Source organism: Taudactylus pleione, unplaced genomic scaffold (assembly GCF_031769625.1).
Source record: "Taudactylus pleione unplaced genomic scaffold, aTauple2 ptg000278l, whole genome shotgun sequence".
Classification (NCBI taxonomy): Eukaryota; Metazoa; Chordata; class Amphibia; order Anura; family Myobatrachidae; genus Taudactylus; species Taudactylus pleione.
The window spans coordinates 8019670-8557900 of NW_028284680.1; the positions used below are offsets into that span (position 1 = coordinate 8019670).

General features: G+C 46.2%; 3 protein-coding genes and 1 pseudogene across 6 annotated transcripts; all 4 read left to right on the forward strand.

The window, feature by feature from the left end:
- Nucleotides 1–311: 311 nt before the first annotated feature.
- TIRAP (TIR domain containing adaptor protein) lies at nt 312–47992 on the forward strand. Its single transcript, XM_088481826.1, is given in 6 exon segments — nt 312–380; nt 28916–29097; nt 34479–34514; nt 41854–42443; nt 46920–47879; nt 47882–47992. Coding segments are annotated over 6 exon segments (1860 nt in total). The 3' UTR covers nt 47905–47992.
- A 23319-nt stretch (nt 47993–71311) lies between these two features.
- Nucleotides 71312–96159, forward strand: DCPS (decapping enzyme, scavenger). The gene is made up of 6 exons (XM_088481871.1): nt 71312–71536; nt 80034–80202; nt 82980–83125; nt 86088–86201; nt 92597–92707; nt 95712–96159. Exons 1-6 carry the CDS (start codon nt 71357–71359, stop codon nt 95976–95978), a joined length of 987 nt encoding a protein of 328 aa, XP_088337997.1. The 5' UTR covers nt 71312–71356; the 3' UTR covers nt 95979–96159.
- An 81808-nt stretch (nt 96160–177967) lies between these two features.
- On the forward strand, nt 177968–439891 carry LOC148513528 (CMP-N-acetylneuraminate-beta-galactosamide-alpha-2,3-sialyltransferase 4-like). 4 transcript variants are annotated; one of them, XM_088481873.1, is made up of 12 exons: nt 177968–178034; nt 296142–296502; nt 416298–416364; nt 424014–424098; nt 427829–427900; nt 429065–429162; nt 430697–430760; nt 433738–433833; nt 434396–434585; nt 434995–435147; nt 436915–437058; nt 438300–439891. In XM_088481873.1, the coding sequence occupies exons 3-12, from the start codon at nt 416349–416351 to the stop codon at nt 438384–438386; spliced, it is 1005 nt and encodes a 334-aa protein (XP_088337999.1). In that variant the 5' UTR covers nt 177968–178034; nt 296142–296502; nt 416298–416348; the 3' UTR covers nt 438387–439891. The 4 variants fall into 4 exon arrangements, with proteins under 4 accessions (XP_088337999.1, XP_088337998.1, XP_088338000.1 ...); XM_088481872.1 differs by lacking the exon at nt 177968–178034 and adding an exon at nt 233490–233592; XM_088481874.1 differs by lacking the exon at nt 177968–178034 and adding an exon at nt 254891–254999.
- Nucleotides 351612–351730, forward strand: LOC148513529 (5S ribosomal RNA; annotated as a pseudogene).
- Nucleotides 439892–538231: the final 98340 nt, after the last annotated feature.

Sequence of the window (538231 nt, forward strand, 5' to 3'; positions counted from 1 at the left end):
CACTGACATCACTAGTGATGTCAGTGGGGCCACCCCCAAATGGTAGGCGTTCCCACTTGGGCTGCCACCCCCCCCCCGGCCCGCCTTCCAAACGGGGCGAGCTGTCATCAACATCGACAGCTCGCCCCCTTTGGATCGAGACCTGCTACGACCGGCGCTGTCGGTCGTAGCGGGTCTCACGCATGCGCACGACGGCACCGTCCTGCGCATGCTCTGTGGGGGGCCATCGACCCGGTCCAAGCGCATCGGCGCTAACGACCGGGTCTGAATGACCCCCTAAGTACCCCCCTTCATGGCAACAGTATTCCGTGATGGCAGTGGCATCTTTAACTGCAACAATACTTCAGGAATGTTTTGTGGAACAGGACAAAGAGATCGAGGTATTGACTTGGCTTCCAAATTCCCCAGATCTCCATCCAACCGAGTATCTGTGGGATGTGCTGGAAAAACAAGTCTGAGCCATGGAGGCCCCAACTTACAGAATCTGCTGCTAATGTCTTAGTGCCAGATACCACAGGACAGCTTCAGAGGTCTCGTGGAGTCCATGCCTCGATGGGTCAGTTGTTTTGTCAGCACGAGTGGGACCTACACAATATTGGGCTGATGGGTGTGTGCGTGTGTTTGTGTGTATATAAATATATATATATATATATATATAGATAGATAGATATATAGATAGATATATATATATATTGGATATACCACTCTTGGGTGTGCGGTCGCGTTCTGATATATGCACGCCTTTGTGTGCGTTGTGATGCAGGAAGCCAAAAGCCGAGTATGTTCATCCACCCAAGGCGTGCGTATACCAAACTGCAACCGCACACCTAAGAGTGGTATATCTGTTACTTTATAAATGGTCACTGCTGTGACAGAATAGTTCTATGTGGAGAATGATGTAGGGGAAACCGATACAGAATAGGAGAAGAGATGCTTAGAATATGCTGTTTAATTTGAATTATTTTTAATGAATAAACATTAAAGTAGATGACTAATTACTACTGTCACTGTAAGAGTGGTTCATTTTGGAAAGAAAGAAAACATGTGGCAGATAGAGCTTAATGCTTCCTCAGAGTCAGGGCTGCCATGTCTGCTCACTGATTGCTCTGCTGGACTCTGAAGCCGCTGCTCAGGTTAGTCCTGTTCAAGTTCTTTGGTGAGGAGCCATGTCAGGTCCATTAAATCATGAAGTAATTTGACATTTCTTCATTTTTTTCTGTCACAAATGTGTATGTCAGTGAGGCGGTGATGTGTATTTGTGTCTGTGAGGCAGTGTTGTGTATGTCTGTCAGTGAGGCTAGTGATGTGTATGTCTGTCAGTGAGGCAGTGATGTGTATGTTTGTCAGTGAGGCAGTGATGTCTATTTGTGTCAGTGAGGCAGTGATGTGTATTTGTGTCAGTGAGGCGGTGTTGTGTATGTTTGTCAGTGAGGCAGTGATGTGTATGTCTGTCAGTGAGGCAGTGATGTGTATTTGTGTCAGTGAGGCAGTGTTGTGTATGTTTGTCAGTGAGGTGGTGATGTGTATGTCTGTCAGTGAGGCAGTGATGTGTATGTCTGTCAGTGAGGCGGTGATGTGTATATCAGTGAGGCAGTGATGTCTATTACTGTCAGTGAGGCAGTGATGTGTATGTCTGTCAGAGAGGCAGTGATGTGTATGTCTGTCAGTGAGGGAGTGTTGTGTATTACTGTCAGTGAGGCAGTGATGTGTATACTGTCAGTGAGGCAGTGATGTGTACGTCTGTCAGAGAGGCAGTGATGTGTATTTGTGTCAGTGAGGCAGTGATGTGTATGTCTGTCAGTGAGGCAGTGATGTGTATGTCTGTCAGTGAGGCAGTGATGTGTATGTCTGTCAGTGAGGCAGTGATGTGTATTACTGTCAGTGAGGCAATGATGTGTATGTCTGTGAGGCAGTGATGTGTATGTCAGTGAGGCAGTGATGTGTATATATGTCAGTGAGGCAGTGATGTCTATTACTGTCAGTAAGGCAGTGATGTGTATGTCTGTCAGAGAGGCAGTGATGTGTATTTGTGTCAGTGAGGCAGTGATGTGTATGTCTGTCAGTGAGGCGGTGATGTGTATTACTGTCAGTGAGGAAGTGATGTGTATGTCTGTCAGTGAGGCAGTGATGTCTATTACTGTCAGTGAGGCAGTGATGTGTATTTCAGTGAGGCAGTGATGTGTATGTCTGTCAGTGAGGCAGTGATGTGTATTATTGTGAGGCAGTGATGTGTATTACTGTCAGTGAGGCAGTGATGTGTATGTCTGTCAGTGAGGCGGTGATGTGTATTACTTTCAGTGAGGCGGTGATGTGTATTATTGTCAGTGAGGCAGTGTTGTGTATTACTGTCAGTGAGGCAGTGTTGTGTATATATGTCAGTGAGGCAGTGATGTGTATTTGTGACAGTGAGGCAGTGTTGTGTATGTTTGTCAGTGAGGCAGTGATGTGTATGTCTGTCAGTGAGGCAGTGATGTGTATTTGTGTCAGTGAGGCAGTGTTGTGTATGTTTGTCAGTGAGGCGGTGATGTGTATTTGTGTCAGTGAGGCGGTGTTGTGTATGTTTGTCAGTGAGGCGGTGATGTGTATGTCTGTCAGTGAGGCGGTGATGTGTATGTCTGTCAGTGAGGCGGTGTTGTGTATGTCTGTCAGTGATGTGTATGTCAGTGAGGCAGTGATGTCTATTACTGTCAGTGAGGCAGTGATGTGTATGTCTGTCAGAGAGGCAGTGATGTGTATGTCTGTCAGTGAGGGAGTGTTGTGTATTACTGTCAGTGAGGCAGTGATGTGTATACTGTCAGTGAGGCAGTGATGTGTATGTCTGTCAGAGAGGCAGTGATGTGTATGTTTGTCAGTGAGGCGGTGATGTGTATATCTGTCAGTGAGGCAGTGATGTGTATGTCTGTCAGTGAGGCGGTGATGTGTATGTCTGTCAGTGAGGCAGTGTTGTGTATGTCTGTCAGTGAGGCAGTGATGTGTATGTCAGTGAGGCAGTGATGTGTATATCAGTGAGGCAGTGATGTCTATTACTGTCAGTGAGGCAGTGATGCATATGTCTGTCAGAGAGGCAGTGATGTGTATGTCTGTCAGTGAGGGAGTGTTGTGTATTACTGGCAGTGAGACAGTGATGTGTATACTGTCAGTGAGGCAGTGATGTGTACATCTGTCAGAGAGGCAGTGATGTGTATTTTTGTCAGTGAGGCAGTGATGTGTATGTCTGTCAGTGAGGCAGTGATGTGTATGTCTGTCAGTGAGGCAGTGATGTGTATGTCTGTCAGTGAGGCAGTGATGTGTATTACTGTCAGTGAGGCAGTGATGTGTATGTCTGTGAGGCAGTGATGTGTATGTCAGTGAGGCAGTGATGTGTATATATGTCAGTGAGGCAGTGATGTCTATTACTGTCAGTAAGGCAGTGATGTGTATGTCTGTCAGAGAGGCAGTGATGTGTATTTGTGTCAGTGAGGCAGTGATGTGTATGTCTGTCAGTGAGGCAGTGATGTGTATGTCTGTCAGTGAGGCGGTGATGTGTATTACTGTCAGTGAGGAAGTGATGTGTATGTCTGTCAGTGAGGCAGTGATGTCTATTACTGTCAGTGAGGCAGTGATGTGTATTTCAGTGAGGCAGTGATGTGTATGTCTGTCAGTGAGGCAGTGATGTGTATTATTGTGAGGCAGTGATGTGTATGTCTGTCAGTGAGGCAGTGATGTGTATGTCTGTCAGTGAGGCGGTGATGTGTATGTCTGTCAGTGAGGCGGTGATGTGTATGTCTGTCAGTGAGGCGGTGATGTGTATTACTTTCAGTGAGGCGGTGATGTGTATTACTGTCAGTGAGGCAGTGTTGTGTATTACTGTCAGTGAGGCAGTGTTGTGTATTACTGTCAGTGAGGCAGTGTTGTGTATATATGTCAGTGAGGCAGTGTTGTGTATATATGTCAGTGAGGCAGTGATGTGTATGTCTGGCAGTGAGGCAGTGATGCGTATCTCTGTCAGTGAGGCAGTGATGCGTATTACTGTAAGTGAGGCAGTGATGTGTATGTCTGTCAGTGAGGCAGTGATGTGTATGTCTGTCAGTGAGGTGGTGATGTGTATTTGTGTCAGTGAGGCGGTGATGTGTATGTCTGTCAGTGAGGCGGTGATGTGTATGTCTGTCAGTGAGGCGGTGATGTGTATTACTGTCAGTGAGGCGGTGATGTGCATGTCTGTCAGTGAGGCGGTGATGTGCATGTCTGTCAGTGAGGCGGTGATGTGCATGTCTGTCAGTGAGGCGGTGATGTCTATTACTGTCAGTGATGCAGTGATGTCTATGTCTGTCAGTGAGGCAGTGATGTGTATTACTGTCAGTGAGGCAGTGATGTGCATGTCTGTCAGTGAGGCAGTGATGTGCATGTCTGTCAGTGAGGCAGTGATGTGTATTACTGTCAGTGAGGCAGTGATGTGTATTACTGTCAGTGAGGCAGTGATGTGTATTACTGTCAGTGAGGCAGTGATATGTATTACTGTCAGTGAGGCAGTGATGTGTAGCTTTTCTGTGAGAGATATTGTTTACACTTGTGGAGTGATACAGCTGTGGCTCTGTGATGAGGTTCAGATTACAGCTGGAAGTAGACCAAGCCTGAGGAGTGTGGTCATTGGGAAATAATGCACGGTCATGTGATCTAGTGTGTCCAATCAATCATGTTGGTTTTATCTCTCTCAATATAGCACACTATTTTATAAATCTATATATACATGACACACACACACATACAGTCATGTGCATAAATATTGGGACATTGACAGAATTTTCATATTTTGGCCTCTATTCACCACCACAATGGCTTTGAAATGAAACAAACAAGATGTGATTTACCTGCAGACTTTCAGAATTAATTTGAGGGTAATTACATCCAAATCAGGTGAACGGTGTAGGAATTACAACGGTTTCTATATGTGCCTCCCACTTTTTAAGGGGCCAAAAGTAATGGGACAAACTAAACAATCCTAAATCTAACTTTCACTTTTTAATACTTTGTTGCAAATCCTTTGCAGGCAATTACAGCCTGAAGTCTGGAACGCATAGACATCACCAGACGCTGGGTTTCATCCCTGGTGATGCTCTGCCAGGCCTCTACTGTAAATGTCTTCAGTTCTTGTTCTTGGGGCATTTCCCCTTCAGTTTTGTCTTCATCAAGTGAAATGCATGCTTAATCGGATTCAGGTCAGGGGATTGACTTGGCCATTGCATAACATTCCACTTTTTAGCCTTAAAAACTCTTTGGTTGCTTTTGCAGTACGTTTCGGGTCATTGTCCATCTGCACTATGAAGCGCCGTCCAATGAGTTCTGAGGCATTTGACTGAATATGAGCATATAATATTGCCCGAAACACTTCAGAATTCATTCTGCTGCTTTTGTCAGCAGTCACATCATCAATAAATACAAGGGAACCAGTTCCATTGGCAGCCATACATGCCCACGCCATGACACTACCACCACCATGCTTCACTGATGAGCAGTTCCTTTCCTTCTCCATACTCTTCTCTTCCAAACACTCTGGTACAAGTTGATCTTTGTCTCATCTGTCCATATGATGTTGTTCCAGAACTGTAATGGCTTTTTTAGATGTTGTTTGGCAAACTAATCTGGTCTTCCTGTTTTTGAGGCTCACCAACGGTTTACATCTTGTGGTGAACCCTCTATATTCGCTCTTGTGAAGTCTTCTCTTGATTGTTGACTTTGACACATATACACCTACCTCCTGGAGAGTGTTCTTGATTTGGCTAACTGTTGTGAAGGGGTTTTTCTTCACCAGGGAAATAATTCTTCTGTCATCCACCACAGTTGTTTCCATGGTCTTCCAGGTCTTTTGGTGTTGCTGAGCTCTACGGTGCGTTCTTTCTTTTTAAGAATGTTCCAAACAGTTGATTTGGCCACACCTAATGTTTTTGCTATCTCTCTGATGGGTTTGTTTTGATTTTTCAGCCTAATGATGGCTTGCTTCACTGATAGTGACAGCTCTTTGGATCTCATATTGAGAGTCGACAGCAACTGATTCCAAATGCAAATGTCACACCTAGAATCAACTCCAGACCTTTTACCTGCTTAATTGATAATGAAATAATGAGGGAATAGCCCACACCTGTCCATGAAATAGCTTTTGAGTTGATAGTCCCATTACTTTTGGCCCCTTAAAAAGTGGGAGGCACATATAGAAACCGTTGTAATTCCTACACCGTTCACCTGATTTGGATGTAATTAGCCCCAAATTAAATCTGAAAGTCTGCAGTTAAAGCACATCTTGTTTGTTTCATTTCAAAGCCATTGTGGTCGTGAATAGAGGCCAAAATATGAAAATGCTGTCAATGTCTCAATATTTATGCACCTGACTGTATATATATATATATATATATATATATATATATCAACGTAAAAGGGCTGTCCCCTAAACAAGTGATGACGCCTCTTGGAAGTAGAGCACTGCGCAAGCAACTCTACAGGCTGCAGGGCGGCTCTGCAGTAACGCTACTGGGAACAGGGTAAGCTGCAAGGCACATGCAGGTGGCCGTGGGACAGTGACAATGCTGCCCCCTCCCCGGGCCCTGCACGATACACAGGACGCACACACCTATTTATAGCCCCTGCAAATATACAGATATAATCGATGCTTCATCTATTTTAATTATCTGAACCTAATTGCCCTGGATGGCCTGTACATGACACAACACAACAGTTCATGACCTTACAGTGTTTTGAAATCTGCTTGCACGCCATCCACATGATTCATACTTATATAACACAGGAATATGGCAATCCTGTAATAAAAGCATTAGTATGAAGAGATAAGAGTACATTGATTAACTAGCCCAGGACAATTAGTGGGTAATAGAAATGTTCTATCTATATATACATTGTGCCTTCTCTAGAGCACTGCTCATGTAATCCATGTAGACTGGGAATACTGGGACATTAGCTGGGTTCCTGAGATTGGGAATACTGGGACACTGGCTGGATACCTGAGACTGGGAATACTGGGACACTGGCTGTATACCTGCGATTGGGAAGATGGGGACTCTGGCTGGATACCTGCGATTGGGAACACTGGGACACTGGCTGGATACTTGAGATTGGGAATACTGGGACACTGGCTGTATACCTGCGATTGGGAATAATGGGACACTGACTGTATACCTGCTATTGGGAATATTGGGACACTGGGTGTATACCTGCGATTGGGAATACTGGGACACTGGCTGGATACCTGCGATTGGGAATATTGGGAAACTCGCTGGATACCTGACACTGGGAATATGGGGACTCTGGGCCTGATTCAGAGCCGCTCGTAAGCGGGCGCTCGTTCGTTCCGAGCGATGTTCGCACATCTGCACATGCGTACGTATTGTAATACGCATGTGCGAACCAGTCAGTGCGGCTGAAAATCGTTTGTTTGCTAAATAGCGAATGCCTGCTATTTTGAGTGACAGGAGGAGGCGTTTGTGGGTGGTAACAGGGGAAGGTGCTTGAAAACGGGGAGTGGAGATCCGAAAGCAGGCGTGCCTAAAGGTCAAAACGGGCGTTTTATGGGTGTGCATAATTAATACAGGAGCTTCATTGACCACGTCACTTGGTTTTTTTAAAGTCAGAACTGCTCGCAAGATTGCGGTAGGAAAAACCAACCACAAGAATAGCGAGCAGTTCATACGCTGTTCGATGTACTCGATTAATCTATTAAATAGCGGACATGACGTATGATGCGTGCGGCCAGGGGGCGTCTTTTACAAAATTACGACCGCATGTTTTGTTCGCTCGTTCAGACATAGAGGCGTCAACAAACCGCAAAGAGCGAATGGTTAATTTAAATAGCCACCCCCTTTTTCTGAACGAGCGAGCGCAAATAGCGTCCGGCTCTGAATCAGGCCCTCTGGCTGTATACCTGCGATTGGGAATACTGGGACACTGGCTGTATACCTGCGATTGGGAATACTGGGACACTGGCTGGATACCTGCGATTGGGAATACTGGGACACTGGCTGGATACCTGAGACTGGGAATATGGGGACTGGCTGGATACCTGAGATTGGGAATACTGGGGACACTAGCTGGATACCTGCGATTGGGAATACAGGGACACTGGCTGGATACCTGAGACTGGGAATACGGGGACTGGCTGGATACCTGAGATTGGGAATACGGGGACTCTGGCTGTATACCTGCAATTGGGAATACGGGGACACTGGCTGGTATACCTGCGATTGGGAATACTGGGACACTGTCTGTATACCTGTGACTGGGACACTGGCTGGATACCTGAGATTGGGAATACGGGGACTCTGGCTGTATACCTGCGATTGGGAATACTGGGACACTGGCTGGATACCTGCAATTGGGAATACTGGGACACTGGCTGTATACCTGCGAATGGAATACTGGGACACTGGCTATATACCTGCGATTGGGAATACTGGGACACTGGCTGTATACCTGCGATTGGGACTACTGGGATACTGGCTGTTAAGGAATCTATATTTGCACCTCTATGTGCCCCTGCCTATACCTTCTAATATCCTACCTATAAACCTCTAAGGATGACGCTATTTTGCGTTCGCAGTCATACAGTAAATAAAGACTCCAGACTTGGAACGTGTGGTTCCAAAGCAAAAAGTATTATTCAAGTAAAAGTACAGTCAGTTACATGCTATTGATCCATACACAATTCTGCGCAAAGGAATTATACAGACCCAAGTACAGTACACATACACAGCGCTTTCTGGTCCAGATGTTAGGCATCAGCAAGAAACCCCTCGTCCCTCAGCGTTCAGCAAGAAGACTAAGAACCCAGTGTTGGAGCACACATATTTATACCCCCCCAGAATAGACAGAACAATAGAGAAGTTTGTTGCTTATGCCATTGGTTCCCATGGGGGAAGCATCTGTTACAGAGCGTTTAACAGGCTGGTTCAAATAGACTCAACCCAGCCTCCAACAAGTGGGGGTCTCTGCCCTCCTGCCCCATGCAACATCCTAACAGTTATACATTTTGTTGCTTGAAGTCTCTGCGGTCCATAAGTTGAGAATGCATGATGCGATCTCCACACCGATAATACCGGAATTCTGTTGAAAGAGTACGCATCAGTACAAAACCAAACACGGCTTACTTAGCATGTATAAAACCCTAGTTACCAAATAATCTTTATTTCACAGCATTTATACTAACTGAACAAACTTAAATCTTATACCTTTAAAGCTTATTAAACCTTTTATGTGAATATGTAATGTGTAAGTATGCGGGGTGTGATGTAAAGACACTAGTTAACTTGGGGCAGATGCGTGCGCATGAAGCTAACAACCAGCGTTTTCATACAGGATCTTATGCATTCGCTAATATGCGATTAGTTACCAGCGCAATTGTGCGTATTAATGTGTGTATGAGAAATGGTGCACTTAAATCTCAGTAAGTGAACACCTAGCAGTGTGGAATGCTGAGCCTTATAGTTCCACACGCCCCCTCTCCCAGCTGCCCCCACCTTTCCCAGGCTCAAAAGAAAAGTCCTTTATTTTCCCAGACTTGTGTGAATGCAAATTAGCCCAGCTACAAGAACCAAACCTAAGATAACACTCTTGGCTTTGAAGTTATTTCATTGCAAGAAGCTTGCTAATGTAAGGTGTGTATTCTAGCCGGGCCACCTTGAGTGAGAGCAGATGTTATCCAGGAAGCTTATCTACACAGGCTAGTTATCACGTGGCCATTTGCAGTGTTCTAGTTAATGCAATATATCCTTTAGGGGAATTATAATAATATACACTTTATCCAGAGCACCCAAACTACGTAAAGTCATGAAATGGGCTTTTGGTGAATCGCCGTAACTTATGGCGATGGTTACAGATGCAATCGCATGATGCTAATAGTATTATCGCCACATGTACTAAAGTGTGAGTTTATCTAAAATGGCGCTTAGGCGGCCATTTGCAAAATGGCGTCTTGCGGCCAGTCGCAAGATGGTGTCGCTGCGATGTGTATGTCTGTCAGTGAGGCGGTGATGTGTATGTCTGTCAGTGAGGCGGTGATGTGTATTACTTTCAGTGAGGCGGTGATGTGTATTACTGTCAGTGAGGCAGTGTTGTGTATTACTGTCAGTGAGGCAGTGTTGTGTATTACTGTCAGTGAGGCAGTGTTGTGTATGTCTGTCAGTGAGGCAGTGATGTGTATGTCTGTCAGTGAGGCGGTGATGTGTATTTGTGTCAGTGAGGCGGTGATGTGTATGTCTGTCAGTGAGGCGGTGATGTGTATGTCTGTCAGTGAGGCGGTGATGTGTATTACTGTCAGTGAGGCGGTGATGTGCATGTCTGTCAGTGAGGCGGTGATGTGCATGTCTGTCAGTGAGGCGGTGATGTGCATGTCTGTCAGTGAGGCGGTGATGTCTATTACTGTCAGTGATGCAGTGATGTCTATGTCTGTCAGTGAGGCAGTGATGTGTATTACTGTCAGTGAGGCAGTGATGTGCATGTCTGTCAGTGAGGCAGTGATGTGCATGTCTGTCAGTGAGGCAGTGATGTGTATTACTGTCAGTGAGGCAGTGATGTGTATTACTGTCAGTGAGGCAGTGATATGTATTACTGTCAGTGAGGCAGTGATGTGTATGTCTGTCAGTGAGGCAGTGATGTGTAGCTTTTCTGTGAGAGATATTGTTTACACTTGTGGAGTGATACAGCTGTGGCTCTGTGATGAGGTTCAGATTACAGCTGGAAGTAGACCAAGCCTGAGGAGTGTGGTCATTGGGAAATAATGCACGGTCATGTGATCTAGTGTGTCCAATCAATCATGTTGGTTTTATCTCTCTCAATATAGCACACTATTTTATAAATCTATATATACATGACACACACACACATACAGTCATGTGCATAAATATTGGGACATTGACAGAATTTTCATATTTTGGCCTCTATTCACCACCACAATGGCTTTGAAATGAAACAAACAAGATGTGATTTACCTGCAGACTTTCAGAATTAATTTGAGGGTAATTACATCCAAATCAGGTGAACGGTGTAGGAATTACAACGGTTTCTATATGTGCCTCCCACTTTTTAAGGGGCCAAAAGTAATGGGACAAACTAAACAATCCTAAATCTAACTTTCACTTTTTAATACTTTGTTGCAAATCCTTTGCAGGCAATTACAGCCTGAAGTCTGGAACGCATAGACATCACCAGACGCTGGGTTTCATCCCTGGTGATGCTCTGCCAGGCCTCTACTGTAAATGTCTTCAGTTCTTGTTCTTGGGGCATTTCCCCTTCAGTTTTGTCTTCATCAAGTGAAATGCATGCTTAATCGGATTCAGGTCAGGGGATTGACTTGGCCATTGCATAACATTCCACTTTTTAGCCTTAAAAACTCTTTGGTTGCTTTTGCAGTACGTTTCGGGTCATTGTCCATCTGCACTATGAAGCGCCGTCCAATGAGTTCTGAGGCATTTGACTGAATATGAGCATATAATATTGCCCGAAACACTTCAGAATTCATTCTGCTGCTTTTGTCAGCAGTCACATCATCAATAAATACAAGGGAACCAGTTCCATTGGCAGCCATACATGCCCACGCCATGACACTACCACCACCATGCTTCACTGATGAGCAGTTCCTTTCCTTCTCCATACTCTTCTCTTCCAAACACTCTGGTACAAGTTGATCTTTGTCTCATCTGTCCATATGATGTTGTTCCAGAACTGTAATGGCTTTTTTAGATGTTGTTTGGCAAACTAATCTGGTCTTCCTGTTTTTGAGGCTCACCAACGGTTTACATCTTGTGGTGAACCCTCTATATTCGCTCTTGTGAAGTCTTCTCTTGATTGTTGACTTTGACACATATACACCTACCTCCTGGAGAGTGTTCTTGATTTGGCTAACTGTTGTGAAGGGGTTTTTCTTCACCAGGGAAATAATTCTTCTGTCATCCACCACAGTTGTTTCCATGGTCTTCCAGGTCTTTTGGTGTTGCTGAGCTCTACGGTGCGTTCTTTCTTTTTAAGAATGTTCCAAACAGTTGATTTGGCCACACCTAATGTTTTTGCTATCTCTCTGATGGGTTTGTTTTGATTTTTCAGCCTAATGATGGCTTGCTTCACTGATAGTGACAGCTCTTTGGATCTCATATTGAGAGTCGACAGCAACTGATTCCAAATGCAAATGTCACACCTAGAATCAACTCCAGACCTTTTACCTGCTTAATTGATAATGAAATAATGAGGGAATAGCCCACACCTGTCCATGAAATAGCTTTTGAGTTGATAGTCCCATTACTTTTGGCCCCTTAAAAAGTGGGAGGCACATATAGAAACCGTTGTAATTCCTACACCGTTCACCTGATTTGGATGTAATTAGCCCCAAATTAAATCTGAAAGTCTGCAGTTAAAGCACATCTTGTTTGTTTCATTTCAAAGCCATTGTGGTCGTGAATAGAGGCCAAAATATGAAAATGCTGTCAATGTCTCAATATTTATGCACCTGACTGTATATATATATATATATATATATATCAACGTAAAAGGGCTGTCCCCTAAACAAGTGATGACGCCTCTTGGAAGTAGAGCACTGCGCAAGCAACTCTACAGGCTGCAGGGCGGCTCTGCAGTAACGCTACTGGGAACAGGGTAAGCTGCAAGGCACATGCAGGTGGCCGTGGGACAGTGACAATGCTGCCCCCTCCCCGGGCCCTGCACGATACACAGGACGCACACACCTATTTATAGCCCCTGCAAATATACAGATATAATCGATGCTTCATCTATTTTAATTATCTGAACCTAATTGCCCTGGATGGCCTGTACATGACACAACACAACAGTTCATGACCTTACAGTGTTTTGAAATCTGCTTGCACGCCATCCACATGATTCATACTTATATAACACAGGAATATGGCAATCCTGTAATAAAAGCATTAGTATGAAGAGATAAGAGTACATTGATTAACTAGCCCAGGACAATTAGTGGGTAATAGAAATGTTCTATCTATATATACATTGTGCCTTCTCTAGAGCACTGCTCATGTAATCCATGTAGACTGGGAATACTGGGACATTAGCTGGGTTCCTGAGATTGGGAATACTGGGACACTGGCTGGATACCTGAGACTGGGAATACTGGGACACTGGCTGTATACCTGCGATTGGGAAGATGGGGACTCTGGCTGGATACCTGCGATTGGGAACACTGGGACACTGGCTGGATACTTGAGATTGGGAATACTGGGACACTGGCTGTATACCTGCGATTGGGAATAATGGGACACTGACTGTATACCTGCTATTGGGAATATTGGGACACTGGGTGTATACCTGCGATTGGGAATACTGGGACACTGGCTGGATACCTGCGATTGGGAATATTGGGAAACTCGCTGGATACCTGACACTGGGAATATGGGGACTCTGGGCCTGATTCAGAGCCGCTCGTAAGCGGGCGCTCGTTCGTTCCGAGCGATGTTCGCACATCTGCACATGCGTACGTATTGTAATACGCATGTGCGAACCAGTCAGTGCGGCTGAAAATCGTTTGTTCGCTAAATAGCGAATGCCTGCTATTTTGAGTGACAGGAGGAGGCGTTTGTGGGTGGTAACAGGGGAAGGTGCTTGAAAACGGGGAGTGGAGATCCGAACGCAGGCGTGCCTAAAGGTCAAAACGGGCGTTTTATGGGTGTGCATAATTAATACAGGAGCTTCATTGACCACGTCACTTGGTTTTTTTAAAGTCAGAACTGCTCGCAAGATTGCGGTAGGAAAAACCAACCACAAGAATAGCGAGCAGTTCATACGCTGTTCGATGTACTCGATTAATCTATTAAATAGCGGACATGACGTATGATGCGTGCGGCCAGGGGGCGTCTTTTACAAAATTACGACCGCATGTTTTGTTCGCTCGTTCAGACATAGAGGCGTCAACAAACCGCAAAGAGCGAATGGTTAATTTAAATAGCCACCCCCTTTTTCTGAACGAGCGAGCGCAAATAGCGTCCGGCTCTGAATCAGGCCCTCTGGCTGTATACCTGCGATTGGGAATACTGGGACACTGGCTGTATACCTGCGATTGGGAATACTGGGACACTGGCTGGATACCTGCGATTGGGAATACTGGGACACTGGCTGGATACCTGAGACTGGGAATATGGGGACTGGCTGGATACCTGAGATTGGGAATACTGGGGACACTAGCTGGATACCTGCGATTGGGAATACAGGGACACTGGCTGGATACCTGAGACTGGGAATACGGGGACTGGCTGGATACCTGAGATTGGGAATACGGGGACTCTGGCTGTATACCTGCAATTGGGAATACGGGGACACTGGCTGGTATACCTGCGATTGGGAATACTGGGACACTGTCTGTATACCTGTGACTGGGACACTGGCTGGATACCTGAGATTGGGAATACGGGGACTCTGGCTGTATACCTGCGATTGGGAATACTGGGACACTGGCTGGATACCTGCAATTGGGAATACTGGGACACTGGCTGTATACCTGCGAATGGAATACTGGGACACTGGCTATATACCTGCGATTGGGAATACTGGGACACTGGCTGTATACCTGCGATTGGGACTACTGGGATACTGGCTGTTAAGGAATCTATATTTGCACCTCTATGTGCCCCTGCCTATACCTTCTAATATCCTACCTATAAACCTCTAAGGATGACGCTATTTTGCGTTCGCAGTCATACAGTAAATAAAGACTCCAGACTTGGAACGTGTGGTTCCAAAGCAAAAAGTATTATTCAAGTAAAAGTACAGTCAGTTACATGCTATTGATCCATACACAATTCTGCGCAAAGGAATTATACAGACCCAAGTACAGTACACATACACAGCGCTTTCTGGTCCAGATGTTAGGCATCAGCAAGAAACCCCTCGTCCCTCAGCGTTCAGCAAGAAGACTAAGAACCCAGTGTTGGAGCACACATATTTATACCCCCCCAGAATAGACAGAACAATAGAGAAGTTTGTTGCTTATGCCATTGGTTCCCATGGGGGAAGCATCTGTTACAGAGCGTTTAACAGGCTGGTTCAAATAGACTCAACCCAGCCTCCAACAAGTGGGGGTCTCTGCCCTCCTGCCCCATGCAACATCCTAACAGTTATACATTTTGTTGCTTGAAGTCTCTGCGGTCCATAAGTTGAGAATGCATGATGCGATCTCCACACCGATAATACCGGAATTCTGTTGAAAGAGTACGCATCAGTACAAAACCAAACACGGCTTACTTAGCATGTATAAAACCCTAGTTACCAAATAATCTTTATTTCACAGCATTTATACTAACTGAACAAACTTAAATCTTATACCTTTAAAGCTTATTAAACCTTTTATGTGAATATGTAATGTGTAAGTATGCGGGGTGTGATGTAAAGACACTAGTTAACTTGGGGCAGATGCGTGCGCATGAAGCTAACAACCAGCGTTTTCATACAGGATCTTATGCATTCGCTAATATGCGATTAGTTACCAGCGCAATTGTGCGTATTAATGTGTGTATGAGAAATGGTGCACTTAAATCTCAGTAAGTGAACACCTAGCAGTGTGGAATGCTGAGCCTTATAGTTCCACACGCCCCCTCTCCCAGCTGCCCCCACCTTTCCCAGGCTCAAAAGAAAAGTCCTTTATTTTCCCAGACTTGTGTGAATGCAAATTAGCCCAGCTACAAGAACCAAACCTAAGATAACACTCTTGGCTTTGAAGTTATTTCATTGCAAGAAGCTTGCTAATGTAAGGTGTGTATTCTAGCCGGGCCACCTTGAGTGAGAGCAGATGTTATCCAGGAAGCTTATCTACACAGGCTAGTTATCACGTGGCCATTTGCAGTGTTCTAGTTAATGCAATATATCCTTTAGGGGAATTATAATAATATACACTTTATCCAGAGCACCCAAACTACGTAAAGTCATGAAATGGGCTTTTGGTGAATCGCCGTAACTTATGGCGATGGTTACAGATGCAATCGCATGATGCTAATAGTATTATCGCCACATGTACTAAAGTGTGAGTTTATCTAAAATGGCGCTTAGGCGGCCATTTGCAAAATGGCGTCTTGCGGCCAGTCGCAAGATGGTGTCGCTGCGATTCAATTTTAAACTGATCTTGTCTCAGCCAATAATCCAGCTTCGACACTGTATACCTACAATTGGGAATACTGGGACACTGGCTGTATACTGTACCTGCGATTGGGAATAGTGGGACACTGGCTGTATACCTATGATTGGGAATACTGGGACACTAGCTGGATACCTGCGATTGAGAATACTGGGACACTGGCTGGATACCTGAGACTGGGAATACGGGGACACTGGCTGGATACCTGAGACTGGGAATACGGGGACACTGCCTGTATACGTACAATTGGGAATATGGGGAAACTGGCTGGATACCTGACACTGGGAATAACGGGACTCTGGTTGTATACCTGCGATTGGGAATACTGGGACACTGACTGGATACCTGTGATTGGGAATACTGGGACACTGACTGGATACGTGACACTAGGAATATGGGGACTGGCTGTATACCTGCGATTGGGAATACTGGGACACTGGCTGTATACCTGCGATTGGGACTACTGGGACACTGGCTGTATACCCGCGATTGGGAATACTGGGACACTGGCTGTATACTGTACCTGCAATTGGGAATACTGGGACACTGGCTGTATACCTACGATTGGGAATACTGGGACACTGGCTGGATACCTGCGATTGAGAATACTGGGACACTGGCTGGATACCTGAGACTGGGAATACGGGGACACTGGCTGGATACCGGAGACTGGGAATACGGGGACACTGGCTGTATACGTGCGATTGGGAATACGGGGACACTGGCTGTATACGTGCGATTGGGAATACGGGGACACTGGCTGGATACCTGCGATTGGGAATACTGGGACACTGGCTGGATACCTGCGATTGGGAATATGGGGACACTGGCTGGATACCTGAAACTGGGAATATGGGGACTCTGGCTGGATACCTATGACTGGAGAATACTGGGACACTGGCTGGATACCTGCGATTGGGAATACTGGGACACTGGCTGCATACCTGAGACTGGGAATATGGGAACTGGCTGTATACCTGAGATTGGGAATACTGGGACACTGGCTGGATACCTGCGATTGGGAATACTGGGACACTGGCTGGATACCTGCGATTGGAAATACTGGGGACACTGTCTGGATACCTGCGATTGGGAATACGGGGACACTGGCTGGATACCTGAGACTGGGAATACGGGGACTGGCTGTATACCTGAGATTGGGAATACGGGGACACTGGCTGGATACCTGAGACTGGGAATACGGGGACTCTGGCTGTATACCTGCGATTGGGAATACTGGGACACTGGCTGTATACCTGCGATTGGGAATACTGGGACACTGGCTGTATACCTGCGTTTGGGAATACTGGGACACTGGCTGTATACCTGCGATTGGGAATACTGGGACACTGGCTGTATACCTGCGTTTGGGAATACTGGGACACTGGCTGTATAGCTGCGTTTGGGAATACTGGGACACTGGCTGTATACCAGCGAATGGAATACTGGGACACTGGCTGTATACCTGCGATTGGAAATACTGGGACACTGGCTGGATACCTGACACTGGGAATATGGGGACTGGCTGTATACCTGCGATTGGGAATACTGGGACACTGGCTGTATACGTGCGATTGGGAATACTGGTACACTGGCTGTATACCTGCGATTGGGAATACTGGGACACTGGCTGGATACCTGCGATTGGGAATACTGGGACACTGGCTGTATACCTGCGATTGGGAATACTGGGACACTGGCTGGATACCTGCGATTGGGAATACTGGGACACTGGCTTTATACCTGCGATTGGGAATATGGGGACACTGGCTTTATACCTGCGATTGGGAATACTGGGACAATGGCTTGATACCTGACACTGGGTATATGGGAACTGGCTGTATACCTGCGATTGGCAATACCGGGACACTGGCTGTATACCTGCAATTGGGAATACTGGAACACTGGCTGTATACATACGATTGGGAATTCTGGGACACTGGCTGTATACCTGCGATTGGGAATACTGGGACACTGGCTGTATACCTGCGATTGGGTATACTGGGACACTGGCTGGCTACCTGAAGCTGGAAATACTACAGACCCCCCAACATGACCCATTATACCAGGTACACAATGCTCTGCTCCTGGACTTCCAGTTCCCACCTAACGTATGATTGCAGCCACCTGTGTTGAAACACCCGTCTCATCAAATAACTAGTTCAACACAGGTGACTACAATTATACATTAGGTGGGGAGTCCAGGAGCAGAGCATTGTGTACCTGGTGGAACGGGTCATGTTGGAGGGTAAAATACTGGCAGGGTACCAGAGACTGGGAATACTGGGACCCTGGCAGACAAGGCCGTAAACAGGGCACTTCAGGCAGGGGGCGCTGTTTGGGCCTGTCACTTTTCTGTTTATCATCATTCTCACTTGTAGCTTCCTCTTCTTTCATTCACAGCACCTCCAGGCCACCCCCAACCCTCCCTTAGGGGTGCCTAACCCTAAACCCCCCCCAAGTGCCTAACCCTAACCTCTCCCCCTGTAAGTGCCTAAACCTAACCCCTCCTTCCCTGCAGCCTAAACCTAAAGGGGGGTATCCACTAGACGATCTACTCCCTGTCCAATCTCCAAACGATTTTCCCTTGAAATTTTATCTTTCAGTCAGTACGATTTGCAAACGATCTTTAATAGATCACGTGAAATTGACCTGCATGTTCGGTCGACTGACGAGACGATCAAACGACCAGCGGGAGCGCGCATCGTTGATCGTTAACGACCAAACACTGCACGATTTATAAACGATTGAACGATAACGACGTCGTTATCGTTCAATCACCTGCTAAAATCGTGTAGTGGATGCCCCCCTTAAGTCTATTCTCTCACTCCATGGATTCATATTTAAGGCTACTACATGCTGCCTCATTAATCTACTCTCCTCTTAGAAACACACATGAGCTTTTAACTTATCTATACACACTGACAATAACATTCACAACCTGTCGCAATACAAATCTATCATACAAATCCCACAAATATATTTACATCTCTCTCCTGCTGCTTCTATTAGCTGGTGACATATCACCTAATCCAGGCCCGACCCACATGCCACACCCACAGCGAGCTATAAATCCAGCTAACCTCATAAACATTGCGTGCCTCCCTTCACCCTCCAAGTCACTAAAATGTGCCTTATGGAATGCACGCTCTGTCTGCAATAAGCAAACATCCATCCACTACCTCTTTATTTCAACCAACCTCAACCTTCTGGCAATAACAGAAACATGGCTCACACAATTAGACACTTCCTCCCCTGCAGCGCTCTCACACGGTGGCCTACACTTCTCACACACCTCCAGGCCTGGTAATTGTAAAGAAGGTGGGGTAGGAATATTACTCTCCCAATCTTACACATACACAGTTCTCCCACAGGTACCTTCACTCACATTTACATCATTTGAAGTACTTTCTATCAGGACTTTCACCCCTTTCTCACTGCGTGTTGCTGCTATCGCCCACCTGGGCCACCCCAACAATTTCTGGAACATTTTTCTGCCTGGCTCCCTCACTTCCTATCCTCAGACATCTCCACCATCATTATGGGTGATTTCAATATCCCCACTGACAGTCCACAATCTCCTCATGCCTCCAAACTACTCTCTTTAACCTCCTCTCTTGGCCTCTCCCAATGGACTGACTCCTCCACCCATCAGGAGGGCCACTGCCTTGATCTTGTATTCACCATACTGAGGGCCTGATTCAGAGCCGCTCGCTGTGAATCAGGGTGTGTGTTTTTTTTTCTCCAGGTCGCTCGCTAAGCTGTGGGTAACCACCCACAGCTTGTGTGAGCGGCCTGGAGTCCGTTGCAATTATCGCGACCATCGGGCTTGCGACTAGACCCTGTGGTAGGGTCTCGGCTCCCGCAAGCCCAAGTGTACTTCCTGCTCTAATAGAGCAGGAAGTCCACTATTGACATCACGAGTGATATCAGTAGGGCCGCCCACAAACACCAGGCGTTCCTAAGAGAACGCCTGTGTTTGTGCAGCCACCCCTCCTACCCGCCTACAAAACGGTGCGAGCTGTTAATCAACATCGACAGCCGCCCCGTCTTGTTGCGAGTCCCGCAGCGGCTGAAGCTCAGTCGCTCGTTGGGGCTCGCGCATGCGCATGCTGGAGGCGGCGCATGAGCAGTGGGGGGACCATCGACCTGCTTGCGAGCGCTGTGTGCTTGCGAGCGGGTCTGAATCAGGCCCAATGCTCGGATTCTGATTTCGCTAATGCTCCTTTCCCTCTCTCAGATCACAACCTTATTACCTGCACACTCTCCTCCATTACATCATCCTCAATGTAATTGAAATCAACCAAACCTCCTAAAACCCACAGAAATATTAATGCTATTAACTTTCAACAACTATCTAACTTTCTACAACAACGACTCTCACCAGCTTCTACATTCACTTCTCCTGAGACTTCTGTATCACACCTAAACCAGATTCCAGTAAAAGCCCTCGATGAAGTCCCTCCAGCTATCCATCATACTCCACGTAGACTTAGACGTCAACCGTGGCATTCTTACTTAACAAGGCATCTACAACAACTCTCATGTAAAGTAGAATGTGAGTGGCGAAAGTCTCGTACTCCAAGTGACTTCCTCACATATAAGACTATCTACAACTCTTATTGTACTGCTCTGGACATTGCCAAACAAACATATTTCCAATTTCTAATCTCTGCTCAAGCCTCTAACCCCAAGCAACTTTTTAATAAATTTAAACTGTTTCTTACACCATCCCTCACCCAACCAACCTGCTACTATCAGTGCGCATGATCTTGCTTCCTATTTCAAGGACAAGATGGATAAGATCCAAAATGAAATGGTATGCTCTTCCTCAGCTAGTGACCTGCTCAATTCCCTACCTGAACCCTCTGGCACATTCTCTTCATTTGACCCCACAAATGAAGATGAAGTATCTACACTTTTCTCATCCTCCTACTCTATTACCTCTCCTCTAGATCCTATACCCTCACAAATCAGTAAAGCTCTGTCTCCAGTGCCCATCCCAACCCTAACTTAAATCTGTAATCTCTCTCTCTCTCTACTGGTATCTTTCCATCACTGTTCAAACATGCAGTGATTACTCCCATTCTGAAAAAAATAAAATTTTGACCCTAACACTCTCTCAAATTACCATCCTATCTCCCATGCCCCTCCAAGCCACTGGAGAGACTTGTCTACACCTGCCTCACACACTTTCTTAACTCACACAACTTTTTGGACCCACTTCAGTCCGGCTTTCGTTCCCAACACTCCACAGAGACAGCACTGACTAAGGTGGTAAATGATCTGGTCACTGCCAAGGCTAAAGGCCAATACTCCCTCCTAATTCTTCTAGATCTCTCTGCTGCTATTGACACTGTTAACCACTCTCTTCTCATACAAACACTACAATCCCTAGGTCTTAAAGACAAAGCTCTTTCTTGGTTCTCTTCCTACCTATCTGATTGCTCTATTACTGTTCATTTTTTTTATTCTGCCTCCTCTTCGCTACCTCTATCAGTTGGAGTACCGCCAGGCTCTGTCTTAGGTCCTCTGCTATTCTCAATCTATACCACCTCTCTTGGCAAACTAATCCGCTCCTTTGGATTTCAGTACCATCTGCCTGGGGATGATACTGAAATCTACCTATCCTCCCCAGATGTATCACCATCTGTATTGGTCTGTGTCACTGAATGTCTTTTTGCCATTTCATCTTGGATGTCATCTCGCCACCTGAAACTTAATATTTCTAAAACAGAATTAATTATATTTCCACCGGCCAATAACGGTTACCAACCTCTCGATCACTGTCGATAGCTCGACAATCCACCCTGCCCCAAAAGCTCGCTGCCTAGGTGTCATACTTGACTCTGAACTGTCCGGTGTTCCCACATGCAATCTGTCTCAAAATCATGTTACATACATCTAAAAAACATATCCAAAATACGACCATATCTCACACAAGACACTGCAAAAACTCTAATCCATGCACTCAATATTTCTCGCATTGACTATTGCAATAGTCTCCTTACTGGTCTTCCCAAAAACAGGCTGTCGCCATTACAATCCATTATGAATGCAGCTGCGAGGCTTATCTTCCTTGCCAAACGTTCATCGTCTGCTGCCCCGCTCTGTCAGTCCCTCCATTGGTTGCCGATTTTCTACTGTTACAGGACTTTCTTCGAGCTGCACCCATTCTATGGAATGCCTTACCACGCACAATAAGACTTTCCTCTAGTCTACAATCCTTCAAGCGTTCCCTGAAAACTCACCACTTCAGGCAAGCTTATCAGATTCCAGAACCGCCCACATAACCTTCATAGCTTCCATGTCTAATTACATCCCCTTTCACAGTCCACACTTAACCTCACACATTGTCTTTCCTTCACATCCTCCTGATATTTGGCCGACATTCCTGTGTGACTGGATCATGCAGCCCACCAAGAAACTCTGCAGTCTGATTGGACCAAATTGCAATATATAGCAACTATCCTTGTGTATCAGTGCCTTCTTCCCTATAGATTGTAAGCTTACAAGCAGGGCCTTCCTACCTATATATCTGTCTGTAATTACCCAGTATTGTTCTATTAATGTTTCCAATTGTAAAGCGCAACGGAATATGCTGCGCTTTATAAGTAACTGTTAATAAATAAATAAATTGGCTGGGTAGCTGAAGCTGGAAATAGTGGGTCAGGGACAGTGGCTGAGTACCTCAGGATGGAAACACTGGGTCACTGGATGGGTATCTGAGATTGGAAACACTGGGAGGACACTGGCTGGGTGAGACTGGGAATACTGGCTGGGTGAGACTGGGAATACTGGGACACTGGCTGGGTGAGACTGGGAATACTGGGACACTGGCTGGGGTGAGACTGGGAACACTGGGTCACTGGCTGGGTGATACTGAGAATACTGGTACACTGGCTGGGTGAGACAGACTGGGAATACTGGGACACTGGCTGGGTGAGACTGGGAACACTGGGTCATTGGCTGGGTGAGACTGAGAATACTGGGACACTGGCTGGGTGAGACTGGGACACTGGCTGGGTGAGACTGGGAATACTGGTACACTGGCTGGGTGAGACAGACTGGGAATACTGGGACACTGGCTGGGTGAGACTGGGAACACTGGGTCATTGGCTGGGTGAGACTGAAAATACTGGGACACTGGCTGGGTGAGACTGAGAATACTGGGACACTGGCTGGGTGAGACTGGGACACTGGCTGGGAACACTGGGTTACTGGCTGGGTATCTGAGATCGGAAACACTGGGAGGACACTGGCTGGGTGATACTGAGAATACTGGGACACTGGCTGGGTGAGACTGGGACACTGGCTGGGTGAGACTGGGAACACTGGGTTACTGGCTGGGTGAGACTGGGAACACTGGGACACTGGCTGGGTGAGACTGGGAACACTGGGTCACTGGCTGGGTGAGACTGGGAACACTGGGTCATTGGCTGGGTGAGACTGAGAATACTGGGACACTGGCTGGGTGAGACTGGGACACTGGCTGGGAACACTGGGTTACTGGCTGGGTATCTGAGATCGGAAACACTGGGAGGACACTGGCTGGGTGATACTGAGAATACTGGGACACTGGCTGGGTAAGACTGGGACACTGGCTGGGTGAGACTGGGAACACTGGGTTACTGGCTGGGTGAGACTGGGAACACTGGGACACTGGCTGGGTGAGACTGGGAACACTGGGTCACTGGCTGGGTGAGACTGGGAACACTGGGACACTGGCTGGGTGATACTGAGAATACTGGGACACTGGCTGGGTGAGACTGGGACACTGGCTGGGTGAGACTGGGAACACTGGGTTACTGGCTGGGTGAGACTGGGAACACTGGGACACTGGCTGGGTGAGACTGGGAACACTGGGACACTGGCTGGGTGAGACTGGGAACACTGGGACACTGGCTGGGTGAGACTGGGAACACTGGGAGGACACTGGCTGGGGAGTGTGTGGACAGGAGTGGGAGGGAAGGAGTACTAGTAGTGAGGCTCAGGCTAGTAAAGTGAAAGTGACTTGTTGTTGATGATGATGCTGATGGGCGGCTCTGTCTGTATCCTTCTGGTAACACCCCCTGGCGGCTGCGGGCCTGCGGCCTTAGTTCCTCCTGTCGGCGGGCGGAGTGATGCCGCAGTCGGTGATGAGGGCACAGGACATAGGTATTATAGGTACTAATCTGCCACCAGCGTGTGAATGGAAGTCACAGTGCCCTCTGTGCCATAGACAGCGGAGGCAGAGACGCAGCAGCCACCGGGGACCGGGTAAGGACACTCCGGGCTGCAGTTACATCATGCAACCGCTCAGCCTGCTGTGTGCCAGCAGCTTGGTGAGGGCAGGACTGGGTACTAGGCATACAGGACTGGGCACACAGACAGATACACAGAGAGAGGACCGGGCACAGGACTGGCCACACAGACAGATGTACAGAGAGAGGACTGGGCACACAGGCAGATGTACAGAGACAGGACTGGGCACACAGGCAGATGTACAGAGACAGGACTGGGCACACAGAGAGAGGACCGGGCACAGGACTTGCCACACAGACAGACACACAGAGATAGGACTGGCCACACAGACAGATGTACAGAGACAGGACTGGGCATAGGACTGGCCACACAGGCAGATGTACAGAGAGAGGACCTAGCACAGGACAGCTACACAGACAGATACACAGAGACAGGACTGGGCACACAGGCAGATGTACAGAGACAGGACTGGGCACACAGGCAGATGTACAGAGACAGGACTGAGCACACAGGCAGATGTACAGAGACAGGACTGGGCACACAGGCAGATGTACAGAGACAGGACTGGGCACACAGAGAGAGGACCGGGCACAGGACTTGCCACACAGACAGACACACAGAGATAGGACTGGCCACACAGACAGATGTACAGAGACAGGACTGGGCATAGGACTGGCCACACAGGCAGATGTACAGAGAGAGGACCTAGCACAGGACAGCTACACAGACAGATACACAGAGACAGGACTGGGCACACAGGCAGATGTACAGAGACAGGACTGGGCACACAGGCAGATGTACAGAGACAGGACTGAGCACACAGGCAGATGTACAGAGACAGGACTGGGCACACAGACAGATGTACAGAGACAGGACTGGGCACACAGGCAGATGTACAGAGACAGGACTGGCTACACAGACAGATGTACAGAGACAGGACTGGGCACACAGGCAGATGTACAGAGACAGGACTGGGCACACAGGCAGATGTACAGAGACAGGACTGAGCACACAGGCAGATGTACAGAGACAGGACTGAGCACACAGGCAGATGTACAGAGACAGGACTGAGCACACAGACAGATGTACAGAGACAGGACTGGGCATAGGACTGGGCACACAGGCAGATGTACAGAGACAGGACTGAGCACACAGGCAGATGTACAGAGACAGGACTGGGCACACAGACAGATGTACAGAGACAGGACTGGGCACACAGGCAGATGTACAGAGACAGGACTGAGCACACAGGCAGATGTACAGAGACAGGACTGGGCACACAGGCAGATGTACAGAGACAGGACTGGGCACACAGGCAGATGTACAGAGACAGGACTGAGCACACAGGCAGATGTACAGAGACAGGACTGAGCACACAGGCAGATGTACAGAGACAGGACTGAGCACACAGACAGATGTACAGAGACAGGACTGGGCACACAGACAGATGTACAGAGACAGGACTGAGCACACAGACAGATGTACAGAGACAGGACTGGGCACACAGGCAGATGTACAGAGACAGGACTGAGCACACAGGCAGATGTACAGAGACAGGACTGAGCACACAGGCAGATGTACAGAGACAGGACTGGGCACACAGACAGATGTACAGAGACAGGACTGGGCACACAGGCAGATGTACAGAGACAGGACTGAGCACACAGGCAGATGTACAGAGACAGGACTGGGCACACAGGCAGATGTACAGAGACAGGACTGGGCACACAGGCAGATGTACAGAGACAGGACTGAGCACACAGGCAGATGTACAGAGACAGGACTGAGCACACAGGCAGATGTACAGAGACAGGACTGAGCACACAGGCAGATGTACAGAGACAGGACTGAGCACACAGACAGATGTACAGAGACAGGACTGGGCACACAGACAGATGTACAGAGACAGGACTGAGCACACAGACAGATGTACAGAGACAGGACTGGGCACACAGGCAGATGTACAGAGACAGGACTGAGCACACAGGCAGATGTACAGAGACAGGACTGAGCACACAGGCAGATGTACAGAGACAGGACTGGGCACACAGACAGATGTACAGAGACAGGACTGGGCACACAGACAGATGTACAGAGACAGGACTGGGCACACAGGCAGATGTACAGAGACAGGACTGAGCACACAGGCAGATGTACAGAGACAGGACTGGGCACACAGACAGATGTACAGAGACAGGACTGGGCACACAGGCAGATGTACAGAGACAGGACTGAGCACACAGGCAGATGTACAGAGACAGGACTGGGCACACAGGCAGATGTACAGAGACAGGACTGGGCACACAGGCAGATGTACAGAGACAGGACTGAGCACACAGGCAGATGTACAGAGACAGGACTGAGCACACAGGCAGATGTACAGAGACAGGACTGAGCACACAGACAGATGTACAGAGACAGGACTGGGCACACAGACAGATGTACAGAGACAGGACTGAGCACACAGACAGATGTACAGAGACAGGACTGGGCACACAGGCAGATGTACAGAGACAGGACTGAGCACACAGGCAGATGTACAGAGACAGGACTGAGCACACAGGCAGATGTACAGAGACAGGACTGGGCACACAGACAGATGTACAGAGACAGGACTGGGCACACAGACAGATGTACAGAGACAGGACTGGGCACACAGACAGATGTACAGAGACAGGACTGGGCACACAGGCAGATGTACAGAGACAGGACTGAGCACACAGGCAGATGTACAGAGACAGGACTGGGCACACAGACAGATGTACAGAGACAGGACTGGGCACACAGACAGATGTACAGAGACAGGACTGGGCATAGGACTGGCCACACAGGCAGATGTACAGAGACAGGACTGAGCACACAGGCAGATGTACAGAGACAGGACTGGGCCCACAGACAGATACACAGAGACAGGACTGAGCACACAGGCAGATACACAGAGACAGGACTGAGCACACAGGCAGATGTACAGAGACAGGACTGGGCACACAGGCAGATGTACAGAGACAGGACTGAGCACACAGGCAGATGTACAGAGACAGGACTGGGCACACAGACAGATGTACAGAGACAGGACTGGGCACACAGACAGATGTACAGAGACAGGACTGGGCACACAGACAGATGTACAGAGACAGGACTGGGCACACAGGCAGATGTACAGAGACAGGACTGGGCACACAGACAGATGTACAGAGACAGGACTGGGCACACAGACAGATGTACAGAGACAGGACTGGGCACACAGACAGATGTACAGAGACAGGACTGGGCACACAGACAGATGTACAGAGACAGGACTGGGCACACAGACAGATGTACAGAGACAGGACTGGGCACACAGGCAGATGTACAGAGACAGGACTGGGCACACAGGCAGATGTACAGAGACAGGACTGGGCCCACAGGCAGATGTACAGAGACAGGACTGGGCCCACAGGCAGATGTACAGAGACAGGACTGGGCCCACAGGCAGATGTACAGAGACAGGACTGGGCCCACAGGCAGATGTACAGAGACAGGACTGGCTACACAGGCAGATGTACAGAGACAGGACTGGGCACACAGGCAGATGTACAGAGACAGGACTGGGCACACAGGCAGATGTACAGAGACAGGACTGGCTACACAGACAGATGTACAGAGACAGGACTGGGCACACAGGCAGATGTACAGAGACAGGACTGGGCACACAGACAGATGTACAGAGACAGGACTGGGCACACAGGCAGATGTACAGAGACAGGACTGGGCACACAGGCAGATGTACAGAGACAGGACTGGGCACACAGGCAGATGTACAGAGACAGGACTGGGCACACAGGCAGATGTACAGAGACAGGACTGGGCCCACAGGCAGATGTACAGAGACAGGACTGGGCCCACAGACAGATGTACAGAGACAGGACTGGCTACACAGGCAGATGTACAGAGACAGGACTGGGCACACAGGCAGATGTACAGAGACAGGACTGGGCACACAGGCAGATGTACAGAGACAGGACTGGGCACACAGGCAGATGTACAGAGACAGGACTGGGCACACAGGCAGATGTACAGAGACAGGACTGGGCACACAGACAGATGTACAGAGACAGGACTGGGCACACAGGCAGATGTACAGAGACAGGACTGGGCACACAGGCAGATGTACAGAGACAGGACTGGGCACACAGGCAGATGTACAGAGACAGGACTGGGCACACAGGCAGATGTACAGAGACAGGACTGGGCACACAGGCAGATGTACAGAGACAGGACTGGGCCCACAGGCAGATGTACAGAGACAGGACTGGGCCCACAGACAGATGTACAGAGACAGGACTGGCTACACAGGCAGATGTACAGAGACAGGACTGGGCACACAGGCAGATGTACAGAGACAGGACTGGGCACACAGACAGATGTACAGAGACAGGACTGGACACACAGGCAGATGTACAGAGACAGGACTGGGCACATAGACGGCTAGGAAGAAACAGGACTGGGTTTCCGTGCGCTGGATCAGGATCTGTAAGTCACTGACCTATCTTTTAACTCTTGCAGGCACTTGCTACATTGGTGTTGAGGCAGAGTTGTACCTACAGTCGTTTGTGTTGCGTCAATTTGCACATGTACAGCGAATCGGTCACACGGCTACGAGAACGCAGAACCCAGCTAATTCTGACCGCATCTCCACTTGTGACCGGAGAGACAGAACTGGGGTGTGGAGGGGCTTTCTCCCGTAGGTAAGGTTTGGTACTGACAGCCCATGCAGACTAGCAAGGCAATATAGGGCACACTGATCATGGTGATGACTAGAGGTATACCAGATATATACGGCTCAGTACTATTTCTTCCTTTAGGGAACTATAAGCCCGTTCAACTTACACTATGCATCTGGCTTATTGTGTATGTATGTGTCGGGTATGGAGATGGGTTCGGAGTACAGCAGTAAGGAGGGGGTATGTTGGTCGGGGCAGGGTACAGTGCGTCAGTGTATAGTGGGGTGGGATATTATTGAAGTTTCCCTTTTAACTAAAAAAAACTTTATTTGCAACTGACTACAAAACATGAATCCGTCGTACTCCCAAGGCGGCTGTGTGCCCCGGAAGATGTGTCTTCCATCGCTAGGGTGCCCATGTTTTATTGAGTTGTTCTACAGCTGTCACTCTAAATTCCAACAATCGCGCAGCATGTCAGCTTACTGCGAACTGACCCCTTCAGGAAAAGAGATCCCCATCGGATTGATAAATCACGGATTTTGGGAGTGTTTGTATATCATCCTTTTTTATTTTAAAATGTGACATTCACATTTATTAATAACACTGGGCCTGATTCAGACCCGCTCGCGAGCGCATAGTGCTCACAAGCGAGCCGATGGCTGGGCAGTGTGCACACGCGGCGTGCGCACTGCGCGAGCCCGTAGTGAGTGAATTTTCACTCGCTGCGGGACTCACTACAAGACGGGGCGGCTGTCGATTGTGATTGACAGCTCGCCCCGTTTTGTAGGCATGCGAGGGGGGGGGCTCTGGAGAAACAGAGGCATTCCTGAAGGAACGCCTGCCGTTTGTGGGCGGCCCTACTGACCTCACCAGTGACGTCAGTAGTGAACTTCCTGCTCTATTAGAGCAGGAAGTTCATTGGAGCTTGCGGTGGACGAGACCCTACCACAAGGGTCTTGTCGCAAGCCCAGTGGTCGCGATAATCGCGACCGTCGCCAGGCCGCCCGCTAAAGCTGTGGGTGGTCACCCACAGCTTAGCGAGAAGCCTGGAGGCCAGTGAAAAGAAAAACGTCCAGCCCTGATTCAGGGCCACTGTCAGGAGTCTCATGTACATGAACCTTCATCACATTATACTGTGTACAAATACGTAGAGTAATGTGACTTTTACATTTGCTACTAAGGCCCATATTCAATTAGAGGCGAAAAGCCGCGACCAGCGAAAAGTTTACGCCGATGCGCGGTTTTCGCCTGTTTCCAAAGTATCGTCGTATTCAATTTCAGGCGAAAACTCCATAGACAAAAACAGGCATAAAAAGTTTTTCCACCCAAAGGCAGGAGAAAAGAAGGGCAAAATCCATATTTTGGTGTTAAAATGGGGGGATTTGATTCAAAACTCTTTGGACACACCCCCTCCCCCCAAATGACTAATTAGGCAAAAATGATCTTTAATAACCCCAAAAAATACATGTCATTTTAGGGGTGAAAAGGTAAAAAGTTTTGGAAAATAGGGCTTAAGTACTGGGACAGGTATTTGGGGGGCTGTATGGATGGGACAGGTGTTTGGAGGGCTGTATGGATGGGTCAGGTATTTGGGGGGCTGTATGGATGGGACAGGTATTTGGGGGGCTGTATGGATGGGACAGGTGTTTGGGGGGCTGTATGGATGGGACAGGTGTTTGGGGGGCAGTATGGATTGGTCAGGTATTTGGGGGGCTGTATGGATGGGACAGGTATTTGGGGGGCTGTATGGATGGGACAGGTATTTGGGGGGCTGTATGGATGGGATAGGTGTTTGGGGGGCTGTATGGATGGGACAGGTGTTTGGAGGGCTGTATGGATGGGACAGGTATTTGGGGGGCTGTATGGATGGGACAGGTGTTTGGGGGGCTGTATGGATGGGACAGGTGTTTGGGGGGCAGTATGGATGGGTCAGGTATTTGGGGGGCTGTATGGATGGGACAGGTATTTGGGGGGCTGTATGGATGGGACAGGTGTTTGGGGGGCTGTATGGATTGGTCAGGTATTTGGGGGGCAGTATGGATTGGTCAGGTATTTGGCGGGCTGTATGGATGGGACAGGTATTTGGGGGGCTGTATGGATGGGACAGGTGTTTGGGGGGCTGTATGGATGGGACAGGTGTTTGGGGGGCTGTATGGATGGGACAGGTGTTTGTAGGATTGCAGGTGGCTGCAGCAGGTGTATTTTTAGCATTTATTTATTCTGCACTTAACAAACCCCAAAATATACTAGTATCCACTTATATGTACCCCCAATTTAACTACAGCATTTATATTTCGTAACACATTGCTTAATATCATTTTTCCACACTTATGCAAATATGCATAAAACAGCCCTTTGACTCAAAATAAGATCCCTAATTACAGTTATTATGGCTAATAATACTCTTCTATACTGATTTCCCCGGGTGAGTTGGGCCTTATTGGGGGTACAGACTGATTTCCCCCCAAAAAACTGACCTTTTTGCCGGTTCCGCTATTTGCTGCATTCGCCCATATGCGTTTTCACCTCTTTTACAATCGCGTAGGGCAAAAAGCATTGATGTAAGCAGGCAAAAACTTTGCCTGTAAACACGCGAATTAGGTGAAAACATCTCGCTTGTCGCTGTTATTTGAATCCGCCCCTAAGGCATGTTCAATTAGGCACGGGGTTGACCCTGGGGTAACGTGCAGTAACCCATAGATTCTGCGTAAAATACTGGAATCTTTGGGTTTCCTCGTGCGTGCAACTGCATCATTGCTGTGAGGAAAAATCAGCGTTACGTGCAGGATGCAGGACCTAGTTGAATTGGTCCGGACTGTCAATTATGCCCCTAAAACTATCAAAATGGACCTCTAAGTATACATCTTTGTACGCCTGACTCATAAATACTGGTATGTCGACACTGGGTTAAATAATTTACCTAGGCATATAGTGGGTTATAGGTGCACCCTTTTATTAAGATACAGAACACAAAAATATATAATATTTCCAATAAATACCAAGAGGTTTCCCGCACTATAAATGACACACTGCTATACCTCACCACGTCACTACACAATCCCGGGTTCCGAGCTCACGTGATATCGACTGACCTCAGCGGTATCAACAGTAGCAAAGTACTTGGCGACATTTCAATCTACTTGCAACTAAACCTTCTCCACCCTGAGACCAGTCCAAACAGATCAATAACCCTGCATCAGTGAGAGACTTTTCTGTGACTTTTTAATACATCTCACATACCATTATGGGGTGGCTTCAGATGGCCAGTCCCCTAAGCCCACCCCTTCAACTGTGATTTTGTTTCCACTTACCAGTGGTTGCACGTGGAGCTCCCCCCTGTCCTCAGCTCACTTGCAGGCATCTTGCCCTGTGTGGCTCCAGCATGTCTGCTAAAGCAGGATGCGACTCAGCGAGATGCTTGCTACCTGCATATAAACACGACAGCCAAAAGGCATATTTCAAGGTGCATACAATTTTAGCAGTGTGCGAGATTCACATAGCGACATTTAAGATTGGTACAATGGATATAAATGAAACACATAAGTACACTAATACAAGCAATTTTAAACACAGTTTGGACGTGAAGAGGTGTCCAGCATGCTAAACCCCTATTTTCTATGACCTGACACCCCCATCTTGCCATAACATCATATTTTACGTATGTTCATGGCTCAAAATGCATCCAACCTTTAATGTTGCCCGTTCACAGTACAAGACCCCCGGGCATTGCATGTATGGGGCACCGAAGTAATCTAACTGGGAACCCCTGGCTCATGCCACAGCTCATGGGTGTGTGTGTGTCTGAGGGGGGGGGTAGAGGTAGACTCTGCTAGGCTTGGAGAATGGTCGATTTGGATAAATTGTCGACTTTATCAATCAGCTTCTGACTGCCATTTATCTAGCACAGTCTTTGAATAGACAGCTAGAAGTTGGTTGGTTGGAGGGGTTTCTTTGGTGAAGTGGTAAATTCAGCCCAATAAGGAAACAAATCAAAAACATGTACAAATATGTTAGTACTAGCTGATGTACCCGGTTTCACCCGGGTAGACCTTAGATCAGAGGTGGGCAGTAAGTGGCCCTCCAGCTGTTGTTGAACTACAAATCCATGAGTCCTTGCAACAGTTTTAGCATGGCCATATAGCAAAACTGGTTCAGGGCATGCTGGGATGTGTAGTTGTACAACAGCTGGGGGGCCACTTATTACCCACCCCTACCTTAGATACTTACTGTTTCCATTTCCATCTCACCACTCCAGTAACACATTAATCCTTCACCTCTATAATAATGCATCACTGCTATAGTAAGACATTACCTTCCCTCACCTGTGTACTAACACATTCCACTCCCTCACCTGTGTACTAACACATTCCTCTCCCTCACCTCTGTAGTAACACCTTTCCCACCCTTACCCATGTTAGAACACATTCAAAGGTCCCCTCCCTCACCTGTATAGAAATACAATCCCTCCCTTGCACCTGTAGTAACACATTCCCCTCCCTCACCTGTGTACTAGCACATTCCCCTCCCTCTATCTCTGTAGTAACACATTCCACTCCCTCACCTCTGTAGTAACACCATTCTCTCCCTCACCTGTATAGAAATACAATCCCTCCCTTGCACCTGTAGTAACACCTTTCCCTCCCTCACCTCTGTAGTAACACCTTTCCCTCCCTCACCTCTGTAGTAACACATTCCTTTCCCTCACCCCATAGTAACACATATGACATTCCCCTCCCTGTGTACTAACACATTCCCTTCCCTCACTATACAAATAGGGGAGTCACACCAACTGCCAGTGATGTTTGGCAGCACTTGGGGTGACAGTTGGTGTTTGAATATTGAACTGTGCTGCAGCCACGATGAGACAGTCAGGCAGGACATTGCACAGGGGGAGGAAACATTTTAGCCCTTTTCATCCCCTTAGGAGTAAAATTGTGAAAAATCCCTTCTTAGTGGGCACCTACGTCATGGAAGAAATATTCTCCCCGATTTCCATGTTTCTAGGTCCAGGGGTTTGGGCTGGGTGTTGATGAGTCAATCAGTCAGGACATCTGATTATATATATATTTTATTTATATTTGGGGAACAGTCCCCAGAAGTAGTGGTAAGTGTAACATGTGTGTAACACACTTGTACAACATTTGTGCTGGTTTTACTTTTAGTAAAGTACAGTACAGTTCACTTCTCACCATTGGGACCTTTGCTCTCTGACTCCTCAGCCCCGAGTGACTACACACAGGAGGTCATTAGTTTAATAGTGGAAAGTTTTACAAGTGATCTGTGCTATGCGGTAGAGAACTGTGCATTGGTCAGCAGACCTCTCTGTTTGTGGAAGCTGATAAGAACCTTAAGAACAATTGTACATTTCTGTCTGTTTCACTTTACAGGACGCTTCCCATATGAAGCACCATCAGAAGGTCACCGAAAAAGAGGGATGTCTGGTAAGTGAGGTTATTATACTATAACAGGTGCAGCACAACCGCTGTTACAATCCGCACCGTGACCAGTAGATGTGTTATACAAAGCATTCCTGAAGCAGCAGAATAACATGGTCACACAGGCAGGCGTTCAGCCCCTGCAGTTACCCATTGCGCCAGATATTTCTGCGTTTCCCAGAAGTTTGGCCGGTAGGGGAACATCCCACAGATGGCCGTCTGCAGTCCTCTTCCAGGCTGTCTGCACAAATACAACTTCTCCTTTTTGCAGGAAGTAAGATTTATTATCATTTATATAGTGCCAGCATGTGTCGCTGTGATTACAAATGATCTGAAAGGCTTCAAGGGACAGACGGATCATCTCTGAGGGAGGCTGTCCCCATACGCCCGCTAGTCGCACAAAGCTGACCTGTTTTGACCTCGACAGTCTCACCACTAAGCTAACAGACTCGCATTACTATGCAGAAATGAACTGCTGTAGATTTGCAAAGGCGCAGCTCCGTGTTCTCCCATGGATGGGTGGGTGGCTCCCGTCTGCCTGACCTGGGTAGTGGTGGTTGCGCCAAATTCAAAATTCTGTCATCTCCTCCTGCCGGAGAACAGACGCTCACAGTGGTGCTGGTGGGTTACAAGTTGGTGGTAGGCTGCTTTATTGCATAACTTGGAGTCAGGGTATATTTTTAGAAAAAAATTATTCACCGATTCTGCGTTTCCCTCCCCCCCCCCTGATTATTCTCCCATCCACCAATCTGCGCCCCATACGTTACTGATAGCTTTCAGCGATGTGCAGATCAGTTTCAGCAAGTCACAGATCTGCCAATCGCGAAAGGCCCACAAATCGGCTGATCATTACCAAACGCTAACAATCTCCAGCCCCGATTGGTTGGTGAAATCCGACATGTTGGACAACCTGATTTACCGATTCCGATCACCTAATGTTCGGAATCGGCGATCGGTGAACCCCATACATTGCCGATATTTGTACACAGTCATCTGCAAAATGGGGAATTGCCCTAATTGATTGCTGATGTTTGGGGTGGGTGCTTTAAGGTTAAAGCCATGTACTGTAGGACAGAGGGCGTGCTAGCAGCTGTAGATTAGGGCATGAGAAAGTCTAATTACAGCAATATGCTGTGGAGCGTAACATATCCAGATCAGATTTCCTGTTCTGTACTGAGACAGAAGGTGAGAGCTGTGCACTTCCTGTGTGAGCGCAGATATCAAGGTTGGTTGGCTAGTTGTATGATTTCCTTTGTGTTATCTGAATAGTCCACGGCTGTATAGTGAGGTGAGAAGTGCCCCGCAGAGTCACTAACTCCAACCCCTTCCCTTTCGTATGCCCGTAGGAGCCTGCATCTCTGCCCGTGAGCCCACATGTTCCCCATAAATATGGGTGTAGTGCCACAAAAATATTCATTTGCGCTGCACATTTTAGTAAAAGTGTTATCGGCTCTGTGCCGCGTTGTTTTGTGACTGTATGGGACCCCTCTACGGTGCGTATCTTAAGCTGGGTATACACTATGCGATCCATTAAACTATCTATCGTTCCAATGCGGATCGGAACTGCAAATCGTGCGGATTGTATAGTGCGTACAGACTGTCTGCGCTCTCGCAGTCGCATGCGATATCGTCGGCCCGATATATCGTCCGGGTACACATCGGCAAATGTGTACCCAGCTTTAGGGCTTTCTACATCAAAGAGTTACAGAGATAATATATTACTTTTCCATGTCCATTTCCATTTCTATGTACTAAGCCTTGGTGAGAGATAAAGTACCAACCAATCAGCTCCTAGCTGTCATTTTTCAAACACACCCTGTAAAGTGACTGGAGCTGATTGGTTGGTACTTGATCACCATCCACTTTGATCTCTCGCCAAGTATTAGTACACAGACCCCTTATAGTCGCCTCAACCAGATATTACACCTCCAAAAACACAGCCAGCTGTCGCTGACACGTGTAATCACCTGCCCTGTACTCACCGCAGACATGGGCTGTCTCATTGTGATCGCCTGCTATTACAGACAACATCTAATATCTCCCACCGTGTAATCACCTGCACCGCGGACATGGGCTGTCTTATTGTGATCGCCTGTCAGCACAGACAACATCTAATATCTCCCACCGTGTAATCACCTGCCCTGCACTCACCGCAGACACGGGCTGTCTCATTGTGATCGCCTGCTATTACAGACAACATCTAATATCTCCCACCGTGTAATCACCTGTCCTGCACTCACCGCAGACATGGGCTGTCTTATTGTGATCGCCTGTTATTACAGACAACATCTAATATCTCCCACCGTGTAACCACCTGCCCTGCACTCACCGCAGACATGGGCTGTCTTATTGTGACCGCCTGTTATTACAGACAACATCTAATATCTCCCACCGTGTAATCACCTGCCCTGCACTCACCGCAGACATGGGCTGTCTTATTGTGATCGCCTGCTATTACAGACAACATCTAATATCTCCCACCGTGTAATCACCTGTCCTGCACTCACCGCAGACATGGGCTGTCTTATTGTGATCGCCTGCTATTACAGACATCTAATATCTCCCACCTTGTAATCACCTGCCCTGCACTCACCGCAGACATGGGCTGTCTTATTGTGACCGCCTGTCAGCACAGACAACATCTAATATCTCCCACAGTAGCGCATTATGCAATATACAGCCATGGCCAAAAGTTGTGAGAATGACACAAGTATTGGTTTTCACAAGATTTGATGCTTCAGTGTTGTTAGACCTGTTTGTCAGATGTTACTATGGTATACTGACGTAACATTACAGCATTACATAAGTGTCACATGTTACTATGGTATATTGAAGTAACATTACAGCATTACACAAGTGTCAAAGGCTTTTATTGGCAATTACATTAAGTTTATACAGAGAGTCAATATTAGTAAAGCATCCTGAGACCATTCATGTGTGGGGTTGCTTCTCAGCCAAGGGAGTGGGAACACTCACAATTTTGCCTAAGAACACAGCCATAAATAAAGAATGGTACCATAACATCCTCCAAGGGCAACTTCTCCCAACCATCCAAAAACAGTTTGGTGACGACTAATGCCTTTTCCAGCATGATGGAGCACCTTGCCATAAGACAAAAGTGATAACTAAAGCCTTCCAACTCTCATCCTAACTTGCTGCTACATCTTCCTTCCTCCCCGCCTACCCCATCTGTGCCTTTCCTGTTCGTCTGCCCCTCCCTTAAAGAATGTAAGCTCTTTCGAGCAGGACCCTCTACCCTCTTGTGCTTCTTCCTACTGTAATTTAATTTATCTCTTACATCCCCACTAGGGCAACCAACACTCGGCTGCTTATGTGGGCGTAAAGGTCGCTAATATAGCAATGTTTATTATACATGTCCATGTCCTGCTTTGTATTGTATTGTAAGTCACTGGTTACTTATTTGTTCATGTACTGTGTAAGGCACTGCGGAACACTTGTGGCGCCATATAAATAAATGATAGTAGGTAATAATAATCATAAGTGGCTCGGGGAACAAAACATTTATATTTTGGGTCCATGGCCAGGAGTCTCCCCAGACCTTAATCCCATTGAGAACTTGTGGTCAATCCTCAAGAGGCGGGTGGACAAACAAAACCCCACAAATTCTGACAAACTCCAAGCATTGATTAGACAAGAATGGGCGGCCATTAGTCAGTATGTGGCCCAGAAGGTGAGTGACAGCATGCCAGGGCGAATTGCAGAGGTCTAGAAAAAGAAGGGTCAACACTGCAAATATTCACTCTCTGCATAAACTTAATGTAATGGTCAATAAAAGCCTTTGACACGTATGAAATGCTGTAATGTTACTTCAGTATACCATAGTAACCTCTGACACTTATGTAATGCTGTAATGTTACTTCAGTATACCATAGTAACATCTGACACTTATGTAATTCTGTAATGTTACCTCAGTATACCATAGTAACATCTGACACTTATGTAATGATGTAATGTTACCTCAGTATACCATAGTAACATCTGACACTTATGTAATGCTGTAATGTTACCTCAGTATACCATAGTAACATCTGACACTTATGTAATGCTGTAATGTTACCTCAGTATACCATAGTAACATCTGACACTTATGAAATGCTGCAATGTTACCTCAGTATACCATAGTAACATCTGACACTTATGTAATGCTGTAATGTTATCTCAGTATACCATAGTAACATCTGACACTTATATAATGCTGTAATGTTACCTCAGTATACCATAGTAACATCTGACACTTATATAATGCTGTAATGTTACCTCAGTATACCATAGTAACATCTGACACTTATGTAATGCTGTAAAGTTACCTCAGTATACCATAGTAACATCTGACACTTATGAAATGCTGCAATGTTACCTCAGTATACCATAGTAACATCTGACACTTATGTAATGTTACCTCAGTATACCATAGTAACATCTGACACTTATGTAATGCTGTAATGTTACCTCAGTATACCATAGTAACATCTGACACTTATGTAATGCTGTAATGTTATCTCAGTATACCATAGTAACATCTGACACTTATGTAATGCTGTAATGTTATCTCAGTATACCATAGTAATCTCTGACACTTATGTAATGCTGTAATGTTACCTCAGTATACCATAGTAACATCTGACACTTATATAATGCTGTAATGTTACCTCAGTATACCATAGTAACATCTGACATAAAGGTGTAAAAACACTGAAGCAGTAAATCTTGTGATAACCAATACTTGTGTCATTCTCACAACTTTTGGCCACGGCTGTAGTATGTAGGGCAGTGGTGTCAAACTCGGGCCCTCCAGCTGCAATGGAACTACACATTCCAGCTTGCAGTGCCACAGGTTTGCTACTAGGGCATGCTAAAACTGTGGCAGGGCATGCTGGGATATGTAGTCCCACAAAATCTGAAGGGCCCGAGTTTGACACCACTGATGTAGAGCATCACTAGCGGTGAGAATAAAGGACTGATACAAGCAGCTGTATAATAGGCATTTGTAGTCTTTGTGGGCCTTATACTGGAATTACACACCCCAGGCGTTCACATAGGAAGGAATGCGGCTGTTAATATATCTCTGTGTACAAATTGCTATGGGACTAACTATTCACAGAGGCCCAATTACAGCTTGTCGCAATGTGTCGGGCACTTTTTTTTGTTTGTTTTGTTAAAGAGCTTTAATGAGTGGGCGTCGCCGTGTTAATGACAGGGCATACATTGTTTTATAAAGGCGGTGATTATTATTAATTGAACGATGGTAACAATATGCAGCTTTAAGGAAACATATGCAGAGGTGTTGGCGGAATTAGGGGTTATGTTATGCACAAGCAGAAATGTGTTTGTTTCCGGGCATATAAATTGCAGCAAGTAAAGCTGACCACACGCCTAAAGATTATCTGTCCAACCGGAATCGGTATAATTTACCGCCGGATCCATGCCCGGCGTTTGGAATCCCGACAGCAGGAGGCCGGCAGAGGAGGAAATCCTGATTGTCGAAGGTAAGTATATACTAACCTAATTCTAACCCCCTAACCCTCCTTAGGGTGCCTAACCCTAACCTTCCCCCCCAGTGCCTAACCCTAATCCCCCCTCTAAGTGCCTAAACCTAACCCCCCCTTTCCCGCCGCCTAACCCTAAGTCCCCCATAGCCTAACCCTAACCTTCCCCCCCAGTGCCTAAACCTAACCCCCCCTTCCCCGCTGCCTAAAGCTAAGTCCCCCAGGGGGGGTGCCTAACCCTCCCTCCCGCTAGCCTAACCCTAACCTCCCGGGGGGGGTGCCTAACCCTAATTCCCCCTCGGGAGCCCAAAACCTAACCCTCCCCCCACCCCCCGCGCGGCTGTCCGCAGCGGCGACCGGCGTCGGTAAAATTACATGCGTCTACGTTCCAGACAACTGTATACCGGTGAACACGCGCATTTACTTCCGTGCACGCTATGCGGAACTGGTTTTTGCGTTCAATTTGCATTCAGCTCGGCATCAGGCAATATATGCCTCTCACCTATCTATGCCTATCATACATGTCTATCCGGCCGGCAAAGGGTTTGACGCATACGGCACACAGAGCTCCTACTTTGACGCCACATCACCGGATTACAAGACCCGTGCCTCCGTATATATGGCAATAACCTATGCTCAGTGTGTGCTGTGCTCCTCCTTCTCCGGCTCGCCATGCGCGATAAAGACTCCGATGATCATTGGCTTTGACCGATGGATTTAAAACGGCAACTGTATCAAATGCTAAGCCAGGCTTATTTAGCATTTATTACCGTTGCTGTTTTAAATCCATTAGGTTAAGTCGCCAATCAGCAGTGGCTTTGATAAGCTGCGTTTTAGTAAATTTAACCCCTGGTCACCATCGGAGAACATTGTGCCTGGTTCCCTGCAGGGTGCCAAGTAGGTGTGGGACCACCAGAAGCAAGTAGGACGCTCTCACTTATAAGTTGTATAACTACGTTGAATAAGAAGTGAGATGTTACGTGTTCCCAATTTATGCAAAGACACACGAAATTCACGTTTTGCATGGTAAATTATTATATATTATTTTATTCATGGCTGCATCAGAACTTCTGCTTCATGTATCTCAAGTAACATCAGCGCAGCATTTGCATTTCATGTGTTACAGTTTTGAACAGCCGGACTCGCAGCTCGCTTTCAGTTATGAACGTAAAAAAAAATTTGACAAAAAATATAAATATCACTGAACCATTATAATCTATTTGGTGAATTGGGCGCTCAGTATCACTGGAAATATTATTTCACCAGCAAATCCGTCAATTTCACCAACATGTAAATTCATACTCAATCATTGATGAAATAATCCAGAAATAATGTAACATTTAAAAGTGTCAGCTTGAGGCATGAAGGAGACCCCCCCATAGTTCCCCGTTCCTACTTGCAAGCATTAATATGACTTTTTCCAGAAACACGGCCAAAATCCCGTCCAGCTGATGTATAGGAACAGAACCCCTAGCAGCTGTCTTTCCCGGTAACTGTGTACCCTACACCAAGGAGCCTACACCACACTCTCTTAAGGGCTTCTGCGGGCGTAATGCAAGATCGTAGGCTTGGGTGCTTTACACAGATCACATAATCTGAGCCAATTTCTAATGCACATAATAAGGGGTGAGTTATTACTTATTATACCCTAGGTGTCTTTAGGAACCAGGCAGCAATCATTTCTGTATGTCCAAAAAAAACTGGGCTGCTGCTGCAAAAAGTCACTGTACCTTTTTCCACAGCAACAAAATTGTGTCCACAAAGTAGAAAGCTGCCCGTCGTGTTCCATTATAGAGAACGACTAATGAACAGGACTGTTTTGTTTTCTTTTGTTGTAGGTTCCTGGGAATGGGCCCTAGGGAGAGCAAACACAACTCCCCCAACATCGGCCGTATAAACTCAGGGTCCCACAATAATGACTCCACCGCTGGGAGCAGCACCCAGATGATCCAGCTGAAATCGGAGAATTCAAGAGCCGCTGAGCCCCTCCCCGTGTGGCCGGAGAACAGCGCCCGCTGGCAGAAGCTGTACGACGTGTACATCTGTCACAGCGAAAGCGCAACAGATCTCCTTTACGCTAAAGAGATGCTTTCATACCTGGAGGAGCAGCCGGAGGGGCTGCGATGTTTCCTTCCCCTGCGGGACATGGAAGCCGGCCTCCCCCTCTCCACGGAGATGTGCCGGGGGGCAGAGAGCAGCCACTGCTGGGTAATGCTGCTGACTCCGCGCTTCCTCTCGGACAGCTGGTGCAAGTACCAGATGCACCAATTCCTGACCCAGGATCCGTGCGGAGAAGGACGGATTATTCCAGTTCTGATGGGCCTGACGTTTTCACAGTACCCATCGGAGATGAAGCATATGTACGCCTTTAGAGGCTCGCTTAGTGACAAGAGCGTGTTCAGTAAGATTAAGAGCGCCATATTGACATGTAAGTAAATAGCAGATTATTTCCATTTTAGATTAATAAGTACACTGTAATATCCCCATAACAGCAGAACACTTAGGAGGACTAAATAATAACCCCTGTCACTCAACAGTCTAGCGTTCCCGTTAGGCTGTTTTAGCGGGGTGCGGCGCCCTGCCCTCCTTCTAGGGGGCAAAAAGCACCCTGCCCTCCAGAAGGAGGGCAAAAAGCGCCCTGCTCTCACAGCCTGCGGGTGCCGTCTTCACCGGCGGGTCACAGTGTCCCGCGGGTGGGGAAATGTGCGGTCACCCGGTCACCACCAGAGAATAGGCGCCCGGCATCTATTCTCCCTGTCGGCAGCACTTCGGGGCTGCCCGGCGTGTCCGTAAGTGCCAGGCACGCCCCCAAGAGTGACGAAAGGGCATATAAAAGTGTACAGAATTAAAATGCGCAACCAAAAAGCAGCTAGTGGGATAGTGTCAAAATACCTCCACCCTCCACCACAATAGTAAAATAAAACCAAAGTGACACCACACCACCAGCGCTAACGCCTCTACAATACTTAGAGTAAATGGTGGATAAATCCAAAGTTCATGGACAGTGGATGGTCAGACGACTCTCAAACACAGCATAGTCCGTAGAAATAAATAGCATATGTCCCCATATGAAAAAGAGGATTGGCATATAGTGAAGTACAGTTTTAATATATAAAAAAACACATAACAAATAACACACAGAGGAATCCTTTTCTAATGTGCAAAAATAGTAAACAGTCAATTCTTTAAGAATGAGATCCCCAACCAGCCAAAATGCAAACAATTACCAGCTGAGTTAGGAAAATTTGCAACAGTCCGGTCTTTATATACGCCGGTGAATAAGCCGCCATCCAGAATCTGTCCGGAACATGTACCAGGAGGAGACATCTACCGCCCCTGTCCAGCAGCTTCAGAAATTCATGAAATTTGGAGGACTTTGGATTTATCCACCATTTACTCTCAGTATTGTAGATGCGTTAGCGCTGGTGGTGTGGTGTCACTTTAGTGACGAAAAGGGGATGCGTCTTATAGACACGCCCCCTTTTCAATGGCCACGCTCCCCTTACGGACGACGCGCGCACAGAAGTGCCCTCTCTAGCTCCGGCGCCCTGCCTGCCGCCAGAGCTAGAGTGAACACTAGCCGTCGGTCCCATAATGCCGCAGGCCTCACCGGCGGTTTATGTGTTTTTACACTGAAGGTGCAACAGAGGTGTCTCAGACATACTTGCTCCAACGTCCTCTCAGCTGGGGGTAGGAGACGTATTGCTAACATTCATCTGCTTAAGGAAGTAGTGAAAAGGAATGCTGATAGAGTTTTCAGCTTCGGAAAGTGACCAGGACACTTATTGCATGTTAGTGAATTTCTGCATTGAAATGATTACATATTGTGACACCGGTTCTCCACTTAAGCTAATAGCTCTTCAAGTCACCTAATGTAAGCACAGGGACAGACCGTACAGTAAGCTGGAGGGAAGGTGCAGCCTTGGATAATTTGCACATCGCTGCAGTCAGTAACTATTGGGGACAGCACTGATTTCTCACCTTTCCCGCGCTAGGCTGCGTTTCTCAGTAGCTGTTTCTGATTCGCACCCAGATGCTGCTGCGTCTTTATGCTAATGCCGCGGTCGATTTTGTGAATACTGAGGCGCTATACGTTACACACTGACACACTTTAAAAGATCCACAGGTGGGGCAAATTATTTCAGTTGTAATTCTGTGAGGAGACCTGGAAAACATGCACTGTTGGTAGCTCTCGAGGACCAGGGTTGTAAATGGGTGGGGTGAGAGTGGATGGCATAAGAATGAGCAAGGTGAGAGTGAGTGGGATGTATTTGGGTGAGTGGATGGATGGCATGAGAATGAGCAAGATGAGTGAGTGGGATATAATTGGGTGGGGTGAGTGGACTGATGGCATGAGAATGAGCAAGATGAGAGTGAGAGGGATGTAATTGGGTGGGGTGAGTAGATGGCATGAGAATGAGCAAGATGAGAGTGAGAGGGATGTAATTGGGTGGGGTGAGAGTGGATCGATGGTATGAGAATGAGCAAGGTGAGAGTGAGTAGTATGTAATTGGGTGGGGTGAGTGGATGGATGGCATGAGAGAGAGTAGGATGTAATTGGGTGGGGTGAGTGGATGGATGGCATGAGAATGAGCAAGGTGAGAGTGAGAGCGATGTAATTGGGTGGGGTGAGTGGATGGATGGCATGAGAGAGAGTAGGATGTAATTGGGTGGGGTGAGTGGATGGATGGCATGAGAGAGAGTAGGATGTAATTGGGTGGGTGAGTAGACTGATGGCATGAGAATGAGCAAGATGAGAGTGAGTGGGATGTAATCGGGTGAGTGGACTGATGGCATGAGAATGAGCAAGATGAGAGAGTGGGATGTAATTGGGTGGGGTGAGTGGATGGATGGCATGAGAATGAGCAAGGTGAGAGTGAGTAGGATCTAAGGGCCTGATTCAGACCCGCTCGCAAGCGGGTCGATGGTGGCCCAGTGCGCATGCGCGAGACCCGGATAGCGACGGGCAATCCGTCGCTCCGTGTCTCGTACCAAAGGGGGCGTGCTGTCGATGTTGAGTGACAGCACACCCCCTTTGGTGGGCAGGCCAGGGGCGTGGCTGCCCAGACGGAGGCATTCCCATGGGAACGCCTACCGTCTGGGGCCGGCCCCACTGACATCTATCAGAGCCGAAAGCACTCTGGGGCTTGCGGCAACGAGACCCTACCACAAGGGTCTTGTCGCAAGCCCGAAGGTCGTGATGGTCTTGACCATCGCAACCATCTTCCTGGCCGCTCGCTATAGCTGTGGGTAGTCACCGCCGCTCTAAAAAACCAGAGGGCCAGTCCTGATTCAGAGCGAGCGCTCTGTCAGAGCGTCTGGCTCTGAATCAGGGCCTAAGTGTGCGGGTTGAGAATGGATGGATGGCAAGAAAACGAGGAATGAGAGTGGATGGATGGCATGAGAATGAGCAAGATGAGAATAAGAAGGATGTAATTGGGTGGGGTGAGTGGATGGATGGCATGAGAATGAGCAAGATGAGAGTGAGAGGGATGTAATTGGGTGGGGTGAGTGGACGGATGGCATGAGAATGAGCAAGATGAGGGTGAGAGGGATGTAATTGGGTGGAATGAGAGTGGACAGCATGAGAATGAGCAAGATGAGAATGAGAAGGATGTAAGTGGGTGGGGTGAGTGGATGGATGGCATGAGAATGAGCAAGATGAAAGTGAGAAGGATGTAAGTGGGTGGGTTAGTGGATGGATGGCATGAGAATGAGCAAGATGAGAGTGAGAGGGATATAAGTGGGTGGGGTGAGTGGATGGATGGCAAAGGAATGAGCAAGATGAGAGTGAGAGGGATGTAATTGGGTGGAATGAGAGTGGACAGCATGAGAATGAGCAAGGTGAGAGTGAGAGGGATGTAATTGGGTGGAATGAGAGTGGACAGCATGAGAATGAGCAAGGTGAGAGTGAGAGGGATGTAATTGGGTGGAATGAGAGTGGACAGCATGAGAATGAGCAAGATGAAAGTGAGAAGGGTGTAAGTGGGTGGGGTGTGTGGATGGATGGCATGAGAATGAGTAAGATGAAAGTGAGAAGGATGTAAGTGGGTGGGGTGAGTGGATGGATGGCATGAGAATGAGCAAGATGAGAGTGAGAAGGATGTAATTGGGTGGAATGAGAGTGGACAGCATGAGAATGAGAAGGATGTAAGTGGTTGGGGTGTGTGGATGGATGGCATGAGAATGAGCAAGATGAGAGTGAGAAGGATGTAAGTGGGTGGGGTGTGTGGATGGATGGCATGAGAATGAGCAAGATGAAAGTGAGAAGGATGTAAGTGGGTGGGGTGTGTGGATGGATGGCATGAGAATGAGCAAGATGAGAGTGAGAGGGATGTAATTGGGTGGAATGAGAGTGGACAGCATGAGAATGAGCAAGATGAGAGTGAGAAGGGTGTAAGTGGGTGGGGTGAGTGGATGGATGGCATGAGAATGAGCAAGATGAGAGTGAGAGGGATATAAGTGGGTGGGGTGGATGGATGGCATGAGAATGAGCAAGATGAGAGTGAGAGGGATGTAATTGGGTGGAATGAGAGTGGACAGCATGAGAATGAGCAAGATGAAAGTGAGAAGGGTGTAAGTGGGTGGGGTGAGTGGATGGATGGCATGAGAATGAGCAAGATGAGAGTGAGAGGGATGTAAGTGGGTGGGGTGAGTGGATGGATGGCATGAGAATGAGCAAGATGAGAGTGAGTGGAATAAGAGTGGACAGAATTAATGTGAAGGGGATGAGAGTGGAGTGGGCATGGGTAGAGTGAGTGCGGGATGACTGAGTGGCCCAGGAAATGCAGAAGTAAATAGGGTATCAAAATTTTGTGGTGGATATGCTATCTGTTAGTAAGAACAAACAGAACTGTAACCTATATAATTTAATTTTTTATTTATTTTATTTTTTTGTTTTTAGATCTGAAGAAGCTGCTGACTGTTACAATTGACCAAGTTCCCTCAATTTCAGCCACCAGTGACATGGCCATGAGGAGCTCTGCAACACAGGAATCCACTAGTGACATGCCCATGAGGAGCTCGACAACACAGGAATCCACCAGTGACCTGTCCGTGAGGAGCTCTACAACACAGGAATCCACCAGTGACATGTCCGTGAGGAGCTCTACAACACAGGAATCCACCAGTGACATGGCCATAAGGAGCTCTACAACACAGGAAACCACCTGTGATATGTCTGTAAGGAGCTGTGGGACACAGGAGTCCACCAATGATATGTCTGTGAGGAGCTATGGGACACAGGAGTCCACCAGTGACATTTCCATGAGGATCTCTACAACACGGGAATCCGCTTGTGACATGTCTGTAAACAGCACTACAACACAGGAAATCACGAGTGACATGTCCGTGAGGAGCTCTACAACACAGGAGTCCATGAGTGACATCTCCCGTGGCGCAGAGCTCCGCACCAACTCCTCCAGTAAGGTGTCCTTGAACTCTGTAACACCCGACTCCAGCATCAACCAGTCACTGAGAGACCATGAGACAGATGAGTTCAGCACTAACAGAAACTGTATGGAAAAGACAAAGATATGTAAAAAGGTACAAGAGAGACCCTGCAACACGGAGGAGTCCAAAGCTTCGTTCCATGACAAAAATACGGACTTTCCTGGGTCACTGACCTCCAGGACTAATAAAGATTCTTGTTCAAGGTGTAGTGGTGCCCAAGTAGTGAGCAAAGACTCTCATAGCTGTTGGATTGGTAGAGACACAAGTTGCAGTAGGGTGCAGTCAGTGACCATGGACCTTCATGCACACTCGCGTGATCTGTACACTAGTTGCACGGGTGCTCAAGCAGCAAACCAGGACATTTGTCCTTCTTACGGCAATTTATACACAAGTTGTAGCGTGCGAGCAGTGACTAAGGACACACAGCACAGCAGTGACTTAGATACGCACAGCAATAGGGTGGTCAGCGACGCAGTAGATGACTCAGTGTTTCCAGATCAGTGTCTACCTAACCGTTGAATGCGGCACCTGCCACAAACCTCACCCGCAGCCTGGCGCGCACCACAAAATAACAGGGCGGCTTTCGGTATTCTGGCGCAGTCCGTAATTGTTTTTAAGTCATTATGGACTGTGGAGGCCATGTTTGCGATCCATTTGCTAAAACTAGTGCGCAGGAAACAAGTTGGCTTTTAATTGACTTCACTGTACTAGAAAAATACCAGAAGCACATTGGTTGCTCTGGGTTACAGTAACATTTTTCCCGTGCAACAGTTTCCAGTAAAGCCCCAATGCTTCTGGTTATTATCACAGCTGTGCCAAGGGTTAAACAGGATACCGAAGAGTAGTGTGGACACTATAAAGCTTTGTTGGTGCGCTCAATCCGGATTACATCCACACTAGGTTGTCACACTACTTGGATGCGATGTGTCTCAGTACAGTAACGTATGCAGGAGACGCAGCTCATTGATTCACAAGGAAGCAGTGACATCACTGGGAAATGAGGCGACGAGTGAGCCCGCAGGCCGATTATCGCCCCCGCTTTGTGTAGGTGAGGGGTCTACTACCAATAAGCCTTTGAGTGTTAAACTTTATAATAGCAGGTGCTTACCGTGCCTAATGGGGACAGTCTGAGGCTTTATAACTTTGGCCCTGTAAAAATGTCCCCATTTTCCAGTATTGACAACACATCCGGGAAGATTCCGTTTATTTCTGGCTCTTCCATGCAATTCCAGCCACCTGTCCCTACTTTCTCACCTGTACAAGGTGATATTTATTGCGGAGGATTATTTAAATAATCAAATTGGGGAAACTTGTCATGATATTTATTTACTGAGACAGAACCATGCGGCTCACGGCTAGGAGCCCCAACTCGGCTGGAAACCAGTTTTACATCTCGCCAACTTTGGAGGAAGTAGAATCTATTGAGAAATAAAAGATTATTAGTGTGTTTTTCTTTAGTAACACTTTCATGCTTTTATTTTGCGTTTTCCTGAATAATCTGTTCTGGACGGGAGGGATGGTAGCGCACAGCCCCCGGGAGGTATGCTGTCTATAAGCCTGGGGACCTGATTCAGACCTGCTCGCTAGATGCGTATGCAAATTTGGGAGGGCAGACGAGCGCACGGCAAGGCATTAGCACGCCCACCATGTCTTGGCGTGCGATCGCTCTGTGTATGCAGACGCCCACCAGCCTGTATTAAGACGCCCACTTGCTCACGTCATCTCCAGGAAGCGTATGCGACCATCGGATGCGATCGCAGCACTTGTGGCTGACTATACCCTACCGCAAGCACCGCGAGCATTTCAGTGTAAAAATCAGCAAGGTGACGTGTAGTATGACGCTGTCTCTAAATTATGCACGACTCTGAAATGGTGTTAAGACGCTCAGGCACGCCTGCATTCACACCTCCACTCCCCGTTTTTAATGGCCAGCCCCTGTCACCACCCACAAATGGCTTCCCCTGTCACTCACTGCTGGGAAGTCTGCGCAGCGAGCGAACGCTTCCCGATCTCTCGTAGTGGTTCGCGCCCTGCGATAAATGTGAACCATCGGCAGCTACGAGCGAACGCATATTAGCGAGCGGGTCTGATTCAGGTCCTGAGTCTCTTGTGTTTATTTACTTAGCGTTGAGTTCTGAAACCCGGCGCTTCCGATCGTGTTTATGCCCGCAATGTAAAAGGACAGGGCTTTTACTAGCAAAACGCCACTAATAATATTGCCGTTTACATTTCGTGCATAAACACAATGGGAAGCGCCGGCTTTTAGTAAATTAACCCCTTTGACTTCTTGCTAGGGATGTCATTGGTGTTGGTAAATAAATATCTGCTTAATGTAACTTTTCTAGGCGACAGCTGTGACTCAATATTCTTATTATCCTTTATATGGCGCCACAAGGGTTCTGCAACGCCTAACAAAGTACATAAACAATTGAGCAGAACAAGAGAACAGTAACTTACAGTACGAGCCAATGCGGGACAAGGACATGGTATATAAATAAGTATCACATTGGCAGAAGTCAAGGGTTAGGCGCCCTAAGTAATAGTAAGAGAAGAAAATGCACATGGGGGATGAGGGCCCTGCTCGTGAGAGCTTACAGTCTAAAGAGGAGGGCAAGACAGACGGGTGACACAGATGGGGTAGATAGTGAGCAGGGCACAGAGTCACGGTAAACCTGACTCTTGCAGACTCATTGGATTACATCATTGAGATCTGATCTGTGAGTAATTTGGACATGCATGTCTAGCACTAAGTCGTACAATTAGATTGCAGTGATCCTGTCCATTTAGAGGCCAATGGCTTTTGTCCTAATGTACAGTCAGGTGCATAAATATTGGGACATTGACAGACTGTTCATATTTTGGCCTCTATCACCACCACAATGGCTTTGAAATGAAACAAACAAGATGTGCTTTAACTGCAGACTTTCAGATTTAATTTGAGGGTAATTACATCCAAATCAGGTGAACGGTGTAGGAATTACAATGGTTTCTATATGTGCCTCCCACTTTTTAAGGGGCCAAAAGTAATGGGACAAACTAAACAATCCTAAATCAAACTTTCACTTTTTAATACTTTGTTGCAAATCCTTTGCAGGCAATTACAGCCTGAAGTCTGGAACGCATAGACATCACCAGACGCTGGGTTTCATCCCTGGTGATGCTCTGCCAGGCCTCTACTGCAAATGTCTTCAGTTCCTGCTTGTTCTTGGGGCATTTTCCTTTCAGTTTTGACTTCATCAAGTGAAATGCATGCTTAATCGGATTCAGGTCAGGGGATTGACTTGGCCATTGCATAATATTCCACTTTTTAGCCTTAAAAACTCTTTGGTTGCTTTTGCAGTATGCTTCGGGTCATTGTCCATCTGCACTGTGAAGCGCCGCCCAATGAGTTCTGAAGCATTTGACTGAATATGAGCATATAATATTGCCCGAAACACTTCAGAATTCATTCTGCTGCTTTTGTCAGCAGTCACATCATCAATAAATACAAGGGAACCAGTTCCATTGGCAGCCATACATGCCCACGCCATGACACTACCACCACCATGCTTCACTGATGAGGTGGTATGTTTTGGATCATGAGCAGTTCCTTTCCTTCTCCATACTCTTCTCTTCCCATCACTCTGGTACAAGTTGATCTTTGTTCCAGAACTGTAATGGCTTTTTTATATGTTGTTTGGCAAACTCTAATCTGGTCTTCCTGTTTTTGAGGTTCACCAACGGTTTACATCTTGTGGTGAACCCTCTATATTCACTCTTGTGAAGTCTCTTGATTGTTGACTTTGACACATATACACCTACCTCCTGGAGAGTGTTCTTGATTTGGCTAACTGTTGTGAAGGGGTTTTTCTTCACCAGGGAAATAATTCTTCTGTCATCCACCACAGTTGTTTTCCGTTGTCTTCCGGGTCTTTTGGTGTTGCTGAGCTCTCCGGTGCGTTCTTTCTTTTTAAGAATGTTCCAAACAGTTGATTTGGCCACATCTAATGTTTTTGCTATCTCTCTGATGGGTTTGTTTTGATTTTTCAGCCTAATGATGGCTTGCTTCACTGATAGTGACAGCTCTTTGGATCTCATATTGAGAGTCGACAGCAACTGATTCCAAATGCAAATGTCACACCTAGAATCAACTCCAGACCTTTTACCTGCTTAATTGATAATGAAATAACAAGGGAATAGCCCACACCTGTCCATGAAATAGCTTTTGAGTTGATAGTCCCATTACTTTTGGCCCCTTAAAAAGTGGGAGGCACATATAGAAACCATTGTAATTCCTACACCATTCACCTAATTTGGATGTAATTACCCTCAAATTAAATCTGAAAGTCTGCAGGTAAATCACATCTTGTTTGTTTTATTTCAAAGCCATTGTGGTGGTGAATAGAGGCCAAAATATGAAAATTCTGTCAATGTCCCAATATTTATGCACCTGACTGTACCTACATACTGCTTAAAGGGTAACTCCAGTGTCCAGTGAAAAAATGATATTTGCTTGTGCCGCGTAGGTTCTACACCTTACTGTAGTAACTCCTGACCTCACCTAATGATACCTCAGGAACACACTGTGCCCGATTTAGGAACATAGAATTTGACGACAGATAAGAACCACTTGGCCCATCTAGTCTGCCCCTTTTCATTTATCCTTTTGGCAACCTTACGATTTAGAGGCGAACGTAGGGCGAGCCGCACGCACCTGACCAATGCTTTCATTCTGCGCTTGCGACCCAGTGGTGACCGCTCTGAGACACAGATCAAAATTGCAGGCAGAGAGGCTTTTAGTGGGTGTTTCAGGGAGTCGACGGGGGGTGGCCAGCCAGACGCGGGCATGTTGCAGTTGGCGACTGCGTCTAACAGGAGGCCATGCTCAGATGGAGAAATTGTTCTGATATTGCGACCGATGTTGCGCCTTAGAACGTGCCGCGATGGAATAGCCCTGCAGCCAGTGGGCGTCTCAGTAGGCTGAGAAGTGGTCACACAATTTGCATAAAGTCGCTGTCGTGTAAAAAGACTCTGTCATGGCGGCGACTCCTTGCACCTCTGAATCAGGCGCACTATTGTGCATGACAGAACTTCCTTAGAGACGTGTAACCATGAAAGTAAATTGCACAGTGTGTTTCTGAGTTTTCGCAGACTGATTGGAGGCAGACGTCCCATTCCCAGTACTAACAGTTATTCCAGCATATTGTGGTACTCGGCATAATGATGTTAATTAGACAAAATAATTTTTCAGTGAAGAGAAGAGTCAGCTAATCTGCTTTTCCATTCGGCAGCATCTGTGGCTGGGGATTTCTATTATTTGGGCATTGCAAAACAGTTTATCATTCGGCAATACAAACCAAACCACATCGAGACATCAGCGGTAGATCTGTGGTACATTACATTGTGAACATACGTTGATGGCCCTGCAAGGACCAATAAAAAAAAAACAATATTACACTTCACTACGAAGAAACCAAAGGAATAGCCAAGATGTGTATTTCCATAGAGAAAAAAAAGAATGGAAATAATTATAGTATTTTGCAGTACAAATATGTGGCTGAAATAACATGGGAGCGAGGCGTCTGTCCGTGCTATATCTGCCAACTCAAGGAGACACGTGGGTCCTGCGCAGCCATCCTAGTAAGATACTAAGGGGTCCTTTTTTTCAACTCGATTTGCATCGCCGAATCTCGGGTGAGTTGATGCTTCTGAAACCAGGGCCGGATTATAGGGAGGGCGACAGGGGCGGTCGTCGCGGGGCCCCCACACACTGTCCCCGGCCTGCCCGCTCCCCAAGATGAAGTTTTTTTATTTTAATGGGGCCGCCTGCCATGGCCTGCTTTTAGGCTCCGCCCCCTCCCTGCATTTGGCTCCGCCCCTTCTGCTGCTGCTGCCCCTGATCTTGGTAAGAAATAATGTTTATATGTGTGTCTGCATGTGTGTGTGTGTGTGTGTGTCTATATGTATATATGTGTGTGTCATATATATATATATATATATATACAGTATATATCGGGCAGGCAGCCCAATGTATGTGTGTGTCATATATATATATACAGTATATATCGGGCAGGCAGTCCGATGTATGTGTGTGTGTATATATATATATATATAAAAATAAAACTTTTATTGAAAGGGGCCCCCACAGATCTTAATCCGGCCCTGTCTGAAACTCACAAATTTACTAAGAAGTGAGTTTAGCTGAGAGTGAGTTGGCTGATGGTGAAGCAGATCGAGATAACTCCCCAAGTAGCAAGTTTAGATAGAGATTACGCACCCGAGACTGCAGTGTCTTCTCTCTGCCTAACTCTCCCGATCAAGCAGCCTGCACCATCAGTGAGATATGTGAAGGCTTCTTGTGTGTTGTACTTGTAAAAAAAAGGTTAATATTCTTTAAAACAATTATGTAGGGCCCCCCCTCCAAAAAAAAAAAAAAAGCATAACCAGCCCCAGGTTGCTCAGCCAGTCCTGGTTCATAAAAATAAGGGGCACTCGGGATGCTGGCATCGGCATTCTGAGCACCGGAATACCCTCGGTCAGGATAATGACCGCATCCCCCCCAGAGAAGTGGGTTTGTTTTTCTAGGATCTGGGATCTCCTGGTCATGCTGATGGAGAAAGCACAATAAGTCCATGTCGCCTATAAAGCCCTGTTCCAGGGAGGTATTCGTATATGTGGAGTCTCTATGAAGCCAGTCACGCAAGTGTCTTACAAGGGCTGCATGGTTTTAGGTCACAACATTTGGGAAGTTTATGCCCCCATTTGATTTGGGTTGACAAAGTTTTTCGCAGAGCCATTCGGGTATGCCCCCCCCCCCTTCCAAATAAATCTGTGACACGAGCATGAACTTACTTCCACTTTATCACCGGGAGCGATTGTGGCTGGGGAACTTTTATTTTTTTTCATTCGTTTTAGTCATTCTGAGACATAAATAACAGAACCATCATTAGTGTCAATAATACAACAAAGACACCAAATTCACAATAGAGAAAAATGACAACAATGTAACAGAACATGCCTAACGGCAGCTTAAAGGTCAGTGTTACACCGGAGAAGAGGGAACACACTGAGACCCAAATAGAATCTTTCCGATCACAAAGTTTTCAGCGTTCTTCTTCCAATCAAAGTAACAGCGCGCCAGTAATTACGCTCCTGCACCGCGGCAACTTAGCAAACAAATGGTAAACAAGCAGAAGAACAGAGGGGAGAGGCGGCTGTAGCCACAAGCTGAATACGATCCCCAGTTGTGGGAGTATAGCAGCAAATTTACCAGAAAAGAGAAAATAACAAGGGAGTCACCACAATTATACACTGCAGGGAGCAGACACAAACCTGCAGCTATATCAGTAACCATCCCCAGATGGCCTCGGAAAGGTGCATTTGTGTCCGCAATGAGCAAGCGCATCCCATCAGTACCCGTAAAAGTGATGACCCCACGCTGCTACTTCCTCAGTGTCTGTGACAGGCTGGTACCATGGCGCTTATGGACCATACTTATCTATGTGTACTGCTACATCTGAGAGGCGTGACATACATGTGATGGGCGTGTGCTGCTACATCTGAGAGGCGTGTCCTACATGTGATGGGCGTGTGCTGCTACATCTGAGAGGCGTGTCCTACATGTGATGGGCGTGTGCTGCTACATCTGAGAGGCATGTCCTACATGTGATGGGCGTGTGCTGCTACATCTGAGAGCTGTGTCATACATGTGATGGGCGTGTGCTGCTACATCTGAGAGGCGTGTCCTACATGTGATGGGCGTGTGCTGCTACATCTGAGAGGCGTGACATACATGTGATGGGCGTGTGCTGCTACATCTGAGAGCTGTGTCATACATGTGATGGGCGTGTGCTGCTACATCTGAGAGGCGTGTCCTACATGTGATGGGCGTGTGCTGCTACATCTGAGAGGCATGTCATACATGTGATGGGCGTGTACTGCTACATCTGAGAGGCATGTCATAAAATGTATTTACATCCAAATGTAAATGAGCCCCAAAGCAGTTAGTAAGATCTACTTGTTGATGAAAACACACTGATACTTCTCAGAAAATACATGTAGCCATAGGGATCATTGTGCCTTATACCCAATGCAGGGAAATGATACTAATGATCCCATTTGAATGTATATATCTCTGTTATATAATAACAGCTACATTATGGGGGTAAGGTGCAATTGGGGAGATTGCTGGACTCTTCAGGGAGTTAGGGAGATTGTTACTATTTCAGGGAGTCTCCCCGACAATCAGGGAGAGTTGGAAAGTATGTTATGGTGATGTCATAGCGCAGCTCATAGCCTAGCAAAGAGAATAAGTTGAGAGTATTGACTCCAGCTCACCCCTCCCCATAGAAAAAACTAGGGTGGCGTGCTTCCAGGGGCAGGGCACGGGATGCAGCTGACACCCCAGTGGTCAGAATGCCGACGCTGGAATCCCAACACCAGTCAGAATCCCGGTGCCAGCATCTCGACGGTAAGTATTGGGGTTGGCGTTAGGCACTAGGGTTAAGGTTAGGCTGCGGGGGAGGGCGAGGGTTAGGGTTTGGCTGCTGGGGGGGTAGGTTAGGTTTAGGCTCCGGGGAGGGGTAGGGTACTTACCGGCGGGTGTAGGTATTCTAAACCCAGTTGGGATATCGGCATCCTGAGCACCGGCATCCCGTACCCAAGCCCAGGGCACATTGTGCACAAAGGGCCCTGACTTCGGCACGTAAACCAGGTACACACTGTGATTTTTCATTCAAACCAACAATCAGAGCAATTTCTCTGCAAGTGGAAGTGACCCGTTATCTGCACTACGCAATTTATATTAGAAATCTGGCGAATTTTTAGCTCATGGACCGGTAATTTGCATATACCCGCCCACACGGATGATGAGGTAAACATAAAATATCGTAGGAAATATGGTCTGATAATCGTGAGTGCCCACACACTGCACGATATCGAGACCTTGTGATCGATATCTTCTAGCAAGTCTGACCCATCCGATAATAGAAGAAGAGCGTTTGTGGTCTTTTTGTGATGTTTTTTGTTTTTGTTTAATTGAACCGTTCATGCCTAAACACTACATGAAATAACAGGCCGATCAGCCGATTATTGGCAAATCGGCCCAATGATTGTATAGTGATTACCTGGCCTTAGAGTACCCACTGATTCACAGAGATGAAATAACTCAAAACACCAATTAGCTGAATACAAATAATCAGTCTCTGTATTAGGCAACAGAACTCGTCTGATTTCCTTTCTCTGGAGAATTGCGTTTATTAGACCACACGACCATGGTAGATGGACCAGCTGTGACTTTTCTGCCATCAGATTCTATTTTAGACTGTACATTTATCAGACAGGAAGCATTGTGCGTCCAGAAATAAACAAGACTTCCCTGAAGTATAAAAGCGTGCATACTATTACTGCCTGAACCCACAGAACAAAAGAGGGACTGATGTTATAGAGTCATTTCTGCTACAACTGAAATTCCAGTTTTTGGCAGAGTTCTATCGTTTAAATATAACTGGTGGATAGTACACTGGGTCTGGAGTTCCATCCAATTCGACATCTGATACAATCCTACTAGAGTGCAAGCATTTCTAAACCATTTGGCTAAGATCCGATATAGTATATGGGGTGAGGCCTAGCCAGAGTTGCCGACTTTTAGCTCCCTTCTTCCAGGAGGGAGCTGTCGAGCTTCATCAGCGGGGGGCGTGCTGCGTCAAAAGGGGGCGTGGCCTAGCAAATGACGCGCCAATGGAAGCGGAGCATGGGCATGGCAGCGCGATCGCATCAACGTGGCCCCGCCCCCTCTTCATAAAGCTGAGCTTAATGGCATTGTGAAACAGGGGGCGGGGCCACGATGACTCGATTCAGCACAAATTGCGTCACCTGTCCCCCCCCCTGCTGCCGGGGTTTATACTTTAAGCATGCCTGCGTTCGGATCTCCACTCCCCATTTTCAAGCACCTTCCCCTGTTACCACCCACATAACGCCTCCTCCTGTCACTCAAAATAGCAGGCATTCGCTATTTAGCGAACAAACGATTTACGGCCGCACTGACTGGTTCGCGCATGCGTATTACGATCCGTACGCATGCGCAGTTGGGCAAACATCGCTTGGTGCGAACGAGCGGCCGCTTACGAGCGGCTCTGATTCAGGCCCAGAGATCAGAGCGTACAGCTGCTGGTACGCGTTTGCAAATAGCAGCAACTGTTTTTTTTTAAGTGGACGATCAAGGGCAACAACAATTTTTAATGATCACAAGGAATGAGAATGGAGCAGAAACCCCTGTACAAGTAGCAGGACCACAGGGACAGCAGTCCACTGCATACATATTGAACCCTAACTTTAGGGGACAGACTAGAAGAACATGAACGGTACAGGCAAGAGGGTCCACCGAAGCTGTCAGGGAAGAGGGGGAGTTAGAGCAAGCTCAAATAGAGAAAATAAATTGGGGTCCGCACGAACTGGTGCAAATAGCTGCCCGATTTAGACAACGGAATGGGGAGGGCCTTCTGGAGTGGGTTCTCTGAGTGTGGGAGGAGGGTGGTGACAGTATTAGTTTGGAGGGTTCCGAGGCAGCCCAGCTGGGATCCATATGTAATGACCTTCGGGGTGCGTCTGCATATTCAGCAAGCCCATAACTCTCCAGGCGGAATGGACTGTATTGTATGCCATTAGAAAAGCTATTGCAGCAGTACATCCAAATCCCATGGATCTTGTCCCGAGCAGCCCTTGGAGTGATATAGGAACAGGCATACACAGGGTGAGAGTGTTGGGATGTATGTCTGGTGTGGAGAAACAAGGGCAAATGCCAGATGTGATTCAAAGTTGGACTGGACCTAATATGACTGAAATGACACCTCGCCTTACACAACTGTTTTTGAAATATGCTCCATCCATATACAGTATAAAACACCACTGTTTATTGTGTTAGGAGTTAATGGTGATGCAGACACAGCACATCAGACAGTGTGTGAAAGTTTGGGTCAGTAAGACGCATTGGGAGATAGAGAGATACGGGGTGTGGGAGGTGTCCGTCATACTATGAGTGCCGTTCAGTTGCTAAATTGCGGTGCAAGTCGCTTTAGAAAGAATTGCTTTCCAGTCTAATCGTGTGGTTGCAAAGCACAAAAGTTATTTATGTAAAAAGGGGTAACACGATGTAAGTTTAACAATTAGAGCTAAAAGCAATGAAATAAACAATGAGTACAGCCGATACATACGCGTGCGCACTGGTCCCAGTATACAGTCATTCAGTCCAGAAGTCTGTGGTTGCAAAGAAGATGTGTGTACACTGGGGTCAGGACACAGCCTATATATCTTACAGGTTTCAGAGTTAACAAAGGGACAAATTGACAGGTTTTTATTGGTTCTTGCTTCTGGTCAATCTGGTCATTGCTCAGTTCAGGGGTATGGCTCAATTCTCCAACGGTCACATTGTGTAGCTTCCCGCCGAAGAACTGGTTAAAACTGGCTACAACACTGCATACAAATAATAACATTCTACTCAATAACTCCCTATCATCCATAACTAGCGGACGCATGATGCGACTTCTTTGCTGATAGAAACGGATGTCTGCAAATAAACAGGGATTTAGTATGATACCAAACATGACATGTCCACTGTATTCTGAACCTTAGATCTCCTTTAAGTACATCTTACATCATAATTATCAGCTAACAAATACCTTTAATAACTCTGGTCATTAACTATAATGTGTGGGAACCATTTTATATGTGTGCGTTCGCATATGTGCGCCTGTGTGTGGTATTCGCATATGTGCCTCTGTGTATGTGTGTGTGTATGTGAATACATGTGTGCGTTCACATTTGTGCACGTTGGATTGTACCGACGCAAAGTAGCGTCCAAGTAACTCGTCATCAGACTGTAGACGACTATATCGTCAGATAATAATTGTAAGCGATCATACCCAATTATTTGACTTTGACAGTACACAACAGAGACAAATGGTACAGAAAACTGGGGCACCTCCTACCCAGTTTAAGGTATCCCGAAGACAGATGTTTGTTGACTTGATAAATGCAGGGGTGCCCAGACCTGAAATTGATGGTATTTTGTTTGAAATGTGGAAAGCTTTGCAAAAGAAGTTAAAAGATGATATTGACTCTGCACCCACTAAGCGCAAAGCTACGAGTGATGTGGATGAGGAAGTGAATGAGAGTCCACTCCATCCGCCCCTCCTAAGACACGCCCATCACCCTATCAAGAATGTAAGGAAGGGTTAGAGCAGTTGAGACGCGGATATGAGAAAGGCTCTGATGTACCTCCTAGTACTACTACTTCATGGTGGGTGTCTCAGCGTTTATGAGATGATGGCGGGTCTTTGGCACAGTCTCCTGTGACATCAAGGGAGGTAGTGAAATATCAAAAGTGTGCTATGCAAGCCAAAGACCGACGCCCTTATGTACCTTGCACAATTAGTTGGGATAGTGGGCAAACAATAACACAAGGTATGGCCCTTTTGGACACTGGCGCTGAGGTGTCCCTGTTCCACAAATCACATATGCCAGCAGGCCAGTTCACCTGGGTAGCAGTAGAAGGTTTAGGAGGAACACAGACGTGGGCGGCCCGCGTTCACTGCAAGATGCGGATAGGGAAAAGTCTCTGGTTCTATGCTGAAGTGTTGGTCTCGGATCTACAAGACAATATAATTGGAATGTATTTGTTACAAGGGAAGTCCATAGACACACCCTCTGGCCATTATATGTTTGGTTGCTCCATAAAAGCCTTCACCATCTGTGCAGTTAAGCCGGTAGTTAGGGGGAATGCCAAATGGGAGCCAGTTTACATACCCCCTCCCGCAGAACCAGTGAACATGAAGCAATATCGCATATATGGGGGACATGAAGAAATAACACAGACAATTGAGGAACTTGTGAGGGTGGGAGTTTTTAGACCCACCTGCAGTGAGGAAACCCAACGGCTCCTACCAGCTGACCATTGACTATAGGAGTTTGAATAAAGTAGCCCCTCCTTTGGCATCAGCAGTACCAGATATGATCACCATAGTGGAGAAGAAACAAGACCCATCAAGAGAGTGGCATGCGGTGATTGATTTGGCTAATGCTTTCTTTTCTATACCGATATCAAGAGAGTGTCAAGACCAGTTCGCATTTACCTGAGATGGAAGGCAGTTTGCCCCCACCGTGGTTCTGATGGGATACAAACACATTCCGTCAATCTGTCATGGCCTAGTATTCAGGGACCTGGAAGGCCTGACAGGAATACTGTCCTGTCAAATCTACCACTATATTGATGACATCATGTTATCTGGAGAAACCGGAGAAGAAGTGGCCAAAGATTTGCACCTGCTGATTACACACATGGAGAACCGGGGATGGGTCATCAACAAGGAAAAAATACAAGGTCCAGGGCAGAGTGTGAAGTTTCTGGGAATGATCTGGACGGGTCCCAAGAGAACCACACCTGAACTTGTCCTGGAGGCCATCAACCAAATAAAGACTCCAATGTCTGCCAAAGAAGCTCAGAGGAACTTAGGAACTTTGGGGTACTGGAGATCATTTGTACCCCACTCGGGCCTAATCATAAGACACATCTACAATGTGACCCACAAGAAGTCTGAGTTTGTGTGGACCAGTGAGCAAGAATATGCATTTCAAGCAGCCAAGCAAGCTATCCAGGCGCATAATGCCCTGAGCCCCATCCAGAGAGATCAGCCATTCTTCCTGGATGTGACGGTAACAAAACATGATGTGTCCTGGGGCCTATGGCAGAAGAGCGCAAACAGTGGAGAGAAGAAGATTCCCATTGGGTTCTGGGCCAAGCAGTTTGCAGCAGCACAAACCAGATATACTATACTGGAGAAGACATTGCTGGCAGCATATACAGCATTGCAACATGTGGAAAGCACCACTAAAAAAACAGCCAGTTACCATAAGAACTGAATTGCCGGTAGCTGATTGGGTCAGGCAAGAAGGCTTGGAGGTCCACACCAGTATAGCCCAGAAACAGACACTGATGAAATGGAAATCGTATCTTCAAGAGAGAGGAGGAATATCAAGCCAGGAACCTTCCCAAGTGGTATCACACCTTGCGGCCATGGTGAACTTTGAGAGTGAAGAAAAGAACTACCACCCCTGCAAATAGGGGGAGGACCAGTCCAGGTGGCTAAACCATTTGGCACCTTGAGGGAAGAAGACCTTCCTTATGTATGGTTGACAGACGGATCAGCAGTTCTTACCAGCAATGGCAGAAGTTGGGCCGCTGCAGCATATCAACCGGAAAGCCAGGAAATGATCCATGAAAGTGAAGAAGGGGGATCCCGCCAGTATGCTGAACTGAAAGCAGTACTAATGGTATTGGAAGAAACCAAGAGCCCGGCAATCGTATACACTGATAGCTGGGCAGTGTTTCAAGGACTGTCCGTGTGGATGCCCACCTGGAAGCAAAATGACTGGAAAATCCATGACAAGGTCATCTGGGAGGAACAGCAATATGGAACAAGCTTTGGAACTTTTGTAATGAGCGGCCTGTGTCTGTGGGTCATGTCAACGCCCACACTGGACTAGAAGGCAATGTACAGATTAAAGCAGTGAAGCTGACGTCCCAGGAGAAAACAGAATTGTATTATCTGGGTGAGTGGGCCCATGCCCAATGTGGACACAGGGGGGGGGAAGGAACATATGCTTGGGCCCAAAGAAAAGGCATCCCAATGACTCAGATGATGGCAAGACAAATTATGGAAAAATGTGAAACATGTCAACTGTTGAATTATAGGAAGCAGTTGACTGGAGACCTGGGCTCTATATACAGAGGGTAGCGTGCCGGTCAGGTATGGCAGATAGATTTTATTGGACCTTTGCCCACTGGACGTGGGGGGGTTCAAATTCTGCTGTACAGCGGTTCACACTTACTCTGGAGTACTAGTGGTCAGCCCATCAAAACATGCAGATCAGCAAGCAACAATCAAGTTATCGGAAAACATTCAAAGACATCATGAGTCTCCAACAGACATCCAATTGGATAATGGGACCCACTTTACTGGTAAACAAGTGAAATAGTGGGCTGCGGAGAGGGGAGTGTACTGGGTGTACCACAGTCCCTATTATCCGCAGGCAGCAGGCCTCATAGAACGCATGAATGGCCTCCTGAAGGACCAGATTAGGAAAAAGACTCCCGCAAAGAGTTTGAGGGGTTGGAATTCAGTCCTTCAGGAGGCAGTGTGCTGTTTGAATGATAGGTCTGTAGGGGATGTCTCCCCATTGGAAAGGTTGCTTACTCCACCAAATCCCAAACCCCCACACAAGGTGATCCTTAGAACAAAGAGACATTTGGATCATACATGTACATGTGACATAGTGATTTATGCTCCTTTCACAGAGGTATATGGAAAAGATATACCTGTGGGGGAAACGAGTGAAGAACCAGTAATGATGTTAATATTTACCACTGGTATTACACATATGAAAGGATGGGAAGTAATGTACTTTGTCCCTATACAAGATGTTAAAAACACTTGTGGGTGGTCAGACAAGGCCAAACAGGACGAGACTGGTGAATACATGGTACATATTACAGACGGTACATGCCAGGCTGTCCTTGACGCAAAGACAACCCATAGGGTCTCTATTGATAATGCCAGACATTGTATATATTCAACAGGAAATGGAATATTCCATACCAGGTGGAAAGGTATGGCTGCTCCCGGCAGGTCGACAGACCGACAAGCTAAAGGGAGAAATTGTTGCTGCTGGATTGGAACAAACATATTATGCGTTGCTAGAAGGTGATACTAATCCTGTTTATTTCCCATCTCACGGGTTGTACCCCAGAACTACATGATGGTCTATGGGGATGTATCATGGTATCCAGTGTGTTGATAGTGGGGACAATCCTTACCATCTGGGGGAACATGAAGACAACCGAGACATTTCACAGCAACAGTACTGTCCCTAATAGAACCAAGAGAGAACTATGGGCCTGATTCAGAGCCGGACGCTATTTGCGCTCGCTTGTTCAGAAAAAAGGGGTGGCTATTCAAATGAACCGTTCGCTCTTTGCGGTCTGTTCACGCCTCTAGGTCTGAACGAGCGTACAAAACATGCGGTCGTTTTTTGGAAAACTACGCCCCCTGGCCGCTCGCATCCTACGTCATGTCCGCTATTTATTAGATTAATCGAGTACATCGACCAGCGTATGAACTGCTCGCTATTCTTGTGGTTGGTTTTTCATACCGCAACCTTGCGAGCAGTTCTGACTATAAAATAACCCAGTGACGTGGTCAATGACGCTGCTGTATTAATTATGCACACCCTTAAAACGCCCGTTTTGACCTTTAAGCACGCCTGCGTTTTGATCTCCACTCCCCATTTTCAAGCACCTTCCCCTGTTACCACCCACATACGCCTCCTCCTGTCACTCAAAATAGCAGGCATTCGCTATTTAGCGAACAAACGATTTTCGGCTGCACTGACTGGTTCGCGCATGCGTATTACGATCCGTATGCATGCGCAGTTGTGCAAACATCGCTCGGAACGAATGAGCGGCCGCTTACGAGCGGCTCTGAATCAGGCCCTATATGAATATTTGAATGAAGTTTATTCAAATGCATAATTTGTTGATATCTCAGTTACCTAACAAGAACTGCTGGCTGTGCACGCACTCTCCTATATCGTCCCAGACTCTACCATATGTGGCAATAAAAGTGTCCTGGGAAGAATTGAGCTACTGGAGTAGGAGAGCACATACAAAGTCCACACAGACATGGAAGGTCACTGATACCTTTACATCATCACAATTTAATTTAATAATACAAGGGTGGCACTGTATGTGGTAGGGTTGGGCGTAACCACCTTGGTGGGCAGCCCACCGCACCAGCCAGAGGCAATCCCATATACATGTGTGTGGAGAAAGTTCAACAGGTGGGAAATGTATCACAGTTAATGGTGATACTCCCGAATTGGGGGTGCTTGCAGAGCCTGTAAATGTGACCTGTTGGGCAAACCCAACATTAGAGTACATATCCACTTCGGACAAATGGAACAGACGATTGAACCAGTCAATATTGGGCAATAATACGTGGTGTGAAAAAAATGTTTTGGTGGCACAAGTAATAGGGCCAAAGGGGTGGTGCCTGGAACAGACCACCACAGTTTTGTTGTGGTTTACTAATGATATTGCGAAAGATGGTCAATACAGGTTGCCTACAAGGTATTATTATGTATCCGGACATCAAGCATCTAAGGGCCTGATTCAGAGCTGGACGCTATTTGCGGACGGTGGTTCCAAAAAAGGGGCCGGCTATTTAAATTGAGCGCTTGCTCATTGCGGTTTGTTGACGCCTCTATGTCTGAGCGAGCGAACGAAAGATGTTTGGTTTGTAAAGACGCCCCTTTGCCATTCGCATCACACGTCATCTCCGGTATTTATTAGATTAATCGTGTACATCGAAAGGCATCTGAACTGCTCGCAGTGCATTTGGTAGGATTTTCTTACCGCTGTCACTGCGAGCAGTTCAGGCTAAAAGACAACCAAGTGACGTGGTCGATGACGCTCCTTTACTAATTATGCTCTCCCATTAAACGCCCTTTTTACCGTTAGGCACGCCTGCGTTCGGATCTCCACTCCCCCGTTTTCAAGCACCTTCCCCTGTTACCACCCACAAACGGTACATTCTGTCAATCAAATTAGCAGCCCCTCGCTGTTTTGCGAGCGCACGATTTCTGACCGCAATGACTGGTTTGCACATGCACATTACGACCCATATGCATGCGCAGTTGTGTGAACATCGCTCATAGTAAACGAGCGGCCGCTTACGAGCGGCTCTGAATCAGGCCCTTAGTTTTTACCCATTGGGGGAACAGGAGTATGTAGTCTGGCTAGGTTAAGCTCAGCCACTTGGATACAAGACACAATTAACCTCCATGACAGCCCAGCTCATATGAGATTAAACAGGGAGCTGGTAGTAAATAAACAAAAGGCAAATGATTTGATATACATGCCTTGGTGTAATACATTTTGCAACTCAGGAAGTTCAGTGCAAAATGCCCATAACATTGAGGCTTTAGCCAAACTGTTTGATAATGTGACAGATCAGATATTGGATGTATCACAAATAACAGCAGATACACTGAAGTATCATGTAAAGGTAATCAGACAACTTTAGCCCAAGGTGGAGTGTGTCAGATAGTGAGACCTGCATGTTGTACCTACATAACAGATAAAGGCCCCCATACATCAGCAACTGATTGCAGCAATCGTGCAATTTGCAATCGATTGTGTATAAAAATCTTTCCCTTATTCAATCGATTGCAGATTGCAGAATTGCCACAATCGATTGAAAAAGGGAAAGATTTTTATACACAATCGATTGCAAATTGCACGATTGCTGCAATCAATCTCTGATGTATGGGGGCCTTAACTCATCTGATTTGATAACGGCCCACCTGCAAAAAATAAAGGAAATGAAAGACCAGTTAAAGGCCCCCATACATCAGCAATTGATTGCAGCAATCGTGCAATTTTCAATCGATTGTGTATAAAAATCTTTCCCTTTTTCAATCAATTGTGGCAATTCTGCAATCGATTGAAAAAGGGATAGATTTTTGTACACAATCGATTGCAAATTGCACGATTGCTGCAATCAATTTAGACAGTAATACAATGACCCTGAGTATGATTTGAAAGTGGGAGATTGGTTGTCCTGGCTAAACCCGGCCAATTGGTTTCAAGGGTGGGGTGGTTAATTTTCAGGATTGTTACACATGTCGGTATATGGAGCAGTGACTATGGTGGCTATTGACGTGTATCAAAGTGGTAGTGTGGATTTTAGGGAAACTGGGTGATACAACAACCTCTAAAGTAATTCCTATAAGGAAGGTCTAGGGAACACCCTGACCTTCACAAGACACATATCACAACATAAAGCCTCAAAAGTAAGGGTGTGATAGGTGATACAAACAAAGTCGCTGTTGCGCTATTTTGCCGTTAAACTGTTTAGAGTACTTTTAATGTATATATTGTATTAATGTATATTGAATGTTTTTTTTTACTAATATATCTATGCAGCTGGATACTAATATTGAATATTGTTTTATTAGAGGGTGCCCTATGATCTGATTCTCAAAGGAATTTTTTGTAGTTTTAGTATGTCTAGTGGAACTGCTTATGGCAATGAGCCTTGAACATATAAATGTCAATGTCATTTGTTATATTAATATTACGCTATTAATTATATTTGAGGCAATGCTGCCCCCTATTGGTAATATTTGTATTAATATTATGACCATATAAGGTATATAGTGTCCAGTTTTTAGGAGCTCTATAATTAGGTGTGAAATGTGGAAGTCTGCAGAATGTGCTGGGTTCGGTGTACCCATCCGGCCGATTGTGATAGGGCGAAGCTCCCGGGTGTGATTTGCGCTGCATTGGACCATTATCGGAATTAATTAGAAAATTAAGCTAAGTATTAATAAATCATCTTAATTCATTAACTTAAACTGTGTGTGTATTGAGTCATTCATATCACTCTGTTGCTGTCCTCCTGAACCTTCAGTTTCCACCGGAAACAATACGCGTGCGCAGAACGCAACAATCAGCCGATTGTGTGGGTATTAGCAACTGCGATCCTTGATAAATCAGGCGCAATGATTTTTGCCCAGTTCCAGACACAGGGCCTGATTCAGTAGCGAACGCAAATGTAATCGCAACTGCAATCGCCTACGGATCGCAGTGGCTAGAATATGCTAATAGCTGCCAATGCTCAGCCGCCATAAAGACGCCCCCTGTTGCCTTCTCATATCCGTCTAATGTCGCTCTTCTACATAAACATCGGTACCATCGCCGCACATCGGCGCAGTCACGCCACATTTACGCCAGGTCTGATCTAACCGTATACACTGCACTCCCCCATCACCCTACCCCCAAATACTGACAGCCCGTCGCTCACTTGGCCATGGTTTCCTCTGTGCGTCCGTAATCGCAATGCAATTGCTGCGCTTGCGCAGTGCGGCTTATATGCATTCACGATGACAAACAATTGATCGATCTGCATCTGTAATCGCCATTGCTTCCGCTGCTGAATCAGTCCCACAGCGCAAGATTCATTCAAACCAGTCATTTAGTTATTGTGCAGTGTACGGCCAGCTTAAAACCAGTGAGAGTTGCATCCTCTCTTTCATAATAAGGGGAATAGAATTGTGCAGCAATCAATGTAAAAAAAATAGGGACTTTTCCTCGGACACGCTATAAGAACTTTTAGAGCCGTATTCAATTACGTGCGAAAAGTCGCGGTTGGCGAAAAGCGTTTGCATGTGGAAGTTAACGCCGCATTGGCCAGTTTTGATGCGATCTTTTTTGTGTACTTTCTCAATGCGCGCTCCCGCTTTTCGCCCTATCCCATTGCAAAACGCGAGAAAACGCATATGTGCGATAATTGCGCATACCGAAAAATAGCGAAAAGTACAGCACATTTTGGGTAAATCAGTCTGTACCCCATAAAAATCCTAACTGACACTGGAAATCATTATACAAGTGTATTAGTAGCCCTGATAAAAGTATTTTGGGTTCTTAAAGTGAGTGAAAGGGCTGCTATATGCATGTTTGTATAAGTGTGGAAAAATTATATAATGTAATGTCTTTTGGAAAAAATAATTGCTGTAGTTAAATTGGGGGTAAATTAAAATGGGTGCTAGTATATTTATCTGTCTATAAGTGCAGTTTTACATTTTTTTTTAAAATACACCTGCTGCAGCCCCCTGCAATCCTAAATACACCTGTCCCATCCATACAGCCCCCCAAATACCTGTCCCATCTATACAGCCCCCCCAAACACCTGTCCATCCATACAGCGCCCCAAATACCTGCCCCATCCATACAGCCCCCCAAATACCTGTCCATCCATACAGCCCCCCAAACACCTGTGCCATCCATACAGCCCCCCAAACACCTGTCCCATCCATACAGCCCCCCAAACACCTGTGCCATCCATACAGCCCCCAAACACCTGTCCCATCCATACAGCCCCCCAAACACCTGTCCCATCCATACTGCACCCCAAACACTTGTCCCATCCATACAGCGGCCAAACACCTGACTCATCCATACAGCCCCCCAAACACCTGTCCCATCCATACAGCCCCCCAAATACCTGTCCCATCCATACAGCCCCCCAAACACCTGTCCCATCCATACAGCCCCCAAACACCTGTCCCATCTATACAGCCCCCCAAATACCTGTCCCATCCACACAGCCCCCCCAAATACCTGACCCATCCATACAGCCCCCCAAACACCTGTCCCATCCATACAGCCCCCCAATATACCTGACCCATCCATACTGCAGCCCAAACACCTGTCCCATCCATACCGCCCCCCAAACACCTGTCCCATCCATACAGTCCCCCCAATATACCTGACCCATCCATACTGCAGCCCAAACACCTGTCCCATCCATACCGCCCCCCAAACACCTGTCCCATCCATACAGCCCCCCAATATACCTGTCCCATCCATACAGCCCCCCAATATACCTGTCCCATCCATACAGCCCCCCAATATACCTGACCCAGTACTTTATGCCCATTTTCCAACACTTTTTACATCTCATTATTAGGGGGAATTAAGCTCATTTTTTTTGCCTTATTAGTCATTAGGGGGGGAGGGGGTGCAAAGGGTTCTGAACCAAGTCCCCACATTTTTGCCAAAAATAGGGATTTTGCACATTCATCACCTGCTCTGAGATGGGGAAAACTTTTCTATGGAGCTTTCGCACATGAGAACACTCTGGCAATTGGATAGCGCGATATGAACGTATGCGCGAAAACTTTGTATCGGCGAACGCTTTTCGCCTAATGCAACTTTTTGCACCAGATTGAATACGGCCCTTACAGTGCTAAAGAACTATACTCAGGGTTTATAATTAATAAGTGTTCTATAGCACTGTAATACTTCAGTACACACAGCCGGCAGTGCTGCATAATACTTAATGATTCAGGTTCTGCTCTGCTGACGCCTGGGGCTCCAGCTGGTGTCAGGGGTTGTGTGTGTCTGCTTATGTAAAGCTGGTGGCAGGGGTTGTGTGTGTCTGCTTATATAAAGCTGGTGGCAGGGGTTGTGTGTGTCTGCTTATGTAAAGCTGGTGGCAGGGGTTGTGTGTGTCTGCTTATGTAAAGCTGGTGGCAGGGGTTGTGTGTGTCTGCTTATGTAAAGCTGGTGTCAGGGGTTGTGTGTGTCTGCTTATATAAAGCTGGTGGCAGGGGTTGTGTGTGTCTGCTTATGTAAAGCTGGTGGCAGGGGTTGTGTGTGTCTGCTTATGTAAAGCTGGTGGCAGGGGTTGTGTGTGTCTGCTTATATAAAGCTGGTGGCAGGGGTTGTGTGTGTCTGCTTATGTAAAGCTGGTGTCAGGGGTTGTGTGTGTCTGCTTATGTAAAGCTGGTGTCAGGGGTTGTGTGTGTCTGCTTATGTAAAGCTGGTGTCAGGGGTTGTGTGTGTCTGCTTATGTAAAGCTGGTGTCAGGGGTTGTGTGTGTCTGCTTATGTAAAGCTGGTGTCAGGGGTTGTGTGTGTCTGCTTATGTAAAGCTGGTGTCAGGGGTTGTGTGTGTCTGCTTATGTAAAGCTGGTGTCAGGGGTTGTGTGTGTCTGCTTATGTAAAGCTGGTGTCAGGGGTTGTGTGTGTCTGCTTATGTAAAGCTGGTGTCAGGGGTTGTGTGTGTCTGCTTATGTAAAGCTGGTGTCAGGGGTTGTGTGTCTCTGCTTATGTAAAGCTGGTGGCAGGGGTTGTGTGTGTCTGCTTATGTAAAGCTGGTGGCAGGGGTTGTGTGTGTCTGCTTATGTAAAGCTGGTGGCAGGGGTTGTGTGTGTCTGCTTATGTAAAGCTGGTGGCAGGGGTTGTGTGTGTCTGCTTATGTAAAGCTGGTGGCAGGGGTTGTGTGTGTCTGCTTATGTAAAGCTGGTGGCAGGGGTTGTGTGTGTCTGCTTATGTAAAGCTGGTGTCAGGGGTTGTGTGTGTCTGCTTATGTAAAGCTGGTGGCAGGGGTTGTGTGTGTCTGCTTATGTAAAGCTGGTGGCAGGGGTTGTGTGTGTCTGCTTATGTAAAGCTGGTGGCAGGGGTTGTGTGTGTCTGCTTATATAAAGCTGGTGTCAGGGGTTGTGTGTGTCTGCTTATGTAAAGCTGGTGGCAGGGGTTGTGTGTGTCTGCTTATATAAAGCTGGTGGCAGGGGTTGTGTGTGTCTGCTTATATAAAGCTGGTGTCAGGGGTTGTGTGTGTCTGCTTATGTAAAGCTGGTGGCAGGGGTTGTGTGTGTCTGCTTATATAAAGCTGGTGGCAGGGGTTGTGTGTGTCTGCTTATTTAAAGCTGGTGGCAGGGGTTGTGTGTATCTGCTTATGTAAAGCTGGTGGCAGGGGTTGTGTGTGTCTGCTTATATAAAGCTGGTGTCAGGGGTTGTGTGTGTCTGCTTATGTAAAGCTGGTGGCAGGGGTTGTGTGTATCTGCTTATATGAAGCTGGTGTCAGGGGTTGTGTGTGTCTGCTTATGTAAAGCTGGTGGCAGGGGTTGTGTGTATCTGCTTATGTAAAGCTGGTGTCAGGGGTTGTGTGTGTCTGCTTATGTAAAGCTGGTGGCAGGGGTTGTGTGTATCTGCTTATGTAAAGCTGGTGGCAGGGGTTGTGTGTATCTGCTTATGTAAAGCTGGTGGCAGGGGTTGTGTGTATCTGCTTATGTAAAGCTGGCAGGACAATAGCTGGATGCCTTGAGCCTGGTTATCTGCACAGACCATAGGGCAATGCACCAGCTGGACTCCGGCTGCAGAGGAGACATCTCAGTGCAGTTCACTAGGGGCCCACCAGATGGCGCTGGTAAATGTCAGTGCAGGCAGTTTGTTGTAGCTGTACGTCATTAAGCTGTGCAGCAGAGGGCGCTCTGCTCTCGGGTTGTACTGCGCATGCTTCAAATCGCAATGGCCCATGCTGGGGAGAAGAGGAAGCGGGAGGAACAGGAGGAGAATGGCGGCACCGGGGATGCGGAGAGCCTGGCGGGTACGCAGCATCCACTCTCCGGGTTCCGGCTCCAGACCGTCCTCCGAGAGTCAGCCCGGGACAAAACCATCTTCCTGCACGGACAGGTACACAGGGGAAGGGTTAGGCAGTTACACCTGACTGAATACAATGGGCAGCATGTTCCACTGGCATGGAGAGCGGGGGGGGTAAGGGTCATACCATTCAGTCAGGCATGGGGGGGACTCGGGAGACTGGCTGTATATTAGCGCTCTGCATTGCAATTTACTGCTCGGTGGAAATGTAGGGACGGGGAGCAGGGCTGGCGGGGGGAGGTAGGGACGGGGAGCAGGGCTGGCGGGGGGAGGTAGGGACGGGGAGCAGGGCTGGCGGGGGGAGGTAGGGACGGGGAGCAGGGCTGGCGGGGGGAGGTAGGGACGGGGAGCAGGGCTGGCGGGGGGAGGTAGGGACGGGGAGCAGGGCTGGCGGGGGGAGGTAGGGACGGGGAGCAGGGCTGGCGGGGGGAGGTAGGGACGGGGAGCAGGGCTGGCGGGGGGAGGTAGGGACGGGGAGCAGGGCTGGCGGGGGGAGGTAGGGACGGGGAGCAGGGCTGGCGGGGGGAGGTAGGGACGGGGAGCAGGGCTGGCGGGGGGAGGTAGGGACGGGGAGCAGGGCTGGCGGGGGGAGGTAGGGACGGGGAGCAGGGCTGGCGGGGGGAGGTAGGGACGGGGAGCAGGGCTGGCGGGGGGAGGTAGGGACGGGAGAGCAGGGCTGGCGGGGGGAGGTAGGGACGGGAGAGCAGGGCTGGCGGGGGGAGGTAGGGACGGGGAGCAGGGCTGGCGGGGGGAGGTAGGGACGGGGAGCAGGGCTGGCGGGGGGAGGTAGGGACGGGGAGCAGGGCTGGCGGGGAGAGGTAGGGACGGGGAGAGGTAGGGACGGGGAGCAGGGCTGGCGGGGAGAGGTAGGGACGGGGAGCAGGGCTGGCGGGGGGAGGTAGGGACGGGGAGCAGGGCTGGCGGGGGGAGGTAGGGACGGGGAGCAGGGCTGGCGGGGAACGGTAGGGACGGGGAGCAGGGCTGGCGGGGAACGGTAGGGACGGGGAGCAGGGCTGGCGGGGAACGGTAGGTGCGGGGAGAGGTAGGGACGGGGAGAGGTAGGGACGGGGAGCAGGGCTGGCGGGGAGAGGTAGGGACGGGGAGCAGGGCTGGCGGGGAGAGGTAGGGACGGGGAGCAGGGCTGGCGGGGGGAGGTAGGGACGGGGAGGAGCAGGGCTGGCGGGGAGAGGTAGGGACGGGGAGGAGCAGGGCTGGCGGGGAGAGGTAGGGACGGGGAGGAGCATGGCTGGCGGGGAACGGTAGGGACGGGGAGGAGCAGGGCTGGCGGGGAACGGTAGGGATGGGGAGGAGCAGGGCTGGCGGGGAACGGTAGAGATTGGTGTACATCTGTACGTGCGAATGTGCAAGCTCGGCTACGCCCACTTTGAGCATCTATAGACGCCACCATTGGTCCTTGCATGTAGGACGGTGCAGATTCGCATCCACTTCAGTGACTCCTATAAGACGGAGCGTCCTCCCAGTCACTTCCCGGGAACACCCAGCACATTTTCGAGACATTTCTGAGACCATGCGCAGTAGAGAAAAAAAACCAAAAATGCCGAACTGCGTCTGACATGGGCGTTGCCAGAAACTCTGTACCAGGCCCAGTAGGTGCATGTGTGGCTGTGCCAGGAGAGATGGTCTGCAGAGCATGCTAGCGGCATATTAGATGGAACAGGATAATGCAAACATGCGGCCCTCCAGCTGTTGTGGAACTACAGATCCCAGCACCTCTCACCTGTTTTATACCCAGACTTGTTTTATTACAGCTTTGTTCCCAATTGTAAAGCGCAACAGAATATGCATGGGCTATATAAGTAACTGCTAATAAATGTTGCAATAGCGGCATCACCCCCACTGTCTTATGGCTATCCCTAAACCACAGGTTCTCAAGCTCTGCCCTTAGGACCCCAAACAGTGCATGTTTTCCAGGTCTCCTCACAGAATCACAAGGGAAATAATTAGCTCCACCTGTGGTTCTTTTAATGACTACACCTGTGCACCAATCGGGCAACCTGGAAAACGTATACGTGTGATGGATTCCCGCAATGCTGCAACCCGGGATTGCAGAAATCCAACATGTTGGATTTTGACGATCGCGATCAAAAAATGATCGCGATCGTCAAATCGCCGACTTTTAACATGGCAAATGTCTGCGATCCGGCGACGGATCACAGAACATTGATGGTGGGAGGTCAGCATTTCCACCCGGAAACGCCGGCATATCGCATCGCTGGATCACGACTACCAGTCGCTGATGTATGGCCACCTTAACTGTGGACTGAGGGTCTCATTCAGACCCGCTCGCGAGCGCAGGACGCTCGCAAGCGGGTCGATGGTACCCAAATACGCATGCGCACGATGGAGGCTGCACCGTTGTGCGCATGCGCGAGACCCGGCGAGCGACGGGGAAGCCGTCGCTCGGGGTCTCGCACCAAAGGGGGCTTGCTGTTGATGGTGAGTGACCACGCCCCCTTTGGTGGGTGTGCAGGGGCGTGGCTGCCCAGACGGAGGCGTTCCCATGGGAACCCCTACCGTCTGGGTCCGGCCCCACTGACATCACTAGTGATGTCAGTGGGAGTGATTTGGGCTCTGATAGAGCCAAAAGCACTCTAGGGCTTGCGGTCACTTAGACCCTACCGCAGGGTCTCGTCGCAAGCCTGATGGTCGCGATGGTCTTGACCATCACGACCCTCATCATGGACGCTCGCATAAGCTGTGGATGGTAACCCACAGCTATGCGAGCGTCCAGGAGGACGCACCAAAAAAACCCAAAAGTGCCCTGATTCAGAGCGGGCGCTCGTTCAGAGCGTCCGGCTCTGAATCAGGCCCTGAGTTTGAGAACCGCTGCTCTAAACCAATGGTCATTTATCTATTTTCATGATACATGCTGTTAGCGTAGTGCGGGGTATTACTGCCATCTAGTGGCTGAGGATAATGTTCTGTCTGAATATAATTTTCTGTCCCTATGCTGCAGAAGGAGGTCACAGAGAGGGGCTCGCGCACTTTCAGATAATCATGATCAAAAATTTCAGTTTGAATTTGGAAAAAGATTTTCCTCACAAAGCCTATTGTGTTGTATATCACAGGAAAGGGCGTAAATAACACAGTAAAATGACACTACTCCCACCTCTCTGGCGTAATTAGGAGAGCTGCTATTGCGGTTTGAAAATATGCTGGTTGTGCGTTTTTGACAGATTTTTGAAAACGTTACATGGAAAAGGCCTGAGATATTTATATAATATTTTGTATTTTTTCTTAAATTACATATATACTCTCCCATATACCACATTTGAACAAAAATCTGAGCTGGTGAGGTAAAATTTTAACAAAAAGTGTGTTGATTTGACACGGAATGGCCCGTACACACCTTAGCGACCGGCCGTCGCACAGACTGGTTTGGTAAGATATATACACACTTCGGCTACTCAATATGTCTAGCCAGACATCACAACCTGGTGGGCATTTAAATGTGCCCACCCAGTTGTGATGTCAGTGTTGGCGGTTCCTGCGGCCAGTATACGGGTGGTCGGTGTGCCGCCCATACACATAGGAAGATGTTTTGGCATCTGCTAGGCCAACATGATATGTCTGTGAACGACATCGTCAGACACATCGGCTGTACACACGGGCATATCCACTTTGCGATATATCATTCGTCGGCTTATACTGACAGGCGTTTGATACTAGCGTTGTGACTTGCATTCAGAAGACATTGGAGGTAATAGTGGAGCAATAAGCGGTAAAAATAATAGGAACGTATGTAATTGCAAGAGGTGAGAGTTCTGACCTTCCATCGCCAGACCCGTCTATGAGGGGTATTCAACATGGGAGCGAAAAGTCCGTGCTGAACTTTTCGCTCCACATCGGAGAATTTTCTGGGATAAAGTATCGGGCGCGCGCCTGCTTTATCCCCGTATTCAATATAAAACCTCCGAAAACGGGATCTGGCGAAGTGGAATTTGCGTAAAAAAACTAAATTTTCCTGGAAAAAATTGTAGGACCCCCTAAAGTTGTAAAAACATGGGGGATCACTATGGGTACCCCCGTTTTAGCCTGCAAATGAAAGTCGGGGATTTAAATAGCTGCGGCAGGTGTTTTTTTCCCGACATTGAAGAAGTGATGCAGAAGAGCACTTAGGTTATTTTTTTCGTTTTTTTAAGTGGTCCCATCAAATTTGGAGTACATGAAAATGGGTAATAGCATATTTTGATGTCCCTAAAGTAAAGGCCCCCATACATCAGAGATTGATTGCAGCAATCGTGCAATTTGCAATCGATTGTATATAAAAATCTCTCCCTTTTTCAATCGATTGCAGATTGCAGAATTGCCACAATCGATTGAAAAAGGGAAAGATTTTTATACACAATCGATTGCAAGATTGCTGCAATCAATCTCTGATGTATGGGGGCCTTTAGTTTTTAAAAATTCTGCAATTGTGCACCTGCCGCTAATAATCTATTCTAGAATACACCTGCCGCTAATAGCCTATTCTAGAATACACCTGCCGCTAATAACCTATTCTAGAATACACCTGCCGCTAATAATCTATTATAGAATACACCTGCCGCTAATAATCTATTCTAGGAAACACCTGCCGCTAATAACCTATTCTAGAATACACCTGCCGCTAATAGCCTATTCTAGAATACACCTGCCGCTAATAACCTATTCTAGAATACACCTGCCGCTAATAACCTATTCTAGAATACACCTGCCGCTAATAATCTATTATAGAATACACCTGCCGCTAATAATCTATTCTAGGAAACACCTGCCGCTAATAACCTATTCTAGAATACACCTGCCGCTAATAATCTATTCTAGGAAACACCTGCCGCTAATAACCTATTCTAGGAAACACCTGCCGCTAATAACCTATTCTAGGAAACACCTGCCGCTAATAACCTATTCTAGGAAACACCTGCCGCTAATAGCCTATTCTAGAATACACCTGCCGCTAATAATCTATTCTAGGAAACACCTGCCGCTAATAACCTATTCTAGGAAACACCTGCCGCTAATAACCTATTCTAGGAAACACCTGCCGCTAATAACCTATTCTAGGAAACACCTGCCGCTAATAGCCTATTCTAGGAAACACCTGCCGCTAATAACCTATTCTAGGAAACACCTGCCGCTAATAACCTATTCTAGGAAACACCTGCCGCTAATAACCTATTCTAGGAAACACCTGCCGCTAATAACCTATTCTAGGAAACACCTGCCGCTAATAACCTATTCTAGGAAACACCTGCCGCTAATAACCTATTCTAGGAAACACCTGCCGCTAATAACCTATTCTAGGAAACACCTGCCGCTAATAACCTATTCTAGGAAACACCTGCCGCTAATAACCTATTCTAGGAAACACCTGCCGCATACTTGCAGAATAGCCCTGAACCTATTTCCCTTGTTTTAAATAATTTTTTCCCATTTTTTTTTTTTTTCACCCCAATTTTTAAATTAATTTTTTTTTTTTTGACAGTTATATTTAAAATGTCATTCCCAGGGGTCCATATTGAATTCCCCTATAAATGTGTTGTACGAGTGGTAATCGCCAATGGGCAACAGGGCTTAGACCCCGAGTTAATGCCACCATAGAGGAGATTTATCAAGGCTTGGAGAGAGATAAGGTACCGGCCAATCTGCTCCTAACTTTCACTTTATCTCCATCCAAGGTTTAGTAAATAGACCCCACAGCCTGTAACGTGAGTTAGGAGCTGATTGGTTGGTACTTTATCTCTCCACTTTCACTCTTGAGGATAAAGCTTGGTACACATTAGGCTAGGGGTATCAAACTCGGGCCATCCAGCTGCAGTGGAACTACACATCCCAGCATGCCTCGCCACAGTTTTAGCATGCCCCAATAGCAAAACTGCGGCAGTGCATGCTGGGGTGTGTAGTTCCACTGCAGCTGGATGGCCTGAGTTTGACACAACTGCATTAGACGATCGATCAGCAAACGATGCGATGGTCGTCCAGATCTCCTGCGATCTCCCCGGCTAGCGATGTATAGTGCATACACACTGCGCAATCTTCCCAACCATATATCGTGCATGGTTTGGTGGTTAGATCATTAACTATACAATGATAACTTATTGCCTGGTCATCTGGTAGTGCGTACGCACTGCACGATTTGTGGGAGATCGCTAAAGAGATTGTCATATTGAGCTGCATGTAGGAGCGACCTGAAGATGCGACGGACGACGCCGTGGGAGAGCGCATAGTGTGTACACACTTGGCGATTTGTCGTTCCGTCGGAATTGGCCAAATTTGTTAAAAAAAAAATAAATAAATGGCCTGTGTACCCAGCTGTAGTACATCTATCCCAGTATTTGATATATATATTTTTTTTTTTACGTTTCTGGGTGTTTATTTAGTTTGTATTAGGCTGAATATTTCAAAGTAATATCAGGGGGGAAAAAAAAATCCAGGTCCGCATATCTCCTTGTGGCTACTGTGTGGCTTCCTGAGGGGGGAATAAGTTCTCTATTTCAACATGTTACCAAAAAACCTCTGTCTGTCATAGAAAACAGTGTAACGTGTTTGGGTGGAACATGACATTAGTAAGTAACCTCAGGTGACTGACACAGGGCAAGAGCATAACAATGGTCCTTGGTGTACCTGCCCCCCACCACCAGTGTTGGAGGTGATTTCATGGTTTCTTCTCCAGGATTTGCATCATTCGGCCAATCTCTGTGTCAAAATACTTTTTTTCTTTGTTTTAAACATATAGTTGGGCCAAAGTTTCTCCAGTCACCAAGAACAGGTGACCTCCAATGAGACATTTAATGGATCGTAAGCCGGGTACACACCTAACAGCCAGAGCAGCTTCATTTGTAAGCTATACACACTTACCAGTCAGCAGATATTACAGCTGGACGGGCATTTACATTTGCCCGGCCCGTTGTGATGTCAGTGTCGGCGGTCCCTGTGTACCGGCAGTCAGCAGGTCACCCGTACACACAGCCAGATGCACCGATGTATCCGCATGTTATATCGGCATCAGCTGTGCTGCAGGGCCGACCTGAGATGTCTACGATCTACGTTGTTCACAGATATATCGCATGCACACGCACCCACCAATCTGCAGCCGATATATTGTTTGTTATTCGATCAAACAATATATCTAGTAATGTGTACCCAGCATTAGCCAGGATGGGCCCAAAAAGTCTGCCCATTGTCTTTGGATCAGGTGCCGGCCAGGACAGGTGGTAAATACGGCCGGACGGTGTCAATGTATGGTGTCATTCTGTCCTAGCTCTTGGTTCCCTCTCAGATTGAAGCATTCGGCCTGAGCACTGTCATTAATGAGAGAAGCCACATTTATAAGCCTTACAGCTCTCTTCCTAACCCACCGCTCCATGCCCCTCCCTCACTCTCTCCCCTCTGTCACCCCTGTTTCTGCCCCTCCCCTATAGAGTGTAGGCTCTCTTCCTAACCCACCGCTCCATACCCCTCCCTCACTCTCTCCCCTCTGTCACCCCTGTCTCTACCCCTCCCCTATAGACTGTAAGCTCTCTTCCTAACCCACCGCTCCATGCCCCTCCCTCACTCTCTCTCCCCTCTGTGTCACCCCTGTCTCTCTCCCCTTTAGACTGTAAGCTCTCTCATGTGCTTCTCCTTCCCTCACTTATACCATCGTCTCCTCCCCACTGCCTCTGGCGACACCAAACCTTAGGGTTCGGCCTGTGCTGCTTATCTGGGTATTAAGACTGCTGATGCGGCCATGTTTATACACCTTATTGTCGTGTTCTGCAATGCTCTGTACTGTAATGCGATATACTATGCCATATCATTTGTACAGACGACCTACAATATAGCGTTCAGTGCGCTGGATCGCGTTTACACGCAATATACCTTGGTACGACGTCGTTCACATATATCATGTCGGCCATGCAGCGCAGCAGATGCAATGTTTATTGCAGATGTATCGTGCGCATTTAGCGGTGTGTATGCTTACCAAATCGGTCACGGTGTAGCGGTCAGCCGGTTGGTCACTTAGGTGTGTACCCAGCATTAGTCCTTTTATTTTTTCTCTTCTTGTTTTTGTTCATTCTGTTTATGTACTGTGTAAGGCGCCGCGGACCCCTTGTGGCGGTTGATAGTGACGCTTACCTGCATGATCTTTTCTTGGCTGACCCGACATAGCTTTTCCTACCAGGAATCCTCCTCCTGCTCACTCCCCGTACTACTTACACACTGCAGTGCCTTTCATTAGTAACCATAAATACATTTTATATATTTATTGAGGCTTCTCCTTTTTACTTGCCGTGCATAGAAAGTGACCCAGCGGGTAAGGATCGGGTACACTATAGGATAGAGGCGGTTCAGGAATAAAGTAACCTGTGCGCTGGATAATTCAGCCTTTCCCGCTGTGCCCGGGTGATATGGGGGGCGGCAGTCAAACAATTGCCCCTGATCAGGCTCCATGCCTTAGCTCTGTCTCATTGTATTGTTCTATATGTATTGTGGCGATAACTGGAAGTCTCTGCTGAGCTGTACCGGTGTGTTTTGGGTTCACCAGGTGACGAGGGAGGGGCAGGATGCAGAAGATGCCGTCGTCATCCTGGAGAGGGCGCCCTTCCATGCCGATACAATCTCTCCTCTACTGGGCAATGACCCTGAGCTGAAGCTCCAGTTAAAGAACGATATATACAGCGTTTACCAGATGACCCCCCCGCCAGAGCTAAACGGTGAGTATGGGTCGCACAGCTGACACTTCGTTACTGTGGTGACGCTACCTGTAGGAGCCCTGTTTTCAGGCGAACAGGAAGTCCGTAAATTTTATTTTCAAGGCATGTGTTGTATTAGTTAATGGGATATTCAATATTCGCCCCGTTTAGTCTCTGGTCAGCCATGTTACCAAATTGGGAATTTTGGAGGCCAAGTCAACGCCTTGAACTCTGTCATGTTCCTCAAACCACTCCTGAGCACTGTTAGCAGTGTGGTTGCCATATTGTCCTGCCGAATGAGGTCACTGCCATGAAGGAATACCGCCGCCATAAAGGGATGCACGTGGTCTGTAAACGAGCCATCAATGAGCCCTTGGGCGCCCATGACCTGTCGCCAGTTCACCGGTTGCGCTTCCATGGACCACTTTTGTTAGGTACTAACCACTGCATACCGGGAACGACCCACCTGCTGTTGCACTGACCCGTCTAGCCCTTGCTTTTCTGCCTTTGTCAAAGTTGCTCAGTTCCTACGCTGCCCCCATGTGTTCTGTCACTAATGGTGCGTACACACGGTCAGACTTGCTAGATCAACGATGAACGATATTAACGATTTCTGACGGTATTTAAATGAATATCGTCCAGATCTTGAATGCACACACGGTCGATTTCAGATATCGTTATCTGACATACGGGCACGGACATCGTTCGTCGATGCGTGCTCTACATGTCAACGATGTAACGATTTTTACAATCGTTGTCGTTCATATCTTCCAGAAAATCTGACCCTGTGTCAGGCCATTACACATCAACTTCAAGAACTGAGTGATCACTTGCTGCCTGATATATCCCACCCCCAGTCAGGTGCCTTTGTAACCAGATAATCGGCGTGAATCACTTCACCTATCGGGGGTTTTACTGGTATGACTGATCGATGTGTATATATAAAGGGGGGAAAGGGGCGCTGGCTTATACCATTTTCCTAGGTGCAGGGGATTTCCAGACCCCTCATGTAATGTACTTTGGAGAAATACAGGACAGCACCAACACTAATAGAATGGAAATCCTTCCTGTTACCGAGCATCTATTTAATAATGTTTCCATCCTTAGCCTGTTAATGCTGCTGCTCTGTTGTGTGATTATTATTACACTAGATGGCGCCGCTACTCCACCATCTTGCATGCAAGGTACTATATCACACTAGATGGCGCCGTTACTCCACTATCTTGCACGCAAGGTACTATATCACACTAGATGGCGCCGTTACTCCACTATCTTGCATCCAAGGTACTATATCACACTAGATGGCGCCGTTACTCCACTATCTTGCATCCAAGGTACTATATCACACTAGATGGCGCCGTTACTCCACTATCTTGCATCCAAGGTACTATATCACACTAGATGGCGCCGTTACTACACTATCTTGCGTCCAAGGTACTATATCACACTAGATGGCGCCGTTACTCCACTATCTTGCATCCAAGGTACTATATCACACTAGATGGCGCCGTTACTCCACTATCTTGCATCCAAGGTACTATATCACACTAGATGGCGCCGTTACTCCACTATCTTGCGTCCAAGGTACTATATCACACTAGATGGCGCCGTTACTCCACTATCTTGCGTCCAAGGTACTATATCACACTAGATGGCGCCGTTACTCCACTATCTTGCATCCAAGGTACTATATCACACTAGATGGCGCCATTACTCCACTATCTTGCATCCATGGTACTATATCACACTAGATGGCGCCGTAACTCCACTATCTTGCATCCAAGGTACTATATCCCAGTCTTATGCAGCTTTGCCTCTTCCAGCTGGAGAGTCCAATGAGTTCCAGCTGTGTGCTTATAAGGTCATGCTAGGACTTCTAGTTCCACAGGAAATGGGGAGCCCTAGGTTGTAATGTAATTATTATATCTGCTATTAGAATGATCTGCGAGAGCTGATAAGAACATTAGTTGTACTGACACTACAGCAAAGTCATTCAAGCTTATTGGAACATCAGCTCTGAGTTCCATTTCCAACAAGTCATTGATGTGATTTAATCTGATTTGTGACACTTGTATATCCGTGCGCCTCCGAGTCTGTATACGAAGCACAACGGAACTCTGCGTGGAAAAAAAGCCGCGGGAGCTGCCTCCATAGCACTTCATGTACAAATACAGACTGTCGCACACCGATATACCAGTGTCGCATATAAAATGAATGAACACAGGCTCGTGAAGCGGTTTTTCGCATCGGATTGCGACTGATGTATTTTCGGGCGAAAATGACGCTTAGCGCAAGCAGAGCCGCACAGGACCTGGGGCACTGAGAAGGGCAGCAATAGTATAAGGTCGCTGTGCCCACTATGTGGTAGGGGAAAGGATGTGTGGGCAGATAGAACCATCCCCGGTCAGGACAGCTCTGTTCCTCAGAAATTACCTACGTGATAATATGTTATTTTTCTTTGAATATCCGGTAAATCCCCCCCTCCTTCAGTCCTCGGAGTTCTCTCCTAATCTCAGCACAAGAGGACATTGCGCAGCAGGAACGCCCAGCCTGGTTTTGGAGGGGGGGTGTAAACCACAAGGAGCAGCTTCCTGGTCTGGTCTTGGGCCAAAGCCAAACATGAGCTGCTTCTATGAACAGACAGTAATTGGGTCCGTATGTGCCACATGTATGAAGTACGGGATGAAATGAATTGTAAGAGAGTGCTGGTCTGAGCGCTGTTACCGCGCACGGGCTGAATAATGAGGTCTTTCACGATTCATCTCTCTATAATCCTGCTGCTTCTCCCCCTTATCCAGAAGTGAAAACCACGATCATCCGTCCAGCGACCGATAAACATATAAAGAAGTATCTGCGGCAGGAGGTACGCCTGATCCATGAATCCGGCGAGGATTATAGGAACATCACGTTACCCTTCATAGAGTCTCAGAGATTTAGCATCCAGGTAATCAGCTGTGCGGCGTATAGCTATTACGTTATGGGGGTGTCAGCAGGCAGGAAGTGGCAATGGATGGGGAGAGTTCCCCCTTTAAAGCTCCGAAGCATCAATAGGAAATTATTGTGCAGCCATAAGGAGAAATGACCCTCTCTGCCAGCGGTAGGACATAGGGTAACAGGGCGGAGCTATACGTAAATTGCAGACCTCATGCTGCAGCGGTCAGGCCAGGCGCTTGTCTCTCACTTTGGGATGGGAAATGAAGACCGATATCATTGATGGGACTGACGTGGTAGCGTTAGGCGTAGTGTAATCTAACTTTTTGTATAGAAGTATTTTCCGGCGCTCCGAAGGATCAGTGTTATTTTGGGGGAAAAAAAAGAGAATGGAAAAAAATATAGTGTAAATCTGTGATAAAAACCAAAAAAGAAAGTATATAGACATATACTCATCCTTTACAGGTGAGATCAGTACAATGGACACAAATAAACACCGTGGTCCTACGGTGGTTGCGATAGCAACGATGAATCGATCTGGATGGGTCTCAAATCCTGGCAATAGTTATGTGAAGAAAATAAAACAGGCCTCCATAGTGCAAATCGGTTGTCATTAAGTCAGAGTAATAGTAAATAATATCCTGCTCACCTTATTCCAATTGCATAAGCGCCTTAGACATTCATTTTAAATCCCGATGTCCGTCGGTAATGAAAAAATATATATCTCTTAAAAATAATTTTATTTAACTTCCATTAAAATAATTTCATATATGGCCATACAAAAAGAAAATCAATAAAAATATAATATAATTATAAATGAACAACCATAAATAGTGCCAAACCGTAATGTCAAAAATGTGAAAAAGGCCCCAATAGCAGCAACGCGTTTCACAGACCCTGTGTCTGCTTCCTCAGGCTGACCTGAGTGTAATCTCGGCCTTGTGAGAAGCACAAGAGCGTATATAATGGCAGATATAATAATCCGCGTCAGGACTGATACATGTGTTGGACCCAGCAATAAATGTCTCCGAAGATCATTCTTTCTGTCTCCATCTTGCCATTGTCCTGATACATAGCAGAAACCAGCCCCCCCCTCTGCATTCAGCGGGTAGTAATCCTTCATTACAATCAGCCGTCATCCATCAAAACCTGTAGATTGTACGGTCGCATTACAAAGTTGATGTAGCTGATATACGTTTGTATCTACTAAATAATTCCCCTTAATAGGATCATTTCATGCAGTTGGCTGCACCACTCGGTAACAGCATAGGTATTTCATAGCCTGGGGCTGTTTAATGGTGCAGGACGCAGATTAGAGATAAGCGGTTATAGTGACGAGCGCGTCCTGTTTTACCAGTTACAGGATAATCTGTGACCTCCCCATTTATTCTACAGACATTAGAGGCTGAAATCCAATGTAACATTTCTGTTATCCTGATTTACACAACAAACTGTCTCCAATAAATAGAGGGGGCAATTAGCTAAATCTATGTGACCCATTAGCAGAGAATGGCGTATATACATGCCGGCTCTGCGGCTAAGGCATTTCTGGAGGTATGTATATGTGTGTATTTACTAAAGTGGTAATTTTTAGAGGTGGAGATGTTGCCCACAACAACCAATCAGATTCTGCTTATCATTTATCTAGCACCTTAATCTGGTTGGTTGCTATGGGCAACATCAGTACTAAAAACTCACTGTAGTAAATTTACCCCATAGATTCAAGTAACAATTTTATCTGTTAAGTACTCACATTACTAATACTTTAGTATTTTCATACCTTTTTGTTGTTTTTATTAAATTCGTAAAGCTAAAAGGGGCACTTTTATAATACACTAACATACATTATGGGGTATTTACAGCAAAGCTGAATACTGTAGAGCAGGGTTTCCTAAACTCTATCCGCAAGGCACCCTAACAGTCCATGTTTTAAGGATATCCTGCGTTTGCACAGGTGAGATAACTAGTACCTCAGTCAGTTTGATTTAACCATCTTTGCTCAAGCCTGGCTATCCTTAAAACCTGTAACGTTGGGGTGCCTTGCCTGAGTCTGGGAAATTGTGCTATAGAGTAGTCTTTATAAGCTGCCGCACACTGGGGTTACTTGGGGAGGTGTGACCCTGTCCCTGATTAATCACATTTCTAGCTTTGGAGAGTGTGTTGATGACTTTATCTGCACTTAGCTGGGGCGAGGAAAGGTTTCCCCAGTCCGTTCCCCATTTACCACTGGAAGATGGCTGAAGCATCTGGCAGTATGTTGTCCTGAATTCCCACGGGCTCTGTATACTTAGTTACTATATGACCAGAAGGCGTATAGCTTGGCGCACAAACTGGCTCAAGGCTTGTTCAGCAGGCTCACTGTGCAGCCGGCCCGTCCACAGCGGGGGCCAAACTGGATGAGACTTTGTTGTTGGGGGCCGAGACCAGGCGGCGGGTCTGCCTTTCATCTTTCAGTGCAGGTGGTGTGTATATAAATGCCCACATGGGCACACAATGGTCATAGTTACATTTTCCATGCCCAATAATGAGCTGAGCGGCTTCAGTTGGATTATCTTCAGTCTTGTGCTTATTTTATAGCCCCAGATGGCACCACGGGGTATTGATATTCTCTGTGTCGTGCAGGCTATGCCATATCCCTCTCCTGTATGGCCAGAAGTTCCCGGGGCTATACCAAGTCAGTCCACGTGCAGCCTGTAATCTGCAAGTCCCCGTCAGTTTATGTAACAAGGCTGCTGAACTCTGATCAGGTTCCAAATAAGGTGTCTGGGAAAGTCAGACTGGCAAAGTGTACATAGGAGACTGGTTGGCGTGGGTAACCGGGTGGCTGTGCCAGAGTAAATAATCCAGTTATGTAGAATGAAAGACTTTTGGATTGTGTCCTGAATATACATAGAAAGCCTCAGTAACGCTCCGTGATTACTGTACTGGTGTAATGGTGTCGCTTACCAACATCTCTGCTCCTCACCCTCCTGCAGTGGGTCTATAATATCCTGGAGAAGAAGGCAGAGGCTGACCGAATTGTCCATGAGAACCCAGATCCAGAACACGGCTTCATCCTCATTCCGGACTTCAAGTGGAACCAGAAACAAGTCAGTGATTTCAGCTGCTCGTTAATTGTCTGACTATAATCTGTGAGCCGGGGAGGGACAGATGAGCTGATCTTGTGGGTAGGCAGTGACCTGTCCACTCATTCCGTGTAGTGAGGAGGGGAATGGAGGCAGCAGGAAGCCACAGACTGAGAGTTATATAGTGGGAGGAGCAGGATCCCCAGCAGCACAGAGTATATCAGGAGATGAGTGATGTGTCAGTGAGGACAGGGCTGCATGTGACAGGGGCAGTGACATGATGTGAGGAGGGGAATGGAGACAGCAGGAAGCCACAGATTGAGAGTTATATAGTGGGAGGAGCAGGGTCCCCAGCAGCACAGAGTATATCAGGAGAGGAGTGATGTGATAGTGAGTACATTGCTGTATGTGACATGATGTGAGGAGGGGAATGGGGGCAGCAGCACAGAGTATATCAGGAGATGAGTGATGGGTCAGTGAGGACAGGGCTGCATGTGACGGGGACAATATCCTAATCTGAGCCACCGAATGAGTTATAGAAATGTGGATCTCTTTCTGACATTTCTTACAGGTCCACCGAATTTGTGCTTTTTGTGTGTGTGTTTTCTCCTGTTTTATATATACAATAGCTGTATGTTTATAGTTAATTTGTCCCCACATTATCACTGCTCACTCTGACAAAACTCATTATAGCAGGGATGTGGAACCTCAGGCCCGGGGGCTGTATAAGGCCTCCGGAATAATTTGGTCTGGCCCTCAGAGCTTTTTTCTCCTAGTCTCATCTGGCTAGCAGGGTGCCTAGAATGTCACCCTGCATCCAGAATCTATGCAGCAGTGCCGCCTGGAGATCCTTAGGACACTTCAGACAGTCACACTGATGCCCTTACAGCTCCACGGAGCATCCCCAGGATGCTCCGGGCATTGCTGTGATCACCAGTGATTGTGGCCCCGTCTCCATGTGACATCGCATGGAGGGGGCGTGACTTGCACCAGGCCCGCAAATAATGTTATATATATCAAAATGGCCCTCGGCAGAAAAAATAGATTTCCCACCCCTGCATTATAGTTTCAAGAATTCTATATCGCATTTTACCAGCAGATGGCGCTCTTATTCTTCTAACACCAGTGACTCGTGCATAGGACACCTAGAGATGGTGCACTCTCTCCTGCTGTTACTGGGTGCAGGGACAGGCACTGGGGATAGACATGATATTGTAGGTAACCTGCGTTTCACACTAGCAAGAAATGAAAAGTCCAACTGCTCATTCCCTGCTTACACATCCTGTAACTGAGCTGGGGATAAAACAGTCCTAGTGTTCAGGCAGTGACTTACTTAGTCCAGCTGTGAATAACGCTCCTCACCCTCACATCTCGCAGTCTATCCCGTCCCCTTGTAAATAACCCTCCCATTCCGCTGCCTAACCCTCCCTCTTGTACCTAACCCTCCCTCTTGTACCTAACCCTCCCTCTTGTACCTAACCCTCCCTCTTGTACCTAACCCTCCCTCTTGTACCTAACCCTCCCTCTTGTACCTAACCCTCCCTCTTGTACCTAACCCTGTCCTGCAGTCTAACCCTCCCCATCTTCCTAACACTATTCCTCCACTCCCGCAGCCTAACCCTCCCCTAGTCCCTATCCCTCCGCTCCCGTAGCCTAACCCTCCCCATCTCCCTATCCCTCCGCTCCCACAGCCTAACCCTCTTGTGCCTAACCATGTCCTCCAGTCTATTCCTCCCCCTAGTGCCTAACCCTGTCCTGCAGTCTAACCCTCCCCCTGGTGCCTAACCCTTCTCATCTCCCTAACACTATTTCTCTGCTCCCACAGCCTATCCCTCCCCCTTGTCCCTATCCCTCCACTCCCGCAGCCTATCCCTCCCCCTTGTCCTTATCCCTCCACTCCCGCAGCCTAACCCTCCCCATAGTCTCTATCCCTCCGCTCCTGTAGCCTAACCCTCCCCATAGTCCCTATCCCTCCACTCCCGCTGCCTAACCCTCCCCCTAGTCCCTGTCCCTCTGTCCTGCAGCCTAACCCTCCCCCTAGTCCCTGTCCCTCTGTCCTGCAGCCTAACCCTCCCCCTAGTCCCTGTCCCTCTGTCCTGCAGCCTAACCCTCCCCCTAGTCCCTGTCCCTCTGTTCCAGCAGCCTAACCCTCCCCCTAGTCCCTGTCCCTCTGTCCTGCAGCCTAACCCTCCCCCTAGTCCCTGTCCCTCTGTCCTGCAGCCTAACACTCCCCCTAGTCCCTGTCCCTCTGTCCTGCAGCCTAACCCTCCCCCTAGTCCCTGTCCCTCTGTTCCAGCAGCCTAACCCTCCCGTCCCACAGCCTAAACCTCCCCTTAGTACAGAGCAGTGTAAGATAGGCTGGAAGCACTTACTGGACCTTCATAAGGACTTGTAATGTTTCTGTAAAGAAGTAAAATGCAAGTTACCAGGAAAAGCCCCTGGGTAAGCTGCAGACAGGTGGTGTGTGTGATATATATAAGAAAGTGAGATGATGGTGCTGATTACTCATTGAAGGCCCCCACACCCTTCTGTAACCATGCACTAAGGTGTCTGTACAACGCTTCCATATTCTCCACCTCCCACAGACTGTGCAATCGGCATCAGAAGCTCCATACACAGACACCTGCCTGGGATTTATTGCTAAAATAATTAGCATTTCATTTCAGGAGTGTAACATATTAAACAAGTGTTTGTCTGCCCTGTCCGTCCCATTATCTCCTGTGCTTTACATCCGTTCCTCCTTCTGTGTCCCTGGTTCCCCTGATCTGTGTCACAGCTTGGTGGTAACAAAGGAATCCATTGTCTAAGCGGCTTATTCCTGACCAACAGAGCCGCATTGTGTAGCCATAGAGCGGGATGAAGGAGCCGGCTCTTACCAACCACATAAAAGACTGTTTTACAATGAGTAAAGTCATTAAGATATGGAGACACTAGAATTTCTTGCTTAAAGGTTCTTTGTATGGGTTGTGACTGTTACAGGCTATATAAACTAAATATTCACTATAATATAACACAAAAATCAGACGCTCTGCATTCACCTAGATCTCTCCAATCTATGTAACAATAGAGAGGATTAGTTATATTATATCTTAATCTGAACAACGGCGGTAATGTAACAGGCTCCGAGATTACAGAACAAACGTTATTTTGGGAGTCTGCTGTTAAATTTCAAGACGCAGTTACAGCCTTATAACTGATTGTCGCGTTAAATTTACCCCCACGCTCACAGAAATCGGGCCGGTGTCGTAATCTCCGAGCCTATTACATAACCCCCAACGGTTTCATTTCTGGCCGGTCCTACGCCGTCCTGAGGTCATGATTCGTAAGAACAGACATTACTGGGTAAATATGCAAAAGAATTTGAGAAGCGCTGGTCAAATAAAATAATTTATTGCATAAAGAAATGAAATAAAAAACATATATCAATGGACAAACCTAATGTAATAAAATAAAACCGTAATGAATCACAGTGACAAGTAGCAATATGATGTAAAATGACACAAATCTAAAAATGGATACTCCAATAGTATCAGATACTGTCTAATCACATATGTCTGACCAAATCCGAAATGCGTGAACCGAAAAAAACCTTTTCTCTCTGAATGTTTCCAATAGTCGATGTAACAGTTATTTCTCAATATGTTTTATGTTTCAACTTGTTATTCCGACACTGTGATGTACTCTCAAGAGGGCAACGATGTAGCCGATAATTGTAAAATCCTGTTAGCACTAAGAGATATTGTGGATTACTCAGCGCAGGTGAATAAACAAAAGATCCATTCCATATAGCATGCAGGCACAACAGCATGCTATATAAGCAAAAGATCCATTCCATATAGCGTGGAGGCACAACAGCATGCTATATAACAAAAGATCCATTCCATATAGCGTGCAGGCACAACAGCATGCTATATAACAAAAGATCCATTCCATATAGCGTGCAGGCACAACAGCATGCTATATAACAAAAGATCCATTCCATATAGCGTGCAGGCACAACAGCATGCTATATAAGCAAAAGATCCATTCCATATAGCGTGCAGGCACAACAGCATGCTATATAAGCAAAAGATCCATTCCATATAGCGTGGAGGCACAACAGCATGCTATATAAGCAAAAGATCCATTCCATATAGCGTGGAGGCACAACAGCATGCTATATAACAAAAGATCCATTCCATATAGCGTGCAGGCACAACAGCATGCTATATAACAAAAGATCCATTCCATATAGCGTGGAGGCACAACAGAGGTTTTGTAGATGCGTCTCTGTACAAAGAATCTTTATGAAGGACCAGGGGACCCGGGAACCTAATAATTTCCTCTTACCACTGGCGTTTTAAAAGTATTTATACATATTACCGGTCCGTCCGGTTCCTAATATTCGTGCACGTGTGTTAGCCTGCTGTGGACTTAATGCCGGGAATAGCGCTATTCCAACAGGGGAATCTTGTAATGACGCATGAATCCCTGTATCACCTGAGCCTCTCCACACATGGGTATGGTATTCAACGCGTTTCTCCACCACTTATACCCGTCGGCGGCTTTTTCAAGAAATGTACCTTCCGGTTAGAACGGGCTCTATAAATACCCCAGCAGCCGGCAGATATCATCAGCTGTTTTTTCTTTGATGTCATTTGTTTCTTCGCATTCTCTCCTCTCTGAGACTTCTCATTGCACTACGTGTTTTACAGAGACATCCTCAGTCTGTCTTTTTTCTCTTAATTATATCCATACCACACACAAACCCTGTGTGAATTACCATTTACAGAAGTCTCTGCATCGTTATTATAATTACTGTAGTGCTATTAATCGCCTTTCAGATTAAAACATTTCTCTCTTTATTGCACAAACTTGTCTAGCAAAATATGTCCTATTTACATCAGAAGTGTCAAAAAATAATGTTCGTCTCAGACTTATACCATTTGTTATACTATTTGATTCAAAGAATAATAACTTGCCACTAAAATGTCTAACAATATATATAAAGCAACAAATTTACAGAATGTATCCATCCATAAAAGCTATCTCTAAAAATTGATAACCAATACTATAATATAAATATATATATATATATATGTATGTATGTATGTATGTGTATATATATATATATATATATATATATATATATATATATATATATATATATATATATATAATCTCCAAAATGCTTAGGACCAGGGCTATTTTGGATAACGGAATATTCCGTATTTTGGAATATTTGCATATCATAATGAGATATCTTGGGAATGGGACCCCAATATACACACAGAATGCATTTATGTATTATATACACCGTATACACACAACCTACAGGTCATTGTATACAATATTTTCAATAATTTTCTGGCTCAAGCAAAGTTTGTGTACATACATGAAATTCATTTATGTTTCATATACACATTATACACAAAGCCTGAAGGTCATTTTATACAATAGTTCTAATAATTTGTGCCTTAGACAAAGTTTGTGTACATTTAACCATCAAAAATCAAAGGTTTCATTATCTCAGTCATGCCAAAATTATTCCGTATTTTGGAATATTTGGCTATTGGAGACTCAAAAATAAATAAATAAATAAATAAAAATATATATATATTATTTTACTGGGTAAATGTTATACTTGATTGTGTGGGTGGTTGTCTGCGAGGGGGATGCCTGGTACATGTTACGCTGGGCCTGTAAGTGAGGTGAGCAGGGGATGCCTGGTACATGTTACGCTGGGCCTGTAAGTGAGGTGAGCAGGGGCGCCTGGTACATGTTACACTGGGCCTGTAAGTGAAGTGAGCAGGGGGCGCCTGGTACATGTTACGTTGGGCCTGTAAGTGAGGTGAGCAGGGGACGCCTGGTACATGTTACGCTGGGCCTGTTTGTGTTGTAGTTAGAAGATATATGTACAGTGGGAGAGAAGATAACAAATGGTGCCTCTATCTTTCATTGATCCTTGGAGCCTGTTGGCTTCTGCTGTTGGGTCAGTGTCTGGCATGTGCCGTGTTGCCGTAGGCTGGGTTACTCGGGGAGATGTAGAAGCTCTTCTGTCTTATCCCTGTAAAGTGATTGTTTGTGTTCCTGGAAATGCAGAGTTTGTCCTTATCAGCTGCTTATGATGATGTGTTCAGTAATGGGGGGATCACATTCCCTGTCTGAACAAAGAGCCAAAGACGGTTCTCATGGTGCGGAGTGACGGGCAGCTGTAATAACCTCTGAGATTACACACGGCGAGGCTGCCATATACCTGCGAGCTCCTCTTTCTCCCTTGGAGAATGGCTTTTTGCTTTTTAAAGTTAGTTTGTGATTTGTTCATGATCAAATGTTTTCTCCCTGACCCTCTGCTGATCGGAAGCCATTGTGCCCGGGACCCCTCTCCTGCCCCTCTCCTTAAGTGCTGTGGGATTAAATGTGATCTCCTTGTTTTACAGGTAGAAGATTTGTATCTGATCGCCATCTGTAACCCGCGAGGCATCAAGTCTCTACGGGACCTTACCGAGGACCATTTGCCTTTGTTAAAGAACATCCTGCGGGAAGGGCAGGTGAGAATGGGATATCCGCTCTGTAACGGGGGCCTCTTGGACATATAAAGTCTATATTTTATTTTTGATTTGAAGGGTCAGTACATTTTTGAAGTTGATTTATTTAGGGGGAAGAAGTACACGTTGTGATGCCTTCCGGAACGAGATCCAATTATTTCTGAGTCTTCTCATGTCACCATACAGGGGTGTCCGTGCGCCATACAGCAGGAGACACTCGGCACCAATGAGAAGCTCCGATACGAGTATTGTATTATGTTTTACATAAGACACAGCGTAAAGCCGCTTACGGTGTACCAGAGACACCCGGCTGTGACTGTAATCGCACGGGAATTGGTCTTACGCAGAAATAAAAGTCGCATATGAAGCCCAACGGAACTTGGCATGCGTGAGGAAAAGCTGCGGCTGCTACGTCGGAGCCATTTTTACGCAGCTTCAGACTCCGTCGCGCACAGATGATGTACAGGTGTCGCGCACCTGATTCCTTTTGTGTGTGTTTTAATTCTACAAATAAGACGCACATTTTGAGCATATAGGGGGCTCGGCCGAGTCACAAAGGACCTGGCGCTCCGAGAGGGGCTATTTGGTGCAACAGTGAGAAAGGACGCGTTAGTATGCTGGAGTGGCAGGAAAATATTCCAGTTTGGCCACAAGGGGGCAGCACTATATGTTCAGTGAAGGCGTTTGTATTGCTTTACATTGGGTGGCTCCCAGGCATGTACATTGCTGTTACTGATTTTCATACAGAGTAACTTTTAGTTTATCTTCCAGGGTTAACTCCCCCGGCTACAGCTCTCCATGAGACTGGATTATATAATTTCTTTGTTTATTATTTTGTATACAGCAGGTTATAATTAACAGATCATACAATACACACACTACATCTAACACTGCGATACCATCATGATATTGTCATTACACATAATGGTCCTGTTCCATGCTAAAAGCTACTGTGTACATTATTAGCCTTTACATCTATAACAATGGAAGTGTGTAGGGTACTGAGCCCGGGAGGGGTCGGGTGATATAAGGACAGGGGGAAGGTTGGGCTTCAGGTTTGTGGCATTGGTCCAAAGAGCGCTGCTTGTGAGTTCAGACAAGTGTGCGCAACTCCTCAACGCCACCGCCATGCTTGTGTCACCTGACATACTGCAATGTACGAGCCTTTTCTTCATGCCTCATATACTCTAGGTGTATACCCGTCATGGCTCCTCTGTGCCAGGTGTACCCCACCCCACCGCTGCTGCCCTGCTGGTTCTCAGCCACAAACACTCTAGGTGTATACCTGTCATGGCTCCTCTGTGCCAGGTGTACCACACACACCACCTCCGCTGCCCTGCTGGTTCTCAGCCTCATACACTCTAGGTGTATACCTGTCATGGCTCCTCTGTGCCAGGTGTACCACCCACACCACCTCCCCTGCCCTGCTGGTTCTCAGTCTCATACACTCTAGGTGTATACCCGTCATGGCTCCTCTGTGCCAGGTGTACCACACACACCACCTCTGCTGCCCTGCTGGTTCTCAGCCACAAACACTCTGTGTATACCTGTCATGGCTCCTCTGTGCCAGGTGAATCGTCGCCCCAGTCTGAGGAGAAGAGCGCTCTGGAGCAGGTTTTCATCCAGGATGTCTCTGTACATTGCTGCATTCATCTTTCCCTCTATCCTGACTAGTCTCCCAGTTCCTGCCGCTGAAAAACATCCCCACAGCATGATGCTGTCACCACCATGCTTCACTGTAGGGATGGTATTGGCCTGGTGATGAGCGGTGCCTGGTTTCCTTCAAACATAACGCCTGACATTCATGCCAAAGAGTTCCATCTTTCTCATCAGACCAGAGAATTTTGTTTCTCATGGTCTGAGAGTCCTTCAGGTGTATTTTGGCAAATGCCAGGCGGGCTGCCATGTGCTTTTTACTAAGGAGTGGCTTCCATCTGTCCACTCTACCATACAGGCCTGATTGGTGGATTGCTGCAGAGATGGTTGTCCTTCTGGAAGGTTCTCTCTCCACAGAGGAACGCTGTAGCTTTGACAGAGTTACCATCGGGTTCTTGGTCACCTCCCTGACTAGGGCCCTTCTCCGACGATCGCTCAGTTTAGACGGCCGGCCAACTCTAGGAAGAGTCCTGCTGGTTCCGAACTTCTTCCATTTACGGATGATGGAGGCCACTGTGCTCATTGGGACCATCAAAGCAGCAGATATTTTTGTGTACCCTTCCCCAGATTTGTGCCTCGAGACAATCCTGTCTCGGAGGTCTACAGATAATTCCTTGGACTTCATGCTTGGTTTGTGCTCTGACATGCACTGTCAAGTGTGAGACCTTATATAGACAGGTGTATGCCTTTCAAATTCATGTCCAATCAACTGAATTTACCACAGGTGGACTCCAATTATGTGCATCCTGTTTCCACTGATCATCTCAAGGATGATCAGTGGAAACAGGATGCACCTGAGCTTAATTTTGAGCTTCATGGCAAAAGCCGTGAATACTTAAGTAACATGTGATGTCGCCAATTTGGTTGGATATTTTTTTTTTTTTTTTTTTTTAAATGTCGCTTTTAAACTGTGAATGTCACTGAAAGGTCTGCGCTTTTAGGAACTCCCAGCCTATTTTATCTCCACCCTCCTTATCTTCTAACTCCATGCATGAGATACCCAGATAGCAATAACTGACCTCACAGGAGCCCTCACTCAGAGTGCAAACATTAGGGGGGAAGGGGAACAGTCCTGTCTGGTGAGGCCAGATCGTTTTACACTAGGTGGTGTCATGGAGAATGTCTGCTGTGTGCTGGTCTGATCATAGCTACGCTGTAAGGACGGGATAGATTGTGGGGTTTGTTTTTTTTGGATGGGCGTTACACATTGAAATTACTATTACTTTGTGTTCTCTCTATGGAAGAACTGTATTAACATTGTGAATGTATGAGATTGTGTCGTATGAAGTAATTTCTGCTCTGCGTTTGGCTAAAGAGCTGACATTCTTGCTCTCTATGTTGTGTCTCCTAGGAAGCCATTCTGAAGCGTTACGATATCCCAGGAAACCAGCTACGGATTTATCTCCACTACCAGCCGTCGTACTATCACCTGCACGTACATTTCACTGTGCTGGGGCACGAGGCTCCGGGGACGACGGTGGAGCGCGCCCACCTCCTCTGTGATGTCATACAGAATCTAGAGATGGACCCGCAGTACTACAAGGCGCGGACCCTGACGTACGCGCTGCGGGCAGACGAGGCTCTGCTGAAAACTTTTAAAGAAGCCGGAAAGTGCTGAGAGAGTTTTTATATAGTTTTGTATTTCTACATTGTGACTGTTTTTGTATTCTGATTTTTGTATGTTCTGTTTTTATCACCATTGGCGGTAATATGAACCCCGGGGGGACATCAGTTTTTTATGTGTTCTTTATTTTGAATATTTTTTTAAACACAATAAACCTGAAATAATCAAAATGTGATTTGCAAAGGGAGCGTTAGTGATTAAATTAATACATTTAATACCTGGTTTGCCACCCTACCCCCCCCCCACTGCTAAGGACGGCGTGCGGGTGTAATGGCCGGTTACACCTGTGCTGTGACGTGCACCCTGACTACTGCTGTTTATGTAGGAAGCTGCATTTCGCGGTTCGCTGGAGCAGAACTGCCCATTGTTTTCTTTAATAGTGCAAGCGAACTAATTCACTCACTCAGTAGGCCGGTCAGCAGCACGAAGTGTTTGCATTGATGAAGATGGGATGAGGAATGTAAGACAGGAACCCGCGGTTTGCTGAAGTACCGTGTAGGACGCTGCTGTAGCTCAGCAAGGTCAGCCGCCTTCTATAACGTGGGGTCATTGTCTTATTAGAAACAAAAAATGTCGACATAAATTGCGCTAAAACATGTGATGTTCAAACAAATGTCATATAACCAATACTTATCGCCATTAGAAATAGTGTGTGGTCTGTTCGTCCATGTTTCTCATATACATGTACGGCAAACATAAAAAGCACACGAGTGTAATAGAGTCTTAAGAATTCATCAATAGTCCTGGATAAATGTATAGTGAATACTGTGCTGCTTAGTAATGGGGATCCCAATCCAACAGAAAAGACGTGCGTCCCTTCAGGACTGGAACCCAAACCTCGTGTGAACACGCACTGGATAGGATGCTTACGTGTAAGCCTGTGCCGTATAGGCACATAAAGGTTTCTTTTTCCATAATTAATCGTCCCTCTCTCCACATTCATGACTGGAACATAGATGGAAGTGAGACTTATTAGAGCAATATCCAATTGGCCCCGAACATTGTTCGGGTGCTAATTGACTCCCGCGATCGGCGAAAAACGGGGATTTTTGCCGATTTTTTTTTTTTTTTTTTTTTTTTCACCCTATCCTATTATTTTGGTCAAAATAATAGGATAGTTCTCCCGAAAACACATAAGCTCGCGGACCGATCGCGGCACCTATGTCTCTTTGACTTTGCAGTTTTTTCACCTAAACAAAAAAATAAATAAATTATCGTGGATTCTTTTCGGGACACATCATGTCCCGAAAAAAAACCCAAAACAATAAGTGCCCGCATCAGGCCGACTTCGGGGCTAATTTGATAGTAATTTACCACGTCTAATTGGATACCCCCCTTAAGGGTATATTTACTAAAGTGAGAGTCTTAGAAGTAGAGATGTTGCCCATAGCAACCAATCAGATTCTACTTAACTTTTAACTAGCACCTTCTAGAAGATAATAGCTAGAATCTGATTGGTTGCTATGGGCAATATCACTTCTAAAAACCCACACTTTAGTAAATTTACGCTTTAGTGTGCAATATAGAACAGCACATAATTTATTGTGAACATAAAAACCAAAGGGGGGGAGGTCACAAAAACGCCAGTTCACATGGTATGATGGAAAATCACAGTCACCATTAAGAGACGAAACCCCGGGATTTTCCTTTCTCTGGACTCAGTGACACCACGTATCTGGTTATGAATAGACACCCCCAATCACTCATACCGACAGACGTCATTTTCGGGGACATGGGTTGCAAAGTTTTGGTAACTTATCACATCCTCCCCCATTAGCAGTAGGTTAATTGGCTTTGCTAAATTAACTTTAGTGTGCGATAGTGAATATTGGGCCTGATTCAGCATTGTACACCATGCATCAAGGTACATTGCCGTAGTCGCACGCTGCAAGTCTATTCGCAGTGTAATTGACAGTCGGGAGTGTTTGCAGAGGTTACTGTATCTGATAAAAACACAGGCGTAACGGATGTGTCACATCCAGCGTCTGCGATCCCGTACACAATAAATATGGCTCCGGCATCTCGGTTCCTGGACCATAGGGCTACTTGAGTCCGATAATCAAAGGATCTGCGACCATACACTGTCTATGTACGCAGCTGCTTGGATTTGCGATGCCGCCAGTGGGCGACTCCATGGAATCCCTGCCGGCTGCAACAATTGCCTGTTCTTTGCAGAGCATCGGCGTATGGGGTTGAAGCTTCGGTGGCAACGGCGTTCATCTCTCAATCAGGCCCATAGAGTGTAAACTCCTGTGGGGCAGGGACTGATGTGAATGACTATCTATTCTCTGTATAGCTATGTAATAGGTAGGCCATAAGTGCACCTAGTACTAACCCCAACCACACCTCACCGCAGGATAGGTTTCACACTAATGCCATATATTTGCCCATCTGGCAAATCACCAATGCAGGGCAAAAACTGATCCACTTAAATGTGTACATGGCCTATCAGAAATGTATTTTATTATTGTTATAAGGTGGACTAGATCTAACAATATTTTACAGGACTAGTACAGGCAGTGTTACAATTTAATACAGATACATAATTAAAATGTTCAGTTGGCATCATTCTGTAGAGAAGATAAAGGGGCGAGGGCCCTGCTCACACAAGCTTACAATCCATAGCTGAAATGTGTGCGCACAATGAGGTGAGGAGGGCAGGGACGGCACCATTAGGAGGAGAGGTGCTAAGCTAGAATTAAAAGTTGGGTTTTAAGGACACGTTGAGAAATCTGTGTACAGTGGGATTTACCACCAAATACCTGGCACTTAGCCACTGACAGTACAGTCGTCACCACGTTTCTGCTATGAAAGAAGTCTCTACATCATATCTCTATTTTAAGGTTGTGAACTCATTCTCCTGGTTCCCTGGTGTTCAGACTTCCTACTGTGACAGGTGCAATTACCATTTATTTCAGGATGTGTCACTTCCAAGGAGGAAGAAGAAATGTGTCCACACACAGAGGGATACACAAGTGTGCATTTCCCAACCCACCCAGGTAAATAAGGACAGCGGCCAAACCCTGTATTCTCAGGCCTTGAGCAAGCATGACGCACACAGGAAAGCTAGTGTGGTGTTTTTGTGAGGAATTTTTTTATTTTGTAACCTTTGTGTAATATGTAGGTGTTCCTGAATTTCTTCTGCTTTTATACTGTATTCCAGAATCCTGTAAATTTGAGTTGGTTAATAGAAGACACGCAATGCATGTAGGCACGGCACGCAATGAAGAAAAAAACAATTGCTACATTGTCTGATCTCTATAATAAATGGGGGAAATAAATGTACGATAAAGGAACAAGGCGCTAGCCGGAGGCTATAGTAAAATCCCCTGTGCCTTTGTCTGCCTGGTGTTTTAAAATGGCAATCATTTAAAAAGCAACACCAAGCTGGTATGGCCTATTGCATGATTGCCACTTTCAAACATCAGTCAGACTCGCCAGAATCTCGCCGATGCCCGTAAGTCGCAGGACATTACAATTACCCCTGTGCCTTCATCAGGTGCATTAGAGGGAGTGCGTACAGACATGCCCGCACTGAGCACGTGCCAATTTGTGGCAGTACGCACCTATTGTTAGGAAGCACGTGGATCTCCAAACAGATGGTGGCATCTGCAGTGGGTGCAAAAGCTGCATCTTCCAGCAGGAGGAGCTGCGGTCTCTGTTCCATGAGGGCAGGCACATTCATGCACCCAGCGGGAGGAGCTGGTCGTTCTCTGTTCCATGAGGGCAGGCACATTCATGCACCCAGCGGGAGGAGCTGATCGTTCTCTGTTCCATGAGGGCAGGCACATTCATGCACCCAGCAGGAGGAGCTGGTCGTTCTCGGTTGGATGAGGGCAGGCACATTCATGCACCCAGCGGGAGGAGCTGGTCGTTCTCGGTTCCATGAGGGCAGGCACATTCATGCACCCAGCGAGAGGAGCTGGTCGTTCTCGGTTCCATGAGGGCAGGCACATTCATTCACCCAGTGGGAGGAGCTGATCGTTCTCGGTTCGATGGGGGCAGGCACATTCATGCAAACAGCGGGAGGAGCTGGTCGTTCTCGGTTCCATGAGGGCAGGCACATTCATGCATCCAGTGGGAGGAGCTGGTCGTTTTCTGTTCCATGAGGGCAGGCACATTCATGCACCCAGTGGGAGGAGCTGGTCGTTCTCGGTTCCATGAGGGCAGGCACATTCATGCACCCAGCGAGAAGAGCTGGTCGTTCGCAGTTCCATGAGGGCAGGCACATTCATGCACCCAGCGGGAGGAGCTGGTCGTTCTCTGTTCCATGAGGGCAGGCACATTCATGCACCCAGCAGGAGGAGCTGGTTGTTCTCGGTTGGATGAGGGCAGGCACATTCATGCACCCAGCGGGAGGAGCTGGTCGTTCTCGGTTCCATGAGGGCAGGCACATTCATGCACCCAGCGAGAGGAGCTGGTCGTTCTCGGTTCCATGAGGGCAGGCACATTCATTCACCCAGTGGGAGGAGCTGATCGTTCTCGGTTCGATGGGGGCAGGCACATTCATGCACCCAGCGGGAGGAGCTGGTCGTTCTCGGTTCCATGAGGGCAGGCACATTCATGCACCCAGTGGGAGGAGCTGGTCGTTTTCTGTTCCATGAGGGCAGGCACATTCATGCACCCAGTGGGAGGAGCTGGTCGTTCTCGGTTCCATGAGGGCAGGCACATTCATGCACCCAGCGAGAAGAGTTGGTCGTTCTCAGTTCCATGAGGGCAGGCACATTCATGCACCCAGCGGGAGGAGCTGGTCGTTCTCTGTTCCATGAGGGCAGTCACATTCATGCACCCAGTGGGAGGAGCTGATCGTTCTCGGTTCGATGGGGCAGGCACATTCATGCACCCAGTGGGAGGAGCTGGTCGTTCTCGGTTCCATGAGGGCAGGCACATTCATGCACCCAGCGGGAGGAGCTGGTCGTTCTCTGTTCCATGAGGGCAGGCACATTCATGCACCCAGCGGGAGGAGCTGATCGTTCTCTGTTCCATGAGGGCAGGCACATTCATGCACCCAGCGGGAGGAGCTGGTCGTTCTCGGTTCCATGAGGGCAGGCACATTCATGCACCCAGCGAGAAGAGCTGGTCGTTCGCAGTTCCATGAGGGCAGGCACATTCATGCACCCAGCGGGAGGAGCTGGTCGTTCTCTGTTCCATGAGGGCAGGCACATTCATGCACCCAGCAGGAGGAGCTGGTTGTTCTCGGTTGGATGAGGGCAGGCACATTCATGCACCCAGCGGGAGGAGCTGGTCGTTCTCGGTTCCATGAGGGCAGGCACATTCATGCACCCAGCGAGAGGAGCTGGTCGTTCTCGGTTCCATGAGGGCAGGCACATTCATTCACCCAGTGGGAGGAGCTGATCGTTCTCGGTTCGATGGGGGCAGGCACATTCATGCACCCTGCGGGAGGAGCTGGTCGTTCTCGGTTCCATGAGGGCAGGCACATTCATGCACCCAGTGGGAGGAGCTGGTCGTTTTCTGTTCCATGAGGGCAGTCACATTCATGCACCCAGTGGGAGGAGCTGATCGTTCCCGGTTCCATGAGGGCAGGCACATTCATGCACCCAGTGGGAGGAGCTGGTCGTTTTCTGTTCCATGAGGGCAGTCACATTCATGCACCCAGTGGGAGGAGCTGGTCGTTCTCGGTTCCATGAGGGCAGGCACATTCATGCACCCAGTGGGAGGAGCTGGTCGTTCTCTGTTCCATGAGGGCAGGCACATTCATGCACCCAGCGGACCAACTTGAAAGCACAATTTACTTTTTTGAGATGGAGATGTCAAAACGGCAGTAAGCAGAATTGCACCTTGGTTAGCAGGAGAAAAAAAAACACTCAAACACAGAAAAGCGCAGTAAAGTCCATAATGATGCCCCCTCTCTCATGACTAATAAAAGGCATATATTCAGCTAAACCAGGCTGGTTATAGTGGAAGCACATAGTGGAACTAAAAGTTATGCTATCATTCCTTCCACCAGCCAGGGATGTACACTGAATTACGATGGTTTCAAACCACAAATGTTTTTGATTTAATGGTGGTGTTTTTACCATTCGATTGGCGGTTTTCCGATGTTTGCCACCATCCAATGGTAATGATTTGATGGTGTTCTAATGGCAATAATTTTCTTCATGGCAGTGACTGGGTACAGAGGAGCTGGCTGCCAGGAATCCCCTTGCTGCGGCAGTCTGAGCCGGACCTATGGCTGACAGCCATGCCCGAATGGAAACACCCAGGAGCCGACTGTGAGGACAGCATCCGGACTCTGGAGCAGCGGGTACATAGTGACCGGTCTGGGCCCTGCCCCCAGTCAGCCGCGTTGCAGGGGTATTACGCATGCGCAAACAGGTTTTTTTGTGCATGCGCAAATCACGAATATTTTATTTCCATTTAATTATTTTGATGCACTAGTTACCATCGCATTGATAGTTTAGATCAGGGGTGGGGAACCTTTTTTTTGCCGAGGGCCATTTTGATATAACATTATTTGCGGGCCCATTGCAGGCCACGCCCCCTCTGTGTGATGTCACACTGGGATGGAGCCACAATCGCCAGTGATTATAGCAATGCCTGGAGCATGCTGAGGATGCTTCGGGGAGCTGTAAGGGCAGCAGTGTGACCGTCTATAGTGTCCTAAGGATGCTCCAGGCGGCACTGCTGCATAGATTCTGGCTGCTGTGTGACATTATAGGCACCCTGCTATCCAGATGAGGCTAGCAGAAAAAAGCTCTGAGGGCCAGACCAAATGATCCCAGGGTCCTTATACGGCCTGAGGTTCCCCGTCCCTGGTTTAGATGGCAAAAGCCCAGCCATCATTTCATGGTGGGCTTCCGATGTCTGTCCATAACAGAAAGCAGAATGTGGATGAGACAGACGGATATTAGCCCCAAACAAGAAGGTCATCACATGTGTGACCTCTGATTACATAACCTGTACATACTGACCTGTGTTATCCTTCAGAAGATTATTAGCACTGTTGCAAACATGCAAAGGCCGGCAAGGTGACACTAAGAGGGGAGTAGTGTAAGGGAACATCAGCTTGTTCATGAGTAACTCGAGCTCATCCTGCTAGTAGGATAGTCCAGTGGTTCTCAAACTCGGTCCTCAGGAACCCACACAGGTCATGTTTTCCAGGTCACCCAGCAGGTGCACAGGTGTAACCAATACTTACAGACACATTTTAAAAGTTACACAGGTGGAGCTAATTAGTTTACTTGTAATTCTGTGAAGAGACCTGGAAAACATGCACTGTTTGGGGTCCTGAGGACCGGGTTTGAGAACCTGTGGGATAGTCTAATGCTGGTCAGTAATTTAAAACTTCTCAGCACTGTGTGCCCGACGGGGTTAACACTTCAACAGGGGTATTCAATATGGGTGCGATAACATCGTCTTTGCGTTAATATCGGAGGTATGACGTTATTATCGCAGGTTTTAGTTTTACACCGTATTCAATATCAAAGACTTATCGCAGTTTTGACAAGTCTTTGATAAAAAACGGTGATAACTTTTCACCATTGAATAGGTTTCGAAAAAAAGTGCAGAATTGAGGTTTAGGGGTGCAGGCTTAAAAAAAAATAGCCTGCACCCCTGAGATTGACATTTAAAAAAGAACTGTGTAAAAAAAAAGTAAAAAAAAAAATATAGGGACACCCCAAAAAATTTATTTAAAAATTGGGGTGCAAAAAAAAAAAAAAGGGAAAAAATTGTTAAACAATAGGGAAATAGGTTCAGGGCTATTCTGCATGTATGCGGCACGTGTTTTCTAGAATAGATTTATAGCGGCAGGTGCAGAAATGCAGAATTTTAAAAAAATTACTTTAGGGACACCAAAATATGCTAGTACCCATTTTCATGTACCCCAAATTTGATGGGACCACTTAAAAAAATGAAAAAAATAACCTAAGTGCTCTTCTGCATCACTTCTTCAATGTCGGGAAAAAAACACCTGCTGTGGCTATTTAAATCCCCGACTTTCAATTAAAGGCTAAAACGGGGGTACCCATAGTGTTCCCCCATGTTTTTACTACTTTTGGGGGGGTCTTACAATTATTTTAAGGAAAAATTCGTAACTTTACGCAAATCCAACTTCGGAGTTTCCCTTTTTCGTTAATTTTATATTGAATATGGGGATAAGCGGGAGCGCGCACCAGACTTTAACGCAGGAAAAAACCCCGATATGAAACGTTAACTTCGACAGTGAAGTTAACGTTTCATATTGAGTACCCCTCCAAGTATCCTAAAAGCCATTAACTGTTGTGCTATACAAGCTCCAGATTATCTATCATTGTGGATATCCAAACTGATACATTGTTTGCAGGCAAGCGGTTACATTACTTCAAGACCATGAATTAACTAGCAAAGTGTGTCATAACGTCTTCATGTGTTTATTTGGAACCCTTCCATGCAGGAATTGTTAATTTTGATTTCAACCCAGCACAATTAGTATCATCATTTGCACATCAGCTAGTTATTATTTTATTATTCATTTATGGTTTTTATTATCAATTATTTGCTAATTTATTAAATGTTATTATTTATTTTTATCTGTTTACCAGCGCGGTGTGTGTGTTCCTATACATTTGTTTCAGTGCTTGTGGGGCGGCAATTGTTCCCCTTTATCGCACTGCTGCAGGTCCATTTTCAGATACAGTTTTCAGTGTGGTATCCAAGCGCTAGGATATTTTCTTTGGATAGTCTAATGCTGCCCACACATTGCGATATCAGCCTAATAATTAGCTTATCTAAACTGACTGTGGGGGAGATGTATCAAACGTGGAAAGAAAGTGGAGAGAGATAACATACAAACCAATCGGCTTCTGTAATATTACAGGCTGTGTTTGATTTATCTCCCTCCACTTTATCTCTCTCCAAGGGTTAATACATCTCCCCCTGTGCTGCTACCAGGGCTATTGATGACGATGGTCGCAGTGAGCGGCCAGCTACGTCTTGTTTGTTTCAGGATTTTCCCTTGTGGAGAGAAACAATTTTTTTTAAACGCTGTTTGTGGTGCAATTCTATAAGCAAATGTGTATATGGGGCTCCCGACTCTAAGGCAGCTGATGTAGTTACAATGCTGGGGCAATATCATCTGACAAATCACCTGCCCGCCTCTCACATGTCCTGTTTGCTCAGCTCCTGATAGGGGACAGTGGTGGGACTGAGAGGCCGCGGCCTAGATGATGTCAGTCTGACACGTTTGTGCTCTCCCAGAACATAGCAAATGACTTTCCCTGTTTTTTTTTTTTTACAGAGGCACAGATGGTTCTGACTGGTGAAACGGGGGGGTTGGCACAGACTACATGGCAAACAGAGGAAAGGGTAAAACAAATGGACACAGTTATATCTCTGCTGCCCCTGGCATGAGCTTCCCTAGTGCTAAACAACTATATAAATCAATGTCCCCCTTACATACATATATTAATGCATGAACTTGTACTGGCAGTAATGATTAATCCTGATAGGTCGATATCGCTTCTCCCTCATGGAACAATGGATATTGTGAAATGAAAGATTCTTTTACAGTCATTCACGGCCCGGTGTCACCTGCATTCCACACATAACCTTGTAATCACGTTGTACATGCGGCAGGTATTCACTAGCAGCCTAAGCCAGTGGTTCCCAAACTGTGCGCTGTGGCACCCTTGGGTGCCTAGGGACACTTGGAGGGGTGCCTCAGGTTGGTAGTCCCTCACCAAATCAATTTATTTATGGACAATATAATGTAAATATGTGCAAAAAGAAGCACAAACCTGTCCCCCACCACATGACTGACCCTAAGGATGACAGATCAGCACAATTTACTTCACTTTACTATTTTACTACATTTTTTCTGAATTTCTCAATAACAAACTTAAACTTAGCGGTGCCGTGAAAACAATGCTGACACTCTAGGGCGCCGTGATTCAAAAAAGTTTGGGAACCACTGGCCTAAGCCATCTACTCTGTGCTATCACTGCCTACCTGCCAGTCATTTCCACAACTTCTGGTCTCCATGTGTTATTGGTCGTTACACTAAATCAGTTCTCATTTCACCTTGTACTATATTAGGTGCTGCGGGCCCCTTGCACGCCATATAAATAAAGGATAATAATAGTGACGGAATGTGTGGAAGAATTGCACGCAAGTACGTGAGCAAGAAAAGGTGGTGTGGCCACCCCTCACGGCACGCTCCCTATATGGTGTGGCCACACCTCACAGCACGCCCCCTCTATGGTGTGGCCACACCTCACGGCACGCTCCCTCTCTATGGTGTGGCCACACCTCACGACATGCCCCCTCTGTGGTGTGGCCACACCTCATGGCACGCCCCCTATATGGTGTGGCCACACCTCACAGCACGCCCCCTATATGGCGTGGCCACACCTCACAGCACGCCCCCTAAGGTGTGGCCACCCCTCACGGCACGCCCCCTCTATGGTGTGGCCACCCCTCACGGCACGCCCCCTCTATGGTGTGGCCACACCTCACGGCACGCCCCCTATATGGTGTGGCCACCCCTCACGGCACGCCCCCTCTATGGTGTGGCCACACCTCACAGCACGCCCCCTCTCTATGGTGTAGCCACACCTCACGGCATGCCCCCTCTATGGTTTGGCCACACCTCACAGCACGCCCCCTCTCTATGGTGTAGCCACACCTCACGGCACGCTCCCTCTCTATGGTGTGGCCACACCTCACGACACGCCCCCTCTGTGGTGTGGCCACACCTCACAGCACGCCCCCTTTCTATGGTGTGGCCACACCTCACAGCATGCCCCCTCTATGTGTGGCCACACCTCACAGCATGCCCCCTCTATGTTGTGGCCACACCTCACGGCGCGCCCACTCTATGGTGTGGCCACACCTCACGGCACGCCCCCTCTCTATGATGTGGCCACACCTCACGGCACGCTCCCTCTCTATGGTGTGGCCACACCTCACGACACGCCCCCTCTGTGGTGTGGCCACACCTCACGGCACGCCCCCTTTCTATGGTGTGGCCACACCTCACAGCATGCCCCCTCTATGTGTGGCCACACCTCACAGCATGCCCCCTCTATGTTGTGGCCACACCTCACGGCGCGCCCACTCTATGGTGTGGCCACACCTCACGGCACGCCCCCTCTCTATGATGTGGCCACACCTCACGGCACGCTCCCTCTCTATGGTGTGGCCACACCTCACGACACGCCCCCTCTGTGGTGTGGCCACACCTCACGGCACGCCCCCTTTCTATGGTGTGGCCACACCTCACAGCATGCCCCCTCTATGTGTGGCCACACCTCACAGCATGCCCCCTCTATGTTGTGGCCACACCTCACGGCACGCCCCCTCTATGGTGTGGCCACACCTCACGGCACGCCCCCTCTCTATGATGTGGCCACACCTCACGGCACGCTCCCTCTCTATGGTGTGGCCACACCTCACGACACGCCCCCTCTGTGGTGTGGCCACACCTCACGGCACGCCCCCTTTCTATGGTGTGGCCACACCTCACAGCATGCCCCCTCTATGTGTGGCCACACCTCACAGCATGCCCCCTCTATGTTGTGGCCACACCTCACGGCGCGCCCACTCTATGGTGTGGCCACACCTCACGGCACGCCCCCTCTCTATGATGTGGCCACACCTCACGGCACGCCCCCTCTCTATGATGTTTGCCAGTAGTGCCAGTCCACCCCTGATAATAAAATTGTCCAGTCTCTGATCCCCTTCTCTCAATATCCTAAGCACTTACCTGGGTTGCCATGTGGATAGTCTGCCTCCGCCCCCCTCCTCCAGAAACACACCCTTACCTGTTTCTCCTTAATGAAATTATGGGAGTCCCTCCCTCAAAGACCCCTTCTTTGCCCTATTGGGTTCTGTATTTCCCTCCACGGGTGATCGGTGTAGGAGCAGGTTACAAGTTGTCTGCTCCGCCTCCTGGTTGCATCATTTGGTCAATGATGTTACAGACTGCCCCAGCAAAATGCTATTGGAACTGGGGCCTCAAACATAGGGTTCAGCTTGCAACTTACCTGCACATCGGGTCCTTTGTCTCGGCCGGTCCCAATAAAATAATGGATTCCAACAGTGCAGAGAGATAACATTTCCAAATTTCCACCGTAAAGGCAGAATTAGCTTTAAGGAGTAATTTAGATTCCGCAAAAGCTACAGACCCGCACTGCTATTGCCCACTCCTCCTTATCTTATCAGCGGGGACAGGAGACGGGCTGCAGCAGGGGATCTGGGAATACAGGCAGGGGCAGACACATACTGTCATTTCTCTCAAAAATACAGTGAGAATTGTGCAGAGGGGATTGGCAGGGACCTGTCCCCGCAAGTGATCTTTGATTAATTCAAAAGATATTTCCTAAATTCGCAATGCAAATTTAGCCGCAAATATCACTACAACCGCATTTTATATTGTAGTAAATATGCACCTCAGCCTGTAGCTTCCTGCTGCCTCCATTCCCCTCCTCGCATCATGTCACTGCCCCTGTCACATGCAGCCCTATCCTCACTAACACATCACTCATCCCCTGATATACTCTGTGCTGCTGGGGACCCTGCTCCTCCCACTATATAACTCTCAGTCTGTGGCTTCCTGATGCCTCCATTCCCCTACTCACATCATGTCACTGCCCCTGTCACATACAGCCCTGTCCTCACTAACACATCACTCATCCCCTGATATACTCTGTGCTGCTGGGGACCATGCTCCTCCCACTATATAATCCTCAGTCTGTGGCTTCCTGGTACCTCTTTTCCTCTCCTCACATCATGTCACTGCCCCTGTCACATGCAGCCCTGTCCTCACTAACACATTACTCAATTCCTGATATACTCTGTGCTGCTGGAGGACTTCTCACATCATGTCACTGCCCCTGTCACATGCAGCCCTGTCCTCACTGACACATCACTCATCTCCTGATATACTCTGTGCTGCTGGGGACCATGCTCCTCCCACTATATAATCCTCAGTCTGTGGCTTCCTGGTACCTCTTTTCCTCTCCTCACATCATGTCACTGCCCCTGTCACATGCAGCCCTGTCCTCACTAACACATCACTCAATTCCTGATATACTCTGTGCTGCTGGAGGACTTCTCACATCATGTCACTGCAGCCCTGTCACATGCTGCCCTGTCCTCACTAACACATCACTCACCTCCTGATATACTCTGTGCTGCTGGGGACCATGCTCCTCCCACTATATAATCCTCAGTCTGTGGCTTCCTGGTACCTCTTTTGCTCTCCTCACATCATGTCACTGCCCCTGTCACATGCAGCCCTGTCCTCACTAACACATCACTCAATTCCTGATATACTCTGTGCTGCTGGAGGACTTCTCACATCATGTCACTGCCCCTGTCACATGCAGCCCTGTCCTCACTGACACATCACTCATCTCCTGATATACTCTGTGCTGCTGGGGACCCTGCTCCTCCCACTATATAATCCTCGGTCTGTGGCTTCCTGGTACCTCTTTTCCTCTCCTCACATCATGTCACTGCCCCTGTCACATGCAGCCCTGTCCTCACTGACACATCACTCAATTCCTGATATACTCTGTGCTGATGGAGGACTTCTCACATCATGTCACTGCCCCTGTCACATGCAGCCATCATTACTAACACATCACTCATCTCCTGATATACTCTGTGCTGCTGGGGACCCTGCTCCTTCCACTATATAACTCTCAGTCTGTGGCTTCCTGGTGCCTCGATTCCTCTTCTCACATCATGTCACTGCCCCTGTCACATGCAGCCCTATCCTCACTAACCCATCACTCATCTCCTGATATACTCTGTGCTGCTGGAGGACTTCTCACATCATGTCACTGCCCCTGTCACATGCAGCCCTGTCCTCACTAACCCATCACTCATCTCCTGATATACTCTGTGCTGCTGGAGGACTTCTCACATCATGTCACATGCAGCCCTGTCCTCACTGACACATCACTCATCTCCTGATATACTCTGTGCTGCTGGAGGACTTCTCACATCATGTCACTGCCCCTGTCACATGCAGCCCATTATTACTAACACATCACTCATCTCCTGATATACTCTGTGCTGCTGGCTCCTCACATCATGTTACCGCCCCTGGGTTCAGGACCGGCTCGAGGCACGTTCGACCAGTGCAGTCAAACAGGGGCACCACCCCATAGAGGGCGCACCCCACCCTACCATTCCCGATTTCAGTGGGACAGTTCAGTTTTTCGGGCACTGCCCCGCTGTTCTACCCGTGGGGCGAAGTGTCCCGCGCGGCGGTCTGGAGGTTGGGCCCCTCCACCGCCACAGCTGTGCCGGCCTCGGAGAAGAGGAATGCATGCAGCATCCATTCAGTGCAGGAAGAGGTCTGGAGGCAGCACAGCTACTGACTCCCCAAATAACGTCACTTAGGGGGCGTGACCTATGGTAATTACCGCACACCCATTTTCGCTCACACACTGCTTTGCCGTGCGCAGGTAATGGGCGCATAAGTCCCGTTCTGCACAGGGCGCATAACCTACCCCTGGAGTCGTCCCTGCCTGGGTTGATTACCAAAAGGCGCTCCAACCCCCAGTCAAACAAATCCTGGCACATTACTGCGCCCATCCAGCGTCACACATTGCATTATGGGAGAACCAATCCTGTGCCGGACCTGCAGTAACAGAGCTCAGGCTACCAAATATAGACGACTGCCGGTCATGGCAATCAGCACCTTCATTATAGCCGTTTCTACATTAAATTAGGGGAAAACCACAATTTTTCAATGTTGATTTCCTGTAAGTTACATTAAATATAGCTCTGTTCCTGTTATGCATTAATGCTCTGTCCTAAATGACTATAAGGCCGTAACATGAAGTGCACAGTAAATCATTCATTCTCCTCAGTGACTGTAATACTGGGTCTGCAGTCATTTCCCTGGTAATTGTATCCTTTAACCCACAAGGTCTCAGAGAGAGAGACAGCGACGGTAACGCAGACAGTGTAACTGGATGAGGCACAGCTCAGATATACGTCTAGATTGTAGGCCCGGAACGATATGGCCCTTTAATTATACAATACACTGGCCACCTTGGGGCATGTCCATTCTTCTTCTTCTTGGAAATTAAACCTTGAGAAGTGGATACATTACTCAAGAAATTATTAATTATTAACCAAGTGGTATAATTATGTCCTTTCTCCGCTGTCTTACCTTCTCCTTCACTTTCTCTGCCCATGTTCTGTGCTGGATGTAAGATCAGGGCATCAGCAGGTGTCTTTCAGTGTAAAGAACTCGCTACAGGTTCTACCATGCTGGATGGTCCCTTGCTGGTCTGATTGGTCCATGACTGGTCTGATTGGCCCACACAGTATGTATCAATAGCAAAGTTCACATCCTTTTATTTTATTTTTTTAGAAAACATATCATGAACCATAATGTTAGAAATACTTTTTATTTACATAGAATCAGAGCGACATAAAGAAACATAATGACCCTTTTGTATTGTTTCCAGCCCAGGTAGAACCATGTAGATTGCCCCTGCTTCCGGTCTAGAGAGTTGGTGGTACAGTGCCACCTAGGGCCGGAAAGAGGGGACTGCGACTGGCGCTGTCATCCAAGCCGCAAGGTAGAGGGAGTGGCACGGAAACTGCCCTGATGGCACCTTGGAAAGGCACCCAGCCACCCCTTGGCATACTTGGCATCCATCTTGCTGCTACCAGTGGGTGGGTGGAGGGAGGGGATAGGCGGGCAGGGCACTGAGTCACCCTATGATGCTGGGGCCACCACACCAGTCTGTCTTAAATTAGCTGGAGCACGACGGCTACGCAATCTGGGCTACCGTATTGATAATCTGACCTGGGTTTCACAGGTATGGCATATAAGGGCACAGAAAACACTTTCAAAACCATTCAGGCCACTTGCTGTGCTGTTATAAATGGCTCCAAACATTTCTGCATCCGCAGTCATAATACCCAAATCAGCAGCGGGATGGCCAAACCCAAAGGCTTGGTGCCGTTGTTGGCAGTGAGTAGATGATGGGATAAGTGAGGGACGGAAAATCACCAGGGGGTAGAGGGCCCTGCTCGTGAGAGGTTATAGTGCCCAAACAACTAGCAAGTATCAGGGCAATTCCCCGTTCTGCCGATGCCGGGGTATCGGAGAAATCCCAAATATTCCGACCCAAAAAATTGTTGGAAGTGACAAGTCTGGGATGTTTAACATGTTGAATTTCCCCGATTCCTGATGGATTACAGGTCAGTGATGGGCACCGATCGGCATCGTTCATCACCAATCGGAGTCGTCAGAATCAGGCCGTAGATGTATGGCATCTATTCACCATGAGGGGAGAGCTTGAGGGAAGCCCAGCACCTCCATCAGTGCTGGGGATGCCCCCAAGTGTGACGAATTGGGGGAGTTTCGCAAGGACACGGCCCCTCCCCCTTTTTCGGGAGTGGGATGCCCTGGCCGTGAGTTTGCGCCCTGCCCTCCCTGCGTCCTAGCATTACTGCCTCATAGCACTGAGGTCCTGGGTTTGACTAATATTGGTAATAAATAATAAAATAAATACATTTAGTCTGCAGAAAAGATTTAGAAGTGTTATCTGCAGTAAGAGCTGTAAGCGTAACGTAATATCCACCTTCTGTATGTGAGAGACTTTACACTGTTATTCCTGTGACCGCGGTGCCACCGAGAGTAATCACTTTATAACTTCTCTTCCTGGGGTCCCAGTATCTCTCGCTTCTCCTCAACTCCTATACCCCCTCCCCGCTTACCCTTTATAGAGCTGCCCCCTCCCTTTCCCATTACTGTCCCCCCCATTTCCCAGGAATACACTTTTACTACCTGCTCTAGTAACTGCTGGTATGTAACACTGAGGAACAGAATCCCCCTCCCCAGAATCTCCAGTGATGCTGCCCCCAGAATGTTGTCGGGACCCCCGTGAGGCCCCCTTAATTTAGACCACACCCCTTTTCAACCGGCCGGCCTCCCGGGCGCAGGGGGTATCCAGCGTGCGCACCGGCTGTCACCAGATCCAGTGACGCCTCTGCTTTAACCCCTTCTTTTCTGAGGCTCCGGTGGCCTGGAAACCCCCCTCCCCAGCCCACACCATGACCACAATAGAAATAGTAATATATAATGTTACTAGTGCTGCATGTTCTTCTCAGTATCACAAATGAAATAATTAGCACCATAGCACCACCTGTGGATCTTTTAACACGTGAGCCAGTAATAAATAACCTGTGCACCAACTAGGAGATCTGGAAAACATACACTGTTAGGGATGCACTGCTATAGACCATCAATAGGGTTAATTATTAATACTGTTATAATAATACACTACCCAGGGCATAAAGAGACCAATATGTACATATATGTCCAGGGCAGTGCTAGGTTCTCCTGCTGCTCCCCCAGACTCCCGGACTTGTTCCCATGCTCTGGAATGGAGCCCACATCTGACATAAAAACATTAACCTCAGACAGGATGGCCCTACAGCCACATCTAATGGGTTACGGTGATTGCTGGTCCTGTATATGCTGGAATTATGACAAAACACTCTGTATGATGCATATTAAAGCTGGATAAATGCTGATTATGCCCTCTTCATGGACTGGCCACACTCATAAAATCAGGCATTTGGAAACCCCTCTCTAGGAATCCTGCGTTTGCCATTGGACACCTTTGCAAAATAGCAAAATGGAATATTCTACACAGGTTTTTTCAAAATCCAATCTGCAGCCACCAAAAATTCTAATGCATTTTATTTCTTTTTGGCGGCTTTGCAGGTCTGGAATGAAATGTAATTTGTGCAGGAATATTATGGTAGTTTTTGAAAAATACACAACCTCCTGCATGACATGAGGGCACCGCTGTTTCCATGTGACAGAGGGTGAGGGAGTTCTGGGCATTGCAGTCTCCCCGTCTGCCGGGCATTAATCTCTAGTGATCATGACACAATAACTTCTAAGGGGGCACATTATTTGCTAGATGCCAGTATGAGGGAGATCAAGTACATTTAGGGCCCACCCCATCTCCTTTCTGTAGAGTAAGGGGTTATTGTCTAGGGGCAGGGCTGTAACTAGTGCAAGTGGTATTGACGCTCAGGGCCCTGAGGGGTGGCACCATCGCAGCCCCACGACACTTGCATGCGGCATGCTTGGAATGGCACCCTGCAACCTGTACTGCAGAGCTGCCCGAAGCATTCAAGGGACATTCCAGGCAAGCACCCAGCGGCCTGTGGAGCTGCCCCCAGGATCCTTATGGTGCTCTGGGCAGAGGTCTACTTCCTACAGCTGCCACCCCCGCCCCCTAGGCATGACATCACTGATTTAGGGAGCGGAGATGGCACAGGATGGAATAGAGACCTGTTTTCCGGCACGGTCTAGTGGTCACACTGATCACCAGCCAATAACTGCCAAGGGATCATCTCATTTGAAAGCGGGGACTTTCTTTCAAAAAAGGGTGCCTCAAAGTGTGTACCGTAGGTACCAGAAAGGGGGATCGCACCAGTTTTAGTACCCTCACCCCATTCCATCTTTCTGCATATTTTGTTTCTGTAGTACAGGGCTGTGTGCCAGTGCCTTCGGTGATGTCATCATGCACCAGCGCAATGACCTCATCATTTACCAACCCCTCTGATGGTAGTATCTGCCAGTTAGGGGACATGTCAGTGTTTTTGTTTTATTACTTTTAACTCCTTCAGTGCTCAGGACAGATGGGGCTCTTCTACTTTTGAGGCATATGTTGGGGACAAGCTGGGTCTGATTAAGGAGTCCGGATGCTCCTAGGCTAATACACTTGTAGCGCCCGCTGTAATTCTGCTAAACGCAGAGCGGTATCCAAACTACAGATAGGTCAGCAATGTCTAGATACACACCAGATGTTAGACAGGCAAATGGGTCAACAGGGACCTACTAAACATACTAAATGTCGACATTAAATAAGGTCGACGTGTAGAAAATGGTCGGCAGTGTCAGATGATCTACATGGGGCAAAATGTCGACACACTGAAGATCGACATGGAAGAAGGTCGACCTGTACAAATGATCGACGGGGTCAAAAGGTCGACAAAAAAAATGGTCGACTCTTTAATTAATTTTTTTTTAGGGTTAGGCAACATGAGGAAGGCTTAGGCACTTACGGGAGGGGTAGGCACTAGAAGGGAAAGCTAGGGTCAGGCAAACACCCTGATGGTTAGGCACCAAGGGGAGGGTTAGTAAACAAAGAAAAACCCCATGTGTTGCCCATTTGTGTGTTGGCCATTTTTGTGTCGACCTTTTGATCCTGCTGACCTTCCATGTTGACCTATTGTCTGTCTATCATCTGGTGTCTATCTAGACATTGTCAACCTTTTAAATAAAGAGTAAATGTGAGACTGACATTTTTTGGGGAGAGACACATTGTACCCAGCCAAAGTAACTTTGTTGTACTAAGGAACTGAGCCCTGCGTGGTATGGACCAGAGGTTCCCAATCTTTTTTGAATCACGGCGCCCTAGTGTATCAGCATTGTTTTCACGCCACCCCTGAGCCAAAAGTTTGTTATTGATAAATTCAGAAAAAAATGCAGTGAAGTAAATTGTGTTTACCTGTCAGCTATAGGTTTGGTTATATAGGGGCATATCCAATTAGCCATGGGGTTTACCCCGTGGCTAATTGTCGCGTTGGTCGGGATTCAATTTAGCAGGGATTACATGCACGGGTGTCCCCGAGTGAGTTTTGAAAGAGATGTTGCCCATAGCAACCAATCAAATTCTACTTAACATTTAACTAGCACCTTCTAGAAGATAATGGCTAGAATCTGATTGGTTGCTATGGGCAACATCTCTCTCAAAACTCACTTCTAAAAACTCTCACTTTAGTCAATTTACCCCTAAATGTATATTTTTATAATTTATTTATATTAGTTTATATAGTTGTTTTTAATATATGTGAATATATATATTTTTAATAAATATAATTCTGATAGCGCTTCTTTGATTGTTGTGGGTATTTTGTATTTCCCACATGGTTCCAGAGCAGTAGTCTTAATTCCATTTTATGGTAATGTAATTGTGCTTAATATCATTTCCTGAACCACCGTTCACTTTTAAATTAGCGCCACATTTGTTAGTGTTATGTCACACCCACACAGAGCGCAGTGCGCATACATGCTCAGGAACTCGCCATGAGACTGCACATGTGCAGGTAACGAAGGTTATACAGCCGACATGTTTGATCTCGGCATCTAATGGTGTTTGTAGAGTATAAAGGAGACTTTGGCTTCTAGGGAGTGTGAGGAAACCAAGATAATAGCATGAAGCTCTCCAGGCTGCCCAGATGGAGCTGTAGTAGCTCAATGATTTTAGCAGTAAGTTACATGGGGGTCTAGCTACTAAGCAGTGTTAGGAGACAGAGTGAAAAGTGATAAGGTGCCAGCCAATCAGCTCCCACCTGCCATCTCACAGACTGTGTTTGAAAAATGACAGCTGGGAGCTGATTGGCTGGCACCTTATCACTTTCTTATCACTTTTCACTCTGTCTCCTAACACTGCTTAGTAAATAGATCCCATGGTCACATAGGCACAGCCATCCGGAAGTCACTGTAAGAACTTTAACCTCAACACCACTTGGGACGGCTGGATAACTAACAATCTTTTTTAATTAAGCTGAGAGACTACCACCAACTTGGAATGAATAAGGTCTTAGTTTTATTCCCGGGCTGCCAACTGCCTGGCGCCACCCAAGTCCTGGAGGCCTAGGCTGCTGCCTAACCAGCCTAACGCTTGATCCGGCACTGGCCTTCATACAGAGGGACAGCTCCCATTAATCCGTAGCACTGAAGGGGTTAAATTGCAGCTAAGTTGATATCGCAGAGAGGAAGGTAGAGCTTTTTACTGAGGTAATATAACTTCCCCAAAAAAGAACATTGTGTCACTGGCTGGGATGGATGAGCCGTTAAAAGCCACTTATAATAAGAAAGTGCTTTGTGTACGGTAGGAGCAGTCAGGACTATTTATCTTTGTTTTTTTTGGCAGCGCAGTTTCTGTGGAGAACCCTGTGTTAATAAGACTGACACCTTGTTCCGCTTACTGCATTTGTTGAATGAATGCAAACTTTAGTCTCTTTCACTCTGTGGCTGTAAATGTCCTGCTTCCCCGAAGGAAGGTCCGAAATACAAATACTCCAAGCCCACTAGATGTAATGGTGCCAACTCGTAACGGTGCATAAAGTGCCCATATACAGTAACATGAGTTCAGCAAATGACCAGGCCGGCACCAATATTAGGCAGCTGTCTAGGCTGCAGGGACCTGCTGGGCACCACTGAGGCAGCCTAATACTAAAATGATAAATGTCTGTGAACGTTAGTGGAACTGCAGGGTATGTGATCATGGCGAGCAGGTCGTCTGCAAATAGAGATTATATAAATTCCCTTTCCTTGATGTAAAATCCAGTTATCGTACCTCCCAACATGACCCGCTCCAGGAGGGACACAATGCTCTGGTCCTGGACTTCCCTGGTAAGAGGCGGGGCTGCAGCACAGTTCAAAAGTCAAATAGGGGAGTCACACCAACTGTCATCTCACACACTGCCCAACATCACTGGCTGGGACTCACTGGCAGTTGGTGTGACTCCCCTATTTGGATGTTGGACTGTGCTGCAGCCCCGCCTCTGGAGCCTCCACCAATCATATATTACCAGGGAAGTCCAGGACCAGAGCATTGTATCCCTCCTGGAGAGGGTCATGTTGGGAGGTATAAGTTATATAAGGGTTCAACCTGCTGGACCGTACCAGGGCCAAAGAGAGGGACAGCTGTGCCTGAAGCCATTTCTGGGGGGGGTCTATTTACTAAAGTGAGAGTTTTTAGAATTGGAGATGCTGCCCATAGCCACCAATCAGATTCTAGCTATTATCTTCTAGAAGCTGCTAGATAAATGGTAAGTAGAATCTGATTGGTTCCTATGGGCAACATCTCCACTTCTAAATACCTGCACTTTAGTAAATATACCCCCTGATGTCAAAAGGGGCAGAGAGCTATTTATTTTGCTCTTAGCATGGGGGAGGGTGTTATACAAGGATAGAATATGGGGGTGTATCTACTAATATGTTATTTATATAGTGCATATGTATTCGTAAGGGACCTGCAGGGGTCCGGCGCTGTGACCGTGCCCACTGCTCTGCCTACTGCCACTGGGCGCACCTGTATGGCAGAGCTGCTGCACATTTGGCAGCAGCAGTTCCCACCACTGCCCAATGTGCCGCTGTAGTATATATATATATATCTATTTATATTTTATTGCCTCCTGGCTTTTGTCCACGCCCCCTGTACTAGGGCTAGTCACAGCTCTCTACTATTCTGTATATTTCACAGCCGTATTACAAAGAATATTTGTCCATTGACACCAGTCCCTGCCCCAGTTAATTAACGTGTACTAATATATTTTTGGACTTAATGACCAAAAATCCCAGGGTGGACGGCTTGTCTAGATTGTCTCTGTCCTATGCTGGAGACTCAGTCCTATATAAAAGGCAATAGGCTCTTGTTTGGCTGTGTCATCCGGGTGTGGCGTGTGTCCAGCTGAATTATACAGTTTCCTGTAGTAAGAGCAAAGCAGGAGGCAATTTCTCCAGTGCCACGGTGCCATCTTCAATGGAGGGTATGAAATGAACAGCTCTTTATTAATTTAATGAGGATTGCCAGGCCTTACTTTTCTGCAACAGGGTTTCCATTTATTTTAAAATGTATTTCTTGAGAACGGTGCCTACTTGACTTCCCGTGGGCGGGGCATTGTGTATGCCAGCTCTTCACGCCACTTTTCCAAACTCACCTCCTTATCTGCAGCACCGGACACTCCACCGGCCCCGTTTGTCATCAGGGGAGGCAGCGGATACTCCACCGGACCCATTTGTCATCAGGGGAGGCAGCGGATACTCCACCGACCCCATTTGTCATCAGGGGAGGCAGCGGATACTCCACCGGCCCCGTTTGTCATCAGGGGAGGCAGCGGATACTCCACCGGCCCCATTTGTTATCAGGGGAGGCAGCGGATACTCCACCGGCCCCATTTGTCATCAGGGGAGGCAGCAGATACTCCAGTGCATGATGTCGTGCAGAGGGGGCCCGACACATTGGGAAGGGCAGTACTGCCAGGATCATCCTATAGACACTACGGGTGGCACTGCCGCAGTGATAATGGCTGCAGGTTGCCGTCCAAGGCACCCTGCTAGCCAGAAGCAAGGGCTGTGGGGCAGCAACGGTGCCACCCACAGTGCGTCACTGCTCACACACCCCTAGTTATGACCTTGGCTAATACTTATTTAGAATGGGAATGTTTAAACCTTCAAAGACAGAAGATCCCTGTGGCCATATCTGACAACTCTTTGCTGATGTCCTCGTGGAACAAGTCATAAAATTACTCGGAAGTGGTATTTAAATAGTCACCACTTCCTCTGTATCCCTCTGCTGGGCAGAGAGGAGGTTAAAAATAGCCTGTATCTCTCTCTGCGGCATGTTCCAAATATAGTTTCCGGCAGTAACACACTTTGTTTATTTACAAGTCTAGCATTATACCAGTCCGGTTTTGACTCTCCTCTCACTTCTAGATGTATTCAATCAATTATATCTGGCTCTGTCTAATCCGCGGACCTCCCGTAAATCTATTATCTACTTTTATGGGTTAAGAAGAACACCATATTTTGGGGTCTTAGAGCAACTGTTATTTCTCTATGGTGTCAACAATTCCCACATTTGACTACTGAAGCTATTCGCCAGGCTCTCCTGAATTATAGAGGTGGCCTCCGCTCTTCTAGGCGTTCCTTAATCTGCCTACAGCCTACTCTTTATTGCCTCCCTCAATGTAGCTGTAGTGAAGCTTCTCTTTACCGTCGTTTATGGGATTGGCCACCGACTTTGGATTCAGGGTAAAATGCGTGCAGTTAACACATCTTGTTAATTTTGCCCCGCAGTCTCCTGTATGGGTGATTTTTAGGGTTTCCTATTTAGGGATTCAAGTTACAGGGGTCTGTAAGAAATTATTACTCATAATTTGGGCTGCGGCCAATAAATGTATATTACAATATTGGATCCTCCCTCACCCACTTCCTTCGACCCTTTTTAGAGAGAAACTCTTTTTACTTTTCTGCATGGACTGGTTGGAAACTTTGCTGCAAGGAGAACCTAGAGTTAGATTCTCTTTGGAAAATTGGGAATGCTGTGTCAACATGCGGCCCGAATCCACTAAGATCTTGCTTAGGATTGCTTTCATAATACTGGCTGGTATGTAACTCCTCTCCTCTGGCAGGATCCCCCAAATCCAATATTCACAGGAGCATTCTCATAGAGCTTTGATATTTTATGTTTACTTCTCCTCTATTTCCCTTATATTGTCTCTCTAACCCTTGGTGCTCCCTCGCACCACCCCTAAATGTTTTTTCTTGCTTCCTGTTTGGGTAACTGGAAGACATTGTATATTAAGTTGTGTATGGACATTTAAGACTGTGCATAGTGTTTTCAAATCAAACCAAAAGTAGAAACGAACTTTATCCGTAAAAAAAACTCAATAACAACACAACAGAGGTATATCGTTATACTATGATCTGAAAGCTGTCTGTAACAACTTGATGTTTTTGAATGCTAGTTTGATCTGCCTCAGGTTGGTGGTCCAGCACCAAATCAAATTATTTATGGTCAATGTAATGTAAATATGTGGGCAAACAGAAGTGCAAACCTGTCGTCACCCACTATATAACTGTACCTAAGGATAACAGGTCAGCACAATTTACTTCACTTTACTACTTCACTACATTTTTTTCTGAATTTCTCAATAACAAACTTTTGGCTTAGGGGTGCCCCTTTTCGGGCGCGCGCATGGCCTTTGCTAACGATGTCACCTGCCGGACCTGCATGCTGATCCGACGGGCGATGTTGCTGACTATGGGCCTGATTCAGACCTGGTCGCAAGGGCTGAGCGCTCGCAACCAGGTCGATGGTGGTCTAGAACGCATGCACACGACGGAGCCGGCTCCGTCGTGCGCATGCGCGAGACCCGGATAGCGACGGGCAATCCGTCGCTCCGGGTCTTGTACCAAAGGGGGTGTGCTGTCAATGTTGAGTGACAGCGCGGCCCCTTTGGTGGGCGGGCCGGGGGGGGGTGGCTGCCCAAAATGAGGCGTTGTGAACGCCTACCGTTTGGGGCTGGCCCCACTGACATCACGAGTGATGTCAGTGGGAGAGATTTTGGCTCTGATAGAGCCGAAAGTTCTCTGGGGCTTGCGGCAACGAGACCCTACCACAAGGGTCTCATCGCAAGCCCGATGGTCGACATGGTCTTGACCATGTTCCTGGCCGCTCGCTATAGCTGTGGGTGGTCACCCACAGCTATGCGAGCGGCCAGGAGGCCGTTCTAAAAAAAATTAGCCCGGCCCTGATTCAGAGCGAGCGCTCTGTCAGAGCGTCCGGCTCTGAAATAGGGGCCTATGTGCGGGAGCTCGTTGTGCCCTATATGTCATTGCTGGAGCGTACACAAGAAAAACCCAGGAAGATATGCAATTTATTGTCATCACATTCCACTCCGTCCAGGGTGTGCAACTTGTGCGCTCAGTCAAGTAGTGTTATCATTGGGGTCCAGCTCCAGCTCTAAGCTTTCCCTACAGATTTTAAGAGTGTCAATCAGGCCATGCGTGGGCACATCTTTGGGTAGGCTCCGTTTCCTGATGAGATTTCTGCAAACTCTGTTGTCTAAGTCAATGATTTTAAGTTGCGTAGTTCTCTGCAGCTAGTCCTGCCCCACTGTATCATGCAGCTGTGAGAACAGTCCATCAGAGGTGTCGTTATTCTTCTAAGGCGGAGAGTTTTGTCCCAATTGTGAGTATTGTCTGTTTGGACCATGGGAGATCTCTGGCCTTGCGTGGACTCTTGCAGCTGTAGTTCATGTGCCTTCATTTATGGTTTAGAAGAAATGATCCTGACGTAGGTAAGAGTCTCGCCGATGTCACTGTGTAATGGGATGAAGGTTGTCTAGTTGAGGAGTCGGAGTCATGATAAAAAGTTTTAAATCAATTAATTTACATCATTGTCCCTAAACCTATGTACAAATTTACTGGTTCACACATAAAGAGCCAGCCATTACTGCTAACAGGATTACACACTCCAGTTATTCATGTATATCATTTAGTATTAACACAGGCTAAGGGCAAAAGTTACTAAGCGTGCGGGTTCTAAACCCCAGCGGTTTGACAGCGGTTTCTAAATGACACCAAAACCGCTGCCTAGTGATTTTAGCCCTAGCCCTGTTCTATTCTATTCTAAAATGTCTTTTGACAGTGTTTTTTGCGGTGGTTTTGGCCTTAGTAAATCCGGGTATTGCAAACCTCTGCCAGGGTTTAGGACCCGCCGCTTAGTACGTTTTGCCCCTAATGTCCCTGCTGAGCCTTTTCAAATGTTGGGATCTGGTACATTTTATGCCCATATTCTCTCCTGCTTCCCTGCTACAATTCCAAGACGTTAATATTTCCTGTTTTATCACCAGAGCAGGAAACAAAGAAGGAAACTGGGAGATAGCGGAACTAAATTGCTGCCTTATATAAACGTACTGTTCTACTCTTGTGAAGGGTGAATGTGACATAATCGTCTTACAGGGAGACAGCTCAGATTACACTTTCCTGTTATCTTATTTTGGGACAAGTACAGTAATCTAGTTATAGGGAGATTATGTCGCATCGTATCTGATATTATCATTATCAGGGATGTGCAAAAAAAAAGTGACTGAGGTTTATTCACTAACATTGCAATTTAAGCTGGGTACTCACTGGCCGATATATCGTGCCCCCGTTGGCCAGTGTGTACAGACGATATGTCTGAACAACATAGTTCACAGACATATCGCATTGGCTGTGCGGCTCATCCAATGAAGAGATATGTCTGCAGACATCTCTGTCCATCGGCAAGTGTGTACGGGCAATCAGCCGATCGCCCGTACGCAGGGGTGAGGGGCACGAGCGTATGCTACTTACCCGACCCTGGCACAGCTCCCCATCCACAGCAGCCCAGCACACAGTGCTGGGCTGCACTGGGAGACTGTCCAAGGCTGCTAAAGCAGCAGCCCGAGCAGTCTCCTATGCCAAAGTGGCGAGCGATCACACAGCGCCCCCCCTTCCCACCCCCCCCCAGCGACACAAATGGTTTTTTAAGGAGGCGTGGCCACGCAGTCCGCGATTAGGCCACGCCCCTCGGCCACCGGGACCCGCTGCAGCACAGATGATGGTCGTTCAGTGTGTATGAACGACCATCATCTGCAGATATATCTTTCAGGTGTGTACCCACCTTAAGCCTTAGGGGTATATTTACCAAAGTGAGAGTTTTAACAAGTGGAGATGTTACCCATAGCAACCAATAAAGATTCAATTTAACATTTACCTAGCACCTTCCAGAAGATAATAGTTAGCATCTGATTGGTTGCTATGGGCAACATCTGCACTTGTAAAAACTCTCACTTTAGTAAATTTACCCCTTAAGGTGCAAATTTGCATGAAAACATACAATCCATTTCGGGGCGTTTCATTTAATTCCCTAACTTGCTATAGATCAATAATTTTTGGGTGTGTTTCTAAGGCTTAGGGGAAATCTGAGAGAGTGAATTATATGAGAGAGATGAGACAAAGAGCCACAGTCAGGTGGCTATTTATCAAGCCCTATTTACCATTGCTGCTCATCGTGGAAACGAAACATATTTCTTGAGCCTATTTTTAAGAAACAATAAATGAAAAACAAACAAACAATCCTCACCGATATCACTGTTGCTCAATTCTCAGTCGACTGGGTGACAGCAGTGACTCCCACGTAGACAGTCTGTCTGTTACAAATGACATCACCGGTTTTGCCTGTGTACCGTAGAGAGAGTGTGGCTGCTGATGACTAGCTGCAGGGGTGGTTCCCAGTTGCCTGGAAACCCCCCTCCCCAGCCCACAATAAAACTAATATATAATTTTGCTAGTGCTGCATGTTCTCCCAGTAATGAATACACCTATGCACCCACTAGGAGATCTGGAAAACATGCACTGTTAGGGTTACACTGCTATAGACCATTTATAGGGTTAATTATTAATACTGGTATCCAGTGCATAAGAAGACCAATGTATAATATATGTGCAGGGCAGTGCTGGGTTCTTCTGCTGCTCCCCAGAGTGCTGGACTTGCTCCCATACTCTGGAATGGCCCTACTGCCGCATATACCGGGTTACTGTGATTGCTGGCCCTGTATATGCTGGAATTATAACACTACACGTTGTATGTTGCATATTAAAGCTGGTTAGGTGATAATTATGTCCTCTTCATGGACTGGCCACAAGGATTTGGAAACCCCCCTCTAGGAATCCTGCGTTTGCCCCTGAGCAGAGGGAGGGGAGGTGGCTGTCCATACCGCCACAGGCTGGGGCATTCCAAGCTGCACAGAAGGGAACAGATGCGGCCATAGACAAACTGTGACAGGCAGTGGGGCCAAACAGAGATTATGACAGACAATAGTAAGGCAGGACGGTGTGAAGTGAAGCCGCAGTGACCGTAGAGGCAGCAAGATCGATGCAGCCGCAGAGTAAGGAGGCGGTCCTAAGTGCCGGGGCAGGCTGAAAGAAGGCGGAGAACCCTGAGGCAGCCTATAAAACGCCAGAGGTGGGGAAGAGGGCAGACCGGTCTGAAGCTGATGTGACAGGTACCCAGGGAGCTGGCTATAGTGCTGCAGCCCCTGTGGTCAGCCGATAGAACATATGAAGGGACTAGTTGCACTTGCACATAGCGAACATCCTTCCCCAGTATGTTCCAGCAGTATCTATTAAAAGCCTGTAAATCCTCAGCCTACCTGTTTTCAGCAACAGACTATGTTCACTTCATACATAGACACTGATACATACTGTATATGGCAGCCTCAGTTACCACACCTGCCCTTTAGTGTGACTGATATCATGGGGGGTATTCAATTAGTTGCGAGAACTGCAAAAATCCTGCACCTGTGGTGTTCTTCCTGCACCTGTGGGGTTCATCCTGCTCCTGTGGGGTTTTTCCTGCACTTGTGGGGTTCTTCCTGCACCTGTGGGGTTCTTCCAGCACCTGTGGGGTTCATCCTGCTCCTGTGGGGTTTTTCCTGCACTTGTGGGGTTCTTCCTGCACCTGTGGGGTTCTTCCTGCACCTGTAGGGTTTTTCCTGCACCTGTGGGGTTATTCCTGCACCTGGTTTTTTTTTCCTGCACCTGTGGGGTGTTTCCTGCACCTAGGGGGTTCTTCCAGCACCTAGGGGGTTCTTCCAGCATCTGTGGGATTTTTCCTGCCCCTGTGGGATTTTTCCTGCACCTGTGGTGTGTTTCCTGCACCTGTGGGGTGTTTCCTGCACCTTTGGGGTTCATCCTGCTCCTGTGGGGTTCTTCCTGCACTTGTGGGGTTCTTCCTGCACCTGTGGGGTTCTTCCTGCACCTGTAGGGTTTTTCCTGCACCTGTGGGGTTCTTCCTGCACCTCGGTTTTTTTTCCTGCACCTGTGGGGTGTTTCCTGCACCTAGGGGGTTCTTCCAGCACCTAGGGGGTTCTTCCAGCATCTGTGGGATTTTTCCTGCCCCTGTGGGATTTTTCCTGCACCTGTGGTGTGTTTCCTGCACTTGTGGGGTTCTTCCTGCACCTGGGGGGTTCTTCCTGCATCTGTGGGATTTTTCCTGCACCTGTGGGGTGTTTCCTGCACCTGGGGGGTTCTTCCTGCACCTGTGGGATTTTTCCTGCCCCTGTGGGATTTTTCCTGCACCTGTGGGGTTTTCCTGCACCTGTGGGGTTCTTCTTGCACCTGTGGGGTGTTTCCTGCACCTGGGTGGTTCTTCCTGCACCTGTGGGATTTTTCCTGCACCTGTGGGGTTCTTCCTGCACCTGGGGGGTTCTTCCTGCACCTGTGGGATTTTTCCTGCCCCTGTGGGGTTTTTCCTGCACCTAGGGGGTTCTTCCAGCACCTAGGGGGTTCTTCCAGCATCTGTGGGGTTTTTCCTGCACCTGTGGGATTTTTCCTGCACCTGTAGGGTTCTTCCTGCACCTGTGGGGTTATTCCTGCACCTGGGGGGTTCTTCCTGCATCTGTGGGATTTTTCCTGCACCTGTGGGGTTATTCTTGCACCTGTGGGGTGTTTCCTGCACCTGGGGGGTTCTTCCTGCACCTGTGGGATTTTTCCTGCCCCTGTGGGATTTTTCCTGCACCTGTGGGGTTTTCCTGCACCTGTGGGGTTCTTCTTGCACCTGTGGGGTGTTTCCTGCACCTGGGTGGTTCTTCCTGCACCTGTGGGATTTTTCCTGCACCTGTGGGGTTCTTCCTGCACCTGGGGGGTTCTTCCTGCACCTGTGGGATTTTTCCTGCCCCTGTGGGGTTCTTCCTGCACCTGTGGGATTTTTCCTGCACCTGTGGGGTTCTTCCTGCACCTGTGGGGTTTTTCCTGCACCTAGGGGGTTCTTCCAGCATCTGTGGGGTTTTTCCTGCACCTGTGGGATTTTTCCTGCACCTGTAGGGTTCTTCCTGCACCTGTGGGGTTCTTCCTGCACCTGTGGGGTTTTTCCTGCACCTGTGGGATTTTTCCTGCACCTGTAGGGTTCTTCCTGCACCTGTGGGGTTTTTCCTGCAGGTGCAGGATTTTTGCTATTCAAATTAGATGCAGGTTTTTAAATTTCTGAGCAGCGGAAGTTTTTTTTTCTTCCACCCGAGAGTACGACCAATTTTTCCTAAAATCCATATTTTTAGTAAAAATGGTCCGCAATTGCTCTGGGACCCTTGCGGACCCATAACTGTGTCTAAGTATGTTGTGTGTAGTGTGAATGTGTGTAAATGTGTGAGTGTGTGTAGTATGTGTGAGTAAGTATGTGTGAGTGCGTATGTGTGTTAGTATGTGTGTGTGTAGTATGTGTGAGTGCGTTTAAGTATGTATGTGTGAGTGTGTGTAGTATGTGTGTGTGTAAGTCTGGGAGTGTGTGTAGCATGTGTGAGTGTAAGTATGCGAGTGTGTGTAGTATGTGAGTGCGTTTAAGTATGTGTATGTGTGTGTTTATGTGTGTAGTATGTTTGAGTGTAAGTGTGTGTAGTATGTTTGAGTGTAAGTGTGTGTAGTATGTGTAAGTGTGTGTAGTATGTGTGAGAGTGTTTAAGTATGTGTGAGCGTAAGTATGTGAGTGTGTGTAGTATGTGTGAGTGTGTGTTATTATGTGTGTGTGTAATATGTGTAAATATATGGAGTGTGTTTAAGTATGTGTGTGTAGTATGTGTGAGTGCGTTTAAGTATGTGTGTAGTATGTGTGAGTATGTTAGTATGTGTGTCTAAGTATGTGTGAATGTGTGTAGTATGTTTAACTGTGTGTGTGTGTGTGTAGTATGTGTAAGTATAAGTATGAATGTGTGACCCACGGTGTGTGTAACCCCACAGAGGCAGCAGCAGGGAGAACTACATCTCCCAGCAGCCCCTTTGCCTCCCAGCAGCCCCCTCTCCAGTGCAAAGATGGAAGGGAAATGACCGGGAGCCGTGGAGACCACCGGACCGGAAAGTATCTTTTTTTCTCGCCCCGCAGGGTTTTCTACTAGTGCAATTTTTTTAAATTGCATACCACGGGTATCGGGAGCAGGCATACCTGCGGTAATCCAAAATTGGGAACGAGGGCCACAAGGTTTTCCCGGGCGTAGTGGAAGGACCTAATTCCACATCAAGCTAAGGACAGTTTTACAGAAACGGAAATGATTCCCTTGATGTTAGGGTGTGTCTGTTACACTATACCGCCTAGCTGCCATTACTAGTGACAGTTCCCTCAATACCATCAGCATCTCCCCCCACCACCGTCAGACAATAATCGGGCAGTGGTGACCAAATTACTATAGACATACCTGTCTACTCTCCTGGAAAAACTGGGTGGCCCCCATAAATTGGCTGGCGCTCCAGGCCGCCCAGAAAAGTGGGCAAGTCTCCCGGCGCTTTCCCTGCCCCCCTCCCTGGGGGACTGATGACAAAATTCGCACTGGGTCATAATTATGCGATCAACTCGCTCCACCCCCAATGCCACATCATGTCCCCCTTATGCCGCCTGCGCCACGCCATGCTGACCTGTCTGCCAGAATTTTGGCAAGTATGATTATAGACCCAGGTCTGAGAAACAATAAGACAATTGTAAGTGCACCGATGAAAGAATTATTGGCCAAAGGGTATAAACCGTCTTATTGATCATTACACAATTATCACTTGTGATAATTATGTTTTAAACTCGCTGTAAGTTTAAAAAACGGTTTGGAGGCATTCCATGCCTCACTGCCTAAAGTATCACTTCCGAAAAGATACTCTTTTTGCGGAGTCAGCTTTTCGGAAAAGTTATACTTTTCCCCCTACACATGCCATGCCCTATGGATTTCCCCGCCACCGTTGGTGTCTGTGCCCCCCCCCCCACGCCGCCGAAGTCTGTGGCCCCTACCGCTGTGTGTAAACCCCTCATCCTCTGTGTCATCTCTCCCCCTGCTGCTGAGTGCTGCTCACCGGGGTCCAGTCTGTCAGCCGCCCGCCCCGTGTCCTCTCTCCTCCTCCGCTGCTGTATCCCATAAGCGTTCCCTGATGTCGGCTCTGTCCTCGCCTCCCCCCCCTTTCCCGCTGCTGTGCCCCATAAGCTTTCCATGGTGTCGGCTGTCCTTGCCCCCCGCTCCCCCCCCCCCGTGTCCCTTAGCTTTCCCAGGTGTCTAGCCTGTCCTTGACCCTCCTGCTCCCAACCCCCCCCTTCACTTACACTCGATCTCTTCCCGGAACGATGCAGCGGATGGGAGGACCGCAAGTAGCCAGGTGGGTCGCACACAGCCATGCGGTTGCTCGGAGCTCTCAGAGTGGAGCACAGCAGTGAGGGATCTGAGTAGATCCCTTTGCTGGCTACAGCGGCTGCCATGTAAAGATTATCTCAGGATTGCGTTCAGTAACTCCATCAAGTTCCGAAAAGAATGCTGTTTTCGGAACTTGATGAATGGCCCTGACACTTAATTTATACAGAAGTATGCTAAAGTGTTAAGTTTCACGAGCTTTTGTATAAATTAGGTGATGATGAATAGACCCCTTAAGGAGAACAATATAGTGATTTAAGTGTTAATGTAGCGTGATAATATATATATATACTGTTAATAATAGGAGTAGGAAAGAGAGCTATTAAACCCCCAGAGAGGAGTTATTTTGTGTATATGTGAGCGTGTCAGTATGTGCTTTTAGGTGCTTGTAAAAATAACTGTACACCAAAGAGAAATATAGTGTTGCTATATGAGGTAAGTACTGTGAAATATTAATCTGCCCTAATAGCTCAGACCCAAGATAAACAGTTATTTCCCTTGTGGTTGTGCATTATAACTATAAATGTTTATTGGTGGAATTTATGTATTGAGGAAAAGCTATTTATGAGCATTTTCTTGCCTAAATAAAACTGAAATGTAGAAGAAAAGATTGGCTGTATATATTAGGCGCAGAAGAGCCACATTAAAGTAAAACTTCACTTTTAATTGAATGTTTAACATTGTCGTCCCATTTCCACTGGGTAGGGTAAAGTTATCAGAAATAGAAAAAAACAGATATATACATATACATGGTGCTAGAATAAAGAGAGTGTATAATACAAGTGCCTGTCCACTGTGTCTTATTCATAGATTGGTTTATCAATATGTAGCTGTTTGTTGGATATTATTGTCCTTCTTTATTACAATCTGTTCACCTGATCTAGAGCCCAGCTGTGGATATATACGTGGAGAATCTTTATTAATGGTAAGTACAGGAGATAAGACCTATCGGTAGGATATTTCTCCCCTATTGTTGGAGTATATTTTCATACATCCTTTTTAATTATACCGCATCTGCTGACATATTAAGTTTTACATTGACCTTAGCTGTAGAAAACAACTGATGGATAATTCATACAATGTGATCCCTCAGATGTTATTATGCGTATTCAGCTTTAGTTGCAAAAATCTATTGGTACAATGCAATCCCCCAAATTTACAAATCCAGAGTGTAGTGACACAAGTAATGTAGGAGCAGTTTTATTGCCTTATTTTTTACACATCATTACATTGTGGTATAGGATTAGGGAGTTCCTTCATTGCATACAGAGGGTGGTTTAAACAGTTCATCAGGAGATGGTATATATCAGGGACGGGGAACCTCAAATAATGTTCTATATATAAAAATGGCCCTCGGCAGGAAGAAGGTTCCCCACCCCTGGTATATATAAATATCCCTTAACAGTATGTCAGTAGTTGTAACAGTTGGTTATAATTGAAACAATTGTATCTTTGTTAAAATTAACTGTCTCCCGTTTATTTCACTGGATAAGGATTAATTCATCTGTGCTCAGATAGTTCATTCTATGTCTGGGCCTAAACAAAATTGAGAGATAGCTTATTTGAAAGATAAATGTAAGCTATCAGATATAATTCCTTGTGCGTAATAAGAACACAAAGAGGACCGAGGCAGTGCGGGAGGAGCCATTCATTGGGCCTGATGCAGGGATGTGCGGTAACCCCAAGGATAGCCCGTATCTCTGATAGATGGAGGATTGTGCATGTGCAGGCTGTATACTGTGCATGTGCGGCCCTCCATCTGCCAGTCCACTCACAGTGTCCCTCAGCCGCAGCCTGATTGACAGGCTGCGGCATATGGGGGCGTCGCCCCCGATTTCCGGGAAGGGTAAGGCCAGGGTCTGCGTTGGTAGATGCAGAATTCATAGCCTTGTAAGCATGGGCGTAGAGACTCCTGCCGGGCCCAGGTGAAGAGGGGGCGTGGCCTAATCATGGGAGGCGTGGCCACATCCCCTTGAGCAAAAACAACAACACACTTCTGCAGTGCTGCAAAGCGGCCCTGTGCCCTGGGGAGGGGGGACCTGTGAGCCCCTCAGCCTGGCGCAAAGGGGGGGGGGGGTTGGGGCGCAAAGTCCCGCTGTGTGCTGGGCTGCTGTGAGGGAGGAAGAAAGGGAGGTAGGGGCGGCGCCGCCAGACCCGTCCCCTGCTGGGCCCCTCAGGAAGCCAGGGCAAATAGAACCCGCTCCCCCCCCCTCTCTGCGCCCCTGCTCATAAGTGCCAGGCTGAGGTAAGGTTCAGCTTACACAGCCTGGCCGAAAGGGCAACCATCGCGACCGGTGATCCGAAGCAGCGTCTACAGGCGCTGCACTCTGATCTCTCACATGAAGCAAGGAGGCGTCTATTTCCTCCAGACACCTCGGGTTACATTTACATTTAGTTGAACGGTATTGCAGAGGTGTTTCTGTGCGACTCTGCAATACCGTCCATTTCTGAATCAGTCTCTAGTAAGCTACAAGAACACCGAAACACATCCTTACACCACCTTACGGGGTATCACACTATGGACCTCATTCAGACCCGCTCGCAAGCGGGTCGATGTTTAGGCCCTGCGCCCACGCAGCAGCCTCACTGAGCGTGCGCAAGCCCCGGAGAGAGAGAGAAATTCTCTCGCTCCGGAGCTCTCTACAAAAGGGGCGGCTGTCGATGTTGATCGACAGCTTGCCCCGTTTTGTAGGCGCGGCGGGGGGGTGGTTTCACAAACTGAGGTGTTCCTTAAGGAACGCCTGCCTGTTTGAGGGCGGCCGCACTGACATCAGCAGTGATGTCAGTGGGGAGCTTCCTGCTCGATCAGAGCAGGAAGCTCCCTGGGGCTTGCGGTAGCCGAGACCCAATCTTAGGGTTTCATCGCAAGCCCCGATGGTCGCGATGGTCTTGACCATCGCGACCATCAACCTGGTCGGTGGTAACCCACAGCTTAGCTAGCGACCAGGAGGCCGCACTTCAAAATACAAGCGGTCGCCGACATTCAGAACGAGCGCTCGTATTTTGCGAGCGCCTCTGAATGAGGGCCAATGTCCATATGGTGAATCCAGCTTTTTAATTACATACCACCAGTTTTCAAGAATACAGAGCTACCAGCGTTACGGTGCTCATGTGGGACCTTTGTCAAGATACTCAGCGTCACAAATTACATCCCACCGTGAACAAAAAAGAAACAGAAACAAAATGCACTGTCTACCATATCAGATATCAACCCAGAAGTGCAACCAATTAGCTGGGTGCCCGCATGGCCTCACCATGCTGGAACACAGGACCCTGGAAGAACAGCTGCAAGCTGGACGTCACAACAGCCAGCCATGGTTGTGCAGCAAAAGATCAACCGCTTGTGGTGTAAAAGTGCAGCAAAAGTGCCGCTTGTGGCGTAATGGAACGCAAACCCGGGAATCTGTCTGACGGGGAATTATTATTTACATTTAAATAAACTATACCAAATAGCACTAAACAACATTACCTGCAGAATGCCTGGAAACCCCCCTCCCCACAGACTGGCCAACAGACACAACATGCAGTATAATGGGCTGCACAGTCTGCTGTGTGTGTGTGTGCGTCTGAGGGCTCAATCAGCGCCCCCAGATCAGCGAGTCCGGAGAGCACTTAGTGATTGGCTGGTAACGATCGTTGGCCCCCTGTATATGTCTGAATCACTGTATTACATACACTGCACTTTGTATGAGGCAGACTATAGCTTGTTATGTGCTAGTTATGCACAAACATTTTGCAAAGTCCTCTGAAGAAATTCTGTGTTTGCCCCTGACATAGGCCCTGATTCAGACCCACTCGCAAGTGGCTGTCCGCTCGCAAGTGGGTCGATGGTCTGCACTGAGCATGCGCACGACGGAGGGAGCTCCGTCGTGCGCATGCGCCAGACGCGACGAGCGAAGGAAAGTCCTTCGCTCATTGTGTCTGATCAAAGGGGGCGTGCTGTCGATGTTGATTGACAGCACGCCCCCTTTGGTGGGCGTGCCGGGGGCGTGCCTCCCTGACGGGGGCGTTCCCACGGGAACGCCTCCCGTCAGAAGCCGGCCCCACTGACATCACTAGTGATGTCAGTGGGAGTGATTTTGGCTCTGATAGAGCCAAAATCACACCGGGGCTTGCGGTTGAAAACCTCAACCGCAGGCTCCGGCTCGCAGTTTCGATGGTCGCGATGGTCACGACCATCGCGGCCATCAAACTGCACGCTCGTATAGGCTGTGGGTGGTGACCCACAGCTATAGGAGCGTCCAGGAGGACGCTCCATTTTTATGGAGGGCGGCCCTCATTCAGAGTGTGCGCTCTGCTCAGAGCGTACGGCTCTGAATGAGGGCCATATTACACAAAATACCAGATATTCCATGCTAAAGTCACATATAATAGTCAGTACAGGTTGAGTCTTCCATACCCAAAATGCTTGGGACCAGGGGTATTTTGGATATTGGAATATTCCGTATTTTGGAATATTTGCATACCATATTGAAATGTCTTAGGAATAGGGCCCAAATCTAAACACGGAATGCATTTATGTTCTATATACACCTTATACACACAGCCAAAAGGGAATTTTATACAATATTTTCAATAATTTTGTGGCTCAAACAAAGGGACATATTCAATTAGCCGCGGGGTTTACCCCGCAGCTAATTGGCGCGCTGGACGGGATTCATTTAGCGGGGATTCCACGCGCGGGTGTCCCTGAGACCCCGCATGCGAGTCCCCTGCTGTTTGATTTTACCTCGCACCTCATGTAGGTGCGAGGTAAAATCAGCATGCGGCCGCCCTATTCGGCCTCGCGCGAGCATGAATAACACACTGATTCCGCAGTTCTCGCGGAATCAGTGTGTTCTTGCGTGGAAGTCCTGTTTTTTGACGCGGGGAGAAAGCTATTCTATTGAAAATAGCTTAACCCCGCGCCGCGGGACTTTCACCCCTCAATTACTCGTGGGACAAGTCCCGCGGGTAATTGAATATGTCTCAAAGTTTGTGTAGATATATGAAATTCATTTATGTGTCATATACACCTTATACACACAGCCTATAGGTCATTTTATACTTTATTTTAATAATTTGTGCCTTAAACAAAGTTTGTGTACATTGAACCATCAAAAATCAAAGGTTTCACTATCTCAGTCATGCTAAAAATATTCCGTATTTCGGAATATTCCGTAATTCGGAATATTTGGATATGGGATACTCAACCTGTATAAGACTGGGCAGTATTTTTTTTTATTTCTCAAATGTTCTTTTTATTGAAACACTGTATACAATGGCCCTGATTCAGAGCCGGACGCTCTGACCAGAGCGCTCGCTCTGAATCAGGGCCCACCTCCATAAATATGGAGCGTCCTCCTGGACGCTCGTATAGCTGTGGGTCACGACCCACAGCATATACGAGCGTGCAGGATGATGGTCGCGATGGTCTTGACCATCGCGACCATCGCCACTGCGAGCAGAAGCCTGCGGTTGAGTTTCTCAACCGCAAGGCCAGGAGTGATTTTGGCTCTATCAGAGCCAAAATCACTCCCACTGACATCACTAGTGATGTCAGTGGGGCCGGCTTCTGACGGAGGCGTTCCTTTGGGAACGCCTCCGTCTGGCAGGCACGCCCCCGGCACGCCCACCAAAGGGGGCGTGCTGTCAATCAACATCGACAGCACGCCCCCTTTGATCAGACACTACGAGCGAAGGAAAGTCCTTTGCTCGTCGCGTCTCGCGCATGCGCACGATGGAGCTCCCTCCGTCGGTGGCATGCGCAGTGCAGACCATCGACCCACTTGCGAGCGGACAGCCGCTCGCGAGTGGGTCTGAATCAGGGCCAATATACAGATGAACGATATATATAAAAATTTAAATACAAACAATATTTGTTACATATCAAATCGGTAACTTTAAACAGAATCAAAAACAAAATAATCTTAAATCATTACAATAGTAACATATATTCATAACAATACAGTGAGTATAAATCAAATCAATCTATCACCTGGAAACAATGCTCCCAATAACTTCTTTACTACAATCTTGAAAAAAAATGAGAAGCAAGAGTTATGAGATGAGACCGAGAACCCAGCGTATCCCCCCAAAAATAAAATAACTAATGGACATGAATACTGTATTTCCCTTTATTCTGATGTTGATATAGTCACAAACGCATATTGTGTGTAAGACTATATTAATATTCTCCACTGTAATTTGGCTTTAGGATTCCAAAGTGATTGGGGGGGTCATTGGATATTTCACGGAGTATATACCAGTCCGTATTTTTAAATGATGCATGGATATGTTTCCTAATACCAATAGGCAAGGTTGAGATATAGCTTTACTGGGCAGTATTTTAAGTGCATTAAAGCACATTATTTGAATCACAGGTGCTGAGAGGGTGGGGGGGAGCTGGTACAGTTTACCTGAGCCCGGGCTTGTTGGAGGGGCCCGATGGGGAACCGGGTCAGCTGCTGAGGGGGACCCCCCAGAAGCGCTGCAATGGGCAGTGCTACAGTAAGATGGGGATATTCACAATCCCCCCCCCAGGGATCTGGTTGCCCAGTGCTGGGAGCCAGTCACCCCGGGAGCCAGACATCATGTCAATCACAGATCCAACTGGGACCCTGCAGAGAGAGTTACCCAGCTCTGTGCCACACACTGCCCCCTGCAGCCCTCACAGTGCTCCCCTGTAGTGCTTGTGACGGCCCCTGGGTTGCGGGCGTGCCTCCCTGATTTTGTCCATGCCCACATCCAGTACCTGGCCCGTCTTCGCTGTCTATGGCTCTGATTTGATTCTGTAGAATATCTGTGACAATGAACTATCCTTTATGAACTGGCAGAGTGTTGCACCAAAGGGTTAATAATGAATTAACTGCTAATAGACTATTGCTATATATACTGCTATTGGATACAAGTCTGCTCTGCCTACGGATACACCAGTACCAGCGTTCCAGTGAAGTTAGTCAGCACAGTGCCAGGCACCTCCTGACTACAGATATGTTACCACTGATTAGGCAGTGTACGGCGAGCATCATTAACAAGCCGAGTCTGCAAGGAATGCGAAGTGCACCGACATTGGAGAGTCATTCTAAATACAGGAATACTGAAACTCAATAACTCAATATGAGAGAATTTAAATGGAGAACCCTTGTTTTTAATGGCATTTTATTTTTAAATCAAGTATTATGTTATTGGTTTTTAAATAAGTGAACATTCAGAACACAATAGGAAAAAAACTGGATAGACAGAAATACGAATTCACAAATGTGGTCAAACCAGGCACAGGCACAGCGTCAAGAGTCATCCAGATCTACAAAAAAAATTAAAAGAAAGTGGCGAGGTAACAGTATGGGCGTAAAATAGGGGGGAGGGTTAGGTTTAGGCACGAAGGAGGGAGACCTAGGTTTAGGCACTAACAGGGAGGGTTAGGGTCAGGGTACAAGAAGGGAGGGTTAGTATACTTGCTTGGCCCCTGTCGGGATACTGTCCATCAGGATGCCGCTGTAAGCATCCCGACTGCCGGTATTGCATACCCATTCCCATCAATACAAATTAAAGCAGACAACAGTAGGATTAGAACTACAGGTCCCAGTCATAGGTGTAGTGTAACAGCTACAGCACATAGAAACAGCAGGTGATGGCAGTGGAGGTCACAGCAGTGATAAGCCAGCTAGGAGGATTACATAATCACAACCAGAAGCAACATAGGTGTCAGAAGTCAGGGTCCTCCAGCAGCTGCAGCCTGTAGAACCTGGAATCCAAGATGGCCCCGTGCAGAACACCAACAGTGCAGAGCGGAGTCCAGGGAGAAGGAAGACAGCCTACCAAGCCGTCCAGCCAAGGCGGATGAATGCGCTGACGTCCAGGAGCCCACCAGCTGCGGAGATCTGCCTCACTGACGCCGCCGAGAGACGCCCAGAGACCACTGGGAAAAGAGGAAAAGGAGACCACCAAAGCCGCAGCCACCGCTATAAAAGCCCCAAGTCCGATCCAGAGGGCAGCAGGGAATACTCACAGATGCCCCAAAAGCAGGGGCATAGGCAGAACTTTGTGGGCCCCATAGGAACATTTTGAAGGGGCCCCTGTCCCAATGCTACTAGAGAGACACCTCTCTGCCACACTATAGTGCCTCCAGTCTATTTTGTACTATATTACAGTGCCCTCTAATTCAAATTATGCCACATTACCAGGGACGTGCAGTCATGGAGAGCCTCCCGTCATACTCCCGAGATTTGATATAAACCTGATTAGAATAATACAAAGAAGATATTTATAACTTATAAACATCTTCTTTGTTTATTGTAATCATTTTTATAGTTAACACTCAGCAGCTTTGTGGAGCTCCCTAGGACTGCACAGCTCAGCCTTACTTCTGCATAGTCAGGCACTGCTTGCAGAGCTGGGGGCTAGGACACACCAAGGACAGTAAGCTGCACAGAGAGAGAGCTAATAGAGGCATGCCTCTGAGTATGGGGGGCATGCCTTGAGCACTGATGGACACATTGGATGTGTCATGTTACCAGGAAGTGCACTGCAGTGTTTAGAGGTCGGAGCTCAGTCAGCAGAAGCAAGAGAAGACACAGTGATGCAGGTAGGAGATTCGATGGACTCTGAAGATTATTGTAGTGAGGGGAGAGTTACAGTGAGTAGGGTGTGAGACAGGCTCCCAGCACTCAAGCCCATCTCCATGTGTGCCTCCCCAGCCATTTACCTCATCGCACTTCGCTGCACATTACAGTGCACTTAGTTTATGTTAGTTACACTATAGTGCGTCCAGTTCATATTGTGCCACATTACAGTACACCAGTTCATTTTATGCAACAGCATAGTGCCTCCAGTTCATATTATACCACTTTACAATGAGTAGGTCAGATTATGCCTCATAATCTGAACTGGTGGGCACTTTAATGTGGCATAATCGCAACTAGAAGGCCAAATTCAGATTATGCCACATTAGAGTGCCCCCTTAACATTATAACATCAACTAAACACACCTCTCACCTAAAATGGAATGTCAATGCTTTCAGGCTGGGCAATACCAATTGCTTAGCAGTCTAATTCAGGAATTGGCATGCAACTACATAACCTGGGTTCAGGGGCGTATCTACCCATTGGCCAGGATGGCACTCGCCAGGGGCGCCGACCAAAGGGGGGGCGCCACCCGGCAGTGCCACCAGTAGCCAAGGGGTGGACAAGTCCCTCGGCCCCACAAGTGTAGGGCAGACCACAGTGAGAGCGGTCAGGTACGTTTTTTTTTTACTTTGTGTGTGTTTGTGTAGCAGGGGGCACTGAAATAGGGGGTGGCCGTTACTGGGGGCAATTTATGGGGGGGTGCCCACTACAGGGGGCTCTGTATAGGGGTGACCACTACTGGGGGCACTCTATAGGGGAGGCCACTACTGGGGGCAATTTAGGGGTGTGGCCACTACTGGGGGCACTCTATAGGGGTGGCCAGTACTGGGGCACTGAAATAAGGGGTGGCTGCTACTGGGGGCACTTTATGGGGGGGTGCCTGCTACTGGGGGCTCCGTATATGGGTGGCCCCTACTGGGGACAATTTAGGGGGGTGGCCACTACTGGGGGCACTCTATAGGGTTGGACACTACTGGAGGCACTGAAATAGGGGGTGGCCGCTACTGGGGCGGGCACTTCATGGGGGGGGTGCCTGCTACTGGGGGTTCTGTATATGGGTGGCCACTACTGGGGACAATTTAGGGGGGTGGCCACTACTGGGGACACTGCATAGGGGTGGCCACTACTGGGGGCACTGTATAGGGGTGGCCACTACTGGGGATAATTTAGGGGGGTGGCCACTACTGGGGGTAATCACTACTGGTGGCACTGTATAGGGGGGACTACTATTGGGGGCACTTTATAGGGGGGGCTACTAATGGCAATGCAGCATAGGGGGATTGCTACTGGAGGGTTACTACTGTATGGGGGGGCACCAGTCCATTACATTGCCAGGGGCGCTTGGATCCCTAGATACACCCCTGCCTGGGTTCGGGACACCTTAAACCCATAGCAATGGCACCTCCTGCACCCACTGGAGCTACACCCGCCCCCAGAAGGTAATGTAGCCAGGGGTCACTGCTCCCTCAGGATAGGTAAGGGAATATTCAGCAGGAGAGCAGGCAGGAAGAGTACTACTCCACTGTGTTTAATGGCATTTTATGGATTGTGCATGTTATCTACTAAGTGAAATAGGAAACTGAAGCAATTTCAGTGGTTACGTGTAGTGGAGGAGTGATATGTTAAGTTATTGGTAAGATGGGATCACGGGAGAATCCAGAGTTCCAATTAGTAATATGTTAACTGCTGAAGGGTTGGGGAAGTGGTAGTATATACAGTATATGTATATTAATTAGGTATGCATGTTAATTGGATATTCCAAGTGTCAAGAAAGAGCCTAACAGACTTTAGGGGGAACTTAGATTTTAAGTTACATTTTATGATAAAGTGAATTTAAGCTGAAGTGAATAGCTTCTATCTGGGATGCAGTTTATGTGATCCTTATATGTGTTAACTTTTGGACTCATCTACAGAATTGAAGTGTAACAAAGAATCCTTACTGATTGTGTGTGTGTGTATGAGGGAGGTAACAGCATAATAATTTGGAGGTATGACAGTATTTCTTAAATTATCCCAAAGAGGCCACCCCAAACCTGTCCCCTAGGGTAACTGTATAAACAAATCCTAGTTTGGGTGGAGGCAACACTTTGATAAGATACTAGGACATCCTTCAGGTGACAAGTAGCCTGGACTATATACAGCTCGAGGTAAGCACCAGTTACATGCAGAAACCCAATACGCATTACATTACACAAGTCTCTTTACCTCTGTAGACATTTTTAAATTAAATGTAAATACTATAAATTCTTTGTATATGCAAAACAAAGTATAAACTGGCAGCAACTAAAGTAGAAAGTATTTGACTAACAAACAGACAGGTTAGCTTTCGACGTAATAACAGGGAGGTGTTGAGTTGTGCAAGGATTATAACAGCAGGAAGGTTTCGGCAAAGTGCTGGACAACAACATAACAGTAAACGGTCACTAACATCTGAAATGAAACCATTATTGTTAATTGAATGCTTTTATGTAAGTACAGCTAAGCTAAGCGATGGAAGGATAAATATGTAACTTACAGAAACAGTGTGATACAATCGATGGCATTAAATACACTAAAAAACAAATAAATATAAATAATATTTAAAATTAATTATTTAGACACTGCTGAAATGTTTACAATACCTTACCCCTTGTACATCATGTGGCTAAAACTATCCAGTACTTTGTATCGTGGCACCTGCCACTGGGTCCCAATCAATCGACAGGTACAAAAGGTCCACACACAAAAGGTCAACATGGATGAAAATAGACAGGTGTTAAAGGTCGACTGGGTAAAAAGGTCAACATTGAACACATTTCTGTTAGGGTTAGGCACTTACCCCAACAGTTATGGTTAGACACTAGTAGGGAGGGTTAGGCACTTATTGGAGGGTTAGACGTTAGGCACTTACCCCGACGGTTAGGGTTAGGCACCAGGGGGGAGGGTTAGGGTGAAGATTAGGGTTACAAAACAAAAACATGTGTTGACCATTCTTGTGTCGACCTTTTGTATCTATCTTCATCCATATCAACCTTTTGTCCCTATCTACCTATTGACTGTCTACCATTTGGTGTCTATCTAAACCAGGGATGGGGAACCTCAAGCCTGGGGGCCGTATAAGGCCCCCGCAGGGCCGCAACTAGGGGGGGCTAGAGGTGCACGTGCACCGGGTGGGTATTGCGGGGGGGTGAAAAATCTGACTCGGCCATCTGAAAATGGCCGCCACCAAAGAGGAGACAAATCCTTACTGGACCTCTAGTGTCTGTCTCCTCCTTGGCGGCGGCCATTTTTGGATGGCCGTTTTCAGCAGATTCCATGCGGACTAGCCGTCCGCATGGACTCTGCTGAAAACGGCCATCCAAAAATGGCCGCCACCAAGGAAGAGACAGATGCTAGAGGTCCTACTGGACCTCTAGTGTCTGTTAGCAGAGCGCAATGTACACAGCGTTCCCGGAAGTGCCGGAAACGCTGGCGCTGCAGGGAGAGGATGCTGAGAGCTGCATCTTCTCCCTTCAAACCCCCCTGGAAACGAGCATAAACCCCATGGCAACGAGCATGTAACTCCTGGCAACGAGCATGAAACCCCTGGCAACGAGCATGGAACCCCTGGTAACAAGCATGAAATCCCCTGACAACAAGCATGAAACCCTCTGGCAACGAGCATAAACCCCATGGCAACGAGCATGTAACTCCTGGCAACGAGCATGAAACCCCATGGCAACGAGCATGTAACCCCTGGTAACAAGCATAAATACCCTGACAACAAGCATGAAACCCCCTGGCAACAAGCATGAAACCTCCTGGCAACAAGCATGTAACCCCTGGCAACGAGCATGAAACCCCATGGCAACGGGCATGTAACCCCTGGCAACGAGCATAAACCCCCTGGCAACGAGCAGGTAATTTTAAAGTAATTGGAAGCATTACTGTGGGGCATAAAATGGTGTCGGGCAAATATGTCAGTGGCACTTTGGTAATAGGCATTGCAGTGTGTGGCATAATGTGTAATGGGCATTATGATGTGTGGAATAATGTAAGTCACTATACCAGGGATGTCTGAGTAGTGCACTGCCTTATCGAGGAGCAAGGACAAAATCCAGGTACGGGAAGGGAGGGGGCGCAAAATTGCTGCCTTGCATTGGGTGACAGATATCCTAGTTTCGGACCTGGCCCCCCGAATCATTTGGGCTGGCCCTCTGAGCTTTTTTCTGCTCGCCTCATCTGGCTAGCAGGGTGCAGTCAGAATCTATGCCGCACTGCCACCTGGAGCGTCCTTAGGACACTTCAGACGGTCACACCGCTGCCCTTACAGCTCCCCAGAGCATCCTCAGGCATTGCTGTAATCACTGGCGATTGTGGCCCCATCCCCATGTGACATCACACAGAGAAGGCGTGGCCTGAACCGTGGCCCGCGAATAATGATATATATATATCAAATGGCCATCGGCAGAGAAAAGGTTCCCCACCCCTGGTCTAAACATTGTCTATCTTTTTACTGTACATTTTTTATACCGAAGCCCCTGCCACACTAGATTCAAGATACGACTCTCCGCTGCCACAAGAAGATCTAGACTTTGATTCACCACCATATTTCTGCGAGACTCTAACACTGATTCCACACTCTCTTTATCTCCACACCGGCACAACACAGAGCTCAGGGCATTAGAGGAGGTCTGCTCAACCATCCACCTTGACTGTAAAGGTACTCTGGAGGGATGAAATGGATGTACTGAGGCCCTAGAATCCTGTTACGAGGAACCAAAAGTGGGTAAAAAGACCTTGTGGCATATTTACCTACTCTCCCAGAATGTGTGGGAGACTCCCTATATGTGGGGTAGTACCCCCACACCCCCGGAACAGTGGGTGGATCTCCCACATCCCACCAACTTCCTGGGGTGAAGTGGGTAGGATGGAGAGATAATACCGTGAATCATCAGTCCGTAGGCAGGGGCGGGCCTAAAAATGAAACTAATCATGTTGTTTAGGCGGGGCTTAATGATGTAAAGAGCCTGACCCTGCCCCCAAAGTGGTCAGTTGAATTTCCTTTCTGGACTTCTCCCGAACAGAAAAATGTAAAAGTAGGCAAGTATGCCTTGTGGGCTGAATGTGAACATTCATGAGTCTATTTATGAGAAGGAGAAAAGCGCTAAATCCAGGAAAAGTAAGTATTTTCACCAGATATAGGGCTTCTCCGTACTTATGAAGCCACCAGTCTGTAATACCAAGGAAAAGGGTTGCTGACCAGAGTGCAAAAAAGTCTCTTAGAGGTGCGTACTATGTTGTGGGACAGGGCTGTCAATGTTGTGCAGACAAATTTTGGGGGTAGAGTGGTATTGAAAGTATGAGTCTATAATCAAGGAACGGGCTAAAAAATACAATTTATTAGGGTTACTAGCATATGGTTACAGACATGGGGGTATATTTACTAAAGGTCGATTTTACTTGATTTAAAATCAATCAACATCAATGTTGTGTTTCTGGGGCTAAATCACACATTTACTAACATTTAAAAACAATAAAATGAAAAAATGTATGTTAGTAACTGTGTGATTTAGCCCAAGAAACACAACATCGATGTTGATTGATTTAGATATCGATTGAAATCGGCCTTTGGGAAACATACTCCTTAGAGGTAAAAGCTTAGTGACAATGATAATAACACAGAACGTTGCACTTAGTGGGTTAAAATGTCAGCTTTTTTTTTTTTTTTTAAAGCTACCTCTCATAGCATTCTAACCAATGGCGCTCACACCTGTTAGATAAATATGCATAGCATTACAATGTAAAAACTGAAATACGTCTAAAAGATGTGGTTTGGTTCTCAAGTTGCATAGAATATAAATCATATTGTATGAATATAAATCTGTTAAAGATGAAAATGCATGGCGGAAAAACGTCATCTTGTTTTTTACACGATTTTTAAGATGTTGTTTACTGTCATGCATGTTCAATTGCAACAAATGTATTCAGGCATGCTAAATCTATGGCAGAGTGCTATCTATCCCAGAGTGCCACACTTTGCCTACCCACGGCCATGGGAGCCGTGTGGGGGGGGGGGAAGCTGGTACTAATTACCCGGGATTGTTTGAAGGGCTGGGCGGTGTGGCGGGTCCGCTGCCACCCCCCCAGCCAAGCACATGCTGCTGTGTGCTGGGCTGCAGTCGGGCCAGGGAGACTGCGGCATGCATCAGCCTCCTCTGCATGGGCAGGGGTGGGAGTGATCACACTGATCGTGCCTTCCCCACTAGATTTGCCCATGGCTGAGGGGCTCCCAGTCCCCCACCCCCTGTTCAGTGCGCAGCAACACTGAAAATACATTTTTATAACATTTTCTATGGGGACGTGACCATGATTAGGCCATGACCCCAAAATTTACGGGGGACCAGACACTAATTAGAACAAACAGATAAATCCAGTTGAGACTCTCCAGCATCTAAAGGCATTGTACGAGACCATTGAACTGCCTCAATCTAATGACAACAGAAGACACATTGGGTATGATTCAGAAGTCGATGCTAGTAACACATTGGGGCGAGCAACCAATGTTTTACTTCTGCACATAGGTCACAATGGTTACCACTGGGGGACACACATCGGAACTGCATGAAGATCCATGAGAGGTGACTGGTGGGGGCTAATGGCGGCAGGCGCGTTGGTGTCACTTCGATGACAGGTACAGCATCTGAAGGCGCAGTTCCACCGACACTGGCGGCCGCCTACGGGCATTCTGCACCTTCCATAGGCAGATGCAATGTCCGATGATACGGCCGATAGTTCATCTTTGTAAACACATCAGTGGAATCATGACACAGCTGGTCATGAACACAACAGGTCCCCCATTGGCCGCACAATTACCATACAGGCGGAGAAATGCACTTCTGCGTCCACCTCCTGAAGAGCACCCTCAGGCCCATTGCTCCGATGAAAGCGGTACTAGACTAGTTAATAAAGACTGCTAAGGCATTGCCAATGGTTTTAAATTAAAGAGTTATGAATTATAAACTTAATAATCTCACCTTCTCTCCTCGCTCCAATGAGGTAATCAAGGCATATTTATCGACGTGGCCTATCAAAAGGTGCGTTTTATGACAGGCATGGAATCCAAGGATAATATATGGACGGGGTGATATGTTTCATTGGCCATGCACACGTGTATAAAACCTTCTCATTTTCAACTTTTTTTTTTTATGGTGGTATAGAACACCCGCTCATACCTTTTTCCATCAGTAAACCACCAATGTTGCAGATGTGGGTCTCCAGTGAACCTCACAGAACCGTTCTTGGATAAAGACTCTGATAACAGCTACTGTAGCAGAGAATGTGGGGTTGGACCCCAGAAAGAACCCTTTCTTGCTTTTATGATTTTACTTTTTGCTCAAAAAGTGAGAGAATTATAAATGCAAATATACATATGTGGACACGGGAATTGCTTTATATTATAATGGTTATAAAACCATTATGTGAACAGCTGGCAGGACCCATCCACTGAATGTAGGGCGTACCAAACACACAAAAAAAAATAGATAGAGCAAGAAGCTCAAGGGAGATGGGCCTGGCCAGCTTAAGGTGTTTGTACGAAATGCACAGAATTTGATTGTAATAAATATTGATAAGATCCACTTAATTTAGTCCCTAGAAGAGTAGGAGGAGGTGAACGACATTTGGTAAAGTGATCCTTAGCCCTCGGAGGATTTGCGCACACAAGTATGCTGCGGCTGTCCACCACCTTCACGTTAGCCGGGTACATTACAGCGAACCTCATGTTTTGATTTATCAGCAATATACAGACCTCAGAACCACAGTAGAGAAATGTCCTCCCTCCATATTCAGCAGTTGCTGCTAAAACCTTTTCAATTGCCCTAAAATCCATATACCAAGCTATAACAGGCCATGGACTATTAATTCCTCTCTGGGGCTTAAATATACTTCTTAAAAAAACACAAAACAGCCTATCAAGCTGTCTTTTCATGATTAGGATGGTTCACAGCTACCGTATAACACTGTTAACAGGGCTGGATTAAAGGGGAGGCGACAGGGGCGATCGTCCCTGGGCCCCCACACCTGAAGAGCCCCCACACCCAGCTATCGGGGTTAAAGTGAACCGGAGGAGACGGAACCAGTTCCGTCTCCTCCGGACACCTAACCCCGGTGCCGCACGGAGACACCAGACGCCCGCTGAGATAGTAACCAGCGGCGCCCGGCTCCCTCCCAGCAGTGGCAGCCAGAGCCGGAGACTAGAGCTCACTCGTGAGCTCCGGCTTCCGGCTCAGGCGGTGAACTATGGGAGAGACGTCATGCGTCTCTCCCATAGTGCAGAGGAGCAGCGCCAGCCGAGCAGATCAGAAGGCAGCGGGAGCGGGGCTTAAGGTAAGTAGGATTTTTTTTTTCTCTTTAGCGCAAGCGGCTTTTCCACTGCTGGGGGGGACATTACTACTGGGGACATTACTCAAGGGTGACATTACTACAGGGGACATTACTCGGGGGGGACATTACTACAGAGGCCATTACTCGGGGGGGGCATTACTACTGGTGCCACTACCACAGGGGGCATTACTACTGGTGCCACTACCACAGGGGGCACAACTAGAGGGGTATTACTACTGAGGGCATTACTATTGGGCACACACAGGGGGCATGACTACAGGGGTATTACTACTGGGGGTATTTATACAGGGGGCATTACTATTGGGAACACTACTACTGGGGGTATAACTTCAGGGGGCACTGCATAAGGGGCAACACTCCTGGGGGCACTACTACTGGGTGCACTGCATAAAGGGCACGTAATAGGGGCCCCCACATGTTTGTTGCCCAGGGGCCCCCACAGACCTTAATCCGGCCCTGACTGTTAATATATATATATATATATATATATATATATACACAGGGGGATCATTTCAACTCATGGGGCTAAACTTAGAAAAGAGGATGGGGCAGACTACAATGGACTAAAATCAAAACTCCCGAGGGCGGCACCACGCAGAAGTAACCCTTCCCCTGAATTTATACTCACAAGGACGAGCGGTCATACAATACCAACCAAATCTGATTCATAAACACAGTTATTTTAGTTTCTAAACTGGTTGCAATAACGATATTTTTCCGAATCACCAGAGATAAGTGAAAGGGAACAAACCATGCACATCCCAGACCAGTTACCGTCTGCCCAAGACAGCCTTCAACACCTACTGTCTCCATGCCATGACAGTCTATAAGGAATATCATTCTGCTGTTATCTTCATAGCCGAATACATATGCTAGTAATATTATACATTAGCTTGCCAAATGTAACTTTTGCAGGTAAGGTAATGGTTACATATCTGTATCCCAATGTAAGATCAGCTAAGAGAAGATTTTGAAGATAATAAATCTGGAATTGCTGGTTCTCCAGCATAGTGATTTCATACAAATTGCTCTGCTCTGTATGGGAAGGGAGGGTAGAGCCTGTGCTGGAACTAATCCGGGGCTCTGCAGTGCCACTTACCCTGTGTGCTATACTGCTCTTTTTCTAATGAAGAGCGGGTAGCTGAAAGAATACAATAGCATCACAGTCTCTGGTGATCAATCTGGGTCATTTGATCCCATCTCAGAGCTTTAGCAGGAAATATGCTCACCCCCACCGACCCAGCTGCAGTCCCAACTGAAACGGCACCCTTACTACTATGGGGTTCCACCTGCCCTGCATGCCCTTAGAAATCCCAATTTCCTAATTAGTAGTGAATTGTAGCTGTGGCCATGTCAATAGTGGGCATGCTTGTGATAATAGGCAGTGTAGACAGACAGGTTAGGGCAGTGGCGGGCAGCAGGCAGCTTGGCAAGTCTTTGCTTGTGGCCCCTAGCTCTGTGCTTGTTCTGACTTATTCGGTGCATTGTACTAAAGCAGACAATAAGGCTGAATGGGAGCATCCGGCTTCTGCTCCACATGACCCCCCCTCTGCACAATGCAGGCTCTGGCTGGCTGGGAGGTGTGAGCGGCATGTAGGCGAGTTATGTGGGAGGTCTGAGTGGCATGGGGTTGTGGTGGAGTTTTGGACTCCGATGCAGATTGGCCTTTGACCTCGCTGGGACTTCTCTTTATAAGATGTCCAGTCATGGGGCCGCTAACGAGTTTCTGGTTTAAATATTCTTAAGCTGGGTACACTCTAAATGATGTGTGTGCCCAGTAATGTCGCCGACGATCCTAGCGCCAACGGGCCAACAAATCGGGCGGTCTGTACACACTGGGCGATCTGGTGCCTGACATGCCGCCACCATTTATTTTTTTATTGGGGGCCTATTTTCATTGTCCAACTCAATCCCGAGAATGAAAAATTGAGGCGGTATTGGCTTACCTAGCTCTGGGGTTGTGTTGTGGTGAGGGAGGGCTAGAGGGAAGTGCTTTAATGTGTAGGGACTTTCGGGTAGGGCTGTAATGTGCAGAAATTAGTTTGTAGGGCTGTAATGTGGAGTGGATGTAGGGCTGTAATGTGCAGAGATTAGGTTGTAGGGCTGTAATGTGCAGAGATTAGGTTGTAGGGCTGTATTGTGGAGGGGTTGGGTTGTAGGTCTGTAATGTGGAGGGGTTAGGTTGCAGGGCTGTAATGTGCAGGGATTAGGTTGTAAGGCTGTAATGTGCAGGGATTAAGTTACAGGGCTGTAATGTGCAGGGATTAGGTTGCAGGGCTGTAATGTGGAGGGGTTAGGTTGTAGGGCTGTAATGTGGAGGGGTTGGGTTTTTGGGCTGTAATGTGGAGGGGTTAGGTTGTAGGGCTGTAATGTGGAGGGGTTGGGTTGTTGGGCTGTAATGTGGAGGGGTTATGTTGTAGGGCTGTAATGTGGAGGGGTTGGGTTGTAGGGCTGTAATGTGGAGGAGTTGGGTTGTAGGACTGTAATGTGGAGGGGTTGGGTTGTAATGTGCAGGGGTTGGGTTGTAGGGCTGTAATGTGGATGGGGTTGGGTTGTAGGGCTGTAATGTGCAGGGGTTGGGTTGTAGGGCTGTAATGTGGATGGGGTTGGGTTGTAGGGCTGTAATGTGGAGGGGTTGGGTTGGCCGCTAACAAGTTTCTGGTTTAAATATTCTTAAACTGGGTACACTCTAAATGATGTGTGTGCCCAGCAATGTCGCCGACAATCCTAGCGCCAACGGGCCAACAAATCGGGCGGTCTGTACACACTGGGCGATCTGGTGCCCGACATGCCGCCACCATTTATTTTTTTATTGGGGGCCTACTTTCATTGTCCAACTCAATCCCGAGATTGAAAAATTGAGGCGGTATTGGCTTACCTAGCTCTGGGGTTGTGGGAAGGGCTGTAATGTGGATGGGGTTGGGTTGTAGGGCTGTAATGTGGATGGGTTGGGTTGTAGGGCTGTAATGTGGATGGGGTTGGGTTGTAGGGCTGTAATGTGGAGGGGTTGGGTTGTAGGACTGTAATGTGGAGGGGTTGGGTTGTTGGGCTGTAATGTGGATGGAGTTGGGTTGTAGGGCTGTAATGTGGAGGGGTTGGGTTGTAATGTGGAGGGGTTGGGTTGTAGGGCTGTAATGTGGAAGGGTTGGGCTGTAATGCGGAGGGGTTGTAGGGCTGTAATGTGGAGGAGTTGGGTTGTAGGGCTGTAATGTGGAGGGGTTGGGTTGTAGGGCTGTAATGTGGAGGGGTTGGGTTGTAGGGCTGTAATGTGGAGGAGTTGGGTTGTAGGGCTGTAATGTGGAGGGGTTGGGTTGTGTAGGGCTGTAATGTGGAGGGGTTGGGTTGTAATGTGGAGGGGTTGGGTTGTAGGGCTGTAATGTGGAAGGGTTGGGCTGTAATGCGGAGGGGTTGTAGGGCTGTAATGTGGAGGAGTTGGGTTGTAGGGCTGTAATGTAGAGGGGTTGGGTTGTTGGGCTGTAATGTGGAGGGGTTGGGTTGTAGGGCTGTAATGTGGAGGGGTTGGGTGGTAGAGCTGTAATGTGGAGGGGTTGGGTGGTAGGGCTGTAATGTGGAGGGGTTGGGTGGTAGAGCTGTAATGTGGAGGGGTTGGGTTGTTGGGCTGTAATGTGGAGGGGTTGGGTTGTTGGGCTGTAATGTGGAGGGGCTGGGTTGTAGGGCTGTAATGTGGAGGGGTTGGATTGTTGGGCTGTAATGTGGAGGGGTTGGATTGTTGGGCTGTAATGTGGAGGGGTTGGGTTGTAGGGCTGTAATGTGGAGGGGTTGGGTGGTAGGGCTGTAATGTGGAGGGGTTGGGTGGTAGAGCTGTAATGTGGAGGGGTTGGGTTGTTGGGTTGTAATGTGGAGGGGTTGGGTTGTAGGGCTCTTAATTGCAGAGATTGGGGAGGTGAACTGCTATAATCTGGAAGTACCGCTGTAATGAGGGGGCATATGTGTGTGGTATTTATTGATGTAATGCGGGGGCATAATGTAGTCAGTAATCCTAAGCAAAATAATAGGTCTTTATATTAAATGTGAATGCTAGTGGTTTCATTTCAGAGCTGGTTAAGGTACTAGAGTGTTTATTAGTTTTTTGTCTTACCAGGAGGTGGATATTATCTATCCGTTTCCAACAGTGCCCTAAAATTCCAGGATACGGCAAGGATGCAACTTAGCCAAAGACACCAACAAGTAGTGAGTGCTGGAAGAACAGGTAGGAGAGAGAATGTCTGCCTACTGTCCCAAATGTGGTTGGACTGCCTTGTGCACTCAGAACTGTATCCCGAATATTGGGAAAATTGCGTGGTGATATACCCCTCTTCACACTGCTCTGTTTGGATGGAAGTCATGTGCACCTCGTAGTGATGCAAGTATCGCTGCCAGTATGTTTGAAATAAATGGTGTTGGGGAATGGCCGAACCCTGTTTAACTACACGATAGCTAGAGCCCTTGCATTCTGGGTATTGCAATATATTATTTATCCAGGGGACAGTGCGCAGAGATATAAACCTGGCCAAAGAACAGTGGTGTATCTATAATGATGGGTGCAGGGTGTGCGGTGCTCACGGGCCCCTGGGATCAGGCAGGGCCCAACTCTACAGAGTACCGCCATGGCAATGCACATAACATAAATCACTGGCTCATGCGCAGTAGACTCTGGGGGTCCTGCATGGAGGCTGCACACAGTGTTGCTGCCAATGGGAGTTATTGCTGGGGATGTGGTATGTTAGGGTGACAGTTATCATCTGCTTCCTCTTCTCATTATTGTGTTGTCCTTATTTTAATACTTACATTTTCATTCCAATTATTTTATGCTTTAAGGTTGAACTATCTTCACCTTTGAATAAATAGTAAATTTTGTATGTTCTAATTGTGTCTTCTGAGGACCATCCCTAAGTGGACATTATTTTTTCTAGGAACACTCTTGTACTGTAGATTATTTAAGTCCTTATACCTCTCTGTAATGAGCTAACAGGACTTTGGGCCTGATTTATTACCGATTGCAACTGCAATTACACACGTAATCCCCCCTCTCCCTGCCGCGTTTGGAGTTCAGCTTTGATTGGGCAGCGCAGCGTTCAGGTGACTGACCATGAGCCAGATCAGAATGAGCTGCTGCACATAAGCCCATTCTGGCTACAGGAGGAGACAAGATGGCCTCGGGAGGGCATGCCCAGCCACGGCCCCTCCTCCCATGGGCCTTTGTGGAGCAGAGACGTGAGTGACAACTCACATCTCTGCCTCCATAATACATATTAGCCGCCCAGCCATCGGAGACCGGACCAGGAGGCATTTTCAGCAGCAGCATTAGCTGCACCAAGTAAGAAGGTGGCAGCCAGGGCAAGAGAGTCTCTTCTCACTCAAGGTATTAGGTATTAGCTGGGAGAGGGGCGGGCATCCACTGGGCATATATGTATAAATATATGTATATAAGCCACAAATGGTCTGGCACTCATATAATCAATATAACTTAGCCAGGTGCAACCACAATATAAAACAATAGCAACTCCACAGGTGCGGCACTCACGGCATATAGAACAAATGACTCAGACACGTGAAGATAATTTCAACATTTCAATCCATTGCAGATCCATTTCCTGATGACAATCTGCAATGGATTGTAACGTTGAAATTATCTTCATGTCTGAGGAACTTGTTTTATATGCCCTGAGTGCCGCACCTGTGGAGTTGCTATAAATATATAGATATATATATATATTCACTACCGTTCAAAAGTTTGGGGTCACTTAGAAATGTCCTTATTTTTTACAGAAAAGCACTGTTTTTTTCAATGAAGATAACATTAAATTAGTCAGAAATACACTCTATACATTGTTAATGTGGTAAATGTCTATACTAGCTCCAAACGTCTGGTTTTTAAAGGAATATCTACATAGGTGTATAGAGGCCCATTTCCAGCAACCATCACTGGTACACTGTGTTTGCTAAGCACATTAGAAGACTAATGGATGATTAGAAAACCCTTGTGCAATTATGTTAGCACAGCTGAAAATGGGGTTACTCGTTAGAGAAGCTATAAAACTGGCCTTCCTTTGAGCTAGTTGAGTATCTGGAGCATCACATTTGTGGGCTCGATTATACTCTCCGGCCAGAAAAAGAGAACTTTCATGTGAAACTTGACAGTCTATTCTTGTTCTTAGAAATGAAAGCTATTCCATGCGAGAACTTGCCAAGAAACTGAACATTTCCTACAATGGTGTGTACAACTCCCTTCAGAGAACAGCACAAACAGGCTCTAACCAGAGTAGAAAGAGAAGTGGGAGGCCCCGATGCACAACTGTGCAAGACAAGTACATTAGAGTCCCTAGTTTGAGAAATAGACGCCTCACAAGTCCTCAACTGGCAGATTCATTAAATGGTAACCGCAAAACGCCAGTGTCAACGTCTACAGTGAAGAGGCGACTCTGGGATGCTGGCCTTCTAGGCAGAGTGGCAAAGAAAAAGCCATATCTGAGACTGGCCAATAAAAGGAAAAGATTAATATGGGCAAAAGAACACAGATACTGGACAGACGAATCGAAGTTTGAGGTGTTTGGATCACACAGAAGAACATTTGTGAGACGCAGAACAAGTGAAAAGATGCTGGAAGAGTGCCTGACGCCATCTGTCAAGCATGGTGGAGGTAATGTGATGGTCTGGGGCTGCTTTGGTGCTGGTAAAGTGGGAGATTTGTACAAGGTAAAAGGGATTTTGAATAATGAAGGCTATCACTCTGTCACGGACCTCTGGCCGCCAATCTGAGAATCGCTGCCCGTGACTTATACCAGTTAACTCAGCGCTTGTGCTTATTAACTCCGTTATCTGCCACCAGCAGGAGACCAATTTAACGCTAAAGCGTAAGGCAAGCTTCTGCTCTCACCTGTACACACAACTTAGCAATATTTAAACATAGGTAACATGAGGCATTTGGGTCATAAAAACTCAGTTCCAGAACTAGAACTAATGTTTTAATTCAAGAATACCTTCAAAACTTAGTTACAAAAAGTTCCAAGATTATACTAATATTAAATAAAAGGTTGCACACAAGTTACTTACAATTTCAGAAATAAAATAAAAGGGAAAAAGCAAACCACACTTTCTTTCTTGGGGTGATTTGGGGACAGGGGCCTTCCCTAGTGACGAACTTCGATTCAGTCTGTACCTTTGATGATAGCCCCTCAGTAAAGAACACTGACCCAGAAGTCAGCTACAGTTTTATGCCTGTTTCTCCAGGCACCCCCCGACCCCCCTCCCTGAGGTGATTTTAACCCTTGTCAACCCAGATGGGTTGTCCAGCTGGTTGGATGTTTGGGGTCTCTCTCTCATTCAGACAGGGCTTATTTTAAGTACCTTTCAGCCCTTTCTGAAGTTTAGCATCAAGGCTTATGTCAATAAACATACCCCTGGACTTAGGTGAAAAAATACACACTCTTAGCAGACAATGTGTCTCTGGTATAAGCAGTAGTGGTTTGATCTCTGTTCAGGGATAATACACAAAGCCCTTAATGACTTCTTCTGCCAGAGCCTGGTCAAATGGCTGGTACTTTCCAGGGTCATTTATCTTATGTGAGATATACATGTTGACCAAGTTTTATGATGCTATGGGATGGAAATCCCTTCTACCATTCATCTCAGCTTCAAAGAACTACACTAAGGGATTTGATACCTCACAAATGACTTTAGCATGACATTATACAGATACATATACATTTACAAGGGAAAGTTACAGATTCTGCTGACGCAATCATGTGCAGTTATACCCATGCGGACGCAAAATCCACTTTTTCACTACACCTCCCCTTTTTAAAATCAGCAGGGAACAGTTGGCACCTCATGCCATAGTCTCCCATGCTGTACAATGGTAGCTGTCATTACCCTGCCTGGATGGGCTGAGCTAACAGTTCCTCCATCCTGGGCAAAGGGTAGGCATTAACCACTGGGCTTACTCAGACTCCTGTAGCCCACACAGAACCTGGTGCCTTTATCCCTCTGTCCTGTCTTCACCGGACTGGGGCTTACCATTTCCACATATAGCACCTGAGAGCAAACATCATCCATGTCTCGTTTCTTGGGAACTATATCAGGAAAAACAGCACACCCAGACACCATATTTTTACAAATATGGTTATCGTCCTCTTGGTTTGCTGGCTCTGGGGTTTCCAGGAGTATAGGCTGAGACTCTGACAGGCCCTTCTTCGCAGTGTCAGCCAAGGCATTACCATCATTACCTGCATGTCCTTGTCTAGCAGCTCCAGGGGGCTGGACAAGTCTTCGCCTTCAGGAACCCTCTCAGCACAAGGCAGCATTTGCCAGCCTGCAGTTTCTGATACTCCAGAAATTCTACATGTCCCATCAGAAACATAAGGGAAACATAACTTGTTCACTATAGATTTAGACTTCATGTCTTGGGGACCAGACCCCTCTGTTGTGACTGGCAATCTCCATACTATCAGGGGTAGAGTCAAGCACATGAGTTACTATATCAAGCTCCTGATTGCCCATGGTAACCAGTCCAATGAGCTCCGCTCTGGTGGTTAGGGACGCTACCTGCAGGGTGTCAGTAGTCACAAATTTTGGTATACCCGTGGTTGCTAACAAATCCCTATTCATGCTTCTAGGGATGCCTGCCTGAATGGTGAAAGATGGTTCTATATCATCCCATAGTTTCACACCAAATCCTATCCTATCCCTGTGCTGTGCTTCAGACCCCTGTTCCACCTAAATAGCTAAGCTTTTCACAGAGGGCTCAAGAGGTGGGCGGAGATCTGCCTTTGTGTAAGTAAGTGGATGGCAAAAAGAGGGGTCATGGGAGAATCTGCAAAGTCAGCCAGGTCTCCCTCAAAAGACCTGGGAGGCTGAATGACCTCTGACACCTCCCCCAGCATCACATCACCTGAGTCCTGGCTCATACTCTGACTGCTACCTACACCACAGACATTCACAGAATTATCTGCCAGCTCAGGGGAAAGCTCAGTACAGCATAACAGTTTCAACAGGCCATTTCTCAACATGGACCCATTATCATTCCCCTTAGTATCATTACCCATGCCTGGACGAGCATCCACGGGTACCTGAAGAGAAGTGGCATTAGCACACATCATGGTAAAAGGACATTCATCTTGAGCATTGAATGATTTCCCCAGATCTGTCCCTGGCAAAACATTAGTAGGCACATGCCTCTCCTGCCTAATGCCTCACCCTGCTTCCAAGTCCAGATACTCTCGCACCAGGGGAAAAACAGTTTTACTTTCTAACCCAGCCGCATGTGTGACAGTACTCTCCCTAAACATATCACCATTAGTGGTTTCTTCATCATTCCACCAACTATCAGGTTCCTTACATAAGTACACATAATTGTGGGGGTCACCTATCCGCTTCTCATCTCCACCTATCCCTATTCCATTACAATATGCGCCACCCTCAGCAGAACTATCATTCCCAACAGTATCAGCCCTAACCTGATCTAGTGCATTTTCCTTGGGTACCTGTAAATCAACACAAGCATGTTAATCATTACATGGCATCATTGTCCCACTCTTACACATAGACATTGCTATTTTATCAGGCTCACTTGCCACCTGGGAAGGAGTGAGGTTAGTGGGAAAAACTGACAACATTGCATTGGGTACATCACATTCATAGATAGTTCTCAAACGACTTAGATCAGTCCCAAATAACACATTGGTGGGTACATGAGGCAGCACACCCACCTCCCGGAAATCGCTGCCCACCCCCCAGTCCAGGTTTAGCCGGGCCATGGCTACTTCCGAGTGGACTTCCCCAACCTCGCATATGGCCATTGTCTTTCCGGGAATAAAGTTCTCCAAGTTCACTAATGTTGGATGCACTAAAGTCAAATCTGTCATCGTGTTGCATAGCCCCACAGTTACCTGCTTTCCTACGGCCATGGCTTGCAGATTTTCGCTGACACCCTCCTGGGACCTTCGTGCATACAAAACAGAGTGCACAGGTTTCGTTGGTGAGGCCCCCGCAGGAGAGGGTGTCATCTTCTCCTTTACTGGCACTGAGGTGCCCGGGATCACCAATTACACAACATCGGTGGCCCATGGCCCAAACCGGTTTTCCCCCCACCCGCTTCACTGATGCTGAAATAGGAGTCGCAGTTCCAGTAGAAGGCAATGGAATTGCTCCTCCAGGTCGCTTCTCCTTCCAGGTGGGTTGTTCCAGTCGCCATTTCTGCGCAGCCTGAGGTAGTAGGCTGCTCGGACTAACAGCCTGTCCCAGCAGAGCACAGTGCGCCTTGGGCTGTGATAACTCGGTATCATATTCCACAGTGGCTGACTCTGGTGGGATTACCTTTTCCTCGTGGAGCACCCCTGTAGGCTGGGTTGTTGCTTCTTCAGCTGGAGAAAGACGTTGTTGCAGGCTCTTCCTTTCAGCATCCACCCAGTGACACTGATCTTGCCAGAATGGGGTATCAAGCATTCCCCAATCTTCTGCATCTTCCAAAGCAAGGTGAAAACAATACTCCAGGTGGTCCAGCAGTTCCGCAGAACTCAGCTTATGATCCAGATACAGAATCGCCCTGCGATACTGGCTAAAGGCATTGCATTCTTCATCCTGTGCCCACCTGAGCTGCCTAATCATCTTGCTGCGGGTATTGCTACTGCAGGCGAGACTTTGCAGCTGACATTCATCAGCTAGTTCCTTCATACTCATCACTGTAAAATAGTCCTCGGTGTCTTGGAAAGAACACCCCAGCTGAACGCTGGTGCTGCCATGGATTGAATATCTGCAGCCTCCCTAGCTGCCACACATCCTGCAGTCTCCCTGGAAGTAATAGAGGGGTCAGACCTCTGTCTAGTGTCTGTTATAAAGTCCAGGGCTGTCTAATTGCCCAAACCACAGCTAGCATTTGCTGGGCTTTCTCCATCAAATTCCCACACAGGGAAATGCTCTGGATGGAGTCTGTTGGTACTTGGGTCTCCAGCCACAGACTGGTGTTTGAGTTTGGCTAACTCCAACTGGAGCCTGCAATCAGCCTCCTCTTTACGCTCTGCAGCCTCCCGGTCCCTGGCTGCCTGACGCTCTGCAGTCTCCTGGTCCATGGCAGCTTTGCGTTCCGCAGCCTCACGGTCCATGGCAGCTTTGCGTTCCGCAGCCTCACGGTCCATGGCTGCCTTACGCTCTGCAGCCTCTGTAGTATGGAACCTCTCCACAAGCTGCAGTACCATAGTCGGGTCGTGCTCTTTCACATACTTAAGAGCAGAGTCTAGATATCGATCCAGCTTTGAGATAAACTCCATATCTCTCGCCAGTTTGCTAATAGAGTCCACATCTGCGTCCGACGTTACTCTATTACTTTCCGCAGTAAGTAACAATCCAGTACAGGGTACATCCCAGACTACTGCAGTAGCCCCAGCCGATGGTTTATTTCCCTCCGCTTGGTGTCTTGCAGAACTCCCCTCTGCCATGGAACTCTCTCTCTCTGCCAGGTACTCAGCTCTGGCCAGCTCCACAGACGGAGGGGTAAGAACAGAGGGCCTGAATCAGAGCCGCTCGGTCGCTCTGAGCGATGTTCGCACAACTGCGCATGCGTATGGGTCATAATGCGCATGCGCAAACCAGTCATTGCGGTCAGAAATCGTGCGCTCGCAAAACAGCGAGGGGCTGCTAATTTGATTGACAGAATGTACCGTTTGTGGGTGGTAACAGGGGAAGGTGCTTGAAAACGGGGGAGTGGAGATCCGAACGCAGGCGTGCCTAACAGTAAAAAGGGCGTTTAATGGGAGTGCATAATTAGTAAAGGAGCGTCATCGACCACGTCACTTGGTTGTCTTTTAGCCTGAACTGCTCGCAGTGATAGCGGTAGGAAAAAGCTACCACAAGCACTGCGAGCAGTTCAGATGCCTTTCGATGTTACCGATTAATCTAATATATACCGGAGATGACGTGTGATGCGAACAGCAAAGGGGCGTCTTTACAAAATAGCGAGCGCATTTTTCGTTCGTTCGCTCAGAAATAGAGGCGTCAACAAACCGCAGAGCAAGCGCTCAATTTAAATAGCAGGCCCCTTTTTTGGAACGACCGTCCGCAAATAGCGTCCGGGTCTGAATCAGGCCCAGAGTCCACATCAGAGTCCAACTTTCCGCTATTACTTCCCGCAGTAAGTAAAACCCCAGTACAGGGTACATCCAAGGCTAATGCAGTAGCCCCCACCAATACACTCCTTTCCAGTACTGACTCGCTGACATCCTGATGCTCTGTATCATTGGGGCTCATTCAGACCCGCTCGCGAGCGGCAGGACGCTCGCAAGCGGGTCGATGTTCCCCACTGCGCATGCGCACGACGGAGGGAGCTCCATCGTGTGCATGCGCGAGCGACGGGCTCACCATCGATCCGGGTCTCGCACCAAAGGGGGCGTGCTGTCGATGTTGATTGACAGCATGCCCCCTTTGGTGGGCGTGCCTGCCAGACGGAGGCGTTCCCATGGGAACGCCTACCGTCTCAAGCCGGCCCCACTGACATCACTAGTGATGTCAGTGGGAGTGATTTTGGCTCTGATAGAGCCAAAATCACTCCAGGGCTTGCGGCAGCGAGACCCTACCGCAGGATCTCCGTCGCAAGCCCGATGGTCGCGATGGTCAAGACCATCGCGATCATCATCATGGACGCTCGCTATAGCTGTGGGTGGTAACCCACAGCTATGTGAGCGTCCATGAGGACGCTCCAAAAAAAGGTAGGAGGGCCCTGATTCAAAGCGAGCGCTCTGGTCAGAGCGTTCAGCTCTGAATCAGGCCCATAGTCCATTAGATCCCGGATCAATCTCTCCTTAGAATGATCCCTCCAGACCAGAGCTTTCTGCACACACCACGCTACTAGCTCTTCCTTCTTGAGCTTTTTGTACTTTACGGCCATTGTTCGCCAACATAAAAATAACAGGGTAGGGGAACAGAAATTGCTTTCACAGTGTGACCTTTTACTAATATAAGCTTTGAGTTCTGGTAACTGGTGAATTTAGGTTCCTCTCTAAGAGTACTTCCTCCTTCACTTAAGCTTTTATAAAAAATAAAACTTTTATTATCCCACCGCTGCAAACCAATTGTCACGGACCTCCGGCCAATCTCTCCAGATATCCAATCTGATAATCGCCGCCCGTAATTTATACCAGTTAACTTGTGGTTATTAACTCCGGTTTCTGCCACCAGCAGGAGACCAATTTAACGCTAAAGCGTAAGGCAAGCTTCTGCTCTCACATGTACACACAACTTATCAATATTTAAACATAGGTAACATGCCAAACATGAGGCATTTGGGTCATAAAAACACAGATCCAGAACTAGAATTAATTTTTATTTGAGAATACCTTCAAAGCTTAGTTACAAAAAGTTCCAAGATTATACTAATATTAAATAAAAGGTTGCACACAAGTTACTTACAATTTCAGAAATAAAATAAAAGGGAAAAAGCAAACCACACTTTCTTTCTTGGGGTGATTTGGGGACAGGGGCCGTCCCTAGTGATGAACTCCGATTCAGTCTGTACCTTTGATGATAGCCCCTCAGAAAAGAACACTGACCCAGAAGTCAGCTACAGTTTTATGCCTGTTTCTCCAGGCACTCCCCGAACCCCCTCCCTGAGGTGATTTTAACCCTTGTCAACTCAGAGAGGATTGTCCAGCTGGTTGGATCTTTGGGGTCTCTCTCTGATTCGGACAGGGGTTAACTTAATTACCTTTCAGCCTTTTCGCGTGTTTAGCATCAAGGCTTATGTCAATAAACATACCCCTGGACTTAGGTGAATAAATACACACTCTTCGCAGACAATGTGTTTCTGGTATAAGCAGTACTGGTTTGATCTCTGTTCAGGAACAATACACAAAACTCTTAATGACTTCTTCTAGCAGAGCCTGGTTAAATGGCTGGTACTTTCCAGGGTCAATTATCTTATGTGAGATATACATGTTGACCAAGTTTTATGATGCTATGGGAAAGAATTCCCTTCTACCATTCATCTCAGCTTCAAAGAACTACACTAAGAGATTTGACACCTCACATTAGACTTTAGCATGACATTACACAGATACATATACATTTACAAGGGAAAGCTACAGATTCTGCTGACGCAATCATGTGCAGTTATGCCCATGCGGATGCAAAAATCTGCCTTTTCGCTACACACTCCATTTTGCAACGCCATGCCATACCCTGTGGACAGCGCTTGATTGGAGCCAATTTCCTCCTCCGACAGGACAATGACCCAAAGCACACCTCCAAATTATGCAAGAACTATTTAGGGAAGAAGCAGGCAGCTGGTATTCTGTCTGTAATGGAGTGGCCAGCGCAGTCACCAGATCTCAACCTCATTGAGCTGTTGTGGGAGCAGCTTGACCGTATGGTAGCAAGAAGTGCCCATCAAGCCAATCCAACTTGTGGGAGGTGCTTCAGGAAGCGTGAGGTGAAATTTCTTCAGATTACCTTAACAAATTAACAGCTAGAATGCCAAAGGTCTGCAATGCTGTAATTGCTGCAAAAGGATTATTTCAAATAAAAATCATTATTTTAACCTTGCCAATGTCTTGACTATATGGGCCTGATTCAGAGCCGGTCGCTCTGAATCAGAGCCTGCCTTTTTTTTTTAAAGAACGGCCTCCTGGCTGCTCGCATAGCTGTGGGTGACCACCCACAGCTATAGCGAGCGGCCATGATGATGGTCGCGATGGTCAAGACCATCGGGCTTGCAACGAGACCCTTGTGGTAGGGTCTCGTTGCTGCAAGCCCCAGAGCCGGAATCTTTCCACTGACATCACTTGTGATGTCAGTGGGGCTGGCCCCAAACGGTAGGCGTTCTCATGGGAATGCCTCCGTTTGGGCAGTCACCCCCCCGGCCCGGCCACCAAAGGGGGCATGCTGTCACTCAACATCGACAGCATGCCCCCTATGGTGCGAGACACGGAGCGACGGATTGCCCGTCGCTATCCGGGTCTTGCGCATGCGCAGGCCCTAAGTTTTCTATTTCAATATGTTACCAAAGAACCTGTGTCTGTCATAGAAAACAGTGTAACATTTGCTTGGGTGGAACAAGACATTAGAGAGTAACCTCAGGTGACTGACACAGGGCAAGAGCATAACAATGGTCCTTGGTGTACCTGCCCCCCACCTCAGTGTTGGAGGTGGTTTCACGGTTTCTTCTCCTGGATTTGCATTATTCGGCCCATCTGTGTCAAAACACTTTTTTCTTTGTTTTAAACGTATAGTCGGGCCAAAGTTTCTCCAGTCACCAAGAACAGGTGACCTCCAATGAGACAATGGATCGTAAGCTGGGTACTTCAACATCGACAGCATGCCCCCTTTGGTGCGAGGCCCGGAGCGACGGATTGCCCAACGTTTTGGGCACATTAGACATCGTCTAGTGTGTACCCGGTTGAATATTGGTGGTGTGATTGCCTTCTAGGGGGCACCAGTCAAAATCTTGCCTAGGGCACCAAATTGGCTAGGGCTGGCCCTGGGTGCAAGGCTCCATTACATTGAAGAAGTAGTGAGCTTATATCTGAGTGTATGCTTTTGGACTAACACAATGGGCCTGATTCAGAGCTGAACGCTCTGACCAGAGCGCTCGCTCTGAATCAGGGCCCTCCTACCTGCTTTAGGAGCGTCCTCATGGACGCTCGCATAGCTGTGGGTTACTACCCACAGCTTATGCGAGCGTCCATGATGATGGTCGTGATGGTCAAGACCATCGGGCTTGCGACGGAGACCCTGCGGTAGGGTCTCGCTGCCGCAAGCCCTGGAGTGATTTTGGCTCTATCAGAGCCAAAATCACTCCCACTGACATCACTTTGGTGCGAGACCCGGAGCGATGGAGAGCCCGTCGCTCTCCGGGTCTCGCGCATGCGCACGATGGAGCTCCCTCCGTCGTGCGCATGCGCAGTGGGGGACATCGACCCGCTTGCGAGGGTACTGCCGCTCACGAGCGGGTCTGAATGACCCCCAATGTACACTGTATTTGTTTTCCTATATTTTTTGTAAAGTAACACACACATCTTAAGACCAAAGGTCAAAGAAGCGGTGAAACCCCCCCCAATCCCTTTTGATCCCAATAACGTCTAGGAACTTAATGGTTGCATTCCAAAAGTTGGAGCTGCAAACTCCTAACCACCGTAGAACTTTTCTCACTGGCGCAATTTACCTTCACTTCTCATTCTAAGGATGCCGACATGGTGTATGTTGAACAATGTCGACACGGTAACTATCGACAATGTAACCGGATCCCACTGCTGGAGATAGCTATTATCTCTTCAGTAGCCCTTTGTTCTATAACAGTGGTTCCCAAACTCGGTCCTCGGGACCCCACGCAGGTCACGTTTTCCAGGTCACTCAGCAGGTGCACAGGGGTATTCATTACTCGCTGACACATTTTAAAAGGTGCACAGGTGGTTATAATTATTTCACTTTTGATTCTGTGAAGAGACCTGGAAAACATGCACTGTGTGGGGTCCTGAGGACCGAGTTTGAGAACCTGTGTTCTATAAGGCGCTGCAACAACAATAATGCCTGGCGGTATAGCTTTCGCCCTTTAATAAATCAGCCTCCTTGTCGTCTTTCCTCAGTAACACAAGCAGGCAGCATATGCTGGAATTTCCACCTTTAATACAGTATGTGTGAAATCCTCCTTTCCCAGATATTCCAGCCTGTCATGCTATGGCAGGGCTTGTTCTAGGACTAGAATAATACATGTATAGAATAGGCATGGGACGTGAAATCGGACTGTCATGTCTGAGTAATGGTGCTGTATCCAGTAAGGGGCCTTTTATTCCCAGCTGTATGAGCCACGCTGCTCTGCGGATGAAGGAATTAGAGAAGAAGGTGTTAAACATGAAGTCTTGGCAGCAAGAATGGAGCTGGGTGTTTATATGTGAGTGGTTCTCACAGAGATAAGAAAGGCTGCTGTGCTCTCTGGGCAGCACATCCTGCATCCAGCTCCTGGCAGGCGAAACACTGACCTCCATCCAACAATCCCGACTCCCTGCTGCTACAAGGTGTCCATGGTGGAACCGATTAACCCTCTCACCCTCCAGATATGTCCTCACGGTGTCTGCAAGCCTGAGTGCAATAGGCAGATGAGATCTAGGGGTCTATTTCTAAGCAGTGTTAGGAGACAGAGTAAAAAGTGATAAGGTGCCAGCCAATCAGCTCCCAACTGTTATTTTTCAAACACAGCCTGTGAGATGGTAGTTAGGAGCTGATTGGCTGGTACCTGATCACTTTTCACTCTGTCTCCTAACACTGCTTAGTAGATAGACCCCATCATCTCACATAAACTCCTCTGGTGAAAGAAGGAAACATATCAGACAATAAAGGACATGTGACAGACACATACTCTATATGCAAATCTTCATTAACAAAAAATATATATATATCAATCTTGCTTACTCTGTTAGGGACCTGCCGATTTTGAGGGGTCCCATAGACTCTGGGGAGAGTAGGTCACTTTCCCGACTCGCGCCCAACAGTGAAACATGGGGTATAGGGGGGGGTGCAATGACATGCTTCTACGAGAACATTTAATCATATCCCCTAAGCTTCTTCTAGATCTCACAGTTAGCACCATTACGCCGTGGGTGGGTGGTCACCTGCATCTTCTCTCCGGGCTTCTCCTGTAGAGGAGAAATGAGAAGACAGCAAGTATGATCTATCTCATGGCTCTATACTTGTCACTTATGTCTATCGCAAATGCATCTATCTCTCTATCGCATATCTATCTATCTCATATCAATCTATCTATCTCATATCTATCTATCTATTTCATATCTATCTAATCTAACTGCTCTATTTCCGTCCTGTTGAATCTAATGGTGCATACACAGGGACAGATTTTCCTTCAGTTTTGTACAATAATGATTTTAAAAATCGTTCATATCTGAAAGAAAATTTGACATGTGTCCCTGCAACGATGAACGATATCTGACATCTGATGTGATTGCAGTCAGATTTGGTCCATTTTCATTAATTTTAATACGGTCAAAAATCGTTCGTAGTTCATGAAATCGTTTGTAAAATCGTTAAAATCGTTCCGACGTTTATCGTTCGTCTGACAGATCTGACCGTGTGTATGCACCAATAAACTCTTGACTGCAAATCTCTTGTGTTAGGACCTTAATAAATATGTTACCTATTCCTGCTTTAATCATGTGGAAACTATCATGGCCTGGGGACTTTGACAAATAGGCCCCTATCTATCTCAAATCCATTTATCTTTCATATCCATCTCTTTATGAGTTTGATGAACTTGGAGGACCCCAGCCAGCGGGGACTCCACATAAGATAAGCTTGAGGCTGTGCAGGATTGCTGGACATTGCGACCTGCCTGCTGGGAGTTAGATTTCTCAGCCATTTTTTGGCAGCACCTGTTCTCGGGCTCCATCTGTGCTCGGCGTAAACAACAAACCCTTTGTCTTGCTAATAGACAGCAGCCCCCCCCCCTCTTCCCCCTTCTCGGAGAGGTTCTGAAGCGAATACTCCGACCTCTTGTCCTTTTCCAGAGTAACACCGGTTACCAGTGTGTTCTAGATACCGACAAACACAGAACAATTCTCCACCTTCCGTTACTCCTTCAGTCACCGCACTTCTCATATACTGATTGTGAAATCAGCAGACGGTGAATGGTCTATGCTGTGGTGGACTAGGACAATCTGGGGCTACAATTACGCCATGTGGCCCCATCGCACTTGCCAAGGCTGAACTATCCATCTTCCAGACATCATAGGGCACATACCTTATATCTGCCATTTTCCACGTAGTGGCTCCAGTCTGGTATGTAAGAAAAATAATATATAGGGAAACCTGGTTTTCCACCTCACTTCCTGTATTTCATTCAGAACTTCAACTAGGATTCTGAATAGAACTTACTTCTACCAAGTATGTGCAAAGCAAAATGTCAGTCCAAAGTTTTAGAACTACCCCATTTTTGCAGTTTTTATTGGAATGTAAGCAAACTGAAATGGTAACAAAAGGTATTGTCCGTAAACATGAAAAAATTATACTGCGCCAAAAACTGTATTTTATAGATGAATACAAAATTTAGATATTTAAATATAGGTCGGTTTGCTGTCTGGTTGAACAGGAGGCTTGATTAAAATTAAATGTTTTAATACATATATCACATATATATATATAATAGACATACAACAAATAACATATAACATTTAGTATTGGAGTATAACCACTATTTTGTAGAGATCTCTATCTAGGAGACTGGATAGCAAATAGAATCGTGATATACAGGTTACTGTTTGTAACGGGGCCCCAGTTTAATTGTACCTAGACAATATAAAACCAAAGAGTAAAAACACAATTGATATAATCACGGTTGATATAACGGCAAACTTCATATGAAGAAAATGTTGATTCTAGTATAATAGAGTTGCCATATAGAATTGGAATTATATAAAGAACCTTGCATGCATACAGAGCTGTTGAATTCCCACTCCTATGTGGAGATAATTAGTGTTCCCAGCTCATTGGATACTAGTTATTACAAATTGTTGCAAATGTATCTTTAATCCTGTAATTGAAAGTAATGCAGCCGCAGATGTCGCCAGCATACACTGTGAGAGAAATCTCACAGTGTATAGCCCGACATATGCGCTCCGCCCCCGGGGGAGGAGACATTTCCCTGTTCCTTCCGTACAGGAAATGTCTGTCTGTCGGCCGCGCTGGGCATACACTGCCCGATGCGGACGACAGTTACCGGGTAAGTATTGCATCGGACGGGCATGCTGGACATTCCAGCATGCTCGACCGTGCAATATTTAACCCTCGGTCACCCCCCCCACGCTACAATTATCGCGGCGATCCGCCGATATTGGGCGGATCGTTCCGATAATTGCAGCGTGTATGGCCAGCATTAGTGTGTTGCGTTAGTAATGTTCTCACACAGACAGCCTGAAAAAATTTACTCCGCAGCAGTGAATGATATACTGGGGTCCCAGCAATATTCACAATGTCTTGCGTTTGAAATATAATACCCCTTTTACACCAGAGCAAAAACCTGGGTTTTTGCTGGGTGTACCCGGGTCGCAGCTCAGTGTAAAAGGGTCTCTGAAAAATAACCCAGGTCAAGTGACCCTGCAATCCAACCCAGGTAGCTACCAGGGTTGGACCCAGGTAATGGTGCAGTGTAAACGGTGCAACCCAGGTTATCTGACCTGGATCATGCCTAAAATTAGAGGATTGGTGGTTGTGGAGCATTCACCTCCCACTTTTTATGACCTCACAGGTTTAGCAGGGCAGACCTGAGTTCAGTGTGAACAGGGCTGACCTGGGAGTAACCCAGATCAAAGGGTGCAGTGTAAATGGGTCTGACCTGGGTCTGACCAGGGTTGGAACCATGTCCAAAAACCCAGGTCGGACCTGGGTTTTTGGTGGAAAAGAGGTATAAGTAATTTGTTGATGATGATTATCCATTTAGTCGACATCGACTTTCAGACACTTTATGGATCAAATTACAAATTACTTATATTCCAACCGCAAGGCATTGTGAATATTGCTGGGACCCCAGTATATCATTCACTGATCCGGAGTACAATTTTTCAGGCTGTCTGTGTGAGAACATTACTAACACAACACACTTACTTTCAATTACAGGATTAAAGATACATTTGCAACAATTTTTAACAACTAGTATCCAATGAGCTGGGAACACTAATTATCTCCACATAGGAGTGGGAATTCAACAGCTCTGTATGCATGCAAGGTTCTTTATATAATTCCAATTCTATATGGCAAATCTATTATACTAGAATTAACATTTTCTTCATATGAAGTTTGCCGTTATATCAACTGTGATTATATCAATTGTGTTTTTACTCTTTGGTGTTATATTGTCTAGATACAATTAAACTGGGGACCCGTTACAAACAGTAACCTGTATATCACGATTCTATTTGCTATCCAGTCTCCTAGATAGAGGGCCTGATTCAGAGGCGCTCGCAAAAAGCGAGCGTTCGCTCTGAATCAGGGCGGGCGCTGTTTTTTTTAGTTGCGGCCTCCTGGCCACTCGCATAGCTGTGGGTGACCACCCACAGCTATTGCGAGCGGCCAGGATGATGGTCGTGATGGTCAAGACCATCGCGACCATCGGGCTTGCGACGAGACCCTTGTGGAAGGGTCTCGTGGCCGCAAGCCCCAGAGAGCTTCTGGCTCTAATAGAGCCGGAAGCTCTCTCACTGACATCACTGGTGATGTCAGTGGGGCCGCCCACAAACGGCAGGCGTTCGCTTGGGAACGCCTCAGTTTGTGAAGCCACCCCCCGGCCACGCCTACAAAATTGGGCGAGCTGTTGATCAACATCGACAGCCGCCCCTTTTGTAGTGAGCCACGGAGCGAGTGCTTTTTGCGCTCGCTCCTAGGCTCGCGCGTGCGCACTGGACCACCATCGACCCGCTTGCGAGCGGGTCTGAATCAGGCCTAGAGAACTCTACAAAATAGTGGTTATACTCCAATACTAAATGTTATATGTTATTTGTTGTATGTCTATTATATATATGTGATATATGTATTAAAACATTTTATTTTAATCAAGCCTCCTGTTCAATCAGACAGCAAACCGACCTATATTTAAATATCTAAATTTTGTATTCATCTATAAAATACAGTGTTTGGCGCAGTATAATTTTTTCTGTTTTCATTACACAGAGACTGCGGTCTCCAGGGTTCTAACTAAACCCTTAATTACTTGCTGCAAAACACTGTTTCATTGACTCTTATTTAATTAAGCGCCAGGTGTGGCCAGCAGTTCACTGCTGATCACTTATTGACCATAAACATACCTCCAGGCTGTCAAAACTATCTTTGAGGAAAAGAACAAGGACAGTAGCACCAAATTATGGATTGCCTGCACAGTCTCCAGACTTAAGGTCCCCATACATCAGAGAGCAGCAATCGTGCAATTAGCAATCGATTGTGTATAAAAATCTTTCCCTTTTTCAATCGATTGCAGAATTGCCACAATCGATTGAAAAAGGTTAAGATTTTTATAGACAATCGATTGCAAATCGCACGATTGCTGCAATCAATCTCTGATGTATGGGGGCCTTTACACCCCATCCAGATGGTTTGGGATGATCTGGACAGGAGGGTCAAAGCAAAGAACCCTACAAGTGCAACACATTGGTTGGAATCTGTGCAGCAGTGTTGAGAACTTCCTAAACAATTTCGGGTGTGTTCAGTGGTTATATCTGCAAAAGGTGGCTACTGTGAGCACTGAATAATTTAAATTACATTTTATTATACAAAAATGATCTACAATTTCTTTATTTATTATCTCCAGTTGTTTATTTGTTCTATGCTTTAATTTCAGGGTACAGTGGGACAGGAAAATGTAACTTTTAATAAAAACTGGAAAAATGGGGGTGTTCTAAATCAGAAGTGTCATCCCCACCCCCTTCTTGTCATTATATGAGCACCGCAGGGGAGCAGAGGAGGTATTTGTGACAACTGGGAGGGATATTTTGGGTGAATGTGCACAGGGTGCCTGATTCAGATTTGTACGCAAATGGCGATGTTGGCGCAGATTTTTAGCCATTACGCATGTGCGACAGTTGCATTGTGCACTCACTGCGATTTATTTGCAATTACGCTCACACAGAGGATTCACTCGCAAAGTGAGTGACAGGTAGTGTTTGGCGGAGGTAATGGGGTATACAATTGGGAAACCCGACTGTCATATCCCAGTGAGCGTGAAATGCAGCGCGTCTATATCTAGATGCCTGTCATTTCCCCGACTCCAGGAGACAGGCGCCCGGCATCCCGATCGAAGGGATGGTGGGTGCAGCGAGCAGACAGCCGCCTGGATTAGGTTTAGGGCACCCGGGGGGGACTTAGGGTTAGGCACCCCCCTGGGAGGGTTAGGCTAGGGGGGAGGGAGGGTTAGGCTGCCCCGGGGGGGACTTAGGGTTAGGCACCCCCTCGGGGGACTTAGGTTGAGGCAGCGGGGAAGGGGGGGTTAGGCACTTAGATGGGGGATTAGGGTTAGGCACTTGGGGGGGAGGTTAGGGTTAGGCACCCCTAAGGAGGGTTAGGGGGTTTGGTTAGTTTTTACTTACCTACGGACAATCGGGATTTCCAGCGCTGTCGGGCTTCCGCTGCTGGGCTCTGCTGATCTGTCGGGCTGCCGCTGCCGGGATTCCATACCGATTCCGGGAACGGGGGGTGGCTAGGCAAATGCAGGCGATCTCATTTAAATTCTGTTTCATGGGCGTGCACAAATTAGCCACTGCGATCGCCTTTGCAGTGTGAAAGCTCTCAGCGTGTCAGGAGAGACACAGTGTTTGAGACAGGTCAGACTTACTCAGACGCTGCGTGGCTGCCAGATCTGCGTCGATGTTCCCGATGTTTACGCTAATGCACATCGCCGGACGGATATGTGAAGGCAGCAGTAGGCGTGGTGAGAGCAGGCTGCTGAATTACCTGAGAGGCGGCGGAGTAGTAATGAGACTGCCAGAGATTGTGCAGGGCTTGAGTTGGCTGAACGGACACGGAACTACAGTAGTGCTGTCTGACGTGAGCGCTGGCCGGATGCTGCATGAAGGGGCAGACAACCCCATAAGAGGAGGAGAAGAGGAGGATGACAGACCGTCAGGGGGAGTGGCTGACATAAAGGGAGGTAACTCACACCAAACACTTCCCATTGCCAGATTCATAGAGCTGGTTGACATTCTCCAGATTGTGCGAGCATCTACAAAGCAGACACGTGCCAATACAGCAGTTTGTACAATGCTAACGGTGACTGCTAACTTGCCTAGGCCAGGAAAGGAACCTACCTGCTACACCCAATAAGTAGAAAGATAGTGCCTACCATAGTTAAATACTGTCGCCCCCCCAAAGTAACATATCACAGACTCCTTCAAGAAGTTGCAATGAGTAAGGAACTATGAGATTTTACTAAAGAGTAGTTGCACCTGAGGAAGGTAGTCACCGGTTTGAACCCTGCCTGGCAATAATTTGTCTTATTAGACTCACATAAGTTATATTATTAAATGACAGTTGTGCATTGTCAGAAAACACTGAGTGGGTAAACTACTAAAACCCACTAACTTCCAAGTTCAAGGCTCAGAGTTAAGAGAACCTGTAAGCCAAACATCATTCTCGCCTGCTCATACATTCATCTCCACCCATAGGGGAATTCTCCCTTCAATAAAGACTGCTTCACAGCTGATTATCACTGGAAGCTTATTGGAATAATATATTTTGCATAACCCTATCTTAAGTGGATGAATTGATACAGTTACTTCCTGGAATAATAGTTACTAAGCCCGGGCTTGCAATAAATAACAGCAAAAATTGCATGTGCACCACCATTGTTACACAGAACTGTCACACTAAGGAATTTACATAACTAAAAAGCCAGACTGCATTCTCAGTCTTATTTAAGTTTTATTTACTTCAAGCTAGATACTACCTGTGTACAGCATATAAGGCTGCCAGCTAGAGATGGTGGCATTTAGATCAGCTCTGTGCTATACCTCCCGCAGAATCATCTCACAAGTGTAAAACATACACATCTACTCTCCTGGGATGTCCGCAATACACCCGAATTTCCCCACAACTTCTGCAAACTGTGAGCATGATGCCAAAAAATATATACTGCAACTGTGCACTGGCAGATAACCACGGGATGTAGTTATGAGACCTGCGGCAATCCCGACACTGTAATCCCGGTAAGGGATTTAACATAGACGCCGGACCGAGAGGGGTAGGGATAGTATACCTGCGCTGTCGTGGAATTTCACTCATCGGCCTGCCATTTCGGGACTTGAACCGTCGGGCTGACGTCCGTCAGTCATTCATATTGATTCCAATAACCGCAACCTGGCCATAAAGCTTCCACCAGAACCAGAAGAAGGATCCGTCATTATAAATGGTGAAGGACAATTATAGGCGACAGCTGGTGACATTTCTATAGTGGCTAGTCCATGTTTCGTGAAACAGAAATATAGGATCTAAAGGACTGCGCGAATATATGTGAGTTCTATACACAGTATATTCAGAAAAATAACTGCACTAGATAGGAAAAACTATACACACCTAAAAGAAGGGGTGTAGCCTGAACATACAGTGGTGCTTGAAAGTTTGTGAACCGTTCAGAATGTTCTATATTTTTACTGAAATTTTACCTAAAACTACTTCAGTTTTTCACACAAGTCCCCGTGACCCACATTTTTTTCCACTCAGCGCGATCACTGCCTTACGTGTTTTGCTGAATCAACTTCATCAGAGGTTTGTGTCCATGTTTCGTGTCTCCACCTACCACTGAGTCTCCTTATTCCAGCCTCACTCCACCCAACTGGTAGCTATACAGAAATGCCCCTCACCAATGGCTGCTTAATGCGGCCAGTAATGATACCATTATCAGCTACAATTGCTATCCTGCTATCTTATGTATCAATTGGTCACACTACCTCATAGATTATAGATTCTCTCTCATGTCATTATGTTATTTATATACATCACGGTCCCCTCAATGTTCAGTGCACATGTTATAGGTTGGTGCATTATTATAAATAAAGGATAATAATAGACTTGCTGTAATAAGGCTTAGAGGTTTATGAAATCCTGGATTATGAAATTCTTCTGGAGCAGCCTTTTGATCAAAGATAAATAATAATTTGGTCAACTGTGAAAAGAATGTCAAGTGGCCGACTGTTCATTTATTTTTCAATGAGCAAACTTAAATGTTTGATAGAGAACAATGAATCATAGTATGAAGGACGAAAGCAACCTACAGAAAGAAGGCGAAAAAAGGAGCAACATTATCAAAGTACAAGATATACGTCCAATCTTTTTCAATGTGATCAGGGCATGCCAGTAACGCCCCTGATCTTCGGCTGGATGTATCATCCGGGACATGCAGGGACACGGGCTGTCCCTGCGATGTATCCAGAGAGCTGCCGGCCACTACAGGGGGTGGTGCGCATGCGCAGTCCCGCGGACTGCCCATGCACATCCGCAATAGCCGGGGAGGGTTTCGGCGGATCCCTCCGCCTGCCAATAGTGCATGGTGTAGCCCATAGGCTACAGCAGCTAACGTCATCTTCAGATGGCGTTAGCTTCGGGTGCCAATATCTGGAATGCATTGCATTCCGGATATTGGTAAATTTGGCAGCATCACTTCCCCCGTAAGAACCTATGGGGGAGGCGGCTGCCAGCGGTAATGGGGGGATCACAGCAGGTATCGGAGATACCTGCTGTGGTCCCTCCTTAATACATCCGGGGGATACTTAGTATTTGAGGTAAACCCCCGAGGGGATTTTACCTCAAATACATTGTGATAAATGGGCCCTGTAGTGTTCATCCTAGCAACCTGCTCCTGTCACATCTCGTGCAGTTCCTCTTTCCTGCCTGAGGTGTCGCTCTCTGCCCTGTTGCAGGGATTGTATAAATTATCCAATGCGATACCATACGCAGACAGCACTGACTAAGGTAGTAAATGATTTGGTCACTGCCAAGGCTAAAGGCCATTACTCACTCCTAATTCTTCTAGATCTCTCTGCTGTTTTTGACACTGTTGACCACTCTCTTCTCGTACAAACATTACAATCCCTAGGTCTTAAGGACACAGCTCTTTCTTGGTTCTCTTCCTACCTATCTGATCGCTTTTTCTGTTCGTTTTTTTGATTCTGCCTCCTCTTCGCTACCTCTATCAGTTGGAGTACCGCAAGGCTCTGTCTTAGGTACTCTGCTATTCTCAATCTATACCACCTCTCTTGGCAAACTAATCCGTTCTCTTGGATTTCAGTACCATCTGTATGCGGATGATACTCAAATCTACCTATCCTCTCCAGATTTATCACCATCTGTATTGGTCCGTGTCACTGAATGTATTTCTGCCATTTCATCTTGGATATCATCTCGTCACCTGAAATTTAATATTTCTAAAACAGAAAAAATTATATTTCCACCGGCCAATAACGGTTACCAACCTGACCTCTCGATCACTGTTGATAACTCAACAATCCACCCCACCCCACAAGCTCGCTGCCTTGTTGTCATCCTTGACTCTGAACTGTCCTTTATTACCCACATTCAATCTGTCTCAAAATCATGTTACATATATCTAAAAAACATATCCAAAATACGACCATATCTCACACAAGACACTGCAAAAACTCTAATCCATGCACTCATTATTTCCCGCATTGACTATTGCAATAGTCTCCTTACTGGTCTTCCCAAAAACAGGCTATCGCCATTACAATCCATTATGAATGCAGCTGCAAGGCTTATCTTCCTTGCCAAACGTTCATCGTCTGCTGCCCCACTCTGTCAGTCCCTCCATTGGTTGCCGGTTTTCTACCATATTCAATACAAAATACTGTTACTTACACATAAGGCCATTAACCGAATTACACCAACATACATCTCTACACTCATCTCAAAATATCTCCCAACCCGACCTCTCCGCTCAGCACAAGATCTGCGTCTCTCATCCCCGCGCATTACTTGCTCCCATTCACGGTTACAGGACTTTCTTCGGGCTGCACCCACTCTATGGAATGCCTTACCACACACAATAAGACTTACCTCTACTCTTCAATCCTTCAAGCGTTCCCTGAAAACTCACCTCTTCAGACAAGCTTATCAGATTCCAGAACCGACCACATAACCTAATGTTCATTCTAGCACCCTGCACCTGTCACAACCTGTGCAGTTCCTCTTTCCTGCCTGGGGTGTCGCTCTTTGCTCTGGTAGTTCTAGAACACTCGGCTGATGCAACAAACTGTTGAGATACAGACCAGAGTGAGGTAGAAGCACCAAAGCAGAGAGTGACACCCTATGTAGGAAAGAGGAACTGCAGGGGTTGTGACAGGTGCAGGGTGCTAGAATGAACACTAATAACCTTCATAGCTTCCATGTCTTATTACATCCCCTCTCACAGTCCACACATAACCTCACACATTGTCTTTCTTTCACATCCTCATGACATTTTGCCGACATTCCTGTGTGACTGGATCATGCAGCCCACCAAGAAACTCTGCATTCTGGCCGGACCAAATTGCAATATATAGCACCTATCCTTGTGTATCAATGCCTATTTCCCTATAGATTGTAAGCTTGCAAGCAGGGCCCTCTTACCTCTATGTCTGTCTATTATTACCCTGTTTTGTTCTATCAATGTTTCCAATTGTAAAGCGCAACGGAATATGCTGCGCTATATAAGAAACTGTTAATAAATAAATAATAAAATAAATACGCAGCCTGAGGCCTCATAGCGTGTGTGGCTTTTGGCAATTCCTGAGTAAGGTCAGGGCTTGTGCACGCGTGCGTATGGGTCCGATGGTACTCGATTGTACCGATGGTTTCGCTATTCTGGTAATAGTATGGTAAAGTGGGCGTCCGTATGTGGTGCTGAGATTGCATTGCAATCGCAGTGGTTTGGCTCGCTATCGCAGTTGAACTGCGTGCGTACGCAGGATTGCGGTCTGTAGTGAATCAGACCCAAAGCCTGTAACCGGCAGTTAGGAGCTAATTGGTTGGTACTTTATCTCTCTCCAAAGATTGTCACATCTCCCCCCAAGTATGAGAACCACTGTCCTAGAACATTGCCTGGAGCTAAAAGATAAAATACAAATTAATGAATGAGTTCCTGACCTTTATTATGTGCACATACTTTAAAAGTGCATTAACCAGGAAAATAAACAGGGCATTCCACGGACTATGAAAATCATTCATGAAAGCAACCATAAAAAGAGCAATTCAGGCAATACGAAAGCACATAAAACATCTACTGCCAAAACTGCCGCTAAAAACAGACAAATACAAATTTGAAAGCAGCGTTTTGGGCCTTTAAAAAAAAAAAAGCTAAACAAAGAGATGTTCCTTTTCCAAATTATTATTAATGTCATCTTTCTCATAAATCTTGCAACCTGCATCCCAACAGTGCAACAGCCCAAGCAAAATAGTCTTGTGTGTGGGTTATGTGGCATACATTCTTACATTCCAGGACACATTCCTACAGCCCCTGGACCTGCAGCCTACCCACCCTATTAATCATTCACGCAACAGTCACTTCCAGGTTGTACATTCCATCATGCACCTGTCATGGTCAGCCCACAAGTAATAATGTTGTTTGCAAAGGTATATAAATAAGTCTTATTAAGAGTGAGGTTGTAATAAATTACCGACCATCAGAAATGCTTCAAAAACATAGGGGATTGAGGGACCATTGGGGCCTGATAACACCTGTGGTGAGAACATGTTGTAACCTCTTAACGTTTTTCAAGTCAGCAGCAGGACCCCAGGAGTAGGATATAGCTATGCCAGGCTGGGCCATACTGTAACAGGAGATCATACAGTAGAATCCCTCTGCCATAATGTGATGCCAGCCTTGGCCTGTACAGCATAGGGAGGAATTTGTTAGGGGAATTTGGCATGCAGAAAAAGTGTGGGCCCAATCCAGTAAACCATCCCAATTTCATATAGGCAGAATGCACCCTGCACTTTTGGCACCAACATGGTGGGTGCCGTCCTCACCCGCGGGCCGCAGTCTCCTGCAGGTGGGAAAATTTGCGGCGCTGCGATCACAGCCGGGGAATAGATGCCTGCGCACTCCATCTATTCACAGAGAGAGGAGAGCTTGGGGGCAGCCTGGCATATCCGGGCACGCTCCCAAGAGTGATGAAAAGGGGCCACGCCCCCTTTTCTTATGCGTGCTAGAGTGCCCTGTCTATGGTCTGCCGCTGGACCTAGAGTGAACACTATATAGTTCAATACCAATCTCCTTGCAGCCTGACCACGGGGTAATTCAGATAGCCTACACTTGCCTCATAGGTGCGCATGTGCACATTGCAGGAACACTTCGCCGCCAGTGCTAGGCTCCAAGATATGCTGCAATAAGGAATGTTAATTATGAGGGCCCCAATGCTAATATTAATAAAGGAGCCCCTTCAACATATAAGGCAGGGATGGGGAACCTCAGGCCCGGGGGCCGTATAAGGCCCTCGGAATCATTTGGTCTGGCCCTGTGAGCTTTTTCCTGTTAGCCTCATCTGCAGCCAGAATCTATGCAGCAGTGCCACCTGGAGAAACCTTAGGATGCTTCAGACGGTCACACCGCTGTCCTTACAGCTCCCAGGAGCATCCTCAGGATGCTCCGGGCATTGCTATAATCACCGGCGATTGTGGACCCTCCCCCGTGTTGTCACGCGGAGGGGTCGTGGCCTGAAAAGGGCCCGCGGATGTTATATATATACAAATGGCCCTCGGCAGAAAAAAGGTTCCCCACCCCTGACATAAGATGAAGACAGAATGATATTGAAATGCCGGTGGTTGTTTAGCAGTCGGTTCAAATACCGACTGCAGATGCCCGACAGGATGAAGATCCCGACTGGGGCAGGTAAGTACTATTACGCTCCCCTGTCCCCCGCTAACCCTCCCTTAGGGGTACCTAACCCTAAAACTCCCAGGGTGGTGCCTAACCCAAGCCCCCCCGGGGGTGCCTACTCCTAACCCCCCCGTCCCGCACCCTAAACCTAACCCTCCTGGGGAGGGGGGGGGGGCGCCTAACCCCCCATTCCCCTAGCCTAACCCTCCCTGGGGGTGCCTAATCCTAAATTCCCCCAGGGGTGCCTAAAGATAACCCTCTTCCCCCGTGGCTAACACTGAGGGTGCCCCGGACTTACCTCGTTCGGTCTGGCGTCCTTCTGTGTTTCGGCATCGGGATTGAGATAGGCGTAGACATTTCGACTGCTATCTTAAATCCCCCGTCTGGATTTTGACCGGTAGCATCGCGGCCGCTGGTCAATTAACTACATCCCGGGGAGAAGATACCGAGACAAGCACTATAACTTCTTGTTGTACAAAATTCTTCTCTTTGCTGTATAGATGCAGTCATAAGGGGATGGCAAATTGTACTGTAACAAGAGGTGAACCGAGCCTCATCAGGTCCCCTATCACTGGTGTGGTGTCTAATAAATAAATTATAATAATAAAGTAACAATGAGTCATTGTTCCCCAAGTGTAACTGTCCTCATCTCTTATCTCCCAACTAATCAGTCGGGCACAGTAGGAAGCCGAGAGGGAATGGATAGAAGCCCGGTCCCTTTGCCACTTCTCCTAGAATGTGGGCATAGCTTCACCCTATACTCAGAGCTTGGAACTGAAGGAGACTGGTTGGGCACTACAGAATCCACTACACTGTCACCGCTGAGAAGAAAGGAAGAAGCTATGCGTCACTATTTGCTCTCCACATTCCTAAGCAAGAATATAGATCTTTGCAGCAACCAGTGTGTGCCAGCCACAAGCTGGGTGACTCCTGGGCCTCTGCAGATTAGTAACATCAGGAGTTGGTCAGAACATTGTCTAGCTGTCTTGACAACTATACTAAAGTCTCCAGGGTGTCTCTCTCTCTCTCTATATGTGTTTTCCTCTCTCTATACTGCTATAAACACCATGCATTTTTTTCTCATAACTGTTTTTTCAATAATGTGTCCTTTTATTAAAAGTATTTGCTTAGGTGTGAGTCCTTGCCATGTTAGCAGCAGCAAGCCGAGTGCCAGAGCAAACTATGAGTAGGGAGCTGCAGTGCTCTGAGAGCAGAGTGATTCCTCTTCTGGGGTTGTGTGATCATAGCGGCCGCACTCCTTGTAGTTCTGGCCTTGGTACAAGGAATAAGGCTGCCCAGTAATACCCCTTTTCCACTGCCACATCAACCCGTGTGACTGCTCAGTGCAAATGGCTCCTTGTAAAAAATGTCTTCCCGGGTCCCAAGTAGAGTTTTAAGCGGGTAAGACCCGGGTAAGGCTCAGAGGAAACTGATATCCCGGGTCATCCGCATTTCCTGGCCTTTGGAGATGATGTAATCTCCAAGTGCTGGGAGAGGTAAGCTCCGGCAATATTCCGGGTCCAACCTGTGATGTAAACAGGGTTTTAGCTGCTGTGACAACGGCTTGAAACCCGTGTTCAATGTCCCGGGCTGGACCCAGGAATTTGGTGGAAAAGACGTTGTTATGTTCTGGGTTGTTTGTGGACCCAGGGTGGTAGCAGGAGCGATCACAGAAGCAGATTTGAAAATAAAACTAGGATTTTTAATAAGTGCTTGAGTAGACATATAATGTGGCAGTAAATAAAAGTCCAGGAATAAATAAATGTGCACAAGAGTTCTGTGGTGGGAGCAAAAGGGTTAATGTCCAAGTAGAAACAATTAGAGCTGTCCAGGTGTGCAGGTAGTGAAACTGAAAATAATCAAGCCAGGTATGCAGGTAGTGAACTGAAAATAATCAAGCCAGGTATGCAGGTAGTGAAACTGAAAATAATCAAGCCAGGTATGCAGGTAGTGAACTGAAGCGCAGGATGTCAGCAGGCTCAGGCACTCAGGTATGGGCAAGGGTGGTGGAGGAAGCGGGGTAGTCCAGCGGGAGCTAGGAGCTGACAGGCAGACAGCGAATTCACAGGAACAGGATAAGAACTCCCTCTCAGCTAGGCTGAGATACACGTTGCACTGACAAAGAAGGAAGGCACTGACCCTTCCTAAATACCCTATGCCATGCTGGTTACTGGCTGGAGGGAACATGTGACTCACCAGGATTGGCCAGCCGCATCACATGGCCAGAAGGCAAGATGGCGGCGCCCATGCCAAACGGAATGGAGATGCCGCCAGGCCTTACCAGCGCAGAGTGACAACAGGCCCGCACAACAACGCGCGCAGCCAAAGCCCCCCGCCAGACACCAGACAGCCCGCGCCACAATGACCTCACAGGTAACACTCGCCTAGCGCCATGCTGAAATACCCTGGCCGTGACAGAGGTATAGGTGTTGCATTGGTATAGAGTAGTAACTGTAATAAATGGGGACACTCTTGATCAGTGACCGAGTGGGAAAATAGCCAGTATCCATCCCGGTATTAGGGCAATGCCTTTTATTTCAGTATAATAATCTTGCTCCACAAAATGAAATGTTTCCTGTGCGCAGCTCTGTAAAACAAGCTACATCAGTGTACAGATTCAGGTGAATGGACACACAATTTGCCAATTACAGCTTGAATATAAGTATGTGTGTGAATAAATGTAACAAAGACAGTTTTATCCAATGGTCTAATCTTGGTTCTTAAGAGAACAAATGTGGTATCTGTACTAAATGTTCTGCCAAGTGTCAGCAGTAATTTAAAAAGTGTACAACAGTTAACCTGGGTACACACTGGCCGATATATTGGCCGATCAATTGATCGGCCAATATAACTGGTGCCCGTCGGCCAGTGTGTACCAGCGATATGTGTGTGACAGATATGTCTGCAGATATATCTGTCCATCGGCGAGTGTACACATGATGGTCACTCAGTGTATATGAACAGCCATCATCTACAGATATATCTCTTCAATGTGTACCCAGCATTATTTAGAGCCCTTGGTTTATCTATATGGTTTACTTGTTTCTTTTGATCTATTTACTGTGCAAGCTATTCTTTATAATGTACTGTACATGTGTTTGTCTTTAAAATACAGGACAAAGTGTAAGGGGGAAATGTAATTGATCTTTCACGCCCGATCTCCAAACTGTTGTGAAAAAAACAACTGTTTGGGAGCACATGCTCCACTCACCTCCTTCCACTCAGCCTGCACTCCCCACTAAGCACATGCTCCACTCACCTCCTTCTATGCAGCCTGCACTCCCCACAAAGCACATGCTCCACTCACCTCCTTCCATGCAGCCTGCACTCCCCACTAAGCACATGCTCCACCCACCTCCTTCCATGCAGCCTGCACTCCCCACTAAGCACATGCTCCACCCACCTCCTTCCATGCAGCCTGCACTCCCCACTAAGCACATGCTCCACTCATCTCCTTCCACTCAGCCTGCACTCCCCACTAAGCACATGCTCCACTCACCTTCTATGCAGCCTGCACTCCCCACTAAGCACATGCTCCACTCACCTCCTTCCATGCAGCCTGCACTCCCCACTAAGCACATGCTCCACTCACCTCCTTCCATGCAGCCTGCACTCCCCACTAAGCACATGCTCCACTCACCTCCTTCCATGCAGCCTGCACTCCCCACTAAGCACATGCTCCACTCATCTCCTTCCACTCAGCCTGCACTCCCCACTAAGCACATGCTCCACTCACCTCCTTCTATGCAGCCTGCACTCCCCACTAAGCACATGCTCCACTCACCTCCTTCCATGCAGCCTGCACTCCCCACTAAGCACATGCTCCACTCACCTCCTTCCATGCAGCCTGCACTCCCCACTAAGCACATGCTCCACCCACCTCCTTCCATGCAGCCTGCACTCCCCACTAAGCACATGCTCCACCCACCTCCTTCCATGCAGCCTGCACTCCCCACTAAGCACATGCTCCACCCACCTCCTTCCATGCAGCCTGCACTCCCCACTAAGCACATGCTCCACTCACCTCCTTCCATGCAGCCTGCACTCCCCACTAAGCACATGCTCCACTCACCTCCTTCCATGCAGCCTGCACTCCCCACTAAGCACATGCTCCACCCACCTCCTTCCATGCAGCCTGCACTCCCCACTAAGCACATGCTCCACTCACCTCCATCCATGCAGCCTGCACTCCCCACTAAGCACATGCTCCACTCACCTCCTTCCATGCAGCCTGCACTCCCCACTAAGCACATGCTCCACCCACCTCCTTCCATGCAGCCTGCACTCCCCACTAAGCACATGCTCCACTCACCTCCTTCCATGCAACCTGCACTCCCCACTAAGCACATGCTCCACTCACCTCCTTCCATGCAACCTGCACTCCCCACTAAGCACATGCTCCACTGATCTCCTTCCACTCAGCCTGCACTCCCCACTAAGCACATGCTCCACTCACCTCCTTCCATGCAGCCTGCACTCCCCACTAAGCACATGCTCCACTCACCTCCTTCCACGCAGCCTGCACTCCCCACTAAGCACATGCTCCACTGATCTCCTTCCACTCAGCCTGCACTCCCCACTAAGCACATGCTCCACTCACCTCCTTCCAAGCAGCCTGCACTCCCCACTAAGCACATGCTCCACTCACCTCCTTCCATGCAACCTGCACTCCCCACTAAGCACATGCTCCACTCACCTCCTTCCATGCAACCTGCACTCCCCACTAAGCACATGCTCCACTCATCTCCTTCCACTCAGCCTGCACTCCCCACTAAGCACATGCTCCACTCACCTCCTTCCATGCAGCCTGCACTCCCCACTAAGCACATGCTCCACTGATCTCCTTCCACTCAGCCTGCACTCCCCACTAAGCACATGCTCCACTCACCTCCTTCCATGCAGCCTGCACTCCCCACTAAGCACATGCTCCACTCACCTCCTTCCATGCAACCTGCACTCCCCACTAAGCACATGCTCCACTCACCTCCTTCCACGCAACCTGCACTCCCCACTAAGCACATGCTCCACTGATCTCCTTCCACTCAGCCTGCACTCCCCACTAAGCACATGCTCCACTCACCTCCTTTCATGCAGCCTGCACTCCCCACTAAGCACATGCTCCACTCACCTCCTTCCATGCAGCCTGCACTCCCCACTAAGCACATGCTCCACTGATCTCCTTCCACTCAGCCTGCACTCCCCACTAAGCACATGCTCCACTCACCTCCTTCCATGCAGCCTGCACTCCCCACTAAGCACATGCTCCACTCACCTCCTTCCATGCAGCCTGCACTCCCCACTAAGCACATGCTCCACTCACCTCCTTCCATGCAGCCTGCACTCCCCACTAAGCACATGCTCCACCCACCTCCTTCCATGCAGCCTGCACTCCCCACTAAGCACATGCTCCACTCACCTCCTTCCATGCAACCTGCACTCCCCACTAAGCACATGCTCCACTCACCTCCTTCCATGCAACCTGCACTCCCCACTAAGCACATGCTCCACTCATCTCCTTCCACTCAGCCTGCACTCCCCACTAAGCACATGCTCCACTCACCTCCTTCCATGCAGCCTGCACTCCCCACTAAGCACATGCTCCACCCACCTCCTTCCATGCAGCCTGCACTCCCCACTAAGCACATGCTCCACTCACCTCCTTCCATGCAACCTGCACTCCCCACTAAGCACATGCTCCACTCACCTCCTTCCATGCAACCTGCACTCCCCACTAAGCACATGCTCCACTGATCTCCTTCCACTCAGCCTGCACTCCCCACTAAGCACATGCTCCACTCATCTCCTTCCACTCAGCCTGCACTCCCCACTAAGCACATGCTCCACTCACCTCCTTCCACGCAGCCTGCACTCCCCACTAAGCACATGCTCCACTCACCTCCTTCCATGCAGCCTGCACTCCCCACTAAGCACATGCTCCACTCACCTCCTTCCATGCAGCCTGCACTCCCCACTAAGCACATGCTGATCGGCAGTAGCAGCTCCAGGCACGGGCAAGCCGGTCCGTCTCCCGGAGCGCTACTGTTTCTGGAGGGCGCAGGAAACGACCACCTCCCTCCCAGCGCTATGAGATATGTTTAAGCTCAGGGGGGAGGGAGCGGAGGAGGGAAGAGGCGGCAACACAGGACGGCGCTGGGCGCAGCACAGCCTAGCACCGGCCCTGCTGATTGGGCTCGCCCGCCACAATTTATTTTCTCCAAATAAAAAAAGCCTAAAGCTGGCCACAAATCTAAAGATTATCTGTCCAACCAACCAACTAGTTGATTGGTTGGAATGAAAATCTGGTAAGGTATGGGAGTAAATGACAATCAGCAATTTGCTCCCAAACGCCGGAAAATGGACAAAAACTGTTGTTTGAACAAATTGTTTAGATCAAACCTTTAACAAACTTGTCTGACCGACCATTTTCATCTGTTTTCTGGCATTTAGGAGCAAATTGCTGATCATCAGTTACTCCCATTCCTTACCAGATTTTCATTCCAACCAATCAACTAGTTGGATGGTTGAACAGATAATCTTTAGATGTGTGGCCAGCTTAAAGGCCCCCATACATCAACAATTGATTGCAGCAATCATGCAATTTGCATTCGATTGAAAAAGGGAAAGATTTTTTATACACAATCGATTGCAAATTGCACGATTGCAGCAATCAATTGCTGATGTATGGGGGCCTTTACAGTTCACGTTTTCCAGACCACCTAGCTGGTGCACTCACTAACACATTACAAAAAATCCACAGGTGGAGCTAATTATTTAAATTGTGATTCTGTGAGGAGACCTGGAAAACATGCACTGTTGGTAGCTCTCGAGGACCAGGGTTGGCTACCCCTGCTGTATTCTGTCTCAATCGAATGCCCGATATATCGCGAGCGCTTTCGCAAGTGTGTACCCCCAGATATATCTGTGCATGATGCCATTCACAGACATATCGCTGTGCATGTATCTGCACATATATCGGTGCATCTGCTGGTGTGTACGGGCGACCTGCCGATTTCCCACACACTTGCTGCAGGGACCCGGCGGTGACAGTTCAACAGAGCAGGCAAATTTAAATGCCCGTCCAGTTGTGACATCCGGGACGACACATCGGACGGACAATTGCCCTTAAGGGGCACATCCACTAGACGATCTACTCCCTGTCTAATCTCTAAACGATTTTCCCTTGAAATTTTATCTTTCAGTTTGAACGATTTGCAAACGATTTACAAACGATCTTTAATAGATCAAGTGAAATTGACCTGCATGTTCAGTCGACTGACGAGACGATCAAACGACCAGTGGGAGCGCGCATCGTTGATCGTTAATGACCAAACACTGCATGATTTATAAACGATTGAACGATAACGACGTCGTTATCGTTCAATAGCCTGCTAAAATCGTGTAGTGGATGCCCCCCTATACCAATCATCATAACTTTCATCCGTATCTTTTCCTCTCTGTATACAGTATCTCCTGCCTGTCTCCCTCTCTCTCCCCCCTCTCATGCTTATCTCTTTCCCTCCTCTGTTTTTTTTTTTTTTAATAAATTGTGCTTAATTATAAGTTTTGACATTACACCCAGAGAAAGACAGTGAGCAGGTCCCAGAATAAGCCAAAAAATTACCAAGTGCCAAATCTAACCCCCCCTTCCCCGCAGCCTAAACCTAATCTCCCCCGGGGGTGCCTAACCCTAACCCCCCCTTCCCCTAGCCTGACCCTAACCCTCCCGGGGGGTGCCTAACCCTAAGTCCCCTCCCCCCCAGGAGCCCCTAACATAACCCTCCCCCCAGCGGCTGTCCGCGTCCTCCGCCCGGATTACCTTCGATCGGTATGCCGGGAGTCAGGCTCCCGGCGTAGGTAAAATGACAGGCGTCGGGATTTCAACGCCTGTAATTAGACCCTTGCCGGGATTAGACAGTCGGGAAGCCGGCGGACGGCATTTTGACTGTCGGCATCCTGACTGCATCCTGTATGTATGTGTGACACATGCATGTGTGGTGTATATATGTGTTTTTGTGTTCGAATATATGTATGTATGTTTGTGTGTATATCTACAGCCATGGCCAAAAGTTGAGAATGACCCAAGTATTGGTTTTTACAAAGTTTGCTGCTTCAGTGTTTTTAGGCCTTTTTGTCAGATGTTACTATGGTATACTGAGGTAACATTACAGCATTACATAAGTGTCATATGTTACTATGGTATACTGAGGTAACATTACAGCATTACATAAGTGTCATATGTTACTATGGTATACTGAAGTAACATTACAGCATTACATAAGTGTCAGATGTTACTATGGTATACTGAGGTAACATTACAGCATTTCATAAGTGTCAGATGTTACTATGGTATACTGAGGTAGCATTACATAAGTGTCAGATGTTACTATGGTATACTGAGGTAGCATTACATAAGTGTCAGATGTTTCTATGGTATACTGAGGTAACATTACAGCATTACATAAGTGTCAGATGTTACTATGGTATACTGAGGTAACATTACAGCATTACATAAGTGTCAGATGTTACTATGGTATACTGAGGTAACATTACAGCATTTCATAAGTGTCAGATGTTACTATGGTATACTGAGGTAGCATTACATAAGTGCAGATGTTACTATGGTATACTGAGGTAGCATTACATAAGTGTCAGATGTTTCTATGGTATACTGAGGTAACATTACAGCATTACATAAGTGTCAAAGGCTTTTATTGACAATTACATTAAGTTTGTGCAGAGTCAATATTTGCAGTTTTGACCCTTCTTTTTCAAGACCTCTGCAATTCGTCCTGGCATGCTGTCAATCAACTTCAGGGCCACATACTGACTGATGGCCGCCCATTCTTGCCTAATCAATGCTTGGATTTTGTCAGAATTTGTGGGTTATTGTTTGTCCACCCGCCTCTTGAGGATGGACCACAAGTTCTCAATGGGATTAAGGTCTGGGGAGTTTCCTGGCCATGGACCCAAAATTATGATGATTTGTTCCCTGAGCCACTTAGTTATCACTTTGCCTTATGGCAAGGTGCTCATCATGCTGGAAAAGGCATTGTTCCTCACCAAACTGTTCTTGGATGGTTGGGAGAAGTTGCTCTTGGAGGATGTTTTGGTACCATTCTTTATTCATGGCTGTGTTCTTAGGCAAAATTGTGAGTGATCCCACTCCCTTGGCTGAGAAGCAACCCCACACATGAATGGTCTCAGGGTGCTTTACTGGCATGATAGTAGTGAAGCGGGAACCTGGAGGCGCCAGCCCCCGCAACGCAGAACCAGGAGAATACTGCTCTATATAAAATATATTTAGCCAAAATAGGGAATACCCTGGACTCAACATCAAACCAGGCCACTCTGATACCAACCTGCCTACCAAAGTGTGTGTGTAGCAAACACCTGGCTTCCTGCATTGTTCTATCTGCATTCTGACCTCTCCCATGTGTATTTCTCCATCTACCATACCCCTGTCTCGGTCCCTTTACATATGCCTGTCTTCAATTTTGTATGTGTAGTCCTTTCCCTCATGGGTGCCTCCGCTAACCCTTTGTCCGTCTCTTTTCCTCCTCCTTGTGTGCCTCTAATTTTCTATAAGCACCTTTGTCCACTCCCCCCCATTTGGACACTGTGGTCTTCTTTCTCCACTTTGTGTCTTCCTGTATACTCTTACACCTCTTATCATACCATCTTTTACCATTTACCTGCACCACCCACTTGTCCTCCGTGTCCCTCACAAATTACTTTTCCTCTTGTCCGCGCAATTTCCCGCCTCTCTCTTCTCTCTCTCTGCATCACTTACCTATCAACTCCTCTTCTGTTGAAGTCGATGGGAGTCCTGCTGGTTGCGATCAGAAGCAACATGGAGGATTGTAGGCACAACTGTGCGAAACGCCACATAACTGAGGGCCTGATTCAGAGCCGGATGCTATTTGCGCTTGCTCGTTCAGAAAAAGGGGCCGGCTATTTAAATTGAGCGCTCGCTCTTTGCGGTCTGTTGACGCCTCTATGTCTGAGCGAGCGAACGAAACATGCGCTCGCTATTTTGTAAAGACGCCCCCAGGCCGCTCGCATCCTACGTCATCTCCGCTATTTATTTGATTAATCGAGTACATCGAAAGGCGTCTGAACTGCTCGCAGTGCTTGTGGTAGGATTTTCCTACCGCAATCATGCGAACAGTTCAGGCTAAGAAACAACCAAGTGACGTGGTCGATGACGCTGCTTTGTTAATTATGCACACCCTTAAAACGCCCGTTTTGACCGTTTGGTACGCCTGCGTTCGGATCACCACTACCCGTTTTCAAGCACCTTCCCCTGTTACCACCCACAAACGCCTCATCCTGTCACTCAAATTAGCAGGCACTCGCTATTTTGCGAGCGCTCGATTTCCGACCGCAATGACTGGTTGGCGCATGCGCATTACGACCCATACGCAGATGTGCGAACATCGCTCGGAGCGAACGAGCGGCCGCTTACGAGCGGCTCTGAATCTGGCCCTGAATATGAGGATGGCAGAATCTCTGACATTAATGATTTTTGCTGAGAAACTAAGGCCCTCATTCAGAGCCGGACGCTCTGAGCAGAGCGCTCGCTCTGAATGAGGGCCATCCTCCATAAAAATGGAGCGTCCTCCTGGACGCTCGTATAGCTGTGGGTCACCACCCACAGCCTATACGAGCTTGCAGGTTGATAGTCGCGATGGTCTTGACCATCGCCACTGCGAGCCGGAGCCTGCGGTTGAGTTTCTCAAACGCAAGGCCCGGAGTGATTTTGGCTCTATCAGAGCCCAAATCACTCCCACTGACATCACTAGTGATGTCAGTGGGGCCGGCTTCTGACGGTAGGCGTTCCCTTGGGAACGCCCCCGTATGGGAGGCACGCCCCCGGCACACCCACCAAAGGGGGCGTGCTGTCAATCAACATCGACAGCACGCCCCCTTTGATCAGACACAACGAGCGAAGGAAAGTCCTTTGCTCGTCGCGTCTCGCGCATGCGCACGACGGAGCTCCCTCCGTCGTGCGCATGCTCAGTGCACACCATCGACCCACTTGCGAGCGGACAGCCGCTCGCGAGTGGGTCTGAATCAGGCCCTAAAGCTTGATACATTACGGGTCCTGCTCAAACCCCCATCAGCAAACGTGCTAATGGGATTTGAGACACTGCCAGTTAAGAAATTCCTTACTGAAGATGCATGCATTAGGCAGATTCACCAAAGGGTGCAAAGCATTATTTCTGATCAAGGAGGAGGAAGAGAAGGAGGTGGAGGAGGAGGAAGAGAAGGAGGAGAAGGAGGGGAGGCCCCAAACTAGCATCTTGCCTAGGGCCCCATGACTTCTTAATCCTGCTCTGACTGGGCATCAGTGGGGGGGACTTTCAAATAATTCTAACCTTTGAAGACGCCACAGAAACTCCTCGTATCAGAAACGATAACAGTAATATATAATTAATATAACATGCACAGGAAGTAATGTGACGGGCAGCACACAGAGATTATGTGGGTATGCAATTAGAGTTGGTTAAGCAACAAAAGCAATTTTTTAACTCTTACAAGTCCTCTATCATAACTCACCCAGAGCACTCTTGGCAGAAATCAGGACAGGGTGGCTGGGGAATGATGCCATGGTGGGGATAAATCTGCACTGGAAAGTGAAAGAAATTCATTATTTACCTCTTACTTGTTGATCACCTCGGAGTGGGACCAAGTCAATGTATTCAGATGCAATCATACATAGGCAGGGTAGACATTGTACCTTCTTGCTTTCAACAGATCAGAAGACATGTCGCACACAGGGCCTGATTCAGCAAGGATCGCAACTCTGCTTATACGTACGCAATGCATTCGCAATGCGATCGCAGCCTGACATAAGGACGCCCACTTCCCCTTACTCACATCCATATACTTTATCAAAATAGCAAAGCAGTCAGTAACATTGAGTAATATCGGCCCCTTATGCATAGTTAGGGCAGGTCAGACCTCACCCAGGAATTGCTTACTTCAGCGCACGCTATGAGGCCTCAGGCTGTGTATGGTATTGCAGTGGCTAATTTATGCACGCCCATGCAACGCAGTTGAAACACACTGGCACGCCTGCGTTCGCCCGGCCACCCCCTCATCACCATCCACAAACGGCCCTTCCTGTCAATCACTCTGCCATAGGTCTGTGTACACACTGCGATCTCATTCCCGAATGCAGTGGCTAGTTTGCGCATGCGCAGTGCGCAACAATCAGCTGATTGCGTGCGTCTTAGCACTTGTGATCCTTGCTGAATCAGGCCCACAAACCGCACATAATGCCGATGTTCACATAGTTGAGCGATTTTTTTTAAAATTGCGCATACGTGAACATTTCTGAGAGTCTAGGCACAAAGGTGCCGTTACGATTGATTCAAACCTGGACCAGTCGTGATGGGGTAAAATACTATAACAATAACAAAAACTCATTTTTATACAACATACGAAATGGTATATTCCTCAGTCTTTTTTCACGGTTCTTTATCGAATAGGGATAGTGTGGTGTCAACAGTGTATTAAGAATGTGTACAAGATATTTCAACCTGAAAGACTTCCAAGCATGGTCACTGTATATGGTGGTAAAGCTTCTGACCTCAGGGGCAAGCAAGTATAAGGGTGGAGATGTTCATTTCCCTTTGTGTGCCCACCACATAAAAAGAAATGTTGCGCTTCTAGGGGAAGACTGTGATTCCAGAAATTGTGTTTTATCTACAATGAGAGGCTGGTTGGACAAAATGTAACACAAGTGACAGACAAGACACTTATCTCCAGTCCTTCCTGGCAGCTACAGTGAGAACATTCCTGACATACAGTACGTGACATTTTGATCCTTGCTATAGTGAAAGGATACATTGCATTGACCCATCTGCGGATTGGGATGTAGTCATTAGGTTGACCTTGACAATTTTCTAAAGGTGCGTACACACTAGACTATTTGCTCCATGAGCGACATCGTCTAGTGAGTCTCCGGCAGACGATGATGACAACACTGAGCACAAACACTGAATGATATCATGAACGATATCATTCAGTGCCGGGGTCCCTCCCTCATTCCCGAACATGCAAAAAGCCTGATAATATCATCAGGTTGGCCTGCATGTACGGGCGATGAACGACAAAGACAAACGACCAGCAGGAGCGCACATCGCTGGTTGTTATCGTTCATCGTTTTTGCGCAAAAAATTAATGAGATTTTGGACGACTGACCGATAATGATATCTTTTCCACGTCCAAAATATCGCCCAGTGTGTACGCACCTTAAGACCACAATGTGGTTAGTTATGATGTCGACATTGTTAAAATGTTGTCAGGCAACTTATGGATATTGTCAGAAAAGGGTAGGCTGCGGGGTGGGAGGGTTAGGCACTAGGTGGAGGTTAGGGTTAGGCTACGGGGGGCAGTGTGTAAGGTTAGGCAGTAGAGGGAGGGGGACTGTACTTACAAGAACCCTTCTACATCAGATGACTCTGCCGGAATGGGCAGTCACATGACTGCCGGGACCCGGGAGCCAAAGCAGGCGGCTCCACTGCTGCAGGGACCAGGTAAGTGACCGCTGGGCCACCGGGGATGATATGTCAAAATTTCTTCAGTGTCTACATAATGAATGTTGAGAAATGGCCAATGTGGAAACTATGACTGTGGCGACATTCTGAATGTAGACATATCATACCTTACCCTGCGGATGGATGCCCCAAAGTTACATTTGTGCAGAGTAAGGTCCATAAGCACAGGTACGTAAACCTGCAGAGAAAGGTCTACTTTAATTATTAGAGATGAGCAGTTCGGATTTGGCTTGGATCTTCGAAACGAGGCAAAACGTCATCTTTCACGCACATCCGTGCCAAGAAGTCCATGATATATGACATCTTGCCTCGTTCTGATATCCAAACTTTGTGGGAAGATCCGGGACAAAAACAGAACCTCTCATCTCTAATAATAAGTGGAGCATCGTACCATAGGGTTTGTTTGCTAATAAAAGGATTACCCTTGGGCTTCGAACGCAGAGAAGTGGAAGGTTTTAAAAACTACCCTCCCCCATGTTACAGAAACTATGTATGGTGCCACGTGCAATTCACAATGACCACGCCAAAGAAAGACAGTAGACATATACCAGGCAGATCTAACGTTTGAGGTCAGAACACCATACCACGCTTATTCAGACCCAAGTAAAACAGTCCACCCTCTTACCCTACCAATTAGGCATACCTACTAACACACACACACTGGTCCATACAGCCACCTCAAGTACCATATCGGAGAGCGGCCATTACCGAAGTACATCACACCCCATACATGTTGCACACTAGAAGATTAAATAACAGGGTTTTCAAAGCAGGCAGCTAACACAATTCATTAAAGTACCAGATTATCCATATGTTATGTCTTATGCCGCGTATCAGGGCTTGACAAATTTTTCTAAAATCTAAGAGCCAGGATGAAAGTGTAGGAGCCAGAACACCGTCCCCCCTAAAAAGAAAATTACAGGAGTGAGTGAGGAGCACAGCTGTGTGTTATGCAACTGTTATACACACTATACTAGTCCACAAAATGGTCACAATTGAATGGATACAGTAAAATGGAGGCCCCCTCGCTGCTCTGCACAGCTCCCCTGCTCCACCCCCCACCCTTCAGTAATAACGGACCACATTTCACATAAAATAATGGTGCCAGAAAGTACAACAAAACCCCCCTTCCCTCGTGGTCACACCATAGACCCTACTACCTGAGATAGGAGACAGTAAACAGCCGGGACGTACAGGAGGATCAGTGTAGACTGGGACAGACAGAAGGGATCAGAGCATGCCAGGATGGAGAGGAGGAGTCAGTGCAGGCCGGGACGGACAGAGGCACAGCAGTCACCGCAGGCGACACTCAGCACATGCACTCCTGTGCATGATATGAACACCGCAATACTATAGGCACGAATCTCCGCCGGAGCTGATGAGGATCTGCTTCCTCCCTCACTGCAAAAGCTGGTAGCCATGGCGACCTGGCCCCCAGGATTTGTTGAGCCCTCCACTAGGCGATTTAAATGAGCGATTGAACGATTACGGCATCGTAATCGGGCATGAAACTGTTGAAAACGACCAGTGATGCGCGCTCCCGCTGGTCATTTCCAACATCAATCATCGCCTGAATATGCTGGCCAATCTGCCGATAACAACAGGTTGCCCATGTTCAGGGATGAGGGAGGGTGCCTACACTGAACGACATATCGTTCAATGTAGGAACTGCAGGGGAAGAGGAACACAATCGTACTGTCGCTCCACTATCTGCTAGTGGATACGCACCATTACACCAGTTCCTCCCAATGTGTCCACTCTATTGTATTTCTGTCCCACTGCCGTGATCCATGCTGACATCACAATATTACCAATCTACAGCATCCAATCAGAACAGACTCACCTCTACTAAGATGAAGCAAGCACCCACCACCAACACTCCACACCGATCCAAAGGCATGAGCTGAAACGTGTTGGGTCACACTGGAACTCATTAGGACTTCATCCTCACATAACGCCTCTACAAAGATTTTGAAACTAATGGTGCATACACATGGTCATATTTGTCAGATGAACGATTTTACCAACGATTTACATTTCTGACAGTATTAAAATAAATTAAATCGTCAAAATCTGACTGCAAACACAGACGATGTCAGATATCGGTATCTGACATGCGGGAACCCGCATCATTGGTCGATGCATGCCCTACATGTCAAAGATATGAACGATTGAACGATTTTTACAATCGTTTAAGTTCATATCTGACAATAAATCTGACCGTGTGTATGCACCATCAGATTTCTCTAAGCCACAGCCACATCAAAGGCCTGAGTGTGATCACGTCATCCAAAAGACTTCCTTCCAGCACTAATAGTGCACGCATAGATCCCTTGGCTGAGGGTCCTTAGCTGTGGGCATACAATCCAGTCATGAGCCGGATGGTGAGTGACCACACTACAGGCACAAAGCAGTTGCACAGCAGTGCACACACTGAGACCTCGGCTGAGGGCCCTTCACTATTGACCTTGACTAAACAAGTTCAGGAAAATCACAGGTCTAGCTCCCAGCAGTTATTGGCGGTAGAAGCAGGTACTACTTATCTATATCATGTAGGCACATTGCTGTGCTTAATGCAAACCTGGCACCAGCTGAACATGCCTTAAATAAGAAATTAAAGCAGTAAGGCCCTCATTCAGAGCCGCTCGTTAGCGGCAGTACGCTCGTTCCGAGCGATGTTTGCACATCTGCGCATGCGTACGGTTTTTAGTACGCATGCGCGAACCAGTCAGTGCGGCCAAAAATCGTTTGTACGCTATATAGCGAGTGCCTGCTATTTTGAGTGACAGAATGAGGCGTATGTGGGTGGTAACAGGGGAAGGTGCTTGAAAATGGGGAGTGGAGATCCGAACGCAGGCGTGCTTAAAGGTCAAAACGGGCGTTTTATGGGTGTGCATAATTAATACAGCAGCGTCATTGACCACGTCACTGGGCTATTTTATAGCCAGAACTGCTCGCAAATTTGTGGTAGCAAACACCAACCACAAGAATAGTGAGCAGTTCATATGCTGGTCGATGTACTCGATTAATCTAATAAATTGCGGACATGACGTATGGTGCGAGCGGCCAGGGGGCGTTTTTAACAAATAAACGAGCGTATGTTTTGCTCGCTCGTTCAGACTTAGAGGTGTGAACAGACTGCAATTTGCGAACGGATCATTTGAATAGCCACCCCTTGTTTTTGAACGAACGACCGCAAATAGCGAACGGCTCTGAATCAGGCCCTAAGTCCTCTACAGACGGTGTAATGGTTAGCGTTACTACCTCACAGCACTGAGGTCGTTGGTTCGATACACACTACGGCCCTAACTGTGTGGAGTTTGTGTATTCTCCCTGTGCTTGCGTGGGTTTCCTCCGGGTGCTCCGGTTTCCTCCCACACTCCAAAAATACACTGGTAGGTTAATTGGCTCCTAACAAAATTATTCCTAATGTGTATGTGTGTGAGCATGTGATAGGGAATATAGATTGTAAGCTCCACTGGGGCAGGGACGGATGTGAATGGCTGAATATTCTCTGTAAAGCGCTGCGGAATATGTGTGCGCTATATAAATAACTGGTAATAATAATATTTGTTCCTATTTTTGCGCACATGGAAGTTTGTAAACCTGACTGTGAACCAAGGTCCTTTAAGCATTGTGGGCGTGATTCAGATCTGCATGCAAACGCCAATGTTTTATGCACATTGAGCGATTGTTAGCTTTTGCGCATGCACGAAAGCCTCACTGCGCACATGCAGCGACTAAATTGCGATTACGCTCACACAGAGGATTCACTCGCAAACGGAGTAACAGGTAGCAGCGTTTGGGGATGTAATGGGGGGGTGGCTAAAAAAACGCAGGCGTGTCGGATCGATTGAATACCGTTTTCTGGACGTCCATAAATTAACCACTGCATTCTTGCTCGCAGCAGGAGAGCCCCACCCGTGTCTGGAGACCCGCTATTTCTGCGACAGCTTAGACTTATTTAGAAGACTGATGGCCGCCGGATCTGCGTTCGATGTTTCCGGTTTTGTGCGAGAAGCTTTCAGTGGACGTCTCTAAGGACTGGACGGCGAGTGAGTCATTAGCATATTTTTTCAATCGTGATCCATGAGAGATCATAGCTGTGATGCTATGCGCCTCTCTCATTATCGGCGCTTCTATCTACAAGATAGCAGCGCCGATAGCCGGGGCCATGTACGAACAGTCATATCGACTGACCGTTCGGCCCGCTGTAGCTGTCGTTATCGACAGCTACAGCCTGAGGCTAGCCTATCCCCACAGCAGGGACAGCACTGTCCCTTCTGGGGCTGCTGCCGGCTCCAGGCTGCACGCGGGGATCTCGCGATACTTGCGAGATCCCGCGCATGCTCAGTGGAGCCGGCCGGGACAGAGACACAGGGCATCAGCACTAGGCTGATGTGCTTTGGTCTCTAGCGGGTAGCGCCGGAGGGGGGAGTTAATGCCCCCCCTGTACATCTCATCGGTAGTGCTTCCTGCTTCGCCTCAGTAAAGAGGCGAAGCAGGAAGCGTTATAGCGGCACGTTAAGTGCCGTTATCATACTTCTATGCCATTATATGTTGGGTGCCTCTTCATTTTGTAAAGGTTACATTTTTGCAACGAAGTCTATCCTGATGTATCACTATTTGGTACAATGGGCCTGATTCAGAGCTGAACGCTCTGACCAGAGCGCTCGCTCTGAATCAGGGCCCTCCTACCTTTTTTTGGAGTGTCCTCATGGACGCTCGCATAGCTGTGGGTTACCACCCACAGCTATAGCGAGCGTCCATGATGATGGTCGCGATGGTCTTGACTGCCCCAAGCCCTGGGTCTCGCTGCCCCATGCCCTGGAGTGATTTTGGCTCTATCAGAGCCAAAATCACTCCCACTGACATCACTAGTGATGTCAGTGTGGCCGGCTTCAGACGGTAGGCGTTCCCATGGGAACGCCTCCGTCTGGCAGGCACGCCCCCGGCAGGCCCACCAAAGGGGGCGTGCTGTCAATCAACATCGACTGCGTACTGCCGCTCACGAGCGGGTCTGCATGACCCCCAATGCCACAGAACTTTGTGCCGCCCTATTCATGTGTAATGGTGTATACACACAGGGGCGTATCTTCCTATTGGCCAGGATGGCACTCGCCAGGGGTGCTGCTGTTGTTCTCTCAGTCACCATCAGCACTTGAAGATGAGGGGAGTGGAGTGGGGGGAGCGATTGCCGCCTGTACAGCCGTCAGTTTAGTAACAGCAGTGCAGTGCCCTGATTAGTTAGAAACTGCAGCGTGGTTAAATTTTCAATCCTGCTGCTCACCTCTATGAAGCCCGTACAGCCGTCTGTCTAATAACAAGCAGTGCCTGTTTTCAGTAGGAACTGCAGCACGGCTTCCTTTCTAATCCTGCTTCTTGCCTCTATCAAGCTCCGGCTCCAACCACGTGATGTGTGCTCTGCCTCTGTGCAGCCTCAGCGCTGCTGCTGTAGTCAGCCCTCTCCCCCCCCCACGGTATGAGCTGCTGCTGTAGCTGGCCCCATCCACCCCGCAGCAGTGACCAGCCCCCTCGAACCCCACCCCATGCACATTGATCTTCTGCCCATGACAGGTGCAGCAACAAGACCCAGCATAAGCGGACAGATGGCACCTTTGGGTAAGTTTTACTGAAAAAAAAATTGTGTCGATTGCTAAACAAAAAAACCCCAGTTCTCTCTACCTCTCTTATATATATATGGTGGGGGGCGCCAGTCCCTTATTTTGCCAGGGGCGCTCAGACCCCTAGATACACCCCTGCATACACACGAATGTAGTGATCCTCCTAGGTGCACAGCAAGGATACATTGGGGCAGATGTATGAAGCTCTGGAAAGTGATAAAGTGCAGAGTGATAAACGACCAACCAATCAGCTCACAACTGTCATGTTAAAGGCTGTGTTTGAAAAATGAGAGGTGGGAGCGGATTGGTTGGTCATTTATCACTCTGCACTTTATCACTTTCCAGCTTCATACATCTGCCCCATTATGTCATAGTTACTAAGAGTTCCTGATGAAAAATAGCACTGTGTATATATATATATATATAACAGTTATGGTGCATACACACGGTCAGATACGTCAGATGAACGATTGGACGATTTGCGAACAGTTGAACGATTTTGGACTGTATTAAAATGAATGGAAATTGTCCAAAACTGATATTTATATATATATATATATATATATATATATATATATATATATATATAATGGATAGCGTATGTCCGGCACTCTAAAGGATCAGTCATCCATAACTTGCTCCGGTGCCTCTCCAGTTAGTGTATATAAGACAGTCTTGATAAAAGGGCTTATTCCCCTGAAACGTTGACCACACAGACTGCCTCTGGGTTCGTTTCTTCGTTGCTGAGACTCCGAGTGCCACCCGCTACACACCTACTATATATACATATATATATATACATATAAATAACAGTTATGGTGCATACACACGGTCAGATTTATAACGATTTTAAAAATCGTTCAATCATTCATATCTGAAAGAAAAATCTGACATGTGGGCAACGATGAACGATGCGCGTTCCCGTTTGTTAGATAACGATATCTGACATCTGATGCGTTTGCAGTCAGTTTTGGATGATTTCCATTCATTTTAATACAGTAAAAAATCGTTCAATCGTTCGCAAATTGTTCATCTGACGTATCCGACCGTGTGTATGCACCATAACTGTTATATATATATATATATATATATATATATATATATATATTATATATATATATATACATACACACACACACAGTGCTATATTTCATCAGGAACTCTCACTACATTCTTTACAAAGATTTAGGAATAATAGGATCACCGACACCCATATGATTTCCTATAGGCAGCACTGAAAGTCCTGCACATAACAAGGCAGAGCGCAGCCCGGCGGGTCAGACGGTGGTGACCTTCCCTTACCGCACAGGCCGCTCACACAGTGACGGTGACACGCAGGAGAAGGCGGGAAAGCTGAGCTGAGGTAAAAACCACCACCACCACCTCCGGCTCCGTCCTCGGCACCCGGCTGCCAGTGAGTGAGTTACTAGTACTACATTATCACTTGCCCCACTGGAGACTCAATTTAGCTCAGGTGAATAGTTACAGGCTAAAGTCGGCCTGCTCGGAGCGGCTCTGCAGACAGCGGCCATCTTACGCGGGTGACGCCATTTTACTTCCCCCACCCCCGCACCATGCACAAGCGCTAAACAGGGACAGAAGGACAAGCCGACAAGCTCATGTATCTGTGTGATATGACGATGTACACAGCAGCAGACAGTCCCTCACCCCACACCCAGATCATGGCGGCACTAGGCAGTAATAAGCTACAAGTCTGTGTAAATGCAGCACATTATGAAGGTTGTAGTTACAAATGTTACTTAACACAGTATTAATGGTCATGCAAATAAAATGTATGAGAAATGCTGGTATGTCACATGTAATAAGCACTGACCTCATGCCTTTGGGATGATTTTTTTATTTTTTATACAAATCCTGGTTATTATTTTGCCCTTTCCTCAGTCTAACAAAAATGTCAGAGGGTCTCTTGAGGCATGAGGTGCAATACAGAGAGGGACCTCATAGACCAGAAACCATTTAATACAAGAGTTTCCTTGGTACATATGTATCTTTGCGGCCCCTTCACTATTCAGTGAAGATATGTAAGTAGCATAAACATCAGGAAATACTATTAGGACCCTTGCGGGTTCGCTGCGTTCGCCACGCTGCGGGCACGGTGGCTCACTTCGCTCGCCACATGGATTTATTCCCCCTCCATGCCCACTTGGATGGTAGGGAATGACGGATGGTAGGGAATGACGGACACTGGCTTATAAGCTTGTGTCAAACGTCATTCCCTACCATCCAAGTGGGGATGGAGGGGGAATAAATCCATGTGGCAAGTGAAGCGAGCCAACGTGCCCGCAACGTGGCGAGCGCAGTGAGCCCGCAAGGGTCCAAATAGTATTTCCTGAAGTTTACACTACTTCCGTATCTTCAACATTCATCCAGCAGGGGGCCGCAAAGATACGGAAGTACCGTTTCCTTTTTATTTTCCTTACATGACAGAAATTTAGGGAGGGGGGGGGGACACTGTTATTTACTGTAACATGATTACATTTCTAGCAGTCAAAACTATAATCACTGTTTGGTTAATAATCATATACTAAGGGCAAATGTAATAGGTTCTGATTTGGTGAAAAAGTTTTCTTTTAATTTTAAAGGCAAAACCAGCACAGTAGTTTTGCCTGGTTAAAAAAAAATACTGTTTTAATTCCCGCTGCAAAAAATGCAAAAAAATCTGCACTTTTACCAAATTAGTACCTATTAAATTTGCCTCATGGTCTCTCTTATCCATATTACTTTTTAGGGCAGAGGTTCCCAAACACGGTCCCCGAGGCTCGCCCAACAGTTTAGGTTTTAGAGATATCGATGGTTGAGAACAGGTGGTTAAACCAACTTGACTGAGGTACAAATTAAGTCACCTGTGTTCAAGCATGGATATCCTTAAAACCTGGACTGTTAGGGTGCCTTGAGGACCATGTTTTGGAACCTCAGATATAGGGCCTGATTCGGAGGTGGACGATAATGCAGCCATAACTGTGTATTTTTTACGCAGTGTGTCTGCGACTTAATGAGATGCCCAATGGTTGCAGCTCTAATCTGCCACTTTCTTACCTCCCAACTGTTCCACTATTCAGGGACTGTCCCACCCAAGGAATGCAGTGTCCCACGGAGGGGGGCTTTGGGGGAGAGACCTCTGACAGTTGCTCTGCAGAGGTGAACAGCGGGTGCACATGGGCACGGCATCTATTTACTGTGAGGGGAGAGCCTGAGGGCAGCCTAGCATCTCTGGGGGGAGAGCCTGGGGGCAGCCTAGCATCTGCGGGAGTGCTGGGGGAAGCCTAGCATCTCTGGGGGGAGAGACTGGGGACAGCCTAGCATCTATAGGGGAAGAGCCTGGGGGAAGCCTAGCATCTCTGGGGAGAGAGCCTGTTGGCAACCTAGCATCACCGGGAGTGCTGGGGGAAGCCTAGCATCTTCGGGAGTGCTGGGGGCAGCCTAGCATCTCTAGGGGAAGAGCCTGGGGGCAGCCTAGCATCTCTGGGAGGAGTGCTGGGGCAGCTGAACATCTCTGGGGGGAGTGCTGGGGGCAGCCTAGTATCTCTGGGGGGAGAGCTGGGGGGCAGCCTAGCTAGCATCTCTGAGGGCAGAGTCTGGGGGCAGCCTAGTATCTCTGCGGGCAGTGCTGGGGGCAGCCTAGCATCTCCGGGGGGAGAGCCTGGGGGCAGCCTAGCATCTCTGGGGAGAGAGCCTGGGGGCAGCATAGCATCTCTGTGGAGAGAGCCTGGGGACAGCCTAGCATCTCTGGGGAGAGAGCCTGGGGGCAGCCTAGCTAGCATTTCTGAGGGAAGAGCCTGGGGACAGCCCAGCATCTCTGGGGAGAGAGCCTGGGGACAGCCTAGCATCTCTGGGGAGAGAGCCTGGGGGCAGCCTAGCATCTCTGGGGAGAGAGCCTGGGGACAGCCTAGCATCTCTGGGGAGAGAGCCTGGGGGCAGCCTAGCTAGCATCTCTGAGGGAAGAGCCTGGGGACAGCCTAGCATCTCTGCGGGGAGAGTCTGGGGGCAGCCTAGCATCTCTGGGGTTGTGCCACAAGGCTGCATCCTGTTTACCAATAGGCCATGTCCCCTTTTTGGGAAATCCTGAATCTGAAATTACAAATTTTGGGAGGTATGCGCTCTGCATAAAAAGTCACACCATCGGACGCGCATCGGTTGTACCATCATACATTAGAGCGGCCCTATGGCCGCTGAGAATGTCCTTCGGAGCATTGCGAAAAACAGATGCAGTCGCTGGCCGCTGTTAAAAGTAGCATTTACCGGCATAAAAAAAAAATAAGTATTTGCCCCCCTTGCACTGCAACATTTGTCAATGTGCACAGTTTCTTGCTCATTTTTTTGCTTAACTCTTAAATCAGAATCAGGCCCAGTGAGTGGTAGTGATGGATGATGTTTTTTTTGTTTGTTTGTTTGTTTAACCATTGACAGATTGCCATCGATGGCTGAGCTGTCGATCCCCGAGTGCTGTGTATGCGCAGCACTAAGACATAGGGTTGCCACCGATGTTCTTCAGCATTGGGGCACCGCAAATCGATGGCACAAACCACTTGCCATCGGCTACAGACCATCGATGGCCATTCCTAGGGGTATATTTACTAAAGTGAGAGTTTTTAGAAGTGGCGATGTTGCCCATAGTAACCAATCAGATTCTACTTAACATTTAACTAGCACCTTCTAGAAGATAATAGCTAGAATCTGACAGTTGCCATGGGCCACATCTCCACTTATAAAAACTCTGACTTTAGTGAGATATTGCAGTTAGCTTTGCTACTGAATAATATGGCTCTATTAGTATTTAGGGCTATCTTTGAGAGAGGACGATGCCTGCAAGTTGCAGGCTTTTACATTTACTCCATTGGAGAGTGGAAGTTTTATTGGTTTAGAAATAATAGAGCATTTAGCTGAGTCATAATATAATACTGAATAATTTGTTGGGTTTCACTGTAGCCAGCAAAACTGATTTAGATAACTAAGCACTTGGCCATAATGAGAAAAAAAACATCGGAAGAGCTTGATTATAAGATCTGGAATGGCAATTTATCTGTAGTATCATTGTTCAGGATATCTCTCATTCCGCACTTGAAATCTCTCATACAGCGCCCCTGGGAGGAAGCCGGAGCTCTCAGTGACCCGGGAATATCTAAGCGTGTAAAAGAATTGGAAGCTTTTCCACACTTATTTCCAGGTTATCATATCTTCATAAAATGATTCTGCCTCATGGTGGTAGTTAGGACCTCATTCAGAGTCGGTCGTTGCGGCCGCACGGTTGTAGGGGAAAGGGGCCGGATATGCAAATTAAGCGATCACAAGTTGCGGTCCTAAGATGAGATCGTTAGCTGAACGACCGAGGGTAAGAAGCGTCCGTAAGACTAAATTACGCCTCCTTCTCGATCACAACACACGTCATCTCCTGGGATATAAGGATTAATCGCGAGCATCGGGAACCATCGGAGCTGGTCGTAGAGCTTAAGGTTGACCATACCCTCTCTTAAGCACTACGATCAAGTCAGTGTAAACACCTCCCATGTCACATGTGCCATGACACTACTTTGTTAATTATGCACTCCCATTAAACGCCGTTCGCATAATTAGGCACGCCTGCGTTCGGATCTCCACTCCCCCGTTTTCAAGCACCTTCCCCTGTTACCACCCACAAACGGTTCATTCTGTCACTCAAACTAACGACCTGGCTGTGTTCAAGGAGAGAGTAATTTCCGATCGTAAGAGCTAGTTTGCGCACGTGCATTGCGAACTTTACGCATGCGCAGTGTAGCGCACATCGGTGGCGTACGACCGTGCGGCCGCAACGACTGACTCTGAATGAGGTCCTTAGTTCTTTCCACAAAGGTGCTTTGGGATTGCAAAAAAAAGGGTGTCACGGTTTGCATTCGTGTTAGTATTCTGGCGGGTAATGCAGTCGGTGATGTATCTCACGAGACATGCATTAGTATAAGTCGCATCTCGCTGATTGAGACCACAAAACTATATGGTAACCAAATTTTACAGCTGCTCTTCAGGGCCAACGCAAGATCCATGCACAGGTGCCTCATCTCTTATCGAGAGCCCCCTTACTTACCTTATATGGATGCTGGTGGCATTTGCAGCTCCGCTGGCAGGCTAGGAATGTGGCGCAGGGCTGTGACATCATAGCACAAGCCAGGATCCCAGCGTATGACTGACACGGAAGATCAGCAGCCAGCAGCATTACAGCTATCGATAATTCAGGGGCACATATACAGATGCCACAAAATCAGCATACGGCTAAGTAAAGTAAGGCCTTGTTGACATAATTGTGTCAGATCTTGGCGGGTTTTGGTCACCTACGAGGTGTGGGTAGTAGTGGGAGAGTCTCTAGCAGATGGGAGTAAACGAGGAGGTAGTATATAGTTTCCCATGTACTAACTGTGTGTATGGAGTATGAATTAGAAACCGGACATCATGGGTAGCAGGTGAGTATGGAACCAGGATACTGAATGCTGTTGGGATCAGGTGAGTATAAGAGCTGTAGAGTATCCTAGATGGAGAAGTTCACTAGATTCACTGCGTGTTGATAAAAGTGTTGTACTAGAGATGATACTGGAATGTGGAGCCATACCAGCTATACAGGATGTGCTAGGTTGCAGAGCATTACCAGTTATACAGGATATGACCAAACCAAACATGGTCAGCAGGAGTAAACAATAGGACCAACAATCCAGGCAAAGGAGGACCGAGACTCAGCCATGTACTAGCAGAGCACAATGCCAATAAGGGTTTCCATAGGGCACTAGGATTGAACCAACAACCGCAGCAGGGTGCACAGTAACAAGCAGCTTACAGGTGTAGTGACTTGATACACTGGCAATTCCACTCTGGCACAGGCTGGCTTTATAGGCATAGCAGCGCACTGACTGGCCCAGGAACTCCCTCTGGCTGACCATTGGAGTACTGGTAGTCAGCTGATGGTCTCCAACATGGCGGCGTCCACCATGCAGACACACAGAAACACCAGCCACATGGAACATGCACCAAACTACCCCAGATCCCTGGCCACCATTACATGAGCCAGTGGTGCCAACCATCATGGCCTACATCTCTGCCGTCTCACCCGCCGTCCATGAGGACCCCGCATGCCACGACACCCCATCACCAACGCCTGGTTAGGTAACCCCTGCAAACCAGCGCTAAACACACGCAAAGTTCTCACAAATTGCACCTGAGGTAGATGGGGAAGCAGATGCACATATACCTGTCAGCAGGCATGAATTTTGTTACTGCTGGTGCAACCATATGTAGTGATAATGGCCCTCATTCAGAGGCGGTCGCAAAATGTGAGCGGTCGCTCTGAATGTGGGCGGCCACTTGGGTTTTGAAGTGCGGCCTCCTGGTCGCTAGCTAAGCTGTGGGTTACCACCCACAGCTTTAGCGACCGACCAGGTTGATGGTCGCGATGGTCAAGACCATCGCGACCATCGGGGCTTGCGACGAGACCCTAAGGTTGGGTCTCGGCAGCCGCAAGCCCCAGGGAGCTTCCTGCTCTGATCGAGCAGGAAGCTCCCCACTGACATCACTGCTGAATTCAGTGCGGCCACCCACAAAACGGCAGGCGGTCCTTAAGGAACGCCTCCGTTTGTGAAACCACCCCCCCTGCCACGCCTACAAAACGGGGCAAGCTGTCGATCAACATCGACAGCCGCCCTTTTTGTAGTGAGCTCCGGAGCAAGAGAATTTCTCTCTCGATCCGGGGCTTGCGCACGCGCAGTGCGGCAGCTGCGCGTGTGCAGGGCCTAAACATCGACCCGCTTGCAAGCGGGTCTGAATGAGGTCCAATGTTCTATACACAAACCTGCATCTAACCCTTGAATTCTGCTTATTACACCCTATTCACTGACTATATTCTATTACTGTCCACCCTTCGCTGATTGCACTATTTTCCCATCCCTCTAACCCCCATTATTATTACATTGCCTTTCACTGACTGTATTAGATTACTGTCCTCCCATTGGCCACTCATACTCTCATTATTACGGAATCGGTATTTAATGCCAGCGGCTATCAATTGCAGACAGCGGAACCCCCGAAGGACCTAATTCCTGACTGGGGTTGGTAAGTAACCTAACCCTAAGACACCCGGCTTACCTTTGTTTGGTATGCCAGGTGTCGGTATTTTGTAGTGGGGCTAATGATAGGCGTCGGGATTTCGAAGCCTATCTTTAGTCCCCTGTCGGGCTGTCAGTGTTGGGATATCGGCGGGCGGGATAGCGGCCGCCAGTATCCTGACTGCGGGCCTAATTCAGACTAATTCGATGTTAGCCCAGTGCGCATGTGCACGATGGAGGCGGCTCCGTCGTGCGCATGCGCGAGACCCGGATAGCGACGGGCAAGCCGTTGCTATGGGTCTTGCTACAAAGGGGGCGTGCTGTCGATGGTGAGTGACAACACGCCCCCTTTGGTTAGCGTGTCGGGGGCGTGGCTGCCCAGACAGAGGTGTTCCCATGGGAACACCTACCGTCTGGGGCCGGCCCCACTGACATCACAAGTGATGTCAGTGGGAGAGCTTTCGGCTTTGATAGAGCCAAAAGCACTCCAGGGCTTGCGGCAACGAGACCCTACCACAAGTGTCTCATCGCAAGCCCGATGGTCACGATGGTCTTGACCATCGCGACCATCTTGCTGGCCACTCGCTATAGCTGTGGGTGGTCACCCACAGCTATACGAGCGGCCAGGAGGCCGCTCTAAAAATTCTGAGGGACGGCCCTGATTCAGAGCGAGCGCTCTGTCAGAGCGAGCGCTTCTGAATCAGTGCCTGCATCCCCATTATTACAACTACCTCATTCAGTGACCTTATTATGTTACTGTCCCCCCCCTTTACTGATTGCACCATATCCCCATCCCTCTAATTCCCATTATTTCACTCATTCCCATTATAACACCCTTCGCTCCCTAACTGTATTATAACAAGAGATATGGTAAGAACTTACCTTTGTTATCTCTGTTTCTACGAAGTCCATAGGGTCCACAGGGTTGACCTTGGGGTATAGGTTGGGAACCAAATCCGGGCACCACGCAGTTAAAGCTTTTAGCTCCCAGGATGCGCTTGGGTCCACTCTCCCTATAACCTCTCCCCCCAGCCAGAGGCACCTCAGTTTGTAAGTAGCCAAAGGCCGGAGGAGGAGAGAAAAAGAGAGAGAAAACTGGAACACTCAAGAACCATTCTCACAGAAAAGGAGACGGGAAACCGGTGACCAGTAACATAGCCCATATGAAGCCAGGTGCGTCAGGGCGGGCGCCCTGTGGACCCTATGGACTTCGTAGAAACAGAGATAACAAAGGTAAGTTCTTATCATATCTCTTGTTTTCTACTTCAGGGTCCATAGGGGGTCCACAGGGTTGACCTTGGGGATGTCCCAAAGCAGTTCAACCAAGGGTGGGGACGCTCCTATGCTGAGAGGAGAATCCGCCGCCAAAAACGAAGCATCCTGAGAGGCAAAGGAAACCAATGCCTAGAACCTTAAAAAAAGGTGTGGACAGAAGACCACGTGGCCACCTAGCAAGGCAAACCAGCCTAGGCGCCACAGCGAGCCGCCCACAAGGGTTACATGGCCCGAGAAAAAACAAGCATCAACAACAGAAAGGCCTACCCATGTGTAGGTCCCTGAAGAAGACATACGAGGCCATCCAGCCAACATTTGGCCATAGGCCGGCCATCCTTTCCTGTTAAAACCAGAAATCTCAGACCACCAATAAGGAGTCCGATTTCCGTCAGGAACTTGAACGGATCACATCAATCCACAGAGGCCAGACCACAGTCAATGAGGCCACACCAGCCGAGAGGACTGGGGACTGAATGGCCGTACCATAAGTTCCAGAATAATATGGAACCTAAAAATCACTAAGAAGAAACACAGGGCGAGAGCAACTCACACCCTGACATGATGCCACATGAGAACGCTCCCAATTCCGACACTCACCTGGTCGATATAAACACCCTGAGAGAAAGAGAGAGCCAAAGCAATAGACCATGTAATGGCTATCACAACCAGCGGTTCCATTGACTGTCCCCGGAGGGAATGAAGAACCACTACTAACTCCCAAGGAGCCCCTAGGGAGGATAAATGGAAGCATAATCCAGAAAAACACTCCAAAGGATGAACTGGATACCAGAGTGGAGCAATTCCACATCTTAACCATACTGACAGTGTAGAGATCCGCACTGTCAGGAAGGCCATGCCGAGGGTGAAACCCAAGCCAGCCGGAGGGAATGCCAGAATATCTGGAAATCCTGGACACCGGAGGATCGTATCGACAGGTATGATACCATAAGAATTATGTATGCCGCAGTCCGTGGCAGATGCCAGCAAAGTCTGGCCTATCTGCTCTAAACATCTCAATGAAGACAGAGCCAGGGAAGCCCTAGGACCACAGTAGGGGCGCAGTCAAAGACAAACGATCCAGGTCTAGGGAAAAACAAGAACCCTGAGACAACAGGTCCAGATAGTGAAGCAGTAGGAACGGAGCATCGATGAGGAGACTCTGAAAATCTTAGTACCAGTGATGTCTCTAATTAAACTTCCGAAGACCTCGAGGAAGAAGGGAGACCGGAGGACACAGGTACACAAAGTGGAAGGACCACTTCACTGACAAAGAGTCACTGAAGGTAGCTTCAGTACTCCTAGAGCTGGACTGTAACACCGGCAATGTGTGATAGAGTCAGAAGGCCATAAGGATCAATCACCTCAGGGAGGCCCCCTCTGCTCACCAGGAGTTGAAACCTGTCTTGGAGAAGAGACTAGTCCCCGGAATGCACGTTGTGACGGCTGAGGAAGCCTGCTTCCCAATGGAGAGCTCCTGGAATGAACACTGCAGAGTTGGCCAGGAGAAGACCCTTGGACTATGTCAGAATGTATGACATTCCTGTCATTGCCACCCAACTACCAGTGTTGCCTAGATGGAAGCCACTGTTGTGACACTGTCGGACTGAACCTATTCAGGTTCACCGTGACATATGGGTTAGGCCAGAGTGAAGGCCCAAGACAGCCTAAAGTTCCAACAAGTTAAGTGGCAGGGCGGAAGCGACAGACGTCCAGCTGCCCCGAAACGAATGCGGACCAGACACTGTCTGTAGCAAAGAATACCCTGGACGAGATGGCCATAGCCACCCGGACAGAGACCGACTCTCCTCAAGAGAGAGCATCATCGTGCGAACAGCGATCCGATGGAAAAAACTCAATCCATCCGGAGAGGAGTCAAATATGGCAAGGCCTGGAATGTAACTGAGCACATTCCACCCTACCAAAAGGTAGACACTCTGGTAGACCGCGTATCACCAAGAGTAATGACATATGTCGACTGCGTAGACATCCGCACACTCCAAGTTGAAGAGGTAAGATCTTGTCTTACGCCAGAAAAATTCTCAGATTCTGAGAATCCAGCAGTGCTCCCAGATGAAGAATACCCTGTGAGGGATGCAGGGAGGACTTTTTCTCCGTTGACTACTTATCTGTGCCGAGAAGAAGCCACGGTTAGCCTGACCTAGCGGTAAAGTACCTCGGTGATCCTGCTAAAAGCAGGAGGCCGCCCAGATAAAGGAGCATTCGGATACACTGAACAGGTGAACTGTCAGAAAATCCATAAAGCTTGTAAACCCCGGTAGAGTTGAGGACAGACCCAACAGGCAGAGCCCGAAACTTGCAAATGTTGCGGTGGCACAGCAAACCTGAACAATGAGAGGCCGTTGAGAATCAGTACCTCACTCTGGAATTCCCCAGATGTAGACCTGTCCCGTCAGGCTGAAGGTTTATCCTCAGGCGTAGAAGCAGGGTTGTCCGTAAGTCCAGGACTGCTCGGTACTGGATATGGTGGCCCCCGTGGAGGCCGACAGCCTAGGAAAAAACAGGCCTTTAGGCTGACCCTGAGGACAAAAAGACTTAACAGAGTTAGTCCGAATGTAGTGGGAGTAGCTAAAGACAGTATCTCTCCATTAGTGATACTGCCAATGATGCAACAATCTTGTCAAGGTCAGGACCAAACAAGATCTTCCCCATGGAAGGAGTCTGCACCTCTGCTTTCCCATAACGTAGCCATAGGGTATTGCGGCGGATACAGTCGCAGCCGAGACCCTGAAAGTTAGAAGACCGGCATCCCATGTAGGTAATCCCACACGACCACTGCATACTTTATGTGAGCGGCAAAAGACATTTGAACCCCAGACGTGTTGGAGGGGAAAAACGTTACAAAAGCATCACCATGCGATGGCCATGGTAGGACGGGCAACAGGCCCTGAAAACGAGTACATTGATTTCAGGCAAAGCTACCACCTACGGATCCGTAAAATCCGTCCAGGCTGTGATGGGAGGTGTATTAATGCCTGTAATCCGACGATGAACATACAAATCCACCCCAGAAGGAGATTCCATTACTTGTGAGGACCCTCAGGGAATGGGAAACAGGAGGCCTTTGTGACTCCTCGTATCTGGCGACAGCCAGACTCCCGCCATGAGATCCACCCGCTGGGCAGAAACGGGAAATGTATGATACAGGTGCAGGATCGACATTCTCTATATCCAGAATGAACCTGGCTACCAGCCCCAAAGCAGGGATAATAATACTTGAAATCGGCTACCCCCATGTGAGAGGGAAAGAGCCGAATACACCATCCAGTTCACGGCAGAGCCACTGGGAAGTAACCACAGGGCGTATATCACGCCATTTAGTATTTCGTAGAAAACGACATCCACCAGGGTGGCCGTTGTGGTAATCCCTGCAAGGGGAATGACCGACCGATGTGGTATCGGAGGTAATTCATGGACTGTGAAAAACCCCGGCAGGGAGCGATAGTCTGTGACACAGGGGTAAACGGCAAGAAATTGCAAGATACCCAGAGTTGAAAAGGGCAGTATGGTGAAGTAACTCCAAGCGAGTGACGACAATGGGGCCCACCCGGCGATCCTCAAAGGAGAGGATCCTGAGAAATAAACCGCCCTTTAAGGGGGTCGTGCAAGGGGCCCGGCACCAGATGGCGCCGCATACATAAACCTTTCTGAGTTAAAATCCTCCGCACTAATTCCTGCAGGCTATGACTTGCAGGATAGCAATAATGGGTGCAGTATCGTGTGCAATCTCCTGGTCAGATATATTTGACTATCTTGACGGAAATATTAAGCAGCGCCATACCGGTCCTGACTAACGCTAAGAGTAGCTGCAGGGACCCATTATCAGCGTAAAATATGGCAACGTGCAGCACGCAACAGTATGTGACAAACCTCACAAATATTAACAAGTATATATATGTGAGGTCTCAGAACCACCCCAGGTACACCTGTATTAGGGCAGATAAAGAAAAGGGATAGATATACACTGACAGGTGAGAGAAAAAGCAGACAGTCAGCACTAGCATAAGTCACATACAATGCAGACATATATACTGTACATACATAAGCATGACATATAATATACTGCACAATGTCGCTACATTCAACTGCCCAGATTCAGTGTCTGGGAAGGCTATAGCGCTGTGTACACTCACCCAAAATGGCCAGGTACGCAGGGGGACTGGGCTCACTGTCATCCTAGGAGATCTGCAGCACCACCGAGAGATAATGGCCGCTGGAGACCTCAGGAGAAGCGTGGCCCGCAGAGGAAGCAGCTCAGCGATGCCAGACTGTAGTATTGAAAGGCGCGCTGAGCTGAGGGGAGGAGCCGCTAGACAGGGAAGGCTTCCTCCCCTGGCTAGCAATTAACCCCCCGGGATGCCGGCTCCCGCTGCCGCTATAATCCCTGGTGGGCTGTGGACACGCGGGGTATGCCTCCATGGAGGGGGAGCCCGCCGTCACCGCTAGTGCCTCCGGTCTGTCCCCAGAGACCGGAGGCATAAGGCTGCATATACACGCGGGTCACCGCAAGGGGTGACCACGCGACTTACCTGTCCCCGTCGATCCGGCAGCAGCCCAGGGATTCCTCCAGAGTCCGGCTAGTACAGACTCTGGGGTCCCGCTGCGATCCCCAGATCTGTACTGGCGTTGCAGCGCCGGCGGGCTGTAGGAGCGGCAGCTTAGACGTCCATTGGACAGTCTGATGCTGCCGCTCTGAAGAGTAGTAAAAAATAATAAAATAAAACTCTTTAAAATAAATTATAAGCTTAGGGGCTGCTAAGCAGCCCCCCTGCAGTAACGGTGACCCGACTCCGGCCGGGCACCAACTTAAACTGAGGTGCCTCTGGCTGGGGGGAGGGGTTATAGGGAGAGTGGACCCAAGTGCATCCTGGGAGCTAAAAGCTTTAACTGCGTGGTGCCCGGATTTGGTTCCCAACCTATACCCCAAGGTCAACCCTGTGGACCCCCTATGGACCCTGAAGTAGAAATATTATTGTCTCCTCTTTACTAATTGCACTTCTCTAATTCCTATCATTACACCCCTCACTCATAGACTGTGTTATAGTATACTACTTTTCCAGCTTCACTGACTTCACCATGGCCCCTATCTTCTAATTTACATGATTACACCTCAGGGGTCCGTTTTTGGGGGATATCTGCAAATATTTAGTATCCCTGAAATGTACCATGGAGGGGCTGCAACAGATGCCTCCGATATCTGCCGAGGTCCCTCAGCCACCATACTGTAGTTTCTATGGGGGCTGTGCAGCTGCCAGATTTACCAAACCGCATTCCTGAGTTTCGTCCTGATAGCTAATGCTATTTCCAGATGGCATAATCTTATAGTTGCCTATGGGCTACTAATTTGCAAAAATTACTGAGGAGGGTTCCAGAGCTCCTCTTCCTGCATGTGATTTTTATAGTGGCAATAAGAAATTATCGGGTCTAAAACCAAATATGCCCCTCCCTGACTGTATTATATTACTGTCCCCATTCACTGATTGGACAATGCCTCTCTAGTTCCTGTTATTACACACTCACTATATTATATTATGTCACCATTTCACTGATTAGACCATCCTCTCTAATTCCCATTAGTACACCCCACAGTCACTGAATGCAATATATTACTAATACTAATTGCACCATGTCCCTTCCCCTCTGATTCCATTAGTACACCCCTCAGTCACTGACTGCAATATATCACTGCCTTCCCCTCACTGATTGCACCATGTCCCTCTAGTTCCTGTAATTATACCTTCACTTACTAACTATATTACTGTCACCCTTTCACTGACTGCACCATGTGCTATCCTCTCTAATTTACATTATTAGACCCCTTTCTCACTGACAGTATTATATTACTGTCCCCTCTTCACTGATTGTACCAGACCCCCATTTCTCCCCTAATTACCATTATTATACTGTACTCCTCACTCACTGACTATATTATATTACTGACCCCCCTCTTCACTGATTGTACCAGACCCCCATCTCCCCTAATTACCATTATTATACTGTACTCCTCACTCACTGACAGTATTATATTACTGTCCCCTCTTCACTGATTGTACCAGACCCCCATCTCCCCTAATTACCATTATTATACTGTACTCCTCACTCACTGACTGTATTATATTACTGACCCCTCTTCACTGATTGTGCCAGACCCCCATTTCTCCCCTAATTACCATTATTATACTGTACTCCTCACTCACTGACTATATTATATTACTGACCCCTCTTCACTGATTGTACCAGAGCTCCATCTCCCTAATTACCATTATTATACTGTACTCCTCACTCACTGACTGTATTATATTACTGATCCCTCTTCACTGATTGTACCAGACCCCCATTTCTCCCCTAATTACCATTATTATACTGTACTCCTCACTCACTGACTATATTATATTATTGTCCCCTCTTCACTGATTGTACCAGACCCCCATTTCTCCCCTAATTACCATTATTATACTGTACTCCTCACTCACTGACTGTATTATATTACTGACCCCTCTTCACTGATTGTACCAGACCCCCATCTCCCCTAATTACCATTATTATACTGTGCTCCTCACTCACTGACAGTATTATATTACTGTCCCCTCTTCACTGATTGTACCAGACCCCCATTTCTCCCCTAATTACCATTATTATACTGTACTCCTCACTCACTGACTGTATTATATTACTGACCCCTCTTCACTGATTGTGCCAGACCCCCATTTCTCCCCTAATTACCATTATTATACTGTACTCCTCACTCACTGACTATATTATATTACTGACCCCTCTTCACTGATTGTACCAGAGCTCCATCTCCCTAATTACCATTATTATACTGTACTCCTCACTCACTGACTGTATTATATTACTGATCCCTCTTCACTGATTGTACCAGACCCCCATTTCTCCCCTAATTACCATTATTATACTGTACTCCTCACTCACTGACTATATTATATTATTGTCCCCTCTTCACTGATTGTACCAGACCCCCATTTCTCCCCTAATTACCATTATTATACTGTACTCCTCACTCACTGACTGTATTATATTACTGACCCCTCTTCACTGATTGTACCAGACCCCCATCTCCCCTAATTACCATTATTATACTGTGCTCCTCACTCACTGACAGTATTATATTACTGTCCCCTCTTCACTGATTGTACCAGACCCCCATTTCTCCCCTAATTACCATTATTATACTATACTCCTCACTCACTGACTGTATTATATTACTGACCCCTCTTCACTGATTGTACCAGACCCCCATTTCTCCCCTAATTACCATTATTATACTGTACTCCTCACTCACTGACTATATTATATTACTGACCCCTCTTCATTGATCGTACCAGGCCCCCATTTCTCCCCTAATTACCATTATTATACTGTACTCCTCACTCACTGACTGTATTATATTACTGACCCCTCTTCACTGATTGTACCAGACCCCCATCTCCCCTAATTACCATTATTATACTGTGCTCCTCACTCACTGACAGTATTATATTACTGTCCCCTCTTCACTGATTGTACCAGACCCCCATTTCTCCCCTAATTACCATTATTATACTGTACTCCTCACTCACTGACTGTATTATATTACTGACCCCTCTTCACTGATTGTACCAGACCCCCATTTCTCCCCTAATTACCATTATTATACTGTACTCCTCACTCACTGACTATATTATATTACTGACCCCTCTTCATTGATCGTACCAGGCCCCCATTTCTCCCCTAATTACCATTATTATACTGTGCTCCTCACTCACTGACAGTATTATATTACTGACCCCTCTTCACTGATTGTACCAGACCCCCATCTCCCCTAATTACCATTATTATACTGTGCTCCTCACTCACTGACAGTATTATATTACTGTCCCCTCTTCACTGATTGTACCAGACCCCCATTTCTCCCCTAATTACCATTATTATACTGTACTCCTCACTCACTGACTATTATATTACTGTCCCCTCTTCACTGATTGTACCAGACCCCCATCTCCCCTAATTACCATTATTATGCTGTACTCCTCACTCACTGACTGTATTATATTACTGTCCCCTCTTCACTGATTGTACCAGACCCCCATTTCTCCCCTAATTACCATTATTATACTGTACCCCTCACTCACTGACTGTATTATATTACTGACCCCTCTTCATTGATCGTACCAGGCCCCCATTTCTCCCCTAATTACCATTATTATGCTGTACTCCTCACTCACTGACAGTATTATATTACTGACCCCTCTTCACTGATTGTACCAGACCCCCATTTCTCCCCTAATTACCATTATTATACTGTACTCCTCACTCACTGACTATATTATATTACTGACCCCTCTTCATTGATCGTACCAGGCCCCCATTTCTCCCCTAATTACCATTATTATACTGTACTCCTCACTCACTGACAGTATTATATTACTGTCCCCTCTTCACTGATTGTACCAGACCCCCATTTCTCCCCTAATTACCATTATTATACTGTACTCCTCACTCACTGACAGTATTATATTACTGACCCCTCTTCACTGATTGTACCAGACCCCCATTTCTCCCCTAATTACCATTATTATACTGTACTCCTCACTCACTGACTGTATTATATTACTGACCCCCCTCTTCACTGATTGTACCAGACCCCCATCTCCCCTAATTACCATTATTATACTGTACTCCTCACTCACTGACTGTATTATATTACTGACCCCTCTTCACTGATTGTACCAGACCCCCATCTCCCCTAATTACCATTATTATACTGTACTCCTCACTCACTGACTGTATTATATTACTGTCCCCTCTTCACTGATTCTACCAGACCCCCATTTCTCCCCTAATTACCATTATTATACTGTACTCCTCACTCACTGACTGTATTATATTACTGACCCCTCTTCACTGATTGTGCCAGACCCCCATTTCTCCCCTAATTACCATTATTATACTGTACTCCTCACTCACTGACTATATTATATTACTGACCCCTCTTCACTGATTGTACCAGAGCTCCATCTCCCTAATTACCATTATTATACTGTACTCCTCACTCACTGACTGTATTATATTACTGATCCCTCTTCACTGATTGTACCAGACCCCCATTTCTCCCCTAATTACCATTATTATACTGTACTCCTCACTCACTGACTATATTATATTATTGTCCCCTCTTCACTGATTGTACCAGACCCCCATTTCTCCCCTAATTACCATTATTATACTGTACTCCTCACTCACTGACTGTATTATATTACTGACCCCTCTTCACTGATTGTACCAGACCCCCATCTCCCCTAATTACCATTATTATACTGTGCTCCTCACTCACTGACAGTATTATATTACTGTCCCCTCTTCACTGATTGTACCAGACCCCCATTTCTCCCCTAATTACCATTATTATACTGTACTCCTCACTCACTGACTGTATTATATTACTGACCCCTCTTCACTGATTGTACCAGACCCCCATTTCTCCCCTAATTACCATTATTATACTGTACTCCTCACTCACTGACTATATTATATTACTGACCCCTCTTCATTGATCGTACCAGGCCCCCATTTCTCCCCTAATTACCATTATTATACTGTACTCCTCACTCACTGACTGTATTATATTACTGACCCCTCTTCACTGATTGTACCAGACCCCCATCTCCCCTAATTACCATTATTATACTGTGCTCCTCACTCACTGACAGTATTATATTACTGTCCCCTCTTCACTGATTGTACCAGACCCCCATTTCTCCCCTAATTACCATTATTATACTGTACTCCTCACTCACTGACTGTATTATATTACTGACCCCTCTTCACTGATTGTACCAGACCCCCATTTCTCCCCTAATTACCATTATTATACTGTACTCCTCACTCACTGACTATATTATATTACTGACCCCTCTTCATTGATCGTACCAGGCCCCCATTTCTCCCCTAATTACCATTATTATACTGTGCTCCTCACTCACTGACAGTATTATATTACTGACCCCTCTTCACTGATTGTACCAGACCCCCATCTCCCCTAATTACCATTATTATACTGTGCTCCTCACTCACTGACAGTATTATATTACTGTCCCCTCTTCACTGATTGTACCAGACCCCCATTTCTCCCCTAATTACCATTATTATACTGTACTCCTCACTCACTGACTATTATATTACTGTCCCCTCTTCACTGATTGTACCAGACCCCCATCTCCCCTAATTACCATTATTATGCTGTACTCCTCACTCACTGACTGTATTATATTACTGTCCCCTCTTCACTGATTGTACCAGACCCCCATTTCTCCCCTAATTACCATTATTATACTGTACTCCTCACTCACTGACTGTATTATATTACTGACCCCTCTTCATTGATCGTACCAGGCCCCCATTTCTCCCCTAATTACCATTATTATGCTGTACTCCTCACTCACTGACAGTATTATATTACTGACCCCTCTTCACTGATTGTACCAGACCCCCATTTCTCCCCTAATTACCATTATTATACTGTACTCCTCACTCACTGACTATATTATATTACTGACCCCTCTTCATTGATCGTACCAGGCCCCCATTTCTCCCCTAATTACCATTATTATACTGTACTCCTCACTCACTGACAGTATTATATTACTGTCCCCTCTTCACTGATTGTACCAGACCCCCATTTCTCCCCTAATTACCATTATTATACTGTACTCCTCACTCACTGACAGTATTATATTACTGACCCCTCTTCACTGATTGTACCAGACTCCCATTGCTCCCCTAATTACCATTATTATACTGTACTCCTCACTCACTGACTGTATTATATTACTGACCCCCCTCTTCACTGATTGTACCAGACCCCCATCTCCCCTAATTACCATTATTATACTGTACTCCTCACTCACTGACTGTATTATATTACTGACCCCTCTTCACTGATTGTACCAGACCCCCATCTCCCCTAATTACCATTATTATACTGTACTCCTCACTCACTGACTGTATTATATTACTGTCCCCTCTTCACTGATTGTACCAGACCCCCATTTCTCCCCTAATTACCATTATTATACTGTACTCCTCACTCACTGACAGTATTATATTACTGACCCCTCTTCATTGATTGTACCAGACCCCCATTTCTCCCCTAATTACCATTATTATACTGTACTCCTCACTCACTGACTGTATTATATTACTGACCCCTCTTCACTGATTGTACCAGACCCCCATCTCCCCTAATTACCATTATTATACTGTACTCCTCACTCACTGACTGTATTATATTACTGACCCCTCTTCACTGATTGTACCAGACCCCCATTTCTCCCCTAATTACCATTATTATACTGTACTCCTCACTCACTGACTGTATTATATTACTGACCCCTCTTCACTGATTGTACCAGAGCCCCATCTCCCCTAATTACCATTATTATACTGTACTCCTCACTCACTGACTATATTATATTACTGATCCCTCTTCACTGATTGTACCAGACCCCCATTTCTCCCCTAATTACCATTATTATACTGTACTCCTCACTCACTGACTGTATTATATTACTGACCCCTCTTCACTGATTGTACCAGAGCCCCATCTCCCCTAATTACCATTATTATACTGTGCTCCTCACTCACTGACTATATTATATTACTGACCCCTCTTCACTGATTGTACCAGACCCCCATTTCTCCCCTAATTACCATTATTATACTGTACTCCTCACTCACTGACTGTATTATATTACTGACCCCTCTTCACTGATTGTACCAGAGCCCCATCTCCCCTAATTACCATTATTATACTGTGCTCCTCACTCACTGACTGTATTATATTGCTGTCCCCTCTTCACTGATTGTACCAGACCCCCATCTCCCCTAATTACCATTATTATACTGTGCTCCTCACTCACTGACTGTATTATATTACTGACCCCTCTTCACTGATTGTACCAGACCCCCATCTCCCCTAATTACCATTATTATACTGTACTCCTCACTCACTGACTATATTATATTACTGACCCCTCTTCACTGATTGTACCAGACCCCCATTTCTCCCCTAATTACCATTATTATACTGTGCTCCTCACTCACTGACTGTATTATATTGCTGTCCCCTCTTCACTGATTGTACCAGAGCCCCATCTCCCCTAATTACCATTATTATACTGTGCTCCTCACTCACTGACTGTATTATATTACTGTCCCATCTTCACTGATTGTACCAGAGCCCCATCTCCCCTAATTACCATTATTATACTGTGCTCCTCACTCACTGACTGTATTATATTACTGTCCCCTCTTCACTGATTGTACCAGGCCCCCATTTCTCCCCTAATTACCATTATTATACTGTGCTCCTCACTCACTGACTGTATTATATTACTGTCCCCTCTTCACTGATTGTACCAGGCCCCCATTTCTCCTCTAATTACCATTATTATACTGTGCTCCTCACTTACTGACTGTATTATATTACTGTCCCCTCTTCACTGATTTTACCAGACCCCCATTTCTCCTCTAATTACCATTATTATACAGTGCTCCTCACTTACTGACTGTATTATATTACTGTCCCCTCTTCCCTGATTTTACCAGGCCCCCATTTCTCCCATAATTACCATTATTATACTGTACTCCTCACTCACTGACTATATTATATTACTGACCCCTCTTCACTGATTGTACCAGGCCCCCATTTCTCCCCTAATTACCATTATTATACTGTACTCCTCACTCACTGACTATATTATATTACTGACCCCTCTTCACTGATTGTACCAGGTCCCCATTTCTCCCCTAATTACCATTATTATACTATACTCCTCACTCACTGACTGTATTATATTACTGTCCCCTCTTCACTGATTGTACCAGGTCCCCATTTCTCCCCTAATTACCATTATTATACTGTACTCCTCACTCACTGACTGTATTATATTGCTGTCCCCTCTTCACTGATTGTACCAGACCCCCATTTCTCCTCTAATTACCATTATTATACTGTACTCCTCACTCACTGACTGTATTCTATTACTGTCTCCTCTTCATTGATCGTACCAGGCCCCCATTTCTCCCCTAATTACCATTATTATACTGTACTCCTCACTCACTGACTGTATTATATTACTGTCCCATCTTCACTGATTGTACCAGACCCACATCTACCCTAATTAACATTATTATACTGTACTCCTCACTCACTGACTGTATTATATTACTGTCCCCTCTTCACTGATTGTACCAGGCCCCCATTTCTCCTCTAATTACCATTATTATACTGTGCTCCTCACTTACTGACTGCATTATATTACTGTCCCCTCTTCACTGATTTTACCAGACCCCCATTTCTCCTCTAATTACCATGATTGTACTGTACTCCTCACTCACTGACTATATTATATTACTGACCCCCCCTCTTCACTGATTGTACCAGACCCCCATCTCCCCTAATTACCATTATTATACTGTACTCCTCACTCACTGACTGTATTCTATTACTGACCCCTGTTCACTGATTGTACCAGACCCCCATCTCCCCTAATTACCATTATTATACTGTACTCCTCACTCACTGACTATATTATATTACTGACCCCTCTTCACTGATTGTACCAGACCCCCATTTCTCCCCTAATTACCATTATTATACTGTACTCCTCACTCACTGACTGTATTATATTACTGTCCCCTCTTCACTGATTGTACCAGGCCCCCATCTCCCCTAATTACCATTATTATACTGTACTCCTCACTCACTGACTGTATTCTATTACTGACCCCTCTTCACTGATTGTACCAGACCCCCATCTCCCCTAATTACCATTATTATACTGTACTCCTCACTCACTGACTATATTATATTACTGACCCCTCTTCACTGATTGTACCAGGCCCCCATTTCTCCCCTAATTACCATTATTATACTGTACTCCTCACTCACTGACAGTATTATATTACTGTCCCCTCTTCACTGATTGTACCAGACCCCCATTTCTCCTCTAATTACCATGATTGTACTGTACTCCTCACTCACTGACTGTATTCTATTACTGACCCCTCTTCACTGATTGTACCAGACCCCCATCTCACCTAATTACCATTATTATACTGTACTCCTCACTCACTGACTATATTATATTACTGACCCCTCTTCACTGATTGTACCAGACCCCATCTCCCCTAATTACCATTATTATACTGTACTCCTCACTCACTGACTATATTATATTACTGACCCCTCTTCACTGATTGTACCAGGCCCCCATTTCTCCCATAATTACCATTATTATACTGTACTCCTCACTCACTGACTGTATTATATTACTGACCCCTCTTCACTGATTGTACCAGACCCCCATCTCCCCAATTACCATTATTATACTGTACTCCTCACTCACTGACTGTATTCTATTACTGTCTCCTCTTCATTGATCGTACCAGGCCCCCATTTCTCCCCTAATTACCATTATTATACTGTATTCCTCACTCACTGACTGTATTATATTACTGTCCCCTCTTCACTGATTGTTACAGGCCCCTATCTCCCCTAATTACCATTATTATACTGTACTCCTCACTCACTGACTGTATTCTATTACTGACCCCTCTTCACTGATTGTACCAGACCCCCATCTCCCCTAATTACCATTATTATACTGTACTCCTCACTCACTGACTGTATTATATTACTGACCTCTCTTCACTGATTGTACCAGACCCCCATCTCCCCAATTACCATTATTATACTGTACTCCTCACTCACTGACTATATTATATTACTGACCCCTCTTCACTGATTGTACCAGGCCCCCATTTTTCCCCTAATTACCATTATTATACTGTACTCCTCACTCACTGACTGTATTATATTACTAGTGATGTCAGTGGGGCTGGACCCAGACGGTAGGCGTTCCCATGGGACCGCCTCCGTCTGGCAGCCACGCCCCCGGCACGCCCGCCAAAGGGGGCGTGCTGTCACTCACCATCGACAGCACGCCACCTTTGGTGCGAGACTCCGAGCGACGGCTACCCCGTCGCTCACCGGGTCGTGCGCATGCGCACGACAGAGCTCCCTCCGTCGTGCGCATGCGCATTTGGGTATCATCGACTGAATGAGACCCTCAGTCCCTGATTCAGAGCCGGACGCTCTGACAGAGAGTTCGCTCTGAATCAGGGCTGGTCTTTTTTTTTTTTTTTTTTTAGAACGGCCTCCTGGCCGCTCGCATAGCTCACAGGTATAGCGAGCGGCCATTAAGATGGTCGCGATGGTCAAGATCATCGCGACCATCGGGCTTGCGACGAGACCCTTGTGGTAGGGTCTCGTTGCCGCAAGCCCCAGAGAGCTTTCGGCTCAAACAGAGCCGAAAGCTCTCCCACTGACATCATGTGAACGCCTCCGTCTGGGCTGCCACCCCCCCCCGGCCCACCCACCAAAGGGGGCGTGCTGTCACTCAACATCGACAGCACGCCCCCTTTTGTGCGAGACCCGGAGCGACGGCTTGCCCGTCGCTATCCGGGTCTCGCGCATGCGCATTACGTAGCCGTCTCCGTCGTGCGCATGCGCTCTGGGCCACCATCGACTCGGTTGCAAGTGCCGGGTCTGAGTCAGGCCCTCATTACCTTATTATATAGAACTTTCCGTGAAATTTGTCCCCTCGCAGGCTCGCTGCGCTCACCACACTTCGGTCCCGGTGGCACGCTACGCTCGTCTTTTGGCCACTTGGTTATATTCCCTCTCTATGCCCACTTCAATGGTAGGGAATGATGCTGGACACTTAATAAGGTAATGAGTCCGTAAAGTACACAAGTACCATATATATATATATATCTCAATCAGTTTGGAAACCCCCCTTTCAAAATCCTGCGTTTGCCACTGAGCAGGCCCCCATCCCTATAATACTCAAATGACTATAATACCCAGTCAGTGACAGCATTATATATCAGTGCCCCATCACTGATTGTATCAGGCCCCCATCCCTATAATACTCATTATTACTACAATACCTAGTCAGTGACAGCATTATATATCAGTGCCCCCATCACTGATTGTATCAGGCCCCCATCCCTATAATACTCAAATTACTACAATACCTAGTCAGTGACAGCATTATATATCAGTGCCCCCATCACTGATTGTATCAGGCCCCCATCCCTATAATACTCATTATTACTATAATACCCAGTCAGTGACAGCATTATATATCAGTGTCCCCATCCCTATAATACTCATTATTACTGTAATACCCAGTCAGTGACAGCATTATATATCAGGCCCCCATCCCTATAATACTCATTATTACTGTAATACCCAGTCAGTGACAGCATTACATATCAGGTCCCCATCCCTATAATCCTCATTATTACTATAATACCCAGTCAGTGACAGCATTATATATCAGGCCCCCATCCCTATAATCCTCATTATTACTGTAATACCCAGTCAGTGACAGCATTATATATCAGTGCCCCCCATCCCTATAATACTAATTTTCTACTTCAGGGTCCATAGGGTATCCACAGGATACCTTGGGGTATAGGCGATGGCGGCAGACATCCAGGCACCACAGAGTTAAATTTTCAGCCTCCCAGGATGCACTGGGGTCCCTCTCCTATACCCCACCCCCGAGCCTCAGGCCACTCAGTTTTCGTAGGTGCCTGGCCGGACCAGTCGCACCGTACAGAGGGGGGTCTTTTTAAGGCCCCTGAATATTTATTCGCAGCTGTGGCTGCACAACTAGAGTGCTCCAGCATAGGACAGTCAGTATTGACGTCCATGCTGTCACTCCTACACCCCGCCAGTACCAGAACGCCGGTACCGATCCGGGGATGCTGGTAGGTAGCTGGGGTCACAGCTAGCGGTGATCCCAGGCTACCTGGACTGTGGCCGGATGCACGGGGAACAAGGTAAGCGGCGGGGTCCCGCGGTGGGCACCCGCCGGTAACACAGTCCTGTTTGGTCCTGTTTGGGGACCGGCTGCGCGTGGGGCCAGGTACTGATCCTGCGCCTTCCACTAGACCACCAGGGACAGCGGGCCGTAGCATGTGCGGTACAGCGCGGCGTCCCAGGGGTTGATAGCACGCCAGGGGAGAACGCCTTCCCTGTCTCACAGCTGGCGTCTCCCCCGCTGCACAGTGCCATTCCACAGCGGTCTGAGCGGGCTGTGTCAGCGCTCCTCCCCCGGGCCGACCTCCTCTCTGCTCCTCGGCGGCCATTTTCTCACTACATGTGCTGGGGATGGCAAACGCTGCTGGAAGCTGATACAGATGCCATTGCGGTCCGGGTCCCCCGCATACCTCTCCTTCAATTAAGGTCAGTGTATGCAGCACTGTTTCCTACCAGGCTCCGGTCTGTGTAGTTGATCGCAGTGCTTGTAATGCAGGATGTTATCTGTGCATTGTATGTGACTTAAATGCTAGCGCTGTTTGCCTGTACTTTCATTTCTGACTGTCAGCCTTTTCCTATCCCTGTTCTTCTGCTACAGCCCTTGCGGTGCGGTGTCGCAGGGTGTTTATTACCTCACAGTAAACGTGTTTTTTCTGTGTGGGAGGTCACATACGCTCCGTTCACACTCCTCATGTCGGAAAGTGAACGAGGATATCCTCTTCCAGCTATAATGTACTGATATCATGTGCAGTTAGCGGAGGGATATGTAGACGCTGAGGGTTTATGGAGGGCATGTTGTATTATATATCACGCCCCATTTCTGTCACTGTGCCTGCACAAAAAAGGGGACCGCCCTCGGCTGGCTAAGATGCTTACAGCCTTTGTGGGCAACGCCCCCTGCGTTTCCCCAAGGGGTTATCGCAGCCTGTGGTGGTCTCATCACATGCAGGGGTCCCTGGACAGTTGATGGTACCCCAGTGTATCCTGTTTTTCGCCCCCCCAGGTCTCGCAGGAGCCTGTGTGGGTGAATTTATTGTCCAAATGGTATAGCACCTGATGGACGTTTTACAGGGGGAGTCACCATTTCGGCCTTCTAAACGGCCTTTTGGGTCTCAGACGGGTAAAGACATGACGTCTGATGACGGTGACATTATTGACTTTTTCAGACACAAGCCCCTTAGTGCAAAGGAGGCGTAGTCTGGGTCTAAAGTCTATATACCTGGCCTTCTACGGGCAGTCCGTGCGGATTTGGTTATTACATATCCCCCGTGGCTAAATCCAAATATACCTTCTTTAAGGATAAGGGTGTTGCCACTGTAATTCCTCTATCTGATCATTTTAGAGGAGGCGTGGAAAATCCGGGTAAGCGGGTCCAGCCTCAAAAACGGTTGACCTTTTGCATACCCCTTGTGCGGATAATTACATTTCCGAATGGGAGTTACCTTTACGGGTAGATTCTCATGTTACACGCCTAGTGAGGAGTGCTACGTTGCCCATGCCCTCCAGGTCCTCTTTGAAGGAGGTTCCAGATTGCAAGGTGCAAATATATCTAAAATCCAATATTCCCTTGCTGGAGGGGCTTCCAGGCCAGCTATGGCCGTGTGCTGGGGGGCCAGAGCCATGGAACACTGAGTAAGTAACTGGATCCCTGCACACTGACTCTCCAGCAGAGCAGGTGGATAGTGGCAAATTCTCAGAGACTTTGCCACGTTCATAGTGAGACGGTCTTACATATAGCCTACTCCTTTCCAGAATCTCCTCGGCAGCAGTAGCGGCTTGCCGCTCCCTGTGGTTGCGCTCTTGGAAAGCGGACGCAGATTCCATTTGGATTGCTTTGCCTTTTACGGGAGAAGTCCTGTTCGGCCCTCGTCTGGACGCAATTGTGGCCCTGCAGGCAGCAGCTACGTCTGCGTGTCTGTCATCGGCTACAGTCCCATCAGGGTCTGGGACTTTGTCTTTTCGGCCCTGTGAGGCCAGGGTAAGTCTAAAATACAACTTTCCAAGACAGTCAGTAGCCAGGAAATCTGCTCAGCCATAAGAACAGGCTTGGAGTACAAGACGTCCTACTCCCAAGTAGGACTATAAGCCTTCAGCCTCATGGGACGGGCCTCCTCTCGGGAGCCCCCAGAGTCGGAGGCCGGCTTCTCCAGTTCGCCCAGTGCTGGTGTCTGACCACCACGGACACTGGGCTAAGAGAAGTATTTGCTTGAAGGTATGTCTTTTCCTCCCGGTAAAAGCCTCCCAGAAGGTTTTTCGTTACAGGTCTTCTGTCAATTCAGGACTAGGCCCTGTAATTTTTGAGGGTGTTACACTCTATGCTCCAGGCAGGAGTTATAGTACCTATTCCGTTGCCCCAAAGGGGAACGAGGTATTACTCCATCCTCTTTCTGGTACAGACACCCAATGGGTCTTACCAGGACATTCTCAACCTCGAATCCTTCAACAAATTCTTAAGGGTTCCTCGGTTCGGGAGGGGGACCCTGCATTCCATCATTCAATGGAGCCTGGGAATTTTGTGGTGTCGTTGGATATATTCAGGGTGACTACCTGAATATCCCTCTTTTCTTAGCACACCAGGGTTTTCCTCAGGTTTGCAGTGGTCGATAAGCATTTTCAGTTTCTGGTATTGCCCCTTGGTCTGGCCTCCGCGCCTCACGGTTTACCAGGGTCATGGTAGTTATGGCAGCCCACCTGCGGAGGCAGGGGGTCTGCTTGTTACCCTATCCGAGTGACCTTCTGTTGTTACACGGTCTCCAGAGATACTTCAGTTCCATATGCAACGGACAATATCTGTGTTGCTACGTTAGGGCTGACTGATAAACTGGAAATGGTCCTCTCTGATTCTTCACAGAGGATGCTCCATATCCCAACATCTGAGGATCTTTGTGATTGAGGAAAAGATCTCTGCATTACAGGCAAAGGTACGCAGTTGCCTGCAGAGTCGCCGAGTGTCTATTCACTTGGCAATGTGGTTCCTGGGTTCCAGGATGTCGCTGTTCGACATGGTGGAGAGTACCCAGCTTCACTCTAAAGAACTTGATCCTCTCCGGATGGGATGGGTTGCCCCATAGGATAAAGTCAATAGGCTTTCCCCGGAGGTTTGTCTCTCTCTGGCCTGGTGGCTGCAGAAAGCTCACCTAAACAAGGGGCACCCCCTTTGGGATTGCGGACAGGGTCCTTCTGACGACGGACGCCAGTATCCGTGGCTGGGAAGCAGTGACGGGTCCACACTTGTTCCAGGGCAGGTGGACACCAGTAGCTTTTGCGCTTCCCATAAACATCTGAGAACTCTGAGCAGTATTCAAGGTTCTCCACCATGCAGGACAGGTCCTCCACGGAAATACCGTGCAGGTACAGTCTGACAACGCCATCATGATGGCTTATGTAAGCCACCTAGGAGGTTCCCGAAGTCAGGCGACACTAACAGTGGTGTCCCGAATTCTGGCTTGGGTGGAAGGCTATATCCCTGCCGTCAACGGCAGTGTTCATTCAGGAATCCTCAGATGGAAAGCAGGCTTTCTCAGCCGTCAAGACGTGCATTCAGGGAAATGTCCTCTTTATCAGGAGGTGTTCAATCTTCTGGTGAACAAGTGGAGCCTTTCAGAGATGAGACTCTTCTGATAGACGTAGGTAGGTCCAGTGGACCTTCCAAGTTGTGTACCTCGTCCCTCCGTTATCCCTTCTTCCTCCAGTAATAGCAAGAAGGAGGCACGCTCCTGCTGATAGCTCCAGCGTAGGCCGGATGGCACTATTACTCAGATCTTCGGAGCCTCTCAGTTAACTCTCCGAAGCTGTTGCCTCTACGCCCGGACCTGTTGTCTCAGGATCCTGGCTGATACCCAGACCTGGGTTGTCTGCCCTTGACGGTGTGGCGGTGGAGACTGCCCTCTTAAGGTCTAGGAGTTTTTCCAGCTCTATAGTTAACAGGGGCTCTGTCCATGCTAAGAGCTCGGAAGTTTTTATCTGCAAGAATTTACCATTAGGTATGGTATACTTTCTTTCAGGTATCGCCCTAGAGGCTAGGCTCCTCGGGTATTCCGGATATCCAGAGGTTGGCTTTCCTACAGGTGGGCTTAGATAACGGTCTTCGCCTTGCTTACCTGAAGGTGCAGGTTTCTGCCCTGTTAGTATGGTTTCAGTGTAGGATTGCTACTCTTCCTGATGTCCGCACCTTTGTGCAGGGTGTACGTTATATTCAGCATCCCTTTGTTCCACCTGTGGCTCCTTGGGATTTGGCTGTGGTCCTTAGGGCTCTCTGAGGACCGCCATTTGATCCACTGGGCTCAGTGGATTTCAAATGGCTTACGGCTAGGACTGTATTCCTTCTGGCTCTTAATTTGGCCAGTAGGATCTCAGAATGGGAGGCTCTGTCATGTAGACCTCCCTTTTTCTCATCTTTCCTAGGAACAGGGCAGTGCTTGCCTTTACTTCCCCAGTCCTGTCTGCTGGTGAGGCCTATTTGGCTGTGGTACAGGCGCTAAGAATTTAAGTTGACCGTACCAGTCCATTTAGGAAATCAGACTCTCGGTTTTGTCCTTTCTGATTTCCATAAAAAGGGTTGGCCTGCCACTACGCTAACTTTGGCAGGATGGATTCACAGGTCTTCCTGTTCCATCCTCTATTAAAGCTCTTCCACTAGGTCTGTGGGTCCTTCGTGGGCAGCTCGACGTGGCGCCTCAGCGGTGATTGGCAGCCACGTGGTCATCTATCCATATTTTTGTAAGGTATTATGCTTTTGATACCTTCGCCTCTCAGGATGCTTCCTTTCGGCGGCGGATTCTCCTTACAGCACAGGAGCGTCTCCACCCTTAAAGGATACTGCTTTGGGACATCCCCAATGTATCCTGTGGATACCCTATGGACCCTGAAGTAGAAAATATGAGATATGGTAAGAACTTACCCTTGTTATCTCTATTTCTATGAAGTCCATAGGGTTCCACAGGACTCCCGCCCTGTCGCACCTGTACTGCAGATGGGCTTTGATCTGGTCACCGGTTTCTCCATCTCCTTCTGGTGAGAATGTGATTCTTGTGTGTTCCAGACTGTCTTCTCTCTCTTTTTTGCTCCTGCTCCGACCTATGGCTTGTTACGAAACTGAGTGGCCTGAGGCTCGGGGGCGGGGTATAGGAGAGGGACCCTGTGGTGCCTGGATGTCTGCCGCCATCGCCTATACCCCAAGGTATCCTGTGGAACCATATGGACTTCGTAGAAATAGAGATAACAAGGGTAAGTTCTTACCATATCTCATATTATTACTGTAATACCCAGTCAGTGACAGCATTATATATCAGGCCCCCATCCCTATAATACTCATTATTACTATAATACCCAGTCAGTGACAGCATTATATATCAGGCCCCCATCCCTATAATACTCATTATTACTGTAATACCCAGTCAGTGACAGCATTATATATCAGGCCCCCATCCCTATAATACTCATTATTACTGTAATACCCAGTCAGTGACAGCATTATATATCAGGCCCCCATCCCTATAATACTCATTATTACTGTAATACCCAGTCAGTGACAGCATTATATATCAGTGTCCCCATCACTGATTGTATCAGGCCCCCATCCCTATAATACTCATTATTACTGTAATACCCAGTCAGTGACAGCATTATATATCAGGCCCCCATTCCTATAATACTCATTATTACTATAATACCCAGTCAGTGACAGCATTATATATCAGGCCCCCATTCCTATAATACTCATTATTACTATAATACCCAGTCAGTGACAGCATTATATATCAGGCCCCCATCCCTATAATACTCATTATTACTGTAATACCCAGTCAGTGACAGCATTATATATCAGTGTCCCCATCACTGATTGTATCAGGCCCCCCCATCCCTATAATACTCATTATTACTGTAATACCCAGTCAGTGACAGCATTATATATCAGTGTCCCCATCACTGATTGTATCAGGCCCCCATCCCTATAATACTCATTATTACTGTAATACCCAGTCAGTGACAGCATTATATATCAGTGTCCCCATCACTGATTGTATCAGGCCCCCCATCCCTATAATACTCATTATTACTGTAATACCCAGTCAGTGACAGCATTATATATCAGTGTCCCCATCCCTATAATACTCATTATTACTGTAATACCCAGTCAGTGACAGCATTATATATCAGGCCCCCATCCCTATAATACTCATTATTACTGTAATACCCAGTCAGTGACAGCATTATATATCAGGCCCCCATCCCTATAATACTCATTATTACTGTAATACCCAGTCAGTGACAGCATTATATATCAGTGTCCCCATCACTGATTGTATCAGGCCCCCCATCCCTATAATACTCATTATTACTGTAATACCCAGTCAGTGACAGCATTATATATCAGTGTCCCCATCACTGATTGTATCAGGCCCCCATCCCTATAATACTCATTATTACTGTAATACCCAGTCAGTGACAGCATTATATATCAGTGTCCCCATCACTGATTGTATCAGGCCCCCCATCCCTATAATACTCATTATTACTGTAATACCCAGTCAGTGACAGCATTATATATCAGTGTCCCCATCCCTATAATACTCATTATTACTGTAATACCCAGTCAGTGACAGCATTATATATCAGGCCCCCATCCCTATAATACTCATTATTACTGTAATACCCAGTCAGTGACAGCATTATATATCAGGCCCCCATCCCTATAATACTCATTATTACTGTAATACCCAGTCAGTGACAGCATTATATATCAGTGTCCCCATCACTGATTGTATCAGGCCCCCCATCCCTATAATACTCATTATTACTGTAAAACCCAGTCAGTGACAGCATTATATATCAGTGTCCCCATCACTGATTGTATCAGGCCCCCATCCCTATAATACTCATTATTACTGTAATACCCAGTCAGTGACAGCATTATATATCAGTGTCCCCATCACTGATTGTATCAGGCCCCCCATCCCTATAATACTCATTATTACTGTAATACCCAGTCAGTGACAGCATTATATATCAGGCCCCCATTCCTATAATACTCATTATTACTGTAATACCCAGTCAGTGACAGCATTATATATCAGTGTCCCCATCCCTATAATACTCATTATTACTGTAATACCCAGTCAGTGACAGCATTATATATCAGGCCCCCATCCCTATAATACTCATTATTACTGTAATACCCAGTCAGTGACAGCATTATATATCAGTGTCCCCATCCCTATAATACTCATTATTACTGTAATACCCAGTCAGTGACAGCATTATATATCAGTGTCCCCATCACTGATTGTATCAGGCCCCCATCCCTATAATACTCATTATTACTGTAATACCCAGTCAGTGACAGCATTATATATCAGGCCCCCATCCCTATAATACTCATTATTACTGTAATACCCAGTCAGTGACAGCATTATATATCAGGCCCCCATTCCTATAATACTCATTATTACTGTAATACCCAGTCAGTGACAGCATTATATATCAGGCCCCCATCCCTATAATACTCATTATTACTGTAATACCCAGTCAGTGACAGCATTATATATCAGTGTCCCCATCCCTATAATACTCATTATTACTGTAATACCCAGTCAGTGACAGCATTATATATCAGTGTCCCCATCCCTATAATACTCATTATTACTGTAATACCCAGTCAGTGACAGCAGTCTATATCAGTGTCCCCATCACTGATTGTATCAGGCCCCCATCCCTATAATACTCATTATTACTGTAATACCCAGTCAGTGACAGCATTATATATCAGGCCCCCATCCCTATAATACTCATTATTACTGTAATACCCAGTCAGTGACAGCATTATATATCAGGCCCCCATTCCTATAATACTCATTATTACTATAATACCCAGTCAGTGACAGCATTATATATCAGGCCCCCATCCCTATAATACTCATTATTACTGTAATACCCAGTCAGTGACAGCATTATATATCAGTGTCCCCATCCCTATAATACTCATTATTACTGTAATACCCAGTCAGTGACAGCATTATATATCAGGCCCCCATCCCTATAATACTCATTATTACTGTAATACCCAGTCAGTGACAGCATTATATATCAGGCCCCCATCCCTATAATACTCATTATTACTGTAATACCCAGTCAGTGACAGCATTATATATCAGTGTCCCCATCACTGATTGTATCAGGCCCCCATCCCTATAATACTCATTATTACTGTAATACCCAGTCAGTGACAGCATTATATATCAGGCCCCCATTCCTATAATACTCATTATTACTGTAATACCCAGTCAGTGACAGCATTATATATCAGGCCCCCATCCCTATAATACTCATTATTACTGTAATACCCAGTCAGTGACAGCATTATATATCAGTGTCCCCATCCCTATAATACTCATTATTACTGTAATACCCAGTCAGTGACAGCATTATATATCAGTGTCCCCATCCCTATAATACTCATTATTACTGTAATACCCAGTCAGTGACAGCAGTCTATATCAGTGTCCCCATCACTGATTGTATCAGGCCCCCATCCCTATAATACTCATTATTACTGTAATACCCAGTCAGTGACAGCATTATATATCAGGCCCCCATCCCTATAATACTCATTATTACTGTAATACCCAGTCAGTGACAGCATTATATATCAGGCCCCCATTCCTATAATACTCATTATTACTATAATACCCAGTCAGTGACAGCATTATATATCAGGCCCCCATCCCTATAATACTCATTATTACTGTAATACCCAGTCAGTGACAGCATTATATATCAGTGTCCCCATCCCTATAATACTCATTATTACTGTAATACCCAGTCAGTGACAGCATTATATATCAGGCCCCCATCCCTATAATACTCATTATTACTGTAATACCCAGTCAGTGACAGCATTATATATCAGGCCCCCATCCCTATAATACTCATTATTACTGTAATACCCAGTCAGTGACAGCATTATATATCAGGCCCCCATCCCTATAATACTCATTATTACTGTAATACCCAGTCAGTGACAGCATTATATATCAGTGTCCCCATCCCTATAATACTCATTATTACTGTAATACCCAGTCAGTGACAGCATTATATATCAGTGTCCCCATCCCTATAATACTCATTATTACTGTAATACCCAGTCAGTGACAGCAGTCTATATCAGTGTCCCCATCACTGATTGTATCAGGCCCCCATCCCTATAATACTCATTATTACTGTAATACCCAGTCAGTGACAGCATTATATATCAGGCCCCCATCCCTATAATACTCATTATTACTGTAATACCCAGTCAGTGACAGCATTATATATCAGGCCCCCATTCCTATAATACTCATTATTACTGTAATACCCAGTCAGTGACAGCATTATATATCAGGCCCCCATCCCTATAATACTCATTATTACTGTAATACCCAGTCAGTGACAGCATTATATATCAGTGTCCCCATCCCTATAATACTCATTATTACTGTAATACCCAGTCAGTGACAGCATTATATATCAGGCCCCCATCCCTATAATACTCATTATTACTGTAATACCCAGTCAGTGACAGCATTATATATCAGGCCCCCATCCCTATAATACTCATTATTACTGTAATACCCAGTCAGTGACAGCATTATATATCAGGCCCCCATCCCTATAATACTCATTATTACTGTAATACCCAGTCAGTGACAGCATTATATATCAGGCCCCCATCCCTATAATACTCATTATTACTGTAATACCCAGTCAGTGACAGCATTATATATCAGGCCCCCATCCCTATAATACTCATTATTACTGTAATACCCAGTCAGTGACAGCATTATATATCAGGCCCCCATCCCTATAATACTCATTATTACTGTAATACCCAGTCAGTGACAGCATTATATATCAGGCCCCCATCCCTATAATACTCATTATTACTGTAATACCCAGTCAGTGACAGCATTATATATCAGGCCCCCATCCCTATAATACTCATTATTACTGTAATACCCAGTCAGTGACAGCATTATATATCAGGCCCCCATCCCTATAATACTCATTATTACTGTAATACCCAGTCAGTGACAGCATTATATATCAGTCCCCCATCCCTATAATACTCATTATTACTGTAATACCCAGTCAGTGACAGCATTATATATCAGGCCCCCATCCCTATAATACTCATTATTACTGTAATACCCAGTCAGTGACAGCATTATATATCAGGCCCCCATCCCTATAATACTCATTATTACTGTAATACCCAGTCAGTGACAGCATTATATATCAGTCCCCCATCCCTATAATACTCATTATTACTGTAATACCCAGTCAGTGACAGCATTATATTTCAGGCCCCCATCCCTATAATACTCATTATTACTGTAATACCCAGTCAGTGACAGCATTATATATCAGGCCCCCATCCCTATAATACTCATTATTACTGTAATACCCAGTCAGTGACAGCATTATATATCAGGCCCCCATTCCTATAATACTCATTATTACTGTAATACCCAGTCAGTGACAGCATTATATATCAGGCCCCCATCCCTATAATACTCATTATTACTGTAATACCCAGTCAGTGACAGCATTATATATCAGTGTCCCCATCCCTATAATACTCATTATTACTGTAATACCCAGTCAGTGACAGCATTATATATCAGGCCCCCATCCCTATAATACTCATTATTACTGTAATACCCAGTCAGTGACAGCATTATATATCAGGCCCCCATCCCTATAATACTCATTATTACTGTAATACCCAGTCAGTGACAGCATTATATATCAGGCCCCCATCCCTATAATACTCATTATTACTGTAATACCCAGTCAGTGACAGCATTATATATCAGGCCCCCATCCCTATAATACTCATTATTACTGTAATACCCAGTCAGTGACAGCATTATATATCAGTCCCCCATCCCTATAATACTCATTATTACTGTAATACCCAGTCAGTGACAGCATTATATTTCAGGCCCCCATCCCTATAATACTCATTATTACTGTAATACCCAGTCAGTGACAGCATTATATATCAGGCCCCCATCCCTATAATACTCATTATTACTGTAATACCCAGTCAGTGACAGCATTATATATCAGGCCCCCATCCCTATAATACTCATTATTACTGTAATACCCAGTCAGTGACAGCATTATATATCAGGCCCCCATCCCTATAATACTCATTATTACTGTAATACCCAGTCAGTGACAGCATTATATATCAGGCCCCCATCCCTATAATACTCATTATTACTGTAATACCCAGTCAGTGACAGCATTATATATCAGGCCCCCATCCCTATAATACTCATTATTACTGTAATACCCAGTCAGTGACAGCATTATATATCAGGCCCCCATCCCTATAATACTCATTATTACTGTAATACCCAGTCAGTGACAGCATTATATATCAGTCCCCCATCCCTATAATACTCATTATTACTGTAATACCCAGTCAGTGACAGCATTATATTTCAGGCCCCCATCCCTATAATACTCATTATTACTGTAATACCCAGTCAGTGACAGCATTATATATCAGGCCCCCATCCCTATAATACTCATTATTACTGTAATACCCAGTCAGTGACAGCATTATATATCAGGCCCCCATCCCTATAATACTCATTATTACTGTAATACCCAGTCAGTGACAGCATTATATATCAGGCCCCCATCCCTATAATACTCATTATTACTGTAATACCCAGTCAGTGACAGCATTATATTTCAGGCCCCCATCCCTATAATACTCATTATTACTGTAATACCCAGTCAGTGACAGCAGTCTATATCAGTGTCCCCATCCCTATAATACTCATTAATACTGTAATACCCAGTCAGTGACAGCAGTCTATATCAGTAACCCCCCCCCCCTTTAGTAGCTGCATGTCATTTCTATCTCCCCCCGCCCTCGTCCTCCGCCTGCATATCATTATTAGTCTCCCCCTCCCAGCATCTCCTCTCTCCTCCCCCTGCCCCCGGAGCTGGCCGAGCTGTGTACCCTCCGTACGTCTGCTGCTGCCCTGCCTGCCTGCCTGCTCACACCCGCTCACACAGCCTGGTCCCTGCGCCCGGTGAGTACAATGTGCGCTACACCCATGTCATGGACCCCGGTGGGCATGTGACGGCGTGCGGGCCCCCTGGCACTGCCGTGTCTCTTCTGCCTATTGTTCTGCCTATCCAAGGCTGTGCCAGGCATGCTTGGCCGCGGTCACCCAACCTCTGCAGTGCCGCTAAAACCTGGGCAAGGCTGGGATTGGTTGCCAGGGATTATGCTCCTGCCGCTATCTAGCCCCGGCATCTGCGCTGTCTGCCCTGCACATTATTATGCATGTTTTCTGTATGCCCCCAGTACTGCTGGTATGTAATGTGGGCACTTTCCAAAAGTCACTGTTCCCCACCCATCCTGTCCACGGACCATGACCCTATTTCTGCTATTCCTCATGTGTGGGATGAGTTCTACCTTCATCTGACCTCAGTATTGTTATCACTATTATCCCATGTTTTATCTATTGTTTTTGTTTCCGGCTATTCTATTGCATTACTGTGATGTATGATGATGGTTACATTTGCTTAATGTTTATTATCCGTTACTGATTTACAGTAATTAAATCCTGCAGTGACTTATTTCACCTGCTGTGTCCACCGCTCTTATATTAAGAATACTGGGATTACATGTGCACTGTGTATTGTTACATGCATGTTGGTTTTGGTCAGTTACCGCTGCTGGGAGCGATGATGATTGTAGCTGTCACTTTTGCAGAGAATCTTCTCCAGGGCAATATTTTGCAGTTTACCCCGCCCTGGGTATTTCAGAGTAATGGCGCCCTCTAGTGCAGTAGAGGAGAATATAATCCTCACTATCCTAGGCAAATGCCCTCATGATCTTCTGTCCAATCTAGCGTTAATAAATTCCTCCAATTTAGTTTTAGGGGCAGAATCATTTAGAAGTGGTGCTTACACAGGCTGGTAGACTGGGGCGTCAGACGCTTTTATGTTGGGTGGGGGAACAAGTTATAATTTAATTTTGCCCCCCCCCCCCCTTCCCCAGGAGTTAAAGCTCAAGGATGGGCTAATTGAATCTGCCCCTTAACCTCTCACCAGTCCTGCAGTACATTGTTCGGTTACAACACAACAGATCCCTTCTATATCACAGTGTGTATTCTAGCAAAGGGCCGTGCCCCCCTCACCCTTTCATCAGCTCTCATGGAGATGCTAGGCTGGCCCAAGCTCTTCCTGCACTGTGAACAGATGCCATGCGCATGGCAGCTATTCACCCGCTGGTGAGTGTTCATCCACTGTGGCCTGCGGGGTGGATGACAGGACAGAGGCACAGCGAGAGGCAGGGCACCGCGGGCCTGCCAGCGTCCGTGTGTAATCAACCAGGTGCTTCCATCAGGGCAAGGTGAATTATAGCACTTTAAAGATCGGGCAGGACGCAGCACCGCTGAAGAGCAAGTGATCCCCACAATACTAGAATCATTCAATCTTAATTTGCAGTATTTCTCCATTCAACTCTGTTCCTAAATACAATATTATACAGGAACTCCTTTCTGAGATTTCCTCAGTTATTCACACCTCAGTTTAAGCCAGTATTTGTTACCTCAGTAAGGAGGAGGCAGCCTTTTATGATAAGTACGTATGTTATTTTCTAGCTTGTAAGTCAATCTTAATCAACTAGTAATTCTCAAGCATTCTAGTACGGCAAGTACGCATTAGAGTGCTGTGCAAGTCTCTGGGGTTTGGACTTCTAGTTCCACAGCTGCAGGTGTAGGTGAAAGCGGTATCACTGCACAGTATAACAGATGTTCACACAGTGGTTACTAATTACTGAACAATATTTAATAGTCTTTAAATGCTCTGCAGCACTTTACAATTATGAAATAAAACATTAACAGAACAAGCAGGAAAATGTGGGGTTATATGTTTTAGTTACACAATTGTGTTAGTTTGGATGGTTGTTTGTGCATAGACAGAGAATATGGTCCCCAACCATTGAAAACACATAGAATAATTTGTACATTGTCCTATATGGGGAGTTATACACATCTGTGGGACCGCACTGCCCAATGTCAAATGCTTGGTTTTATAGCCGTCATCATTGTCAGATCGCTGCATACGTGCAGTTCTGTGTAGCCCGTAGCTCTGTCAACATGCCTTAGCTAAGGGGGGGAATTCAGGTAGCCGCGATAACCCAGTAACGGGTGAAAATGTGACGTTTTACGGGGAGACGTGAATTTGAATCTATTCAATTTTAACGTGCGTTAGTTAATTCTCCATATGAGTTAATGCAGCTTTTTTTTGGGGACTTGCTGAGCATGTGAAAAGTTGGTGAAAATACTTATTTTAAGGTACAAAAGTGGGGACTTAGGGGGTCATTCAGACCCACTCGCGAGCGGCAGTACGCTCGCAAGTGGGTCGATGTTCCCCACTGCGCTTGCGCACGACGGAGCAAGCTCCGTCGTGCGCATGCGCGAGACCCGGGGAGCGACGGGCTTCCCATCGCTCCGGGTCTCGCACCAAAGGGGGCGTGCTGTCGATGTTGATTGACAGCACGCCCCCTTTGGGGGGGCGTGCCTGCCAGACCGAGGCGTTCCCATGGGAACGCCTACCGTCTGAAGCCGGCCCCACTGACATCACTAGTGATGTCAGTGGGAATGATTTTGGCTCTGATAGAGCCCAAATCACTCCAGGGCTTGTGGCAGGGAGACCCTAGCGCAGGGTCTCCGTCGCAAGTCCGATGGTCGCGATGGTCAAGACCATCACGACCATCTTTTTGGACGCTCGTATATGCTGTGGGTGGTGACCCACAGCTATACGAGCGTCCAGGAGGACGCTCCATTTTCTTGGAGGAGGGCCCTGATTCAGAGCGAGCGCTCTGGTCAGAGTGTCCGGCTCTGAATCAGACCCTTAATTCAGAATCACTAGGACACCAGAGGTTCTGAAGTTTTTAATTAGCTTCATTTGGCCACAAATGACATCATTTTTGGGTTGAAATTCTGCACAATGCAGAGTAATTGGGTTCGGAGACGTTGGACAGGTATAAGTGGGCACTGTATGAATGGGACAGATGTTTTTAAGCTTGCCAGGTGGGAGTTACAGGTGTTTTTGAACACATTTTCAATAGGGACTTAAAATGATACAAATATCTACTTACAGGCAAAATGTATCTAGAGCATTTACGGTACTGTGCAGAAAAACCCTGGCTTTCTGTCATTTCTGGATTGATTTAGAAAAATGCATAGAACAGCCATTTGACAAATTTTAAGAACCCCAAATATTTTGCTTTTGGCCACTTACAGACTTCTATACTGTTATCCATTATTAGTTTGCATTTTATTGGGGTACAGGCTGATTTCCCCATTTTCACCCTCATTTTAGGTGGATATTACCAGCAATAATTACTGCGTGAAATCCAGAATTAGCATTTTCTAATTGATTTGCACGTTAATTGGGAGCGCACAGACACGCCTTAAGTGAAATTATCGGGTGATATGCGTGTTGAATTAGCACGCGATAACAAAACTTTTTATCACGGCTAATTGAATTCCTCCCTTAGCCTAAATGCGCACAACTGTCACCACGTAGTTTAGGCGGTATCTGCTCAGATAGTCAACAGTAACTATGTTGACAAGAATGTCAACATGGTTTAATTCTCAGAATGTTGACATGTTCACAATATCGACTTCTGAAATGTTGACATTCTGAGGATGCCGACGGTGAGGTGCTGCCGGGAGGGTTAGGCTGCGGAAGAAGGTTAGGTTTAGGCTGCGTGTGGGGGGGGGGTTAGGGTTAGTGGGAGGGATAGGGGGTAGAATACTCACCGGACCGCCAGTGCTGATAAGTCACTACTGGGACTGCTCTGTACGTGACAGCTGGGGCCCAGAAGAAGATGCTGCTAAGAAAACAAGACACCACTAGACCACCAGGGATGTCTTGTATATTTAATAGCAATAATAGTTAAAATATAGATATAAATGTAGGTGCAATGGGCCGCTCTGAGCCAGTCACAATAATTGAGCAAGAGGTTCACATATATTCTAATAACAACGTGCCATGCAGGTAAAATCAAAACACACTAGAGAATAATGCGGGACTCCTGGAAAGTCTCTGTCCTGTTAAAATGCCCACCAAAAGTCTTTACCTATTGGTGCAATGGCAATTTATTACTCGCTGTCCAAATGTTGGTCTCACCAAAATGTTTGCGGCGTCCTCCGCAAATCAGGCGGACAAAGTTACTGAATGTCAGGCTAAGGTAAGATCAACAAACGGTGTAGTCCATATGCTCAGGCTGCCTATCAGTGTTTCTCTCTGAACATATCTGGATCCTTCCATCGGTGCACCGTGCAGACAGGCACCAACGGCAGGTGCTGGAGCCATATCAGTGGGCACAAGGATCCCTCAAAATGAATAATGGTTTTGGTGACTCCTCTGCTCCGCTATGCAGTGGGGATGCAGTGATACAAACGCCCTATCTCCCAGGAACAGTCAGCCGGCAGCAGACAGAATAATAGAGCAGTAAGCCAGACGGTGGAACAGGAGTAAGTCAAAGTGTGGGTCTGAGCGGTCAATAAAATCCTTCACGCGTTTCTCCGGGTATTAGCGCTCGCGTTTTTTTCAGAAGGCATACATCAAACTTTGTGCCTGCACTGGCACCTACGTGCGAAGCAGCACATCTAATCTCCCTTTAAACAACCCTATACGCCAGAAATTTATATCAGGAGACATATACTTGCCTGTTATCATGTTGAGCGAGGTAACTAGATGCAACTACAATGTGCAAGATTGCACACTGGCAAAATCATGTTACTCTGCAGGGGAGCAAATTTAAACTGTGCAAACAGATTTAGAATTGTGAGGGTGGCTGGTCGTAGCTCAAATCTAAATCACATTGTTATAATAAAGCTGCCCAGTATTTGTGTGCTATGGGCCTGATTTAGAGACGGAAACTAATGCAATCGCAGCTGCGAAAATATGCTAATGGTTGCAAAACTTATCATAATATAAGGACACCTACTGCTGCCTTCTCATCTGCGTACAATGTCGCTTACTTGCGTAGATATCGGTAACATCGACGCACATGGAACAACCATCTTGCCCTTTTGGCAGGTCTGACCTTCCGCAGTCTTGGGAGCTCTCCTGACACGTAGAGCTGCATAGGAGATCGCATGGGCTAATTTACGCACGCCCATGAAACAATGTTCCAACAGACAGAAACACCTGCGTTTTCCAGACCACCCCCTTGTCACCACCCCCAAACGCTAACATCCTGTGATGGATTCCTCTGTGCGTCCATAGTCGCAATGCAATCGCTTTAGTGGGATGTGCTCTTGATGCTATGATACCTATTAGAACATATACCAGACTTTTTTTTTGCATAGTTATTTATTTTGTTGTGATTTCAAATCTAGGTCTAAAAGTGGAAACAAGGAAACAAATATTTGTACGCAAACATGCAGATACACAACACAAGACTCCTCTGTTACTTCTCAAGGAGTTGCTAACAACAATTGTTAATTTGTCTCCAATAAACCAGAGCGTGACATATTGAGAAAGGAAGTAAGTTACAGGTTACTCGGTTCCACTGAGCCTACAATTAATGACAAAGTGTGCAACACGACTTTTGTACTTTACATTAACTGCTCCCAGTCACAGTAACTTTTTCTCGGTCTACACCCATACTATGGAATCCCCTTACTGAAATCACTGGACTTTCCCCAGCCTCCAAATCCTCCCGACATTCTCTGATAACTCACCACTACGGCACTTATCAAATTGCCGACCCAGCTTGTTATGCACTAGGCCAGGGGTGGCCAACCAGTCAGAAGCAAAGAGCCAAAAAATAGCTGTAGTCATCTTAAAGAGCTGATAGCATGCGCACACCAAGGGCGTCGCAAGGCCACGCCCAATTTTAACTGTTGAAGTGGAAGAAAAAGCCAGAGCAAAATATACTGAAACAAGCCAGATCCACATAAAATACACTGAAACAAGCCAGATCCACATAAAATACACTGAAACAAGCCAGATCCACATAAAATACACTGAAACAAGCCAGATCCACATAAAATACACTGAAACAAGCCAGATCCACATAAAATACACTGAAACAAGCCAGATCCACATAAAATACACTGAAACAAGCCAGATCCACATAAAACACATTTAAAAAACACATTCACATAAAAATACATCGAAAAAGCAAATACATACTTCAGCTTCGCCATGTGTCACTCCAGCCCCCTCCCTTTCCACTCCAGCCCACATTCATGCGTCATTGCAGCCCCCCCACATGCCACTGCAGCAGCCCCTCATGTGTCACTCCAGCCACACTCCTCCCCCCCACCCACCACGGTGTTATCTCAACAGCCCCACTCTGCCCCCATAAACATGAAAGCAGGCATCATCCCTCCAGCTCTCAGGCTGCCCCCCCACTGGCTCTCAGGCAGTAGTGCCCATTATACTGTGCCCCCTGTAGTTGTGCACTATATGCAGTGCCCCCTGTAGTTGTACCCCTTATGCAGCGCCCCCTGTAGTTGTGCCCCATATGCAGTGCCCCCCGTAGTGTTGCCCCATATGCAGGGCCCCAGTACTTCCCTGACCACTCTGGCTCCCGCTGCCTCTGACTGGATCTAACTAGATCCAGCAGGCGCTCTTCACATCGCTCACCCGCGCACTGCATCACTGGGAACGCTGGCTTCTTTAGCCCCTGATCGCTTCAGAGCATCAAACGCCCGGCATTCACAGTTCCAGTGGGGGGAGCTGCATCTCAGTTCCTGTGAGGGGGATCCGCATCTCACAACCAAAAGAGCCACATGCGGGTTGGCCACCCTTGCACTAGGCTGATCTATCCGATTACTGCTATCTACACAGATCATGCATATTAAACTATGAGTATCCTGTGTGACAAGGGGGCCCATATATCAATAATCACAAAGCGATCTGGGCGTGTTATTAGCACCCATGAACACATTGCAGTATGCAATCATAGCACTGGGATGTATTAAATAGCACCACAAGGGCAGGGGCTCCGAAAGGAACCCGTCTCTGCAATCTGCCCGAAGTGAAGAGACCGCATCAGTGTCTCTTCACTCCCCTCTTGGGACTCCTGCGCTTGAGCTGCGGCCACTGCTGGAGAGGGTTCCTCTTTTTGTGATGTGTAGCCCCTAGGATACAGCAGCACAACGCCATCTTCAGATAGTGTAAGCTGTGGGGACCAAACTCAGGAAAGCTTTGCATTCCGGAGCCTGGTAAATCTAACAGCATCGCCCCCCCATAGAAACCTATGGGGGTTGCGGCTGCTGTTGGGAATGGAGGGACTGCAGCAGATATCGCAGATATCTGGGGGATACTTAATATTTGCAGGTGTCCCCCGAAATCGGGTGTTTTTGGGACATATGCTGCAAACATTTAATGATAAATAGGCCCTTAGATCATGTAGGCCCACTAAGCTCTTTTTTCCCATTGCAAACTAGCTTGACCAATATGGACTTGTGGCACTTACCCATTATCTCCCAACTCAGCTGCTGTATTTAGACGGGACAGTCTGACTTGCAGGAAGTTATGTGTGTGGGGACATTGCCACTGATGCACTCCTGCTATTGGCATGTAAGGCAATTCAGGATGGTTAGATTAGTAGGTATACTCCAGGGGAACGTGGCACGCCCTCACATGGCCCTGGACCTGTATCGCTGAGGGCTCGATTCAGACCCGCTCGCTAGATGCATTCGCACGCAGCCAAAGTATGCGAATCCCGCGATCGCACAGCAAGGCATTAGCACGCCCACTATGTTTTGGCGTGTGATCGCGGTGTGTATGCAGGCGTCCACCAGCCTGTCTTAAATCGCATACTTATGCACGTCATCTCCAGGATGTGTATGCAGCCATCGGTAACATCGAGTACCATCGGAAGCGAACGCAGCACTTGTAGTTGACCATACCCTGCCTCAAGCATTGCGAGTGCTTCAGTGTGTAAAACAGCCATGTGACGTGTACTATGACGCTGTGTTTTAATTATGCACGCCTCTGAAACGGCGTTAAGACGCTCAGACACGCCTGCGTTCGCACCACCACACCTCTGTTTCCATCGACCATCCCCTGTCACCACCCACAAACGGCTGGCCCTGCACTCATTCTAGCGAGCTATCTATGCGCAGTGAGTGAACGCTTCCCGATCACACTGCGATGCATACGCAGATTGCAAACATCGGCTGGCTGCATGCGAACGCAGCCTAGCGAGCGTGTCTGAATCAGGCCCTGAGTGCCAAGAACTACCCAACCATATTTTCTTGATAACTGCCATTGATAAATTACTTTTTGTATCTGCAATAGACAGTAAAATAAATTCTGCCAGATTGCTGTTATGTGATATAATAGGAGCCTTTGTTTTTCGCCCTTTATATTGATCTTCCTGATGTATAGTAATTAGGTGTGATAACTATAATTATAGCCATTGTAGTTATATAATATAAACCGTTTCAGAGCCTCATGTCTAAACTAAATTGTGAGAAATTGGTAGGTGTACAGCCTGTAGATAATCATTAGGACTCCTGTGTGGGTCATAGAATCTGTTTTGTAGCCTCATCAGATTGTTAATTATGCTAATATATTCTGTTGGGAAACACATATTTGGTGTAACAACTAGAAATAACCAGATGGAGTATCACTAATACAGCTCATTATAGGAGTCCTCCCACTGCTTTGCTAATGGTGCTCACAGTTCAGGCACATACTCGTCTGTTGCATAGTATGCTTGTTTTTATTGTGCTGAGCGGTTTATACTGTACAGATGTATAATAACAGCCGGGTGTCTGGCCATTTTCCTATACAACATGTGTATGTGTGCCAAGTGAAGTGTCAGCTTTTCAGGCTAGCCTCTTGTACAGTGGGCTTCCTTTTGCAATGGTGACATTCATTAATTCATGTATATTTCTGTGACCTTTTCATTTTTGTCAACACAAATATAAAATATTTTGTAGTTTCAAATGAGTTACAAACAAGGAACTGTTATGTGGCAGAACACTGCATTACCTTGTGTGATATATTCTGTTTTTGTTATTCGCTAGTTCATTATGTTCCAGTTTTCTCAAAGCTTTGGTACCACAATTATTCAATAAAGCAAACATTACTGTGCAAACGCAACGTATTATCCCCTAAGGGGGTCTATTATTTAACCGTTATACTTATCACACTATTTTGATAAATGTGACCCTGAGTGTTAGCAAGCTACAACACAGAAATAACTAACACTCAGGGTCACATTTATCAGAAAAATATGATTTTTTTTTTCTATTACCACTTATCGTGGAAATGGAAAATCTCTGATCCGTGCAGTTCATCAATAAACTCTCCTAGGCAGCAGGGCCTGGCTATACTGGCCCAGAGGATCAAGGGATAACTTAACGCTGCGTTAAGCCAGCCTCTTACAAAATGTACATGTGCCAACCAGCCTTTACACGGGTGAACAAAAAAATAAAATAAACAAAAGTAATGATTGTTTTATTTAATTTAATCATAGAGTAAAACAAATGTTATTGCTGGTAGGGGATTTGCCAGCAGTAACCGCATTGTTTATATCACGCAAAACCCTAGTGCCAGTTAAACACCCATTTTTCTCTTTTGTATAAATAGGTTCATCAATTTGTTAATCTATACTAATATAATGAGAATATTGTGTCAGTCTGTTTGTTCCAGGTTGGCGCAAAAACTACTGAACCGGTATTGATGAAAATAGCATCATTTTGTAGTGGAAACTCCTAGAAATAATCTGCACTTTGTTTCATCTCGATCCGTACAGTTAAAGCTGAGCAGTAACAAAATGGGTGCGGGGGAGGTGCTTTGGGTCCTGTTAAGGGCTCAGAGTCACTAGTGGGGAAAAGTCCTGCACAGGCTTGAGGGCTGGAATATCTTGGAAAGATGCGGCCGTATAATTGTGATGTGGCCTCTGGGGCCTTTTGCAGCCTCTGGGCTGGTTGAGGCCTGAGGGCCTTTGAGTTGAGATGCGGCCTTTGGGCCGGGAACAGCCTCGGGGCTGGTTGAGGCCTGAGGGCCTTTGAGTTGAGATGCGGCCTTTGGGCCGGGAACAGCCTCGGGGCTGGTTGAGGCCTGAGGGCCTTTGAGTTGAGATGCGGCCTTTGGGCCGGGAACAGCCTCGGGGCTGGTTGAGGCCTGAGGGCCTGAAAGTAGTGATGCGGCCTTTGGCCAGTAGCAGCCTCTGGGCTGGTTGAGGCCTGTGGGCCTATGAATTGTGATGCGGCCTTTGGGCCGGTAGCAGCCTCTGGGCTGGTTGTTGCCTTGAGGGCAGAACGACGTGGCAGGAGGATGCTGAGTTGCTACCAGTGCCGCCGGGATGACACTGGCGATGGTGCACTGGATTGCGCACTGAGGATGCTGAGTCGCTACCAGCGTCGCCGGGATGACGCTGGCGACGGTGCACTGGAGTGCGCACTTGGAACGTTGAGTCGCTACCGGTGTCGCCAGGATGACACTGGCGACGGTGCGCTGGAGTGCACACTTGGACCGCTGAGTAGCGGCCAATGTTGCCGGGTTGACACTGGCGCTGGACACAGACTGGCGCTTCAGGTGGAGAAATCGCACCGTGCCGCCTAAATGACACAAGCGCACGCGCAGGTGGAATACAGACTGCACCGCCTGAATGGTATAAACGGTAGTAGATATAACAGTAGACTGGCTCTGGAACTCGACTGGAACAACCGGAAGCATGAGAAACTCTATCACCGACTTCAGCAAACGCTTGTCCGGCGTTCACCCCACACAGCATTGGCAGCGAGGCGGCTTGTGACAGGTCCGTGGTCACCAGAATAGGATAGGCTACATAGCAGTCTGTGCACAGGGCACACAGTGACATTGGTGTGAGAGGTGGGTGAATAGGAGAGGTTGCATAGCAGTCTGTGCACAGGGCACACAGTGACATTGGTGTGAGTGGTGGGTGAATAGGAGAGGTTACATAGCAGTCTGAGCACAGGGCACACAGTGACATTGGTGTGAGTGGTGGATGAATAGGATAGGCTACATAGCAGTCTGTGCACAGGGCACACAGTGACATTGGTGTGAGAGGTGGGTGAATAGGAGAGGTTGCATAGCAGTCTGTGCACAGGGCACACAGTGACATTGGTGTGAGTGGTGGATGAATAGGAGAGGTTGCATAGCAGTCTGTGCACAGGGCACACAGTGACATTGGTGTGAGTGGTGGGTGAATAGGAGAGGTTACATAGCAGTCTGTGCACAGGGCACACAGTGACATTGGTGTGAGTGGTGGGTGAATAGGATAGGGTACATAGCAGTCTGTGCACAGGGCACACAGTGACGTAGGTGTGAGTGGTGGGTGAATAGGATAGGGTACATAGCAGTCTGTGCCCAGGGCACACAGTGACGTAGGTGTGAGTGGTGGGTGAATAGGATAGGGTACATAGCAGTCTGTGCCCAGGGCACACAGTGACATAGGTGTGAGTGGTGGGTGAACAGGATAGGGTACATAGCAGTCTGTGCCCAGGGCACACAGTGACATTGGTGTGAGTGGTGGGTGAACAGGACAGGTTACATAGCAGTCTGAGCACAGGGCACACAGTGACATTGGTGTGAGTGGTGGGTGAATAGGAGAGGTTACATAGCAGTCTGTGCACAGGGCACACAGTGACATAGGTGTGAGTGGTGGGTGAATAGGTGAGGTTACATAGCAGTCTGTGCACAGGGCACACAGTGACATTGGTGTGAGTGGTGGGTGAATAGGAGAGGTTACATAGCAGTCTATGCACAGGGCACACAGTGACATTGGTGTGAGTGGTGGGTGAATAGGAGAGGTTACATAGCAGTCTGTGCACAGGGCACACAGTGACATTGGTGTGAGTGGTGGGTGAATAGGAGAGGTTACATAGCAGTCTGTGCACAGGGCACACAGTGACATTGGTGTGAGTGGTGGGTGAATAGGAGAGGTTACATAGCAGCCTGTGCACAGGGCACACAGTGACATTGGTGTGAGTGGTGGGTGAATAGGATAGGCTACATAGCAGTCTGTGCACAGGGCACACAGTGACATTGGTGTGAGTGGTGGGTGAATAGGAGAGGTTACATAGCAGTCTGTGCACAGGGCACACAGTGACATTGGTGTGAGTGGTGGGTGAATAGGAGAGGTTACATAGCAGCCTGTGCACAGGGCACACAGTGACATTGGTGTGACTGGTGGGTGAATAGGAGAGGTTACATAGCAGTCTGAGCACAGGGCACACAGTGACATTGGTGTGAGTGGTGGGTGAATAGGATAGGCTACATAGCAGTCTGTGCACAGGGCACACAGTGACATTGGTGTGAGTGGTGGGTGAATAGGAGAGGTTACATAGCAGACTGTGCACAGGGCACACAGTGACATTGGTGTGAGTGGTGGGTGAATAGGATAGGTTACATAGCAGTCTGTGCACAGGGCACACAGTGACATTGGTGTGAGTGGTGGGTGAATAGGAGAGGTTACATAGCAGTCTGAGCACAGGGCACAAAGTGACATTGGTGTGAGTGGTGGGTGAGGACTACATAGCAGCAAGTGCACAGGGCACACAGTGACATTGGTGTGAGTGGTGGGTGAATAGGAGAGGTTACATAGCAGACTGTGCACAGGGCACACAGTGACATTGGTGTGAGTGGTGGGTGAATAGGATAGGTTACATAGCAGTCTGTGCACAGGGCACACAGTGACATTGGTGTGAGTGGTGGGTGAATAGGAGAGGTTACATAGCAGTCTGAGCACAGGGCACACAGTGACATTGGTGTGAGTGGTGGGTGAGGACTACATAGCAGCAAGTGCACAGGGCACACAGTGACATTGGTGTGAGTGGTGGGTGAGGGCTACATAGCAGTCTGTGCACAGGGCACACAGTGACATTGGTGTGAGTGGTGGGTGAATAGGAGAGGTTACATAGCAGTCTGTGCACAGGGCACACAGTGACATTGGTGTGAGTGGTGGGTGAATAGGAGAGGTTACATAGCAGTCTGTGTATAGGGCACACAGTGACATTGGTGTGAGTGGTGGGTGAATAGGAGTGGTTACATAGCAGTCTATGCACAGGGCACACAGTGACATTAGTGTGAGTGGTGGGTGAATAGGAGAGGTTACATAGCAGTCTATGCACAGGGCACACAGTGACAGTGTGAGTGGTGGGTGAATAGGAGATGTTACATAGCAGTCTATGCACAGGGCACACAGTGACATTGGTGTGAGTGGTGGGTGAATAGGAGTGGTTACATAGCAGTCTATGCACAGGGCACACAGTGACATTAGTGTGAGTGGTTGGTGAGGGCTACATAGCAGTCTGTGCACAGGACACACAGTGACATTGGTGTGAGTGGTGGGTGAATAGGAGAGGTTACATAGCAGTCTGTGCACAGGGCACACAGTGACATTGGTGTGAGTGGTGGGTGAATAGGATAGGCTACATAGCAGTCTGTGCACAGGGCACACAGTGACATTGGTGTGAGTGGTGGGTGAATAGGATAGGCTACATGGTAGTCTGTGCACAGGGCACATAGTGACATTAGTGTGAGTGGTGGGTGAAGGTGCTGCTGCCACCAGTCTGTATAGCGCTGCTGGTCATGTGGGCCACTCCCGCGACAGGGCCCTGTGCAAAGGAATACAACTAGAACACCTCAAAGAAAAAAATGTTGGCAGAAGCGATTTCATTGTGGGCGAAGCCGGCGGGCAACAGCTATACTCTAAAACAGTGGGGTGAGTTTTCTTTTAGCACAAAAAAGTCAGTTATTCTAGTAAACCTACCAGTATACACAACACATTTCCGTTGCATGACTCAGTGTTTCCCACTTAGCTATTTGGCTGCATTAACCTGGACTTTTATCACATTATTTAGTTGATATATAACATTTTAAATCTGTTAATTTCTTGATCATAAACTCAGTCAGAAGTAATGGATAAATAATGAACCAAGAAATCTCCGCACCCTCATACATGATACATTTTTTCCTTCATATCTTAAGTTTTATAAATCCACTGTTATGTCCTGATTGAGTTTTTAATTGAGACAATTGTTTTACATCCACACAGGTAAAGATTTGTACCATTTGGGACTTAAGCCACGTATCCACTTGCCAATTAAACAGAGCGATTGAACGATTAAGACATCGTAATCGTTCAATCGCTCATTAACTGTGCATATATCGGGCAGTATAATGTCGGAAACGACCAGTGATGCGCGCTCCCGCTGGTCGTTTCCGACGTCAATCATCGCCTGAACATGACGGTCAATCCGCCGATAACGACAGATTGACCATGTTCAGGGATGAGGGAGGGTGCCTGTGGGTACCTACAGCATGAGGAACGACTGAACGATTACGATGTTTTAATCGTTCAAACGTTCCTCAGTCGGCAAGTGGATACGCTGCTTAAGTTACCTAATTGGCCAATGAAACTGTTTTGTAGCGTTTTGATCTCAGTGTGTGTTGTGACAATTTTTGTAAATCCTTACTGCGTCTAGTTTTAATTCATTGGACCTTTACTCAGCCGTCGCCAGGTAGCAGTTACAGTTTATCCTCCTTGCTGTCAGGGGAAAACGGCTACAGTGAGCCATATAGCTATGGATGGTTCACCCCTCTATCCAGTCACCATGGTGCTGATTGACAGTCCCAGCACTACAACCAGCTGACTTATTATTAATGATTAAAGATCTCCTTAGCAACTCCCACTAACCCCACAATTTACATTATAGGCTACATATATATTTGTGGTACTGCTTTGCCATCTATATGTTGTAGTACGGTATAATACTTTGCTGTAGGATTCCTGTAGGTATCTCTAAATATAGTGGAGCAATCACAGATCAGCAGGTCTGCTTTATTGTTTGCTGTCCTATAATCAGTTTACAGTGCAATCTGACCCTGATTCAGAGCAGGACGCTGAATCAGGGCCGTCCTTCTTCATTTGTAGAGCGGTCTCCTGGCCGCTCGTATAGCTGTGGGTGACCACCCACAGCTACAGCGAGCGCCAGAAAGATGTTCGCGATGGTCAAGACCATCGCGACCATCGGGCTTGCGACGAGACCCTTGTGGTAGGGTCTCGTGGCCGCAAGGCCTGGAGTGCTTTTGGCTCTACCAGAGCCGAAAGCACTCCCACTGACATCACTTGTGATGTCAGTGGGGCCCGCCCCAGACAGTCGGCGATCCCATGGGAACGCCTCCGTCTGGCCAGGCACGCCCACCAAAGGGGGCGTGCTGTCACTCACCATCGACAGCACGTTCCCTTTGTAGCGAGACCCATAGTGACGGCTTGCCCGTCGCTATCCTGGTCTCGCGCATGCGTACGACTGAGCCGGGTCCGTCGTGCACATGCGCACTGGGCCAACATCGAACCGCTTGCGAGCGCTTAGCGCTCGCGAGCGGGTCTGAATTAGGCCCTCTGTCCGAAAATGTTTCCTTTTTAAAAAAAATTAGATTACTCTTTTTCTAGCATTTGTTTTGCGATCTTTTGTGTATGGAAGCCACCTTAACATTATATTTTAAGGGGACGACTCAATTCAGCGGGAGTCGAATAGTGCCAGTAAGTTGGGCCCGGAGCTATTTAAGATCCGGAGGAGTGCGCAGCGGAGGCGATCATGCCCGCACACGGAACGATATAGCTGCGGTATCGTTCCAATCCATTGGATCGGCCGCTATATCACTCCGTGTGTGGGAGTCTTAAGTCTGACTTGAATTTCTTTCTGAACACTACTGGAGTTTAGAAGGAACTTACATTTGATACAAAGCAGCATAATCAGATTCAGAGTGATGACTACTACTACTAGTAGTGTAGTGTACTACTGATTCAGACTTTCAGTTGATCTGAAGCCAGGCATGGCAAGGTGCTGCTGGAAGTACGATGCAAGGACATCACGGCATCAAGCTCCCTGCAGCCCTGCAAAAATAGGAGGAGCCGGTGGCATGGGGAGCTGTGGCAGGGTGGTTGTCACGTCTGAGGGTTGGTTTGGGTAGGAACAGGCGTGGGAGGCTGAAGGGGCGATAGAGATACGGCAGCGGATGATGGGCCCGAAGGCGAGGACAGGAATAGAATGTCTTTATTAAACAGCAGGTTGGAATGAGAACTGGAGCTTATACTGAATAAATGAGCAGAATCGGATTGGGACCGATGATGCTGGATTGAGAGCTGGATCGGTTGGACCGATGTTGATGATTTGAGAAACTTGATGGCTTTTAATCCGATAGTGAAAAATTGATCGGTTTGAGACGGATTTTGAAGATTTGAAGAACTGAATTGATATGAGTCCGATGTTGAAGAATTGTTGAACTTGATCGAGTGGGACCGATGTTGATGAATTGAGGAACTTAATTGATGTGAGTCCGATGTTGATGAATTGAGGAACTTAATTGGTTGGAACCAATGTTGATGAATCGAGGAACTTAATTGATGAGTCCGAGGTTGGAAGAATCGTATGAGACCGATGGTTGGAGTTATCGGCTGGAGCTGAAGGTGGCTGTAAGAACAAGTCTCAGTGGTAAAAACCAGATTGGTGTGCAAGATGGTATTGAGGACTTGTTTACCAGATACAGGAACTGGATATAACAGACTGGGACTAAAGAGTACCTGGGAGCTCAGCACTGAGCTGTAACTTCAGCAAGAAGCAACGTTGTACTGGCAACAAAGGCCAGTCTGGAAATGTAATTTAAAGGGGAGGATCCCCATGGATCGGATGCTGCGATTAGTCCAACATGGCTGCGCCCATACTGTTGATTAGGAGGGAACTCTGACGTGCAGCCTGTGTGCCATCATGCTGGGAAGACACGCTGTGAGCCCAGAGCCATCTCCATGCTCAGTAACAGGACACTGAGCAGATGGGGCAGGAGCAGCACAGACAGACTTCAGCACCAGCAGGGAGAGATGTGCAGCGTGAGCGGACCTCTGTGCTATCCTGGACAGGTAACGGAGAGGTAAGACAGTGGTTTTAATTGTCCAGAGCGTGACAGTGGTATTGAACCTAAAGTATTGAACCTGAATCCATTACTAGGAAAATGAGGGGGAAAAACAGCGTGGGATCCGTCCCCAATTTTTCATGAACCAGCACCAGGCTATACCAACTATAGCTGTAATACCACAGCAGGAAGACACGCATTATGGGGTCCTTCTTCCAAAGCATTAAACATCCCCAAACTGGTCAGCCCAGGGCTGGCAATCCCCAGAAAGTGGGGATGCCCCTCCCCCCGAACAAAAAGGGTCCCCACTCCAGATCATTAACCAGCCCTGGGCTCTTCCCTGCATTTTTTTTTCACCAAGATCTTGGACTTCTATTGAAGAAGAGGACCTAGGGGCTCGATGGTAACGAATTGCGCATGCGCACGACGGAGGGAGCTCCGTCGTGCGCATGCGCGAGACCCGAATAACGACGGCCAAGCCGTCGTCATGGGCCTCGCACCAAAGGGCGCGTGCTGTCGATGGTGAGTGACTGCACGCCCCCTTTGGTGGGCGTGCCGGGGGTGTGGCTGCCAGACGGAGGCGTTCCCATGGGAACGCCTACCGTCTGAGTCCGGCCCCACTGACATCACTAGTGATGTCAGTGGGAGTGATTTTGGCTCTGATAGAGCCAAAATCACTCCAGGGCTTGCGGTCACCAAGACCCTACCGCAGGGTCTCGTCGCAAGCCCGATGGTCGAGATGGTCTTGACCATCGCGACCATCATCATGGACGCTCGCTATAGCTGTGGGTGGTAACCCACAGCTATGCGAGCGTCCATGAGGCCGCTCCATTTTCAGGGAGGAGGGCCCTGATACAGAGCGAGCGCTCTGGTCAGAGCGTCCGGCTCTGAATCAGGCCCATAGCTCCTTCTGGGAGTAGGTAAGAATGTAGTGTGAATGCGGGTAAGTGAGTGAATTCATGTGTAATAAAGATGTACAATATTCAGTGTGTAAGTACTGTGGCCCTGATTCAGAGCCGGACGCTCTGACCAGAGCGCTCGTTCTGAATCAGGGCCCACCTCCATAATTATGGAGCGTCCTCCTGGACGCTCGTATAGCTGTGGGTCACCACCCACAGCATATACGAGCGTGCAGGATGATGGTCGCGATGGTCTTGACCATCGGACCATCGCGACCATCGCCACTGCGAGCCGAAGCCTGCGGTTGAGTTTCTCAAACGCAAGGCCCGGAGTGATTTTGGCTCTATCATCACTAGTGATGTCAGTGGGGCTGGCTTCTGACGGTAGGCGTTCCTTTGGGAACGCCCCTGTCTGGGAGGCACGCCCACCAAAGGGGGTGTGCTGTCAATCAACATCGACAGCACGCCCCCTTTGATCAGACACAACGAGCGAAGGAAAGTCCTTCGCGTCTCGCGCATGCGCACGACGGAGCTCCCTCCGTCGTGCGCATGCGCAGTGCAGACCATCGACCCACTTGCGAGCGGACAGCCGCTCGCGAGTGGGTCTGAATCAGGCCCTGTGTTTTTCGACCAAAACTGACCTTTAGTAAATTTACCCCTTAGGGTGATACGTATCAAAGCATAACAAGGTAAAACCTCCCTGCTCGCTCTTTCATGTGTCATGTGACCTTGATTACCATGGTAGTTATGTTACTATGCAGAATGAATAGCAGCCAGAAGACACAACCAAAGGCTAAGGGGCATATTCATTTGGGTGCGAAAAGTCCTGTACTTATCGCATGCCGGACTTTTCGCCATCATCGCTGGTTTTCCATGTGGAAAAGTATCGTGCGCATCCCCGCTTATCCCCATATTCAATTAGAAATCTGTGAAAACAGCACCCGGTGAATTCAGGCCTGGCGAAAAGTACTGTCAAAATGGGGGAAACACTCTGTACCCCTGAAAAGCTGCACTAACATAGGAGATCACTATAGGGGTGTTCTAGTACCCCTTATAAAGATATTGTTTTTTTTTTCTCCATAAGTTTGCTATTAGCAAGTGGTGAATAATGGGATTAAGCAATATTTTTTCATCAAAAAAACTAGTCCCAGAAAATTTGGGGTACATGAAAATGGGGGGCTAGCATATGTTGAAGTTGCTAATGTGAAGTATTAAAAAACTAAAAAAATCCACCTTCCGCGAGCACCTGCAATCTTAAAAACACCTGGGGCATACTTGGGGACCCCCTGAAGTCTATTTCACTAGTTTTTAAGTTTCTACCCCAACTTTGTTTTTTTTCACCCCCCTAAAAATTGAAAGTGCTTTCTTTGGGGTGTTAAGTTTTTTTTTTTTTACTTTTTTGGAGGTCTGCCCTCAAGGTGCAGGGTGGTTCCCACAAGTTTGCACCCCAGAACCCCAGTTCCGCACTTTTTTTCGACAGCTTTCATAGGCAAATCTTTTCCAATGCATTGACTTTCTGCATCGGCAAAAAGACTTTGGAATTGAATACGGGGATAAGTTTCCATCAGGCAAAATGATGTCACCACCGAAACTTTTCCGCAGAAACTGACTTTTCGCACCTTATTGAATACCGCCCTAAATGGAAAATACCAAGCTTCTTCTCATGCCTGCACAACCGTATTTGTAAGCTATATATTTTTTTGTAAAGGGATCACTGCTTTACAGTAGTGCTTTGGTTTTCCTGCTCGCAGAAATAAATCTTGCAGAGCTTGTGTCCCCAGCTGCTTATGATACTATGAAAGTGCTGCAGTCATCAATACGGTCTCATTCACTCTGACATGTTTCACTGGTATGTGATCTGTGGCGTTATACAATAAATGCATAGGTCTCAGACACAGATGAACATTCAACTAAAAGTTCGGATTTTTCGGGTGGACTTTCCGGTTTCCAGTGGCCAGGTGGGAAAACTGCTGGACTGGGAATGGGTGGATCATAGGCATATTGGGCACGGTTAGCCCATTTTAGAGTTGTGGCATCAGTTTTGTGGGAAAACACTCAACTCTCTAAAGCTTTGAACTGCGGGCACGACACCTTTAAAGTTGTACTTTTGGTGCGCAGTACTGCTAGATTCAGCACTGGAATTGTACATTTTGCAGGAATAGATAGTGAACGATTCCCTAGGTTGATGAATGTCCGTTCACTCATCATGCGTTGTGGGGCTGAGAACACATGAGACTATATTCTACTGGCAAAATGGGCAAAGTTTTGCTACTACATGTTGAACTAGGTGAATATTTTGTATGAAAATGTTTAAAATGTTCTCACATCTAGCCTATTTGGGAAGTTGTAAATATAAATTATTATTCCCCATGAAGTACACTTTTGGAAACGTTAAATAGAACATGAACAAAGGACAGAGGAAAGGGGTTAATGAGTACTCAGATTTATAGTTTGGGCATTTGAGGCAAGAAGTCTAGCTTATTTGAAATTATTTAAAAAAAATGTTAATACCCCTAAAACTGGCAGTACATACCGTATATATACATGTATACTATGCAGAGATGGTACAGGACAGTCTTTTTGGACAACCGCTGCCCCCGAGAAGATTATTGCTAAATAGCAGGGAAGAGTAATGAGAAAAAAAAAAGACATTGGCAGATATACAATTAGCCGCAGGGTATACCCTGCGACTAATTGCCTGCCAAAATCCCCACGCGCGGGAGAAAACGCTGTTCAATAAAATAGCCCTTTTCCCTCCAAAAAATCGGGACTGACGCGCGAAAACACAACGATTCCACGTAAACTGCGGAATAAATGTTTTTTTTTTTTCCCCCCCGCGCGAGCCCGATTTGGTGTTTTTTATGCGGATTTTACCTCGCACCTCCATGAGCTGCAAGGTAAAGTCCGACTGCGGGGCCTCGTGCGCAAGGAATCCCCGGTAATTGAATAAGTCTGGCATGGAAATTAGTAATTGAATCTGCCCGTATGTGTCAATGTTGTCCGCAAATATTATGGCCAATATCAACACTGATACTGAATAGACCCCTTATCGATATGTCACAATGCAATGACTTATCTGTAGTGACAGGGAATATGTGGCATAATCAGGCCCAGGAAAAAGCTGGGACTATGAAGGAGACCCAGCTACAAGGTAGGAAACGCAAATCAGGATGTATTTATGGGCTGAGGGATCATGTCAAATTATGTCTTATCCTATACATATACTCAGACTTACTCCCCCGGATTTCCAGCAATTCTCCTGGACTCCCGGGAGTGCAGACCAAAAGTACATAATGTGATGTGTGAAGTAGGTTGGTAGTCTGGAAACGAGAGCACTTGTTTTCCAAAAAGGAGTAGAGTACTCTGGAGGGACACCGCCCACCACAGCTTATAGAACCGTTAGATGCAATGATGCTGAATTCATTTTAAGGAAATTACTCATATCCTGAGAACTGCAGAGGCCTAACCATCATTCAGTAACTTGTAGCAGTCCGTATGGTTGTAGCTTCTCGCTGTGGACTCTCCCATGCAAATATATCACAGTACAAAGAGTTTACAGATCAGGAAAAGTGTTAGTTCACATTCGCTGCAGAAAGGAAAGCATTGGAAACTAAAGTGAGAGGTGTCTATTCATAGCCTGACAGGTGCCCACCGGCTCTCACAGAGTAAGTATCAGTAATATTCTGCCATGTCAGTAAAACCCACACTATGTATTATTTATTAGATGTGTAGCATAGTTACAGTGAGCAATTTTATGAATGACTGTCTTTTTACCCTCATCTATCAAAAGGGAGTATTTGTTGCCTGTCTTGGTGGCAGAGTAACCTGTAAGTGTTGCTGTCAGTGTGTACAGATTAATTAAGACTGCCTGCCCTCTGGCTGCTACTTCAAATGGATAGTTTAAACAGATTCCGTATGATTTACCGCCGGACGTTCTAATCCCAACAGTGGCATCCTGGCAGAGGCGGAAGTCCCGATCGTCCTCAGGTACGTATAAACTAACCTAATTCCCCCCCTAACCCTCCCTTAGGGGGTGCCTAACCCTAACCTCCCCCTTTAAGTGCCTAACCCAAATCCCCCCTTTAACTGCCTAAACCTAACCCCCCCTTCACCGCCGCCTAAACCTAAGTCCCCCGGGGGGGTGCCTAACCCTAACCTCCCCCCCGGGGATGCCTAACCATAACCCTCCCTTCTCCTAGCCTAAACCTAACCTCCCGGGGAAGTGCCTAACCCTAAATCTCCCCCCCCGGGAACCCTAAACCTAACCCTCCCCCAGCCTCCACCCCCACGCGTCTGTCCACGCCTGCCGCCCGGCTTACCTTCAATCGGTAAGCTAGGTGTCGGGCTCCCGGGGTAGGGAAAATGACAGGCATCGGGATTTCGACTCCTGTCATTTACCCTTGCTGGGATTATACAGTCGGGAAGCCGGCAGTCGGGATTCCGTCCACCGGCTTCCCGGCTGTTTCCCGTTTAAACTTTCTATTTGTAAATGTATGTAACTAAGGGCCTGATTCGGAGGTCCCTTTATTATGTATTATGTTCTTACATTTTAAATTAAATCTGTTTTATGCTATGAAAGATGCCCACTAGCATTTGTGCTTTTTGTAATGAATTGAACCTCCTCTTATTTGCACCTTTTGCTGGTAATTTGGTTTTGCAACTTCCCTTATTTGTTTTGTATGTAAACATCTTGTTCTTCTTTAGAAGCAAATTCCATATATAAAAGCTCTGAGCTGGCAAAGGAGCATTAGTACCCTATCTGAGAAATTATTATTACTGCTATTTCCATACATCTTATTACTGCAGTTGAAATTCATCCTGCATTGAGAGATACCAGCGTGTCAGGCTTAGACTTAGAGCTCTTTCATACAAACGCTCTAAGTAGCCGCCCTAAGGGCCTGATTCAGCAAGTAACGAAGTTGCTTATACGCACGCAATCGGCCGATTGTTGCGTTCAGGGCCGTAGAGAGCCGCGGCGGGCCCAGATACAGAGGGGGCGTGGCCTAATTGCGGGAGGCGTGGCCACACCCCCTCGAGCAAGAAAAAAAGTTTTGCGGAGCCGCGAAGAGGCACTGCGCGCCGGGGAGGGGGGCACTGTAATCCCCTCAGCCCGGCGCAAAGCCAGGGGGGGTGCGATCAGTGTGATCTCTCCCCCCCCCCCACAGGCAAAGGAGAATGCTGTGGCTGCTGCTCAGCACATGACGTGTGCTGGGCTGCTGAGAGAGAAGGGATGGGGGAGCAGCACCGGACCCGGGCCCCCGACGGGCCCCTCAGGAAGCCTGGGCCCGGGTAATCTGTACCCGCTCCCCCCCCCTCTCGGCACCCCTGGTTGCGTTATGCGTAACCGTGAATGGAAACAAGTAATGCGCGGGGATGAGAGACGCAGATCGTATGCTGAGCGGAGAGGTCGGGTTGGGAGATATTTTGAGATGAGTGAAGAGATGTATGTTGGTGTGGTTTGATTAATAGCTTTATGTGTAAGTGAAAGTATTTTGTATTGAATACGGTAGAAAACTGGCAACCAATGAAGGGACTGACATAGGGGAGCAGCAGACGATGAATGTTTGGCAGGGAAGATCAGCCTCGCAGCTGCATTCATAATGGATTGTAATGGCGAGAGCATGTTCTTGGGAAGACCAGTAAGGAGACTATTGCAAAAGTCAATGCGGGAAATAATGAGTGAATGGATTAGAGTTTTTGCAGTGTCTTGTGTGAGTTATGGTCAAATTTTGGATTTGTATTTTATACGTATGTAACATGATTTTTAGACAGATTGAATGTGGGGAACAAAGGACAGTTCAGAGTCAAGGATGACACCTAGGCAGCCTGTTTGTGGGGCAGGGTAGATTGTCGAGTTATCAATAGTGATAGAGAGATCAGGTTGGTAACTGTTATTGGCCGGTGGAAATATAATTAATTATTTTTTAGAAATATTAAGTTTGAGGTGGCGAGATGACATCCAAGATGAAATGGCAGAAATACATTCAGTGACACGGACCAATACAGACTGCGACATATCTGGGGAGGATAGGTAGATTTGAGTATCATCCGTGTACAGATGGTACTGAAATCCAACAGAGCTGTAGACTTTGCAAAGAGGGGTGGTATACAGTACCAGTCAAAAGTTTGGACACACTTTCTCATTAAATGGTTTTTGTTTATTTAAATTATTTTTTCAACATAGTAGATTAATACTGTAGACATCAAAACTATGTAAGAACACATATGGAATTATGTTGTAAACCATAAAGTGTTAAACAAATCAAAATATGTTTTTATATTTTAGATTCCTCAAAGTACCCCCCTTTTGCTTTGATGACAGCTTTGCACACTCTTGGCATTCTCTCAATCAGCTTCATGAGGTAGTCTCCAGGAATGGTTTTGAATTAACAGGTGTGCTTTGTCAAGAGATGGGAGATGGTAATTTGAGGGAGTGTTAGGGCCAGAATTTTTTTTCCCAGAATGGGAGTAATCACTGCATGCTTCAACAGTGATGGAAAGATACCAGTAGAGAGAGAGAGAAGAGATTATAGATTTTAGTTGGGGTTGGGATGAGCACAGGAGAAAGATCTTTACTGATTTATGAGGGTATGTGATCAAGAGGAGAGGTAATAGAGTAGGAGGATGAGAAGAGTGTAGATACTTCATCTTTGTGGGGTCAAATGAAGATAATGTGCCAGAGGGTTCAGGTAGGGAATTGAGCAGGTCACTGGCTGAGGAAGAGCATATCATTTCATTTCGGATCTTATCAATCTTGTCCTTGAAATAGGAAGCAAGATCTTGTGCACAGATAGTAGCAGGTGGGTTGACTGAGGAAGGGGTAAGAAGCAGTTTAAATGTATTAAAAAGACGCTTGGGGTTAACGACCATTGTCGGTAGTCCGTGCAAGCAGGCATACCTGGTCAATATCGTTAATCGCGGGTCCCTATTGTAAACAGGTTAACCTGGTCGATATCGACCAGGTATGCCTGCTTGCATGGACTACCGACGATGGTCGATAACGACAATACGTGGCCGCGCATCGACCATCGTTTGGTCGTTTGCAGGGTCCAGAAGTTGTCAGATTTAAACGATAACGATAGGATCGTTATCGTACAAATCTGACAGCTTATCTGACCTTGTGTACGTACCATAAAGCTGCATACACACGGTACGATCTGTACCACCAATGACTTTAAAGATATCTTTCAGTGAAGTCATCCTGCCACATCTCTGAACAGGCAAAGTTGACAATATCATGCAAGTTGGCCTGCATGTACGGACGATCATAGATATCGTTATCGTTCATGCGGGAATGCGCATTGTTGGTCGTCTCTGCATAAAAATATCGTTATCGTTCATAGATATCGTACCGTGTGTACGCACCATAAGTCTACGTGGAAAGTGATAGGTAGCTGGAGCTACTTCATTGAGGGCTTTTTCTAGAATCTGGTCGAGGTGTGATGCAGCAGACTCAGGAGAACTGAATGTAGAAATTGGTGAGAGTAGGTGTTGGAGAGAGTTGGATAGTTGTTGAAAATTAATATCATTAATATTTCTGCAGGTTTTACGAGGCTTGGTTGATTTCAATGACATTGAGGATAATGTAATGGAGGAGAGTGTGCAGGTGATAAGGTTGTGATCTGAGAGAGGGAAAGGAGCATTGTGAAATCAGAAACTGAGAATAGTTTGGGGAACACTAGATCTAGGCAGTGACCTCCTGAGGAGTAGAGGAGTCAGTCCATTGGGAGAGGCCAAGAGTGGAGGTTAGAGAGAGGAGTTTGGAGGCATGAGGAGATTGTGGACTGTCAATAGGGATATTGAAATCACCCATGATGATAGTGGAGATGTCAGAGGATAGGAAGTGAGGGAGCCAGGCAGAAAAATGTTCCAGAAATTGTTGGGGTGGCCCAGGTGGGCGATAGATAGCAGCAACTCGCAGAGAGAAAGGGGTGAAAGTCCTGATACAATGTACTTCAAATGATGTAAATGTGAGTGATGGTGCCTGTGGGAGAACTGTGTATGTGTAAGATTGGGACAGTAATATTCCTACCCCACCTCCTTTACAATTACCAGGCCTGGAGGTGTGTGAAAAGTGAGTTCACCATGTGAATGTGCAGCAGGGGAGACCGTGTCTGATTGTGTGAGCCATGTTTCTGTTATTGCCAGAAGGTTGAGGTTAGTTGAAATAAAGTGTATACGTTCAGGAAGCCGGCGGACGCAATGCCGACCGCCGGCTTCCAGACTACTTAATCCCGGCGAGGGTTAAGTGACAGGCGTCTAAATCTAGACATCTGTCATTTTACCGACGCCGGGAGACCAGCGCCCAGCATCCCGATCGAAGGGATGCCGGGCGCGGACAGCCGCGGGGGGGGGGAGTTAGGTTTAGGGCTTCCGGGGGGTACTTAGGGTTAGGCACCCCGCCAGGAGGTTAGGGTCAGGCTAGGGGAAGGGGGGTTAGGGTTAGGCACCCATGGGGGGAGGTTAGTGTTAGTCAGACCCCCCTCGGGAGACTTAGGTTTAGGCAGCGGGGAAGGGGGGGTTAGGTTTAGGCACTTAGAGGGGGGATTAGGGTTATTCACGGGGGGGAGGTTAGCATTAGGCACCCTAAAGGAGGGTAAAATTAGGTTAGTTGATACTTACCTTTAGGACGATCGGGATTTCCTACTCTGTCGAGCTGCCGCTGCCGGGATTTGGACCGCCGACCATGCGGCTGGCGGTAAATCATACCGAATGTGAAATAAAGAAGTCATGGATGGATGTTAGCTTATTGCATACGCAGCGTGCATTCTATAAGCCTCATTTTAGTGACTTGGAGGGTGATGGGAGGCACACTATGTGATTTATCGTCCGTTGTGGGTGTGGCATGTGGGTCGGGCCTGGAGTTGGTGATATGTCAGCAGCTAATAGAAGCAGCAGGAGAGAGATGTAAATATAATTGTGGGAGTTGTATGAAAGATTTTTATGGCGACAGATTGTGGATGTTATTGTCAATGTCTATAGATAAGTAAAAAGCTCATGTGTGTTCATAAGAGGAATGTAGATTAATGAGGCGGCAATGTGTACAGAGGGATTAGCTGCAGGGAGAGTAAAGGCTGTAATAGTCTTAAGGCAGGTATCCACTACTAGATATACAAACGAGAGCACGATTACGACATTGCAATCGTGCTCTTGTTTGTATATCTAGTGATGTACCTAGACTGAACGTTCACTCGTTCAGTCCAGGCACATCCATCATCCCCGCACATGCTGAACCTGACGGGATCGTCAGGTTGACCAGCATGTACGGGCGATGATAGATGTCGGAAGCGACCAGCGGGCACGCGCATCGCTGGTTGCTTCCGACCAAAACATGCCCGATGCATGCGCGATTTGCAAGCGATTGCACGATAACGACGTCGTTATTGTGCAATCGCTTGCTAAAATTGCCTAGTGGATACCCCCCTTTAGAGATGAGTCCATGGAGTGAGATTATAAAAAGAAGTTTTTGAAAAATGGCGTTGTAATTACCTGTTGTTCAATGTTTGTTCAACTGTTTTTTTTTAACTGTTCAGAAAGCACACTTAGTTTATCCACACTTTGTGCAGATCCACATCAAGCTGCAACCCTCAGCAAGCTGCCCTTAAGACTGAAGCGGCATACACACACAACGATTTTGTTACCAACGATTTTCTGAACAATTTTATGAACGATTATCTGTCAGATTTTTTAAAGTGCAATGAACGATTTTTTTGAACTACAAACGATTTTTGCATATTCCCTTAATGAAAATCATTCAGTTGGTCAGTCTGACTGTACTACAAACTACAAACGTGAACGCGCATGAACGATAATCGTTCATCGTTTTAACTTAGAAAGTGAATGATTTTTTCAGCGATTGAACAATAAACGATATCGTAAATGATAATCGTTCAAAAAATCGTTGTGTGTGTATGCACCTTGGCCCTCATTCAGAGCCGCTCGTTAGCGGCAGTACGCTCGTTCCGAGCGATGTTTGCACATCTGCGCATGCGTACGGTTTTTAGTACGCATGCGCGAACCAGTCAGTGCGGCCGAAAATCGTTGGTACGCAATATAGCGAGGGCCTGCTATTTTGAGTGACAGAATGAGGCGTATGTGGGTGGTAACAGGGGAAGGTGCTTGAAAATGGGGAGTGGAGATCCGAACGCAGGCGTGCTTAAAGGTCAAAACGGGCGTTTTATGGGTGTGCATATTTAAAACAGCAGCGTCATTGACCACGTCACTGGGTTATTTTATAGCCAGAACTGCTCGCAAATTTGTGGTAGCAAACACCAACCACAAGAATAGCGAGCAGTTCATACGCTGGTCGATGTACTCGATTAATCTAATAAATAGCGGACATGACGTAGGATGCGAGCGGCCAGGGGGCGTTTTTAACAAATAAACGAGCGTATGTTTTGCTCGCTCGTTCAGACTTAGAGGTGTGAACAGACTGCAATGTGCGTACGGATCATTTGAATAGCCACCCCTTGTTTTTAAACGAACGACCACAAATAGCGAACGGCTCTGAATCAGGCCCCTTGATTGTTAAGAAATAATATGGCTGATTAAGCCTACATTTGAGCCAATTGGTCAGCTGATTGAAATGCAGATTGATCAATGGACATACATTGCACCGTGTTTAAGTAAACCGGCAATATGGCAGTATTACAGTATGATGTAGTGTTAGGGACTCTCGAGGACTGGGTTGGCCACCCTTGATATAGTTCAACCAACAGTGCAATGCCAAGGCAGTTTATGGTGCCTATTCGGTGTGCTAGGTAAATGAGGTCCACACTGTGCCATAAATTGCTCATTTTTCAATCTCCTCTCTGGGAGATCCAAGTGTGAGAGGAGCAATGATGCGACTCACATAGTCATTCCGGTGTCCCCCGCTGCGTAATGTTGCAAATTGTGTCATCGGAGGCCTAGGGAAGTGGGCGGATGGTCTACTCCCCGAATTTTTTTATTCTCCCAGTGGGCAAGTTTGCCATAAGCTGTTTGAAAAGTTGTCCCTTCTATGTGTAAAGATGATGAAACTGTACTCTGGCAGGAGCTGTGAGCTTTGGTGTTCTGCTGTTAGTTTAGCAAGTTGCTAAGCTGATTAATGATTATGCAAACTAGTGATATCATTATTCCCTCTGCAATCTTATCTGTGTATGCAGAAGGCAATGACTGCAATAAAGCTGATAATCTCTATAAAAGGTGACACGCTTAGTAAATCACACAGGACAATGGCTGCTTGAGTACCGAGCTCCCTGCACGGTTTGGCTGTATTCTACCAAAGATTGGATGGAAAAAGAAATAAAAACCTCTATTGTATACTACATGTCTGTCTATAAGTATCACTACAAGGATAGAAAGTACGGCAAACAGCTTTATGCTATTACTAGTGTGATGTATATTGTATCCTATAGAGAGGTGTGATTCATACTGCACACTTTCTCCCTCCCTCCTGGGCATCCTTGTATCATGCCGCTTCCATGATTTGTACAACACTGGCTTGTTATACGTCTAAAGCTGGGTACACACTGACATACATACATTGGCCGACATATCGCATTGGCTGTGCTGCACAGCCGATGGACATATATGTCTGCAGACATATCTGTCCATCAGCAGGTGTGTACTGCCCGTTCACACACAGCGGCAGCCGCGAGGAGGAGGGCGAACAGTGTGTATGGACAACCATCATCTGCAGATATACCTGTATAGTGTGTACCCACCATTACCCATTATGTCCTCTATATGCTATTGTGCTTAATTTCTAGCCATTCTTAAGGCCCCCATACATCAGAGATTGAATACAGCAATCGTGCAATTTGCAATCGATTGTGTATAAAAAAAATTTCCCTTTATCAATCGATTGCAGATTGCAGAATTGCCACAATCGATTGAAAAAGGGAAAGATTTTTATACATCAATCTCTGATGTATGGGGGCCTTTACATTCATGTTTCTTGAATATCTTGTTGGTACTTTGGACCTCATTTAGAGTCGGTCGCAAGCGCCGATGCGCTCGCAACCGACTCGATGGTTAGTCCTGCGCACGCGCAGCGGCCGCACTGCGCACGCGCAAGCCCCGGGCCGACAGAGAAACTCTCTCGCTCCGGAGCTCGCTACCAAAGGGGCGGCTGTCGATGTCGATCGACAGCTTGCCCCGTTTGGTGGGCGGGCCGGGGGGGGGTGGTTTCCAAAACAGAGGCGTTCCTTAACGAACGCCTACCGTTTTGTGGCCGGCCGCACTGACATCATCAGTGATGTCAGTGGGGAGCTTCCTGCTCCATCAGAGCAGAAAGCTCCCTGGGGCTTGGGGTTGCTGAGACCCAACCTTAGGGTCTCGTCGCAAGCCCCGATAGTCGCGATGGTGATCACCATCGCGACCATCAACCTGGTCAGTCGTTAAGCTGTGGGTGGTAACTAAGGACCAGGAGGCCGCACTTCAAAAATGAAGCGGCCGCCCTCATTCAGAGAGAGCGATCGCTTCTTGCGACCACCTCTGAATGAGGACCTTTATGCCTTGGTAATATAAGTCACTGCCTTAACATATGATGCTGCAGGATCTTGTGGCACTATATACATAAACACAAATTATAATAGGACAGTCTCTCTCTCGCTCTTCCTCTGCTTCCCCCTTCTTCCTCTCCCTCCCTTCACCATAGGCCCCCCCATTCATACACTTCCCATATATCCATAACCCTGACCCCCTGGCTTGTGTCTTCTGTATGATAGAAATAAGAGTAAAGGCATACATACATACACGGTGTGATATGCACCTTGCGATGCGACGGCCGATCCAATGGCCGACATATCGGTCGGTCCCCACACACGGAGCGATTGGGTGGCCGACTGTCCTATATGCCGGCACCTCCCTACCCCACCCGCATAGCGCTGCATGGGATCGTACATCGCATCCCCAGATCAACGGAACATGCAGAAAGATCCGGAGGAGCGATGTACGGTCCCACAGAAGCGCGCACTGGCCGATATCATACCCACACACGGAACGATATAGCAGCGATATTGTTCCAATCCGTCGGATCGGCTGCGATATCGCACCGTGTATGGGGGCCTCAAGATATAGGTATATTCTACAAGCAGTCTCATTGTTGTGTTTCACAGTGGTAATGTATACAGTAGGACACTCCCGACTGTATGTGGCATTTCCAACAAACTTCCTTCTTATATGTATTACATTTGGTATAATATAAAATGTTTTTATAATAATTTTTAACATCTGCGGTTTGCACACAGTTGTGTATAGGGGTTAGTTGGCAAATTTGCATTTGTTAGCACAATATCGGGTACATACCACAGTTAATTACCGCGGTATATACGTAGAAATGCGATTTAAATCTCAAAGGATAGCTCTCCCGATAAGAGCTGTCCTTTGCAATACCCTCGGAGAGAGGGACCTCCGGGTTTAACACCCAGAAGTCTCTCTGGCATCCTACTGTGAATGCGATGAAGGACGCTCGCTCCGCAGGGGGAGGTGAGAGGGATCCGATTGGATCCCTCTCGGTGCGTCCTGAAAATAAACCTATAGTCTTCTATTGGGTAATGCCACCTGAAGATGGAGTTACTCACCGGGACGAAGCCCTGGAATGCATCACATTCTGTTGCTTAGCACATATGGGAAATGCGGTAAAACCCCGAAAACTGCATTATCAGGGGTTTTACAGCATTTTTCACTTTAGTACATTCCGCCCTATGTGTTTTGAATTTGTGTTTTCTAAGAAATTTTACTTTGTGGTACAGTATTATTTTGGCATCAAAGTGATTATCTGTATATCGTATGTATAACTTTATATTTTGTTCTTCTGTTATCCAATTCGTTTATAAAAGAAAAAAAAAATTGATTACCTAGTCTAAAAACTATTTTGTCACACATTTGAGGTGCCACAAAATAGTTTTGTAATTGGCAACACTGATTTTCTTGGATAAAATTACTTTGCTGTACATGTGTATTGTTTTTATTTGGCATAAAAGTTTTTTTTTTTTGGTGACACAAAATCAATCTGTATCAGACAAATAGAATCTTGTGGCACAAAGTTTTCTTGGAGCACCTATGAATCTTGCTGGCCATGCACCAGATCAACCTCAACTAGTCGGCTGGTTGGAATGAGCATCTGGTAATGTATAAGAGGGGTGCCGGACTGTAGATAGACAGTAATTAGTTAGACAATGTCTAGATCGACCCCAGTTGTTAGACAGTCATTAGATCGACAGGTACAAAAGGTCGACACACTAAAGGTCGACATGTAAGAAGGTCGACAGGTACAAATGGTTGGCAGGGTCAAAAGGTCGACATGAAAATGGTCGACACAAAAATGATCGACACATTATTTTTTTTTTTTAGGGTTAGGCACTTAAGATGAGCCAGTGTCCAACGTCATTCCCTACCATCCAAGTGGGCATGGAAGGGGAATAAATCCGTGTGGTAAGCGAAGCGAGCCACCGTGCCCGCAGGGCGGTGAGCGAAGCGAGCCCGCAAGGGGGCCGAATGGTATTTACGCAAAAAAGTCGACCATTTCCGTGTCGACCATTTTCGCGTCGACCATTTTCATGTCGACCTTTTGTACATGTCGACCTTTTTACATGTCAACCTTTTTACATGTCGACCTTTAGTGTGTCGGCCTTTAGTGTGTCGGCCTTTTGTACCTGTCGATCTACTGACTGTCTAACAACTGGGGTCGATCTAGACATTGTCTAACTAATTTTTGTCTATCTCTTATACCACACCCGTATAAGAGCATATAATCAGCCATTGGCTCCCAAATGCCGGGAAAGAAAATGGTCGTTTAGACAAGTTGGTTAAATCTGTATGGCTGATTGTCATTTTTTCCCATACATTACCAGGTTCTCATTCCAAACAACCCACTAGTTGATGATTGGAGGTAAGTTTGTCTGGTGTATGGTCAGCTTAAGCCTCGTGTTACAAAATTAATTTATGTAACCAATTATGTTAAAATGTATACGTAAAATTACTGATTGACAGCAGTATCCCCAGTCACCAGGCCATCAAGCTCTGTTTATTTTATTTAGCTATAATGTGTTACTTGTGCACTATGTAATAAGTACAACGCAGGTTCCTCTGGAATATGCAGTGAATATAAAGACCTAGGAGGTGGTGCCACCTTTGCAATTCTGCTACTTTAAAGCGGAGTCTGCGGACCTTCCATATATCCAATGCCCTGTTGCTAAGGTGATTGCAGAGATTGATCACCTCCCTCTCAGTGTACATTAGAATTCTCTGCTAAATTTGAAGTTAATCAAATAACTGAGGTAGTGGACAGACGTTCAAACACATATTAGGAGGTGCCATTTTGCTCCCTGGTAAAATCCTTTTGTGCTGCGGAGGATAAAGCAAGGATATAACTGCCCAGTATTTATGTACTAAATGCTATAGCAGGCTTGTTTTTTTCCTGCATACTAGATAATTGTGTTTGCACCTGGACACACCATCATCGCAGCATGGTGTGTCCAGGTACAAATCTGCTTTCGCATTGCGTTCAGGGACTAAGGGCCTAATTCACTATGGATCGCTATGCTGCTTATACGCACGCAACGCAGTTGCTAATATCAGCAGTGATATGTAAATGTTTGCATTCACATTGCGATCGCAGCCTGACACAAAGACCCCCACTTCCTCATACTCACATCCGTATACTAGGGGAACATGGCGAAACCATCGGTAACATCGAACAGTTAGGGAAGCCAAGACTTTACTCAGAAATTGCTTACTTTTGCGCATACTATGACGCCTCAGATGGTGCACTGAAACGCACTGGCACACCTACATTCGCCTGACCACCCTCCCGTTACCACCCACAAACGGCACTTCCTGTCAGTCACTCTGCGACCGCAGTTCAGAACGCAGCATCTGGCTTGCGCTCTGCGATGCATGCGCAGTGCAAATTAATTGACCGATTGCAGGCGTATATACAACTGCGTTCATTGCTGAACCAGGCCCTAAATGTGCTTATTCGGCCATGTGCAGAGTTCCGCTTTATTTGGTACATACCATCATCCTCATCATCCCTGTGCACGTGCACCAGCCCAATGTTTGGTGCAAAAGATGTGTCTGAGAATAGGCGGTTTATAAATGTGTTACATATTAGACACAATGGGGAAGACTCAATTCAGCGCGCTGTTAATAGCGCTGGGAAGGAGTTCCTGGGGTTATTCGATTCAGCACGCTGTTAAGTCTGACTAAAGACACTTAAGTCGGAGAATGCCGATTAGCGGAACCAAAGCTGGGTATTTAGTCGCGCTAATCGGCATTCTCTGTCTAAAGTGCCAGCCACGAGGCTGTTAGTGCCACGCTGAGCCGGTAATTAGGCTAACAGCGCGGTGAATTGAATAGCTCTGGAACTCTCTCCCAGGGCTATACAACATTGCGCTGAATTGAATCGCCCTTAAATATACCAATGTATGGATATGTTTCTGATAATGTACAATGTGTACAAATTATAAAATAAATATATTGGGAGTTAAAGGAATGAGGGCCTGATTCAGAGCCGGACGCTCTGAACGTGCGCCCGCTCTGAATCAGGGCATTTTTTTTTTTATTAGTGCGGCCTCTTGGACGCTCGCATAGCTGTGGGTTGCCACCCACAGCTTATGCGAGCGTCCATGATGATGGTCGCGATGGTCAAGACCATTGCGACCATCGGGCTTGCGACGAGACCATTGCGGTAGGGTCTCGTGGCCGCAAGCCCTGGAGTGATTTTGGCTCTATCAGAGCCAAAATCACTCCCACTGACATCACTAGTGATGTCAGTGGGGCCGGACCCAGACGGTAGGTGTTCCCATGGGAATGCCTCCGTCTGGGCAGGCACGCCCACCAAAGGGGGCGTGCTGTCACTCACCATCGACAGCACTCCCCCTTTGGTGCGAGACCTGGAGCGACGGCTTCCCGGGAGCTCCCGCTGTCGTGCGCATGCGCACTTGGGCACCATCGACCTGCTTGTGAGCGTACAGCGCTCGCAAGCGGGTCTGAATGAGACCCTGTGTATTTTACAGTGGGTTCACAGTGAATTGCCGTTCTGGAACTATTGTTGTGTGCTGTGGACATGTCAATCAATCTGATGTGTTTCACCCAATAATGAGCTTCCTTTGGGTGATGTTCATTTGCTGTGTTTAACAGGTTTAAGTTAGCTATTCAATTAATCTTAAACATTTGGAATGGAAATGTTCACTTTAAATTTCCTATAATGCACCATTATTGCTGATATTCATAAAAGTACATTTATATGAAATTACAGCGATATGTAAGATAATAAAAACAAGTTGAGATATATGCACTTTACTAAATATTAAACATTAGTAACTCGTTATAGGTCCTTATGCTCACTCTAATTTGCGATGATAAAGAAGTTTCAGTGATTATAAAGTCAGGCAGACTTATGCTGGCCATACACCTGCACGATTTCGGGCCGATTGCCCGATTTTCGACGAGTCTTAAGATGTGTCTTGTGAAAAATCGTGTATTTTTTAGTAAGATAAGATCCGATGCGCGCTCCCGCAGCTCCTTTAATCGGATCTTATGATCAGATGTGCAGCCCATATGTTCCATTGTATCATGTGCAGATCGTGCCATTTATTTTGTTCATGCGATCCATCGTGCGGCAATTCAAGTTATTTCAATGACTGTTTCCCTAATGAGCACGTGAGACACAGAATCGATCATACGACAGATCCTGTGCTAAGAAAAACAACAAACATGCTGCCGGGACCGCCAGGGAGCTTCGGAGAGTCGGATGCTGAATCGGAACGTATGCTTTTCGTGCAGGTGTATGGCCAGCTTTAAAGCTGTGGAGTTTAGCTGTCTTTCCATCTAAGGTTGAAGATTGGGCATAGGAATGTTCCCAGACCACAGTCTAGGATTAGACCTCTTGGCTAGAGATGGTAAATCCATCTTGCCTGCTCCTTGTATATATTGGCATTTGGGATCCCTCTTCTCCAGTGTGTCTTTTAGTCCCATCAGTTTCAGAAGAGATGGATGTGTTATGGAATTCCAGTGTGTGCTAAGACACTGTGCTATTCTAGTTCTTTTTTTTTGTAAATGTGTTTATTGAAATGTTCATACAAAATAATATTACAATAAGTTCTACATGCATAACAATCATAGATTGCGTGAAAATGCCAACCCCAGTTTTTGCAAAACATTGGGTAGTAAGGAAGAAACACTGTAAAAACATGGTCACATATAAGTCTAAGAGCCGTATTCAATTTGAGCCGAGCCGCGATACTTTTTCCCCTACTTCGCCTGTTTTGCAGGCGGAAAAGTATCGCGCACGTGCCCGCTTTACCCCCTATTCAATTTGAAAGTAGGCGAAAACGGGACCCGGCGAAACTTGAATAGGCGGAAAGTACTGTCAGTTTTGAGGAAATCAGCCTGACATCCCCCAAAAGATTCTCTGACATGGGGGTCCCCTATTGTACCCCCCTGATTTGGCTTGCTGAATGTATTTGATGTTTTTAAACGGGCTCAATAGCTGCTAAATAGCGTTTTTCTATCCGTGATGCAGAATAGTATTCAGGAGGTTTTTTTTTTTAGAAAATAACTTATCCCAGCAAATTTGGGGTAATTGAAAATGGGGGTCAGCATATTTAAAAGTTGCTAAAGTGAAGTTGAAAAAATCATGAAAAATCCACCTGCCGCAAACACCTGCAATGAAAAAAACACTTGGGGCATACTTGGGGCCCCCCCCAGAGTCAAGTTCGCTAGTTTTTAACTTTGCACCCCAACTTTTTTTTTTTCGCCCCCTTTTACAAAGTCATTTTTTGAGGTGTCCTTAAGTGGTTTTTTTTTTTTTTTTTTTTTGACAGTTTACCTTTGGGGGACTGTCTGAAGGCTGTACGGGGGTTCCCGCAACATTGCACCCCAAAACCCCAAATCTGCACTTTTTTCTGCCTGCTATTCATAGGCGAAACTTTTTCGCCTAGTACATTGCATTGATTTTCCGACTAGGCGAAAAGTCTTCCAAATTGAATACGGGTAAAACAAAAACAGGCGAAAATGACGTCATCAGCGAAAAAGTATCGCGGAAACGGACTTTTCGCCTCAAATTGAATACAACCCTAAGCATCAAGTAACAGAGGGGTCTATTTACGAAGCCTTGGATGGAGATAAAGTGGACACAGATAAAGTACTAGCCAACCAGCTCCTAACTCATCTTGTGATATGACAGTTAGGAGCTGATTGGCTTAAACTCAGCCTGCGATATGACAGGAGCTGATTGGCTGATACTTTATCTCTGTTCAATTTATCTCCACCCAAGGCTTAGTAAATAGACCACAGAGTAACCAAATAGGTAAATACAAATAATATCATCCTCTCAATAGTGTAGGTGCTAAACAGGAGGAAAAGTTGCTCCATCTCTAGGACACATAAAATTATACTAAAAAGGAGGGGACCCTTTAGCTAAAGTTTCTAGGTTATACCAGGATAGGATGTTAGTGTAACCACTTGCCTGGTAAACTCTCTAATAGTGAATGGTACAGTGATAAAATAGGGTAACCAGATGCTGAAGAACTTTTCAACCCTGGTTTCTACATCTAATGAGCATTATATCCAGTCCATTTGATATAAATGTGCAAGTTGCAGGAACATTAAGGAAATGGGAACAGGTTCCTTAGTGATCCATTGAGACAATATTGCCTTTGTAGAAGCTGCAGCAATGCGTGTAAAAAAAAAAAAAAAGGTGTTACCACTGAGGGTGATGATGAACGGAGGTCCCACAATGCCCAGGCCATAGTAACAGTAATAAGAATGCCCAACACTCTGGCAATGTAACTCTGTACAGCATAGCCGACCCTAGGCATAGTCAACTAGGCAATGCCTATAGACAGCGGCAGGACCGGGACAGGTGGACGACGTAAGCGGCTCTGCTTTGGCTGCCCTACTACGATCAGAGCTCTCAGCTCCGGTCAGGCAGCAGCTCATGCAGCTGGCGGGAGCAGAGACAGTGGGGGCAGCAGGCAGTAACAAAAATGGCCACTAGAGAAGGGCTGCTGCTCATTCCCTGCCGCAGCAGCTCCTCCTTCCATGGGCCTTCAGTTCAGCAGGCTGATCCTGTCTGCAGGGAGAGACACAGTGCCGAGCTGAGCATAGAGAGAACAACGCAAGCATGGTGGCTTCAATAGCTGCAGAGTCCAAGCAGGTGAGGAGGTCACAGTTTTATTGGCCGGATGAGTGCTGTGCAGGGAGGCTGAGGTGTAATAATGTGGGGCATAATGTGCAGGGGCATTACTGTGTGGCATTATGTGTACAAGGGCATTAATGTGTGGCATAATGTGTAAGGGGCTTATGTGTACAAGGTGCACTACTGTGTGGTGTAACATGTGTAAAGGGCACTACTGTGTGGTGTAACGTGTGAAAGGGCACTACTGTGTGGTGTAACGTGTGTAAAGTGAATAAGGAGAAATACTGTATGATGTAATGTGAATAAGGGACACTATCCTGTGATGTGACGTGTATAAGGTTGCACTACTATGTGGCGTAATTTGAATTGGGAGTACTATTGTGTGGCAATGCCCCTTTTTGGGGGGTGCACAGGGCACCAAAATGTCTAGTTACAGCTCTGTGGATGAGGATTGCTATGGGTGCGGGGTGATGGGTACTTCTATGATCTGTGCTGCTGAGTAATGGGAGAGGTGTGAGGGGTGCTGGGTCAGAGGCGAAAACTAGTGGCAGTGCTAGGGGGCACCAGCCAAAATTTTGCCTGGGGCATCAAATTGGTCAGGGCCAGCCCTGCTGTACAGCTGCCCGACACTCCTGCTCCCTGGGGCATGACCAATGCAACGCAGTAAATCTGAATCAGGCTGTGAGCATTTAAATCAGTTGGAGTCTGATGAGGACCGTATCAAACATCTCAGCTTCGGGGTGAAGTAAGATCTATGCAATAATTTAACGTTCATCTCTGCATAGGATGGGGAGATCAATTGGCGATTTAACCTTTCTTCCAGTTAATTTTTATTATTTGATATGCTCTGAAATACTTTTTTGTGCTTTTATAGTTTGTCCTACATATTGGAGTCCACATGGGAGTTCTAGAAGATATATTACGCCTTTGCATTACATTATCTTTTCTTTCAGTGTATATTCACTTTTGTTGCTAGTTGTTTTAAAATTTGTGCTGGGTTTGTTACTTTGATGTCTGGTGGTTTTGCAACATTGCAGTTCATGCAGTAAGAAAAAAAGTTTGTATTTTCCTTGAGCCATATGTTTTTTAAGATGCCTATTTTTGGTGGAATCGCACTATGTACTAGTTTTGTTAGTAGATTGCTGGCAATATTGTGAAAGATTCTGGTCTATCAGGAAGAAAATTGTTGAGTTTTTCATCTTTTATGGACTGGTGTGCTCAGTTGCTGCCAATGACTTATTGCCTAATGAAAGTGACTTGATCTTGGTTGTTTTCTGATGTAGAGTTTTATTTTCTTTGTCGGGGAAAGGTGGAGCTTCCTATCAGATTCTTTTGTTTCTTTGATTTTTTTTTTTTTTTTACAGTTAAATCCTGTAGCCTTTTTACCTTGTTTCTTTTAGCTCTGATACTTGTTCCATGTAATTTATGATTTTCTATCAATTTGTTTTTATCATTTTATACTAAACCTCCAGGATATTGAAGTATAATGATGATTGCTGTCAATTGAATAGCGCGATGAGCTCCTTTCCGGCGCTATTCAAATCTCACTGAATGGATTCACCACCTGTGACCAGACATCTTTTGCCTAGGCCGTCACTGGTCACGGGTTAGCGCTTTTGGACTCCCACTCACCGCCAGTGACCGCCTGTCACTGACTCCGCCCACTGCGCCGTGGGCGTTTAATGATGCTGCCACCACCAAACTCTACCATCGGCGTTTGGAACCGCTTTTTACGTACAATCAGGCTGCTACGTCGGCACCTGGAACCGCCTCTGCTGCGTATGCGTTTGACTAACTGCGGACACACCTCCTGTTTGGTGTCGGCTGTTCCCACCTGATCCCTCACAATGGACCAGGTCTGCACGGTAGCTGGCAGAGGGCTTGAACTTGGAGACACGGAGCTCCTACCCAGAACAGCAGGAGAACGGAATAGCGTTTTGCGCAATTCTGTTGGTCGCAGGATTGAGATACCATTGAAGTCAGGCAAGGTGTTTATTGCTCAAAGTCTTAAAAAAGACCCTCCCTTCAGATTGAAGGGGAATATCAGCATACAAGATGTTACAGGAATCATACAGCAGGTCTCCTCCACACAGGATTTTCAAAGATGTACCACATACAGGAATCTTATCAGCAGCTCTTCTCCTCAAAGAAGTTACAGGGTTGTACCACATACAGGGCTCACAGGCCCTCTTTTTATCTCATTCTTACCCACAATATCACAGGGGGCAAATCCACCCTGTGTTCCTTCTAGCCAATCGGGCTATCTCATAGAACATAAATAAATATATCTTACATTTTACAGAAATGAAATCAATTTCCTTGATACCACCCAAAATCATTTGGTTTCCTAAGCACAAACTGAGTTAGCATATACGGTTTCTGAAAAGGTAAATATAATGCAAATTCCTATTGCATTCGTCTTTTCACACGTCTATGACTAAACCACTTTAGGTTTTCTGAGTCTTATCACCTTCTAAGTTCTTACACAACATAGAAGCTTCCTAACCACAAACAACTTGTCTTTTACAAATGTGCTTGGTATCGTATACAGACACACAGGTGTCTCCCTAGCCCGCATTTCAAAGGAAAGGCTTCTTCAGTCACCACCTAACCCCCCACTGCCAGGCTAGGGTGATTACCATATCCATCCCTAGGTGAGGATGTCTAACCAGCAGTTTGTCTCCAAGGTCAAGATATTTTACATTTCTATAAGTGCATTTTCTCTACAAAATATACATTTAAACCATATAGTGCACAGCCTATTAAATATACGTTGCTTCATGCACTAATGCATTGCAGATCAGCTGCAGTGCATTACAGCAATACATATATACTTTAATACAGTTTACTATGAACCATGTGCAGCGTGCTTTTAAACTGTCCACTTTAACTGTTTCAGCGCTGGTCGCAGTGGGAGCTGGCTCTCCCTGTCCCGCAGCGGCCTTTTTGTCCTTTTAAAAATGGTGGCACAGCACGGGGGTTAACCCCTTCAGTGCTGTGGCAGCCATTAACCCCGTGTGGCCTGCCTCCGGCCACACCACCTAAGAGACAGATTCATTCAATTAGGTGCAGAAATTAATTTCAATTTTCAGTACTGCTTGGAGGTGCTAATAGAATTTACCTACCAATGGCAGCTCGCATTGATGTGAATCTGCCTCTCAATCGGGTACATGAAAATAAACAAAATCTGAATTTGTGTCAAGAACTGAAAGTGTTATTAGTAACTTGTAATCAGGAACGTCTCTTTGTTTACATGTTTTCCCTTCAGAGAATGTAAAGAAATGACTTCATCATTTGGTGGGGATAAATGGCCTCTAAATTGCTGCATAACATCCTGGCATGTTGCTGTGTATCTGCTCTCTGGGAGGGTTTAGTGAGATCACGCAGTACAAGCTCACACAGATACTGTTTACAGTCACATTGTCTTTTAAGGCCGATCGTCTTTGGAAATAGTACAGTTGGAAATGTTCATATTTTAAGAAGGTTCTATAAAGCCATCAAGATCCACCCATTCAAAGGGTTCTTTATTCTATATTGCTAACACAAATCTGCACAAGTGTTTATAAAGAACCGTCTGGCCGGAATTCAAGCAGAAACCAGTAACAGCCAGTGTAATCGGACTCAGTAACATCAGGCACAATGTCCTGACAGAGAGTACTGATATATTAGTATATTTTGAACATAACATGCAATTTATTCTTCCTGTCATATTTCAAGGTTGCTTTATTGAAACGTTGTTGTTTGGAGAAGCAAATATTCTGTTTTCACAATAATTTGGACACTAGATAGCCCTTTGTAGTTTTTACAAAGTTTTCAAAATGCATAATAATCCCATGTACTACTGTTTTGTGGCTTTCTGAAATTAATACACAAATGAAGACTATGGGCCATATTCAATTAGGCTGCGAAAAGCCTATAACGTAATTTTCGCCGATTTCAGTTATCCCGTATTCAATTTTTCTGGCTTTTTGCTGGTGAGAAAAGTCAATGCATTGGGACCAGCCAAATAGTATCACCTATGACTAGGTGGCAAGAAAAAGTGCAGAATTGGGGTTTTGGGGTGCAGACTTCCAAAAACCACCCTGCACCCCTTGGACAGGCCCCCAAAGGTATTCTGTGTCAATTTTTTTTTTTTTTAAAGTACCTTAGGACACCCCAAAAAAGTACTTTAGGTTTGGGGGCAAAAAAATCAAAGTTGGGGGACAAACTTGTAAACTAGCGAAATAGTCTCAGGGCGGGGGTCCCCAAGTATGCCCCAGGTGTTTTTTGGATGGCAGGTGGATTTTTCACGATTTTTTAAAGTTCACTTTAGCCACTTAAAAATATGCATGTAGCCATTTTCATGTACCCCAAATATGATGGAACTATATAAAAAAAAAAAAACTTGCTAAATGCCATTCTTCACCAATTTCCCAAAGACGCTAAATAGCATCTATTGAGACCATTTAAAGACCCCAAACACCTTTAGCAGGGCTATTCGGGGGCACCCATAGGGGTGTCAGGCTGATTTCCTTAAAAATGACAGGACTTTTCACCGATTTCGTTTTCGCCGGGTCTCGTTTTCGCCGATTTGGAATTGAATACGCGGGGACGAGCGCAATACTTTTTCGACCATGATGATGGCGAAAAGTCCGGCAACTGACTTTTCGCTCCAAATTGAATTTGCCCCTATATGGGAATAATATGAACTTTAAGGAATCACTGCAATAAAAAAAAAATCCCTTACTGTAAAACTATTTGTTATTTATGATTTAACTGTCCCAGAAAGGGGATAAAAAAGTAGATAAACATGAGTAAAGGTGACTAATAATTATCACGGCACATATGAAGAGAGCCTGCCTCATTACTCAATCTCATCCTTTCTTTAAGCAAACTGGATATTTGCAAAGGTAAACGTGTCACTTTAAAAAATTGCCCCTTAGCGTTACATTTGGATCTCTACTTCAATATAAATAAGCATTTCATTTTTTTTCTGTGTACGCCTTTTTTGACACCCATTTACAAATTGCGCCTGGGGGTGATTCAGTTGTTTTTTTTGGGGCTGCGCTTGACTGAGCATTTCAATTGTTTTGGGCTCCCATTAATTATCACTCTTGTTGCACCCAAAAGCACCGGGTTTAGCTGCACAGAGTGCGGGGAAATGTGGGCGCCCACAGTTATAGAACCCTATCTGAGCAACAATTGAATTGCTCCGTCGGAGGCTCATTAAGAACGAGCGTGCAGAAAACAATTGAATTACCCCTTTGACTGCATTCATTTCAGCAGTCAAAACTATACATTTCATTATTTTTCCGTGCTCATTAATGCACTACCACTATAAAATGTCCACACCTATACACTATAAATGTGCTATTTAATTAATAAATGCATGAAAATCAGATTAGGTATTTGTGCATGGAATACGCACAGCTATATTTGGTTAAATTAAAAGCCTTCAAGTTTTTAAAGTATTCCATTCGACAGTATGAAATCTCATTATTACCCAAAGACAATATTCTTATTTTGGATTTCTAGCATTCAGGAAAGATGGGAGAAAAAGTAGCTTGGAATAGGGGCACACTTTAAATCAAATTACATATTAAAAGATAACTTTTATTACACATTAAATAAGATGTACTAGCACTAAACCAGTGTAAATCATGAAAACACATCTATATAGATATGCGAATACACTATAAAAAGTTATTATGTGGGAGAATAATATCTCATCATATCAATATTAAAATAGCAATAACAATAGGAGTGTAAGAAGGAGGCAAAGGCCTCACAATACAAAGGTCAGTAGCGTGTTTATGTGAAAATAAAGTTGTAAGTGTGATCGCATATAAAAAGAAGGTAATACAATATTAGGTTAAAATCAGGGACGTGCAGCCAGGGTAGGCAGAGGAGGCAGAGCCCCCCCCCCTGTCATATTATTATCCTTTATTTATATGGCGCCACAAAGGTTCTGCTGCGCCTTACACAGTTCATAAATGAGCACACAAGAAAACCAGTTATTAACAGTACAAAACAATGCAGGACATGGTTTATAAACATTACTGCATAACACAAGCAGCAGCACATTAGCAACCAGGGGGTCAATTTACTAAAGGTCGATTTGGCATTTTTAGTGATTTGGCATGCGATTTTCATTCAATTTGTATTCGATTTTACATTTGGGTATTTACTAAAGGCCAAATCGAATTTTAGTCAAATCGAACATCGGGAAAACATTGGTACTTTTACATAGACCAACACACAAAACCCTTTTTTACTACCATGTTTCCCCGATAATAAGACCTACCCCGAAAATAAGCCCTATCCCTATTTTTGAAACCTGGTCCAAAATAAGCCCTACCCCGAAAATAAGCCCTACCTAAATCCCCATTTTGTCCGGTCCTACACTAAAATTCCCCCAGCTCCGCCCCCCACATGAAATGGATGCCGCCAGGGGGGAAAGGAGGCCCTGCCGCCACTACTACCACCCGCCGACCCGGTCCCTTACTGAGTGATAGAAGAGCTAGAGGAGGCTGCCCGGCCCGCTCGGGCCGCTCCTCCACCAGCTTACAGTGAGATACGGTAGTCAGACTCCAAAACAAGCTTTCAATAAAGCTTGTTTTGGAGTCAGCGCGCGTGACGTCATGACATCACGGCACGACTGTGAAGGGCGAGGTCGACGTTGGAGGAGCCGCGGATCAAGAACTGTGAACCGTGAAGGAAGGGAAAGGTAAGTGGGGAAATTGCGCACATTCAGACTGCATTCAACAGGGAGGGTGAGATAAAAAAAAAAAAAAAAAAGGCAGGAGCCGGGGGCCCAGGTGGGGGGGGGGGGGGGGAGTAGGGGCACAGGCTGCATTCAACAACGTCAATGTTAATTAAAATAAGCCCTACCCCGAAAATAAGCCATATGGAGTTTTTTTGAGCAAAAGCAAAATAAGACAGTATTATCGGGGAAACACGGTATCATTCGATTTGAAATTGAACGCAAAATCGGACTTCAAATCCCCCAAATGTATAGACCTGCTTCACGCTTTCGATTTGAGCATGAGCAGGTCTAATTAACACAGATACATGCAGACATCAGTGAGATGCCTGCATGTATCTGACTGTAACAAGGCAACAGATAGTTAAAAGTAAAAAAAAATTGACGTGAGGTCCACCCCCAAAACACAACCAGCCCCGGACTTTTCAAACCCAGTCCGGGTTGACTAAGTACAGGGGAAAAATTGCGTATATGGTCTCCCTGTACTTAGTTTAACCAGCACTGGGCTATGGGAACCAGTCCTGGTTCTGGAATTACAGGGAAAAATTTCTGTAGGGTCTCCCTGTAATTCACAGAACCAGCCCTGGACCCTTTCTAGCGGGGGACTGATGCCACAGCCAGGGGAGCCCTATTACCGGGCCCCCCAGCCGCAGCATCAGCCCAGACCATGGATCCCTGGGGAGTTGGGGACCCCTCCAATAAAGGGGTCCCCCTCTCCAGGGCACCCCTAGCCTAGGCTGATAGCCCGGGGTTATCCCCAGCACCCCTGGGCGGTGGGTGGCGGGTTGATTGTGTCAATGTAGTGTAAAAATAGAAGAAACAAAACATTGTCTTTACAGTAGAACTGCAGGTCCCAGCAAGCCTCCCATGCATGCTGGTACTTGGAGAACCACAAGTACCAGCATGCGGGGCATTAAGAGCCCACTGGGACCTGTAGTTCACCTGTAAAGAAATGTTGAAAGAAACACACACACACCGCACACAATATAAGTTTAATACATACATACACACTCACACATACTCACCTACATTATCTGGAGTGGTCCCCTTGTCCAGTAGGCATCCATGGGTGTGGGTAAAATAATATATATTAATGCCCCCAATATCATTTTGCAGAGTTGCACTACACTCAGCCCAGCCACTTTCCTTCCAACTGTGACAGAACTGTCACAAGGGGTGGAGGGGACAGACAGTATAGAAGGCCCAAATGACCATGATTGTGAGGCACTAATGTAATTTCATTGCACCCCCAGGTCAGACATCCAGGACACACCAATAGAATATCCTGACTTAAACTTTTATGTTGATGGTAGTTGCCACCGACAAAATGAGCAAGGGATACTTACCTCAGTGCCATTGTAAGCGATACCAACATAATCGAGGCACGTCCTCTTCCTCCACCGCACTCAGCACAGAGAGCAGAGCTTTAGGAAGAGCGTGTTAATTGGCAGAAAACAAAGATGTCAACATTTACACCAGGGCTGGGGGAACCTCAGGCCCAGGGGCCGTATGAGGCCCCCAGAATCATTCGGTCTGGCCCTCGGAGCTTTTTTCTGCTACACTCATCTGGCTAGCAGAGTGCCTAGAATGGCATCCCGCAGCCAGAATCTATGCAGCAGTGCAGCCTGGAGCGTCCTTAGGACGCTTCAGATGGTCACACCACTGCCCTTACAGCTCCCCTGGGCAACCTCAGGATGCTTCGGACATTGCTGTAATCACCAGCGATTGTGGCCCCACCCCATGTGACATAACACGGAGGGGGCATGGGCCCGGGCACCGGGCCCGCAAATAATTTTATATAAAGCCGGGTAGTACAACCCCTCAATTTCCAAGTGACCTTTGACTCATATGCCACAAAGGCTCCAGGAGAAAGTAGGAGGGAAAAAGAAGCTCTTAAATATTTACACTATGATAGATGTGAAGGGTTTCCTAGAATCCCCAAATGTGTATGCCGGCATTGTGGCCCAAATCCAGAGTTAAGGTGTATCAGGTGGTGTTGGGAAGAAATACCTGTATGGGGAAGGATAAAAACGTGGAGCAGTCCCCATGGAAAGGGAAGATTGCCACAAAATGGCAAATGTGTTCAGATGTATATGCAGAAACTGTGGTAGAATCATTATCATGGTGAGTGTCAGGCAGGGTATAGGATAATGAGGGGCATTCTTGGGAGTGGGCAAATCTTGCAAGTCCAGGGAAAATTACAGCGATACAGTACGAGCTGATATTTGCAGAGTATTCACTTTTGGGGGAATAAAGAAGTTCATTTTAGTTCATAAGAGTCTCTAGTCAACAGGTTCATTGTCCATCTTGATTTCAGGTAGTACGATCATCTTATCTTTATTAGAGGACCGTAATGAGTCTTGTATTAGGATACGTTTGTATTTTCTCTCCATTAAATATAGCCAGCTGCCAACATGTCCTATCAAGCCCATATTAAATAGAAGTATTTCTTCTTATATGGTTAACCCTTGTGAGGCCTTGTGGTCTCTGTAATAGTTAGCTAAAGAGCGTTTAATGTATTCACATAAATGCACAATCAATGAAGCAATACAGAAGTATCTTGATTTAACTTCAACAGTGTTAAATCACAAAGGGCCCTTTTTGCTACAATTCGCAATATCGCAATATCACAGGGATTTATTAAAATTCCCCTACAGGGACAGAGCTTGCGATAAAGCTCTGTCCATGTGATTCCCCTCCGCAGCCTTATCACTGTATTTTAAATACAGTGACAAGGTGCCGCGTGTGTACAGACCGGCTGTCCCCTGCTCGACCCCCCTAGTTACGCCACAAGGAAGGAGTGTCTGTATAGTATGACATAGGCAAGGAGTGTCTGTATAGTATGACATAGGCAAGGTGTGTCTGTATATAATGACATATGGAAGGAATGTCTGTATAGTAGGACATAGAGAAGTGTGTCTGTATAGCATGATATGATATAGGGATGGTGTCCTTGTATATTATGACACAGGGAAGGAGTGTCTGTATATAATGACATATGGAAATAATGTCTGTATAGTAGGACACAGGGAAGTAGTGTCTGTATAGTAGGACACAGGGAAGGAGTGTCTGTATAGTATGACACAGGGAAGGAGTGTCTGTATAGTATGACACAGGGAAGGAGTGTCTGTATACTATGACATTGGGAAGGAGTGTCTGTATACTATGACATTGGGAAGGAGTGTCTGTATAGTATGACATAGGGAAGGAGTGTCTGTATAGTATGACACAGGGAAGGAGTGTCTGTATAGTATGACACAGGGAAGGAGTGTCTGTATAGTATGACACAGGGAAGGAGTGTCTGTATAGTATGACATAAGGAAGGAGTGTCTGTATAGTATGACATAAGGAAGGAGTGTCTGTATACTATGACATTGGGAAGGAGTGTCTGTATACTATGACATTGGGAAGGAGTGTCTGTATAGTATGACATAGGGAAAGAGTGTCTGTATAGTATGACACAGAGAAGGTGTGTCTGTATAGCATGACATAGGGAAGGTGTTTCTATATATTATGACACAGGGAAGGAGTGTTTGTATAGTATGACATAGGGAAGGTGTGTCTGTATTGCATGACATAGGGAAGGTGTGTCTGTTTATAATGACATGTGGAAGGAATATTATAACATAGGGAAGGAGCGTCTGTATTATGTGACATAGGGAAGGAGTGTTTGTATAGTATGACACGGGAGGAATGTCTGTATACTATGACATAGGGAAGGAGTGTCTATATAGTATGACTTAGGGAAGGAGTGTCTGTATAGTATGACATAGGGAAGGAGTGTCTGTATAGTATGACACAGGGAAGGAGTGTCTGTATAGTATGACATAGAGAAGGAGTGTCCATAATATGACAAAGGGAAGGTTTGTCTGTACTGTATATATTGACTTAGGGAAAGTGTGTCTATATTATGACATAGGGAGGAGTTTCTTTATATTATAAAATGGAAGGTGTGTCTGTATATAATGACATATGGAAGGAATGTCTGTATAGTATGACATAGGGAAGGAGTGTTTGTACAGTGTGACATAGTGAAGGTGTGTCTGTATAGCATGACATAGGGACGGTGTCCTTGTATATAATGACACAGGGAAGGAGTGTCTGTATATAATGACATAGGGAAGGAGTGTCTGTATATAATGACATAGGGAAAGAATGTCTGTATAGTGTGACACAGGGAAGGAGTGTCTGTATAGTGTGACCCAGGGAAGGAGTGTCTGTATAGTGTGACCCAGGGAAGGAGTGTCTGTATAGTGTGACACAGGGAAGGAGTGTCTGTATAGTATGACACAGGGAAGGAGTGTCTGTATAGTATGACACAGGGAAGGAGTGTCTGTATAGTATGACATAGAGAAGGAGTGTCCATAATAGGACAAAGGGAAGGTTTGTCTGTACTGTATATATTGACTTAGGGAAAGTGTGTCTATATTATGACATAGGGAGGAGTTTCTTTATATTATAAAATGGAAGGTGTGTCTGTATATAATGACATATGGAAGGAATGTCTGTATAGTATGACATAGGGAAGGAGTGTCTGTATAGTATGACATAGGGAAGGAATGTTTGTACAGTATGACAGGGAAGGTGTGTCTGTATAGCATGACATAGGGACGGTGTCCTTGTATATAATGACACAGGGAAGGCGTGTCTGTATATAATGACATAGGGAAGGAGTGTCTGTATATAATGACATAGGGAAAGAATGTCTGTATAGTGTGACACAGGGAAGGAGTGTCTGTATAGTGTGACACAGGGAAGGAGTGTCTGTATAGTATGACACAGGGAAGGAGTGTCTGTATAGTATGACACAGGGAAGGAGTGTCTGTATAGTATGACACAGGGAAGGAGTGTCTGTATAGTATGACACAGGGAAGGAGTGTCTGTATAGTATGACACAGGGAAGGAGTGTCTGTATAGTATGACACAGGGAAGGAGTGTCTGTATAGTATGACACAGGGAAGGGGTGTCTGTATAGTATGACACAGGGAAGGAGTGTCTGTATAGTATGACACAGGGAAGGACTGTCTGTATAGTATATCACAGGGAAGGAGTGTCTGTATAGTATGACACAGGGATGGTGTCCCTGTATAGTATGACAAAGGGAAGGAGTGTCTGTATATTATGACATAGGGAAGGAGTGTCTGTATAGTATGACATAGGGAAGGGGTGTCTGTATGGTATGATATAGGGAAGGTGTGGACCGGTGTCTGTATAGCATGACATAGGGAAGGTGTGTCTGTATAGTATGACATAAGGAAGGTGTGTCTGTATAGTATGACATAGGGAAGCAGTGTTTGTTTGTACAGTATGACATAGGGAAGGAGTGTCTGTATATTATGACATAGGGAAGGAGTGTCTGTACAGCATGACATAAGGAAGGAGTGTCTGTATAGCATGAAATAGGGATGGTGTCCCTGTATATTATGACATAGGGAAGGAGTGTTTGTACAGTATGACATAGGGAAGGAGTGTCTGTATAGCATGACATTGGGAAGGATTGTCCCTGTATATTATGACAAAGGGAAGGAGTGTCTGTATATTATGACATAGGGAAGGTGTGTCTGTATATAATGACATAGGGAAGGAGTGTCTGTATGGTATGACATAGGGAAGGTGTGGACCGGTGTCTGTATAGCATGACATAGGGAAGGTGTGTCTGTATAGTATGACATAGGGAAGGTGTGTCTGTATAGCATGACATAGGGAAGGAGTGTCTGTGTATAATGACATAGGGAAAGAATGTCTGTATAGTGTGACACAGGGAAGGAGTGTCTGCATAGCATGACATAGGGAAGGAGTGTCTGTGTATAATGACATAGGGAAAGAATGTCTGTATAGTGTGACACAGGGAAGGAGTCTCTGTATAGTATGACATAGGGAAGGACTGTCTGTATAGTATGACACAAGGAAGGACTGTCTGTATAGTATGACAGAGGGAAGGAGTGTCTGTATAGTATGACACAGGGAAGGAGTCTCTGTATAGTATGACAGAGGGAAGGAGTGTCTGTATAGTATGACACAGGGAAGGAGTGTCTGTATAGTATGACACAGGGAAGGAGTGTCTGTATAGTATGACACAGGGAAGGAGTGTCTGTATAGTATGACACAGGGATGGAGTGTCTGTATAGTATGACACAGGGAAGGAGTGTCTGTATAGTATGACATAGGGAAGGACTGTCTGTATAGTATGACACAAGGAAGGACTGTCTGTATAGCATGACATAAGGAAGGAGTGTCTGTATAGCATGAAATAGGGATGGTGTCCCTGTACATTATGACATAGGGTAGGAGTGTCTGTATAGCATGACATTGGGAAGGAGTGTCTGTATAGCATGACATTGGGAAGGAGTGTCCCTGTATATTATGACATAGGGAAGGATTGTCCCTGTATAGTATGACATAGGGAAGGTGTGTCTGTATAGTATGACATAGGGAAGGAGTGTTTGTACAGTATGACATAGGGAAGGTGTGTTTGTACATTATGACATAGGGAAGGAGTGTCTGTATAGCATGAAATAGGGATGGTGTCCCTGTATATTATGACATAGGGAAGGAGTGTTTGTACAGTATGACATAGGGAAGGTGTGTTTGTACATTATGACATAGGGAAGGAGTGTCTGTATAGCATGAAATAGGGATGGTGTCCCTGTATTTTATGACATAAGGAAGGAGTGTCTGTATAGCATGAAATAGGGATGGTGTCCCTGTATATTATGACATAGGGAAGGAGTGTTTGTACAGTATGACATAGGGAAGGTGTGTTTGTACATTATGACATAGGGAAGGAGTGTCTGTATAGCATGACATTGGGAAGGATTGTCCCTGTATATTATGACAAAGGGAAGGAGTGTCTGTATATTATGACATAGGGAAGGTGTGTCTGTATATAATGACACAGGGAAGGAGTGTCTGTATGGTATGACATAGGGAAGGTGTGGACCGGTGTGTGTATAGCATGACATAGGGAAGGTGTGTCTGTATAGTATGACATAGGGAAGGTGTGTCTGTATAGTATGACACAGGGAAGGAGTGTCTGTATATTATGACATAGGGAAGGAGTGTCTGTATATTATGACATAGGGAAGGAGTGTCTGTATACTATGACATAGGGAAGGTGTGTCTGTATATTATGACATAGGGAAGGAGTGTCTGTATATTATGACATAGGGAAGGAGTGTCTGTATATAATGACAGGGAAGGAGTGTCTGTATACTATGACATTGAGAAGGAGTGTCTGTATATTATGACATAGGGAAGGTGTGTCTGTATATAATGACAGGGAAGGAGTGTCTGTATACTATGACATTGAGAAGGAGTGTCTGTATAGTATGACATAGGGAAGGAGTGTCTGTATATTATGACATAGGGAAGGTGTGTCTGTATATTATGACATAGGGAAGGTGTGTCTGTATATAATGACAGGGAAGGAGTGTCTGTATACTATGACATTGAGAAGGAGTGTCTGTATAGTATGACATAGGGAAGGAGTGTCTGTATATTATGACATAGGGAAGGAGTGTCTGTATATTATGACAGGGAAGGAGTGTCTGTATAGTATGACATAGGGAAGGAGTGTCTGTATATTATGACATAGGGAAGGTGTGTCTGTATATAATGACAGGGAAGGAGTGTCTGTATACTATGACATTGAGAAGGAGTGTCTGTATAGTATGACATAGGGAAGGAGTGTCTGTATAGTATGACATAGGGAAGGAGTGTCTGTATATTATGACATAGGGAAGGAGTGTCTGTATAGTATGACATAGGGAAGGTGTGTCTGTATATAATGACATAGGGAAGGAGTGTCTGTATGGTATGACATAGGGAAGGTGTGTCTGTATAGTATGACATAGGGAAGGTGTGTCTGTATATTATGACATAGGGAAGGTGGATGTATATTATGACACTGGGAAAGTGTCCCTACATTATTACATAAAGAAGGATTGTCCCTGCATATTATATCATATGGAAACGATACTGGGGGGTAAATTTACTAAAGTGAGAGTTTTTAGAAGTGAGTTTTAAAAGTGATGTTGCCCATAGCAACCAATCAGATTCTAGTTATTATCTTCCAGAAGGTGCTAGTTACATGTTAAGTAGAATCTGATTGGTTGTTATGGGCAACATCACTTTTAAAACTCACTTCTAAAAACTCTCACTTTAGTTAATTTACCCCTGGTTGGCAGTGGTATGTAGAGTCTCCCGTTTCACGAACCAGTTCGATTCCCATTTACGCATGCGTGGTCTGGCCTCTCCTTGTCACATATGTGCGCTGCATTGGACACGCAGACTTACTGGTGGATGCTGGCAAAGGCAGTCACCGGTAATACACAGCGTTAGTTTCTGCTTGCGTATTTAATAGAGATAATGAGGGGAAATCAATTAGGTGAGAGTTTGCAAAAGGTGCAAAACTCACACTGTGTCTTATAATTCGCACACTTCGCCTTCATGCGCACACCTGGGATACGCACAATTCAATTAGAAATGCGAATTCGCACTACTCGCAGTGAGAGTGTGCGAATTGTGTCCAAAAAGTGAACAAGGAAAATAGCATGAAAAAGCGGAGAGACCATTGTCAGGCCCTGGTGTTGATTGTCCTTGGCTGTGGGTTCAGTGGTCAGGCTAGGGAGGGTTGGTGGTAATAGATGAGGAGGAAATATATGTCTTCCTCATATGCTACTCTCAGATGTTGACGAGCAGGGGCGCCGAGAGGGGGGGGAGCGGGTACAGTTTACCCGGGCCCGGCACCGCCCCCCCCTCACTTCCTCCCTCCCTCTGCAGCAGCCCAGCACACAGCGTGTGCTGGGCTGCAGTGGGAGATTGCTTGCGGCTGCTAATCAGCAGCCACAGCAATCTCATATGCCTGAAGGGGGGAGCAATCACACTGATCGCGCCCCCCTCTGGCTTTGCGCCGGGCTGAGGGGCTCACAGCGCCCCCTCTCCAGCGTGCTGCGCTGCAAAACAATGTTCTTGTTTTTTGTTTCCCAAGGGGGTGTGGCCACGCCTCCCACGATTAGGCCATGCCCCCTCTTTACCGGGGCCTGGCGTGGCTCTCTACGCCCCTGTTGACGAGACCTACTCTGAGGCACAGAGGGCCTGATACAGAGCTGGACGCTCTGACCAGAGCGCTCGCTCTGAATCAGGGCCCTCCTACCTAATATTGGAGCGGCACAGCTTATGCGAGCGGCCAAAAAGATGGTCGCGATGGTCAAGACCATCGCGACCATCGGGCTTGCGACGAGACCCTTGCGGTAGGGTCTCGTCTGCCGCAAGCCTGGAGTGCTTTTGGCTCTATCAGAGCCAAAAACACTCCCACTAGTGATGTCAGTGGGGCCGGACCCAGACGGTAGGCGTTCCCATGGGAACGCCTCCGTCTGGGCAGGCACGCCCACCAAAGGGGGCGTGCTGTCACTCACCATCGACAGCACGCCCCCTTTGGTGCGAGACCCCGAGCGAGGGCTTCCCCGTCGCTCGCCGGGTCTCGCGTATGCGTACGACAGAGCAGCCTCCGTCATGCGCATGCGCACTAGGGCACCATTGACCCGCTTGCGAGCGTTCAGCATTCGCGAGCGGGTCAGAATCAGGCCCAGAGTCTAATCCATTTGATGATATTCACCAGTGACCCCTCCAAGCGGAATATGGGTTTTGCTACACCAAGTGAACAGGTCTCGGCCCCAAGAGTAGGTATCTGAGAGAAGCGAGAAGACAAGGGACAGAACTAGGAATGCACTGGAGGAATAACTGGAGAGTCTGAGTATCAGCTAGAAGAAGCAGACGCTGATTAGCGATGGGGACAACTCTGGAGATCCAGATACTGTTCATCTCGAGTAGCTGTACTGGGTATCTAGACGCTGAATAGCGATGGTGTTACAAGTCGCGGTCACGACTTGTTTCCTTCCAGCAATTTACCTCCTTCTGGTGGTGCTGCTTTTGTTCCTTCGGTTGCTAGGCGATCTGGACACCTCGCCGACTATAGCGTTCCTTGTGGATCTCTCTGCTCTGCTGCATGGTCAGCACTCCTGTAGCTTTTCCTTTGCATTGTGACAGCGATATCGGCTTTCCAGCCATACCACCAGCTCCCCACACTACCGGCTCTCAAAGCCACATCTCACCACCGCCTCTCCAGCCACACTACTGGCTCTCAAAGCCGCATCTCACCACCGGCTCTACAGCCACACTACCGACTCTAAGCGCATCTCACCACTGGCTCTCAAAGCCGCATCTCAAAACCGGCTCTCCAGCCACACTACCGGCCCTAAGTCGCATGTCCAGCCACTGGCTCTCAAAGCCACATCTCATCACCAGCTCTCCAGCCACATTACCGGCTCTCAAAGCCACAGCTCACCATCGGCTCTCCAGCCACACTACCGGCTCTCAAAGCTGCATCACTGGCCCCCAAGCCACTGCATCAACTCTTCAAATTGTTCTGCCGGCTTTAGCCGCACCATCGGCGCTCAAAGCCGCACCCTTGGCTCTCATAGCCGCACCATTGGCTTCTTAGCTGTACTACGGACTTTTTCTCACAGTTTCCAGTATCATCTGCTATTCTCTGGTTTCCGAAGGTAACCAGTGTAAACCTCTACTACTTCGAGTATTAAGTCCAGGCGGCCACTTAAGCACCAGTGAACATCTTCCAGTTCTAAGGGAACAGCGGGTAGCTGTTAGTAGTGGAAGACCTCGTTAGCCTGGTTCAAGGGGTTTACACGGAACAGCCTAGAAATCTGTAACAGATGGGTAACAGCTCCGGCGAGCTGACGCTGAATAGCGATGGGTAACAGCTATGGTGATCCTGACGCGGTATAGCAAAGGATAGGTGACTGGGTATCCAGATGTTGAATAGTGATGGGTAACACCTCTGGTGATCCTGACGCGGTATAGCAAAGAATAGGTGACTGGGTAACCAGACACTGAATAGCGATGGGTAACAGCTCCGGTGATCCTGATGCTGTATAGCAAAGGATAGGTGACTGGGTATCCAGACGCTGAATAGCGATGGGTAACAGCTCTGGTGATCCTGACGTGGTATAGCAATGGATAGGTGACTGGGTATCCAGACACTGAATAGCGATGGGTAACAGCTCTAGTGATCCTGACGCTGTATAGCAAAGGATAGGTGACTGGGTATCCAGATGCTGAATGGTGATGGGTAACAGCACTGGTGATCCTGACGCGGTATAGCAAAGGATAGGTGACTGTATCCAGACGCTGAATAGTGATGAGTAACAGCTCCGGTGATCCTGACACTGCCCTAGCAAAGGATAGGTAACTGTATCCAGACGCTGAATAGTGATGGGTAATAGCTCCTCCGGTGATCCTGACGCTGTATAGCAAAGGATAGGTAACTGTATCCAGACGCTGAATAGCGATGGGTAGCGGCACAAGCATTGATTTCCTAATAGAGAACACTAAAGAATAGTGTGGAGCCTAGGACGCAGTCTCAGCAAATAATCACTAGAGAATCGAAGTTACACAGGCAATTTCCTGTTCCTGAAGCCGGCGTTAAATATCCTTAGGTAGCTGGTCATAGGATGCAAGGATCAGCTGAGTGACCGCAAGACTACCATTGGAGGGAACCAGATCAGGTGACACAGACTAACATGGCTGCTCCCATGAACGCGATCACGACGCAGAATGGAAGACCTAGCAGACCCTGGAGAAAATACACAGTCTACTACTCACCCACGCACCTTACCGCCTAAGAGGTCGAAGACGCCGGTACATAGGTGAGAAGCGGCCGATCCCAGGCCACAACCTGACAACCATCCTGGATCCCAAAAAAGTGAAAACTATGGGCCTGATTCAGAGCCACTCGTAAGCAGCTGCTCGTTCGTTCCGAGCGATGTTTGCCAAACTGCGCATGCGTACGGATCATTATACGCATGCGCGAACCAGTCAGTGCGGTCGAAATTCATGTGCTCGCAAAATAGCGAATGCCTGATAATTTGAGTGACAGAAAGAGGCGTATGTGGGTGGTAACAGGGGAAGGTGCTTGAAAACGGGGAGTGGAGATCAGAACGCAGGCGTGCTTAAAGGTCAAAACGGGCGTTTTATGGGTGTGCATAATTAAAACAGCAGCGTCATTGACCACGTCACTGGGTTATTTTATATCCAGGACTGCTCGCAAAATTGTGGTAGCAAAAAACAACCACAAGAATAGCGAGCAGCTCATACCCTGGTCGATGTACTCGATTAATCTAATAAATAGCGGACATGACGTAGGATGCGAGCGGCCTGGGGGCGTAGTTTCCCAAAAAACGACCGCAAGTTCTGTACGCTCGTTCAGACCTATAGGCGTGAACAAACCGCAAAGAGCGAACGGTTCATTTGAATAGCCACCTCTATTTTCTGGACGAGCGAGCGCTAATTGCGTCCGGCTCTGAATCAGGCCCAATGTTAGCAGAATCATGTAGAAGACTGTTAGTGGCCATAAGAAAAGTACTGGAGGCTTTTAAAAGGTGTCAAATGGCTGTGCATTTTTTTTTTTTTTTAAAGTAAAATAAATGTAAAAAGCTGTAGAATTTCATTTAATTACAAAGCAATTAAATGGAAAATGCAAAAAAAAGTAGAAAAAAAGATGCTTTTGGGGTAATTTGAGGCAACTTTTAAAAATGTAAAAAAGTTATAGAAAGCAATTAATTTTCGTTTAAATAAATGCTTTCATTAAATCAGGGGTGCATTACTTAGCTAAGAATAAACTTAAGGTGCATACACACCGTCAGATTTGTCAGATGAACGATTTGAACTACGATTGATTTTTGACTGCATTAAAATGACTGAAATCGTCCAAAACTGACTGCAAACACATCAGATGTCAGATATCGTTATCTGACCATCGGGAACGCGCATCGTTCATCTGACAAACATGTCAGATATGTCAGATTTTCCTTCAGATATGAACGATTTTTAAAATAGTTATCGTTCAGATCTGAAGAGATATCCGACCGTGTGTATGCACCATTATTTTGGGGTAATTTGAGACCAAATTTCACCCCAAAAATGATATTTAAGCTAATTGAAAAATTAAAAATGCCTAATTAGTCATTAGGGAGGAGAGGGGGTGGGGGGGGGTTGTCCGAGGGGTTCTGAAGCAAATCCTGATATTTTTACCTTAAAATACAGCTTCTCCCCACCTTTTCACCTGCTCAGAGGGGTATGAACAATAGCAGGCATATTTAGGGATGTAATTTGCAGGGTGAATTTGCAGTGATTTCACCTTGCGGGACCGAACTAACACCTAATTGAATCCCCTCAAATATCTCTTTGCAAAAAAAACTGTTATACCGTTCATAAATAGACCCCTAATTGCCCTGAACGCATAATGTTATTGGACTGTGGGGTAAACCCATGTAAACTAAAGGAAAACCCTAGAGCTGTGAGCCAATTATATGACCCTCTGTGGCTCCCTTATTAATATACAGAGCAAGTCTCAATGCAACAACTTATTGTAATAATAAACCCCTTACCAAATTCACAGGAAAATACTTCAAGCAGCTTGCCCCAATGTGAGCCCTTCCTGTCTAGGGTCATACATGCGCTGCTGACCCTGTAGCAGAAGGTCTGCGCCCACCTATCGCCCTGGAGCACAGTGTAGTTCCAATAATGTAGCTGCCTTAGGTTGTTATCCATTTTTCTGTACATATAAAGTGGGCGATTAGCTGTAACTGGACCTCTGTCTAATAAGTACAGGGATCTGCACTAGCAGAGCTGATGGGGAGTTGTCAGTCACACTGCTGATGGCTCAGCGTCGCATTGCAGAACGGCGGCATCATTCGTTACTCCTTCTCGGTGACTCCGCTTTCCATGTTTACCACCAACAAAGCACAGTATGTGGCGACAGAAAGGGGTGCTGACATCATCCACATCTGGAAGACATGACCCAGGGAGGGACGACTGAGATTGCCAGAGCTGATCCACGCAGGCGATTTATTTCATGGTTTAATATTAACACTGCAGTGTCACTGTCAGCGTCTAGCTCTGCTCAACAGAGGACATCCAGAGATCCTGCCCTGGTGTGCGTGTGTGAGAATGGTGTTCTAGTGGTGCTCTTTCCCTATCATCAGAAGTGTTTTTCTACCCTCTCTTTATGATAGCGTTTTCCTTCCCTGACTGGTCTCTCAGGAAATCAGACAATGGAGTCTATTTGCAGAGCTGTTAATAGATTCCAGACTGGAGGAACAGATAATAGGCTTTTTATATCTTCGCTCCTAAGTCAGGTATTCCCTGGACAGCAGCATTGTGTTAAGTGGAACCGAGTCGTATGCGATCACTAGTGGTGCATTATTGCACTTCTCTCTCCTGGGATCAGACAGTTCAGTTGCACATTAGAATAAAGGATTCTATCCGGGGACCCAGGACTATAGGGGGCATCATATATTGTGTCAGCACCTGTGAAGGGACATTGTTTCGGCGTGAGAAATACTTTCTCGGGCAGAGATATAGAGAAGGGAGTAGATTCACTAAAATGTCTAAAGAGGAAAGTGGAGATTCTATCTTATTTTCCAGAATGTTAGTTAGAATTCAATGGGATTATATGCAATACCACCTCTTCTTGTGACACATAGCAAACAACAAATGTCATTTCACTGACACCACAAACCACTGACAAGTGAAAGGGAAATGAATGAAAAAAAAATAAAAAAGATTAAGCGAATGTGTATGAATATGTTGTTATATTCTCTTCTGTTGAAAAGGCTCCGGAAGTTTACGTAAAAAAAAAAAAAAGAAACATCAAAGGGGAACTAAAGCTGCACACACACAAGCCTTTTATAGAGCCATTGCGAGTTTCCGTTACACTGAACAGTTATCTGATTGAAGCCTGTGGGATTTTTATTGCATTGTAAAGATTTGCTTGTATACCTTGGCAGAAAATAGACATTGCAGCGAAGGATTGTACATTATGAGCACATACGCGATTCACTTTCATTAAGACTTAATATTTCCAAAGAATCTAAATATTATAAAATCAGATTTAATCCATGTATTGGTATCCCTCGCACGCACTGCATGATTCCAGTTAAACTCAATCAAACATGAATCATATTGTGAGACTAAATTGGAATTGAGTGTAGTAACACTCACCTGCAAACCTCCTTATCTGTGGCCAATCAGAACTTCTGGTTTACTGGCATGGACACAACCAGCCATACAGAGTTGTACAGCCAACACTCTGTTCCGCTCTTATTTGATGCCATCAGTGCAATATATGGTACCCAAGCAGTGAGCCAATCATTGTTATATTGAGGTAGACATGGTGGGTATGTAGGACCTATAGTAGGGTTTCAGCTTTTCTGGAATAATGGCAGTTGTTATAAACTAGCATGTAAATTGTACCTACACTAGAAACCTACTTATTTGTGGTTCTACCAGCTTTCCGGTTACATTGCATGTTTTTGTTCGCATGCGTAAAAGCATTAAGGTGCCCACACACTAGGCAATATTTTATACGATCAGCCCGATTCCGACGCATCGGGAATGACAGATCCTGTAAAATATGTCCTAATCGCGAGTCCCTACTCACGATTACGATGCCGATGCGCGTACCCGCTGGTCGTACATCGCATCTGCAGATCTTTCCTGCTGCAGGCAAGATCTGAAAATCTCAGCCACCATGCACTGGAATAGTATAGGATGCACAATAGATCGTGGGTCAGTTTGGATAGTTTTTAACACCAAATCGTGCCCACGACTGCAGGGGGAGAAATCGGACCCGGTATCTGATCGGGACCTGAATGCCTAGTGTGTGGGCACCTTTAGACTAGACATATATTTGTATTTTTACTAGTGTTAAAATAAACTAATTCAAAGCCAAGGAGTATGTGGCCTGAAAGTCATACAAGCCATAGACAATGTAACACGTTAATGAGAAGACGATTGATTCCTCAGAGATTGAAATCTGCTGTCTCCCGTCACCAGTGCCATAGACGGGCAGCTAATGTGCAGTGCCTCTTCCTAGTCTTAACCACACAAAGCCAGAAGAAGTTATTATCTGTTGTGTATGATCTCCAGCTGTCTGTGTCTCTTTTGCCAGCCTAATGCAAGATAATGTTGGCTCCAAATCAGAATCTAGAAACAAGCAGAGTGCGGGCATATTTTTCATCAAAACATGAGTGTAATTTGCAGTCACGTCACTGCCAGTAACAGCTGTAATGAGCCGCCTTAGTGTCTTGCAGTACAGTCATAATATTTATCCTCACGCTGAATATGTAACTGTCTAGCTGATGAGGAATTAAGTGTATTGATGCTGGGAGGGGGCATTTATTGCCTGGGCCCAATACAAAATATTTTCAGTTCCTTATTATAAGGAATTACAATTATAGTATTGGGTCCATGGAGGCCCACACCGTACACCCTGCATCCATAGGATTATACTTACCTCTTCCGGAGTCCCGCATTGGCCAGTGCTGCAAACAGAAATTCCTGCGAAAATGACGCTTTCCCAGCGATATGTGCAGTAGAGAAGTCACCGTAAACATGGCGTGGACACCTTGTTCACGGAGACCAGCGCATGCGCAGTAGACTCTAGCACAAGGCCAAAATCTACGGCGCTGCCAGAGAGGAGGGGACCCGCACAGAGCCTGCAAGCAGGCCCCCTCCTCAAATATACCGCCCCTGGATAATACAGGCAGACAAGTAATTTCTCTTTGTCCCTTAGAAGCACGGTTGGTATAATGTTTAGCATTACTGCCGCACAGCATTGAGGTCTTGGGTTCCATACCCACCAAGGCCTTATCTGTGTGGAGTTTGTGTGTTCTCACAGTGTTTGCTTGGGTTTAAAATGGGAGCTCCGGTATACTCCCACACTCCTAAAACATAGAGGTAGGTTAAGTCTGTGTGTGCATGCGTTTGTGCGTGCGTGCTAGGGAGTATAGATTGTAAGCTCCACAGTGGCAGGGACTGATGTGAATGAAATATTTTCTGTAAAGCTCTGCGGAATACGTGTGCACTATACAAATAACAACGATCAAAAATAAATAAAATACAGCGCGTGTATATGCCCTGTATTATTTAATGTATCTTAGAGAAAATTAATCTTCTACTCTCTTCGCATTTATAGTGAGCAAGCACAGAAATAACTTATTGACTGAACACTAAACACACCGCTGAGTACGTAACTAGGCCCAGTATGATATCGTCAGGCGATGACCGCACTTCATTTCATCTATATGTTTATCACCTGGTACAAATAAGCTGCCATACGCTTTGTTAATAGTGATCTTTTGATGTTATTTTGCAGAAATTGGTTACTTTAGGTCCCTGACTTAGTGGGGAATTCAATTAGCCGTTGTACTGTAATTTACCGCGGGCTAAATGTACCACAAAGGGCTATTCAATTAGCCCTGAAGGCAGCAAGCAGGCTGCACTTAACAGGGATTTTTTTGGTGTCTGATTATTCCCGAAAATAAATCCCAGATGAATAGGCTGTTAACGGGTGAGGAGACCCTGTAAATAGGTGAATTTATCACGGATCCTGTGTGTTAATGCCCGTTAACGTGTTAACGCCCTTTAATGTGTTGATTTAATGGGTGTTAAAAAGTGTCAGGTGAAAAAGGAGCTCTAATACAATAGCCCCGGGTGTTAAAGGCCAAGTCTATCACCCTTTTTCACACCCGGTAAGTCCCCTATAATGTACTTATAATGGCAAACTCCTTCTATACTCATCTACTCATTTATTGAAACAATCACATGTGGAATTAAGGGGTCTATCTACCGAGCCTTGGAGAAATATAAAGTGGATGGAGATATAGGTCCAACCAATCAGTGTCTGTCACTTTACAGGCTTTTTGAAAATGACAGTTGGGAGCTGATTGGTTGGTACTTTATATCTCTCCACGGCTTAGTACATAGACCCCTAAGTTACACTTGTCAGGATGTAATTAAAGCACCTGTGCGTGCACTGTTATTTGTCTTATTTTCATGAACTTTTCATGTCTCCATCAGGTATCTACATTATGCTTTGGTGGAAAAATGATCCTGGTACCTGGTCAAGATTCCATATACAACCATAAGTGTCTCCGCAAGATATAACTGGAATAACATCCAGGAGACTGACAACCATCCTACTATCAGCCAAGGAAGCAAGACCCATCACTCTTATCAGGAGCAAGACAATAAACCATTGCTCCATTAAAGAACTATCGCTTAATCATTACAAGGACCATTTGATATGCCCATTTCTCCTGCAGGGGTCTGGATCCCAGGTCCACCACGCTGCCAGCGACCCGGAACCTAGCCAGTATTATACCAGAACTTTCTTTCCCTAAGGGATCTGTACCTCCACCGGGAACCCGCTCCTGTAAAGGTAGGGATTCACAATGAATAACACTGCTCTGAATTCACACAATCAATAATTATATTTCTGCTGTAATGTTTGGATGGAACCCTTGATAAAGGTTTGGATGGAACCCTTGGAAAAGGTTCTGTGTCGCATGTGACTATTTAGTGATACCAGTTGTAAATGCCACTAGGTGCAGAATGAGCAGATCAGATGTAGGAAATGCCACTTGTACATAGATATCTCTTTACAGAGAACAATAGACCCATCTCTCTAGAGCAGGGATGGGGAACCTCAGGCCCAGGAGCCTTATAAGGCCAGCGGAATCATTTGGTCTGGCCCTCTGAGCTTTTTTCTGCTAGCCTCATCTGGCTATCAGGGTTCTATGCAGCAATGCCGCCTTGAGCGTCCTTAGGACACTCACACCGTTCCCCTTACAGCTCGGGTATTGCTGTAATCACGGCCGATTGTGACATCACACAGAGGGGGCGTGGTCTGCATCGGGCTGGCAAATAATGTTATACATATCAAAATGGCCCTCGGCAGAAAAAAGGTTCCACACCCCTGCTCTAGAGGGACAGACCTCGAAATTTAAAATATCATAAAGAGAATGGGATGTGGGTGTGAAAGTGTGATGTTCAACACCTTAAAAAAACTGTAGAACTCTTGCAAAATTTATAGGTGATATATTCCATTTTATAAGTGTACCAGGCATGATTCATGGTTGCCAGCAAAGCAGGTGGAGAGGCTTGTAGCCAATCTGCAGCAAGTGGACAAGTACTGTAGCCGTTGAGATGACATTGCTTATGCATTTATTTTGTTGCTCGGTAGTGGGAGGGATGTTCAGGGGTAGGAGGATGAACCTGGGAGAAAATGGAATCTCTCGAATCAACATGAGCACAGAAGTTGTCTTATGTTGGACCAGAATGCAGAGATTTGAGGACAATGCCAACAGATATGGCTAAAGGAGCCGCTGGCATTGCAGCCTCTCCAACATCTAGAAGAGGAGCTTGGAGAAAATGTATGCAAGACGGTAGTGACCAGGTACCACTCACAAAGGAGTTTGTAGGCATTTTCTTTTATATTGACGCAGATGGAACTTGAGGCAGCAATTTAGCTAATTTCCTCCCAGTCCTCACCGTCCAGGTCTCTCTCCCAGCTCCCTCTTCCAAGCACTTTCATGGGTAGGATCTGTTGGCTCAAATTCAACATATACAGTAGGGCGGGATGCATGACGCATCCCGCCACCCTTCACATGCTAAGAGCGGCCCTTTGCGATGGAGGGGCTTCTAGGTCTATGACCCAGAAGCTCCTCTGGCATCCTGCTGTGCATGCGCAGAAGCAGCACGCGCCGCGGGGGGGGGGGGGGCTGGGAGGGATCTGATTGGATCCCTCTCACAGCACTCTCACGATAGAAGTCCATAGGCTTCTATGGGGAACGCCATCAGGAAGATGGAGTTACCCACCGCAGCCAAACCCAAGCATTGCGGGGCTAGGTGTATATGAGAAATGCGGTAATTTGGGGGTTTTCACCGCATTTCTCAGGTTGCTGCATAGTATAGCAAAAAGGTCCTTAGTATAGAACTGCCAAAATCATAGACATTCAAAGGTGGTGAGGGGTCTGTTTAATCAATGTCCAAACTTGAGAGTCCTGAAAATTATGTATTAAGAAATTGGAAAAAGTGTTTTTTTGGGGGGATAATAAACTTTTTTTTAATATCTACAAAAGGAGGAAGAGGGGTCTCTGCAGATGTCATTGAGATAACTAATCCCCACAAGCAACCAAGGCTTACAGGCTATAAAATTGTTACTTGGAGAGGACTCAGGGTTATTGAGAAGTGGAACAATAGGTTCGGGGATTGGAGCCAACTTAAATCGCAGATTAACTGTATCCCATAAACTAAGTGTAGGGAGATTGTTGGATGTATCGAGGCACTTGGTCTTTGGCAATGAGGGAAGAGAGGAGACTGATCTCAGCCTTAATCGATGTCCAAACTCTCGACGGAACGGGGAAGTTCCAGAGGACACACAGAGCAGACCCCTGCAATATGCACAGTTGGATTCTTGGTCATTTCTTCTGCCAGTTTGAATTGAGTAGTGAAGCGACGCAGAAATGTAAACCCATAGGAGGGGACCCGAAAGGGGGAGGGTCTGACGTAAGTAGAGAAGGCGAGTTAGTACAATGGAAATGAGGGTTGTAAGAACACGGACTTCCTGTTTCCCATATTCCTCCTAACCCGAGTATGTATAACAATATTATACAGTTCCCCCAATTCCCACATCATGCCTATATCATCACCCAAGCTGCCTCCGCAAAACCAATGAGGCTATATTTACAGCACCCAATGATATGTTATTATCCTGAAAGCCACATTTATGTGTTTTAAGGTTTACCAGTGGGACCTCCCCAGAATTGAACATACTAAAGTCTGTGATATGTCCATGGCTAATACAAAAGGGTTTTCCTAGGTTTGTCGCAGTGAGGTTCCACAGTACGATCTTACATAAGGGTTTCTATCGGCAGTTACACAATTACATTTCCTCATTTAACGGATGTAATCAAGTGTGTAATACTCTGCAAGGCACAGGATGCAGACACGTGTGGCATAAAAAATGTTCCTCCAGGTGCTTTGCACTTTGTTAGGTAAGGGCATTTAGGAACACCTTAATGAATCAACCGTGCCTCCAGCATAATAGCTTCTAGGTGGCTGTGCTTATATCTGCTTATGCTTTATATTCTATTTATTCTTAAGATCTTTTAAATTTTTAGTTATGTCAAAGCGCTACCTGTAAGGGTGTTGGAGGGATCTTACTGATCTTTGGGCAAAGTGCCCGGTGCTATACAATTTGAGGCCTGTGACCAACCCGCGTCTATCCCAAAGCAACACTTAATGCAGCTCTTTGTACTCACCTCCAAGGAGTGGGAACATAATTCAGATTGAAGGCTCCATTAGGGCTACTTGATGGTTGTTTGAAGGCTTCTAATTGCAAAACCTCTGAAACTTTACCCGGGAGCGGAAACCATGCAGTACAACCCGTGGCTAAACAAATCTTCCCCTTCGTGTTGATAATGGAGTTTATAGCATTTGGGATATTGTGTGGGAGATTACATGCTGCGTTTTGTCATACAGAAGTACCATACATACTATACAGAAGTACGCAGTCAATGACCTATTGTGATAATTTTTGGGTGGCTTTGCTCCTTGGGTGTGAGTTACTATTTGTGTCTATTGTTTTGCTAAAATATTCCTGATTGCACAAACATACTGTACAGTCTGCACTGTTAGCAGGCTCCCTCCCTTGGGGATGTAGTTTGGAAGCCAACGGTCTAAATGCCGGCCGCTGGCTTCCAGACATTCTAATCCCGGCATGGTACTAATGACAGGCGTCGAAAACGCAACGCCAGTCATTAACCAGACGCCGGAAGACCGACACCCGGCATACCGAACGAAGGTAAGCCAGGCGGGGGGGCGCGGGCAGCCGCGGGGGGGGGGGGGGTTAGATTTAGGGCTCCCGGGGGGACTTAGGGTTAGGCACCCCCCTGGGAGGGTTATGCTAGTCTAAGGGGGGGAGGTTAGGCACCCCTGGGGGGAGGTTTGGGTTAGGCACCCCCCCCGGGGGACTTAGGTTTAGTCAGTGGGGAAGGGGGGGTTAGGTTTAGGCACTTAGAGGGGTGATTAGGGTTAGGCACTTGGGGGGGAGGTTAGGGTTAGGCACCCCTAAGGGAGGGTTAGGGTTAGAGGGTAGAATTAGTTTAGCGATACTTACCTTAGGGACGATCAGGATTTTCACCCTTTCCGGGCTGCCGCTGTCGGGATTTGAACCGCCGGCCATGCGTCCGGCGGTAATACCTACTACACCCCTCCCTTGGCCTTATTTTGCAATATTGAGAAATTAAAATGTTGCCAATTACAAAATAAATATAAATCCATCCAAAAGCAAAAGAACCTTCTAATATTTCTACAAGCCCAAATCCATGGCAGCTGTATAGTGCATGCCCCAATTCTGTTCTGTCTCTACAAAGCAGGGCCCCGTATCTTTGGTATCTATACACTACAGGCCCCGTATCTTTGGTATCTATACACTGCAGGCCCCATATCTTTGGTATCTATACACTGCAGGCCCTGTATCTTTGGTATCTATACACTGCAGGCCCCGTTTCTCTGATATCTATACACTGCAGGCCCCGTATCTCTGATATCTATACACTGCAGGCCCCGTATCTCTGATATCTATACACTGCAGGCCCCGTATCTCTGATATCTATACACTGCAGGCCCACGTATCTTTGGTATCTATACACTGCAGACCACGTATCTTTGGTATCTATACACTGCAGACCCCATATCTCTGGTATCTATACACTGCAGGCCCCGTATCTTTGGTATCTATACACTACAGGCCCCGTATCTTTGGTATCTATACACTGCAGGCCCCGTATCTCTGATATCTATACACTGCAGGCCCCGTATCCCTGGTATCTATACACTGCAGACCACATATCTCTGATATCTATACACTACAGGCCCCGTATCTTTGGTATCTATACACTGCAGGCCCTGTATCTCTGGTATCTATACACTGCAGGCCCCGTATCTTTGGTATCTATACACTGCAGGCCCCGTATCTTTGGTATCTATACACTGCAGGCCCCGTATCCCTGGTATCTATACACTGCAGGCCCCGTATCTTTGGTATCTATACACTGCAGGCTCCGTATCTTTGGTATCTATACACTGCAGGCCCCGTATCTTTGGTATCTATAAACTGCAGGCCCCGTATCTTTGGTATCTATAAACTGCAGGCCCCGTATCTTTGGTATCTATACACTGCAGGCCCCGTATCTCTGGTATCTATACACTGCAGGCCTCGTATCTCTGGTATCTATACACTGCAGGCCCCGTATCTCTGGTATCTATACACTGCAGGCCCCGTATCTCTGGTATCTATACACTGCAGACCCCGCATCTCTGGTATCTGTACACTGCAGACCACTTATCTTTGATATCTATACACTGCAGACCACGTATCCCTGGTATCTATACACTGCAGACCACGTATCCCTGGTATCTATACACTGCAGACCATGTATCCCTGGTATCTATACACTGCAGGCCCCGTATCTTTGGTATCTATACACTGCAGGCCCCGTATCCCTGGTATCTATACACTGCAGGCCCCGTATCTTTGGTATCTATACACTGCAGGCTCCGTATCTTTGGTATCTATACACTGCAGGCCCCGTATCTTTGGTATCTATAAACTGCAGGCCCCGTATCTTTGGTATCTATAAACTGCAGGCCCCGTATCTTTGGTATCTATACACTGCAGGCCCCGTATCTCTGGTATCTATACACTGCAGGCCTCGTATCTCTGGTATCTATACACTGCAGGCCCCGTATCTCTGGTATCTATACACTGCAGGCCCCGTATCTCTGGTATCTATACACTGCAGACCCCGCATCTCTGGTATCTATACACTGCAGACCACTTATCTTTGATATCTATACACTGCAGACCACGTATCCCTGGTATCTATACACTGCAGACCACGTATCCCTGGTATCTATACACTGCAGACCATGTATCCCTGGTATCTATACACTGCAGACCACGTATCTTTGGTATCTATACACTGCAGACCCCGTATCCCTGGTATCTATACACTGCAGACCACGTATCCCTGGTATCTATACACCGCAGACCACGTATTTGTGGTATCTATACACTGCAGACCACGTGTCTCTGGTATCGATACACTGCAGACCACGTATCTCTGATGTCTATACACTGCAGACCACGTATCCCTGATGTCTATACAATGCATCTCTGAACCATGCTTGCCTACTTTTCGTTGCCTTTCTCCAGGATGAGTCTGGAAAGGAGGTACAGCTGGCCACCTCGGGAGGCTGGGCCGCGCTCTTGTGTCATTAGACCACACCCCTGTCACAACAAAATGCTGTAAATTGTGGACTGGAAATCTCTATCTCCCTCCTGTGAGACTCTACTGCTGTGTGATCTCCCATTCCTGACCTCACCTAACTTTCCCTGCCCCTTCCTCCCCAGACTCACCTCTTTACACACTCTGTGATCTGTCTCCCTGAAAATATAATGTCAAATTCTGGTTGACCACTTCTCCATATCTCTAATCATTTGCAAATGTACCATCCTCCTCTGACGCCTCCCTTTGGTCTGTGCATGTCATTGATTTCTAATGCAGGCTTGTTAAGTTCTTTTTTTTCCTTCTGCTGTTGATTCATCGTGTTATATTCTAAATTTGTGTTTTTTATTTTTATTCTCCGGTTGTTCAGCCTTGTACTACACAAAGGGTCTCATTCAGACCAGGTCGCAAGCACCGATGAGCTCGCAACCGGGTCGATAGTTAGCCCTGCGCACGCGCAGCGGCCGCACTGCTCGTGCGCAAGCCCCGGAGCGAGAGAGAAACTCTCTCGCTTCGGAGCTCTCTACAAAAGGGGCGGCTGTCGATGTTGATTGACAGCTCGCCCCGTTTTGTAGGCGGGACGGGGGGGGGTGGTTTCCAAAACGGAGGTGTTCCTTAAGGAACGCCTACCGTTTTGTGGGCGGCCGCACTGACATCATCAGTGATGTCAGTGGGCAGCTACCTGCTCGATCAGAGCTGGAAGCTCCCTGGGGCTTCCGGTTGCCGAGACCCAACCTTAGGATCTCGTCGAAAGCCCCGATGGTGTTCACCATTGCGACCATCAACCTGGTCGGTCGTTAAGCTGTGGGTGGTAACCCACAGCTTAACTAACGACCAGGAGGCCGCACTTCAAAAATGAAGCGGCCGCCCTCATTCAGAGAGAGCGATCGCTTCTTGCGACCGCCTCTGAATGAGGGCCAATGTCTATAACAAGAAAAAAAGTTGTATTAATTCCCCCTGTAAACATTGTAGAAGATCATTTATATTGAATAAAAATTTTCTTCATTACATTTCTCCCACAGGCGTATAGCTAATGCCACAGACAGATTTTCCAGCCTGTCTATACTCTTACTGCTTATAATTTTGCCACATTTCATTACTTGCACAGAACACAGCCAGGGCGTAATCATGACAGAAATAGCTGGCCCTGTGCTGGGTACATGCGAGAGTGATGAGCGACATTTATGCAGCATCATCTCCTGTTTTCAGCTAAAGTTCAAGTGGACTTTAGTGCTCAGTAATACAGGGCGTGTAAGCTGCGGGTTGGGATTGCCAGTTGGGTGTTTTCGGGGAATACACTGCAAATAATTAATGATAAATAGGCCCCTATAGAAGGTGAGGGAGATAGAGCATCCCTTAAGACATAAGATCTGGCTATGTGCACTGCGGCCAATCGCAATCTTGCAGTAGTTCCCCAATCACAAGGTGGTCAGCTCAGTATATGAAATGACGGAGGAATCAGGCTTTCGCGTCGTTCTGTGTTCCTTCCATCTAGATGGCACGTTGCGAGAAGAGTCTTCAGGGCAAGGCTTGTAGCAGGGAGCTCCTGAGGAGTGTGTATATGAAGGGAAAAGGTGGATTTTGGTGGAGGCACAATGAGTGTGTTATGTGTATGTCATAAATCCCGGCCGATGATCTTACATCCAGTCATCTTCAACTCCAACTCAGTCGTCTTCAACGCCCTCTGCTCTATTATCATGCAGTCACTGTTTGTGGCCTGCTAGGACTGGGCTACATGTCCACAGTAGTTTAACATTAAGGGGTCTATTCAGCAAGAGTGACGATGTTGCCCAGAATATTATCGGGCAACATCGTCACGATATTTTATCAGTTATGATAAAATATGTAAGCTTTGCAGCAATATTTTGAACAGGGACAGTGGTTGCGGTAACACGCTGTCCCTGCGATGTCACAGAAGGGATTGTTTTCGTGATTCTGAAAACAATCCCTTCTGTTTGTTCCCTGCACATGCTCAGTCATGCGCTCGGGAACAGTCTCCGTCCTGGCTTCCCAGTGACCGCGGAGGGGTAAGTACAGCTTTAGCCTCCCGAAATTAATTGATATGTGTATACAGTCTTTAAAATAGCCTGTATACATGTATATTTATGTGCTTTTATAGTTAACATTTATATATAAATGTTAAATATAAAAGCACATAAATATACATGTATACAGGCTAGTATAAAGCCTGTATACACATATCAATCAATTTCGGGAGGTTTAAAAGGCTCTAGAGAGACTCACCTGCCGCCAATCACCAGGAAGCACAGACGGAGACTGGGCGGGCTTGTAAGATGCTGCAGGGACTTATGGGAAAATTTCCCTCTGCCCCTGCAGTTTCGGGATAGTTAATTAATTATTTTCCTCATATAACGCGATTCTGAAATGGCGTTATAATAAGGACATTTTTATCCAGTGATTTTATTTTAACACTTTTTGCTTTGCTGAATAGTAAAAAGTGTTAAAGCATTGTAAAGATCAATGGCTGATCCCTACAGTGCGGTACTCAGTGAGATGGGAATCAGTGGAGAAGATAATTGCGTTCTCTTCTCCATTATCTGTGAAGTTTGCTGGGGTATTTTTTATATCACATGCTAAAAAACATTCCAAGATTGCTACTACACACGTACGTACACATAAGGAGGAGTGACGAATGAAAGAAATATATTGTTACTAATTCCTGGTGGTTGTTCCAAAGAATTTGATAAAATGTTAACTGGTGATGTATGAGAAGGAAGTACAAGGGGCTATTACTCAATATTGTGTAAACACAGACAGGTTTTAGGACATTTTTACAATTTAACAACTGATGGCGTATAGGAAGCTCTGTCGTGTGAGCTACAAGCACATACATCTTTATTTATCTTTCAGACGTTCAACTTTAAGGACAGATTTGAAGCCACCACCTTATCTAGTAAAGGCTGGAGGTATGCTTGTCCTATAAACCACATAGAGGGCGATTTCAATTGCAGATTACAGATGATGTACACAATAAGCCGCTCTGGAATGGCACATTGCAACCATCCACATAGTGGAAGTTTTCCCTCACCTCCCATAGTGGTGGTCATGAAAACATGCGATGTCGGAGGTGCCATAATAGGCTGATATGTACGCAACCGAGCATCACGGCACATCGCCTGTAATGGAATTGACCCCATAGAGTGTGTGTTAATACTATTAAGCCATTTATAATTAAACTGGAACTGTTTTCTTATCGATAGAGCAAAGGGGTGGAGTATTATCTCGCTGCACATCATAGAAAACCATCATATAACTGAAATACATGCATTCAACGGTGGGCATTCTTCTTGAGAAAAGGCATATAGGGAACGGTGGCATTGTTTATAGGGAATGGTGGCATTATTTATAGGGAATGGTGGCATTATTTATACGGAACGGTGGCATTATTTATAGGGAACGGTGGCATTATTTGTAGAAGATCCTGTAAATAGTTTTTCTTCAGGTTCTAATTTGCCAGCTATATACACTATTGGCCTGAATCAGTCAGATTGGGCGCCGTAACTGAGACACCAGACGCCATCTTTCCCGTGTACAGGATCTCAGTCTATGGCTGGTACATGCCCCGAAAATGACATGCCCGCCTTTTATTCCCCACTACCTGCTACCTCCCACGAAAGGGCCCCTGCCTGTCTATCACTTGGTAATAAATCCTCTTGGCTAGTTTATTCGCAATTCAATTGCCACTCGTGCACATTGCGGCAGTGACGCATGCGCAGTCAGCCGATAATTGCTCAACTGTGGGAAAATTGACATAGCGTTCAGGCCCTATTATTATTATTATTATTATTATTATTATTATTATTATTATGTATACTGATCTATAGCATTTCAATTACATGAGTGCTGGGTTTTGGCAATGTACTACACATGATATATTATTTGGAGAGTGACCCATATATGATTACAATATCTACACCACAATTAATAAAATTGATTTAGTCCCAGAGATTTGCCATATAAAATCCTATGCTGGTTATTCAATGCTGTGTCCTTACAAATGTGTTAATAGGACTGTAATACCCCTTTTACACCGGAGCTAAAATCCGGGTTATTGCAGGGTTAACCCGGGCAGCTCCCTGGTGTAAAAGGGGTGAGGGTTGGATCGAACCCAGGTAACTAGCAGGGTTTAACATGGGCGTAGCCCGTGAAACTCTGCTGTGAGAACAGCGCACTCTGGGTCACGATGACCTGGGGTGCGCTGCTAGCCGGCCGATTGGTCCGGCTTCTGTGACGCTTGGAGATAACGTCATCTCCAAGTGTCCACTTTCACGTCGGGAAAGCCGGGTCTATGCAGACCCGACTCCGGTGTGAGCGGCGCCGACTCGGGAATATCCCGAGTCGGCGCCGGCTAAATTCCGGGTCTGATCCGTATAGGAACTTTGTTCCAACTCCGGGTCAGATCCGGAATTTAGGTGGAAAAGGGGTATTCGTTTGCACCCACACTGATGGTGGTTATTAAGCCTGAGGAGGATTAGATGTGTACACACAGGGCCTGATTCAGACCCGGTCGTAAGTGCTCGCAACTGGGTCGATGGTGGCCAGAGCGCATGCACACGACTGAGCCGGCTCATATATATATATGATCAAAGCTATATTTTATTTAAACTGACCTTTTGTGCACCACAATATACAATTCTTTGGGCCAAATGTAATAGGGTGAGAGTTTAGAAAATGTGAGAGCTTAGCAGTAAACTCTCACATTGGTTGAGTTTTATCTTTAAAATGGGAAAACATCTGAATGAAATTTTAAATCTTGAGAGTTTTTTAAGTCTAAAAAAACATGCAAGTTCGCTCTGTTACTTTGTTTTTGGACTCTATTACATTGGCAAAGTTTAAAAAGTGTCAGAAACTCTCACTTTTCTAAACTCTCACCCTATTACATTTGGCCCTTTGTCTTTCCATTTTTTATATTTGAATTTTTTGTGAAGTGGTAGCACCCCCTTGCCACACATATATATATATATATATATATATATATTTCCAATAAGAAGGCATTAGGGGCCATATAGCTAACGAGATATAATCTATACCTTGTGCGTTTTTTTTTTCCTTTGTGTTACTGTATACTGATCTATACTGCTGATTCATCCCTATAGAGAGGTCAATATTTAATTAGTTGATATTGATATGGGTAATAACACATTTATGCAAATTGCACAACTTTATTAAATACGGAAACGGTACATGTGCCCGGCGGATGTAATACTGACACCGGAAGACAGAAGAGTGAAGATCCCGACAAGGTAAGTAACTATACTATCCCTAACCTTCTCCCCACCCTAACCCTAACCCTCCCCCCTAGTGCCAACTCTAACCTCCCCCCAGGGGTGCCTAAACCATACCCACCCCTCCCAGCACCCTAAACCTAACCCTCCCTGCTGGTGCCTAACCCCAAATTCCCCTAGCCTAACTCTCCCGGGGGGATACCTAACCCTCCCAAACCCCCTCATCGCCGGGGGTCTGCTCCCGACGCCCAGCTTACCTTCGTTCGGTTTGCCGGGCGTCGGGATTTTGGCGGGTGGATAATGATAGACGTTGGGATTTCGACGCCTATCATTAGTCCCATGCCAGGATTCGGGAAGCTTCCTGACCGCATACCATTAAATACATATATTTTTCTTTAGTTATGTACTAATTTTCCTAGATTTCCTAGGAAACTATATTGCTGTGTACACAATGTGCCCATATTCCTGTCATCCTGAGCTGCTTTGAGACATTTGGTGAACATGGCACTACAAGTGTGACAGTCCCGATTGAAGACTCTGGTGGTCATAATTGGGACAGATTGGCTGGCAGATCACAGGTATATCTCTTTCACAAGTGCTGGACACATTTACCACTGCTGTGCACAACAGTGAGAGCATGATTGGAGGTGACCAGAGGGGGAGAAGTAATAGGCACAACCCCTGTGTGATGCCAGTACGGCTTTTCTTTTTCATGTAGCCATTCCCACAGTTCAAATCCTCTAATTCAGATGTTGTAGGCAGTGGCGGAACTAGCGGCGGTGCAGCCGGTAGCTTGCATCGGGGCCGCTGTGGTGCAGCAGCCCATAGCCGCCACTGCACCCGCTGCTAGTGTCCCCCGGGCCCCACAAGTGTAGTGCAGACTGCAGTGAGAGTGGTCAGCACTACACCGTAACAGCAGGCGGCTGTGTGTTTGTTATAGCAGTCAGTGAGAGTTAGACAGACTCTCATTGGCTGCTGCGTCCACGGAGGGCTTTCGGCTGCCCCCGTAGCGGGTGATGGGAGAGACGTCATGACGTCTCTCCCATAGTGCAGAAGAGCGGGCCGGGAGTAGTGGACAGCGACAGGAGCAGGTATTCAGGTAAATTGGGTTTTTGTGGTGTGTGTGTGTAAGGGGGCACGGGCACTGACACTGGCACAGCATACGGTGGGCGCTACTGGGGGCACTGTATAGGGAGGATGGCTGCTACTAGGGGCACTGTTTAGGGAGGGGCCGCTACTGGCTGCACTGTATGGAGGGGGGGAGGGTGGCCACTACTGGGGGCTCTGTATAGAGGGGACTACTACCTGGGGCACTGCATAGGGGGGACTACTACTGGAGGCACTGCATAGAGGGGGGACTACTACTGGGGGCAATGCATAGGTGGACCACTACTGGGGGCACTACTGGGCACTGCATAGGGGGGCCCAAAGCATATTCTTGCACCTGGGGCCACCACTCTCTAGTTCCGCCACTGGTTGTAGGTATGACTGACAGTCCATGAATGTTTCTGCAGTAGCTATAGTGTCACAGGTGTACACTACAGGCAGGGGAGTAACTAGGTATTTGAAGGCTCCATAGTAAAAGTTTGTAAGGGCCCAATGGTGAAAAATATATCTAACACATGTAACTTTGACAAGGAAGATGGGACCACCTCAGCTCTTGGCCCCATAGCAGCTGTACCCCTTATACCTATGGTAGTTATTCCCATGACTACAAGGGTTGTCTCCTCAGAAAGTAAAACATATTCCTCCATCCATAAATAAACAAATACTGTAGATGCTTCCACAGCAAATATGCAGCAATTATCATCATCATCAAAACTTGCTCCATGTTTATGTCGGTGCAAAATGTAAATAAAGGTCCCCATACATCAGAGATTGATTGCAGCAATCGTGCAATTTGCAATCGATTGTGTATAAAAATCTTTCCCTTTTTCAATTGATTGCAGAATTGTCACAATCGTTTCAAAAAGGGAAAGATTTTTATATACAATCGATTGCAAATTGCACGATTGCTGCAATCAATCTCTGATGTATGTTGGCCTTAAGGCAGTTAAAGTATTTCAAGATCTATGTAACTAAAAATAAGACTTATTTGAAATCCACGCTAACCCCTCTGATCCGACTCTGTAAGAGGCAGCGAGTGTAAGATAAGTGCGGATGCAAGCCTTGTGCAGGTAAAGTGGGAAAAATGTGCACCAACATACCTCTTTTTGCTGGAGGAATGCCCCAACCAGGAACTCCCAATCAGGCCCATTGTTGGAAATATTTCAATGATCCCTGAAAACAGCAAGCCAATAAGCTTTTGTGTTGACAAGAAGGTTTCAGCTGTAAGTAAAGTGATATGACATGTATGTTCATCCATGAAACACATCTGGGTGGGGTGGTTTATTTGGCACACTGTTTACTGAACTGTACATGCAGATTTGTACCTTTTTTAGTTTATTTTTTATATGCACGCTTTTCACAAATGAATGAATGTTTCTTATAGAATATTATGTAAAAATAAACTTTTTTAGGTAGTACTGGGTGATCTTCCAAAATGCATATGCTATATTTTTAGCATTTACTTGTTTTAGAATTTCACTCCAACTTTTCCTGTAATAAGAAACACATTTATCAGCTTTATGATATAAATGAAGTTATTGGAATTAATTGACCTTGTGTGCACCCAATAATATATTCTCTAAATCACAGGTTCTCAAACTCGGTCCTCAGGACCCCAAACAGTGCATGTTTTCCAGGTCTCCCCACAGAATCACCAGTGAAATTATTATCTCCACCTTTGGATCTTTTAAAATGTGTCAGCCTGTAATGACTACACCTGTGCTTGCTGGGTGACCTGGAAAATGTGAACTGTGTGGGGTCCTGAGGACCGAGTTTGAGAACCACTGCTCTAAATACAACTCGGTCTCCATTGTTTTAAGTAACTATCTTTTACTGATGTTTTACACTTAAGCTGGGTACACACCTGGCCGACCCACCAACCTAACGATTAGTAAGTGCATACACACTTACCAATTGTTGTTTGGCCGATGTGTGTGGCCAGCAGAGTCATTTGAATATGCCTGTCTACTTGTGACATCAAATTCAATTACTTCCGGGTGTCGGCAATACAGACAGCCAGATGAAGTGATACAGTATATCTGCTAGATATATTGTCATTGGCTGTGCTCCAGGGACGATCTGATATGTCTGTAAACGACTTTGTTCACAGGCATATCGAGTATATACTAGGGATGTGCGCCGGACCATTTTTGCCGGATTTGGATTTGGTTCTAATTCGTCGTCCGGCTTTGGATTTGGATTTGGATTTGCCAAACTGCGGTGACTGGCTTTGGATTTGGATTTGGATTTGGATTTGGATTTTTTTACAAAAATTGACAAAAAAAGCTAAAATCACATAAATTGGTCTTTTTTTTCTTCCTAGAGTATTATTAACCTCAATAACATTAATTTCCAGTCAATTTAGACCATATCACAGCTTATAATATTGTTTTCAACATTATTGGCCAAAGGTTGCAGTGAGCTGACTGGTTACTAAGCGACAAAGCAGCGGCACAACGACACAGACACCACAGTATAAAGCACATCTATGACACATTGCCACACAGCAGTGGCAGAAATGAAAAGTAGTGCACCCACCCAGTGGGGTACGGCCAGCAGAGTCACAGTACTTGTTTACAAAGTGGGCTACGGCCCTAGGAGTCACAGTGCACAATCTTATTAGCATTACACCGCACATAGGGCCTGATTCACATTACACCATAAAGTAGTGTCTCTTATTTATGTTACGACACACAGTAGTGCCCCTTTTACACAATTTCCACAGTAGCGGTGTCCCTTACACAATGTCCCCCAGCAGTGGTGCCCCCTATGCAGTCCCCTTAGTAGTACGGTCCACTATGCAGTGCCCCCAGTTGAATGCTCCCCAGTAGTATGCCCCCCATTAGCAGGCCCCCCCAGTAGTATGTCCCCCATTAGCAGGCCCCCCCAGTAGTATGCCCCCCTTTAGCATGCCACCCAGTAGTATGCCCCCCCAGTAGTATGGCTCCCCCAGTAGCAGGCTGTCCCAGTAGCAGGCCCCCCCAGTAGTAGGCTGCTCCAGTAGTAGCCCCCCCTGTAGTATGGGCCCCCCCTGTAGTATGGCCCCCCCTGTAGTAGGCCCCCCCAGTAGTATGGCCCCCCCCAGTAGCAGGCCCCTCAGTAGTATGGCCCCCCCAGTAGCAGACCCCCCCAGTAGTATAGCCCCCCCCAGTAGCAGGCCCCTCTGTAGTATGGCCCCCCCAGTAGTATAGCCCTGCCCAGTAGCAGACCCCCCCCAGTAGTGCAGACCCCCCCAGTAGTATAGCCCCCCCCAGTAGCAGGCCCCTCTGTAGCATGGCCCCCCAATAGTGCAGATCCCCCCCAGTAGTATGGCCCCCCCAGTAGCAGACCCCCCCAGTAGTATAGCCCCCCCCAGTAGCAGGCCCCTCTGTAGTATGGCCCCCCCAGTAGTATTGCCTCCCCCAGTAGCAGACCCCCCCCCAGTAGTGCAGACCCCCCCCCCAGTAGTATAGCCCCCCCAGTAGCAGGCCCCTCTGTAGTATGGCCCCCCCAGTAGTATAGCCCCCCCCCAGTAGCAGACCCCCCCAGTAGTGCAGACCCCCCCCCCCAGTAGCACCCCCGGACCTTTGACAAGTAAAAAAAGAAAAAAAATAAAACTTACCTGATTCCCCGCTCCCGCGCCGTCCGCTCTGTCACACGCTGAGGAGGGAGCCGGAAGACGGAGCTCATGTGTGAGCTCCAGCCGGCTCCCTCCGTGCAGCAGCCAATGAGAGTCTGTGTGACTCTCATTGGCTGCTGTAACAAACACACAGCTGCCGCTGGCGGCTGTGTGTCTGTGTCTGTGTAGGGCAGAGCGCTATCACTGCGCTCTGCCCTACACGCGAGGAGACCTGATGTCGGATTGTCTAGTGAGAATCCGACATCAGGCGGCCGCCGTTCGGCCCCGAACGGGGATCCGAGTCAGGCGGTGAACACCCGAACAGGGTTCGGGTGGACTCGGATCCCCAATGTTCGGAGCGGTTCGGATTCCACAGAATCCGAACCGCTCATCTCTAGTATATACATATGCCGATGAAAGAACGTCCTGTGGAATCCTAGCTTATACTATAAGTTAGACTCTGTAGCAGAGTGTATCTAACATTACCTGCTGCTGTGGAATCCTAGCTTATACTATAAGTTATATAGGGCCTGATTCAGACCCGTTCGCTATTTGCGGTCGTTCGTTCAAAAACAAGGGGTGGCTATTCAAATGATCCGTTCGCAAATTTCAGTCTGTTCACACCTCTAAGTCTGAACGAACTAGCAAAACATACGCTCGTTTATTTGTTAAAAACGCCCCCTGGCCGCTCGCACCATACGTCATGTCCGCTATTTATTAGATTAATCGAGTACATCGACCAGCGTGTGAACTGCTCGCTATTCTTGTGGTTGGTTTTTTCAACCAGTATTTTGCGAGCAGTTCTGAGTTAAAAAAAACCCAGTGACGTGGTCAATGACGCTGCTGGATTAATTATGCACTCCCTTAAAACGCCCGTTTTGACCTTTAAGCACGCCTGCGTTCGGATCTCCACTCCCCATTTTCAAGCACCTTCCCCTGTTACCACCCACATACGCCTCATTCTGTCACTCAAAATAGCAGGCATTCGCTATATTGCGAGCACATGAATTTCGTCCGCACTGACTGGTTCGCGCATGCGTATAACGATCCGTACGCATGCGCAGATGTGCGAACATCGCTCGGAACGAGCGTACTGCCGCTAGCGAGTGGCTCTGAATGAGGACCATAGACTCTGTAGCAGAGTGTATCTAACATTACCTGCTGCTGTGGAATCCTTTGGTGATCCAGGAACAGGCACAATCCCGGGGCACTCTTGTTGTAGCAGCCTCGGCTGTGCAGCCTATCAGTATTAATAAGTATGGCTACAACCAGGTATCCACACTGAGGGCCTGATTCAGACCCGCTCGCGAGCGCTGAGCACTCGCAAGCGGGTCGATGGTGCCCTAATGCGCATGCGCACGACGGAGGGAGCTCCGTCGTGTGCATGCGCAAGACCCGCATAGCGTCAGCCGAGCTATCGCTATGGGTCTCGCACCAAAGGGGGCGTGCTGTCGATGGTGAGTGACAGCACGCCCCCTTTGGTGGGCATGCCGGGGGCGTTGCTGCCCAGATGGAGGCGTTCCCATGGGAACGCCTTCCGTCTGGAGCCGGCCCCACTGACATCACTAGTGATGTCAGTGGGAGTGCTTTTGGCTCTGATAGCAGGGTCTTGTCGCAAGCCCGATGGTCGCGATGGTCTTGACCATATCGACCATCTTTTTGGCCGCTCGCATAAGCTGTGGGTGTTCACCCACAGCTATGCGAGCGTCCAGGAGGCCGCTCCATTTTTAGGTAGGAGGGCCCTGATTCAGAGCGAGCGCTCTGGTCAGAGCGTCTGGAGCTGAATCAGGCCCTGATTCCACTCCACCCCTAGCACAGAAGTAGCTGTGGTACTGTACAGTATGTAGCTGCGGTATTGTACAGTAAGAAGCTGCAATGCTGTACAGTGTGAAGCTGCGGTGCTGTACAGTAAGTAGCTGCGGTGCTGTACAGTAAGTAACTGTGTTGGTGTACAGTAAGTAGCTGCAGTGATGTATAGTAAGTAGCTGTGGTACTGTACAGTAACAAGCTGCAGTGAAGTACATTAAGGAGTTGTGGTACTTTACAGTACGAAGCTGCAGTGCAGTAAGCTACTGCAGTAATATACAGTATGTAGCTGCGGCACTGTAAAGTAAGGTGTGGTGCTGTACAGTAAGTAGCTGCAGTACTGTACAGTAATGCTATTGCTCAGTATGCACCAGTTGTACTGTACAGTAAAGGTGCGTACACACGGTACGATTAAAATGCACAATATGAACGATATCTATCATATCATTATCGTTCATATTGTGCATTTTTCGGTGCCTCCAACCCACCAACGACCTGCGATGCACGGGAACAGATATTGTCCATTGACCGTGCATGCAGGCCAACCTGGTCGATATTGAACAGGTTACTATAGGGACCCGCGTTCGTTGACCGTCGTTGGTGGTGTGCTGGATGATCGATATCGATCATCCTGCACACTCGGGAGATCGTTCAGCAATACCGTTATCGCTGATGGTCGTCCCGTGTCTATGCACCATAAGAGGCTGTGGTGATATACAGTAAGTAGCTACTGTATTGTACAGTAAGAAGCTGCGGTGCTGTACTGTATGTAGATGTGGTTCTGTACAGTATGTAGCTACAGTGATGTACAGTAAGAAGCTGCATTGCTGTATAGTAAGTAGCTATGGTGCTGTACAGAAAGTAGTTGCAGTACTTTACAGAAAGAAGTTGCCGTGCTGTACAATAAGTAGCTGCCGTACTGTACAGTAAGTACCTGCTGTACTGTACAGTAGCTGCAGTGATGTACGGTAAGAAACTGTGATGCTGTACATTGAGAAGTTGTATATGCTTTACAGTAAGTAGCTGTGGTGCTGTACAGTAGGTAGCTGCAGTGATGTACAGTAAGTAGCTAGCTATGGTGCTGTACAGTAAGTAGCTGTGGTGCTGTACAGTAAGTAGCTGTGGTGCTGTACAGTAAGTAGCTGTGGTACTGTACAGAAAAAAGCTGCGGTTCTGTAAGTATGTAGCTGCAGTACTGTACAGTATGTAGCTGCAGTGATGTATAATAAGTACCTGCTGTATTGTACAGTAAGAAGCTGTGGTGCTGTACAATAAGAAAATACAAAGCTGTATATTATGTTGCTGCAGTGATGTACAGTAAGTAGCTGTGGTGCTGTATAATAAGTAGCTGTGGTACTGTACAGTAAGAAGCTGGGGGATGTACAATAAGTAGCTGTGGTACTGTACAGTAAGAAGCTGGGGGATGTACAATAAGTAGCTGTGGTACTGTACAGTAAGAAGCTGGGGGATGTACAATAAGTAGCTGTGGTACTGTACAGTAAGAAGCTGGGGGATGTACAATAAGAAAATACAAAGCTGTGTATTATGTAGCTGCAGTACTGTACAGTGTGTAGCTGCAGTGATGTATAATAAGTAGCTGTGGTACTGTACAGTGTGTAGCTGCAGTGATGTATAATAAGTAGCTGTGGTACTGTACAGTATGTAGCTGCAGTGATGTATAATAAGTAGCTGTGGTACTGTACAGTGTGTAGCTGCAGTGATGTATAATAAGTAGCTGTGGTACTGTACAGTATGTAGCTGCAGTGATGTATAATAAGTAGCTGCGGTACTGTACAGTATGTAGCTGCAGTGATGTATAATAAGTAGCTGTGGTACTGTACAGTATGTAGCTGCGGTGATGTATAATAAGTAGCTGTGGTACTGTACAGTATGTAGCTGTGGTGATGTATAATAAGTAGCTGTGGTACTGTACAGTGTGTAGCTGTGGTGATGTATAATAAGTAGCTGTGGTACTGTACAGTATGTAGCTGTGGTGATGTATAATAAGTAGCTGTGGTACTGTACAGTATGTAGCTGCAGTGATGTATAATAAGTAGCTGTGGTACTGTACAGTATGTAGCTGCGGTGATGTATAATAAGTAGCTGTGGTACTGTACAGTGTGTAGCTGCAGTGATGTATAATAAGTAGCTGTGGTACTGTACAGTATGTAGCTGTGGTGATGTATAATAAGTAGCTGTGGTACTGTACAGTATGTAGCTGTGGTGATGTATAATAAGTAGCTGTGGTACTGTACAGTATGTAGCTGCAGTGATGTATAATAAGTAGCTGTGGTACTGTACAGTATGTAGCTGCAGTGATGTATACTAAGTAGCTGTGGTACTGTACAGTATGTAGCTGTGGTGATGTATAATAAGTAGCTGTGGTACTGTACAGTATGTAGCTGTGGTGATGTATAATAAGTAGCTGTGGTACTGTACAGTATGTAGCTGTGGTGATGTATAATAAGTAGCTGTGGTACTGTACAGTATGTAGCTGCAGTGATGTATAATAAGTAGCTGTGGTACTGTACAGTATGTAGCTGCGGTGATGTATAATAAGTAGCTGTGGTACTGTACAGTGTGTAGCTGCAGTGATGTATAATAAGTAGCTGTGGTACTGTACAGTGTGTAGCTGCAGTGATGTATAATAAGTAGCTGTGGTACTGTACAGTATGTAGCTGCAGTGATGTATAATAAGTAGCTGTGGTACTGTACAGTATGTAGCTGCAGTGATGTATAATAAGTAGCTGTGGTACTGTACAGTATGTAGCTGCAGTGATGTATAATAAGTAGCTGCGGTACTGTACAGTATGTAGCTGCAGTGATGTATAATAAGTAGCTGTGGTACTGTACAGTATGTAGCTGCAGTGATGTATAATAAGTAGCTGTGGTACTGTACAGTATGTAGCTGCAGTGATGTATAATAAATAGCTGTGGTACTGTACAGTATGTAGCTGCAGTGATGTATAATAAGTAGCTGTGGTACTGTACAGTATGTAGCTGCAGTGATGTATAATAAGTAGCTGTGGTACTGTACAGTATGTAGCTGCAGTGATGTATAATAAGTAGCTGTGGTACTGTACAGTATGTAGCTGCAGTGATGTATAATAAGTAGCTGTGGTACTGTACAGTATGTAGCTGCAGTGATGTATAATAAGTAATGATAAGTAGCTGTGGTACTGTACAGTATGTAGCTGCAGTGATGTATAATAAGTAGCTGTGGTACTGTACAGTATGTAGCTGCAGTGATGTATAATAAGTAGCTGCAGTACTGTACAGTGTGTAGCTGCAGTGATGTATAATAAGTAGCTGTGGTACTGTACAGTATGTAGCTGCAGTGATGTATAATAAGTAGCTGTGGTACTGTACAGTATGTAGCTGCAGTGATGTATAATAAGTAGCTGTGGTACTGTACAGTAAGAAGCTGGGGGGATGTACAGTAAGAAGCTGGGGTGCTGTATAATAAGTAGCTGTGGTACTGTACAGTAAGAAGCTGCTGTTCTGCAAGTATGTAGCTGCAGTGATGCACAATAAGTAGCTGTGGTACTGTACAGTAAGAAAATACAAAGCTGTGTGTTATGTAGCTGCAGTACTGTACAGTATGTAGCTGCAGTGATGTATAATAAGTAGCTGTGGTACTGTACAGTATGTAGCTGCAGTGATGTATAATAAGTAGCTGTGGTACTGTACAGTATGTAGCTGCAGTGATGTATAATAAGTAGCTGTGGTACTGTACAGTATGTAGCTGCAGTGATGTATAATAAGTAGCTGTGGTACTGTACAGTATGTAGCTGCAGTGATGTATAATAAGTAGCTGTGGTACTGTACAGTATGTAGCTGCAGTGATGTATAATAAGTAGCTGTGGTACTGTACAGTATGTAGCTGCAGTGATGTATAATAAGTAGCTGCGGTACTGTACAGTGTGTAGCTGCAGTGATGTATAATAAGTAGCTGTGGTACTGTACAGTATGTAGCTGCAGTGATGTATAATAAGTAGCTGCGGTACTGTACAGTATGTAGCTGCAGTGATGTATAATAAGTAGCTGTGGTACTGTACAGTAAGAAGTTGTAGATGCTGTACAGTAGTGAAGTCCAGCATTGGGTTAGAACTTACTACTGTAATGAAAACTTCCATTTGGCGTGGGGGAGACAGAATATCAGGCCACCAGGGGCGGATTAAGGGCCACAAGGGCCTGGGTCTGAAAATTTCCAAGGGCCTATACTGAGAAGGGGAGGAGCTGTACCAGTGTGGGTGTGACCTGAGCCAAGTGCGTGTGTACACCCCATACACTATAAGCCCCAATGTCTCCCTAAATACATAAAAATAGAAAAAATGCATAACTTTGTGTGAAAACTAGAAAAACTATTTTAATACTTATAATTTATGGCGGACTGTGTGACCAGCTAGGCAGGTGGTTATCATCATGCTGCTGATGGGCCTATTTCTATGTTTAGGCCTGAAGCTGTAGCTCCATCTGCCCCATTGTTAATCTGGCCCTGCAGGTCACTAGATAATATATAGCTCCTACCTCCTATCTGTGTTTGGTTCTCCTTAAAGAAAGGGCTGAATGCAATGGAAAGCATTAGAACATAGCTGGCAGCTTCTTTCACAGAACCGACTAATGGAAACTTACTGGAAGATTTGGACAGCGGCCATACAGGCCAATTACCATCATCAGAGTGAAAAGACTTCTCTTTAGATTAGAGTTTTATGTTTATATATCTGTTATTATAAAAGGTGTGTGCAGATTAGATGTTCACATCTGTGTAAAGCTACCAAGTTACTCGTTTCCTAGAGAAGTAGGCAGCTGGTGCAGGAGGTCAATCTCCACACACAAATAATGACCGGTGACCATCTATAATCACACCTGCAGCAGATTAGAAGAGGAACTGTCAACCTTGTGAATAACTATAATTCAGGAATCTGCACTGATGTAATATTAATTTATATTACTTGTTTTCCCAAATAACGTATCATAAAATCAGTATGTATTAAAACATAACACACATATGGCCAATGTGTGTGAAAGGAAAGCCTCGGCAGTATCTGATCTGGAACATATCAGTCACGTGTCTTAGAGCCCTCCTTCATAGTGCGTAATATGTGTGCACTGTATACAGTATATATAAGTAGTACGGTAGTGGGAGCTAGATAGAGAAGGGGAGGTGACACTCAATAGGAAGAGTACATTTGGGTAGGCTGCTGCCAGGGTTGGACTGGCCAACAGGGGTACAGGGGAAATCCCTGGTGGGACCCACTGCCTGGGGGCACCACCACTTGCTCTAATGTCAGGTTTTAGACTGTACACTTGAATTATACATTGTTACTCTATTATAGGGTCAGTTACATGGTCTCCATTGTCTGTCCAAGCCTCTGTGGCGGCTGACCCCATCCCCTGTGGCAACTGGCCACACCCCAAAGCATGGGCCCCTACCACTGCATTCCCCCGGTGGGCCCTTCGTGCTCCAGTCCGACACTGGCTGCCGCCATTAAGGCTTCCTCAGATCAGTAAATGTTATCTGATCATGTCTCCTGCTAGTACTAATCTCAGGGGCAATTGGTTGTAGTGCTCTATGGGCTCGGTCCAAGTATCTGGGGGGAAGTGAAGTAAAATGGTGCTAGATAATCAATATTCAAATCATCTCTGGTCTCAGGGATTTAATTTTGGCTAATGTTATCCCTGTGGGATTTATTTATTCTATTTCCCTAACTTAATTTTTTGGAGGTCAAACAAAAAAAATCACAACATATATATGTGTGAAAATACAGTGACATATCAAAAGGCAAATGTAGGCAAAGAGTTAACTTAGGACAAATAAGCTCAAATCAAAGTGCCAATAAAAGTGTTCTCTGGTGACCAATGTACAGTACATATATATTTGATGATCTCTCAGGTGATCTATCTGGTAGGATATGTCTTTGCTGGTGTTGCCCCTTCTAGATTGTCTCTTCATGTTGTTCTATGCAAGTCATGAATACATGGCTGTAAGGTCTCTGGAGAAGTTCTGGGCTGGTTAGAGAGCTCATGTTGTAATACATTATGTTTGGAAGTTTGGCCCTGATTCAGAGCCGGACGCTCTGACCAGAGCGCACGCTCTGAATCAGGGCTCACCTCCATTAATATGGAGCGTCCTCCTGGACGCTCGTATAGCTGTGGGTCACCACCCACAGCATATACGAGCGTGCAACAAGATGGTCGCGATGGTCTTGACCATCGCGACCATCGAAACTGCGAGCAAAAGCCTGCGGTTGGGTTTTTCAACCGCAAGGCCAGGAGTGATTTTGGCTCTATCAGAGCCAAAATCACTCCCACTGACATCACTAGTGATGTCAGTGGGGCCGGCTTCAGAAGGTAGGCGTTCCCTTGGGAACACCTCCGTCAGGCAGGAACGCCCCCGGCACGCCCACCAAAGGGGGCGTGCTGTCAGTCACCATCGACAGCACGCCCCCTTTGATGAGACACTCCGAGCCAAGGAAAGTCCTTCGCTCGTTGGGTCTCGCGCATGCGCACGACGGAGCTCCCTCCGTCGTGCGCATGCGCAGTGGGGACCATCGACCCACTTGCGAGCGGACAGCCGCTTGCGAGTGGGTCTGAATGAGGGCCTTTGTCTGTAAGGTCTTGTTTGGCAGTTGCCTCAGAGAGCCTATTGTTGTCATCTTTACACATAGACAACATAGGGTAGGCAAAAGCAGCATTGATGGCCGTATTCATTTAGCGGCTAAAACGGCCGTTGTTTTGCCACTTTATCATTGGGGGGGGGGGGGTCCAAAGGGTTCTGAAAGAAATCCCCACATTTTTAGCCAAAAATATGGATTTTGCATTTTTTTTTTCGCCTAGTCTGGGATGGAGAAAACTTTTCTGCAGTTTTTTTCCGCCTGTTGCTGTTTTTGCCTGTTTTTTTGGCGAAAGTGTCGCTGTTTTTATTGGCAAAAACTGCAGTTTTTGACAATGGCGGAAAAAACTGCCGTTTTCGCCGCTAATTGAATATGGCCCTGAGTCTTGCATTTGAAAGGAAATCGCAAATTCGCACATTTTGTGACAACTATCATATCCTTGACTTATATATAAAACACACAGAGGGCAAACCTCACAATGGCGCTAGTGTGACTCTAAATTCTCACAGTTCTCCACAGTCAAGAAAAACAAATGTGTTCCTAAAATTCTTGTGATAATTCAATACGGTTGCTGCTTCTAACAGATAAAGAGCTGGGCTTTTATCTATAATAACACTGTACAACAAATTAATACTTTTAATTTGTTTCCTTTCTAAAAATAGTCATTATTACTAATTTGAGGTCAAGAAAAACTAAAATGATTTCAGAATGTTTTTACTCGCTCTATTTTTTGAGCTACACTACTTGCACTATACTGTATGTACATTAGTAATATAGTCATAGTGAAAAGCTATTTTAAAATAATCTGATATTTTCTTGATTGAATTAAAATAACTGTTATTTATTTTCTATCAATCACAAATAAGAACACAAAACAAACATACAGCATAGGACACAAACATACAGCTTAGGAAACAAACATACAGCATAGGAAACAAACATACAGCATTGGAAACAAACATACAGCATAGGAAAGTACTATGTAATATAGTGGCCTATACATGGGGGAGCTTTCTCTTTGCTTGTCGCTTGTACTCCTCTTCTGGGGCCATCTCTTGTCACTGTCACCTACCCTGATATCTTTGTTCCATTGCTGAGATGTCTTGGTGGAATCGCTCCCTATGCTGTCACTCAGTGCACCACAGTTACCTTGTGGGGGTAATCCCGTGAATCGCATATATTTGAATAGGGGAGGGGACAAATTGATTCATTTAATTGGGTCATTAGGCCCCGCCCCCTCTGCGCAGAATGCAGATTGCTGGTAAGATTCTCTCCATGATTCTGCCCACTTCACTAGGAATACCCCTACATCGTCATAAATGGGCTATATCTCGGAACTCAGAGTTAACCGAGAGTTTTAAATGTCATATTCATTCTTTGCATGCTGAAATCAATTAGAAGTAACTATTTTCACATCGGAAACATTTTCATTGTTGTACAGTGTAATCTCAACAGAAAAAAAAACACTCAAATAGAAAGAGCTCTAACCATATATAGTCACAGTTTAATAATCTTAATAATGGGCATAAAATAAAACGATATAATAAAATTAGAATACAAACATTAATAGATATTCAATAGATCACAATATCCGATATAGGTATAAAATTATGGGCACAATCAATTAAATACAGTAAAAAAACAATCAAAAACATCCTAATTGTGTGTGCAGTAACTACACATGTATTAATAATCCGCTGGTTCTCCCATTCGTATGGATAGTGATTAAAAACAAAACATATTTCTGCACTCTGTCGTATATTAGTAATCCTCAACTAGATATGCACAGCCTCAAGCACGTGTGTGGATTCCTGTAGTTCCTGAAGAACTTCAATTAGTCAGTCCTGAGGCTGATTTAATAGATAGCCATCTGCAGGGCCGGATTAAGGCTTGTGGGGTCCCCAGGGCAACTAAATTGCTGGGGGCCACTTCAAGCCACACGGAGCTTCCCCCTAAGACTTCTGCCCTCCCACCCCCAAAGCCTCCGCCGCTGACTTACCTGAGAGCCGGCGTGCGGGCGTTACCTCCTCCCGGCAGAGCTGCTCCCTGGTCCTCTCATCGGCGTCGCGGACGTAATGTGTCACGAGGCGCCGGTGAGAAGACTCGGGAGCCGCTCTGCGCTGACTGTGCCACTGCATACATTAACAGCGGATCGCGGCAGTGAGCCTCAATCCGGGAACAGGTGTCACTAGACAACTGTTCTCGGCAGGGTCACACTGAACATTTCAGATGGTTTGTTACCATTCACCTTTAAGAATTTTTTCTTGCTACTCACATACTACCTCAAGGTAGAGAAAAAACTACAGGAATCCACACACGTGCTTGAGGCTGTGCATATCTAGTTGAGGATTACTAATATACGACAGAGTCCAAATATGTTTTGTTTTTAATCACTTTCCATATGAATGGGAGAACCAACAGACTATTAATACATGCATAGTTACTGCACACTTAGGCCCTCATTCAGAGCCGTACGCTCTGAGCAGAGCGCATGCTCTGAATGAAGGCCGCCCTCCATGAAAATGGAGCGTCCTCCTGGACGCTCGTATAGCTGTGGGTCACCACCCACAGCCTATACGAGCGTGCATTTTGATGGCCATGATGGTCGTGACCATCGCGACCATCGAAACTGCGAGCCGGAGCCTGCGGTTGAGGTTTTCAACCGCAAGCTCCGGAGTGATTTTGGCTCTATCAGAGCCAAAATCACTCCCACTGACATCACTAGTGATGTCAGTGGGGCCGGCTTCTGACGGGAGGCGTTCCCGTGGGAACGCCCCCGTCAGGGAGGCACGCCCACCAAAGGGGGCGTGCTGTCAATCAACATCGACAGCACGCCCCCTTTGATCAGACACAACGAGCGAAGGACTTTCCTTCGCTCGTCGCGTCTGGCGCATGCGCACGACGGAGCTCCCTCCGTCGTGCGCATGCTCAGTGCAGAACATCGACCCACTTGCGAGCGGACAGCCGCTCGCGAAAGGGTCTGAATCAGGCCCTTAATTAGGATGTTTTTGATTGTTTTTTACTATGTTTAATTGATTGTGCCTATCATTTTATACCTATATAGGATATTGTGACCTATTGAATATCTATTAATGTTTGTATTCTTATTTTATTATATCGTTTTAAGATGATTAAACTGTGACTATATATGGTTAGCGCTCTTTCTATTTGAGTGTTTGCTTTGTATATAAAACATTTGCACATTTTATTGAAGAGCTGTGTTATGTGGTTTTCTTTGTAAATAGCTTTTTACCTTTGGGCCTAGGTTTGTTATGGAAGATAGGGCCTGATTCAGAGCCGCTCGTAAGTGGCTGCTCGTTCGCTCCGAGCGATGTTCGCACATCTGCGCATGCGTATGGGTCGTAATGCGCATGCGCCAACCAGTCATTGCGGTCGGAAATTGTGTGTTCGCAATATAGCGAGTGCCTGCTAATTTGAGTGACAGGATGAGGCGTTTGTGGGTGGTAACAGGGGAAGGTGCTTGAAAACGGGGAGTGGAGATCCGAACGCAGGCGTGCCAAACGGTCAAAACGGGCGTTTTAATGGTGTGCATAATTAACAAAGCAGCGTCATCGGCCACATCATCACTTGGTTGTCTCTTAGCCTGAACTGTTCGCATGATTGCGGTAGGAAAATCCAACCACACGCACTGCGAGCAGTTCAGACGCCTTTCGATGTACTCGATTAATCTAATAAATAGCGGAGATGACGTAGGATGCGAACGGCCAGGGGGCATTTTTACAAAATAGCGAGCGCATATTTCGTTCGCTCGCTCAGACATAGAGGCGTCAACAGACCGCAAAGAGCGAGCGCTCTATTTAAATATCCTTTTTCTGAACGAGCGAGCGCAAATAGCGTCCGGCTCTGAATCAGGCCCATACTTACTAAACTTATTTAAAATATACATCCCCTCCAGGAACTCTCTCAGCGGGAAAGGGAGGGGGGTACGCAATGCCACAAATTGCGGGATAACGAAGATAGAGCGGGGCCACTAGGATGCAAGAGTGGCCTACTCCCCCAGGAGTCCATGGGGATTGGCCGAAATTCAGGAGTCCTTTGGAGTTCTGGGAGAGTAGGCAAGTGTAAGCCTTCTACACCTAGGGGGTAAATTTACTAAAGTGAGAGTTTTTAGAAGTGAGTTTTAAAAGTGATGTTGCCAATAGCAACCAATCAGATTCTAGCTATGATCTTCTAGAAGGTGCTAGTTAATTGTTAAGTAGAATCTGACTGGTTGCTATGGGCAACTTCTCTTTTAAAACTCACTTCTAAAAACTCACTTTAGTAAATTTACCCCCTATTGTACTGTACCTCTGCTTTCACTCACAACGTAACACCTTACACCTTGACCGTCATTACACACCTTTATTCTATAGATTCAAATCAAGTTTGTTTTATATAAAATCATTTAGCTGGAACAAACAATGAATTGTGGAAGCTGAAAGGAGGCGTCAAGTGGATATTTGTTGCTGCAGCACTGTTTTATCATTGTTTTGTGTATGTTATTCTGTGAAAATATAGATTTATTGGTTCCATGAGTTCATGAGAAATAAAAACATGCGTCTTAGAGGTTTTATAGGCTGAAATATCTGAATTGTTTGTCAAGTCCGGCTGCTCTTATAAAAACTGTCTCTGAAAGCCATCATGCACCTTTAGCACAGGCACCCCATAAAGCTTTGGTTGTGGTATTTACACTTGTTGAAACATGTATACAATAGAATTACCGTCCAGTTGCCATTATTAGTAAAGGTAGAATGACATGGGCCGAGTTCCATTTATTTTTATGTATTAGGAAACCTGTGCCAAGACCCATTTTCACTTCTCCATGGCCAGTACAGGGTCTCCAGCTACCTCTTCCTGCCCAGGGACTAGGTGTCGCTGCTTATGCACTTTTTGCAATGTTTGCACTTTATAGAGTGCAGAGCTGGGGATCCAAAAGGTGGGAAGCCCCAACCTAGCCTGTAAATAATTTTTGCTGGGCATTTGGATTACCGTGTTCCATGATGCCGGCCCTAGGCATAGACAAACTAAGCAAATGGCTAGGGCATTTGGAATGCCTAGGGGCATCCAAGCCTGCCTAGGGCCAGTGGAGGTTTGGTATAGGCACAGCGGGGCGCTTGCTGCCGGCTGGGCAGAGACTCTGGCAGCTGCGTAGAGTCCACGATCGGAGCTCAGCTGACAGATCCGATTGCGCATGGCAGCAGCAAACAGTGAGCGGGCAGCAGCGGAACAGCCGGCAGCAGTTTGCGGGGACGGGGCACCTGGACGGCGGCTAGTGGTTAGCGTCGAGCCAGCTCTGTGGCGTCACACACAATCAGAATGAGCTTCTGCGCTTGGGCAGAGGCTCATTCAGGACTATTAGTAAATGGTCGTGGGAGGGCTGCTGCACCATGGAGCTCAGAGTAGAGAGTCACACCTTACGGTTCTAGGTTCCGCCTCCAGCAATCCTCACACACAGCTGCGGCCTGCCAGCCAGAGATGGGAAAAGCGGGTCCGCTGCCCGCGGCTTGCTGTACCTTGAGTCGGACAGCTCTGCAGGCTGCGCTCAAGTAAAGTAAGTTTGGAACTGGGAGAGGGCTGGGTTGCTGTGGTGCTCACTGCTGGGGGAGAGGTGCTCTGCTGGCATAGTGGTGGTGGGTACGGGTGGGTGCTGATACCGTGCTGTGCTGGCCACGCCCCTTTTCAGGATCCCACGGGGAGGGGGGCACCACCCAAAATCTTGCCTAGGTCACTCTGCTGCCCTGCAGGTGATGGCTGGACTAGGTAAGGCAAACAGCAGCCGGCAATAGAACGATTGTCTGTTTTATGGTAGTAAATGCAGTTTCAAGTGCCAAATTTAATTAGACTCATAGGGGAACAGATCACATATCTCAGTCAATTGCAGGATTCGAGAGACTTTCCAGCTGTACAAAGCCAAGAGCACCTGACATAGGGCCTGATTCAGAGATGGAGGCACTGCCAATATTAGCAATTATCGGTGATCTGCACATGCGTCTGAGTTCACTGTACATACATCAAGTTCCATTGTCGCCGTTGCTCGCAGTGAAGAGTTATTTCTACTTCAGGGTCCATAGGGTATCCACAGAATACCTTGGGGTATAGGTGTGACGTCAGTCGCCGGGCACCATAGAGTTAAGCTTTTCAGCCTCCCAGGATGCACTAGGGTCCCCCTCCTATACCCCGCCCCCGAGCCAAGGCACCTCAGTTTAGTTTGGTGCCCGGCCGGAGTCGGGTGCACCTGTCGGAGTGGGGGCTAGAAGAGCCCCTGAAGCTTTCTTCTATGCAGCTGTGGCTGCACATCTGGATGTACAGCATGGACAGTCAATCCTGACGTCCATGCTGTCTTCCCTACACCCCCGCCGGTACCAGAACGCCGGTACCGATCCGGGGATGCTGGTGAGCATCTGGGGTCACAGCTAGCGGTGACCCCAGATGTTCCGGACCATGGCCGGATTCAAGGGGGACAAAGGTAAGCAGCGGGGTCCCGCGGTGGGTCCCCGCTGGTCACATGGTCCTAAGTCCCCAGGCAGGGGGCTCCCTGGGGACTGGCTGCAGCGTGGAGCCAGGCGACCAACCTGCGCTTCCACTACCCCCTGGGACAGCGGACCACAGCAGAGCGGTAGCGCTGCGGCGTCCCAGGGGTTAAATGCATGCCAGGGGAGCGCGCCTTCCCTGTCTCACAGCCGGTGCCTCCCCCGCTGCACACAGCCCTCTCTGCACGCTGCCGACTGGTCCTGTGGCAGCGCTCCTCCCCCAGGCCAGCCCCCTCTCTGCTCCTCGGCGGCCATCTTCTTCTGAACGCATGGTGAACGCTGCTGGAAGCCTGGAAGGAAGCATCGTGGTCTGGGTCCCCCTGCATACCTCTCCTCCGCTGTGGTCAGGTCTGTGTATGCAGCGCTGTGTCCTACCAGGCCCTGTGTCTGCGTAGTTGAGTGATCAGCGCTGTTAGTGCAGGAATTGATTTTCTTTGCATTGTATGTGACTGTGCTAGCGCTGCTGCCTGTAACTTTTCTTCTAAACTGTCAGCTTTATTCTGTCCCTGTTCTTTCTGCTAAGCCCTTGCGGTGCGGTGCTGCAGGGTGGTCTCTCGCCTATTTACTATATAATTGGTGTGAGGGGTCACATACTTGGTGCCATCATGTCTGAAAGTGATTTTCCTCTCCGGCTACAGTGTACTATGTGTAAAGTACCGTTAGCGGAGGGGGAGGGTAGCGCTAAGGGCCTTTGCCGGCAGTGTTAGTCCATGGCGCGGCCGCTTACGGTTACAGCACTGGTACAGGAGCCGCCCTGGGCTTGTTTCGCTCAGGCGCTTACAGCCTTAGTGGGCCAGTTAGCTCCGCAGCCCGCGTTTACACCGATGGGTTTGTCCCAGCAGTCAGTGGTGTCGTCACCCATGCAGGGTTTCCCACGACAATTGGTGGTACCCTACAGTCTCCCTATTTCCCCGCTCCCGGTTTCTCAGGAGCCAGCGTGGGTTAACTCCCTGACGAGTTCTGTACAGCACTTGTCGGATGTGTTGCAAGGGGAGTCTGTGATGCGGCCGCATAAACGGCCGGTGGCGTCTCTGTCGGCTCCTTATGAGGATGACGATGGGACGTCCGATGATGGGGAGATTCTGGATCCTTACGATCAGGAACCTCTCCACACTAAGGACGCTGATGCTAAGTCCAAAGTATATATTCCTGGACTTATTGGGGCGGTCCGCACAGCCTAGGTGATTGAGGACGAAGTTCCCCCAGCGGCTAAATCTAAGTATGCCTTTTTCAAAGATGTGAAGAGCGATGCCACAGTTTTTCCTCTTTCGGGTCAGTTAGTGGACCATTTAGAGGAGGCATGGAAACAGCCTGGCAAAAGATACCAGCCGCAGAGACGCCTGGCGGTGGCTTATCCGTTCGCGGATAATTATTTTGCTAAGTGGGAATCCCCTCCACAGGTGGATTCTCACGTGACCCGTCTTGTCCGTAGTGCCACATTGCCGATGCCATCCATGTCCTCCCTTAAGGATGCTACGGACCGCAAGGTGGAGATCTGCCTGAAGTCCGCTTATTCCCTTGCGGGGGGGCATCACGGCCGGCTATGGCCATTTGCTGGGTTGCCAGAGCGATGGAGCGCTGGGCGGATTCATTAGAGGCTTCTTTTGATTCCGACTGTCCGGCCGAACAGGCGGAGTTGATTGGTAATCTCCGTGATTCAGCCACTTATATCAACGAGGCGGCCCTAGACATTAGTACTCTGGTGTCTAGAATTTCTTCAGCAGCGGTGGCTGCTCGTCGCACCTTGTGGCTGCGATCCTGGAAGGCGGACGCAGATTCCAAAAAGGGTCTGGAGGCGTTGCCGTTTACCGGAGAAGTTCTCTTCGGTCCGGATCTGGATAAGATTGTGGCCACGCTGGCGGCAGCCAAATCGGCTTGTCTCCCGTCGGCTGCTGCTCCTTCTGGTTCTGGACCATCGTCCTTTCGGTCATCTAGGGCCAAGGGCAGGCACAAACCACAGTCGTTTCCTCGACAGGCTGGCCCTAAGAAATCGGCCAAGCCCCGGAAGCAGACATGGAGTACCAGACGTCCGGCCCCCAAGCCAGATGACAAGCCTGCGGCCGGACGGTCCGGGCCTCCCTTTGGAGGATCCCAGGGTGGGAGGCCGCCTGCTGCAGTTCGCCCAGTGTTGGTCGGCCACTACGACAGACACTTGGGTTCTCGAGGTGGTCTCCCACGGGTACGCCCTCTCCTTCCGGCACAGACCCCCGGCGCGATTCTTCACCACGGGTCTACCATCAGACTGGAACAAGGCTACGGAGCTGCGGAAGGTATTGCACACTATGCTCCAGGCTGGAGTTATAGTGCCTGTTCCATTCTCCCAGAGGGGCCAGGGTTTCTATTCAAATCTTTTTTTGGTACAGAAACCCAATGGGTCGTATCGTCCGATTCTCAACCTCAAAGCACTCAACAAGTCTTTGCGGGTTCCGAAGTTTCGGATGGAGACCCTACGGTCCATCATTCTGGCGCTGGAACCTGGGGACTACATGGTGTCATTGGACATACAGGACGCTTACCTGCATGTCCCTATTCTTTTGCGCCATCAACAGTTCCTCAGGTTTGCAATCCGCAGCGACCACTTCCAGTTTCGGGCGTTACCTTTTGGCCTGGCGACAGCACCACGTGTTTTCACCAAGGTGATGGCGGTCATGGCGGCTTCTCTGCGGCTGCAGGGAGTCCGCATGTTGCCGTACTTGGACGACCTGTTATTGGTGGCAGGATCTCCAGAGCTCCTGTTACGCCACTTGGACCTGACCATTGCACTGCTGCAACGGCACGGCTGGCGTCCACTCTAATCCCGTCTCGGAGGATTCTGCATCTTGGAGCCTTATTGGACTCGGGACAGCAAAGGATCTTCGTGACGGTGGACAAGATCTCTGCTTTACAGTCAAGGGTGCGCAGTTGTCTGCACAGCCGCCGGGTGTCCCTACACTCGGCGATGAGGTTACTGGGCTCCATGGTGTCGGTGTTCGACATGGTGGAATTCGCCCAGTTTCACTCCAGACCTCTGCAGCACCTGATCCTGTCCAAGTGGAACGGGCTGCCTCAGTCTCTGAAGTCCCAGACGATTGTGATCACCCCGGAGGTTCGCCTGTCCCTTGCTTGGTGGTTACAGACGACTCACCTCAACAAGGGACGTCCGTTCTGGGTTCCAAATTGGGTCCTGTTGACAACGGACGCCAGTCTTCGGGGCTGGGGAGCAGTTTCGGGTCCACACTTGTTCCAGGGCAGGTGGACGCCGACAGAAGCGGAGCTTCCAATAAATATCTTGGAACTCCGTGCGGTCTTCAATGCTCTCCAGCAGGCACATTGGTTTCTCCAGGGTCACCCGGTGCAGGTCCAGTCGGACAACGCTACCACCGTGGCCTACATAAACAGGCAAGGAGGAACTCGCAGTCGGGCGGCTATCGTAGAGGTCACTCGGATCCTGGTTTGGGCGGAGCGCAATCTTCCGGCCATATCAGCGGTCTTCATCCCGGGAGTGCTAAATTGGGAGGCGGACTTTCTAAGTCGCCAGGACGTTCATCCGGGGGAATGGTCCCTGCACCCGGACGTTTTTCAACTGCTGGTGGACAGGTGGGGTCTTCCAGAGATCGACCTCATGGCGTCCCGGCACAACAACAAGTTGCCGGTGTACGGGTCTCGCACAAGAGACGAAGGGGCGTCTCTGGTGGATGCTCTGTTCGTCCGGTGGACATTCCGGTTCGCATACCTGTTCCTTCCGGTCTCCCTTCTTCCACGGGTAATCCGGAAATTCAAACAGGAAGGAGGGACGCTCCTGTTGATAGCTCCCGCGTGGCCCAGACGGCACTGGTTCTCAGACCTTCAGGGTCTGTCCGTGGACAGTCCTCTGCGGTTGCCGCTACGACCGGACCTTCTGTCTCAGGGTCCTTGTCTTCACCCGGACCTGACTCGGCTGTCTTTGACGGCGTGGCTGTTGAGACGGCCATGCTGAGGTCCTGGGGGTTTTCCAGCTCTGTGGTGCATACCATGTTGCGAGCTCGGAAACCGTCTTCCGCGAGGATATACCATCGCGTGTGGCATACGTTCTTCCAGTGGTGTCGACCGAGAGGTTATGCACCGCGGGAGTTTCGTCTGTCTCGGATTCTCGCCTTCCTGCAAGCGGGACTAGATCATGGGCTTCGCCTTGCTTCTTTGAAGGTACAGGTTTCGGCCCTTTCTGTTTGGTTTCACCGTAGGATTGCTACAATCCCGGATGTGCGCACCTTTATGCAAGGTGTTCTCCGCATTCAGCCGCCCTTTGTTCCACCTGTGGCGCCTTGGGATTTGGCTGTGGTCCTGAGGGCTCTCCAAGGACCGCCGTTTGAACCACTGGGCTCAGTGGATCTTAAATGGCTAACAGCTAAGACTGTTTTCCTTCTGGCTATTGCTTCGGCCAGACGTGTTTCTGATTTAGGGGCTCTTTCTTGTAAACCCCCTTTCTTGGTTTTTCATGGGAACAGGGCAGTGCTCCGCACTCGGCCCGAGTTTCTTCCCAAAGTTGTTTCCCAGTTTCATGTTAACGAGGAAATAGTTGTTCCGGCCTTTAACTCACCGGGTTTTTCCGTGGGTGAGGCCTCTTTGGATGTTGTGCGGGCCTTAAGGACTTATGTTGACCGTGCTTCTTCGTTTAGGAAGTCGGATGCTTTGTTTGTCCTCTATGGCTTCCGTAAAAAGGGTTGGCCTGCTTCAAAGCAAACTTTGGCAGCCTGGATCCGTATGGCTATTTCTGAAGCTTATCTTCATGAAGGCCTACCGGTTCCTCCTTCTCTGAAGGCTCATTCCACTAGGTCTGTGGGTCCTTCGTGGGCAGCTCGACGTGGTGCCTCTGCAGTCCAGATCTGCAAGGCTGCTATGTGGTCTTCTGTCCATACCTTCGTGAGGTATTACAGGTTTGACACCTTCGCCTCTCAGGATGCCTCCTTCGGGCGGCGGATTCTCCTTTCTGCACAGGAGCGTCCCCACCCTTAAAGGATACTGCTTTGGGACATCCCCAAGGTATCCTGTGGATACCCTATGGACCCTGAAGTAGAAAATATGAGATATGGTAAGAACTTACCCTTGTTATCTCTATTTCTACGAAGTCCATAGGGTTCCACAGGACTCCTGCCTTGTCGCACCTGTGCTGCAGATGGGCTTTGCTCTGGTCACCGGTTTTCCGTCTCCCTCTGGTGAGAATGTGATTCTTGTATGTGTCCAGATCTTTTTTCTCTCTCTTCCTTCTCCTCCTCCGGCCTATGGCTTGATAACTAACTGAGGTGCCTTGGCTCGGGGGCGGGGTATAGGAGGGGGACCCTAGTGCATCCTGGGAGGCTGAAAAGCTTAACTCTATGGTGCCCGGCGACTGACGTCACACCTATACCCCAAGGTATCCTGTGGAACCCTATGGACTTCGTAGAAATAGAGATAACAAGGGTAAGTTCTTACCATATCTCATATTTTGCAAAGTGATTGATATGCAGAGACCATGGACCTCATTCAGAGACGGTCGTTGCGGCCGCACGGTCGTAAGGGAAAAGGGGCCGGATATATTCAAATGATGCACTCACAAGTTGCGTCCTTAAGATCGGATCGTTAGCTGGCCGACCAAGGGGAGGACGCGGCCGTAAGCCAAAAAATACGCCCCCTTCTTGTACACATTACACGTCATCTCCGGGCATATAAGGATTAATCGAGACCATCGGGAACCATCGGAACTGGCCGTAGAGCTTAAGGTTGACCATACCCTCTCTTAAGCTCTACGATCATGTCAGTGTAAAAACCTCCCATGTCACGTGTGCTATGACACTACTTTGTTAATTATGCACTCCCATAAAACGCCGTTTGCATAGTCAGGCACGCCTGCGTTCGGATCTCCACTCCCCCGTTCACAAGCACCTTCCCCTGTTACCACCCACAAACGCCTCATCCTGTCACTCAAACTAAGGACCTGGCCAAGTTCAAGGAGAGAGATATTTCCGATCGTAACAGCTAGTTTGCACATGCGCATTGCGAATTTTACGCATTCGCAGTTTAGCGAACATCGGTGGCGTACGACCGTGCGGCCGCAATGACCGACTCTGAATGAGGTCCCATGTGTGGGCGGAGGGGTGTGACGCAAATGCAGATGTGTCCCAACTGTTTTCAGGGCGTGTCTCTGCTGCAGCTGTGATCCCGGACTTAGTAAATATGTCTCCGGCATCTGCCATCTGGCGGCCATTCTGCGCTACCATAGGGTTACTCAGAAGTCCGATTACACTAGGGACCAGTCAATCTTTTGCCAGGGAAGAGTCGATTTAGATTAATTTTGTGCTCCTGATCATGAATATGCCATGCTTATTATTCTAGTTTTTGAGATATGCATATGTCTTTAATATTTATGATTTTTTTTTATTAAAAACAATGTTAAAAATAGTTAAAAATAGTTTTTTAATTCTGATTAAATTTGATTCGTAAAATGTTATAAAAAGACACAGGATAATTACATACATAAGTGTTAGGAAGCTATGAGAACCGTTTTTTGTAGGATTTTCTTTTGTATTCTTGTTGCGGGCAGTCCCTCTGCAGACTCCAGCAGTAATCTGCCATCATGTGACGATCCCACCTTCCCTGATATCTTGTTTCTATTATCTGAATATCCTGGTGGAACCGTTCACCCTGTTCTTCGCTTAAATCTCCTAGATTGGATGGGAAGTGATCTAAATGGCTGTACAAAACATTTACAGTAATACTCATGTTGGCACCTACTTTCTCAAAACATTTTAGCATGTTGTGGACTAATTCATGATAGTTGTCTGCATTGTGATTGCCTTAAACATTTTGAATGACAGACACATAACTCAGCCTTTCTTCAGATTCGGTTTCAGTCATAGATGTGGTAATATTTGGATCCTTCACCAGTTTCCGTATCTGTGGGCCGTCAAAAATTCCTGCCTTTAATTTTTCAATACTAAGAGATGGAAATGTTCGACAAATATATACGTGAAACAGTCGCCTGACTTGTCCAGTGCTTTTACAAATTGTTTCATTAAACCACTTTTGATATGGAGAGGCGGCAGTATGATTTTTTTCTTTTCAATTAAGGGCTCATGAATGATGTTGGCTTCTCCTGCAGTTATAACTTCTCTTGGAGGCCATACGGTTTGCTGCCAGTGCTTTTGTTTTGCACGACTATCCCATAAGCATATGTGACAAGGATACTATGCTGGGGGTATAGGCTGGCAGATGGAGTCTTTGCACCTAACAGTTAAAATCTTCAGGATTGTGCAGCCCAGGCTTCTCCTTACCTATACCCCGCCCCCAGCCCAGAAAGGCCAGTCAAGTTGGGTGCCGCAGGAGCGAGCACCTAGGTAGTGGGCTGCTAATTCAGCCTATTCTTTTTCTACTTTTTATTTTATTGAGCAGCAACCCCTGTGGCACCGGCGAGCTGGTTGGCGTCCTCGGCCGGGTCCTCTCTGCACACGGAGGACCAGACGCAACATCAGGTAAGAACGTCAGCGTGGCTGTCACCACCGGTGTTGAAACCACCGGCAGTACTGACAAACGGGCGGCCGGGTCATCTGCACCCCCTCTAGACCACCAGGGCATACAGTCAGCGGGGACTGCAGAGCTCAGAGGCCATCACAACGGTATGTAAGTGAGTGCCAGCCGGATCTGTAGGTGGTTATTGCCCTGGGGGATCTATGTCAACGGGGGAGGCAGGCTCTCCCCGTTAGCCACTTCCCCGGCCCATGGTGTGATCCCTCACAGAGGCTTCCCACCACAGCGTTTCTCCTCCTCCTCTTTCCTCTCTGGCACAGACGCTGAGCAGCCATTTTACAGAGGTGCTGGCTACAGTTGTTCTTCTTGGTGGTTTGGCTCCTGTCTCCCTGTATACCTTCCCTCGGGTCAGGTTATACAGTCTAGCTCCATCCAGCCAACTGGGGTTGGATTGTTGAGCATTATCTGTCTATTATTGCATTGTATGTGACTGTGTGCTTGTTCTCATTTTTCACACTATTGTCTCTGTCTATCTTTCTTACTATTGCTGTGAAAGGGGTTAACCCCCTCTCTGTTGCTCTACTCATTGTTTAATTTGTGTGGGCCCTACATTCAGTTCACTGTACCCTATTGCGCACCCCTGTTACATAACTAGGTGTTTTGGACTTTTCTTGCAACACGGTAACATGTCTTCAAAGAATAAAGTGCCCGAGGAGATGGAGGCTCCTTTTCTGCGTACTTGTAGATCTTGTTCTGCTGGTCTTTCCAAACAGGATGCGGTCCAGGATGGTCTCTGTATCCTGTGTTCCTCAGGCATGCAGCAAGACGTCCCATCTACTGCTTCCATCCAGGAACCGACATGGGCGGCCAACTTGTCATAGGTAATGTCGCAGTTGGTGGATCGCCTTACAGCTCCCACACCTGTCCTTCCTATTTAGGGGGTCAAAGCCGCCCCTGCTATGCAGCCTAATTTGCAGTTGCGTGCACTGGAAACCCCATGGATGAGCACATTTTCACAATCAGTGCAGGGTTTAGCACAGGTGTCTGCCTCCTTTCAGCAAATACTGGATAGGGACCGTACTTATGGACACAGACCATCCAGATATGAGAGCTCTGTCCCCAGACGGTTGAGGTTTCTGATTTGGAACTCTCCTCGGACCAGGAGGAGGATTTTTCTGGTGCCTCTGAGGATTAGACCGAGGCTGTTCAGGAGGAGCCTCTCTCTCAAGTAGATGTTGTTGCCTTAGTCAGGGCAGTCAGATCGGTCCTTTTTATTGAAGACAACAAACCGGCTCCAAAGCCCACGGTGCCAGTTTTCAAGGAAAACGTCTCAGTGGTGTTTCCTAAATCTGAACAGCTTGAGGAAATACTAACGGATGCTTGGACCGCTCCTAACAAGTGGTTTCAGGTCTCCAAGTGCATTGCATCCTTTCACCCGCTCCCTGCTGAAGAGCATAGCAAATGGGAATTTCCTTCTCCTGTTGACATGCACATTGCCCGTCTTGTTGAGAGTTCTACCCTTCCTATTTCAAATACGGCTTCCTTCAAGGATCCAATGGACAGGAAGTTGGAAAGTTTCCTTAAGAGAATATATGCATATGCAGGTGCTATCACACGTCCGGCCATGGTGTCGGCATGGGTGGCTAAGGCATTTTGCGCTTGGGCGGATGCTCTGGAGGAGGGCCTTATGTTGGGGGCCCATGGCAACCAGCCATTACCTCTGGTGGCGCATATCAAGCAGGCTGAATGAATGAATGAATATCTGAAGTGGCTCTTGACACCGGCGTCTTAACTTCCAAGGTGTCAGCTTCTTCTGTGTTGGCCAGAAGGGCCCTCTGGTTGCACTCCTGGAGAACTGACTCAGACTCTAAGAAGGCCATTGAGACACTTCCTTATTCCGGAGTTGATTTATTTGGCCCAGAATTGGATAAAATAGTGACCACGGTGGCGGCCTTCAAGATGGCAATCCTGCCTTCGGTAGCAGTCCCTGGAGCTCGAGCGTCCCCCTTTCACTCCTTTTGCAGCAAGGGAAGGCCAAGGGGCAGACTTTTTCTAGGTCCCAGAATTCTTCCACGAAGACCTACAAAGTCAGAAGCAAGCAGTCTTGGCCTTCCAGACGCCCAGCTGCTAAACCAGCCAACAGACCTACCGATTGACGGGACAGTCCTCTCTCTGGGGGACCCCAGTGTGGGACGCTGACTTCTGCTTTTCTCCAACTTCTGGATGACAACTACGTCGGACACCTGTGGTTCACAGTGTAGTATCGCTGGGCTATGCTCTGACTTTCAGGAGGCGTCCACTGGCACGGTTTTTTACCACAGGCCTTCCGTGAAAAGCAAAAGCGCTGCGGGAGTTAATTCACTCTCTACTAGCCTCCAAGTTAATAGTTCCTGTCCCACCAGAGCAGAGGGGCTCTGGCTTCTACGCCAATCTCTTCTTGGTTCAGAAGTGAACAGCTCCTTCCGCCCAATTCTCAACCTCAAATCCCCCAACAAGTATTTGCGGATCACCAAGTCCTGTATGGAGTCTTTGCGCTCCATTATTTTGGCCTTGGAACTGAGAGATTTCATGGCCTTCTCAGACATCCAGGATGCTATTTACATGTACCTACCTGGCATAGTCAACCAGCGTTTCATCTGGTTGGCAGTCAAGGATGAGCACTAGCAGTTTCGGGCCTTGCCCTTTACTCTTTCTACGGCTCCTCGTGTGTTCATGAAGGTCCTGGCAGTTCACTTGCGGCGCAAGGGTATCAGAACTCTCCCTTACCTGGATGATCTACTTATCCTAGCCAGATCTTCAGATATGCTCGAGGAGCACCTTCGTCTGACAATAGATCTACAGTCACACGGATGGGTCAGCAATAGGAAGAAGTCCTCCCTGACTCTGGCCTAGGAGATGCTCCACCTGGGGGCTGTTTGGAGTCACGGGTTCAGAGTGATTCTCCTAGTGGACAAAATTCAGGATCTGCAGAACAGGGTTCTTACTTCATCGCTGGGTGTCAATTCACACCTGCATGTGGATCCTGGGATCTCTGGTCAATACTTTCAACATGGTGGAGTAAGCCCTGTTCCACTCCCAGCGTTCCAGGCATCCATTCTGAAATGGATTCCATCACCTGATGAAGCTGCAGACAATAGTCCTATCTCAGGAGGTTCGTCTCTCCCTTGTGTGGTGGCTCCAGAGCTCCCACTTGGACAAGGGTCACCCCTTCTGGATTCTGGACTGGGTCCTTCTTGCCGCGGATGCCAGTCTTTGTGGGTGGGGAGCTGTAACCTGTCAGCAGTCCTTTCAGGGTCGATGGACGGCTCAGGAGAGCCTTCTCCTGATCAATGTCCTGGAACTTCGAGCTTCCATCAGCATCGCCCGGTCCCGGTACGATCAGATAACGTGTCAGCCGTCGTTTACATACACCATCAGGACAGCACTTGCAGTCGTGACACCACGAAAGAGGCAAGTCGCATCTTCTGGTGGATGGAGCATCATGTTCCAGCTCTGTTCGCGGTTTTCATTCCGGGGGTCCAAAATTGGGAAGTGGACTTTCTAAGTCGCCAAGACGTCCACTCACACGAATGGGCCCTTCATCTGGACGCCTTTCAGCTTCTAGTTCATCGTTGGGGCCTGCCGGAAGTCGATCTGATGGTGTCTCTATGCAACCACAGGGTACCAAAGTATGGATCTCGCACCAGAGACCCGGGGGCTCTTTTGGTGGATGCCTTGGTGGTTCCATGGACTTTCAATCTCATGTACATATTCCCTCTGATCTCACTTCTGAGGAGAGCTCTCCGCAAGTTCAAGTTGGAAGGCGGCACTGTTATTCTTGTAGCTCCTGACTGGCAGTGGAGGGCTTGGTACGCAGATCTTCTGAGCCTCTCCATCGACGCTTTGCTGCGTCTCGCTCCACGGCCGGATCTTCTATCTCAGGGCCCATGCTTCCACCCGGATCTGACTTGACTCGCTTTGACAGGGTGGCTCTTAGGACATCCGTATTGAGAGCTAAAGGTTTTTCTCGATTCGCACCATGTTGAATGCGCAGAAACCTTCATCCGCCAAAGTTTATCATCTGATTTGGCGCGCTTACTTTTCTTGGTGTTCTTCCAGAGGTTTTAACCCCAGATCCTTCAGACTTTTTGAGTTCTCTAGTTTTTACAGGCCGGCCTGGATTTGGGTCTTTGTATGTCTTCCTTGTAGGTACAGGTCTCGGCCCTTTCGGTTCTCTTTCAGAGACAGATTACCTTGATGCAGGATGTTCGTACATTCTTTCAGGGAGTTCTCCACATGCAGCCTCCGTTTGTTCCTCTGGTGGCTTCATGGGACATGTTTCCTCACGCAACAGGCAACACTAAAAGTCCACTGTAGAACAGTCTTTTTAACATTTTTTTTTTTTTTACACAAAGACTATTTACATCTGATATGTACAAGAACAATACTTATTCTTAACACTTATTCACAGGTTAATGTCTATATTGTAAAGTTGGAGCACCTTTGTTCCTCTTTCCTGACTTTTTCCAGAACTCTCAGTAGGATTAATGCTACCTCCCTAGAACTTTTTTCAGTATATTCATAGTCTGGTAATTTGTATGCTAAGGGCATAGACATTAGGGGCTCTTTGGGTATGATATATGGTTTCTCAAGATCAATAGATTTAGCCTTCTGCATAGAAGAATCTACGTGATTTGTTTCAGGGAACCCCAAATTCTCTGTTATGGGTAAGTCCAGAACTTTCTCTGTGTCTTCTGTAGGTTTATCTGCACTCGACTCTTGGTGATTGCAGACCACATTTGAAGCACTGTCAAATACTTTTGGTTGACTCTGTGCTTGTGGTTCTTGAGCAAATGTTGGCTGGGCTATTACAAAAGTACTGAGGTCTCTAGGAGAGAAGTTGTACTGGCAACTATATGCCGGCACCTGAGGAATTGATTAGGTTGCCCTCGCTGCTGATTGGCCAGATGTCTGAATGATGTAATTCCAACCTGGCGGCACCCACGAACAGACAAAGTGCCAATAGTCGAGGAGGATGCCATACCCGACACAGCAGAAGACAGAAGCCGCACATGTAAAGATGTCATGGACCATATGGTTGAAGATAGTACTAAAAGTACTGAAACGTTCTATTGATCCTTTGGTCTCTGCTTGATTTATTGAGAGGGGAGTGCTGCACCTTCATGCTTCTATATATATATATATATATATATATATATATTACAGACACGCACAAATCTCGTGTCATAGAGGTGCAGCTGGAACATTACTGAGCATAAAGAACGGATGACAGCATTTCTTCTCATTTATGCTATAAAGTAATTAAGTAAACAAACATTTATATACAAATCTAATATGTTATGACTTCTGTATAAGCCACAAATTCAGCTATGGCCTTGTAATAGTAATCTGACCATCCCACGGGCTGACTCATACTCCCATCAGTCCCTCACTCTCTCTGTACAGCCGGGGGGAAAGTGGATCTCTGTGGCTACAGACATTGGCAATATCCCTGTTTCATACTGTAAAAATATTGAGTCATTTAGTTTCCATGAATTCATGAGAATTAAAAACCTTCCTTGAGTTTATTACTCTCTGACATCGTTGTGTCCTGTTATATCACATTGGGCGGCACTCGCATGGCACAGATGTGGTTTTCATGTTGCATTCATAATAAAGTGATTATGTTTACACTATGAAACTAAATTGCCATCTAATTTAATTTACTAGTAAGACAGAATAACATCAACAGAGTTCCATAGTTTAAGCATTAGTAGCCGTGGATCAAGCCAGCACTGTTGTGTCTGGTTGGTTCTTCTCCTCCACCCCCCCAAATAAAACTGTGTTGTGATTGGCTGCCAGACTAGACTAATTTTCAGACAAGACTTTTGTCTACATCTCCTCCGCTCTGTCAGTCCTTACGTTAGTTTTCTGTGCTTTACTGAATCCAATATAAAATGCTAATACTAATATTGAAAGTCCTCAACAAAACTACACCAACATAATATCTTCACTTATCTTACAAATACAATTTGTCCTCTCTGCACTAACACAAGTTCAGTGCCATTCATCCACACTCGTTACCTGCTCCCATTCCCCTCAGTCCTAGTTACAGGACTTTCCTCTGGAGGCACCCACTTTGTGCAATGCCATCCTATGTACAACATGGCTCTACTCCGCCTCCAATCCTTCTAGAGGTCCCTGAGAACTCTCTTTAGCCTCAGTTTACCACATTCCTGAACCACCCTCTTATCCTCCTTCAAATGATATTTATTCTCCTTACATACACAGCATTCTGACCCCAACCAGTCACAGGAAGCCCTTTATGCCATTGCAGTCTGGCTGGACCATTATGTAATCTGGGGCATTTTACCTCATACTTCTATTTTCCTATAGACTGAGAGCAGGGTCCTTCTAACGTCCTGCCTGCTATTACCTAAGGCAGTGGTTCCCAAACTGTGCGCCACGGCACCCTGAGGTGCCTCGGGACACTGGCAGGGGTGCCTCAGGTTGGTGGTCCAGCACCAAATCAAATTATTTATGGTCCATGTAATGTAAATATGTGGACAAGCAGAAGCGCAAACCTGTCACCCGCTATATAAATGAACCTAAGGATGACAGGTCAGCACAATTTACTTCACTTTACTACTTCACTACATTTTTTTCTGAATTTTTCAATAACAAACTTTTGGCTTAGGGGTGCCGTGAAAATAATTCTGATGCACTTGGGTGCCGTGATTCAAAAAAGTTTGGGAACCACTAACCTAAGGGGTAATGTAATTAAGTTTTTCGGCAATCTCGGTTGTAGATTTAAAGCGGCAAATCTACAATAATAAGCATAGACCGAGGCCTGTTCTCCACCAGTCCAGGTAATTTAAAAAGCAAGGGTGTCTATTTACAACCCATTACAATTTAGCCCCCAAAAGTGTCAGTGTTAGCAATGCCTTTCTTTATTTGGGCTATTTATTCAAATTATCTTGCGGGGTAGCAGCACCAATAAGAGTCCAACGAAGAGTGAAAAAAGCTGGTACACTTACTCTAATGCTGGGTACACATTAACCAATGTGTACCCAGCACTATATCGTAGGCGGCGGGTCCTGGCAGGGGGTCCCTGCATCGGCAAGTGAGCGACGGCTCAACAGCGGGGGGCCATGCTGCATGCAGGTCTGACGGGTGATGTCGCTTTCGACGCGGGGGAGCACGCATCGTCAGCAACATAGCGGGTACACACTGCCCGATGTGGACAATATGTATATCGTCTGGTGTGTACCTGGCTTAAGACTGTACTGCTGGCAGCTGCTTATGGGAATGAAAATAGAGGGACTGCTGCACATATGTCTAATTTCTGCAGCAGTATCTTTTTGTTAAATAGCCCCAATACTAAGTAATCCTCTGAAGAACATCCATGCGATTGCCGCCCCATGTGAAGAACATCTGTCTTGGTTGGATTGTTTGCAGTTACTACATTAAGAAATAAACTCTCAAGTGTAGAGGTTCCTGCTCTGCTCTGTAGCCAGGAAGGGTTGAGTGGAATCGCCGATAAACTACCCTGACAGTGCATTATTCCATCCCTGTGTATAAGACATAATAAGTGTCCACTACCTGGCGAGCTGATCTGCCTCATGTCCGCACGGTATCGTCCTCAGAATTGCAAGTATTTACAAGACTCGAACAAGTTATCCAAAGGGAAGTAAATGTTGTTTTACCCTGCAAGGCACGTTTGATCCGAGTGGATTAAAAGTTATGCTTGGCGTCATTGCAAAAAGAGATTCGTAATCTTTGCTTGTTAATAGAAAGCTAATTTTGATTGGCAACATGAAGCTACTGGAAGGAACAGATTAGAGGCATCTCACAAGCAGAGGATGATGTAAAATGGAAATAAACAATCTGCATGAATGCCTTGCAAAATATTTTCCAGCTCCACATCTCAATCCTACTGGTTATATTTCTGGCTATACCACAGCACATAGAGACTCTCCAGTGGATTTAGCTCCATTGGTACAAGAATCCGCTCTGTTGCCCCACTAAAATCATTTCCAATACAGCAGTGGGGTCTTCAAGCTGGACACGTCCACTGAACTTCTCTTCTGGTTAAGGATCTCCCTGACATTACAGAGGAACACTAAAAATTTGGGGAAGAATTATTGGCCATCATCACTTCTTGTGATCCAAACTGTATTAGCCAAATTTATTTTAAATATGTAAAAATATACCCGCTCTCTGCTGGAGGTGTGGTCAGGCACAGGACTCTCCCCTCCACATATGGCGGAGCTGCCCAGTACTGATGGCATTCTGGCGTATGGTCCAGAAGTTAAGGAAGATAATTACTGATCTCCCTTTGCCTGATTGCCTGAATTTTGGCTACCTAACCTGAAGGATATACCTATTTCAAAATTTAAAAAGTCCCTATTTCGACATATGATGAATGCTGCAACAGTGACTATACCACGTTTCTGGAGATCTTCGACTGTCCCTCCTATCTCTTGTGGTTCCAGAGGATAGACCACTATAATTAAAAATGTCCCTAGTTATTATAATTTCTGCAGCATTACTTTGCAACATCCAATACGTCTTGTAAAGAACTATTAAAAAATAATTTTAACTTTTAAAGATTTTAAAACATTTTTAAAAGCATGGTCTGTTTAAATTTAAGTATTAAAAAAAATGTTTTCAATGGAGAATCTAACATCAATTGCTAAAAGAGGAATTTAGGTAAAAACCATGGCACAGATGGTCAACGTTTACTTATTGTATTAAACTCTTATCTTCAATTAATATAATAGGAATATAAATTAAATATTATTACTGGTTTATAGTAGATTATAAAAGTTGTATTCTGACAGTTGCTAGGATTACAAAGCATGTGTTTTTCTTACTGGTTGCTATGATAGGATTATAATCAATGTACTGGTTGCTATGATAGGATTATAATCAATGTACTGGTTGCTATGATAGGATTATAATCAATGTACTGGTTGCTGTGATTTTATTATAAATAATGTATTTTTAATTTACTAAAACAATTTAGTAGCTACATTAACCTTGTAATTATGAAGAAAATATTATTACATGTTGTAAATATACATAATTACAGAATACATTTTATTTTCTTTGCTTAATTATATGTTTATGAAATAATTTGGCTGAGGGGAGAGTACATAGGAAGATGGAATAATATTGGGGACAATCTGGTAATGTTATGGGTGGGAGATGTGATATTGGGGAGAGAGGGACGGTGGAATTATTATATAGGGGTAGAGGGAATGGCATGAGATAGAAAGCAGATGGAATGATAAGAGATGGAGGTGGAATGATATGAGAGCGAGATGTAATGATGTGGGACGGAGGACAGGAAATAACATGAATTACAGGAGTGAGATAGAATAATGAGAGCACGCACATTCAAAATCACGCGTGAGGGACGCAGGAAGTTTGAATCGTAAGGAAAAAAAAAACCTGCGTGGCCAATTGAATATGCCCCAATGAATATATAAGATAAATATAGCATTATGAGAGGGAGATGGAATGATGGTGAGGTAGGTGGAGTGGTGATTGCATGACATGGGGTAAATGTAAGAACTGGATTGCAGGGGGAACAGATCAATGGGGAGCGAAAGAAGAAAGGACTTGCGACAGAGTAACAGGGAGAGGAGCAAGCGGAGAGGGAAGGACACTGAGTGGGCACCTGTAAATCAGGCAGGACTAAGCAGTGGCAAACGCAGGATTTCTAGAGGGGGGTTTCCAAATGCTTGATTTTAGAGTGAGTGTGGCCAGTCCATGAAGAGGGTAGAATTAGCACTTAACCAGCTTTAATATGCGTCATACAAAGTATATTGTGTGTCATAATTCCAGCAATCACAGTAAGCCATTAAATGCAGCAGTAGGGATATCCTGCATGAGCTGAATCTTTTTATTTTAGATGTGGGCACCATTCCAGAGTATTAGAGCAAGTCCAGGAGTCTGGGGGAGCAGCAGAATAACCTAGCACTGCCCTGGACATATGTGTACATATTGGGCTCTATAGCAGCACATCCCTAACAGTGCATGTTTTCCAGATCTCCTTGTTGGTGCACAGGTTATTTATTACTGACTGATATATGTTAAAAGTTGCACAGGTGGTGCTAATTATTTCATTTGTGATTTGTCAAGAACATGCAGCACTTGTAAAAGTCTATTATATTACTATTTCTATTGTTGTCGGTGTGGGCTGGGGAAGGGGGTTTCCAGGCAGCCGGAAACCCCCCCTGCGTTTGCCTATGCTAATGGTGCATACACACGGTACGTTCAGTCAGCGATAACAATATCGCTGACTGAGCTCCCTGCACCTCCCTGGTGTTCTGGATTATTGATATCGATCATCCAGCACACCACCATCCCATCAACGACGGGCCAGCGACCTACGATCAACGATCGCGGGTCACTATGTAACCTGGTCGATATTGGGTTGGCCTGCATGCAATGCCGATGGACGATATCGTTATGTGGACCATATGTACCCGCGCATCGCTGGTCGTATGAGGGTTGGAATACACCAAAAATGTTAACGATCTGAATAATAACGATATCGCTCATATCGTGCATATTTATTGTACAGTGTGTACGCACCATACCTCCTTGTGACAAGGAGATGTGTGGAAGGTTTATACTCACATTTTGTTGTTTGGTTACAGAGAGGTATTTGTTTAGTATGCATAGCATAGTTTATTTGCAGCACATTTTGGGCCTGAATCAGGTGCTCGCTATTGCTGCCACGTCTGCGTCTTTATGCTAATGCCACCGCCGATAGGATTCGTACAGAGATGCCCACTGGCCGCGGCGCTAATCCCATGCGCTGCTCATTAAGACGCACCATCAGAAATGGCACCAGCCCTATGACAGTTTCGCCTTCTGAATATGGCCGTGGGGGTCAGTGCAATTGCGTCTTAAGTCATTGACCATGACATGCCCGTGTTTGGTTAGCCACCCCCCTGTTGCCAACCCAGAAACGCCCACCAGAATTGCCTCTCTGCGTCCAAATTCATTGCGCGGCTCCCGTCGGTAACCATCGCGATGCATGCGCAATGCGACTATATATAGAGGGAGAGAGATATTAGTGTTCACGCTAGGTGCTGATCAGTGAGGAGGGCATATTTTAACTATGAAGAGTCATATTGTGGACCCGACTTGTTGCTACAGCTGGCTTGTACAGTTATCGTAAAACTCAGGGCCGGCTTGAGGCGCACCCCTTCCAGCCATTCCCGATTTCAGCGGGACAGTCCTGTTTTTTGGGCACTGCCCTGCTGTTCCACCTGCGGGAGGAAGTGTCCCACGGGCGATCGGGAGGTTGGTCCCCTCCACCGCAGCAGCTGTACGGCGGTGTTGGCCCAGGAGAAGAGCAATCCATTCAGTGCAGGAAGAGAGCTGGGGGACATACGGGCACGCCCCCAAATAAAGTAATTTAATTACCATAAGCCACACACCCATTTTCGGTCACGCGCGGCGGAGCTGCGTGCAGATAAGGGGCGATGAATTGCCGTCCTGCACAGGGAGCGGCTCTCCCTGGAGCCAGCCCTGGTAAAACTTGATACGTAATGATCATGTTACATTGTATGTACTGTTATATAATGCCCTCAATCGATTATTATGCCACACATTAGTGTCCCCAATTCACATATTATGCAATGCTGAGTTGAGTACATGACATACACAGCTCCTGTGTGACTTTAGCTTAAACCTTAAACAAATCCCCACTTCAAGTTAGAGCCACTGTCTCCCAGACATCAGACAAGACCCCATTCATATTAGAGACAGTGACCTCCAGACTGCAGACAGAACAGCCCTTCATATTAGTGCCAGTGTCCCCCAAACTTCAAATAGGAGCCCCTTCTCAGATGAGAGCCAGGGGCCCCAATGTCATCCACTCACCTGCATTTTAAGCTTCTCTTTGTACACCCTGGCATAGGGAAACCCCTGCTGCTCAAATTCATAGTGGGTGGTCTTGGTTACCATGGCTACACAGTCAGCTCTGAACCCACTGGGTGTGCCAGGGCTCTGACAGCCATTTTGGGAGGGTAGGGACAAGGGTGCTTATGGCAGCGGGCACCAACCGGCACGAGTCTATCAGCACACTCCGAGCAGCGGCACCACGCACATAGGAGAGCCCAGTACGCATTCATGGCTGTTTCTATGTCTAATGTGTCCGCCCATCTCTTGATGCTCCAAGGTGGCTCCCAATGTGAAACAATGCAGGGCTCAATTTAGCACTATAAATACAGACAGGGCGCATTGCAACAGTTACAACATGGGCAGAGTGCGGCCAATACAGCCTAGCGGGTACACTAAATATGCGTGCGTGCGTTCGTGTCTATATGTATATATATAGAGAGAGATCTAGTACTTTGTTGAAAGGTGGGCACTCCATACCATAAAGTTCATGCAGGTTCTTTATCTGCACTCCGTGCCATAAAGTTCATGCAGGTGCTATATCTGCACTCCATACCATAAAGTTCATGCAAGTGCTATATATGCACTCCATACCATAAGGTTCATGCAGGTGTTATATCTGCACTCCGTACCATAAGGTTCATGCAGGTGCTATATCTGCACTCCATACCATAAAGTTCATGCAGGTGTTATATCTGCACTCCATACCATAAGGTTCATGCAGGTGCTATATCTGCACTCCATACCATAAAGTTCATGCAGGTGCCGTATCTGCACTCCGTACCATAAAGTTCATGCAGGTGCCGTATCTGCACTCCGTACCATAAGGTTCATGCAGGTGTTATATCTGCACTCCATACCATAAAGTTCATGCAGGTGCCGTATCTGCACTCCATACCATAATGTTCATGCAGGTGTTATATCTGCACTCCGTACCATAAAGTTCATGCAGGTGCTATATCTGCACTCCATACCATAAGGTTCATGCAGGTGCTATATCTGCACTCCGTACCATAAAGTTCATGCAGGTGCCGTATCTGCACTCCGTACCATAAGGTTCATGCAGGTGCTATATCTGCACTCCATACCATAAAGTTCATGCAGGTGTTATATCTGCACTCCATACCATAAGGTTCATGCAGGTGCTATATCTGCACTCCATACCATAACGTTCATGCAGGTGCTATATCTGCACTCCGTACCATAAAGTTAATGTAGGTGCTATATCTGCACTCCATACCATAAAGTTCATGCAGGTGCCGTATCTGCACTCCATACCATAAAGTTCATGCAGGTGCCGTATCTGCACTCCATACCATAAAGTTCATGCAGGTGCCGTATCTGCACTCCATACCATACAGTTCATGCAGGTGCCGTATCTGCACTCCATACCATACAGTTCATGCAGGTGCCATATCTGCACTCCATACCATAAAGTTCATGCAGGTGCTATATCTGCACTCCATACCATAAAGTTCATGCAGGTGCTATATCTGCACTCCATACCATAAAGTTCATGCAGGTGCTATATCTGCACTCCATACCATAACGTTCATGCAGGTGCTATATCTGCACTCCATACCATAACGTTCATGCAGGTGCTATATCTGCACTCCATACCATAAAGTTCATGCAGGTGCTATATCTGCACTCCGTACCATAAAGTTCATGCAGGTGCTATATCTGCACTCCGTACCATAAGGTTCATGCAGGTGCTATATCTGCACTCCGTACCATAAAGTTCATGCAGGTGCTATATCTGCACTCTATACCATAACGTTCATGCAGGTGCTATATCTGCACTCCATACCATAAAGTTCATGCAGGTGCTAAATCTACTAACCATCTGGATGACAAAGCTGCCGATCATTGATATATATGTTATAGTAAACGCGTATATGGAAGCTACCCTACAAATCCTGTGGTTGCCCGTGACTGTGGGTGGTACTTGGGGTCTGATTTAGCAAGGATCGCAGTTGCTTATACTCGAGCAGTCAACCGATTTTTTTGCACTGCGCATGCGTACACATCACAGTGCGTGTGTGCGAACCAGCCGCTGCGATGACCATGCAGACCCATTGCAGAGTGATTTACAGAAAGTGCCATTTGTGGGTAGTGACGGTGGGGTGGTCGGGCAAACGCAGGCGTGCCAGTGCGTTTCAACGGCGTTGCATGGGCATGCATAAATTAGCCACTACAATACCATACGCAGCCTGAGGTCTCATAGCGTGCGCTGAAGTTAGTCATTCCTGGGTGAGGTTTGACCTGCCCTAACTGTGCGTATGGGTCCGATGTTACCGATTATTTAGCTATGCTCCCCTTGTGAGTGAGATGTGAGTAAGGGGAAGTGGGCGTCCTTATGTCAGGCTGCGATCGCAATGCAAATGCACACATTTACATATCACCGCAGATATTAGCAACTGCGTTGTGTACGTATAAGCAGATTAGCGATCCGTAGTGAATCAGGCGCTTGGACTGCAGCTATCCCTTGTTAAATAGGGTTCTCCTTGCTTAGCATGCAGGCCTAGCAATGACTTCTGCTGCTGCTACTCGGCCATATCCACCTCCAGCTGTAACCTTTATGTATAGGAATAAACAAGAAAAGGAAAAGAATCCGCACAGAACCTAAACCAACTGATTGTTGGTTTGTTAATTAATAGATTTGTTTATATGTTAACCAACCATCTTGCATTTCTACATATATCGTATTTGGTAGTGCTGGTGGTGCTCCCAAAGCCTAAAATTAACGTAGAACTAAGAAAAAGGGAAAAAAGGCTATTTGCTGGGTCATACTTAAAAGAATATTCCTGTGATAATTAATTATACCTAAAATGTAACTTTTATTAGATATCCATAAAATAAAGAGGTATCCGTAATATTAGCTAATTATATCTCATTTCAAGAATTTAAGATATCATCCGCACTAATCATAACCTACGGCCATACTTTGCTACGGCCATACTTTGCTACGGCCATACTTTGCTACGGCCATACTTTGCTACGGCCATACTTTGCTACGGCCGTACTTTGCTACGGCCGTACTTTGCTACGGCCATACTTTGCTACGGCCGTACTTTGCTACAGCCATACTTTGCTACGGCCGTACTTTGCTACAGCCATACTTTGCTACGGCCATACTTTGCTACGGCCATACTTTGCTACAGCCATACTTTGCTACGGCCGTACTTTGCTACGGCCGTACTTTGCTACAGCCATACTTTGCTACGGCCGTACTTTGCTACAGCCATACTTTGCTACGGCCATACTTTGCTACAGCCATACTTTGCTACAGCCATACTTTGCTACGGCCATACTTTGCTACAGCCATACTTTGCTACGGCCATACTTTGCTACGGCCATACTTTGCTACGGCCGTACTTTGCTACGGCCGTACTTTGCTACGGCCATACTTTGCTACGGCCGTACTTTGCTACAGCCATACTTTGCTACGGCCGTACTTTGCTACAGCCATACTTTGCTACGGCCGTACTTTGCTACAGCCATACTTTGCTACAGCCATACTTTGCTACGGCCATACTTTGCTACGGCCATACTTTGCTACAGCCATACTTTGCTACGGCCGTACTTTGCTACAGCCATACTTTGCTACGGCCGTACTTTGCTACAGCCATACTTTGCTACGGCCGTACTTTGCTACAGCCATACTTTGCTACGGCCATACTTTGCTACAGCCATACTTTGCTACAGCCATACTTTGCTACGGCCATACTTTGCTACGGCCGTACTTTGCTACAGCCATACTTTGCTACGGCCATACTTTGCTACAGCCATACTTTGCTACAGCCATACTTTGCTACGGCCATACTTTGCTACGGCCATACTTTGCTACAGCCATACTTTGCTACGGCCGTACTTTGCTACAGCCATACTTTGCTACGGCCGTACTTTGCTACGGCCATACTTTGCTACAGCCATACTTTGCTACGGCCATACTTTGCTACAGCCATACTTTGCTACAGCCATACTTTGCTACGGCCATACTTTGCTACAGCCATACTTTGCTACAGCCATACTTTGCTACAGCCATACTTTGCTACGGCCATACTTTGCTACGGCCATACTTTGCTACGGCCATACTTTGCTACGGCCGTACTTTGCTACAGCCATACTTTGCTACGGCCGTACTTTGCTACAGCCATACTTTGCTACGGCCATACTTTGCTACAGCCATACTTTGCTACAGCCATACTTTGCTACGGCCATACTTTGCTACGGCCATACTTTGCTACTGCCATACTTTGCTACGGCCGTACTTTGCTACGGCCATACTTTGCTACAGCCATACTTTGCTACGGCCGTACTTTGCTACCGCCATACTTTGCTACGGCCATACTTTGCTACAGCCATACTTTGCTACAGCCATACTTTGCTACGGCCATACTTTGCTACGGCCGTACTTTGCTACGGCCATACTTTGCTACGGCCATACTTTGCTACAGCCATACTTTGCTACAGCCATACTTTGCTACAGCCATACTTTGCTACGGCCGTACTTTGCTACGGCCATACTTTGCTACGGCCGTACTTTGCTACAGCCATACTTTGCTACAGCCATACTTTGCTACGGCCGTACTTTGCTACGGCCATACTTTGCTACAGCCATACTTTGCTACGGCCATACTTTGCTACAGCCATACTTTGCTACAGCCATACTTTGCTACGGCCGTACTTTGCTACAGCCATACTTTGCTACGGCCATACTTTGCTACAGCCATACTTTGCTACAGCCATACTTTGCTACGGCCATACTTTGCTACGGCCGTACTTTGCTACAGCCATACTTTGCTACAGCCATACTTTGCTACAGCCATACTTTGCTACAGCCATACTTTGCTACAGCCATACTTTGCTACGGCCATACTTTGCTACGGCCATACTTTGCTACAGCCATACTTTGCTACGGCCATACTTTGCTACGGCCATACTTTGCTGAAAATGCCCAATCTCGTCTGATCTTGGAAGCGATACAGCAACAGGCCTGGCTAGTACCTGTGTGGGAGACCACCTAGGAAGGCCAGGTGCGGTAGGTGAGCCACAATGGATGATGGATGGTACAGGATGGCACATGGTAGAGCATATTAGATATAATTAATTTCTGAGTATATAAACAGATACCTCATCTATGCAGAATTATTGACATTAATTCTATATGTGTCTTAGTGGAATGCAGATTTTTGTTTAATATTTTCGTTATATTTTTTGTGGGTGTTTGACTGCAACACCTGAACACTTTTAATTAGATCTTAAATTCTTGAAATGAGATATAATTAGCTAATATTACGGATACCTCTTTATTTTATGGATATCTAATAAAAGTTACATTTTAAATATTAATATTAATTAATTATCATAGAAATATTAATTTAAGTGTGCCCCAGCAAATAGCCTACCTTTTCCCTTTTTCTTTGTTCTATATAGGAATAAACCTAATATCCTGCAAAAATAGTTTTTCCTTTCTGAAGTTGGGCTTTTTACATTATAATAAATAGAACCCTATATCGTGTTTGTTACCCATATTATAACTAAACAGACAATGGCCCTCATTCAGAGCCGGACGCTCTGAGCAGAGCGCTCGCTCTGAATGAGGGCCGTCCTCCATAAAAATGGAGCGTCCTCCTGGACGCTCGTATAGCTGTGGGTCACCACCCACAGCACATACGAGCGTGCAGGTTGATGGTCGCGATGGTCTTGACCATCGCCAGTGCGACCAAAAGCCTGTGGTCGGGGTTTTCGACCACAAGCCCTGGAGTGATTTTGGCTCTATCAGAGCCAAAATCACTCCCACTGACATCACTAGTGATGTCAGTGGGGCCGGCTTCTGACGGTAGGCGTTCCCTTGGGAACGCCTCCGTCTGGCTGGCACGCCCCCGGCACGCCCACCAAAGGGGGCGTGCTGTCAATCAACATCGACAGCACGCCCCCTTTGATCAGACACAACGAGCGAAGGAAAGTCCTTCGCTCGTCGCGTCTGGCGCATGCGCATGACGGAGCTCCCTTCGTCGTGCGCATGCGCAGTGCACACCATCGACCCACTTGCGAGCGGACAGCCGCTTGCGAGTGGGTCTGAATGAGGCCCAATGAATAGAACAATACACATGTTTCATGATAATTCTTGTGACTGTCAGGTGAGTTGGTATTATTAGTATTAGTATTATTATTATATTTATATGGCAGTACAAAGTACAGAAACAGTATGAACTAAACAATAAAAAAGTGACTTATGCAGATTTGATCACATACAACTTTGCTGAAATCACAACAAATAGCAGCGTTTGGCGACTTAGCCGCGCCATGTGTGCGCCATGTGTGCGACTTTAGCTTAAAATAAGCTGGTTATTCACATCACTAATGGGACAAAAGTACAATGATTATTGGTGCTGGCATTTCATGTAATTCTGTGTATGACTAAGTAGCTAATCTTTGTAAAAAAGACAAAAGAGAGGGTTCCCATACACGTGCCCGCGCCATGCCACGTACCATGTATCGTTATCTGCAATTTTATACCAATTCCTTTGTGACAAGGTACTAATCTAGTGTGTCTGGTACACTGGGGTAAATAAGATCCACAATTTAGGAAAAAATACAAATTATTACCGTGGTGGAGCACCAAGCATCTTACGTCATATGGCGCAAAAACCCTTAGCGAATGCGGATACATCTGTAGTCAACCAATGTCTCTGTGTTACTATCCGCATATAATGAAATCCTCTTATCTTTTACCCAGAATCATTCTCAAGATGTTCTGCAGCGGCTTCAGTTCCACACTTATACTAAATGACAGGTTATGATCTCCCGAAGGCTGTGAGGTTCCTACGGGGAGCTAGTATAAATCCAATGAGGACTGTCTGTAAGGAGGACACCTATGGAGACAGATGAACCCTAATGTGCCAGAAAGAGTTTAGCCTTGTAGTGAAGAAGGGTCTGATGACACTTGCCCCCTTTAGGAACCTAATGGGGGGCATCCACTAGACGATTTTATTCCTGTCCAACCTCTAAACGATTTTCTCTTGAATTTTCCCTTGAAATTTGATCTTCCACTCTGAACGATTTGCAAACGATTTGCAAATGATCTAAAGATAAACGATGTTGTTTCAATCTGTGATTGACAGCTTTCAGCTATAGTGGGCAGATAGGGGTTAATCGTTTGATCGTTCAGCGTGAACGATGTGTAAACGATTAGTAAACGATCTCCAAGCGATCAAGTGAAATTGACCTGCATGTTGAGTCGATGGAGGAGACGATCAAACGATCAGCGGGAGCGTGCATCGTTCATCGTTAGAAACAATTACTGCACGATTTGCAAACGATTTTTAAACGATTGAACGATAACGATATCGTTCAATCGCCTGCTAAAATCGTCTAGTGGATGCCCCCCATAAAACTCCTGCGGTCAGGGGCAGAGAGGTCCTTCCTCTTTTTTTGCACTGGGGCATGACAGTACAGGTCTTTGGTGTTCAATAAAAGAAAGAGTTTAATAAGCAGACGAAAGAAGAGGGAGGGGTTGAAAGGAAGCACTGCTATATCTGATATGAGAGCTGGCGTGTGTACACAGACACGTGCTGTGAATGGACCTTATTCTGCTTTGTATCATTGTTACCTGCAAGCTCCTGGGATCATGTCACTTTTTGGCTGCTATAATTCAAAACATACGGTATGTACACAGGAACGTTTCATTTTTACTGTCGTTCTGTTCTTTAGAAAGTGTTAACTCCAAGTAAATATGTATTAGGAATGAGTTCTAAGGCTTCCACTATTCACAGTGTAAGGAATGAAAATAACATTGTAGTGTGTGTGAATAGAGAGAGAGAGAGATCAATAGATATAGATAGATATTAGATACATAGATATAGATATTAGGGCAGCACAGACGGTATAATGGTTAGATTTACTGCCTCACAGCACTGAGGTTGTGGGTTAGTTTCCCACTACAGCCCTAACTGCGCAGAATTTGTATATTCTCCCTGTGCTTGAGTGGGTTTCCTCTGGGTGCTCCGGTTTCCTCCCACACTCCAAAAAAAATATACCGGTAGGTTAATTGGGTCTCAACAAAAATTAACCCCTAAGTGTGTGAGCATGTGGTAGGGAATATAGAGTGTAAGCTCCACTGGGGCAGGGACTGAGGTGAATGGGCAAATATTCTCTGTAAAGCGCTGCGGAATATGTGTGCGCTATATACATAACTTATAATGATAATTATATGAGATAGATAGATAGATATTAGGTAGATATGAGATAGATATATAGATGATAGATATGAGATAGACAGAGAGATAGATATAACAGATAGAAGATAGATACATTTATTATTTTCTTTAATCAGGTGCTCATATTAAATAAAAAAAATTTTCCTCTCCCAAATGTGGGTGTCCTCATTTGTTTGGAAAAAAAAAACAGGAGGGTTTTTCTAAAGTCTCCTTTCCATCCTTTACATCAATCCTTGCCCTAGTGGAGCTTACAAATTATATTGACAATGAAAGTAATATAAAGCACTGGAGATTACTTTTAATTACAGCAGTTTACAGCAAAAGTATACAATAGATCAGACAGCGGGCATAATTGGCAGGACGACCTGCAGGAGTTAGAAGAGAACGACAGATTGAGCAAAAGTCTTTACTGATACTCTGCAACATTTCACTGTTGTAGGAATGTAATGTACTAATGGTAACATTTACCAATGAGACGGTATTACAACAAATGCACAGAAATATTGACACAAGGGGGTCAATTAACTAAGCTCCGTGTCCTGCCCTTGTCTGTCTGTTTTTAAACACGGGTAGGAACGATCAGAATTGGGAGGTTTTTTTTTTTCAAATAAAATTGGGAATTTACCAAGCTCCCGTGTTTGTCAGGAACGTGTTTCCCATTGGTATATTTGATCGTTCCGACCCATGTTTAATCCCCGTATTCCCTGCCCGTGTTTCCCTTACCGAACAAGCAGCCTGCACATATCAGTGAGATACGTTATTAAAGGGTTAATATTTGAAAAAATTATGACATAGGGTTCCCCCCCCAAAGCATAATCAGCCCCGGGCTCCTAAGCCAGTCCTGGTTCAAAAAATATGGGGGGGGGGGGAACGTGTAGGATTCACCCGTATTTTAGGAACTGGCACTGGGCTCTGAGAGCCAGTCCTGGTTTTAAAAATAGAGGGAAAAAATTGCATGGGGTTCGCCAGTCCTGGTTTTAAAAATAGAGGGAAAAAATTGCATGGGGTTCCCCCTCTTTTGAAAACCAACACCGGGCTTAAACCTAGCCGGGGTGTAATGCCACAGCCAGGGGACCCTTTCGCTGATTGGCTGTGACCCATGTGCTGTTGACTGTCAGCCACGTTGGTCACAGCCAGTCAGCGGCTGCTAACTGTAGAGCGGCCTCTAATTGGCTGGCGGGGCTGGAGAATGACAGAAACCTGCCGGTCTCTGTCATTCACCGGGGGTACAGATGTATGTGTTATCACGTACATCTCTACATGTCTCTAAGCAGCTTTTTTTTTGTTTTGCCAAGTCTCGTGGAGCCTAATAGAGAATGCAGCAGATGCGATGCCAGGAGGTAGGCGAGTATTGGATTTATTTTCCACAGGTAAACCGTGGGAATTCTACGGGAGAAGGGTACCGAACATCTGGCAGAAGGTAATGATAATCTATTCAAAGAGCAGCCATATCAGAATCCAGTCTATAATGAAACTTTGATATAATATTTTAATAGGGTACCATCGATGTTGAGTGATATGCTTAACATCATTTGTGCTGCATCCAGGAATCTGCTGCCCAGCTACCGCATGAATTGAGGACCCACTATTGGAACTACCATACACAAGGGACAGTCTTCTAGCGGCACTAGGCACTTTACCAAGCAGCAATTATATCATACAGGAGACCGCATCATCTGAGGACCCTCCAATTGGATTACAACATCTTAAGGGACATTCCTCTAGCGGCAGCCAGGGATAACATCTAAAGAACAGTCCCCAATTGAGGCAACATCGATGGTACCCTATTAAAATCTTATATCAAAGTTTCATTATAGACTTGAGATTATGGGTGAGAATTCATGATTTTTATGTTATGTGCTGACTGGTTATATCCTATTGTGGAATCAGCAAAATTTTTATAATAAATTGTTTTATATATTCATTACCACAGTTTATATGTCATATATAATATCTATATATCACCAGCGCTACTTGTTCTAATGCATGTGATTTTGTATCTTTAGGGAGTGACTCCCCCAGTTTTTTAGTAGCTGCTAGGAAAGCAACACATTTCAGCGCCTGTTTATACCTACTCAGGTATTCTTTCCGCTATATCAGAATCCAGCACAGCAATCAGTGAGCAGACATGGCAGCCCTGACTCTGAGGAAGCATTAAGCTCTATCTGCCAGTGCAAGTCACTGTACAACACGTTATCTTTCCAAAATGAACTACAGTGACAGTAGTCATTAATGTTCCACTGGTTTATTTACTTACACAGTTAAATGTTTATTCATTAAAAATAATGCAGATTAAACAGCCTTTTCTGCGCTATTTTTATCTCCTATTCTGTATCTACTTCACCCGACTGTACATCATCTCCGCAGAGAGTTGTTTTGTCACAACAGGGGATATTTTATAAGATAGCCATAACAAGGTGTGCATATATCAGAGCGAACCCGCACTCCCAATAGTAGTATATCTGTTACATATTTATATATATATATCAGCGGCAGCTCCTACCCTCTTACATGAGAGGGGCTGCTGCCGCCGAAAATGAGAAGGTACATAAGAAAAAAACAATTAGTCACCGGCTTCTCCTGGCCGGGTCCCGGCGCCTGGGCAATCGATCTGACAGGCGCCGGGACTAGCGCATGCGCACTAGCGGTGGGGGAGCCGCACATGCACATATCACTGGCTTCCAAAGGGCTGCATCGTCTGCAGCAGCCGGTTAGGGCCGTTTCGACAGGCAGAGTAGCGGCTTCCTCCTGGAAGCCGCTCTCTGCTAATAGCAGCCCGGACTGGCAGTCGCAGGGGGGGGGGGGGAAGATACCTCCCCCTGGGGGTGCCTGTTGTATATGTGACTGGCAGGTAGCGCTTCCAATGGGAAGCCACTGCCAGTCACAGTGTAGACAGTGTAGTCACAGAATGCACTGACTACACTGAGGTGGCGGATTTTACTGGGGGGGCCCTGCAGGCTCTAGGCAAAATCTGACAAAGTAAGTTGCTCTCTTATCTCTCACTCACAAAAGTGCCTGGTCACCAATATGTCGAGTAATTGTCAACTAAAGGTAGTACTAGCAAGATATAAAGGGCTAATAATCATAGATGTCCCCTAGAGTCAACTAAATAAATCCTCTCACCTTAGATTCTGTGTCATGTGTCAAATGACATCAGCGTTACAAACATTCTCGGCTTAACAAACTACAAATTGAAAATTTTAAAACAAATTATCCATATTCATTGCCCCGGCCATTTTGTTGGAGTCCTTTTTCCCAAATAGAGGTGGAGATTTTTGCTAGGTAATATGGTAAATAGGTTCATTATATTTGTTAGACATTCACAATGTCATCATTATGACAGTGGCATCACAAGGGAGGTGCGGGCCGCACCTGGGTGTCACCCACCGAAGGGGTGACACCAAAGTGGCAACTCCTCAGTGACAGGAGCCGGCTGCTGTACTGTAGCATTACGTGTATTACTCACCTCCAGACACAGTGAGTGAGGCGGCACTGTAGACAGAGTGGTTCCTGGGGGCAGTCCTCCGGGACCCTCGGAGTAAGTCTGCACCTCCAGGCCCCACGCTCACTACAATCCTCCCCGCACCGGGTGTCACTGCGGGGAGGGACGCCACTGATTCTGTAAACATTGAACATCTGCAGGTGTCGACATTAGTGATGACGACATTTTAACCATGTTTACATCATTTATTTCGACCTGACGTCGAAATTGTGAATGTTCTCATTATGGCATCCTGACTGCATATACCTGGTAAATGGATGCAGTAATGCTCATTTACACAAGGACAAAAAGCACTTGAACACATATAATATTTATTGTTAAAAACTTCTCACAACGTAACTGGATACATAAATAAAATCTAAAACCGCAAAACAATGGAGAGGTCACGCACCTTATTTAAGGAAAATCTTTTTAAAGAAACGCTTTCCTGTGAATGTAACACAAACCGATCCTGTACTGCTGTAGTTATAATTCATTTTACTGGTTACATATTGGTGACACCTTCACGTAAATGTAAGTTTCTACTTGGAAGACCATTATAAAATACTGTTATAAAATACTTACATGAGGCAAATTGCAGTTACATACACATTCCTCCTGTCAGCATTGGACTGGGAAATGATTCACTTAAGGTAGCGGAGAGCTATAAACCATCACACACACTAAGTGTTAACGAGCTCCTCTGGGGGCTATCCTCTCGACACATGTTGCAGTATTTGTTATATCATTGGCAATTTCCATTACAACAGTTTAGTCCTGAACAACATTAGATCTGAGTGTGTTAAGACTGGCGCTGTCCAGCGCGGCTGCATATAGGTATGTCCACACTTTATATCATGCTGACGTGTTGTGTATGTGAGGTTATGATCTTTGGCGGCGTACAAGGGTTAAACGCAGGGACCTGTAATCTTTATGCACTTAGACACATACATTGATTTAGGTTACAATAAAATCATAAGATAACAGATGTCATGAGCATATATGAAATATATTCAGTGAGTGCTATAATATTACTGGTTTCCTGTAATGTATGCTATTGAAAGGCAGATAAACGTGGCCCTGATATCTCAGATGTACCTATATAGTTATATGGTATGTGCTGTGTGACTATTTGTGATCAGAGGCGGTTTTAGCAGCGTAAATAAAAAACAAGACCCGCGCCTCTCTCCCACTATGGATCCTCTAGGAAACTATTCAAGGTTTCAGAATGGAGGATTCAAGGCAAAGGGTATCCAGCTGCCCTCAAGTGTTGCAAAATAGAAAGGAGGACATCCCATAGGAAATAGAAACACAAATGACATATTGTATACTGTCTTCATGATATGATAAAATAGTAAGTGAAGTCTTCAGCTCCTGGGTGAGAATTACATACAGTAGCTGTCATTAGAGCAGTTGGTTTACAGTGTTTGACTTGTGTGGATGTTCTAAATTCTAACAATCAACATAAATTCTATATAAATAATAATAGAATTATTAGCATTTGTAATAGGATCACACATGTTTGTTCAGAAAGTGACTTTGTTTTGCAATCACATTATGAAGAAATCTTCAGTAATACTCTTCTGAGACTCCTCTGCTCATCCAGGGATATCACGTCTGGGACTAGCCACTGTTTTTATGGACTTAGGGCCTGATGGTTTGTGTACATTTCCGATATTTTGCGCATGTGTGGAACGGGTCCTGCGATCTCGCTCTCAGATCCCCCAATACCGTCCATCTCTGAACTGGGCCCTAAGTCCTTCTATGTTTTCATGGGGCATTAATAAGAATTTCAAATGAAAAGATTGTATCATCTCTAACAGCCTTTTATCCCCACAGCCTGTGGGGGATTGGCTGAGACCAGGAAGTGGACGGATGCTAAACACACTCAGGGTGGTCGAGTACCTCTATATTCAAGCAGGAGCCTAGTGTTATGGATTCCTAGGCTTTTCCATGTAAACCTATAGAACCCAGGCTAGCGAGGTCTTCTGCCACTAACAGCCACCCGCTGTTCCCTTGGAACTGGAAGATGTTCATCAGTGCTTAACTGGCCGCCTGGACTTATTATTCGAAGTAGTAGAGGTTTACACTGGTAACCTTCGGAACCCAGAGAATAACGGAAGATGCTGGAAACTGGGAGAGAAGTCAGTAGTTTGGCTAAGAAGCCGATGGTGCGGTTATGAGAGCCGATGATGTGGCTTTGAACGCCGATGATGTGGCTAAGGCTGGTAGTACAATAAGAAGAGTAGATGCAGTGGCTCGGAGGCTAGTGATGCGGCTTAGAGCCAGTGGTGAGATGCAGCTTAGAGCCAGTAATGTGGCTAGGGAACGGGCGATGAGATGCGGCTTTGAGAGCCGGTAGTGAGATGCGGCTTTGAGCCAGTAGTGTGGCTGCAGAAGGGGTGGTGAGATGCAGCTTTGTGAGTCGGTGGTGTGGTTGAGAAGCCGGTGGTACGATGCAGCTCTAAGAGCAGGTAGTGTGGCTGGAGACCCGGCAACGAGATGCGGCCTTGAGCCGGTGGTGCGATCCGGCTTTGAGAGCCAGTAGTATGGCTCGTGAGCCAGTGGGGAGATGCGGCTTTGGGAGCCAGTAGTATGGCTTGTGAGCCGGTGGTAAGATGCAGCCTTGAGCCAGTGGTGTGGCTGGAGAGCCGGTGGTGAGCAGCGCGGCTTTGAAATCCGGTAGTGTGTCTTGTGAGCCAATGGTGAGATGCGGCTTTGAGCCGGTAGTGTGGCTGCATAGGTGGTGGTGAGATGCGACCTAGAGCCGGTAGTGTGGCTGGAGAGCCGGTGGTGAGATGCGACTTTGAGAGCTGGTAGTGCGGCTTAGAGCCGGTGGTGAGATGCGGTTACGGTGCACCAGTGCTTTTTCTTTCTTGAATGTGACAATTTCATCTTAGTCACTGTTACAAATTTACCCAAAATATGTAAAAGCAATGGGAACGTGCTATTTACAGCAATAACTCTGTAATCTACACTATTATTATTATTTATAAAGGAAATCTGCCTCATTTTTTATATCCTAATCCGTGCTTTGTAATACACATACAGAGCAATAATTACTAGATTAATATTCATAAATTCCTATACTGTTTTTACTTGTTAACCGCAAATGCTTCAACATTTATTGCTAAAACAACATGACCGTTCTCTATAGTTATACTGTAGTTATGTAGCATTGATATGAGTGTCTGCTTGTAATCAGTATTGTGCATTACCTGACCACATCAACTATTTAAAACTGGACACACATCAAATACTCAGACTTCATGGATTCATTGCAGGTAGTGCATATGTATACAGTACAGTATTGCTTACATGTATGCCGCATGTATGTTTCCTGTATTGCAATTTCACCCTTTCTTCAAATAGTCATGAATTGTATAAGGTTTGCCAGCCCTGCCCCAGTGTTGTAATAAACAAGGAATAACCGGGGACCAACAATAAGTTCCCAGGAGCACTATAAATGTTGCTATGTAACAAGAGTTACTTGAGGACAAGTCTGGTGTGGGAATATGTAGCGAGCATCTATACAGGCTACTGTGTCTATCAGTCAGCCATCTTTGTGTTTACATTGTGTTACATTGTTTTGCAGCAAAGCAAAGAGGCTCCTTTATCGACTTTCAGTGAAGTCACTGTGTATGGTATATGTGTTTAGCACAGACAGTAATGATCCCGATGCTGTTCTCAATTTCTGCTTCGTTCAATGTAGAGCAATTTGATAGATGACGCTTAAAATACTGTACACCTGATCGATAGAACCCAGCATTAACGGGTAAAATGATTCCAATTTACGCACTGAAACTCATGCTGCTTCCTCTTAATTTACAGGGAAAAAGCATGATACTTGAACAACTGTCTGAAATCTCCCCTTGAAATTGAAAACCCAGAAACACATTGGTCCTGATTCAGAGATGTACATCTCAGATGGCGGGGTGCGCATGCATGTGACCCGTTCTGCGCAGATGCAGAATGGGTCCTGCAGGAGGTATACGTTTAGGATGCCGGCGGCCGCAATACCGGATGCCGGCTTCCCGACTCCTCAATCCCGGCTAGGGTTAAATGACAGGCGTCTAAAATCTAGACGCCTGTCATTACCCCTACGCCGGGAGACCGGCACCCGGCATCCCGATCAAAGGGATGCCGGGCGCCGCGAGCGGACAGCCGCAGGGGGGGGAGGTTACGTTTAGGGATCCTGGGGGTGACAGGGTTAGGCACCCCCCCCTGGAGGTTAGGGTTAGGCTAGGGGAAGGAGGTGGTTAGGGTTAGGCACCCCGGGGGGGACTTAGGGTTAGGCACCCCACCGGGAGACTTAGGTTTAGGCAACGGGGAAGGGGAGGGTTAGGTTTAGGCACTTAGAGGGGGATTATGGTTAGACACTTGGGGGGGAGGTTAGGGTTAGGCACCCCTAAGGTAGGGTTAGGGGGTTAGGTTAGGTTAGTTAGTACTTACCTGGGAACGATCGGGATTTCCAGCGCTGTCGGTCTGCCGCTGCCGGGATCTCTTCCTCTGTCGGCCTGACGCTGCCGGGATTCGAACTGCCGGCCATGCGGTTGGCGGTATTACATACCGATCCTCTGCAGGATCACACACCATGCCCAGCAGCTGCATCCTGTTCTCTGAAGGGGGTGTCTGTGTCTGTAGTGACATGCATTTATTGTCCTGTTCTGTGACCGGAGAGTAGTATCTTCACCACCCGCCAGTGTTCTGTTCTCTGAAGGTAGTCTCTGTAACGGACATCCTTTTATCGTCCTGTTCTCTGAGGGTAGAGTAGTGCCCTCTTCATCCACCAGTGTTCTGTTCTCTGAAGGGAGTCTCTGTAACGGACATCCTTTTATCGTACTGTTCTCTGAGGGTAGAGTAGTGCCCTCTTCATCCGCTAGTGTTCTGTTCTCTGAAGGGAGTCTTTGTAATGGACATCCATTTATCGTCCTGTTCTCTGAGGGTAGAGTAGTGCCCTCTTCATCCACCAGTGTTCTGTTCTCTGAAGGGAGTCTCTGTAACGGACATCCTTTTATCGTCCTGTTCTCTGAGTGTAGAGTAGTGCCCTCTTCATCCACCAGTGTTCTGTTCTCTGAAGGGAGTCTCTGTAATGGACATCCTTTTATCGTCCTGTTCTCTGAGAGTAGAGTAGTGCCCTCTTCATCCGCTAGTGTTCTGTGCTCTGAAGGGAACGTTTGGGTCTGTGAAGGACATTGTGCTTGTGTCTTGTTCCCTGAGTGTAGAGTGGTATCCTCTCCACTCGCAAGTGTTCTGTTCTCTGAAGGGAGAGTAGTGTCCTCTTCATCCGCCTGTGTCCTGTTCTCTGAAGGGAGTGTCTGTGAAGGACATCCTGCTAGTGTCTTATTCTGAGTGTAGAGTGTCAGGTTGCGGCCTAGGATCGTCCGTTACTCACCTCAGCGCCGGCTTCCCCTGTTCGCTATACCTGGGGTCCACTAGGACATCTATGTGCCCGCTCCGTGATGTGGTTTCTGCGGTTACTGTCATGGACGTAGCCATGTCAGTCTGTTTTCACCTGACTAAACCTTCACCCAACGGCAGCGTTGGTTGCTGTTAGGTGACAGTGTCCTCCAATAGACTGCTACCTTAGGGTTTATAACCGGGCTCTGGACAACATGAAGTTGCCTGTACAATGTCGTTACTTCCAGTGTTAACTTGCTGTTGCAGCGTTTCAGGTTCCAAGCTCCGTTCCTTCTAGTGACTTGTTCCTAGTGTTTTCCACGGTGTGTGTACAATCTATTAAGAGTCATCTTCTGTGCTAGTTCCGCAGCTGAATCCACAATGTGTGTACTTAGTGTTCACTCTAGCGCTGGCGGCAGGCAGGGCGCCGGAGCTAGAGAGGGCACACCTGAAAAGGGGGCGTGGTCATTGAAAAGGGGGCATGTCTGTAAGACGCGTCCCCTTTTCATCACACTTGGGGGCGTGCCCGGCACTTACGGACACGCTGGGCAGCCCCCAAGCTGCTGCTGGCAGGTAGAATCGACAGCACGCCCCCTTTGGTGAGAGACCCCGAGCGACGTATTCCTCGTCGCTCGCCGGGTCTCACGCTTGCACCCAACATCGGCCCGCTTGCGAGCGTCCTTCGAGTGGGTCAGAATGACCCCCTGAGTTCATCATTCAAGTACCATCTTGTGATAGCATTCTCCTGTGCTTCGTCTGAGGCCACAGTGTGTGTACCGAGTTCATCATTCAAGTACAATCTCGTGATACCATTCTCCTGTGTCAGTCTTGCGTCTAAAGCCATAGTGTGTGTACTTAGTATATCTTCCAAGTACCCAATCATTATACCATCTCCTGTGCCAGCATTGTGACTAAAACCACTAAGGGCTGTATTCAATTAGCCGTGAAAAGTCGGAATGCGGGTGCGAAACTAATTGAATACGGGCCTAGGAGTGTTCTCTGTACAATCATCCAATATCTTTTTCCTGTGCTTGCCCTGTGGTAGTGTTCAGCCATTTTTTCCCACTAGTGCCGGATACCTGACATACTGGGGGCAGCTTAAGTCCAAATCCAGTAGGTTAGACAACGTGCCTTTGGTCAGGTCTTACCAAAATCTGGTACTGGTGGATGAGGAAGACCCTAATCCAGGCCCCTCGCCTCCTGTTCCCTCCTCAACCTGGGTCCACGTCTTCTAATCTTGTGGTGGAGACTCATCTTAGCCAGAGCGTGACATAGAGTAGTGTCCTCTCCACCCGCCAATGTCCTATTCTAGGAAGGGAGTGTCTGTGAAGGACGTCCTGCTAGTGTCTTGTTCTGAGTGTAGAGTAGTGTCCTCTCCACGCACCAGTGTCCTGTTCTCTGAGGGGATAATAATGTCCCCTCCGCCTACCACTGTCCCATTCTCTGAAGGGAGAGTAGTGTCCTCTCCACTCGCCAATGCTAGTGTCCTGTACTCTGAGGGGAGAGTAGTGTCCCCTCCGCCTACCACTGTCCTGTTCTCTGAAGGAAGTATTTGGGTCTGTAAAGGACATCATGCTAGTGTCTTGTTCCCTATTTGTAGAGTAGTGTCTTCTCCACCTGTCAGTGTCCTGTTCTCTGAGGGGAATTTTTGGTTCTGTGAAGGACATTGTGCTTTTGTCTTGTTCCCTGAGTGTAGCGTAGTGTCCCCTCCGCCTTGGAGCCACCAAAGGCCCTCAGTGGTGCCAGATCTAAAGGAGTATCTGGATTCCCACCTCTACAGTATGTCCCTAAGAAGATAGTTGTAGGCTGACGCTGTCAATAGTAGACTCCATGGTTCAGTAAAGTATTTCTTGAACATATGGAATTTCTGGACATTCTCGTAGTTCACCAACAGCACTGTAATTTCCTGAGGTAACCCCAGATTTAACAAAATTAGTTCCTACATATGTCACAATTTGTAAGTATTTGTATTTGTAATACAACCTGTTTACTGGATGTGATTATCTTTTTCTATATTTTATCATCTTTATCAGTCAGTGTGTCTTCATACATAATACATATTCTTTATGTATGAATGTGTAGACACACTGACTAATGAACTAATACAGGAGTGATCTTTAAGTGTTACATTGTATCCATCTATGGGCGGAATTGAATGCATTCCAGCCCCTATCGCGCCCGACGGAGCTATTCTATTCTTGCTCCTGTCGGGCGCGATCAGCTGCCAAGCGCTACATTTCAGCTCGCAGCCCCTGGGGGATGAGAGCTGAAATGTGCGAAAAGTTACATGTTTGGGCGCCCAAACATCACTTTTCGCGATCGCGCCCAGCACTTTGGTCGGGTTTAGCTGCTTTACGCGGCTAAACCTGACCTCTATGGGCGCGATCAGCGTGAAGAATGGCGGCAATTGAATAGCGGCCTGCGATCTCCTGTCACTTTAGACGGGAGATCCGGACCGCGTAATCAATTGAATTCCGCCCAGTATGTCATGCCTGATAATTAACTAATGTAGGAGTGTTCTCCAGTTACTTCAACTACAGTGAAGTTATGAGAATGCATCTACTTGATTAGATGTCCACGGGACACACTCTGATATTTAACATAGTCTACGTATGCATTATTATTAATAGGCTTTACAGGACAGTAACTCCTATGTCTGTTGCAATTCACTAGAAACTCAATATATAACGTAACACAATGGGCGGAATTCAATTCTTTCCAGCCCCTATCGCGCCCGACGGAGCTATTCTATTCTTGCTCCTCTCGGGCGCGATCAGCTGCCAAGCGCTACATTTCAGCTCGCATGTGCGAAAAGTGACATGTTTGGGCGCCCAAACATCACTTTTCGCGATCGCGCCCAGCACTTTGGTCATTTTTAGCTGCTTTACGCGGCTAGACCTGACCTCTATGGGCGCGATCAGCATGAAAAGCTGGCACAATTGCATAGCGGCCCGCGATCTCCTGTCACTTTAGACGGGAGATGCGGGCCGCGAAATCAATTGAATTCCGCCCTTTATATGATTACTAGTTGTAGACACACATTTAAGCATAGTACGATATCCCGCAGTAAGGAATCTTTTAGCCTAGTCACCGTCCTGTTTGCAATTACCAATGAAATGTAGGAATTTTTCAAACACTATATACATTCTGGATTTAGAACATGCCCATAATATATTAGACAATATTGAGTTTGTTGGCATAATAGGGATGTCATATATGTTATAGTTTCGCTACCATCTCCATATGAAAAGATGACACAATACTGGAAATATTCCTGTGCTGTTAAGGGGCCTATCCATTAGCAGATAAATTGAACGACTGAACGATGACAGATGCGCATTCCTGCTGCCGATAAATTTAATCTTTCATCTCTCCAACATGTTGGTCAATTATTGCATATCGCTGCCAGATATTAGAAATATCTGGCAGTTTATATGCGGTGAACGACGAAAGATATTAGCAGCAGCTACAGAGCGCTGGAGAGAAAAAAATCCACTCTCTGAATGATGTCATGCGATATCGTTCATCGTTCGTCTTTTGCCAAAATCTGTCATGTACATGACATATATCGTTCAGCACAGCCACCGGAATTTTCAATAGATTTCTTTTGTCTTTCATCTTTCAGAAAAACATCTGCTAATGGATAGGCCCCTTTAGAGGAATATGAGTTATTATTAAAGAATAGAATATCTACAATATATGCATACAATATACATGTGGAGAATAGAACTTCAGCCTGATAATTAAATAAACACAGAGAATTGAGTGTAACCTGGGGAGTTGCAAGATACAGAGTAACCCTCAGCGTAACATTACTTAGGAACCTTAATCAGATCATTTGTATCTATAAGATTGTGTGAATAAAGCATTTCTGAAGAGATTTGAATCATGCATTATAGCGATCACTGGAGCATTGACATCACACACAGGCATTATTACTCATAATTCACGTAGGAGCGCCGTGCGGTCGGCATCATTTTAATACACTTATTTCCTTCTTTGAATACACATACATACTGTACATTTATTTATATTTCACTGTTATGTTTCTTCATGTTTATAATTTTAGTAAACATATAATAAAAGTTATATTTTAACATGAGTGCATCCATTCAATGGCGATTCTTTATTCTGTGTTTTGAATGTACTGTGGGACAAATATGACAGCACCAATAGCGCCTGAGTGTAGCGGATTATATAGATAGATAGAGATAGATAAATACAGATAGATATTTGTATGTATTTATATATATATATATATATATATCTCTTTTTATTGTGTGTGTATATATATATATATATGTATTTTTATTGTGTGTGTATATATATATATGCATTTTTATTGTGTGTGTATATATATATATATGCATTTTTATTGTGTGTGTGTATATATATATATATATATGCATTTTTATTGTGTGTGTGTATATATATATATATATATATATATGTATTTTTATTGTGTGTGTATATATATATATGCATTTTTATTGTGTGTGTGTATATATATATATGTATTTTTATTGTGTGTGTATATATATATATGCATTTTTATTGTGTGTGTATATATATATATGCATTTTTATTGTGTGTGTGTATATATATATATATATGCATTTTTATTGTGTGTGTATATATATATATATGCATTTTTATTGTGTGTGTGTATATATATATATATGCATTTTTATTGTGTGTGTATATATATATATATATGTATTTTTATTGTGTGTGTATATATATATATGTATTTTTATTGTGTGTGTATATATATATATATATATGCATTTTTATTGTGTGTGTGTATATATATATATGTATTTTTATTGTGTGTGTATATATATATATATATATATGCATTTTTATTGTGTGTGTATATTTATATATATGTATTTTTATTGTGTGTGTATATATATATATATGCATTTTTATTGTGTGTGTATATATATATATATAGATGTATTTTTATTGTGTGTGTATATATTTATATATATGCATTTTTATTGTGTGTGTATATATATATATATGTATTTTTATTGTGTGTGTATATATATATATATATGCATTTTTATTGTGTGTGTATATATATATATATATGCATTTTTATTGTGTGTGTATATATATATATATATGCATTTTTATTGTGTGTGTATATATATATATGCATTTTTATTGTGTGTGTATATATATATATATGTATTTTTATTGTGTGTGTATATATATATATATATATATATATATATACATTATAACTTCTATATGACTGCTTTTCATTTTTAACAGCAAGCTGAACTTAATGGATCACTCACCAATAAATGTTGGTTTTATTTATATTCAGCATAGGGGTCAATCCTATTAGCCAGTGCGAGTCATCGTGGCAATGGTTGTACTTTACGGCAGCCCGGATTCCCTGAATTTTGCTCAGAGCCCTATGGCGAATTCGGGCTCAAAGCGAGTTGCAAAGGGTGCGAGGTGCCGGTCCATTGCTGGCGTTTTAACCCTGTTGCAATGACAACTCACACTCTTCGCACCTAATAGGATTGACCCTTTAGTCTTTCTACACAGATTGCTACCAGTTTGTGTGGATACAATTAAGCCTGCAAAAGTTTTCTGTCTTTTATTATTATTATTATTATTTTATTGCTTCTTGTCACCCTCTGGGGGTCATTCAGACCCGCTCGCGAGGGAAGGTCGCTCGCAAGCGGGTCGATGCTCGGCGAATGCGCATGCGCACGACGGAGGGAGCTCCGTCGTGCGCATGCGCGAGACCCGGCGAGCGACGAGAAATACGTCGCTCTGGGTCTCGCACCAAAGGGGGCGTGCTGTCGATGGTGAGTGACAGCACGCCCCCTTTGGTGGGCGTGCCGGGGGCGTGGCTGCCAGACGGAGGCGTGGGAACGCCTACCGTCTGAGTCCGGCCCCACTGACATCAGTAATGATGTCAGTGGGAGTGCTTTTGGCTCTGATAGAGCCAAAATCACTCCTGGGCTTGCGGAAGTGAGACCCTACCGCAGGGTCTCGTCGCAAGCCCGATGGTCGCGATGGTCTTTGACCATCGCGACCATCTTCATGGACGCTCGCATAAGCTGTGGATGGTAACCCACAGCTATGCGAGCATCCAAAAGGCCGCTCCATATTTAAATAGGATGGCCCTGATTCAGAGCGAGCGCTCTGGTCAGAGCGTTCAGCTCTGAATCAGGCCCTCTGTTTCAATAACCTGCATGTCCTAAGTAAGGGGAAAGGAGGAAGATATAAAATATGTAGATACTGTAAATGGTCAGTGACCTAATGTACCCCAAAATATGCTAAACAATTTTATTTGCTGAAAAGCACTTGGTGGCAATAATTTTTCCTTAATGAAGAAACATTGTAAAAAAAACTGCCTCCAATACTTTGATTGTGACCACTAACAGCCGTCTATGCTGCCCTGTTATCTTATTTGCCACTTTTGGGGGGTTCAGGATGATTTCCCCACTCTTTCATACAATTCACACACTACGGAGCTAACGTGCGACATAGGAACGATGCCCACGGATCATAATAGGGATAGCGCTTCATGAAATTATCCCGCAAACTGCGCATTAATGTGTAACCCGCGATCACAGAACTTGTGGCTGACTGAATTCAGACCTTAGAGTAGGTATGTTTTTATGATGGTTATACACAGAGGGCCTAATTCAGACCCGCTCGCGAGTGCTGAACGCTCGCAAGCGGGTCGATGTTGCCCAAGTGCGCATGCGCATGACAGAGGTGGCTCCGTCGTGCGCATGCGCGAGACCCGAATAACGACGGCCAAGCCGTCGTTACAGGTGTCGCACCAAAGGGGGCGTACTGTCGATGGTGAGTGACAGCATGCCCCCTTTGGTGGGCGTGCCGGGGGCGTGGCTGCCTAGATGGAGGCGTTCCCATGGGACGTCAGTGGGAGTGCTTTTGGCTCTGATAGAGCCAAAAGCACTCCAGGGCTTGCGGCAACGAGACCCTACCGCAAGGGTCTCGTCGCAAGCCCGATGGTCGCGATGGTCTTGACCATCGCGACCATCATCATGGACGCTCGCATAAGCTGTGGGTGGTAACCCACAGCTATGTGAGCGTCCAAGAGGCCGCACTATTAAAAAAAAAAAACGCCCTGATTCAGAGCGGGCGCTCGTTCAGAGCGTCCGGCTCTGAATCAGGCCCATAATCTGTTAATTATTTTGATTGTTTATTATTTAAATTTTGATGTTTTATTTCTTCTTCCAAAGCATTAGAACCCGTTAATAAAAGTGCTCGTGACACATCCTGCCGGTTCCTTCCTGTTCATCAGATCTATATCTAGATCTATAACCATATAATAAGTAGTGTACTGGAGACGGCTGAAGCTGCCTTTGTTGTAAACACAAAAATAATAAGGTCATGTTACTGGGAACTAATGTATAAAGGTGCATACACACGTAACGATTTTTTGAACGATTGAACTATAACAACGTCGTTATCGTTCAATCGCTGAAAAAATCGTTCAGTTTCTGAGTTATAACGATGAATGATTATCGTTCGTTCGCGTTCCCGTTTGTAGTTTGTAGTTCATTCTGACTGACCAACTGAACGATTTTCATTAAGGGAAGTTACAAAAATCGTTTGTAGTTCAAAAAATCGTTCATTACACATTAAAAAATCTGACAGGAAAATCGTTCATAAAATAGTTGGTAACAAAATCGTTGTGTGTGTATGCAGCTCAAGTTCCTAAAACATTTGCAATGCAGAGGAACTCTCATATGGTATTTAGCAAAATATATATAATAAAAATCTCTTCCTCGATAAAAACAAAAAACCCTGTTTCTGTGTCTGATATGCTGCTAATGAAAGCAGAATCCTGACAGGAGCAATGTGTCCTCATATGAGCTGAATGTGTTGGGTTTAAAAATACATTCTTCAGTGTGTAGTAAAATACTTTGTGATTTAGGGAAGATAGACGTATAGGACACTACACACGGCAATCATTTATGGCTAGTACACCATGCAAATCTTTTATATGCCTCTAATAATGGTGCTGCCTGCACAGGACCAGTTACACAGAATGTACACGGTGCACAGAGCAAGTGGCGCTGGGCAGTATGTGAATAAATAAGAAACGAGAGATGCTGTGCAGGTCTTCATGTACGACATAAGGCCAGATACTGAGAGTTATATGTAACGTAAAGGATGGTAAATGGCGCTGAGCAATAGTTTTGATATTTTTTTTTTAAGGGCCATTGCCTTACGAAATGGTCTTTCTGTCTGTGAGTATCGTATGGAATTTTTGTGCAGTGACTAGTGTTATTACTGTGCAGCGCCTAGTGTTATTACTGTGCAGCGCCTAGTGTTATTACTGTGCAGCGACTAGTGTTATTACTGTGCAGCGACTAGTGTTATTACTGTGCAGTGACTAGTGTTATTACTGTGCAGTGACTAGTGTTATTACTGTGCAGCGACTAGTGTTATTACTGTGCAGAGACTAGTGTTATTACTGTGCAGAGACTAGTGTTATTACTGTGCAGAGACTAGTGTTATTACTGTGCAGCGACTAGTGTTATTACTGTGCAGAGACTAGTGTTATTACTGTGCAGCGCCTAGTGTTATTACTGTGCAGCGCCTAGTGTTATTACTGTGCAGCGCCTAGTGTTATTACTGTGCAGCGACTAGTGTTATTACTGTGCAGCGCCTAGTGTTATTACTGTGCAGCGCCTAGTGTTATTACTGTGCAGCGACTAGTGTTATTACTGTGCAGCGACTAGTGTTATTACTGTGCAGAGACTAGTGTTATTACTGTGCAGCGACTAGTGTTATTACTGTGCAGCGACTAGTGTTATTACTGTGCAGCGCCTAGTGTTATTACTGTGCAGCGACTAGTGTTATTACTGTGCGGCGACTAGTGTTATTACTGTGCGGCGCCTAGTGTTATTACTGTGCAGCGCCTAGTGTTATTACTGTGCAGTGACTAGTGTTATTACTGTGCAGCGACTAGTGTTATTACTGTGCAGCGCCTAGTGTTATTACTGTTCAGCGTTATTACTGTGCAGCGACTAGTGTTATTTCTCTGCAGCGACTAGTGTTATTACTGTGCAGTGACTAGTGTTATTACTGTTCAGCGTTATTACTGTGCAGCGACTAGTGTTATTTCTCTGCAGCGACTAGTGTTATTACTGTGCAGCGACTAGTGTTATTACTGTGCAGCGACTAGTGTTATTACTGTGCAGCGACTAGTGTTATTACTGTGCAGCGACTAGTGTTATTACTGTGCAGCGACTAGTGTTATTACTGTGCAGCGACTAGTGTTATTACTGTGCAGCGACTAGTGTTATTACTGTGCAGCGACTAGTGTTATTACTGTGCAGCGACTAGTGTTATTTCTCTGCAGCGACTAGTGTTATTACTGTGCAGCGACTAGTGTTATTACTGTGCAGCGACTAGTGTTATTACTGTGCAGCGACTAGTGTTATTACTGTGCAGCGACTAGTGTTATTTCTGTTCAGCGACTAGTGTTATTACTGTGCAGCGGCTAGTGTTATTACTGTGCAGCGGCTAGTGTTATTACTGTGCAGCGGCTAGTGTTATTACTGTGCAGCGGCTAGTGTTATTACTGTGCAGCGGCTAGTGTTATTACTGTGCAGCGACTAGTGTTATTACTGTGCAGCCACTAGTGTTATTACTGTGCAGCGACTAGTGTTATTACTGTGCAGCGACTAGTGTTATTACTGTGCAGAGCTTAGTGTTATTACTGTGCAGCAATACTGTGCAGTGACTAGTGTTATTACTGTGCAGTGACTAGTGTTATTACTGTGCAGTGACTAGCGTTATTACTGTGCAGCGCCTAGTGTTATTACTGTTCAGCGTTATTACTGTGCAGCGACTAGTGTTATTTCTCTGCAGCGACTAGTGTTATTACTGTGCAGCGACTAGTGTTATTACTGTGCAGCGACTAGTGTTATTACTGTGCAGCGACTAGTGTTATTACTGTGCAGCGACTAGTGTTATTACTGTGCAGCGACTAGTGTTATTTCTCTGCAGCGACTAGTGTTATTACTGTGCAGCGACTAGTGTTATTACTGTGCAGCGACTAGTGTTATTACTGTGCAGCGACTAGTGTTATTTCTGTGCAGTGACTAGTGTTATTACTGTGCAGTGACTAGTGTTATTACTGTGCAGTGACTAGTGTTATTACTGTGCAGCGCCTAGTGTTATTACTGTTCAGCGTTATTACTGTGCAGCGACTAGTGTTATTTCTCTGCAGCGACTAGTGTTATTACTGTGCAGCGACTAGTGTTATTACTGTGCAGCGACTAGTGTTATTACTGTGCAGCGACTAGTGTTATTACTGTGCAGCGACTAGTGTTATTACTGTGCAGCGACTAGTGTTATTTCTCTGCAGCGACTAGTGTTATTACTGTGCAGCGACTAGTGTTATTACTGTGCAGCGACTAGTGTTATTTCTGTGCAGCGACTAGTGTTATTTCTGTTCAGCGACTAGTGTTATTACTGTTCAGCGACTAGTGTTATTACTGTGCAGCGGCTAGTGTTATTACTGTGCAGCGGCTAGTGTTATTACTGTGCAGCGGCTAGTGTTATTACTGTGCAGCGACTAGTGTTATTACTGTGCAGCGACTAGTGTTATTACTGTGCAGCGACTAGTGTTATTACTGTGCAGAGCTTAGTGTTATTACTGTGCAGCAATACTGTGCAGTGACTAGTGTTATTACTGTGCAGTGACTAGTGTTATTACTGTGCAGCGACTAGTGTTATTTCTGTTCAGCGACTAGTGTTATTTCTGTTCAGCGACTAGTGTTATTACTGTTCAGCGTTATTACTGTGCAGCGACTAGTGTTATTTCTCTGCAGCGACTAGTGTTATTACTGTGCAGCGACTAGTGTTTTTACTGTGAAGTGACTAGTGTTATTTCTGTGCAGAGCTTAGTGTTATTACTGTGCAGGGACTAGTGTTATTACTGTGCAGCAAATAGTGTTATTACTGTGCAGCGACTAGTGTTATTACTGTGCAGCGACTAGTGTTATTACTGTGCAGCGACTAGTGTTTTTACTGTGCAGCGACTAGTGTTATTACTGTGCAGCGACTAGTGTTATTACTGTGCAGCGACTAGTGTTATTACTGTGCAGCGACTAGTGTTATTTCTGTTCAGCGACTAGTGTTATTACTGTTCAGCGACTAGTGTTATTACTGTGCAGCGGCTAGTGTTATTACTGTGCAGCGGCTAGTGTTATTACTGTGCAGCGGCTAGTGTTATTACTGTGCAGCGGCTAGTGTTATTACTGTGCAGCGACTAGTGTTATTACTGTGCAGCGACTAGTGTTATTACTGTGCAGAGCTTAGTGTTATTACTGTGCAGCAATACTGTGCAGTGACTAGTGTTATTACTGTGCAGCGACTAGTGTTATTTCTCTGCAGCGACTAGTGTTATTACTGTGCAGCGACTAGTGTTATTACTGTGCAGCGACTAGTGTTATTTCTGTGCAGTGACTAGTGTTATTTCTGTTCAGCGACTAGTGTTATTACTGTTCAGCGACTAGTGTTATTACTGTGCAGCGGCTAGTGTTATTACTGTGCAGCGGCTAGTGTTATTACTGTGCAGCGGCTAGTGTTATTACTGTGCAGCGACTAGTGTTATTACTGTGCAGCGACTAGTGTTATTTCTGTGCAGCGACTAGTGTTATTTCTGTTCAGCGACTAGTGTTATTACTGTTCAGCGACTAGTGTTATTACTGTGCAGCGGCTAGTGTTATTACTGTGCAGCGGCTAGTGTTATTACTGTGCAGCGGCTAGTGTTATTACTGTGCAGAGACTAGTGTTATTACTGTGCAGCGACTAGTGTTATTACTGTGCAGCGACTAGTGTTATTACTGTGCAGCCACTAGTGTTATTACTGTGCAGCCACTAGTGTTATTACTGTGCAGCCACTAGTGTTATTACTGTGCAGCGACTAGTGTTATTACTGTGCAGCGACTAGTGTTATTACTGTGCAGAGCTTAGTGTTATTACTGTGCAGCAATACTGTGCAGTGACTAGTGTTATTACTGTGCAGTGACTAGTGTTATTACTGTGCAGCGACTAGTGTTATTTCTGTTCAGCGACTAGTGTTATTTCTGTTCAGCGACTAGTGTTATTACTGTTCAGCGTTATTACTGTGCAGCGACTAGTGTTATTTCTCTGCAGCGACTAGTGTTATTACTGTGCAGCGACTAGTGTTTTTACTGTGCAGTGACTAGTGTTATTTCTGTGCAGAGCTTAGTGTTATTACTGTGCAGGGACTAGTGTTATTACTGTGCAGCGACTAGTGTTATTACTGTGCAGCGACTAGTGTTATTACTGTGCAGCGACTAGTGTTATTACTGTGCAGCGACTAGTGTTATTACTGTGCAGAGCTTAGTGTTATTACTGTGCAGCGGCTAGTGTTATTACTGTGCAGCGGCTAGTGTTATTACTGTGCAGCGGCTAGTGTTATTACTGTGCAGCGGCTAGTGTTATTACTGTGCAGCGGCTAGTGTTATTACTGTGCAGCGACTAGTGTTATTACTGTGCAGCGACTAGTGTTATTTCTGTGCAGCGACTAGTGTTATTACTGTTCAGCGTTATTACTGTGCAGCGACTAGTGTTATTTCTCTGCAGCGACTAGTGTTATTACTGTGCAGCGACTAGTGTTTTTACTGTGCAGTGACTAGTGTTATTTCTGTGCAGAGCTTAGTGTTATTACTGTGCAGGGACTAGTGTTATTACTGTGCAGCGACTAGTGTTATTACTGTGCAGCGACTAGTGTTATTACTGTGCAGCGACTAGTGTTATTACTGTGCAGCGACTAGTGTTATTTCTGTTCAGCGACTAGTGTTATTACTGTTCAGCGACTAGTGTTATTACTGTGCAGCGGCTAGTGTTATTACTGTGCAGCGGCTAGTGTTATTACTGTGCAGCGGCTAGTGTTATTACTGTGCAGCGGCTAGTGTTATTACTGTGCAGCGGCTAGTGTTATTACTGTGCAGCGACTAGTGTTATTACTGTGCAGCGACTAGTGTTATTACTGTGCAGCGACTAGTGTTATTACTGTGCAGCGACTAGTGTTATTACTGTGCAGAGCTTAGTGTTATTACTGTGCAGCAATACTGTGCAGTGACTAGTGTTATTACTGTGCAGCGACTAGTGTTATTTCTCTGCAGCGACTAGTGTTATTACTGTGCAGCGACTAGTGTTATTACTGTGCAGCGACTAGTGTTATTTCTGTGCAGCGACTAGTGTTATTTCTGTTCAGCGACTAGTGTTATTACTGTTCAGCGACTAGTGTTATTACTGTGCAGCGGCTAGTGTTATTACTGTGCAGCGACTAGTGTTATTACTGTGCAGCGACTAGTGTTATTTCTGTGCAGCGACTAGTGTTATTTCTGTTCAGCGACTAGTGTTATTACTGTTCAGCGACTAGTGTTATTACTGTGCAGCGGCTAGTGTTATTACTGTGCAGCGGCTAGTGTTATTACTGTGCAGCGGCTAGTGTTATTACTGTGCAGCGGCTAGTGTTATTACTGTGCAGCGACTAGTGTTATTACTGTGCAGCCACTAGTGTTATTACTGTGCAGCGACTAGTGTTATTACTGTGCAGCGACTAGTGTTATTACTGTGCAGCGACTAGTGTTATTACTGTGCAGAGCTTAGTGTTATTACTGTGCAGCAATACTGTGCAGTGACTAGTGTTATTACTGTGCAGTGACTAGTGTTATTACTGTGCAGCGACTAGTGTTATTTCTGTTCAGCGACTAGTGTTATTTCTGTTCAGTGACTAGTGTTATTACTGTTCAGCGTTATTACTGTGCAGCGACTAGTGTTATTTCTCTGCAGCGACTAGTGTTATTACTGTGCAGCGACTAGTGTTTTTACTGTGCAGTGACTAGTGTTATTTCTGTGCAGAGCTTAGTGTTATTACTGTGCAGGGACTAGTGTTATTACTGTGCAGCAAATAGTGTTATTACTGTGCAGCGACTAGTGTTATTACTGTGCAGCGACTAGTGTTATTACTGTGCAGCGACTAGTGTTATTACTGTGCAGCGACTAGTGTTATTACTGTGCAGAGCTTAGTGTTATTACTGTGCAGCAAATAGTGTTATTTCTGTGCAGCGACTAGTGTTATTTCTGTGCAGCGACTAGTGTTATTACTGTTCAGCGTTATTACTGTGCAGCGACTAGTGTTATTTCTCTGCAGCGACTAGTGTTATTACTGTGCAGCGACTAGTGTTATTACTGTGCAGCGACTAGTGTTATTACTGTGCAGCGACTAGTGTTATTACTGTGCAGCGACTAGTGTTATTACTGTGCAGCACCTAGTGTTATTACTGTGCAGCGCCTAGTGTTATTACTGTTCAGCGTTATTACTGTGCAGCGACTAGTGTTATTTCTCTGCAGCGACTAGTGTTATTACTGTGCAGCGACTAGTATTATTACTGTGCAGCGACTAGTGTTATTACTGTGCAGCGACTAGTGTTATTACTGTGCAGCGACTAGTGTTATTTCTCTGCAGCGACTAGTGTTATTACTGTGCAGCGACTAGTGTTATTACTGTGCAGCGACTAGTGTTATTACTGTGCAGCGACTAGTGTTATTTCTGTTCAGCGACTAGTGTTATTACTGTTCAGCGACTAGTGTTATTACTGTGCAGCGGCTAGTGTTATTACTGTGCAGCGGCTAGTGTTATTACTGTGCAGCGGCTAGTGTTATTACTGTGCAGCGGCTAGTGTTATTACTGTGCAGCGGCTAGTGTTATTACTGTGCAGTGGCTAGTGTTATTACTGTGCAGCCGCTAGTGTTATTACTGTGCAGCCACTAGTGTTATTACTGTGCAGCGACTAGTGTTATTACTGTGCAGCGACTAGTGTTATTACTGTGCAGAGCTTAGTGTTATTACTGTGCAGCAATACTGTGCAGTGACTAGTGTTATTACTGTGCAGTAACTAGTGTTATTACTGTGCAGTGACTAGTGTTATTACTATGCAGCGCCTAGTGTTATTACTGTTCAGCGTTATTACTGTGCAGCGACTAGTGTTATTTCTCTGCAGCGACTAGTGTTATTACTGTGCAGCGACTAGTGTTATTACTGTGCAGCGACTAGTGTTATTACTGTGCAGCGACTAGTGTTATTACTGTGCAGCGACTAGTGTTATTACTGTGCAGCGACTAGTGTTATTACTGTGCAGCGACTAGTGTTATTTCTCTGCAGCGACTAGTGTTATTACTGTGCAGCGACTAGTGTTATTACTGTGCAGCGACTAGTGTTATTACTGTGCAGCGACTAGTGTTATTTCTGTTCAGCGACTAGTGTTATTACTGTTCAGCGACTAGTGTTATTACTGTGCAGCGGCTAGTGTTATTACTGTGCAGCGGCTAGTGTTATTACTGTGCAGCGGCTAGTGTTATTACTGTGCAGCGACTAGTGTTATTACTGTGCAGCGACTAGTGTTATTACTGTGCAGCGACTAGTGTTATTACTGTGCAGAGCTTAGTGTTATTACTGTGCAGCAATACTGTGCAGTGACTAGTGTTATTACTGTGCAGTGACTAGTGTTATTACTGTGCACCGACTAGTGTTATTTCTGTTCAGCGACTAGTGTTATTACTGTTTAGCGTTATTACTGTGCAGCGACTAGTGTTATTTCTCTGCAGCGACTAGTGTTATTACTGTGCAGCGACTAGTGTTTTTACTGTGCAGTGACTAGTGTTATTTCTGTGCAGAGGTTAGTGTTATTACTGTGCAGGGACTAGTGTTATAACTGTGCAGCAAATAGTGTTATTACTGTGCAGCGACTAGTGTTATTACTGTGCAGCGACTAGTGTTATTACTGTGCAGCGACTAGTGTTATTACTGTGCAGCGACTAGTGTTATTACTGTGCAGAGCTTAGTGTTATTACTGTGCAGCAAATAGTGTTATTTCTGTGCAGCGACTAGTGTTATTTCTGTTCAGCGACTAGTGTTATTACTGTTCAGCGTTATTACTGTGCAGCGACTAGTGTTATTTCTCTGCAGCGACTAGTGTTATTACTGTGCAGCGACTAGTGTTATTACTGTGCAGCGACTAGTGTTATTACTGTGCAGCGACTAGTGTTATTACTGTGCAGCGACAAGTGTTATTACTGTGCAGCGACTAGTGTTATTACTGTGCAGCGACTAGTGTTATTTCTCTGCAGCGACTAGTGTTATTACTGTGCAGCGACTAGTGTTATTACTGTGCAGCGACTAGTGTTATTACTGTGCAGCGACTAGTGTTATTTCTGTTCAGCGACTAGTGTTATTACTGTTCAGCGACTAGTGTTATTACTGTGCAGCGGCTAGTGTTATTACTGTGCAGCGGCTAGTGTTATTACTGTGCAGCGGCTAGTGTTATTACTGTGCAGCCGCTAGTGTTATTACTGTGCAGCCGCTAGTGTTATTACTGTGCAGCCGCTAGTGTTATTACTGTGCAGCCGCTAGTGTTATTACTGTCAGCGGCTAGTGTTATTACTGTGCAGCGACTAGTGTTATTACTGTGCAGCGACTAGTGTTATTACTGTGCAGCAATACTGTGCAGTGACTAGTGTTATTACTGTGCAGTGACTAGTGTTATTACTGTGCAGCGACTAGTGTTATTTCTGTTCAGCGACTAGTGTTATTTCTGTTCAGCGACTAGTGTTATTACTGTTCAGCGTTATTACTGTGCAGCGACTAGTGTTATTTCTCTGCAGCGACTAGTGTTATTACTGTGCAGCGACTAGTGTTTTTACTGTGCAGTGACTAGTGTTATTTCTGTGCAGAGCTTAGTGTTATTACTGTGCAGGGACTAGTGTTATTACTGTGCAGCAAATAGTGTTATTACTGTGCAGCGACTAGTGTTATTACTGTGCAGCGACTAGTGTTATTACTGTGCAGCGACTAGTGTTATTACTGTGCAGCGACTAGTGTTATTACTGTGCAGCAATACTGTGCAGTGACTAGTGTTATTACTGTGCAGTGACTAGTGTTATTACTGTGCAGCGACTAGTGTTATTTCTGTTCAGCGACTAGTGTTATTTCTGTTCAGCGACTAGTGTTATTACTGTTCAGCGTTATTACTGTGCAGCGACTAGTGTTATTTCTCTGCAGCGACTAGTGTTATTACTGTGCAGCGACTAGTGTTTTTACTGTGCAGTGACTAGTGTTATTTCTGTGCAGAGCTTAGTGTTATTACTGTGCAGGGACTAGTGTTATTACTGTGCAGCAAATAGTGTTATTACTGTGCAGCGACTAGTGTTATTACTGTGCAGCGACTAGTGTTATTACTGTGCAGCGACTAGTGTTATTACTGTGCAGCGACTAGTGTTATTACTGTGCAGCGACTAGTGTTATTACTGTGCAGCGACTAGTGTTATTACTGTGCAGAGCTTAGTGTTATTACTGTGCAGCAAATAGTGTTATTTCTGTGCAGCGACTAGTGTTATTACTGTGCAGCGACTAGTGTTATTACTGTGCAGCGACTAGTGTTATTACTGTGCAGCGGCTAGTGTTATTACTGTGCAGCGGCTAGTGTTATTACTGTGCAGAGGCTAGTGTTATTACTGTGCAGCGGCTAGTGTTATTACTGTGCAGCGACTAGTGTTATTACTGTGCAGCGGCTAGTGTTATTACTGTGCAGCGGCTAGTGTTATTACTGTGCAGCGACTAGTGTTATTACTGTGCAGTGACTAGTGTTATTACTGTGCAGTGACTAGTGTTATTACTGTGCAGAGCTTAGTGTTATTACTGTGCAGTGACTAGTGTTATTACTGTGCAGCGACTAGTGTTATTACTGTGCAGAGCTTAGTGTTATTACTGTGCAGTTGTGCAGCGACTAGTGTTATTACTGTGCAGTGACTAGTGTTATTACTGTGCAGCGACTAGTGTTATTACTGTGCAGCGGCTAGTGTTATTACTGTGCAGCGACTAGTGTTATTACTGTGCAGTGACTAGTGTTATTACTGTGCAGTGACTAGTGTTATTACTGTGCAGAGCTTAGTGTTATTACTGTGCAGTGACTAGTGTTATTACTGTGCAGCGACTAGTGTTATTACTGTGCAGAGCTTAGTGTTATTACTGTGCAGTTGTGCAGCGACTAGTGTTATTACTGTGCAGCGACTAGTGTTATTACTGTGCAGCGACTAGTGTTATTACTGTGCAGCGACTAGTGTTATTACTGTGCAGCGACTAGTGTTATTACTGTGCAGCGACTAGTGTTATTTCTGTGCAGCGACTAGTGTTATTACTGTGCAGCGACTAGTGTTATTTCTGTGCAGCGACTAGTGTTATTACTGTGCAGCGACTAGTGTTATTACTGTGCAGCGACTAGTGTTATTACTGTGCAGAGACTAGTGTTATTACTGTGCAGCGACTAGTGTTATTACTGTGCAGTGACTAGTGTTATTACTGTGCAGAGACTAGTGTTATTACTGTGCAGCGACTAGTGTTATTACTGTGCAGCGACTAGTGTTATTACTGTGCAGCGACAAGTGTTATTACTGTGCAGAGCTTAGTGTTATTACTGTGCAGCAAATAGTGTTATTACTGTGCAGCGACTAGTGTTATTACTGTGCAGAGCTTAGTGTTATTACTGTGCAGGGACTAGTGTTATTTCTGTGCAGCAAATAGTGTTATTACTGTGCAGCGACTAGTGTTATTACTGTGCAGCGACTAGTGTTATTACTGTGCAGCGACTAGTGTTATTACTGTGCAGCGACTAGTGTTATTACTGTGCAGCGACTAGTGTTATTACTGTGCAGCGACTAGTGTTATTTCTCTGCAGCGACTAGTGTTATTACTGTGCAGCGACTAGTGTTATTACTGTGCAGCGACTAGTGTTATTTCTGTTCAGCGACTAGTGTTATTACTGTTCAGCGACTAGTGTTATTACTGTGCAGCGGCTAGTGTTATTACTGTGCAGCGGCTACTGTTATTACTGTGCAGCGGCTAGTGTTATTACTGTGCAGCGGCTAGTGTTATTACTGTGCAGCGGCTAGTGTTATTACTGTGCAGCGGCTAGTGTTATTACTGTGCAGCGACTAGTGTTATTACTGTGCCGCCACTAGTGTTATTACTGTGCAGCGACTAGTGTTATTACTGTGCAGCGACTAGTGTTATTACTGTGCAGCGACTAGTGTTATTACTGTGCAGAGCTTAGTGTTATTACTGTGCAGCAATACTGTGCAGTGACTAGTGTTATTACTGTGCAGTGACTAGTGTTATTACTGTGCAGCGACTAGTGTTATTTCTGTTCAGCGACTAGTGTTATTTCTGTTCAGCGACTAGTGTTATTACTGTTCAGCGTTATTACTGTGCAGCGACTAGTGTTATTTCTCTGCAGCGACTAGTGTTATTACTGTGCAGCGACTAGTGTTATTACTGTGCAGTGACTAGTGTTTTTACTGTGCAGTGACTAGTGTTATTTCTTTGCAGAGCTTAGTGTTATTACTGTGCAGGGACTAGTGTTATTACTGTGCAGCAAATAGTGTTATTCCTGTGCAGCGACTAGTGTTATTACTGTGCAGCGACTAGTGTTATTACTGTGCAGCGACTAGTGTTATTACTGTGCAGCGACTAGTGTTATTACTGTGCAGCGACTAGTGTTATTACTGTGCAGCGACTAGTGTTATTACTGTGCAGCGACTAGTGTTATTACTGTGCAATGCTTAGTGTTATTACTGTGCAGCAAATAGTGTTATTTCTGTGCAGCGACTAGTGTTATTACTGTGCAGCAACTAGTGTTATTACTGTGCAGCGACTAGTGTTATTACTGTGCAGCGACTAGTGTTATTACTGTGCAGCGACTAGTGTTATTACTGTGCAGCGGCTAGTGTTATTACTGTGCAGCGGCTAGTGTTATTACTGTGCAGCGGCTAGTGTTATTACTGTGCAGCGACTAGTGTTATTACTGTGCAGCGGCTAGTGTTATTACTGTGCAGCGGCTAGTGTTATTACTGTGCAGCGACTAGTGTTATTACTGTGCAGCGACTAGTGTTATTACTGTGCAGTGACTAGTGTTATTACTGTGCAGAGCTTAGTGTTATTACTGTGCAGTGACTAGTGTTATTACTGTGCAGCGACTAGTGTTATTACTGTGCAGAGCTTAGTGTTATTACTGTGCAGTTGTGCAGCGACTAGTGTTATTACTGTGCAGTGACTAGTGTTATTACTGTGCAGCGACTAGTGTTATTACTGTGCAGCGGCTAGTGTTATTACTGTGCAGCGACTAGTGTTATTACTGTGCAGTGACTAGTGTTATTACTGTGCAGTGACTAGTGTTATTACTGTGCAGAGCTTAGTGTTATTACTGTGCAGTGACTAGTGTTATTACTGTGCAGCGACTAGTGTTATTACTGTGCAGAGCTTAGTGTTATTACTGTGCAGTTGTGCAGCGACTAGTGTTATTACTGTGCAGCGACTAGTGTTATTACTGTGCAGCGACTAGTGTTATTACTGTGCAGCGACTAGTGTTATTACTGTGCAGCGACTAGTGTTATTACTGTGCAGCGACTAGTGTTATTTCTGTGCAGCGACTAGTGTTATTACTGTGCAGCGACTAGTGTTATTTCTGTGCAGCGACTAGTGTTATTACTGTGCAGCGACTAGTGTTATTACTGTGCAGCGACTAGTGTTATTACTGTGCAGAGACTAGTGTTATTACTGTGCAGCGACTAGTGTTATTACTGTGCAGTGACTAGTGTTATTACTGTGCAGAGACTAGTGTTATTACTGTGCAGCGACTAGTGTTATTACTGTGCAGCGACTAGTGTTATTACTGTGCAGCGACAAGTGTTATTACTGTGCAGAGCTTAGTGTTATTACTGTGCAGCAAATAGTGTTATTACTGTGCAGCGACTAGTGTTATTACTGTGCAGAGCTTAGTGTTATTACTGTGCAGGGACTAGTGTTATTTCTGTGCAGCAAATAGTGTTATTACTGTGCAGCGACTAGTGTTATTACTGTGCAGCGACTAGTGTTATTACTGTGCAGCGACTAGTGTTATTACTGTGCAGCGACTAGTGTTATTACTGTGCAGCGACTAGTGTTATTTCTCTGCAGCAACTAGTGTTATTACTGTGCAGCGACTAGTGTTATTACTGTGCAGCGACTAGTGTTATTTCTGTTCAGCGACTAGTGTTATTACTGTTCAGCGACTAGTGTTATTACTGTGCAGCGGCTAGTGTTATTACTGTGCAGCGGCTACTGTTATTACTGTGCAGCGGCTAGTGTTATTACTGTGCAGCGGCTAGTGTTATTACTGTGCAGCGGCTAGTGTTATTACTGTGCAGCGGCTAGTGTTATTACTGTGCAGCGACTAGTGTTATTACTGTGCCGCCACTAGTGTTATTACTGTGCAGCGACTAGTGTTATTACTGTGCAGCGACTAGTGTTATTACTGTGCAGCGACTAGTGTTATTACTGTGCAGAGCTTAGTGTTATTACTGTGCAGCAATACTGTGCAGTGACTAGTGTTATTACTGTGCAGTGACTAGTGTTATTACTGTGCAGCGACTAGTGTTATTTCTGTTCAGCGACTAGTGTTATTTCTGTTCAGCGACTAGTGTTATTACTGTTCAGCGTTATTACTGTGCAGCGACTAGTGTTATTTCTCTGCAGCGACTAGTGTTATTACTGTGCAGCGACTAGTGTTATTACTGTGCAGTGACTAGTGTTTTTACTGTGCAGTGACTAGTGTTATTTCTGTGCAGAGCTTAGTGTTATTACTGTGCAGGGACTAGTGTTATTACTGTGCAGCAAATAGTGTTATTCCTGTGCAGCGACTAGTGTTATTACTGTGCAGCGACTAGTGTTATTACTGTGCAGCGACTAGTGTTATTACTGTGCAGCGACTAGTGTTATTACTGTGCAGCGACTAGTGTTATTACTGTGCAGCGACTAGTGTTATTACTGTGCAATGCTTAGTGTTATTACTGTGCAGCAAATAGTGTTATTTCTGTGCAGCGACTAGTGTTATTACTGTGCAGCAACTAGTGTTATTACTGTGCAGCGACTAGTGTTATTACTGTGCAGCGACTAGTGTTATTACTGTGCAGCGGCTAGTGTTATTACTGTGCAGCGGCTAGTGTTATTACTGTGCAGCGGCTAGTGTTATTACTGTGCAGCGACTAGTGTTATTACTGTGCAGCGGCTAGTGTTATTACTGTGCAGCGGCTAGTGTTATTACTGTGCAGCGACTAGTGTTATTACTGTGCAGCGACTAGTGTTATTACTGTGCAGTGACTAGTGTTATTACTGTGCAGAGCTTAGTGTTATTACTGTGCAGTGACTAGTGTTATTACTGTGCAGCGACTAGTGTTATTACTGTGCAGAGCTTAGTGTTATTACTGTGCAGTTGTGCAGCGACTAGTGTTATTACTGTGCAGTGACTAGTGTTATTACTGTGCAGCGACTAGTGTTATTACTGTGCAGCGACTAGTGTTATTACTGTGCAGCGACTAGTGTTATTACTGTGCAGTGACTAGTGTTATTACTGTGCAGTGACTAGTGTTATTACTGTGCAGCGACTAGCGTTATTACTGTGCAGCGACTAGCGTTATTTCTGTGCAGTGACTATTGTTATTACTGTGCAGCGACTAGTGTTATTACTGTGCAGAGACTAGTGTTATTACTGTGCAGTGACTAGTGTTATTACTGTGCAGCGACTAGTGTTATTACTGTGCAGTGACTAGTGTTATTACTGTGCAGAGACTAGTGTTATTACTGTGCAGCGACTAGTGTTATTACTGTGCAGCGACTAGTGTTATTACTGTGCAGCGACAAGTGTTATTACTGTGCAGAGCTTAGTGTTATTACTGTGCAGCAAATAGTGTTATTACTGTGCAGCGACTAGTGTTATTACTGTGCAGTGACTAGTGTTATTACTGTGCAGCGACTAGTGTTATTACTGTGCAGCGACTAGTGTTATTACTGTGCAGTGACTAGTGTTATTACTGTGCAGCGACTAGTGTTATTACTGTGCAGCGACTAGTGTTATTACTGTGCAGCGACTAGTGTTATTACTGTGCAGTGACTAGTGTTATTACTGTGCAGCGACAAGTGTTATTACTGTGCAGAGCTTAGTGTTATTACTGTGCAGCAAATAGTGTTATTACTGTGCAGCGACTAGTGTTATTACTGTGCAGCGGCTAGTGTTATTACTGTGCAGCGACTAGTGTTATTACTGTGCCGCCACTAGTGTTATTACTGTGCAGCGACTAGTGTTATTACTGTGCAGCGACTAGTGTTATTACTGTGCAGCGACTAGTGTTATTACTGTGCAGAGCTTAGTGTTATTACTGTGCAGCAATACTGTGCAGTGACTAGTGTTATTACTGTGCAGTGACTAGTGTTATTACTGTGCAGTGACTAGTGTTATTACTGTGCAGTGACTAGTGTTATTACTGTGCAGCGACTAGTGTTATTACTGTGCAGTGACTAGTGTTATTACTGTGCAGTGACTAGTGTTATTACTGTGCAGTGACTAGTGTTATTACTGTGCAGAGACTAGTGTTATTACTGTGCAGCGACTAGTGTTATTACTGTGCAGCGACTAGTGTTATTACTGTGCAGCGACTAGTGTTATTACTGTGCAGCGACTAGTGTTATTACTGTGCAGCGACTAGTGTTATTACTGTGCAGCGACTAGTGTTATTACTGTGCAGCGACTAGTGTTATTACTGTGCAGCGACTAGTGTTATTTCTGTGCAGCGACTAGTGTTATTACTGTGCAGCGACTAGTGTTATTACTGTGCAGCGACTAGTGTTATTACTGTGCAGCGACTAGTGTTATTACTGTGCAGCGACTAGTGTTATTTCTGTGCAGCGACTAGTGTTATTACTGTGCAGCGACTAGTGTTATTACTGTGCAGCGACTAGTGTTATTACTGTGCAGCGCCTAGTGTTATTACTGTGCAGCGACTAGTGTTATTACTGTGCAGCGACTAGTGTTATTACTGTGCAGCGACTAGTGTTATTACTGTGCAGCGACTAGTGTTATTACTGTGCAGCGACTAGTGTTATTACTGTGCAGCGACTAGTGTTATTACTGTGCAGCGACTAGTGTTATTTCTGTGCAGCGACTAGTGTTATTACTGTGCAGTGACTAGTGTTATTACTGTGCAGCGACTAGTGTTATTACTGTGCAGCGACTAGTGTTATTACTGTGCAGCGACTAGTGTTATTACTGTGCAGAGACTAGTGTTATTACTGTGCAGCGACTAGTGTTATTACTGTGCAGCGACTAGTGTTATTACTGTGCAGTGACTAGTGTTATTACTGTGCAGAGACTAGTGTTATTACTGTGCAGCGACTAGTGTTATTACTGTGCAGCGACTAGTGTTATTACTGTGCAGCGACAAGTGTTATTACTGTGCAGAGCTTAGTGTTATTACTGTGCAGCAAATAGTGTTATTACTGTGCAGCGACTAGTGTTATTACTGTGCAGCGACTAGTGTTATTACTGTGCAGCGACTAGTGTTATTACTGTGCAGCGACTAGTGTTATTACTGTGCAGTGACTAGTGTTATTACTGTGCAGTGACTAGTGTTATTTCTGTGCAGCGACTAGTGTTATTACTGTGCAGCGACTAGTGTTATTACTGTGCAGCGACTAGTGTTATTTCTGTGCAGAGCTTAGTGTTATTACTGTGCAGGGACTAGTGTTATTACTGTGCAGCGACTAGTGTTATTACTGTGCAGCGACTAGTGTTATTACTGTGCAGCGACTAGTGTTATTACTGTGCAGCGACTAGTGTTATTACTGTGCAGCGACTAGTGTTATTACTGTGCAGCGACTAGTGTTATTACTGTGCAGCGACTAGTGTTATTACTGTGCAGTGACTAGTGTTATTTCTGTGCAGAGCTTAGTGTTATTACTGTGCAGCGATTAGTGTTATTACTGTGCAGCGACTAGTGTTATTACTGTGCAGTGACTAGTGTTATTTCTGTGCAGAGCTTAGTGTTATTTCTGTGCAGAGCTTATTGTTATTACTGTGCAGAGCTTAGTGTTATTACTGTGCAGTGACTAGTGTTATTACTGTGCAGAGCTTAGTGTTATTACTGTGCAGCGACTAGTGTTATTACTGTGCAGCGACTAGTGTTATTACTGTGCAGTGACTAGTGTTATTACTGTGTAGCGACTAGTGTTATTTCTGTGCAGCGACTAGTGTTATTACTGTGCAGTGACTAGTGTTATTACTGTGCAGCGACTAGTGTTATTTCTGTGCAGCGACTAGTGTTATTACTGTGCAGTGACTAGTGTTATTACTGTGCAGCGACTAGTGTTATTACTGTGCAGCGACTAGTGTTATTACTGTGCAGTGACTAGTGTTATTACTGTGCAGCGACTAGTGTTATTACTGTGCAGCGACTAGTGTTATTACTGTGCAGTGACTAGTGTTATTTCTGTGCAGTGACTAGTGTTATTACTGTGCAGCGACTAGTGTTATTACTGTGCAGCGACTAGTGTTATTTCTGTGCAGAGCTTAGTGTTATTACTGTGCAGGGACTAGTGTTATTACTGTGCAGCGACTAGTGTTATTACTGTGCAGCGACTAGTGTTATTACTGTGCAGCGACTAGTGTTATTACTGTGCAGTGACTAGTGTTATTACTGTGCAGCGACTAGTGTTATTACTGTGCAGCGACTAGTGTTATTACTGTGCAGCGACTAGTGTTATTTCTGTGCAGAGCTTAGTGTTATTACTGTGCAGGGACTAGTGTTATTACTGTGCAGCGACTAGTGTTATTACTGTGCAGCGACTAGTGTTATTACTGTGCAGAGACTAGTGTTATTACTGTGCAGCGACTATTGTTATTACTGTGCAGCGACTAGTGTTATTACTGTGCAGCGACTAGTGTTATTACTGTGCAGCGACTAGTGTTATTACTGTGCAGCGACTAGTGTTATTACTGTGCAGCGACTAGTGTTATTTCTGTGCAGCGACTAGTGTTATTACTGTGCAGCGACTAGTGTTATTACTGTGCAGCGACTAGTGTTATTACTGTGCAGCGGCTAGTGTTATTACTGTGCAGCGACTAGTGTTATTACTGTGCAGCGACTAGTGTTATTTCTGTGCAGCGACTAGTGTTATTTCTGTTCAGCGACTAGTGTTATTACTGTGCAGCGACTAGTGTTATTACTGTGCAGCGACTAGTGTTATTACTGTGCAGTGACTAGTGTTATTACTGTGCAGTGACTAGTGTTATTACTGTGCAGTGACTAGTGTTATTACTGTGCAGTGACTAGTGTTATTACTGTGCAGTGACTAGTGTTATTACTGTGCAGTGACTAGTGTTATTTCTGTGCAGAGCTTAGTGTTATTTCTGTGCAGAGCTTAGTGTTATTACTGTGCAGAGCTTAGTGTTATTACTGTGCAGTGACTAGTGTTATTACTGTGCAGAGCTTAGTGTTATTACTGTGCAGAGCTTAGTGTTATTACTGTGCAGAGCTTAGTGTTATTACTGTGCAGCGACTAGTGTTATTACTGTGCAGCGACTAGTGTTATTACTGTGCAGCGACTAGTGTTATTACTGTGCAGAGCTTAGTGTTATTACTGTGCAGAGCTTAGTGTTATTACTGTGCAGAGCTTAGTGTTATTACTGTGCAGTGACTAGTGTTATTACTGTGCAGCGGCTAGTGTTATTTTTATGTCAGCCGACGGAGATCCTGGCTTCTTCCCTCCCCCACAACGGCGGCGACACGCCTCCGTTTCGGGAAACGGAGGGCATCGCCTCTCCCTCCCCGCCCACAAATGGCAGCAGATTGTCATCACCGCCAGTCTGCTGCCAGTCTGCGAGCGAGATAGCAGGACCTATTCTGCACACTCACAGAATGGGGCCTGCGCCTGCGTAGATTCCCAAACATCGAGAATCTGCGTTCCTGCTGAATGAGGTCCTGAGTCATGAAGGCCATGTTCTGTTATGTTGTAAATTCTCTCCGTATTCACTACATTTTCCTCCAGTGGTGTGGATAGAAGTTATACAGGGCCAAATGCCGGGTCATGGCAGGTACTTCCTTTCGGGTAGCGCTGCTTGTCTGACAACTTAGCCACTGTTATGACAGTCATGCAAATGATCAGAGGCTGCACCACAACTGTCAGTTTCATTCAGGAATAAAATCTGTTCCCACCCGCCAGGTCCAGCTCATTAATCCTTTCTGCAGAGCAGATCAACACAGTGCGCAGGTGCTGGAAGTACCGTAAGGGTCAATAAGGTGTAGTGGTGGTCAAGCTGCTGGATTATGGGGGCTTCCCATGCAATCCTCTGTGTTGCTGGACCCTCAGCCAACCTTATTCACTCCAAATGGGATGTAGTTATGGTCTCAATCCCGACAGAGTAATCCCGGCAAGGGATTTAACCTAGGCGTCGAAATACCGACGCCTATGTTAATCCCGACGCCGAGGATGCCGGACCTATCGTCCCCTATGCCGGGTAAGTATACACTTATTGGTTTAAAAGCATGGAGTCTGGTAATGTATATGCACACTAGTATTAGGCACAATTCTAGGTAAGTCCTACAAATTATATACTGTAGTGCAACTTTGGTTCATTTTTTGGGGCGTGGGTCCCCCTGGATTGCTTTGGTTGATCTGTTCAGGGCACTGCATTATAACACATTTTTCTTTTATAACTCAGTTTAACCCTTCACTGTTTGTTTATTATACATGTACTTCACTTTTTTATTTTCATTCTTTATATGCAGCTGTGGCTGCTCTTAACTATCTCTATTACACAGCACTTTTCTTACTATGGCGGTGCCCTGGGGCGGCTTAGCTGGGCTAGTTTTGTGGGTGTCCTGCGCTCTGGATTTGAACCCTAGTATGTTAGGGACCTACCCTAAAGAGGTTACCTGGATATGGTGGGTAGGCCCATAACCTTGGCCATGATAATGCTAAAAACCTCTATTGATTTCAACATTTTATTGCATTTATATATCATCAGTAATTTGGAGTTGTGCACCTGAGATCTGTCTGTTTCTGTGCCTGCAGTTAGTCTCATCAGGTAGCACCTCCCATTATATATTTAAAGGGTGTGCAGTCCAGGAACCTTTCCTATATTCTCAAGTATACACTTAGCCCTGGGATGGGGGGGTTAGGTTTAGGGACCTCCAGGGGAATTTAGGGTTAGGCACCCCCCCAGAGAAGGTTAGGCTAGGGGAAGGGATGGCTAGGGTTATGCACTAGGGGGGGAGTTTAGGGTTTGACAGCCTGGCCCCCAACCCCCTGGGAGGGTTAAATTTAGGGTGCGGGGTGATGGGGGTTAGGTTTAGGCACCCATTGGGGTGAGGTTAGGGTTAGGCACTAGGGGGGGGGGAGGTAATAGGCACCCCTAAGGGAGGGTTAGGGGCTGGAGGTTAGGGTTAGGCTCAAATAATTACGCTGTCGGGATCTTCATTCCTCTGTCTTCCGGCGCCGGTATTACATCCGCCGGCCTTTAGTCCAGCGATATGTCATACTGATTCCACTGCAAGTGTGTATTCCTTGTGAATGGGAAGCTGTTCTCATAACTGCTTATTCAGATTTGGGCACATTTGTGTCTATATGAGTCGGGGGTGGCTTTAGCATGCGACCAGCTTAAAACCTGGAGAATTTGCAATACATGTATGTCAGGAGGGGACGCAGTTACCATCCCGATGGTCGGGATGCCGAGGAGTACAAGTGTCTATACTTAGCGTAGGCATGTGACTGAGTACAAGTCTCCTTACAGATGAGTTTTTTTGATCTATTGTTCCTGGTGAGGTCAAACATGAAGTTGTGTAAAGTGTTTTCTTTATGCTTGGGTTGAACCTGTGCCCTCTTTCATTTCCCCAACTGAGGATGAGCCCATTCTGGGACTGGGACCTGAGTCACTGGTGTAAACTCTCTTGTAGGTCACTAGTCATGTATCACTCACTAGTTTCTTTCTCCATAAATTTGCTCAGGTTCTCCCAGAAAGTGTCACTGGACATTTGAATGAATGATCTTCAGCTGCAGATGCTGCTAAACAGGAGCATAACTGGCATGGTGAGATGGCATCAGAAGCGTAACCTGTAGACCGCACTGTAATAATCGTCTATCAGGCTGGTCACTGTGCTATTACATGACGTGAAGCTTGTGAAATGAACACGTGGTGGAGGATTGCCATTTTCTATATTCGCAGCCTGGGAGTGCACCTCTGCAATTCATGTGGTAATGATACCAACTTGGCTGCTGTTCCTTTCGTGTCGTTGCTCCTATTCTCCTCTTCTCTATGTTATGTTTAAGCCTCTCTATACGCCACCACATTATATAATCGTTTGTGTTATTTCTTTGTATCTTCAGTTAATATTCTTTTCTAGATTAACTGAAGACAAAGCTGAGGGTTTGGGATCTGTATTTCTTTTTTTTTTTTATCTCCGGCCCTTTGTATTACCAACTCATTTAGCCTACCTGTTGTCATGCGCCCTACACTCTTATCTTGTGCCCTAAAGAGGTTAAGGTGTACCATTTTGTGTGAAAATAGGTAACTTTCTATTCTCGTCTGCGTTTGTAGAACTACTAGTTCCAGCATGCCTTTCTGACCTCTGGATTGGCAGGTTGGTATATCACATACTATATTTAAGTATGTGACCTGGGGGATTTTACAGAGGAAGTGGTGCAGATTCCACTTCAAAATTATTATGTTATACTTTTTTTTTCTTTATTTGTATGTTATTTTATGTTTGTTTTCTTCTATTTTATTTATTGGTTTTGTTTTGTTTTATTTTTGTGTGAAGGGTTTACAGTGAACCATCCAGCTCCCTAGTATTTTCTCATTAGTTTCCTCATTGAATTCTTCCACTGTAATAACTTTCTGTGTTCATTTCTCACATTTCCCAACATGCCAGAAGTACCAGTCCCTTTATCCCCTGCTTGTTTCTCCACCACAGCTAATATCTCTCCCTCACACAATGGAGGACATTTCTCAAACTGGTGCCAAGCGTGCTGTTACTGTAGCTGCCAATATTTTCTGTATAATAGGAAGATAATAGAAGCTGAGGTTGCTATGGGATAAAGCACCTGTCTGTGCCTATGAACCCGTTCACAGGAATGTGCCTCAAATGCTTACCAATCACTTAACAATGTTATCTCATAAGGGCAGGGTCGGTTGTAAGTTGTGCAAGTCTGTGATTTGCATTACATGTTCTTATTGCAAAATGTTACTTTAATTTCCAAATTATTCTCATGAGTTTTGAAATTCTTTTGAAACACAACATTTCTCTTTCATCCTCTAGGGCAGAGTTCCAAATCACGGTCCTCAAGGCTTCCCAACAGTTCAGGTTTTAGAGATATCCATGGTTGAGTACAGGTGATTTAATTAGTACCTCAGTCAATTTGATGTAACCACCTGTGCTTAACCATGGATATCTCTAAAACCTGAACTGTTGGGGAGCCTTGAGGACTGCGTTGGGAACCTCTGCTCTAGGGGACACTGGAAGCTTAGTACACTGGGGTATAGAGGCGTGGATAGTTAGAGCTGGCACTTTAAATAATTTAGAAGTGTGAAGCGCCTCCCCTTCTATGCCCCACCAGACCTCAGTTTAGAAAAATGTGCCTAGATCGGAGCTGGAGACTAATGCTGAGTTCCAGCAGTAATTTATTTTTTACCTCAGAAGAATTATCAAAACACCTCTCACAAGAGGAAAATGAGGAGGGTGAGTTGGACGAGGTTTGGAAAGATGATGTGTCCGCACCGCCAGATTTAGAATCTGGATCTCAGGGGGTGGTGCCATTAATCCAGGCGGTCAGACAGGTCCTTAATTTACCTGAGGATATAGTACCTGAAACTCAGGAGTTTGATTTATTTGGTAAACAGCAAAAGAGGTCTGTTGTTTTTCCCTTCTCACAACAGCTTCAAGACCAACTTTCAATGGCCTGGAAGCAACTGAATAAGCGTTTCCAGATTCCACGACGCTTCACCTCCAGCTATCCATTTTCATCATCTATGATGGAAAAGTGGGAAACACATCCTCCAGTGGACGCATTCGTTTCTTGCCTATCAAAGAAGACAACACTTTCAGTTCCTGGTGCTACGTCACTCAAGGACCCTTCAGATCTTAAGCTGGACACAACAGTACGATCTGTGCACACTGCGGCGGAACTCAACTCAAACAAATGCTTGTTAGCGCCTGGGTTAACAAGGCTGTAGTCTGCAGGGCGGAGCAGCTGGTAACGGGTCTGGACTCCGATACCTCCAGAGCAGAGCTATGACTGCTAGCAGAACACATACGCGAATCAGCAGTTTTTCTAGGCGAGGCTTCCAAGGATATCAGCCAGATAAGTGCACATATATCCGCTTTCGCTATTGCAGCCCGCAGAGCTCTCTGGCTGCGCTCTTGGCAGGCGGATGCAGAATCCAAGTGAGCAATTGAAGGTCTGCAGTTCACTGGTGATATGCTTTTTGGGTTACAACTGGACAAATGGATATCCTAAGCCACAAGGGGTAAGTCTACTTTTTTTCCCTTCAACTGCCCTGACACTCAGAAGGACATACACTGGTCCCATGTTTCACCCCTTTCTTGCCCCACAGCCCTTTCGTGGCAGAGCCAGGAGTGCTTCCACGCAGGCTAGAGGTGGCAGAGGTAGAGGTTGCCCACAGACGGTTGCATGCTGACAAAAGCCAGTTGACAAACAGGTGGCATGACGGTCTCGCGTTCCACCTGGGATCTCCTTCGGTAGGAGCTTGATAAAGTTTCACCTCCAAATCGTTTCTTCACTACGGGTCTGCCGGTGTCAGCAGACAAGGCCAAGGTTCTGCAAGGGGCAATTCAGTCTCTCCTAAAATCGGCAGTGCTGGTTCCGGTACATCGACTGGGTCTGGGGTTCTACTCAAACCTTTTTGTGTTACCCAAGTCGGACGGGTCTGTCAAGCATATCCTGAACCTCAAGTCTTTAAATCAGTATCTGATGGTTTATCGCTTCAAGATGGAGTCGATTCGATCAGTCAATGCGAGCTTGTAACCGGCGGAGTTTCTAATTTCTCTGGATATATAAAGGATGCGCATCTACATGTTCCAATTTGGGAACCACATCAAGATTTCCTTCGTTTTGCGATATGGCACAATTACTATCAGTTTCAGTCGCTGCCATTCGGTTTATCCTCAGCACCCTGTGTCTTCACCAAGGTCATGTCTGTCATGATTGCACACCTTCGAACATCAGGAGTGACCATAATTCCTTACTTGAACGACCTGTTGATCAAGGCCCCATAGAAATCTCGTCTATTGGACCACGCCTTACTATCATACAAGACTCTGATGCAGCACGTCTGGATGATCGATTTAAAAAACTTCAACCTAATTCCATGTCAGAGACTCCAGTTTCTGGGGATGATCCTGGATACGAGGTTACAGCGGGTGGTCCTGCCGGAAGACAAAGCCCAGGACATTCAGCTACTAGTTCAGCTAGTTCTCAGACCGAAGAAAGTGTCTTTACTTGTTTGTCTTGTCTCTTGGGAAAGATGGTAGCTGCCTTCGAGGCACTACAATTCGGACGATTCCACTCCCGTGTGTTCCAGCTGGTCCTCCTAACACAGGGGTCAGGATCTTACTTACTACTACTTCGGATGATCTGGTTGATGCAACCCAACAACCTCTTGGTGGGTCGAAGATTTGAAGCATGGGATTGGATAATCGTGACTGACGACAGACACCAGCCTCCGAGGATGGGGAGCGGTGGTCCTAGACTGTCAGTTTCAAGGCCGTTGGTCTCCACAGGAAAGAAGTTGGCCCAAAATTGTGTAGTAACTTAGAGCAATTTACAACGCTCTGCTCGAAGCTGCACACTTACTAAGGTCTCATCTGGTGAGGGTACAGTCAGACAACACAACGTCCGTCGCTTATATCAGTCGACAGGACGGAACACAAAGTCGCATGGTGATGCAAGAAGTTACTCGGAGTCTCCGGTGGGCTGAGAGGCAATCAGAGATCCTGTCGGCGGTGTTCATCCCAGGAGTGGACAACTAGGAAGCAGATTATCTCAGTCGCTAGGATCTCCACCCCAGGGATGGATGCTTCACGCAGACATATTCCAAGCCTTTGTCCGTTGTTGGGGTCGGCCTCAGGTGGACCTCGTGGCATCTCGATTGAACCATTAGCTACCGAGATACATGTGCGTTTAATGGGGTGGCTGTTGAGGCCGCTATCTTGAGACGCAAAGGCATCCCAGAATCTTTTATCCCCACTATGCTTTGCACCTGAAAACCGGTTACAGCTGCACATTTACCACCGCATGTGGCAGTCTTATGTGGCATGGTGTGACAGTCGGGACCTTCCGTCTACAATTTTTAGTTTATCTAGGCTACTGCTTTTCTTCAAACGGGGCTAGATGCTGGTCTCCGTTTAGGGTCCTTAAAAGTACAGATATCTGCATTTGGTTCTTACATTTTTTCAGCTTCCATGTGTGAGCCGCTTGATGAGGTAGATATCAAGTATTTGGCTTGGAAGATGGTTCTCCTCCTAGCATTGGCTTCAGCCCGTCTGGTTTGGAGTTGGGGGCCTTGTCTTGTAAGCCCCCGTACCTTATCTTTCATGATGATAGGGCGGAGCTTGGGACCCAACCCGCTTTCTTTCCTAAGGTTGTGTTGGCTTTCCACATAAATCAGCCCATTGTGGTGCCTTCCTTGGTTGAGGTCTCCTGAGTATCCTCGACTCTGGATGTGGTTTGAGCGCATGGACACCGTGTTTCCGAAAGACTGATTTGGTTTTTGTTCTGTATGATGCTGTTCGGAGCGGTTGGCCGGCGTCAAAACAAACCTTGGCGAAGTGGATTCGACTGACTATATCTCAGGCTTATGTCAGCAGCGATAGGCAACCTCCTCCATTCCACACGCTCTGTGGGTTCGTCGTGGGCAGCATGTCGGGGTGCCTCTACCATGCAACTGTGCCGTGCAGCTACTTGGTCCTCAATACATACCTTTGTGAAGTTTTATCGGTTTGACACGTTTGCGGCTTCAGCTTCACGATTTGGCCTCCTTGTTCTGCAGGCTTCTCAGAGCGCTCCCACCCGTGGGGAAAACTGTGGGACGTCCCCAGTGTACTAAGCTGTACCTAAATTACGGTGGAACCCTACTCATTTTGTTCCTAGTAATTTTAGGTACCAGGACTGGCTGACAAGTCCGGGGCTGGTTATGCTTTTGGGGGTCTCACATAATTTTTTTCAAAGAATTTAACCTGTTTTTTAGAGGACTAACACACAAGCAGCCTGCACATATCTCACTGATATGTGCAGGCTGTTAGCTCGGGAGAGATTTGCACTGCAATCTCGGGTGAGTAATCTCATCTTCTCTTGCAACTCGGGGGAGATATCTCGATCTGCTTCACCATTGGCCATCTCACTTTTGGCTAAACTTACTTCTTAGTAAATATAAGAGATGAAAAACGGGAAAATCACCCGAGCTTCGGCGGTGCTAATCGAGATTAAAAAAAAAACCTAAACTCGACCATTCTCGATTCTTAGTAAATTTACCCCGTAGTGTTGTTTAGTTATATTCCAAATAAGAGATAATATATATCACTACTAGTACTAGTGGTGCTACCAATTGACTCATATACATAAACAAAAAGGCCAAAGGGAGAAACTGAGAGTCATTTAGGAAGGGTGCACTCAGATCCCATATTTTTACCACAAAAATAGAAAACTTTTTTTTTTTTTTTTAATCATTTATATTTACATTTATAATCATAACATTTTTATTGGCTATGCATAAAAAATATATGTAAATGTTACAATGTTAAACTGTTATCAAAGGATGGTATCAATCCTATGTCATATAACCATTAAAATTCCTCAAAGTTGTTTGCTTAATAAGGCCCTGATTCAGACCCACTCGCAAGCGGCTGTCCGCTCGCAAGTGGGTCGATGGTGTGCACTGCGCATGCGCACGACGGCGGGAGCTTCGTCGTGCGCATGCGCCAGACGCGACGAGCGAAGGACTTTCCTTCGCTCGTTGTGTCTGATCAAAGGGGGCGTGCTGTCGATGTTGATTGACAGCACGCCCCCTTTGGTGGGCGTGCTGGGGGCGTGCCTCCCAGACGGGGGCGTTCCCAAGGGAACGCCTACCGTCAGAAGCCGGCCCACTGACATCACTAGTGATGTCAGTGGGAGTGATTTTGGCTCTGATAGAGCCAAAATCACTCCGGGCCTTGCGGTTGAGAAACTCAACCGCAGGCTCCGGCTCGCAGTGGCGATGGTCGCGATGGTCAAGACCATCGCGGCCATCAACCTGCACGCTCGTATAGGCTGTGGGTGGTGACCCACAGCTATACGAGCGTCCAGGAGGACGCTCCATAATTATGGAGGACGGCCCTCATTCAGAGCGTGCGCTCTGCTCAGAGTGTCCGGCTCTGAATGAGGGCCTAAGTTATATACAGAAATTCCTCACTTAACGACTGAGTTCCGTTCCTACGACTAGGTCGTTAAACGAATTGGTCACTAAACGAGGAGCCATATATACTTAATAAAAGTAATAATTTTTATTTATTCTGAATAAAGAAAAGGTCAAACTTGATACTGTAACTGTTTAACTCTTAAGTACTGTACTGTACAATTAAAGTTATAAAAAAAAAAGACATTCAGAATAACATTTTAGTCATTGTACTATGGGTTCCATCTGCTGGTCGTAAGTGCGAACAGTTGTTAAACGAGTAGGTTGTTAAGTGAGGAATGTCTGTATTACTATAATTTTTGTTATGTTGCTACGTTGAGCAGTTGAATACAAGTTTTACTGATCTATCGTGCTATATAAATAATGTCCCTGAAATACTGTAGTTTTGTAGAGTGACATATGTTAAAATGATAGATAAAGAATTGGGGGGTGGGGGGAATCCAGAAAACGTTTTTAAAAACTGCTACGCACACTCTCTAATTAGTATTCATTTAGTGTCGTTGTGTATTATTCATGTATCAGGTGAGAGTTGTATTAATTCTAAAGGGACTTAACGATACGATTGAATTACATAATGTATGATATTGTATTGTTATTTTCTATAATATCTGGTATGTTGTGTTATTATCTGGTTGTGTTACACAGGGCATTATAGATTCATATGGCCATGTCTGTCATGATATTTGGCCATAGTCTATAGAGATATTCTGTGTAGATAAATTTCCTGCATTGCTATTCTGCAGATAGGAAAGTAATATAGTCTTTGTTGCTATCATTTTCATGTATAGACGTAATTATGTATCTACATGTGATTATATAGGATTTATAAGGATATATATATATATATATTTTCATTGGGTCAGCACAGACGGTGTAATGGTTAGCATTACTGCCTCACAGCACTGAGGTCGTGGGTTCGGTTACCACTACGGTCCTACCTGTGTGGAGTTTGTATATTCTCCCTATGCTTGCGTGGGTTTCCTCCGGGTACTCCGGTTTCCTCCCACACTCCAAACATATACTGGTAGGTTAATTGGCTCCCAACAAAATTACCCCTAGTGTGTATGTGTGTGCGCATGTGATAGGGAACATAGAGTGTAAGCTCCACTGGGGCGGGGACGGATGTGAATGGCCAAATATTCTCTGTAAAGCGCTGCGGAATTTGTGTGCGCTATATAAATAACTGGTAATAAATAAATAAATAATTGCTATTTTGTATGGTTAATGCATAGTACTTGTGTCTGTTAAATGTTTCATAATTTTAGTTCTCAATTTCCCAATTTTTGTACGGGATATGTCTAAATACATCACTTCTGTGCCTAGGAAAATAATGTATTTTATGTGCTGACATCTATAGTGTACTTATTATTGTCTTTTTTTTTTTTCTTATATTTTTTTTAACCAAATATGTATTACGGTTAGTGCTATTTTATTGTTATACATTGGACGTTATTCAATTGTTTCGCCCTCCTACGCGCCCGAGCTATTCAATTGTTGCTCCTGTCGGGCGCGATCAGCTGCCGGCGCACCAGGGGGGTTCGAGCTGAAATGGTCAAAAGGCGACCTGTTTGGGCACCCAAACGGCACTTTTCGCGATCGCGTCCAGCACTTTTGTCGGGTGTAGCCATTTTACACGGCTCAACCCGACCTCTACGGGTGCGATCAGCGCGTTAACAGGCATCCCGCAATCTCCTATCACTTTAGACCGGAGATCGGGCACGCTAAAACAATTGAAGTCCGAATGACTGCTTAAAGAGACTATAATCCTGATTTATCAATGAGTTTTATCATTCACAACATATGATAAAACTCGTTGCGTATGATAACGGTGCTCCAGCCAATCAGCTCCCTACTGTCATCTGTTTGAAAAATGACAGTTGGGAGCTGATTGACTGGAGCAGCATTTATCATACGCAACTCATTGTGAATCATAAAACTCATTGATAAATGAGGCCAGCAATCTTTTTTACTGAGTTACCTTCCTGTGCATGGCTTATTGCTGCTATTAATGTATGAAGGTGTGCTTTGTCCAATATTTTATTGTTCTATTATATTTGCTGGCAGGTGAATTTATTTTAAATGTTTACATATAATAAATGTGTTACGTTATGACTTAAAGACCCATAAGTCCCGAGTTTTCCAGGCTCTGACTTTGATGCCTTGAGAAAGCAGACAAGCAAAACACACTTCGGCTTTCGCTGCTGCACTGTCGTATATTCCAACACTGTTGTTATGTCATATTTGTGTACCGTTACTAGTTAGCCGTTAAACTTATTATATTACTCCTTAGTTACCCCACTAAAGACTAGTTAATCTCCTTGTTTTGAGACATTTTTTTAGAGGGATCTTAAGAGAATCGAAAGGGTAAATTTACTAAATGTCCGTTTTGGTATTTTGGTCATTTTTCAATTGTTTTTGCAAGTGACCATTTACTAAAGGCAAAATGACCAGCATACCAACTTTACTATAGTTTAGAACATCAAGCAACTATCATTTTTGTTTTGGTGTGTATAGAAACCAGAGATTTACTAAGCAGTGTTTTGAAAACCGACCTGAAAACGACAGCAAACCGACCCAAACAATAGACCTGCCTGTGGTAGGTGAGTTTGGGTGAAGCCCTGCACAGATCATAGAAAAAAATGTACTGTAAAATGTAAGTGAATGGGGTCCCCTCTCTCCCCAAGAACAATCTCAAACACTTGGCAAAATAAAAATTGTCACTACTTGCTCTTAACAGAGACTCGTCAGGAATGACAGGGTCACTCCCGATCACTCTCCATCGAAATTAATGGGGACTCTCTAATTGATCAGAGCGTGGGAACTGCCAAACCGAAGTTTAGGAAATTTACCCATAAGTCTCTATAACTTAATATAAGAGTGTAATTTAAGCTGGATCACCCGCATGGGGACCACCTACTATAACATTCTAAATTTTGACAAAACATACTCTTATATGTAGCAGTATTCAACATAATATTTATTGCACATATAGTTGCACCTTAGGCTTAAAAACCCGGCGATTATTTCCTAACAGTGGGGGAGATGTATTAACCGCCGAAGCGGCATCAGCGCACGTTATGTGCGCTGATACCGCTTCTACTGCATGTATGATTGGGGGGGCCGGGCGGTAAATGACAGGGGAGCTATGCTATCTGCGCTGCTATCTACAAGACAACAGCGCCCATAGCCTGGGCTATGTATGAACGGTCATTTCGCCTGACTGCAGTACAGATTTCCAGGGCCCGGGCTTCCTGAGGGGCCCGGCGGGGGCCCGGGTCCGGCGCCGCTCCCCCTCCCTCACAGCAGCGTGTGCTGAGCAGCAGCCACAGCAGTCTCCTATGCCTGCGGGGGGGAGCTATCACACTGATCACGCCCCCCATGGCTTTGAGCAGGGCTGAGGGGGCCCAGAGCGCCCCCCTCCCCAGCGCGCAGCACCACTTCGCAGCGCTGCATATTTTTTTTCCCGGGAAGGGGGCGTGGCCACACCTCCCGCGATTAGGCCACGCCCCCTATTACCCGGGCCCGCCACGGCTCTCAGCAGGCCTGACAGCAGCAACTACTGATTCCAGGGCTGCACGCGGGATCTTGCGAGATAATGGGCATGCTCAGTGGAGCCGGCTCATAGTTGATACGTCATTCATAAAAGTGATTATATTACCTTACATTCAACGCTGACAGATGAAGGAATATACCAATTACTATGATCGCATTATGAGGAAACTAAGGGGCCTGTATATTGCCATGATTATTAACAGTCAGTATCACGACAGATATTTTAATTTTGAATGAAAATATCCGCGCTATGTACTAAAGTTATCGCTACCATTGTCCCTGCGAGTTGCATCCCCGGCATATTGGAGGAAATGTGAAAGACTCCTCGGGGGAATCTGATGCTACACATGCGTACAGTGTCTGATTTCGGAGACTGCAGGGGCGGATCGCGTTATTCCTCTCCTGTGAATATGCCGCCATAGCCATCGCAGTCTGCTAACCAATGGGGCCAAACTCTGATAAGCGAAGTATTTAACAAACCGCTGTTTGTTAAATACTTTGCTTTTAATTTTCAGAGACTGTAACACTTTTGATAAAGTCTTTTATTTCCCACAACCCATAACTGTATAAAACATAATTTCTCTGCTCTGGTGGGAACCATGATGGAACTGATCATCTGCAAGGAGGATCCCAAAACAGAGCCCTAATTGAGCATAATGCATAACGCACACACACTTTCCATTACCCCCTTCCTCCGTGTGGCAACTGCTGGTTCTAAGATTATCAGATATTCTCTCCTCAGTGGGTTGAAGTGATGGCATGACGCAGTAGTTGGGGGTTGGGTATTTTTGTCTATACAAACATCACTTTTGCCAGTTATGTATGTAGAGAGCAGCTTTTGTGGGGGCCCAACTTAATCAGGGGTCCACCTAGCACAAAGAAAGAAGGCTAGGTAATTCCCCCTTTGAGGTACAGGCTTTGGATCCTTTTCGCTAAGGATTTTTTTTATAAAGTGTCATTTTGCATGGTAAGCCCCAGTTGTCTTGTTGCCAGAACAGCTGGTGCATAAAGTGAGCCCAGGTGATTGGCGCTGCCTTCTGTATTTGCCTTCTGGGTGTGAATAACTAACCTATCTATCATTCAGTGCGGGAGGTCACATTTCCCTATTATGTTTGCTGTACGCTCTCTGGCTTACTTCTGTTGGAGATAGGAGACAGACTCAGCTAGGCTGCTCTTACGCCGTGATTGTCCCAGTCATTATAGGAAGACAGTAAGCTGAGCATACTTTAATTGGTGGGAAGAGAAGAAACACCTGTGAAACGTCCCATATAACTATTATTTGTTTCATTCAGTGTTTAACAAAACAATTGTAAACCTTTCATCTGTGGACACTGATGTGAGCAATGGCAGAACCTCCCTCTTACCTGCATACATTGCCAGTGACATTAGTGATTGGTTCCTGAAAAGAGGAAATAAGAGGCAGAAAGTTAGAATGAGCACAGTGTGTTGCTTGGGTGAGCTATTGTTGGTTTATGCTGACTGCCATGTTTGTCAGTCATTGCTGGGACCCTGATCTGAGCCCTTAGCAGTCTCCTCCCTGCTCATTCATGCCTCCTTGCTTGCTGTCTGTGGCTCACAGTAATTGGCCTGATGCCTGTGTGCACAGCAGATTTATCAAAAGTGATGATGATTTTATCTTTCGCAACCTTCAGTATTAAAGAACTATCCTGTCTCCCGTCCCACGTGGTTGTTACACCTACTTTAAATAAACAAAGTAGGCAGAATAGTCACTGTTAAGACTGTCTGACTTTCCTGTAACTTCCATGGTAGCCTAATGTCTCTCTCACTGGGCTGACAGGAGGATCTAGAATGGCTTTTGACAGACGATGGTAAGAGAGCGACTGTTTTGGCCGGTTACATTGTGAGTGATTGGCCGGTTACAGTGTGAGTGATTGGCCGGTTACATTGTGAGTGATTGGCCGGTTACATTGTGAGTGATTGGCCGGTTACAGTGTTAGTTATTGGCCGGTTATATTGTGATTGATTGGCCAGTTACATTGTGAGTGATTGGCCGGTTACAGTGTGAGTGATTGGCCGGTTACAGTGTGAGTGATTGGCCGGTTACAGTGTGAGTGATTGGCCGGTTACAGTGTGAGTGATTGTGCCCGTTACATTGTGAGTAATTGGCCGGTTACAGTGTGAGTGATTGGCCGGTTACAGTGTGAGTGATTGGCCGGTTACAATGTGAGTGATTGGCCGGTTACATTGTGAGTGATTGGCCGGTTACAGTGTGAGTGATTGGCCGGTTACAGTGTGAGTGATTGGCCGGTTACAGTGTGAGTGATTGGCCGGTTACAGTGTGAGTGATTGGCCGGTTACAGTGTGAGTGATTGGCCGGTTACAGTGTGAGTGATTGGCCGGTTACATTGTGAGTGATTGGCCGGTTACAGTTTGAGTGATTGGCCAGTTACATTGTGAGTGATTGGCCGGTTACAGTGTGAGTGATTGGCCGGTTACAGTGTGAGTGATTGGCCGGTTACAGTGTGAGTGATAGGCCGGTTACATTGTGAGTGATTGGCCGGTTACAGTGTGAGTGATAGGCCGGTTACAGTGTGAGTGATTGGCCGGTTACAGTGTGAGTGATTGGCCGGTTACAGTGTGAGTGATTGGCCGGTTACAGTGTGAGTGATTGGCCGGTTACAGTGTGAGTGATTGGCCGGTTACAGTGTGAGTGATTGGCCGGTTACAGTGTGAGTGATTGGCCGGTTACAGTGTGAGTGATTGGCCGGTTACATTGTGAGTGATTGGCCGGTTACAGTGTGAGTGATAGGCCGGTTACAGTGTGAGTGATTGGCCGGTTACATTGTGAGTGATTGGCCGGGTACAGTGTGAGTGATTGGCCGGTTACAGTGTGAGTGATTGGCCGGTTACATTGTGAGTGATTGGCCGGTTACAGTGTGAGTGTATGGCCGATTACAGTGTGAGTGATTGGCCGGTTACAGTGTGAGTGATTGGCCGGTTACAGTGTGAGTGATTGGCCGGTTACAGTGTGAGTGATTGGCCGGTTACAGTGTGAGTGATTGGCCGGTTACAGTGTGAGTGTTGCATCCTCAGGCTGCTTGTGTGGGTCCTGCAATCTGGAAATAAGGAACTTTTCCTCTCTCGGTATGTTATTGCAGAGTGGGAGTTTCTCTATTCTGATGCCAGGAAGATGATTCTGCTGCCATCATATATACACAAGGTGCCAGGAGCTTTCACATTCAGAATGTATGTCTCTGCCCGCACTGGTTTCTGCCGCTGGGAAAATATCTGCTTACATGAGATGTCATCATTTGATGGAAATTACTGAGAAAGTTTTAAAACCGAAGGGTTTGTATTCAGTCTCTGGTCTGAGACTTTCACTAACGGAAACTGAACCGTGCTCTATGGAATTTAAACCTTTATATATTATATTATATTATCTAACATTGGCTAATACATATGGTGTGAGGAACCTATTGTACTGATTCCCATTCATGAGTGATACGCTGTCATACCTTCCTCTGTACTTCAATAACGACACTGTTACTAAATCAGAGGTGGACGCCAATGGGACCGTGACTGCGATTTTTTACGCAGCGCAAGCGTCTTCATGCTAATGTCGCAGCCAATGGAATCCATACAGAGACACCCACCGGCTGTGGGGCTAATCCTCCGCTTTATGCGAAATGTTGCACCATCGATGATCATCGCACCAGAGGCGCAGAATGTCCATCTGAACATGGGCACTGGAATCAATGCAACTGCGAAAAGGTTGCAGTTGCTGACCTCGACACCCCCGCATCTGGCCAGCCACCCCCCCTGTTACCACCCAGAAACACCCACTGAAATTCCACCTCTCTGCGCCCAGATTAGCTCTGCGTTCCCCGGCGGTAACAGTCGGGACCCATGTGCACTGCGACTTGGACGCATTCGCGCAGACTGAGAACATTGGCCGCTTGTGTCCGACAACATCACAGCGTGCTCCTCTGACTCAGGGCCACCGTGTCAGTCTGAGATGGCTAAAAGCTCTGTATCCAGCACCGGTTTATTCGGCAGTATTGAAGCCGCTGGCAATCTTCACGTGCAAATTGCCGGATTTCTTATCCACACCATCCCCCACATCTATGGATGCCCGTCTCATGCTAAGTAACATTGAACACCTGCTGGTACAGCTGCCCAATAGGTACCAGGGAAAAATAGATAAAGATGGACTCCCTTTCATCTCATTTAGATAACATGGTATTGATTGTTTTTGGCACTTCAGTGCCAAAATCTGTGCTTTTGGGCACTTTTGGCAAGTATGTCTTTGATCGCCCAGGCCTCCAGCAAACTACTGCTCACCCCCAGGTTCTTCCATCTTGGCCTGGAGATTTTAAATGCTAGACAACATTGCCTAAAAGTGTCAGATGCTGCAAAAGATCATTTGTCTGTGGTTTCCCACTTTTGTGCTTAGCTGGACCTATAAACAGCAGTGTCTGTGAGAGGAGCTACAGAGAGACTATTAGTATGATAATCCTTTATAAAGTAGCTATTGTACACATTATACAGCGCTGTGCATCATGGGGAGTGTCATGTAAACAAATAACATGACCTCATGGTGACAATGGCCCTGCCCAAACGTCAGTGTGAGTATTGGCCATGATATGTAGCACTGTTTATATAAATGCATCGTTCAGGTTTTCATCTATGTGGATATAATAAATGAGGATGTTATTCTGAGCTGTATCAGTTCTCACAGTTTCCTCTTTCACAGATTAGGATCAGCCATAGGGCGTCTCCTAACTTAATGTCGGTGAAGTTTTCGCTCACTTTGGGTGTTCTGGCGCAATTTTTTTTGCGTCTTTTGTTTATGCGTGCTTCCGTTTTTCGCACTATCCTGTTACAGACGTGATGCGGCATTCGCACGAAAACTGTTTGTGTAGTAACATGCAAAAAATACAATTTGAATTTGAGGAAATCTGTCTGTACCCCATAAAAAGGCTAACTGACATAGGAAAGCAATATAAAAGTGTATCAGTGGCCCTAATAAAAGTATTTGGGGTTCTTAAATTGGGGTAAATGGCTGTTATATGCATTTTTGTGTAACAGTGGAAAAATTATAAAAAGCTATTTTTGGGCAAAATAAATGCTGCAGTTAAATTGGGGGTACATTAAACTAGGTGCAAGTAAAAAAAACTGTACTTTTTAAAAAAAATAGTAAAAATGTTTAAAATACCTGTCCCATCCATACAGCCTCCCAAATACCTGACCCACTACTTTAAACCCAATTTCCACACTTTTAATTTTTCACCCCCAAAATAACGTCATTATTGGCCAAATTGAGCTAATTTAAAAAATATTTTTGCCTAATTTGTCATTGGGGGTGTCCTAAGGGTTTTGAACCAAGTCCTGACTTTTTTTTAACCAAAAATAGAGGCTTTGTACAACTTATAACCTGCTCTGAGATGGTGAAAACTTTTCGTCAGTTTTTGTCTATGGAGAATTCGCACGTGCGAAAACTTCGGCATTAGGATTGCACGATACGCATTTTTGTGCGAAAAGTTTTCACAAGCTAAAACTTCGCAAAATCGCGGCTTTTCGCGGCTAATTGAATCCGGCCCTAAGTGTTCTCATGAAATATTGAATACTAATTTATTATAATGTGAATATGGAAAATAAAAGAAAAAGTGACAGCAGCGTCTTTCGTTTCAAATGTTTTAATTAAAAAGGAGCGAGGGTTCCTGGGTGTACATTCCGAAATATCCAAGCAGGACACTCTCATATCATCATTCAATCTGTAGGGCGAAAATGTATTCATTCATGATATGTCCCATAAATACTCCTCAGCAGAAAGGGTTAATCCGAGTAACATCCTCATTACAGCGTGACGATTCTTTCTCTCATTTCATAACCAGTAACACATCATTATCTGATTAGTGAGAGGGGGTTACTCCATATCCCTTTGTGTATATATTACTCAGGGCCCTGTGGTGATCTATTGTGTGTTACCAGCAATTAACAGACCTGTCAGATGTACAGCGCAGGGTGTATCGCAGGGAATCCACCTCCGTCAGTTTCTGTCCCATACATACATAGCCTGTTGTGTGTCGCCTCAACTCACAGATTACCGCTCAATACAATGTAGCCGAACATCAGGAATACGCACCTCTGTGGGGAGCAAAGGTAAATTAGCGCCGTTGCTGGCTGCAAATTGCATTTGCCAGACCTTTCCGGAGGCACATCATGGCCATCGTAATTAATTGAATCCCCACTCTATTAACAAATAATCACACTGGTTAATGTTTTTTATTTTTCTTATTTTGGTAGGAATTCAATTGATTCCTGCACCCATCGCGCCCGACGGAGCTATTCAATTCTTGCTCCTGTCGGGCATGATCAGCTGACAGCGCTACATTTCAGCTCGCAGCCCCAGGGGGGTGAGAGCTGAAATATGCGAAAAGTGGCATGTTTGGGCACCCAAATATCACTTTTCGCGATCGCGTCCAGCACTTTGGTCGGGTTTACCTGTTTTACGCGGCTATACCCGACCACTTTGGGCGCGATCTGCATGAAAACCTGGAACAATTGCATAGCGGCCCGCAAACTCCTGTCACTTTAGACGGGAGATGCGGGCCGCAAAAACAATTGAATTCCGCCCTTTGTGTCACTTTGCTATTGAATTGGTGAGGGGGTTTCTTTCCCGTTATTTATTTGTGTATTACTCATGGCTCCGTGTGCGCCTGCATGCTTACAAATATGGCCGCAATACTAAGTCAGACTGATCTCTGCGCACGGGCGCAAATGATGAGTCTTTGTGTACAGCGAATGTAAATGTACCCATTTCTGCGTATCTCTGTCCTATGAGTCAGACTGTAATTGGGCATTTCGGGGAGGCGACATTGTGAGAGTGTCATGGGAGCATCGTGGGCGCGATTCTGAGACGAGTGTAGGCATGGGGCGGCCTGTGTCTGACGGATCTCTAGCACCCAGCATGGGGCTCGGCTTTCCACTTGTAGACGCACAAACCCCCTATTAGCCCTATGGCTTCTCGCCTGAGCATACGGTAGTTGATAAGGCTTCCGCGGCTGCCCGCGTCTACAGACACTTTGCATGTGACACCCCCTATAGGGTGGGTATCACAGTGAACTCAAGTGGTTACATGGTTGTACCGTTATCTATAATGTATCTTAACATGTACCTTGGAATAGGGATGGCCATCGGTTTGCCATCTAAGGAAAAAATGTCAGGACCCATTGATGGTATTAAACTATGCAAAGCCGTACCAACAATGGTTTTTAAAATCGAAGGCTCATGCATTCGCAGAAGAGACTTGTGCCGCGCTGACGTCAAAGCCAGAATGGCAATTTACCTCTGTGCATGCGTGGCGGCAGGTGCTGCGGCTTCTCATTCCTGCTCTGATGAGCGGCGCAGGTTTCCTTAGCGCAGGTGCGGCAGCTGGCACTGCCCCGCGAGAGTAGAGTGGCTTCATTGCCCACTCTTAGTTCTCTGCTAGTTTCTCATTTCAACTACACTTTGCAGTTAATTCCCTCTGCTTTGCCTGCAGTCTCATATTCTTAATTTCTCTTGCTTCCCCTGGTTTGTGTCCCTATCCACACTGGTTATTTCCCTGTTTAATATTCTACACACCGATTCCTCATTCCAGTGACACCACTGTGTTCTGGCTGTCTTATCTGACTGGAGGGAACAAAGAGCGAGCCGTGGAGTCTGTCCTTTTAGGCTGAGAGGGTAAGAGACAGGCAGCAATCATTAGGAGAATGACAGCTAGAGAATGTTACCTATCTATCTATTTCATATCTATCTATCTATCTATCTATCTATCTATCTACCTCATATCTATCTATCTCATATCTATCTACCTCTTTATCTATCTATCTATCTATCTATCTACCTCTTATCTATCTACCTCTTATCTATCTACCTCTTATCTATCTATCTCATATCTATCTACCTCTTTATCTATCTATCTATCTATCTCATATCTATCTACCTCATATCTATCTATCTCATATCTATCTACCTCTTTATCTATCTATCTATCTATCTATCTATCTATCTATCTATCTATCTATCTATCTATCTACCTCATATCTATCTATCTCATATCTATCTACCTCTTATCTATCTATCTAGCTATCTATCTATATATCTTATCTCTATCTATCTCTCTATCTGTCTTCTATGTATCTATCTCATATCAATTATCTATCTATCTCATATCTATCTATTCTATCTATCTATCTCATATCTATCTATCATCTGTCTGTCTATCTATCTCTTATCTCTATCTCTCTATCTGTCTTCTATGTATCTATCTCATATCTATCTTATCTATCTATCTATCTATCTATCTATCTATCTATCTATCTATCTATCTATCTCATATTTATCTATCATCTGTCTAACCAATTTATCTATCTATCTCATATCTATCTATCTATCTATCTATCTATCTATCTACCTCATATCTATCTATCTCATATCTATCTACCTCTTATCTATCTATCTATCTAGCTATCTATCTATATATCTTATCTCTATCTATCTCTCTATCTATCTGTCTTCTATGTATCTATCTCATATCAATTATCTATCTATCTCATATCTATCTATTCTATCTATCTATCTCATATCTATCTATCATCTGTCTGTCTATCTATCTCTTATCTCTATCTCTCTATCTGTCTTCTATGTATCTATCTCATATCTATCTTATCTATCTATCTATCTATCTATCTCATATTTATCTATCATCTGTCTAACCAATTTATCTATCTATCTCATATCTATCTATCTATCTATCTCATATCTATCTACCTCATATCTATCTATCTCATATCTATCTACCTCTTTATCTATCTATCTATCTATCTATCTATCTATCTATCTATCTACCTCATATCTATCTATCTCATATCTATCTACCTCTTATCTATCTATCTATCTAGCTATCTATCTATATATCTTATCTCTATCTATCTCTCTATCTGTCTTCTATGTATCTATCTCATATCAATTATCTATCTATCTCATATCTATCTATTCTATCTATCTATCTCATATCTATCTATCATCTGTCTGTCTATCTCTTATCTCTATCTCTCTATCTGTCTTCTATGTATCTATCTCATATCTATCTTATCTATCTATCTATCTATCTATCTCATATTTATCTATCATCTGTCTAACCAATTTATCTATCTATCTCATATCTATCTATCTATCTATCTATCTATCTATCTATCTATCTATCTATCTCTCTATCTACCTCATATCTATCTATCTCATATCTATCTACCTCTTATCTATCTATCTATCTAGCTATCTATCTATATATCTTATCTCTATCTATCTCTCTATCTGTCTTCTATGTATCTATCTCATATCAATTATCTATCTATCTCATATCTATCTATTCTATCTATCTATCTCATATCTATCTATCATCTGTCTGTCTATCTATCTCTTATCTCTATCTCTCTATCTGTCTTCTATGTATCTATCTCATATCTATCTTATCTATCTATCTATCTATCTATCTATCTATCTATCTATCTCATATTTATCTATCATCTGTCTAACCAATTTATCTATCTATCTCATATCTATCTATCTATCTATCTATCTATCTATCTATCTATCTATCTACCTCATATCTATCTATCTCATATCTATCTACCTCTTATCTATCTATCTATCTAGCTATCTATCTATATATCTTATCTCTATCTATCTCTCTATCTGTCTTCTATGTATCTATTTCATATCAATTATCTATCTATCTCATATCTATCTATTCTATCTATCTATCTCATATCTATCTATCATCTGTCTGTCTATCTATCTCTTATCTCTATCTCTCTATCTGTCTTCTATGTATCTATCTCATATCTATCTTATCTATCTATCTATCTATCTATCTATCTCATATTTATCTATCATCTGTCTAACCAATTTATCTATCTATCTCATATCTATCTATCTATCTATCTATCTATATATCTTCTCTCTATCTATCTTTCTGTCTTCTATGTATCTATCTCATATCAATCATCTATCTATCTATCTATCTATCTATCTATCTATCTATCTATCTATCTATCTATCTATCTATCTATCTATCTATCTATCTATCTGTCTAATCTATGTATCTATCTATCTAATCTATCCATCTGTCTTCTATCTATCTATCTATCTATCTATTTATCTATCTCATATCAGTTGTGAAGTAACCAACAAAAGAAGATCTACTCTGAAAATGTAATGACCATATGTTTAATCTGCCTTATGTACCGTCAGCTTGAGACGGGTGTGTATGAATGTGATGAGCACGGGAACGTGTGAGCGGAGGGCTACGGTTTGGAGCGGGGATGGGGAACCTCAGGCCCGGGGGTTGTATAAGGCCCCCGGAATTTGGTCTGGCCCTCAGAGCTTTTCTCTGCTAGCCTCATCTGTCTAGCAGGGTGCCTAGAATGGCATTCTGCAGCCAGAATCTATGCAGCAGTGCCACCTGGTGCGTCCTTAGGACACTATAGACGGTCACACTGCTGCCCTTACAGCGCTCCAGGCATTGCTGTAATTACCGGCGATTGTGGACCCGCTCATATGTGACGTCACATGGAGGTAGCGTGGCCTGCACCGGGCCCGCGAATAATAGTATATATATCAAAATAGCTCTCTGCAGAAAAAAGGTTCCCCACCCCTGGTTCAGAGAAACCTTTAGAAACCTTTAGAGAATCCTTATAAGCTATATGGTAGTCTTTGTAAGTTTATCATATACCTGTGCAGCCCTATGAGTGACTTGTGTGCCGTGTATTGATGACCAAGGTGGTGATGGAAGGCAGAAGAGACGTTTGCTGTGGGCACAAATAAGCTGTGAGACTCCATTCTGAATCTGCTTTTCATTTGCTGTTTTCTTGTCCTGCTCTGGGGTATGAGCGGAATAGCTAGAAAGCCTGTACCTGACCGATATCTGCAAGGTGGATTCCCGAAATCTTGTGAATCACACAGAAACGTAAACTATAAGCTGTACAGGACGGCTATATAGCAATCATGCAGATACCATCGCTGGCTACAGTTGCAGCGTTGCCCATTCCTGCTTCAGGACAGCTACAGATGGATACAGTAGTAACCCTATTGTAGCCATGACTTAGCCTCTTTATTCATCAATTGCAATTAGACTAAACACTCAGAGTGACCCTACCAAGCGAGGACATCAATGTAGATGTACGAATTACTGGGTGTGGTATAACATGTCGACAGCCATACAGGGCAATTCAATTTGGAGCGAAGTCAGTTTTTGCGATAATTTCGCACCGATGACGTCATTTTCGCTGGTTTTTGGTTTTACACCGTATTCAATTTCAAAGACTTCTCACCATTGAATAGGTGGCGAAAAAAAGTGCAGAATTGGGATTTAGGGGTGCAGGCTTAAAAAAAATAGCCTGCACCCCTGGGAATGTCATTTTAAAATAGACTGTGTCAAAAAAAGTTTAAAAAAAAAAAATAGGGACACCCCAAACAAAAAATCTGGGGTGAAAAAAACAAAATGGGAAAAAAGTGTTTAAAAATAGGGAAATAGGTTCAGGGCTATTCTGCAAATATGCGGCAGGTGTATTCTAGAATAGGCTATTAGCGGCAGGTGTATTCTAGAATAGGCTATTAGCGGCAGGTGTATTCTAGAATAGGCTATTAGCGGCAGGTGTATTCTAGAATAGGCTATTAGCGGCAGGTGTTTTCTAGAATAGATTATTAGCGGCAGGTGTATTCTAGAATAGGCTATTAGCGGCAGGTGTTTTCTAGAATAGATTATTAGCGGCAGGTGTATTCTAGAATAGGCTATTAGCGGCAGGTGTATTCTAGAATAGGCTATTAGCGGCAGGTGTATTCTAGAATAGGCTGTTAGTGGCAGGTGTTTTCTAGAATAGATTATTAGCGGCTTGTGTATTCTAGAATAGGCTGTTAGCGGCAGGTGTTTTCTAGAATAGATTATTAGCGGCAGGTGTTTTCTAGAATAGATTATTAGCGGCAGGTGTATTATAGAATAGATTATTAGCGGCAGGTGTTTTCTAGAATAGATTATTAGCGGCAGGTGCATAGTTGCAGAATTTTTACATAAAGACTTTAGGGACATAAAAATATGCTAGTACCCATTTTCATGTACCCCAAATTTGATGGGACCACTTAAAAAAACAAAAAAAATTACCTAACTGCTCTTCTGCATCACTTCTTCAATGTCGGGAAAAAAACACCTGCAGCCGCTATTTAAAACCCCGACTTTCATTTGCTGGCTAAAACGGGGGTACCCATAGTGATCCCCCATGTTTTTACAGCTTTAGGGGTGTCCTACAATTTATTCCAGGTAAATTTTGTTTTTTTTCGCCGATCCTACTTCGCCGGGTCCCGTTTTCGTAACTTTCAAATTGAGTACGGGGATAAAGCGGGCGCGCGCCCGATACTTTATCCCAGGAAAATCTCCGATGTGGAGCGAAAAGTCCAGCGTGGACTTTTCGCTCCCATATTGAATACTCCTGATAATGTCAACATGAGAATGTTGACACGGTCATAATATCAATATTGACCATGAGAGCATCCATCATGTAGACACTGATGAAACATTGACATGCTCCCACCCTTCCTGATGACATTACGAGGCTCATTTATAAATTATTACAGACTCACTGCGATCTGGATGGGACTCGAGCACATGTGTGTGTACTTGTGGTAGGGAGTATAGATTGTAAGCGCCACTGGGGCAGGGACTGATGTGATTGGCCAAATATTCTCTGCAAAGTGCTGCGGAATATGTGTGCGCTATATATATATATAACTTGTAATTAATAAGTAGGGTGTGATTAATACCACATATACTGTTTATGCTTATTCTATGTATGCTCTGACATATTGTCTTGTAGGAACCAGCAATCAATTGTTATCAATTCGTCCGATTCCGACACATCGGAACGACAAATCATCAATATCGTGCAGTGTGTATGCACTACTTCGTGTAGTTCGCGCTCCAGTGGGGTCGTCAGCCACATCGCCTGATCTTTTGTACATGCAGGAAGATCAGTCGATTCGGATGACGATCCCCTGCAGCGATATGCGGCGGGGGCATATCGGGCGGTCGGGCACCGGATCGGCCAGTGTGTACGGATCACCCAGTATGTTATGTTGGCCCATAGGTGCTGGGGTAGTGGGTGGCATCGCTGGGTACACAGTCATTTAGTGTGTACCCAGCTTTAGAAAGCAAGGTGTCCATATTCATAATCTGCTGCGGTCCCCTGTATATAATTGCTGGGGATACTTAATATTTGCCCCCTGGTGTCAAAGTGTCTGCTGGGCATGGCACAGTGTGACCACAGAAAATCATAATCGCAGTCATTGGCATAGTTTTCTTTCTATAATCATTCTATATACAGCACTAAGGAAATATAGTTGTTCTATACATATAAAAGTTAATGTATAAATAAATGATGATAATAATATAACGCGTATTTATTTTTGTTCAGCCTTTTTAGCGAGACACAACTTACACAATGTTGATTATAACTGTGATACTTTGTTTGCAGACTTTATTCTCGCTGGCTAATTGCTGTTATTGTTTCCTCACATTTAGATTAACAACAATGAAATCTGTCAGAGAAGTAGATGTTTTCCGACGGCCAAAATGAACAGTAAACAAGGTGGGTATTATATGCCAGGAGCTTTTACAGAGCGCAAAAACTATTTGCTATATATAACATTTTTGGGCCTGATCCAGCAAGGAGCGCAGTTGCTTATACGCACACAATCGGTGGTACTGCGCATGTGTATGCATCGCCGTGTGCGTGCGTGAACTAGCCACTGTGATCGGGACAGCGATAGAGGATATGCAGACCCATGGCATAGTGATTGAAAGAACTGCTGTATGTGGGTGGTAACAGGGGGTGGTCGGGGGCGAACGCAGGCCTGCCAGTGCTTTCAACAGCGTTGCAGGGGCGTGCATACATTAGCCACTGTGATACCAGAGGCCGTCTGAGGCTTCATAACATGCGCTGAAGTAAGCAATTCCTGAGTAAGGTCTGGGCTTCATTAACTGTCCGATGTTACCGATTGTTTCTCTATGTTGTCAGAGTATACGGATGTGAGTAAGGGGAAGTGGGCGTCCTTATGTCAGGCTGCGATCGCAATGCAAATGCACACATTTACATATCACCGCTGATATTAGCAACTGCGATGCGTGCGTATAAGGAGAATAGTAAATCAGGCCCTTTGTCCACTGTTCTTGGGATCATGTGCTGAAGCGTGTTCCTGAGTTTATTAGTATCTATAGTGTGTGTTGCAGCCATAAACATGTGATTTACGGTTCTTTTGCATGTGCATGTAGTGTCGTATATTATACACACATTGTCCAGTCCCTTTTCTGAATTGTTTAAATATATGTGTTGCCAAGTAGGTGAGTTGTGTGTGCATGTATGTGTGTGTATATACAGTATACACCACAACTAGATATATATCCAGTTTGAAACCATGTGTGTGTATGTATTAGGGGGGACAATCCCGGAGTTTTTTTCAATCCTGGGATTCCCGGGGTTTATCCGGGATTGAGGATTTAGTCAATGGGGCGGACGGGCAGGGCTCTGGCATCATGTCACGCTGCGCAAAGCCGGGCAGTGTCTGAGCTAGTGCCGCAGGTGCATAAAAGATACTAATAACTTATGCAAATATTAGTCCTGAAATCCAGGGATTGGAAACTGCACTAGAACTTTCTATATATGAAAAGTGTATTGTACCCACAGGGAAAACACTCTGCGGTTTAAACCATTATGTTTTATCAGCCTTTAATTACTGCATATAAAAACGGGAGGTAAGTATTAATATTAATCACAAAACCCTAAGGGTATATATAAATGAAGCCGTCCTATTATCGAATAAGGTACTTCCATACATATCACACCCACCAATATGAAAACAAACAAAACACAAAAAATGTATTACACTATTAAAATTAGCCACAATATCTATTTAGAAAAACTACTTATTACAAGAAACAAGTAAAATTGAGTTCCTTGTTTAAGCAGTTAGGTGACAATAACCTGAATGGATGGACCAGCGAGCTTCCTTTTGTAGCAAAACCCTATTTCTATCACCACCAGGGCGCTATGGCGATACCTGCTCTATAGGTTCTATACACAACAACAACGTTTCAGAACCTTCACTAGAAAGAACAGTTAAGTTCTGAAACGTCGTTGATAGTTTAACATGGCTCATTGTCTTATTTAAAAGTCATCCTCAGTGCCGCCACAGATATATGGGAAAGATTTCTGGACTGCACAACCTGACTATATATATGATGGGAGGTGCTACCTGATGAGACTAATTGCAGGCACAGAAACAGACAAATCTCAGGTGCACAACTCCAAATTATTAATTATATATAAATGCAATAACATTTTGCAATCAGTAGAGGTCTTTAGCATAATCATGGCCAAGGTTATGGGCCCAGCCACCATATCCAGGTAACCTCTTTCGGGTGGGTCCCTAACATACTAGGGTTCAAATCCAGAGTGCAGGACCCCCCAAAACTGGCCCAGCCAAACCGCCCCAGGGCACCACCATAGTAAGAAAAGTGCAATGTAAAGAGATAGTTAGGAGCAGCTGCATATAGAGAATGAAAATAAAAAAGTGAGGTACATATATATTAAACACACAGTGAAGGGTTAAAATGTGTTATAAAGGAAAATGTGTTATAATGCGGTGCCCTGAGACAGATTAACCAACGCAATCCAGGGGGACCCACACCCCAAAAATGAACCAAAGTTGCACTTACAGTATATCACTTGTAGGACTTATCTAGAATTGTGCCTAATACAGTGTGCATATACATTACCATACTCCATGCTTTTAAACCAATAAGGAAGGGTGCTAGTCCAGAATGAGGGCGTCTCTTTTCCCTCAGAAGTGCAATAAAGCACATTAAATGGAGCATATGGGAAAGATTTCTGGACTGCACAACCTGACTATATATATGATGGGAGGTGCTACCTGATGAGACTAATTGCAGGCACAGAAACAGACAAAATCTCAGGTGCACAACTCCAAATTATTAATAATATATATAAATGCAATAAAATTTTGCAATCAGTAGAGGTCTTTAGCATAATCATGGCCAAGGTTATGGGCCCAGCCACCATATCCAGGTAACCTCTTTCGGGTGGGTCCCTAACATACTAGGGTTCAAATCCAGAGTGCAGGACCCCCCAAAACTGGCCCAGCCAAGCCGCCCCAGGGCACCACCATAGTAAGAAAAGTGCAGTGTAAAGATATATATATATATATATATATATATAAAATGAAGTTATCATTATTAATGATTCTACAAAGGGCAAGATGGTCATCCTCCACAGGTCACTGGACACTGGAACGGGTTGGGTACAGGATGCCAGCGGTCAGAATGCCGACAGCAGCATCTCTCCAGAATTCAGTAAATATCCCAACCCTAACCTTTCCTGCAACCTAACTCTAGCCCTCCTCTCCCCTAGCCTAACCATAACACTCCCCCACCCCCACAGCCTAAACCTAACCCTCCTCTCCCTCACCTCTAAACGTAACCCTAATACTTAACTTTGGGATTCTGGAACCGGGATTCCGACCACCGGGATGCCGACTACATCCCACTGGAACTTCTTATATAAGTGTCAAGTATAATTATTAATTTGCTGTGTTTATTTATTTAAATGGTGCTGTTATCAATCATATGTTTAATAATATTTGTGTCTATTTAAAACTTGTGACCCTGGATCCATGACCTGAAGCTGAAATCCTACAAACACAAAACATTTATTAGTCACTGGGCTGAGTGACGTCCACACTCGGTGAAAGTGACTGTGAGTAACATACAATCTGACACAGATGGTTAAGTTGAGGGCCATCTGGCACTTCTGGCAAATAGGTTAAGTTGAGGGCCGTATGGCACTTCTGGCAAACCGGTTAAGTTGAGGGCCGTCTGGCACTTTGGGCAAATGCCAGAAGGGCTTGTGGGCTGGTCTGGCCCGAAAGTCTGGCCAAGCGGCTTAGCCTCCTGGTGCCTTGCTTGGCTAGCTTGCAGAATGACAGGGGCTTGCCCGAAGGCCAATTGTGTCATCTGTATTCTGTGAGATTGTATTTTAATAAAATATATGTATGTAAATTCAATTGCTTTTATTTGATATTAATATGGTGGCCTAAGGCCTTTTTTTGGGTGTTGGCATTGAATAGTCGTGTTTCGTTATTTACATCACTCTTTACATCTTTGGCATCAGTATATTATTGTGATTAGAGAATCATATTATCTATAACGTTGCTCCTTCAAGTTATTCCTTTGTTGTAGTGTAATAGGTAATAACATCTTTATTTTGTGCGCCTTTCAGTAGCTTTTTTTAGATATGTTTGTCTGGGCATACTAACAGGGGTCTCACGGAGAGGTGCAGCCATATCATTTACTTTTGGCGCAGAATAAAAGTATTTTTTTGTAATATATATATATATATATATATATATATATGTGTGGCAGAAGGGCTAATGGGCCGGGTCGGCCCGATAGTCTGGCCAAGCAGTTCTGCCTCCTGGCGCTCTGCTCGGCTAGCTTGCAGAATGACAGGGTTGACACCCACCCATAACCTCTTCATCTGAAACTTCCCCAACCTCCGCGCTGTCAGGGAATCATGGTTATCTTCTACTGACACTGCCTCTCTTGCTGCCCGATCCTATGGGGACCTCTCCTTCTTCCACATCCTCAAACTGTGGATGTCATGGTAGTAGTGCTGAAGTCCTTCTGTCCCCCAACTTCACCTTCTACTCAACCTGCCACTCCCATCCTCCCATTACCACCATTTATCGCCCAATTTGTTGATAACTTCTCAGCCTAGATTCCCCACAATCTCTCTTCTGGCCTCCCCTCCCTCATACTGGGGAGACTTTAACATCCCGATCTATGATCTCTACAACCTTCCTACCTCAAAACTTTTCACCCTCTCCTCCTCATTTAGCCTGTCACAATGTACCACCTCTGCCTCTCTCATCAATGGTCACTCCCTTAATCTCCCATCTCTGAACTGTCTCTGTTTTCAATGACTCACCCTTCCCTCTCACTGGCCACCACCTACTCTACTTCAGCATTATCCTTCCACACACTCAAAACTCCTTCCCTAGGGCCACTTGTACTAGACAGAATCTTGAAGCCTGTGTCCCCACCAGTTTCTCCTCCTCTCTATAGTTCCTTCTCTCCCCAGTTACTACTCTCACCTGTCCTGACTAAGCTGTATCCTTCTATGACTATGCCCTCTCTACGACCCTTGACTCTGCTGCCCCAGCAGTTACCATGCACAACCATGGCACTCTACACAGGCCCACTTTTTCCAACAGTGCTCTTGTTCTGCTGAGCGCTGCTGGAGCAATTTCCACTCTTGTGCTGTCTTCCTCACGTTCATTGTATCATTCTACCTATTGCCCACTCTGTCACGCATTAAGCAATCCTTTTTGCTACCCTCAACCCCCCCTCCATTTACTTCCCCTTCCCTCTTCCCTTAGTGTACTTCATTTTGTCACAGACAAAATATCTGCCATGACATCTTATAACTTCAGGCTGCACACACCATGCCCTCCTTTCAACCCAACACCTGCCCACTTGACTCCATTGCCTCATCTGATCCCTTCTTCCTGAAGCAAGCTCCCACATTGCTCACCTGGTCAACATATCTCTCTCTTTTGGCACCTTTCCTTTTAAACATACTCTTGTCTCTCACATTCTTAGGAATCCCTCTCTTGACCCCTCATCTCTCACTAATTACTGTCCCATCTCTCTTCTGCCCTTTCCCTCCAAGATCCTTTAACTGGTAGTTTGCAACTACCTCACCTCTCTCCTCTCCTCTCACTCTAAGACCGCTCCAATCTGCCTGGTCTCTTCATTCCACCAAGTCTGCCCTTAACAAGGTCACTGATGACCTCCTCATCGTGAAATCCAAAGGCCAGTTCTCTATTCTTATACTCTTTGACCCTCATGGCAGCATTTAAAATTGTTTTTTCTCTGTCAAACCCTCCACTGTACTGTGCTTTGTGACTCCGCTCTTTCCAGGTTCACCTTCTACTTGTCCAACAGCTCCATCTTTGTAATCACTAGCACCCCCATTTCCCCACCACTTTACCTTCCCATCAGGATCCCCCAAGGTTCTGTGCTTCAACCCCTTCTCTTCTCCGTATGCATGTCGTCCCTCAACAAGCTTGTCAGTTCCTCTGGACTTTGGGCCTGATTCAGACCCACTCGCGAGCGGCTGTCCGCTCACAAGTGCGCATGCGCGACGAGCGAAGGACTTTCCTTCGCTCGTAGTGTCTGATCAAAGGGGGCGTGCTGTCGATGTTGATTGACAGCACGCCCCCTTTGGTGGGCGTGCCGGGGGCGTGCCTGCCAGACGGAGGCGTTCCCAAGGGAACGCCTACCGTCAGAAGCTGGCCCCACTGACATCACTAGTGATGTCAGTGGGAGTGATTTTGGCTCTGATAGAGCCAAAATCACTCCTGGCCTTGCGGTTGAGAAACTCAACCGCAGGCTTCTGCTCGCAGTGGCGATGGTCGCGATGGTCAAGACCATCGCGACCATCATCCTGTACGCTCGTATATGCTGTGGGTGGTGACCCACAGCTATACGAGCGTCCAGGAGGACACTCCATATTTATGGAGGTGGGCCCTGATTCAGAGCGAGCGCTGTGGTCAGAGCGTCCGGCTCTGAATCAGGGCCTTTGCTACCATTTCTGTGCCAATGATACCCTAATTAACCTCCCTTCCCCAGACCTCTCTCTTGGTTCACAGCTATAATTTGGTTGAATGGTAAAAAAACAAACAAACATGGATGCACAATACATTCGAAAGAATGGCAGTGTTTATATCCTATATATCCAGATAAACATGGCCAATCTGGAGATTTCCTTTCCTCTCTGTACATAAGAAACCGCAGCACTCACTCTGAGGGAGCTCCTCATTACAGCCTCTAGGTGAGTCTGTGACCTGTATGAACAGATAACGCTTATGTGACTTTTTATTGCTTAGTTCTGCTTTAAACTTTATTGTGATCTCTGGTCATGATCTGCAAGAAGCAAGTTATTCCAAGAAATGTGCACATTTATTAGTGCCTCAGGGTGCAGCTCTAACTATATTTTTTATAGGGATCATAAAACCCTATGGCCAATAGCCACTCACACGCCCACACTGGGCAACACATAGGGTTACAGTGCATAGAGTCAGCTTGCAGGATTTCCCATTGAGTATGCACACCAAGCGCATAGGGTCAGCTGGCAGGATTTCCCATTGATTATGCACAATAAGAGCATAGTCAGTTTGCAGGATTTTCCATTGAGTATGCACACTAAGCACATAGGGTTAGTTTCCAGGATTTCCCATTGAGTATGCACACTAAGCGCATAGGGTTAGCTTCCAGGATTTCCTATTGAGTATGCACACTAAGCGCATAGGGTTAGCTTGCAGGATTTCCCATTGAGTATGCACAATAAGCGCATAGGGTTAGCTTGCAGGATTTCCCATTGAGTATGCACACTAAGCGCATAGGGTTAGCTTGCAGGATTTCCCATTGAGTATGCACACTAAGGGCATAGAGCCAGTTTGCAGGGTTTCCCACTGAGCATGCACACTAAGGGCATAGGGCCAGTTTGCAGGATTTCCCATTGAGTATGCACAATAAGCGCATAGGGTTAGCTTGCAGGATTTCCCATTGAGTATGCACACTAAGCGCATAGGGTTAGCTTGCAGGATTTCCCATTGAGTATGCACACTAAGGGCATAGAGCCAGTTTGCAGGATTTCCCACTGAGTATGCACACTAAGGGCATAGAGCCAGTTTGCAGGATTTCCCATTGAGTATGCACACTAAGCACATAGGGTTAGCTTGCAGGATTTCCCATTGAGTATGCAGATTAGGATGCCTCGTGCGGCACTTACAGTCACTAGGGATTTATAACACCCTATATAAAGTTCTGGTAAATGTGCGTTCTGTTCTGTTGACCACCTGGGAATGGCCGCTGCTAGAGCAGAGAAGTAGCAGGACCCTGAATGCATCCACTGGCAAATTCTGGAGGTAGTTGGTTGTTTAGCGCACAGTTCACACTAAGTGAAACTAACACAGCAGCTGTTTGTGTTATTTGCCCCAAGGTTCTATAGAAGTGTGGGCGCGGGCTTTATAGTACTGTAGAATGTCTGTGTCCAGCTGTAACACAAGTAAACGTGCACTCTCTTACCATATGGCCAGGTGGGATGATGGAGAGCATTGCTGCTTCCTTCCTGTGTAACGTGTTTGTGTTCCCTTACAGGATGGAGAGCTGGTGCAGCGTTCCTTACTGTCATGTTCTGCTGTGGAATGTTGTGGTATCTACACGTGGAGACGTACATTCCAAGGTAAGTACATTCCAAGGATCTCTGCACAGTACAGGTGATTATCTGAGCAGGCTGGTCTGCCTCTGAGGGCTCCCAGCTACCTCCTCCTCCATCCCCACTGCATTCAGAGGTATTACTGGCCATTCCATGTTTTCTAGATAAATAGGGACATTGAGAGATAAAGCGTAATATCCTACTATTACCATGGTAATAGTAAAAATATAGGCCCTCATTCAGAGCCGTACGCTCTGAGCAGAGCGCACGCTCTGAATGAGGGCCGCCCTCCATAAAAATGGAGCGTCCTCCTGGACGCTCGTATAGCTGTGGGTCACCACCCACAGCCTATACGAGCGTGCAGTTTGATGGCTGCGATGGTCGTGACCATCGCGACCATCGAAACTGCGAGCCGGAGCCTACGGTTGAGGTTTTCAACCGCAAGCCCCGGAGTGATTTTGGCTCTATCAGAGCCAAAATCACTCCCAATGACATCACTAGTGATGTCAGTGGGCCGGCTAGTGATGTCAGTGGGCCGGCTTCTGACGGGAGGCGTTCCCGTGGGAACGCCCCCGTCAGGGAGGCACGCCCCTGGCACGCCCACCAAAGGGGGCGTGCTGTCAATCAACATCGACAGCACGCCCCCTTTGATCAGACACAACGAGCGAAGGACTTTCCTTCGCTCGTCGCGTCTGGCGCATGCGCACGACGGAGCTCCCTCCGTCATGCGCATGCTCAGTGCAGAACATCGACCCACTTGCGAGCGGACAGCCGCTCGCGAGTGGGTCTGAATCAGGGCCATTGTCTCTTTCCAAATTTCAAATTGTGCCATGAGTTTTAATGCACATCTGTACTTTTTCTCTGCTGCATAAAAATCCTCAGTGTCCCAAGTGGTGCAGAAGAAACAAAAAACAAAACCAAGCGCAGATGAACCGACCTTCCCAGCTGTGCACATTGCGGCATGTTCTAGTACAATTCTCTTTCTCGTGACCCAGTTTATTTCTCCTATAATCACTATGGAATAATGAAAATCACTTGTTGAAATTTGGAGTTCAGCCTTGTGACTTTCTAGAATCTGCCCTAAAAATCAACTGACGTCACCATCTGTGAATGTACAATATACTCAGGACTAACCAGCGTGTCCGTTTAGATTTATCCATAGCTCTGTACTCATTAATATGCATTTAGCAATAATGATCAGAACATCGAGAGACAATAGACCTAGAATACACTGGCAAAATATTATACGTTGAAAACCTGATTCTTAAGTGCAAAATGACAAATAATTTAAAAGAAAGTGAAGGCACAGAAGCTGCTCAGAGACTGTTTAGGAAGATGCTCAGCATAATCCAGTTGCAGAAATGCAGAAAATTACTTATAGGGTGTAGAATTATTATTAATATTGTTACCAGTTATTTATATAGCGCACACATATTCCGCAGCGCTTTACAGAGAATATCTGGCCATTCACATCAGTCCCTGCACCACGGGCGTATTTGGAGGGGAGGGGGCCCGTGTTCACTCACCATCTGGGGCCCCCTCCTCTCTCTACGGCGGCCGCAGCGCACTAACAGGTTCAGTAGACTCTAGGCATGTGCAGGACACCGGGAAAATGGCCACGGCAGCCATTTTCCAGGCGTTCTGTGTAGCACCTCTCCAGCCGATGTGGGACTTCGGAGAGGTAAGTATTAGAAAGTATGGGTGCAGGGTGTGCGGTGTCTGCCCCATGGACCAAACACCCTACACCCATTATAGATACGCCCCTGCCTGCCCCAGTGGAGCTTACAATCTATGGGGCTGATTCCAGTGAGGATGCAAATCTTCCTGCTAACTATCATAATCGGGGATCTGAACATACGCAGGCCCTCCTATAGCGGTGTATTCAAATCTGTGACTTAAGGAGAAGGGCCTGGGGTAGTCTGTAAAAGGGAAAGTACTCTCCAGCGCTGATAGGAACACTTATAAAACGTATTGAGAAATCCGCTAGAGATAGTGTCTATCACACTGTGGAGCTCATTCAGAGCCACTCGCAAGCGGCCCGAGGCTTGCGCACTGCGCATACGCCGCGACCGGCGTGTGTGAGCCCCCCCGCTGTGCGAATGAAGTTCAGTCGCTACGGGGCTCGCAACAAAACGGGGCGGCTGTCGATGGTGAGTGACAGCTCGCCCCGTTTTGTGGGCGGGTAGGGGGGGGGGGGTGGCTGGACAAACGCAGGCGTTCCCTTAGGAACGCCTGGCGTTTGTTGGGCAGGCATACTGACATCACTACTGATGTCAGTAGTGGACTTCCTGCTCTATTAGGGCAGGGAGTCCACTTGGCCTTGCGGCAGCCTAGACCCTACCCCAGGGTCTCGTCGCAAGGCCGATGCTCACTATAATCGCGATGGTCTTCTGGCCGCTCGCACAAGCTGTGGGTGGTCTCCCACAGCTTTGCGAGCGGCCAGAGGAAAACAAAAAAAAAAACGCCCACAGACCCAGCGAGCGGCCAGCGGCTGCGAGCGGGTCTGAACCAGGACTGCTGTACATCTGTTTGGAGTAGCACCTCTGGTTCCTATGAATGTGAGTCACCTATGAGAATTGTGTCAGTGACATTATGATACTCAGAAGGACAAATACCTTACTAATGCACTTATAGTGAGCAATATAAACCAGGAATGTTCAAGCAGCGGGTAAGGTTGAAACAACAGTTTATTTATACATAGAGATAAGCATTTATACCCGACATGTTTTACATAGTAAGCAAATTGTCATGGAGATAAGTGTTCACATATCACAACATATGCTTTTCTTGCTATTTCAGACAATACATTGCGTTTTATGGATGTATATTTTTTTTACTATCTGATACGGTTATCTTATTTACCCCTATAAAACCTGCCTTTGCCCCTGTACAGGTGCAAACATATTATAACTGTCCTGAACCGTCAATGGCCCTCATTCAGAGCCACTCGCTAACGGCAGTACGCTCGTTCCGAGCGATGTTCGCACATCTGCGCATGCGTACGGTTTTTAGTACGCATGCGCGAACCAGTCAGTGCGGCCAAAAATCATTTGTATGCTATATAGCGAATGCCTGCTATTTTGAGTGACGGGATGAGGCGTATGTGGGTGGTAACAGGGGAAGGTGCTTGAAAACGGGGAGTGGAGATCCGATCGCAGGCGTGCTTAAAGGTCAAAACGGGCGTTTTATGGGTGTGCATAATTAATACAGCAGCGTCATTGACCATGTCACTTGGTTTTTTTTAACTCAGAACTGCTCGCAAAATACTGGTTGAAAAAACCAACCACAAGAATAGCGAGCAGTTCATACCCTGTTCGATGTACTCGATTAATCTAATAAATAGCGGACATGACGTATGGTGCGAGCGCCCAGGGGGCGTTTTTATCAAATAAACGAGCGTATGTTTTGCTCGCTCGTTCAGACTTAGAGGTGTGAACAGACTGCAATGTGCGAACGGATCATTTGCATAGCCACCCCTTGTTTTTGAACGAACGAACGCAAATAGCGAACGGCTCTGAATGAGGGCCAATATCTCCCATGTACTCAGTAACAGCAATACATATAAAACTGTACAAAATAACTATAATATATATATATATCTATATATATATATATATATATATATAGAGATATATATATATATATATATATATATAAGATATGAAACGGAGCTCAGGCCAAGGCAATGCGATAATGAAACACACAAAAAGTAACTATGTATCTGTACAACACTGAATTGCTGATTTATCCATCCTAGGTCTTATATCCATGTCCGAGCAATGTGCTCTCCAGGTGAGCTCACGGCAAGAGCGGCCTCTCTGATAAGCAAGTAAGTAAGCGATACCCCTATCTGTACAGTAACGGGTTCTATGATCTTGTTATATCTCATCACTAATCAGATATTCAATGTGAAATAATTACTTGTTAAGCTGCTGGACTTTATATAGGGAGCGTAATATATTTAAGCCGTCCGGCCGATCCACCATCCTATCTGACGTTTTAGTAAGGGCATACACACTTACCAATCTTTTGCCCGATGTGTCGTACCTGACGTCACAAGTGGGCGTTCATTTACACGTACCCGCCCAGTTGTGATGTCAGTCACTGGTGCCTGTGCAGCAAGTGTACGGGCAGTCGGCCGACCGCCCGTACACACAGCACAATGTGCCGATATATCTGCCATCGGCTGTGCTGCACAGAGAGTTGGGGGAGACACTGACTATACAGATGTGTCCTCCTACACTTAGCTCTGTTCACCCATATGGTACAAAACGCTCGTCACGAACCAGACTCTCCGCCACGGGTAGCACTGTGTACTTTTTTCTAAATATTACATCTTAGCCGCATACAAAGTCACACGCAGTGTACCAGGGACTGTAGGTTGCTATTTTTCATGCAGCTGAATTAATATAACACATGTACAAAGCTGCAGATTAAACATAATGAAACGCTGCTGGAGGAATGGCCGCGGCTGCCCGTATTGGAACCTCTTTTACACAGACTTGGTTCCACACAGATGTACAAGTACCGCAAGTCCCAGTGGCCGGTGTACTCTACCAATGCATTGACATTTTAGCAGTGCGAATAAGCCGCAAATTTTGAGGAAAAAAGACGTTTGACGCAGCTAAGTCGCAAGGTTCGTGGCGTGCCAACTATGGCTATTTAGCGTGGCTACAGCAAAGGCCACACGTGTGAATGACAGTCAGCGGACACCCAATTGTAATCTGGCAGGATTTATCTTAGTTAAATTACTGACAATGTGCCACAGCTGCGCGCCTACAGTATTTACCAGTTATGGTACAGCCGACATTGTCCTGTGCACTTCTATGTGGTGTGAGACAAAACAAAACAGGGGATGTGGAAGGATGCGATGGGCTATCCTGGTATAGCACATCGTGTCCGACACCCTGAAGTGAATTGCCCCCAAAGTGTTTATTGCATCTAACACGTCATGCGCTTGTACAACACTAAATAGTTCCTTTTTGATTTCCAGCTACTCCAGGAACCACCCAGTCTTCCTGCAACTCAGTGACTACTTCTGGGTGAAGAACGAGTCCACGTACGCTTTGCCGTATGGCACAAAAGGCAGCGGTAAGACTGAGGGAGTGGAGGGGTTGTAGCACTAGAACATAGGGCCTGATTCAGAGCCGGACGCTCTGACCAGAGCGCTCGCTCTGAATCAGGGCCCTCCTCCATTAAAATGGAGCGTCCTCCTGGACGCTCGTATAGCTGTGGGTCACCAACCACAGCATATACGAGCGTACAGGATGATGGTCGCGATGGTCTTGACCATCGCGACCATCGCCACTGCGAGCAGAAGCCTGCGGTTGAGTTTCTCAACCGCAAGGCCAGGAGTGATTTTGGCTCTCCAAAAAGATGGTCGCGATGGTCTTGACCATCGCGACCATCGGACTTGCGAGGGAAACCCTGCGGTCGGGTTTCCCAGCCACAAGCCCTGGAGTGATTTTGGCTCTATCAGAGCCAAAATCACTCCCACTGACATCACTAGTGATGTCAGTGGGGCCAGCTTCAGACGGTAGGCGTTCCCTCCGTCTGGCAGGCACGCCCCGTTACGCCCACCAAAGGGGGCGTGCTGTCAATCAACATCGACAGCACGCCCCCTTTGGTGCGAGACCCGGAGCGATGGGAAGCCCTTCGCTCGCTGGGTCTCGCGCATGCGCACGACGGAGCTCCCTCCGTCGTGCGCATGCGCAGTGGGAAACATCGACCCACTTGCGACCGTACTGCCGCTCGCGAGTGGGTCTGAATGACCCCCATAGTGGGCCTGATTTAGAGGTGGATGCAGTGTCAATGTCACACTCTGACGGCCTATGTTGTAAGTCTGCGCGTGTCTTGACCGCACCGCGCATGTGTCCCGATTGTTACTGCTCAGGGACGCAATGCAGAATCGGAAGCAGGGTCAGTGGATTTTACTGGGTGTTCATGAGAGATTACGGGGTGAGTGACACTGAACCTCTCACACAGGAGGCCATTCTCAGTCGGAGAAGCTTCCATAGGGCTGGTGCACGTTTCGATGGTGCACCGATTGTGGGTCTAAAGATGATGCAAATGGGAATCTCAGTAGTATAAGACACAGAGGCGACTGCAGCAAAAGCCGCGTCTGCATCTGACCTAGTGATTGGCCCAGTGTCTGGTGATAGAGCCTGAGGCAGTGACATGATGAGACTTGTGGCTGCCATTCACCTTGGTAACATTATGGCTAGGTGGTGCCGGAGGTGGTACTCAGAGAACTGTCCAGTGCCTGAAAGTTGCGGCTTAGTGTGGCCAGTTCCATAGAGGACGTTCTGTGCTGTTCTGTAGCTCCTGTCTGCTGAGGGAAGATGTGTTACTGCCTGTAGGAGATTCTAGTGGTTTGGAAGCCGATCAAGTTACTGACACTCAGGGGTCTATTTACTAAAGTGCAGGTTTTTAAAAGTGGAGATGTTGCCCTTGGCAACCAATCAGATTCTACTCATTTATCTAGCCCCTTCTAGAAGATAATAGTTAGAATCTGATTGGTTGCTATGGGTAACATCATTCTAAAAACCCGCACTTTAGTAAATATACCCCTCTGTCTTTAGCCATGTGATGTCCGGACTTAACGATGACTCTCTCTCTCCTACAGAGGATCTGCTGATGAAATTTCTGGCTCTCACAAACCAATATAATGTACCACATGAAATAGAGAGGTATGAGACTTTTCTTTATATGTGACTATAAATTCTCTGTAGAATAGCCAATAACAGTTGAGTTGGGACAATGCTAATTCCATGTAGGCTGAAGTAGTAGACACGTTAAAAGGACAGATAGACTTAACTTTATTTGCAAAAGTGCCACAGAGTGTACACAGTACCTTACAGGGGAACCAGTTCCATGGCGGGCACGGTGCGGCAGTACCTTACAGGGTAACCAGTTCCATGGCGGGCACGGTGCGGCAGTACCTTACAGGGTAACCAGTTCCATGGCGGGCACGGTGCGGCAGTACCTTACAGGGTAACCAGTTCCATGGCGGGCACGGTGCGGCAGTACCTTACAGGGTAACCAGTTCCATGGCGGGCACGGTGCGGCAGTACCTTACAGGGTAACCAGTTCCATGGCGGGCACGGTGCAGCAGTACCTTACAGGGTAACCAGTTCCATGGCGGGCACGGTGCGGCAGTACCTTACAGGGTAACCAGTTCCATGGCGGGCACGGTGCGGCAGTACCTTACAGGGTAACCAGTTCCATGGCGGGCACGGTGCGGCAGTACCTTACAGGGTAACCAGTTCCATGGCGTGCACGGTGCGGCAGTGCCTTACAGTGTAACCAGTTCCATGGCGGGCACGGTGCGGCAGTACCTTACAGGGTAACCAGTTCCATGGCGGGCACGGTGCGGCAGTACCTTACAGGGTAACCAGTTCCATGGCGTGCACGGTGCGGCAGTACCTTACAGGGTAACCAGTTCCATGGCGTGCACGGTGCGGCAGTACCTTACAGGGTAACCAGTTCCATGGCGGGCACGGTGCGGCAGTACCTTACAGGATAACCAGTTCCATGGCGTGCACGGTGCGGCAGTACCTTACAGGATAACCAGTTCCATGGCGTGCTCGGTGCGGCAGTACCTTACAGGGTAACCAGTTCCATGGCGGGCACGGTGCGGCAGTACCTTACAGGGTAACCAGTTCCATGGCGGGCACGGTGCGGCAGTACCTTACAGGGTAACCAGTTCCATGGCGGGCACGGTGCGGCAGTACCTTACAGGGTAACCAGTTCCATGGCGGGCACGGTGCGGCAGTACCTTACAGGGTAACCAGTTCCATGGCGGGCACGGTGCGGCAGTACCTTACAGGGTAACCAGTTCCATGGCGGGCACGGTGCAGCAGTACCTTACAGGGTAACCAGTTCCATGGCGGGCACGGTGCGGCAGTACCTTACAGGGTAACCAGTTCCATGGCGGGCACGGTGCGGCAGTACCTTACAGGGTAACCAGTTCCATGGCGGGCACGGTGCGGCAGTACCTTACAGGGTAACCAGTTCCATGGCGTGCACGGTGCGGCAGTGCCTTACAGTGTAACCAGTTCCATGGCGGGCACGGTGCGGCAGTACCTTACAGGGTAACCAGTTCCATGGCGGGCACGGTGCGGCAGTACCTTACAGGGTAACCAGTTCCATGGCGTGCACGGTGCGGCAGTACCTTACAGGGTAACCAGTTCCATGGCGTGCACGGTGCGGCAGTACCTTACAGGGTAACCAGTTCCATGGCGGGCACGGTGCGGCAGTACCTTACAGGATAACCAGTTCCATGGCGTGCACGGTGCGGCAGTACCTTACAGGATAACCAGTTCCATGGCGTGCACGGTGCGGCAGTACCTTACAGGGTAACCAGTTCCATGGCGGGCACGGTGCGGCAGTACCTTACAGGGTAACCAGTTCCATGGCGGGCACGGTGCGGCAGTACCTTACAGGATAACCAGTTCCATGGCGTGCACGGTGCGGCAGTGCCTTACAGTGTAACCAGTTCCATGGCGGGCACGGTGCGGCAGTACCTTACAGGGTAACCAGTTCCATGGCGGGCACGGTGCGGCAGTACCTTACAGGGTAACCAGTTCCATGGCGTGCACGGTGCGGCAGTGCCTTACAGGGTAACCAGTTCCATGGCGTGCACGGAGCGGCAGTACCTTAAACGGTAACCAGTTACATGGCGGGCACGGTGCGAAAGTGCGCAAGACCCATCTGCCAAACCAATTCCATTCTGCACCAGTCACATAGTGAGATTGAGAAGATTTTCAGGCTCACTATTGTTTCTACATTTCAGCTGTGTTATCTAGAAGGCGGCACACCTGTCCTGAAAGGGATATTAGTGGTTTACATTATTTATCCTCTCTAATACCTCTCAGATCCCCGTAAAATCAGTCCTTTCCTATAGTCAAAGTTCAATCAATCAATCAATAACTTTGTCATTAACAATTCACAATACATGAACTGCCAACTAAACATATTTGCAAGTCGTCTCCAATCAGGAAAACAGTTACATAAAACCTTCAGCACAGCGCACTATTTGCTATTTAGCCTTTTTTCTTTTAGAACTTTTGGGGGAAAATTTTCTGTTTTTTAATCAATGGTGCAACACAATATTGACCTATACCCTCTGTTCAGGGGCAACAAACTAAATAAGCCAAAGTTCATACCCCCAAAAACCCCTCCTCCCTTTTCCTCCCATATTGCTGAGTCTCTGTCTCCTAGTCCCCAATTTGTCAGATTGTGTACCTTCGTTTCGGGAAATGGAGGCCGTCGCCAACCCCTCCCGCCCACAACTGTGTGCGAACACACAGGATCTGTATTGCACACCCACAGTACGAGTCCAGCGCCTGCGCAGATTCCCGACCATCAGAAATCTGTGTTCAGTAGTGCACTAGCGTACACTGTTGAATAAGACCCACAGTCCGTTATTTTGTAAAAAAGAATCAATCTAACTACTATAATATTAGTTTGCCATCTAGTGGTAACTAATGAGAACTGCCTCTCCAGGGTTATTGTCTGGAATATTGCCACCGTAGGAAAAAAATGGCAAAGGTTTTATAAATACATTAGCTAAAGTTTGAGAAGTGTGAAACCTAAAAAGTACATTGCAGTATGTTTCATGGAACTTTTCATTTGTGAGATTATTGCTGATTTTCCTCTGTCTAGGTTGCAGTGTAGACGGTGTGTTGTGGTCGGCAATGGGCACCGGCTAAAAAACAGCTCCCTGGGGGAAATCATTGATAAATATGATGTGGTCATCAGGTAAGAGAGCGTCTCCTTCTGATGGGAAAGCGTAAATGTACAATATGACAGTCATTAGTTATAATGTATGGAGTGCAGTCCATTAATCTCCTGAGTACACATGTGAAGGAGAGGTCCCATTGCTGTCTCTGAGACAGGCTGTCTTTCTGCGCCTGATCTCTACAGCAAAGCTTGCAGGTAGAAAAACCCATATGTATTATTAGGCGGTGTTTCCTGATAGCTGCTGCCTGATAATGTTGTTTCACAGACGTACAGCACTGCACTTTGGCACAATTGGTATAAATATGTGTTATATGTATTTTATTGTAAAAAAAAAAGGCCGGTGATCTGAAGTTTGCACAGGACATGAGTTACTGTAGATACACTGTAACTGGAAACTCTTCCAACTAATTCTGAGGGTCTCACTAGCCCATCACAAAACAGGACTGTCCATAGCAGTGGGATGGGGAGGTGCCGTTTAATACTGTGCAGACCCTGGTTTTCACTGTCCATGTGTGTTTTATAATGCATATATTTGTCTTCAGGGTTTTCACTTCTTTTGCTCTAACAATTCTCTCACCAGGTTGAACAACGCCCCCGTCCACAAGTACGAGAAAGACGTTGGCAGTAAGACCACCATGCGCTTCTTCTACCCAGAATCTGCTGATTTTGATGTCTATTTGGATAACAAACCAGACACTTTGTTGGTTCTGGTGCCTTTCAAGCCCCTGGACATCCAATGGATGAAGATCATTTTAAATAATGAAAAGAGGGTGTGTTGTGCTATTCCTTTATCATTATGATTATTATTATGGTGTTCTGTCTATTATAGAAGTTGTGTTTTTCCTCTCGTGATTTTAAAAGGACTATTTCATTCTGGGCTGGTAATGACTGGTGAATGTGAGACCCGTGTTTAAGGTCAGCCAATACGTGAGCTATGCAAGCCAGTTGGCACCCTTCCTGATCCCTGGCAGTACACGTACATACATGTATATTGGACGATTAGCGCAATTGGCCCGTCAGCCATCCACGTTTGTTGCCCAACCTGCCAAATTCTTGAACTACATCCCTCCAAATACTCGGCCACTCTCGAGGAAGTTATTATACTGACCAATCATTAGAGGATTTCCCGACATTTTATGTCGTCCACCATGAGCTTATTAATGTTTGTTGTCATTTCAGGTCCGTAAAGGTTTTTGGAAAATGCCTCCTATAATTTGGGATGTGGCCCCCCAGAATACACGCATCTTGAACCCTTACTATATGGAAGTCACCGCCACAAAAATTCTAGGTCCTATGGTCTCCAATAAGACACAGTCCAAAAAGATGACAGTGGTAAGAAGTGTGCGGTTTATTGGGCAAACTGCTTTGGGAAGGGGAGGGGGGGGGGTCGTCTTATAGTAGCAGGCACCGTATGCAACATTGTGTCAATTCCAAACATACTTGGTCAGTTAATAACTTGCAGCATCTCACTGTAGCTATATTACTAAAAAATACGAAAATGTAAAGAATGAACGTTAGCAGTAGACGACTCCACACATTAAGTATTATTATCATTTATGAAAAGCAAAACCTTGCCGTGCAGTGCAAAGTCTGCTTACATTCTGCTGACCTGGTTTTTGCCAGTGTGCTCTGACACATTAGAGCAGCAGCTTGCGATGGCTGAGGAGAGGTGTTCGGTAGACTGAAGGTGTATCTAGCAAATGATGGAGTAGGTGCACCTAGTTTTGTGGAGGAGCACAAAATGCTTTCTTTTTTTGCGGTGCAAGGTGATTGGCATAAAGTGGTGCAGCGGGCACATTTTTATGGGGGCTCGTGCTGTGTGGGGGTCATTTTAACTTGACAAAAGGCCTTGAATTTTGCGCCAGCTCAGATCTGACGGTCTTTTGCTCTCATTCTTAATGGCAGTGGTTTCTGTAACTCCATTCTGTGTGGAAAGGGTGCGTTTTGCAAAGCACAAATTGTCTTTAGTATAGATCACTGCATCTAAGCACTCAGTTAATATAGAGTATAAGTCCTGCTGTGCTATGCTATATGTACACCATAGGAAGGAGCGACATGAAGGTTTCAGCTACAACCTCAGTAGCCACAAAGATTGTCCCAACCATGCTACTAGGAACCTGTATGCAATGTTCCAGGTGCCATAGATACCTGCTCACAGTAGCATGTGGTTAAATGCTTATGGTCTGAACTAACCCTTACAGATCAATGGAGAAACCTGCTAGTTGATGTGTATAGGAATAGTGCAGTGAAAGGTGTCACACATGTGTAGTACACAAGAACAACCTGTTATATGACCATACAATAACATACTGCAAGTGAATAATGAATGCACTGGGGACCCCAATGGGCAGGCACCTGTCATACTCTGGCTTGTGATGATGTTGGCTTTATTTGATCAGGCATTGGAGGGCAGCAGCAGCATTGCCCTATAGCGGCAGGGGGCGGCAGGAAGTTGGGGTGTATAGGTTGAAAAATATATCACATTTTATGCTCTAATATCACGACAACCTACAATATAGAAATATTTGCTTCTGAACGAACATCTGAAAGGAAATAAAGTAGTTCTGAGCGTCTGACATTTGGCTGCGCTATATAAGGACCTGTACAGCTATAAAGATATATCGGGGGCCGTACACACTGCACGATGCGGTGACCGACCGCCCGATATGTTGGGCACCGGCTCCATCCTCTAGGCCGGCGTCGGCATCTGGGTCGTTCCATCGGCCCTATATGCAGACCGATGGAACGACCTCAATGGATGACCAGCGGGAGCACGCATGGTCACGCATAGTGGGTACACACTGGCCGATGTGGACGATGTGCCCAATCCCAGGGATCAGGCGACATATCGTCCGCAGGATCAGGCGACACATCGTCTAGTGTGTACCCAGCATTAGTCCCATAACCGTTCTGAATTCTCAGAAAGGAAGAAAGCAGGACTGAGATGTATTGAATGAGAAAGCATATGGCAGCATTTTGGAAGATTTAACGCATAGCTTTAGCCTTTGGTAACTTAGACATGTTTGTCCCAGCTGCGATGTAGAACACATGAGATATCTATTTTTACTATTAAGTGTTGTGTGGAACCTCTCATTCCAGAAACCGACTACGGGAATGCTAGCGATAACCTTTGCCCTCCACTTCTGTGACCAAGTTCACATTGCAGGGTTTGGGTACCCAGCACTCAGCAATAAGAAGCAGCCCATTCACTACTACGAGAAGGTGACCCTGAAATCCATGGCTGTAAGTGGATTTTAATTGTTGTTATGAACATATAAGTCTTAATCAGTGTAAATGGAATTACATTTGCATAATGCCCCATATCACACATTGATAGTAAATGCTCCTGTGTCAGACAGTTCCGAGATGTATTATGTGGCGGAAACGCTGCCCTTTGATAGGACACAGGTTATCATATGTAGGTCACAAGTGAAAGTTACACTGCTCCAGTGTCAGATTCACTGACAGACCAGACACTAATCCTGTTTTATATCACTTTCTGGGTAATAGCCGTGTGTACATATATATAGCTAGGTCATTGTCTTACAAATACAACCAGTGTTAAGCGGGGTACACACTGGGCGATATATCGCCCATTCACTCGTATGGACGATAATTTGCAAGTGTGCCGGCAGGTGTGTAGCCCCGATATGTCTGTAAGGGACGTCATTCACAGACATATCGCATCGGATGTGCTGTACAGCTGATGGCTGATAATATCTGCAGATATATCGGTGCATCTGCTGGCGTGTACAGGCAACGTGCCGATCGCCCAAACACATACCGCAGGGACCTAGCGGTGTGTGACGGCAAATTTAAATGCCCGCCCAGTTGTGACGTCAGGCCCGACACATCGGGTGGACGATTGGTAAGTGTATATGCACCCAGCATATGTATCTTCAGTTATTCCTTCAGGCTAAGAGACAAAGGGACAGAAATTGCTTTTATGTGACAATGACTCTTCCATTAATAAATGGCTGAGCTGATTTTCCTGTTTTCAAGCTGAAAGCTGAATTTCCACTTATGTCATATGCACTTCCACATTGCCCTGTAGCCTGTTGATTTCTACAATCCAAAATAAATGTTTGTAAATCAGTGTGGACTTCAATCATTTCTGGTTGGAAATACAAATGGCTAATGACAGCGATTATTGCCTGTGTCCAGTCATTGAACAACAACATTAATGGATTCCCATGAGATCCAGTTGCCCGCTCATGGCTGTTTGGTGCCAGCTAGAAACATTCAGGTCTTTGGGGAACATGTTGGGACACAGAATATACGTAACTCATGTGATCAGCTTAACACATACAACAGTCTGCAGGGAGAGAGAGAGAGCGTAGATGTCAGTGGATTCGATGTCCCAGCATGCATTGGGAAAGGACAGAATGGAGCGTAGTACACTCTACTTGAGAGGCAAAAGGAACCATAAAGAGGGTTCGGTATCACCATGTACTCATTGCTGACTTCCTCTTCTTCCCTGCCAGGTGTCAGGACATAACATCACTCTTGAAGCCTTTGCAATAAGAAATCTTCTTCAGCACGGACTTGTTCACAATCTGACTTATTTCTGAAGATGGGATTGTATATGCGGGAAACCTACAAGCCTCTACCCTACGGTGCGATTCAGAGGACAGTATGCTGGACACGCTGCTCTCTGCCACCTTTTAGCCAGTGAAAGGAACATCTTTGAGAAATTGTGGATAATTATTTCTTAAATGCAGATGGGACTGGAGAAAGCATTCTGCACAGGGTACATACCCAGTTATAAGGACTTCGGGCATCTAACTGTGCAACTTGAAATGGACTAACAGATGCTGTTTTATTGACTCAAACTTTTGTAATTTTGTTTTTTGTATTAGAGATTTATATAAAATTTTGCCTACCACTAGATCCTGGCATGAAGAACCGTGGTTAAAAGTTGTTGCCAAATACCCAACCCTGTAAAAAGGCAACAGACATTTTAGCAACTGGGATTTGCAGATATCAGGATCTATATTCTGCCAGCTGTGATCTCTATAAAGAGGTTTTTTTTATGACTATTGCCCTCTCCACGTTTACTATTTATAAAGGTTAACACAGAATCTTGGGGCAAATTGCAGCGATTTCTTCAAGCAAGGATCAGACTCTGCACCTGGAGTGTTGGATTTGGGGCAGGGCCCCTCCTCCTCCGGTGCCATCTCCTTCTTTGTTGAGGTTCTCATATGCTTGGGTGGACATATTTTGGTTTTGAAAATGCCCCCTTTATAGCAAAACGATAAAGGTTTCACCAATAACCACATGCTGCTGGTTTTGTGTTATTTTATTTTGTTGTGTGCTATTGTTTGAATGGGAAGAGGACTCAATATTAAATATTTATCTCATAGTGTCAGATTAAGGGGTCTTTTTACCAGAGTGCCTTGTTTTAGCAGTTACTTTCAGCTCACCAACCTCTAACTTTGCTATTTCAGCAGACGAGCGGGTACCCCCATTTCTCATACGAATACGTCCACTGGTGACTAATGACACATCTCCTGGTTCATTGCACCGTAGAGGCAGCCATGGTGTTCATTCATTTAGGAGCGTGCAACGTATCAATTCTCAAGGAACTTTGTAGCTTGTGCATCAGCGATGTGACTTGTCACAGATAGGCCGAATATTGGCTGAGCCCACAAATTGGCTGCCTCCACTGTGGAAGTAATGACTTCACTTTAAAATATTGGTAACACACAGAAAAATGGTGACCTTGTTGGGCCCGCTTTGACATAACATCAGGCAGCCATGGAGCCGCCCGCTATCACTAACGTATTTTGGGGAAAAGTCTAAGCAGGCGCATAGTATGTTGTAGACAAAATCTGTTTCAATGTCCTATATTGGTCGGTTGCTTCCAAGGCCCGAGGATGATAGGTCTAGTAATCTGCTTGTATTCCCGGCATCATAATTTGTGTCCTGCATATAAGGGATCTGTGTTTACAGCTTTTATTTGTCTGAAAACCTAGTTCCCAACCTCTACTGTCGTTCAGTGATCATCCAGCCTGCTAGGAAGGTTTCATATTTGAGTCTTGGCATTTATTGTTTTAGAGCTTCTCTTCCTCTTCTTCCAAACTGTTTCTTACTTAAATAAAATACATGAAACCGTACAAAAATGGCGGTGTGTCCTGATGCTTCATTAACATTACGTCGGATGTATGGATGGCTAATATAGGAGAGAGCGAGAACAGCATTGGCGCAACATATTAGCTGGGAATTAGAGAGAATAAGTGTTTGGAGGATGAGGCAGAAGTACTACTCCCAATGACTTGAGCCCGGTATTGCATCTTAAGGGTTTTATTTGTCTTTGGGGGATATGTACTAAGCCTTGGAGAGAGATAAAGTGGACGGAGATAAATTACCAACCACTCAGCTCCTTACTGGTATTTTTCAAACACAGCCTGTAAAGTGACAGTGTTCTCTTATATTCCCTTATACATACAGCGTTGCATTTTCTTATATCCCCTTAAACATACAGTATAGCATTCTCTTATACCCCCTAATACAGATGCCGTAGCATTCTCTTCTATGCCCTTATACAGACAGCATAGTGTTCTCTTATATTCCCTTATACATACAGCGTTGCGGTTTCTTATATCCCCTAATACAGATACCGTAGTATTCTCTTCTGTGCCCTTATACAGACAGCACAGCATGTTTTTATATCCCCTTACACTGACTGCTTTGAGTTTTCTTATATCCCCTTATACAGACAGCATAGCGTTCTCTTATATCCCCTGATACAGACAGGTTGCGTTCTCTTACATCTCCTTATACATGGCATTATTTATAGGGAACGGTGGCATTATTTATAGAGATCGGATTGGGAATGGTGGCATTATTTATTGGGAACTGTGGCATTATTTTAGGGTAACGGTGGCATTATTTATTGGGAATGGTGGCATTATTTATTGGGAATGGTGGCATTATTTATAGAGAATGGTGGCATTATTTATAGGGAACGGTGGCGTTACTGTATTTATAGGGAATGGTGGCATTATTTATAGGGATAGGTGGTATTATTTATTATTTAACGGTAGCATTATTTATAGGGAACGGTGGCATTATTTATAAAGAACGATGGAATTATTTTTAAGGAACGGTGGCATTATTTATAGGAAATTATGGCATTATTTATAGGGAATGGTGGCATTATTTATAGGGAATTTTGGCATCATTTATTGGGAACGGTGGCATTATTTATAGGGAATGTTGGCATCATTTATTGGGAATGGTGGCATTATTTATAGGGAATGTTGGCATTATTTATAGGGTACGGTGGCATTTATTGGGAATGGTGGCATTATTTATTGGGAATGGTTATTGGAAATGGTGGCATTATTTATTGGGAAAGGTGGCATTATTTATAGGGAACGGGGTCATTACTTATAACTTTTCCTGTAATATGAGATACATTTATCAGCTTCATGATATTGATGAAGTTATTGGCTTAATTGACCCTTGTGTGCACCCAATAGTATATTCTCTAAATACATCTGAGTTGTTTTAATTAAGTATCTTTTATTGATGTTTTACACTTAAGCTGGGTACACATCTGGCCGACCCACCAACCTAACGATTAGTAAGTACATACACACTAATTGTTTGGCCGATGTGTGTGGCCAGCAGAGTAATTTGAATATGCCCGTCTACTTGTAACATCATATTCAATGACTTCAGGATGTCGGCCATACAGATAGCCAGATGAAGCAATATATCTGCTAGATATATTGTCATTGGCTGTGCTGCAGGGCCGATCAGATATGTCTATGAACGACGTTGTTCACAGGCATATCTGGTATACACACCCGCCGATGAAAAAACAATATATCGTTAGTCACTAGATCGAACAATATATCGTTTAAGTGTGTACTCAACATTAGTTGGCAGAGTGTATCTAACATTACCTGCAGTTGTGGAATCCTAGCTCATACTGTAAGTTATATAGACTCCGTAGCAGAGTGTATCTAACATTACCTGCTGCTGTGGAATACTGTACAGTAAGTAGTTGTGATACTGTACAGAAAGAAAGTTATGTAAGTATGTAGCTACAGTACTGTACAATATGTAGCTGCAGTGATGTACATTAAATTGCTGTGGTACTGTACATTAAGAAGCTGTGGTTCTGTTAGTATGTAGCTGCTGTACTGTACAGTATGTAGCTGCAGTGATGTATAATAAGTAGCTGTGGTACTGTACAGTATGTAGCTGCAGTGATGTATAATAAGTAGCTGTGGTACTGTACAGTATGTAGCTGCAGTGATGTATAATAAGTAGCTGTGGTACTGTACAGTATGTAGCTGCAGTGATGTATAATAAGTAGCTGTGGTACTGTACAGTGTGTAGCTGCAGTGATGTATAATAAGTAGCTGTGGTACTGTACAGTATGTAGCTGCAGTGATGTATAATAAGTAGCTGTGGTACTGTACAGTATGTAGCTGCAGTGATGTATAATAAGTAGCTGTGGTACTGTACAGTGTGTAGCTGCAGTGATGTATAATAAGTAGCTGTGGTACTGTACAGTATGTAGCTGCAGTGATGTATAATAAGTAGCTGTGGTACTGTACAGTATGTAGCTGCAGTGATGTATAATAAGTAGCTGTGGTACTGTACAGTATGTAGCTGCAGTGATGTATAATAAGTAGCTGTGGTACTGTACAGTGTGTAGCTGCAGTGATGTATAATAAGTAGCTGTGGTACTGTACAGTATGTAGCTGCAGTGATGTATAATAAGTAGCTGTGGTACTGTACAGTGTGTAGCTGCAGTGATGTATAATAAGTAGCTGTGGTACTGTACAGTATGTAGCTGCAGTGATGTATAATAAGTAGCTGTGGTACTGTACAGTATGTAGCTGCAGTGATGTATAATAAGTAGCTGTGGTACTGTACAGTATGTAGCTGCAGTGATGTATAATAAGTAGCTGTGGTACTGTACAGTATGTAGCTGCAGTGATGTATAATAAGTAGCTGTGGTACTGTACAGTATGTAGCTGCAGTGATGTATAATAAGTAGCTGTGGTACTGTACAGTATGTAGCTGCAGTGATGTATAATAAGTAGCTGTGGTACTGTACAGTATGTAGCTGCAGTGATGTATAATAAGTAGCTGTGGTACTGTACAGTGTGTAGCTGCAGTGATGTATAATAAGTAGCTGTGGTACTGTACAGTATGTAGCTGCAGTGATGTATAATAAGTAGCTGTGGTACTGTACAGTATGTAGCTGCAGTGATGTATAATAAGTAGCTGTGGTACTGTACAGTGTGTAGCTGCAGTGATGTATAATAAGTAGCTGTGGTACTGTACAGTAAGTAGCTGCAGTGATGTATAATAAGTAGCTGTGGTACTGTACAGTATGTAGCTGCAGTGATGTATAATAAGTAGCTGCGGTACTGTACAGTATGTAGCTGCAGTGATGTATAATAAGTAGCTGCGGTACTGTACAGTGTGTAGCTGCAGTGATGTATAATAAGTAGCTGTGGTACTGTACAGTGTGTAGCTGCAGTGATGTATAATAAGTAGCTGTGGTACTGTACAGTGTGTAGCTGCAGTGATGTATAATAAGTAGCTGTGGTACTGTACAGTATGTAGCTGCAGTGATGTATAATAAGTAGCTGTGGTACTGTACAGTATGTAGCTGCAGTGATGTATAATAAGTAGCTGTGGTACTGTACAGTATGTAGCTGCAGTGATGTATAATAAGTAGCTGTGGTACTGTACAGTGTGTAGCTGCAGTGATGTATAATAAGTAGCTGTGGTACTGTACAGTGTGTAGCTGCAGTGATGTATAATAAGTAGCTGTGGTACTGTACAGTGTGTAGCTGCAGTGATGTATAATAAGTAGCTGTGGTACTGTACAGTATGTAGCTGCAGTGATGTATAATAAGTAGCTGTGGTACTGTACAGTGTGTAGCTGCAGTGATGTATAATAAGTAGCTGTGGTACTGTACAGTGTGTAGCTGCAGTGATGTATAATAAGTAGCTGTGGTACTGTACAGTGTGTAGCTGCAGTGATGTATAATAAGTAGCTGTGGTACTGTACAGTGTGTAGCTGCAGTGATGTATAATAAGTAGCTGTGGTACTGTACAGTATGTAGCTGCAGTGATGTATAATAAGTAGCTGTGGTACTGTACAGTGTGTAGCTGCAGTGATGTATAATAAGTAGCTGTGGTACTGTACAGTGTGTAGCTGCAGTGATGTATAATAAGTAGCTGTGGTACTGTACAGTGTGTAGCTGCAGTGATGTATAATAAGTAGCTGTGGTACTGTACAGTGTGTAGCTGCAGTGATGTATAATAAGTAGCTGTGGTACTGTACAGTATGTAGCTGCAGTGATGTATAATAAGTAGCTGTGGTACTGTACAGTGTGTAGCTGCAGTGATGTATAATAAGTAGCTGTGGTACTGTACAGTGTGTAGCTGCAGTGATGTATAATAAGTAGCTGTGGTACTGTACAGTGTGTAGCTGCAGTGATGTATAATAAGTAGCTGTGGTACTGTACAGTGTGTAGCTGCAGTGATGTATAATAAATAGCTGTGGTACTGTACAGTATGTAGCTGCAGTGATGTATAATAAGTAGCTGTGGTACTGTACAGTGTGTAGCTGCAGTGATGTATAATAAGTAGCTGTGGTACTGTACAGTGTGTAGCTGCAGTGATGTATAATAAGTAGCTGTGGTACTGTACAGTGTGTAGCTGCAGTGATGTATAATAAGTAGCTGTGGTACTGTACAGTGTGTAGCTGCAGTGATGTATAATAAGTAGCTGTGGTACTGTACAGTATGTAGCTGCAGTGATGTATAATAAGTAGCTGTGGTACTGTACAGTATGTAGCTGCAGTGATGTATAATAAGTAGCTGTGGTACTGTACAGTATGTAGCTGCGGTGATGTATAATAAGTAGCTGTGGTACTGTACAGTATGTAGCTGTGGTGATGTATAATAAGTAGCTGTGGTACTGTACAGTGTGTAGCTGCAGTGATGTATAATAAGTAGCTGTGGTACTGTACAGTGTGTAGCTGCAGTGATGTATAATAAGTAGCTGTGGTACTGTACAGTATGTAGCTGCAGTGATGTATAATAAGTAGCTGTGGTACTGTACAGTATGTAGCTGCAGTGATGTATAATAAGTAGCTGTGGTACTGTACAGTATGTAGCTGCAGTGATGTATAATAAGTAGCTGTGGTACTGTACAGTATGTAGCTGTGGTGATGTATAATAAGTAGCTGTGGTACTGTACAGTATGTAGCTGCGGTGATGTATAATAAGTAGCTGTGGTACTGTACAGTATGTAGCTGCAGTGATGTATAATAAGTAGCTGTGGTACTGTACAGTATGAAGTTGTGGTGATGTATAATAAGTAGCTGTGGTACTGTACAGTAAGTAGCTGCAGTGATGTATAATAAGTAGCTGTGGTACTGTACAGTATGTAGCTGCAGTGATGTATAATAAGTAGCTGTGGTACTGTACAGTATGTAGCTGCAGTGATGTATAATAAGTAGCTGTGGTACTGTACAGTATGTAGCTGCAGTGATGTATAATAAGTAGCTGTGGTACTGTACAGTATGTAGCTGTGGTGATGTATAATAAGTAGCTGTGGTACTGTACAGTGTGTAGCTGCAGTGATGTATAATAAGTAGCTGTGGTACTGTACAGTATGTAGCTGCAGTGATGTATAATAAGTAGCTGTGGTACTGTACAGTATGTAGCTGCAGTGATGTATAATAAGTAGCTGTGGTACTGTACAGTATGTAGCTGTGGTGATGTATAATAAGTAGCTGTGGTACTGTACAGTATGTAGCTGTGGTGATGTATAATAAGTAGCTGTGGTACTGTACAGTGTGTAGCTGCAGTGATGTATAATAAGTAGCTGTGGTACTGTACAGTGTGTAGCTGCAGTGATGTATAATAAGTAGCTGTGGTACTGTACAGTATGTAGCTGCAGTGATGTATAATAAGTAGCTGTGGTACTGTACAGTATGTAGCTGCAGTGATGTATAATAAGTAGCTGTGGTACTGTACAGTATGTAGCTGCAGTGATGTATAATAAGTAGCTGTGGTACTGTACAGTATGTAGCTGCAGTGATGTATAATAAGTAGCTGTGGTACTGTACAGTATGTAGCTGTGGTGATGTATAATAAGTAGCTGTGGTACTGTACAGTATGTAGCTGTGGTGATGTATAATAAGTAGCTGTGGTACTGTACAGTATGTAGCTGCAGTGATGTATAATAAGTAGCTGTGGTACTGTACAGTATGTAGCTGCAGTGATGTATAATAAGTAGCTGCGGTACTGTACAGTATGTAGCTGCAGTGATGTATAATAAGTAGCTGTGGTACTGTACAGTAAGTAGCTGCGGTGATGTATAATAAGTAGCTGTGGTACTGTACAGTATGTAGCTGCAGTGATGTATAATAAGTAGTTGTGGTACTGTACAGTATGTAGCTGTGGTGATGTATAATAAGTAGCTGTGGTACTGTACAGTGTGTAGCTGCAGTGATGTATAATAAGTAGCTGTGGTACTGTACAGTGTGTAGCTGCAGTGATGTATAATAAGTAGCTGTGGTACTGTACAGTATGTAGCTGCAGTGATGTATAATAAGTAGCTGTGGTACTGTACAGTATGTAGCTGCAGTGATGTATAATAAGTAGCTGTGGTACTGTACAGTATGTAGCTGCAGTGATGTATAATAAGTAGCTGTGGTACTGTACAGTGTGTAGCTGCAGTGATGTATAATAAGTAGCTGTGGTACTGTACAGTATGTAGCTGCAGTGATGTATAATAAGTAGCTGTGGTACTGTACAGTATGTAGCTGCAGTGATGTATAATAAGTAGCTGTGGTACTGTACAGTAAGAAGTTGTAGATGCTGTACAGTAGTGAAGTCCAGCATTGGGTTAGAACTTACTACTGTAATGAAAACTTCCATTTGGCGTGGGGGAGACAGAGGCCCTCATTCAGAGCCACTCGCTAGCGGCAGTACGCTCGTTCCGAGCGATGTTCGCACATCTGCGCATGCGTACGGATCGTTACACGCATGCGCGAACCAGTCAGTGCGGCCGAAATTCATGTGCTCGCAAAATAGCGAATGCCTGATAATTTGAGTGACAGGATGAGGCGTATGTGGGTGGTAACAGGGGAAGGTGCTTGAAAACGGGGAGTGGAAATCAGAACGCAGGCGTGCTTAAAGGTCAAAACGGGCGTTTTATGGGTGTGCATATTTAAAACAGCAGCGTCATTGACCACGTCACTGGGTTTTTTTTAAGCCAGAACTGTTCGCAAAATTGTGGTAGCAAAAACCAACCCCAAGAATAGCGAGCAGTTCATACGCTGGTCGATGTACTCGATTAATCTAATAAATAGCGGACATGACGTATGGTGCGAGCGGCCAGGGGGAGTTTTTAACAAATAAACGAGCGTATGTTTTGCTCGCTCGTTCAGACTTAGAGGTGTGAACAGACTGCAATTTGCAAACGGATCATTTGAATAGCCACCCCTTGTTTTTGAACGAACGACCGCAAATAGCGAACGGCTCTGAATCAGGCCCAGAATATCAGGCCACCAGGGGCGGATTAAGGGCCACAAGGGCCTGGGTCTGAAAATTTCCAAGGGCCTATACTGAGAAGGGGAGGAGCTGTACCAGTGTGGGTGTGACCTGAGCCAAGTACGTGTGTACACCCCATACACTATAAGCCCCAATGTCTCCCTAAATACATAAAAATAGAAAAAATGCATAACTTTGTGTGAAAACTAGAAAAACTATTTTAATACTTATAATTTATGGCGGACTGTGTGACCAGCTAGGCAGGTGGTCATCATCATGCTGCTGATGGGCCTATTTCTATGTTTAGGCCTGAAGCTGTAGCTCCATCTGCCCCATTGTTAATCTGGCCCTGCAGGTCACTAGATAATATATAGCTCCTACCTCCTATCTCTGTGTTTGGTTCTCCTTAAAGAAAGGGCTGAATGCAATGGAAAGCATTAGAACATAGCTGGCAGCTTCTTTCACAGAACCGACTAATGGAAACTTACTGGAAGATTTGGACAGCGGCCATACAGGCCAATTACCATCATCAGAGTGAAAAGACTTCTCTTTAGATTAGAGTTTTATGTTTATATATCTGTTATTATAAAAGGTGTGTGCAGATTAGATGTTCACATCTGTGTAAAGCTACCAAGTTACTCGTTTCCTAGAGAAGTAGGCAGCTGGTGCAGGAGGTCAATAAAATGGACTCTCTACACACAAATAATGACCGGTAACAATATATAATCATGAATAACTATAATACAGGAATCTGCGCTGATGTAATATAAATTACACTTGTATGCACAAATAACGTGTAATAAAATCAGTATGTGTTACAATATAACACATGTGGCAATAATCACCATAATATCATATGGCATGATTCACTTCAGGCTTTCACATATATCAGTCAAAACAATGTTTGTAACATAGAATCCAATATCAGCAATTGTTCAATTCTGAGGTAACTATTACAGTAAGTAGCAGTAGCAGTCTTGGGGGACTATAGGCCTCATTCAGAGGCGGTCGGAGGATGCAAGCGGTTGCTCAGAAACTGGGCGGCCACTTGCATCCTGACCGCCCGCCTCTGTTGCGGTCGTTAGGCTGTGGGTTAACACCCACAGCTCTAACGACCGCTCGGGTGATGGTCGCGATGGTCATTGACCATCGCGACAATCGGGGCTTACGACGAGACCCTAGGGTAGGGTCTCACTTGTCGTAAGCCCCGGAGAGCTTTTGGCTCTGTCAGAGCCGGAAGCTCTCCACTGACATCACTAGTGATGTCAGTGGGGCCTCCCCCAAACGGCAGGCGTTCCCATGGCAACGCCTCCTTTTGGGCTGCCACCCCCCCGGCCCGCCTTCCAAACGGGGCGAGCTGTCAATCAACATCGACAGCTCTCCCCCTTTGGAAAGAGACCCGCTACGACCGGCGCTGTCGGTCATAGCGGGTCTCACGCATGCGCACGAGGGAGCCGGCTCCCTCGTGCGCATGCGCACTGGCAAAACATCGAGGCGGCACGGCCACCTCTGAATAAGCTCCACTGTATCAAGCCATTTTTTACATAAAACTACAGTTCTGCATAATTTTATGCATCCATCCTGTGTACTAATAGCACAATGCAGGAGATCACTTCAGATCGCAGTCTCCATTACTATCAATGGGGACTACAATCTGATCCCTATGTACTAAACACCAAAAAGTTACGCTTTTTGGAGTTTAGCCCCTGTAGTTTACACCATCTTCAGATGATGTAAAGTACTGTTTGCCTATGGGGCCTCCAGGGGAAGGAGAGAGATCTATCGATCTCTCTCTCTCGCAACCCCTGTCCGGTCCGGGAAGCTGACGCTGTGCGCATGCGCAGTGTCAGCTTCCCCCAGGGAAGTCTTATCACTTCAGTGATAGACTTCTCAGAAATGCCGGGGATATAACTCATGGGGACAGTGGTTACCGCAACCACTGTCACTGCGAGTTCCTGGTAGTATATAGCCGAGATAATTTCTATACAAATGAAAATATTCCCGGCGAGTTGGATTGTTAATAATTGTGGCAGTACCGCGATTGTTAATTCATAGACCCCTACAGTTGCAGCATGGCTGTTTTCTATTTTTGTGGCTGATCGTATTGCTAACATATGAAAATCCAATAAAGTCACACACTTATTAAAAATGTATTGGAACGAAGGGGGATGTAGTTGATATACCGACGGCCGGGAAGCCATCTGTCTAAATCCCAACACAGGACTAAAGACAGGCATCGAAATAACGAAGCCCGTCTAGAACCCGACGCCGGAATCTCGACAGACGGTTTCCTGTAGGAAGGTATGCTGGCCAGTCTTAGCTATTAGCCGCGGGGAAGGGGGGAGGGAGCGTTAGGTTTAGGTACCCACGGGGGGACTTAGGGTTAGACACCCGTGGGGAGGGTTAGTGTTAGGCTGCAGGGAGCAAAAGTTAGGGTTAGGCACCTCCGGAGAGGGTTAGGATTAGGGTTGCGGAGAGGGAGGGTTAGGGTTAGGCACCCCTTGGTGGGAGGGTTAGGGTTAGTCACCGCCCATGGAGGTTAGGGTTAGTGGGAGGAGAGCGGTAGGGTTAGTGTACTTACCTGCCTTTTTCGGGATCTCTTAGCATCGAGGATTCTGGCGTCAGTATTTCACCCGGCGGCTACTCAGCCGTCGGATTTTATACCCAACAAAGGTATCTCTTTTCTATTATTTTGGACGCAGTCAGTTGTCAATCACAATTCCAGAGCCATGAATATATTGCTGCTGGCAGTGGAGGATTATATTGCCGTATAACATCAATTGCTGCAGCAGTCACCGGCAATTACCTCCAGCAAATACAATAACTTACACTCTATAGGTGACGTTTTGCCCGGAGTGGCAAGCTGGATACGTGTGCTGAGTAGCGAAGGCCGCACTTATAGTCACCATTAGGTAGGAGCACTCCTAAGGGGATACCTCTGTATAGCCGCAGACCAGCATATAGATCTCCAGATAGCCGGTTCAGTGGGACCCAGGGTACTCTGTTAAGGAATCCACATACAGCTCTTGTGTTCCTTGTTCTCTCACTCCAGACAAATGCTGAGCTGTGCCAAGAGGCTGAGGGTCTGATGTATACCAGCAGCATCAGAGGATCCTTGTCTCAACTCAACCAATGTAGAGCGAGTAAAGATGACAACAGAGCGCAATCTCCAATAATCCCATCCAGAAATAGAGAATCCCAAACGGAAATAGAAAGTGCGGGTAGACGTGCAGTAATAGCCGCTGTCAGCATTCGCATCGGAGAACAGCAACGTGTTTCAGCCACTACTGTGGCCTTTATCAAGCTGCCTGTAATCTGAGATAACATTCTCCTGTCTTACATGGTAGGATAACCGTAAGACCTTTGCTGCAGGACCATCCTATTTCATATCTTTGGATCTGCTTTGGCCAATGTGTGTGAAAGGAAAGCCTCGGCAGTATCTGATTTGGAACATATCAGTCACAGGTTTTGGAGCCCTACTTCATAGTGGGTAATAATATGGGCCTAATTCAGCTAGTGCAATGCTGAACATAGATTCCGATGTTTGGGAATCTGTGCAGACGCCAGACCCGTACTGCGCATGGGCAGAACGGGTCTGCAAGGCTGCATGCAAACTGGCAGCCTACTGTTAGTGATCGGCAGTCTGCTGCCATTTGTGGGCCGGGAGGGGGCGGCGATGCCCTCCGTTTCCTGAAACGAAAGCGTGTCACCGCCGTTGCGGGGGAGGGAAGATGTCCATAGCATTTTCACCCCAAGCCGGTCAGGTCAAGCCGGAGATCTCAGGGGAGGTGGGGACCCCCACAAGAAGGGGTCCCCCTCTCCCAAATCCCCAGGCTTGGTCTGAAGCCCAGGGCTCTTCCCCACACCCCTTGGTTGCAGGGGGAATAAAGTGTAAATAAAAGTAAACTATTGTATTTTACAGTAGAACTATAGGTGCCAGCATGCCTGCCCTTTGGAACTTGTGGAACTACAAGTGCCAGCAGGTGGCCGGCACCCGTACCTCCACTGTAAAATAAATAGTTAAATAAAGACACAGCACGCACCGTAGATAGTATACATTTATTACACACATACCTCAATCACACATACTTGCCTATACCAGCCGGTCGGTCCACTTGTCCAATGTAGAAGTCCGTGTGGATGTGCCTGCAAAAAAGATCCTATACTCACCTACATCCTGGCGCTGCTCTCCGTATCATCCAGGGTCTTGTCAAAACAACAAACCGACTTACCCGAACCATGCAGAACACGTGTAAGTATATGCTGTTACACATACTTACACCTCGCAAAATGACAGATGACCAAAATTATCTGTAATTTCTCACGGGCCACTAGCCAATCAGCGGCCGCTTTATATGTAGCGGCCACTCATTGGCTGGGACCCATGTGGAACCAGCCAATGTGCTGGTTCCTAAATTACGGTGGAACCCTACTCGTTTTGTTCCCCGTAATTTTCGGAACCAGGACTAGCTGACAAGTCCGGGGCTGGTTATGCTTTTTGGGGGGAGGCCCTACATTATTTTTTTTTAAATAATGTAGCCCGTTTTTACAGGTACAACACACAAGCAGCTTACACATATCTCACTGATGTGTGCAGGCTGCTTACTCGGGAGAGTTAGTCAGAGAGAAAACTCGGGTGAGTAATCTCCTTCAAAACATGCTACTCGGGGAAGATATCTTGTTCTGCTTCACCATCAGCCAACTCGATTTTGCACAAATCGCCTGTTGGTAAATTTGAGAGTTAAATAGTGAAAAAAAATCACACGCGTTCTGGCGAGGTCCAGCGAGATTACTCTCATTGTAAATTGGGACCATCTCGAATCCTAGTAAATTTACCCCTTAGTCTCAAGATGTGTGGGATATTTTATCCAACAAAAAAAAAGCGGAATACAAATAGTGTATACTGTGTGAGTCCAAAAACATTCACTTAGCGTATACTGTGTGAGTCCAAAAACATTCACTTAGCGTTATATATGCTCACTACTTCTTCAATGTAATGGGGCCTTGGGTAATACTTTGGTGTTACCCACAGGTGATTGCAGATTGCACTGGAGGCTTTCACGCCTTATGTTCCTCAGGATACTCAGAAAGGGTTACAAAAAAAAACATAGTGTCTACTGTCTCTTATGGTGAATCGGACCAAATAAATCTTTCAGGATCGTACTCACCCTTTATAAATGTGTTATTCGCTTTGGACATTCAGTTATATTCCCAATGTCCATCGGTTTAATAGTAGTGGAATAAAGTTCTGTGTTTCTTCCTCACTTGTCCATAGGGGACACAGGGACTACGCTTGTGGTATAGGCTGGCAGACGGAGTCTGGGCACCAAACAGTTAAAATCTTCAGGATTGTGCAGCCCAGGCTCCTCCTCCCCTATACCCCGCCCCCAGCCCAGACAGACCAGTCAAGTTTGGTGCCGCTCCACCAACCCGTGGCGCTGGCGAGCGGGTTGGTGACCTCGGCCTAGTCCTCTCTGCACACAGAGGACCGCAGCCAGAGACAACATCAGGTAAGATCGTCAGCGCAGCTGTCACCGCCTGTGTAGAAACCACCGGCAGTGCTGACAAGCGGACGGCTGGGTCACCTGCACCCCCGCTAGACCACCAGGGCATACAGGCAGGGGGGACTGCAGAGCTCAGAGGCCATCACAACGGTATGTAAGTGAGTGCCAGCGGGATCTGTAGGCGGTCATTGCCCTGGGGGATCTATGTCAGCAGGGGGAGGCAGGCTGTCCCCGTTAGCCACTCCCCCGGCCCATGGTGTGATCCCTCACGGAGGCTTCCCGCAACAGGGTTTCTCCTCTCTCCTCTCTGGCACAGACGCTGAGCAGCCATTTTACAGAAGTGCTGGCTACAGTTGTTCTTCTTGGTGGTTTGGCTCCTGTCTCCCTGTATATCCATACAGCCAACTGGGGTTGGATTGTTGAGCATTATCTGCCTATTATTGCATTGAATGTGACTGTGTGCTTGCTCTCATTTTTCACACTAATGTCTCTGTCTGTCTTTCTTACTAATGCTGTGAAAGGGGTTAACCCCCTCTCTGTTGCCCTACTCATTGTATAATTTGTGTGGGCCCTACATTACTGTACCCTATTGCGCACCCCTGTTATATAACTAGGTGTTTAGGACTTTTCTTGGAACACGGTACCATGTCTTCCAAGAACAAAGCACCCAAGGAGATGGAGGCTCCTTTCCTGCGTACATGTAGATCTTGTTCTGCTGGTCTTTCCCCACAGGATGTGGTCCAGGATGGTCTCTGTATCCTGTGTTGCTCAGGCATGCAGCGAGATGTCCCATCTACTGCTTCCAGCCAGAAACCGACAGGGGCGGACAACTTGTCACAGGTAATGTCGCAGTTGGTGGATCGCCTTACAGCTCCCATGCCTGTCCTTCCTACTTTGGGGGTCCAAGCCGCCCCTATTTTTTTATCATAATGATTTTTTTTGTTATATTCGTTTATTAAGCACAGGAGAAAAAAATACAACTTTCATAATAATTTTTATGGAAATTTTAATACAAAGAACTGGGGGTACAGAAATTACAAAGGGAAGGAAGGAGGGCCAGACATATTGCATATACAGAAGAAAAAAGTCAAAAATATACAAAAATAGTACACATCTAAAGCAAATACAGTATAAGAGAAAAAAAAACGAAATAAACAGAGAAAAGGTCTAGCAGTGGTCTAACTCATCAGGATTCCGAGTGAGGGGAACCACAGGAGCGTGTCCCTGCTCTTCTCTATAATCCCCCCATCGGAACCATTTCATATGAATGGAATTAACAGAGGTTGAATATTTACAGTTCATTGTTTCAAAAATAAAATGTATTAGGACTTTATTCTCTATAATTGCAATGCTGGGTTTAGAGGCGGTTTTCCTCATACTGCCTACACTAAGGAGGAAAAGTTAAAGATACCTTTCGATGAATGCATTTCACCCTTATTAGGTAAGTTAATTATAAATCATCTGGTCCTAATTGAATAACATATAGAATATACTAGATTAAGCCATAGACTTTGGACCTCATTCAGACCTGCTCGTAAGCGGGTCGCTGTTTAGGCCCTGCGCACGTGCAGCGGCCGCACTGCGCCGTGCGCAAGCCCCGGAGCGGGAGAGAAATTCTCTCGTTCCGGAGCTCACTACAAAAGGGGCAGCTGTCGATGTTGATCCACAGCTTGCCCCGTTTTGTAGGCGTGGCGGGGTGGTGGTTTCACAAACTGAGGCGTTCCTTAAGGAACGCCTGCCGTTTTGTGGGCGGCCGCACTGACATCAGCAGTGATGTCAGTGGGGAGCTTCCTGCTCGATCAGAGCAGGAAGCTCCCTGGGGCTTGCGGTTGCCTAGACCCAACCTTAGGGTCTCGTCGCAAGCCCCGATGGTCGCAATGGTCTTGACTATCGCGACCATCAACCTGATCGGTCGCTAAAGCTGTGGGTGGTAACCCACAGCTTAGCTAGCGACCAGAAGGCCGCACTTCAAAACCCAAGCGGCTGCCCACATTCAGAGCGACTGCTCACATTTTGCGAGTGCCTCTGAATGAGGGCCTTTGTTCTTTCTTCTTTTTTTCATATGAGAGGGAGAAATCTTACTATATCTCGGATACAAAAGGGGACTACTTGATCAAACACAAGGACAGCGCCCATTGGACCATTCATTTTGTATTCTTTAGAAACAGAGGGCACGACCAGAAAATGTTTAAGGTATCTCCCACAAATCCACAATTTCTCCAGCAATACTGAGAGACAGAGGACCCGATTTTATGTTGCCGCACTGGGGTATAGTATGCTCTCTGAAGCAGTTGATAATACATTTTTGAATGATTGATACACTTGGATATTGTAAAACAAGAGCGGGAGATAATATCCCACTCTTCTCCTGATACGGCCCTAGCTAGATCCCTCTCCCACTTAATCTGGGATGGAAATTTCCCTTTTTTACTTGCCAATATCTGATGTTGGTACCACCAAGAAATAGCCCCTTTATGATTAGAGGATCTCAAACGAGTTAATAATAACATGGGAAAGGAAGGTGTTTTAAGTGGCGAGGGGAGGCATCTCTCAACCAATGTCGCAGTTGTAGATGCTTATAAAGTGCATTTGGAGGTACGAGAAAGATGCTAATCATTCTCTACAAAAGATATCACCCAGGGAGGAAAGACCACCCCCAGTCCAGGATCCTAATTGCAAATCGGGGATCAAATTAGCTACTGTTCTTAGGGACAAAGCTGGAGAAAGTAATTATAGCTCCTCGCTAGAAGAAACCAATTTATGCCAAATTGATAGTGTAGTTTGAACCGCCCTGCAAAGACCAGACCGAGAAGGAATTGCCGAAGGAGGCAGCCAAAACAGATCAGGGAGTAGAAAAGGATGCATAAACTCTCTTTCAATGACTACCCAGGGTTTGGGTGAATCAAGTACAAACCAATCCCTGACTTGGCTAAGGAGGCAGGCCGAATGGTAATTTTCAAGATCTGGAAAGGCTACTCCCCCAGCAAGTTTAGGGAGGGAAAGAGTACTCCTCACTATTTTAGGTTTATTCCCTATCCAAATATATTTTATGAGAATCTGATAGGTTTAGGTAAGGGTCTAGGTATGGTAGGAAAAAGATACATGAGTTTGGGAAGAAGCACCATTGTAGCGGCAGCAATTCGGCCCAGCCAGGACACATCATGCATCATCCACTCCTTAGTTAAACTCTCAAAAGCCTTCAATAGAGGGCCATAATTGCAATAAATGATGTCACAATCTCTAGCCAGATTGACCCCTAAATATCTAAATGACTTGGACTTCCAAGCATACTTATATATCTCATTCAATATTTCCCTTGGTATATTAAAGGGAAGGGCCTCAGTCTTATTGGTATTTAACTTATAGTACGAGACTGCTGCATACGCATCTGAAACAGAGTGTAATTCAGGAAGAGACACTTTCAGATGAAGCAAGCTTAATAATATATTATCAGCAAATAAACTGATCTTATGTGAAGAGTCACCAAAGGTGATGGCCATATATAGACTCCAGAGATCTAATTTCTCAGCCAGAGGCTCAATTGCCAGTGCAAAAATGAGAGGTGAAAGGGGACACCCTTGACGTGTGCGATTGGTAATGTCAAATCTTGATGAAAGACAGCCGTTAATAAACACCCTAGCAGATGGGTAAGTATATAGAGCCAAAATGGAATCGAGTATTCTATCTTTAAAACCAAAGCGACGTAAAACAACTTGTAAATATCCCCAATGTAGCCTGTCAAACGCCTTTTCGGCATCTAGAGACAAGACTAACAATGGTTCCTGAAGGGAATCGTAACGTTCTATAATGTTGAGAACCCAATGCGTATTGTCCGGGGCCTGTCTACCCATCACAAACCCAACCTGGTCAGGCTTAATAATAGCAGATAAAAGACAACACAAACGATTAGCTACCAATTTAGCAAATAATTTAACATCAGTATTTAGCAAAGTAATCGGGCGCTAATCGTGCAGAGATGTAGGATCTTTACACGGTTTCGGGATAGCAACTATTTGCGCCTCTAACGTCTCCTTTGGGAACTGTTTAGTTTCGGTGGCTTCGTTAAATACTGACAGCAAGACTGGAGCCAGATCAGTTTTAAAGACTTTATAAAAATTAGCAGGATAACCATCTAGGCCAGGCACCTTCTCAGACGGCATAGAATTTATAGTCACCTCAATCTCTTATGCCGCGTATCCACTAGGCGATTGAACAATATCGTTATCGTTCAATCGCTTGTTAAGCGCCCGCCAATCGGGCAATTAAATGTAAAAAAAACGACCAGCGATGCGCGTGCCTGCTGGTCGTTTTTGCCATCTATCATCGCCCGTACATGCTGGTCAACGTCAGGTTCAGCATGTACGGTGATGATGGATGTGCCTACGCTGAACGACTGAACGTTCAGTGTAGGCACCTAACAGACATAGAAACGAGAGCATGACCCCAATGTCGTAATCGTGCTCTTGTTTCTATGTCTATTAGTGGATACGCACCTTTACAAAGACCATGGAGAGTTAAGGGACAGACAGGCCTGAGAGTCTAAAGTAGAAAGAGAGAGTTCACTTAAGAAGTGTTCAATGTTAACCTCTGTCGGCTGAGCAGTATTAGGGTCATCTTCAAGGTTGTACAGTCGTGAGTAGTAAGCAGCAAAAGTGTTGAAAATCTCACCTGGGTCACGGGAGGTATAGACTTCGCTCCCTCGCCCGCCAACGTCGTAACTTACGAGCCAACAAATAGCAAGTTTACCAAAAACATAAAACTTCTGGTTAAGGTGTGCTATATTGCACTGCACCTCCTGAAGAGAGAAAACATTCACCTTCTCCTGGGCCCACCATTTTATTAGAAGGATCTGCTTTATGAGCCTTCTCCAACCTAACAGCTTCAATTTCCACTTGTTCATATCGCTGTTTATAATCCCTCTTGAGTCTAGCTGCAGCCTGAATCGCCGAACCTCTCGCAACTTGTTTTAAAAAACACCAAAAATTAAATGTGGAGGTCCCCTCCGGCTTATTAGTGCTAAGAAAAAGGGAAAAGGGTTCCTGTATGGCTTGATGACCCCCCAGGCTGAGACAAGATATGACTACCTAACCTCCACAGGCCCAGGACAACTCTCCTAACACCTACTGTATATCCTATTTCAAAAGGAGAGGGGAGTGATCCGACCATGTCATAGGGAGTATATCAATTTTACTAATGGAAGACAAAGTCCACTTATCCAATAGCGCTAAATCAATCCTATAGTGGTATCTATGGACATGCGAATAGAAGGAAAAGCCCCTCTCTGTGGGATGTTTAACCATCCACACGTCAAACAGATCATCAGAGAATTCCTGGGACTGACTTGAAGGAGAAACAGTCGAACGGAACCTATCCATCACAGGATCCAAGACTCTATTAAAATCCCTGAGGACCGACACTGCTCCTCTGGAATGTTTCTGAAGTGTCGAACAAAACTTCCTACAAAAGGACAACTGCCTAGTATTGGGTACATAACATGAAAATAAAGTGACTTCAACATTCTCCACATGTCCCACTACATCCGGACCCACATGTTGTGATATCAATGAGAATGAACATTGTTGAGAGATAAGAAAGGCCACCCCTGCTTTCTTAGTAGGCCCATTGGCCATATAACAATGAGGATATCTAGCATTACTAAATATTGGTGGGGCTAACTGCTTGAACCGCAAGAATATGGGCTTTAAGTCTACGGAAATAATTTACAGCTAGCCGTATCTTCTGAGGAGAATTCACTCCTTTAGCATTGATTAATACAATATGAACCATAATAGAAAAAAATAGGGCAGTTTTCGCAGACCAACATAATAAGGGTCAATATTTGTGATGCAAACCTGGCACGGTAAAAACATACAACTCAAAAAAACAAAATGACCCCACTTATGGCGACGCTTGCTGGCCCCAAGATGATGACCCTTAAGAGAAAGGTAGCGTGGGGTAGAGGCCAGTCCCCCATCACCCATATATTTGTAAACAATAAACATCAGAAGAATAGTGCAATAACCCAGATACTGTACCAGGCCGCTCAGAAACTAAATGATATACTGTAGGTGTAATACTCCCTGTGAAATTAAGAAGTCGAGCTATTGGGCGACATAGCATACAGTATAACACAAAAAATGTAATCGAGAATGGCATCAAAAACACATGAAGAAGGCCTAACATAATAGCCTACCAATGCCACAAGTAATACATGTCTAGCAGAACTAATAAACCTGCTTAGGACAAATTTCCACACACTAAACACACACACACACATATATATATCTATATATACATACACACATACAGATATATAAAAAGAAAGGGGATAACATTCATAATAAATGTAGAGCAGAATACTTAAACAGTTATAGCAACAATGATACTTATGACTGAGAGCCCACTGTGGACCAGTCCCGCTGTAGACCATGTTCAGCCGTTGAAATGTTCCACCTAGGGAGAGCTTTCCACCCCTCATCCAGGTGGGTAATCAAAACAGTGGAACCATCATGAGACACTAAGAACGTGGTAGGAAAACCCCAGCGATACAAAATATTGGCTTTCCTGAGGGCACTTGTAAGTGGATAAACAGAGCGACGTTTAGCCAGTGTCGTTTAGGATAGATCACCTAAAACCTGAAGACTGTTAAGAATATCAACCAACTCCTCTGAAGGTCTGGCAGCTTTCAACAATGCTTGTTTAATGTGAAAGTAATGCATTCTCAGCAGCACATCTCTAGGAACCCCTTCTGGTGCATTTCTGGCCTTTGGAAGCCAATGAATGCAGTCAATGAGTGTCAGAACTTGATTTGAACTTGGACCCGGGGTGGAGACAGGTGACGACTGTAGAACAGGTTTTTGGTATTGAAATGAAGCTGGCCTTAGAGGGGTGTTATTCATGAGATGGAATGAAGGAAGCTTGATTGTAGAAAGCTGTGGAAATCGTGGAGTATGTCAGACTTAGAGACTGTAACATCGGAGGGGACACTAGAACCACGGGAATGGCATGTTCTCCAGCAGGAGTGGCAAGCAGGATGGTGCACACAGCAATCAGGAGTCCGAGGAGGTATGAGCTGGGACTAAAGCAAAGCTGAGTGGTGACTGATTGCAGCTGAACTGGAGCAAGCTGAGCGGTGACTGAATTGAGCTGGAACTGCAGGATACAGCAATAACACAATGGAGCACAGTGAACTAGCACACAGCTTGCGCTGTTTATAACGTTGTACTGGCAACTAAAGGACTTCCAAGCAGCTCTAAAGTACCCTAGGAACGTGCAGGATTGGTTGCTAGACTCCCAGGAAGATGCTGTGACCGGATAGGCTCAGCAGGTCACATATGCTAAACCAAGATGGTGGCGCCCAGTAGTCCAGTAGTCTGCAGCGCGACAGCGCTGCCTGTCACCATAAACAGCCTGCAGTCCGGCCACCTTCCCTCAAGACTCTCCTGCACCCGCGCTACCACCAGAAGCCAGTACCCCCACCGAAGGGACCCCGCCAGAGTGCCCGGACAGGCAAGGTTCGCGACCTCTGGTGCAGCACAGCCCTGGTCATGACAATTAGAAGGTCAGCCAACCAGACATCAGATAGGAGCTTCTGAAAAATATCCATTGCATAGTCATGAAGACTACTATGTGAAACGGTTTCCGAGACTTCTCCAAATCCCCAACCTTATCACGAAGAGCTGGAACCTCAGCCTGCAGAGAGTTGTGTAGTACTATAAGGTCGTTGTGCAACCCAACCAGTTTCAAGTTGATCTGTCCTCCCACCTAATTCATCATTAGATTGCTGACAGGCTTGAAGAGTGGTACTGAACTCCGCCGCTACTTCATCTTAAACTGTGATATAAACTTTCATAGTGCCAACCGTGAGGGCATCACAGTCATTAGGAGAGCTCAGCATAGGTAGGAGAAGAGTTACACTGGATAAAGAGGCAGATGTATGTTTTTGAGAAACCATCACCCCAGGTCCTGTAGCTTTAGCAGGTTTAGGGGAGGGCTTATAAAAGGCGACCTTGGAGACAGATTTAGACACTTTAACTTTCTTAGAGCCCATAGTGAAATCGAGATTTTCTTTTGTTTGTAAAGTAAATTCAGTAAATAATGTATAATATCACATGAATTGGGGTTCTACTACTTTAAGTAACAGTTAGGCTATTAGTATATCTGGGTGATAAGAGACTTAAAGGATGTTACTCCATCATAAAGGAGTTACATATCTGCTGTGGATGGAATAAAGTAATGCAGCTCACTTGCTCCTGAATGAGAAATAAACAGATCCCAGTGAAAAGACTCCCAGGCTTTCAATTGTCACATAATTACCATATTAAGCCACAAGAGGGAGTGCAAATGTATAAAATAAATGCGTTTAAGACTCCAATACTTCTCCTTAAAAGGGAAAATAAGTAACAAATAATAATATTATATAATATAATATAAAGTGCCCTTTTTAGTAATCAGATTCTTGGCCAACAGCAGTGACCTGATATAGGGAAGGCAAGTGGGGAAACAGTGCAGTAAGCACAATAACAGGGCAAGGGGAGTTCAGCTGCCCCACTACGGCTCACCATCACCACCTGGGAAGGGAGGGAAGCAGACCAGGCAGGAATGTCAGAATTACCACTTCCGATCTACAAAACAGCGGCCACGGTCCCGCCAGCAAACGCCACTTCACAGGATCTCACCTCCAACGCTGCTTTCTAAAGTGCCGTGCATAAATTAAAGATGGCGGCATCCACAGTCTCCAGAGGTCGGCGCCGTCAGACCCAAGACACAGAGTTCAAATGGCTGCAAGGTATGTGCCAGGTCCGCACACCCAAGTGATGCCGGGCGGCTGGAGAGCCAGGGATCTCAGTGGACACCCACGGAGTCACAAGCAGAGGGTGCCAGGATCTCGACAAAAATCACAGTCCCGACTTCAATGAGGACAGCAGACGCAACCTGCAGGGAGATAGGAGGCCTCCCCAACTGCCTACTGTGTGCCGGATGAGGGACTCAGGTAGGGCACTTTAAAGGGAATGGGTGCATAATACCGCCGGACGGAACCCCGGCGGTTGAAATCCCGATGCCGGAAGGCTGGCAGATGAAGATCTCGATGGGAGGTAAGTAGGCTATCCCTAACCCTCCCTTAGTGGTGCCTAACCCTAACTTCCCCTCTTTGTGCCTAACCCTAACCTCCCCCCAGGGGTGCCTAAACCTAACCCCCCTCCCCGCACCCTAACCCGGGGGGATGCCTAACCCTAACCTCCCCCTGGTGGTGCCTAACACTAACCCCCTTCCCCTAGCCTAACCCTCCCTGGGGGTGCCAACCCTAAATCCCCCCGGGAGTCCCTAAACCTAGAACCCCCCCACAGCTAACATCTCCCGATGCCTGGCTTACCTACGTTCGGAATGTCGGGATTTTGGCGTGGGGGTAATGATAGGCGTCGGTATTTAGACACCTATCTTTAGTCTCATGCCGGGATTTCAGTTTCGGGAAGTCGCCAGTCGGCATTTCTACTGCCAGCTTTCTGACTACATCCCATTTAAAGGGCTCAGGAGCCAGGCAAGGGAGGAATATAGAGGATGCCACACAGTAATGTCCAGGAACTCTGATACTCCACAACCACAGATGACAGCCAGGCCATTCCCCCCAAGCCGCCCCTTCATGCAGCCTCATTTGCAGCTGCCTACGCTGGAAACCCCATGGATGAGCACTTTCTCACAATAAGACCACAGACCGTTCAGGTGTGAGGGCTCTGTCCCCCAGAACTCTCCTCGGAGTAGGAGGAGGATTTTTCCGGTGCCTCTGAGGATGTAACCTCGTCTGATCAGGAGGAGCCTCTCCATCAAATAGATGTTGTTGCCTTAGTCGGGGAGGTCCGATTTGGTCCTTTCTATTGAGGACAAGGAACAGGCTCCAAGAACCAAGGCGCCGGTTTTCAAACATCAGAAAAAAGTTTCAGTGGTGTTTCCTAAATCTGAACAGCTTGAGGAAATACTAATGGTTGCTTGTACCGCTCCTAACAAGTGGTTTCAGGTCTCCCAAGTGCATTGCATCCTTTTACACGCTCCCTGCCAAAGAGCATAGCAAACGGGAATCTCCTCCTCCTCTTGACACATACATTCACCGTCTTGTCAAGGGTTCTTCCCTTCCTATTTCAAATATGGCTTCCTTCAAGGATCCAACGGACAGGAAGTTGGAAAATTTCCTTAAGGAAATTTATGCACATGCAGGTGCTATCGCACGTCCGCCCATGGCGTCAGCATGGCTGGCTAAGGCGTTTGGCACTTGGGCGGATGCTCTGGAGGAAGGCCTTACGTTGGGGACCCATGGCATGGTAAACTGCCATGTATATTATGTCACCATTTTAGTGTGTGTATGCACATCTGATCAAAGAAGGTGAATTATGACAATGTACTTTTTACAGTTCAGAGTAAGACGTAATGAAAGGGTTGAGAAGCAGCGTTTCTCTCCTATGACATATGTAGATGGCAAAAAAAACCTTTTTTTTTTGTATTTATGCAAGGACAAAAAAAAAAAACCAGCGTGATCTCTCCATAAACAATAGAAAAGGAGTCCCCGTCGGCGCCGGCGGGAGCCCCCTGTGCTGAACACGCGTTTCACCCTTGAAGCAGGGCTTGTTCACCAGAAATAGCTTTGCCTGCCTTGTCCCTGTATTAAGTGAGGTAGTATTCAGTATAGTAGCCATATATGTATCGTATTAACGAGACAGAGCTTGTGTTTAACGCCAGTGCTTCCTCACTGATTTTAGCAGATCCCGCCGATGGGGACTCCTTTTCTATTATTTTTGGAGAGATCACGCTGACTGAATTCATTCATCACACACACAGGTATCTTAATCTCCTGTCCTCTGCATTAGTCACTCTCTCATTCGGTCTGGCTATGGTACCCTGCAATGCTTTTTAGCAACAGGGTCCATGCCGGTTAACTGCTACATGGACAGCAGAAGTGACTATACTGTCTTCTATTTGTCAGCCCCTACAGAACATCCCCGATTAAATATTTGTTCACTGCTAATTACCACACAGAAATAAAGGTTTTTTGTTCCTGTTTAAAGCTACAACTCTGCTTTCTTATCTATGGGACTCTGACACATATTAGTCAGTACAGAGACGTCTGTCTCACTACGTAAATTGTTTTATTGCAGATGGAATAACAAACACTGCTAAAGAAAAATCGATATTAAGATCTGAGGTTTTTCCTAGAGCTATACATTTGTATATGAATGATTTTTTTTACAAGAGACTCAAGAGTTATCATATGCCATCTTGCTTTCATCTGATATATGACATTAAGGGGTCAATTTGTTAAGAATCGACATACAGTGCATCCGGAAAGTATTCACAGTGCGTCACTTTTTCCACATTTTATTATGTTACATCCTTATTTCAAAATGGAATAAATTCATTTTTGTCCTCAAAATTCTACACACAATACCCCATAATGACAACCTGTAAAAGTTTTTTTGAGATTATTGCTAATGTAATAAAAAAAATCACATGTACATAAGTATTCACAGCCTTTGCCATGAAGCTCAAAATTGAGCTCAGGTGCACCCTGTTTCCACTGATCATCTTTGAGATGTTCCTACAGCTTAAGTGGAGTCCACCTGTGGTAAATTGAGTTGATTGGACATGATTTTGAAAGGCATACACCTGTCTATATAAGGTCCCACACTTGACAGTGCATGTCAAGCATGAAGTCCAAGGAATTGTCTGTAGACCTCTGAGACAGGATTGTCTCGAGGCACAAATCTGGGGAAGGGTACAGAAAAATATCTGCTGCTTTGAAGGTCCCAATGAGCACAGTGGCCTTCATCATCCGTAAATGGAAGAAGTTCGGAACCACCAGGACTCTTCCTAGAGTTGGCCAGCCGTCTAAACTGAGCGATCGGGGGAGAAGGGCTCTAGTCAGGGAGGTGATCAAGAACCCGATGGTCACTGTCAGAGCTACAGCATTCCTCTGTGGAGAGACAAGAACCTTACAGAAGGATAACCAACTCTGCAGCAATCCACCAATCAGGCCTGTATGGTAGAGTGGCCAGATGGAAGCCACTCCTTAGTAAAAACCACATGCCAGCCCGTCTGGAGTTTGCCAAAATGCACCTGAAGGACTCTCAGACCATGAGAGACAAAAATTGAACTCTTTGGCGTGAATGCCAGGCGTTCTGTTTGGATGAAACCAGGCACCGCTCATCACCAGGCTAATACCATCCCTACAGTGAAGCATGGTGGTGGCAGCATCATGCTGTGGGGGTGTTTTTCAGCGGCAGGAACTGGCAGACTAGTCAGGATAGAGGGAAAGATGAATGCAGCAATGTACAGAGACATCCTGGATGAAAACCTGCTCCAGAGCGCTCTTGACCTCGGACGGTTAATCTTTCAGCAGGACAACTACCCTAAGCACACACCCAAGATATCAAAGGAGTGGCTTCAGGACAACTCTGTGAATATCCTTGAGTGGCCCAGCCACAGCCCAGACTTGAATCCGATTGAACATCTCTGGAGAGATCTGAAAATGGCTGTGCACCGACGCCTCCCATCTAACCTGATGGAGCTTGAGAGGTGCTGCAAAGAGGAATGGGCGAAACTGCCCAAAGATAGGTGTGCCAAGCTTGTGGCATCATATTCAAAAAGACTTGAGGCTGTAATTGCTGCCAAAAGTGCATCAACAAAGTATTGAGCAAAGGTTGTGATTACTTATGTACATGTGATTTCTTAGGTGTTTTTTTTTTTTTTTTTTTTTTTATTAAATTTGCAAAAATCTCAAAAAATCTTTTTACACTTTGTCATTATGGGGTATTGTTTGTAGAATTTTAAGTAGAAAAATGAATTTATTCCATTTTGGAATAAGGCTGCAACATAACAAAATGTGGAAAAAATGACGCGTTGTGAATACTTTCCGCATGCACTGTAGGTCGAGATGGCCATCTCGGGTGATTTATTCATTTTTTTCCTGCTTGCAAATGTACTAAAGGCAAAAGTCGGGTAAGATAGAGAGAGATTTCTCTCATCTCACTTGTAAAACTCGGGTGAGATAGCAATCTCGAATCAAATCACCATCAGGCCAAATCGGAAGTACTTTTCACCTAATACATACATCTCTCAAATTTACCAACAATCGGGATGACAAGCTCAGGTGAGATAGGAGCAAACTCTCTGTCAAAATCACTTTTCAATCTCTCAACGCCCTGAGCTGCGAGATGGTCCGAAACATACAGATTATTGTGATTTGTGTGTGTTTATTTTTGTAAATGGTTAAAATTGGGTTAAAGTAAAAAAAAAAAAATGACATAGGGCCCCCCCCCCAAAGAAAAAGACTAACCAGCCCCGGACTTGCCAGCCAGTCCTGGTTCTTAAAAGTATGGGGAACTAAATGTGTAGGGTTCCACAGTAATTTAAGAAACAGCACCAGGCAGCAGGGCCAGACCTGGTTTTAAATATAGGGAGGAAAAAATTGGCGTGAGGTTTCCCGTATATATTTAAAACCAGCTCCGAACCCTTTCTAGCGGGTGACTGATGCTACAGCCAGGGGTGCCCTTTCACCGGGCCCCGCGGCCGCAGCATCAGCTTTGACCACTAGTCAGCCCAGGCCAGGGATCCCTGGTGAGTTGGGGACCCCTCCAATAAAGGGGTCCCCCTCTCCAGGACGCCCCTAGCCTAAGCTGATAGCCCGGGGCTATCCCCTCCACCCCTGGGCTGTGGGTGGCGGGTTGATAGTGTATGTAGTGTGTAAAAATTAGAATTAACAACATTGTCTTTACAGTGGTACTGCAGGTCCCAGCAAGCCTCTCCCGCATGCTGGTACTTGGAGAACCACACATACCAGTATGCGGGGCATTAAGGGCCCTCTGGTACATGTAGTTCACCTGTAAAGAAATGTGTAAAAAACACAAGACACACACACCGTGAAAATAAAGATTTATTACATCCATACATATTCACCTGCTGCCAGATGTTCACATCCCCTTCTCAACGTAAAGTATCCTATGGACGTACCTGAAAAAAAGATCCAATACCTTTTGTCCCACAATGTTCTCCACAGAAATCCAATAAGGGCCACGGACACACTGTAACAACAGGCTACAGCATGTTGTTACAGTACGTGTATGACAGTTCATGGGAATGAGCTGTCATTAGTACCGGGCCGCTAGCCCAACAGCGGCAAATTAACATTAGCGGCCGCTCATTGGCTGGGACCCACGTGGACTTAGCCAATGAGCGGCTCTTCCTTTTGAAGTCCATGTATGGGCCCCTTAAGTGTCCACTACCTGACGAGCCAATCTGCCTGATGTCCGCACGGTATCATCCTCAGAATTGCAAGTATTTACAAGACTCAAACAAGTTATCCAAAGGGAAGTAAATGTTGGTTTACCCTGGAAGGCACGTTTGATCCGAGTGGATTAAAATTTCTGCTTGGTGTCATTGAGAAAAAAAGATTCGTAATCTTTGCTTGTTAATAGAAAGCTCATTTTGATTGGCAACATGAAGCTACTGGAAGGAACAGATTAGAGGCATCTCACAAGCAGAGGATGATGTAAGATGGAAATAAACAATCTGCATGAATGCCTTGCAAAGTATTTTCCAGCTCCACATCTCAATCCTACTGGTTATATTTCTAGCTATACCACAGCACATAGAGACTCTCCAGTGGATTTAGCACCATTGGTACAAGAATCCCCTCTATTTACCCACTAAAATAATTTCCCATAGAGCAGTGGGGTCTTCAAGCTGGACACGTCCACTGAACTTCTCTTCTGGTTAAGGATCTACCTGAATTGAGGGAAGAATTACTGGCCATCAACACTTCTTGTGATGCAAACTATATTAGCCAAATTTATTTTAAAAATGTAAAAATGTACCCGCTCTCTGCTGGAGGTGTGGTCAGGCACAGGACTCTCCCCTCCACATATGGTGGAGCTGCCCAGTACTGCTGGCGTATGGTCCGGAAGTTAACGGAGATAATTACTGACCCCCCTTTTGCCTGATTGCTGAATTTTGGCTACTTAACCTTAAGAACATACATACTTCAAAATTTAAAAACTCTTTACTTCAACATGTGATGAATGCTGCAACAGTAACTATACCACGTTTCTGGAGATCCTCGACTGACTCTCCTATATCTCAGTGGATCCAGAGGATAGACCACTATATGCTCATGGAGGATCTAACTTCTTCCTCGAAATTGCCATCCTCTGATTTCACTGGCACCTGGTATAGTTGGTTTCACTTTTTTTTTTATTAGCTAGTCAACAATGCACCATATTATTATTGCGGGATATATATATATATATATGTGGTTGTGTTCTGCCTAAAAGTTTTCTTTTTATGTATAATGTTTATGTTTACTGGGAAGATTCACAGGAAGAATGAGTTATCAGAAATAAAAGTTCATCATTAGAGCTGTGAATTGATTGATAAATAAGCTTTGGGGGGTCTATTGATAAAGAAGCTTTGAGGAGTCAATTAATAAAGAAACTTTGAGAGCTGGAGTTGTGGTCGAGTTGCAGCCTTGAGGGCTGATGTGTACCCCCCTGGGGCACTTAGGTTTAGGCAGCGGGGAAGGGGGGGTTAGGTTTAGGCACTTAGATGGGGGGTTAGGCACGGGGGGGGGAGGTTAGGGTTAGGCACCCCAAAGGAGGGTTAGGGGGTAGAATTAGATTAGTGTATACTTACCTTCAGGACGATCGGGATTTCCTTCTTTATCGGGCAGCCGCTGTCGGGATTTGAACCGTAATACATATCGCACCAGCGACATATGCCACGGCACAGGGCACCGCAGGGCAGGGGGCGCTGTTTGGGCCTGTCAATTTTTTGTTGCTAATTATTCTCGCTTGTAAAATAGCTTCCTATTCTTTTATCCTCGGAATCTCCTGGTTACCCCTATCTCCTCTCTGACTGACTCTCCCTCCATCTGACAACCTCCCCAAGCACTTTCAGTCACATTCTCTTTTATTTAACCCACACAGCCATCTACCCCACAATTTCTGTTGGCAGCCCTAAACACAGGCACCAATTCCCCACAGGGTACATACACAGACCTCCCCGCCACCAGGGGCGCCAAGAGGGGGGGAGCAAGTATTATTGGCCCGGGCTCCCTGGGGGGCCCGGGCTCCCTGGGGGGCCCGGGTCCGGCACCGTCCCCCATCCCCTCCCCACCCTCACAGCAGCCCAGCAGCAGGAGAGCTGCAGTGGGAGACTGCTCGTGGCTGCTGTGTCACAAATGGTGTCTGTGATATACCTGTCTCAGGTGATGAGCGGGATTCAATGGAGACCGGCATGACTAGAACCACAGATGAGGTGGATAGCTCTACTTGCAAGATTTGTTTAGCAGTGAAAACTGCCTTTGATGATAAATGACAGGAACTTGGAGGAACCGGACTGGGACCGGCAGGAGGACTTGTTGAGTTGATGAACTAAGAACTTGACTCTGGACTGGAACAACGTGGACTGAACTGATGAGCCTGGAACTTGACTCTGGACTGGAACAACGTGGACTGAACTGATGAGCCTGGAACTTGACTCTGGACTGGAATAACGTGGATAGAACTGATATGACAGGAACTCGACTCTGAACTGGAGTAACGTAACAATGGCTGAAGAGAAATCAGGTAATGCTGAGACGAGGGTTAAACAGGGTGATCCGGAAATGCTGTGACACAGGTTGGAACTCAGGTGCAGGCTGGATTGGATTTAGGTTCAGGGAGGTAAAGGAGCAGGAGTTGATCCACAGCAGGAAGCAAGGCAGGGTGACACGATGAAGGTTTACAGGGTGCCAGGGACCAACCAGGAGTAAGGCTAGCAGCAGAGCACAGGCCAGGTATTGCTGTAACAGGGCGTCTAGATGCCAGGTATTGCTGTAGCAGGTTTTCGGGATGCACCAGGGGTTGCTGTCAGCAGGTTTACTGGATTGCCAGGTATAGCTGTAGCAGGTTTTCTGGATGCACCGGGGGGGGGGTGTTGCTGCCAGCAGGTTTACTAGATTGCCAGGTATAGCTGTAACAGGTTTTCTGGATGCCCAGGGGTTGTTGTCAACAAAAGAAAGTCATGGATACATTTGTATACAGACACAGCACGAACCATACACCACGGGAAGAAGAGATGTTCAAGCCAAGAATGCTATCGAGAGGAAATATATACCCTAGGTCTGGCAGCAATTGGTGGATATGGACAGGTGGTCTGGCAGTAGCATTCTGAGTGGTGGAAGGCACAACATGCAGAGGGAGTATTCATCTCTGCAGCACTGAGAATCAGAACCACGCCTGTGACTCCAATCAGGGCTAGCAATGCTCACAGAGAAGTGTAGCAGCCAGCATGACCTGAGCAGCTTCTCCGGGCAATCACACACACAGATCCATGGAGCCAGCTGGCAGTGGAAAGTCAACAGGTAAAAGGTAAAAACCAGACAGTGTCGTGACACGCTGAGTAGCAGTCTCCTATGCCTGTGGGGGGAGCGATCACACTGATAGCACCCCCTCTGGCTTTGTGTAGGGCTGAGGGGCTCACAGCGCCCCCCCTCCCCCTGCAAAAGTGTTTTTTGTTGTTTTTTGTTCATGGGAGCGTGGCCATGCTGACCATGACTAGGCCACACCCCCACTTCACCTGGGCCCGGCTGGGGTCTCTACGCCCCTGCCCGGTACTGATAGTTGCTGCAAATACACTACAAGTAGCACTTTCTATATCTTCAGTCAGTGATCTACACTGCTGGCTCCAGCCTTGTCACGGCTGTTCTGATGGACAAATCCTGCTTCATGTGCAGCTTCACCAGCGCTCTCCAACCTCTAGAGCTGTTGAGTTATGCTGCTGAATTATTGTGTATCATCGCTGCAGCCATTCACACTGTACTTGGCAGGGACACATGGAGTGGTACAATGGGATCGGTACCCAGGGGCGTTTCTAGAGAGGAGGGGGCCCGTGTGCAGTCTCCGACACGGGCCCCCTCCTCTCTGTCCGGCGGCCGGCAGCTCACTGAGCTGTGCGCGGCCAGCGCCGGAGTTATAGATACTGGGCACTAGAGTGCGCCCAGAGTCTATAGAGTATGCGCAGGTCACCGGGAAAATGGCCGCGGTAGCCATTTTCCCTGTACTACGCATGCGCAAAAGATGGGATAATGCCATTTTTCCAGTTGTTTTTACAGCGTCGGACCCCCGTGCCGACGTGGGACTCCAGAGAGGTAAGTAATACTATGAGTGCAGAGTGTGCAGTGCGGGGCCCCCTTCACCCATTATAGATACGCCCCTGTCGGTACCCCTTTATCATCATATGAGACAAATTAGATTTGTGCCCCTTTTCGGACTCATGTATTATGTCCCTATTAGAATAATGGGCGGGGGCAAAAATGTCCTTTCTGGCCCAGGGCAAGAAAAAAGTCTCTGCGTACAAGTACAAGGTTAAATAGCTGGAGAATCTTACTGACAGTGGGGACAAGGTACATTTAGTCACTCTGTCCTATCTTCCTTTTCCTAAGGAACACTGATGGCATTTTATGAAAAATAGATAATAAAAAATGTCCCGAGTTATCATTAGTTCTGCAGCATTACTTTGCAACATCTAATACTTCTTGTAAAGAACTATTAAAAAATAATTTTAACTTCAAAGATATATCATTTTTATTTTTAAATCATGGTCTGTTTAAATTGAAATATATAAAAAAAATGTTTTCAAAGGAAAATCTAACGACAATTGCTAAAAGAGGAATTTAGGTAAAAATCATGGCACAGATGTTCCACGTTCACTTATTGTATCTTATCTTCAATTAATATAATAGGGATATAAATTAAATAGTATTATTACTGGTTGATAGTAGATTATAAAAGTTGTATTATACCAGTTGCTAGGATTACAAAGCATGTGTTTTTAATTTATTACTGGTTGCTATGATAGGATTCTAAACTATGTACTGTTACTGGTTTCTGTGATTTCATTATATAAATAATGATTTTTTAAATTTACTAATACAATTTAGTAACTACATTAACCTTGTAATTCAATATATTCTGAAGAAAATATTATTACATGCTCTAAATATACATAATAACAGAATAATTTTTTTTCTTTGCTTAATTATATGTTTATGAATTAATTTGGCTGTGGGGGGGAGTACATAGGAAGATGGAATAATATTGGGGACAATCTGGTAATGTTATGGGCGGGAGATGTGATATTGGGGAGAGAGGGACGGTGAAATTATTATATAGGGGTAGAGGGAATGGCATGAAATAGAAAGCAGATGGAATGATAAGAGATGGAGGTGGAATGATATGAGAGCGAGATGTAATGATGTGGGACGGAGGATAGGGAATAACATGAATTATAGGATACAGGAGTGAGATTGAAAAACAGGAACGCGCACATTCAACATCACACGCGAGGGACGCAAGAAGTTTAAATCAGCAGGGGAAAAATCGCATTATTATTTGTTTAGTATGCATAGCATTGTTTATTTGCAGCACATTTTGGGCCTGAATCAGGTGCTCGCTATTGCTGCCACGTCTGCGTCTTTATGCTAATGCCACCGCCGATAGGATTCGTACAGAGACGCCCACTGGCCGCGGCGCTAATCCCATGCGGCGCTCATTAAGACGCACCATCAGAAATGGCACCAGCCCTATGGCAGGTGCAATTTTGCCATCTGAACATGGCTGCCGGGTTCAGAGCAGTTGCGTCTTAAGTCATCGACCATGACATGCCCGCGTCTAGTTAACCACGGCCCTGTTACCAACCCAGAAACACCCACCAGAATTGCCTCTCTGTGTCCAAATTCATTGCGCGGCTCCCGTTGGTAACCATCGCGACGCATGCGCAATGCGACTATATGTAGAGGGAGAGAGATATTAGTGTTCACACTAGGTGCTGATCAGTGAGGAGGGCATATTTTAACTGTGAAGAATTGTGGACCTGACGTGTTGCTACAGTTGGTTGTTACAGTTATCGTAAAACTTGATACGTAATGTTGATGTTACATTACATGTACTGTAATATAATGCCCTTCATCGATTATTATGCCACACAGTAGTGTCCCCAATTGACATATTTTGCAATGCTGTGAGACTTCAAATAGGAGCCCGTTATCAGATGAGAGCCAGGGGCCCCAGTGTCACCCCTCACCAGCATTTTAAGCTTCTCTTTGTACACCCTGGCATAGGGGGGGAAGGGGGAGAGAGAGAGAGAGAGAGATTGATTTTAAATAGGGTTCTCCTTGCTTAGCATGCAGACCTACTGTAGCAATGACTATTGCTGCTGATACTTGGCCATATCCACCTCCAGCTGCAGCTTTTATATAAAGGAATAAACCTAATGTCCTGCAAAATTAATTTTTCCTTTCTGAAGTTGGGCTTTTTACATTATGATAAATAGAACCCTATATCGTGTTTGTTACCCATATTATAAATAAACAGACAATGAATAGAACAATACACATGTTTCATGATAATTCTTGTGACTGTCAGGTGAGTTGGTATTATTAGTATTAGTATTATTATTATATTTATATGGCAGTACAAAGTACAGAAACAGTATGAACTAAACACTAAAAAAGTGACTTAAGCTGGTTATTCACATCACTAATGGGACAAAAGTACAATGATTATTGGTGCTGGCATTTCATGTAATTCTGTGTATGACTAAGTCGCTAATCTGGGTAAAAAATACAAAAGAGAGGGTTCCGATACACGTGCCCGCGCCATGCCACGTACCATGTATCGTTATCAGCAATTTTATACCAATTCCTTTGTGACAAAGTATTAATATAGTGTGTCTGGTACACTGGGAGTGACTGTATGTGGCTATAAGGTAAATAAGATTCACAATTTAGGAAAAAATACAAATTATTACCGTGGTGGAGCACCAAGCATCTTACGCCATATGGCGCAAAAACCCTTAGCGAATGCGGATACATCTGTAGTCAACCAATGTCTCTGTGTTACTATCCGCATATAATGAAATCCTCTTATCTTTTACCCAGAATCATTCTCAAGATGTTCTGCAGCAGCTTCAGTTCCACATTTATACTAAATGACGGGTTATGATCTCCTGAAGGCTGTGAGGTTCCTATGGGGAGCTAGTATAAATCCAATGAGGACTGTCTGTAAGGAGGACACCTATGGAGACAGATGAACCCTAATGTGCCAGAAAGAGTTTAGCCTTGTAGTGAAGAAGGTGACACTTGCCCCCTTTAGGACCCTAATGCTGGGTACACACTGACAAGATATCTGCTGCCCAACGGCCAGTGTGTACCCGCGATATGTGGTGAACGTCGTCGTTCACCGACATATTGCATTGGCTGTACTGCACAGCTGATGGACAGATATGTCTGCAGACATATCTGTTCTTCGGCAGGTGTGTACGGGTGGTCTGCAGACCGCCCGTACACACAGTGGCAGCCGCGGGACCCGTCCCCGACACGCCCCCTGGCCGCAGGTACCCGCAGCCAGACACAGATGATGGCTGTTCCGTGTGTATTAACGACCATCATCTGGAGATATATCTGTATAGAGTGTACCCATCTTAAGACTCCTGCGGTCAGGGGCAGAGAGGTCCTTCCTCTTTTTTTGCACTGGGGCATGACAGTACAGGTCTTTGGTGTTCAATAAAATAAAGAGTTTAGTAACCAGATGAAAGGAGTGGGAGGGGTGGAAAGGAAGCACTGCTATATCTGATATGAGAGCTGGCGTGTGTTACACAGACACATGCTGTGAATGGACCTTATTCTGCTTTGTATCACTACCTGCAAGCTCCTGGGATCATGTCACTCTTTGGCTGCTATAATTTAAAACATACGGTATGTACACAGGAACGTTTCATTTTTACTGTCTTTCTGTTCTTTAGAAAGTGTTAATTCCAAGTAAATGTGTAATAGGAATGAGTTCTAAGGCTTCTACTATTCACAGTGTAAGGAATGAAAATAACATTGTAGTGTGTGTGAATAGATAGATCGATTTTTTACTATCATTTATTTATATGGCGCTACAAGTGTTCAGCAGCGCCTTACAAAATATATAAACAATTACCTGACCAAAGACTTACAGTACAATACAGGACAAGGACATGGATAATAGATATTGCTACATTAGCAACCATAACACCCACATAAGCAGCAGAGCATAAGCAACCAAGTGTTAGGTGCCCTAGTGGGGAGTAAGAAGTAGATGAAAGTAAAGTAGGGAGAAGCACAAGAGGGTAGAGGGCCCTGCTAATAAGAGCTTACATTCTAAAAGGGAAGGGCAGACACAGATGGGGTAGACAGGGAGGAAGGAGCATATAGCAGCAAGTTAGGATGAGAGCTGGAAGGCTTTGATGAGGTAGTGGGTCTTGAGAGCCCGTTTGATTGTAGAGAGGTGGAGAGTCTGATGGGGAGAGGGAGAGAGTTACAAAGGTGCTGAGCTGCGCGGGCAAAATCTTGGAGGTGAAAGTGAGAGGAAGTAATCAGTTGGCATTAAAGGCGGCGTGCATTAGTTGAACGAAGAAGGCGGACAGGAGAGTGAAGGGAGATAAGATCAGAGATATAAATGGGAGAGGATTGGGAGAGAGCTTTGTAAGCGATGGTGAAAACCTTGAATTGGGTTCTGAAAGTGAAGGGGAGCCAGTGTATAGCATGTAGGAGAGGGGAGGTAGATGTAGAGCGTTTGGAGAGGAAGATGAGTCGAGCAGCAGCAGTATTAAGGACAGACTGTATAGGAGAGAGATTTGGGGAGGCCAGATAGGAGAAGGTTACAGTAGTCCAATCTTGAGATGACCAGTGAGTGTATGAGGGTTTTGGTGGCATCATGGGTGAGATAGGGTCTGTTCTTGGAAATATTTTTGAGATGAAAATGACAGGACTGTGAGAGGTTCTGGATATGTGGTTTGAAGGAGAGGGATGAGTCCAGGATAACTCCAAGATAGCGCACTGTAGATAGATAGATATGAGATAGATAGATAGATAGATAGATAGATAGATAGATAGATAGATAGATAGATATGAGATAGAAAGATCGATATGACTTAGATAGATATGAGATAGACAGAGAGATAGATATAACAGATAGCTAGATAGAAGATGGATAAATGTATATTTTTTCCTTTCCCAAATGTGGGTGTCCTCAAAACGGGAGATTTTGTAAAATCTTCTCCCCTCCTTCCATCCTTCACATCAATCCTTGCCATAGTGGAGCTTACATATATATTGACAATGAAAGTAATATACAATATTGGAAATTACTTTTAATTACAGCAGTTTACAGTAAAAGTATACAATAGATTAGACAGCGAGCATAATTGGCAGGATGACCTGCAGGAGTTAAGGTGCATACACACTAGACGATATGCTCCCTGAGCGATATCGTGTAGTGTGTCCCCGGCAGGCTGTGCTCAATGTCGTTTATGACATTGAGCACAGCCGCTGGACGATATCATTAACGATATCGTTCAGCGCCGGGCTCTCTCCCCCATTCCCTGACATGCAGCAACCTGACGAGATCGTCAGGTTGCCCTGCATGTCAGCCCGATGAACGATGATGACGAACGACCCGCGGGAACGCGCGTCGTCGTTATCGTTCATCTTTTTGGGCTTAAAAATGGACGATAAAGTGGACGACTGAACAATAACGATATCGTTATCGTTCAGTCGTCCACTTTATCGCCCAGTGTGTACGCACCTTTAGAATAGAGAGAAGGGACCTCTTTATTGGGGGCTCCACATCTCCCCAGAGATCCCTGGCTTGGGCTGACTAGCTTGAGGTGTTAATGCTTTGGCCAGGGGGACCTGTGGCATTACACCCTGGCTAGGTTTGAGTCTGGTGCTGGTTTTAAAAATAGGGGGAACCCCATGCCATTGTTTCCCCTATATTTAAAACCAGGATTGGCTCTGGGAGCCCAGTGCAGGTTTCTTAAATATGGGGGACCCCTACACGTTTTTTCCCACTTGGGGGCGTGCCCAGCATTTACGGAGGTGCTGGGCTTCCCCCAAGCTCACCCCTCCGGGTGGGAATAAGTCAAAATGCACAAAACATTGCTACAGTAGGTGTTCAATAAATCTGCAAGTTTGATAATGAAATGAAAACAAATTTAATACTTCCCAGTTTATATATACGTATATATAAACACAGAGTGTATATATATATATATATATATATATATATATATATATACACACACAGTGGGTAAAATAAGCATTGAACACATCAACATTTTTGGCAGTAAATATAGCTTACGAGCAGGGCCTTCCTACCTATATATCTGTCTGTTATTACCCAGTTTTGTTCTATTTATGTTTCCAATTGTAAAGCGCAACGGAATATGCTGCGCTATATAAGAAACTGCTAATAAATAAATAAATATTTGTAATGGGGCTATTGTAATTACATTTTATTCAAATGTCAGCGACAGCCCATGCAGTCCACACATGCAAAGAAATCAGACCATAGATGTCCATAAATTAAGCTATGTGTAATAATGTGAAATGACACAGGAAAAAAGTATTGAACATACTTACTGAAATGTATTTAATACTTCGTACAAAAGCCTTTGCTGGTAATGACAGCTTCAAGACGCCTCCTGTTTGGAGAAACTAGTCGCATGTATTGCTCAGGTGTGATTTTGGCCCATTCTTCCACACAGTCTTCAAATCTTGAAGGTTCCGTGGCCTCTTCTATGAGCTCTGGGCTTGATTCAGACCCGCTCGCATGCGCGAGCCCCAGAGCGAGCGAGAAATCACTTTCTCCGGTACTTGCAACAAAACGGGGCGGCTGTCGATGTTGATCAACAGCTCGCCCCGTTTTGTAGGTGGGGAGGGGGGGTGGCTGGCCAAACGGAGGCGTTCCCAAAGGAACGCCTGCCGCTTGAGGGTGGCCCTACTGACATAACTCGTGATGTCAGTAGTTGAGCTTCCTGCTATGTTAGAGCAGGAAGCTCACTGGGGAACGAGACCCTACCATAAGGGTCTCGTCGCAAGCCCGATGGTCGCGACCATCACCTGGCCACTCGCAAAAGCTGTGGGTGGTCACCCACAGCTATGCGAGCGGCCAGGAGGCCGGCTCCAAAAAAACATTCCCTGATTCAGAGCGAGCGCTCTGAAAGAGCGTCCGGCTCTGAATCAGGGCCTCTGATCTTTAGTTATTTCCATAGATTTTCGATTGGATTCAAGTCAGGTGATTTGCTGGGCCATTCTAGCAGCTTTATTTTCATTCTCTGAGACCAACTGAGAGTCTCCTTGGCTGTGTGTTTAGTTTCATTGTCTTGCTGAAATGTCCACCCTTGTTTCATCTTCAGTAAGGATGAGCGGTTTAGATTCTGTGTTCAAAACTTTTTTTTTACCCACTGTATATGTGTATTATATATATATATATATATATATATATATATATATATATTGCGGAATATTGGTATATTGGGAAAATTCAAACCAACATGATTGGACACACTAGATCACATGACCATACATTTCCACCTTATGCCTGATCTAATTCACACTGGTATCAAAACCTCATCACAAAGCCACTGGTGTATCACTCCACAAGTGTAAACAATATAGTCTCTCAGAGACATTGCTCACAGAAAAGCAGCACATCACTGCCTCAATTACAGACATACACATCACTGCCTTACTTTCAGCCATACACATCACTGCCTCACTGACATATATACACATCACTGCCTCACTTACAGACATACACATCACTGCCTCACAGACAGACATACACATCTCTTACTCACTCACAGAAATACACATCACTGCCTCACAGACAGACATACACATCTCTTCCTCACTCACAGAAATACACATCTCTGCCTCACTGACAGTAATACACATTGCTGCCTCACTGACTGAAATATACATCCCTGCCTCACTGACAATAATACACATCACTGCCTCATTGACAGACATACACATCATTGCCTTACTAACAGACATACACATCACTGCCTCACTGACAGATATTCACATCACTGCCTCACAATAATACACAACACTGCCTCACTGACTGAAATACACATTACAGCCTCACTGACTGAAATACACATCACCTCCTCACTGACAGACATACACATCACTGCCTTACTGACAGACATACACAACATTGCCTCACTAACAGAAATACTCATTACTGACTCACAATAATACACATCACTGCCTCACTGACAAAAATACACATCACTGCCTCACTGACACAAATACACATCACTGCCTCACTGACACAAATACACATCACTGCCTCACAATAATACAAATCACCACCTCACTGACAGTAATGCACATCACTGTATCATTGACAGTAATACCCATCACTACCTCACTGACAGTAATACACATCACTGCCTTACTGACAGTAATACACATCACCGCCTAACTGACAGACATACACATCACTGCTTCACTGACAGACATACACATCTGTGCCTCACTAACAGTAACACACATCACTGCCTCACTGACAGACATACACATTACTGCCTCATTGAAAGACATGCACTTCACTGCCTCACAATAATACACATCACTGCCTCACTGACAGACATACACATCACTGCCACACAGTAATACACAACACTGCCTCACTGACAGAAATACACATCACTGCCTCACAATAATACACAACACTGCCTCACTGACACAAATACACATCACATTCTCACTGACAGACATGCACATCATTGCCTTACAGACAGTAATACACATCACCACCTTATTGGCAGACATACACATATCTGCCTCACTAACAGTAACACATCACTGCCTCACTGACAGACATACACATCATTGCCTCACAGACAGACATACACATCTCTTCCTCACTGACAGTAATACACATCACTGCCTCACTGACAGAAATACACATTGCTGCCTCACTGACTGAAATATACATCCCTGCCTCACTGACAATAATACACATCACTGCCTCATTGACAGACATACACATCATTGCCTTACTAACAGACATACACATCACTTCCTCACTGACAGACATACACATCACTGCCTCATAATAATACACATCACTGTCTCACTGACTGAAATACACATTACAGCCTCACTGACTGAAATACACATCACCTCCTCACTGACAGACATACACATCACTGCCTCACTAACAGAAATACTCATTACTGACTCACAATAATACACATCACTGCCTCACTGACAGACATACACATCACTGCCTCACTGACAGAAATACACATCACTGCCTCACTGACAGAAATACACATCACTGCCTCACTGACAGACATACACATCACTGCCTCACAATAATACACATCACTGCCTCACTAACAGAAATACTCATTACTGACTCACAATAATACACATCACTGCCTCACTGACAGACATACAAATCACCACCTCACTGACAAAAATACACATCACTGCCTCACAGACAGAAATACACATCACTGCCACACAGTAATACACAACACTGCCTCACTGACAGAAATACACATCACATTCTCACAGACAGACATGCACATAATTGCCTTACAGACAGAAATACACATCACCACCTTACTGGCAGACATACACATATCTGCCTCACTAACAGTAACACATCTCTGCCTCACTGACAGACATACACATCACTGCCTCACAGACAGACATACACATCACTGCCACACAGTAATACACAACACTGCCTCACTGACAGAAATACACATTACTGCCTCACTGACTGAAATACACATCACATTCTCACTGACAGACATACACATCACTGCCTCACTGACAGACATACACATCACTGCCTCATTGACAAAAATACACATCACTGCCTCACTGACAGACATACACATAACTGCCTCACAATAATACACATCACTGCCTCACTGACAGAAATACACATCACCACCTCACTGACAAAAATACACATCACTGCCTCACTGACAGACATACACACCACTGCTTCACTAACAGTAATATATATCACTGCCTCACTGACACAAATACACATCACTGCCTCACAATAATACAAATCACCACCTCACTGACAATAATACACATCACTGACTCATTGACAGTAATACACATCACTGCCTCGCTGACAGTAATACACATCACCAACCTCACTGACAGTAATACACATCACTGCCTTACTGACAGAAATACACATCACTGCCTAACTGACAGAAATACAAATCAATACCTCACTGACAGTAATACACATCAACTGCCTCTCTGACAGTAATACACATCACTGACAGTAATACACATCACTACTTCACTGACAGCAATACACATTAGTGCCTCACTGACAAATACAAATCATTGACAGTGATACACATCACAACCTCACTGACAGTAATACACATCACTGACAGTAATAAACATCACTACTTCACTGACAGTAATACACATCACTACTTCATTGACTGTAATACATATCAGTGCCTCACTGACAGACATACACATCACTGCCTCACAATAATACACATCACTGCCTCACTAACAGAAATACTCATTACTGACTCACAATAATACACATCACTGCCTCACTGACAGACATACAAATCACCACCTCACTGACAAAAATACACATCACTGCCTCACAGACAGAAATACACATCACTGCCACACAGTAATACACAACACTGCCTCACTGACAGAAATACACATCACATTCCCACTGACAGACATGCACATAATTGCCTTACAGACAGAAATACACATCGCCACCTTACTGGCAGACATACACATATCTGCCTCACTAACAGTAACACATCTCTGCCTCACTGACAGACATACACATCACTGCCTCACAGACAGACATACACATCACTGCCACACAGTAATACACAACACTGCCTCACTGACAGAAATACACATTACTGCCTCACTGACTGAAATACACATCACATTCTCACTGACAGACATACACATCACTGCCTCACTGACAGACATACACATCACTGCCTCATTGACAAAAATACACATCACTGCCTCACTGACAGACATACACATAACTGCCTCACAATAATACACATCACTGCCTCACTGACAGAAATACACATCACCACCTCACTGACAAAAATACACATCACTGCCTCACTGACAGACATACACACCACTGCTTCACTAACAGTAATATATATCACTGCCTCACTGACACAAATACACATCACTGCCTCACAATAATACAAATCACCACCTCACTGACAATAATACACATCACTGACTCATTGACAGTAATACACATCACTGCCTCGCTGACAGTAATACACATCACCACCTCACTGACAGTAATACACATCACTGCCTTACTGACAGAAATACACATCACTGCCTAACTGACAGAAATACAAATCAATACCTCACTGACAGTAATACACATCAACTGCCTCTCTGACAGTAATACACATCACTGACAGTAATACACATCACTACTTCACTGACAGCAATACACATTAGTGCCTCACTGACAAATACAAATCATTGACAGTGATACACATCACAACCTCACTGACAGTAATACACATCACTGACAGTAATAAACATCACTACTTCACTGACAGTAATACACATCACTACTTCATTGACTGTAATACATATCAGTGCCTCACTGACAGAAATACACATCAGTGAATCACTGACAGAAATGCACATCAGTGCCTCACTGACAGAAATACACATCAGTGCCTCACTGACAGAAATACACATCAGTGCCTCACTGACAGAGTTACACATCACTGACAGTAATACACATCACTACCTCACTGATAATAAACATCACCGCCTCACTGACAGAAATATATAAAAAAAATGTTTTTTTTATGTATTCAAATATTTTAGTTATACATACTAAAGCATTTTAGATATGAATACAACAATATATTTGTTAGCAAAAAAATATAATCATATCATCATATACAATAGTTGAATTTGAACATAATAATTACAAAAAGTTCTTTTTGTAAACACATAAATATTTAGTGGATTCTTATTTCAATTATTATGAAACAATATTTTCAATGAAAAGAAAAAAGGGAGACGAAAGAAGAATAGAAAAAGAAAAGGAAAGAAAGGAAGAATCACCTGCGGTCCCACCCCTCCTATATATAATTAAATATGTTATCTACTGTAAGCTGAACCGGAGGATCCGATGTGTACATTCTAGAGAAATATACATTTCTGATTGAAAAAAATAATAGAAGACTGAGTTTCAAGAAATTAAAGTAGGTACTAAGGAGCTGAAACTTCAGGCATTTGCGGATGACTTACTCTTATATATCTCGAATCCAGAGATTACCTTGCCTAAAATTTTAGACAAAATGGCACTTTACGGCAAAATATCAGGTATTAAAATGAATCCTGATAAATGAGAGGCCTTATATTTGGGCCGCAAAGTGAAACCGGTTTGCGGAGACTCTTACCCTATTATTTGGGCTAAAACAGCCCTTAAATACTTAGGAATTGAGCTACCTAGACACATTGAAGATTTGCATGATCTCAATATGAGACACCTAATTCATAAAGTGATAATGGAGTTATCTAGATGGAAACACTTTTTATTATTCTATCTTTGTAGAATTCACCTGCTGAAGATTATTTTTTGTCCCTAAACTATTATTTCCCTTACAAATGTTACCTATTTTATTGACTGCGACGGATGAGAAGCTAATATATATATAAGTTTCAGAACATTTATATTGAAATCCAATCATCCCCGTATAGGACTACTGAAACTTCAACAGACCCAAAATAATGGGGGAGTAAACTTACCTAACCTTAAACTCTATAGCCATGCTGGGATTTGGAGATATATCAGAGATTGGCTACATAAAACAGATCAATATACAGATTCGGTTTTAGATCAATCCTTTACTCCTCGTTGCCATCTATTAGCGCTCTTGCATTTTCACAAAGAGGAATTACCAGAAGAGGTTACTCGCAATCCTCTTAATTTCAGCTTGGCGAGTATGGCATTTTACACGAAAACAGAGAAACCTCAACAGTCATTATTCTTTATTTCTCCCATTAATACTTAATCCCGAATTTCAAAATGGCGCTGCTTCGGTGCCCTTTGGTTCTTGGGAAAGACAGGGGGTCTTGTGGGTCCATGCGCTGGTTGACACTGAGACTTGCGAGCCGTTGCGGGTGGCTGTCATTACCACTAAATGTAACCTACCTCAGTCTCACTCTTGGGCGATTCATCAAGCTCAACATTATGTAAACTCGGTAATTAGGGTGTTCTCACCTTCAGACTGGTCTAACCCTCTAGATCTTTTATTGGCTCGTCCTATGGGGGGAGGAGGGACGATATCCCTACATTATAAGATTCTCTCTTCTTGGTCAAAGTTAATCCCTCATTTATCTATGGCTAATATATTGAATTCACTTTCCTATTCTCAATCTATACTCTCACCAAGTATGTACAGGGAAATGTTTTATAATATTTACTACAATGGCTATATTTCCCCCATCGCAGGTTTGTGATGGTAGCGTCGGACACTAGCAATTGTCCTAAATGTGGGGCTGTGGAGGCAAATTTTGTTCATTGTATGTGGGAATGTCCGCTGATACGACAGTTTTGGTCGTCAGTCAATAGATATGCCTCTTCTTGCCTGGTGAATTATTTACCCCTATCGACGGAATGGGCAATATTGGGCATTTTACGACCTGCTGTTCAAGCTCCACCTGAAAGTAAGAAATTGTTGATGATAATCTCTGCAGTGGCCCGTAAATGTATTCTTCAAATGTGGATTAACCCATTACCTCCATCGATTTCACTATTTAGGGATAAATTATTTAATGTCTTTCGGATGGATTGGTTAGAATCCACCTTACAAAAAGAGGTTAAAACAACTTCTTTTTTCCAATTATGGGAAGGGTTTATAGAATCGCTATCTACATCTATTAAACATCAAATTCTCAATTGTTTTCGACACACTTCATGGTATGAGACTCGTATATTGCTTAATGACCCTCAGATTGTTTTTAGCCCTCCGGGTTGATGTTGGAGAGACATCTGATCCTATTTTTGTGGGAGAGGGGAGAGGAGGACCCAGCAGACCACGTCTAGAGAAGAGATTCTATGTATATAAATTGTGTTATTGTACGATTGATTGATTGATATATATTATATGTAATATCAATTTAGTTTGTGATATGTTTTTCTATGCTTTGATGAATCAAGAAAGTTTGAGAAAAAAAAAGGAAAGAAAGGAAGAATCACCTGCAGTCTCACCCCTCCTATATAGAATTAAATATGTTATCTAAGCTGAACCGGAGGATCTGATTTGTACATTCTAGCGAAATATACATTTCTAATTGAAAAAAATTCAAGAAATGTCAAAATGACTACATAACTCAAAGGACCTGACATCAATCCTCACCAAAGTGGGCTGGTACAAATGATAATCTATCAAAGAACTTGAACAGGATTTACGTGAGCAGCTATATCAGAATCCAGCACAGCAATCAGTGAGCAGACATGGCAGCCCTGACTCTGAGGAAGCATTAAGCACTTAGTGCCAGTGCAAGTCACTGTACAACACATTCTCTTTCCAAAATGAACCACGGCAACAGTAGTCATTAATGTTCAACTGTTTTATTTACTTATACGATTAAATGTTTATTCATTAAAAAATAATGCAGATTAAACAGCCTTTTCTGAACAATTTTTATCTCCTATTCTGTATCTGTTTCACCCGACTGTACATCATCTCCACAGAGAGTTATATTGTCACAACAGGGGCCATTTTAGAAGATAGACATACCAAGATGTGTAAATATCAGAGCGAACCGGCACTCCCAATAGTAGTACCTGTAAAACTATATATATATATATATATATATATATATACAGTCAGGTCCATAAATATTGGGACATTGACAGAATTTTCATATTTTGTCCTCTATTCACCACCACAATGGCTTTGAAATGAAACAAACAAGATGTGATTTAACTGCAGACTTTCAGATTTAATTTGAGGGTAATTACATCCAAATCAGGTGAACGGTGTAGGAATTACAACGGTTTCTATATGTGCCTCCCACTTTTTAAGGGGCCAAAAGTAATGGGACAAACTAAACAATCCTAAATCTAACTTTCACTTTTTAATACTTTGTTGCAAATCCTTTGCAGGCAATTACAGCCTGAAGTCTGGAACGCATAGACATCACCAGATGCTGGGTTTCATCCCTGGTGATGCTCTGCCAGGCCTCTACTTCAAATGTCTTCAGTTCCTGCTTGTTCTTGGGACATTTTCCCTTCAGTTTTGTCTTCATCAAGTGAAATGCATGCTCAATCGGATTCAGATCAGGGGATTGACGTGGCCATTGCATAACATTCCACTTTTTAGCCTTAAAAAACTCTTTGGTTGATTTTGCAGTATGCTTCGGGCATTGTCCATCTGCACTGTGAAGCGCCGTCCAATGAGTTCTGAAGCATTTGACTGAATATGAGCATATAATATTGCCCGAAACACTTCAGAATTCATTCTGCTGCTTTTGTCAGCAGTCACATCATCAATAAATACAAGGGAACCAGTTCCATTGGCAGCCATACATGCCCACGCCATGACACTACCACCACCATGCTTCACTGATGAGGTGGTATGTTTTGGATCATGAGCAATTCCTTTCCTTCTCTTCTCTTCCCATCACTCTGGTACAAGTTGATCTTTGTCTCATCTGTCCATAGGATGTTGTTCCAGAACTGGAATGGCTTTTTTAGATGTTGTTTGGCAAACTCTAATCTGGTCTTCCTGTTTTTGTGGCTCACCAATGGTTTGCATCTTGTGGTGAACCCTCTATATTCACCCTTGTGAAGTCTTCTCTTGATTGTTGACTTTGATACATATACACCTACCTCCTGGAGAGTGTTCTTGATTAGGCCAACTGTTGTGAAGGGGTTTTTCTTCACCAGGGAAATAATTCTTCTGTCATCCACCACAGTTGTTTTCCGTGGTCTTCCGGGTCTTTTGGTGTTGCTGAGCTCTCCGGTGCGTTGTTTCTTTTTAAGAATGTTCCAAACAGTTGATTTGGCCACACCTAATGTTTTTGCTATGTCTGATGGGTTTGTTTTGATTTTTCAGCCTAATGATGGCTTGCTTCACTGATAGTGACAGCTCTTTGGATCTCATATTGAGAGTTGACAGCAACTGATTCCAAATGCAAATGTCACACCTAGAATCAACTCCAGACCCTTTATCTGCTTAATTGATAATGAAATAACGAGGGAATAGGACACACCTGTCCATGAAATAGCTTTTATACTTTTATACTTTTGGCCCCTTAAAAAGTGGGAGGCACATATTGAAACTGTTGTAATTCCTACACCGTTCACCCGATTTGGATGTAATTACCCTTAAATGAAATCTGAAAGTCTGCAGTTAAAGCACATCTAGTTTGTTTCATTTCAAAACCATTGTGGTGGTGAATAGAGGCCAAAATCTGCAAATTCTGTCAATGTCCCAATATTTATGGACCTGACTGTATATATATATATATATATATATATATATATATACACACACCAGGGGTGTATCTAGGGATCCAAGCGCCCCTGGCAATGTAATGGTCTGCTGCCCCTCCCATGCAGTGCCCCCAGTAGTAACCGTCCAGTAGCAATCCCCCTATGCTGCATTGCCCCCATTAGTAGCTCCCCTATACAGTGCCCCCAGTAGTAGTCTCCCCTATACAGTGCCACCAGTAGTGGCTACCCCCCTAAATTACCCCCAGTAGTGGCCACCCCCCTAAATCACCCCCAGTAGTGGCCACCCCTATACAGTGCCCCCAGTAGTGGCCACCCCTATACAGTGCCCCCAGTAGTTGCCACCCCCCTATATTGTCCCCAGTAGTGGCCATCCATATACAGAGCCCCCAGTAGCAGGCACCCCCCCCATGAAGTGCCCCAGTAGCGGCCACCCCCTATTTCAGTGCCTCCAGTATTGTCCAACCCTATAGAGTGCCCCCAGTAGTGGCCACCCCCCTAAATTGTTCCCAGTAGGGGCGACCCATATACGGAGCCCCCAGTAGCAGGCACCCCCTCATAAAGTGCCCTCAGTAGCGGCCACCCCTTATTTCAGTGCCCCCAGTAGTGGCCACCCCTATAGAGTGCCCCCATTAGTGGCCACCCCCCTAAATTTCCCCCAGTAGTGGCCTCCCCTATAGAGTGCCCCAGTAGTGGCCACACCTATACAGAACCCCTGTAGTGGGCACCCCCCCATAAATTGCCCCCAGTAGCGGCCACCCCCTATTTCAATGCCCTCCCTACACAAACACACGCACAAAGAAATAAAAAAAAAACTTACCTGATCCTGTCTCCTGACGCGACCGCCGCTGTCCGCTCAGTCTCGCCCGCTCTTCTCCTGCATGGGAGAGACATCATACGTCATGACGTCTCTCCCATCGCATGCTGCAGAGGGAGCCGGAATACGGAGCTCATTAGTGAGCTCCAGCCGGCTCCCTCCACAGACGATGCAGCAGCATATGAGAGTCTCTCTGACTCTCATTGGCTGGCTGCTATTACAAACACACAGCCGCCGCTGGCGGCTGCATGTTTGTAAACTGTATTGCAGCCCGATCTTACTGCGGTCTGCCCTACACTTGTGGGGCCGAGGGACTTGTCCACCCCTTGGCTACTGGTAGCACTGCCGGGTGGCGCCACCCTTTGGTCGGTGCCCCTGGCGAGTGCCATCCTGGCCAATGGGTAGATACCCCCCTGATACACACACATCAGCGGCAGCTCCTACCCTCTTAGAAGAGAGGGGCTGCCGCCGACGAAAACGAGAGGGTACATAAGAAAAAAAACAATCATTCACCGGCTCCTCTTGGCTGGGTCCCGGCGCCTGGGCAAAGGATCTGACATGCACCAGACCTGCTCACATACCGGCACATAACATAAAAAAAATACACATAAAAGTCTCTGCACTCCTTGTGCTAATCAGTCAGCAGTGGCTTGCAGCCACAATTTGGGCATGCTCTCTAAGCATAGCCCTTGGACCCTCCAGGTCCTGGCACGCTAATGCTAACCACCACCCCCAGCCTATCGCCTGGCCAGTTTGTCCAGGAGCAATGAGCAACAGGTGTGTGAGAGTTTTAAACTCTTCCTGTGCTGCTGACTTCCTGCTGGCTCTGGGCGACCTGGATAACCAGGAGTTCCATATCTCCACTTTGAGCCGTGCAGCCCAAAAAACCTGGAATTCCAAACTATCGTATCGTGCAGAATGTGCCGGTCTTGTTTTCCTCCTCTCCCTTGGAGGGAGCTGATCCCACCAAAATGTGCTCGATTCAGGTGAAAATATATATATATATATATATATATATATATACAGTATATATATATATATATATCTATATCTTCTGTTTTGGATTGTGGGAGGAAACTGAAGTACTATTAAGTGAATAAAATCTTTGGAGTTGTGCACATGCCACAAGTATTAATGACCCATGAGAATATAATCACTCAATTTTTCCCATCTGTTTGGTGTTCCCGACTCAATTTCCAACGGTATATAAAAACTAAATCTAACATTATAGTGTAACACAGACAAAGTAAGGTGCTCTCTTATCTCTCACTCACAAAGGTGCCTGGTCACCAATATGTTGAGTATTTGTGCTCATCTAAATAAATTTAGTGCTATCAAGATATAAAGGGCTAATAATCATAGATTGCGTCTGCTCCAATAAGTAAACATTGCATGTGTATGCTTTTTATCCCTTGTCCCCTAGAGTCAACTAAATAGATTCTGTGTCATGTGTCAAATGACATCAGCGTTACAAACATTCTCGGCTTAACAGACTACAAATTTTAAGTTTCAAAACATATTTTCCATATACAGTGCCCCAGCCATTTTGTTGGAGTCCTATTCCCCAAATAGAGGTGGACATTTTTGCTAGGTAATATGGCAAGTAGGTTCAGTATATTTGTTAGACATTCACAATGTCATCATTATGTCAGTAGCATCACAAGGGAGGTGCGGGCTGCACCTGGGTGTCACCCGCCGAGGGGTGACACCAAAGTGCCGACTCCTCAGTGACAGGAGCCGGCTGTTGCACTGTAGCATTACATGCAGCACTCGGCTCCTGACATAGTGAGGGAGTCGGCACTGTAAACAGAGTGGTCACCGGGGGCATTCCACACCTCTGGACCCCCGGAGTGACTAAAACAGGGGTTCAAGGCCATGCCCCTATCTGCGAGGCCATGCCCCACACGCACTACAGCCCTCCCAGCACCGGGTGTCACTGTGGGGAGTGAAGCCACTGATTATGTCTATATTGAACATTTGAAGGTGTCGACATTAGTGATGACGACATTCTAACCATATCGACATAATTTATTGCGACCTGATGTCAATATTTTGAATGTTCTCATTGTGGCATCCTGACTGCATACCTGTAAATGAATGCAGTAATGCTCATTTAGACAAGGACAACAAGCACTTGAACACATATAATATTTATGTTAAAAAAAAAATTCACACAATGTAACCGGATACATAAATAAAATATATAAAATATAAAACTGCAAGACAATGGAGAGGTCACGCACGTTATTTAAGGAAAACATTTTTAAAGAAACGGTTTCCTGTGAATGTAACACAAACCGGTCCTGTACTGCTGTAGTTATAATTCATTTTACTGGTTACATATTGGTGACACCTTCACGTAAATGTAAGTTTCTACTTGGAAGACCATTATAAAATACTGTTATAAAATACTTACATGAGGCAAATTGCAGTTACATACACATTCCTCCTGTCAGCATTGGACTGGGAAATGATTCACTTAAGATACAGTAGCGGAGAGCTATAAACCATCACACACATTAAGGGCTGTATTTAATTAGTGGCGAAAGCCGTTTTCAGCTAAAAAGTATCGCGAGTGACGTCATTTCGCCTTGCCAAAAGTTTCATCCGTATTCAACTCCGGAGTCAAAAAAAGTTTAAAAAATACTTTAGATCACCCCAAAAAAGTATTTTCATTTTGGGGGCGAAAAAGTCCAACGTTGGGGGACAAATTTAAAAACTATTGAAATAGACTCCAGGGGGCCCCCAAGTATGCCCCAGGTGTTTTTAAGATTGCAGGTGCTTGCGGCAGGTGGATTTTTTACATTTTTTAAAACTTAATTTTAGCAACTTTAAAATATGCTAGCACCCATTTTCATGTACCCCAAATTTGCTGGGACATCTTATTTTCTGCTAAAAAAAATGGCTAAATGCTATTCTTCACCACTTGTGCAAAGACGCTAATTAGCAGCTATTGAGAGCATTTAAGTACCCCAAATACCTTCAGCAGGCTTTTTCGGGGGTAACTAGAGTGATCCAAAATTTCATTGCACCTTTTGGGGGTTGTCAGGCTGATTTCCCCAAAACTGGCAGCATTTTCGCCTGTTTGCGTTTTGCCGGTTCCCGTTTTTGCCGATTTCTAATTGAATATGGGGATAAGCGGGCACGAGCGCAATAATTTTTCGCATGGAAAACCAGCGATGTCAGCGAAAAGTTCGGCATGCGAAAAGTCCGGGACTTTTCGTGTCTAATTGAATATGCCCCTAAGTGTTAAGGAGCTCCTCTGGGGGCTATCCTCTCGACACATGTTGCTGTATTTGTTGTATAATTGGCAATTTCCATTACAACAGTTTAGTCCATAACAACATTAGATCTGAGTGTGTAAGACTTTTGCTGTCCAGCTCGGCTGCAAATAGGTATGTCCACACTTTGGACCTCATTCAGAGTCGGTCGAAGCGGTCATACGGGAAAAGGGGCCAGATATGCAAATGATTCCCTCGCAAGTCCCTAAGTTCGGATCGGTAGCTGGCCGACCAAGGGGAGGAAGCGTCCGGAATACGAAAAAAATACGCCCCCTTCTCGTACGCATTACATGTCATCTCCGGGCATATAAGGATTAATCGAGACCATCGGGAACCATTGGAACTGGTCGTAGAGGTTAAGGTTGACCTTACCCTCTCTTAAGCTCTACGATCATGTCAGTGTAAAAACCTCCCATGTCACATGTGCCATGATGCTACTTTGTTAATTATGCACTCCCATAAACCGTATGCACTCCCATAAACCGTATGCACTCCCACAAAACGCCGTTCGCATAATTAGGCACGCCTGCGTTCGGATCTCCACTCCCCCGTTTTCAAGCACCTTCCCCTGTTACCACCCACAAACGCCTCATCCTGTCACTCAAACTACCGACCTGGCTGTGTTCAAGGAGAGAGAAATTTCTGATCGTAGCGGCTAGTTTGCGCACGCGCATTGCGAACTTTACGCATGCGCAGTTTAGCGAACATCGGTAGCGTACGACCGTGCGGCCGCTTTGACCGACTCTGAATGAGGTCCATTATATCATGCTGACGTGTTGTGCATGTGAGGTTAAGATCTTTGGCAGCGTACAAGGGTTAAACGCAGGGACCTGTAATCTTTGTGCACTTAGACACATACATTGATTTAGGCTACAATAAAATAACAGATGTCATGAAATATATTCAGTGAGTGCTATAATATTACTGGTTTCCTGTAATGTATGCTATTGAAAGGCAGATAAACGTGGCCCTGATATCTCAGATGTACCTATATAGTTATATGGTATGTGCTGTGTGACTATTTGTGATCAGAGGCGGTTTTAGCAGCGTAAATAAAAAACAAGACCAGCGCCTCTCTCCCACTATGGATCCTCTAGGAAACTATTCAAGGTTTCAGAATGGAGGATTCAAGGCAAAAGGGTATCCAGCTGCCCTCAAGTGTTGCAAAATAGAAAGGAGGACATCCCATAGGAAATAGAAACACAAATGACATATTGTATACTGTCTTCATGATATGATAAAATAGTAAGTGAAGTCCTCAGCTCCTGGGTGAGAATTACATACTGTCATTAGAGCAGTTGGTTTTACAGTGTTTGACTTGTGTGGATGTTCTAAATTCTAACAATCAACATAAACGATATAAACCTTTAATTCTATATAAATAATAATAGAATTATTAGCATTTGTAATAGGATCACACATGTTTGTTCAGAAAGTGGCTTTGTTTTGCAATCACATTATGAAGAAACCTTCAGTAATACTCTTCTGAGACTCCTCTGCTCATCCAGGGATATCACGTTTGGGACTAGCCACTGTTTTTATGGACTTAGGGCCTGATGGTTTGTGTACACTTCTGGGGTCTGCGCCTGTGCAGAACGGGTCCTGCGATCCCGCTCTCAGATCTCCCAATACCATCCATCTGTGAACTGGGCCCTTCATCCTTCTATGTTATCATGGGGCATTAATAATAATTTCAAATGAAAAGATTTTGTCATCTCTAACAGCCTTTTATCCCCACAGCCGGCGGGGGATTGGCTGAGACCAGGAAGTGGGCGGATGCTAAACACACTCAGGGTGGTCCAGTACCTGTATGCAGGAGCTTAGATTAACAAGAGCTGCTGTGGCTCCACTGTCCAGGACAGAGGTCACAGAGCCGTGCAGTGCACCAGTGCTTTTTCTTGCTCGAATGTGACAATTTCATCTTAGTCACTGGTACAATTTACCCAAAATATGTAAAAGCAATGGGAACGTGCTATTTACAGCAATAACTCTGTAATCTACACTATTATTATTTTTTGTAAAGGAAATCTGCCTAATTTTTTATATTCTAATCCATGTTTTGTAATACACATACATAGCAATAATTACTAGATTAATATTAATAAATTCCTATACTGTTTGGGAATTTTGACATATTAACTGCAAATGCTTCAACATTTATTACTAAAACAACATGACTGTTCTCTATAGTTATACTGTAGTTATGTAGCATTGATATGAGTGTCTGCTTGTAATCAGTAATGTCCATGGCCTGCCCACATGAACTATTTAAAAGTGGACACACATGAAATACTCAGACACAGGGCCGGATTGATTGATAATGGGGCGGATGGAGCTACAGCAGCATTGTCACGGCCGCCGACACTTGAGACTACTGGAAGGAGTCAGGCCTACTGGGCACTATAAACTGAGGTGTTTTTAGGATTGATCTTTTCATGGAATCTCAGTAACACGGAATAAAAGTAAATAGAATTTATTCACAGGCAAAATATATAGCAACGTTTCACATAAAGTCTCAACAACACAGAAGTTCAGATATGCAGTAGTCAATATAGGAGTAAACCCCCATATGTAAATAAAGTCTCTGATACAAATGTGGTAGGGGACCCCGAGTCCAATATGAGGCTAAGACCTCAGGATGGTATAAAGGACGTTACTAGGGTTGAGCCCTGTAGTGTGATGAAAATCCGGAACAGGGTTGAGCCCTGCAATGTAGTGAAGATCCGGAACAGGGTTGAGCCTTGAGACGTGGTGAAAATCCGAGGCAGGGTTGAGCCCTGTGATGTGAAGCAGGGTTGAGCCCTGTGATGCAGTGAAGATCCGTGACAGGGTTGAGCCCTGCAATGCAGTGAAGATCCGGAGCAGGATTAAGCACTGTGATGTAGTAAAGATCCAGAACAGGGTTGAGCCCTGTGATGCAGTGAAGGTCCAGAACAGGGTTGAGCCCTGCAGCGTGACAAGGATCCAGAGTGGGGTTGAGCCCCGCGATGTAGTGAGGGTCCGGAGCAGGGTTGAGCCCTGCTGCGTGATGGGGATCCGGAGCGGGGTTGAGCCTCGTGATGTACGAAGGGTCCGGAGCAGGGTTGAGCCCTGCGGCGTGACGGGGATCCGGAGCGGGGTTGAGCCCCGCGATGCACGAAGGGTCCGGCGACGATAACTAACGGTGCAGTTGACAACTGTAGTAAAGGTGAGTTCAATGTCCATGGAAGTAGAAGACAACAGGCAGAGTAAATAATCCAGCAGGGGATGCAACCACAGCAATGGAGCAGAAGAACAATGGCAATGCTGAGCTCTGTAGTGCGGCTGGAACCCATTATCAGAAGTTTAACCTGAACACGGCCAGAGATATAGCAAAGTCCACAGCAAACCACAGGCACAGAAGGGATCTGGCAGGACTCCAAGAAAGAGCTGAAAGTAACGTTGCACAGACACTGAGACACAGTAACAGGCTTTATACTATGGGTCTGTGGGCCTGATTCAGGCCTGTTCACAAGCACTCTGCGCTTATGAGCGGGTCGATGTTAGGCCACTGTACATGCGCACGCCAGAGCCGGCTCCAACGTGCGCATGCGCGAGACCCAGCTAGCGACGGGCGCTCCGTCGCTCCAGGTCTAGCACCAAAAGGGGGCGGCTGTCAATTTTGATCGACAGCTCGCACCGTTTTGGAGGCGTGGTGTAGGGGTGGCTTCACAAACGGAGGCGTTGCCGTGCGAACGCCTGCCATTTGTGGGCGGCCCCACTGACATCACCAGTGATGTCAGTGGGAGAGCTTCTGGCTCTATAAGAGCCAGAAGCACTCGGGGCTTGCGGCCACGAGACCCTACCACAAGGGTCTCGTCACAAGCCCAATGGTCTTGACGGACCATCGGGCTTGCGACGATGGTCCGTCTGGTCATCCACAACTATGCGAGCGGCCAGGAGGCCGCTCCAAAAAAAATAAAAAAACGCCCTGATTCAGAGCGAGTGCTCTTTCAGAGCGTCTGGCTCTGAATCAGGGCCAGTGATCCATAGGAAGTTCAGAACATGTGACCCAAATGGAATCAGGTTTGAAATAATAAGCAATCAGAAATCCCACTACCTGATAACACCTTCGAGACAGATGATCATATTAACTCTCTATCCCCTGTATGTGGGGAACGCCAGCAACCAGGATAGTTCCTCCGACGACCACAATGGAACTATGGCAAATATAGTTTGTCTTTACGTACTGAAATAGTCACAGTCCTGACAAGCATCTAGAGTCCGTGTGAGGCCCCGCCCCCCCAACCGAGGGCCACTAACCCCCACTTATAAATATATACATATATAGATATATATATATAGATATATGTATATACAGTGGTGGCCAAAATTGCGGACACTTTTTGAAATTTTAATGTATTTCAACTTCGAATGCTTATAAAAACTGTTACACTTCATGCACTGCAATGATTTATATATCAAATGAAAGGAAATTTAATGCTGAATTCAACACAATAAACATGTCAAATATTTGCAGTACAAGGGAAGTTATGCAGTGAAAACAACACTTATGGTGAAAATCCCTGTGTGCTTATGATGTTACTGTCCTATCAGTATTTTGTTGGGTATCCTTTATTTTTCAAGACAGCAGCACAGCGACATGGCATTGAGCCAACCAATGTGTGGATCTCTTCCTTCTTTATTATGTGGTGCCCTGAGACAATTATAGCCTCAATTAATTGTCTTTTATGGGATGGATGCCTCAGATGTACCAGTTTTTTCAAACGGAACCACAAATGTTCTATGGGGTTCAGGTCTGGTCTGTTTCCTGGCCATCCCAGCCCCTGTATGTCATTCTCTGTGAACCACTGTTGGCATATCCATGCAGTGTGGCAGGGAGTAAAATCCTGCTGGAAAAAAATGGGACATTATCTGGACAAAGATCCCTGATAGAAGGTAGAAGTTTTGGTTGTAGGATGGTGTCAATGTACTTTCTGCTGTTCAGTGTGCCATCTATGACATAAAGGCGGCCTACAGCATCTGCTGTCATACATGCCCAGGTCATAACACTTGTAGGATGGTATCAGTGTGCCATCTATGACATAAAGGCGGCCTACAGCATCTGCTGTCATGCACGCCCAGATCATAACACTTGTAGGATTCTTTGTTGTCGCTTGAATGTGACGTCTCACATATTTTCCCCCATCACTACCAAATATCGATATCTTAGTTACGTCACTCCATATCACTTGTTTCCACTGACCTTCTGCAATGTGTTCTTTTGCCCACTGTATTCGTTTCTTCCGCTGCTTTTTATTCAGCAATGGCTTTTTTGGGGAATCCTACCTTTTAGGCCAACCTCCGTTAGTCTTCTCCATATCGTTCTTGCACTGACAAAAACACCAGTTGCACTCAGGTCACTGCTAATGGCCGCAGATGACATCCATCTGTCCCTGACGCAAATTCATTTTATACTCCTATCATCAACAGCTGTTGTGCACTTTTTCCGGCCTTTTCCTTCTTTGTTTTGTATCGATTGTGTTTCCTGAGAGCGTAAACAAAACTTTCCTACTCCTGATGTTGTCACATTCCCACCAACTTCTCTCGCAATTGCTGCATACGAAAGACCATTCTCACGTAACACCACAATCCTGGATCTCTTCCTGGGTGACCAGTCACCACTTTGCCTGGACGACATTGTTGTATTTATTTTTTACACCGTCAATAGCGCTAAACAATACACACAAACATTTGACCGTAATCGCACTTCAGTAACCAACTTTATTCTGCAAAATGAAACAGCCAAACTGACCTTTCCCACCTCTGAACATGACCACGCGCCTGCTCATAAGCGACAGCTGATTGGTCCTCAGAACGACGATTCCGATTGGCTGGTACGGTAGTAGCTGTCACTACAATCCGCTTCTTGAATCTCACGCATCTGTGCTTCTTTGTCTGACTGAAAGTAGCATAACTTCCCTTGTAATGCAAATATTTGACCTCTGTTTATTGTGTTGAATTTAGCATTACATTTCCTTTCATTTGATACATGAATAATTGCATTGTGTGAAGTGAAACAGTTTTTATAAGCATTCAAATTTGAAAAACATTCACATTTCAAAATGTGTCCGCAATTTTGGCCACCAGTATATATATATATATATATATATATATATATATAAACATATACATATATAAACATATACACACACAGTATGTATACATTATGTGTGTGAGTATTTATATATATATATACAGTCAGATGCATAAATATTGGGACATTGACAGAATTTTCATATTTTGGCCTCTATTCACCACCACAATGGCTTTGAAATGAAACAAACAAGATGTGATTTACCTGCAGACTTTCAGACTTAATTTGAGGCTAATTACATCCAAATCAGGTGAACGGTGTAGGAATTACAGCGGTTTCTATATGTGCCTCCCACTTTCTAAGGGGCCAAAAGTAATGGGACAAACTAAACAATCCTAAATCTAACTTTCACTTTTTAATGCTTTGTTGCAAATCCTTTGCAGGCAATTACAGCCTGAAGTCTGGAACGCATAGACATCACCAGACGCTGGGTTTCATCTCTGTTGATGCTCTGCCAGGCCTCTACTGCAAATGTCTTTAGTTCCTGCTTGTTCTTGGGGCATTTTCCCTTCAGTTTTGTCTTCATCAAGTGAAATGCATGCTCAATCGGATTCAGGTCAGGGGATTGACTTGGCCATTGCATAACATTCCACTTTTTAGCCTTAAAAAACTCTTTGGTTGCTTTTGCAGTATGCTTCGGGTCATTGTCCATCTGCACTGTGAAGCGCCGTCCAATGAGTTCTGAAGCATTTGACTGAATATGAGCATATAATATTGCCCGAAACACTTCAGAATTCATTCTGCTGCTTTTGTCAGCAGTCACATCATCAATAAATACAAGGGAACCAGTTCCATTGGCAGCCATACATGCCCACGCCATGACACTACCACCACCATGCTTCACTTATGAGGTGGTATGTTTTGGATCATGAGCAGTTCCTTTCCTTCTATATACTCTTCTCTTCCCATCACTCTGGTACAAGTTGATCTTTATCTCATCTGTCCATAGGATGTTGTTCCAGAACTGTAATGGCTTTTTTAGATGTTGTTTGGCAAACTCTAATCTGGTCTTCCTGTTTTTGAGGCTCACCAATGGTTTACATCTTGTGGTAAACCCTCTATATCCACTCTTGTGAAGTCTTCTCTTGATTGTTGACTTTGACACATATACACCTACCTCCTGGAGAGTGTTCTTGATTTGGCCAACTGTTGTGAAGGGGTTTTTCTTCACCAGGGAAATAATTCTTCTGTCATCCACCACAGTTGTTTTCCGTGGTCTTCCGGATCTTTTGGTGTTGCTGAGCTCTCCGGTGCGTTCTTTCTTTTTAAGAATATTCCAAACAATTGATTTGGCCACACCTAATGTTTTTGCTATCTCTCTGATGGGTTTGTTTTGATTTTTCAGCCTAATGATGGCTTGCTTCACTGATAATGATAGCTCTTTGGATCTCATATTGAGAGTCAACAGCAACTGATTCCAAATGCAAATGTCACACCTAGAATCAACTCCAGACCTTTTACCTGCTTAATTGACAATGAAATAACGAGGGAATAGCCCACACCTGTCCATGAAATAGCTTTTGAGTTGATAGTCCCATTACTTTTGTTCCCTTAAAAAGTGGGAGGCACATATTGAAACTGTTGTAATTCCTACACCGTTCACCCGATTTGGATGTAATTACCCTTAAATGAAATCTGAAAGTCTGCAGTTAAAGCACATCTTGTTTGTTTCATTTCAAATCTATTGTGGTGGTGAATAGAGGCCAAAATATGAAAATTCTGTCACTGTCCCAATATTTATGCACCTGTATATATATATGTATATATACTGTATATGTCACGGACCACCGTGATGACTCTTTCCAGATACGACAATCTGAGAGTCGCCGCCGTGACCTTCACCGGTACCTCAGCGCTTGTGGTTATTAACTCCGGTATCTGCCACCAGCAGAAGACCAATTTAACGCTAAAGCGTAAGGCAAGCTTCTTCTCTCACCTGTACACACAACATATCAATATTTAAACATAGGTAACATGCCAAACATGAGGCATTTGTGTCATAAAAACTCAGTTCCAGAACTAGAATTAATGTTTTAATTCAAGAATATCTTCAAAGCTTTGTTACAAAAAGTTACAAGAATATAATAATATTAAGTAATAGGTTGCACACAAGTTACTTACAATTTCAGAAATAAAATAAAAGGGAAAAGCAAACCACACTTTCTTTCTTGGGGTGATTTGGGGACAGGGGGTCGTCCCTAGTGACGAACTCCAATTCAGTCTGTACCTTTGACGATAGCCCCTCAGAAAAGAACACTGACCCAGAAGTCAGCTACATTTTTATGCCTGTTTCTCCAGGCACCCCCGACCCCCCTCCCTGAGGTGATTTTAACCCTTGTCAACTCAGAGAGGGTTGTCCTGCGGGTTGGATCTTTGGGGTCTCTCTCATTCGGACAGGGGTTATTTTAATTACCTTTCAGCCCTTTCTGAAGTGTAGCTCCAAGGCTTATTTCAATAAACATACCCCTGGACTTAGGTGAAAAAATACACACCCTTCGCAGACAATGGGCCAAATGTAATAAGGTTTCTGTTTTAGTAACAGTACAAACTCGCACTTTCTCGCACTTTTAAAAAGTGCGAGTTTGTACTGAAACTCGCAAATTCAATAGCCTGCGAACTTTTCAGCTAGAGGCTACTGCATTTGCGAGTTTAGGCGAGTTTAGGACTATGTAAACTGACACCTTTTAATGCGAGTAGCATTAAAAGGTGCGAGTTTTAGAGAAGCCATCACAGATCAGTGAGATCCGTGATGGCTTCTGTGTGTGTTTAAAAAAAAAAACGTGCACCCCCTCCCCCTCCCAAAAGCATAACCAGCGACGGGCTTTATAAAGCCTGTTCTGGTTCTAAAAATACATGGGCCAAAATGTGTAGGGGGCCCCTGTATATTAAGAACCAGCACAGGGCTTTGTTGAGCTGGTTCTGGAAAAATAAGGGGACAAAACGAGTAGGGGTCCCCTGAAAATTCCAAAACCAGCACCGAACTCTTTCTAGCGGGGGGATAATGCCACAGCCAGGGAAAACCTTTCACCGGTTTCCCCCGGCCAAAGCATTATCCCTGACCGCTAGTCAGTCCAGGCTGGGGATCCCTGGGGAGTTGGGTACCACACCAATAAAGGGGTACCCCTCTCCAGGGCACCCCAGGCCTAGACTGATAGCCGGGGGCTATCCCTGGCACCCTATGGCCGTGGGTGCCGGGTTGATAGTGTTAGTGTATGCGTCAGACGCAGACGCGATGAGCGAAGGAAAGTCCTTCGCTCGTTGTGTCTGATCAAAGGGGGCGTGCTGTCGATGTTGATTGACAGCATGCCCCCTTTGGTAGGCGTGCCGGGGGCGTGCCTCCCTGACGGGGGCGTTCCCACGGGAACGCCTCCCGTCAGAAGCCGGCCCACTGACATCACTAGTGATGTCAGTGGGAGTGATTTTGGCTCTGATAGAGCCAAAATCACTCCGGAGCTTGCGGTTGAAAACCTCAACCGCAGGCTCCGGCTCGCAGTTTCGATGGTCGCGATGGTCAAGACCATCGCGGCCATCAAACTGCACGCTCGTATAGCCTGTGGGTGGTGACCCACAGCTATACGAGCGTCCAGGAGGACGCTCCATTTTCATGGAGGCCGGCCCTCATTCAGAGCGTGCGCTCTGCTCAGAGCGTACGGCTCTGAATGAGGGCCCAAGTTAATGCTAAAGCGTAAGGCAAGCTTCTGCTCTCACCTGTGAAAAAACACACACCCTTCGCAGACAATGTGTCTCTGGTATAAGCAGTACTGGTTTGCTCTCTGTTCAGGAACAATACACAAAGTTCTTAATGACCTCTTCTGGCAGAGCCTGGTCAAATGACTGGTACTATCCAGGGTCATTACAACCAAATAAAAAAAAAGGGCAAGTTGCATATTTATACCAATTACGTATCCTGCGCAGTTACGCCCATGCAGACGCAAAATACGCAATTTCTCTGCAGTATATATATATATTTTTTTAGCTCTCTTTCTAAAAATATGTGGAAACAGCAATTCAAGGGCAGATTAAAGTATGCCTCAGATGTACCAAATCAGAAAAAAAGGAGATATCTCCGTCCGCCGTGTCAGACAGCAATCGCCCAACCTACTATAGGGCTGCCCTGCCATAGAGGGATCTTGCAATCCCACTCTGGTATGCTAAAGGATGTCCAAAAATGCTTGACGGCTTTTGCCAAAAGAGGAAAGCAGTAGCCGCATGGCGATCCGTAGAAAGAAATAAAGTGACCGCGTATACATTCTAATGCTTTATCGCGTATACATTCTAATGCTTTATCGTGTATACGGTCACTTTACTTCTTCCTGATCGCCAGGACAGGCTCTTATGAGAACCCTTGTCCCAGCAATTAAAATGGATACATCCGAGTAGAACAAGAATCCCTATTGCTGTGATTTGCAGTGATTATGATTCTTAATTTTCAAGGGCAGACCACATATTTTAATAGATATGCCCATTCATGACATCACTAAGTTACCCGTATGCTATTTAGTAGAGGGGTTACACATTTACATAATCATTAAGTGCCATTTGTTCTGTCATATTACAGTCAAGTTAAAAAGTAGTGTTTCCCTTTGTTCATTCTTTCACATTAAGTGAAGAATGGAAAGAGATGGAGATTTTGAAGGTAGGCACTAGTCACCCCCCCCTCAGCACAGTCCACACAACCTATGCAGACCATACCCCCATAACTCTGGTCTCGCGCTCCATATAACTTGTAAAACTCCCACGGCACTGGTCACACCCTCTGTCGCAGCACACAGCATACTTGCCGGCTCTCTGGCTGCTCCTTCTGGGAGGGAGCAGCCAGATCGGCAGGACTGGGGGCATGGTCGGAACTAGGAGGAGTGCCCATGTGGGTGATGGGCATTTGTGGGTATGGCAGGGGTGGGGCCACGCGATCGCAGGGGGTATTGCAAGCTGAACGTCTCCCAGCCTCCCACCAATCAGTGGCTGCCGGGAGCTCTCGTGGAAAACAGAGAAAAGAGGCGTTGCTTTCGAGGCGCAAACCCGGTGCTGATTGGATGGGAGTTGCGAGCCTGCAATCGACGTGCTGGAGAAAATAGGTGAGGGCAAAGCCCCCCTTCGGTAGCAGCATCATGTGTTGTGCCGCCCTCCCTCATTATGTAATAGCTATGTCACGCAGCCAGGCGGCCAATCAGGAACCGAACTGGGCAGAACGTAAACAGTATCCGCACATGGCAAGGGTTTCGGGTCCATGTGAGAGCACAGACCACCCGTAGTGTGTGAGAAAAGCAGCCGACGGCGATCACCCATATTCCGCTTCCCCCGGGTCAATGTGCCGGCTGTGTGTTCTGATAGTTTCCTTGACATTTTAAGGTTAGCTGTTCCAAAGCATTTGTTATGTTTTTTGTCGATTTTTTTTTTTTTTCATCAAATTTTATAGTTTTATTCCAAATTCTGTAATTTATTGCAGATTGAAATCCTTCGCAAAAGAATCATTGAATAGCTTAATTAGTCTTTGAGATATTCAAATTCAAAGAGAGTTCCGGACAAAGGGACTAAGCAAATTATATATATAAGATTATTATTATTATTACTATTATTATTATTTTATTGCTTCTTGTCACCCTTTGTATCAACAACCTGCATGTCCTAAGTAAGGGGAAAGGAGGAAGATATAAAATATGTAGATACTGTAAATGGTCAGTGACCTAATGTACCCCAAAATATGCTAAACAATTTTATTTGCTGAAAAGCACTTGGTGGCAATAATTTTTCCTTAATGACGAAAATAAAAAACTGCCTCCAATACTTTGTGACCACTAACAGCCGTCTATGCTGCCCTGTTATCTTATTGCCACTTTTTGGGGGGGTTCAGGCTGATTTCCCCACTCTTTCATACAATTCACACACTACGGAGCTAACGTGTGACATAGGAACGATGCCCATGGATCATAATAGGGATAGCGCTTCATGAATTATCCCGCAAACTGCGCATTAATGTGTAACCTGCGATCACGGAACCCGTGGCTGACTCAACCCTTAAGGAGCATATCCCTCCCTACACAATAAATTTGATGATTTGAACGATAATGATATTGTTATCATTCATCGTCCACAATATCGTTCAGTGGATATGCCGTCAGCGACCAGCAATGCGTGCTCCCGTTGGTCGTTGGTGGCATCTATTATCGCCCATACTTACAGGACAACCTGACAATATTGTCAGGTTCTGCAAGTACGGGGATGAGGGAGGGTGACGTCACTGAACGATATATCGTTCAGTGTGGGTGCTCAATGTCGTTAATGAAGTCTTGCCTGAAAGTACCCATGAGTGATGCCGTCCAATACTATTTATATATTTGCACACACACACACACACACACACATATATATATATATATATATATATATACATACAGCCAAGTTATTGCTTATATATACGCATATATAAATAAAATAAATATATATAAATAGGAAACACCCTCTTGCAAATCTGCATTTGCCCCTGCAATCCTACTGCCCGCCCACTTTGCCACCTGTCCACATCCCCACCCATCACACCGCACCTCTGAAAGGGAGGAGCGCGTCGCATGAGGAGTAGGTCTTAGAGCAACAAGACCAAGGGGCTGGAGAGACAGAAGGTGGGGTGGCTGGAGACACAGCAAAAGGGGGCCAGGATGGAGACAGAGAAGGGGGGCTGGCTGGAGAGATACAGAAGGGAGGGGCAGCTGGGGAGACAGAAGAGTGGCTCACTGAAACTAGAAAGACACTGTATGGTAGGAGTTGCAGAAACATGGGGGGGCCCTGCCTATATTGCCAGTCCCGGGCCCCACAATTTCTGATGGCAGCCCTGCCCTTGTATAATGCCCACATGTACCCTCGGGTTCATATATGTATGTGTAAATCTGGCTCTGATACTACCCAGTGCCTCCCTAGCCATTTACCTCACCGTGCGTCACTGCTTATTAGTGTAGTGAGATAGATGATATGAGATCATCCAGATATGTAGTGTTGTTTAGTTATATTCCAAATAAGAGATAATATATATCACTACTTGTACTAGTGGTGCTATCCATTGACTCAGATACATAAACAAAAAATGGGAGTCATTTAGGAAGGGTGCACTCAGATCCCATATTTTTACCACACAAAAAACCTTTTTTTGTTTGTTTTTTAATAATTTATATTTACATTTATAATCATAAAATTTTTACTGGCTATGCATCAAAAAAGATATGTCAGTCTCACAATGTTAAACTTTCATCAAGAGATGGTATCATGCTTATGTCATATAACCATTAAAATTCCTCAAAGTTGTTTGCTTAATAAGTTATATATTACTATAATCTATGTTGAGCAAGATTTACTGATATATAGTGCTATATAAATAGCAGTAATGTCCCTGAAACAGAGTTTTGTAGAGTGACAAAAGTTAAAATGATAGGTAAAGAATTGGGGGTGGGGGGAATCCAGAAAACGTTTTAAAAACTGCTACGCACACTGTCTTATTAGTATTCATTTAGTGTCATTGTGTATTATTCATGTGTCAGGTGAGAGTTGTATTAATTCCACAGGGACTTAACAATCCGATTGAATTACATAATGTATGATATTGTATTGTTATTTTCTATAATATCTGGTATGTTGTGTTATTATCTGGTTGTGTTACACAGGGCATTATAGATTCATATGGCCATGTCTGTCATGATATTTGGACATTGGGCCTGATTCAGAGCCGCTCGTAAGTGGCCGCTCGTTCGCTCCGAGCGATGTTCGCACATCTGCGCATGCGTATGGGTTGTAATACGCATGCGCCAACCAGTCAGTGCGGTCGGAAATCGTGTGCTCGCAAAATAGCGAGTGCCTCCTAATTTGAGTGACAGGATGAGGCGTTTGTGGGTGGGAACAGGGGAAGGTGCTTGAAAACGGGGAGTGGAGATCCGAACGCAGGCGTGCCAAACGGTCAAAACGGGCGTTTTAAGGGTGTGCATAATTAACAAAGCAGCATCATCGACCACGTCACTTGGTTGTCTTTTAGCTTGAACTGCTCGCATGATTGCGGTAGGAAAATGCTACCACAAGAATAGCGAGCAGTTCATACGACTTTCGATGTACTCGATTAAACAATTAAATAGCGGAGATGACGTATGATGCGAGCGGCCAGGGGGCGTCTTTACAAAATAGCGAGCGCATGTTTCGTTCGCTCGTTCAGACATAGAGGCGTCAACAGACCGCAAAGAGCGAGCGCTCTATTTAAATATCCGGCCCCTTTTTCTGAACGAGCGAGCGCAAATAGCGTCCGGCTCTGAATCAGGCCCATAGTCTATAGAGGTATTCTGTGTAGATAAATTTCCTGCATTGCTATTCTGCAGATAGGAGATTAATATAGTCTTTGTTGCTATAATTTACATGTATAGGGTTAATTATGCATCTACATGTGATTATATAAGATTTATAAAGATATATATATTCTAGGGATGTGCGTTGGACCATTTTTGCTGGATTTGGACTTGGCTCTGATTCGTTGTCCGGCTTTGGATTTCGATTTGGATTTGCCAAATCGCCGTGACAGGTTTTGGATTTACATTTGGATTTGTACAAAAATTGACAATCACATAATTTGTTTTTTTTGTTCCTAGAGTATTATTAACCTCAATAACATTAATTTCCAGTCATTTACAGTCAATTTAGATCACCTGACAGCTTACAATATTGTTTTCACCATTATTGGCCAAAGGCTGCTGTAAGCTGGCTGGTTACTAAGCGGCAGAGCAGTGGCACAGACACTGCAGTTTAAAGCACATCTGTGAAACATTACCACTCAGCAGTGGCAGAAATGAAGAGTCACAGTGCTTGTATACACAGAGGGCTAAGGCCCAAGGAGTCACAGTACTTGTATACACAGAGGGCTAAGGCCCAAGGAGTCACAGTGCTTGTATACACAGAGGGCTAAGGCCCAAGGAGTTACGGCACACATGCCTACTCTCCCGGGAATCGTATAAGGCTCACGATTTTTCGCAAACAATAGGCATATCTCCCGCATCCCGCCGACTTCCTAGTGAAGTGGGCAGGATGGGGAGATTTTACCTGTAATTTTCGGGTCCGTAGGGAAAGGGCGGGGCTAAATGGCGCAAATTGTGTCATTTAGCCCGTCCCCTCCTCACGGACCCACAAATCGTGGGGGTTTCTGTAAAGGGGCGGGGCTTAATGATGTCTATCATCTGGCCCTGCCCCCTGAAGAGGAGAGCAGCAGGTCCCCTCCTGCTGCTCCCGGAAAGCTGCTCAGGTACGTCGGTAAGTATGAGTTAAAGCGCTTGTATACACAGAGGGCTACGGCCCAAGGAGTCACAGTACTTGTATACACAGTGGGGTACAGCCCAAGGAGTCACAGTACTTGTATACACAGTGGGGTACAGCGCAAGGAGTCACATCACTTGTATACACAGAGGGCTATGGCCCAAGGAGTCACGGTGTTTGTATACACAGTGGGGTACAGCCCAAGGAGTCACGGTGCTTGTATACACAGAGGGCTATGGCCCAAGGAGTCACGGTGCTTGTATACACAGTGGGGTACAGCCCAAGGAGTCCCAGTACTTGTATACACAATGGGGTACAGCCAGGGCCGGACTGACCATCGGGCACTTCTGGCAAATGCCAGAAGGGCCGATGGCTGCGTGGGCCGGTCTATCCGTCTACATGGAAACAGTACTATTGAAATTGTCTCTCCCAAAATGTCCGCCGCCTCATAGGAGACATCGTAGCACATTGACATTTGAGAGGTCTTCATTTGCCATGTTCTGCTGCCAGACGCTAGAGGACCAGCTGTACCTCTAGTAACAGGGAGCAGCTAGTTCGGCAAAATCCCAGGTTAGACTTGCATGCTGCCTCCCCTGCCTTTCAGGTAAGTGGTTTTTTTTTTCATTATGTGTGTGTCTACTGGGGGCTGGCACTACTGTGGGGGGATTACTACTACTACAAGGGGGGGGGGACAACTACTAGGGACACTGCATCAGGGGTGGTACTACTGTGGGTGGATTACTATTACTAGGGAGGGGACAACTACTAGGGGTACTATTGTGGGGGGATTACTACTAGGGGGACTACTACTACAAGGGGGGGCTACTAATAGGGGCACTGCATCGGGGGACCACTACTGGGGGTACTGCATATGGGGGGACTACTAATAGGGGTACTACAAGGGGGGGACTACCACTAGGGGCACCATAAGGGCTACAAGGGGGGACTACTACTAGGGGCACTACAAGGGGAGGGGACTACTACTAGGGGCACTACAAGGGGAGGGGACTACTACTAGAGGCACTGCATAGGGGGGAGACTACCACTGGGATCACTGCACCACTACTGGGAGCTCTATATAAAGGGCCTGTGTCATAAGTAAAGGGCCGGCTGGCTTGTCCGTTAAAGGGTGCTGTAACCCTCAAAGTGCACTCCAAACAAAATAAAAAAATATTTTCTGTGTTTGTGAATTGTGTGCACTGTGGCTGCACGTGCATTAACAAAGGAGTAGCGCCAAGCGTACGCCTGTGTCATAAGTAAAGGGCCGGCTGGCTTGTTCGTTAAAGGGTGCTGTAACCCTCAAAGTGCACTCTAAACAAAATAAAAAATTATTTTCTGTGTTTGTGAATTGTGTGCACTGTACGTGCATCCTCAAAGCAGCAGCGCCAAGCGTGCGTCTGTCTGTTAAAGGGTGATGTAACGCCCAAAGTGCGCTCCACAAAAAATAAGGACAATTCCATCTTGCACTTCTTTTTTTTGCATTATGTACTGTTTGGGGCCTAGTTTTTCAAACTGCCATCCTGTCTGCCACTGCAGTGCCACTCCTAGATGGGCCACGTGTTTGTGCCGCTTAGCACAGTCATCCAGCTACCTCGGTGCAACCTTTTGGACATAAAAACACTATTGTGAGGTGTTCAGAATAGAGTGGAAATGAGTGGAAATTAAGGTTGTTGAGGTTAATAATAGCATAGGAGGAGAAAAACCAACACAATCTGTGATTTTTAGCTGTTTTTTTTTTTTTTTAAAATACAGATACAAAACACGGGAGGGTGGTTTTGGCAAAACCAATCCAGATCCAAAACACTAAGAAAGATCCAGATCCAAAACACAAAACACGAAAAGTGGCCGAAGCACACCCCTAATATACACATATTGTTTCCTATATTTTTCTCACTTTTCACCAAATTTTTTCGTTTGTTAAAAACTGAGCTTTTCATACTTACTCTCCCCCCTTCTCCCCCTAACCCTCCCCATTAGTGCCTAAACCTAAGCCCCCCCCCTTCGTACCTAAACCTAACTCTCCCCCTATTTCTGTACTCATTCTGCTCTCCAGCTTCATTATGCCCCCTGTTCCCCTCTCCCCATGTCTGTACCCCTTCTGCTCTCCTGTGTATTCTGCCCTCCCACCTCTGTGCCCCCTATTTCCCTCTCCCCATGCCTGTACATGTTCTGCTCTCCCGTATACTCTGCCCTCCCACCTCTGTGCCCCCTGTTCCCCTCTCCCCGTGTCTGTACCCCTTCTGCTCTCCCGTATACTCTGCCCTCCCACCTCTGTGCCCCCTGTTCCCCTCTCCCCATGTCTGTACATGTTCTGCTCTCCCGTATACTCTGCCCTCCCACCTCTGTGCCCCCTGTTCCCCTCTCCCTATGTCTGTACATGTTCTGCTCTCCCGTATACTCTGCCCTCCCACCTCTGTGTCCCCTGTTCCCCTCTCCCCGTGTCTGTACCCCTTCTGCTCTCTCGTATACTCTGCCCTCCCACCTCTGTGACCCCTGTTCCCCTCTTCCCGTGTCTGTACATGTTCTGCTCTCCCATATAATCTACCCTCCCACCTCTGTGCCCTCTGTTCCCCTTTCCTCATGTCTGTACCCCTTCTGCTCTCCCATGTACTCTGCCCTCCCACCTCTGTGCCCCCTGTTCCCCTCTCCCCATGTCTGTACCCCTTCTGCTCTCCTGTGTACTCTGCCCTCCCACCTCTGTGCCCCCTGTTCCCCTCTCCCCGTGTCTGTACATGTTCTGCTCTCCCATATAATCTACCCTCCCACCTCTGTGCCCCCTGTTCCCCTTTCCTCATGTCTGTACCCCTTCTGCTCTCCCATGTACTCTGCCCTCCCACCTCTGTGCCCCCTGTTCCCCTCTCCCCATGTCTGTACCCCTTCTGCTCTCCTGTGTACTCTGCCCTCCCACCTCTGTGCCCCCTGTTCCCCTCTCCCCATGTCTGCACATGTTCTGCTCTCCTGTGTACTCTGCCCTCCCACCTCTGTGCCCCCTGTTCCCCTCTCCCCATGTCTGTACCCCTTCTGCTCTCCTGTGTACTCTGCCCTCCCACCACTGTGACCCGTTCCCCTCTCCCCATATCTGTACCCCTTCTGCTCTACCGTGTACTCTGCCCTCCCACCTCTGTGCCCCCTGTTCCCCTCTCCTCATGTCTGTTCCCCTTCTGCTCTCCTGTGTACTCTGCCCTCCCACCTCTGTGACCCCTGTTCCCCTCTCCCCATGTATGTACCCCTTCTGCTCTCCCGTGTACTCTGCCCTCCCGGAATGGGTATGAAATACCGCCGGCCGCATGAGCAGAGTTCGGAGCAGCGGAAGCCCGACAGCGCTGGAAATCCCGATCGTGGATAGGTGAGTATCTATTAACCTAACCCCCCTAACCCTGTACATGTTCTGATCTCCCGTGTATTCTGCCCTACCACCTCTGTGACCCCTGTTCTCCTCTCCCCATGTCTGTACCCCTTCTGCTCTCCCGTGTAGTCTACCCTCCCACCTCTGTGCCCCCTGTTCCTCTATCCCCATGTCTGTACATGTTCTGCTCTCCCGTATACTCTGCCCTCTCACCTCTGTGCCCCCTGTTCCCCTCTCCCCATGTCTGTACCCCTTCTGCTCTCCCGTGTACTCTGCCCTCCCACCTCTGTGCCCCCTGTTCCCTTCTCCCCATGTCTGTACCCCTTCTGCTCTCCCGTGTACTCTGCCCTCCCACCTCTGTGCCTCCTGTTCCCCGCTCCCCATGTCTGTACATTTTCTACTCTCCCGTATACTCTGCCCTCCCACCTCTGTGCCCCCTGTTCCCCTCTCCCCATGACTGTACCCCTTCTTCTCTCCTGTGTACTCTGCCCTCCCACCTCTGTGCCCCCTGTTCCCCTCTCCCCATGTCTGTACCACTTCTGCTCTCCCGTGTATTCTGCCCTCCCACCTCTTTGCCCCCTGTTCCCCTCTCCCCGTTTCTGTACCCCTTCTTCTCTCCCGTGTACTCTTCCCTCCCACCTCTGTGCCCCCTGTTCTCTTCTCCCCATGTCTGTACCCCTTCTGCTCTCATGTGTACTCTGCCCTCCCACCTCTGTGCCCCTGTTCCCCTCTCCTCATATCTGTACTCCTTCTGCTCTCCCGTGTACTCTGCCCTCCCACCTCTGTGCCCCCTGTTCCCCTCTCCCCATGTCTGTACCCCTTCTGCTCTCCTGTGTACTCTGCCCTCCCACCTCTGTGCCCCTGTTCCCCTCTCCTCATATCTGTACTCCTTCTGCTCTCCCGTGTACTCTGCCCTCCCACCTCTGTGCCCCCTGTTCCCCTCTCCCCATGTCTGTACCCCTTCTGCTCTCCTGTGTACCCTGCCCTCCCACCTCTGTGCCCCCTGTTCCCCTCTCCCCATGTCGGCACCTCTTCTGCTCTCCTGTGTACTCTGCCCTCCCACCTCTGTGCCCCCTGTTCCCTTTTCCCCATGTCTGTACCCCTTCTGCTCTCCCGTGTACTCTGCCCTCCCACCTCTGTGCCCCCTGTTCCCCTCTCCCAATGTCTGTACATGTTCTGCTCTCCCGTATACTCTGCCCTCCCACCTCTGTGCCCCCTGTTCCCCTCTCCCCATGACTGTACCCCTTCTTCTCTCCTGTGTACTCTGCCCTCCCACCTCTGTGCCCCCTGTTCCCCTCTCCCCATGTCTGTACCACTTCTGCTCTCCCGTGTATTCTGCCCTCCCACCTCTTTGCCCCCTGTTCCCCTCTCCCCGTTTCTGTACCCCTTCTGCTCTCCCGTGTACTCTTCCCTCCCTCCTCTGTGCCCCCTGTTCTCTTCTCCCCATGTCTGTACCCCTTCTGCTCTCCCGTGTACTCTGCCCTCCCACCTCTGTGCCCCTGTTCCCCTCTCCTCATATCTGTACTCCTTCTGCTCTCCCGTGTACTCTGCCCTCCCACCTCTGTGCCCCCTGTTCCCCTCTCCCCATGTCTGTACCCCTTCTGCTCTCCTGTGTACCCCGCCCTCCCACCTCTGTGCCCCCTGTTCCCCTCTCCCCATGTCGGCACCTCTTCTGCTCTCCTGTGTACTCTGCCCTCCCACCTCTGTGCCCCCTGTTCCCTTCTCCCCATGTCTGTACCCCTTCTGCTCTCCCGTGTACTCTGCCCTCCCACCTCTGTGCCCCCTGTTCCCCTCTCCCAATGTCTGTACCCCTTCTGCTCTCCCATGTTCTCTGCCCTCCCACCTCTTTGCCCCCTGTTCCCCTCTCCCCATGTCTGTACCCCTTCTGCTCTCCCATATACTCTGCCCTCCCACCTCTGTGCCCCCTGTTCCCCTCTCCCCATGTCTGTACCCCTTCTTCTCTCCCGTATACTCTGCCCTCCCACCTCTGTGACCCCTGTTCCCCTCTCCCCATGTCTGTACATGTTCTGCTCTCCCGTGTACTCTGCCCTCCCACCTCTGTGCCCCCTGTTCCCCTCTCCCCATGTCTGTACCCCTTCTTCTCTCCCGTATACTCTGCCCTCCCACCTCTGTGACCCCTGTTCCCCTCTCCCCATGTCTGTACATGTTCTGCTCTCCTGTGTACTCTGCCCTCCCACCTCTGTGCCCCCTGTTCCCCTCTCCCCGTGTCTGTACCCCTTCTGCTCTCCCGTGTACTCTGCCCTCCCACCTCTACGCCCCCTGTTCCCCTCTCCCCATGTCTGTACCACTTCTGCTCTCCCGTGTATTCTGCCCTCCCACCTCTGTGCCCCCTGTTCCCCTCTCGCCGTTTCTGTACCCCTTCTGCTCTCCCGTGTACTCTGCCCTCCCACCTCTGTGCCCCCTGTTCTCTTCTCCCCATATCTGTACCCCTTCTGCTCTCCCGTGTACTCTGCCCTCCCACCGCTGTGCCCCTGTTCCCCTCTCCTCATGTTTGTACTCCTTCTGCTCTCCCGTGTACTCTGCCCTCCCACCTCTGTGCCCCCTGTTCCCCTCTCCCCAAGTCTGTACCCCTTCTGCTCTCCCGTGTACTCTGCCCTCCCACCTCAACGCCCCCTGTTCCCCTCTCCCCATGTATGTACCACTTCTGCTCTCCCATGTATTCTGCCCTCCCACCTCTGTGCCCCCTGTTCCCCTCTCCCCATGTCTGTACCCCTTCTGCTCTCCCGTATACTCTGCCCTCCCACCTCTGTGCTCCCTGTTCCCCTCTCCCCATGTCTGTACCCCTTCTGCTCTCCTGTGTACTCTGCCCTCCCACCTCTGTGCTCCCTGTTCCCCTCTCCCCATGTCTGCACCTCTTCTGCTCTCCTGTGTACTCTGCCCTCCCACTTCTGTGCCCCCTGTTCCCTTCTCCCCATGTCTGTACCCCTTCTGCTCTCCCGTGTACTCTGCCCTCCCACCTCTGTGCCCCCTGTTCCCCTCTCCCCATGTCTGTACCCCTTCTGCTCTCCCATGTACTCTGCCCTCCCACCTCTTTGCCCCCTGTTCCCCTCTCCCCATGTCTGTACCCCTTCTGCTCTCCCATACACTCTGCCCTCCCACCTCTGTGCCCCCTGTTCCCCTCTCCCCATGTCTGTACCCCTTCTGCTCTCCCGTGTACTCTGCCCTCCCACCTCTGTGCCCCCTGTTCCCCTCTCCCCATGTCTGTTCCCCTTCTGCTCTCCTGTGTACTCTGCCCTCCCACCTCTTTGCCCCCTGTTCCCCTCTCCCCATATCTGTACATGTTCTGCTCTCCTGTGTACTCTGCCCTCCCACCTCTGTGCCCCCTGTTCCCCTCTCCCCATGTCTATACCCCTTCTGCTCTCCCGTGTACTCTGCCCTCCCACCTCTGTGACCCCTGTTCCCCTCTCCCCATGTCTATACCCCTTCTGCTCTCCTGTGTACTCTGCCCTTCCACCTCTGTGACCGCTGTTCCCTTCTCCCCATGTCTGTACCCCTTCTGCTCTCCCATGTATTCTGCCCTCCCACCTCTGTGCCCCCTGTTCCCCTCTCCCCATGTCTGTACCCCTTCTGCTCTCCCGTATATTCTGCCCTCCCACCTCTGTGCCCCCTGTTCCCCTCTCCCCATGTCTGTACCCCTACTGCTCTTCTGTGTACTAAGTGCCCCCTGTTCTCATCATGTCTGTACCCCTTCTGCTGTTCTGTGCTTTTTTTATGCGCTACACGCAGTGAGGCATAAATTGTCATAGGACCCAGACAGCATAGAGTAGGATCCCATTTTTTTTTGAAGCGAGGGGTCCCTGGGACCCACACTTTTTTTAATTTAGCGCGATCACTGGGTGTAAGGGGCATTACTGTGTGTAACTTGAATGAGTGGCACTACTCTGCAGTGTAATATGACAAAGGGGCACTATGGTATGGAATAATTTCAATTGGGGGTACTATTGTGTGCTCACGCCCCTTCTCAGCGAACACACCGTTTTTTTTCGACGCATGCCTACGGTGCGCATACTACCATATTCTTTTGTGTCGGGGGGTAACCAAAGCTCTTTATGTCTACAGGGCATCAAAATGTGTAGTAACAGCTCTGCTTTGGTGGCACAGACGTGTCCTCCTCTGCTTAGCTCCCCTGCCCTAAAAAATTTCTACACCATCTAATCCTCTACAACTGCTAGGCTAGGCCTTGGTCAATTGGAAAATGCCTTTCCTTTACATTGTGTGTGACATACAGTATACCAACGTAGCGCCAGCTTTACCTAACAGAACTAACCAAATACCAAATGTTTAAATATGGCACATGTATGAATCCCCTGCAGCATGTGCTCTTTTGTGTGTATTTTAATACAGAGAATGATGTACACTTTTATGTTCTAATATTAATTCTATGTGTAAGCGCATAGACTAAGATGTGGGAGGAGTCAGGATTAGTAAGGGGAGGTCTATGCCAGGAGCCAGGTGCTGACGCGAGGTGGGCCTGTGTGCTTTAAAATGCCAGGGCCTATTTTTAGTCCCAGTCCGGCCCTGGGTACAGCCCAAGGAGTCACAGTACTTGTATACACAGAGGGCTGCGGCCCAAGAAGTCACAGTGCTTGTATACACAGTGGGGTACAGCCCAAGGAGTCACGGTGCCTGTATACACAGTGGGATACGGCCCACGAAGTCACAGTACTTGTATACACAGTGGGGTACAGCCCAAGGAGTCATGGTGCTTGTATACACAGTGGATTACAGCACCAAAACAAAACTTTTTTTTTTTTTCTTTTAACTTTTTAAACTTTTAACTTTCTTGAAAGAACTTTACTGAGCGGCGGTACCTATAATTTCTTTCTGTATATGATATATGTATAAGGGTTAGGTGGCCCTTGTGTTTATAGGTGGCAGCAAAGGTATTGATTGCGCCTTGGGAATCTGTTAAACATTTTCTTGTATGCCCCCTATACACAGTCACTTTGCCAGCACAGCCACTAGTTAGTCTCTGAACACAGCCACTTAATCAGCAGAATATAGCGCAGCATACATTAGAGTGCAGTCAGTGCCCCTTATACACAGTCACTTTACCAGCAGAGCAGTGCGCAGCGTGTGAGCATGCTAGTGAAATGGCATTGAGTCCCGGTCACGGCGCCTTATGTAGAGACAAACTCTTGTGAGAATCCGATGTCGGGATGACATTCGGCCTCGAAGTGGGATCCGAGTCAGGCGGGAACACCCGAGCAGCGGCTCAGGTGGACTCGAATCCCCAGTGTTCGGAGCGGTTCGGATTCAATCCTAACCACTCATGCCTAATTTTTTCATTGTTATTTTGTATGAGTAATGCATAGCGTCTGTTAAATGTTTTCCTAGGAAAATAGTGTGTTTTGTGATTTATAGTGTACTTATTAATGTCTTTTATTAAATGTTTTTATTAACCAAATATGTATTGTGGTTAGTGCTGTTTTATTGTTATACATTGGGCGATATTCAATTGTTTCGCCCCCCTACGTGCCTGACAGGAGCTATTCAATTGTTACTCCTCTCGGGCGCGATCAGCTGCTGGCGCACCATTTCGGCTCACATCCCCAGGGGGGTGCGAGCTGAAATTGGCGAAAAGCTACCTGTTTGGGCGCCCAAATGGCACTTTTCGTGATCGCGTTCAGCACTTTGGTCTGGGGTAGACGTTTTACGCTGCTAAACCTGACCTCTATGGGCGCATCAATTGAATAGCGCCTCGTGATCTCCTGTCACTTTAGACGGGATATCGGGCACGCTAAAATAATTGAAGTCCGAATGACTGCTTAAAGAGACTATAATCCTGATTTATCTATGAGTTTTATCATTCACAACATATGATAAAACTTGTTGCGTATGATAATGGGTGCTCCAGCCAATCAGCTCCCTACTGTCATCTGTTTATTATACACAACTCATTGTTAATCATAAAACTTATTGATAAATGAGGCCCGTAATCTTTTTACTGAGTTACTTTCCCGTGCATGACTTATTGCTGCTATTAATGTATGAAGGTGTGCTTTGTTCAGAATTTTATTGTCCTTTTATATTTTATTGCTGGCAGGTGAATTTATTTTAACTGTTTACATATAATAAATGTGTTACGTTATGACTTAAAGACCCATAATTCCCGAGTTTTCCAGGCTCTGACTTTGATGCCTTGAGAAAGCAGACAAGCAAAACACACTTCGGCTTTCGCTGCTGCACTGTCGTATATTCCAACACTGTTGTTATGTCATATTTTTGTACCGTTACTAGTTAGTCGTTAAACTTATTATATTACTCCTTACCCCACTAAAGACTAGTTAATCTCCTTGTTTTTGAGACACTTTTTAGAGCAATCTAAGAGAATCAAAAGGGTAAATTTACTAAATGTCCGTTTTGGTATATTGGTCGTTTTTCTATTGTTTTTGCAAGTGAACATTTACTAAAGTCAAAACTGATGGCAAAATGACCAACATACCGACTTTACTGCAGTTTAGAACATCAAGCAACTATCGTTTTTGTTTTGGTGTGTATAGAAACCAGAGATTTACTAAGCAGCGTTTTGAAAACCGACCCGAAAACGACAGCAAACCGACCCAAACAATAGACCTGCCTGTGGTATGAGAGTTTGGGTGAAGCCCTGCACAGATCATAGTAAAAAAATGTACTGTAAAATGTAAGTGAATGGGGTCCCCTCTCTCCCCATGGACAATCTCACACACTCGGCAAAATAAAAATTGTCACTACTTGCTCTTAACAGAGACTCGTTACGAATGACAGGGTCACTCCCGATCACTCTCCATCTAAATTAATGGGGACTCTCTAATTGGTCAGAGCGTGGAAACTGCCAAACCGAAGCTTAGGAAATTTACCCATAAGTCTCTATAACTTAATATAAGAGTGTAATTTAAGCTGGATCACCCGCATGGGGACCACCTACTATAACATTCTAAATTTTGACAAAATATACTCTTATATGTAGCAGTATTCAACATAATAGTTATTGCACATATAGTTGTACCTTAGGCTTAAAAACCCGGCGATTATTTTCTAACAGTATTATTAACTAATACTGAGCATTCTTGAACATGGGAAAACTGGATCACCTGTGTGGGGACCAATGAGTCACCATAGCTACATGCCGGCTCATAGTTGATACGTCATTCATAAAAGTGATTATATTACCTTACATTCAACGCTGACAGATGAAGGAATATACCAATTAATATGATCGCATTATGAGGAAACTAAGGGGCCTGTATATTGCCGCGATTATTAACAGTCAGTATCGCAACAGATATATTAATTTTGAATGAAAATAGTCACGCTATGTACTAAAGTTATCGCTACCACTGTCCCTGCAAGTTACATCTCCGGCCAGTGGCGGGCTGGGCCGGGGGGCAGGGTGCCATGTGCCCCCCGGGCCGCAGCGTCATGTGGGCCGCGGGCCGGTGCAGTCTGTGTCACTGTGACACAGACTGCACCGCGTGTGTAGCGCTGACCGGACGGAGTTCGGTCAGCGCTACACTAACAAACACACAGCCACCGGCTCCGGCAGCTGTGTGTTTGTTGTAAGCAGCAGCCAATGAGAGTCTGTCAGACTCTCATTAGCTGCTGCTGCGCCCACTGCGGGAGCCGCTCCATCTTCCGGCTCCTGCAGTGGGCAATGGGAGAGACGTCATGATGTCATATGACGTCTCTCCCATAATGCAGAGCGGCCCGGCCCGGGAGGACAGACGAGGAACAGATGGCGGCGGCGGCGAGAGCGCGGATTCAGGTAAGTGTTTTTTTTTATTTAGTTTTTTATATTATGTGTGTCGGGGGGGGGTCTGGCACTACTGGGGGCACTACAAGGGGGGTGGGGAACTACTACAAGGGGGAGGGGACTACTACTACTGGGGGCACTATAACGGGACTACTACTGGGGGCACTACAAGGGGGGTGGGGGACTACTACAAAAGGGGGGACTGCTACTACCGGGGACACTACAAGGGGGGGACTACTACTGGGGGCACTACAGGGGGGGACTACTACTGGGGGCACTACAAGGGGGGGGACTACTACTAATGGGGGCACTACAAAGGGGGGGACTACTACTACTGGGGGCACTGCAAAGGAGGGGGACTACTACTACTGAGGGCACTACAAAGGGGGGGACTACTACTACTGGGGGGACTACTACTGGGGGCACTACTGGAGGCCTGCATAAGGGTGTTCTCTTCTGTGGCACTGCATATGGGCACTACGACAGGGGGCTGCCCTAATCTTTATTTTTACCTTACATTAATCCCATATGGACCCGCCTCCTCCCTGGAACACTTGAGGGGGGGGGCGCCGTAGCACGCATATTCTTCGGACACCCTGGCTACACGCTACTCCTCTGCCAGGGCCGCCTGCATGCATTTGCCCCCCAGGCTAAAAGTTGCCAGCCAGCCCCTGTCTCCGGCATATTGGAGGAAATGTGAAAGACTCCTCGGGGGAATCTGATGCTGCACATGCTCCCAGTGTCTGATTCCGGAGACTGCAGGAGGGGATCGCATTATCCCTCTCCTGCGAATATGCCGCCATGGTTATCGCAGTCTGCTAACCAATGGGGCCAAACTCTGAAAAGCGAAGTATTTAAAAAACCGCTGTTTGATAAATACTTTGCTTTTCATGTTCAGAGACTGTAACAGTTTTGATAAAGTCTTTTATTTCCCACAACCCATAACTGTATAGAACATAATTTCTCTGCTCTGGTGGGAACCATGATGAAACTGATCACCTGCAAAGTGGGTTGAAGTGATGGCATGACACAGTTGTGTTGGGTTGGCTATTTTTTGTCTATAAAAACATCACTTTTGCCAGTTATGTACGTAGGGAGCAGCTTTTGTGGGGGCCCAACTTACGGGCATATTCAATTAGGTGACGTCATTTCGCCAGGCGAAAACTTTGCCCCGTATTCAATTCCAAAGACTTTTCGCCTGTGCGGAAAGTCAATGTATCGGAATAAGTGAAAATGTGAGTATTGGCCATGATATGTAGAACTGTTTATATCAATGCATCGTTCAGGTTTTCATCTATGTGGATATAATAAATGAGGATGTTATTCTGAGCTGTATCAGTTCTCACAGTTTCCTCTTTCACAGATTAGAATCAGCCATAGGGCGTCTCCTAACTTAATGTCGGTGAAGTTTTCGCTCACTTGGGTGTTCTGGTGCGATTTTGTCTATGCGCGCTTCCGTTTTATGCACTATCCTATGACAAAAGACACGATGCGGCATTCGCACCAAAACTGTTCGTGTAGCAACATGCAAAAAGTACAGCTGAATTTGGGGAAATATGTCTGTACCACATAAAAATTCTAACTGACATAGGAAATTAATATAAAAGTGTATCAGTGGCCCTAATAAAAGTATTTGGGGTTCTTAAATTGTGTCAAATGTCTGTTATATGCATTTTTGTGTAACAGTGGAAAATTATAAAAAAGCTATTTTCGGGCAAAAATAAATGCTGCAGTTAAATTCGGGGTTCATTAAAATGGGTACAAGTATATATATATATTTTTCAAAAACATTTTATTAGATTTTCACAAGAAAATTGAACAAACTGTATAGTGATACATATCACACAGATCTTGTCAAAGACAAATGTACATTGGTTACATATAGATACGATATCACATCAACGATTCTTTTGACAAATAATAATACAGAAATAATATTAACATAAATGGGTTAGTACCAGTGGCGTAACTAGGGCAGGGTGAGCGGGGCACGTGCCCTGGGCGCCGTGGGACGGGCGGCGCACGGGGAGGGGGGCGCCCCCGGCCATGGTACTGGCCCGCCCTAGTTAGCCAGTGTAGTGCTGTGACCACAGTGAGTGCGGTCAGCGCTACACATTTACACAGGACCGGCGCTAGGCTTCCCAGCGCCGGTCCTGTGCTGCACAGCTGAGCCCCTTCCCTCCCCCTGAGCGCTTATCCAATAGCGCCAGGAGGAGGATGGCAGGCGGGCAGGCTCAGGCTGTGCTAACACACACATCGCTGCCAGCGCTGGCGGCGATGTGTGTGTTAACCAGCAGCCAATGAGAGTGAGACGACTCTCATTGGCTGCTACTGCACACACATCACCGCCGAGTGGCAGCGATGTGTGTGTGAATCAGCAGCCAATGAGGTCAGGCAGACTCTCATTGGCTGCTGCTGCACACACATCACCGCCAGCGCCGGCGGCGATGTGTGTGTTAAACAGCAGCCAATGAGAGTCAGATAGACTCATTGAATGCTGCAGCCGCAGCGCCCACTACAAGAGCCGGCTCCCTTCCGGCTCCTACAGTGGGTAATGGGAGATACGTCATGACATCTCTCCCATAATGCAGAGCGCACCAGCCGGGAGGATCGACGTGCGGACGGCGGCGGGAGCCGGAGCGTGGATTCAGGTTAGTATTTTACTTTTTATTTATTGATTAATGTCAGTGTGTATTTATCGGGGGGGGGGGACAGGGACTACTACTGGGGGCACCTCTTCGGGGGGGGAGGCCACTACTGGGGGGGTGAAACTATTACTAAAGAGGGGGCTACTACTGGGGGCACTGCTTCTGGGGGGGATACTACTGGGGGCACTGCATTGGGGGGGGACCACTACTGGGGACTACTACTGGGGGCACTGCATCAAGGGGGACTCCTACTGGGCCCACTATATAAAGGGCACTGTATAGGGGGGACTACTACTGGGGGCACTGCATCAAGGGGGACTCCTACTGGGGCACTATATAAGGGTCTTACTACTGGGGGCACTGCACAGGGGGGACCACTACAGGGGGCACTGCATAGGGGGGATAACTACTGGCGGCCTGCATAAGGGGGCATCACTCCTGGGGGCACTGTATAAAGGGCACTGCATATGGGGGATCACTACTGGGGGGCTGCATATGGGAGATCACTACTGGGGGCACTGTATAAGGGGAACTAATGGCGGGCTGCATACGGGGGAACTGTGTAAGGGGCACTACTGGGGGCCTGCAGAAGAGGGACCACTACTGGGGGCATTGTATACTGGGGGTACTATATAAGGGTACTACTGGGGGCCTGCATAAGGGCTACCACTACTAGGAGCACTGCATATGGGGGACTGTATAAGGGGCACTGCATTAAGGTGCAAATGGAAAGAAATGTTCCCAGTGACAAGCAAGGGGTGTGTGTCATGTTGACATGCCCCATTTTTCAGTGGCCACGCCCCTTGTGACCACGCCCATTTTTTATGCGCGTGCCTGCGGTGCACGCCCGGGGGGGGGGGGGGGGGAGACACTTATTGAGCAAGTATTTATGGCGTAATTCCTACATCTTAGGCACGTGTATGTTACTCTTTAGAATTTCAAGTGTAAAATCACCTTAACAGTTCCAACTATGAGGCATGAGAGGCCAAATGTCTCTACAAAAACCAGGAGGTGGGTTCAAATAACTTTTAAATATGTGTTTGGATTGACACATCTAGAGCTGCAATATAGTGTTCCAATTTTTTTGTGAAATCTGATAATGCCCCTCTCTATATCAGGAATGGTAGCTCGTCTTTCAAAATATATAATGCGGAGGAGAGCACTTTTCACTTCAGCTAGAGAGGGAGAAGACTTCTTAATCCAGAATTTCAAGATCAGCTTTTTCGCGACAGTAAGAATAACGGTTAAGACAGGAATAATTTCCTTTCCCATAACACCTAGGTCCCATACAGATAAATTTACCTTAAAAAACACTGTTGGGTCCATACAGAGATTCAATTTGAAAATCTGATTAATATAATTATGCCAAAATACCGCTAGTTTTCCACACTGCCAAAAATGATGAAAGAATGTAGCTCCCTGCATTTTGGGCATTTACCAGTTTCTTCTGGGACCATATGTGCTCTCTGAGCCTGTGAAATAAATGCTCTGTGCATTGTTTTAAAATGCGTTTCAAGCAATGAAGCAGAATGTAAATATTTAAATACCATTAAATTATGGCTCAGTATGTCATCTAAGTCTGAGACATCAGCAATATCACTTGACCACCTTTTAAATGTAGAACTCCAAAGTTTATCTCGTTGTATAGTCCTAAGATACATATTATAATGTTTAAGTCTGTAAAGACTGGTACGAGAAAAGGAGCATATAGTCTGCATAGGGTCAGGAGTCTCATCCTCAGACATAGGCTTGTGCAATGAGTTGATGAAATGTCTAATCTGTAAATACATAAAAAAGTGTCCGTTTGGTATATTAAATTTGTTTTTTAATTCCGAGAAAGACATCAAGACCCCACCTGGGTCAAAAACATCTCGGAATGATGCTATTCCAGCCTCCATCCTCCATCCACCTCTTAAACAAAGCATTCTGTAGGCCAGGTAGAAAAGCTGGGTTTCCCCAGAAAGTTTGTAAACCTAGAAGAACATGGGTTACTCTGTAATTTAATGTTAGTACACCTCCAGGATTGATATGTGTCAAAAAATAAAATACTAGAAAATATCTTAACAGGGATGTCTTTCTTGGGTGAGTGAAGCAGTGCACTGGGAGAAAATAGGGAATATAATTCTACCTCTAAATCATAATTTACAAAGATAGAACGACACCAAAACCAGTCCAATACATATCTGAAAAATGTTGCGCTGCTAAATGATTGTAAGTCGGGTAGATTTACTCCTCCCTCCGAACGGGGCAGTTGCAGTTTAGAGTATGCTATTCTTGTTTTTTTTTTATTCCATAAGAATTTGGAGAATATTGAGTCTATATGAGATGCATATTTTTTTGTAAGACTTAATGGGAGCATTTGTAGTAAATAAGACAGCTTAGGAAAAGCTATGCTCTTAATTACAGTGGTTCTGCCTAGCAGGGACAAAGGTAGGTTCATCCATCCAGATAACAACTTAGATATATTTGTCAGGATAGGTTTAAAATTAACAGTGTATAAGTCAATTAACGACCGAGGAATCCGAACTCCCAGGTATGTCAGAGCAGTCATAACAACTGGGAACAGGGACAGTACCGGGTAAAGGCTAAACTCCACTGCATCCCCCGATAAAGGCAGCAACTCTGATTTAGAATAATTCACTTTGTATCCAGCAAATGCCCCAAAATCACCAATCAAGGAGATAATTGCCGGTATAGATACTATGGGATTAGATATAAATAGAAGCATGTCGTCTGCGAACAACTCCATTTTAGCCTCCATTTTACCCACTACAATACCAGTAAAGAGCAAGGAATCTCGAAGGGCAATCGCCAGGGGCTCCAAAGCCAACGCAAAAAGTTAAGGTGACAATGGGCATCCCTGGCGAGTACCCCTCTCTATACAGAATGGGGAAGATAGGAACCCTTTGCCCATCACCTGTGTCATAGGGTCGGAATATATCTAGCTATCAAATGGATGAAGTTCTCCAGTGTCCCAAACCTCCGCAATTACTCAAATAAATGGTCCCATGTGATTAGATCGAATGCCTTTTCGGCATCTAGTGATAAAATTGCATTAGTATTGCGACAACCGGAAGACTCCAACCACTGCATGACCAAAAGCACCTTCCTAATATTTGCAACGGACTGGCGGCCATGGATGAATCCAGATTGATCGGCGTCGGTAATGGAAGGCAAAATCAGTTAAATCTGTTCGCTAACAATTTAGTGAAGATTTTGTAGTCTGTATTTAATAATGAGATCGGACTGTACGAACTGGGGAGTTCTGGATCACGGCCCGACTTTGGCAAAACTCCAATTATAGCAGAATTAAAGTACCGTGGAGGACTATTACCTAGTAGGATGGAATTATAAACCTCTGTGAGGGTTCCAGAGATTCTAGTGGAGAGAATTTTGTAGAAGTCATTGGAGAGGCCATCACGGCCTGGGGCTTTATTGTGTTTTAGCGAAGAAATTACTGTTGTGACCTCGTCAGTAGTCACTGGTCTCATCAGCGATGAGGCCTGCTCTGTGGACATGACGGGTACATGTATATTGGACCAAAAAGCCGCTTTCTTGGACCCATCCACGTCCGGTTTGGAGTATAATTGTGAATAAAATGACCTAAGAATATCCTTGATATCTGCAGTAGATCTGGCCAATTTACCGTCAATGCTTTTTAAAACTTTAATAATTGTGGGTGGGTGATGCCCTTTCAGTAGATTACACAGTAATTTGCTGGATTTATTTCCATGACTATAGAATCTCGATTCCTTGTTAAATGTAAATTTTGACTCCATTGAGGACATAACATTGTCAAACAGAGTTTTTTGATGATAGTATGTCTGTTTGGATATCGGGCTAGGATCACTTTTGAATTCTTGATATGCGGAAGTAACTTTCGCCTGAGATTCCAAGTAATCCGATCCCATCTGTTTATCTCTATATTTGCAGTAGGACAAAATAAATCCTCTTATCACAGGTTTAGAAGCCTGCCAGAAAAGAAGCAGGTTGTCATGTTCACAATCTAGGTTATCTTGTTTAAAGTCATTCCAGGCTGATTCCAGCACATTCCGAAACTTTATGTAGCTAGAAAGGTAGGATGGAAAGCGCCACTGACGAAGAGGACCTTTGTCTGTGGAAACTAATATCTGCATCCGACATAGAGCATGATCAGATATATGAATTGGTAAATTTTAGAGTCTGATACCCTAGAAAATAGGCGACTAGAAATCAATAGGTAGTCGATGCGCGAAAGGGTGCCATAGGCCACAGACAGGCACGTAAAATCCCGGTCCACAGGATGGCATGCCCTCCACACCTCCACCAATCCCAGCCGCTCCGACACATAAGGGTTACCAATCTTGGGGGGGGGGGGGGGAGACCTTGTAGACATGGTATTTCTGTCTAATACATTAGAGGCAACTAAATTGAAGTCTCCTAGAATAAGTGAAGCATCTGAATATAATTTAGAAAGGTTATGTAAGAAAAATTTGTTAGTCTGTGCGTTGGGGGCATAAAGATTGCATAACACAAATCTAGAGGCATTAATTGACACATCCGCAATGATATACCGACCATGTGGGTCAGTAGTGGTTGAGTGGATAATGGTATGAAGGATTTTGTTAACTAAAATGACCACCCCTCTAGCCTTAGAATTATACGTAGAAGAGGCCAAAACTGACCAACCCAACATGTTTAATTTAACCACTTCAGGAGGGAGAAGATGTGTCTCCTGCAAGAAAACAACATCTAGTTTGAGTTTTCTCAGATACAAGAGAATCTTCTTCCTTTTAATCGGGGAGTTGATCCCACCCACATTCCAGGTACCATATAAGAGACTAGTCGTGAGGATTTATAAAGGAAATGTAGTACCGGCTAAACCAAGTTAACACCGTCATATAAGGAATACACCATAGAAGTCGGATCATGAAACGAACAAGACAAGACACATGAGGGACAAGAGAAACAAAATAAAGGGGAAAAACAAAAGTAAAACTGTAAGGGTAAGGGAATACCCTAAAAGTTGAGTATAAACTAACTTTCTGCATCTCAGAACGCAGCGACATCTACTAAACAGTATAGGTATGCGCTCAGCATACCCCGGCATGTAGAAACAATTAAATATCACACAGCATAACATATAGTAATATTACCATCTCACATATCAGAATAACTCATTCTAATTTCAATAGAAAAGACATGGCAGTAAGAGTTCGGAGCATCTAATAACATAACAGCATAAGTATCAGTCCATCAACACACCTTTTATGTAATTATTATAATTCAAAAGCATATACTTGTAGAGGTATGGAGTAAACTGATTTACAGGTTAATTATTGCTCACGTAATTGTCCCAATAGAGTTATGGGTCATGTGCAGAAGCAGACGCTGTTTTCTCAGATAGAAAAAGATCAGCGTCAGCAACGGAAGTGAAGTCCTTAAAAGAATCTCCATCGAATAACCGCAGCCTTGCCGGGTAGAGCAGAGCAAATTTGCGGTTGGCCTTGTATAAACAGGACCAAAGCGGAGATAAATCTTTTCTTGCTCGCGTCACCTCTGCAGAGTAATCTTGGAATATGCGGAATCTCGAACCCTCCCATTGAAGATCACTATGTCTACGCGAAGCACTCCAAATGGCGTCCTTATGGAGAAAGTTCAAGCATCTAAGAATGACCACACGTGGTCTAGTATTTTTAGAGTCACGCATTGGACCAATTCTATGTGCCCTTTCCACTACCATATCAGAGCATACATCTGCTATATTAAGTAAATCAGGCAGGGATGACTTAAGAAATCGGAGCAGCTCTGTGCCTTTAAGGGATTCGGGTAATCCAGTGATGCGAAGGTTGTTCCTTTTTGATCTATTTTCGAGGTCATCGAGCTTATTTAATACTTGGTAATGAGATTTTTGTAAAGAAGCAGTAGTAGTTTTCAGCTCTTCTACGTCATGGAACATGACCCCCAGCCTATTTTCATTAGCCAGAACCCTCTGTGAGATTTGGTTGACCTGAGATTTTATGTCTGAGACTGCTTGTGACAGTTTGGCTGAATGAGTATCCATAATAGGGCCCATTGCCTCCTGGATCGCTTTAACTACTTCTCCATATGTGACAGGGTTATCCTGGAGATCTGAAGCAGGAGAAGCATGCTGAAAATGAGCAGAGTCTGCAGAGACATCAACAGTGATGTCTTGTGTCTCAGAGGCGGCGGCCATGTTGGTTTAAGCTTTCCTCTTCTCAGAACGGGCTCTTTGTTCATACCTCCCAACAAGACCCTCTCCAGGAGGGACACAATGCTCTGGTCCTGGACTTCCCTGGTAATTTATGATTGGTGGAGGCTCCAGAGGTGGGGCTGCAGCACAGTCCAAAATTCAAATAGGGGAAGTCTCACCAACTGCCAGTGAGTCCCAGCCAGTGATGTTGGCAGTGTGTGAGATGACAGTTGGTGTGGCTCCCCTATTTGACTTTTGAACTGCGCTGCAGCCCCAACTCTTACCAGGGAAGTCTAGGACCAGAGCATTGTGTCCCTCCTGGAGAGGGTCATGTTGGGAGGTATGTTTGTTGTTTAGGCTGTTTTTGAGAGGGGCCTGATCGCTCCATCTGGAATCAGAACTATCCCTCCACCTGAAACTGGGGACCTTGCTGTGTTTTAGGAGCCGCTACTACGGCTTTATAAAGCGGGGTGCCGGGGTTGCAACAGAGCTTTTCTGTTAAGCCACCATTAACTTGGGAGCTCTAGAGCTATTATATCTTGTTTGAGGAGCACTGACAGGCAGTGAATTTACTGAGGTGTCACCTGAAAATGTGGAAAGGGAGAACGCCTATAGCTGTGCTAAGATGCTCGTGATGTGTGACTTCAAGATGGCGCCCAGAGCGCACAGGAGCTCCTTTTCAGAGAACCCCCCGTTTGTCCTAGCAGAGGGCAGTCACCTGAGGGGTTGATGCGGTGGTGGGCACCCGTCCAGCAGTGTCCCGACAGGCAGCAAGATGCCGCAGTGAAAGAGGCAGCGGCATCTTTCAGCGGTAAGCCGGAGTGCAGGATTCACTGCCGTGGTATTCCTCTCGTTGCAGGCCACAGGCTCCAAGATCGCCACGTCTGGGGGTCGGGAACTCCATCCGGCAGTCCAGGCACCTGCCCGGGGGTTCAGATGATAGTGAGGCTACGGGACTGATCCGGGGATAGGGGCAGCACGGTGGGAGGTGATGTTTCGGCGCTAATTACAGTTGAGCACCAGCGCCATGCATCCTTCCTCTTGAGCGTCCAAGCCTCGCCCCGCAAGGATATTTTTGAGTAAAAAAAAGTGCACTTGTTAAAAATACACCAGGTGCAGGATCCTGCAATGTTTAATACACCTGTCCCATCCATACAGCCCCCCAAATACCTGACCCACTACTTTAAACCCATTTTCCAACACTTTTAATTTTTTCACCCCAAAAATGACATGTATTCTTGCCTAATTTGTCATTGGGGGTGTCCTAAGGGTTCTGAACCAAGTCCTGACTTTTTTTTTTAACCAAAAATAGAGGTTTTGTACAACTTATCACCTGCTCTGAGATGGTGAAATCTATTTGCCGGTTTTTGTCTATGGAGAATTCGCACGTGTGCGAAAACTTCGGCATTAGGATTGCACGATACGCATTTTTGTGCGAAAAGTTTGCACAAGCGAAAACTTCGCAAAATCGCGGCTTTTCGCGGCTAATTGAATCCGGCCCTAAGTGTTCTCATGAAATATTGAATACTAATTTATTATAATTTGAATATGGAAAATAAAAGAAAAAGTGACAGCAGCGTCTTTCAAATGTTTTAATTATAAAGGATAAGAAATATCCAAGCAGGACACTCTCATATCATCATTCAATTTTTAGGGCCAAAATGTATTCATTCATGATATGTCCCATAAATACTCCTCAGCAGAAAGGGTTAATCCGAGTAACATCCTCATTACAGCGTGACGATTCTTTCTCTGATTTCATAACCAGTAACACATCATTATCTGATTAGTGAGAGGGGGTTACTCCATATCCCTTTGTGTATATATTCAGGGCCGGCTCCAGGGGTCGGAGCACCCTGTGCCGGCTATTAACAGGGCGACCGGAAATTGGGGTGTGGCCTAATTACCATAGGCCACGCCCCCTATGAGCCGTTATTTTGGGGCGCCTCCAAATAACGTCAGGCTGGGGGGAGCCTCACTAGCTGGGCTTCCCCCAGCCCTCTCCCGTCACTGAATGGATGCCGCGCGCATGCGCGCAGCATCCATTCAGACTCCGGGGTCCAGCACCGCCGCACAGCTGCGGCGGTGGGGGTCCCCAACCTCCCGATTTGACCACCCGTGGGGCACTTCGGTTCACGGGTGGAACAGCGGGGCAGTGCTGTCCCACTGAAATCGGGATGTTGGGGAGGGGTGCGCCCTCTATGGGTGGCGCCCCTGTGCGACCGCACTGGTCTAACACCCCTAGAGCTGGCCCTGTATATATTACTCAGAGCCCTGCGGTGATCTATTGTGTGTTACCAGCAATCAACAGATCTGTCAGATGTACAGCGCAGGGTGTATCACTGGGAATAGAAATATTTACACTTCTGTCAGTTTCTGTCCTATACATACTGTTGTGTGTCGCCTCAACTCGCAGATTACCGCTCAATACAATGTAGCCGAACATCAGGAATACGCACCTCTGTGGGGAGCAAGGGTAAATTAGCGCTGTTACTGGCTGCAAATTGCTCATGGTTCCGTGTACGCCTGTTGTGTCTTTAGCACAGGTGCGGCAGCTGGCACTGCCCCGCGAGAGTAGAGTAGCTTCATTGCCCACTCTTAGTTCTCTGCTAGTTTCTCATTTCAAATACACTTTGCAGTAAATTCCCTCTGCTTTGCCTGCAGTCTCATATTCGTAATTTCTCTTGCTTCCCCTTGTTTGTGTCCCTATCCACACTGGTTATTTCCCTGTTTAATATTCTACACACCGATTCCTTATTTCAGTGACACCACTGTATTCTGGCTGTCTTATCTGACTGGAGGGAACAAAGAGCTTGATTCAGACCCGCTCACTAGATGCGTTCTCTCGCACCCAGCGTATTCAAATTCAGCAAAGGCAGGCAACCGCACGGCAAGGCATTAGCACGCCCACTATGTCTTGGAGTGTATGCAGACGCCCACCAGCCTGTGTTAAGATACCCAGTAATGCACGTCATCTCCAGGAAGTGTATGCAACCATCAGTAACATTGAGTACCTATCTATCTATCTATCTATCTATCTATCTATCTATCTATCTATCTCATATATCTCTCTATCTATCTCATATCCATCTATCTATCTATCTATCTATCTATCTATCTATCTATCTATCTATCTAATATATATCTCATATCTATCTCCTATCTATCTATCAATCTCATATCTATCGCCTATCTATCTATTGGTGCATACACACGTCCTGCATGTGCTGGATGATCCTAATCGAACATCCAGCACAGCACCAACCCCCAAACGACTTAACGTCCCGCGGTCAACGATCGCGGGTCCCTATAGTAAACTGGTCGATATCGACCAGGTTGGACCGCATGCATGGGCGATGGTTGTTATCGACCATCAGTTCCCGCACTTCTTCCATCGTTTGGGGGTTGAAAGGGGCCCAAAAATGGACGATATTAACGATATAACGATAAACTATATCATTATCGTTTATATATCGTCCCACAGAATCTGACTGTGTGTATGCACCATATCTCATATCTATCTATCTCATATCTATCTCTTATCTATTTATCTATCTCATATCTATCTCCTATCTATCTATCTATCTATCTATCTATCTATCTCATATCTATCTATCTATCTATCTATCTATCTCATATCTATCTATCTGTCTATCTATCTCATATCTATCTATCTATCTATCTATCTATCTATCTAATATCTATCTATCTACACATCTATCTCATATCTATCTCTTATCTATCTCATATCTATCTCTCTCTCTCTCTCTCTCTCTCTCATATCTAACCATATATTTTTTCAGAATCATATTTATTTCATTTTATTTGTCCTGGTCTTTTGCTCGTTCTTGAGGGCAGATTCCCTCCTATAAAATGGGCTTGTACCCTACAGATTACAACGCCGTGTTTTACAATTTGAAACGTGGCAAGATCCATTTCTCTACACTACCATTACATTACAGTAGATGGTATTGGTAAGACCTGATAATGCATTCAAAACATATCACTAAAATGCATGTAAGGCAAGAGATACAGTTCACGTGTTACACCCATATTATCAATGTATATGTGCAAGTGATCCCTAAAGAGTTCACTTTCCACCTACAACTTTCACTTCTTCTCACTTTTATTTGCTGCCTTTTCAGTTTGTAATGCCGGTGTTTCACTAGTTTATGCTGGGTGGCTGATAATAAACCCGGGTCGTACGGATTGCATCCGGGTCAAAGTCCCGCGTTCGCCGCACCTTGAGCAAGCGATGCAGAGTGTCCCACGACGGCTCCGCAGGGTACTTAACCCCCTACCCCTACTACTCCCCACCATTGGGTGCAAAAGACCTCGCCATTTACTTTTTCCATGTAAATGGCAACCGCGCGGTTAGGGTTGAAAACGGTCAGGTTCCTGGCCCTGGGGAGCTTAGGTCCCAATGGGTGGAAGGTAGGCCTGGCGCTGGCCTATCCAATGCGGTGGCCCACATCCTTCTGGCCCACGAGGAGCCAGAGCAAGAGCCGCTGAACCATGAGGCCATTGGCCACCCGACTGGAGCCCAAACCCCGCTTGTCACCCTCCCTTTCACCGGTTGGTACTCCGGCTCCCGAGGTGCTAAATTCACCAAACTTTCAGGGAATCTAAGTCAGGGGGTTCCCTATCCAGGGACACCGGCCACTCGACCATAACCCGTCGGGAACTGGGAGACCGAAATGCGCAAAGTCAAGCGGACCTGGCGACCAGTTCCCGAGGGTCCAGAGGGCCCAAATTCGGGGTGGAAGTGCAGAAGGCTTGGGGCCATCCAGGACACTTGAATATAGGCCCCTGGAATTGCTAACCATGACCTTCCAAAGTGACCGCAAAATGCCATTGACTTAAAGCGGGGCCGGTCATGGCCGTGTGGCCCGACTTTGACCGGCCGGTGCTCGGCCGCCTGAGGAGCTAATTACACCAAATCATTGTGGAAGTAGAGGGAGAGTGGGGCTATCCAGGCATACCACTTAAATTTAGCTACCCAGGATCGCTAACCGCAAGCTTCCAAAGTGACCGCAAAATCCCATTGACTTAAAGTGGGGCCTTCTGGAGCCTTAGCCCCGGTCCGCCTCACCGACCTCTCGCGGTCTTTCCTGATATGCTAAATTCACCCCCTTTGTTGGTCTGGCAGAGGGGGAGTGGGGCTATCCAGGGATACCACTTAAATTGAAATCCCCGGGAACCGGACTTCCAGGGGGGTCAACGGTGATCCATTTTCTCCCCGTGGGAGAGCGGTGTAGGTCGACCCGCTTGGCTTGAGAGTATGCCCCGCTCCATAGTCCTGGAAGTCATATTGCAGATCAACTTTTAAAGTTATTTTCAAAGTCCACTTGCAACAGTTTTCTCGCCTCTTCGAATTATAGCTCCAAAACTAAGACAGCGGGGTCTTCAAACCCAATGGAGGACTTGTAGCCCTGGTTCCTGGCTTTTAATTGAGCCCTCATCCGTTAGGCCAAAGTTTCACGGGGCTACAGGCTTTCAAGGCCAGGTACCTCCATGGGGACAGGTCGCTGTCCCCCACCCGGTGCTTGACCGACCGGGGCTCCACCGCCTGAGGGTATAAATTTGTTGTGCAAGCAAAGGGGGAGTGGGGCTATCCAGGGATACCAGCCACTTAAATTTAGGCCCCCTGGGCGCGGAGCTAGGGACCAGCAAAGTTGAGCCAAAACGCCATTGACTTAACATGGGCCGGTCAGCGGCCGGTGGCCCTTTTTTGACTGGCCAGGGCTCCACCACCTGAGGGTCTAAATTCACCAAATTCGATGTGGAAGTAGAGGGTGAGTGCAATTATCCAGGCATATCAGCCACTTAAATATAGGACCCCGGGGAGCAGAACCGCAAGCTTCCAAAGTGGACTGACATTCGCCCATTTACTTAAAGCGGGGCTCGCGGAGCGTCAAAACGGCCTCTCTTTGAATGGCTGCCTTTCCGGTTCTGGAAGTACCAGATGCACGCAATTTGGTGGGCCAGCAGAGGGAGAGTGGGGCTGCTGAACAAGCCATGCACTTAATTTTGGCATGTCAGCAACCGAAATCGCGATCGCTCAAATTCACCGGTAATCGCCATTGACTTGCATGGAGCAGTTCCCGGCAGAGTCCCATCTGCGGTTATGGCTATATCTCCGGTTCCTAGGGGCCCAAATTCACCAAACTTTCAGGGAATCTAAGTCAGGGGGTTCCCCATCCAACGCCACCTTCCACCGGGAAGTACGGATTGTACCCGGATCAAAGTCCCGCATTTGTTGCACCTCGAGCAAGCAGCGCAGAGAGACCACGATGGCTCCGCAGGGTACCTAACCCCCTACCCCCCACCATTGGGTGCAAAAGACCTCGCCATTGACTTTTTCCAAGTAAATGGCAACCGCACGGTTGAGGCAGAAGACGATCGGGTTCTTGGCCCATAGAGTGGGAGGTAGGCCCGACGCTAGCCTATCCAACTCGGGGTCCCACGTCCCCTTGGCCCACGCGGAACTGGAGCTAGAGCCGCTGAACCACGAGGCCGTTTGCCGGCCAACTGGAGCCCAAACCCCGCTTGACACCTTCCCTTTCACCGGTCAGTACTCTGGCCCCCGAGGTGCTAAATTCAGGGAATCTAAGTCAGGGGGTTCCCTATCCAGCGACACCGGCCGCTCAGCTCTAGCCCATCGGGAACTGGGAGATCGAAACGCGCAAAGTAAAGCGGTTCCCGGGGGTCCGGGGTGCCCAAATTTGGGGTGGAAGCACAGAAGGCTTGGGGCTACTTAGGGATTCCAGCCACTTGAATATAGACCCCCGGGGTGCGATGCACCCGCCCACCAAAATAAGCCCAAAACTCCATTGACTTAAAGCGGGCCGGTGACCGGCCGGGTGGCCCGACTTTGACCGGCCGGTGCTCGGCTGCCTGAGGGTCTAAATTACCCAAATTCGGTGTTCCAGCAGAGGGAGGGGTTATACCAGCCACTCAGGGCTGGATTTCCCGCTATGTATCCTAGGCGCTCACCTAGGGCCCGGCGGGCCCCTTTGCCCAAAGAAATTACTTGATCACAGCGCTCGCTGAGGAGCACTGCGCGAGTACCATGTGACGTCATGATGTCACGCGGTCCTGCCTCCACTCCCAGAGAGCTTCCGGACAGATTGTATCACTGTGATACAACTGCCTGCGCAGGTGTGCCGCTCCGCTCAGGAGGGTTCCCGCCGACGTCGCTGCGAGACCTGTCCCTCGTCGCCAGTCTTCTGCTGCCGCTGTTGGAGCCACCAGGACCAGGTAAGTTTAAGTGGGGGGCTGTGATGGAGGGGGCTATGAGGAGGGGCTGTGATGGAGGGGGCTATGAGGAGAGGCTGTGATGGAGGGGGCTATGAGGAGGGGCTGTGATGGAGGGGGCTATGAGGAGGGGGCTATGAGGAGAGGCTGTGATGGAGAGGCTGTGATGGAGGGGGCTACGAGGAGGGGCTGTGATGGAGGGGGCTATGAGGCGAGGCTGTGATGGAGGGGGCTATGAGGAGAGGCTGTGATGGAGGGGGCTATGAGAAGGGGCTATGATGGAGGGGGCTATGAGGAGAGGCTGTGATGGAGGGGGCTATGAGGAGGGGCTGTGATGGAGGGTGCTATGAGGAGAGGCTGTGATGGAGGGGGCTATGAGGAGGGGGCTTTGAGGAGAGGCTGTGATGGAGAGGGCTATGAGGAGAGGCTGTGATGAGGGGGCTATGAGGAAGGGCTGTAATGGAGGGGGCTATGAGGAGAGGCTGTGATGGAGGGGGCTATGAGGAGAGGCTATGATGGAGGGGGCTGTGATGGAGGGGGCTATGAGGAGAGGCTGTGATGGAGGGTGCTATGTGGAGGGGCTGTGATGGAGGGGGCTATGAGGAGAGGCTGTGATGAGGGGGCTATGAGGAGGGGGCTTTGAGGAGAGGCTGTGATGGAGAGGGCTATGAGGAGAGGCTGTGATGGAGAGGCTGTGATGGAGGGGGCTATGAGGCGAGGCTGTGATGGAGGAGGCTATGAGGAGGGGCTGTGATGGAGGGGGCTATGAGGAGAGACTGTGATGGAGGGGGGCTATGAGGAGGGGCTGTGAAGGAGTGGGCTATGAGGAGAGGCTGTGATGGAGGGTGCTATGGGGAGGGGCTGTGATGGAGGGAGCTATGGGGAGGGGCTGTGGTGGAGGGGGCTATGGGGAGGGGCTGTGATGGAGGGCTGTGAAGAGTGGTATGAGGAGCTGTGATGGAGGGGGCTGTGATGATGGGGCTGCGATGAGGGGGACTGAGATGTGATGGAGGGGCTGTGATGAGAGGGATATGGGGGCTGTGATAAGGGGAGTGAGGGGTGCTGTGATGACGGGCTGTGGTGAGGGGCTCCATGGAGGGGGGGGAGGGAATGAGTGAGCTAGGATGAAGGTCTGCTGTGAAGAGGGGATATGAGGAGCTGTGATGGAGGTGACTGTAATGAGGGGGATAGAGAGGGGCTGTGATGGAGAGGATATGAGGGGCTGTGATGAGGGTAGTTTGAGGGAGTGGGGCCCCAAACTGGTATCCTGCCTTTGGCCCCATGAGGTCTAAATCCGGATCTGCAGCCACTTAAATTTAGCTACCCAGGATCGCTAACCACGAGCTTCCAAAGTTACCGCAAAATCCCATTGACTTAAAGCGGACCGGGTCGACTTTGAACTTTGAACAGCTACTGTTCCAGTTCTGGAAGTACCAGATGCACCCAATTTGGTGCGCCAGCAAGAGGGGGAGCGAGGCTATCCAGGGACATCAGCCACTTAAATGTATCCCCTCGGGGAGCGGAGCCGCAAGGCTCCAAAGTGGACCGACTTCTCCCATTGACTTAAAGTGGGGCCGGCGGAGCTCCAAAACGGCTTGACTTTGAACGGTTCCGGAGGTGCCAGATGCGCCCAAAACGGTGGAGTGGTGGAAGGGGACTGGGGCTATCCAACGAGCTATAACATTAAATTAGCATGTCAGGAACCGGAGCCGCGACCGTTTTTAGCTTCCCTGAAATCCCATTGACTTTGATGGGGAAGGAACCTGCGGCCGACCAGATTTTCCGGTTCCGGAGGTGCCAGATGCCCCTAATTTGGTTGGGTGGTAGAAGGGGAGTGGGGCTATCAAACGAGGGGTCCCTTGTAATTTTGGGCCCTCAGGGGCCGGAGCTAGTGGCCGGCCAAGTCGGCCAATTCCCTGCAGGCTCCTCTGCGCCGGGGGGACTTGGCGGCTTGTACCGGCAGGCCCGCCAAGAGCCGCAGCAGGCCCGGGTAACAAGGGGCGTGGTCTAATCACGGCTCAAAGCCAGGGGGGGCGCGATCAGTGTGATCGCTCCCCCCACAGGCATAGGAGACTGCTGTGGCTGCTGCTCAGCAGTCACTAGCAGACTCCCACTGCAGCTCAGCACACGCTGTGAGGGAGGGGTGGGCGGCGTCGGACCCGGGCCGCCGCCAGGCCCCTCAGGAAACCCGGACCTGGGTAATTTGTACCCGATCCCCCCCCTCTCGGTGCCCCTGTGTACCGGCCTCACAGGGGCCTCTGGAGCCGCCAGGGGGGTCCAGCTGGGACCCACGAATATGCTTGAATATTAAGCCCCCCCTGGGTCCACGCAGAGGGCTGAGGATTAAGCAAAAAAATCTTGCAGCTCCAGTGGGCAGAGGTGCCGTTGCCAGTGCCCGACCCCTAAGTTCTCAGTGCTAGTGATGACTAGAAAAATCGAGCCGCCATCACTAGCGCTGAGAACTTGTACCAAACACCATAGTCGAGCATGGGATTAGGCGCCTCTGCCACACTTCCAGGCGGCAGGGGGGTTCCCATGGTGGGAACCGTCGTGGGGGGGGGGAGCTTAATAGTCGACTTTTTTCACACCCTGGCAGGTGCCATATCTGGTTTTGACTTTACCAAATTCTCAGATAGGAAATAAAAAAATCAGAAAACGTAACATTGATAGGGACAAGACTGACAGGGTGCCGTTTATTTGGGAGAGATATAGAAAGAGGAAGCAGTCAGGGTACCGGCAGGCGCTATCCCACCCGCCGATATCCCGACACTGACATCCCGACATGGGACTAAAGATAGGCGTCGAAATCCCAATGCATATCATTAGCTCCACTACGGAATCCCGACACCCGGCATACTGAACGAAGGTATGCCGGGTGTCTTAGCGTCTAGCCGCGTGGGGGGGGGTTAGGTTTAGGGATCCCCATGAGGACTTAGGGTAAGACACTCCTCGGGAGGGTTAGGGTAGGGGAAGGGGGGCTTAGGTTTATTCACCACTAAGGGGGGATTAGGGTTAGGCACCCCCCGGGAGGGTTAGGTTTAGGGTGTGGGGAGGGGGGGTTAGGTTTAGGCACTAACGGGGGGAGGTTAGGGTTAGGCACCCCTATGGGATGGTTAGGGGGGGAGAGGGGAGGTTAGGGTACTTACCTTCAGCTGTTGGGATTTCGATCCGCCGCGCTGTCGGTATTTGATCCGCCGGCATTACATACCAATTCCATAGAAAGATACCTCATCCATACAGTGCTCAGAAAGGGAGTATAATCCTGGATAATGTGTATTATTAGCCCATGTGCATCATATCACCAAACTCAAGAAGAAGTTATGATACAAGAGATCACCCGGCCCTACTGTCATACACCCACATGTGCTAAACAAATTACTGTAGAGCCAAATGTCTTACATTAATGGACCTTCTCATAGCAGGGTCTCCACTGCATGAAATCAGGTATGGTACCGATGTCAGGCAGCATTTGTAGGCGAGGTATAGGAAAGAATTCTAATTATTCCTCAATATGTAATGGATCAATAACTGCTAACAGTCAGCATGGATTTGTGGTAACGCCAATCCGGTGTGATCAGGTGTTATGTAGAGGTACGGTGCAGACTGGGTGTAGGTAGAACAAGATGATAGAGCATATTCTTATTTTTGTATTTTAAAGCACTTGGGACCTCATTCAGAGTCGGTCGGGAAAGGGGCCAGATATGCAAATTAAGCGATCACAAGTTGTGGTCCTACGATGAGATCGTTAGCTGAACGACCGAGGGTAAGAAGCGGCCGTAAGTCTAAATAACGCCCCCTTCTCGATCACAACACACGTCATCTCCTGGGATATAAAGATTAATCGCGAGCATCGGGAACCATCGGAGCTGGTCGTAGAGCTTAAGGTTGACCTTACCCTCTCTTAAGCACTACGATCAAGTCAGTGTAAAAACCACCCATGTCACATGTGCCATGACGCTACTTTGTTAATTATGCACTACCATAAACCGTATGCACTCCCATAAAACGCTGTTCGCATAATTAGGCACGCCTGCGTTCGGATCTCCACTCCCCCGTTTTCAAGCACCTTCCCCTGTTACCACCCACAAACGGTTCATTCTGTCACTCAAACTACTGACCTGGCTGTGTTCAAGGAGAGAGAAATTTCTGATCGTAAGAGCTAGTTTGCGCACGCGCATTGCGAACTTTACGCATGCGCAGTTTAGCGAACATCGGTGGCATACGACCGTGCGGCCGCAACGACCGACTCTGAATGAGGTCCTTGGTACCTTCTCAAATGACTGGTACAATG

Coding starts and splice junctions, on each gene's coding strand:
- DCPS (XM_088481871.1), top strand. CDS start 71,357: ATGCTTCAAATCGCAATGGCCCATGCTGGGGAGAAGAGGAAGCGGGAG. Junction 80,203..82,979: donor CCCCCCGCCAGAGCTAAACG/GTGAGTATGGGT, acceptor CCCCTTATCCAG/AAGTGAAAACCACGATCATC. Junction 86,202..92,596: donor TCAAGTGGAACCAGAAACAA/GTCAGTGATTTC, acceptor CTTGTTTTACAG/GTAGAAGATTTGTATCTGAT.
- LOC148513528 (XM_088481873.1), top strand. Junction 424,099..427,828: donor GTGGAGACGTACATTCCAAG/GTAAGTACATTC, acceptor TATCCATCCTAG/GTCTTATATCCATGTCCGAG. Junction 437,059..438,299: donor TGACCCTGAAATCCATGGCT/GTAAGTGGATTT, acceptor CTTCCCTGCCAG/GTGTCAGGACATAACATCAC.